The sequence below is a fragment of the Magnolia sinica genome, chromosome 6, assembly GCF_029962835.1.
Source record: "Magnolia sinica isolate HGM2019 chromosome 6, MsV1, whole genome shotgun sequence".
Lineage (NCBI taxonomy): Eukaryota > Viridiplantae > Streptophyta > Magnoliopsida > Magnoliales > Magnoliaceae > Magnolia > Magnolia sinica.
This window is the reverse complement of record NC_080578.1, coordinates 102,701,874-103,175,357: the sequence shown is the minus strand read 5'-3', so window position 1 is coordinate 103,175,357 and position 473,484 is coordinate 102,701,874. Positions and strand designations below refer to the sequence as shown.

The 473,484-nt window shown below is 40.5% G+C and overlaps 9 protein-coding genes, 5 long non-coding RNA genes and 3 other non-coding genes across 34 annotated transcripts; 8 read left to right on the top strand and 9 right to left on the bottom strand.

The window, feature by feature from the left end:
• Positions 1-26,449: 26,449 nt before the first annotated feature.
• On the top strand, positions 26,450-29,320 carry LOC131249803 (probable disease resistance protein At4g27220). The gene has a single exon (XM_058250561.1). It carries the CDS (start codon positions 26,450-26,452, stop codon positions 29,318-29,320), a length of 2,871 nt encoding a protein of 956 aa, XP_058106544.1.
• A 10,071-nt stretch (positions 29,321-39,391) lies between these two features.
• LOC131250471 (small nucleolar RNA R71) lies at positions 39,392-39,498 on the top strand. Its single transcript, XR_009173396.1, has one exon. It is a non-coding gene; the product is annotated as a small nucleolar RNA R71 (small nucleolar RNA).
• A 21,581-nt stretch (positions 39,499-61,079) lies between these two features.
• LOC131249364 (uncharacterized) lies at positions 61,080-72,594 on the top strand. The gene is made up of 2 exons (XR_009172806.1): positions 61,080-61,189; positions 71,970-72,594. It is a non-coding gene; the product is annotated as an uncharacterized LOC131249364 (long non-coding RNA).
• Positions 72,595-73,685: 1,091 nt separating this feature from the next.
• Positions 73,686-197,289, bottom strand: LOC131249351 (disease resistance protein At4g27190-like). 6 transcript variants are annotated; one of them, XM_058250052.1, is made up of 4 exons: positions 197,191-197,289; positions 193,168-193,347; positions 142,161-144,340; positions 73,686-74,482 (listed from the first exon to the last, which is right to left on the bottom strand). In XM_058250052.1, exons 2-4 carry the CDS (start codon positions 193,253-193,255, stop codon positions 74,447-74,449), a joined length of 2,304 nt encoding a protein of 767 aa, XP_058106035.1. In that variant the 5' UTR covers positions 193,256-193,347; positions 197,191-197,289; the 3' UTR covers positions 73,686-74,446. The 6 variants fall into 6 exon arrangements, with proteins under 6 accessions (XP_058106035.1, XP_058106036.1, XP_058106037.1 ...); XM_058250053.1 differs by lacking the exon at positions 197,191-197,289 and adding an exon at positions 196,461-196,767; XM_058250054.1 differs by lacking the exon at positions 197,191-197,289 and adding an exon at positions 195,707-195,749.
• On the bottom strand, positions 89,846-89,952 carry LOC131250391 (small nucleolar RNA R71). Its single transcript, XR_009173316.1, has one exon. It is a non-coding gene; the product is annotated as a small nucleolar RNA R71 (small nucleolar RNA).
• Positions 122,811-122,917, bottom strand: LOC131250282 (small nucleolar RNA R71). Its single transcript, XR_009173209.1, has one exon. It is a non-coding gene; the product is annotated as a small nucleolar RNA R71 (small nucleolar RNA).
• Positions 134,519-137,385, bottom strand: LOC131249363 (uncharacterized). 2 transcript variants are annotated; one of them, XR_009172805.1, is made up of 4 exons: positions 137,043-137,383; positions 136,678-136,902; positions 134,814-134,919; positions 134,519-134,608 (listed from the first exon to the last, which is right to left on the bottom strand). It is a non-coding gene; the product is annotated as an uncharacterized LOC131249363 (long non-coding RNA). The 2 variants fall into 2 exon arrangements; XR_009172804.1 differs by having other exon boundaries at positions 134,540-134,608; positions 134,803-134,919; positions 137,043-137,385.
• On the bottom strand, positions 140,871-319,050 carry LOC131249350 (probable disease resistance protein At4g27220). Of its 2 annotated transcripts, XM_058250048.1 has the most exons (6): positions 318,494-319,050; positions 316,032-316,128; positions 225,785-225,861; positions 202,301-205,297; positions 201,942-202,020; positions 140,871-141,335 (listed from the first exon to the last, which is right to left on the bottom strand). In XM_058250048.1, the coding sequence occupies exons 4-5, from the start codon at positions 205,178-205,180 to the stop codon at positions 202,003-202,005; spliced, it is 2,898 nt and encodes a 965-aa protein (XP_058106031.1). In that variant the 5' UTR covers positions 205,181-205,297; positions 225,785-225,861; positions 316,032-316,128; positions 318,494-319,050; the 3' UTR covers positions 140,871-141,335; positions 201,942-202,002. The 2 variants fall into 2 exon arrangements, with proteins under 2 accessions (XP_058106031.1, XP_058106032.1); XM_058250049.1 differs by lacking the exons at positions 140,871-141,335; positions 225,785-225,861; positions 316,032-316,128; positions 318,494-319,050 and adding exons at positions 197,380-197,496; positions 225,163-225,213.
• On the bottom strand, positions 249,912-251,863 carry LOC131249358 (calcium-dependent protein kinase 1-like). 2 transcript variants are annotated; one of them, XM_058250077.1, is made up of 3 exons: positions 251,688-251,863; positions 250,882-251,027; positions 249,912-250,367 (listed from the first exon to the last, which is right to left on the bottom strand). In XM_058250077.1, exons 1-3 carry the CDS (start codon positions 251,779-251,781, stop codon positions 250,338-250,340), a joined length of 270 nt encoding a protein of 89 aa, XP_058106060.1. In that variant the 5' UTR covers positions 251,782-251,863; the 3' UTR covers positions 249,912-250,337. The 2 variants fall into 2 exon arrangements, with proteins under 2 accessions (XP_058106060.1, XP_058106059.1); XM_058250076.1 differs by having other exon boundaries at positions 250,875-251,027; positions 251,688-251,816.
• On the top strand, positions 256,155-269,013 carry LOC131249359 (uncharacterized). The gene is made up of 4 exons (XR_009172802.1): positions 256,155-256,358; positions 264,166-264,256; positions 264,363-264,452; positions 266,106-269,013. It is a non-coding gene; the product is annotated as an uncharacterized LOC131249359 (long non-coding RNA).
• LOC131249801 (probable disease resistance protein At1g52660) lies at positions 273,783-282,996 on the bottom strand. The gene is made up of 4 exons (XM_058250560.1): positions 282,805-282,996; positions 276,476-277,709; positions 274,192-274,456; positions 273,783-273,947 (listed from the first exon to the last, which is right to left on the bottom strand). Exons 1-3 carry the CDS (start codon positions 282,994-282,996, stop codon positions 274,287-274,289), a joined length of 1,596 nt encoding a protein of 531 aa, XP_058106543.1. The 3' UTR covers positions 273,783-273,947; positions 274,192-274,286.
• A 10,094-nt stretch (positions 319,051-329,144) lies between the features above and the next one.
• On the top strand, positions 329,145-339,225 carry LOC131249356 (uncharacterized). Of its 2 annotated transcripts, XM_058250072.1 has the most exons (4): positions 329,147-329,644; positions 338,254-338,337; positions 338,444-338,533; positions 338,628-339,225. In XM_058250072.1, exons 1-4 carry the CDS (start codon positions 329,210-329,212, stop codon positions 338,895-338,897), a joined length of 879 nt encoding a protein of 292 aa, XP_058106055.1. In that variant the 5' UTR covers positions 329,147-329,209; the 3' UTR covers positions 338,898-339,225. The 2 variants fall into 2 exon arrangements, with proteins under 2 accessions (XP_058106056.1, XP_058106055.1); XM_058250073.1 differs by lacking the exon at positions 338,254-338,337 and having other exon boundaries at positions 329,145-329,644.
• A 30,799-nt stretch (positions 339,226-370,024) lies between these two features.
• LOC131249346 (uncharacterized) lies at positions 370,025-372,388 on the bottom strand. Its single transcript, XR_009172797.1, has 2 exons — positions 372,254-372,388; positions 370,025-370,242 (listed from the first exon to the last, which is right to left on the bottom strand). It is a non-coding gene; the product is annotated as an uncharacterized LOC131249346 (long non-coding RNA).
• LOC131249345 (BEL1-like homeodomain protein 7) lies at positions 372,378-388,623 on the top strand. The gene is made up of 4 exons (XM_058250039.1): positions 372,378-373,454; positions 385,430-385,806; positions 385,913-385,973; positions 387,178-388,623. Exons 1-4 carry the CDS (start codon positions 372,378-372,380, stop codon positions 387,820-387,822), a joined length of 2,160 nt encoding a protein of 719 aa, XP_058106022.1. The 3' UTR covers positions 387,823-388,623.
• LOC131249348 (uncharacterized) lies at positions 379,380-384,758 on the top strand. Its single transcript, XR_009172798.1, has 2 exons — positions 379,380-383,984; positions 384,062-384,758. It is a non-coding gene; the product is annotated as an uncharacterized LOC131249348 (long non-coding RNA).
• Positions 388,624-391,999: 3,376 nt separating the features above from the next.
• LOC131249344 (folate transporter 1, chloroplastic) lies at positions 392,000-426,503 on the bottom strand. Of its 8 annotated transcripts, none has more exons than XM_058250034.1 (13): positions 426,198-426,484; positions 424,094-424,170; positions 422,414-422,490; positions 418,529-418,622; positions 408,836-408,929; positions 403,594-403,667; positions 401,079-401,189; positions 396,994-397,065; positions 396,876-396,896; positions 396,501-396,568; positions 392,501-392,732; positions 392,350-392,404; positions 392,077-392,237 (listed from the first exon to the last, which is right to left on the bottom strand). In XM_058250034.1, the coding sequence occupies exons 1-11, from the start codon at positions 426,313-426,315 to the stop codon at positions 392,600-392,602; spliced, it is 939 nt and encodes a 312-aa protein (XP_058106017.1). In that variant the 5' UTR covers positions 426,316-426,484; the 3' UTR covers positions 392,077-392,237; positions 392,350-392,404; positions 392,501-392,599. The 8 variants fall into 8 exon arrangements, with proteins under 8 accessions (XP_058106014.1, XP_058106021.1, XP_058106015.1 ...); XM_058250035.1 differs by having other exon boundaries at positions 392,077-392,200; XM_058250033.1 differs by having other exon boundaries at positions 392,350-392,732.
• Positions 426,504-434,700: 8,197 nt separating this feature from the next.
• Positions 434,701-472,337, top strand: LOC131249343 (translation initiation factor IF3-1, mitochondrial). Of its 2 annotated transcripts, none has more exons than XM_058250030.1 (8): positions 434,701-435,031; positions 435,125-435,215; positions 439,542-439,609; positions 449,634-449,732; positions 459,159-459,209; positions 463,521-463,589; positions 468,832-468,894; positions 470,553-472,337. In XM_058250030.1, the coding sequence occupies exons 1-8, from the start codon at positions 434,828-434,830 to the stop codon at positions 471,798-471,800; spliced, it is 1,893 nt and encodes a 630-aa protein (XP_058106013.1). In that variant the 5' UTR covers positions 434,701-434,827; the 3' UTR covers positions 471,801-472,337. The 2 variants fall into 2 exon arrangements, with proteins under 2 accessions (XP_058106013.1, XP_058106012.1); XM_058250029.1 differs by having other exon boundaries at positions 434,701-435,034.
• The last annotated feature ends 1,147 nt before the right edge of the window (positions 472,338-473,484 follow it).

The following is a 473,484-nucleotide window of genomic DNA, read 5'->3' as shown; positions in this document are numbered from 1 at the left end:
TGCAGTCAAAGCTTCTGAAAAAACGATTGTATTAGATCCACCTCAACTCAAGACATAATAAAAGCAAAAGAAAATGCATTATGCAAATGAGATCGTGAAATCCGTCAGTTGTTCACATGCAGCATGGAAATGGATTGGCTACTTCCCCAGCCGCCAGGCATTGCTGGTGGTCGGTGCTCTGTGGGTCCCACCATGATGTATGTTTTTCATCCATGCCGTCCATTCGTTTTTATAGATCATTTTATAGAATGAGACCGAAAATGAGGTATATCCCAATCTCAAGTCGACCACATTACAGGAAATATTGTTGATTGAAGATCGACCATTAAAAACTTTTTGGGGGCCATAAAATTTTTGGATCAAGATGATCTTTGTTTTATCCCTTCATTTAGGTCTTTATGACCCAATCAACAGATTGGATGTCAAATAAACAGTACAGTGGGCCTTAGGAGGATTTTAATGGTGGATATCCAATCATTATTGTTTTCCTGTGGTGTGGTCCAACTGAGATTTGTATCCCTCTCATATTTTGGATCAAGCCCTAAAATGATCTGTAAAAATGGATGGACGGCATGGATGAAACACATAGATCATAGTGGGGCCCAATGAGCACTGATCATCAGCCACTGGGCTAGTGACAGGGGTGTTTTTACCCCTTTGAAAGGATGATGATTAATACAAAGTAGATCCAAATCTCAAGTGGACTATACTACAGGAAACAAGTGGTGATTGGACACCCGCCATGAAAAACTTCCTAATGCAACTGTAATGCTTTTATAATGTATATTTGCCATCCAACAAGGTGACAAGGTGACACAAAACTGGTAACGTTTCTATAATGTTTAATTGGCATCCAACGGTCTTGGTATCGATCCCTAGTGGGGGTGGCTAACAGTAGAGTGTGTACTGACATGGGTGTGTACTAACAAGCTAACCCAAAAAAAATAAAAATTGGCATCCAACCTAGTGATAAGGTGATACAAAACTGGTAATGTTTCTGTAATGTTTATTTGCCATCCAACATATGGATAAGGTGACACAAAATTAGACGGACGAAAAAAATAAAATAAAAAATCACCTTGATCTAAACTTTTGTGCATGGCCCATAGGAAGTTTTTAATGGTCAAATGCCACAGTTTCATATGATATGGTCCACTTAAGATTCCGACATGGTTACTTTTTTTGGGCTGATGCCTTAAAATGGTGTGGCATAACAGATGAATGATGTGGATGTAGAATACATAGATCAAGGTTAGCCTCATGGTAAGGGCTGCCCCATCCTGGGTGTGGTTGGGGCCGCACATAACCTGTTCCCAACATGCAATGTTTGACTTAATGTGTTGGGAGTTAATTGAGACATGTGTTGCTGTCAGAGATGGGGACATGTCAAGTATATGGTATTTCAAGTCACCACACAATCAAACTTCCAGATCCTCATTGAATCTTAACCATTAAAATGGCTCCAAATCCTCTACAGCACAATAAGTCTGTCTATCAAGTGCCCTTGACGCTAGGTCATGGAGCAAAATATCAATCGGACCCATGGCTCAGATGAGCCAAACTATGGGGTCAATGGGGATGGGTAGGACAAAACGGTAGGTTTGTGTATGTGGCCTCCATTATGTGTATCTTTCATCAAACTTATTCATCATGTATGACTCACCATGATGAATGGAAAATGCAAAGATCAGCTTGACCCAACTCATGCATGCAAGCCACACTGCATGAACTTTGTGGTTTGGTGATGTAGGGATGAGCATGATGACGTTGATCACCATCTTTCTCAAGGGGATAACTTTTCTGAAGCCACGTAGCTTCTCTAAACTCTTTATAGAGATGCCTCAAATAGATGAGGAAAATAAGAAAATAGAAATAAATTCTAAAAAATTTGTAAATTAATTTATAGACGAAATACATGAATTTACAACCCTTTCAATAGGGATACCATGCCTTGGAATAAGTTTCAAAATTAAACTACAACAAAAAATCCAAGAAAACATGACCTACTATAAATAGTAAGACAGTCGTTATTCCTGCTAGAAATCATGGTTTTTGGCCAAAAATAATGAGTGTCCTGTTTGGCTTAACCATGCTATTCTCCTAGATTTTCTAAGCACTTTTCCTGGTTGGACGCAAGTTCTAAAACTCAAAGGATGAAGAGTTATAATCAAACTAAAACTTACTATAAATAGTAAAAATGAAAATAAAATAAAAATTTGATCATTGATGGGATGAAATCTCGCAAATCCGGTGTGCGCAACCCGGCGTAGGGTTGGGTGGCTAAAGTAGCTCATCTTATCCAAAATTATATAAGACACATCAGATAACTCATTTCAATTTGCAAGATACACCCGTTTTAAGGTCCCGACGGTCTGGATCACTTCCAATTCAAATCGAGCCTTTGTTGTCCATCTTGGTCATGAAATTGTCGGTGACCCGCTCTACATCATTTGGGATGATCATACATTGTTTCCATTAAGACAGCCGTATATTCTTTAATAGTGGGTGATCTTTTATATGTACAGTGAACAATAGGGTTCTCACTTGTTGGACAGAGTGGGTTTCATGTACGCATGGTGGGCCTTACAGGGTTTGGGTGTTTAACATGGGAACAGATTGGCTACTCCCCCACCACCAGTGAATGGCTGGTGGTCGGTGCTCTATGGACCCCACCATGATGTATGTGTTTCATCCATGACGTACATCTATTTTTCTAGATCATTTTATGGTATGAGACCAAAAATGAGATATATCCCAAGCTCAAGTGGGCCACATTACAGGAAACAATGTTGAATGAACGTAGACCATTAAAAACTTTTTGGGGACCATAAAAGTTTTTGATCAAGCTGATCTTTGTTTTTTCCCTTCATCTAGGTCTGTATGACATAATCAACAGATTGGATGTCAAATAAACAGTACAGTAGGCCTTAGGAGGATTTTAATGGTGGATATCCAAATCTATTGTTTTCCTGTGGTGTGGTCCACCTGAGATTTATATCCCTCTAATTTTTGGGATAAAGCCATAAAATGATCTTTAAAAATGGATGAACGGAGTGGATGAAACACATACATCATGGTGGGGCCCACAGAGAACCGAACACCAGCCACGGGGCTGGTGGCAGGGGGAGTAGCCAATCCGTTTCCGTTCAACATGCTGTGTGAGAATAATTCCAATCCATTCAATCCCATGGCCCTACAAGGTGGGAACACGCGTCCTGAGTCAAAAACGCGCATGGTTCAAGGAAAAAAGCCAACGCAAAAGCAAAAGATAAGAGGAAATAAAGGCAGAGCAAAAGGAAACCACGTGGAAAAACAATAGGAGCAAGTGGACCACTGACATATTTATTTTAATATATGTTAGGTATAGTTACTTTTGGTGAGGAAAGCAAGTGGACGTTTTATTTTCTCTGGCAATTCAATAATAAGTCAGATTTGCAACTACGACCCATCCGGGCCCTCAAAGATACCCACCATAAATCACCTTTGTCCGTCAATTTATCAGGCCGATATTAATACACGAGTCCAAAATTCAAGCAAATCCAAAATTCAATTGCATTGGGAGACAACATAGTGAGAATGGAAACATCCACTGTTGAAACCTTACTATAATCCACCAAGATGTTTATATGCCACCCAAATAATTCATGAGGTTATTATCTGTTGGATGAATTGTAGGCATAAATATTATCTTGATCCAAAACTTTATGACCCCCACAAAGTTTCCAACGGTGGGCATTCAATTCCCGCCGTTTTGTGTGGCGTGGTCCACATGAGTTTTCCATCTGCCTGATTTTTGGACTTCTATCCCTATTATAAGCTTGAGGAACTGATGGATGGAGTGGAGTTGTCACAGGCATATTTGTGGGCCCTACGTAGCTTCTGGCCACAAATCGGTGACACATCTAAATTGGGACTACAACGTGAACTATTTGGTTGGACTTAGTTGTATGCCAAGAATGCAATTTCTTAGAAAATTCTAAGTGCCTGCATATCATCCATCACACTATTAGAGTAAAGTTTTTCTCCTACATGACTTGTCTAGGCCAGCCCAACCTGGTTTCCTAAACCATGCTTTGGCCACCCGACCTGGCCCGCTTTATCTTAGTGGAAACATTAATTTTAAATCTAGTGTGCATAGCTTAGTGTGGAACTTGGCCTATCCAGTAATTTGTTTAGAGCGCTTACCTTGGAGTCCTTTAAGAGATGCTCGCTGTAAAGCAGTACACCTGTTATCTATAAGTTTCCAGTTGAAAAACTCTTGCTTTGGTTTTTGACACATTTTCCGGATAAGAGAACAAGTCATCAATCACATCATCTTTATGAGGAACTTGCAGGGAATTTATGATGTGCAATGCATGTGGCAGGTAAGGCCCACCTATGTTTTGAACTACACCAAATTTTGGATTTTTTACTTTTTATTTTTAATTTTTTTTCCAAGTGTTGGTTTCTTAAAGTCTTTATAAGTGAAGAAGGTTGATACTAATAAAGTTCTCTGAAAAGAAGGTTGGTCATTCGACCATTCTTTAGTTTTTGGTTGCCAGTTATATGTTAGGTGAGGCCCTTTTTGTATTTGCTAAAAGCTTGGATCACATCTAAAAACCTTCAAAAGAGTTACACATGTAACACTGAGTGTCACTAGGCTACTAATTTATTTGGCACATGATCTCCCAAAACTATTAGATTATCAATTGCATCACTATAATTACTTAAATATGATGATATGCACCCTCCAAACATTGTCCATGTAAATTAACAATTAAAAATAGTTTGTTAGTCACTCAGTTGTGATCTTGTGCTTGTGGCCCATCCAAGACATGAAATTTCATCATTTTGAAGCAAAGTATATATTTCAAAGGGCTTATTACAACTATTGTGTCAAACATTATATACATACACTAATTAGAGATATTGAAGTTGATTTAGTAATTAAATTCAAACCCTTGTAAGTATATTATACACAACTACTTTTGGATGATAGGAGACGATGAATCTAGGGTGCCAAATACAATAGGAGGATTTCAAGTACCGGGGGTTCCAAATGCACCCTCCCAAACAAGCTTTTAGGGGTTTATTAGTGGCCCTAACATGCTGACTTGTAGATTAAGCTTGTCAAAAATGTTAGTACCCATGACAGAACAAAAGAAAAAGAAAAGACATTAGTCAGCAAAGGTGGCGAAATTTGTCTAGCTGTCCTCCAATCAATTGGAAATGCATACATACAACACATGTGCCCCTTTCTTTCCCTTTGATGTGTCATTTCCAGTAAGAAAAAAAAAAATGGGCCTCACCATAAGGATCACCAAAACCAGGATAAATACTCTACTTATTCTCATTTTATGGTCGTGGCCGACCTAGTGAGCATATAGGTCCAATTGTTTCCCTACAAGACATTTATAATACAGCCTACCTTTTGAATGGCTTGGATGATCCACACAAAGTGATATGATGGAAGGAAACAAATCATTGTACAGAAAATTCACATAGGAGTACTTGCATGTGGACATTTCTCAACTAAGAAATGGTTGAACAAATTGCCCTATTTCCTTCCTTGGCCTCACCACAGGGAGTGATATGGATGTGATGCGTACCATGAAAGGCCCGCTTAGATAAGTAACTTATTTGAGAAAAGTAAGTATGATTTAAGATTAATTATAAGTAACTTTTTTACTTAAAATTTCTTAATTACTTTAGCTTAATAGGTAAAAATCAAGATAAGCAATTTGAGGCATTAATAGCTTATTTTAATCTACTTACAATCCAAATACCCTCTAAAAGTCTTTCAAATTGTATTTGGGGCCTACTCTATTTTGCATATTCCATCTAATCCATTGGGAGAAAGCATCCATTCAGGATAAACAAATAATTAAAAAAATTGAGCCATTTCAACAATCAGATGAGCCACAAAATGTGATTTTAGAGGTTTTAGGCATGATTTTACAAGATAAGGCCCATTGGAGTTTTGGACCAACCTAAGTTTCAAAAGCCAAAAAGATTAGGTTGGGGCATTAATGAAGGATAGATTAGATGTCGCTAAAACATCAAGATAAGCCCCAGAAGTGGATTTGATCTGTCCTTAAAAAAAATGTTTATTTTGCTACTGGTGCAGCTTATTATAGAGTGTGTAGATGATCTGATGATTTTTATCAGCACTCCATGTATATGAGTTTACAACAATGGAAATAAACTTCTCACGAAATAGCATTCAATTGTAAAAATCGAAAATTAGAATCCTCTTTAAAGTATGCTTATGGACCAATAATTCATTGGCAAGACACGGACAACTCAAGCCGAATCACTTAGCATGTGGGCCCCAGGAGGAGGTAAAATGAGCTGGAATTGGAAAACCAAAGCCAAAGATAAAGAAAGAGATAATAAAGGTAAAGCTAAAAAGAGAAGAAACAGCCAGGAAACAAATGAAAATAACACCCAAAAAAAAAAAAAAAAAAGGGGAAGAAAAAGGGCCTCAGATATGGATCTGCGGACATAAATTGCTTGGCTTTGGCCGAAACTTCCTTTGCCCAAAGTTAGGTGGCGCCATCAATCATGAATAGATAATTGTAAGCGAATTGGCTAGTGTGGCCGTGGGTACTGCCTTAAGAAGGGACGCGGTGATGTAGGATGTCACACCCTAAACCCGGAAATCTGATTCACAAGAATCTCGATCGCCGAATCCGGTGCCGACAGCCTCCGTAGTACCCCATTCTCGGCTCCCAACGCCCATATGTCAGGTTCCAATCCTGAGATCTTATAAGGAAGATTTTCCAACGTACATTTATCTCGTAAAAAGCATAACCACAAGTTTACCCAAATCACAAAGGCAACATCATCATCACATATCCACTAATATAAACATTTGAATACAATGCTGAAAGGAAAATACATATGTCAAAATTAAAGCTCCAGAAGTTAGCTACATGTTCCAAGCTCCACGCTGCTGCAACCTAACATCACCTGCACGCATCTATCGTGCATAAGCTTATAGAAAGCTTAGAGGGTGGTGTACGTGTGTGTACAAGGTAAGTGTCAAGTATTTAATACAGTGTCTTAATCATACAATATCAGAAATACTGGCAAGATCATGAATTATACGATATCAAAATAAGCAGAAATACTGACAAATCCATAAGTCATACAATTTTTGAGTAGGCAATACAAATTAGCTATACAAACCAGGAGCCATAAAGAGCCAGATTTATAGGAAGATTGTCAAGTAATTTATCTCATAATTCATAACCAAATTTACCAAATACCAAATGCAATTATCACAATATCACAAATAAACATTTGAATACAATCAAATGTAATCAATGTCAAACAATAATGCTGTGAAGGATATATGTCCAAGTTGAAGTCGAAAGATTACTATATTGCGGTCTAAGGGGTTCATCAAGGGATTATCCACTACAGGGTGGTACCTAATTTGGAAGTTAAGTAATGGTTTAATACGATCTCAAGCTATGCAATCGAAATCTTCAAGGCAGAATTATAGAATCAAATAGCGACAACCACTAGGGATAGTGAAGAATGAATTGTATCGCCAATAAGTCCACATATACAATTTCATCTCTGGGATCATCATCGGGGTCTAGTACACTCTACATGCAAATTGTCGCTCACTAACGCGCGACCATGTAAGTAGAAGAGACCTCACTATCCGCCTGACCAGTAGTTAGTCAATATCTACCTGGCAAGTCGATAGCAGACCCATTCACGAGCTGGTCAAACTCAGCCTAGCTATGTCCCCTACTCTCGGGTGGATAAGGCCACACCCCTTCTCAACCAACCACGACACAGTGGGAGATGCGGCCTCCTGGTATTCGGCACTCGGGCCCTCATGTATCCACTCGGTCTCGACGTTGGGGCGTCTCCTGGCCACGGAGGTTTAGGGACTTTCATCCACGGACATCCAAAGTGCCCAGATGCTCGAACCAAACATTTTCGGTGTCTCATCTAGCCATCCACGATATGCTTGTGGAGGCTACGTCCCTGATGTCGCTAGGGCGTACGGTAATCACAGCACACAATGTAAGATGCATGAGTCATACAATCCAGTCATGCATCAACCTTACGCATACCTTGCGCTCATGTAAGATAACCTCCGCCTATCGGGGAGTCTCATAACAATCTGCCTAATAACATATACAATGGTCAACTACATCTCACAACAAACATCCAGATGATGCGTATGGGCATGTATCATGATGCTATGCTATCACATACTCATAATTGGTATTAATAACCAGCATTGACAATGTGGACATTTAACCAACATTGCCTCCAAGGAATGACCCACATAGAGCCTAACATATAGTGGACTCATGGCCTCACGCAAGGGCCTAATATACAACAACATGGGCCTCACTCGAGAGCATAATACACATCACGATGGGCCTTTCATATGGGCCTAACATACATCATAATGAGCTCCATCGCCTGGCCCTTAAATGCATCACAATGGGCCTCATCCTATAGGCCTTATATACATCACATTAGGCCTTAAACACGGGCTGAATACACATCACAACGGGCCCTCGAATATGGGCCACATATACATCACATTGGGCCTTAAACACGGGCTGAATACATATCACAACGGGCCTCAAATACGGGATACATATACATCACATTGGGCCTCAAACACGGGCTAAATGTGCATCACAATAGGCCTCAAATACGGGCCGCATATTCATCACATTGGGCCTCGACAATCTACCTCGATATCTGGCCTCGACAATCGGCCTATACAATCAGCCTCGACAATCAGAATTAATCAATAATCGGCCTCGATAATCGGAATCGGCAATCGACTACAACAATCGGAATCGGCCTCGATAATCAGAATCGGCAATCAGCCACAACGATCGGAATTGATCAATAATCAGAATCGGCAATCAGCCATGACAATCGGCATCGATAATTAACCTTGACGCAAGGCAGAGTCCATAGATGGACGACCGATGATGGATCAATGAAAATCAATGGGGCCCAAGCGTTTGGGTAAACCCACTAGAGAATGATGAGGAAGGGCCTAATAAAGCCTACGACAATGTCACAATGTGGACGTCCAACCATCATTGCCCACCAATGTGGACCTTTAACCAACATTGCTCCCATGGAATGACGCTCATAGGGTCAATCGTATAATGGATCCACAGTCTCATACAAGGGTCTAATACACATCATCATGGGCCTCACTCAAGGGGCATATACGCATCATATTGGGCCTCACTCATGGGCCGATATATATATATATATATATATATATATATATATATATATATATATATATATATATATATATATAAAACATCGTGCCATATCAAATGGGCCGAGTTAAATGGGCTGAATCAATTGGGCCTAATACACATCACTATGGGCCTCTACCCATGGGCTCCAAATACATCACAATGGGCTTTAACCCATGGGCTCCGAATACATCACAATGGGCCTCAACCCATGGGCTCCAAATACGTCATATTAGGCCTTTCAAATACAACAAGTAGACCGCACTGCTTGGGCCGCACCATTCATCCATCTATAGAAATCGTTTTAGAGCATTATCCAAGCAATGAATCAGATCAAAAGATCATCTGGACCATATCACAAATAACAATGGTGATAATGATTTCCGCTGTTAAAATTTAGAGGGGCCCCCCATAGCGTTTATTGTCCATCCAGTCAGTTCATAATGTCACAAAAACCTGGACTGAGAGGAAAAACAAATTTCATATTGGTCCAAAACCTCTGTGACCCAAGGGTTGTAATGGTAAACGTTCAATCCCACTATTCTGCAATGTGGTCCAAGTAATAATGGATTTGTTTTATTTTTATTTCCAAGCCTTGAGACACTCGCTAACTAGATGGATGGTTAGGATGCAACATATGCATCAGGTTGTGGGGCCCACCGTCCAACCATCTGGACGGTGCGGCTAATACCCAAACATGACGATGGCACCACATGAATGGATGGACGGTAGGGATTACAACACGGGCATCATGGTGGGGGCCGTGCTTGGCATGCCAATCTGTCCAACAGGTGGGTCCCATATGGGGCCCACCACACACATGTATATATATATATATATATATATATATATATTATATTATTATATCCTTTTAATAGGACTAGCGTCCAGGCCCTGGACTAACGGCCTGGATGCAAATCACATATATCATGTGGGTCCCATGCATGTAGCCCACCATAATAATATATATTAAATAATATTAATGTATTATATATTATATACTTAAATATAATATAATATAATATATTTTATATACATATTCCAGATTCACCGTCCAGTTACATCTGAATGGTGCAGATTACATGATTAAAGGTGGGTCCCACGTAGGAGTGGCCCACCATCAACATTTATTAATATAATATATTATATTATATAATAATATATCTTTTATATTTATATATATATAAGTGTGTGTGTGTGCGCGCGAGAGTGCAAAGGGCTAGCGTCCAGACCTGTGGACGCTGGATGGACGGCTTAGATGGAATATATCCATCCGCAGTGGGTCCCACGTGGTGGGCCACCCACCACAGCCCTCTCTCTCAAATATATATATATATATATATATATATATATATATATATATATATATATATATATATATATATATATATATATATATATATAAAATACATTCATCACCCTGGATGAAACAGATGGGCAGTTGGGGTTTGACACATACCTCATCATCATACCCTAGTACCTCTAACGTCCCTCCAACAAACGGATGATCTAGATGCGATCCATACCTCATGGTGGGGTCCACACGTGTGGCCCACCAGAACCAGAGGACGAATGCTCTGGACTTTTGTATAGCTGGCATCAACTATGTATCTGCTGCATAACGTTGCAGATCTGTGGGTCCCACATCCTTCCAAGGACGGTGTGGATATAATCCATGTATATCATGGATGGGGCCCATGTCCCAGTTGGACGGTAGGGACCCCACACATGTGGCTGAGTCCCACCGTCCAACAAATGGACGGACGGTTAAGATATATCAATACCACGTGGTGGGGCCTACTATACATCAAGTGGAGTACATCCAGGTGGGCCACATGGTCACATCATCATATAAGAAAAAAATGGGAAAGAGAGAGATAATCGCAAAGGAGAGGGACCTCGCCACTAATGGGCCCTCCATTATACAATGCAATGCATACATCAAGTGGGTCCTAAAGTTTAAAATCAATGGTGGATCACCCACCTATCAGCCTTCTACTTAGCTCCTTGGACTTGTATGCTCCTTGCCTTCAACTTTGATGGAGGTTGATGGGTATTGGAAGGTTGAGATGGGAGATGAGAAGGTGGGCCACACTTAGTTTTTGGGAGAGAGCTTGGTTGTTGGATATTTCTCATGGGATTTGGGAAATTGCTAGAGAATGAGAGAGAGGAGGAATGATGGGTTGATATGGGATAATTGTTGTAAGGAAAGGGGATGGAGAGGTATGAGTGTGTTTGAAATTTTGAAAAAGAGGGATGGGTAGGGAGAGAGAGTTGACTTGGAAAAAATGAGGGATGGGGTACTTGTACTTATGGTATGGTGTGTACTTGACTTGATTTAATGTGACATGTTGTAGAGATTTCTTCAAAATTCGCAATGCGTGGCGTTTTTCGGAATGAATGTGGCCCACATCTCTTGACCCGGGGATCGGTGCGCGAGTCGCGGCGTTGGAACCGCGACGACGGCGCGGTCGCTAGGGTACAAGTTTCGGGTTGAGCCGACTTCAATATGTAGGTCTCGGCTTAGGATTGCGCGTAAACGTCAGATACAGGTCGAGGGTTGCCAGAATTTGACCGGGAGGACCCTAGAACCCTACGGAACGGTACTGTCTAGGATACGGGCCGTACATGGGACCCACTATGATGTATTTGTTATATCCACACCATCCATCCACTTGGAGAGATCATTTTAGGGCATGAGACTAAGAATGAGTTAGATCTAAATCTGGAGTGGACCCCACCACAGAAAACAGTTGGAAGAGTGACGCTCACCGTTGATACCTTTTTAAGGTCTACTATTATGTTTATCTGAGATCCAACGTGTTCATAAGTTAAGACAGACATGAAAGAAGGGAGCTAGATCAAAAACTTATGTGCCTTAGAAATTTTTAACAGTGGGCGTCACTCTCTCCACTGTTTTCTGTAGTGGGGTCCAATCGAGCTTTGGATCTGACTCATTCTTTGGATCATGCCTTAAATTGATATCTCGAATGAATGGATGGTGTAGATACAACACATACATCATGGTGGGTCCCACAGAACTTGCTGACATCACTTTAGTAGGGAGCCCCGCTACTCAACCTATCATCAAATACCAAAAATTATGGAAATAGTAGTAGGATAATGATTGTAATCATTAAAACATACATATTGCCCATCATACTGTCTATTTTCCATCCAATCTGTTCATAAGGTCACACGTACATGGATGAAGATGAAGAAGAAAAACAAATATCATATGAATTCAAAACTTCTGTGACCCAAAAAGGGTTTCAATTGTATACCTTCAATCTCTCACAGCCTTTTGCTTTGTGGTTCACTTGATCATTGAATTTGTCTTGCCAAATGAAAGGACGGTTGGGATATAATACATACCTCATGATGGGACCCACAGAACTTGGTGATACCAGCAAGATCGGTGGTGTGTGGTACACCCGCCCAATCCGCTTCCTAAAAAATATGGCAGATCTGTCCTTACAAGAACCGGAGAATGTACGGATAGTATGAATTTATCACAAACATCGATCAGCACCACCTAACTAATTCGCAGCCATTCACAGGCAATCAGCCTCCTAGATCTTCATTTTTGGATTCTTCACGGAAAATCAGCCTCCTGGATCTGCTTCATTTTTGTATTAATGTGCAAAAAAGAGCTGGGGAAGCATATGGACAGTGTAGATATAAGATGCATACATTACAGTGGGCCCCACAGTCAGGGATAACCATGCCATGTTGGAATTTTACCTTGCCACTGCTAAATTCGCTTGGCATGGAATTAATTAGCCGATTCACTCATCAAGTGGGACACTCAATTGGAACATCTGGCTCAACATGCATGTTGTTTTTCTGCCGGTCATAACAGATACCGTAGACAGCAACTAAAACCTTGATCAATGGATGAAATTGAAATGAGTAAAAAGAAGACAGATCTAACTATCAAGTGGACCACATTGCAAAAGACGGTGGGGGATTGAACGTCAACCATTGAAACCCTTTTTGAGGTCACAAAAGTTTTGGATCAATATGAAATTTGTTTTTCCTCTTCATTCAGGTCTTTGTGACCTGATGAGCAGATTGGATGGAAAATGTTATGGTAAGCCTTGTAAATCGTTTAACGGTGAAAATCATTATCTCTGCTTCTATTTGTGCCGTGGTCCAAATGATCTTTGGATATGATTTATTTTTGGGATAATGCTCTAAAATAATCTCTAAAAATAAATAAATAGTGTAGATATAATAAATACACAGGGCACTGTAACTTTGATCTCCTTTGAACTATTCATACAATTCGAAAATCGGGGAGCGTCGGTGCTCATCTTTGCACAACACGTGCTTACAGCTATATAGCTGCGGTGTGGTACACCAGCAATCCGCTTCTAACCAGGCAGTAGCGAATACTCCCAACTGAAGTGACGTCACTACGTTTTGTGGGTCTCACTATAATGTATGTGTTGTACTTGTATCAACACTGTTCATCTATTTGGGGAGATCATTTTACGGCATGTCATAAAAAATGAAGCAGATCCAAAGCTTAAGTTAACCCACAACAGAAAACAGTAGGATTGAACGACTACCCTTGAAAACTTTTTGGGGCCACACCACGGAAGCTTTATATCAAGCTTATGTTTATCTTTTCGCTTATTCTATGTCTGTTTTAACTTATAAACAGGTTGATCTCAAATGAAAATCATGGCAGGCCCTAGGAAGGATTTAATGGTGGGGGCCGCTGTCCCACTATTCTCGGTGCTGGGTATACTTGAGTTTTGGACCTGGCTTATTCTTTGGCTCATGTTGGAAAAAGATATTTCCAAATAGATGGACGGCTTGGATATAACGTATAAATCATAGTGGGCCCACAAGACATGGTGACAAGCTCAATGGATGCAGATTAGCTACTGGATCCACTGCCATGTATGTGTTGTGTCCCCACCATCTCTCCACTGGGAGATATCAGTTTAGGTCACGAGAAAAATACTGAGGCATATCCAAAACTCAACTGGACCTACCACAAAAAACAGTGGCACAGTGATGCCAACCTTTGAAATTTACTAGGGCTTACCATGATGTTTATTTGAGATCCAGCTTGTTTATAAGTTAACACAGACATGGAATAAGGGAAAACACAAATATCAGCGTGACCGAAAAACTTCTATGGCCCAAAGAATTTTTTAATGGTAAGCGTTCAATCCCCACTGTTTTTTGTGGTGGGGTCGACTTGAACTTTGGATCTGCCATATTATTTGGTTCATTCCCTAAAATGATCTCTCCAAATGGATGGACGGTGTGTATATAACACATACATTATGGTGGGGCCCACAATACGTGATGACGTCACTTCAGTAGCGAGATTGTCTTGCTGCTGTCGGGTTCAGTAGCTAATCCGCATCCGGGTTCAGTAGCTAATCCTCATGCAGCTGCCCCACTTAGAAAACATGGGGTTGCGTGCGCTGCACGTGAAATGTTCAAGTGGACGAATTTAGCCGCCTCTTCTGACGCTTTTCTCCACTTAGAGAACATGGGGTTGCGTGCGCTGCACGTGAAATGTTCAAGTGGACGAATGTAGCCGCCTCTTCTGACGCTTTTCTTATTGCCAAACAGAAATTTCTGTTTTCCTGTCATGAAGCTAGAATTTAAAATGGGCATTAGGCCCACCAAAATATTTTAATCACATCTAATTCGTTCATCACGTGAGACCCCTGTCGTTCTTTGTGGCACTAAAATATATGGCACATCTACTCAAGTGGGCCACACAACAGGTATACTTGACATAGGGACACACACCGTCAAAACCTTTTAGGGCCTGTTTGGGCGGGCAGATTGGATGGAATTGGGTTGTATTGGATGGGCCGGGCGTCCCAAACAGGTACGTTTATCTTCTGCCTGTGGTGATAACAATTCCATGGGATTGCCAGCAATCCACTGACATCACCATCATTACCTTAAATCCACCCAATCCCTCCTAATCCCATCTATTTTGTTTAGATTATGCGTAGAGCATCCGACTAGGATGATTGGACGTTCAAAAAATCAGGCCATTAGAAACATAGGTGGGTTACAGCTTACAACAAATGATTAAAATGATTTTAGAGGTTTTAAGCATTATTCCATGAAGCGGATTGCGTGGTAACTCACTAAGCTTAGCCTGCTGAGCAAACTCCATGTCCACAGATTTATGGATAAAAAAACTCCATGTCCATAGATTTATGTATTTTATCCGCCCTTTCTATCCATTTTAACAGATAATTTTAGGAATTTAACCCAAAAATAGGCACATTCAATACTCAAATGGACCAGACCACAGGAAAAAGTTGACTTAAACATCTACCGTTGAAAGATTCTTGGGGCAATGGAAGTTTTGGAAAAAGCTTATATTTGTGTTTTCCCATCATCCATGTTTGTATGATCTTACGAACTGGTTGGATGACAAGTAAACATAACTGTGGGGCTTAGAAAGATTTCAGCCGTGGAAATCATTATCCCCACATTTTTCCAGTGTTATGATCCACTTGATCTTTGAATATGCTTCAATTTTGAGCTCAACCCCATAAATTGGATGGAAAATCAGATGGACAGCGTCAATAGACCACATACATTCAAGGTGGGCCCAATTAAGTTTATTCATTATTCCATGGTGTAAGCCACCCAAATTTTAGATCAATCTGATCTTTGGAGAGAAGCCACATGGGGGCCACCGATAAGTCTATGAGAAATTTGCAATCTATCAGTTTCCCAGCTCAGTTAGGACAGTTGCAGAAAATGATGGATCTAGGGATCCACCGAGGATCCCCCAGCGTCGCCCACCTTGATAAATGTGCCTTATATCTAAGCTGTCCATCCATTTCCAAAGCTCATTATGGGACATCATCCATCTTCAAATCCCAGGTGGACCGTAATACAAGAAACATTAGTAGAAATATTATTGGCCAAAAAAAGTTTTGAATCAAGCTGAAATCAAGTCTTTGTGACCTTATCAACAGGTTGGATGGAAAATAAACATTTTGGTGGCCACCATGAAAATTTTAATCGGTAGGGATTCAATCACGACTGTTTCTTGTGATATGGTCCACATAAGATTTGGGTGTCCTTCATTTTTTGGATCGTGCACTAAAATGGGATCTAAAAATGTTTGGATGGTGTGAATATAAAGTAGATGATGCGGCAGATCTAAAAGTTAGGGCGACCAACGATACTGCTGGAAACAGCGGGGATGGAAATTCTCCCCACCGTTGAATCCGTTCTGAGACCTACCATGATTTTATATGCCATCAAAACCGTTCATAAGGAAATTGGGATGATCTGAAACTCAAATATTAGTCTAATCAAACACTTCTGTGACCTTATAAAGGTATCAACGGTCGGTGTTCCATCCCCACTGTTTCCTCTCTTGTGTTCCACAAAAATTTTGGATCTGCCTCAATTTTGGGATCATATCTAACATGGTCCGAAAAAACTGACGGACAGTGTGGATGTCTCACGGACATCTCGATGGGCCCCAGGTAGCTTCCAACCACAGGAACTTCACATGCGCAGGGCACTTGCAACTTGCATCGTAGCTTTGGAATCAAGGAGAATACGGACGCGGATTGCGTCCTACCCTCCGTCCGGGCGGGGCTCTGTGGGGCCCAAAGTGATTTAAGTATTTTATATACGCCGTTCATAATTTTTGTCATATCATCTTAATAAATGTTACAAAAAATGAGGTAGGTCCAGGGCCTAAGTGAACTACAAAGTGAGGATTTAACTTCCACCATTAAAAACTTATTGGGAACTGGAGAAGTTTCGGATCAAGCTGATATTTGTGTTTTCACTTCATCCACGTCTGCAAGACATTATTAATAGGTTGGATGGTAAAAAAAAAAAATCATTGCGGCCCTTAGAAAGGTTTCAACGGTGAGAGTCATTATCACTGAAGCTTCCTTTGATGTGATCCACTGAATCTTTGGATCTACTTCAGTTTCTGTCTTATACCTTAAAATGATATGAGAAAAGCGATGAACGGCGTGGATAAAACACTTACATCACTTTGGGCCCCACGGAGCCCTGCCCGGACGGATTACCGTCCGGCGGGGGTAGGACGCAATCCGCGTCCGGAGAATACGAGAGGCCGCACATGATAGACAGCAGTGGGCTTGATTAAAAAAATCACATCACGGTGGGGCCCACACATGGGTTTTGATCTAGCTAATCAGAAGGCTCACCCTCCGTCTCTGACCTTGTTCGCTCTTTTGCAAGCCCTTTCTCTTTCCTCTCTGTTAAGGTACGTTTCTCTCTCTCTCTCTCTCTCTCTCTCTCTCTCTCTCTCTCTCGTTCTACTCCCACAGAATGGTATTTTGGTGAAGGAGATTTTGTGATCAGAACCCTTATTCTGGTGTGACATCCAGTCGATGGGCCATATCTCAAAAATCAAGGGATATGGACCGTGGTAGCCATCCAACGAGTGATCTGAATAAGGTGTTGTTAGATCAGCGTTTCACTTTGAACGACTAAAACTGACAACAGCTTGATCGTCACAAGTGGCCGTCACTGGGCCTATGCAGATGGTGACCCACCAGATTAACAGTCCTGATTTGCCACGTGCACCTTGAGAAAGGGAATTCATACAAGTTCTATGCACTGTCATTCCCTTTCCTTGCATCTCAGTGGACCAATTGTAGCCAAGGTTTGGCCATTTTTCTGTTGAATATGAGCAGATTTTCTGGAAACAGATTTCCTGCGTAAGCCTTTCACAGGAAGTTACTGGGCAAGAATGCTAGGTGGGGCCTACCGTGATGTTTTTGAGAAATCTAACCGTCCATCCCTTTTACGAGATCGTTTTAGGACGTGCAACAAAAAACGAGGTGTATCCAACACTCACGTGGGCCATGCAAGAGGAAACAGTGAGCGTTTAGTGAGCACCGTTTAAGCAATCTTAGGGCCCGTTAGGCCGGGTGGATTGGAAGGGATTGAATGGTATTAGGGTGGATGGCATGGATTTCTAGGTAATGATGGTGTTGTCAGTGAATTGTCTTGAGATCCATAGGATTGCTATATCCCTGGATTGCTATATCCAGTCTGTTTGGCACACCCGGCCAATCCCGGGATTAAACATTCCCATCCCTTCCAATCCCTCCGACCAAACACATCCCCGGCAAATTTGAACGGATTAGGGTGGATTGGTTGGGATTTAAAGGTAATGATTGTGTTGTCAATGTATTGTCTTAAGATCCATGGGATTGGGATAAGATTAATGCCATGGTTTGTTGGTAATTAGGTGGTACATTAAATAGATATACCCACCATCATTTGAAATTACTAAGAATAACACACGTGTTATATCTAAGCTGTTCATTTGTTTTGTAACCTCATTTTATGGCATAGGCTTAAAAATGAGGTATATCCAAAACTTATGTGGCTCCAAAGAAGCTTTCAACGGTAAGTATTCAATCCCCATTGCTTTCTATGGTGGGGTCCACTTGAGCTTTAGATTTACCTGATATTTTGGCCCATGCTCTAAAATAATCTTGAAAAATGAGTGGACAGTGTGGATATAGCCCACACATCATGGTGGGACCTACACAACTTGCTAACATTGAGTGAAATTAGCACGGGACCTAATGCAATTCCATCTGATCTAATTCCACTCTTCCGAAACATGGAGTGGAGTTGGCAAAGGACCAGATGCAATTCCCATCCCACCGAATCCCTTCTAATCCCACTGCCCAACCACGCGCTAAGGATTACGTCATCTGGTCTTTTGCTAATTCCACTCCATGTTTGGGAAGAATGGAAAAGCTTTAGGTGAAATTGCATTGGGTTTCGTGTCAATTTACCTCAATGTTAGCAAGTTGTGTAGGTCCCACCATGATGTGTGGGCTATATCCACACTGTCCACCCATTTTTCGAGATTATTTTAGAGCATGGGCTAAAAAATCAGGTAAATCTAAAGCTCAAGTGGACCTCACCATAGAAAGCAACGAGGATTGAATACTTACTGTTGAAAACTTCTTTGGGGCTACATAAGTTTTGGATCTGCCTCATTTTGAGGCCCATGCCATAAAATGAGGTTACAAAACAAATGAACGGTTTAGATACAACACATGTGTGTTATTCTTAGTAATTTCAAATAATGGTGGGTATATCAATTCAACGTACAATCATATTACCAACAGGGGACAATCCACCCATGGGTAATAATTATATTTTTTTGAATCCCATCCCACCTAATCTCTTCTCATCCCAAACACGCCCATAGGTAATAATTATGGCTATAAAAGTTTTGTACCAGGCTATAATTTGGGTGTTTTCACTTCATCCCATTTGGAATGACCTTTTAAACGGTTTGGATAGCATATAAACATTAAGGTAGACCCCAGGAACGTCCAATGGTGGGAATTTCTTTCCCAATTTTCCCTCTCGTGTGACTCACTTGAGTCTTGCATCCGCCTCAATTTTTAGTCGAACGTACTAAAATGATCTCTTAAAACGGAAGGACGAGCTAGACTTCTCAAAATCATCACGGTGGGCCCACTGAGCATCCTTTCGCAGGAACTTGCGAAAGGCTTTGGCAGGAAATCCGCGTCCGGATCTTCCGGTATGGCCGCTGTTTTTTTTTTGCCATGGACCGGAAAAACCCCTACTTCAAAACTATTTTCGAAAAAATCCCATACTTCAAAACTATTTCCGAAAAACCCCCTGCTGCTGTATATGTACGATTTTATTTTATTTTTTGTTTTTTCATATTGACGATATTGCCCACAACTTTAAGGTCCACCTACTTCTCAGTTTTTTCCTCCAATGCTTGATTGAGGTGCAACCCCACCCACACCGTAGTTGGGCCCACCATGATATCTGTGAGAAATCTACCCCACCTATTTGTTCTGCTACCTCATTTAAGGATATGAGTTCAAACATGATATCCGTGAGAAATCTACCCCATCTATTTATCCACACCATCCATCTATTTTTCTAGATTATACAAGGGCATGAATCAAAAAATAAGGCAGATTCAAATCTTCAGTAAACCACACCATAAGAAAACAGTAGTGATTGAACACCCACCATTTAAAACATCCTAAGGTCCATTGTAATGTTTATTTGCTATCCAGCGTTTTAATTAGGTTACACAGATATGGAAAATATCTCGGGCTGTTGATGGGCCGGACTTGGGGTTGGCCACGCCTCCAATTTTGTTTTTTATTTTGGCAGGCCCGAGTCTGGCCCATTGACAAACCTACAAATACCAGCTTCTTCCAAAACTTTTGTAGCCCTTGAGAAGTTTTGAAAAGTTTTCAATGGTAGGCGCTGTATACTAGCTAGTTCTGTTCACTTGAACTTTGGATCTGCCTCATTTTCTGGCTGATCTATTTACTCTAAAAAAAAAAAAAGTTTGGATGTACGGGGATTTCCATTTGTATGGCCCACTTGAGTTCTGGATGAAAGGAAATCTACCCCATCTATTTGTATTGCCAACTTGAGTTTTGGATCTACCTCACTTTTGAGGTCATGCCCTAACATTAGATGGCAAAAACGATGGAGAAGTGTATTTATCAAAAAATCATAGTTGGCCCTAAATGTTTGAATGGTGGCCATTCAATTTCTGCTTTTTCTTGTTGTGTGGCCCACTTGAGTTTTGGATCTAGCTCATTCCTGGTTTATCCTATAACATGAGCTAGAAAAACTGATGGATGGAGTGGATTTCTCAAATACATCATGGTGGCCGCACAAATGACTAAAGAATGATTGCACAGTCATAGTTCAATACACGTCTTGGCACACTTGAGTTATGGTTCTGCCTCATCTTTGGGCCTACCTCCTAAAAATGATCTGGTAGAAATTGTCATACCCCAAAATCCGGGTACAGAGTGTGCACCCTCAGACCCGAGTTTTGGTTCGTAACTTATACACAAAGTATATCAACTTAATTCTTTAATCAGTTTAATCGCATGTGATATTTACATTCAATATAAAGTCCACCATAATCTCAATCACACATACATAATACATAACACCAATCAACTAAGTATTTATAAATCTTAATAATCCTTAAAATAAAATAAACCTTAAAATTATTCATTTATTATACCATTATACTATAATGATATTTATTCCATGCTAATATTGGTCCAAAGAAATAAAGCTAAATAATTCCTTAAAGTCGCAAAATAAATACCAGTATGTATTATTCGTTAATTAAGCTGTGCTAACAAAATAAAACATATAATTAAAAATTTTCTAATGCAGCCACTTCATCCTCAGATAAGTATGGCCATGATTCAGGTGGGTCGTGTTCAGGTACAGTAGATCCTTCCGGTTCTTGCGCCACGTCATCTGCTAATGGCTCCTCTGTATGGTTTTTCCATCAATAAAAAAATATAAGCTGGCCAGGCTTAGTGATATAACCCAGCATGGTTCATAATCATAATAATTAAAATAATGCAAAAATACATGTACAAAGATATGAATGTAAAATGAGGTATGAATGCATCAGATGGGGTGATCGTCCATCTGCTTAGGTTGGAGGTCGTCAACCCGCATCCACCCGTTGGGTAGGCTTCCACCTTTCGGTAGGCTTGGGCATAACCCGCATCTGGTAACGCTCTACCAGGATCGACATTTCTTCTAGGGAGGGCCCCTAGGATCGACCATGCATTATGCAATGCAATGAATGAGAGATGATAAGTAAATGCGTATTTGTCCTATTTGGCATAGTTGTCTCAATTAAAATATTCACATATAAATTTATCGTACAATCATCATATCAAAATATTCAAACCAGTAAATAAATCAAACAATCGCAATGATTTATTTTAATTTTAATGAATTATGAGACAAGTTGGGTCACTCACCTGAGTTTGGTAGTATTGACTCTGCAATGTAATTAGGTTGATTTGAATGTCGGGGTCCTATCAATTATATCAACGGTATTATTATTCATATATTTGTATTACATGGTGGGGCCCACCTTTGATTAACATCCTAGTGGCCAGATCCAAAATAATTAAATAATTCAAATTTATATTCTATTTTTTTTCTCCCTCATAAGATTTTAAAATTGAATGATAATTACTTGATCAAGGTGGTCCATCGAATGGTCAGATCATTCAGATTCTTGAGGTCTTGTCATGTTTTACCTCTATGCATTTGAGGAGTGGTGTGGATCTAACCAAACATTCACCTATGGCCCATCTTGACCTTCTACGCCAAGTGATAGTAACACTTGCACAAAATATCCAAGATTCCTTTATCAAACACTTCTACGTCTAACTAATGTGGCCCATCTGATGGTTAGATTGATCTGAATATTAGGGCCTTTGTATATTTTGGCCTTAGGGATCATATGATCCGTACAGACCAAATCTAATTTGATCAGACGCGCACCAACTATAATTACATAATTTTAGGTTCACCTCACCTTTAAAGGGCCTCCACCCATAATCTAATACAATGAACGTGTGACCAATCCACACCGTTCATTGCATTCACCGAATCAATTTATATTAAATATATAAAAATACTAGAATGAGGACGATATACATACCCGATGTAAGCACTCCAAAATTTTCTTTCTCCCTTTCTCTGTTGTCGCAGGTAGCTTTTTTCTTAATATTTTAGTTTAACTAGAACTCTTTTTATCTTGAGAGATGCGAGGAGTGTTTAGAGGTATATTTAAACTAAACGAGTTAAAGATTTAGATAAGATAGGAGATAAGGTAGATTTAAAATAAATAAATAATAATAAAGATAAGATTAAATATATATATATATATATATATATATATATATATATATATATATATATATATATATATATATATATATATATTAATTAAATTATTCACGGCCCTTACAGAAACGGTGGACGGATTGGAATTGTCAGAAATATGATGGTGGGCCCAAGTATTTTAAGGGCTGCCACTCAATCTACATACCAACCGTGCCATGACTCTACGGGGCCATGTGATGTATGTTTTATCTATGCAGTTCATTCGTTTTGCTGGCTCATTTTAGGGCATAAGCCCAAAACTTAAGCTGATCCAAAGCTCAAGTGGACCACACGAACAGAAACAGTGGGGATAATGACACCCACCATTGAAAATTACATAAGACTCACCGTAATATTTTTGAGAAATCTACAGCATACATCCATTTTGCCAGCTCATGTCAGGAGGTGGGCTAAAAATTGAGGCAGATGTAAAACTCAAGTAGGCCACATAACATAAGGAGGGCAATGCCTACTGGTGAAACCTTCCTTAGTCCATTGAGATGTTTATATCCCATCCAAAGGGATTGACCCTAGGTAGGGTTGCTGCGATGCATGTAGAGAAGTAGAGTTATACATTGAGCCATGTCAAGAGCTCCGCGCTGCTCGGCTCAACTCATTTCCATGACTACCTCAATTTGAGCTCGGCTCAACTCTACATTTAAGCTCAAAATGCTAGCTCAGCTTGGCTTGACTGTTCGAGCCGAGTGAACTATGTCGACTGAGCCCCCACCCGACCCCAACCGGCCCAATCTAGTCCAACCAAGCCCAACCTAGTCTCAACCCAACCCCCAAACCTTCCAATTTGCACATCAAAACCCAAAATCTCATTTTTGGAATTTGAAGTTTTTTTATTTTCAAACAATTAAATAAATAAATAAACAAACAAACAATTTTTTTTTTAAAAAAACAAAGATTATAGGTATTTGTTATTGTTGAGCTAATCAGAGAGAAAAAAAAAAGAAAGAAAGAAAAACTTCGAATGGGCAAGTTCTAAGAAGAGCAGGTTGAGCCGAGTAACTTGATCAAGTTGGGCTGAGGAATGGAGAATAGAGAGAGAGAGAGAGAGAGAGAGAGAGAGAGAGAGAGAGAGAGAGAGAGAGAGAGAGAGAGAGAGAGAGAGAGAGTATATCTATATATAGTCGGGCGGGTGTGGCTGAGTCGGGCAGACCCTCCACTCTTGGTCATGTCAGGCGGTTGAGAAGGGAGAGAGAGAGAGAGAGAGAGAGAGAGAGAGAGAGAGAGAGAGAGAGAGAGAGAGAGAGTATATCTATATATAGTCTGGCGGGTGTGGCTAAGTCGGGCAGACCCTCCACTCTTGGTCGTGTCAGGCGGGTGAGAAGGGAGAGAGAGAGAGAGAGTATATATCTATATATAGTCGGGTGGGTGTGGCTGATAGGTGGACCATCAATCATAGAAGGAAGTGAAAGTGAGAGGGGGAGAGAGAGAGAGAGAGAGAGAGAGAGAGAGAGAGAGAGAGAGAGAGAGAGTATATCTATATATAGTCGGGCGAGTGTGGCTGAGTCAGGCAAACCCTCCACTCTTGGTCGTGTCAGGCGGGTGAGAAGAGAGAGAGAGAGAGAGAGAGAGAGAGAGAGAGAGAGAGAGAGAGAGTATATCTATATATAGTCGGGCGAGTGTGGCTGAGTCAGGCAAACCCTCCACTCTTGGTCGTGTCAGGCGGGTGAGAAGAGAGAGAGAGAGAGAGAGAGAGAGAGAGAGAGAGAGAGAGAGAGAGAGAGAGAGAGAGAGAGAGAGAGAGAGAAGCTCTGGCAGGCATAGTGGGGTAGGTAGGGCTTGTAAAGGAGAGAGGGAAAGAAAGGGATGAGTAAGTTGTGTGTGTGTGTGTGTGTGTGTGTGTGTGTGTGTGTGTGTGTGTGTGTGTGTGTTCCCATGAGCTTGAATGAAACTTGGCTCGCCTCGAGTCGCCGTTCAAGTTGAGTCAAATCAAGTTAGATTGAACGAAGCCGAGCAAGCTTTTTGAGCTAGCTTAACTCGTGTACGGCCCTATAATGAGAAGTCTACTTCATCCAATTTTTTCCTTAACGGGTGAGCAGGGAAATGAGACAATCTAAAGCTTAAGTGACCACATTGAAGGAAAGAGTAGAGATTGAACAACCACCATTGAAATCTTTTCATTACTCACTTGAGTATTTGATTTGCCTCATATTGGTCCACCTCATAAAATGATCTGACTCAAATGGTGGATGGACTCCCAATGTTTTAATAGTGGGCATTTAATACCATTGTTTTGAGAGGTATGGCCCATTGGAGTGTTATTGGATCTGCCTCATATTTGGGCCCACTACCTAAAATGAGCCGGAAAAAAAAAATGGTGACTGGATGGATTCCTTAAAAACATCACAGTGGGGCCACACAAGTTTTTGGAGCTTTTATGTTCTAATAGTCAACGTTCAATACATTGTTTGAAGCAGTGTAGCCCACTTGAGTTTTGGATCTTGATCATATTTGACCCCACCAACTAAAATGAACCGGTGAACTAGGTGGATTTCTTGAAAATATTAGTGGACCACACACGTTTCCATAGGTGCTAGCGTTGTTTCAAAATAGGGGTTCAATACTAGTGTTGCCGGGGTGGATTTTTAAAAAATATCATGGTAGGCTACGAATGTTTCATCAATGGTGTACTTGCGTTATCTTAGTAGTGGGTGTTTATCACCAATGTTTTTAGTATGGCCCACTCGAGTATTAGATCAACCTCAAATTTTGGCTTGCCTCCAAAAATAAGTTGATGAAAATGGTGAATAGTGTGAATTTCTCAAAAACATCATGGCGGGCTGCACGAGTTTTTGGAGCTCCTCAATTCCAAGGGTAAAAATGAGTCATATCCAAAGCTTAAGTGGACCACACCACAAATAGAAGTGGGAACAATAATTCTCACCATTAAAACATTTGTAGGGCCCACCATAACATTTATTTTCCATCAAATTTGTTCATAAGGTCACACATACCTTAATGAAGAGGAAAAACAAATATCATATTGATCCAAAACTTCTGTGACCCGAAAGGGTTTCAATGGTAGACGTTCAATCCCCCACTGCTTTTTACAATTTGGTCCACTTGATCTTTGGATCTGTCTTATTTTTTCGGCTCAAGCCTTACAATGAGCTCTCCAAATGAATGGATGATTTGAATATAACACATAACCCACAGAACTTGGTGACATCAACACACCACCCAGATCGGTGGTGTGGTACACCAGCCAATCTGCTTCCCAATAAGAGGGGCAGCACATGATTGGACGTTGTTAAAACATCACATTACGGTGTGGGCCACACACAATGCATATTGTGCAAGCTCATGTTCGTCGATCCATCTCATTCTTTTCCTTTTTCTCCTCAGCTTCTGAAAAGTGAAGTCATATAAACAGAGATTGCACAGCATTACTTCCAACGGTACTTTCATTTCATTCCTCTCTGCTGCCTTCATCCATCCATCCATCTAGAATGGAGTTGTTGGGTCCAATTGTGGATATCATTCTCTTCTTCTGGGCTCCTATTTCTCGGCACATTGGTTATTTCAAAGATCTCAACAACAATGTAGAGACACTGATGAGGAAAACGGAAAAGCTAAAACGAAAGCATGACGAAATTCGAGCAGAAGTCGACGATGCTATACCAGTCGGAAAGAGACAGAAAGCCCTCGTTGAGAATTGGCTCGCCAAAGTCAGAAAGACCGAAACTGAAGTTTATTCAATAAGATCGGAGTTCGCAGTAAGGAGAATATGCACCGACCACTTGTCTCGTTATAAATTGGGAAAAAGAGTGGTTAAAAAGCTCGAAGACATCAAAAAGCTCAACAAAAAACTCAAAGTAAAAGGGGTCTTCGATAAGGTGGCTGAATGCACTCGTCAGCAGAGGGTGTTGGAGATGCAAACATCACTACCGCGAGGACAACAAAGCACGTCTGAGGAAACCATGGAGGAGATATGGCAATGCTTACAAGATGAGGAGAATGGCGTTGTAGGTGTTTATGGGATGGGTGGAATAGGAAAAACCACTCTCATGAAAGCCATAAACAATAGGTGCACCGAAACCCGTGACTTTGATGTCGTGATTTGGATAACTGTGTCCAAAGACCTCAATTTGGGATCAATTCAAGAGGAGATTGGAAACAGGTTGGGTATGCAATTCGGCATAAACGAAGAGAAGAGGATCAAGCTGTTTGCTCAGTTGAAGAATGTGAGGTATCTGCTTATCTTAGATGATCTATGGGAAGAATTTAGCTTGAATCAAGTTGGAATTCCAAAGCCGGACAAGCAAAACAGATGCAAGATCATGATAACCACCCGATCGGTTGCAGTGTGTAATGCGATGGGGGCCCATAAGTCAATTAAAGTCAGAGCTCTTACAAGGGAGGAAGCGTGGAATTTGTTCTGTGGTAATGCAGTTCTGTCATCTGAGATTCGACCAGTAGCAGAGAAGGTTGTGGAAGAGTGCAGTGGATTACCGCTTGCAATAAAGACAGTGGGGCGGGCCATGCTTCGCAAGGATAAGAAAGAGGTATGGGAGAATGCATTGAGGGCATTGAAAGATTCATCACCCGAGGTTCCAGGGATGGAGCGTCAAGTGTTTCTTCCTTTGAAACTTAGCTATGATTGCCTAGAAAATGATAAGATCAAATTATGTTTCCTATATTGTTCATTGTTTCCAGAAGATGATGATATAGAAATAGATAAGGTGGTAAGATACTGGGCAATGGAGGAAGGATTCATAGAAAATGTGAATAACTTGGAAGAAGCATCAAACAAGGGGCATGACATCCTTGAAAGAATCAAGGACGCATGCCTCTTGGAGGAAGGGTCTAAAGGAAATAAATATGTTCGGATGCATGATTTGCTCCGCGACTTGGCTATATGGATCACTTCACCATCGTCATCCATCGAAGGCTCAAAATTCCTTGTGAAAGCTGGCGAGGGACTAGTGCAGCCACCAGAAGAGAATATTTGGGGAGGGATTGTAAGGATTTCATTGATACGCAACAAAATAAAAGATCTCCAAATTAGACCAGATTACCCTAACTTGGTCTCCTTCTTCCTCAATGAAAACGATCAATTACAGACCATTCACAGTAGCTTCTTCCAGCTCATGCCGAAACTTCAGATCCTCGATCTAAGTGTTACTGGCATCAAATCTCTCCCAGTGTCATTATCGCTATTGGTGAATCTACGTGCGCTCATCCTAACAGGCTGCAAACATCTAGTGGAGTTGCCACCATTGGGAAATTTGAAGGAACTCCGATTTCTTGATTTCTCAAAATCTGGTCTCAAAAACTTCCCTCAAGGCATTGCAAGCTTGGTTAAACTTAAGCGGTTGGATCTTTCATTCTTGTATGCTCTCAATGCAATTCCCTACGATATGATTTTCAGGCTATCTAGTCTGGAGGAGCTGAACATGTTGGGGCTGAAACACGTGGACGGAGCTACTTTCAGTGAGGCTACAACCATGACACGCCTGAGTTCTTTAAGTATCAGAGTGTCCAATCTTAATGGCTTCATCGCACATGATATGTTCTATCGATGGTTTTCTGGCTTGAGAAGGTTTGATGTCCAGGTTATCTATCAAGGTTATCCGGCACTCGCATGTTGTTCTGATAAGGATATAAGCATCTATGGATGTGACAATTTCCCCTGCGGGATTGAGGAGTTGATAAAACATGCAATCTCTTTATGGTTCCAAAAGTGCAAAGGTCTAACAAGTCTTTCTCAGTTGGTAGGCAATTCAAAGAGCTTAAGATGTCTTCAAGTCTTTAGATTCAGTGGAGTGGAATGCATTATAAACTGGAGAGAGGTTGGAGATGATGCATTGCAATGTTTACAGCAGTTGAATCTCCGTCGTTTACCAAACTTGGAGAAGATATTCGAGGGTGGAGCGCCTCCGCCAAACACACGCCTTCAAAACCTAAGAAGTATACACATTGAAGATTGTCCCAAGTTAAGGTGTCTCTTCTCTTCTAGTATGGTAGAACATCTACATCAGTTAGAGGAGCTTGAAGTATTGGGTTGTCCTGAAATGGAGGAGATGACAGAAGGCGATATGCTGCCTGATAATTCATTCCCAAGATTACGCATCCTGTATTTGGAGGACTTATGGAAATTAGCAAGCATTTGCAGTCAGCGATCTATTTTTGTATCTTTGGAAAAGATCATTGTAGATTCATGTCCTATGTTGAAGAAGCTCCCCCTCTTGAGCTCAAGCATCCATGAAATAAAAGGAAAAATAAAAGGCAACATAGAATGGTGGGAAGGATTAGAGTGGGAAGACGAGAACGCCAAGTCCCTCTACTCCACTATTTATGGAGACCGGATTAGCAGCTGAAGAAGCTTCCTCTCTCTTCGACATAGAAAAGGTGAAGTAGATTTCTTTCATTAGATCATGTTTTACAAATATCACCAAGATTCTTGAAAGCTCGCGATATTTTCACGGGAAGTTGATCAACTGATACTATCGTGAGATTTTGAAAATCTTAGAATATTTTAAATATTTACCGTAATATCGCAAAATTTATTACCATGAAGGAACTTCTTTTATGCTCGTATATTTAAAAATTTTGAATTATTTTTTAGTTTATAATAAATATTTAATATTTTCTTTTCAGGGAGAATTTTTGGGATAAGTCCACGTGAAGAACGTCAAGCTATAAAATCTCTCAGGAGATTTGTCACTGTCTATATTATTTTTATTTTTTCAGTTATGGCTGTATTAATTGTTGCCTTTATAGGCGACGGGAACATCTTGCATGTAAAAGCATTTGCAGCTGTTCACTTCTCCACGCTAATTTTGTAGCTGTGCACTGCTACCAGTGACATCGGGCGGATTGCCTGTTGACCCCAACACCACCAATCTCCGTCGTGTCACAGCATGGTAGGATTTGATTGGCCATGTGCCCCTAAGCTGGTGGTCGGTGCTCTGTGGGCCCCACCATGATGTATGTGTTTCATCCATTCGGTTCATCCATTTTGTTAGCTCATTTTGGGGCATGACCCAAAAAATGAGGCAGATCCAAATCTCAGTTGGACCACACGACAGGAAACAATTTGAATGCCTGCCATTAAAAACTTCCTAAGGCCCACTGTAATGTTTATTTGCCATCCAACCTGTTGGTTACCTGGATAAAGGAAAAACAAAAATAACAGCTTGATTCAAAACTCCTGTTCCTTAAGAAGTTTTTGATGGTGGGCGTTCAAATACCAATTTGGAGAAAGGGAAATTTTTTTTTTTGCCATTTTCAGTTTTGTTTGCTTGGAGGATTGAATTTCGCATTTTAGGTTTTGTTTCCAGTAGGATTTTGAGGGCGCTTGTATGATAAAGGTGGGACTTGTGTGATTTTGTGTGGTAGGATTTGAAGTTTCTGCCTCCGGGATTTGTTCATGGGAGGATTTTGAATGGAAAAAAGGTGGGAAATTTGAATCCCTGGCGGTGAAATGGTGGTCTGATTGTGGTGAAATTTATTTATTTATTTATTTTTAGGCAGCTGAGTTTTTGCCGAGTGGTTTTTGATTGAGGTTTTGAATGAAGAAGCTAAAAAGTTTATCTTTTTCACGAAAATGGTAGTTCTAGAGGTGTGATGTTTTCTTGTTGTATTGCAGTTGTTTCTCATCTAGTCTTTTACTTCTGTGTTTTATGTTGGTTTTGTGTATGGATTTTCTTGTGGAAATTGCTGGCTTTTGGGCTATAGTGGTTTTAGTATATTATCTTTGATAGTGAGAAGAGAGAGAGGTTCTTGGAGTGGAAGAGGATGGAAACGAGAGATTTCCTATTTTGGGAAGTGAGTTTGCTGGTTTTGGTATCGATGGAGAGCTCCAAGGCAAGCTCTCTTTCTAGCATAAATTAAGAAGGTCAGTTAGGTGTTCACTCCCCAAGTATAGGGTTGTGATGTAGTAATAAACTCGGTAAGACCGAGGTCGAATCTACAGGGACTGAAACTTGTACGTGATCTGGAACTAATTAGATCTAGAACTAGCAAAAGATGTAATCTCAATCAAATAGAATTTTAAGAATAATTGTGAAATAAATTATCTAAAACTAAAGAGAAATCAGAGGTAAGAAAACTAGGGATTCAGAGGATCCACTTGTAGAGATCAGAGAGATCTTATGCCTGCATCAAGAATTATGGAATTTAAGCTGAACTTACTTGATCTGGTTTTCAAGAGATGAAAGGTATATGAATTAGAATGGATTCCATCATCTAACCATGCCCAGGAGACAAAGCAAATAATAGGATTAAACTAATTACCAACCAGTCAACAGTACATGAAAGTTAGGAAGGGTACCATCATCCAACCATGCCCAGGAGACGATGGTGAACAACAGGGCTTCCTGACGTCATAAACATCAAAAAGGGAAAAAAGAAATATTCAAAGCCATTACAGACCCATTGTAATTTCAGTCACAACAGACCATTAAAGACTAAGAAAAACATTCCTTTAATAATCAACACAAATCAAATTCAGTTCATGAATTTAAATTAAAAGCATGAAATAGTATCTCCCATGAAATCGCTACAGGCTTCACCTCTTAGCCCTAGCTAAGAGGTTTAGCTACACATGAATGGGATGAACTTTTAACAAAGCAAATAAAAAAAAAAAAGAAATATAAAGGAAAAGAAAAAAAAACCCACGGCTGCCTCTTTCTCTCTCTCACGTTCCACTGACCATTCGTCCTCCAAGGCTGCCCTTCTCCGATTCCTCCTCTTTTTTCCCCTGAGCTCTCTCTTTTCTTCCCTTTTATCCCTTGTTAGGGACGGTGGAGAGAGGTTGTTGTTTTAGAAACGGAAACCCATTTATTTACGCAGAAAGAGCTTACGCAGCAAAGATTTTCGCAGCCGGAAGAAAGACGTGGTCGGTGATGTTCACCGCGGATGTCTTCGAGTAAACTCCCTTGCACGGTCGGTTTTCGCTCCTGCTCCATCCGAATGGCTTGGATCATCATGAGGTTTGATGATGGTGGCCCACTAGAGTCAACCACAACTTCCTGTTGCGGAATAGAGTCGCCGCAAGTTGACTCTGCTACATGCGATGGCCCATTTATTGAGACCGAGTCGAAAATCCACTCCGTCCATTGAATGAAGAATGAAAAACCAGGAGGGAATGGCTGGTTTCGGATCAAACTTGGTGTGGCCCACGGATTTCTTCGTTGCACCGTCTATCTTCCGTTTTCTGGCTGAAATCCGATATCAGTTGTCTTCCGGGATTCCGTCACCTAGGATTTGATGATAGAAAGCGAGGGCTTCTGGTGGATGGTCCCAATTAGGCCGATGGGCCCTGATGGTGGCCCACTGAGATCAACCGCAGGCTCTGCTACGAAACAGAGCCCACGCGAATGCGCTGTGATGGTCGGTGGGCCCCACAGTGATGTATTTTGAGAAATCCATTCCATCCACTAGGTTCAGGACGAAAAACCCTCCGGGAAGGAGTATTTTTTAGAGAAAATTGGTGTGGTCCACAAGCTTGCTTACTCCGCCGTCCATCTGACGTTTAACAGGTAGGATGTTGCAAAATCTTGCATGGTCTCGAAATATCATGTAGGTAAGGGTCGTGGCCACCCCCTGAAGTACTTGGACGGTTTGGATCATCAACATGAAAAATGGGTGGGGCCCACAAGCCAAAAACGGACGGACAGCGGTTGTGCGCTGTCTCTGTGTAGGAGATGGATCGGGTCAGCGCCTGCTGACCGGTCCAGCTCTTCCTGTGCACAGCGAGTGTGCGTGCGCTGGATGAGCACGCCACTCAAGGTGGGGTCTACTTGGATGTATATGCGAGATCCGTTTCGTTCATCTCTTTTCTCATATCCTTTTAATCGTGGGGAGCGAAGTTGAGGCACATCCAGATAGCAAGTGCGCCCCAAATCATGGTTTTAGTGGCTGAAGTGTCTATTGAGCCACTTCCACAAGGATCCAGGAGCTGAGATTCGACGTGTACGGTTTGTTTATGGTCCTCAGGCCATGTATGAAGTTTTGAGTTGAAAGAATGGAGGGAAGCCTGTGTTCTTACTTTCTGGACGTCTTCCAAGCCACTTGAGTTTCAGTTTCTCGGTTTTCTTGGGTTTCTGGTATTGATCTTGGTCTCCTGGAGTCCCGTCCATTGCCTTGGTGATTCTGGAGCGTCAAATCCATGCATTTACCACCCTTTTTCAGTCCAGGCTCTTAAACACACCCTGCATTACAAACACGATTAATTCAGGCCGTTAAGCAATATCATAATCGTAAATCTATGCAATCAATGAGGTCTAATATGCAATATTTGACCCTCAACACAACCCCCAACCAGCATTTTGCTAGTCCCGAGCAAAGTATGCGAAAATAAGTTGAGAATTCCAGGACAATTCGTATGAACTCGAATGACTTTTGCAGAATAATTCAGATACGGGACTGTTACGTTGCATGAATGTTGGGCCTTACTCTCTCCTAGACTCAAACACACGGTACATTTCATATTCAATTTCAAAGTATTAGTCCCTCAATTAGAACAATCCTAAACACTGAGTTCCACAGGTGTATAGTGTAATCTCGGCTTTCAACATTAATATGTAACTCTTTGTTTCAGGATATCATTGGTAACCAGTAAGAGAGTCCATGATAACCAAAACTTGCCTCGAAGATCATCTTTTCATTCCTTCAGCTTTTGATGATTTTTTTTTTAAAAATTAAAAGTAATACCAAAACAAATCCTCACCTATAGGGAGCAAACCTATGGTGAAGACTGCGTACTCAAACCTTTTTACGTATTATCCGTAGGGAAGGAAATCCACACGTATAGGGAGCAAACCTATAGTGAAGAGTCCTTGCCTAACCTCTTTCAACGATAACTTTTCCTTTCAATTGATCATGACGGCAAATTTTTTTTTTAAGGTGGTTCCTTCCATGCTTACTGATCACCAAATTAACCCTTCAGTATCAAACTGAAATCTTAATGTGTAAGCGAAATGTGACATGTGAAATCATGACTCAATCAATGTTTAAAACTTCTAACTATGGACTAACAATTTAAATTTAACTGTGAAATCTAATAGATAACTGAATCCAAGAGTCATAAAGTACCAACATCACGCATCTTGAAATTCTAAGTACCCTAGATGGCTGTCAAAATCACTTCGAATTCATCAGAAATCCTAAATTTTTTTTTTCTAAAAAAAAATTAATTTTCACAATTTTTGCTCAAGACCAAGAAAATGCCGATTAGGTCACCTAATCTCCCACCCCAACCTAAAATATACATTGTCCTCAATGTAAAAGATATGAGCATGCAATGCACTTGGGACAACGAAAAGTAAATATGAAGTGATGAGAAGATAGTACCTGGATGATGAATCGAGAGACACTTTCCAAGAGATCGCAGCATGGGCGTTGGTCAGTACGAGAGAGAAGGCAATACAAAAATAATAAAAATAAAATCCTACCTATACCACTTTCGTAGGTGCTCTCGATTGCATTTAGTGTATGCAACAAGCCTTTAAACCCCTAGGTTGCCCCTAGTGGACGAGTTGTAGTCTCGTGATGGTTTGTAGTAATGTTACCCACAAACATTGAACTAACTAATGATAAAAATGAAATGAAATGAAGAGCTGGGTTGCCTCCCAGGAGCGCTAAGTTTACCGTCTTCAGCCAGAAAAATAAAGCAACTACCCTAGTCCTATGAAAGCGATAAACCTACCTATACCTCCATCAGACTAGGAGATCAATCCTGGTAAACAGGAACAGTCAGGGGTATGGACATGTCCTCTGAATCAAATTTCTTGACAAATAGTTTCAATCGATGTCCATTGACTTTAAACTCTTTGCCATTGTCGGGATCTCTTATCTCAACGGCCCCATGAGGAAAAATAGTAACAACAATGTAAGGGCCGGTCCAACGAGATCGAAGCTTACCCGGAAAGAGATGTAATCGAGAATTGTACAAAAGGACCTTCTGACCAAGTGTGAATGATTTTCGCAATATGTGTTGGTCATGAAATGCTATCATCTTGTCCTTGTAAATTCTCGAATTATCCTACGCATCATTCCGGATTTCCTCAAGTTCATTCAGTTGAAGTTTGCGTAGCGAGCCAACATTGTCCAGATTGAAATTAAGATTTTTGATCGCCCAGTAAGCTCTATGTTCCAGCTCCACAGGCAAGTGGCAAGCTTTCCCATAGACAAGTCTAAAGGGAGACATTCCAATAGGGGTTTTAAAGGCAGTACGGTATGCCCATAAGGCATCGGTCAATTGGATTGACCAATCCTTACGATCAGGGTTAACCATTTTCTCCAAAATGTGTTTAATTTTCCTATTAGAAATCTCAGCTTGCCCACTTGTCTGTGGGTGGTACGGGGTGCTCACCTTATGAGAGATACCGTATTTCTTCATTAAGCTCTCAAATGGTTTATTACAAAAGTGTGAGCCCTCATCACTAATGATGGCTCGAGGCGTTTCGAATCGAGAAAGGATGTTTTCTTTTAGGAATTTAATGACCGTGCGATGGTCATTAGTTCGACATGGAATCGCTTCGACCCATTTAGTGACATAATCCACAGTGAGCAAAATATACAGATTTCTAAATGATTGGGGGAATGGTCCCATGAAATCGATGCCCCAGCAATCAAATGCTTCAATGATAAGGATGAGATTCAAAGGCATCATATTTCGACGGGACAATGCTCCCAATTTCTGACAATGCTCACAAGCTTTGCAAAACTCATGAGTGTCCCTAAATATAGTGGGCCAGTAAAAGCCACACTGCAGAATCTTGGCCGTGGTCTTTTTAGCAGAAAAGTGACCACCACAGGCCTGTGAGTGACAGAAGGAGATGACGCTCTGATGCTCATTGTCTGGTACACATCTCCTTAGAATTTGGTATGAGCAATATTTAAATAAATAAGGGTCATCTCAGAAAAAGTTACGCACCTCGGTGAAGAATTTCTTCTTATCTTGCGTAGTCCATTGTGTCGGTGTGACACCTGTAGCAAGATAATTAGCAATATCAGCGAACCAAGGTGAATGAGAGACTCTGAACAGTTGTTCATCAGGGAACATGTCGTTGATATGGGTCGTCTCAAGAGGATCAGAGGTATTAAGGCGAGAAAGGTGATCGGCCACAACGTTTTCTACTCCCTTTTTATCTTTAATTTCCAAATCAAATTCTTGGAGTAGAAGAATCCATCGTATCAGGCGGGGCTTAGAATCATTCTTAGAAAGAAGATGCTTCAGTGCCGCATGATCTGTATAGATAATGATCTTGGATCCGATCAGGTAGGACCTAAATTTGTCCAAGGCGAACACTACGGCTAAGAGTTCCTTTTCCGTAGTCGAGTAGTTCACTTGGGCAGGATTTAGAGTCCTACTCGCGTAATGGATGACGTAGGGTCTCTTATCCTTTCTCTAGCCTAGAACCGCTCCAAGAGCATAATCAGAAGCGTCGCACATAAGCTCAAAAGGAAGGCTCCAGTCGGGTGGCTGCATGATAGGTGTAGTGGTTAACGTGCCCTTAAGCTTGGTGAAAGCTTCCTGGCATTTCTCAGTCCACTCGTACGGAGCATCCTTTTGAAGAAGATTACAAAAAGGACGAGAGAGGAGACTAAAGTCCTTTATGAATCGCCTGTAAAATCCTGCGTGTCCTAAGAAGGATCGCACGTCTCTGATGTTCTTGGGTGGAGGTAAGTTAGAGATAAGATCGATTTTTGCCTTATCTACCTCGATTCCATTGGACGAGATGATATGCCCAAGGACAATTCCCTTCCGAACCATGAAATGACACTTCTTCCAATTAAGTACCAAGTTCTTTTCTTCACATCTTTTCAGCATACATTTAAGACTTTCCAAGCACTTGCTGAAAGATGGACCGTAAACAGAGAAGTCGTCCATGAAGACCTCTAGATATTGCCCCACCATATCAGAAAAGATACTAAGCATACATCGCTGAAAGGTGGCAAGGGTATTACATAGTCTGAATGGCATCCTTCGGTAGGCAAAGGTGCCGTAGGGACATGTGAATGTGGTCTTTTCCTAGTCTTCAGGGCCTATCTCTATCTAGTTGTAGCCCGAATACCCGTCAAGGAAACTATAATAGGAATGACCAGCTAACCTTTCCAGGATCTGATCAATGAATGGTAAAGGAAAGTAATCTTTCCTCGTGACGGTATTTAACTTCCTGTAGTCAATGCACATTCTCCAACCAGTAGTGACTCTAGTTGGCACGAGTTCATTATTAGCATTGGCTACGATGGTGATTCCGGACTTCTTAGGGACCACTTGAGTTGGACTCACCCACTGACTATCAGATATAGGGTATATGATACCCACGTCCAATAGTTTAAGAACCTCGGCCTTAACCACTTCCTTCATGTTTGGATTTAGTATACGTTGTGGTTGCCGAGCGGTTTTTGCATTATCCTCAAGATATATGTGGTGAGTACAAATCAAGGGATCGATTCCCTTGAGGTCCGCTATCGTCCATCCCAGGGCTCTTTTATGCTCAATAAGAGTAGATATGAGTATACTCTCCTGTTCTTTCTCCAGGTGGGCAGAGATCACCACCGGGTATGTCTCATCTTGACCTAAATAGGCATATTTCAAATCAGAGGGCAAAGGTTTTAGGTCAAGCTTCGGCGGCTTGAGGTTAGACGGTAGAGGCATTACATCGGTTTGTGACAATTCTTCAAATTATGGCCTCCACCGGTTAACTTCAAGTACCGGTGTAGTATCAAGCAAGGCACACGTCTCCCTAATCATGTCATCATCAAAATCATGGGAGTGGGCCAGACACGTCTCTAGAGAGTCAGAGGATAAGGTTAAAGGTGTCGTATCTTCCATGAAAGAGTCAATCATGTTAATGTCGTGGATATCGTCATCATCCTCTAAGTTTCTGCCGTTATTGAAAAAGATGTTTGACTCCAATGTCATATTCCCAAAAGACATAGTCATGACACCATTCCTGCAATTGATAATTGCATTTGAAGTGACAAAGAATGGGCGGCCAAGAATGACGGGGATCTGAGTGCTTATGTTATTGATGGGTTCGGTGTCCAGGATGATAAAATCTACAGGGTAGTAAAATCTATCAACTTGGACCAACACATCCTCAATTATCCCTCTTGGTACACGAATAGAGCGATAAACAAGTTGTAGTGTGGTTAGGGTGGGTTTTAATTCACCCAAACTTAACTGTTTGTATACCGAGCAGGGAATCAGATTGACGCTTGCTCCTAAGTCAAGAAGTGCGTGATCAATTCGATGGTTCCCGATTACACATGATATGATTGGGCTACCGGGATCTTTGAATTTCTGTGGCACGTCTTGCTTTAGGATGACACTCACTTTCTCAGTCAAGAAAATTTTCTTTTGAATACTTTGTTGTCTTTTGGTCGTGTATAAGTCTTTCAGAAATTTGGCATATGAAGAAATCTGTTTCACGACATCAAGTAGAGGAATGTTGACTTTCACTTGTTTCAACACCTCTAGGATATCCTGAGAGTTAGAGAGAGGATTTGGTGAAACCAACCGTTGGGGGAACGGAGCAACTGGCTTCTCTAGAAGTTCCGGTTCTAATTTTTGTGGGGCATCACTAGATCCATCATTGTTGTCCTCTTCTGGTTCCTGAGGTTTTTCGGGCCTAACCGAAAGAGTTTTATCAATGATCTTTCCACTCCTAAGAGTGGTGATGGATTTAATGTGCCCCATTTGATTTGAAGAGCTGGGATCACTAATCTTATACTGCGATTTAGGATTGAGGAGAGGTTGTATAGGAAGCATCCCATTTTCTATAACTGTCATACGAGAATCTATTTTTTGCATAAAATCTGTAATTCCCCGCATTGCCTGAGCCATCTCTTGTATGGAATTTTGAACCGGTTCCTCTTGAGGTTTCACTTGATTTAGATTTTGATTGAAGAAACCTTTAGGAGTAGCCGTTTGTCCATTCCTCCAACTAAAGTTTGGATGATTTTTCCAACCAGGATTGTACGTATTGGAGTTAGGTCCAGTAAAAGGTCTTTGATAGTTGTTTACGGCATTGGCTTGTTCATTCAACACTCCTCGAAAGGTAGGTATTGTAGGACAGTTTTCAGTTGTGTGAATGTTGCAATCACAGATGCCGCAAACAATTTCATTGACCTTATCCTTCTTTCCTTCCGTGGCCTCAACTTTCCTTATAAGCGTAGTCACTTTACACTTGAGATCATCTTCTTCTTTCAAGAGATATAATCCACCTTTCTCCTTTAATTGAGTCGGCCTAGATGTGGTGTTCGACTTCGGGTAATAATCCCATGATTGTGTTTTTTAAGCAAGACTATCGAGGTAATCCCATACCTTGTCAACATCTTTATTAATGAACTCTCCTTTACACATTGTCTCGACCATTTGGCGCATGGAAGATGTCAGTCCATCGTAGAAGAAATTTGTAATGCGCCACGTTTCAAATCCGTGTTGTGGGCATGAACTGACCAAATCTTTGAACCTTTCCCAACACTGGAAGAATGTTTCATCTTCCTTTTGGGCAAAGTTCATGATTTCTTTTCTGAGGGTAATCGTTTTATGATGTGGGAAGAATTTTTTTATGAATTCCCTCTACATGTCGTTCCATGTGCCAATGGATCTAGGACGTAGTGAATGTAACCACGTCTTAGCCTTCTCTTTTAAGGAAAAAGGAAAGAGTTTCAGCCTGATTGTATCCTCAGATACATTAGGAAAACATAATGTAGCTATAATCTCATCGAACTCTTTCAAATGTAAATATGGACTTTCTGATTCAAGTCCATGGAATTTGGGAAGGAGTTGGATAACTCCTGGCTTGATGTCCATTTATCCTGTGTTTTCAGGAAAAATCATGCATGAGGGCGTACACACTCCCGTCGGTTGTAGATAATCTCGTAAAGTACGAGGCGGGGGTGCCTGATGCACCTCGTTCTCATCTTGGGTATCCTCCACCCTGGGTGGAAGTAGAGGAGGTTGGTCTTCAGCCATAACTTCAATTAACTCAGAGAATTTTGAGTGGTGTCTAGTCCTGCGATGGATAGTCAACCCCTCAACCAATCCTCCTTCAGTCAAGAGACGTCGAGTGTTGTCACGGGCCCACTTGGGCATGAAACACTCACAGCCCTCAGTTAAATTCAAAACCTAATCCTAAGAAAGGGAAAGAAAATCTAGAAAGAAAGAGAGAGTTGGAAAGAAATTACCAAATTGGAGTCCCTAAGTTAAAAACCTGCAAAATAAAACAAAATAAGTTAGATTCTAAAAAGAGAAGAACGATCCTTTAAAAGAAAGATAGCAGTAACTGATTTCTAAAAGAAGGAATTCCTAAAAGAAAGTGGAAATTTTTAAAATAATTTAGGAAAGTCCTAAAGTAGAAAGTAAATTACTAAAAGAGAATTGAAAAATAGAAAGTAGGGAAGGAGCTTACCGAATTAGAAATTTCTATCTTAAAGGCCTACAAAATAGGAAGGTTAGTTTCTAAACAAAAATTCTAAAAATAAATTAGGAAACAAAATTAGATTCTAAAAGAGTTAAAATTAGAAAGTTACTAAAAATAAAAATAGAAAGTTAATTCCTAAAAAGGGAAATAACTAACCTAGTTTCTAAAAACAAAAGAGGAAAATTTTCAAAAATAAACTATTTCCTACAAATAGGAAAATACTAGAATTAGAAGATTTCTAAAATTTAAACCCTAATTTTAAAAGTGGAAAAAGTAGAGAAATTAGGAAGGAATTACCAATTTAGGAACTTATATCAGGATCCTACAAAACATGGAAACAAGTTAGTTCTAGAAATCAAAAAACCTAAAACTAAAGTTAGTCAAATTCTAATATTAAACTAATTCTAAACCTAATTAATTTCAGAGAATCGCAACCGTTAGTCCCCGGCAACGGTGCCAAAAACTTGTTCACTCCCCAAGTATAGGGTTGTGATGTAGTAATAAACTCGGTAAGACCGAGATCGAATCCACAGGGACTGAAACTTGTACATGATCTGGAACTAACTAGATCTAGAACTAGCAAAAGATGTAGTCTCAATCAAATAGAATTTTAAGAATAATTGTGAAATAAATTATCTAAAACTAAAGAGAAATCAGAGGTAAGAAAACTAGGGATTCAGAGGATCCACTTTTAGAGATCAGAGAGATCTTATGCCTGCATCAAGAATTATGGAATTTAAGCTGAACTTACTTGATCTGGTTTTCAAGAGATGAAAGGTATATGAATTAGAATGGATTCCATCATCTAACCATGCCCAGGAGATAAAGCAAACAACAAGATTAAACTAATTACCAACCAGTCAACAGTACATGAAAGTTAGGAAGGGTACCATCATCCAACCATGCCCAGGAGACGATGGTGAACAACAGGGCTTCCTGACATCATAAACATCAAAAAAGGAAAAAAGAAATATTCAAAGCCATTACAGACCCATTGTAATTTCAGTCACAACAGACCATTAAAGACTAAGAAAAACATTCCTTTAATAATCAACACAAATCAAATTCAGTTCATGAATTTAAATTAAAAGCATGAAATAGTATCTCCCATGAAATCGCTACAGGCTTCACCTCTTAGCCCTAGCTAAGAGGTTTAGCCACACATGAATGGGCTGAACCTTTAACAAAGCAAATAAAAAAAATAAAAGAAATATAAAGGAAAAGAAAAAAAACCCACGACTGCCTCTTTCTCTCTCTCTCACGTTCCACTGACCGTCCGTCCTCCAAGGCTGCCCTTCTCCGATTCCTCCTCTTTTTCCCCTGAGCTCTCTCTTTTCTTCCCTTTTATCCCTTGCTAGGGACGGTGGAGAGAGGTTGTTGTTTTAGAAACGGAAACCCATCCGTTTACGCAGAAAGAGCTTACGCAGTAAAGATTTTCGCAACCGGAAGAAAGACGTGATCGATGATGTTCACCGCGGATGTCTTCGAGTAAACTCCCTTACATGGTCAGTTTTCGCTCCTACTCCATCCGAATGGCTTGGATCATCATGAGGTTTGATGATGGTGGCCCACCAGAGTCGACCGCAACTTCCTGTTGCGGAACAGAGTCGCCGCAAGTCGACTCTACTACATGCGATGGCCCATTTATTGAGGCTGAGTCGAAAATCCACTCCGTCCATTGAATGAAGAATGAAAAACCAGGAGGGAATGGCTGGTTTCGGATTAAACTTGGTGTGGCCCACGGATTTCTTTGTTGCACCGTCTATCTTCCGTTTTTCGGCTGAAATCCGATATTAGTTGTCTTCCGGGATTCCGTCACCTAGGATTGGATGATAGAAAGTGAGGGCTTCTGGTGGATGGTCCCGATTAGGCTGATGGGCCCTGATGGTGGCCCACTGAGATCAACTGCAGGCTCTGCTACGAAACAGAGCCCACGTGAATGCGCTGTGATGGTCGGTGGGCCCCACAGTGATGTATTTTGAGAAATCCATTCCGTCCACTAGGTTCAGGACGAAAAACCCTCTGGGAAGGAGTATTTTTTGGAGAAAATCGGTGTGGTCCACAAGCTTGCTTACTTCGCCATCCATCTGACGTTTAATAGGTAGGATGTTGCAAAATCTTGCATGGTCTCGAAATATCATGTAGGTAAGGGTCGTGGCCACCCCCTGAAGTACTTGGACGGTTTGGATCATCAACATGAAAAATGGGTGGGGCCCACAAGCCAAAAACAGACGGACAGCGGTTGTGCGCTGTCTCTGTGTAGGAGATGGATCGGGTCAGCGCCTGCTGACTGGTCCAGCTCTTCCGGTGCACAGCGAGTGTGCGTGCGCTGGATGTGCACGCCACTCAAGGTGGGTCTACTTGGATGTATATGCGAGATCCGTTTCGTTCATCTCTTTTCTCATATCCTTTTAATCATGGGGAGCAAAGTTGAGGCACATCCAGATAGCAAGTGGGCCCCAAATCACGATTTTAGTGGCTGAAGTGTCTATTGAGCCACTTCCACAGGGATCCGGGAGCTGAGATTCGACGTGTACGGTTTGTTTATGGTCCTCAGGCCATGTATGAAGTTTTGAGTTGAAAGAATGGAGGGAAGCCTGTGATCTTCCTTTCTGGACGTCTTCCAAGCCACTTGAGTTTCAGTTTCTTGGTTTTCTTGGGTTTCTGGTATTGATCTTGGTCCCCTGGAGTCCCGTCCATTGCCTTGGTGATTCTGGAGCGTCAAATCCATGCATTTACCACCCTTTTTCAGTCCAGGCTCTTAAACACACCCTACATTACAAACACGATTAATTCAGGCCGTTAAGCAATATCATAATCGTAAATCCATGCAATCAATGGGGTCTAATATGCAATATTTGACCCTCAACATTAGGCTCACTTTTTTTCCCTCTTCCCTTCATTCATTATCTGTTTGATAGGTTTGTCTTGTCACAGCATTAACAATGATTTATATATGGTTGCTCAGATTGGATCAAAATGATTGGGAGTTCTTTTCCTCGCTTCCTTTGTTCTTTTGCTGTTACCATGAGAGTTTTACAGCCAATTGTAAGGTGAAAGTCAAGAGCATCTTCCTTTTTAACCCGAACAATTACCATAACCCCCTTCGTGATCTTCCACGAATCACTAGTGAATTTCATCATGTGTCCAGAATATGCAAGTCAACCAACCGAAATCAAATTCTTTTTCAGATCTAGAACATGCCTGACATCTTTTACCTTTAGCATTGTCCCATTCGACTAGTTTATTTCCCACAATACAACAAGGTTCATCATCTACCATGTAGACTTTCCTGAGATTACCTTGCACATAACTATGAAAAATATCCCTACTTGAAGTAACATGAAACGAGATACCAAGATCTATTACCCAAGATTCATTATGAATATCCAAAGATAAAATTAGGGCATCAAAAATGTTTTCTTTAAAGATGTTTACATAATCTTTACCCCCCCTAGTTCTTGTTTTCTTGTTTTTTCTTTAGAGCTTTACAGTCCCGCTTCATGTGCCCTTTTTTTGCCGCAATTCCAGCAACCATCACCTTTTTCATATAAAGGCTTGGATGATTTGTTAATCAACCATGATTTCTGTTTCCTCTGTTTGGTGTTCTTCCACTTTCTTACGTATTCAAAGCAATCCTCGATGTTTCACCTGAAGATCTCAAGGCTTTCCTCTAAGATTCCATACTTAGAACAAGGCTCACAACATCATCATACTTTAACTTTGCTAATCCGGTAGAATTGCTCACGGCTACCACAAAAATATCATAGCTATCTGGTAACACCAATAAGATTAGAACTCTAATTTCATCATCAAAATTAAGGTCTATGAACTCCAACTGGCTTGTGCCTGCATTCAACTCATTAAGATGCCCCAACCACATTTCCACCATCAAACATCTTCAAATTGAAGAGGTTCTTCATTAAAAGAACCATATTGGAAGTAGAGAGTTTTTTCGTACATCCTTGATAGGACTACCATTAAATCCTCTGTGGTCTTCTCCTTCCAGATGTTGAACGCAACAGATTTCGCTAGAGAAAGTCGAATCATTCCCAAAGCCTTTCTATCGAGTACTTATAAGTCGCTATCGGACATCTTCACTTGGTTCTTCGATTTTCCTCTAAGAGGAAGATAGAGATCCTTTTGATATAGGTAATCTTCTATCTGCATCTACTAGAATCCGAAGTTCGAACCATCGAACTTTTCAATCATTGTCTTTCCTTCTTCAAACATTGCGCTCCTAGTCAAACCAAGAGCTCTGATACGAATTGTTGGGAGAAAGATCTTCTCTTAACTACACACACAGCAATTTCAAAATAAATAGAAAGCAGAAAAAAGAGGCAGACCACAACATGGAGATTTACGTGATTCCCTTTCAATATATCTACGGATTCACTCCAATCCACTATGCTCAAAGGGAAAAAAATGAAGAAGAAACTCTCAATACAATGACGGCTCTCTCTCTCTCTCAATGCACCAAACAAAGTAGGGTTTACATTAAAAAAAATCCTATGAAATTACGAAATTTTCCTCCAGACCGGGGGCACATCCCCAAACCCCCAAGAAAGGAGGCGCTGCCACCCTACGACCCTCAGCGAGCTCAGAGAAAGTATTGGCTAGATGAACAGTACACCTCTAATGATCAAGCTTCATAGATCCTAACAGGTAGCACGCCTAACTAGGCTTTGGCCGAGCTTGGGCCCACTATAATACAGGGGCATTTTCACACCGGGCTCGAGTGGGGTAGCACGTGGGATGCGGGGACACACTCGGGGTGGGCGACCCATGTGATTTGGGGTCCTCGGGGGAAGTCTCATGTTCGAGACTCCTCACCGGGGGTGATTAATGCGTATTTCACACCGGACTTGAGTGGGGTAGCCCGTGGGATGCCAGGACACACTCAGGGTAGGCGGCCCATGTGATTTGGGGCCCACGAAGGGGGGTTCGGCTGAGGTCCTAATCCATGAGATGTGGGGCCTAGGCTATGAGATAAATGGATAAATTTGTCATACTCTAATAGTTCGAGCTTTTAAAGCAAGTGGTTAATTGTCCTGCATCACACTAGCTAGCTTAGTCTATGTGTTAGGCTTGAGCTTGACATGAATAGTCCAATCAATTTTTAAGTTAGGCTCAAATCATTTTAGCCCAACACAGTCCGGCCCATCCTAGCCCACCCTGACTTAGACTGTTGGTTTGATGCCTCTAAAATGTCTATTTCTTTGTGCATGTGTGACCCACTAGATCAATGGATGGATAGGAACATTTAAGCGGGAAATAAGGATTTTATCAAATTTTCAAGCTGGGTCTAGTCGCATCGTACCCGAGCTTGGGCTCAACAAATTTTTTTCGAGCTCGATTTTGTGCCTACAATGTTACAATGTTAAGCCCATGCCAAGATTGGGTAGGCTCGGGCCTTGGTTTCAAGTGTTAGGTTGGGCCCGGCCCAAACCCAACCCATACCCAACCTTAGTGATGAGTACAAAAGCATGCATAAGTTGGCTCATAACAATAACCACATAAGTGATATCTAAATGGTGATAGTAGGGTAGATGGCTTTACCAAGAAGATGTTAATAAGTACTAGTATAGCGAGTATCTGATTTGTCTTATGTAAGTTGATGGTTCATTTCAATGGGAGAGTCAACTAGTTTTGCTCTAAACTATGCCGGCATTATGGATGGGTTTTCAATTCTGACAAGTGGTGCCCATGGTTGGGTAATATGGATCATTAGTATGTTGAATCCCGCCAAATAGAAAATGCCCCTAAATGCACTAGCTAGAAGATCCAAATGACCAATATTAGGACCCTTTGGGTCATTGTTGTATTTCTCTTCTTAACTATCTACTTTTTTTTTTGGGTAAAGTGGACTCATGCCACATCAGTGTCATTGATCAGAGAAATTTATAGGATTTCGGGAGGGTCCCAACAAAAAGACTGCGGACCTTTCCTATCGTGTAGCCCCTTAAAAGATTAAAGTAAAAACAAAATTAATTGGATCCCGATGGACCTCTGTGCAGACGAAGAAAAGAAAAACCAAGATCTCCTGGTCTTGAGCTCCTTAAAGAACCTAGGCCTGATTTGTCCAAGACAAGCGGTCCTCGGACACTACATGGAAGGTCAGAAATGGTTTGGAAAATTCTGTCTGGGCAACCTTCACTGGCCATTCGAGCTAGCTCATCTGCAACTGCATTTCCTTCTCGAAAAATGTGAGTGAAGATGAGATTAAGAGTAGTCGTCTTTGCTTGAATTTCCCCCATCCTATACTAAATACTCCAAGGACAGGCCGCTTGAGGATCCCTTGCCGCATTAACTACAATATTGGAATCCGATTCGACAATCACTTTTGTCAGGCCCATTTTGGAACAGATGGACAAGTCATCAAGCATGGCCTAAGCTTCCGCCACCTTATTAGTTTCGATTCCGTATTGTCTGCAGAAGGCAAAGATCAGTCTCCCATAGTGGTCTTTACAAACTCCTCCACCTCCACTTTCATCTGGGTTGTTTCTGGACGAGGCATCAGTGTTCATTTTCAGCCAGCCTATTAGAGGCTTGGACCATCTGACAAACTGGGTACCACCTGATGCAATTAGGGCCGGGCATTTGATATTCAAGGTCTGAAGAATAACGTTGGCAGCCGTGGACCGAGTATCCTCCTCCTGAATAGATGATCCAATCTCTCTTAACTAAGAGGTCACCTTAGAGAAGATGGATTTCTCTGACATTTTGTGGCCCTCAAACCGAGCAGAATTTCTATGCAGCCATATTTCCCAAATGACCAAACTTGGGAGGAGACCGATAAGGATGGAAGAGCAGGTTGAGAGCTGGTCGCTGATGTCTAATGGCGGATGCGGTGAAGAATGGTTTGGTCGGGTATTTGGGAAATACCAAACAATACGTGGAAATGCTGCCAAACGATTGAAGCAATAGTTCCCTAACTGAGAAGATGATCTATGGATTCCACTGCATAACCGTGTTGGGCTGCCAGATGAAGAATGTTTTGCTGCTGATGGTGGACAATGTTGTGATGGACCATTGCTGGAGGAGAGGAATGTTCCGCCCCTGCTGGGTGATAGTGAAGATTGACACTATTTTGATGGGGCATAGATGATGGAGGATTTTGCATAGTCCCTGGCAGTTGCTGCTGCTGACTGTCACTACTCAGGTGGAGGTGGGATGGGTTGAGATCTTGGCGCTGAGGAGAGAGATTGTGGTTGCTTGGATGAAGCAAACCTGCGGAGGGAGGTGGCGGGAGGTTTGGGTGAGCTTGCTTGCAGCATTCACATCTCGAAACAATGTGGACACCGAACCTCTGCACTGCTGAATCAATAGGGATTGCGTGGTGGACTGTTTTCTAAGCAAAGATAGAAATTTTCGGCGGTAGGAATTTATGCCAGATCCATTTAATCCATGGAATTTCTGGCTGATGGACCCTGATAGCGTTCCAAGCTGATTTGAGGGAGAATGTTCCTGACGAGGATAAGTCCCAAATTAACTTGTCTGCACGGTTAGACAAGGCCACTGAAGAAGTTGAGATAAATTGCATTGCGGAAGGAATGATGAAACTTTAAATATCCGAGAAATTCCAGCGACCTGAGATGGGGCTGAAGTCTCTGATAGAAGCAGATAGGAGAGTGTGAGGGACGGGGGATGTTATGACACCTGCTAGGAGCCCACAACCGGACCAGTTATGAATCCAGAAGCTGATTTTTGCTTCTCCAATGAGCCATTTGGTGTGGCGAAGAGTGTTGGGTAAGGATTTGAGAAGTTCGCCCCAGACTGGGGAGGAAGTCGAGCCTGTTACTCTTTTGTTAAAGATGAGCTTCCAGAAGTACTTTGCTGACAAAAAAGAGGCCCATAGAGATATACTTTCGATAAGGTTCTAGCACATCTTGACTCGGGAAGCCTGCATAACATCTTCTATTTTTCTAACTCCCAGGCCTCCTTCTTAACTATCTACTGTAGGTTGGGACTTCATCAAGAAATCCTAGGCTGGCAGGGGCTGGTGGGTTAGTGCAGGATACAATGGGAAATGTTTGGCGAAATTTTTTGGCCTGGTCAATATCCCTGACTCAAACAAAGTGGAATGGTTGTCGTTCTCAATGTGGATAGGCTGGTGACTCGTCTAAACCTCTTACTTGCGACTATAGGAGGCGATTCTTCTAATGCGATCGCCTGGGCCAATGGTCGGGATTACCAATGGAGACTTGTAGATATTTTAGAAGAAACTCAAATATTTGTCAGGACCATCCGAGTTTGTTTGGGTCCATCCTTAGGGAGGTGAACACTGAGGCAAATTCCCTTGCCAGGCAAGAAGCCTTTTGTGTTGAGATGTCTACAATTGAAATGTGTTAATGGATGGTAGAGGCCTATGGGGTGTGGGTCCTTTCTTTTTTGCTTCTAGCAGGGTTTGTGGGTTTTCTCCTCTATCTTTCAATTCTTTTCAATACTGTAGGCCACAAATCAAAAGGCTTATATTGTACTACCAAAGAGACCTTCAAGTCATAGTCCATGCAAGGTGGGAAGCAACAAACCACTGGTCTGGTGGCCCCATTCATCAAAATCGAAAACCCATCTAGATTATGCAAAGGTGTATCATATAACTCATCATAAAGTAAACTTCCTAAATTGCAGTCATGTTGGGGAAGGAATGCAGTCGCAATTCAAGGGCTATTGTTAGGAATCTTTGAAAACATACATTAATTTCCACAAATATCCTCTTAATTCAATGAAAATTCACAACTCAATGAACATGCGCATCCAAACAGGCAGCAGGAGGTTCCCTTTCCGTCCAATTCAAGGAAAACCAACAACAGCCTATTAGTGGAAAAAGATCGAAAATCAGAATCCAGCAGAGCACCACGGTTTTTCTTTTCTACGCCAAACGTAACATCGATCGTTTTGCCTGTTGGAAATTGAAGTTTGGAAAACTATTTAAATTATATAAAATTAAAATAAGAAAGTTAAAAAACTTATCAATTTGTATAAGTCGAGGCATGACGTGAGTCACTCGGCTTGAAATCGAATTTGCTCCCCTTGGACAGCGTCCCAAGTGCAACAGGTTTCCAGAGCAATCGACCTCCAGGATACAACGACTATGAACCGGTCCCAGCGGTGCACTCACTATGCACGGGCTCGAACCACTTGTAGTCTTAACTCGAACTAGAAAATACTTGAATACATTTTTAAGAGGAAACCTGATTTTGCTAATGCATATCAAAACTTAAAATCAAAGGTCTATTTATAGACTTTGTGAAGACACCCTTTCACAAAGGGTTGTGACTATTGGGTTTAAACCCAAGTGGTGCGACCCTTAGGCTTCAAAAGACACAACTTTTCAAAACAAAAATTGAAAGGATATAACCTTTCAGTGAAAAGACACATCCATAGGATATTTTGAAATACTAAATTATTTTAAAATAATTTAAAATACAACAATCCCCCACATGTTTCAAAATTTTTGACATTTCGGGTTAAGATGGAAGAGTTGTGCAATGGTGCCGGTGTCACCATAGACTTGAACCGACATTAGAGTAAACATGACAGGTCTACAGGAATCAGGTGACACCATAGTCTTGAACCTGATTCCTTTTGATGTAGATCGCAAGTACATGCCACTCACACAACTTTTCCGCTACTAGTAATTCTGCGGTTCGGTATGTTTCGGCCATACACCATTACCTGGATTTCATGAGTGCTCTAGAAATTCGCCTAGATTCTCATAGGAAGCGGCCTCCACCTCCACACCCATATAGGTGAATTCCATCAAGTGTATGCAGCAACTGTATACACCACCAAATATATGGCCATGAATTCATTAAGAGTTCTAAAAACTCATCCTTCTGCGTTGCTACTCGCACTGTACACCATAGAAGGGGCTCATTTACATTAGTGCAATCGTCTACCTCGTGTCTTGTTGTTTACCATTGAACCTATCTAATAGGATCTCTACTCGTATAGGTTGGGTTGCCAACACTAGTAGCTCATATATTAGGCTCAGCCCCATTCCCTTCGAGGTATCATTAACTAATCTTTTAGATAGTCACTTGGTCAGAGGATTTATGACCCGTAGTCCTTTTACCTCTACCCGTCATTGTTCCATCAGGCTTTCTTCTCATACAAGTTTGGTCATGTCTTAGTCTCATTGTGGTTAATCATCCTTTCAGATCAGCTACGGATCATCGTATTGGCAAGCTATTGCCTTACCAACTAGCTACTCATAAATGAGCCTCTGTCAAGGCTGATTCCTCCTTTTGCTCCTCAATTAAGTCTTTGACTGTCAGTTGCAGTCTCTTTCATTATTCATATCTTAAGCCAAAGCATACTAAACTCATTTCCAACCTTACAGAGTCAATAATTATGACTCCATTAAGTAACAGATACTGAGCATCACTTTTATTATGATAGTTGTTGTATCACCGGCTCTGAATATAACTAACTTTCTTATCCTTGAATGTACTCTTACAATTCAAGCAACTTCACTAGCCCACCATTCAACTAACTGGTGGTAAAGTCAATTGACCTTATTATATCTGCAATACAAAGAGACTGGAGTAATCTGTCATGCATAGACATATGACAACTAAAATAGAGTATAACTTTCATGTAATCATATCGCAACATTATTATGTTATCATATATTCCTCAACACATGAAAGGTTGGCCAATTTATCAATTAGTGATTAAAATTCAATACAATCAATGGATATTTGGCTACTGAATATAGAGGAGAAATGTTCAAGTTCATTATCAAGTATCTTGATCGATGGATTGAACAATGGGCTCCATAAGTGCATAAATTTGGCCAATAGATACATTTGTTGATGGTAAAATAACATAGTTCATCCAATGAACTTATAGTCTTATATGAATACCAATCTCAAATGTCCAAATCTAGCCTCCAATGAGATAAAATATAGCCTAAAAATCTCATTGATCCAACAATCATCTTTGAATTTAAACCACTAATAATTTTCTTTCTACCATTCATTTGATGGCTACCAATTTGATCATTAAAACATTCAATATGTTTAATTCTAGACACCTTGTCTCAAAGACATACACATCAACGTAAAACATGTGCATATTGATCCATAACATTTAACATATATTTTTCTTAGTGCAAATCTTCAATTTTATCAAATACATATTGACTAAAGTTGGATTCCATGTGTTAAGTGGTTTATGCATCCGAGTGCACCCCCACAATTTCAGATTTATCCTTAATAGATATATCTATGGCCCACCTGATAAATCTATTAAGAAAAATCTTTCGTAGGAACTATCATATGAATTGACTAACACATATCTTAGATTGGCACATGATCGGATGGAATTAACATTGAATTAATGCACATTTACTACTAGCCAACTTGAGAAACTCAAGTCACCATTTGCTTCATGGTAAGTGAAACTCCAGAAAGACAGTAATTCATTTAATGAGTTTCAAGTACTTAATATTCGTAAAAGTAATATATATGCAAGATCTAGACCTTTAATCTATTGGGCATGCAAAATATAATATTTTAAAAATACACCAGCCCAATCATCCCACATGGGCAAATATAATATTTATATGGATTTATAATTTTGGACCCTTGTAATGCATCTAAGTACATAACCCCCACAATTTAAAATCTTTATAAATGAGATCTTTTCTACATATGTACAATATCTGAGTGTCTATGTATCAAGAGTCATACATTGTTTAATGTTTCATATTATAATGGAAACAATATATTTTGTATATGTAACACATGAATACAAGACTTGAACATATCAATCATAAATCCACATAAGATGGATTAAAGGCCACATGATACATACAATGATACAAAAGGAATAATGTGCCTTATCTATAGATACACAGTGATAAGTGGGCCCATGGTTTGATAGACTTGGTCATTGATTTGATTAAGTTCAATATAGTATACTCATTTATTTCTTGTGTGTACTCATTATTATAAAGGTTATTCATACTAATGGTTAGTTCATGTTACAACTTAATTTTTAGGTCACTACAAATATAAAGAATAACCCACTAATAAACTATTCATGTTACAAACATGTGCAGTAACACCTTAGTATGTAACTGTGTATTCTAGTGCCTTTCTAAATATCAACATTAATTTAACTATTCATTCTATGCACATCAATCACATAAAAATCAACTCCTTAACATGCACTTGATCAAGATGATATGTTATATTTGTTCTAGCACCAATAATATAATAAGCCCCATTTTTCACGATTCAAACCATGCACTCTTGTGCTACCCACCATCGGTCGCCATCAAATATCTCCCAAAATCTCATATCATAAAGTAGATAGTAAACCATCCACTTGCAGTTCATAAGTTGGACATGTAAGATTGTCCAATGGAAGAATATTTTGGTAACATACATTATACATAGTCTAGCACATTAGTTGAATAGTTTTGATCATCAAAATTGGGCCCGGATTAGATTATCCAATGACATATATCATATAGAATTATAGATTGCATGTGTATGAATGACGGTGCTCTGCTAAAGTAGTAAAATGTTACCTACGAGAGCAAACTCACAAGAAAATAAACCCATGTGCAGTTAGGATAGATGATTCTAACCGATATTTTTTTTTAAAAAAAAACCCACAAATATCTTTTTCATCTTTCCATTGTCCTCTTTGCACCACATCCACCATTATTATTAGAGATTGAAATGAATTCATAATTGGAGATGTAATATATTGGCCACAACTTGACTCAAACATTGGATCATGCCATGTATAGAACTTTTGGAGGATCATAGGATTGGCAAAAGACGTTGTGATCAAAATAGCAGATAATTGCACAAATTAAGATCTTGTAAATCATATTCAACAACTTCCATACCACAACATGATTATCCAAAACATTCATCTAACAATTCCCACCATAAACAAGACATATCAAAATTTATGATACCATAAATCACAATATATTGTAAAAGAGTTAAAAACTACAGGCTGAAAAGAACTTTCAAATGTAATTTCACATGAAAGTTGTACATGCTGAGGATATTTGATTAGTTAGATTTTTTTCTTTCTTTTTACACCCCTTTGGATTTGAGTCATTTTCATCTATTTATTTATTTAATGAGATTGTCCAAGAAATCTCATTATTGGGACATTCAAGTCTTTCCATATTTGGCGATTTTGTTCCCATTTAAGGTCCATCATTGGTTCATATGGTTCCCATCATTTATATTTTAAAGATTCTATGTGAAAGTGACTCTCCTTTGTTTATGCATGTATGGTGGTTGAAAAAGTTCCTAATACTTGTGTCCCACCCTGATATCCTAGTTTTATATACATCGCAGATCAATCCTTATTGTACACAAATGGTGAATATTAGTGGATACCTACTTGGTGTGGCACCACATATGACTTGATCTTGTTGTGTGTGATAGACTGGCATTGTCAATGACATAAACATAAAAACAATCAACAGGCTATAGCATCAGTGCATAACTTTAAGCCTTTTAGATGATTTGCACAGGTGGTCCAAAAAATATATATATACCAAATATGTATAAGATCCTAACTATTAGATGGTATATGATGGTTCCAGATTATATGGGTTGATCTTTATTGTACAAGGATGTTAAGATCAGTGTATATCCTACTTAGTCGGTGCATACGTTCACTTTTGTACATGTGGTCCAAAGAACTTACATAATAAGTATCTATAAGATCTTGACCATTATATGAGATATCACAACTCTAGATTATATGAGTTATAGCCCACAAATCGGGTTGGTGTGGTTTCATTTTGGGCTATTCCAACCAAATAAATGCAATTGTAATTCTTAAATAGTTTTCCAAACCAAAATTCGATTTCAAGATTGTTGGAAATTAAAGTTTGGAAAACTATTTAAATTATATAAAATTAAAATAAGAAAGTTAAAAAACTTATCAATTTGTATAAGTCGAGGCGTGACGTGAGTCACTCGGCTTGAAATCGAATTTGCTCTCCTTGGACAGCGTCCCAAGTGCAACAAGTTTTCAGAGCAATCGACCTCCAGGATACAATGACTATGACCCGGTCCCAGCGGTGCACTCACTGTACACGGGCTCGAACCACTTGTAGTCTTAACCCGAATTAGAAAATACTTGAATACATTTTTAAGAGGAAACCTGATTTTGCTAATGCATATCAAAACTTAAAATCAAAGGTCTATTTATAGACTTTGTGAAGACACCCTTTCACAAAGGGTTGTGACTATTGGGTTTAAACCTAAGTGGTGCGACCCTTAGGCTTCAAAAGACACAACTTTTCAAAACAAAAATTGAAAGGATATAACCTTTCAGTGAAAAGACACATCCGTAGGATATTTTGAAACACTAAATTATTTTAAAATAATTTAAAATACAACATTGCCGAGATCGAACTGAATTGCGATTTGGGGTTACATCCAAATACACTGAGAAATCTCATCTAGAGAGAGAGAGATACCAATCTAGGAATAATGATGATGAAGGGAATGGTGGCATGATGGTGGTGGTGGTGGGGCATCCGTACGAAACTCCTTGACGAGAGCAGCAAGGGCTTCGGGATTGAAGCCTCGGTTGCAGAGGGCGATTAGGATGGAAAGCGTGTGGCGATCCAGCCCTGTTTCTAAGATGTTTGACATCTGGAACGCCAGCTCTAGCGATTCCCGCGCATTGCATGCCGACTCCGGATCCATCCACCAAGATAAAGAGATTTGAAGAGTCTTGAAATCTAGAAACTATATACTATGAGACCGGATCTTCTGCAAACATTATAGAAAGAGCTCGTTTGGATGTCTGTATCTTTCAAGCGGTAAACAAGTTATACCTGAAAGGTAAGTAAAATCACTTTTTTGAATTCAAATGCATTGGAAAGCATGAGAGGTCATTTGGCAGTAAGGATTCGGAGGCATTTGGGAGTATTTGGAGGCATTTGGGTTCGTTTGGGAGGTTGGATTCAGAGGTAATCTGAAACCCTCAAAATCGGTGATTTTGAAAACATCGCGTTTCGCTGATTTAGAAAGCAAGCCCCATTTTCGACCATTGCCTCTCTCCCATGTAAAGGAGATATTCCTGGCGGTTAGAGAGATATATAGAGCCAGAGATCGAGAGAGAGAAAGGCCGCAGCCATTGGAAGAGAGAGGGACTATGAGATCACGAGAGGGAGCTGACCTGATTACTAGCGCTCGTGGAACCTTTTGCCGGAGACGACGGTGGTGTTGGAGAGTAAGCGGGAGAGGAGTTGGATTTTTTGTTTTTTGTTTTTTTTTTTTAACTTCTGTTGGGCCCACCATGATGTATGTGTTATATCCGGGAAAACCTCGTGAATGATGAAGATCCAAAACTAAAGTAAATCACACCACATAAAGCAGCGGAGATTGAACGGCCACCATTGAACTTGGGGCGCACGGAAATTTTTTATCAAGCTGATATTTGTATTCTCCCTTCATAACCGGGAAGGTTTCAACATGGGTGTCATCAACACCATTGCTTTTTACGGTGGATTCACTTGAGCTTTGGATCCGCTCCATTTTTTGTTGATGGCTTAAAATGGTATTTCAAATTTGATCGGATTAGGGTGGATTGGATGGGATTTAAAGGTAATGATGGTGTTGTCAATGGATTGTCTTAAGATCCATGGGATTTCACCCAATCTGTTTGGCACGCCCGGCCACTCCCGGGATTTAACTTCCAATCCCTTCCAATATCATCTAATCCCTTCGAATCCGCCCGGCTAAACGGGCCCTAAAGATTATTAGGGTTGGGATCGTTGGTTTCCTGCAAATATGAATTCTCTATTCCCTATCTTTTGATTGGGGCACATCATTCCTGATGACGTAGGTGTTATAGCGTTTAAAATAATTAATAGAAAACAAATTACATTTGTCCAAAGCTGACAATTGAAACTCAAATATTAAAAGCTTCATAGGTCGTAAACACATTACAACTTCTAATATACATGATAATTTACTTTTTTTTTTTAAAAAACAACTATGTTTCAAATTACAAGTTTTTGCTACTAAAAATACATTATACATAATAGAATAAGATAATTGAAATTTGCTTTGGACATGTGAGCCTATGATAATATGTATGGGACATCTAATCCATCTATCATGTACATTTCTTTAAGCTCTTACATGACTGAAGGAAAAGAAAAACAATCTATTTCACGCTTGTTGTTTTTTTGTTTCCCATGATCCTTAGCATCTCGATCATGACTATAAGACATGACACAAGGGTAATATGGCATCTTATCTTTTTATTTTATAACAATCAAGCAGTAATATGCGATGTATATAATCCAATAATTTATGTACATGACAAGCATATTAAAATTTATTATAATTTTATGCAACAAATATTATACCATCATGCTACTTGCACTTTTGATATATTGTCGATAAAACAACTGATATTTTTATCAAGAGGATTTAATTGATGTTCATGGTCAAATTTGAGGAGTATTGGTGTATATTTTCAGTAGTCCATCTAGAATCATTTTTCCTTCATTCATCCCTTGATTTATATATGTTGGACATGGAGCCCGTGGGATTTATTTAGGCAGTTACTAGTGGTGGGTCCCACAAGAATTTTTCTACCTTACCATTCTTAATTTTCTCCACCTAGTTTAAAGTTGAATTTCAAATTGAAATTTGAACTTGAAATTAGATAAGATGAGAAAATAACATGTCTTATATCTCCATCTTGTTAGTACCTTACATGATCTAAATCATTGATCACGATTCAAAGTTATCTTAGCCATCTAAACCATTAATCATTATCCATGACTATCTTAAACATCTTAATCATAGAATTAGAAGGGTGATCAGATTTCTATGATCTCATAGTGATTAGGCTAGCTACTAGATGTGTGTCATTCATCTTAAGCTTTTGTGAAAGTTCCAATGGGCACACAGAAGTGTTTGGATCAGCCTTCTTTGGGCGGCAGACATGAGTTTTTGGATCAGCCAGATATTAGCGGTGTCAATGGGCCGGGATCCGGCCTAAAAATTCAGTATTTTGAGTAGGACCCTCCCACGGCCTGGCCCGCCCAAACAGTTAAACCCGGGCCAATACCCACCAGGCCCGGCCCATTGACAGTCCTAGCGGCTAGCAGATGTTTGTGTTTTATCTTGAATGACATGCAAACACCTGGGAAGTTTTCTGTGGTGGGCGTTTCTATCCTCACCGCTCATTGTGGTGTGGCCCATATGAGTCTCGGATCTGCCTCACCCGTTGAACTCATGTCTTAACCCGAGCTGGTGGACCCGATAGCGGAGGACTTTTTGATGGACCCCACATATCCGGGGTCGCAGCAAATTCGCGTCTTAGACCTATTCATGGGACCGCAATCCTCTCCGACGTCGGTTCCACTGAGATCGTACGACACACGAGTTCCATGGGTCCACCTTGCTGTGTGTATGAAATCCATTCCATTCATCATGTGTGTCCCTTGATACTAGGCCCTAAGGAAAAATAATCAGCCCAATCAGCAACAGAGGTGGGCCACACTACAGGGAACAATCGAGAGGTGAGCCAACCATGGGTTTGTGCCTGGAGCTTCCATGGTGTTTTATTCCATCTAAGCCATTCATCAGATGCGTTTCACTAGAATGAATAAATTCCATAAAAATCAATCTGATCCAAGACTAGAGCAGGAACAGCATGAAGGTTTTAGTAGTGATTTTACATTTTTTTTTTCCGTGGGTATTTTTGGAATGTACGGTTAACAATAGAATATTCACCTGATGGACGGAGTGGATGTCACACTAACAACACGGTGGGCCCACATAAATTAGCTCTTTTACCCACTACGTAAAACAGGTGTCCTGCATGATGCCGTTTCCTGTTATTAGTGGGCCTCACATGTTGAGCCGTCAGATCCTCTGCGCGTGCGCAACGAACTGCGGGCTACGGATTAACTTCAGTAGTCCACGGATCACAATACCCCGGCATCTATAATTCGGGTTCGGATTGGGTGTCAGGGCTATGTGGGCCCCACGTGATGTATATTTTATCGACGGCCTTCATATAGCCTCACAGATCATTTTACGCATGAAACCAAAAGGTAGGCAGATCCAAGCTTCAAGTGGACCACACCACAAGAGGCAGTGAGATTGAACTCCAACCGTTGAAAACTTCATATGGCCCACCATAATGCATACCCTGGAGAGGTTTTCACGGCTATGCCTTTAATATCCACTGCTTCCTATATCATAAAATGAACTTTCAAAATAGATGGACGGCTTGGATAAAATATATATAAATCACGGTGGCCCCACACACCCAAGCAGGACCGTCCGTCTCTCTCTAGGTCCTCGTCCGGTAGTACCCAATCCGTGGCCCCGTAATTCATCTAAACTAATAATTTTTGGATGATGATTATACGGCTGGATCTCTTTCGGCGAGTCGCCGTCGGTGCCAGAAATCCAAAGCTTATTTTTTTTGCTCGACGCCCACGTGGTGCGAATTTATGAAGACGTGTCGATCTTTCATTGGTCCGTCACCCTGAGAGTACTGAACTCCGCGCTGATAATAAAAAGGTCGCTCTCTAATCAATGAGCGCGTTGATAACCTCAGATCACGCATCCCGACGCGAGTAGTTTTGGCTACTCGCACCGCTAGATCTGCATGCGTGTTTGATTGGAAATCGGATTGGTAATGAGTAACTCAGTTTGCTCTTATCGTACTGAGTAAACTCAGTTGGGCCCACCTTGAATGTATGTGATCTATCCACACCATCCATCCGTTTTTACATCTAATTTAAGGGGTTGAACCCAAAATTGAAGCATATCCACAGATCAAGTGGATCATATCATTGAAAATAGTGGGGATAATGATTTCCACCCTGGAAACCTTTCTAAGCCTCCCAGTGATGTTTATTTGCAATCCAAACGGTTCATAAGATCACAAAGACATGGATGAAGAGAAATCACAAATATAAGCTTGATCCAAAACTTCAGTTGCTCCAGAGAATTTTTCAACTGTAGATGTTGAATTCAACTGTTTCACGTCGTGTGAACCCAAGGGACACAATCGTACTTGTTCCAGGAAGGAGTTGATTTCGGAGATGTGATTTAAATGGAGTGAACTTTGCAACATCAGCGACTTTGGTATGGAAGAGATTGTTGGTGAAAAGCTGTGAAGACCCGTTTTTTGAAAGCTCATTTTTAGGAGAAGATGTGAAGCTTCTTTACTGAAGGTCAGTCTTGTATCCGCCATGACCTTGAATATTAGCTCTTAACTCTTGGTGTCATCTAATAGTTGGATTGCCATGCAGGTGAATCCACTCATGGGCTGATGCAGCAGAACAGTAGCTGGTAACCGCATATCCTTCAACAATCTTACGCACAGCAGGCTAATTCTCAGTATGTGCCACTGTTATAATTTTTTTCTTTTTCTTCTTAAACTGTGGGTCTTAAATTCTTAATGCTTACAAAGGTTTGATAGCCCCACAAACCCTCTCGACATTCTTTTAGATGTGGCACACATTAGGAGTGCGACTCCGGCGAGTTGGGTCAAGTTGTGGGTTAACCCAAGCTGGACTCAAAGAGGACCCAACCTGACCTGAGTTCCAACCCAAACCCAACCTGAATTCCTAATAAGCGACCCACACAGACCCAGTTCCAACCTGACCCAAATCATCATCATCATCTAAGCCTTGTCCCTGTTAATTGGGGTGGGCTCCAAACCCAACCCAAACATATTTGATTAATTCCAACCTACCCTAATTATCTCAACCCGAACCCAACCTTTATTTGAAACCACGTTGGTGTTTTCCAACACAAACCCAACCAAAGGACCTTGATATCCCTACCAAACCTGACCTGAACTTGGATTGGGTCAATTGGGTTCAGGTTGACCTGAACTTGGGTTGGGTCAATTGACTAAATTGGGTTCATGTGCTTTCCCAAAACTCGATTGCTTTTCCAAAAATTTGCTTGCTTTCCCAAAAAACTTGCTTGCTTCCTAAACAAAACTCGCTTGCTTTCCCAAGAAAAGGGTTTCAGCCCCCTGGTACACATGCCGCCTGACATGTCCTGGACATCTGAGCTGTGAAGAAGGCTCGCTCGGCTGTGAATTCAATCTGGAACGTAAATCAGGCGATCCACTCAAAAGCAGGCCAACCTGCATGAAAACAATGAACTGTTTGAGAAACTTGCCAACCTGCATTCAACATAAAGCTGACCTAGGTGGACCAGTCTGATATTTTTTGCGGATCATCCGCATGGAATGGGCCCATCTTATGCTTAGGATTGGTTCTCAACTCATATGTAAAGGTTCATATGGAGAAGGGTTCTCGTAGGGGTGCAACTTGGGGCGGGTTGGGTTGGGTCGGGTCGGGTCGAGGGTTAACCCAAGCCCAATTTGACCTCAAGAAGACCGAACCTGCAACCCGACCCGACCCAAATTTCCACCCGAGATGCCCAACTAGAACACAACACTACCAAAATACATGTGATTATTAAATATGCTCTTGGTCAAACATAAATCCAAACCCAGCTCGATTTCAAATCGGTTGGTGTTTTCTAACCCCATCCCGATCCGTACTTGGGCTGGGTAAATTGGTTTAGGGTTGACCTGAATCCAAATTGCATCCCTAGGTTCATGTGAAGCCCAAGGCATAAAATGGCTTTCGTTCGGAAGTTTATTTATCTGGAATTGCTTTGTTTTTGTTCTTCATGGACTAGCAAGGCCATATTTGCAGATGAGAGCTGAAGCTGCTGTTTTTTGCTTGTTTTGCAATGACTGGGTGTTTGTTCCCAATTTATGTAGATGCAGCAACTGAACACCGTAAGCATGTTGTGCCTGTACAGCTGTCTTTAAATTTGCTGGTCTTTTCTCATACATTAATGTGTTGATGCATTTTGTCCTTAATTGCCACTTTTTTCTTCCATGGTAGGTGGTGCAAAAGCTGTATAGTGTACATAGCTTAGTGTGGAACTTGGCCTATCCAGTAATTTGTTTTGAGCACTTACCTTGGAGTCCTTTAAGAGCTGCTTGCTGTAAAGCAGTACACCCGTTATCTATTAGTTTCCAGTTTAAAAACTCTTGCTTTGGTTTTTGACACATTTTCCAGATAAGAGAACAAGTCATCAATCATATCATCTTTATGAGGAACTTGTAGGGAATTGTATGATGTGCAATGCATGTGGCAGGTAAGGCCCACCTGTGTTTTGAACTACGCCAAATTTTGGATTTTTTATTTTTATTTTTTTCCTTTTTTCTAATGAGGCTCTCTTTAGGATTAATGTGTTAGATGGAACCTATATACCATGGAGGACCCTGCACAACCATATGATCTCCTCTCCCTGTTGTTCCTTGTGGTGTGGGCCAACTAGGTCGTTGGTAGGTCAAATTTTTAGCTGTTTGGCCTAACAATAAGTGGTTCACTTTTTAATTTTTTAATTTTTATTTATTTATTTATTATTATTATTATTATTATTATTTACTAAAAGAGGGCACCTGCCTCAAATCCATTAAGCTACACAGAAAATTACAGACCTTCGAGCGTGGACAGACAAAAAGATCCTGGCCACACCTATCGTGTAAAACAAACAACTAACAACCCAACTAACAACCACCCGGGCTCAAACAACAAGAGAAGAGAAGCCGCTGATCCCAACCGCTACCCAGGGGCCTCTCTGACATATCCGATTCCTACTCTGTCCAGAAAGTGCAGGCCACGAACAAGAGGAGGGAGATCCCGGACATCACCAAAAACTAGAGAACACTACTTCTGACTGCCCTTTCTGGCCATATCGTCGGCCGGGCCATTCCCCTCTCTGGGGATCACAGAAAAGACGATGTTCCCACTTCGACACAGTCTCTTAATTCTATTGACCCAGCGACGCCATTGCTAGGAGATTGGGAAATCTGAGGAAATGAGGCTAACTGCCACCAAAGAGTCGAATTCGACTACAATTCTGTTCAGGCTACGCTCCAAACACAAAACAATACCATCGTAAATTGCTCTCACTTCCGCCTTATTGTTAGTCCCCATCCCGTAGCCTGCCATAAAAGCAAAAATCAACCTGCCTCCCTCATCTCTACATACACCCCCTCCCCCTGAACGACCCAGATTCCCAGACGCCGATCCATCCACGTTAAGTTTCACCCAACCAGCGGCAGGTTTGACCCATTTTATGACTTGAAAGAGGCTTGGACGATGGGAAGGAGGGACTCTCATTGAGCTGGACCCTGAGGAAAACCTCTGATGAATATCGTCCTTTCCTTCAAGCAGGTTTGGAACCCACTATCTGATACGGGCAATCGGTGAATAAACCTCCATTAGGCGGTCGTTGTATCTGGCCTCGTTCCTACTGGTCCAAAGCTCCCACAGAATCAGCACTGATAAGACACGCCTGGCCAACGTTGAGGCAGCACCAGGCACATCCGCAGACATCCAGAGCTCGAGACGATCCACAACAATGATGTGTGGGACTGCAGGGACGCCGCAGGTTGCGGAGAAGAAATGTCAAATGGCCCTCGCCTGATGGCCGAGCAGAAAAATGTGAGGGATCGATTCTAACTGTGGGTTGGGCGTGAGGCTGTACAGACAGCAATAGCATCTAGATGTAAGGTGAATTCCTTTACTCTGAACTCGACTCTCCACTGGAAGGGCCCCCATGAGCAGGCGCCAGCTGAGCAGAGACATTTTTGGGGGGATATGAGAGTGCCATAACCATTTGTACCACCATAATTCCTGACCTGTTTCCCTACCCAACCTCCAAACCGATTTGGTTGAGAACTTGCCTGAGGATTCAAGAGGCCAAAAGACGGAGGGAGGAGCATCAGTTGTTGTAAACCTAGAACTAACGATGAAATTGAAGAGATCTTCCTGTAGGAAGAGGTTGACTGAAGAGGGAGGGCATGGACCCATTGGGCTGATAAAATCCTTCACCTTCATAGACAGCATCGACTGAGGAATAGAAGTGGACACCATGGACCGGAGAGGCCCCATCCCCATCCAATTGGAGGACCAAATATTCATATCACCATTACCAACATGCCATTGCGCAGACCTAGATATAACCGGAAATTCTTTTCTGACCTCATTCCAGTAAGGGGATGCTGAGGAAGGGCTGGCCGGGCTGCCCTCCGTCAGCTCCATTCGCTGCCTTGCCCTCATGTACAACACCCAAGGGCTTTCAACCTGCCCATATTTAACATTTCGAGCCATTTTTCTTCTGAGAGCCAGTAACACCTCCTTTAATTTCCGGATGCCCAAACCCCCTTCATCAATTGGATGCGAGATCTTGCTCCAAGCAACCCAGTGAACCTTCTTCTTCCCATCTGCCCAACCCCAAAAAAGTTGGGCAAACCTGCGCTCCAAGTCTGACACTAGAGCGCAAGCAATTTTTTAGGCTACCATAGTGTGGAGAGGGATACTTCCTAGCACAAGCTTGATCAGCGTCAAGCGACCTGCCTGAGATAGAAACCTGGAGTTCCACCCTGAGATTCTGCTCCCTAACTTATCAAGCAGAGCTCTGAAAGATGCTGAGGAAAGCCTTCCTTTAAAAAGAGGGATGCTTAAGTAATGCACCCCCATACTAGCTTTGGGAATACCCAAGATTCTTTCAGTCAGACGGATTCTCCCATTGTTCATCTTAGCTGGGCAAAGGAAACTACTCTTCTGGAAGTTTATTCGTTGGCCAGATGCATCTTGAAAAGCCATCAAGAAAGCCTTAACCGCACGCAAAGAAACCTGACTGCCGTTCACAAATAGAAGAATGTCATCAGCAAATAAAAGGTGGGAAATAAGAGGGCATCCACGGTGCAGCTTGAAAGGACTACACCAGCCCCTCTCCACCAGCTGCTTGAAATTTCTAGAGAAGACGTCCGCCGCAAGGAGGAACAAACCCGAGGAAAGAGGGTCTCCCTGGCAAAGACCCCTCGTCGATTTGAAGAAATTAGTAGGCTCCCCATTGAAAAGGATCGAGAACCAGCAATTACCCCAACAAACCTCCATTAAGGAAAGCCATCTGTCATTGAAGCCAAAACGCCTCATCACCTTCTTCAGGAAGACCCAATCCACCTTGTCATAAGCTTTTTCTAGATCAAGCTTGATAATGAGGTTGCCACCTCTGACTTTCCTGTCAATGTTGAGCATTGCCTCTATCGCCATTACAACATTTTCTGTAATGGATCTGTCCTGCACAAAGGCCCCTTGTTCCATAGAGATAAGCCTAGGGAGGACCTTGCCCAGTCTAGTTGCCAGGATTTTGAGAAGATTTTGTAACTGACATTACAAAGGCTAATCGGCCGATAGTCTGCAAACCCGGCAGCAGATGACTTTTTCGGGACTAAGTTGATGTGTGAAGCTGTAAACGCTCTAGGCAGGAGACCCCCTTCAAAGAAATAACATACAGCCTTATGGATATCCTCCCCAACCGTCTGCCAGTAATCCACATAGAAGGACACAGGGAAGCTATCTAGACCGAGGGCACTATCCTTTGGCATGGATTTAATAGCTGCGAAAGTCTCATTAGACATGGGACGGGCAAGGAGATCAGCATTATTCTGGTGGGAGAGCACAGACGGGATGGTAGCGAGGAGGTCATCTGAGATAGAGGGCTGGTCCGCCTGGAAGAGAGTCTCAAAGAAAGCCACCGCTTCTCTCTTCATTTGTTCAATGTCTGTGATAACAACCCCATTACTGTCCTGAATCTCTGAAATAGTAGCTCTCCTGATATGCTCTTAGGCTACGACATGGAAGTGGCTCGTGTTTCTGTCACCTTCCTGGAGCCAGGAATTTCTGGCATTCTGTTTCCAAAGCACTTCTTCCATAAGATGTAACTAGGCCAATTTCCTCCTAGAAGCCAAGCTTTGGAGCATTAGATCCTCCGCCCCATCATCTTGAATTCTGTTTTCCAATTGCATAAAGTCCGCCTCAACTTCTTTGATCTAATTAAACACATTACCAAACACCTCCTTGTTTCACATCTTCAAAAGTTGCTTGGTCTTCTTTAATTTTAGCTACACATTAGTCATGGGGTTATGTGAACAAAATTCCTCCCAAGCTTTCTTTATCACTCCCTGGAAAGTGTCATGAAGGTACCACATTCTCTGGTACCTGGAGGGCTTGAAGATCGGCTGAATTATAGGCTGGAAGGAAATCAAAAGAGGCGAATGATCTGAACTGATCTTAGGCAGATGCCTAACTCTAAAGGAGGGAAAAGCCGTCACCCATCTTTCGTTAACTAAAAGTCTGTCTAGTCTTGCCCAAATCCTAGCTCCCCTTGCTCTATTGTTACTCCATGTGAATGAATTTCCAACAAACCCTGCATTTAAAAGCCCCGAATTGTGGATGGCGCCAGAAAACTCTGACATGCTTCTGTTACCCGCCATGCTGGCTCCATGCCATTCGCAAGCGTTAATCACTGCATTGAAGTCTCCCCCCACTGCCCAAGGACCCGTCACATTTCTACTAATACTGATAAGATCTTACCACAGCTCTTATCTGAGAATGTGGGAGCATTAAGCATAAACAATGGACAGCAGCCCCGGCGGCCTGCCATTCTGCAATGATACTTCTAAGGACAGGAATTGACTAGAGTAAGAGTGAAAGGACAGAGAGAGTTGATTAAGATAATAAACCCAGATCTTACCACCCACATTGACATTTGAGAGAGAGGAGTGAAAACCTAGCTTCAGCCCAATTGCAATACGTTTATCCTCCTTAACCATAGGCTCCAAAATCGCTAGTAAAATAGGTCTGTGAATCCAAACTAACCTCCTCAAAGCCTTGTTGGACGCTTTGTTGCCAACCCCCCGGGCATTCCAAATGATAGCTTTATCCATCTGATACACATCCTGAGTTAACTGTCCTCCTTTTCAACCTTCTCATACGACAGAACCATTCTCCTTCTTCCGTCAGTCTTGCCATTTTCCTGCTTGAAACAAACCGCCTGCACCCTTTCCCTAGGTGCCTATTGGGCCATTGTAAACCAACGTGTTTCTTTTTCCTGGCCTTACTCATAACCTCTAGGATCCCCACTTTCTGATGGGCTGCATCTGTCGTCCCCTCCTGACCATCTGCCCTTTCAAACATCGCTTAATTCTGCAGATGTTCTTGGTCCGCACCTTGCTCCTCTAACCGGAAATAAGGCGAGAAATCTACCTGGATTTGGGTGGACTGCTCCACTGCAATACTCTGGGGTTGAGCAGACAACACTTGCTCCCTGCCTTGACTCTGAAGAAACTCAAATCCATAAGAATGCCCCTGGTCACTGATAGGGACTCCTATTGGCTGGACAGGATGCATAGGAGAACTTCCCTCAGAATGAGCCGTAATGGGAGCTGGGCTTGCTGAGTGCCTCTTGAGGTGTCCCCACCTCCAATATGCTCTGGGGAATTCGAAATGGGGGGGAGCAGCATCACTTTCGATGTTGCTGTGATCAATCTTATTGTCCTGTTTCCACGTGCCTCCCTCCTCCACTTGGATTTCTTGGGAAGCTGAAATGACAACCTGCTGCCCCTCTAACGGATCTGATCCCTTCTGTTATTGGACTGGAATGAAATCGCTCTCTTGGGTTGGATCAGCAGCCAGAACATCACCCAAGTGATTGACCCAACCGGCCCCATTCTACCTGACCGAAGTAGGAAGAGTGTCTGGCTGATGCTCATCCTCCCTGCACTTCAGGGTGAGTGCATCCTGGTTCCCACCCTTCTCCATTAGCTTGGACTCAGAGGCCGATGGGACACAAATTTGGAGGGGAGTAGGGGCAGAGACATCTTCCTCGTTTAACAATGGATGCAAGGAAGAATCACCTATTCTTCGAGGATAATACGAGGGATTTCTCTCCCGACTCGCATCTTTTAGCTTATCCTAGGGTGGAGCTTCCTTTGCTAATTTTTCCTGCTGATAATTGAGGCTACTGCATTGAGGATGACTGCCCGAGAGAGCTCATAACCATCCCTCCCCTAGGGATCTTTAGCCTTTGTTAGCTACGCTGGCATCCTTTTTGCATGATCATTAAAATAGCTACTAACAGGCGGCATTTGGGAGTCATGATCTCCCTTATCAGAGACATATTCACAAACAGGTAGAAGGCATTGGTTCGAGTGGCCTCTCTATTCACTCCCTAAGTATAGGGTTGTGATGTAATAATAAACTCGGTGAGACTGAGGTCGAATCCCAAGGGACTGATACCTGTACGTTATTTGAAACTAAGTAGAACTATAACTAGACTAAGATGAAATCTAAACCGATTGTAATTTGAGGAATAATGATGAAATAATTATTTAAAACTTAAAGAATTCAGGGAAAAGAAACTAGGGATTCAGAGGATCCACTTATAGAGATCAGGGCGATCTACGGTCGATTCATTAACTCAACTGGACTTTGAGTCCCATCTTCATCCAGTTGGAAATATAACCTGAAAATCAAATCTGAACGTCTTTTGGTCTAGTTTTCAAGAGATAAGATTGAAGTAAATTAGAATGGATTCCATCACAAAACCATGCCCATGAGACAAAGTAAACAACAGAATTAAACTGATCTACAGTTAATCTGGGAGATGTATGAACGGTAGGAAGGGTGCTGTCATCCAACCATGCTTAAGAGACGATGGTGAACAACAGTGCTTTATGACTTCATAATCACAAAAAGGAAAGGAAATACTCAAAGCCACCGCGGATCTATTGTAATTTCAGTCACAACAAACCATTAAAAACTAGAGAAATTCCTTCAAATAAAACTAGCATCAAATTCAGTCCAAACATGAATCAAAGCCATAAAATCAGTCCCATCACTCAACAAGCTTCACCTCTTAACCCTAGCTAAGAGGTTAGCTAACCGCAAACATGATTAACTAATTCTCAAAGGAAAAGAAAAGAAAAACTAAAACAGAAAAACTAGAAAAAAAAAACTCTCTTGCACTCACGTCCACCCCACGCCGAGAGATCCTCTCTTTCCCTTTCTTCTCTGCCTTTTATAAGTGTAAAAGATGGTGTGCAACTACTTGCGCAAAGAGGAAACAGTGTGCGAGACGGAGCCTTGTGGAAGCCGAGCGTTTTTAGAAACTGCTTACGCAGTCAGCGGCGTTGGGAGCAGGTTTCCAGAGTGCTGACTGTCTTGGCTCCAAATCTGCCTTTTGGTGGTGCTCGTCCTGAGCATGGTCTTCGTCTGGACAGATCAGATCAACCATCCGATCAACAGGGGTGGACCACATCTTCCTGGATCGTCCGGACCGCACGAACAGAGGCAGCGCAAGTCCGGACGCTGTGCTGATGGTGGGGCCCACTTCTTGGTGTTTCTCGACAAATCCAGTACATTCATTGGATTTATCATGGAAAACTGGTCGGGCATGGTGAGGTTGGAGTGATTTCGGTGTGGCCCACAGACTATTTCATTGCACCGTTTATCTTCCATTTGGACGATTGGAAATCTTCCTTCATTTTGGTCTGGGATTCTAACACCTAAGACGTGATCATAGGGCCCTTCAAAATCTGATGGATGGTCTCGATCATCCGTACAATTGATCATGGTGACCCATGAAAACCTGTCCGCAATCTCTGATCAGCGATGATAAAAAAGGAATTTAAATTCCTTTAGGAAAGATCGGTCCAAGCTTCTGTTGACCGATTCCTTAGGTGCGGTGTTCATCCAGTGCACGTGTACTGTGCACACGCACCATGTAAGGTAGGTACACCTTGATGCATATAAGAAATCTGATCCGACCATTCCTTTCCCCATGTATTTTAAGACGTTGATTCCAAAATCTAAGCATATCCAGTGATCAGGTGTGCCTCACTTAAGGATTAAAGGGACTTATCTATCCATTGGGCCATTTATACAGGGATCCATTGGTTCAAATTTTATGTGTACGGTTAATTTATAGTCCTCAGTACATGTTTGAAGTTTTGAGCAGAACAGATAATGGAAGCCCTATGATCTTTCATTTTGGCCAACTTTCAGGCCACTTGAGCTTCATTTCCTTGATTTTCTTGGATCTCTGGCATGTAAATCCATCCTCTGGGGTCCGTCCCTTGCCTTAGCATCATCAGAGCATTAGTTTTATGCTTTTAATATCCTTATTCAGTCCAGGTTCCTAAATACACCTTGCATCACAAACACGATTAAATTAAGCCGTTAAACAGTACCATGTTCGTAAATCCAGGCAATAACTAGGGTCTAATATGCAATATTTGACCCTTAACACTCTCGTACTATAAAACGACTTCTTCACCCAAGATCTGGTCGGCACTTTTCCCTTTGCTGGTGCTGTTTGCGAAGATGGATGACCACCAACCCAGATCTAACTCTCGATGACCCCAAAAATCGGATAATCACGACCCTTCACCTGGAGGATCCTGACACACTGCATATCTGAATAGGAGGATAGTTTAACCCGAATGCGAGCAAATTCCTGAAATATCCCCAACGCCGTGACATTATCGATCTCTACAACCTCCCCGAAAGATTTTGCAATCCCCTTAATGGCGTCAGGGAACCACGCATTGGAAGGTATTCCCATTAAACGAATCCATACTCCTTGGACTGTGGACAATTCCTGGTCCGACCATTTCGAGACCTCTGCAATGCCCATGTTCTTTTGCAGGACAAGATTTGATTGAAAACTATCCAGATCCGATTTTGATATGAACTTGATCAGGAACCTTTGAGGGCCTAGGCGGATGAACTCCGCCTGGGACGATCCCATTTTGGATTTGCGAAAAACCGCTCGCAGGTGATAAACAGAGAACTCATGAGAAGCAAACGCTATTAGAGCTAGGGCTAATGCATTCTCCATCCGATCGACTTGTTGGGAATCGACTTGAATAAAGAAGGACTTAGGCTCCTCGGAGATAGAAGATACTTGTCCATCAAAAGGAGGGTTAGGATTCAAACCTGTATGAAGAGAGGCGTTAATAGCCAACGCATAAGATTGGGGGGGGGGGGGGGGGGTTTGGTATGGTTTAGAACACTTAGCGCCCTATCTGGAAGACGTCATCGGTGCCGGATTCCACTCCCGAACAGGGCTTGCTCCCCGACCATGCTCCGATACCGTAGAAGGTTGCCTTGCCCATTCCAGATAAACTATTCGCCCATCAATCCTCCTCCCTTAAAGGCAGTTGGCTGCATTATGGGCCTCCTGCTCATAGCAGAACGACAAGAAAGCATACTCCCTTGATCTCCTATGCTCCTTATCTTTGGGGATATACACACCCAGAAGTTTTCCATACCTCCCGAAAATGCGGCATACGTCATCTTCCGTTGTGTTAAACGTGAGATTCGCCTAAAAAATGGTGAATGGAGGACGCTGTTGACAAGATCTATGGGTCGGAACTCGTTCCCAACCTACCTCCCGTTCCCCTTCCTCCATCCTTTTCCAATGAAACATAAATCGACTGCTAAGTGGGCCATAGATTTCGGGCAGTAACCACCCTGATAGGGTTTGAAGAAGCAATGAGTTGGTGAAATGATGGATTACATACTTCTTAGAATCTTCATTTTCATGGCTATCTAGATTGTTAGGTAGACTTGAGATCATTAAATTTATAATGGATAAAGTTTTTGAGATAAGTAGATGGTTAGATGAATGTTTGAAGAAGAGGGATAATGGTTTAATATAAGTGGGTGGTTGTTGTAATAACTGTGGTCAACCCCATATAGCAAATTCAAGCATCAAATGTCAAAGATAAGTCCCCTATTCTGATAGACTGACAAGTGGAGGAAAAGGAAAGCACTATTTAATTCATGTTTTGCCTGAAATAAGAACTCAACTCCTTTTTTCAACTAACCGACCAGAAACTCGCTTGACGTCTTGAAATAGGAAATCGAACTCATTATATTTAAGGAGGATTTACTTTGAAGCGACTATTCCCTAGATACATATGCTGTAGCATTTCACAGTTAGATCAATTTGAAAAAAACCTAAAGTTACAAATTATCAATATGTAATGTAAGGAGTGGCCTTTATAAAAGATATAGTTACTATTGATGAACTTTAGTAGGGTTGCATCGATTTATCATACTGGATCAATTTGAGAAGAAAGATTAGGGTAATATTCAATCTCTTTACAAGACCCATTGACAAAGTGCTTTGTTTCAGATCAATTCTTCACTGCAATATATAGCTTTGAATCACCTCTTTAGTTAAAAGCTGCGATACGCCTTGTGGAATTCCTCCCCATGGACTTCCCTGTACTAAAGTGAATGATTAAGTTACTTATAGATTGTTACACTCGTGCTTGGGAAGCACTTATTTTCAGTTTACTTTGGTTATTCCCCCTGCCTAAATCTAATTTCCCTTAGTGTATTTAAGATTAAAGATACACTACCCATCTTTTGTTGGTTACCACCCCTGAATTTACAAAGGATTAACAGAACTTTTGCCAAATAAGGAATAGGGTCTTGATTCAATAAGTGGCTCCTCATGTGAGAAGGGCCCATAATGCGTAATGGTTATGGCTGTTACCATTAAATAACAGCCGTTACATAACCATTTTTTTATACCATGGATATGATTCAAAGATGTAACTCCACATGTTTCCACTGATAAACCAATAATAACTCCGTAACTTTTTGTATTGGTCCAGAATGCGGAATTCAGTGATGTGTTTGCAGGTTTGATTGATTATTTACATTCTTGAAAAGGTGGGGTTGGAATCCATGATTTCAATCGTGGAAAACTGAGATCCAATCCAACCACGGCAGCTGGATTGAGGGCTACTTCGCTTTCACACCATGAGGAAGTTGGAGAGATCCTTTGGGATATGTTATATGCTGGGAAGCAGGCTTTGGTTCTTTACTTGAGTCTTCCTTTTCATCTTGTACTTCTACAATGATGGTTTGCGGTTAAGAGTGCTTGCTCGACTATAATTGCTGTCCAATCTGATCTTGTGGGCCAGGAGGGAAGAACTTCAAATTGATTGTTGGGTCGGGTCTTACAGCATGTGTGCTTGGGCTGAGTTCATATCTTGCTGGGTCGGGGTCCTTTTGGGTCCGATTTCATTCTTGAATACTCGAACTCACATGCAACCAGGTCCAGATATCTGTTGGGTACCGTTTAAGTGAAACAAGAGCATTTACATATTTCGGCCCACTTGATGGATGGCTTTATATTACACATGCATGTGCCACTTTGACACATGCTTGGCGTATAAATGGGCTCCCTTTTGCATGCCTATGGTTCGGGAAACCTCATAAGGTTGCAGGAACAAACAAACAAATATATGTACATTTTTTTTTTTTCCATTTTTGTAGCCCATCAAAACTTTTATGGAACTGGTCATTGAGGGTTAATGGTTCTCAGCTGATGGGCGCAATGGATTTATACATAAAATACAGTGGACCTCAATAAGATCACAGTGTGCATAAACGGTCGTGGTGGTGTGCTTAAACAGTTGCCGCTGCCAAAATCTCCAGCTGTGTTCAGAATGGTTCATCCGGTGGGCTTGTTATGTGCAGACAATACAATAGTCAGCTATATCCACTTATTAAGTGATCCACAACTGTAATTTCATATTTACCAATGACTAGATATTGTTTTCTGTAGTCCTGTTCATCCTTTTAATAGCTCATTTTAAGACATAAGCCCAAAAATGGGGCAGATCCAAGACTCAAGTGGGCCATATGACGGGGAATATTGGAGTAGGAAATGCCAGAGAGAGAGAGAGAGAGAGAGAGAGAGAGAGAGAGAGGAGCCGAAGGTGCCTACTATTGAAACCCTCCAAAGGTCCATTGATGTTTATATGCCTTCTAAACCGTTCACAAGGTCACTCCCGCTGACATGAACTGGAAAAATAAAAATATTTGCCTGATCCAGAACTTTTGTAGCTCGTTTGAACGGTCGGCATTCAGTCCTACTGTTTCCTACCACGGGGTCCACTTGAGTTTTGGATTTGCCTCATTTTGAGGTCATGTGTCCTAACATGAGTTTTGGACAGGGTGATTTCTCACAAACATCTCCGTGGGTCCCACTTAGGGGTTGAGTAAAGTCAATGGAGAACTAATTTACTCTGGGCGTGAAGGAGAGTTTTGAGTAAAGTCTGTCGGGCCATGGTGATGTATGTGTTTTATCTACGCCATCCATTCATTTTTTAAAGCTCATTTTACGGCATGGCTCCAAAATTAAGTATATCCAAAGATCAAGCAGACCACAGCATAGGAATCAGTGGGAATTGAAAACTTCCTGTGGGTATATATAAATGTTTACGGGTCGGATGAGTAATCCTTCCAAAACCAGCAAATAAGAAGAGTGCAGTCATCGAAGGAAAGAAATAGTTAGGGACAACGTAATCGCCACAAAAATGCTTATTTTCTTGTGAAAGTACAAAGAAAAAAAAAAAAAACCATTCTCACCAATAAAATAAGACAGAGAGTGACAAAGCGCTCCAAAACAGTAATTAATACAACAATAAGTACTTCAAAATAAATATAGAAGACATAGTCAGCTCTTAGAAATGCTTCTACACGTTCGGAGGTTGCCATTACCGGAGACTGAATGGGTACCTCCCTGGCGTGTTACTTGGCAATGTTCTATGGACCCAAAATGATGTATGTATTACATCCACACCGTCTATTCATTTCTAGAGATCATTTAGTGCATGAGCACGAAAATGAGGTAGATCCAAAGCCCAAGTGAATCACACCACAGAAGCAGTAGTAGGACAATGATATCTACCATTGAAATCTTCCTAGGGTCCTCCATGATGTTTATTTTCCATCCAAACTTCTCATAAGGTCACACAGACCTGGATGAATGGAAAATACAGATATCAGCTTGATAGAAAACTTCTTTGGCCCCAAGAAGTTTGGTGTTCAATCTCCATTACTTCCTATGGTGTGGTCTCACTTAATCTTTGGATCCGTTTGATGTTTTGGCTCATTTCTCGAATGGATCTCAAAAAATGAATGGGCAGTGTAGATATAATACATACATTACATCATGGTAGCGCCCACAGAACTTTGCCATGTCATCAAACCACTGAGATTGCGACACCACGCAATCCACATCCACGATTGCTTGTAAAGGTAATAATTCATACAGTAATAACAGAGCAATTTCTCAACATGGGAATATCTCGGGAGACTTTGGAGCTTCATGTTCTCCTCGCGGTATTATCCAGCAAATCTCTCTGCAATTAATTTTTTTAAAAAAGTTTAATAAATAATAATAATTTCAAACTTTTAAATGTATGAGCACAAAAGAAATTTCTTTATAGTAACAAGTTTTAAGATACAACTAAAAAAAATTAAAATATTCTAAGATTTTGAAATATCACTAAAGATAGAATCCAATTATCAATTTCCCGTGAAAGCATCGAGAACTTTAATAATAATAATAATAAATAGTCGTAAAGTAAAACTTGAGATAACGAAAGAAATCTACATAACATTTTTTCTACATCAATGAGAGAGGAAGCTTCTTCATCTTCAAAACAGCGAGGGACCCTTGTAAATTCTGGTGTAGAGGGACTTGGCCTTCTCGTCTTCCCACTCTAATCCTTCCCAATATTCTCTATTGTTTTCTATTTCTCCTTTTATTTCATGGATGCTTGAGCTGAAGAGAGGGAGCTTTTTCAACATACGACACCAACTTACATGGATCTCTTCCAAAGATATAAAGATAAATCGCTGGCTACAAATGCTTTCTAATCTTGGTAAGCGATCCAATTTTAGGAAGCGTAATTTTGGGAATGAATTATGGGGCAGCTTGTCTCCTTCTATAATCTCTTTCATTTGGATACAAAACGATATGTCAAGCTTCTCTAACTGATGAAGTTGCTCTACCATACTAGAAGAGAAGAGACTCCTTAACTTTTCACAATTAATAACCCGTATTATTCTCAGGTTTTGCAGACTTGTGTTCAACGGAGGAGGCGCTCCACCATCGAATACCTTCTCCAAGTTTAGCAAATGATAGAGACCCAACCTCTGTAAACATTGGAATGCATCATCTCCAACCTCTCTCCAGTCTATAATACATGCCACTCCACTGCATTCAATGACTCGAAGATGTTTTAAGCTCTTTAAATTGCTTTGGAACTTAGAAAGACTTGTTAAACCTTTGCTTTTATAAAAGTATAAAGAGAATGCATGTTTTGTCAACCCCTCAATCCCGCAGGGAAATTTGTCACATTCGCCAATGCTTATCTGCTTATTAGAAAGAGAATCAGGCGCGAAATGTATATAGTTAACCTGAACATGGAAACTTGTCAAGCCCGAAAACCATTGATGGAACATATCATGTGCGATGAAGCCATTAAGATTGGACACACTGATACTTAAAGATCTCAGGCGTTTCATGTTCACAGCCTCACTGAAAGTAGCTCCGTCCACGTGTCCATTCCTCCCCATTGTTCTTAGTTCCTCCAGACTAGGTAGCCCGTATATCATAGTGTAGGGAATTGCAGTTAATGAAGTCTCTGATATATCCAACCTCTTGAGTTTAACCAAGCTTTCAATGCCTTGAGGGAAGTTTTTGATGCGGCGAGACTGTGAGAGATCAAGAATTTGGAGTTCCTTCAGCTTTCCCAATGGCGGCACCTCCACTAGACCTCTGCATGAGCTTAGAATGAGCACACGTAGATTCACCAATTGCAATAATGACATCGGGAGAGATTTAATGCCAGTATCACTTAGATCAAGGATCTGTAGTTTTGGCATGAGCTCGAAGAAATTACTGTGAATGGTACGTAATTGATCGTTTTCATTGAGGAACAAGGAGATCAAGTTAGGACAATCTGGCGTAATATCGAGATGCTTTATCTTGTTGCGCATCAATGAAATCCTTACAACCCCTCTCCACATATTCTCTTCTGGTGGCTGCACTAGTCCCTCCCCGGCTTTCACAAGGAATTTTGAGCCTTCAATGGACGATGGTGAAGTGATCCATATAGCCAAGTCACGGAGCAAATCATGCATCCTAATGTTTTCATTTCCTTCATACCCTTGCTCCAAGAGGCATGCGTCCATGATTCTTTCAAGGATGTCATGTCCCTTGTTTGATGCTTCTTCCAAGTTATTCACATTTTTTATGAATCCTTCCTCCATGGCCCAGTATCTTACTAGCCAATCTATTGGTATTTCGTAATCTTCCGGAAACAATGAGCAATACAGGAAACAAGATTTTATCTCTTCATTTTCTAGGCTATCATAACTAAGTTTCAAAGGAAGAAACACTTGACGCTCCATACCTGGAACCTCAGGTGATGATCCTTTCAATGCCCTCAATGCATTCTCCCATACCTCTTTCTTATACTTGCCATGCATGGCCCTTCCCACTGTCTTAATTGCAAGTGGTAATCCACTGCACTCCTCTGCAACCTTCCCTGCTACCTGTCGAATCTCTGGTGAGATAACCACATCCCCACATCTTTCACAGAACAAATTCCATGCTTCCTCATGCGTAAGAGTTCTGACTTTAATCTTCTTATGGGCGTCCATCTCATTACACACGTTAATGAATCGGGTGGTTATTGTGATCTTGCATCTGTTTTGCTTGTCCGGCTTTGGAATTCCAACTTGATCCAAGCTAAATGCTTCCCATAAATCATCTAAGATGAGCAGATACCTCACATTCTTCAACCGAGTAAACAGCCTGTCCCGCTTCTCTGCCATATCTTCATTATCGCCGAACCTGATATCCAACTTCTTTCCAATGTGCTCTTGGATTAATCCCAAGTTGAGGTCCTTGGACACAGTTACCCAAATTACGATGTTGAAGTGACCAGTTCTAATGAACTTATTGTTTATGGCTTTCATGAGAGTGGTTTTCCCTATTCCGCCCATCCCATAAACGCCTATGATGCCATTTTCCTCATCGCGTAAGCATTGCCATATTTCCTCCATGGTTTCCTCAGCTGTGCTTTGCTGTACTCGTGGTAGCGAGGTTTGCATTTCCAACACTGTCGGCCGGCGAGGGCTCTCAGCCACCTTATCGAAGACCCCTTTAGCTTTGAGGTTTTCCACATCTTTGAGCTTTTTAACGACCCTTTTACCCAGCTTGTAGCGAGAGAAGTGATTGGTGCAACAACCATTCAAGCACGTTCTAGGTTGTTCGAATTCCGATCTTAAAGAATCGACTTGAGCTTCCATATTGGTAACGTCCAGCAGCCACTTATCAACTTGGCGAACCCGTGTCTTTCCGACTGATATAGCATCATCGACGTCCGCTTGAATTTGGTGACACTTGTCATGTAGTTCTTCCGTTTCCTTCTTCAATGTCTCTACATTGTTATTAAGGTGTTTGAGATAACCGATCTGCTGAGAAACAGGAGCCCAGAAGAAGAGAATGATCTGCACAACTGGACCCAAGAAATCCATTCTGGACGGATGGATGGATGGATGGCAAGTAATGGCGTTTTTGAAGGTAGATGAGGAATGAAATGAAAGTACAGTCAGAAATAATGCTGCGAAATCTGTGAATATGACTTCAGTTCTGAGAAGCTGAGGAGAGAAAGCAAGAGAAACTGTTAAAAGAAAAGAGAAACAAAAAGAGCAAAAGTAAATTAAAGACGGAGGTGATTCGATGCTGTGTACAAAATAGACAGTGGTGCCCATTGTGATGTAATGCATGTTTTAATCACATCCAATCTGTCCATCATGTGCGGCATCCCGTTGCTGGAAGCTACGTTGGGCCACCGAGAGTTAGATGGAACACCTAATGTGGAAATCTATCGGCCCATAGAAGTTTTGAAAGAGGCTAATATGTGCGTTTTCAGTTCATCCCACTGCCCGGACCTTAGGAATGGTTTGGATAGCATATAAACGAGATGGTGGGCTCTGTGGCGGTTTCAATGGTGGATTTATCACGTCTCATTGGGCCCCACGTAGCTTACCCCAAGTATTAGTTTGATCTAAAATTTAGGTGGCTTGCACCATGTATGATCTCGGTATTGAATCTCACGGAGTTTACCACCGAGCCATGAGTAGGGACCAAGGAGCTTCAAACCTCTAAAATCGTATGAATATTACGCTGTGGTCCACCACCACAAAAGTTTCTAATGGCCTCATCTCTTTTAGTGTCCAATCATCTTGGTCAGATGCGTCTGAATGGATGAGACGATATTTATATTTACAAACGTCTAAAATTGTTTGTATTGGATCCATCAATGTTTTTTGTCGTACTGGATATCCACGTCAAGACATAATAAAAGCATAAGTAGAAAGTAAGATTGTCAATGGACTGGGCTCAGGAGATAAAATCAGTACATTTCGATCAGGCCTGGCTGGAACAGTTTAAAATCTGGGCCAAAGCCAACCTGAGGCCCGGCCATTGACTGTCCTTATTAAAAGAACCGGAATGGTGGGTGTTCAATTACCACTATTTTCTTGTAGTGTGGTCCACTTAAGATTTGGATCCGTCTCATAATTAGGTTTATGCCCTAAAGTAATATAGAAAAAATAGATGGATAGTATGAATAAACTAGATACATTACCATGGGGTCTACAAAGCACTTGCTAGTAGCTACCTTGCTACCGAAAGTGTCGGTAGGCAATCCACTTTCAATTTAAATGGCATATAAACATCATAATTTACCCTAGAAAGGTTTCGATTGTTGGATTTCATTTCCCATTGTTTTATATCACGTGGTACTCCACTCAAGTTTAGATTTATTTTTCATGTAGAGAGGGCTGCAGATATATTCTTGGCACAAATGGACCGAAAGAAGCCCAAATAGAAGGGGACCTAATCTGTTAGATCAGGACCAGTCCTACATAAGGCTTGATGTAACTAGGCCTTAGGTGCATCTGGATCAAGAGAAATTGTCATTTGAAGTGCGAACCATAAATTTGTTATAACTTTTAATCCGACTCATGCCAGATTGGATGTACTTCTTTCATCTTAGAGTCTTAGTTAGGGGTGTACACAACTCGACTCGAAAAAGCTTGATTCGACTTGGCTCAAAGCCGAGTTCGAGCCGAGTTGAGCTGATTTTTTGAGCTCGAAAAAAATTCATACCGAGTTCAAGCTTGCCCAAGCTCGACTTGAATGGATCGAACCCCAACTCAAATCGAACCAGTTCGTTGACTCGGTTACTTTGATATTGATGTTGCTCACCAAGTGTTTGATCAAATTACTCAACAAAGTGTCAGCTAGTGGCAAGGAAGGTATGTATATGAAACAAATACCATTTTTTTCTTGATTTTGATGTTGCCTACATTTTGTTTGATGGGATACTTGTAAACAGATGCTATTGCTTTACATGCAGTGAGAAATTGAAAGTGTACTTCATGTGTTTGTGAAAATGCTACAGAGGCTCGATCTTGGCTTGAATTGGCTTGAGCTATTGACCGAACTGAGCCGAGTTGGCCAGTTAGACTCAAGGACCAAGCCGAGCCGAGTTCAAGCTGGGGTCAGCTAGTGGCCGAGCCGAGTCGAGCTGTGCCAAGCTCGATTCGGTTCAACTTGTGTACACCCCCAGCCTTGGTATGTGGCATATTTTTTATCTGATAATTAGGACTTTCTATTTTTAATAGGTTTTGCTATTTCTAAAAAGTTTTAGTTTAGTCGCATTATGACTCTTAATTAAAGTTTGCATTTTATTATTTAAAACATTATAATCTCATTTTAGAAAGTGACTTAATAAAATATTTAAAAATTTTCTGATTTCTTATATATTTAAGAATCATTACACCTTCTGGATTCAAATTAAAGTTCTTCTCACGTGGAGAAAATAGTCTTCTTCCTCTTTAATTTCCTACTCCCTCTCATGCGTCAATCTCATATTTGGACTTATGTCCTCAAGGGAGGTAGCAAAACACATGGAGAGGATGGATTTCTTACATATATTATGGTGGGCTCACCTACAATTAGGGTGGGATTACACGTCAATCAAAAGTTAGGTGGGAAAACCTTAAAGTAGTGGGCAATTTGGCCAATGTAAAAATGCAAAAATCTTTCACATATACATATGGCAGGAGGAGGTTTAACGTCTAATGGTGAAAACTATAGATGAATTTTCAAAAATAGTTTCAGAGGATGCTTTTCGGTCCATAGCAAAAAAGTCAGTGGTCATATGAGAAAATCCATTCATAATTTGAAGGGAATTAGACCGTACTGACCTCGAAGTTTGGTCAAATTACCTATGGAGGTACTACATTCCAGATATCCTAAGAGTGGCCTTCTGACAACTTCTGAATATTGTTTCAGACGAAAATGCCTCTGTCCTTGGTTCAGAAGTTACAATCCTAGAGTGAATAAGAAGTTACATTCTATTTCAACACCTAAGAAAGTGATGGATTGGCTACTCCACTTGCCACCAACCAATGGCTGGTGCTCGGTGGTCTGTGGGCCCCACCACCACGTATGTGTTTCATCCATGCCGTCCATCCTTTTTGCCATGTCATTTTAGGGCTAGGGCCCAAATATTAGCTCAATCCAATGCTCGTGTGGCCCACATAAAAAAAAATAACGGTGACTGTTGAAACTTTTCAGGCTCACTGTGATGTTTGTTAGAAGTGTACACTGCCCATATCAAGACTTTTTGAGCCCACGGCAATCTGGTTGACAAGGTGGATGGATCAGATCACCCCATTGTGGGCCTTAAGCTATGGTACCAATGGTTTGGTAGAAGAGGAAGAGAACATGTGGATACCACGATCCACGCAACATGACAACCACGACCTATATAACATAACAACTATTACCCATATATGCAAACAATGACCCATATGGGCTCACATTGATATATGTGTATAATTTAGAGGTGTATACGAGTCGAGCCGAGCCGAGCTTTGCCCATCTCATGCTCGAGTTTATTGAGGGTCAAATATTACATATTAAACCCTAGTTATTACCTGATTTTACGAACATGATAATGTTTAACATCCTATTTTAATCATGTTTGTGTTGCAAGGTGAATTTAAGAGCTTGGACTGAAAAGGGTGCTAAAAGTATGGATTTAACGCTCAGAAATTACCAAGGCAAGGGTCAGATCTTAGGGGACCAAAATCAAAGAATTCACACACCAAAGATACGAGAAAATCAAGTGATTGAAGTTAAAGGGGTCTGAAAATCATCCTGAATGCAAGATCAAAGGGTTCTCACCATCCGTTTGGCTCGAAACTTTATATATGGCATGAGGACCCTAAATTAACCGCACACGTAGAAATTCAACCCTTAGCTCTTTGTAAAAGTGGCTCAATGGACAAATCATCCACTAAATCACTGATTTGGGGCCAACCTGATATCTGGATATGCTTCAATTTTGGTCTCAACCCCTCAAATTAGATGAGAAAATGGATGGACGGAGCGGATTTCTCATGTACATCTCAGTGGACCCCACCTTGAGGGTGTGCATGTGCACAGCATACGTGCACTCGCCATGCACCAAAACAAGGAGGTCGGTCAGCACACACTGACCCTAGCTCTCCTCTTAAAAAACGGGAAGTCCGTTTTTCCACCAGCGTTCGAACGGACGATTCTTAGTGGGCCACCATCGTCAATAATTTAGATGATCGGGACTGTCCATTCGATCCAGGGGGTGACCACGCCCCTAGACATGGAGTCTTTTTGGTCCCGTGCACGTGCACACACGTAGATCACCATCAGATGCAGGATGAATGGCGAGAATATTTGATACATTGGGCTACACCAAACTCTAGAAAAACCATTCATTCCCAACTAAAATTTTGCCACGAATCTAATGGGTAGGGTGGATTTCTCGGAAAACATCACTGTGGGGCCCACCGAGCTTCGGAGAGCAAGAACGTCCGCAGGTTACGTGTGTTCAGACGTCCGGCCTCCGTGGGCCATTGTGTGATCAAGGGAGTGGTCGGATCAAGGAACCGTCTTAAAGCTCGGGAAGGGGACCACGACCCTAGCTAAGAAGACAGATTCTAAGGACATGCAGTTCATATCCCGAAAATCCGCGCCAAACGCAAGTAGTTTTGCGTTTTGTCTGTGCACACCGCTGGCTGCGTAAGTCCATTCACCGACTTCCTTTGCCTATAAAAGGAAGAGAGAGAGAGCATGGAGAAGGGCATTATCCAGGGCAGCCATGGAGGCATCTTATATCCAGGAACGTGAGGAGGAGAGAGAGAGAGCAGGACATGGAGCTTAAACGTGGAGTGCAGCCGGTTGAGTTTTCTTCTTTCTTCTTCCTTGTTCTTTCTTTCTTTTATGTTTTCTAAGAGATAGTCTGACCATATCTATGATCGGCTAAACCTCTTAGTTAGGGCTAAGAGCTGAAGCTTGTGACATGATTGAGATGTTTGCTTTGTTTTGATTCATGTTTTATTAAACTCTTTTGGATTTTAATTTGATTATAAGGAGTACTTTTAGTTTTTAATGGTTCGTTGTGACTTAAATTACAATAGATCTGCGATAGTTTTGAGTATGTTCTTTCCATTGTAGAGGTTATGAACTTGGGAATCCTATGATTCATCATCGTCCCCTGGGCATGGTTGGATGATGGAATCATTCCTAACGTTCATAATTCTCTTAAACTAGTTGTGGATTGGTAAATTGTTGTTGTTTGCTAGTCTCCTGGGCATGGTTCGGTGAAGGAGTCATTTCCAAATCTTCACCACTCTTATCTATTGATGATTAGATCCATGACAAGTTCAGAGATCTGACAAATCTCTTCTTACCAATTGGATATGACAGGACTCTAATTCCAGTTGTGTCCTTGAATCAATGCATGGTACCTTCCCAATTGCTACAAGTGGATCCTTAGCACCGTAGTTACCACCTTTAAATTTATTAGTTTTTAATTAATCTATTCGCAATTACACTCTTAATTCTTCTGGTTTAGATTGCATCTTCTAGTTCTAGTTCTAGTTACTTTCGGATTACGTACAAGGCTCAGTCCCTATGGATTTGACCTTACTGAGATTATTACTACATCGTAATCCTATACTTGGGGTTGTGAACAAGTTTTTAGCTTGCCGGGGATTGATGGCTACGTTTTTCTGAGATTAACTAGTTTTAGAATTAGGTTAAGATTAGGATTTTTCTAGTTTTTAATTCTAGGTTTAGGTTTTTCTATTTGATATCTAGAAAGTAACCTAACTTTCTTGTTTTGTAGGACCTTGATATAGGCTTTCTAAATTGGTAATCTCTTTTTAATTTCTCTATTATTCTATTTTTAGGATTAGGGTTTTATTTTCTAATTTTAGGATTTCTTTTATTTTTAGAAACTAATTTCTTTTATTTTCTTTTGCAGGATCTTAACATAGGAACTTCTAATTTGGTAACTTCTTTCTAATTCTCTCTCTTTCTATTTCTAAATCTCTTATTGCTATAGGATTTTTTTTATAATTTTTAAGATTAGATTCAGAGTTAGGGTTTTGCCATGCATGAGTGGGCACGTTAGTATGTTGAGATAGCTTATGGATCTTGGGAAAGGATGTATGATGATTATGATAGAAAAAAACCTATCTCAAAACTTTTATAAAACCATCATCGAGAATCGACCAAAATATAATGTTTCAACGGTTAAGAAGTCCTTACGTGATCATATGAGGGAGAATATTTGCACCCCATGGATTAAGGAAACATTGTGTGAATGTTTGGGTTGTCAGACTTATGGGAGTGAGAATTATAATCAACTATCAAACAAGAAGAAAACAATGAAAGATTATATTCAACGACCATCATACTCTCCCACCTATGATCCGTATGACTATAACTAGTGGAAACATTAAAATTTGGAAGATGAACCAACAACTTGTTATAATGATTATTCTCTTGGATCTCCTACCTTTGAAATCCAATCAGAATCGATCTAAGAGGAGCCACTTCAGGGTGACACATACTCTTCTGCAGACATGAGAAAAGTACTAGAAGAGCTTAAATCATGCCTTGATCCAAGAAAATCAAGTGATTGAAGTTAAAGGAGCCTGAAAATTGTCCTAAATGTAAGATCACAGGGTTTCCACCATCCGTTTGGCTTGAAACTTTATATCTAGCCTGAGAAACCTAAATTAACCGTATATGTCGAAATTCAGCCCTTGGATCTTTGTGGAAGTAGCCCAATGGACAGCTCAGCGACTAAATCACTGATTTGGAGGCCCACCTGATCTCTAAATATGCTTCAATTTTGGTCTAAACCCCTCAAATTAGATGATAAAAAGGATGGACGGAGCGGATTTCTCATGTACATCTTAGTGGACCCCACCTTGAGGGTGTGCGTGTGCACAGCATACGTGCACTCGTCGTGCACCAAAACAAGGAGGCCGGTTAGCACACGCTGATTCGAGCTCTCCTCTTAAAAAATAGAAAGTCCATTTTTTCACCAGTGTCCGAACGGATGATTCTTAGTGGGCCACTATCGTCCATCATTTAGATGATCTGGACTATCCATTCGATCAAGGGGGTGGCCACACCCCTAGCCATGGAGTCTTTTTGGTTCCATACACGCATAAACACAGAGATCACCGTAAAATGCAGGATGAATTGCGGGAAGATTTGATATAGTGGGCCGCACAAAAATCTAGAAAAACCATCCATTCTTCACTGAAATTTCACCACGAATCTAATGGACGGGGTGGATTTCTTCAAAAACATCACTGTGGGGCCCACCGAGCTTCACAGCATAAGAACGTCCGCGGGTTACTTACGTTCGGACGTTCAACCTCCGTGGGCCATTATGTGATTAAGGGAGTGGTCGGATCAGTGATCCGGACAGTTTAAAGGCTCGGGAAGGGGACCACGACCCTATCCAAGAAGACAGATTCCAAGGACAGGCAGTTCATATCCCAGAAATCCATGCCAAATGCAAGTCATTTTGCATTTTGTCTGTGCACACTGCTGGCTGTGTAAGTCCATTCATTGACTTCCTTTACCTATAAAAGGAAGAGAGAGAGCGTGGAGAAGGGCATCATCCAGGGCAGCCGTGGAGGCATCTTATATCCAGGAACGTGAGGAGAGAGAGAGAGAGAGAGAGAGAGAGAGAGAGAGAGAGAGAGAGAGAGAGAGAGAGAGAGCAGGACGTGGAGCTTAAACGTGGAGTGCAGCCGGCTGAGTTTTCTTCTTTCTTCTTCCTTGTTCTCTCTTTCTTTTATGTTTTCTAAGAGATAGCCTAACCATGTCTATGATCGGCTAAACCTCTTAGATAGGGCTAAGAGGTGAAGCTTGTAGCGTGATTGGGATGTTTGCTTTGTTTTGATTCATGTTTTATTGAACTCTTTCGAATTTTAATTTGATTATAAGGAATACTTTTAGTTTTTAATGGTTTGTTGTAACTTAAATTACAATAGATCTGCGATAGCTTTGAGTATGTTCTTTCCATTATAGAGGTTATGGACTTGGGAATCTTGTTATTCATCATCGTCCCCTAGGCATGGTTGGATGATGAAATCCTTCTTAACGTTCATAATTCTCTTAGATTGGTTATGGATTGGTAAATTGTTGTTGTTTGCCATAGTCTCCTGGGCATGGTTCGGTAACGGAATCACTTCCAAATCTTCACCACTCTTATCTATTGATGATTAGATCCATAAGAAGTTCAGAGATCTGACAAATCTCTTCTTACCAATTGGATAGGATAGGACTCTAATTCCAGTTGTGTCCTTGAATCAATATAAGGTAGCTTCCCAATTGCTACAAGTGGATCCTTGTACCCTAGTTACTACCTTTAAATTTATTAGTTTTTAATTAATCTATTCACAATTACTCTCTTAATTCTTCTGGTTTAGATTACATCTTCTTCTAGTTCTAGTTCTAGTTACTTTCAGATTACGTACAAGGTTCAGTCCCTATGGATTTGACCTCGGTCTTACTGAGATTATTACTACATCGCGACCCTATACTTAGGGTTGTGAACAGAGTCTCAGCTCGGCCTTCGAGCTCGGAACAACAGCTCGTGCTTGACTCAGTCGAGTTCCAGCCGAGTTGGAGCCCGGACAGTGGTCGCTGGTCGGATGGGTTCCGCTACTCGGACGGCCGGAAAAAATGGAGAGAGTGGTGGATAGGACTCACTTTCGAGGAGAAGTTCGTCCGGACAGACGTTGGAAGAGGGAATGTTGCTGGGTGGAGCTCGTTTGGACAAACGCTGGAAAAAGGAAGTGCTCATCTAGACAGATGCTGGAAGAAAGAAATGTCGCCGGACAGTTGCTGAAAGAAGGAAATGTAGCCAGACGGACGGCTAATTTGGGCGATTTGGAAGGAGAAATGGGGCGATTTGGGCGAAAGGGAGGGAGAACGAGTAGGGTTGCTAGTTTGGACGTACTGAGTAGGGTCAGGTGACTGGGTAGGGTTTTTTAAAAATCCTTTATATACTAACTTAAAGTCGAGTCGAGCTTAATACCGAGTCGAGCCGAGTTTTTAAGGGTTAAATATTACATATTAGACCCCAGTTATTATCTGATTTTATGAACATGATACTGCTTAGTGGACTATTTTAATCGTGTTTATGATACAAGGTGAATTTAGGAGCCTAGATTGAAAAATGGTACTAAAAGCATGGATTTGACACTTCAGAAGCACCAAGGCAAGGGACGGACCCCATGGGACCGAGATCGAAGAATTTACATGCCAGAGATCCAAGAAAATCATGCCACTCATATTAAGTGAGCCTGAAAGTTAACCAGAATGCAAGATCATAGGGTTCCCACTAGCCGTTCGGCTCGAAACTTCATATATGGCCTGAGGACCATAAATTAACCGTACACGTTAAAATTCAAATACTGGATCCTTGTAAAAGTTGCCCAACGGACAGATCAGCCCCTAAAATCCTGATTTGGGGCCCGCCTGATATCTGGATGTGCTTCAAATTCAGTCTCAATCCCTTAAATGGAGTGACACATCAAATGGACGGAGCGGATTCTCACACGCATCACAGTGGACCCCACTCAGGAGAGTGCATGTGTAAAGTGTGACTGAAAATCCAGCCAGCTCTAGCATACGGAAGCTGGCTGGATGGGTTTTAATTGTGGGCCCCACCTATCATCCAAATGGATGATCTGGACCGTCCATTGTGTCCAGAGGAGGGGTGTGACCATCATAAAGTGGCTTTTTGGTCCCTTGCACACGTACACATGTGGATCGCTAGAAAGCGCAGGATGGACGACGAATTGATTTTATACAGTAGACCGCTCCAAAACACGACAAAAACTACTCTTTTCCAACTGAAATTTCACCAGGAATCTAATGAACGGGGTGGATATCTCCGAAAACACCAATGTGAGGCCCACCGAGTATCTCAGCGTACTATTTCCCCTGTTTTCGCACGTCCGCAAGATCCAGGATTTTTAGGCAGTTTCATGATCATGATCTTGGTCGGATCCATGATTTGGACCGTCCAACTAGAGCTCAAGACATCCACAACCGTCCGAGAGAAGATTTTTTGGAAAAATATCAAGAAAAGACCACTCACCGTTCTTCAAAACGTGAGTAGTTTCATATGGTTCTTGCGCACGCTGCTGGAGTATGTAGGATCCTTACGCATGGTTTTTTTTCCTGCGGAAATTCTCCACATAGCCACCATCCTCCCTTGCTTATATAAAGGAGATAGAAAGAGAAAGTTTGCATTCAACATCCAGGTGGAGATCTTGTCCACGTGGGGAGCGGGTGGAGATCCAAGTTTCCTTCTTCTTCTTATTTTCTTTCTTTCTTTTTTTATGGATTTGTTTAGAGATATTAACCTAATCATGTCTGGCTAAGCCTCTTAGCTAGGGCTAAGAGGTGAAGCTTGTAGTGAGATGGGAGATTTTTCTTTATGCCTTTAATTCTTGTTTAAATTGCACTCTATTTGACTCTAGTTTGATTATAAGGAATGCCTTTAGTTTTTAATGGTTTGTTGTAACTTAACTTGCAATAGATCGGCGATACTTTTGAACATGTCCTTTTCATTATTATGATTATGAAATTAGGAGGCCCTGTTTATTCACCATCGCCTCCTGAGTATGGCTGGATGATGGAACCCTTCCTAATGTTTATAACCCTCTCAGATAGATGTGGATTGGTTAGATTCTGTTGTTTGCTATGTCTCATGGACATGGCCTTGTGATGGAATCAAGTCTAATTCTCATACCTCTTATCCATTGATGACTAGATCAAAGGAAGTTCAGATTTGATTTTTTTAAGGTTATAATATCGAGCATAGATCTCCCTGTTTTGTACAAGTGGATCTTGGTACCTTAGCTTTTCATGTTTGAATTTCACAAGTTTAGTTTAATATTTCACCATTACTCTCTTAAAAGCCTTTGATTTAGATTACATCTTCCCCTAGTTCTAGTTCGAGTTCTTTCATATTACATACAAGGTTCAGTCTCTGTGGATTCGACCTCGGTTTTACTGAGATTATTACTACATCACAACCCTATACTTGGGGTATGAACAAGTTTTTAGCGCCGCTGCTGGGGATTGATGGTTACATTTTCTGGGATCAGCTAGTTTTAGAATTAAGTTAAGATTAGAGTTTTTCTAGATTTAGGTTTCTCTATTTGATTTCTAGAAACTAACCTAACTCTTCTGTTTTGTAGGATCTTGACATAGGCTTCCTAATTTGCTAATCTCTTCCTGATTTTTCTTCATTTCTATTTCTAGATTAGGATTTGTTTTATATTTTTACGAAATTTTCCCTTTTTAGAAACTAGTTTCCTAACTTTAGGTTAGAACTTTCCTGATTAACTTTTAAAAACTAGGTTAGTTATTTTCCTTTTTAGAAACTCTTTTTAATTCTAGGTTTTCTTTTAGAAACTTTCTTACTTTCTGAATTAGGTTTAGAGCTTTCGTAATTTGTTTTTAGAAACTTTCTATTTTTGGTTATCTTTAGAATTCTTCTTTTTTTAGAAAATAGTTTACTTTCTATTCTTAGACTTTCTATTTTTAGAAACTAACTTGTTTTGTTTTATTTTGCAGAATCTAACTTAGGAACTTCGAATTTGGTAACTTCTTTCCAACTCTTTTCTTCTTTCTTTCTTGATCTCTATTTCCTTTCTTTCTTTTAGGTTAGGTTTAGAATATGAATTGAGGGCTGCGAGTGTTTTATGCCTAATTGGGTTCGTGACAACACTCGACGTCTCTTGACTAAAAGAGGATTGGTTGAGGGGTTAACTGTCCATCGCAGGACTAGACACCACTCGAAATCCCTTGAGTTAATTGAGGTTATGGTTGCAAATCAACCTCAAGCACTACCTCTATCTGGGGTTGAGGAAGTCCATGATGAGAATGAGATGCGTCAACCACCCCCACCTCGTACTTTACGGGATTATTTACAACTGGCAGGGGTGAGCACGCCCTCATGTATGGTTTTTCCTGCGAATACGGCACACATGGATATCAAGCCAGGGGTGATCCAACTCCTTCCTAAATTTCATGGGCTTGAGTCAAAAAATCCATATTTACACCTAAAAGAGTTGATGAGATCATAACCACTTTATATTTTTCAAACTTATCTGAGGACACAGTAAGGTTGAAACTCTTTCCCTTTTCTTTGAAAGAGAAAGCTAAGACGTGGTTGCATTCATTACGTCCTAGATCTATTGACACATGAAATGATATGCAAATAGAGTTCATAAAGAAAATTTTCCCACATCATAAAACGAACACCCTTAGAAAATCAATCATGAACTTCGCCCAAAAGGAGGATGAAACATTCTTCCAATGTTGGGAAAGGTTCAAGGATCTTGTCAGTTCATGCCCACAACACGGTTTCGAAATGTGGCGCATTACACACTTTTTCTATGATAGACTGACATCTTCCATACGCCAATTGGTCAAGACGATGTGCAATGGAGAATTCATGAATAAAAATGTCGATGATGTGTGGGACTACTTAGATAGACTTACTAAAAATGCACAATCTTGAGACACATACCCAAATCAAGTACCACTTCTAGGCCCACTCAATCAAAGGAGAGGGGCGGAGTATACCTTCTGAAAGAGGATGATGATATCAATGCTAAAGTGGCTAATCTCATAAGGAAATTCGAGGTCATGGAATCAAAGAAGGATAATGGTAAGGAAGTCGTTTGCGGTATTTGTGGTTGCAATAGTCATCCAACCGAAAAATGTCCAACTATATTTGCCTTTTAAGAGGTATTGACTGATCAATCCAATGCCGTAAATAATTATAAAAGACCTTTCAATGGACCTACCTCCAAACATACAATCCTAGCTGGAGAAATCATCCAAAATTAGTTGGAGGAATGGATAAATGGCTACTCCTCAATTTTTTTTAATCAAACTCCAAATCAAGGGAAACCTCAAGCGGATTCAGTTCAAAAATATATTCGAGAACAAGATCTACTGCATCAGAATTCAGCATAAATGTTTCATAATATTCATAAAGTATTAGGAACGCTTTCATCGTCTATTCAAAGGATAGAGTCATAATTAACAACTGGAGGAAAGAGGTTGCTTCCTGCTCAACCTCTCCCCAATCCCAAACCGCAATATGAAATAAGTGACCCCAGCTCTTCAAATCAGATGGAACAAGCTAAATCCATCACCACTCTTAGGAGTGGGACGATCATTGATAAAACTATTCCAGTTATGGCTGAAAAGCCTAAGGATCTGGAAGTGGACAAAGATGATGGATCTAGCCATGCTCCACATGAATTAGAACTAGAACCTCAAGGGAAGCCGGTTGCTCTATTTCCCCAATGGTTGGTTACACCAAAACCCTTCTCTAACTCTCTGGATATTTTAGAGGTGTTGAAACAAGTGAAAGTCAACATTCATCTACTTGATGCTGTGAAATAAATACCTTCATATGCCAAATTCCTAAAAGACTTGTGTACGACCAAAATACGGCAGAATATTTAAAAGAAAATGTTCTTGACTGAGAAAGTGAGTGCTATCCTAAACCAAGACGTGCCACAGAAATTAAAGGATCTTGGTGGCCCAACCATATCATGTGTAATCGGGAACTATCGAATTGAGCACGCATTTCTTAACTTAGGAGCAAGCGTCAATCTGATTCCCTACTCGGTAACAAACAGTTAGGTTTGTGTGAATTAAAACCCACCCTAACTACACTACAACTTACTGATCGCTCTATTTGTGTACTGAGAGGGATAATTGAGGATATGTTAGTCCAGGTCGATAGATTTTACCACCATGTAAATTTTATCATCCTGAATACTGAACTCGTCGGTAACATGAGCACTCAGATTCCCATCATTCTTAGTCGCCCATTCTTTGCCACCTCAAATGGAATTATCAATTGAAGGAATGGTGTCATGAGTATGTCTTTCGGAAATATGACATTATAAATGAATATCTTTTTCAACACAGGCAGACGGTTAGAGGATGATGACAATTTCCACGACATTAATATGATTAGCACTTTCGTGGAAGATAAGACACCTTTGACTTTATCATCTGACCCTCTAGAGACATGCCTGGCCCACTCCCAAGATTTGGATGATGACATGATTAGGAAAACGTGTGTCATGCTTGATGCTGCGCTGGTACTTGAAGTTAACCGATGGAGGCCACAATTTGAAGAGTTACCCTAAACTGATGAAGTGCCTCTATCGTCTAACCTCAAGCCACCGAAGCTTGACCTAAAACCTTTGCCATCTGATTTGAAATATGCATATTTAGGTCAAGATGAGATATACTCGGTGGTAATTTTTGCCCACCTGGAGAAAGAACTAGAGAGTATGCTCATATCCACTCTCATTGAGCATAAGGGAGCCCTTAAATGGACGATTGCGGATCTCAAAGGAATCGACCCCTCGATTTATACTCATCGCATTTATCTTAAGGATAATACGAAGACTTCTTGGCAATCACAATGTAGATTAAATCCAAACATGAAAGAAGTGGTTAATGTCGAGGTTCTTAAACTATTAAATATGGGTATCATATACCCTATATCTAATAGTTAGTAGGTGAGTCTAACTCAGGTGGTTCCTAAGAAGTCCGGAATCACCATCGTAGTCAATGCCAATAATGAACTCGGGTCAACTAGAGTTACTACTGGTTGGAGAATGTGCATTGACTATATGAAGTTGAATATCATCATAAGGAAGGACCACTTTCCTTTGCCTTTCTTTGATCAGATCTTGGAAAGGTTAGCTGGTCATTCCTATTACTGTTTCCTTGATGGGTATTCGGGCTACAATCAGATAAAGATAGCCCCTGAAGATCAGGAAAAGACTATGTTTACATGTCCTTATGGCACCTTTGCATACCGAAGGATGCCATTCGGATTATGTAATGTCCCTGCCACCTTTCAGTGATGTATGATGAGCATCTTTTTTGATATGGTGGGGCAATATTTAGACGTCTTCATGGACGATTTGGACACCGCCCAAGTCAGGACTTTTTGGGCCCACGGCTAGCTGGCTGACAAGGTGGATGGATCGGATCACCCCATCGTGGGCGTTAAGCTATGGTGCCAATGGTTTGGTAGAAAATGAAGTGAACACGTTGCAAACCACGATCCATGCAACATAGCAACCACGACCCATATAACATGGCAACTACAACCCATACAAACCATGACCCAAATGGGCCCACGTTGATGTATGTGTATAATCCATGCCACCCACATTGATGTATGTGTATAATCCACGGACCCACTGTGTTGTTTGTTAGAAGTGGACACTGCCCAAGTTATATGGGTCGAGGTTGTCATGTTATATGGGTCGTGGTTGTCAAGTTATATGGGTCATGGTTGTCATGTTATATGGGTCATGGTTGTCATGGGTCGTAGTTGTCATGTTATATCAGTCGTGGTTGTCATGGGTCGTGCTTGTTATGTTATATGGGTCGTGGTTGTCATTCGGGTCGTGGTTGTCACGGGTCATAGTTAGCATGTTATATGGGTCGTGGTTATCATGTTATGTGGGTTGTGGTTGATATAGGTTGTGGTTGTCATGTTATATGGGTCCTAGTTGTCATTTGGTTCGTGGTTTTGTCATGTTATGTATTTCGTGGTTGATATAGGTTGTGGTTGTCATATTATATGGATCGTACTTATCATGGGTCAAGGTTGTTACGTGATGTGTGTAGTTTGTGGTTGTAACGTAATAAGGGTCGATGTTGTCATGTTATAAGGATTGTGGGTCCTGTCATGATTTATGTGTCGAATCCAATCCATCCATTAGATTTAGAATTTTATTTAATGTCATGGGCCAAAAAATGAGTTACATCCAAAATATTTATGCCCCAAAAGGTTTTTAATGATAGGCTTTCAATTTCACTGCTTTCCATGGTGTGGCCCACATGAGCCTTTGATATGCCTCATTTTTGGGAACATCCCTTAAAATGATCTTTCAAAATGGATGGACGACATGGATAAAATATATACTAGTTGGCCTAATAAGACCATTCATCTCTACATATATAGGGCCGCATAAGTTACTAAAAATAACCTAACTTAGGGCCTGCTTGTTAATGCTGAATTTTTGCACTTAACGTGGAATTGAGAAAATGTTCCGTGTTTAGTGGTGTTTGTTAATGCGTAGTTACCGCAGAAGAGGGAAAGTGCTAAGTGGTGTTTCACTGAATTCTTTCCATGACAGGAGCCTCGCTTAATGGTGAAAGCGGAATGTGCTCCGTGAATTTTTCATTAAACAAACATTTTTCCTTCCTAAATTACCCTTTTTCGAGTTACTACGACAATTTTTGCTCTTTAAATTGTTTGCGCAATACAAAATCAACTTTCAACCTGTGAAACTTCTTTATGCCCCACCATGATGTATGTGTTTCATCCATTCCATTCATCCATTTTTAAAGATCATTTTAGTACTTAATACCAAAAATGAGAGGAATATAAATCTCAGGTGGACCATACCACACGAAAACAATAGTGATTGGAAATCCACCATTAAAATTCTCCTAAGGCCCAATGCACTGTTTATTTGACATCCAATCTGTTGATTAAGTCATATAGACCTATATGAATGGAATAAACAAAGATCAGCTTGATCCAAAACTTTTATGGCCCCCAAAAAGTTTTTAATGGTCAACGTTCATTCAACACTGTTTTCTTGTAATGTGGTCCACTTGAGATTGGGATATACCTCATTTTTGGTCTTGTACCATAAATGATCTAGAAACATAGATGGACGGCATGGATGAAACACATACATCATGGTGGGGCCCACATAGCACCGACCATCAACCATTGGCTGGTGGTAGGGAGTAGCCAGTCCGTTTCCCAAACCCAGGAGAAATTGACCACTGTCACGCCACCTTTCACCCAGCGTCTTTTCAAGACGCTACTGAAGTTACGTCACTAAGTTATGTGGGGCCCATCATGATGTATGTTTTGTATCCACGCCGTCTATCCATTTGGAAATATAATTTTAGGTAAAGATCCAAAGAATGAGTTAAATCCAAAGCTCCAGTGGACCTCACTACAGAAAATAGTGGGGAGAGTGACGCCCACCATTAAAAACTTAAATAGGCCACAAAATTTTTTGATCAAGCTGATATTTTCTTTTTCCCTTCTTTCATGTCTGTGTTAACTTGTGAACAGGTTGGATTTCAAATAAAAATCACGGTGAGCCTTAGGAAGGTTTCAACGGTAGGCATCAATCTCGCCACTGTTTTTTGTGGTGGGGTCAACTACATATTTGGATCTGCCTCATTCTTTAACTCATGCTCTAAAATTAAATCTCCAAATAGATGGATGGCGTAGATAAAGTACATACATCATAGTGGGCCCATGGAACTTGATGACGTCACTTCAGTAGCAAATTTGGCTATTCAACCTGTTAGTAGCTAATCCGTGTCCAAAGTAGGATGCGGATTGGTTGGTGTACCTCACACCAGCTATATAGCTGCTGTATTGACGGTGGGTACCATCATGAGGTATGTGTTATATCTAAACCATCCATCCATTTGGTGTGCTCGTATTAAAGCTTAAGACGAAAAAATAAGCTACAAAAAGCAGCGGGGGATTGAACGTCTACCATTAAAACCCTTTTTGGGGTCACAGAAGTTTTGGATTAATATGATTTTTTTTCCTCTTCATACAAGTATTTGTGACCTTATGAACATATTGGATGGAAAATAAACTTAAATAGGCCATAGAAGTTTTGGTTCAATATGTTTTCACTTCATCCAATTAGGAATGACCTTATAAACCGTTTGGATAGCATATAAATATAAGGTGGGCCTTATTTGAAGGTTTTGTTGCTACTGGTGTTCAATACTATACAACACATAGTGACAATCTTCCTACTAAGAGAAATTGAGAGCCTTATGATAATATTTTAGTTTTTTATTAAATATTTTAGTTTATTTGAATTAAATATAATAATTTTATTTTCATTTAATAAAAAATAATTTCTTTATAATGTAAAACATTTTCAAATGAGAGATAGGGGCAAATGTGTCAAATTAACATATTTCAGACATTTAAGATGTTTGTTAACAAACGGTTTGCTTCAAATTCAGTACTTAATTTTTAGACTTCAGCCATAATTATCAAACAAGTTTTTTTTTTTACTACAGATTTCAAATTCAGGCTTTAGACTTCAGTTTGAGGTTTCAGCTTTCATATTCAGTCTTTAGACTTCAGATTTAACAAATGAGGCCTTACTAAAATAACCTTGCCGAGGTCTCCGGAGTTTGAACTCTTCCAGCTAACGTGACTTACTAAAATAACCTTCCCGAGGTCTCGGGAGTTTACACTACCATAACGTTTATTTTCCATCCAATCTATTGACAAGGTCACAAGTACCTGTATGAAGAGGAAAAACAAATTTCAAGTTGATCCAAAACTTTCGTGACCCCCAAAAGGGTTTCAATGGTAGACGTTAAATCCCCTGCTGCCTTTTGAAGTGTGGTCCACTTTATCTTTAGATCTATCTTATTTTTAGTCTCAAGCCTTAGGACGAGCTCGCCAAATGGATAGACAGTTTGGATATAACACATTCCTCATGACGGGACCCACATAACTTGCTAACGTCAATACAGAAGCTATATAGCTGTGTGGTACACCGGCCAATCGGCTTCCATGTCCTGGATGGAAACAGATTGACTACTCCCCCTGCCACCAGCCAATGGTTGGTGGTCGGTGCTTTATAGGCCCCACCATGATGTACGTGTTTCATCCATGCCGTCCATCTATTTTTCCAGATAATTTTATGGTATAAGACCAAAAATGAGGTATATCCCAATCTCAACTGGACCACATTACAGGAAATAGTGTTGAATAAGCGTGGACCATTAAAAACCTTTTAGGGCCATAAAAGTTTTGGATCAAGCTGATCTTTGGTTTTTCCCTTCATCTGGTCCTTTATGACCTAATCAATAGATTGGATGTCAAATAAACAATACAGTGGGGTATCCCAATCTTTAGTTTTTCCCTTCATTTGGTAGCAGGGGGAGTAGCCAATCTGTTTCCCTCCCGGATATGGACGCAGATCAGATATTGGGGCGCAGATTGGATACTGACAGGTTGAGTAGGAAGGCTCGCTACTGAACTAATGTCACCAATTTTTGTGGGCCCCACCATGATGAATATTTTGTATCCACACCGTCCATCCATCTGGAGAGATCATTTTAGTGTAAGATCCAAAGAATGAGTTCCAAACAAAGCTCTAATGGACCCCACTACAAAAAACGGTGGGGAGAGTGGCACCACCGTTAAAAGCTTCTAAAGGCCACAAAAGTTTTCAATCAAGCTAATATTTTTGTTTTCCCTTCTTTAATGTCTCTGTTAACTTTTGAACAGGTTCGATTTCGAAAAAACATCATGGTGGCCCTTAAGAAGGTTTCAACGATGGGCATCAATCTTCCCGCTGTTTTCTGTGATGGGGTCTACTAAAACTTTGGATTTGTGTCATTCTCTGGCTCATGCCTTTGTGGATACAACACAAATATCATAGTGGGGTCCATAGAACTTGGTGACATCACTTCAATAGCGAGTGGTCAACCTAGGTCTGTATGACCTAATCAACAGATTAGATGTCAAATAAACAATATAGTGGGCCTTAGGAGGATTTTAATGGTTGATATCCAATCAATATTGTTCTCCTGTGGTGTGGTCAACCTGAGATTTATATCCCTCTCATTTTTGGTATAAAGCCCTAAAAGGATCTGTACAAATGTATGAACGGAATGGATGACATGGTGTGGCCCACATAGCACCGACCACTAGCCACTGGGCTGGTGGCAAGGGGAGTAGCCAATCTGTTTCCGATTAGATATGGACAGGTTGAGTAGCGAGTTTGGATACTCAACCTGTTAGTAACAATCTGCACAGGTTGAGTAGCGAGTCTGAATACTTAACCTAGCAGTAGCAATCCACGCCCGTTTTTCTTTCCCTCATGCAAGCTTTTTCCCAACGTAAGTTGCACTCAAGAGAGAAAATCGAATTGAGTACTTGGTTGGGCCCACCTTGAATGTATGTGGTCTATCCACGCCAACCATCCATTTTTCCATTTAATTTAAGGGGTTGAGCCCAAAATTGAAGCATATCCAAAGATCAATTAGATTATACCATGGCCTTAATCTGTAGCCTTTGATCTATTTACACTACCAAAAATGGTTCGTGGTTGTCATGGGACGTAGTTGTCATATTATATGGGTTGTGGTTGTCATGGCTCGTAGTTGTCATGTTATATGGGTCGTAGTTGTAATGTGGTAAAGGTCGTAGTTGTTATGAGTTGTGCTTGTCATGTTATATGGGTTGTGGTTGTCATGTTATATCGTCCCATATAACATGATAAGCACAACACATGACAACTACGACCTATATAACAGGATAACTGCGACCCATATAACAGGACAACTGCGATCCATATAACAGGACAACTGGGACCCATATAACATGACAAATGCGATCCATACAACTGTGACCCATATAACATGACAATTGTGACCCATACAATAGGACAACTGCGACCCATATAACTGCGATCTATATAACTCCAACCCGTATAACAGGATAACTGCGACCTATATAACTGTGACCCGTATAACAGGATAACTACGACCCATATAACAGGATAACTGCGACTCATATAACAAGACAACTGCGATCCATACAACTGCGAACCATATAATAGGACAACTGCGACCCATATAATATGACAACTGCGACCCATATAACATGACAACTGCGACCCATATAACAGAACAACTGCGATCCATACAACTGTGGCCCATTTGAGTCGCGGTTTGCATGGGTCGTAGTTGTCATGTTGTATGGATCATAGTTGTCATGTTGTATGGATCGTGGTTGTCATGTGGACCATTAGATGAAAATAATAGTGATTGGATATCCACCATTAAAATCCTCCTAAGGCCCACTGTACTATTCATTTGACATCCAATCTATTGATTAGGTCATACAGACACAGATGAAGGGAAAAAAAATAAATCAGCTTGATCTAAAACTTTTATGGCCCCCAAAAAAGTTTTTAATGGTCTACGCTCATTCAACACTATTTCCTGTAATGTGGTCGACTTGATATTGGGATATACCTCATTTTTGGTCTCATACCATAAAATGATCTGGAAAGATATATGGACGGCATGGATGAAACACATACATCATGGTGGGGCCCACAGAGGACCGAGCACCAACCATTGGCCGATGGCCAGCCGAGTAGCTAATCCGTCACTTTCTTGGGGTTATAATAAGAAGGTAACTTTGTATTCACTCAAGGACTGTTCAACTTCTGAACCAACGACAGGGGCATTTTTGTCCAAAATAATATCCAAAAGTTGTCAAAAGGCCACTCTTGGAATATCTAGAACATAGTACCTCTCAAGGTAATTTAACCAAACAAGGTTAGTACGGTCAAATTCCCTAATTGGACAGCAAAATGGCCAAACAATGACCTATAAGGAAAGAGGAATGACAGTGCATATATATATATATATATATATATATATATATATATAGATATATATATATATATATATATATATATATATATATATATATAGAACTTGTGTGAATTCCCATTCTCAATGTGCACGTGGCAAATCAGGACCGTTAATCTGGTGGGCTGCCATCTGAACAGGCCACTGCGCCAAAAATGGCCGTGACGGGCACTTCTGACGATCAAGCTGTTGTCAGTTTTAGTCGTCCAATGTAAACCGCTGATCTAACAATACCTTATTCAGGTAACTCGTTGGATGGCTACCACGGTACATATCTGTTGATTTCTGAGATGGTCACACCAGAATAAGAGTTCTGAACACATCACAAAATGTTCGCCACCAAAATCCCATTCCGTAGGAGGAGAGAGAGAGAGAGAGAGAGAACATACCTTCTTAACGGAGAGGATAGAGAAAGGGCTTGCAAAAGAGCATAAGGATAGAGACGGACGGCCTTCTGATATAGACAACGGGGGTAGTTGGTGAGGTCCCCACTAACCAATCCGCGTCCGAAGATTAGATATTACAAAACCCATTTGTGGGCCCCACCGTGATGTGATTTTTTAATCAATTCCACTCTGTCTGTCTATCATCTACGGCCCTCGTATTCCAAAAGCTATGACGCGAGTTGTATGTGCCCCTGCGCATGTGAAGCTACTTTGGTTGGAAGCTACGTGGGGCCCACCAAGATGTCCGTGAGAAATCCACACTTTCCATCAGTTTTTTCGGATTATGTTAGGACATGATCTCAAAAGGGAGATAGATCCAAAACTCAAGTGGACCGTACGACATAAAATAGTGTTGATGGAATACCTATAGTTAAAACCTTTATAGGGTCACAGAAGTCTTGGATGAGACTAATATTTGAGTTTTCAGTTCATCCCAGTTAGAATGACCGTATGAATGGTTTTGATGGCTTATAAAATCATGGTAGGTCCTAGGATGGATTCAATGGTGGGCATTTTCATCTCCACTGTTTCCTGCAGTGTTGTCGCCTTAACTTTTGGATTTGCCTCATTTTTTGGACTACGTTCTAACATAAGCTGTGTAAACTAATGGACGAGGTGGATTTCTTGCAGACTTCTCCATGGCCCCATGTGGCTTCTGTACAAAGGTAAGTAGGATTTAAAATTTAGGTGGCTTACACTATGGAATCATGCTTAATACCTTTAAAATCATCTAAATAGTATGTCGTGGCCCACTTAAGTTTCTAATAGCCAGAGTTTTTTAGGTGTCAATCAATTGACCAGATGCATCTTCTGAATGGACCAGATGACATATTCACATACAATCTGAAAGGTTCTTACGGTGGGTGTCCTCATCCCAGCTATACCTCAGTCGTTGCCCACCTGAATTTCCAATCGGCTTTTTTTTTTTTTTCTTTTTCTACCAAGAACGTTAGGGGCCTCACATGATGAACAGATTAGATAGGATTAAAACATTATGATAAACTCTATCGCCGATTTGTAATTTAAGCTTCTTGAAAATCGGTTGCACTTGATCTGCATTGGATCCGCTTCGGCACAGAAGAAAACGAAAAAAGCATTAGTCAATATAGGCGGCCAAATTAGTCTAATTTTTCTCTGATCAAGCAGAACTGGTCACATACAGCGCGCACATCCCTGTATTAAAAAAAAAAAAAAAAAAAACATACATCCCTTCCTTGCCTACCATTGGAACTTCATATCCACCTGATAGGTGGTTCTCAAATAAAGATCACCAAAATCAACATGGAAGCCGATTGGCTGGTGTACCACACACCACCGACCTGGCTGGTGTGTTGATGTCACCAAGTTCTATGGGTCACATCATGAGATATGTGTTATATCCAAACCGTCGGTCCATTTGGCGAGCTCATATGGGGCTTGAGCGGATAAATAAGACAGATCCAAAGATCAAATGGACGACACTTCAAAAAGCAGTGGAGGACTGAATGTCTACCATTGAAATCTTTTTTGGGGTCAGAAGTTTTGGATCAATATGATATTTGTTTTTCCACTTCATCTGGCTTTGTGTGACCTTATGAATATATTGGATGGAAAATAAATGTTACGGTAGGCACAGGAATGTTTTAATGGTGACAATCTTTGTCCATTGTCATTTGTGGTGTGGTTGACTGTGGTTGACTTGAGCTTTGAATATGACTCGTTTTTGGGTTTGTGCTCTAAAATGATCTCGTCATCTGGATGAATGGTATAGATATATATAATAGATATATCATTGTGAGGCCCATGTAACTTTGATCTCCTTAAAATTTTTTGTATAACTCAAAGCCAGAGGAGAGTCAGCGCTCGTCTTACCCACACCAGCCAAATCGGAGGTGTGTGGTACACCAGCCAATCCGCTTCCAATCGACATAGTCTACTCGGTGGGCTTCACCTTGGAAATTGATGTCATTGTCGCCCACCTAACCAACTAGTAAGGGTTTTTTGTTTTTAATTTTAATGGTCAGAGTAGATTTCCTGTAATCATCAAGTGGGCCCTATAAAAACTAAGGATCTGTATCTCTCTCAATTATTTCCCATGGTACTGTGGCCTACTTAAGTCACAAGTTAGTCTAATTTTTCATCCTTGGTATACACGTCTATGTATGTATGGATGTATGATAGGTTTCCTCTCATGAGAACTTTTCATGAGGACAAGCTCTGTGGACTTTACCATGAACCTAATTGGACATTCACATCATGCACTTATTAGGTCCCCTCTAAGTTATAAAATGTCCTAAAAATCAATCATATTAGAAACTTAGGTGGTCACCTAATCTAAAACTGTATAAAGTCATGCCTAAAACATCTAAAAGCATTTGACGAGGATCACTTGAGTTTTGAAATGGCTTGAAATTATGTGTGACCCTCTATCCTAATGAAACACACAATGGATGGGTTAGATATCTAAACCACATCTTAGTGGACCCTATAAACAATCAAAATTTTTTAAATGAGTGACATCCACTCTTAATTATTTTCAAAGGTGTAGCCTCCCTAATTAAGTAATACATGGACATGATTTTAAGTAGAGCTGGGCAGAATCTGAATTGATCCGATGGATTTGACTCGATCCAATCCGAACCGAAGGCTAGGATCGGGTCGAATCGAGTAGGCCCACTCAGATCCGACCGTACATTGAGTCGAGTTCGGATCAGTGGTCAATCCAGACCGATCCGATCTAATCCGGTTGGGTACCTATATAAGATATTTTTACATTTTTTAAAATACTTTTTTATTACCCTCACCCGAACGAAGCCCTAATCCCTTCTCTTTCTCTACTCGAATGAGCGGCGCCACACCCACTCATCTCGATCTGCTTCTACAAGCGCCGAGCTCGGGACAGACCCTGACCCTAGTCCGCTTCCACTCCAACGGTAGCCCACCATGATTTAAAATTAGAGGCGACGCTTCAACCGCACAAATGACATGATTGTACGGAAATCCAGACCATCCAAATTTTTGAGCATGAAAGAGTAGTTGCACTGAGAAGAAAGTACAACAAGTCTTCAAATTTTGACTTACCACATTTCTTTTGACTGCTAACCATCCATTTGAAAGACATCAATTAGATGGGCAGAAAGATCTTGCAGAGTTTTGTGGCAGACGGGCTCCGTGTAGCATGGACGCCACATGCAATCCGAGTCATTTTTTAAGGAATTGGAAATGTCGATAATGTTTTAGGCAGCACGTAAAGCGTCCAAGCTGTATGGGGTTGGCCATGTTATATAAGTAAGATTCGAACCGTACCCAATCCGATCTAACTCAGTTTCCATGACCAAGTCGGACTTGGTTCAGATCGGGCCAGCAGTGCACCGGATTGAATCGAGTCAGATGACCTAGACTCAGTCCCGGATCGGATCGAGTTTGGGTCAGTTCGGAAAAATTTCGGACCAAGTCGAGTCGGACCAATCCGGTTTGACTTATCTCGATGCCCAACTCTAATTTTAAGTCCCATGACTCATCATAAAAGGGTGTTTCTAATTGATGAAGTGGATAGACTATACATACATACATACACACATGCATATAGCTATGCTTACCTGCACACCTTCTTACATTAGCACCCGTGCCCACCTTTGCTAGCCACGGAATCTGAACGGTCCATGTGATGTAACACCCCTTGAAACTTTATGGGCCTAATTTTCAGCCTAATCCAAAATTGGCTATAGTAAAGAGAAATGCAAATCAAAGGAGAAAACTGTTTCCATTTTCCATGGCCCACCAGAATTTTGTATTAGGCTGAAAGTTGGGCTTATGAAGTTCCACGTGGTGGGCATGTGAAGTTTCAAAGAGTGTCGCATCACGTGGACCGTTCAGATTCCGTGCCTAAGACGTGTGCAAATCTACGCAAGGGTGTTCACATAATAAGGTGCACAAGTGAGCACTCCCATACTCCCATATATATATATATATATATATATGGAAATGGTTCTATGAGGTTGACCTCATGGGAAGTCGAGCTGTGTGGGCCCCATCGTGATGTGTGTCGAACATCAACGCCATGCTTTTGATGGGTCCCCTTTAGATTATGAGATATCCCAAAAATTAGCCATATACGGAACTTAGGTAGGCCAAACTATCTAAAACCATGTGAAGACATGCCTAAAACATAAAAAAGCACTTGGTGGAGCCCACTTGACTTTTGGATGGGGCTGAAGCTTGGTCTGACCCCTCATCTAAGTAAGACACACATCATGGCTGGGCTAAATTTATGAACCACATCTCAGTGGGCCCAATAAATGATTATGAATGTTTTAATGGAAGTATAATCCCTCTCAACTGTTGTATGTGGTGTGGAACACCCCGAGAGGTTGTCGCATCTTCCTGTCACATCGCCCATTTTGAATGTTTATCATCCAACGGCTCACACGAAGACAGGAATCGACCTTATGTTAAGATTCTATGCACTCAACCTTATAGTACCATTTCCTTATATATATATATATATATATATATATATATATATATATATATATATATATATATATATATATATATATATATATATATATATATGGAAATGGTTCTATGCGGTCGATCTCATGGGAACTTCCCATGAGGTCGAGCTGTGTGGGCCCCACCGTGATGCGTGTCGAACATCAACACCGTGCATTTGATGGGTCCCCTTTAAATTATGTGATATCCAAAAAATCAGACATATAAGGAACTCAGGTCGACCTGTGTGGGCCCCACTGTGATGTATGTGAGCTCGACCGCATAGAACCATATATATATATATATATATATATATATATATATATATATATATATATAGAGAGAGAGAGAGAGAGAGAGAGAGAGAGAGAGAGAGAGAGAGAGAGAGAGAGAGAGAGAGAGAGAGAGAGAGTAATGGTCTCCTTGCCACAAAGAGTTTATATGCGAGCCTTCATATAGGTCGTAGGATGAGGAGAACGGGTGGGATTCAACTTCATCAAGAGAGGGAGAGTCTTAAAAAAAAGGACTCTCCTACACTGACCGAGAGAAATTTGGAATTGCAAGAGAATTTTCCTCAGAAGCCTTTCGCATGAAGATCATGCAAAAGCCTTTCTGTGTGGGGCTTACTATGATGTTTGTGATAAATCCAACCTGTCCATGATACCGTAATTTTCTTCCTTCTCATGGAGGTCAGGTTCTTTGCCCCCTTCTATCCACCTTCACACACACAGAGATCCTGCTATATAGTTGCCTTTTCTCAAAGATAAGCTATACAAGATCATGAGATGGGCCACTTTTATATTAGATAGTTCTTATGTTTCTCGTATCCATCCATTTATTTTGTACACATACAACAACTTCCTTCATTATATCATATACTGATGCAGGAGTCAGCTGGTGAGCGGCTTAAATAGATTACACGTGTGACATATTCTTCACAACGTGCGGACTCCTAGCCCATTTGATGATCAGACCTTAACTTTGTCATATAGCATTATCGTGTTAACCCATACATGAAAGAAGAGAAAACACTAATATCAGCTTGATTGAAAACTTTTGTGGCCCTTAGAAGTTTTTAACCGTGGGCATCACTCTCCCCACTTTTTTATGTGGTGGGATCCACTAGAGCTTTTGATTTGCCTCATTCTTTGGATAATGTCATAATATGATCTCTCAAAATGGATGGACAGTGCGGATATAATACATATGTCATGGTGGGACCCACGGAACTTGGTGATGTCACTTCAGCTACTCAACTGAACCTCTCATTAGCTATTCCGCGTCGGACGGGGGTTTCCTGCGAAAGCCTTTAGCAGGAAGTTCTTGCACTGGGATGTAGGTGGGGCCCACCTTGATGTTTATCATAAATCCACCCCATTCATCCATTTTCTGAGATCATTTTAGGACATGCTACAGAAAATCATTTTAGGGCATGAGCCAAAGAATGAGGTAGATAAAAAGCTGTAGTGGACTCACCACAGAAAACAATGGGGAAGTGATTCCCACCGTTGAAACTATCCTAAGGCCCACCATAATGTTTATTTGAAATCTAACCTATTCAAAAGTTAAAAAATACATGAAAGAAGGGAAAACACAAATATAAGATTGATCTAAAACTTCTGTGGCCTTTAGAAGTTTTTAATAGTGAGCATCACTGTCCCCACTGTTTTCTGTGCTAGGCCCACTGGAGATTTAGATTTAACTCATTCTTTGGATATTACCCTAAAACGATCTCTCCAAATGGATGAAAGGTGTGGATAGAAAACATACATCATGGTGGGGCCATGGAAATTGGTGACATCAGTAGCAAGTCTCACTGCTCAACCTGTCAGTATCTAAGCTACGGCTGGAGAGTCGGGAAACGGATTGGCTACTCCCCTGCCTGGTGGTCGATGCTCCGTGGGCCCCACCATGATGTATGTGTTTCATCCATGCCGTCCATCTATTTTTCTAGACCATTTTATAGTATTGTACCAAAAATGAGATATATCCCAATCTCAAGTGGACCACATTACAGAAAACAGTGTTGAATGAACGTAGACCATTAAAAACTTTTTAGGAGCCATAAAAGTTTTGGATCAAGTCGATTTTTGTTTTTTTTCCTTCATTTGGGTCTGTATGACCTAATCAACATATTGGATGTCAAATAAACAGTACAATGGGCCTTAGGAGCATTTAAATGGTGGATATCCAATCACTATTGCTTTCCTATGGTGTGGTTCACCTGAGGTATATATCCCACTCATTTTTGGGATGAAGCCCTAAAATGATCTGTAAAAATGGATGAACGAAATGGATGAAATAAATACATCATGGTGGGTCCCATAGAGCACCGAACACCAGCCAATGGGTTGGTGGCAAGGGAGTAGCCAATCCGTTTCTGGAGAATCGTGCTTTTGGCAAACAGAGGATCCAGACTCCCGCGCTTAGCGTACTGAGTAAACTCAGTGGGGTCTACCATGATTTATGTATTTTATACTCTCCATCCATTCATTTCACGAGATAATTTTAAGGATTGACACGAAAAAAACCACGCATATTAAGTGTTCAAATTGACCACACCACTGGAAACAATCGAATTCAACATATACAGTTGAAAAATTCTTGGGAGCCACAGTAATTTTGGATCAAGCTTATATTTGTGTTTTACCTTCATCCATGTTGTATAATCTCATAAATATGTTGGATGGCCTATATAAAGGGTATGATCCAATTGATCTGTGCATGTGCTTCAATTATCGGATTATCACCTTAAATTTCAACGGTGGTCACTAAATTCCCACTTTTTCCTCTCATGTGGCCCATTTAATTTTTGGAACCTCCTCATTCTTGGTCCCATATCCTAAAATGATTTCGAAAAACGGATGGACAGGTTGGATTTATCACAAACACAATACTGGGGGGTCCACATAGAAAGGCTTTCGCATGATCTTCATGCGAAAGGCTTTTGTACGAAATTCTTTTGCAATTCCAACTTTCTCTCAGTGAGTGTAAGAGAGAGTTTGCTCTCCTCATCGTACGACTTACATGAAAGCTCGTATATAAACTCCTTGCAGTGTATGTGTGTTTGTGTGTGTGTGTGTATATATATCAAGTCAAAAGAGGCTGCCATAGTTATTTAATTACCCTTCGGTCCAATTGAAATATCGGATTATGGCACATGCCTTGCTTTCTTTTCCTCTGGACGCGGATTGCATCCTACCCCCATGAGCTCTGTGGGGCCCATCATGATGTAAGTGTTTTATCCAGGCTGTTCACCGCTTTTCTCATATCATTTTAAGGTTTGATCTTAAAAATGAGACAGGTCCACAGCTCCAGTGGACTACGCCAAAGGACACTGCACTAATAATGACACCCCCTGTTGAAACCTTTCTAAGAGCCAACGTGATTTATTTTTTTTTTTGCTGCTGACCGACGCCGGCTTGCTCGGTGCTCAGCCGGTGGAAACGTGTAGTGTGCACGCTCCTCATACACAGGGCCCACCGTGATGTTTACGAGAAATCTACACCATCCATCCTCTTTATCATGGTAATTTAGCCGTCAATACCAAGGTTGAGGCAGTTCCAAATATCAGGTGGGCCCCAAATTGGAGATTAATAGGCTGATCTATCCGTTGGACCACTTCCCGAGCTCTTCAATGGCTGAAATTTAATATGTACGGTTAATTTACGGCCCTCATCCCATGTATGAAGTTTCGAACTGATCGGATAGCGGGAACCATGTGATCTTGCATTCTGGACCCTTTTCGGGCCCCTTTGGCTTGCTTTCCTCAGATCTCAGGCGTGTAAAATCTTCATTATTGATTCTCTGGAGTCCATCCCGTGCTCTGGAGACTTTGGATCATGAAATCCATGCCTTTAACATCAATTTTCAATTAACGCTCCTGACTTCATCCTGTAACAAAAATACAATTAAAATACTCCATTAAGCATTATCATATACGTAAAATCTGATAATTACTGGGGTCTGATATGCAATATTTGACCCTGATCACAACCCCCAACCAGCATTTTGCTAGTCCCGAGCAAAGTATGCGAAAAATAATTTTAGAAATAAAAGATGATTCCTGTAACTCAAGTAACTTGTGAACAGACAGCTGAGATGTGAAAATTCTAAGATTCATGAATGGTAAGTAGAATTTTCTCCTGAAATCAAGCTCACAGTAAACTTCATAATCGAGGCTCACCTATTCATAAGGTCATATAGACGTGGATGAAGTAAAACTACAAATATAAGCTTGTCTGATACTTATCCAGCTCCCAAGAAGTTTTTAATGGTGGAAGTTCAATCCCCACGTTGTGGTCCACTTAAGCCTTGTAACTGCCTCATTTTCTGGTTCACATTTAAACTGATCTGAGAAAAGTGTTGAACGACGTGGATAAAACACTTACATCACTGTAGGCCCCACAGAGCCCTGCCCGGACAGATTACCGTCCGGGCTGGGGTAGGACGCAATCCGCGTCCTTATCCTCCATCCACTCTCTGGCCAAAAAGGTGGGCCTCGTCATCACAATCAGCGTAACCAAGACAGTGGCTTACACCATGAAATCATGCTTATAAGCTATAAAATCTATCACAATTAGATAATCTATATATTTCCGTTAAACAGTTGGATCAAACGCACCAGTAGTCGGAAACGGATTGGCTGCTCCCCCTGACACCAGCCCCGTAACTGGTGGTCGGCGCTCTGTAGCGCCCACCATGATGTATGTATTTCATCCATTTTTAAAGATCATTTTAGGGCTTTATCCCAAAAATGAGAGGTATATAAGTCTAATGTGGACCACACCACAGGAAAACAATAATGATTAGATATCCATCATTTAAATCCTCCTAAGGCCCGAAGTACTGTTTATTTGACATCCAATCCGTTGATCAGGTCATAAAGACCTAGATGAAGGGAAAAACAAATATCAGCTTGATCCAATACTTTTATGGCACCCAAATTTTTTTTAATGGTCATTGTTCATTCAACACTGTTTCCTATAATGTGGCCAATTGAGATGAGGATATACTTCATCCTTTTCTTTTTTTTTTTGTAATACTGTGAAATGATCTAGAAAAATAGATGGACGGCATGGATGAAACACATACATCATGGTGGTGCCCACATAGCACTGACCATCAGCCATTGGCTGGTGGCAGGGGGAGTAGCCAATCCGTTTCCACAATGGTCTTGATTACCAACCTATCGATCCCATTTATCAAAATTGAAAATCCGTAGTAAGCCAAGAGGCATCGCTACGCATCATACCAAGGTAAACCGGTTCCTATGCGTCAGCACTGACGTCACATAAAGTGGGTCCCTCTTTCTGAAAAAAGAAAAGGTGCATATAGTAGATCCATCTCCTCCACAACATGTGGCAGTTTATATGCAATCCGGACTGTCCATCTAGTTCACTTTCTCGCCGGATGGAAGAAGATTAAAAAAAATAAATAAATAAACAAAAATCATTCATCAGATCGTTATATCCATTTGATCAGTGGCTGTAAACAACCATTTTACGATCACCTTTCACTGCAGATAAGTGTATTAAATCGGATAGAATCGTAAATTATAGATAGTTTCAATAGATAAACTATGCAACATGATCATTACTAGATGGACGGATTTGATTCATTTGTTACATTGCCACATGTACCGCCAAGAGAAGGATCTAAAATGTTCATGGATCCACTTTATCATCTCCCAAACAGTCACGTTTGATCCCCACGCAAGCGAGAACCAACCAACCACACGGAAACGCCAGTGCACCCTCACAAGTAGCGCTGGGCATCGAGTGGAGTCTGACGGAGTTGGGGCTGACATGACTCGAACTGGTTTTGAAATAGGCCTGACTTGAACTCGATCGGACTTGATACCTAGTCTAACATGCCTGACTCGATCCAAGTTCGGTCTAGACTGATTCGGACCAAGTTCGATCTGGTTAGAGGTACTGGGTCCAGTCGAGTTAGCACTGAGTTGGATTGAGAGATGAGGGAGGGAGAGAGTGGAGAGGAGAGAAAGGAGGAGGGAGGAGGAGAGTGATGGTGGTGGGTGGTTGCCGGGCTTGGAAGAGGAGGAGGATGAGGGAGAGAGAGAGAGAGAGAGAGAGAGAGAGAGAGAGAGAGAGAGAGAGAGAGAGATTTTGGAATCGGTTCGGGGTAGGGTGCAGTGGGTAGGGTTAGAGAGTCGGGTCGAGTTGGGTTTCGGATCAAGTCGGGTCGAGTTATTGGGTAAGTACTCAAACTCGAACTCAACTTAGTTTGAGTTCAGATTGGGCAAAGCCTACTCAGTTCGGACGAACTCATCCATTTAGTTCCGGTCGAGTCGGGTCTGGATGAGTCGAGTTAGCTGGATTGAGTTGTCCCATGCCTGCCTCTACTCACAAGGATGCAGATTACCTCCGAACACTGAAGCTAGGTGAGCCTCACCATGATGTTTATTAGAAATCCACCCGTCCATCTGCTTTGCCAGCTCATTCTAGGACACAAGCCAAAAAATAAGGGGGCGTGGATTGGTAGCTACCCCACCGGGACCAAGCTAGATATGAACGGTCATGATTGGGGCTCTGTGGGGGCCATTGATCTATATATTTTAGGATGTCATTCATATATTTTGATGGATCATTGGAGCACGTGAGCTCAAAAATGAGGCACGGGGATTTAAAGCCTGTTGTTGAAAACTTATCATGGGGCGTGGAATAATGGGTGCTACCCTATTGGGTCTAAGCTAAAGATGGGCGGTCATGTTAGAGGCTCCGTGGGGCCTACATTCATCTATATATTTTACCATGCCATTCATATATTTTTTAGCGCATGAGCTGAAAAACGATGCAGATGGCATCTTAAGTAGAGGCAAATAAACATAGCCTGCGCCCTGGGAAGTTTTCAACAGTAAAAGCTCAATTCCCATTGCTTCCGGTGGTGTGGTCCACTTGAGCCATAACGACTTCCTTTGGAGGCGCATACCCTAAAATGATCTGCCAAAATAGATGGACACCACATAGAAGACATATATATCATGGTGGGTCCACTACTCCATGTAGTGTGATCCACTTGATGTTGAAAATCAATGGTTTTTCAAAATAAAAAATGAAAAATTCAAAATTTTCAAAATTTCGAGATTTTCCCGCCAAAACACTTTTTGAAAATTTTGAATTAAAAAAATGCGGTGTGTGCTTTGTCCCACATCGGAAATGGTTGAAATCTTTTTGTGGTTTATATGAGATGTTGTAAAGAGTATTCTTACTTGGAGCTTTTGGAGGAGGTGATACACGGGTTGCTATGCATTGGAACACACGCATGCGCGCGCGCTTGGGCTCGGGCATGGGCGTGGGCGTGGGCGAGGGCGTGGGCAGTGTGGCAGTGGTGGCGCTAGATGGCGCACTTTGTACTTCGCAGAGTGGTCACTCCCTCGCGACCTTACGCGAACCGGCCCAAGACGGTGCGACCTCGGTGCGATCGCCGTGCGATGGGTCTAGTGAGATGAGTCTGGTCAGAGCCTTAAGGCGGTATGGATCTGAAATGTTCTGTAGCTTCATAGGTGACTGAGAACGGTCGGATCTTAAATCCAAAACGTACAGCAGTTTTAGAAAATGGCTTCATGCCTTGAAAGTCAAACGGTCCAAAAACGGACGGATCATGATGATCCAACAGTCAGATCCTTTGATCCGACAACCAGAAACGTTTGTGATTAATCGACAACGGCCAGAAATATTTTTCAAATGTTCTGGACTATTGATAGCAGCCTAGCAACGGTCCACTACCTGATGTCTATATAAACTGGACCATTCCAGTCCGTTTTCATCATCTCAACACACTTCTCTCTCTTATCAAATCAGATACAATCCATAAGCTTCATTCTAAAATACTTAGCACATCTCCACCATCTGAATCTACCAGAAGAAATTTACTGCGTTAAAATTGTTCCCAATGGACCTATCGTGATTGCTGCACACTGGATCCAAAAGGCTTGTCTTATCCTAGAAGCAATTCGCCTATAACCCATCAGCAGTTGATAAGGGGGCAAATCACACTTTAAGGATAACGTATTTATACGTGATTCAGCCTAGTGAAACATTTGATTTGCGAATTATTATTTTTTAATATTTTCAGTGTATCCAAAATAATATTTACAACAATTGAGCCTTCTACACACCTCCTTTTTAAGTGATCATGTCGTAAAAATGATCAGTCAAAATGAATGAAGTAGGAATGCAGTGGATAAAACGTTCACATATGTTATTTTTGGAAGCAGATTGGCTGGAGTACCGCACACCTGGCACGTATCGTGCGAAGACGAGCGCTGATGCTCTTCGAGCTCTGAGTTGTACAAACGGTTCAAAGGAGATCAAAGTTACATGGCCCCACAGTGATGTATTTATTATATCCACACCATTCATCCATTTTTCAAGATCATTTTAGAGCGTTATCCAAAAAAATGAATCATATCGAAAGATCAATTGAACCACACCACAAATAGCAGTGGATAATGATATTCATAGTTAAAAAATTAGTAGGGCCCACCGTAACATATATATTCCATCAAATCTGTTCATAAGGTCACAAAGACCTGGCTGAAGAGGAAAAACAAATTTCATATTAATCCAAAACTTCTGTGACCCCTAAAATAGTTTCAATGTTAGAAGTTCAATTCCTCGCTTTTTTCAGTGTGGTCAACTTGATAATTAGATCTTTCTTATTTTTCATCTGAAGCCTTTAGACGAGCTAGCCAAATGGATGAACAATTGGGATATAACTCATACCTTAGAATGAGACTCACAGAATTTGCTGACGTCAATACACCAATACTGGTGTGTCGTACACCAGCCAATCAGCTTCCGTTATTTTAGGTTCTGGTGGGGTAACTATCCAATACGCATCTTGTGTCAGCACTGACATCACATTGACTGGATCTACTATCCAATACGCATCTTGTGTCAGCACTGACATCACATGGAGTGGGTCGCTTTTCTGAACCAATAAGAAATCGGATTGCACATTGAGTTAGTCTGTACAATAGACCCACCGTGACTGTATGTGTTCCGCGCAGGCCATCTGGTTTTTCTAGCTCATTTTCAGAAGCTGAACTCAAAATTAAAGTATATCCAAAGCTCAAATGTAACATACCACATGAAACAGTAAGTATCATGATTTCTACCATTGAAACCTCTTGGACCCTACAGTGATGCTTACTTATCGTCCAATCTATTTATAAGATCACACAAACATGGATGATGGGAAAACACAAACACCACGTAAACTCATCCTCTTGGTTGGCCCGTCTTCAACTCAGTAACGTTGATATCCATGCGGCCCCTACGCCATCCAAGCATGTTGAGGTAGTAAAATGGGGCAGACCGGATAGTGGCTAGGTCAAGCTTTATGTTGATGGATCAGCAATGCATAATCCAGGGATGTCTGGAGGCAATGGTATATGAAGGGAGTAACTTGATGTTTGCTTTATCATATGGATACAGGCTAGGCACTAACAACCATGCGAAATTCACTGCGGTTTATGAAGGTCTTTCTATTTGTGTTAATATGGGTCTGTGGAAGGTTATAGTTGAATCCAACTCCAATGTGGTGGTGGACTCGCTTAACCATGTCTCTCAGGTGGGCTGGAAATGGGTGCGTTGGTTGGCCCACATCTCTAGCCTTGACATGAGAGGCTCTTTTCACTTCGTCCATATCAAGAGAGAGGGGAACGGCCCGGCTGATGGCCTGGCCCGAGAAGACAACCAACTCCAAGGTAATAGGCTCTACAAAGCTTTGTGGGACCTCCCTCAGGTAATCCGAGGGATGGTGGTTTTAGATAAAGTCGGGTTGGGAACCATCAGAGAGATGGATCATGTATAGTTTCTTTACGATAGGTTGCCCCGAGTTATTATTTCGATGCTCTTCAGGCAACCCGAAGTATAGTCCATGTAAGTTCTTTTGTTGATATGAATCTCAGGCTAGATTCTAGCCTCTCCTCTAAAAAAAAAAAATTTAAAGAAAAAATAAAAAGGAAAAAACAAACATAAGCGTAATTCAAAACTTTTGTAGTTGCCAAGAATTTTTCAACGGTAGATGTTCGACTCATATTATTTCCTGTGGTGTGGTACATTTGAGCTTTGGGCATGCTTCATTTTTGGGCTCAAGCCCTAAAATTCTAGGGTAAAATGGATGAAAAGAGTGGACAAAATATTTAAATCCCAGTAGACCCCATAGAGTTTACTCAGTATGCACTCCGTACACAATTCGTTTCGAACTAATAATGTGCAAAAATTGGACACTTGGGGAGTCCCATACCACATAAAGGGTGATGTTATGGCCATACCACATAAAGGGTGATGTTATGGTGGCCTTAAAATACCATTTTAATGTGATTTCGGTGGTGGGAAAGGGATGCCAACTGCCTCCGAACTTACAGCTGCAGGAAGCTAGGTGGGGCCACGGCGATGTTTGTCATAAATCCACTTAGTCAATTCATTTTACCATGTCACGTTAGAAAATACACCACCACCTCCCCCCCCCCCCCCTACTTTGGTTCCCCTGCCTAAAACCAGTTTCTTTTGATGTATTTATTATTTAAGATTAAAGATACACCTTCCCATCTTTGGTTGGTAACCACCGCTGAATTTATAACGAATTAACAGAACTTCTGCCAAATAAGGAATAGGGTCTTGATGCAATAAGTGGCTCTCATCTGAGAAGGCCCCATAATGCGTAACGGTTATGGCTGTTACCATTAAATAACAACTATTACGTAACTGTTTTTTTATACCATGGATATGATTCAAAGATATAACTCCACATGTTTCCTTTGGTAAACCAATAATAACCTCATAACTTTTTCACTGGTCTATAATGCCCAATTCAGTGATGTGGTCGCAGGTTTGATTGATTCTTTACATGCTTGAAAAGGTGGAGTTGGAATCCATGATTTCAATCCTGGAAAACTGAGATCCAATCCACCCACACTGGATTGAGGGCTACTTCGCTTTCACACCGTGAGGAAGTTGGAGAGATCCTTTGTTATATGATATATATAGTAGGCTTTGGTTCTTTACTTGAGTCATTCCTTTACATCTTGTACTTCTCTTATGATGGTTTACAGTTGAGTGCTTGTTCGGTTATAATTGTTGTCCGATCTGCTCCTGTGGGCCCTGGGGGGGAAGAACTTCAATTTGATTGTTGGATAGGGTCTTACAGCATGCGTACTCGGGTTAACTGAGTTCATATATATCTTGCTGGGGTCCTCTGGGTCTGATTTCATTCTTGAATACTCAAACCCACATCCAACCAGGCCCACATATCTGTTGGGTACTGTTTAGGGCCTATTTGATTTTTCAGTTCAACTGTAATTACTACTAGATGAATAATAATTATTTACCTAGTTAATTACCACATCTTTCCCCATTGAGATGTGACAACTTACTTTTTTAACAATTAAATCTAGAAATTTACAAAATTAATGTGGGGCCCATCATGTTGTATGTGACTTATGCACACGGCTCATTTGTTATGCCAAATGAATTTAGGGTATGAGCAAAAAACAGGAAGCTCAAGTGGACCATACCACAGGAAACAACGGGAATCGAATGCCTATCATTAGAAACTTATTGGGGCCCTTAAAAGTTCTGGATCAAGATGATATTTGTGTTTTCTCCTTATCCATGTCTATGTGACCCTATGAATAAGTTAGATGATAAAAAAACCTTAATATGGGCCCCGTGAAGGAAACGACTTTCAATGGTGGACAAATTAAGGCCACCATTTCCTTTCATGTGGACCATTCAAGTATTGAATCCGCCTCATTTTTTGGTTCATGCCCCAAAATATTCTAATAAATTAGAAGGACGGTGTGGATGTATCATATACACTACGGTAGGGTACGTCCACAGATTTAAGTCAATATTTTTGTATCCATTTTTGAGGGGGAATTACTCTTCACATTTTCAAACCAAGTCAAAAAGTAATAATTACTTATTTACCATTATTTACATGTATCATGGAAAATCAAATAGGCTCTTAACCGAAACAAGAGCATTTACATATTTGGGCACACTTGATGGATGGCTTTATGTCACACATGCATCACTTTGACACATGCTTGGTTGTGTAAATGGGCTCCTTTTTGCATGCCTATGGTTTGGGAAACCTCATAAGGTTGCAGGAGCAAACAAACAAATATATGTGCGTTGTTTCCATTTTTGTAGCCCATCAAAACTTTTATGGAACTGGTCATTGAGGGTTAATGGTTCCCAGTTGATGGGCAGAATGGATTTATACATAAAATACAGTGGACCTCAATGAGATGCCGGTTGCATAAATGGTCGTCGTGGTGTGCTTAAACAGTCGCCACTGCCAAAATCTCCAGCTGTGCTCAGAATGGTTCATCTGTTGGGCTTATTATGTGCAGCCCACAATGCAATAGCCAGCTATATCCACTTATTGAGTGATCCGTGCAACTGTAATTTCATATTTACCAATGACTAGATATTGTTTTCTATAGTCCTGTTCATCCTTTTAATAGCTCATTTTAGGACATAAGCCCAAAAATGGGGCAGATCCAAGACTCAAGTGGGCCATATGACTGGGAACATTGGAGCAGGAAATGCCTTTTTAAAAAAAATAGAGAGAGAGAGGAGCCGAAGGTGCCTAAAATTGAAACCCTCTTAAGGTCCATTGATGTTTATATGCCTTCTAAACCGTTCATGAGGTTACTCCCACTGAAATGAACTGGAAAAATAAAAATATTTGGCTGATCCAAAACTTCTATGGCTCCAATGAATGTTTGAACGGTGGGCATTCAGTCCTATTGTTTCCTATCATGGGGTCCACCTGAGATTTGGATTTGCCTCATTTTGAGGTCATGTCCTAACATGAGGGGGCAAAATGGATGGACCGGATGATTTCTCACAAACATCTCTGTGGATTCTAACAAACATCACGGTGGGTCCCACTTAGGGGGTTAAGTCAATGGAGAACTAATTTACCATGGGCGTGAAGGAGAGTTTTGAGTAAAGTCTGTTGGGCCATGGTGATGTATGTGTTTTATCTACGCTATCCATTCATTTTTCAAGCTCATTTTACGGCATGGCCCCAAAATTCGCCCAGCGTTGAAAGCTTCTCGGGGGTATACACAAGTTTTGGATCAAGCTTGTATTTGTGTTTTTCTTTCATTCATGTTTACGTGACCTGCAAATAAAGGAGAGTGCGGTTAGAGAAGGAAAGAAATAGTTAGGGACAACGTAATACCATAAAAATGCTTATTTTCCAGTAAAAGTACAAAGAAAACAAACCATTCTCACCAATAAAATAAAACAGAGAGTGACAAAGTCTTCCAAAGCAGTAATTAATACAACAATAACTTCAAAATAAATATAGAAGACGTAGTGAGCTCCTAGAAATGCTTCTACACGTTCGGAGGTTACCATTGCCGGATACCGATTGGGTGTTGCGCAGCACACCAACAACGCAGTGAGCCGAGATCCAATCTCAAGTCTCACTCACAAATGACAAACAAGAAGAAATATAAACTAGAAAAGAATTAAAACAATCCAAACAAACCACAAGACAAGATATATGTGGAAAAATTTCAAACTAGGGTAAAAAACCACGGATGCAAACTTTCACTATGAAGAAAAACGAACATTATAATGCAAAATACTAACCTCTCCCTTGAAAGAATAGAGAAAACCCTTTTCCCACACCTTAGAATTATTTCCCAGTAATTTTCAATACCCTAGAAAAGCCCTAAGGACACTTATATATAATTTAGGCAACTTTCCTTTCGCACCATTGTGAAAGATAACTCAAATTTCCACAGTCCGCATCAAAACCGGAAACAAATCCGCATAACCACGACTGGTCGAGCGGGCTACACGACCGGTCGAGCATGTCCCACGACCGGTCGAGCGCCTCGGACCCAAAAAACTGATGCTCGCTGGAGTTCGAGTTGAGCTAGTCCACGACTGGTCACGACTGGTCGAGCAGGGGCCACGACCGGTTGTGCGCGGCCCCATATGTAGTTCCACTTCTCAACAATTTTTCACTTAGAGACACATAATCATAAACCTTTGTTTTCTTCATTTAGAGTGCACCACCTCCCCGTCTTCAAGCTTGAAGACCAATCAAATCTGAACAGAGCTTCAGCTTGTCCCGTGTGACCGTCTTAATCAGCATATCCGCAGGATTCTCATTTGTATGAATCTTCTCCAGAGCAATCAATCCATCTTCTAGTAACGAACGTATGAAGTGATATCTGATGGTAATACACTTGGTTCTTGAATGAAAGGCTGAATTCTTAGCCAAGTGTATTGCACTCTGACTGTCACTGTACAACTTGCAATCTACTTGCTTCTTACCCAACTCTTCCATGAAACTTTGCATCCACACCATTTCCTTGCATGCTTCTGTAGCTGCAACATATTCTGCTTTCGTTGTACTGATAGTTATCATCTTTTGTAACTGAGAGGCACAACTGACTGCAGCACTACTTAGAGTAAAGACATAACTTGTAGTGCTCTTTTTGCTGTCGATATCTCCTGCCAAATCTGAATCCACGTAGCCTTATAGCTTGATTTTCGATCCACCATAACAAAGCCCTATATCCTTAGTACCTACCAAGTATTTGAGGATCCACTTCATAGCTTCCCAATATTTCTTCCCGGGGTTGTTCATGAACTGGTAATAACTCCCACTACTTGAGCAATGTCTGGTCTCGTGCTCATCATAGCATACATGAGACTCCCAATAGCTGACGCGTATGGGACTTTAGCCATGTGGTCCCGTTTCTCCTGCGTCTTTGCACCTTGCTCCTTAGATAGCTTAAAGTGGTTGGCTAATGGAGTGCTAACCTGCTTAGTACCTCCCATATTGAATCGATCAAGTACCTTGGTTATGTACTCTGCCTGTGATAAAACCAGTTTCTTATTTTTCCTGTCACGCTTTATTCTCATGCCTAGAATTTGTTTTGCAGCTCCTAAATCCTTTATGGCAAATTCTCTAGATAGTTGTCTTTTAAGATCTGAGATATCCTTCATGCTTGAACCGGCTACAAGCATATCATCAATATACAGAAGAAAGATGATGTACGACGTATCAAACTTCTTCAAATAACAACAGTGGTCTGTATGATATCTCCTAAAACCGTTTCCCGACATGAAACTGTCGAACTTCTTGTACCACTGCCTCGGGGCTTGCTTCAGGTCATATAGACTCTTCTTCAGTCTGCACACCTTGTTCTCCTTTCTTGGTGCCCCGTATCCTATTGGCTGATGCATATATATATATATATATATATATATATATCTTTTCTTCAAGATCTCTATGAAGAAAGGCTGTCTTAACATCTAGCTGCTCTAGATGTAAGTCCTCTGTAGCCATTATACTCAAGATCATGCGAATCGTAGACATTTTCACCACAGGTGAAAATATTTCAGTGAAATCCATACCTGCCTTCTATGAAACCCTTTCACAACCAATCTACCCTTGTACCGTTTCGAACCATCATGTTCCTCCTTCAGTCTGTAAACCCACTTGTTATGAAGAGCTTTTGATGAGGGTCGAATATTACATATCAAACCCCAATTATTACCTGATTTTACGTATATGATAATGTTTAACGGAATATTTTAATTATATTTTTGTTGTAGGATGAAATTAGGAGCGTTGATGGAAAAAGAGTACTACAAGCATGGATTTGACACTCCGAAGTCACCAGAGCAAGGGACGCACTCCAGAGAACTAAGACTGAAGAATTTACATGCCAGGGATCCGAGAAAATCAAGTCATTCACATTAAAAAGGCCCGAAAATGGTCTAGAATGCAAGATCACATGGTTTCCACCATCCGATTGACTCGAAACTTCATACATGGGATATGGGGCATAAATAAACCGTACACATAAAATTTTAACCATTTCATATCTCAGGAAGTGGCCCAACGGCCAGATCAGCCATTTAATTCCTTAAGTGGGGCCCACCTGGTCTCTGGATATGCATCAAATTTGGTCTCAACCCATTATATGAGGAGACAAAACAGATGGTCGAATTAGATTTTGAAAGAAACATTGTAGTGGACCCCACCTTGTGTGACATGTTCATAGTGCACATGTGCACTGTCCGTGCACCGAATGAACCAAGTCGATCAGCAGCGCTGACCCGACTTCCTTCCTAAAACGGATGTTTCCGTTTCCTGCTGCGTAATCGACGTCCAGAATCGAATTTTACAGACGCTGGTGGGTCACCATCATAGCTCAAGGGGACGATCTGATCCGTCTATCATGTAGAGGGGATCGAAAGAATCAAACCTAAGCTGATAGTTGTTAACAAAGCAAGCACACGTGTGCGCTACAGAGGTCACAAGCGGACTGCCTGCGACGTTCTAAAAGATCTCAGCATGATTGCTTCTCTGGGCCGTGTCAATGGATGTTCAAAACCATCCATATCTGACCGAAATTTCGTCCTGAATCAAATGGACGGGGTGGATTTCCCCGAAAACACTTATGTGGGGCCCACCGAGCATCGCAGCGTTGGACATGCGAAGGCTTACGCACGTCCGCGAAAAGTGGACTTCCGGGCGGTTGTGGCCCACCATATTTGATCAGATGGAAGATCTGATCCGTCCATCGTATAGACCAGCCAAGAACGTCCCAGGAGACGTTGATTTTACGGATAAAGTACAAAGAACAAAGGACTTATAACACCCCAAAGTTGGCTGCGAAAAGGGGACGCGGCTGTTGCTGCGACAACCTCTCCACCGATTCCAGCCTTTCCACCGCCCTTCCAGCACCTATAAGAGGAGTTTTGGACGTGGTAGGGGGGGGGAGAGCCAGGGAATAGATCCAGAGAAGAGAAAGAGAAGAAAAGAGAAAGAGAAGAAAAGAGGAGAGAAGGATGTTTTTATTTCATCAATGTTATTCTTCTTACTTTCTAATTGATCACATGAATAACTAAATTCCTTAGCTAGGGCTGAGATGAAGCCTCCAACTTGAATTATCCTTGTTTGTTGATTTAATCTTAACTTGATTGATTTGTTTCTTTCTCTAGTGTACTTGACTGGAATTTCCGTACTTCTTTATGCTATAAGCTTAACCAAAGTCTAATTATGGATATTGTGTGGAATATTATTCTAGGTGCTTGTGTCTGACCATGAACAGGTTTCCTATAGAGGAAGAAACAGGAATCAACATCTCTCCATGCCTGACCATGGATGGAAAGATATGATCCATATGCTTTAAGGAATTATACATTCTGTGTGCCCGACCAAGGACATAGAGTGCGCTTTATTTATTTTGATATCAATCTGAATTAGGGTGAATCAACAAGTATAACAAAGTTTATGATAATTAGGGGTGGATTCGAAAGTCCTAGTCTTCTCCTTGATTGAATTTTCCTTATTGCTCTCGGTTATTTTTCCATTGATTTTTGTTTAGTTTACTCAATTGCTAGCTTAAAAATTTGTTGGATTAGTTAAGAAGAGTCTTTAATTTTGAATTGTGACAACCAGTGCTCGTGAGAACGATCTCGTAATACGTACCATATCTACATCTGATTCGTATACTTGCGAGTTTAAAATCAATTAAATCAGGTTGGTTTAAATAAAACATCAAGTTTTTGGCGCCGTTGCCGGGGGCTGTTTCGGTCTAATTGGATTAGGATTCTCTCTTATCATAATTCATAGTCTTAGGTTCTTACTAACTTTAGGTTAAATTTTTTTGTTTTTAGAAACTAACCTATTTCCTGTTTTGTAGGGTTCTGACATAAACTACTAATTTGGTAATCTCTTTCCAAATTCTCTATTTTTTCCAATTTCTATTTTTAGAATTAGGTTTTATTTTTTATTTTTAGAAATTTTCTATTTCTAGGCTTTCTTTTTTAGAAATTTCCTATTTTCTAATTTTGGATTTTAATTCTTCTTTCAAGTAACTTTCTATTTTCTAATTTTAGATTTTGATTCTTCTTTCAAGTAACTTTCTATTTTCTAATTTTAGAAATTTTTTCCCTTTTTAGAAACTTAGCTTTTTATTTCTAAGATTGGAAACTTTCTTTTTTAGAAATTAACCGTTGCTTAGGAGGATTCTTCTAGCATTATTTTAGGAAATTCAATTTATTTTTGTTATGTCTACAGGAATTGAGGAAGGAAGCTGCTAAATAAGATTGTCTACAAAAGGAGGAGCTCTCAAATCTTCAGACATTCATCATCGCCTTTTCCGGGTTCTTCCTTCCAATTCTCGTTTACATAGCTTTCTCTTATTTTTAGGAATTCATAACTTTTATTTTTAGTTTTATTCATCTTAGGTTGCATCTTAGTTTAGTTTTCTTTCTTATATTGATAACATAGTTTATGCTAGGACGTAGATCTCTGAACATAGAACTAGCACCTTTCGATCCTGAAATAGAAAGAACCTTTCGTAGAAGATTTAGAAACATCCTATTTGAAATGGCGGAAGAGAATGGAACTAAAGCTCTTAGAGATTATTCAGCTCCTGTCCAATTCAATGCGCCTTCATGTATAGTGTTGCCTGCCACCACAGCAGCACACTTTGAACTTAAACCTGGGGTCATACAATTGTTGCCCTCCTTTTATGGTTCAGATAAGGAGGATCCATATCATCATGTGAAAGAATTCTTAGACATTTGCTCCACCTTTAAGTTCCAAAACTTTTCAGACGATTCGATCCGTTTGCGCCTTTTTCCTTTTTCTTTGAAGGATAAGGCGAAAGCATGGTTGAATTCTCTAAGAGTTGGGTCTATCACTATATGGGACCAACTGTCTAAGAAGTTCTTAAACAAGTTCTTCTCGGTTCACAAAACTAATGCTCTCCGTAAAGAAATTACGAATTTCACACAAAAAGAGGGTGAGCACTTTCATGAATGTTGGGAAAGATAGAAGGATTTACTTCTTAAATGTCCACACTATAGTTTTGAAAAGTGGCAACAGGTTCAATACTTCTATGACGGTCTAATACCCCAAAACCATCGCATGGTTGACGCCACCAGTGGAGGGTCATTCATGACCAAAAGTGATGTCGAAGGTTGGAATTTCTTTGAAACCTTGTGTGAAAACTCCCAACAATGGGACTATTCAAATAGAGGTGAAAGAACTCCTCAACCACTGAAGAAAGGGGGTATATATGAGGTAGGAGTTACGTCAGATCTTTATGCCAAAATTGATAGCCTGACAAAGAAGGTGGATGCTTTAATGTTAAACAATGGACCTCCACAAACAACTCAAGTCAAGTCATGTGCCATATGTTCTAGTCTCGCCCATCCTACGTAGTCTTGTCCATTTAGTTCAGCATTTCCAGAATTTCTCTCTGAACAAGTACATGCTATGAATACCTTTCGGAGACCCGGGAATGATCCTTACTCAGACACCTACAATCTAGGGTGGGCTAGGCATCCAAATTCTTCTTAGGCAAAAGGACCACAATAAGGAGGACCCTCTGAAAATCCTCCCATGCAACCTTACCCTCAAGTTGGCAGTCAACAACTTCAGCAGTTTCCGCAGTATCAAGAAGTGCCTCCACAATCTAGGAAATCATTTCTTGAGGATACACTCAATCTTTTTATGCAAAGTTCACTTCAATTTCAAAAAAATACCCAACAAACTTTACTAGCCAACCAGTAAAGCATACATGCAAATGCGCAATCCATTGCTAAGCTAGAAGTACAGTTGGGTCAACTTGCTGCCACATTGAGTGAGAGAGAGAAGGGCAAGTTCCCTAGTCAACCTGTGGTAAATCCAAAAGGATAGTATGGGATTGGCTTTAATTCAAACCAAGAACAATATCATGAGCAAGCCAAATCAATCATTACCCTTAGGTCCGGTAAACAGATCGAGAACAAAGTAGAGATGCCTAGGGAAGAATCAAATTCCAAATCAGAAGATCAAAATGAAGCAGAGAGACATACTAATGCATCGAAAGCCCAAAAGCACTCTGACTCTCCAGGAACCACTCATGTGCCATCTTGTGTGCCTAAAGCACCTTTTCCTCAACGTTTGACACCGGTTAAGAAAGGAAACCACTTTAATGAGATATTGGACATGTTTAAGTAAGTGCAAATCAACATTCCGTTGCTTGATGCTATTAAACAAGTTCCTGTTTACACTAAGTTTCTTAAAGATTTTTGCACTCAAAAGCGTAAGATGAATGTTCATAAGAAGGTCTTCCTTGCGAAGCAACTCAGCTCCATGATTCAACACAACACCCCTCCTAAATTTAGGGATCCAGGAGCTCCTACCATTTCTTGTGTCATAGGAGATCATAAGATTGAGAAGACATTGCTTGATTTAGGGGCGAGCGTCAATTTGTTACCATATTCTGTGTATGAGCAGCTAGGACTTGGTGAGCTGAAATCAACCAAAATAACACTCCAACTAGCTGATAGATCTGTCAAGGTGCCCCGTGGTGTTATTGAGGATGTGCTAATCCAGGTTGATAAGTTTTATTTTCCAGTGGATTTCATTGTTCTAGATACTCAGCCTATCCAGAATCCTATAAGTCAAATCTCTGTTATCTTAGGACATCCATTCTTGGCCACATCCAATGCTATCATAAATTGCAGGAATGGAGTTATGAAGTTGTCCTTTGGTAACATGAAGATCAAGCTCAACGTTTTCAATGCTGGACAACAAATGTCAGACTCAGATGATATATTTGAAGTGAACATGATTGAGAGTCTAGTGCATGAATCTTTCCTTGAATCTTCTGAAGACGCTCTTGAGACTTATTTAGCACATTTTGGCATAGATTTTGACATAGAAAGTTCCATCCAAGAAGTCAATGCATTGCTTGACTCTAATCCAGAAATGGATACAACAAAATGGAAAGCTAGAGTGGAACATCTTCCACCTTCTGAGTCTAAACTGATCCCTTCTATTGAGAAATCACCCGAAGTCGACCTTAAATAATTACCTGAAACTCTCAAGTATGCATTTTTAGGACCTTCTAAAACCCTGCCTGTCATCATAACTGCTAACCTTGATAAAAAAACAGGAGGGTAAGTTGCTTAATGTTCTTAGAGAACATAAGGCAGCTATTTGGGTGGACAATTGCGGACATAAAGGGAATAAGCCCCACGGTGTGTATGCATCGTATTCATCTTGAAGAAAATGTAAAAACATCACGTGAAATGCAAAGGAGGCTTAACCCTAACATGAAAGACGTCGTTCGGGTTGAGGTGCTAAAATTGCTAGATGTTGGTATCATTTACCCCATTTCGGATAGCACATGGGTCGGCCCAGTTCAAGTTGTTCCCAAAAAGTCTGGGATTACGGTGAAAAAGAATGAGAATAATGAGTTAGTGCCAACTCGCATGACTACAGGTTGGCGAGTTTGTATTGATTACCGTAAATTGAACCTGGTCACAAGGAAGGATCACTTTCTTCTTCCTTTTATAGACCAGATGCTTGAGAGATTGGCAGGGCACAGCTATTATTGTTTCCTGGATGGTTATTCCGGGTATAATCAGATTCCCATTGCTCCCGAGGATCAAGAGAAAACCACATTTACATGTCCTTTTGGTACATATGCCTATCGTCGTATGCCATTTGGGTTGTGTAATGCGCCTGCGACTTTCCAACGATGCATGATGAGTATTTTTTCGGACCTGGTTGAGCATTTCCTTAAGATTTTCATGGATGATTTTTCAATTTTTGGCTCTTCATTTGATGAATGTTTATACCATCTATATCTTGTCTTGGAAAGATGTGAAAAAATGAACCTGGTATTGAATTGGGAAAAGTGTCATTTTATGGTTCAAAGAGGGATTGTACTCGGGCATGTTATTTCAAGTAAAGGCATTGAAGTTGATAAAGCCAAGATTGATTTAATTTCTAGTCTTCCTCCACCCAGAACGGTTAAGGAGATTAGATCATTCTTAGGGCATGTAGGATTCTACAGGAGATTTATTAAGGATTTTAGCAAAATTTCTCGACCCTTGTGCAATTTACTAGCTAAAGATGTTGCTTTTGTCCTTAATAATGAGTGTCGGCAAGCTTTTAATAGGTTGAAGCATTACTGGCTTCTGTTCCAATCATCCAACCACCTGATTGGAGTTTACCTTTTGAGCTTATGTGTGATGGTTCGGATTATGCTGTTGGAGCCGTCCTAGGACAAAGATTGAACAAAATGCCTCATGTCATTTATTATGCTAGTAGGACTCTAAATGATGCACAACTCAACTACTTTACCACTGAAAAAGAATTGTTGGCAGTAGTATTTGCTCTAGACAAATTCAGGTCGTATCTCATAGGGTCAAAGGTTATAGTGTTCTCAGATCATGCAGCATTGAAATATCTTCTTTCTAAAAAAGACGCTAAACCTCGATTGATTCGGTGGATTCTCTTGCTACAAGAATTCGATATTGAAATTCGGGATAAAAAGGGTTCCGAAAATGTGGTAGCCGACCATTTGTCTAGACTTATCTTGGAGTCCACAGTGGATCCTTTGCCAATGAACGAGTCTTTCCCTGATGAACAACTTCTAACTATTTCTCAATTACCTTGGTATGCGGATATTCTAAACTATCTTGTTACAGGTCAACTTCCTTCTCATTGGACTAAACAAGATAAATCCAAATTTCTTACCGAGGTTAAACATTTCTTTTGGGATGACCCATACTTATTTAAAATTTGTCCTGATTATATTATTAGGAGATGTGTGCCTGAGAGTGAGTGTCATAGTATAATCTCCTTTTGTCATGATCATGCATGTGGTAGTCATTTTGGTTCAAAGAAAACAGCTGCGAAAGTCTTACAAAGTGGATTTTATTGGCCTACACTATTTCGAGACACCCATGCCTTTTGCTCAATATGTGATAGATGCCAACGTACGGGTAATATTTCCCACAGGAACATGATGCCACTTACCAATATTCTCATTGTTGAAATATTTGATGTTTGGGGTATTAACTTCATGGGCCCATTTTCCCCGTCATTCGGTTATGTGTATATCCTTGTGGCCGTCGACTATGTCTCTAAGTGGATTGAAGCAGTGCCATGTAAAACGAATGATCACAAAGTTGTGGTCCGTTTCTTAAAAGAGAATATCTTTTTTCGTTTTGGCACTCCTCGAGCAATTATAAGTGATGGGGGTACTTATTTTTGCAATAAACCGTTTGAATCTTTAATGAAGAAATATTCCATCACTCATAAAGTTGCAACGCCATATCATCCACAAACAAGTGGTCAAGTTGAGGTGTCAAATCGGGAGATTAAACAAATTTTAGAGAAAACGGTTCGCTCCGATCGTAAGGATTGGTCGCAACGTTTGAATAATGCTCTTTGGGCATATCGTACGGCTTTTAAAACCCCGATTGGAATGTCTCCGTACAGGCTTGTCTTTGGGAAAGCCTATCACTTACTTGTGGAATTATAACATCATGCTTATTGGGCCATCAAAACTTTTAATTTTGATTTGAACAAGGCTGGATCACACTGTAAACTTCAACTCAATGAGTTAGAAGAAATTCAAAATGAGGCATATGAGAATGCAAAAATTTATAAAGAGCAAACAAAAATCTTTCATGACAAATCAATTCTTCGCAAGACATTTGAACCGAACCAGAAAGTATTATTGTACAATTCCAGACTACGCCTCTTTCCTGAAAAACTACGTTCGCGATGGTATGGTTCGTATCGAGTAGTAAAAGTATTTCCTCATGGAGCAGTTGAGATTCAAAATCTAACAGATGGGAATATCTTCAAAGTAAATGGTCAACGGCTGAAACCATATTTAGATGATTTGGTGAACAAAGATGTTGAAGAAATTTATTTGGCGGACCCAGGTTATCAAGATTGATTAATTCATGGTCCATTCTTGTCTGGCTAAAGACGTTAAACTTAGCGCTCCTGGGAGGCAACCCAGTTTTTCATTCCATTTCACTTTTCTCATTCATGAGTTCAATGTTTGTGGGTAGCATTGCTGCAAACCCTCACGAGACTACAACTCGTCCACTAGGGGTAACGTAGGGGTTTAAAGGCTTGTTGCATACGCTAAATGCAATCGAGAGCACCTGCAAAAGTGGTATAGGTAGGATTTTCTTTTTACATTTTTATCATTTTGCTTTTGTTGATTTCTCTCTTATGCTGACTCGCTCTTACATGGATATTTTTTTTGGAAAGCCTCTAGATTCTTTCATACATGTACTATTTATCCATTACTCCTCTTTTACTTTTGTTGTCTTATGAGCATTGCATGTTTATTTCTTTTACATTGAGGACAATGTAAATTTTAGGTTGGGGGTGGGCGATTAGGTTACCTCATCAGTATTTTCTTGGTCTTGAGCACAAATTGTGAAAATTTTTAAATTTTTCTGGAATTTCTTGTGCATTTGAAGTGATTTTGAAGGATAAGTGTGATTTTAACATTGCAAGGTACAGAATGTCGGTAATTTATAACTCTTGGATTCAGCCATCTGTTAGATTTCACAGTTAAGATTGAATTGTTAACCCATGATTAGAACTTTTAAACATTGATTGAGTCATGATCTCACATATCACATCTCGATTGCACATTAAGGTTCTGTTTCAACATTGAATGATTAACTTGGTAATCACTAAGCATGAAAGGAACCAGCCCGAATACTTTTAGCTTCGGTCTATAAATAAGAATTGAAAGAAAGGGTGAGTCGAATAATCGTCATCATAGGTTTGCTCCCTATAGATGAAGATTCGATTCCCCATGGTTGACATGAGAAAAGGGCTAGGTGTACAATCTTTACCATGGGTTTGCTCCCTATATGTGAGGATTTGATTCCCTTCCTTGGCGTTACTGTTCATAAAAAAATCAAAGGCTAATAGAATGAAAAGTTAATTTGTAAGGTAAGTGTTGGTTTCAGTTTTGGTTGTCATGAATTTCATTGTTAATTACCAATGATATCATGAAATTGACAATTGGATCTCTTAATGATTGTAAGTCGAGATTACACTATATACTCATGGAACTCGATGTTTAGAATTGTTCTAATTAATGGATTAACATTTTGAACTTGATTATGAAGTTCACCATGAGCTTGATTCCAGAAAAAAAATACTGCTCACTATTCATGAATCCTAGAATTTTTGCATCTCAATTATTGGTTCACAAGTAACTTGGGTTTAAAGAAATTGTCTTGAATTTCTGAAATTATTTTTCGCATGTTTTGCTCGGGACTAGCAAAATGCTGGTTGGGGGTTGTAATGAGGGTCGAATATTACATATCAAACTCCAATTATTACCTGATTTTACGTATATGATAATGTTTAACGGAGTATTTTAATTATATTTTTGTTGCAGGATGAAATCAGGAGCGTTGATGGAAAAATAGTACTATAAGCATGGATTTGACACTCCGAAGTCACCAGAGCAAGAGACGCACTCCAGAGAACTAAGACTGAAGAATTTACATGCCAGGGATCCAAGGAAATCAAGCCGTTCACATTAAAAAGGCCCGAAAATGGCCCAAAATGCAAGATCACATGGTTTCCACCATCCGATTGACTCGAAACTTCATACATGGGATGGGGGGCATAAATAAACCGTACACATAAAATTTTAACCATTTCATATCTCGGGAAGTGGCCCAACGGCCAGATTAGCCCTTTAATTCCTTAAGTGGGGCCCACCTGGTCTCTGGATATGCATCAAATTTGGTCTCAACCCATTATATGAGGAGACAAAACAGATGGTCGAATTAGATTTTGAAAGAAACATTGTAGTGGACCCCACCTTGTGTGACATGTGCATAGTGCACATGTGCACTGTCTGTGCACCGAATGAACCAAGTCGGTCAGCAGCGCTGACCCAACTTCCTTCCTAAAACGGATGTTTCCGTTTCCTGTTGCGTAACCGACGTCCGGAATCGAATTTTACGGACGCTGGTGGGTCACCATCATAGCTCAAGGGGACGATCCGATCCGTCCATCATGTAGAGGGGATCGAAAGAATCAAACCTAAGCTAATAGTTATTAATAAAGCAAGCACACGTGTGCGCTACAGAGGTCACAAGCGGACTGCCCTGCGACGGTCAAAAAGATCTCAGCATGATTGCTTCTCTGGACCGTGTCAATGGATGTTCAAAACCATCCATATCTGACTGAAATTTCGTACTGAATCAAATGGACGAGGTGGATTTCCCCGAAAACTCTTATGTGGGGCCCACCGAGCATCGCAGCGCTGGACGTGCGAAGGCTTACGCACGTCCGCGAAAAGTGGACTTTCGGGCGATTGTGGCCCACCATATTTGATCAGATGGAAGATCTGATCCGTCCATCGTATAGACTAGCCAAAAACGTCCTAGGAGACGTTGATTTTACGAATAAAGTACAAAGAACAAAGGACTTATAACACCCCAAAGTTGGCTGTGAAAAGGGGACGCGGCTATTGCTGCGACAACCTCTCCACCGATTCCAGCCTTTCCACCGCCCTTCTAGCACCTATAAGAGGAGTTTTGGACGTGGTAAGGGGGGGAGGAGAGCCAGGGAACAGATCCAGAGAAGAGAAAGAGAAGAAAAGAGAAAGAGAAGAAAAGATGAGAGAAGGATGTTTTTATTTCATCAATGTTATTTTTCTTACTCTCTAATTGATCACATGGATAGCTAAATTCCTTAGCTAGGGCTGAGATGAAGCCTCCAACTTGAATGATCCTTGTTTGTTGATTTAATCTTAACTTGATTGATTTGTTTCTTTCTCTAGTGTACTTGACTGGAATTTCTGTACTTTTCTATGCTATGAGCTTAACCAAAGTCTAGTTATGGATGTTGTTTGGAATATTATTCTAAGTGCTTGTGTCTGACCATGAACAGGTTTCCTATAGGGGAAGAAACAGGAATCTACATCTCTCCATGCCTGACCATGGATGAAAAGATATGATCCATGTGCTTTAAGGAATTATACATTCTATGTGCCCGACCAAGGACATAGAGTGCGCTCTATTTATTTTGATATCAATCTGAATTAGGGTGAATCAGCAGGTAGAACAAAGTTTATGATAATTAGGGATGGATTCGAAAGTCCTAGTCTTCTCCTTGATTAAATTTTTCTTTTTGCTCTCGGTTATTTTTCTATTGATTTTTGTTTAGTTTACTCAATTACTGGCTCAAAATTTTGTTGGATTAGTTAAGAAGAGTCTTTAATTTTGAATTGTGACAACCGGTGCTCGTGGGAACGATCTCGTAATACGTACCATATCTACATCTGATTCGTATACTTGCGAGTTTAAAATCATTTAAATCAGGTTGGTTTAAGTAAAACATCAGTTTTCTTACCCTTAGGTAGAGTGACTAGCTCCCGTATACAATTAGGCTCAAGAGAATTCATCTCATCATCCATGGTCTGCTCCCACTTAACCCGTGTATCTGACTATAACGCCTCTTTAAAGCACTCTGGCTCACCATTATTTGTCAGCAGTAGATAATGTAAGGAGGGTGAGTATCGGACCGTGGGTCTCCTCTCTCGAGTAGACCTCCTCACAACCGGTGTATGCAGCTCTGCCTCATAATGCTCCTGTGCATGATCATCCTGTGGCGCTGTAACACCCGTGTCCGGTAACTCTTCCAACTCTACGAATTCTTTTTTCTTGGCCTTATTTTCCTGCACACTGTCCTTATGCATCACTTTTTTTATTAAAGACTACATCCTTACTTCTGATGATTTTCTTGTTTTCTGCATCCCAAAACATGTAGCCAAAATCATGATGCCCGTAACCTATAAACGTGCACCTCCTAGACTTCACATCCAGCTTGTTTCTGTACTCTGCATTAATGTGAACATATGAAGTGCAACCGAACACTCTGAGATGTGTAAGGTTCACTTCTTTCCTAGTCCACGTTTCTTCTGGTAGCCCACCATCCAATGGTGCTGAGGGACTTCTATTAATGAGATATGCGGCAGTATTCACAGCATCTGTCCAAAAGGTCTTGGGCAACCCTGCATGTAACCTCATGCTCCTGGCGCGCTCAAGGATGGTCCTGTTAATGCTCTCAGCCACACCATTCTACTGCGGTGTCCCTGGAATCATTTTCTGATGTTTGATTCCATTTGCTGCACAATACTCCTCAAACCTCTTATCACAATACTCCCCCCCATTATCAGATCTGAGACACTATACTATTTTACATGTCTCATTTTCTACCATAACTTTTCACTTCTTAAATACATCAAATACATTAGATTTGTTCTTTAAGAAATAAACCCACAGTTTTCTACTAGCATCATCAATAAAGGAAACAAAATAACGTAAGCCACCAAGAGATAATACCTGTGCCGGTCCCCACACATCAGAGTGTACAAGCTCTAGCAGATGTGTCTTTGGAGGGCGTCTTGTCTTTTTGAAGCTTACCCTCTTCTGCTTGTCATACACGCAGTCCTCGCAGAATTCTAAGTCAATAGACTTTAGCCCTGGTAGCTTCCTCTTTGATAATAGCACTTTCATCCCTTTCTCACTCATATGTCCTAATCTCTAATGTCATAACTGCCCATTCACTCCAGTTAATGCGACTGAGAGTGAACTATACAATCCTGAAGTCACATACAAAGTACCTTCCTTTTTGCCTCGAGATATCACCAAGACACCTTTTATGATCTTTTAGGAATCACTGGTGAATATCGTCACATAACCTGTGTTGTCAACTGCCCCACTGAGATCAGATTCCTTCTCAAACTCGGTACATGTCTGACATCCTTCAATTTCAAAACTGTTCCATCTTTCTAACTTAGATGAACATCTCCCTTTCCAACGATACTGCACGGCTCATCATCACCCAAGTAGACTCTCCCAAAGCCACCTCACACATAATCACGCAGAACTTCCTTACACGAAGCGGCATGAAACGAAGCACCCGAGTCTATAACTCAAGACTCATTCCTCGCATCAAGAGACAAGATCAACTCTTCTGTGTCACTCTCCTCAGATAGATTCACTGAATCCTTCCTGCCTTGAGAGCTTTCTTCTTGTTTCTTGAGTGCCCTGCAATCACGTTTCATGTGCCCCTTCTTGCCGTAATGCCAACACCTGTTTTTGTCTTTCGGTCCCTTAGACTTCTTCCTCAACTTAGAATGCCCGTGTTTATTGCCTCCTTTGTTCAGCGATCTTTCTCTTCCTTTAACATTTAGAGCATTCCTTGAATCTCCTGAAACTCCTGATGCCTTTCTTTTAGATTCTTTGCTGATAATTAGACCGGCTACATCATCAAATTTCAGCTTTGTCGACCTTGAAGAGTTGGTCACAACAATTACCAAATCATCCCAACTGTCTAGCAAACTACACAAGGTCAATAACCCCTTACCTCATCCTCAAAAATAATGCCAACAGGTTCCAACTGGCTCGTGACTGTATTGAACTCGTTTAGATGTTTAGTCATGCTCCCACCATCTGACATCTCTTCATGTTGAATAAATGTTTCATACGATGAACCTTGTTGGATGTAAAGGGTTTTTCATACATGGTGGCTAGGGCTTCCATTAATTCTTTTGTAGTTTTCATTTTGGACATGTTGAAGGTGACGCTGTTAGACAAAGAGAGTCGGATCGTACCTAAAGCCTTCCTATCCAGTAAAAACCATTCATCATCTGTCATATTTTCTGGTTTCTTCTCTTTTCCTCCTAGAGGTCCTTCTGATACAGATAATCCTCCATATGCATCTTCCAGAAGGCAAAGTTTGAACCATTAAACTTCTCAATTCTAGTTTTCCCTTCTTCTGTCATGCTCCCAATAGAACTAAATCAATAGCTCTAATACCAGTTGTTGCGCAGCACGCGATAACGCAGTGAGCCGAGATCCAATCTCAAGTCTCACCCATAAACGATAAACAAGAAGAAATATAAACTAGAAAAGAATTAAAGCAATCCAAACAAACCACAAGACAAGATATACGTGGAAAAACTCCAAACTAGGGTAAAAAATCACGGATGCAAACTTCCACTATGAAGAAAAACAAAGATTACAAGGCAAAATACTAACCTCTCCCTTGGAAGTACAGAGAAAACCCTTTGCCCACACCTGAGAATTATTTCCCAATAATTTTCAATACCACAGAAAAGCCTTAGGGACCACTACCAAAAAACTGGGCAAAGGCTACGGATTTAATCCATAGCCATAGACTTATAGCTACGGTTTTCGTCCGTAGCACGACCGTCATCGTAGGTGCCGAACCAATAGGTCTAAAACCTATGGCTACGGATTTAATCCGTAGCCATAGATTACAATAGCTGTGGAGATAATCCGTAGCAATTATATTTGTAGCTAAAAGTAACTACATCTACGGAGATAATCCGTAGCACTTATATCTGTAGCTAAAAGTAACTACAGCTACGGATAGTATTGGTAGCTAAAAGTAGTGTTGGATCCGTAGCAATATGCCAAATTTAAAACAGCTACGGTTATCCGATTACCAGCTACTGTAAATATCCGTAGCTATTGCCTAGATAAAAAAATTATAATCATTCATTCATTCACCACCTGCATAATCATTCATTCATTCAATTACCACCTGCATAATCATTCATTCATTCATTCAATAATGAATTAATTACAATCCTTCATTCAATCGGCTTGCAACATTGTGCATTGTGATCAGATAAAGGCTTGCGGTAGCTTCACTTTTTCTCATCAAACTTTGCCAATTCATGGAACCTACAATGTAGTCAAATAACTACAATATCAACATCCTAGAAACAAATTAAAACAATTGCTAGAAACCGGTCAGAGGTTGAAACCAGTGTTTTAAAACTCTGACCCTAATAAAGAATTTGAAGACACTAAAGAAAATTCAAGATCTAAGATTCTATCTTTACAAACTTAAATTCAAGTGAAGAAAGATATCTGACAATTTTCTTACCTCGAAATGCCTCCAGGAAAGAAGAAGAAACAACCGAATTGAAAGCACCATATTGGTAAGGTTGTACAGAGATGGCCCATAGCGCTGTCGTTGCTCCTCCATGGGCCTAAAGTATAAGAAGATGTGCAGTATGAAATTAACACATGTTAACTGCATTCTATTTCTTTGATAAAAACTTAAAGGTAAAGCAACCCAATACACAAATGAAAATTGGAATAGCTACTTCCAAGAAAAGAAAACATACCCCTGATTATCATTTATTTGACATATAAAATCTAGTAAAACCTGCACAAGTATTGGATAAAATCATACGAGGTGATACTTTGAGGACTTGATTATACACTATGACATACACATGACACCAGGGAAGTCAGTCAATATAATTCACTTTGTTGAAGTCATGCATCGACCTGACCTGGATATGTTCAATCATCTTACAAATACAGACTAGACTTGAGAAGGCAGGTTGTGTTCAATGAGCCAACACCTTTCAAATCCTCACAAGACACTGAATTCTCCCAAGAGGATAAAAAATCTGACCTTTGAATATAGTGAAAAGTACTTTCATACTCGTTGGTCAGAAATGATCCAAAGTTTCTCTGAAACAGTGCTTCTGATTCAAGGACATTGCTTGTGTGATACCCCAAACTGACAAGAATAATGGATATGAAAAGATGCCCAAATAGAAAGCGCCAATAGAAGTATACATGGTGTGGCACCGGATTCATGATCACCATTCACCAGAATGTTAAAGTGAGTAGAGAACTGACTATTTCAACTGTGTCCATACCGAACTTTGCACCAACCTTTGCATCCATTCAGTCAAGAGGCATATAAACATTGATCTGTATAGAAAATGGAGTTGACCATGACCCCTGGCATGAATTTACATGTCTTCCCTGAATTTCATACCATCTTCCTAATGTAAGACTATACGAACTTTTCAAGTAGAAAAACACTTCCGAAGGTTACGAATGTTGCTCAATGATAATGCTGATGGTCTCACCATCTAGAACTCCAACTATTAAATAAAGAATGTAATTAACAAATCAACATAGCAGGTGGATGCTACAACAATGCGATCTGATGAAAGCATTGAAAAAACCTACAAATTTGCCAACTAAGATGTCAAAGTAAGAATTTGAAAGCAGAGAATAGAGAATTCATTATGACAAGGAAAATCCCTAAGCTTAGACATTTAGACCTATTTACAATGGGCCCAAGAAACACGTAATAGCTACCTATGTTACCCAGCCAAACAATGGTAGAGGTGGGATGTGGACCCCATCTTTCCATGAACCAAACTTTTCAACAGTGGGGCCCATCATAAGGAATGCTCAACTGCACACCAATTCTCACCGGCCTGATTTTTAGGCCCAAAACCACAAGTTTGGTATTTGTTGTTGTTGTTAACAAAGTTTTGAAAAAATAAAGTCTACTATATAAGGAGAAAACAAAATCTACCATCCTTTTTTTGGTAGTGCAACTTGTAGATAATGGGCACAAAAATTAGGCCATCCTTCATCAGGCGGCAACACATGTACGAAACAATTAAGAGCTCAAAAATTGTTGATGTTCCACATTCAACAAACATGTGTGGCCTGCCTGATATATATAAACTGACCTGATGATGGTCCTGGTTGAATGGTGACACCCACCTAATGCATTGTTTGAGTGTTTCACATGTGCCAGTTGGTAGGTACATGTGGTCACATTTGGGATTGACAAAATAGTTTGAAGCAAATCATACCGTGAGCCTCTTGGCATGGTGCATCTCAGGCAATCCGCTTATGTTTCCCAAGTTCTTTAAGCTATCAAATGTTCCCCTGTAGAAAAGATAAATACACAACTGAAAGCCAGTTACCTTCTTTTCAAAACATCTTTCCTTTCTCTTCTGCCGGAATTTGGTCAGGGCGGCCTCTCTTTGTGCAAACCGGTTTTGATCCACACCACTCCCACTTCCACCAGTAGCTACACTTTTACCAACCACCCCATTATCACTCTCTGTGTTTAACCCTCCAGCATTCACAACGATGCTGCTTCCATTTTGCACAATATTCCTAACTTTCCATTCATGGATAGTTAAATTCTGAAATAAGACCATGGATATTTTCATTTCAAGTGTCCAATAAAAGCCTATCAATCTAATATTCAAACAACTTGATAGAGTTAACTTTTAGTTCATGATGCTATACAATGATGCTGGTGCATATGTGAATAAAAGCTTACATGATGGTGACGTTTGCATGAGGATCAAGAGTGCCTGAAATATTTAAAAGTAAATTATTCTGGAAATCCCTACAAAACAGAGCAAATAGAAAATATTTAGCAAGAAATTTATGTTATTCAACTTGAAATATGGAGCTAGGCAAACACTATCATTAATGGGTTGTAGGTCAGGTTTAAGTTGGAAATCTTGGCCCAACTTTGTAAAAATTGTCCTGCATCAAAACATATACATAAGATGTTAGTTTACTTACAGTTAATCTTTAAGCATATTAGCCAAGCTGATGGTTTGCCAAATGTCCAAAAACATAGCAGCCAAGCACATCCCAACATCTCAAGATTCATTTACAAGAATCAAGTTTCAAGGCATAAAATCGAACCCAAATTTGCACCAATGAATTTGTGCATATCTTATTACATTGAACTACTAGAACCATTTCTTACTTTACTTCAATTACTATTTTTGGTAGGTACATGTGGTCACATTTGGAAGTGCTGAAGTTTACCAACCCAAAACTAATAGTTGAATAAATCATGAGAGGTGGTTAAGTGGTATCTCAGACCCTGTAAAGAATACACTGAAATTGTGATGCATCGTATAACCAAAACCTAAGCTTCCAAAATGTACATGAACAAAAACCTTTACATAAAAGTTTTTACCATTCTATCTATGACCACGTGAAACCTCAAAAAGTGACATTGAGGATACAAATCAATGGCCTAAAGGGAGTGTTATTTTGGATAGATGATTGTAATCGCCTGAATCAAATCAAAGAGTTGGATAGAAGAACTTTACTAATTTTATTTTTCTTGGACTCATAGTATTCTTGAAAACCCTTGTTACAATCTTGAATACAAATCAGGGTTCTAAAATTTGTAATTACACTGAAGAGCCCTATAGGTTATGTATATTTACAATATTATAGAAAATGATTAAACTACACCTATCTCATGTTCAAAATATACCCCTCAAGTACAACATCCTCTGACAAAGAAACCCTAGAATTTCAAACTTCAAACTTCTAGGTTCACCAATCTATAAATGGCAACAGCTCTACATCATCCCTCATTTAACAAATAAGCTCTTACCAATTTATAAAACCAAAAATAAATGAGAAAGAAGTTGATGAATAGCATTCAAGATTTAAAGGTAAGCAATCATTAACATGAGGGAAAAGCATTTACCTGGTGAAAGGCCCTGGGGCATCCATCACAAAGCAGAAGATCTCCAAAATCTGCACATATTGTGCAAAGGTCATCATTGTCAGTGGCAGAAAGCTTCTGAACTTTAGACAGGGACACCCCATTGGAGGTGTAGATGTGTAGGTAACTGGCAAAACAAAAAAGGAAAGGTCAGCCAAATATTCGAGAGTATAGGACTAAGGAATCAAACATTGAAGCAGTAACTCACGGTTTCTGCCTAGAAGCACAACCAGCATGAGCTTCAAACTGTGAGGGACTGACCTGCCCATTAAATCTTTAAAGTTTAAGGTCTGTAGTGGAACATTTCAAGAACTCAAATGTATAAAGCAATCCGATGTACCTCACTATTGCAACAACTGCAGAATATTCCATTCCCCATTTTGCAACCCTCAAGCAATCTCAATAGAACTTTTATGGAAAGAAATTATATGGTTATAAGAAGTGTCAAACAAAGTTAAATTGACCATTTCAATTTTTCCAAGCCAAGGGTTAGAATTGTCCAATTGGACTAAATTTTCAGATATGAACCATCTAAGGTAGGGCTAACCTACCTGATGAGAGTTTGGATCTCATAAAGGTTTGCCACATACTATACAAAACATGCAGATCAATCGGAATGTGAGAGATCAATCAGGAAATTTAAGTTCATTAAAAGGCTGGAGCATGACACAACATATTCATCATTTTAAAGTCCCATTTTTAATACCTTTGCAACATCAAGCATATGTTGGCCAAGTACAGGATGCTTCCACTGCTCCCTATGGTGCAGCATGCCTAACTCTTGGATTTGACTGATTCTTAGGATCCTTGGTGAAAATGTGACTGCACCTAATGGTCAGGGTGGATCTGATGATTTTTTCCCTACACAGCTCTCCGTTAGCGCAAGCAACTTTTTCGGTGTGCCTACACAAGTCAGCTAGCAGATTCCTATAAAATCCCAAATTATCCAAACAAATCATACTCTAATAGGTCACTATCCCTGAAATGCAAATCTATTAATCAATATAGAAAAATGAAAGATACAAACATATCACCTCTGCAACCTCAAATCCGATCCCGAAAATAAACAAAACCCACATTTGATATCTTCTCAAACCTAGATTAAAACGGCAAACCTAAATCAAATGTATAAATGTTCCCCCCTCAAACCAATCCCAAAAATCATCCAACATGATAAAAAATCGAAAACCCACGTCGAATCCGCAGATCAAAATAGAGCAATTCCACCCCAAATCTAACAAAATCAGCAACACCTGGCTGAGTTTCCCTACAGATCAAATAAGAGATCCAATCAATCACCAAATCTCATGAGCTATTTAAACAAACAAGCAAACACCCAATCGAAAATCTCCATCGAAGCATTGGAACCAGACCCTATTGGACTGGTAACATCTTCTACAATCGACATAAGCAATCAAAAGAAAACCCATCTCAGATTTCAGTCAAAAAATACAAATAGAAATAAGGAAAACAAACCTGAGAGAAAGTCTCACTTTGAGCCATACGCTTCCATCGTGTCCGATGATTGCCGTGGCCGTGAGAAATGGCTCTACCTATACAGAGATCTTCTTCTCAATCTCTTTCTTATTCTCCTTCTTGTGGCGAAAGGGGGTTTTGAAGATTGAGAGATGGGTTTTGGGAGGTCTGCTGCGCGTATGAGAAAAGGGCGGACTGAGATGGAAAGGCTGAGCGCGTGAGGGAGAGCGGGAGATCGAGAGAGGGCGAGGGAGATGGAGAGGCTGAGTGCAAGAGAGAGATGGAGAGAGAGATTGAGAGGTGGGTTTTGGGAGGTTTGCTATGCGCGGGATGAAAAAAGGGCGAGCTGATTTGGATTTGGGAGCACGCGTTTCGTTTTAAAAGGGGTGCGTGACGGACGGCCCACAAAGACTTTTGGTTTTAGGACCGTGGGGCCCACCATGATGTATTTTATTTATCCACTCCATCCATTAATTTTAAAATACTATTTTAAGTTTTGATACAAAAAATGAGTTAGATCGAAGTTGTAAGAAGACTACACAACATATTAAAAATAGAAATTTAATTTTTATTATTTCTTATGGTGTGGTCCATTTATACCTTTAATCTACATAATTTTTGGGTTAATTGACTGAAATTATACATCAGAATTGATGGGCGGCTTAGATCAAACATATATATTTCAATGGCCCTCATAGAGACCCTTAAGCATTATAAATATTTAATAAGGTTCTGGTGAGGAAGTAGGTTTTAGCTATAGATTAATAAGACTTTAGCTATGAATTAAATTTGTAGCATAATTACTACGGATTTAATCCGTAGCTTTCAAAGTCCGTAGCCTTTGCTCAATTTTTTGATAGTTGACACTTATATATAGTTTAAGCAACTTCCCTTTCGCACCCTTGCGAAAGGCAACTCAAATTTTCGCAGTCCGCATCAAAACCGGAAACAAATTCGCGTAACCACGACTAGTCGAGTGGGCTGCACGACCGGTCGAGCATGTTCCACGACCGGTCGAGCGCCTCAGACCCAAAAAACTGATGGTCGCTAGAGTTCGAGTTGAGCCAGTCCACGACTGGTCACGACCGGTCGAGTGGGCTCCACGACCGGTCGTGCGCGGCCCCAGATGTAGCTCCACTTCTCAACATTGGGTACCTCCCTGGCATGTTAGGTGGCAATGTTGTGTGAACCCAAAATAATGTATATATTGCATCCACACCGTCTATTCATTTCTAGAGATCATTTTAGGGCATGAGCATGAAAATGAGGTAGATCCAAAGCCCAAGTGAATCACACCACAAAAGCAGTGGAACAATGATATCTACCATTGAAATCTTCCTAGGTTCCACCATGATGTTTATTTTCCATCCAAACTTCTCATAAGGTCACACAGACCTGGATGAACGGAAAATACAGATATCAGCTTGATAGAAAACTTCTTTGGCCCTAAGAAGATGGGTGTTCAATCTCCATTACGACACCATGCAATCCACGTCTACGATTGCTTGTAAAGGCAATAATTCATACAGTAATAAGAGATCAATTTCCCAACATGGGAATATCTCAGGAGACTTTGGAGCTTCATGTTCTCCTCGCGATATTATCCAGCAAATCTCTCTGCACGTAATTTTTTTAAAAAAAACTATAATAAATAATATATAATTTCGAACTTTTAAATGTATGAGCACAAAAGAAATTTCTTTATAGTAATAAATTTTAAGTTATAACTGAAAAAAAATTAAAACATTCTAAAATTTTGAAAATACAACACCATTATAAAGATAGAATCCAATTATCAATTTCCCGTGAAAGTATCGAGTGCTTTAAAAAAAAAAAATTTAGTCGTAAAGTAAAACTTGAGATAATGAAAGAAATCTACATAACCTTTTTTTCTACATCAAGGAGAGAGAGGAAGCTTCTTCATTTTCTAATCAGCGAGCCTTGTAAATTCTTCATCGGACCCTTGTAATTAAATTCATCCCACCATTCTCGTCTTCCCACTCTAATCCTTCGCACCATTCTCTCTGGCCTTCTGTTTTTCCTTTTATTTCATGGATGCTTGAGCTGATGAGAGGGAGCTTTTCAACATACCCCACGAACGTAAATGGATCTCTTCCAAAGTAAAATATTAATGATGTTCTCATAGTGTTATTCAGAAAAATGTTCCTGAAAGTAAAATATTAAAAACAGTTACTATAAACTATTAAATCATTAGAATTTTAATTATACCAGCCTAAATGAAATCATAAATGAAATTCCTTTATAGTAATAAATTTTGCCATTTAAGCTGAAAAAATTAAAATATTCTAAGATTTTGAAAATCCCACACCATTATCATAATAATAGCGCATTATCAATTTCCCAAGAAAGTATCGTGATATTTTAAAAATATTGTTGATATTCGTCGTAATGTAAAACATGAGCTAATGAAATCTACTTCACCTCTTCTCCTTCTGAGGAAGCTTCTTTGTAAATTGTGGAGCAGAGGGACCTGGCGTTCTCGTCTTCCCACTCTAATCCTTCCCACCATTCTCTCTTGCCTTTTATTTTTCCTTTTATTTCATGGATGCTTGAGCTGAAGAGGGGGAGCTTTTTCAACATACGACACAAACTTACTTCAATCTCTTCCAAAGATATAAACATAAATCGCTGGCTACAAATGCTTTCTAATTTTGGTAAGTCATTCAATCTTAGGAAGCATAATTTTGGCAATGAATTATGAGGCAGCTTGTCTCCTTCTATAATCTCTTTCATTTGGAAACATTGAATTATGGTAAGCTCCTCTAACTGATGTAGTTTCTCTACCATACTAGAAGAGAAGAGACTCCTTAACTTTTCACATTGATGAACCCTTATTCTTCTGAGGTTTTGCAGGCTTGTGTTCAGTGGAGGAGGCGCTCCACCATCGAATACCTTCTCCAAGTTTGGTAAATCATAGAGAACCAAAAACTGTAAACATTGGAATGCATCATCTCCAACCTCTCTCCAGTCTATAAAGCATTCCACTCCACTGCATTCACTGACTCGAAGTTTTCTTAAGCTCTTTAAATCGCCTTGGAACTTAGAAAGACTTGTTAAACCTTTGCTTTTATACAAGTCTAAAGAGAATGCATGTTTTGTCAACCCCTCAATCCCGCAGGGGAATTTGTCACATTCACAAATGCTTATCTGCTTATTAGAAATAGTCGGGTAAAATATTTGGTTAACCTCAACAAGGAAACTTGTCAAGCCCGAAAACCATCGATGGAACATATCATGTGCGATGAAACCATTAAGATTGGACAAACTGATACTTAAAGATCTCAGGCGTTTCATGTTCACAGCCTCACTGAAAGTAGCTCCGTCCACGTTTTCCTTCAAATGCATCATGCTTACTTCCTCCAGACTAGGAAGCCCGTATATCATAGTGTAGGGAATTGCAGTGAATGAAGTCGATGATATATCCAACCTCTTGAGTTTAACCAAGCTTTCAATGCCTTGAGGGAAGTTTTTGAGGCCAGATCCTGAGAGATTAAGAATTTGGAGTTCCTTCAGCTTTCCCAATGGCGGCACCTCCACTAGATCTCTGCATGAGCTTAGAATGAGCACACGTAGATTCACCAATTGCAATAATGTCATCGGGAGAGATTCAATACCAGTAGAACTTAGATCAAGGATCTGTAGTTTTGGCATGAGCTGGAAGAAATTACTGTGAATGGTACGTAATGGATAGTTTTCATTGAGGAACAAGGAGACCAAGTTAGGACAATGAGGCGTAATTTGGAGATCTTTTATCTTATTGCGTATCAATGAAATCCTTACAACCCCTCTCCACATTTTCTCTTCTGGTGGCTGCACTAGTCCCTCCCCGGCTTTCACAAGGAATTTTGAGCCTTCAATGGACGATGATGGTGAAGTGATCCATATAGCCAAGTCACGGAGCAAATCATGCATCCTAACGTATTTATTTCCTCTAGACCCTTCCTCCAAGAGGCATGCGTCCTTGATTCTTTCAAGGACGTCGTGTCCCTTGTTTGATGCTTCTTCAAAGTTATTCACATTTTCTATAAATCCTTCCTCCACGGCCCAACTTCTTACTAGCTCATCTATTGGTATTTCATAATCTTCCGGAAACAATGAGCAATACAGGAAACAAGATTTTATCTCTTCATTCTCTAAGTAATCATAGCTAAGTTTCAAAGGAAGAAACACTTGACGCTCCATACCTGGAACCTCAGGTGATGATCCTTCCAATGCCCTCAATGCATTCTTCCATACCTCCTTCTTATCCTTGCCACGCATGGCCCCTGCCACTGTCTTAATCGCAAGTGGTAATCCGCTGCACTCCTTTGCAACCTCCTCAGCTACCAGTCGAATCTCTGATGACAGAACTACGTCCCCACATCTTTCACAGAACAAATTCCACGCTTCCTCAGGCGTAAGAGCTCTGACTTTAATAGACTTATCAGCCCCCATTGCATTACACACTGCGACGGATCGGGATGTTATCACGATCTTGCATCTGTTTTGCTTGTCTGGCTTTTGAATTCCAACTTGAACCAAGCTAAATGATTCCCATAGATCATCTAAGATGAGCAGATACCTAAGATTCTTCAACCGAGCAAACAACTTATCCCTCTTCTCTTCGTTTCCGTCGAATTTCACACCCAATCTGTTTCCAATCTCCTCTTGGACTAATCCCAAGTTGAGATCCTTGGACATAGTTGTCCAAATCACGACATCGAAGTCACGGGTTTTGGTGCAACTATTGTTTATTTCTTTCATGAGAGTGGTTTTTCCTATTCCACCCATCCCACAAATACCTATGATTCCATTCACTTCCTCGTTTAAGCATTGCCATATCTCCTCCAATGTTCGCTCAGACGTGCTTTGTTGTCCTCGTGGTAGTGATGTTTGCTTTTCCAATACCCTTGGATGTCGACTGCTCTCAGCCACCTCATGGAAGATCCCTTTTACTTTGAGTTTTTTGTTGAGCTTTTTGATGTCTTCGAGCTTTTCAACGACCCTTTTTCCCAATGTATAACGAGACGAGTGATCGGTGCATATTCTCCTTAGTGCCAACTCCAATCTTATTGAATCAACTTGGTTTTCGGTATTTCTGACTTCCGTGAGCCAATTCTCCACAAGGGCTTTCTGTCTCTTTCCGACTGGTATAGCATCGTCGACTTCTGCTTGAATTTCATCATGCTTGCGTTTTAGCTTTTTCGTTTTCCTTTTCAGAGTCTCTACATTGTTGTTGAGGTCTTTGAAATAACCGATGTGCTGAGAAATAGGAGCCCAGAAGAAGAGAATGATTTCCCACAAGTCCATTCTAGATAGATGGATGGATAGGAGATAACGGTGCTTTTGAAAGTAGCAGAGGAATGAAATGAAGGTACCGTTGAAAGTAATGCTGTGAAATCTCCGTTTATATGTCTTCACTGTTTAGAAGCTGAGGAGAGGAAGGAAGAGAAACTGTTAAGAAAAGAGAGAATAAGCTGGATCGACTGGACGCGGATTAGCTACTGACACGTTGAGTAGCGAGACTCGCTACTGAAGTGACGTCACCAAGTTATATGGCCCACCATGATGTAAGTTTTGTATCCACACTGTTCATACATTTGTAGATATCATTTTAGCGTATGAACCAAAGAATGATGAGGATCCAAAGCTGGAGTGGACCCCACCACAGAAAACACAGGGGAGAGTGATGCCTACTGTTGAAACTTTCCCAAGGTCCACCATGATGTTTTTCTGAGATCCAACGTGTTGTTGTGTTAACGCATACATGAAAGGTGGGAAAACACAAATATCAACTTCGTCGGGAACTTTTGTGGTCCTTAGAACTTTTAACGGTGGATGTCACTCTCCCCACTGTTTTCTCTGTGGTAGGGTTCACTCGAGGTTTTGATCTGGATGATTCTTTGGATCTTTCCCTAATATGATCTCTCCAAATGGATAAACAGTGTACAAAAAATACCTCATGATTGGGCCCACCGAACTTGGTGACGTCACTTTCGGACAGACTGGACGCAGATTGCCTACGAGGTGGCTATTGACAGTGCTTCGTGAATCCCATCATGATGTGTATCTCCTGTCCGTGTCATGTATTTTTTATTTTTTTTTTTCATTCTATTTTATAATACGAGACAAAAAATTAAATATATCTAAATCTCATGTGAACCACGCGCCGTGTAGAAAGAATGATGATTGAATGCTCACCATTAAAAACTTCTCAGAGGCCAAAAAAAAGTTTTAGATTAACGTGATATTTGATTTTCCTCTTCAACCTGATAGGGTGTCCTAATCAGGTTGTGCCCTAATATGATCTCTCCAAATGGATAGACAGTGTGAATACAAAGCATACATCATGGTAGTGCCCAACTAACCTGGTGACGTCACTTCAGTCTCCTCAACTTTTGAGTAGCTAATCCGCGTCCAAATAGACCGGACGCGGATTGCCGACTAACACCTACGGGACACGGATTGCGTCCTGCCCCACCCATCTTTAGCCACGAAGGACTGATTGCGTCCTAACCCCGCCCATCTTTAGCCACGAACGGGCAGTTCCGTGGGTAGGCCCACTGTGATGTGTCGGTTTATCCACGCCGTCCATCCCTCCCCTCAATCATTTTAATGTTTGTGGACAAAAATGAGGCAGATCCATAACTCAAGTGGACCACAACAAATAATAAGCTTAGTTGCATTAAATGCACAAAGCATTAGATGTCAGTTACATTAAATGCGAGAGTCATATGTAGTGTGGTCCAATTGAGCATTGGATCTACCTAATTTTTGCTCTTATGCCTTAAAATGATCCGATAGGAGGAATAGATGACGTGGATAAACCGATAGATCACAGTGGCCTACCCACGGAACTGCCCATTCGTTGCTAAAGACGCGGATTGCATTCTACCCCCCACCCGTCTTTAGCCACGAACGTGCAGTTCCATGGGCAGGCCCATTGTGATCTATCGGTTTATTCACGTCGTCCATCCCTCCCCTCATATCATTTTAATGTTTGTGCGCAAAAATGAGGCAGATCCAACGCTCAAGTGAACCACAACAAATAATAAGCTTTGTTGCATTAAATGCACAAAGCATTAGATGTCAGTTGCATTAAATGCGAGAGTCATCTGTAGTGTGGTCTACTTGAGCGTTGGATCTGCTTGATTTTTGTTCTCATGCCTTAAAATGATCCGATAGGAGGGATAGACGGCGTGGATATTCCGATAGATCACAGTGGGCTCGTCTACAAAACTGCCCGTTTGTGGCTATAGACGGGCGGGGTAGGACGCAATCCACGTCCACAGCGTGTAACGCCCTGAACATTTCAATACCCGAGTATTGAAAGTCTTTGAGTGTAACCTAGAAATTAACTGATGTGTACATGTGTACGATACCAATCCAACTATCCTACTCTTACATCTTTACCCTGACACAAATCTAACTGTTGGGAATTACATCCATTCAATAAATCCAACCATTTGACCCATTGGTTTTAAGGCAAAACTATCCATCACGTGATTTGACGTAAGTACCTTCACATGAATGACACGATGAATAACTCCCTATCCGTAATGATTTAGACATACATCTTTAGTAAGAATTTTTTAGAAACATGCCTAGAACCATGTGGAGCCATTGGATTGCCCAAAACTCATAAATCAGTAGTAATTATGAAAATGTCATTGACTTAGACCCCTAAATTCTAGATCATATGGTTCTCACTATCCGTTTAATGCGAAATTTTATACCAGCCCTAATTATCATAAATTAACCATACACGTCGAATTTCAGCTCTTAGATCGTAGTAAATTAGTCACTTAACCTCTACATCCGTTCGTACACTTATTAGATCGAGATTCTGACCGGTCCATCTTGTTCACACCATATGAACATGCTTAATCCACCATTAGAATTACAATATGAGGAACTTAGACATATGAAAAAGTCGCTCGAATCTAACAATATACATATCGTACTCCTAATCACTACCAAAAACCATATTGTGTTTGTCCATTTACAAAACTGATAGTACAATCACCCAAATACATGACTAGAATACCAACCATAAGTCTTCCTATTTTTAGCACGTCATCTGACCCTTCATCATATGTGGATTCCCCAAACAGGACATCTAAATATTAGGATAAATCGGTCATTACGAAGATCTTCGGGTTTAAGTCTAAACCACCGGGTAGCTCGTCAATTAAATATATACAAATGGTATTTTGAATTTTCAGAGTAAGTTAGCCATCTAAAAGCATCTTAGCCATCCTTAACAAATCTGGGCCCAAATTTAATCGGTTGAGAGATCTTCAGAAATAAAGATTGTCAATAAAGTTTCACTACTTTTGGACAGTGCAGTAGGGAGAAACGGATGACAGAAGTTACCGAAAAAGAGAATGGCAAATTTGTAAATAAACGAATTCTATATGCATGCACGTAAGTGTAACAGAGGCATGCATTGCCTCATCACTAGTAGATGGTGTGGCCCACCTAGAGCTCAGATCGACTTCATAATTTGACTAGGGGGCCAACACATTAATACAAAGATGATGAAGGGTGTGGATCTTCCAGAAAATAGCCACATCAGACCCGTCAATCACCAGAATTTGGATCGTGGAAAAAAGGGAATTTGCCAACTATAACAGCGGACATGTGACGGAAGGAGTTTTTAACATAAACTTCACTAGACACGTCAATCGTGTGGCCCACGCAAGAATTAGATATACTTGATATTTTGGCCCATGGCCTAATACTGCCCGAAAAAATATCTGAACGGAGAGGATCCAGCAAATGACTGCCACAAGTGGGCCACACCAATTCCAATTTAAAGAACCTCTTCCGCAGCAAGACACGGACGACGGAAGATGTGCGGAAACAGGGCCCAGTTGAGATGAGTTGGGTGATCAGAGCTTAGATCAACACCATGATCCGCACCGTCCAGAGTGTTGGGAGGGGAATTTCAACCCTTCCCACGTGGATCAAATAACCAACATGATCACAGGGCCGGTCCAAAACTGCTGCTGCGCGAAACGCGACTGTGTAACATTCAATTCCGCATGCGGTTGCATAACAGATCCTCGTCTGGATTTGCGTAGAAGAGTCTAGAGACTCTCTCGGCCTATAAAGGTCTTTCGTCCGACAAAGGGTGAGGGAAATAGAAGTAAGGAAAGACATTAGAGAGAGACAGGATCCGGCCATCCAGCAGCAAATCAAAGAGAGAAAGAAAAAGAAAACAGATGAAAGAAGGCACCCTCGGTTTCTTTAGCAAGAGAAAACTTCAGCTGAGAAGTCCCGACCCACATCTTGGTAAGAATAACCTACTCCCTTTCCCTAGATTTCTTTCTTTTTCTTCTTTCCACAGCTGGACGTGAAGTAACTGTGGAAGCCCCTAGACATAGACATTAAGGACCATCTCGTTTCCACGTCATAACGGGTCTAAATCAGACCTTAGCCAAGATCTCCTCCTGGAATCAATCCTACCTATTATAATGATGGAATCTAACTTATTCTTAATCATGTGAGCTAGGACACAATCGGATCTTAAAGTGTGTAACCAGACATATAACCTTGTACTAGGCAATCAGACAACCAAAGGTGAGGGTTTAATCCTTTAAGCTTACACTAATTTAAGTTATTATGTTTATCCTACCTTTTTATACCCTTAATGATGTGAATTATCTTGTCCTTCCATACCTTTATTGATGTGAATTAATCATCCTGCCTCTCATGTTTCTATTTTCTGAGAATTATCTTATCAATCGATTCAGGTTTTATCATTACAATTATTGGCCCTGCTGGGATTGTGACGTTATGTCAATTATAAGTGATTTCTCTGAATTTATGTGAGACCATGGATAGAAGCCTGCCCCTACCTTATAAATTTATTGAGTTGGCCATGCCACTCGTCTCTTTATTTGAGTTGGCTCTGCCAATTATCTGTCTATTTGAGTTGGCTTTGCTACTCGTCTCTTTTTACGTTGGTCATTATAACTTTTGTTGAGTTGACCATTGCTACTCTTCTCTTTATTATGTTGGTCTCGTGCCGTCTATCTTTACGATTTGGGCATGTGTCTTGCTATTTTAGAACCTCTATAATTTAGTTGATATTCTTTATGATTTAAATTCAGTCATATTCATTATGATGCAGTTTATATTCTCTATAAGTGCAAGTAATGTGTAAGATGTATCACAACTAGTGATTCAAATATTTTATCATGGACGTAATGCGCTCTGGGTAGAGACCCTCTTAGGACAGATAAGTCCTTGAGCCTTCGGGTAGTGGTGCACATATTGATGTGCGTAATTCGCTATTGTAGTTTCACATCACCCTAGGATTGGATGATCGTAAATAGTCGCTTCATGAACAAATCGTGTCATGTAAATCACCTAGCCCATGTGTTGTGCGCTCTGAGGAGTTCTCGTAAATCCACGATAGCGTTGGCCATGCCGGCGAATATCCGTATAGTGAGAGTGTGGGTCAAGCCAGTTATCTATAAATCGTACTCCACATTGTGATGATCACTACATATGATGAGCGCCCCACATACTTTGCTAGGCATGCATCTCATGTAGGTTGTTGTGCATGCTGATACCTTCGTGTTAGTGGAGCATGGGACGTATCACACCCTTACTTTACCTGTTATGAATCTCTTGAATTATTATTAATCTTAAAGGATAACCTTCACTATGAGTAAGGTATTGACCCTCTCTCAACCATACAAATTTTACAGGTGACGTACAGGTTTAAAGACTTAAAGGGCCCGCTTCCTGTAGAAGACTACGCTGAAAGAATTTGAAGCTAGATTATTTAATTAGATTTATACTTCCGTTGTGAACTCTGATATTGTAATAAACCTCCCATTATGAGGCCTTGATTATTCCTTTTACTCTGAAAATATATAATCAATACAGTTGATTTTATTTTTCTATATGTTACCTTCAGGAATGTATCTGGATGTAAACAAACGAAAAAAAATAGGGTGCGATTTCAGAGCATCTAGTTATATATTATTAACACCCGGTTTCCTCGGGCACGAGTACTTACTCTGACCATGGAAATTCGGGATGTTACACAGCGACAATGCTTCTTGAGTCCTGTAAGACCCGTGTCCTAATCCGTACTATTCCAATAGCTTCCGCAGTCCTTCCGGTCAAATTTCGGCAACCTTCGCACCATATCTGGTGTTTGCGCACGATCGTAGGCCAGGTCCCACGCACCGACGTCGGCTTAATCCAAAAGTTGTATCATAGCGACCGCGTCGTCGCCCGGTTCCAACGCCGTGACTTGCGCACCGAACCGATACCCAGGTAAGAAGATGCCGATCAGCGTTTATTCCGAAGAAACACCGCGCGTTGCGGATTTCGAGGGAATCTCTACACAATAAGTCCCATCAATCAACATTAAATGCAACCATACCTCAAAGTACTCCACCCATTCCCTCTTTTTCCAAAAGTCCATCATTCTTTCCACCTCACCATTCCTCTTTTCCAAATTTCAACAACAACCATACACCTTTACAATTTTTTCAACCCAACCCATCACTCCATCACCTCACCTCACCCATCCATATCTTCTTTCTCTCTCTCATTTCTCATATCTCTCCAAGCAACCCAAGCCTCTCACGTCCAAGCTTTCTCTCCCTCTCAAGTGTGGTCCACCTTCCATCTTCCATCTACACCCTCTCATCTCCAATCTCAACCATTCATCTTTCATCAACCTCCATTAAAAGTGAAGCTAAAGAGCATTGGAGGCTAAGGGACCAAGAAGAAGGAAGATAAGGTGGGTGATTTGTCTTTAATTTAAATATTAGGGCCCACTTGTTGGTGGGACCCATTTGGATGTATGTGATTTAATCAAGAGGGCCCATAGTGGCGGGGTTCCTCTATCTCACCGTATCTCTCTCTCTCTCTCTCTCTCTCTCTCTCTCTCTCTCTCTCTCTCTCTCTCTCTCTCTCTTGTGATGGTGTGGATCCCACCAATATGTGTTATATCTACTCGTTCATCTACATCAGACGGCGTGGCCCGTCATATTGTAGGTGATGATCCACACCATCCACTATTTGGATGGACCCAATACATTCCTTTTTCTATGTATTATATTTCATATAATATATATATATGATATATATAATATATATGTATTGTATATATATATAATATAGAATATATATACATAGGTGGGCCACGTCCAAGTGGGACCCACCACAATGCTTGTATTGTATGCGGACAGTCCAGCGGACGCTGGACTATGTGGAATGGTAAAAAGAAGTGCTAGCTCACGGCTAGCTTTATAAAAAAAAAAAAAAAAGGGGGCAGAAGATGTAATAGTAAAATAATATTTTTTTTGGCCACTCATATAGGCCCCACTTTAATGCTTTTATGCAATCCAAGCCGTCCATCCCCTTCCACGGATCATTTTAGGCGTTGAGCATAAAAATGATCTCAATCTGAGCTTATGGTGGGCCATAGTATAGCGAGTAAGTTTCCTACCATTGAAATACACCCCGGTGTTTCTGTACATCAGAAAACCATTCAATATTGGTGTCAATAGACTTGTATCGAGCCTCAGGGGCCAATGAATGGTATGGATCTTACTGATGTGGGCCCCGTTTGTGGAAAACCACAAAAAAATCCTTTTTTTCAAAAAAAAAGAGAAGAAAGAAGAAGCAGCGCATGCTGCTGCTGTCAGAGCGCCACAGGCGCTGCCTGCGCTCGACGACGGACGGACGGTGGGCTGGGGGTCACGGCCCCAGTTGTGGGCCCCACCTTGATGCCTTTCGACCATCCAAACCGTACATTTGATGGGTCCCCATGGAATGACCGTCCATCCCAAAAATCGGCCTTAAATGGAACTCATGTGGGCCATACCATCTAAAATCATGTGAAGACATGCCTAAAACATACAAAATCGTTGGTGGGGCCTACCTGAGTTTTGGATGCAAATGAAACTTGATTTGGACCCTTAAAATTGTGGGACACACGCAATGAATGGGCTGGATTGTGAATCATATCTCGGTGGGCCCCCAAAACAAAAAAAAAATATAATAATAAATTATTATTTTTTAAAAAGCAGCAGCGCTGCTGCTGCTGCAGTGACGAGCGGACGGTCACTGGGGCCTCACGGCTCCAGCTGTGGGCCCCCACGAGCATTTGATGAGTCCCCTTTGATTATGGTCTGTCCCCAAAAAAAAAATCGGCCGTATACTGATCTCAAGTGGGCCACACCATCCAAAAATCATGTGAATATATGCCTAAAACATATAAAATTATTTGGTGGGGCCGACCTGAAATTTGCATGCGGTTGAAACTTGGTTTGGATGGTCAACCAGGTGGGACACACATGATGGGTGGACTGGATTTTCAAATCACATTACAGTGGACCCCCAGGTCCACGTGACCTTACAAACAGGTTGGCTGGCAAATAAATATTACCGTGGGCTAGGCCCACGTGACCCTATCCACGGGCTGCATGGCAAATAAACATCCTGGTGGGCCCCCTGGTCCCGTGACCTTATGAATAAGTTGGATTTCAAATGAACATTTCAATGGGCCTTATCCAAGGTCCAAGTGACCTTATGAATAGGTTGGATTTCAAATAAATATTATGGTGGGCCCTAGGCCCATGTGATGGAGCCATATTAATGTATTTCTGACCGTTGGGGAGGCCCACCTTGATATATATATAAGGCCCATGAGATTAGGCCGATTCAACGTATTGGTGGCCCGTTGTCGAGGCCCACTCTGATATATATAAGGCCCATGTTACGAGACCCATTGTGATGTTTTCAAAGGCCCATGGAGTATGACCCATTGCAATGTACATGAGGCCATTGATGCGGCCCACTTGACTTATATAAGGCTCATATGAGGCAGCCCACTTAATGAACCTAAAGCCGTTGGGACGAGGCCCAATAAGATGTAAATAGGTCCATTACAATATGTGATTCATGGAAGGCCATTCCTTGGGAGCGATGTTGGTTTGACGTCCATATTGATAATGTTGGTTAAATGTCCGCATTATAGCTCTCCCTAAGGCCCTCTGATAGGCCCAAACTTGTGGTAAGTAGGCCGTCTAGGCCCATCTCCATTATACCTAGAACCCATCTCTTATTACATGTTTAGTATAGATGCATGATTCATGATCATTCGCACCATATGTATGCCTGATGTGAGGAGTGACCGATCATAGCATATACCTTTGGATAGACCGTTTATGGGCTCCCTGATAGGTGGAGTTGCCTCATATAAGTGCATGGTATATACAGGACTGTTGCATGACTGATAGTGTGACTCATGCACTTGCATTTGTGTGATTGTAATTACTGTATGCCCTAGCGACATCAGGGCCATAACCTCCATAGACACATCGTGGATGGCTGAGTTGGATACCGAAAATATTTGGTTCTAGCATACGGGCGCCATAGACGTCCCTGGGTGAAAATCCCTAAACCCGATGGTACCAGAGGATGACTCCAACGTCGAGACCGAGTGGATATACGAGCGCATGAGGGCCGAATACCAGGAGGCCGCGTCTCCCACTGTGTCGTGGTCGGTTGGAAAGGGGTGTGGCCTTACTCGCCTGAGGGTAGGGGGCAATACTTGGCTGAGTTTGACCAGCTCGCGAATGGGTTCGCTATCGACGTGCCGGATAGGTATTGGCAGACTATTGGCCAGGCGGATAGTGAGGTTTCTTACGCTCACTTGGACTGTGCGGCTAGGAGAGCGACAGTGCCATTTGGAGTGTATTGAACCCCGGTGATTATCCAGAATGAGAACTGTACTGATACATGTTGAGGATTGGCATGCTTGAGTTGCATCTCGCATCGCATGGCTGTGAATGACCGATAACATTCATATCTTGCACCGCATAGCCTTGGTACGGCAATTTGCATTCATGTACTCATCACCATGATTCCGCATCACTCTGACCTTGCATTTTGAGCACGTTTATATTGTGCACACACTTACACCACCCTCTAAGCTTTCCATAAGCTTATGCACGATTGATGCGTGCAGGTGACGCCAGGACATAGTCGCAGCCATAGTCTCGCTGTAGTTGGAGCGTGCAGCCGAGCTTCTGGAGTTTTGTTCCTTTTATTACATTGTATTTTCCCCTTTCAGCCGCATGTACTAAAAAGTTTTTGATCATAGTGGATTTTGTGGTGGTGTTCTTGTGCTTATTGTTTGTGGGTTATGCTTTTGTTATGCTCATTATGAATCAGACTAATGATTTGAAACCCTCCTTGTAGTATCCCAGGATCGGAACCTGGTAAATGGGTGTCGAGATCCGAGAATGGGGTTCTACGGAGGCTGTCGGCGCCGGATTCGGCAATCGGGAATTTTGTGAGCCCGGTTTCCGAGTTCGGGGCGTGACAAGTCCCATCATGGTGTACCACACATCAGCTATATAGCTGGTGTATGTACGTGTCGTGCGAAGATGAGCGCTGATGCTCCTCGAGCTTTGAGTTGTTCGAATGGTTCAAAGGAGATCAAAGTTACATGGGCCCACGATGATGTATTTATTATATCCACACCGTTCATCCATTTTTCGAGATCATTTTATAGTAATATCCAGAAAATGAATCATATCCAAAGATCAACTGGACCACACCACAAATAACAACGGAGATAATGATTTTCATCGTTAAAAATTTCATAGGACCCACCATAACGTTTATTTTCCATCTAATCTGTTCATAAGGTCACAAACACCTAGATGAAGAGTACAAGCAAATTTCATATTTATTCAAAACTTGTGTGAACCCCAAAAGGGTTTCAATGACAGATGTTCAATCTCCCACTGCTTCAAGCCTTAAGAGGAGCTCAAAAAATGGATGGACGGTTTAGATATATCACATACATCATGATGGGACCAACAAAACTTGCTGACGTCAATACACCATCTATATATTTGGTGTATGGTACACTAGCCAATCCGCTTTCGCAAAATAGACGTGTGGGGCCCATTGTAATGTGATGTTTCCGTCCTACCCTGCTCGAACGGTAATTCGTCTGGGCAGGGATCTTTGGGGCCACCGTGATGTAAGTGTTTTATCCCCGTCGTTCATCATTTTTCTCAAATCATTTTAATATATGATACAAAAAATGAGTTAGGTGAAAGGCTTAAGTGAACCACAAAGTGGGGATTGAACGTCCACCATTAAAAACTTCTTAGGAGCTGGAGAAGTTTCGGATCAAGGTGATATTTGTGTTTTCACTTCATCCATGTCTACATAACCTTATAAGTAGGTTGAAGGGTAAAAAAACATCACAATGGCCCTTAGAAAGGTTTCAACGGTAGCTATCATTATCATTGCAGCTTCCTTTGGTGTGGACAACTAGAGTTGTGGACCTGCCTCATTTTTAGGATCATATCCTAAAATGATATGACAAAAGTGATTAAGGGAGTGGATGAAAAAAACTGCATCACAGTGAGCCCCACAGAGCCCTGCCCGGACGGATTACAGCTCGGGCGAGGGTAGGACACAACGCGTCCGATGTTTTAATCCTAACCAATCTGTCCATCATGTGCGGCAGATTGGTTGGTGTACCACACACTGGTGTATTGATGTCAGCAAGTATTGTGGGTCCCATTATGAGGTATGTGTTATATCCAAACCATCCATCCATTTGGCGAGCTCGTCATAAGGCTTGAGCCAAAAAATAAGACAGATCTAAAGCTAAAGTTGACCACACTAAAAAAAAAAAAAAAAGCAGTGGTGGATTGAACTTCTACCATTGAAACCCTTTTGGGGGTCACAGAAGTTTTGGATCAATATGAAATTTGTTTTTCCTCTTCATCCAGGTACTCATGACCTTATTAACAGATTAGATGGAAAATAAACGTTATGGTGGGCCCTGCAAATTTTTTAACGGTAAAAATCATTATCCCGTTGCTATTTTTAGTGTGGTCCATTTGAGATTTGGATATGATTATTTTTTTGGCTAATGCTCTAAAATGATCTCGAAATTTGATGAACGGTGTGGATATAATAAAATACATCATTGTGGGGCCATGTAACTTTATATCCTTTGAACTGTTCATACAACTCCGACCTTATGAATGATTTGGATAGCAAATAAACAACATAATGGGCTCCAAGAATATTTTTTCCTACCCACAACAATTTAAAATAAAATAAAATACTATTAATGGTTATCCAGTCAAAAGTATGTTGTGGGTGGAATAAGTAGAGATGAATGCTATGCTTGCATGAGATATCATGGTACACCAGTCCAAGGGTTATGATTATTTTACCAAGAAGGGTGTAGGATTTATGCTCCATCAATTTAAGGGTCATATTCGAGAGATGCGTGTGGATGAGGTATAAGTGTGTTAAATTTGGTCATAAGACAACAATATATCTTTCTTTTTTTTCCAAAAAGAGAACTCCATTAAATCAATAGGAAATAGGGAACAATGTACATCTTCGGGTGGACCCAATGACAAAAGGGGGCGGTCCACCTATCGTATACGACCACTGTACAACAAAATCTCTAAAATGTAAAGCATTGGTCTCAGGATTTGGAGGGGTAAGCGATGGTTCGAATCGAACCAAGACCGACCTTATCAAGAAAGATAAGACCCTTAGTTTGTCTGGGTAGAGAGTCAAAATGGTCATGACATTTTTTCACCTAAGTCTCACTTCCCACCTTCGTCAAGCTGTCTGCTAGACCATTCCCTTCACGAAGAATGTGTTGGAATGTGAATGTGCCGGATATCCTCAAGTTGTTAATTCTGTCTACCCAAGGTTTCCAAATCCACGGGCATCTTGACTCACCAACAAGAATGTCAATTACCAGTTTTGAATCCGATTCTACAATTATCCTATTGATCCCTTTAAGAAGACATAACTCTAAACCGTCAAAGATTGTGCGTAATTCTGCACTATTATTGGTACCAAACCCATAACCGGCGGAGAAAGCAAAGATGAAGGAGCCATCTTCCTTTCTACAGATACCCCCTCCTCCTGAGAAACCCGGGTTTCCCCTAGCAGATCCATCGACATTTAGTTTCACCCATCCTGGAGTGGGATGCTTCCATTTAACCAGAACAGAATCTGACCTGTTACGCCTGGGCGTGGGGAAGGAGAAGATGATTCTATTAGAATATGCATATGAAAGCTGCACCTGAAAGTTTTGGATCGTTGGGTGGCCCACCATTTTATCCGACCTATGGACCTACGGGCGTCCATCACCTTATCTTGGTAAGAAGCTTCATTTCTCGCTTTCCACAACTCCCAGAGAATCAGCAGAGGGAGAGGCGATCTGATTTTCTGAGATACTGCACCTAGCGTAGACGCATTCCTCCACTGAGTGATTTTACCGAGCACCGAAAGATGAGGGACCGAAGAGACTCCACAAAGCCCCTCGAAATGGGCCCAGATTTGGACCGCTTGTTGACCCGTTAAAAATAGGTGGTTGATTGATTCCATGTCTGGAACATAGTCATTTTCCTAAGGGCAGCAGCGGCATTGAGGGAAGAGCAATTCCTTTAGCTTGAACTCTACTGTCCACAGGGATGGCATTATGTAGAAGACACCAGATGAATATAGATACTTTTAGAGGAATTTTGTCTAACCAGATCCACTTTCCCCACATTACCTGAAGTTGATCTCCCCTGATAAGCTTCCAAGTAGACCTGAGGGTGAATTCCCCTGATGGGTCATGAGGCCAGACACATTCCGTCGATTCTTCTGTGATGACAAATCCCCTGGCGAAGATTACATCAATGATCTCTTAAGGCAGAAATTCAAAAATCCTGTATGGGGGTAACGGGCCTGACTTCCCTAGCAAATGTTTCAGCTGCAATTGTTGCAGATCCTAAGGGATATGGCCTGAAACGAGATGTTGCAGTGGCCCCAGACCGGTCCAATTATCTGTCCAAATGTTTACTTCTCCGCGACCCATTGTCCAATGAGAGTTATCTTGAATTAAATGTAGAAAACACCTAATCATTTCCACATTGGGGAAGAATTGTCTTGCCTGACCGTTACCATCCCATCTATCAAATCACTGGAGTGTATGGACTGAATCAGTTGCACACACGGTCCTCTGTTTTTACCGTTCTTCACATTCCACGCAAGTTTCATTCGAAGAGCATGCAGTACCTCCTTTAGATTTCGGATTCCCAGCCCTCCCTCCGCTTTAGGCTTGGTCACTTTCTGCCACGCAATCCAGTGGAGTTTCTTTTTCCCTTCGGCCCATCCCAAAAAAAAAAAATCAACGAACTTGCTGTTTAAATTGTGAATAACCTGCGCTGGGACGTGCATAGCTGCTATAATATGGACCAGATAGCTACCTAAGACATGTCGAATCACAGTCGCTCGACCCGCTTGAGTTATGTGTCTGGCTGCCCAGCCAGAGATTTTGTTGCTGATCTTTTCCTGAAGAGCTTGAAAATCCAAAGATTTGATTCTCCCTCTAGTCAGGGGCGCCCCCAAATATCGCAAATTGCCCCTTGCTTAGCCGAAACCTAGCACTGTCTTTGTATTTCTGATTTTTGCCGCTGTCCATTTAGCAGGACCAATAAAAACATTCTTGCTGGAATTGATTTTTTAACCTGTGGCCTGTTGGAAAAATCGCAAGAAGTCCCTCATCGAGGAGAGTGAAGATTTACTTGCATTGAGGAAGACCAACATGTCATCCGCGTACAGTAGATGTGAGAAAGAAGGGCTACCTTGAGGGAATTTGAAAGGGATGCAGCGGCCTTCTTCAAAAAGGGACTTTAAATTGACTGAAAATGCTTCCATTGCTATGATGAAGAGCACCGAGGAGAGGGGGTCTCCCTGTCGGAGACCTCTAGAGGATTGGAAGAATCCCATAGCTTCTCCGTTGATGAGGATGGAAAACCAATTATATGCCCAACAGGCTTCCAGGAGCTTCACACTCTTATCGTTGAATCCGAATTTCAGTAAGGACTGTTTTAGGTAAGACCAATTTACCCTATCATACACCTTTTCGAGATCGATCTTAAGGATAAGATTTCCCCCCCTGGTTTTCATGTTTAGTTCTCTCATCGCTTCCTGTGCAAATGTAATGTTTTCGGCAATATACCTCCCTTGGACGAATGCTCCTTGTTCTTGCGAAATAAGTTTAGGCAAAATACAGCTGAGGCAGTTAGCAAGGAGTTTTGCTAGAATTTTATACACAACATTACATAGCCTAATTGGCTTGAAATCAGAGAACTTGGATGCCAAGGGGGTCTTAGGGATCATGCAGATAAGAGTGGTTTTGAATGCTCGAGGAAAAGGTTCCCCTGAAAAGAACGCTAGCGCGGCTTTGAGGACATCGTCAGCAATGATACTCCAGCAACAATTGAAAAAAGCAGCTGAAAAACCATCCGGCCTCGTGGCTCCGTCAATAGGGATAGACTTGATAGCGGATAAGAGCTCCTCCTTCGTGGGAGGACTTAAGAGAGAGTCATTATCTTGTTGTTGTAGCCGACGCGGGAGGTTATGGGCAAAGGCAGCTGAGAAAGATACTTCCTCCTCCTGAAACAGGCCTTGGAAAAAATTCACCGCTGCCAACTTAATTTCATCCTTGTTGGATATAGTTGTTCCATCCTCTAAAGTGATGGATTGGATAGCCGATCGTCTAATCTTTTCAGTCGCCGACGCATGGAAAAAGGCCATGTTCTTATCTCCCTCTTCGAGCTAAGAGTTCCTTACTTTTTGTTTCCAAAAAATCTCCTCCATTAACTCCACATGCTCAAGCTTTTGTTTTAGGTCTAGACTTTGATTGATGAGCTCTTCGGAGTTGTCCTCTTGCATCTTGTTGTCAAGGATGTCTAGGTCCTCTTCAGTCTTTTTGATATGCCGAAAAATGTTTCCAAATTGCTCTTTGTTTCAGACTTTCAGCAGTTGTTTCATCTTTCTCAGTTTAAGATATATATTGGTGAAGGGATCAACATCACAGTCTCCTTCCCAAGCCTTCGAGATCACCGACTGAAACATCTCATGAAGAGTCCACATTCTAAGGAAGCAAAAAGGTTTTGGCTTAGACAGAAATTGAGAAGAGAGATGTAGACGCAAAGGAGCGTGGTTTGACTTGTTTCTAGGGAGGTGTTCCACCCAGAAACAAGGAAAGGTGGTGGCCCACGAGCTGTTGATAAGGTCTCTATCGAGTCTGGCCCAAACTCGAGCATAGCCATCTTGATTATTACACCAGGTGAAACAGTTTATTACTAATTAGATTTTTATAGAAGATAATATCTTGTCTCATATTCTACAGAAGATAAAAAAAAAAAATAAGACAATAATATATCTTGTCTCATATTCTACAGAAGATTTAAAAAAATAAGACAATAAAAGAAAATATGATAAATTGTTAATTTTCAGACATTTGTAGTTTATTACTAATTAGATTTTTACGAAAAATATTTATTTTCAGACATTGGGACATTCTTTAGACAAATTATATCAAACAAAATTTTCTGTACTCATGATACTTGAATTCAGCATTTTAAGTTTTCAACAACTAAATTAATTTTCAAATATTATTTTTTAATTTATCAAACGGTATACTGTTTCTAGCTCTCTTATTCAGCTCTCTCTCAGAACTTATTTTGCTTTTAGATAAGGAGGAACTCAATTTATAAACTTGAAATAAAATGAAATAAAAGATAACACTTTCAATAGTAAATACTCCGCTACTGACACAACAGATAATAGTATGTTGCCTATGCAATAATACACAACAGTAAATACTATATTACTTCAATAAAAACACTATGCATTTCATATTCCACAATCTACATGGCAGGAGACACACAAACGAGGGATGGCCACAATCACATTTTCTTGTGCCTAAACATTCACTTTGCCTTCCCAACACTAGAACCATGAAACATTAACAGATCTAGCATAATGGAATAAACATTAGCAAGACTTTCTCTATTTTTTACTAACATCATCCTTATATATATATTTAGTTGTTTTCAAGAACCCTATAATGCTCATATCATGGCCAGTGCAATCAATCAGACCAGCTCTTTCTCAAAGCATAAGTGTGATCCACCTAATGAATTTGTCAGCCCTGCTTTTCAAGACAAGATGTTTGTATGGCCTGGATCCATCACAAGTTTATCACATGGAGGGGCCCACTTCTCAGGACTTTGAGTCCATTAGTCCTTTGAAACACTGTTAAATCTAATTGTCCTCTAATCAAAGAGAAATGTTCACATAACCCTTTCTTTCCCCTCAACATGTTATTCTAAAGAACATTCCATCCGTCAAAATGGTGGCCCTCAACATAAGGATCACCAAAACCATGGATATTCAAACTCATCAATTGGTGTCATTACTCTTGTCCCGATGGTAGAGTCACGAAAGTTTCAACACCAAGTCAAGGGTTCAAGTACCCATAGGTCGTGAAATTCTCAAAACTCATCAGTTGGGCTTCACCATCGACATTGATGGGGAGCAACGATTCATTTTGTGGTTGTGGCCTACCTAATTAATGAGTAGATTCGTCCTATGTTTCCTAAAAGATGTTTATGGTGCAGCCCACCTTTTGGATGCTTGAATGATCCACACAAAATGAACGTTTGGCAGGGAGAAATCGTAGTACAAAAAGTTCAGGTAGAAGCTTTTGCTTGTGAACATTTCTCGACCACAGAAACGTATGAACAAATCGGCGTATGAGGCCCACCGTGATCTTCCAGGGACATCCGACATGTCCATCATGTGATCCCCCATAATTTTCTCCTATGTTACCCAAAATCAGGCTGATAAAAAACTCAGGGTATGCCATACCACAGGTAAAGTTGGGATGGGGACTCCCAACGTTAAAAACCTTCCAGATCATATTTGGTGTCTGCTGATATTGCATATGCAATCTAAACCATTCAGAAGATGTATAAGCAGGATGAATGAACACCCAAAAAATTAGGCCATTTCAAAACTTTGGTTGGTCACGAAATGTGATTTTAAAGGTTTTAGGCATGATTTTACAAATTATGCCCACCTGAGTTTGGATCAACCTGAGTTTCAGAAGCCAACAAGAATAGGAGGGGCCACACGTGAAGGATGGATTAGATGTCACTAAAACATCACAGTAAGCCCCACACGTGAGTTTGTGGGTAGAAACGCGGTGTGTATTGGATCCAGCCTAAAACAATGAACCGATGATTGTGACTATCATTTAGGTAGATAGATGAATTTAGAACAAATGAAAATAAAATTTCCAATGACCACTGGCTAGCATTCAATTCAAAAAATAAAAGGTTAGGATATTCTACCAAGCTTGATTATGGACCAATAGTTGATTGCTCCTGGCTAGAATATGGACAGTTCAAATCATACAACTCATCATGCGGCCTAAGGAGGGAAAATGAGTTGGCATTGGGAAACATAAGGAAAATATACAAGAGAAGACGAAATTGGTATTTAGCATAAAGATATAAACACCTCATAAATGTTGTCAGATGTCTTCAATTTAATTGACGTCAAGGGTTCATATATTCCATTAACTAACCACTCGATGCCATAAAAAAATCTAGAAAATTTTCAGTTGCTCGTTAAATGGTTTTAGAGTTGCTACTCGATGCCATGGAAGGCGGCTTCAATGAAATCGACTAGTCTTTAATGGATGTCAATGCCATCAAATGTCCCATCGACGAAGCGCACAGAATTATCTAAGTGCATAATTTATTTCTAATTCCGATTGTGATAGAATATATATCGAGTATAATCAAAATTAAGATATTTTAAGTGAATGTTAAGACATTCCTAGAGTGTTCCAAAGCAAAACTAGGGTTTTAAGAAGTGATTTTGGTTATTTGGATTAGTAAGTGCTTTCATATCTTGTAATATCATTTTATAGTGGATTGATTGTCGCTTTGTGCCATGATTTTTTGTTCATGAAAGTTTTTTCACGCAAAAATTATGTAATCTTTGCGTGTTTTGGTTTGTGTTTGATTTCGCCTTACTTGATTGAATTTGAGTTTGCTTCTACGCAATCCCCTAAGAGGCCCACCATGTATAGATCATCACATCGATGGACCATATTGATATGTGTCGAATTCAAAATGTGTTTCATGTTAGGCCCTCCATAAAGATAAGAAACCCAAAAAACTAGGTTGATACAAAACTCAGGTGGGCCACACCGAAAGAAATAATGTAAAATTAATTCACCAATTAACCTAATATTCCAATTTCAAGTGATTTGACCAACCTGATATTCCAAAAGTCTTGAACTTGATAGGGTGCATCTTACTAATGTGCTGGATGGGTATAGACACAAGGGTGGGCCACAATACAATTGTATATTTTTCTATGGTGGGCCCTTTCCTCATTCGTTCTCACTATTTTGGCACCTGAGTTTGATTTTGAACTGAATTCTAAGTAAGAGTTAATAATAAATGCGTGCGAATGAAATGTATTTCAGTTCAAAGGGCGATCTAAAGCAGAATTTTTCTAGCCACTACTTGAAAAAATTCAACAGAATCTTCTAGGTTGGTCCGCCAAAATTCTTTCTCAAGTAGGTAGAGTGACGCTCATCAATCATGTTCTTTCTAGCATTTCAATCCATACTCTTGCTGCAGCGGATGTCCCGGATTCGATATTAGATTCCCTGGAGATGTCCCTGGGGGATGGGAGGCAGGCCAAAAGAAGCTCCATTGGTTGAGCTGGAAACGCTCATCCTTGCCAAAATTGGATGACAGAATGACTGGAAACGCTCATCCTTGCCAAAAAAAAAAAACATGACAGAATGACTACAGAGCTCTCCTTTTGTATCAGATCGAAACGGCCCAGATGCAATGATATAGACATATCAGGTCCAAGTCGGGTCCACCAATGAATGCATGCAACAACTCATGCCAATTGATCAGAAGGTGTAAAATCATGCCTAAAATCACTAAATTCACCATGGTGTGGCCCATATAAGTCCATCTTGGTGGGGCATGTTAGATGGATGAATTGGATAGCACATACAAACAATAATGGATACCACAAACCTTTTAAAAGGTTTTTAGGTTGGCGTCTATCTAAACGTTCCCACCTGATTTTCAAATGGGGTTCATGTCCAAATCTGACCTTTGCTACCATTCAAATCAGCTAGATTTTTGGGTTAATGTCCAAATTTGACCTTTGCGCCCATTCAAATCAGCTAGAATTTTGGTTTCATGTTCAAAATTGGCCATTGTTCGCCACCCCACACCCCACCCCCCCCCCCAAAAAGAAAAAAACTAGGTTTTTGGGTTCATGTTCAAATTTAGCCTTTGCTCTTTTTATGGGGAAAATAGGCCGGCTAATAATTCAATGTCAGGTCATACAGCGGTGCACTTAATCAGGTCGAGCAACAACTAGGGCTCACCTTTAAGTTTTGGGCACCTGTGAGGGTGGCATCGCACATCAATCAAAAGTTGGATGGCAAAACCTTTAAGTTTTGGGCAATTTGGCCAATGTAAACATACAAAAAAGCTTTATATATATATATATATATATGAGTCATGTTCACCTGCACATGTGTGCACCTTTGCACATGTGTCATAGGCGTCTAATCTGAACGGTCCATGTGATACGGAATCCCATGAAACCCCTAGGTACAAATTTTTAGTGTGATCTAAAATTCTAGTCGGCCATAGAAAAGAGAAATGCAAATCAAGAGAGGAAACTGTTTTCATTTTTCATAGCCCGTCAAAGTTTTGGATCAAAGTAAAGATTATGCCTGGGAGTTTAATGAGGTGCTGCTTCATGTGGACTGTTCAGATTTTGGAGTCACATCACGTATGAAGAGTTGTGAAAAAAGTTTACACGAGTTCTATGCGAACTAGTGCGCAGGCGCGCGGTGTGTGTGTGTGTATATATATATGAAATGGTTATATGCTTTCAAGCTCATGTCGAACATCAACACCATCATTTGATGGGTTCCCTTTAAATCATGGGATATCCCAAAAATCAGCCGGAACTCAGGTGGGCCATACCATCTAAAATCATGTGAAGACATACCTAAAACATATAAAAAGAGTTGGTGGGGCCCACCTAAAATTTGGATGTATCTGAAACTTGGTGTAACCCCTCATCCAAGTGGGACACACGTAATGGATGGGCTGGATTCGTGAACCACACCTCGGTGGGCCCAACAAATGATTATGAATGTTTTAATGAGAGGGTAACCCTTCTCAAGTACTTTTGTACATGGTGTGGCCCACGAAAGTCATCGATTGACTTGAATTTTAAGCCCGAGGCCCACCATAGAACGGTGCATCTGACTGATGGGGTAGATGTTCAACAAGCATCACGGTGGGGCCCACAGGGCTCGACCTCATGGGAAGTTTCCATGAGCTCGACAGCATAGAACCATTTCCCACACACACTATGAAAATCAGGACTGTACATTGAGCTTGCATGAATTCCCTTTCTCAATGTGCATGTGGAAAATCAGGACTGTTAATCTGGTGGGCCACCATCTGGACAGACCACTGGACCAAAAATGGCTGTGACAGGCACTTGTAACGATCTAACAATACCTATTCAGATCACTCGTTGGATGGCTACCATGGTACATATCCGTCGATTTCTGAGATGGTCACACCAGAATAAGAGTTCTGATCACAGAATCTTCGCCACCAAAATCCCATTCCGTGGGAGTAGAGAGAGAGAGAGAGAGAGAGAGAGAGAGAACGTTCCTTCTTAACAGAGAGGATAGAGAAAGGGCTTGCAAAAGAGCATAAGGTCAGAGACGGAGTGCCTTCTGACATGGACAACGGGGGTGGTTGGTGAGGTCCCCACCGGCCAATCCGCGTCCGAAGATTAGTTAGTGCAAATAGTGGGGATGGAATACCTACCATTGAAACCTTTAAAGGGTGACATAAGTCTTGGATGAGACTAATATTTGAGTTTTCATTTCATCCCAGTTAGAATGATATTATGAACGGTTTTGATGGCTTATAAAATCTTGGCAGGCCTAGGATGGATTCCATGGTGGGCATTTTCATCCCCACTGTTTCCAGCGGCGCTGTGGCCTTCACTCTTTGGATCTGCTTCATTTTTGGGACTATGTTCTTACTTAAGCTGCGGAAACTAATGAACGAGGTGGATTTCTCGCAGACTTATCCATGGCCCATATAACTTCTGTCCAAAGATGACCTTGGAAATTAACGTCGGTTGTCGCCCACCCAAGGTAAAGAGGTTTTTTTTTTTTTTTTCTTTTCTTTTTTTAATCTTAATGGTTGGAGTAGATTTCCTGTACTCATCACGGTGGATCCAATAAAAATTAAAAATTTGCATCTCTCTCAATTGTTTCCCTTGTACTGTGGCATACTTAAATCACAAGTTAATCTAATTTTTCGTCCTTGGTATATAGGTATATGTATGTCTGAATGTAAGATAGGCTTCCCCTCATGAAAACTTTCCATGAGGTCAAGCTCGGTAGACTTTACCATCTACGTTGGACATTAACACCATACATTTATTAGGTCTCCTCTAAATTATAGAATGTCTCAAAAATCGATCATATTAGAAAATTAGGTGGCCACCTAATCTAAAACTATATAGAGTCATACCATACTTAAAGCATCTAAAAGCATTTGATGAAGCCCACGTGAGTTTTAAAATGGCTTGAAATTACGTGTGACGGCCCTTTATCGAAATGAAACACACAATGGATGGGTTATATATCTAAACAGCATATCAGTGTACCGTATAAATAATCAAGAAAGTTTAAATGAGTGACATGATTTTTAGTCCCATGACCCATCATGATGTGGATGTACTATACACATGCGCGTGCACGCATGCCCGCGTCACCACACACATATATATATATAGGGAAAAGGTTCTACTTCTATACCGTGGAGCTCATGGGAACTCCCGGTGAGGTTGAGCTGTGTGGCCCCACCATGATGCGTGTCAAACATCTACCGTATCAGTCAGATGCATCATTCCACGATGGGCCAAGGGCTTAAAAATTAAGTCAATCTGTGACTTATGTGGGCCACACCACATACAAAAGTTGAGAGGGGTTATCCTCCATTAAAACATTCATAATCATTTTTTGGGCCCATCAAGATGTGGTTTACAAATCCAGCCCATCCATTATGTGTGTGCCACTTGGATGAGAGATCATACCAAGTTTCAGATGCATCCAAATTTCATGTGGGCCCCACCAAGTGCTTTTATATGTTTCAGGCATGTCTTCACATGGTTTTAGATGGTATGGCCTACCAGAGTTTCATATACGGCTGATTGTTGGGATATCCCATAATTTAAAGGGGACTCATGAAATGCACGGTGTTGATGTTTGACACACATCATGGTGGGGTCCACACAGTTCTACCTCATGGAGAGTTCTCATGAGCTCGACGGTATAGAACCTTTTCATATATATATATATATATATATAAAAGTCAAAAGAGGCAGCCATAGTTATTTAATTACCATTCAGTCCAATGGAAATGTTCAAATATAGCACATACATTGCTTTCTTTTCCCCCATCCACTCCGCCAAAAAGGTGGGCCTCATCATAAAGTTCACCGTAACCAAGAGAGTGGCTTACACCATGAAATCATGCCTATAAGCTCTAAAATCTATCACAATTGGACGAGATCTATATCTATTTGATCAATGGTTGGATCCAAAGCAACAATGGTCTTGATCACCAACCCATGGACCATTTATCAAAACTGAAAATCCACGGTAAGCCAAAAGGCATCCCCACGCATCATACCAAGGAAAGTCGGTTCCTATGCGTCAGCACTGATGTCACATAAAGATGGGTCCCTCTTTCTGAAAAAAAAAAAAAGTGCATATGGGTAGATCCATCTCTCCACAACACGTGGCAGTTCATATGCAATCTCTCCACCAGAAAAAATCATAAGATTCAATCGTCATTCTATGGGAAGGAGTCCAACCTAAGATTCAATTGTCTTCCATAAGATTTGACTGGAATCATAAATCATGAGATTTTTACTCAAAATAAAAGGCACCCATAAAAGCATCGAAATGCATTTCTAGGTGAAATTTTCTTTTACGTCCTATAAATTGTCTAAAATATGAAGAAAATACCTTGTAAAAAGGTTCCAATTTGTTTGGAGTTCGAATCCCATTTTTCAATAAATCAAGAGAAGTGTTGAAGATCTCTTCCATATCAGCTTCTCAACTCTGTCTGTTTTTTTTTTTCCAGCTTCCAACACCCATTTAGAGACAAACCGCAACAACCAGAAATAGAATGCAAATTAACCGAACTAGTATTAAATCTTACGAGAGAATTCGAAAGGAAAACAGGGGAATCAAGCAATGTTGTTGGACTAAGACCCGGAGAAATTGTCAGGTAAGGAGACTGAACTTCTGGGGACGAATAAGATAACAAATTAGCTGTCACGCCCCAAAATTCGGTACCCGAGTTGACCAGACCCGACTCCGAATCTCAGGACATGATTCAATTTTAAACATTTACAACCACACTTAATTAAAACACATTACAATAAACAATATTCATCAAATACAATCTTTAACTATTACAGCCTAAACTCACTTCTAAGTTCCTGCTATACAATTTATTATTATTATTTTTTTAAATACAAATACAGATATGGCTACCACTAAGCCGATGGTTAGATCCTCACTCTGCTTCGCCTCGACTAAACTCCAAGACCTGAAACACTGTTATTTTGAGTATGAGCACAACCGCTCGTGGGATCTTATCCAACCAAATATGAAATTTCTAGATTTATATCAAACGAATAAATAATAAAAGTACTTTCTGAAATTTCAAAACATGAATCAAAATATTAAATATTTCATATGACATGAATGCGATGCTGGAATCATAAAGACGTACTGAATGCCACACTATCATGAATTCAAGAATAAAATTAAATAATCATCACATCTTACAACACCGTACCTAGGTGTATGACCACGTTGCATTAACGCCCACACACCAGTACCTCATGGTGAGGGACTCATTTATACGTTAGCTAGTCAGACTACTGCTCCAGTTGTACCTCTGACGTATGTCCGCGCACACAATTGTACTCATACGCCATACACAAAGGAGACTCCGAAGGATCCAATGGGTTCTAGGGTCTTTCACCCAAGGGACACGATTGCCCTACTTGCTAGCTTTAGGGTCTCTCACCCAAGGGACACGATTGCCCTACTTGCTGGCTTTAGGGTCTTTCACCCAAGGGACATGATTGCCCTACTTGCTAATACCACAATCATTTTCTCATTTTTCTTTCTTTTTCCATAATTCCGTAATCAATAAAGATGAATGCATGTCATGAATTATTCTAAAATCAGTAGCGAAATAATTTAATTATTTAAATCCCAATACAACAATGCAAGTTCTATACAAATGTACAGAAATTCGATGCCGTAAAAATTCAATTCCTGAAATTTACTGAAACATCAAGATATTTTCTTTGCTCTTTAAAAATAATAAAAAATAAAAAAATCAAAATTTAGAATTAAATTAATTAATATTATTTTAAACTAATTAATTTAAATCAATTACTTTAACACAGATTTAAGGTCTAAATCTTAACACCAAATTTCAGAAATAAAAGTTAGATTAAAATCTAACTCTACAAGTTAATCAGATTCAGTAAATGCTAAAATTTAGAAAAGTAGATATTAGGTATAAAGGAATTTGACAATATTAATTTGAAGTCATTATGTCAAATAAATAAATAAATAAATAAATTTTCTAAAATACATAAAATCAGAAAGTTCATAAATGGAGGAGAATCACCCACCTGATATTTGGACCGTCGATTTCTGGACTAAACCATATGCCCACGACCTACTTAGCGTCGCATGCTAGACCTGACCCATGCTTACGCTCTCAACGAGTTTCTCCAACTGACGCAGCACATAGCATTAACTTGTTGTCTACACTCGCTGGATGCGTGAGAAGTTGAGTTTTAGGACACCATCTACCAAAAGAAAATAACACCTAAGTGGTCTATTTAATGAATGGTTTGTAATGTACAAGAAATTTTATTTAAATTCTAACTTTAATTAAATTAATTTTTTTTCACTTAAATAATGTTAAATATTAGCATAAAAATATTTATTATTTTTATTCACTAAATTTTTAAAGTAAAATTTTTATTTTATTTATCACATCAACTTAACAAATACACACACACACACACATACACACACATATATTGAAATAACTTGATTATTTTATAACAAATTTTAATTTCTCTTTGATAATTCATTGAGAATGTATATTTAGGTTTAATCGATAAATTATTTAAATTTTAATTTAAACAAAAATTTTGAACTACAAGGAAAACATTTTTTTTTTGTTAAAAATCTAATATTATATTTTATTAAAATTTTAATTTAATAAAATTTTAAATACACATTAATAACTAGAATTCTAAAATATAGAAATCTAATCAATTTAGTTTTAATTCCAAAATTTTGAAAATTTTCTTAAACTTAAGTTCATTTAAATTTAATTTAATTAACTCTTCAAATTTTAGAAATAAAATTTGGATTTTAATTTTACATAACAAAAATCATCACACTGATTTATATAATATAACATTAATAATGTAATTAAATTATTATTGATAATTTAAAATTTATTATTATTATTATTATTTTTATCTAACTATTTAAATCTAAATTCAGAATTTTATTATTATTTATTTTTAAATCTAAATTGAATAAGGCTGAGGAAAATTTTAATTTGAACTTTGGATGCTATTATTATTATATAAATTATTGGTTACAACATTATGTCAGTATAACCTTGTTTTATAATTGACTATCTAAATTAATAAATTTACTTTTGTTTGATAAATTTAATATAATTATTATATTACTTTTATGTTAAATTGTTAATATCATCATTTACATAATTTTTTTTCGTGGAAATAATAAATTATATTTATTACAACTTTTATATATTATCAGATAAAATTTTTTTACTTATAACATAATCATATAAATAATATTAAATACATATGTATTAATTATGTAATATAATATTATCTTACACATGTTTACTTTAATTATGTTATATATTTTATCATTATTTTTTTTGTAACCTATAATTATATTGTATTACTACTATATTACTATGAAATATAATATTTATATTTTATTATACCTTAATGATCTTATAAACCTTTTTATTTTATTTTATTTTATTATATATCTTATTATATATTATATTAATTCTGATTACATATTACAATTATATAATTTATAATTTGTTATTATTATTATATATTTTTATTTTATTTTTATAATCATATTTGCTTATATATACTTATCAATCTTGCATCACTTATATTTACAATTCTTAATAATGAATCATAAATATTTTAAATAATTAATTATATATTCTATTTGTACTGTAAAATATTGTAGGATATTATAACTTATTTAAAATTTAATTTAATAAAAAAAAATTTCTTAACAAAACATTTAAGAATTAATAAAATAATCTTAAATAAACTATTTATTTTATTCTGTAAATTTATTTTATTTTATTTATCCATTAATTATTTCAGTATTAAATATTTAAAAAAAGAATAAAATAGAAATTCCTAAATGAGTAGATTCCCTACAAAAAAAAAAATTAACTGACAATAATATTTTTACGAAAATTTAGATTAAATAAACATAATCATAACTGAAAATGATAAATTTCATGTTAAGATCACCTACCTTAAATTCTGATGATCCGGCCCCGCTTTAATCTCTCTCTCTTGATTTACATAGCTCTTTCTCTCCCACTCTAATTTTTATTTTTTTTTTGATTGATTCATTCGATTCTCTCTCTCTCTTTTTTTTTTTAAAAGGATGCGTGATGGAATAGAGGAGTGAAAATCATGGGACGGTTTCATTTAGTGGGAGGTTCGGCGGCCATTACCGTACAAAACGGAAGGAAAGTGGAGAAAATGGTTTAGTCGTGCGGAAGATATAACTCTTTATTTTTTTATTTTATTTTTATTTTTAAGATATGGTGGGTCCCACTAACAATAATTTAAATCTACTCCGTCCATCATCTCGGCCTGGCCAAGAGAAGATATAAAGCAAAAAATGAGGCTGATCCGAAACTCAGGTGAGCCACACACAAGCGGACGGTGGGGTTGGTTCCCACAAAAAAATGAGTTGTTCTTGATTTTTATTTTTTTATTTTAACAACAATCTAGTGGTTAAGATCAGATCAATCTCAATGCATAGTCAGTAGTTGATGTTAGCTAGATTTGGATTAGTTAATAGTTAAACACGAGGTCTTAATATATGAGTTGAGAGAGTGCATTATAAATAAACTTATATATATTCTACCAAAATCATGTAATCATTAATGACATTAATTAATAGTTCACACTAAGCAAAACGATCACACATCAACGGTCATAATTTACATGAGCCGATAGATGCATGTGTGCATGGGTGCGTGGATGTATGCATGGGTCTATGTGTGTATACTCCAATGAAGGCAATTGTACATACATGTATGTGTACGCACGTGTACCAAAATTCTGGGTCATTACATTAGCTGATCTAATCCTTGCGGTATTCAGCTTAGGAGCATTGAACCCAACTCTTAGGAGTAAAATCATAGCAATGAGGTTATCTGTGAAATGATTGAAGACAACAGTTTTTGAAACTGTAACAGCTTTCCCTTGAGGTCCAAAGCATGCTTATTAGGAGTAAAATCCATATAAAGCAAAAACATTCACTTGAGTGTAGAAGCCAAGCATTGCATTGGAAAGTCTGAAAATTAAACATCACTAAATGAACTACCCTGAACCCCAAGAATCAATATAGAAGGTTATGCATATCAAAAAGGCATGCCACAATAATTGGAATTTTTAAAAAAAAAATAAAAAATAAAAAAATAAAAAAATAAAAATACTAACAATCTAGCACTGTGCTATGGGTATAAAGATGATAAGTAGGCTTACAGATAGCAGCTCGAATCGCGTCTTGCACATTCCAAACAGAAAGCATCCTTGTAAGGGCTCTGCAAGAACATAATATTGTCAATTGAAAAGGAAAAATGAATGGCATGCTTCAGAAGCCCAAATGCACATCAAAATCATTAAAAAAATCCATCATCTGATATGTCGCTACTAAGAAAAAGGTTAACATCTAATGTAGAGCGGGTCGCAAACAGTTTCATGGCCAAGATGGATCAGAAAAGGCCCTGTCGATGACAGAAGTGATCCGGACCGTCGGACCTTAGATTAGGCGTATCTCACAATCCAAAATGAGTTACCTGATGTAAAATATATGATTTTGGGGTAGAATGAGCTACTTTAGCCAACCAACCCTGCTACGCCAGGTTGCACAACCCGGAATTGCGAAAAACCCAGGGATCGACGGTCGTTTCCTTGTTTTAATTTCATTTTTACTATAAATAGTAAGTTTTAGTTTGTTATAACTCTTCATCCGTCGGGCTTTAGGAGTTGTGCCTATTGTGAAAAGAGCGTAGAATAATTAGGAGAACGGTTTGGTGAAGCCAAATAGGACACTTACTATTTTTGGCCGAAAACCTTGGGCACTAGTAGATATCACGACCGTCTATAAATAGTAAGTTTACTATTTATAGTAAGTTACGGATTCTAGGAGTTTTAGTTGTAGTTTGATTCTGATTTCTTTCCCATTGCTTGGTACCCCTATTTAAAAGGTTGTGAGCTCGTTTTTATTCATTCATTAATCAAGTTCGAATTTATTAGAATTTCTTTCTATTTTCTGCTTTCTTTTCTCGTGGATTTGAGAAGTCTCTGTGAGGAGTCTAGAGAAGTTCCGTGGATTCGGAATAGTTATCCTCCTGAAGAAGACGGTGCCCGACCTCACGTCCTCCCGTACGTCATCTTCTCTTCGATATCTTCGTTATCGGTGAACCCAATATCCAACTTCTTTCCAATCTTCTCTTGGATTAATCACAAGTTGGGGTTCTAGGATACAGTTACCCAAATCACGACATTGAAGTCATCAATTCTGACGAACCTATTGTTTATGGCTTTCATGAGAGTGGTTTTCCCTATTCCGCCCATCCCATAGACACCTACAATGCCATTCTCATCGTCTTGTAAGCATTGCCATATCTCCTCCATGGTTTGTTCAGATGTGCTCTGTTGTCCTCGCGGTAGCGATGTTTGCATCTCCAACACTCTCGGCCGGGGAGGGCTCTCAGCCACCTTATTAAAAACCCCTTTATCTTTGAGGTTTTGGACGCCTTTGAGCTTTTCATGACTCTTTTTCCCAGTTTGTATCGAGAGAAGTGATCAGTGCAACAACCATTCAACCAAGTTCTCTGTTGCTCGAATTCCAAACTTAAAGAATCGACTTGAGCTTCGATATACCTGACATCCATGAGCCACTTCTCCACTAGGGGCATCCGAGTCTTTCCGACTGATATAGCAGCGTCGACGTCTGCTTGAATTTCGTCAAGCTTGCATTTTAGTTCTTCGGTTTCGTTCTTCAATGTCTCTACATTGTTATTGAGGTCTTTGGGATAACCGATTTGCCGAGAAACAGGAGCCTAAAAGAAGAGAATGATATCCACAACTGGACCCAACAATTCCGTTCTAGATGGATGGAATGGTAATGGTGTTTTTGAAGGTTGGAGAGGAATAGAATGAAAGAACCGTTGGAAATAAAATGCTGTGAGATCTGTTTGTATAAGTTCAGTTTTCTGAGTGAAGGAACGATAAACTCTCAAGAAGAAAGTAAAAATGCACAAATACCTCTGCCCATGAGTAGCGTGACCACATAGTGGAGGCAACCGTGATGTCAAAGCCAGCTAGCTGATGTCAAAGCTATGTGGACCCCACCGTGATGTATGTGTTTTATCCATGCCGTCCATCCATATTGCCAGATCATTTTAGGGCATGACCATGAAGATGAACCAGATTCAAAGATGAAATGTACCACACCACAGGAAAGAGTAGAGATTGAATCTTACCGTTGAAAACTTCCCGGGGTTCGTAAAAGTTGTAGATGAAGCTGATATTTATGGTTTTCCTTCGTTCGGCACTACGAAGGTTTCAACGGTGGACATCATTATTCCCGCAGTTTCTTATGGTGTGGTTCACTTGAGCTGGACGGCCTAGATAACGCATGGTGGGCCGCAGGAAGATTTCAACGGTTAGTGTCTTGTCCCTACTGTTTTCTGTGGTGGGTCCACTTGAGCTTTGTATCTTCCTCATTTATTCCCTAATGCCTTAAAATGATCTCACAAAATGGATGGACGGTGTGGATACAACACATACATCATGGTGGGGCCCACAGAACTTTGTGAAGTCATTTCAGTAGCCAGACTCGCTATGTCTGGTTCAGTAGTTAATCCGCGCCCGTCACGTGACTAGCCAAACCGCTTTCTAATGGAGCACGTGTCCCCCACTGTTAGCGAGTGGTGCACCGTTTCGTCTTGGGTTAGACATTTGTTAGGTACGGATTAGGTGCGGACCGGCATTACCGAAGACGGTGCCGCCCTTACTATGGGCCCACCTTGGTACATATATCGTATATCCATGCGGTCCATCCGTTATTATTATTATTTTTTTCCATGGGATAAATTAAAAATGAAGCATATCACAATCTCGAGTGGACCACACCGTAGGAAACAGTGTTGATTGACTATTAAAAATTATGGGCCACAAAAATATTGGATTAAGCTAATATTTATTTAATTTTTCCTTCATCCACTTTTATGTAATCTTTTCCACAGTTCTGATGCCGAATAACCATTACATAAGATCTGCTTAATTTTACCTCTGCTCAAAAATAATCTCACAAAAATGGATGAACAGCTTGGATATAAAATTCATAGCGGCCACTGGACGCAGATTGCATCCTACCTCACCCATGTCTAGCTGGAACGGGCAAGAGCTTTGAGTGGCCACCTTGATGTATATGTTTTATTCATACTGTCCACTGATTTTCCCTTGGCATTTTATGATAAACGAACAAAATTTAGGAAGATACAAGCCTCAAATGGACCACATCACATGAAGCAGCAATAGTAATGATTCTCACCTTAAAACTTTTCTAGGGCCACCGTGATGTTTATTTGCCATTCAAACCTATTCATAAAGTCATATATACTTGGATGAAGAGAAAACACAGATATCAGCTCCATCCAAAACTTCTGTCCAAAACTTCTGTGGGCCCTCGAGAAGTTTTCAACAGTAAGGGTTTAATCCACGTTTCGTAGCTCATCTCTGTATTGGATCTGCCTCAGTTTTAGGATTATATTATGAAATGATACGGGAAAAAAAAAAAAGGGATACACAGTACGTATAAAAACGTTGCATCATGGTACACTGGCTCGGATGCGGATTGTGTCCTACTCCCGCCCGGACGGTAATCCATCGGGGCAGGGCTTTGTGGGCGCACAGTGATGTAAGTGTTTTCTCTCTGTCTTTAATCGTTTTTTTCATATCATTTTAAGGTGTGATACAAAATATTAGGCAGGTAAAATTCATAAGTGGATCACAAAGTGTGGATTGAACGTCCACCATCAAAAAGTTCTTGGGAGATAGAGAAGTTTTGGATCAAGCTTATATTTGTGTTTTCACTTCTTCCACGTCTACATAACCTTACTAATAGGTTGGATGGTAAAAAAAAACATCACAGTGGCACTCATAAATGTTTCAACGGTGAGTGCCATTATCACTGCAGCTTCCTTTGGTTTGGTCCACTGGAGCTGTGTACCTGCCTCGTTCTTTAGACCATGACTTAAAATGGTCTAAAAAATAGTGACTAACGGCATGGATAAAATACTTACATCACTTTGGCCCACAGAGCCCTGCCCGGGTAATACGCAAACCGCATCCCTCAAAGCTCCTGTCCGTTCCCACCGGATACAGGCGGCGGAAGGACTCCAATCCGCGTTCTAAAAAGAACGCGGCTACATCCATCCACCGCACGGTCGGATTGCATGTGCGCCATGCATACCTGTGCCAAGCGCTTTTTGGGTCCTACAGAGATGCCCATAATAACACTCCGTCCATACATTTTTAAAAACCATAATAGGATAGGATTCTAAAAATAGCCAAATCCAAAACTTAAGTGGGCTACCACAAACGAAACAGTGGGAACAGAAACATCCTCCACTGAAACCCTTTAGAGCTGACGATGATGTTTATATGCCATCCAAACTATTCATATGGTTATTACGACTCAGATAAACTTTAAGAACAAATATCATACTGATACAAAACTTCTATCACCCCCAAGAGTTCAATCTCTTACTTCATGTGGTATAGCTCACATGAGTTCTGGATACGCCTGATTTTTAGATTCCTAACCTAGGTCTTTAAAAACATGTGAACGGAGTGGATTTGTGACGGACGTCTCTGTGGCCCCATACAGTCCCATGGGTAGGTGTATCTATGTACCTGTTGCATATGCAAACCACTTTTGTTCCTTTGGCTTTGAAACCGCGGCCACAGTTCCTTTATTTTGGAAAACTGCGACCCGATAGAGCGAGACCGGTTAACAGCTGAGTGATAAGTCTCCGAAGGTGCGGCCACAGGAGGCATGTGTTGCATATCCACATTGTCCTTCCATTTCACCGGCTAATTCCAGGACGGTTTTTTTTTTAAAAAAAAAAAAGCAGATACAAATCTCTAAGTAGACCATGTTACAGGAGCCATGATAATTGAATGCACACCATTAAAGGTATTTGAAGTGGACGACTATGTTATGATATATTTATGCCATGAAGAATTTCTAACCGGAACTTACAAACTTACAACAAGTTGAAAAAAGAAGAAGATTGGACTTATACTATAATCCGAAAGGTCAACAACAATACTTATGTTGTTGATCTTATGGATGACATGGAGATCTCGCATATTTTTAATGTCATAGACCTAACCAAGTATCATGAACTAAAGAGGGATGAGAACTCAAGAACGAGTTCTTTCAAAGTGTAGGGGACTGATGTAGAGCGGGTTGGCGGACACTTTAATGACCAAGGTGGACCAGAGAAGGCCTGATTGGAGGCGAAAGTGATAGGATCATCAGAACCTCAAAACAGTCGTATCCCAGATACCGTAGGCCAAATTGGATACCTAGTAAGGGACTATTTGTTAACGCTGAATTTTTGTACTTAATGTGAAATTTAGAAAATGTTCCATTTTTAGTGGTGTTTGTTAAGAAGAAGGAAAGTGCTCAACCATTTTATGCCGATATTTTTTTATGATAGGAGTCTAGCTTAATGAGGATCAAGAATATGCTCCGTGAATTATTTATTATTATTTTTTAAATCCAAAATTGTTCTTTGGGACAAAGATTTTCTCCCTTGCGTTATACACATCCCAACTTTTAACATGGGTCACTTCTCCAAGCCCACCATGATTTATATGTTAGATCCACACGTCTATCAACTTTTCTATATTATTCTAAAGCATGATCTGAAAAAAGATGCACATCCAAAGCTCAAGTCAACAACGCCACATAAAGTAATGGGACAGGAACGACTACCATTAAAACCTTCCTGATGTCCACTGTGAAGTTTATTTGCCATCAAATTTTTTTATAAGGTCACACAAACCTGGATGAAGGAAAAACACAAAAATCAGCTTGATCAGAGCCTTATGTGGCCCCACGAAGTTTTCAATGATAGGCACCCAATTCCCATAATTTCTTGTAGTGTGGCCCACTTATGCCTTAGATTTGCCTTGGTTTTTTGTCTTAATTTCTAAAATAATATGAAAAAAATGAATGGATGGTATGGATAAAACATATATATCATGGTGGGCCCCACAAAGCCCTTAATTGTCTATATTTAGGTAGATCTTGGTGGGGTAGTACGCAATCCCCTCCCAGATTTAGGGTGCGCATTATGTGCAAATGCCTTTCACAGAAAGTTCTTGCATTGGAATCTTAGGTGGAGCCCATCGTCATATTTGTGATAAATCTAATCTGTCCATCTGTGTTTTGAGATCATTTTAAAACTTTAGACAAAAAATGAAGAAGATACAAGGCTTAACTGGGCCACACTAAAGATAAAGGTGGGTAGAAAAATTCCTATCGTTGAAACCTCCCCGGGATCGAGAGTGTTGTTTACATGCCATTAATACCGTTCATATTGTTATTCCTAGTGAGATGAACTCAAACCACAAATATTAACATGATTGAAAACTTCCGTGGCCTCACGAATATTTTAATTATGGGCATCTAATCCTCACATTTTCAGCACGTTTGAGTATTGGATACGACTCATTTTTAGCAATAGGTTCTAGAATGATCTCACAAAACAGATGGATGGTGTGAATTTCACACAAACATCACGATAGGCCCCACTTAGATTTTCAGCGATGGACTTCCTAGAAAAGGCTTTCCCATGAAATCCGGCTCACACCTAGGGATGTGGTTTGGCTAGTGACGGTGTCACTAGTCGGGTGGCTAGTGGTTGGTGTCCTGTGGGCCCACCAAGATGTATGTGTTTCATCTACTCCATTCATCCATTTTTCCAAATCATTAAATAGATCATTGATATAAAAAAAAATGAGGCATGTATAAATCTCAAGTGGACCACAACAAAGGAAAACAATAGTGATTAAGCACCCACCATAAAAAATCTTTTAGTGACCACTGCAATGTTTATTTGACCTCAATCCTGTTGATTGGGTCATACAGACCTAGATTGAAGGGAAAAACAAATATCAACTTGATCCAAAACTTTTGTGGGCCTAATAAGTTTTTAATGGTGGGCAATCAATCAACATTGTTTGCGCCACAAAAGCTTTGGATCATTTGAAAATTCTTTTGGGCCACAAAAGCTTTGAATCATGTTGATATTTGTGTCATCTCTTCATCTAGTTGTTTGTGACCTTTTCAATAGGTTGGATGACAAATAACATTTCAATGAAATTCAGGGAGTTTTTAAAGGTAGGGATACAATCACAATTGTTTCATATAGATAAATGTGTCAAATTAATATATTTTAAACATTTCAGACGTTAATTAACAAACAAGTTATTTTAGATTCAGTATTAGTTTTCTGACTTCAGATTCAAACTTCGGATTTCAAATTTAACAAATAAGCCCAGGGAGTTTGAGTTTGATTCTAAAACTTCCTCTTAGGTTTGAGTTCACTATTTAAATGATTGTAATTTCAATTTTTATCATCAATCAAATTTATTTCAAATTACTGCTTTCATCCTTGGAGATTTGAGAAATCTCTAGGAGGAGTCCAAAGAAGCTCATTAGATTCGGAGTAGTTATCCGTGAGGAGGAAAGGGTGATAGACCTCATCACATCCTTCGTTGGGTCACAATATGGCTCGGGTAGAGATCCTGGTCATTCATCACAAGGAGCGCACTGTTAGCTCGAGCTGGCACAGGTAGAGATCCCAGTTATTCATCACATGGACCACACTGTTAGCACGAATTACACCCAAAACCCAAAACCGTTGGCCAGCCTGTTCAACAGGTGGGCCAAACGTATGTTGAATCTGAACCATTGGTCCCTTTTGTCTGACTGCTCCAACAAATGTGGCATTTATGATGAGTGGAGGAATAGTCTAATTGGGGCAAGGATATACCCACCGTGCAGCCTGACCGACGAATGACCCAAATCTCAAATACAAATGCCCAGCAATAGGCCCTAAACTCAGGCTTAGTGTATTTATTAATTGGGCCTAAAGTGATTTCTCCGCCCATGACAGTCGTTTATTCAAGTTTCTTTTGGAAATTGAAAAGAAAAATAGAAAAAAAGAAAAAAGAAAAAACGAAAAGATCTAAGATGGGCCCTGATAAATAGATGGATTAAATTGTTACTTGGACTTATTTCTTGTGTCAATCATTCTGACTGTCCATATTAAAGAACAATTAGCAAATGGTTAATATTTGTTCAATGGGTGTGAAACTTGCATAAGAACTCATGAAATGTGCACCAGACCTAATGAACAATCTAGATCAATAGATTGGACTTTCCAAGTCTCCCAATGCTACTAGGAGTTCTCTTCTTTTTTAATTTTTTTTTAAAAAAAATTTTAAGAAAAGGTGGGCACGCACCACCAAATTTATTAAAATCCAAGAGGCTAGATGTACAAACCTTCGGGCAGGCTCCAACAAAAAGGAAAGGAGCACCGCCTATCATATGCAAGCTCACCCACACTACTATGAACAACAGAACCTAGGGGCGAGCCAAGGAGGGCCAGGCAGCAACAAGACTCGGCCGGATCTCCTAACCAAAAAGGAAAAAACCACACCGGAATCAGGCTCTCAAATAACCCAACCCGACTTTATCAAGGACCGATAGGCCCCTAATGTAACTTAGCAAATCCGAACGAGAAAGGAAGAGGGAGTTGGGCACATCCTTCACTAGCCCGCCTGGCGAGTGCGTTAGCCACAGAATTGCCCTCACGGAAGATATGCCTGAAGCAAAGGTTGAGGCGGCTGCCAATACTATGAATAGCTCCCAATCTGTACCGGATGTTCCAAGGGCAGTGAGCGGATGGATCCGTGGCAGCTTCGACCACAAGTTTGGAATCTGATTCAACAACGATACTGGAGAGGCCCAATTTATTGCAGAGAGTAATTCCATCAAGCATAGCTTGGGTCTCTACAGTCGTATTGGAGGCATGGCCGTAGTTCCTATGAAAGGCAAAGATAACCCGACCCTGGGAATCCCTTGCCACTCCTCCACTGCCACTAGCACCTGGATTCCCACAAGAGGATCCATCGACGTTAAGCTTAATCCAGCCCGGAGGAGGTCTCGCCCATTTGACAATAGACGGAATGGTAGTAGAACTCTCTCTACCATTAACAAGATGAAGGGCCTGAAAGGTGACCTCGGTCCTGAGGGATTGGTGATCGTTGTTAGGCAGAGGGTTGCCTATTTCCTGCAGCCATCTGGTGACCCGAGCAATGATCTTGGGCCCGGACATCGGGACTCCCTCGAAACGCGAGGTGTTACGGCTCAGTCATAGCTCCCAGGAAATTAGCGCAAGAACAGGCCTAGAAGCTGCTTGATGCGAGAGGAGTTTGAGACCCTTGACAACCAAAACCCGATTTTCTGTTGAGTGGACTGGTTTGGGATGATCAGAACATCAAAAATCCTATGAAAGTGCGACCAAACAGTAGAAGCAGCATTCCCAGAACAGAGGAGATGGTCCAGCGTCTCCTATTCGAAGGCCGAGGAGGAGATAATACGCTAAGGTTGGACAACAGGGGCCTGCGTATGGGAGGGGTTGCTCGACGACCGCTGCCTGGAAGAGAGGTCAGATGAGCTGGAATGAGGGGAGGGGGATTGAACAGGAGGAACATTGCTGGCCTCAACATGGTTCGAGAGCAGGATAGGTTGATGGTCTGCTCTGCTCAACAAAACCTGAGCTCAATTTAGCTGAATTGTGCAAATCGCGGCTGAGGAGGTGGGCTGCTGACGGGTCTACTATAGGGGATCGAGGTGATGAGTGTTCTAATATCTCTGATCCACGTCACGAGATGGGCAACCACTTGCCAGCGTGGATCCAAACTCCCCACTACAGCACTCACATCTAGAAGCAAGACAGACAACTGACTTTTGAACCGCGGCATCCACTGGAATGGCATTATGCATGATTTTCCATAAAAAGATTCCCATTTTCGGAGTGAGGGCTTCATTCTAGGCCCACCGAGCCCAAGGAGCCTTCTGCTACTGATGACGGATACCATGCTATGCTAACTTCAGCGAGAACTTGTCGGAAGTGGTCAGGTCCCAAGCTAATTGATCATCTCTGTTGGACAGCTGAATGAGGCATTCCTTCAAATGTTGAATGATGGGTGATGGGAGGATGTTCTGTAAGTCTTGTTAGTGGAATCTACCCGTGGCGGTGAAGAAATCACTGACCGTGGCCTCCCTAAGATGAGCAGGGATAGGCCTTGACGCTAAGGAAGCAAGGAAAACCTCCCTTGACCAGTTTTAGTTCCAAATATTAACTTTACCTTCGCCCAAGAGCCACTTGGAGTACTGAATTGTAAAAGGGAAGGATTAGATTATATCCTTCCAGACAGTAGAGTTCATAGCCGAGTTCGTACCTCTGCATTGAATGTACTTGGCGATGTATTTGGAGGACATGAACCTAGCCCAAAGGGATCTGCCTTCAGGGAGGGTTCTCCCCATTTTTATCCTGCAGGCCTTCATCACATCCACCATGCTTGCCAAGGCCTCCTTCTGACGTTAGGAAGCAGATCTTTGACCAATTTAACCAGTGCTTCTTCTTTTTCCCTTCCGCACTCCCCCAAAAGAAATTGGTCATTCCAGCTTCAAGCAATTTATATGTAGCTTTGGGGATATTCACAGTGGACAGGACATGGATTGGAATGCTTGATAGCACGTGTTTTATCAGAATCAGTCTGGCAGCCGGGTTGAGGATTTTGGCTTTCCAACCTTCCATCCTACTTAAAATTTTCTGGAGTAACGGCATCATGAGAGCAGCCCGAATTTTCCCTTTGGTGAGAGGGATGCCCAGGTAGGTACAGGGGGGGTTGGCGTGCTTGAAACCCGTCACGCTTGATTCGCCGAACTTTGGAAAGGGGCGTTGACTTGGGAAGAATGAAAGAAGATTTGATTGCGTTCACCTTTTGGCCAGATACTGCTTCATAATCATGTATGAACTTTAGCATGGAGCGCACTGATTGGAGCCTGGCATTCAAAAACAAGATCGCGTCATCTGCAAAAAATAAATGAGTTAGCATGGGGCTATTTTGATGGAGCTTATACGGCTGGCAAGCTCCAGATAGGAAGAGGTTGCAGATTCCCTGACTGAGGACTTCCACAGCCAGGATAAACAGGGAGGGGGATAGGGGATCCCCTTGTCTAAGACCTCTAGACGAGGGGAAAAAACCAAACGGTCTGCCGTTAATAAGGAGCGAGAACCAGCATCCCATCCAGCACAGTTGAGTTTGGAGAATCCAACGTTGATCAAAGCCAAATCTGCGTAGCACTTGATGAAGGAAAGGCCATTCAAGTCGGTCATAGGCTTTTTCCATGTCTAACTTGAGGATCATGTTCCCTCCAAACACCTTATGGTCCAGGTCATGGGTCAATTCCCTTGCAGTGGATATGTTCTCTGCTATGAAACGGACCTTTACAAAAGCCCCCTGTTCTTCAGAGATGATTGAAGGCAGGAGAGGAGCCAATCTGGAAGCAATAATCTTGGAGAAGATCTTCATGAGGCCATTGCATAGGCTGATGGGCTGAAAATCAGCGATTGTGTTTGGGTTTTCCTTCTTCGGGATAAGACAGAAGTGGGTGCATTGGAAAGCCCTAGGCAAAGGACCCCCTGCAAAAAAATCCTTTGCGGCATCAAAAATACCGTCAGCAATAATGTCCCAGCATGAGGCGAAAAAGGCTCCACCAAATCCATCCGAGCCGGGCGCGCTATCGACCGGGATGGATAGAGCCGCATCTTTAACCTCATCGATCGAAATCGGTCTCATCAGATCCGTGTTCATCTACTCGGTAACAATGGTCGGGATGAGTGATAACATGGCTGCATTGTCTTGCCTGCTTTGAGCTGAAAAAAGGACCTTGAAGTAGTCCTCTGCCACCCTACCAATATCATCACAATTCTCTAGAATCTCTCCAGAAGGAGACTTGAGTCTATCAATCACCAGCCTTCTGCGTTTATCCATGACAGAATCGTGGAAAAATTTAGTATTCCTGTCGCCTTCATGCAGCCATCTTATTCTAGATTTTTGCTTTCAAAACAGTTCTTGCTGAAATTGAGCTAATATATAGTTCTCCTAGGCTGAATTGAGCTTCCAAAACTACTTGGGGCTTTTTCTACCGAATCTGCCATTTGCCGGACCCGGACTTAGACTCGGCATCAGGCCGCGCTGCTCATTGGTGAGATGCCTCTGAGGCCCTGAGCAGTAGTTCTCCTATCCGTAGTTTGATCCCATTGTTCATCTTCTAGGAACCCTGGAAAGAAAGAAATGCTTGCTGGTTCGAGGATAAGGTCCTCAACGCAAAATGAATTATCATGGGGACCCTTAGATAGATTAAATGGGCCAACAACCTTCTCCCTTCTCCCATAAACCTCCATCCCTTCATTCTAGACATGTTGAAGGGGATGCATATCCAGATCCCGATCACTAGACCCCACTGTGTCTCGGTAGTGACCTACTCAAAACCCCCTCCTTGCTGAATTAAACTTAACGTCGACGGATTTGTTAGAAGGAATTTAGGCCTTTCCGGTGGCGGTGGTATCAAAAGAGACTCCAATGGCTCCTTTCTCTTCAGCTTCTTCAATGGATATGGTGCAAGAACCAACACTACAGCAGAAATTAAAGTAATTTATGACGGTCTTTTACATTGTGCCCATTTGGGTTTCAACAGTCCAAGTGGCCAGCGACTCTCAAATTGCGATCCAGGCCTTATACAGCCATAAAAGGCCTTGGTCAACCTGGTATTGGATTGCTCGAATTCGAGATTTAGCCCTCTCCATTCAGATGTAATTCTCCTATACTCCTCGAGAAGCTAACACGGTAGCGGACGGCTTGGCAAGGTTGGGAAGTGAGCAGCAACAGGATCATAACTTTGACTCCTGGAGTTCCCTCCTGGCTGACATTAGGGGCCTGCTCTTTCTAGATAGGACTAGCCTAGGCAACCTTAGAACCACCTATAATTTTTCGCTTCGTTGTACAGCAATACGATAGGGGGGCCGTCTCCTTTTTGTACCCGGCCCACCCCGAATCTTCCTTGTAGCCGTCTTCGGCCAGCCTTCTTTCAATTCAATCTTATTTTGTTAAAAAAAAAAAAAAGAAAGAAGAAAAAAAGTTGGCATCTAAGTTGGAAGACAGGAGGGCAGATTCAGCTCTGGCTAACTCGTCCTCAGCCTTATGCACCCTTCTGTGCACATCACCAAAAGTGAAAAAGTTCCAGTCTTTTAGGACTTTTTTTAGCTACTTCATCTTAATCAGGACTTTAAACATAGGGGCAGCTGCCACTTTAGTTTCCCAAGCTTTCTTGACTAACCTTTTAAAGTCATTGTAAGTAGACCACATGCATTGGAAACGGAAGGGGCGAGGGAAATCTGAAGTATCGTCCTTGAAAGTCATGATAATCGGGGAGTGATCCGAACAGGCCCTCGTTAAGTGATCAACTTTGAACATTGGGAGTGCGCTCAACCATCTTGCATTAACTAGCATCCTATCGAGTCGGGCCCATCTGCGCCCCCTACCTGACCTGTTGTTGCACCAAGTGAAAATGGAACTATTATAACCTACATCTATGAGACAAGAGTCATTAATAGTTTCTATGAAATCACTCATCGACGCAGTGAACGAGGGCTCGCCCCCCAACCCCTCTTCAATGCTAATAGTGGAATTGAAGTTGCCAGCGACCAGCCAGAGACCTTGAACTTGAGTGGAGATCGTACTCAATTCCTCCCACAACTCCTTCTGACGGTCCTTATTACAGCTAGCATACACCACTATTATCGTAATAGGGGGGAACCGAGCCATGATGAATCATGCAAGAGGCACACTGTCTGGATGCTGAGACAGTTTGAATTTGGATACTTGATTTAGCAAGACTCCAAATATGCCCCTCCGATACTTCCTCCATTGAACTAAACTGAAAGCCCAATTTAGCAGCCACAACGTCCCTTTTGTTAGCTCTAATCATTGGTTCCTGAAGCAGGAGGATCGAGACTTTGTGTTTTTTGATCACTTGTCTCAGGTGATGGGTAGTTTGAGCATTACCTACCCCTCGCGCATTCCAAGAAAGGATGCTAAACATCAAAGACCCATCCTTTTCCCTCGGCCCTTCACATATACTTCTTAATCTTTGGCTTTTTCTTTTGAACAGAGAAGCTACCAGTCTTCCTTTCTTCCTAGCTGTCGCAATTGGGATAGAAATTTCTTTGCCGACTCTACTATCCGAATCTGAGGATTCAGTGTCATTGGTGGCTTCCTCCGTAGCAAAATCCACCCATTATTCAATCCCATTGTCATCATTGACAGTGGCACGCTGAGCCACCAAATCAGCGTTTCTTGGGCTGTGCAGGTAGATACCGGGCTGAGCGGGGAGCGTAGCTAGCCTCAAGAGAGTCAGGTTCGGTTCTTTCCAGGGGATTCATATCTAAGGCCATGGCCTCCACTCTACCCGAGGTCATCTCAGGTCGATTATCCCAGGTTTTAATGATCTGGTTTTCTTCAACGTTCACTGCCGCTGATCCTGCTAAGCCATGAAATGGCGACTTGAATTGCTTCAAAAAAGACCCTTCGCTGAACAACTGTTGGACCCCTCATGGCCAGCCCTCCCAATCGTCCAAACCATTTTTGTCAATGGGGACTCTGTGGCAGGGGGTAGATTGGTGCGATGAGAGAAAAGAGTTGCTTGATCTACGGGGTTCTGAGGGCTCGGGCAGGGTGATAGGAGGAGGAGACAGGTTGGCAGGAATTGGGTTTATGAAAGGGTTTAGGGTGGGCTGATCGGTTTAGAAAGTTGCCACATGGTGAGTGGGGCTGCCATGTTGCAGGTTTAGAGGGGGACATTAGGAGGGCATAAGGGTGGGAGCTACAAGTAACAGGGTATTCTTAGTAAGGCCAATAGGGGCAGTAGATGGTCTGTCTGTCTCAAGCAGAGATGGGGTATGGAATAGGGTGAGAGTAGCAGAATCGGTCGTCTGCAGACAGGCTTGGTTGTGTTGCTCAGACAAGATTTGTTAGCTGGGCATATTTTGTTACGCACTCGATGTGATATTTTGTCGAACGGGTGTTATGCAAGCACCCGTGGCCTCATTCTCATCAGCTTTCTCCAATGTTTTTGGGGTCCTATCTGTATCAGTAATGTAAGAGGCTTGGTTCTGCCCAAAGGATCTGATGACCCATTGTTTGGTGCCCTCTTGCCGAGGTTCCTTTCTCATCTCCTCCCCACTCCGTTCTGATTCGATCACCGTGGGAACTTCAATCTGCACTAATATTTGATAAGGTCTACCCTCGACTACAAGGTTTAGCAATTTGCGAGGAGCAGGATCAGTCGGGGGAGAGATTTTTAGCCTGACATACCATCTATTGTTGCTGTTTAGAGTTGTGGGATCCATCTCCAGGACATCCCCCACTTGTTCAGTTATTTGACCTATAGTCTGTTTGCACCAGGTGTGCATCGGGATCCCCTCAATGCAGATCCAGACACCTCTGTTTTGAATGTTCGTAGCTGGTCCCCACAATCTCACATTTTGCACGCTGATCTTGTTGTAAAGGAGTTTATCATGCAAGAAGGCTAGCACCTCTTCCTTAGAAGAAAATTGCAGAGAAAATGCAGATTCAGATATTTGGCATACCTTTATCTAAGCCGATCAAAACTTGGAAGCTTGGATGCCTTCGTCTAGTGAGAGGATGGTGGGCGCCGAGCCAGAAAATTCGCCTACCAATGCAAATGCCATATCCATTCTACCTTTGTCTGAAATCCACTTGGGCACAATGATATTGCGTTTAGATGGAGGCGGTGGGGGAGGGAGAGAGGTAGCTTCAGCATAGGATCGGGTGTTGCTGCTACCTCGGAAGGGGATTTCGTTACTCTTGGCGGTTTCATTTCGAATGAAGGTGGTCGGGATAGGGGGTTTGATCAGAGAATTTGGTGGCATACCCCTTTGCTTCGGACGTGGGATCGTGGTTCCACCCTTTTCTTCCTGGAGTCTGTTAAGTGAGCGTTGGATCGCTCTGCTAACCAGCATTCTTCTGCGCCCTAAAAATCTTCCATTAAGAAGTTCCAGAGCTTGTTCAACATCTTCCCATTTCTTGAAAGAGATAAACGCAAAACCCTTGCTTCGCCTAGTTGTTGAGAATGCGGGAATGTATACGTCTGTCAGGGCACCAAATTGCCTAAATCGAGCAGTAATGTCCTCTGTAGTAGCTGTGAATGGAAGGTTGCCAATGAATAGTCTCTATGGATCTTGCCATTTATTCTTCCGCTGCACCTCCTTCCAGTCTTCCCGGGCTTGTCAATGGGTTTCCCCATCAAGGGCTAGGGCGTCCAAATAATTTTTTTTACGCCCGATGGGGATTACTCTTAGGGGTCGTTTGGCACCTTGGATTGGAGGGGATTGGAGGGGATTAGAGGGGGTTTCAAATCCCCTTGGTTGTTTGGCAGCATAAAGCAACTGGGGATTGCCAATCCAGGGGGTTCCCAATCCCCTCTTTAAGGGGGTTTGTAATCCAAGGTGAGAGCTTGGATTACACCTAAAATCGTTTCAATAGTTGCAGGTATAAATGTATGTCGTTGTACACTATCATTCTATTGGGCACATGGCCCACTAACGATGATCAGCACCGTCCAAACATTGTTCATGTAGATCAGCACCGTCCAAATATTGTCCAGCACCATCCAAACATTGTCCATATTTAATCAACGGTTAAAAATCGTTGGTTAGTCACTCGGACATGATCTTGTGCTTGCGGTCCATCTGAGACTTGGAATTTCATCATTTTTAGGCAAAGCATATATTTTAGCGGGCTTATCACAACCATAGTGTCAAAAATTATATATCTCACTAATTGGGGATATTAAAGTTGATTTAGTAATTAAATTCAAACCCCCGTAAATATACCATGTATAGGTATTTTTGAATTAAAGTTGATTCACACTCCAGGGTGCCAAACACACCGAGAGGATTGCCAATCCAGGGGGTTTCCAATCCTGGGGGTTGCGAATCCAGGGCGTTCCAAATCCACGCTCCCAAACAGGCCCTTAACTTACATTGCTTTGATGCTCTAAAGCAAAATCTAATGAAAGCAATCTACCACACCTTTTCCAGATCCAAGAAGAAGGATGTCTATTTCAGCTTGGCCACCTTCTTTCCCTTTAAATGCTGGTGCAGAGGGATTTGGAGTTGTCTATCTTCCCACTCTAATCCTTCCTATCATTCTCTTTTGCCTTCTATTTGTTTTTCTTGTAAGTGAGAGCACAAGAGGGGGCGCTTCTTTAACTTAGGATGCATATCTATATGGATCCTCTCTATAGAGGTGAAGATAGGTTGCTGGCTATAATTTCAGGTTTTTTTTTTTTTTTTGAGAAAGGTGGGGGCACACCACTTATAATTTTATTGATTAGAACAAAATTTCGGTCTCAAAACTTGGAGAAGAGACTTGGTGAGAAGACTAGGCATTTGAAGAATTTGAATGGCAATGGGAGAGTGATAAAGCAAATTAAATTCACTGGGAGAAACATGAGCGGCAACCAAGCTGCATGACAATGACGACATTTATAATGGGTCTCGTGAGATGCAGCCAGTGACAGTTTTCTCAGCTTTAGATATCAGCTGTATTTTCCCAGCAGAGAAACATGAGTAAGCCACCTTTACAGACTTAACAGGACTAAGTGCAAGTTAGCAAGTCATCAACCGCATCTATTATATTACCAAGATGTTGGCAACATATTATACTAAACTCTCATTGATTTTCACAAAAAAAAATAAAAATAAAAATCAAATTAAATAAGCTTCAGAATATATGCTGTTGTATTAATCTAAATTCCCTTCACCTTGCTGCAAGAATTAAGATTGACAAAGCTAGATTTTGAATGAAATTTTCATCATAATGTATATGCACCTATGAATGCAATGCTGAAAATTTTTTGTATCAACAATTTCTCAATCCTACTGTGTCTGGCGTATTAAGAGAAAATCTTGGGTACTCTTGCAGGGTGTGATAGTTGATATGCAGGGAATATGGAATTGATACGCATCTCAAACAGTCATTATATTATACTTGGACATACATAACAACAATTCGAACTGTCATCACACCCATGCTAAAATACTTCCCTTTACCTCACTTCCTACCAAAAAAAGACTAACAGAAAATCCACAAAAGTAAATACATGTATGAACTTTAATGCAGTATCTTTGGTATCATTTGAGGTTCATCCATAGTCAAGCACTCAAGCTGATCTCTTTCATTACTGGTGCAGGCATTCCTTTCTGAAGTATCAGATGTCTCCTCAACAGAAGTATCAGTTGGCTACATGCATTCCTTTCTGAACGCCCTCTTTCTTTGTTCCTTTTTTAACTACTGAAGTTTGAATATTTAACAAATTCATGGATTTGTTTCATACTCCCAACTTTTATGGTTGAAGATGCACTGCATTTTACATCCAATGATTCAGGTACCTGAGAACAAATCTGAGAGGCTTGTAACTGATCTTGTAATACATTTTGGCTTTCAAGCACTTCGTCTGCAGGTTCTCCAAGTTCTAAAATAGAGTTGATGATGGCGACCAAATCTGTTACAAAATGCTCCTGCTAATGCTCTTTGCATTTGCTGATTAGCTGTTACATTGCTCTCATTCCAGTTCAACTGTCTGATACATTCTGATTTCGGGGTTTGAAAACAAAGGTTATGACCATCATTTTTTTTTCTTATAAAATTTTTACAATTTTAGCACATGGAAGAAGTCAACATGAAAATCCATACAGAGCCTTGTAGTGCCCTTTAACAACTAGCACCATGGATTGGGTAGAGTTCCTAATTGGTGCACATACACATCAGAGCCAGTTGTTAAATGGAACCTCATGGCCGGTGAAGAAAATCTTTATGTCTAGCAGTGGACTTTGTCCATGCAATTGGCTTTCAAACTCTCATAGAAACCTCAAAAGAACAAACTCCTCATTATTTCAAGCCAATCCGAACAAGCATATATAATTTATCATTAAACCTGTGTCAAGACGATCCTAGCAAACAGATGATGCGTGAAGGGAAGGGAGTTAAAAATAAAAAATAAAAATAAGAGAACCCAACTAACCTTCATAGTTTATGACAAAAGGAGAAGGTTTGCATTGGAGCTTTTCATCCATACCAAATCCAGCAAAGTTAGTTCCCAAAACAGGAAATCTCTCCTTTCCATCCTTTCTTCCACTCTGAAAATCTCTTACACTCTTCTCACGGTCAAAGATAATATACCAAAACCACCATAACCCAAAAGCTAGTAATTTCCACGTGAAATTTCATACACAAAACCAATGTAAACACAAAAGTAAAAGCCAAATGAGAAACAATTTCAACACAACAAGAAAACCTCCCACCTAAAATTCTCACACCAAAACCACCATTTTCATGAGAAATAAAGCAAAAAAGAAGAGCTTTTCAGCTTCTTCATTTAAAAACCCAATAAAAAACCACTCAGAAAAAACTCAGCTGCAAAAGAAAAAAAAAAATAGACTGAAATTCCATCCTAATCAGACCACCATTTCAGCACCAATTCAAAGATTCAAAATTCCCACCTTGTTTTTCCATTCAAAATCTTCTTGAGAACAAAACCCACATGCAGAAGCATGAAATCTCACCCCACTAAATCACTGAAATCTCACCCCACTAAATCACAAAAGTCCCATCTTTATCATACAAGCATCCTCAAAATTCTCCTAAAAACAAAACCCAAAATGTCAAATTCAATCCTCCAAGCAAACAAAACTCAAGATGCTAAATTCATTTTCTCCTAGCAAACAAACTTGAGAAATCATGTCCTTAAAGCTATTAAAGCTACAATCAGCACAAGAAAGTGAGGAGAAAATAGTTTCAAAATTACCTGATTTTTTCTTCTCATCTAGAGCCCAATTGGATGTCCTTTGAACTAGTTCAGTCAAGGGTGAATGCTCAGGACTGAAACAGTACATGTCCTATTTTCCAAGTAAATAGACAGTTTCCTCTCGTAATTTGAAAATAGTAATTCCATTAGCACGTAAAAACTTAGACACCACACTGGTTCCTACAAACAAAAGATATACAAAATAGTAAAAAAGAAAGGGATGTTATTGAGAAACAATATTAACATCTAATCAGAACTTAACTGGAAAAGGTACCGATAAAGAGAGAACTTCAGTTACCCGGTAAATAGGCATATAGGATACATTAGTTAAAAGAGAAAGGAGAAGCATGATACACTATTGAACTAGATGTTAACAATCACCATAAGAACTGCCAGTGAATACTTATGTATAATGTTGAGGGTCAAATATTACATATCAGACCCCAGTTATTACCTGAATTTACGTACATGATAATACTTAATGTCATATTTTAATTGTATTTTTATTGCAGGATGTAATCAGGAGTGTGGATTTGACACTCCGAAGTCACCAGAGCAAGGGAGACACTCCAGAGAACCAAGACTGAAGAATTTGCATGCCAGGGATCCGAGGAAATCAAGTCATTCACGTTAAAGAGGCCCGAAATTGGTGAAGAATGCAAGATCACATAGTTCCCGCCATCTGATTGGCTCAAAAATTCATACATGGCCTGGGAGATATAAATAAACCGTACATATTAAATTTCAACCATTGGAGATCTCGGGAAATGGGCCAACGGACAGATCAGCCCATTAATCTCCAATTTGGGGCCCACCTAGTCTCTGGATATGCCTCAAATTTGGTCTCAACGCCTTAAATAAAGAGGCTAATTGAATGAATGGATTGGATTTTGCAAAAAATTATAATGGGCCCCGTATGTACAGCGTGCGTACACACGTTCCCGCCGCGCACCGAACCGAGTCATCGGGTCAGCAGGCGCTGACCCACGTCTGTTTCTAAAAATGACAACGTCCATTTTTGCGCTGCGTAATGGACGGACAGCGTCCGTTTTGCGGACGCTAGTGGGCCCCACAGAGTAACTTTTCGGATGATCCAAGTCGTCCATCGTGTAGAGGGCCTCGAATACTACAAAACCTTGCTGAAATTTTACACCTATGCGTGCACATGTGTGCGATACAAAGGCCATAAATAGGTGGTCTTGTGATGTTCAAAATGATTTTTGGCGTGATTTCTTCTCTGGGCCTCGTGAATGGACGTTTAAAACCACTCAGTCTTGACTTAAATTTCATCCTGAATCCAATGGACGGGGTGGATTTCCTCAAAAATACCTCTGTGGGGCCCACCGATCACGACAGCGAAGAGGTGCGGAAGCTTTCGCACATCCGCAAAAATCCAGATTTCCAGGCGGTTGTGGCCCACCATCTTTCATCATATGGTAAATCTGAACCGTCCATCATGTAGAGCACTCAAAAACGTCCTAAGGGACGGTGTTTCTTTGAAAATTAAGGGAGGAAAGTGGCAAGTTTGAAGGCTCCGAAGTTTGCTGCGAAAAAGCTTTCATTTCGTGTGTGTAGCTGCTGCGATAGCTTCTCCACCGCCCCTAGTAGCTATAAAAATGTCCTAGGAGAGCTGGAAAAGGGGGGAAGTTTGGGGGAACATCTAGGACGTGAAGCACAGGAGAGAGAGTTTGTTTGTTTTTCCTATTCTTTGTTTGTTTTCTTCTTCTTCTTTTATTTTCTTTTTGAGATTTAGCCTAATCATGTTTATGTGTGGCTAAACCTCTTAGCTAGGGCTAAGAGGTGAAGCTTGTAGCATGATGGGGGACTTTTAGCTGGTGCTTTTTGTTTAGACTGACTGATGTTGATTTTTGTTCAATTAAAAAGAATATTTTCAGGTTTTTTTATGGTTTGTTGTGATTGAAATTACAATAGATCTGCGATGACTTTGAGTATTTCTTCCTCCTTTTGATGTTTATGACGTCAGGAAGCCCTGTTGTTCGCCATTGTCTCATGGGCATAGTCAGATGACGGTACCCTTCCTAACCTTCATGCATTGTTGATTGGTTGGTAATTAGTGTAATTCTGTTATTTGCTTTGTCTCCTGGGCATGGTTTGGTGATGGAATCCATTCTAATTCATTTACCTTTTATCTCGTGAAAACTAGATCAAGTAAAGTTCAGTTTGATTTCCATGATTCTTGATGCAGGCATAAGATCTCTCTGATCTCTACAAGTGGATCCTCTAAATCCTTAGTTTCCTTCTTCTGAATTCCTTAAGTTTTAGAGTAATATTTCACTATTATTCCTCAAAAATCATTCGATTTAGATTTCATCTTAATCTAGTTCTCATTTTACTTAGTTTCAGATAACGTACAGGTATCAGTCCCTTGGGATTCGACCTCGGTCTCACCGAGTTTATTACTACATCACAACCCTATACTTGGGGAGTGAACATATAACAAATAAAAAAGAAAACAGAGTCCGAGAGTGAAGGGATCTTTCTAAACCCAGTAGCATGTTTCCTATCATACTATACTAACACAAGCACAAAATAGCCTAATACAGGTCTCGACCTCCAATCATAATGAATGAGGTTGTCAGAGAGGTCTAAAGCTTGTCTGCAAATAGCAAGAGCTATCAACCTAATCAAATGCTCGACTTATAGCTACTAAATTCTATTTATATAAATCACTTAGCAGCTACAAGTTGGACACCTTATTTGGACACAACGGTTTAGTATTTGCCATTAATAAGAGACAAAGACTCAATGATGATCGCTATAAATTAGAAAAGGCGTTCTCTCCATGCTAGAGGCTTGATAATATTCTCTACAAGTTATATAATGGAGTTGTCTCCCTTCTATAGGCTTCATACAGAGGGGGTCTTCTTTATTTGATTTCTGTATAACCTATACACACCAACATGCGCATATCATATTTCTATTCCTCTACGTCATGGGCTGAGATGGACAAATAGTTGAACTGAATTGTGAAAATTTATTTTTGCAAAGAGGAAACAACAGAAATTGGTGATGTCTCTTAGAATTTATAACGAGGAACTAGCACACAAATTGTGGTTACAATTCCTTTCGGCTTGAAAGGAATGTCATTGTGATTTGGAGGCCAATCTCTCAATATGGTGCAAAGCGTGGTAACTACAATTCAATCATTTCCATGCTTCTACTCTTACAGAGTTGCTAGAATATTATGAGTCAATTCCACATTGCAACCAAACACACTCTGAAACAACCTCAAACTAGGACAAGTCACAGTCAAACAAACCAAGGGCATATACCGTCTGCTTAAGCACATGCTCGATCAGGAGAAAGAAAATTAGAAATAGCTCCAAACTCTGTTTCTCTGAGATCCCCCTCCCCAAAACAGGCCTGTAACTGCTCCAAATCTCCTAAATCATTGTAGTAGCTTCTAAGCACTTTGTTCGCAGGTTTATGTTCTAAAATAGAGCTGATGATGATGCTTCCCCATTAAATTTGTTATCAAATGTTGTTGGTAATGCTCTTGGCATTTGCTGAATAGCTGCTGCATTGCTCTTAATCCGTTTCAACTGTCTGATACATTCCGAGTTTAAAAACAAAGGTGATGACCATCATTTTTTTTTCCTTATAAATGTATGGAAATTTGAAGCATGGAAGAAGTCAACAGGATATAGAGCCTTGCGGTGCCCTTTAAGAACCAGCACCATGGATTGGGTAGAGTTTCCAATTTCTTTATGAGGAGTTCTATATTAGTGCACATACATATCAGAGCTACTTGTTAAATGGAACCTTATCCTGTGAATAGAATCTCTATGTCTAGCCAAGGACTTCTTCCATAGAATTGGCTATCAAGCTCTCGCAATAACCTCATAAGAACAAAGGAATTGAGAGAAGAATACACTCCCAAGCATTTCTAGCTAATCTAAACAAGCACATATAATTTATTATTAAAGCTATGCCAAGACAAACCTAGCAAACAGGTTAATGCATGAAGAGAAGGGAAAAAAGAAAACAAGAGACAAAACTGACCTTCGTAGTTTATTCCAGAAGGAGAGGCTTACATTGGAGCTCTCCATCCATACCAAAACTAGCAAACTCACTTTGTAAATTAGGAAATCTCTACTTCACATCGTCTCTTCCACTCCAAAAACCTCTCACTGTCAAAGATAATACATTGTGATGTCCATGGCCCAAAAAGCCAACAATTTCCATATGAAATTCCATACACAACCAACATAAGCACAAAAGTAGAAGGCCATATGAGAAACAACTGCAACATAACAAGAAAATCTCCCTCTCGAAATTCTTGCACCAGAACCACCATTTCCATGAGAACTAAAGCAAAAAAAGATATAGCTTTTAGCTCATTCATTCAAAAATCAATCAAAAAAAAAAAAAAAAGAAACCAGAAATTCCACCACAATTAGACCACCCTCTTGAAAATTGAAAATTCCCGCCTTTTTCCTACTCAAAATTTCCCAAGAACAAAACCCAGATGTAGAAACATGAAATCCCACTCCAAAAGATAATAAAAATCCCACCTTTATTAGATAAGCACCTTTAAAAATCTCTCGAAAACAAAACTCAAAATGCCAAATCCGATCGTCTTAAGCAAACAAAACTCTAAATATCAAATTCTTATTCTCTAAGCAAACAAACTCGAGAAATCATATCCTTGGAAATTTTTTACAAAGTGGGTGTTCAATCACCACTGTTTTTTTTTACAAGGTGGTCTACTGGAATCTACATCAGCATCATTTTCGGGTTCCTGCCCTAAAATGAAGGAGGCGAAAGGAATGAAAACAGCACCCCAACACATCAAAACACCACCACTACGAGTGGGCGTCGGCGACAAACACCTGATCTGGGAAAAGTATGGAGCAGTACGGGTGGGCAGCGGATTGGCCGGTGTACCTCACATCAGCTATATACACTGCTGTATTGACGTCAGCAACTTCTGCGGGTCTGATCATAAAGTATGTGTTATATCCAAATCGTCCATTCATTTTTTGAGCTCTTCTTAAGGCTTGAGACGAAAAATAAGACAGATCTAAGTATCAAGTAGACCACACTGCAAAAAGCAGTGGAGGGTTGAACGTTTACCATTTTAGGGTCAAAGAAGTTTTGGATCAATATGAAATTTGTTTTTCCTCTTCATTGAAGTCTTTGTGACCTTATGAACGGATCGGATGGAAAATTAGTGTTATAGTGGGCTCCATATATTATTTAATGGTGAAAATTATTATCTCTGTCCCTATTTGTTGTGTCCCTGTGATATTTGGATATGATTGATTTTTTTTAGATAATACTTTAAAATGATAAAAGATAAATAAACAGCGTAGATATAATAAATACATCAATGGCGCCATGTAACTTTGATTTCCTTTGAACCGTTAGTATAACTCGGAGCTCGTGCAGCGTCAGTGCTCGTAAGTACTCCTGCCTTGAATGCAACTGACATTCAATACACTGTGCATTTTAATGCAACCAAGCTTATTGTTTGGTGGGGTCCACTTGACTACTGGATCTGCCTATTTTTGTACCCATGCCTTAAAATAAGATGAGAAAAGGGATTGATGCCTTGGATGTACATGTGCATCACGGTGGGCCCTCCCACATGACTGCCTGTTCAAAGCTAGGGACGGGCCATGGTGCAATCTGCGTCCCCTACAGCAGCCGCAATCTGCGTCCCCTACAGCAGCCATATAGTGGACGTGGATTGCATGCTAACCTTGCCCATCCCTAGCTCCAAATGGGCAGTTCTGTGGGCAAGCCCACCGTGATGTATCTGTACATCTAAGCTGTATATCCTTTTTCTCATATTATTTTAAGGCATCAAAACAAAAACGAAGTAGATTCAACGGTCAAATGAACCACATCACAGATGAATCTTGCATTTAATGCAACTGACATTTAATACTTTGTGCATTTTAATGCAATTAAGCTTATTATTTAGTATGGTTCATTTGAGCGTTGGATCTGCATCAATTTTGTGCTCATGCCTTAAAATAATGTGAGAAAAGAGATTGACGACTTGGATGTACAGATATATCACAATGGGCCCGCCCATAGAATTGCCCTTTTGGAGCTAGGGATGGGCGGGGTAGTATGCAATCCACGTCTCCTATCCTACAGTAGCTATATAGCGGACGTGGATTGTGTACTACCCCCGCTCGTCCCTAGCTCCGAACGGGTAGTTCTGTGGGTGGGCCCATCATGATGTATCTGTATATCCAAGTTGTTTATCCCTTTTCTTAGATTATTTTAAGGCATCAAAACAAAAAATGAAGTAGATCCAGCGGTCAAATGGACCACACCACAGATAACTCTTACATTTAATGCAACTGACATTTAATGCTTTGTGCATTTTAATGCAACCAAGCTTATTATTTGGTGTGGTCCACTTGAGCGTCGGATCCACCTCATTTTTGTACTCATGCCTTAAAATAATCTGTGAAAAGGGATTGCTAGCTTGGATGTACATATACATCACGGTGGGCCCACCCCACAGAACTGCCCATTCGAAGCTAGGGACGGGTGGGGGTAGTATGCAATCCGCATCCTTATATAGCTGGTGTGAGGTACACAACCTAGGAACGGATTGGCTACTCCCCCTGCCACCTGCCAATGGCTGGTGGTCGGTGCTTTATGGGCCCCACCATGATGTATGTGTTTCATCCATTTCGTCCATCTATTTTTCCATATCACTGTATCTTAAGAGACCAAAAATCAGTTATATACCAATATCAAGTGGACCACATTAAAGGAAACAGTGTTCAATGACTGTCTACAACTAAAAACCTTTTGGGGGCTATAAAAGTTTTGAATCAAGCTGATCTTTGTTTTTTCCCTTCAAATGTGCCTGTATGACCTAATCTACATATTGGATGTCAAATAAATAGTACAGTGAGCCTTAGGAGGATTTTAATGATGGATATCCAATCACTATTGTTTTCCTGTGGTGTGATCGACCTGAGATTTATATCCCTCTCATTTTTGGGATCAAGACCTAAAATGATCTTAGAAAATGGATGAACGGAATAGATGAAACACATATCATGGTGGGGCCCACATAGCACTGACCACCAGCCACGGGGCGGGTGGCTGGAGGAGTAGCCAATCCGTTTCCACAACACTGAGCCCTGTTTGGGCGGGGGTATGGCGCAATCCGCGATCCATTTATCCCGTACGTCTCTGTAACCTTTTTTTTTTTCCTAGGGTTAGCTTGTTAGTACACACCCATGCTAGTACACACACTCCATGTTAGCCACCCCCACCAGGGATAGATACCAAGACCTCAAGTGTTGAAACGAGGTATCTCCACCAGTCTCTGTGACCTTACCAACAATAACAACTTTCGTTGGCAAGTAAACGTTAATAATGTTTGAGCACTACTATGAACCATGAAAGGTTTTTAACGGTGAACGTCAACCACCACTGTTGCCTATCATGTATTCATGTGGTACACATGAGATATAGATTTGCTTCATTTTTGGAACCATGCCCTAAAATGAGTTAGAAAAATGGATGACAGTGTGGGTATAAAATACATACGACAATGTGGGCCCCAAGTCCTCATGTGAGGTGGGGCCCACACGGAAGCGGATTGCGTACTGAGTAACTCAGTACGGTGAGTGTACTGAGTAAACTCTGTGGGCCCTAGTGTCATTCATGCATTGTATCCACTCCGTCCATCTTTTTTAAAACATAATTTTAGAAATTTATCCCAAAAATGGAGTATATTCAAACCTCAAATGGACCACACTACCGAAAAAGTGTGAATTGAACATCCACCGTTGAAAATTTCTTGGGGGCAACAGAAGTTTTAGATCAAGCTGATATTATTTTTTTCCTTCATCCATGTCTTTCTCATCTTATGAACAGGTTGGATGACAAATAAACATCACTGGGGGCCTTAGAAAGTTTTCAACAGTTGAAATCAATACTTCCACTTTTTCCAGTGGTATGGTCCACTTGAGCTTTGTATATCCATCAATTTTGGGTTGAACCAATAAAATGATCTGTAAAAACAAATGGACGGCGTGGATAAACCACATGCATTTGTAGTGGGCCCAACTGAGTTTACTCAGTACGATAAGAGCCCGATTTCGGCCCACACGTAATCTCCTGCAGCAAAAGTGAACGGCTACGAGTGCTTCTACACGACAAGCGGATTGCGTACTCAGTAACTCACTACGCTTAGCGTAGTGAGTAAACTCTGTGAGGTCCACCATGATTTATGTATCTGATCCGCTCCTTCCATCAATTTTATCAGATAATTTAAAGGCCTTAGCCCAAAAATGAAGCATATAGAAGTTCAAATGGACCACATCACAGGAAACAGTTGAATTGAACATCTACCATTGAATAATTCTTAGGGCCACAGAAGTTTTGAATCAAGCTTATATTTGTGTTTCCCCTTCATTGATGTCTTTATGATCTTATAAATAGGTTGGATGATAAATAAACATCGCTGTGGGGTCTAGAAAGGTTTCAATGGTGGAAATCATTATCCCAATTGTTTCCTGTGGTATGATCCACTTGATCTCGGGATATGCTTCAATTTTGGGCTCAACCCCTTGAATTAGATGGAAAAACGGATGGACGGTGTGGATAGACCAAATACATTTAAGATGGGCCCAACTGAGTTTACTCAGTACCATAAGAGCATACTGAGTTACTCAGTACGCAATCCGATTTCTTCTGCACGTAAGATGGACGGCGTGGATAGACCAAATACAGTAATAGCTAGCTGTAAAATGAATATAAAACAGATATACCTTCTCACCAATTTGTCGGCATTGGAATATCTCGAGAGATTTTAGAGCTTAATGATGATTGTTATTCAGAAGAATCTTCCTGAAAGTAAAATATTAAAAACAGTTACTATAAACTAATAAATCATTAGAATTTTAATTATACCAGCCTAAATGAAATCATAAATGAAATTCCTTTATAGTAATAAATTTTGCCATTTAAGCTGAAAAAATTAAAATATTCTAAGATTTTGAAAATCCCACACCATTATCATAATAATAGCGCATTATTAATTTCCCAAGAAAGTATCGTGATATTTTAAAAATACCGTCGATATTCGTCACAATGTAAAACATGAGCTAATGAAAGAAATCTACTTCACCTCTTCTACTTCTGAGGAAGCTTCTTTGTAAATTGTGGAGCAGAGGGACTTGGCATTCTCGTCTTCCCACTCTAATCTTTCCCACCATTCTCTCTTGCCTTCTATTTTTCCTTTTATTTGATGGATGCTTGAGCAGAAGAGGTGGAGCTTCTTCAACTTAGGACAGGAAATTACTTCCATCTCTTCCAAAGATAAAAACATAAATCGCTGGCTACATATGCTTTCTAATTTTGGTAAGTCATCCAAAATTAGGAAGCGTAATTTTGGGAATGAATTATGGGGCAGCTCGTCTCCTTCTATAATCTCTTTCATTTGGAAACATTCCGATATGGTAAGCTCCTCTAACTGATGTAGTTGCTCTACCATACTAGAAGAGAAGAGACTCCTTAACTTTTCACAATGAGAAACCCATATTCTTCTGAGGTTTTGCAGGCTTGCGTTCAGCGGAGGAGGCACTCCACCATCGAATACCTTCTCCAAGTTTGGCAAAATTTGGAGATCCAAACTCTGTAAACATTGGAATGCATCATCTCCAACCTCTCTCCAGTCTATAATGCATTCCACTCCACTGCATTCACTGACTCGAAGATGTCTTAAGCTCTTTAAATCGCCTTGGAACTTAGAAAGACTTGTTAAACCTATGCTTTCATACAAGTCTAAAGAGAATGCATGTTTTATCAACCCCTCAATCCCGCAGGGTATTTTGTCACATTCACCAATGCTTATATGCTTATTAGAAACAGGCACGAAAGGTGTATAGTTAACCATAACATGGAAACTTGTCAAGCCCGAAAACCATTGATGGAACATATCATGTGCGATGAAGCCATTAAGATTGGACACACTGATACTTAAAGATCTCAGGCGTTTCATGTTCACAGCCTCACTGAAAGTAGCTCGGTCCACGTGTCCATTCCTCCCCATTGTTCTTAGTTCCTCCAGACTAGGTAGCCCGTATATCATAGTGTAGGGAATTGGAGTGAATGAAGTCCATGATATATCCAACCTCTTGAGTTTAACCAAGCTTGCAATGCCTTGAGGGAAGTTTTTGAGGCCAGAATTTGAGAGATCAAGAAGTTGGAGTTCCTTCAGATTTCCCAATGGCGGCACCTCCACTAGATCTATGCAGTATCTTAGAATGAGCACACGTAGATTCACCAATTGCAATAATGACATCGGGAGAGATTCAATGCAAGTAGTGCTTAGATCAAGGATCTGTAGTTTTGGCATGAGCTCGAAAAAATTACTGTGAATAGTACATAATTGATTGTTTTGATTGAGGAACAAGGAGATCAAGTTAGGACAATCTGGCGTAATTTGGATATGTTTTATCTTGCTGCTTATCAATGAAATCCTTACAACCCCTCTCCACATTTTCTCTTCTGGTGGCTGCACTAGTCCCTCCCCGGCTTTCACAAGGAATTTTGAGCCTTCAATGGACGATGATGGTGAAGTGATCCATATAGCCAAGTCACGGAGCAAATCATGCATCCTAACGTATTTATTTCCATGAGACCCTTTCTCCAAGAGGCATGCGTCCTTGATTCTTTCAAGGATGTCATGCCCCTTGTTTGAAGCTTCTTCCAAGTTATTCACATTTTCTATGAATCCTTCCTCCATTGCCCAGTATCTTACTAGCTCATCTATCGGTATAAGATGATCTTCCGGAAACAATGAACAATAGAGGAAACATGATTTGATATTATCATTTTCTAGGCTATCATAACTAAGTTTCAAAGGAAGAAACACTTGACGCTCCATACCTGGAACCTCAGGTGATGCTCCTTTCAATGCCCTCAATGCATTCCTCCATACCTCTTTCTTATCCTTGCCATGCATGGCCCCTCCCACTGTCTTAATCGCAAGTGGTAATCCGCTGCACTCCTTTGCAACCTCCTCAGCTACTGGTCGAATCTCTGATGACAGAACTACATCCCCACATCTTTCACAGAACAAATTCCACGCTTCCTCAGGCGTAAGAGCTCTGACTTTAATAGACTTATCAGCCCCCATTGCATTGCACACTGTGACGGATCGGGATGTTATCGCGATCTTGCATCTGTTTTGCTTGTCTGGTTTTGGAATTCCAACTTGAGTCAAGCTAAATGTTTCCCATAGATCATCTAAGATGAGCAGATACCTAAGATTCTTCAACCAAGCGAACAACTTATCCCCCTTCTCTTCATTTCCATCGAATTTCATACCCAATCTGTTTCCAATCTCCTCTTGGATTAATCCCAAGTTGAGATCCTTGGACACAGTTATCCAAATCACGACATCGAAGTTACGGGTTTTGGTGCACCTATTGTTTATTTCTTTCATGAGAGTGGTTTTTCCTATTCCACCCATCCCACAAATACCTATGATTCCATTCTCTTCCTCGTTTAAGCATTGCCATATCTCCTCCAAGGTTCGCTCAGACGTGCTTTGTTGTCCTCGTGGTAGTGATGTTTGCTTTTCCAACACCCTTGGATGTCGGCTGCTCTCAGCCACCTCATGGAAGACCCCTTTTACTTTGAGTTTTTTGTTGAGCTTTTTGATGTCTTCGAGCTTTTCGACGACCCTTTTTCCCAATGTATAACGAGACGAGTGACCGGTGCATATTCTCCTTAGTGCCAGCTCCAATCTTATTGAATCAACTTGGTTTTCGGTATTTCTGAATTCCGTGAGCCAATTCTCCACAAGGGCTTTCTGTCTCTTTCCGACTGGTATAGCATCGTCGACTTCTGCTTGAATTTCATCGTGCTTGCGTTTTAGCTTTTTCGTTTTCCTCTTCAGAGTCTCTACATTGTTGTTGAGGTCTTTGAAATAACCGATGTGCCGAGAAATAGGATCCCAGAAGAAGAGAATGATTTCCACAATTGGACCCAACAAGTCCATTCTAGATGGATGGATGCGAGATAACGGTACTTTTGAAAGTAGCAGAGGAATGAAATGAAGGCACCGTTGAAAGTAATGCTGTGAAATCTCCGTTTATATGACTTCACTTTTCAGAAGCTGTGGAGAGGAAGCATGAGAAACTTTTAAGAACAGAGAGAATAAGCTGGATCGACCGGACGCGGATTGGCTACTGACACGTTGAGTAGCGAGAATCACGTCACCATCATGTATGTTTTGTAACCACACCGTTCATACATTTGTAGAGATCATTTTAGCGTATGAACTAAAGAATGATGAAGATCCAATGCTGGAGTAGACCCCACCACAGAAAACAGTGTAGAGGGTGACGCCTACCGTTGAAACCTTCCAAAGGTCCACCATGTGTTAACGCAGACATGAAAGAAGGGAAAACAAAAATATCAGCTACATCGGAAACTTTGGTGACCCTTAGAACTTTTTAACGGTGGGTGTCACTCTCTCCACTGTTTTCTGTAGTGGGTCCACTCGAGATTTTTATTGGACTTATTCTTTGGATCATGTCCTAATATGAACTCTCCCAGTGGATAGACGGTGTGGAAACAAAACATACATCATGGTTGGGCCCACCGAACTGACAGTGCTTTGTGAGTCCCATCACGATGTACATGTCCTGTGCACGCCATCCATCCATTTTTTCATACCATTTTATAGTAACGGACAGAAAAATTAGATATATCTAAATCTCATATGAATCACACCGTAGAAAGCATGTTGATTGAATACTCACCATTAAAAACTTCTTAGTGGCCACAAAAGTTTTAGATTAATATGATATTTGATTTTTCTCTTCATCCTGGTGGGGCGTCCTAATCAATATGTTGGATGACAAATAAACATTACAATGAGCCCTAGGATGTTTTTAATGGTGGGCATTCATTTGCCAATGTTCCCTTTTGGTGTGGTCCATTAGAGATTTCGATCTCCCTCATTTTTCGTTTCATGCTCTGTAATGATATGGAAAAATGGATGGAGGGCTTGGATAAAACGTACATATACCACGTAGACGGTGTCAGTGCGCAATCCTAGCGGGGGTGGCTAACATGGAGTGTCCAAGTCAACTTTGAGTCAAGTTTCGAGCTAAGTCGAGTCAACTTCGGTGTAATTCAAGCTCAAATATTAGCTTCACTCAATTCGAACCCGGTTTCAAACCGAGTTGATTTGAGCTTTTCCAAGTTGGCTAAGATTGTCCGAGTGGGGCCCACCATTATATATCCGTTTATCCCTTGCCGTTCATCCATTTTCTCAGATCAATGTCCCGTGAATGGTAATAAATATTTCCCTTCGTAATTGCCGCACGCTTCCCCATAATTGATTTGATGGCTTACTTTTTCAGTGTAAAAATGGCAAATATTGTGAAATATTTATGGGTCTCACCACCGTTCACCCATTATGTCAGATGAATTTATGATAAAAGCAAAAAAATGAGGCATATCCAAAGCTCAAGTGGACCACGCCATAGAAAAATGTGAATTAACTACTTACCATTAAAAACTCCCTGGGGCCATTGTTTCTTTTGGTATGGGCCAGTTGAGTGTTGGATCTAACTCATTTTTCTTCTCATATCTCAAAATATTGTGATAAAATGGATGGACGGAACAGATATATCATATAAATCAAGATGGAGTCCTAAAATGGCCATTACTACTTTTGAACTAGTTTCCAAGAAACGAAATTCCCGTGAATATTCAAATAGGTGAATGGTAATAATCACCCATTTCCAGGGTATTTACCATTTCTAGGTGAAACAATAAAAATCAAACAAGCCCTTAATGTTTTATGCATTTAATACAACCCGGGTGTTTGTTGTTTGAGCGGGTCATTGGTATGTACCACACCTTGACCTTTTTTAAAAAATTCACCCCATATAATATTTTTGTTAGCTCAATTTAGGGGGGCGTGCCTTAATATGAGGTAGATCCAACACTCAAGTGGGCCACACGAATTGCAACATTGGTATTGTACACCTATTGTTGAAATAACTCCTGTCAGGCCCATGTCATAGTGTTTGTTCCGTTTCGTAGAGTCCCGCGGTCCTCCTGGTCAAATTCCGGCAACCCGTGACCAGTAGATTTCATTTGTGTGCGACCCTGAGTCACACCTTGTAAACCTGAGCCGATTCAGCCCAAGACCTACGCCATTGCAACCGGGTCGTCGTCGCGATTCCGACGCCGCATCTCGTGCACCGATCCGACGTCTGGATCGTGAGATGTGGGTCAGACATGATCATGGTCGTGAACTGCACATTGCGGGACCTACCTATCGAGATTGCACATTTTACTAGGTCATCATGAGGATGACCTCACCCTACCTACCTACCTACCCTACCCTAGACCCATGCATGCTAGGCATGCTCTTACATGTAATAATGCTCCCTCTTTCCAAGCTTCTTACACCTATAATCATCACCTTACACTCTCTTACAATCAAACATTCCTAGCCTAACCTATCTCTGTGAGACCCGTATCCTAGCCCGTACCGTTCCTTAGCCTTCCGTGGTCCTCCCGGTAGAATTCCCGCAACCCGCAATGCGTAAATAGCAGTTGTGTGCATCCCTAAGTTACATCCTGTCGATCTGAGTTGGATTGACTCGAGACTTGTACCAGTGCGACCACGCCATCGCCATGGTTCCGACGCAGCGTCTCACATGCCGATGCGATACCCGAGTAAGGAGATGTGGGCCCGTGTTCAATTCGAGGAAAACACCGCGCTTTGCAAATCCAAGAGAAATGTCCCATCAATTGAGTACAAATCAATCAATCACGTCTCATCCCTAAGCACAACCACCCCTCCCCTAAAGTCAACTCTCTCTTACATGTCAAGTACACCCATCCATCACTCACCAACCCTCTATCCCATCACTTCTCTCCCATCACCTCTCTCTCTCTCTCTCTCTCTCTCTCTCTCTCTCTCTCATTCTCCAAGCAAGAAATCGTCCAAGCTCGATGAGAGGAGAAAAGCTTTGTGTGGCCCACTCCCTACCACCCAATCTCACCCTCTAAAATCAATTTTAACTATTGAATCTTGTTTCCTTGGAGCTCTAGAACCCGTTGGTGGAAGAAGGAAGAAGAGATCTTGAGGTGGGTGTTTTTTTAGGTTTTGATTTGTGTGATTGGATGTGATAGGGCCCACTTGTGGTGGGACCCATCTTGATGTATGCGTTGTATCAAAGAGGGACCCATAGTGGCGGGGTCCCTCTCATCTCCACCGTTTCTCTCTCTCTCTCTCTCTCTCTCTCTCTCTCTCTCTCTCTCTCTCTCTCTATTTGTGGCCCACCAAACAAATGGCCTATTGTTGGAGGAGGCGACTAATTTATGTTTTATATATCAGCACCGTCCATTTGGACGGGCTGCGTGGGGCTTACCCTGATGGATATGTTGTATCCTCACCGTCCAATCTCTGGGCAGTGGAAAGTAGACTAGTGGGAGTACCTCACACTAGCTATGTAGCTGCTGTAATACTATAGCAGCATGATGTATGTGTTACATCCTAACCGTCCATTTGTGGCCCCCATTTGCTGCACGTGTGCAGCATCCACATCGTCCACCTGTACATCCCACGCAGCAATACTTGCCGCTGGATCCACGTTAGCAGTGGGTCTGATCGTGAGGTGTTGTTATATCTTAACCATCCATCGATTTTGCTGGTGGGGCCCTGCCCTGATATATGTGTCTACCTCTGCCTTTCATCCAGCAACAGATGGCTACTGGATTAACGTCAGCAATCCTGTGGGGCCCACACATGCTATGTAAGCACTGTCCGAACTTGGACGGTGTATATTCACACCGTCCATTTGTTTTTCCATGGCAGCAGGTGAGGCCCACCTTGGAAGTATGTATTTTAGATCCACACTGTCCGTTGGAGTTGGGACAGTGGTCCCACTGCTGACTGACGACAGCAATTCTGTGGGGCCAACATGTGTATGTGCTTTGAGCCCACGCCATACAATCCCTGGCGTGGGGTCCACCTTGATGTATGCAATTGTATCTGGGTCGTCCATATATTGGACAACCAGCAGATACAACTGTTGTATAGACACAGTAAGCCCTGTGGGCACCATGATACATGTGTTTTCTCCAAGTTGTCCCTCTATTTTGGGACGTGGGGCTCACCCCACAGGTGTGACACATGTGGGTGGGACCCACCATGGTGTATTTGTTTTATATGCCGTCCGTCCAAATTGGTAAGGCCCTGGATGCTGGGCATTTTGTTTTTTTAAATAATAATAATAATAATCATAAATAAATATAATATAATATATATATATATATTTAATATACATATATCTATATGCACGTGAGTGGTGGGCCCCATGTGGGACACATCTAGATGTATTTGTTATATCGTCTGTTCGATTAGAGATAGTGGGGCCCGTTGTTGTTCGATGTCAACACGTTATGTAAGATCCATATCCTAAACCGTACTGTTCCGTAGACTTCCGCGGTCTTCTCGGTCGAATTTCGGTAACCCTCCACCCATATCTGACGTTTGCGCGTGATCTTAAGCCGAGTCCTGCATACCAAAGTCGGCTCGACCCGAAACTTGTAACCCAGCGACCGCGCCGTCGCCGCGGTTTCAACGCCACGACTCGCGCACTGATTCGATACCAGGGTTAGAAGATGTGGGCCCGCGTTCATTTCAAGAAAAACACCGCGAGTTGCAAATTTTGAGGAAATCTCTACAACATGTCCCATCAATCAATTAATCAATCAATCAATCAAGTACACCCCCATACCACAAGTACCAACACCCATTCCTCATTTTTTCCTAAGTCAACTCTCTCCCTTACCCATCCCTCTTTTTCTAAATTTCAAACACACCCATACCTCTCCATCCCCTCTTCTTACAACACACATCTCTTATCAATCTATCACCTCTCTCTCTCTCTCTCTCTCTCTCTCTCTCTCTCTCTCATTTCTCAAACTCATTTTTCAAGCCACAAAAATTCCAAACGTCCAATCCATCCAAGAGCAAGCCAAGTGTGGCCCACTTCTCTACCACCCAATCTCTCATCCCCACTATCAAAACTTCATCATCCACTGTCAAAAGTTGAGCATAGGAGCTAAGGAGGCTAAGGGAATAAGAAGGAGGCCAATAGGTGGGTGATCTACCGTCGATTTGCATTTGAGGGCCCACTTATAGGTGGAACCTATTATGATGTATGAATTATAATCATGAGGGGCCCATAGTGGCGAGGTCCCTCCATCATCATTTCTCTCTCTCTCTCTCTCTCTCTCTCTCTCTCTCTCTCTCTCTCTCTCTCTCTCTTTCCTTTTATGGTGATGATGACGATGAGGCGTGTGGACCCACCTGAAATCGCAGTGGCTGGAGTAGATTTGATGATCAGGTGGAGCACCTCACACCCAACTGGATAGACGCCAGCAAGTCTTGCTGATCCCACCATGATGTGTGCTATACCTTAAACCATCCATTCATTTCTTTTTTTGGGTGTGTGGAGCCACCCCACATGTTGCACGTGTGGGATGGGACCCACCTTAACGTTGCATTTGGTCATCCAAATCGTCCAGTAGGCGGTCGTCCAGTCTCTGGACGTTGCATTGCAGTATCTTTAATATATACACACACACACATTGCTGTGGGCCCACGTGGTAATCATCCACGCTGCTGATGATTTGGCTGGACGTCCATACACCAGCCATATAGTTGATGTATTGATGTCAGCAAGTAGATGGGCCCACCCACACCTTGATGATCGTGCTCCAAGCTGTCCACCAATTTGCGTGGGACCCACCCCACACGTGTGACACGTGTGAAGGTGGGCCCATCAAAAGCCCTTTAATGTATGTCTTTTGTCCAGCCGTCCATCTGGACGCTGGACGTACAGCTAGTTTAATATATATATATATATAAGAGGTGGGCCACACGTGTGGGACCCACATGTGCGTAAGATCAGCACCGTCCAGAGCACCCAAGGGTCTGGACGGTGGCTTTTTTATACATAGCTCCTGTATGATATGTTATTATATAATATATTATATTATAACATGTGATATTATATTATATTATATTGTATTATATAAATATAATATAATATTTTAAAATACATGGTGGTGGGCCCTGCATGGGACCCACCTGTACCGTCAGCAGAAACTGATGCTGCATCTTACGCAGCCTAAAGGCTGCTGTATTAGCATCCAATACAGTGGGGCCCATTTGCTGTAGGACCCCACTATGATGCGTGTACACATCACGCTATCCATCCATTTTGAATTCCCGCCGTCCATATGATTTGACGGTGTGCCAGCGGCCGATATCAGCTGCTGCTGCGCGTGTAATAGCAGCATAAAAAAAAATAAATAAATAAATAAAAATGAAGCTGAATCATCTCTGGTGGGCCACGTATGTGGACCCCACCTAGATGTACGTAATTTATCCAAACCGTCCATACATTTGGTGAGCTCGTCCTTGAGCTTGAGAAGAAACATAAGACTGATCCAGCTATCAAGTGGACCACACTGCCATAATAGTGGGCTGGATTGAACGTCCAGCACTGGAAGTTTTGGAACAATATAAAATTTGTTTTTCCTCATATTCAGGTCTTTATTAACGTATAAACAGTCCGGATGGAAAAATAAATGTTATGGTGGTACCTATGAAATTTTCTACCAGTGAAAATCACTATCTCCACTGTTATTTGTGAAGTGGTCCAAATGATATTTTGATCATTATCACCACGGTTAAGTGTGGTGTGCTCCAGATGATCCTTGGATATGATTCATAAATTTTTGTAATATTCTATAATGATCTTTAACAAGTGATGTATGGAGTATGTGACTCGGCCTATTAACTCGGCCCATGTGATTGGCCCATTGATACGGCCCTTTTAAATTGGCCCATTTGAATCGGCCCATTTGATTCGGCCCATTTGTTATGGCATGATAGATATCGGCCCATGAGTGAGGCCCAATATGATGCGTATATGCCCCTTAGTGAGGCCCATGATGATGTGTATTAGACCCATGTTTAAGACCGTGGATCCATTATACGATTGACCCTAAGAGCGTCATTCCTTGGAAGTAATGTTGGTTAAAGGTCCACATTGGTGGGCAATGATGGTTGGACGACCACATTGTGACCTTCTCGTAGGCCTTGTTAGGCCCTTCCTCATCATTCTCTTATGGGTTAACCCAAACGCTTGGGCCCCATTGATTTTCGTTGATCCATCATCAGTCATCCATCTATGGAATCTGCCTTGCGTCGAGGTTGATTATCGATGCCGATTGTCATGGCCAATTGTCAATTCCGATTATCGATTCCGATCATTGTAGCCGATTGCAGATTCTGATCATCGAGGCCGATTATTGATTGTGGTCGATTGCCGATTCCGATTCCGATTATCAATTAATTCTGATTATTGTGGCCAATTGCCGATTCCAATTATCGATCGATTCCGATTATTGTGGTCGATTCCGATCATCAAGGCTGATTATTGATCAATTTCGATTGTTGAGGCCAATTGTCGAGGCCAGATATCGAGGTCGATTGTCGAGTCCTAATGTGATAAACATGCGGCCCATATTTGAGGCCCATTGTGATGCCCTGTGTTTGAGGCCCAATGTGATGTATATGTGGCCCGTATTTGAAGGTTCGTTGTGATGTTCAGCCCGTGTTTAAGGCCTAATGTGATGTATATGAGGCTTATGGGATGAGGCCCATTGTGATGCATTTGAGGGCTAGGCGATGGAGCTCATTGTGATGTATGTTAAAGCTATGTGAAAGGCCCATCATGATGTGTATTATGCTCTCGAGTGAGGCCCATGGTGTTGTATATTAGGCCCTTGTGTGAGGCTATGGGTCCACTATATGTTAGGCTCTATGTGGGCTATTCCTTGGGGGCAATGTTAGTTAAATGTCCACATTGTCAATGCCAGTTATTAATACCGATTATGAGTATGTGTTAGTATAGCATCATGATATATGCCCATACGCATCATCTGCATATTTGTTATGAGATGTGGTTGACCATTGCATATGTCATTGGGCAGATTGTTATGAGACTCCCAGATAGGCGGAGGTTATCTCACATGAGCACACGGTATGCGCAGGGTTAATGCATGACTGGATTGTATGACTCATGCATCTTGCATTGTGTTATGATTACTATACGCTTTAGCGACATCAGAGCCGCAGACTCCACAGGCATGTCGTGGATGGCTAGATGGGACACCAATGTTTGGTTCGAGCATCTGTGCACTTTGGATGTCCGTGGGTGAAAGTCCCTAAACTACCGTGGCCGGGAGACGCCCTAACGTCTAGACCGAGTGGACACATGAGTATCCGAATGTCGAATACCAGGAGGCCGCATCTCCCACTATGTCGTGGTCGGTTGGGAGAGGGTGTGGCCTTACCCGCCCGATAGTAGGGGGCATAGCTAGGCTGAATTTGACCAGCTCATGAATGTGTCCGCTATTGACATGCCAGGTAGATATTGGCTGACTATTGGTTAGGCGGATTGCGAGGTCTCTTCCACTTGCATGGTCGTGCATCAGTGGGCGGCGATTTGCATGTAGAGTGTATTAGACCCCGGTGATGATCCTAGAGATAAACAGTACTGATATGTGGACTTATTGAGCATGAGTTATATATTCATTCATTCATTAATTCACTATCCACTCGGACTGTTAATGCGCAACTATTTGTTACGTGTACCTTCGCATGGCTAGGATTTTGGTTGGGCGCATGACTAACTTGAGATCAGGAGTTTACTACATTGAATCTAACTATCCAAATTTAGGTATGAGACTGATTTGGATAGAATTCCCTTGTGATGAAACCCATAGCCCGCGATACTACGTACTATCATCCCGACTTCACTCCAGCTTAGTCATTTCATTCGCACCGCATATTACATTGCATCCGCAGTATTTAGCATTTTGGACTGCTACATTTCTGCATTTATATGGCTTAGATATAGTTGACGGTATTCGTGGACTCATCAGGATTTGCATATTGCATTGCATTATCGACATCTGATATTTGGCTTGCTATCTCCACATTGCATAGCTGATCTACATTGCTTCATCAGTATATGATATTGTTTTTATTATGTTTCTGCATCGCATAGCCTGTATAAGGCTGATGGTATTTATGGGCCTATCAATATGTTTTCGCATTACTCTGATATCGTATGATTCATGAACTTGCCAATATTTCTGATATTGTATGATTTATGAGCTTGTCAGTATTTTCGCTTACTCTGATACTCTGATATTGCTTGTCAGTATTTCTTAGTATATGACATTGTCTTGCCATATCTTTTCATCGCATATGCTAGATGAGATTGATGATATTTTATGAACTCACCGGTATTTCTGTTTACTTTGATATTACATTCTGAGCACGCATATACTGCTCACACAGTTTCACCACCTACTAAACTTTCTATAAACTAATGCACAATATATGCATGTAGGTGGCGTTAGGTTACAGCAGCGTTGAGCTTGGAGCATGTAGCTAACTTCTGGAGCTTTGATTTTGACACATGTATTTCCCTTTCAGCATTGTATTTAAATGTTTATATTAGTAGATATGTGATGATGATGTTGCCTTTGTGATTTGGGTAAACTTGTGGTTATGCTTCTTACATGATAAATGTATGATGGAAAATCCTAGTTGTAAAATCCCAGGATCGGAACCTGGCATATGGGCGTTGGGAGCCGAGAATGGGGTACTACGGAGGCTGTCGGCACCGGATTCGGCGATTAGAATTCATATGAATCCGATTTCTGGGTTTGGGGCATGACACGTTATATGGCCCCACCACTATGTATGCGTTATATCAAAACCATCTGTCCATTCTGGACCCTCCTTATATGTGTTTTACCCAAGCTATCCACCTGTATTTATTTCATTTACACCGTCCAGATTGTACTGGACGGTGCTGGATAATGTTTAGACAATGCTGATCATCATTAGTGGGCCATGTGCCCCATAGAATAATAGTGTACAGTGATACACATGTTACACCTACAACTATTGAAATGATTTTTAGTTTGGTCCAAGCTCATTTGAGGCCCATTGGTGCGGCCCATCATGATGTATCTTTGGCCCATGAATGGGGCCCACCTGCGTATTTATGGCCCATTGGTGCGACCCATTTGATGTATATTGAGGCCCATGGGTCGTAGCCCATTGGGATGTATTTAGGCCCATGGGTCGTGGCCCATTGTGATGTATTTCTGGCCCATTCGGTAAGGCTCAATGAGACATATTTTTCGGCCCATATATTACGGCCCATTTGACATATATGGTGCCCATGTATTGCGTCCCATTGTAATGTACATGAGGTCCATGAGCGAGGCCCAATGAGATGCATATGTAGCCCATAAGTGAGGCCCATCATGATGTGCATTAGGCCCTTGAGAGAGGCCCATGGTGATGTATATTGGGCCATTATGTGAGGCCATGGGCCCACTATATGTTTGGCTCTATGTGGGCCACTTTTTGGGAGTAATGTTGGTTAAACGTCAACATTGATGGGCACTGATGGTTAAATGTCCTCATTGTGACATTCCCTTAGGGCCTTTGTCAGGCCGATTCCGATTGTCGAGGCCGATTCTGATTATCGAAGTCGATTCTGATTGTTGAGGCCAATTCCAATTTATCGAGGCCAATTCCGATTATTAAGGCGATTCCGATTGTCGAGGCTGATTCCGATTGTCGAGGCTGATTCTGATTTGTCGAGACCGATTCCAATTATCGAGGCCAATTCCGATTATCGAGGCTGATTCCAATAATCAAGGCAGATCATTAAGGCCGGATATTGAGGCTGATTATCGATGTTGATTATCGGTGCCGGTTATTGATACCGATTATGAGTATGTGACAACATAGCATCATAATACATGCTCATACACATCATCTACATGTTTGTTATAAGATGTGGTTGACCATTGCATATGCCATAGGGCAGGTTGTTAATGGGACTCCCTGATAGGCGGAGTTGCCCCACATCTGCGCATGGTATGCGTAGGATTGATGCATGATTGGACTGTGTGATTCATGCATCTTGCATTTTGTGATATGACCACCGTACGCCCTAGCGACATCAAGGTCGTGGCCTCCACAGACATATCATGGATGGCCAGATGGTATACTGAAAATGTTTGGTTCTAGCATCGGGCTGCCATAGATGGCCCTGGGTGAAAATTCCTAAACCCTCTTGGTATCAGAGGACGCCCCAACGTCTAAGCCGAGTGGATATATATATATATATGAGCGTATGAGGACCATATACCAATAGGCCGCGTCTCCCACTATGCCGTGGTTGGTTGGGAAGGGGTGTGACCTTACCCGCCTAAGTGAGGGGGCAATATATAGGTTAAGTTTGACCAGCTTGAGGAATGGGTCTGCTTTCGACGAGTCAGGCTCAATATTGGCAGGCGGATAGTGAAATCTCTTCTACTTAGTTATGCGTTCGGATAAGAGCGGCAACTTGGCGTAGAGTGTAATAGACCCCGGTAATGGTCTTAGAGATGTACAGTACTGATATGTGAACTTATTGAGTAGGAATTGTATACTCATTTATATATAGTGCGGCCCATTTGACATATATGGTGCCCATGTATTGCGACCCATTGTGATGTACATGAGTTCCATGAGCATGGCCCAATGGGATGCATATGTAGCCCATAAGTGAGGCTCATCATGATGTGTATTAGGCCCTTGAGACAGGCCCATGGTGATGTATATTGGGCCATTATGTGAGGCTATGGGTCCACTATATGTTTGGCTTTATGTGGGTCACTCCTTGGGAGTAATGTTCGTTAAACGTCCACATTGATGGGCAATGATGGTTAAATATCCTCATTGTGACCTTCCCTTAGGCCCTTTGTCGGGCCGATTCAGATTGTCGATGCCGATTCCGATTGTCGAGGCCGATTCTAATTATTGAGGCCGATTTCGATTTGTCAAGGCCGATTCTAATCATTGAGGCCGATTTCGATTGTCAAGGTTAATTTCGATTATTGAGGCTGATTCCGATTTGTTGAGACCGCTTCCAATTATTAAGGCTGCTTCAGATTATCGAGGCTGATCATCAAGGTTGGATATTGAGGCCGATTATCGATGTTGATTATCGGTTCTGGTTATCGATACCGATTATGAGTATGTGACAGCATAGCATCATAATACATGCCCATACGTATCATCTGCATGTTTGTTGTAAGATATGGTGACCATTGCATATGCCATAGGGCAGGTTGTTTATGGGACTCCTTGATAAGCAGAGTTACCCCACATCTGCACACGGTATATGCAGGATTGATGCATGATTGGACTGTGTGATTCATGCATCTTGCATTTTGTGATAGACCACCGTACACCCTAACGACATCAGGGCCGTGGCCTCCATAGGCATATCATGGATGGTCAGATGGTACACCAAAAATGTTTGGTTCTAGCATCGGGCTGCCATAGATGGCCCTGGGTGTAAATTTCTAAACCCTCTTGGTACCAGAGGACGCCCTAACGTTTAGACCCAGTGGATATATATATGAGCGCATGAGGGTCGTATACTAGTAGGCCATGTCTTCCACTATGCCGTGGTCGGTTGGGAAAGGGTGTGACCTTACCCGCCTGAGTGAGGGGGCAATATTTAGGTTGAGTTTGACCAGCTTAAGGAATGAGTCCGCTATCGACGAGCCGGACCTGATATTGGCAGGCAGATAGTGAAGTATCTTCTACTTACCCAGTTGTGCGCTCGGATAAGGGCGGCAACTTGGTGTAGAGTGTAATAGACCCCGGTGATGATCTCAGAGATGTATAGTATTGATATGTGGACTTATTAAGCAGGAGTTGCATACTCATTCATTCACTATCTTCTCGGGCTGGTGGTGCGCAACTAATTATTATGTGTACTTTTGTAATAACCAGGATTTCGGTTAGGGGGCGCAACTAACCTGAAATCAGGAGCTTACCACATTGAGTCTATCTATCCAAATTTAGGTATGAGACTATTTTGGATAAAAGTCATTTGTGATAGGCCCCATAGCCTACAATACCACATATTATCATCCCGACTTCACACTGCAGCTTGGTCATTTCATTCGCACCACATATTGCATTACATCCTTAACATATGACATTTTGGGTTGCTACGTTTCTGCACTTATATGGCCGAGACGGACTTAGTAGGATTTGCATATTACATTGCATCCATAATATATGATATTTGGCTCATTATGATTTGCATTGCGTACTCTAATATTATATGACTCGCGGACTTACTAGTACGTTTCTGCTTGTTTTATTATCATATGAATCATGATCTCGCCAGTATTTTCAACATTGTATGTTCTATTATCATATGATTCATGATCTTGTTAGTATTTCCGACATTGTATGATTATGGCGTTGTATTTGTGTGCTTAACACTTATCTTGCGCATACACTTTCACTATCCTCTAAGCTTTCTATAAGCTTATGCACGATAGATGCGTGCAGATGGTGTTAGGTTTCAGCAGCATGGAGCTTGGAGCGTGCAGCGGTCTGTTAGAGCTTTAATTTTTGATATATGTATTTTCCTTTCAGCACTGTATTCAAATGTTTATATTAGTGGATATGTGATGATGATGTTGCCTTTGTGATTTGAGTATACTTGTGGTTATGCTTCTCATGAGACAAATTGATGTTGAAAATCCTTCTTGTAGGATCCCAGGATCGGAACCTGGTGTATGTGCACTGGGAGCCGAGAATGTGGTACTAAGGAGGCTGTCGGCACTGGATTTGACAATTGAAAATTTCGTGAGCTCGGTTTCTGAATTTGGGGCGTGACAGAAGATGATATTAGAGCATAACTTGGGAATACCTAAAGATAACATCACATATATGAAGATAGCTACTCTTCACTCTATGATTGTTGAGAACTTAGAATGGTTAGATCCTCGAGTTTGAATAACTTAGAATTTTTTTGATATAACTCCCTACCGTTGAGATTGTGAGGTGCTTATTGTTCTAGTCTTGATCGTTTCTAACCAAGATCCGAGGTTCAGTAGGATCACCATAGTGTTGATGATGAGTCTTGGGATGGCGAGGTTGAGATTAGAGAGCGCTATCTTCATCCTTTTGTAAATTGATTGTACCTTGACATATATACTTGGTGATGTTTCCTCTTCCCTTGTCTGTTCTGTAAATTTCGAGGATGGAATTTTTATTAGGAGGGGAGAGCTGTGAGACCCATATCCTAGCCCGTACCATTTCTTAACCTTCTGCGGTCTTCCTGGTCAAATTTTGGCGACCCGCAATGCGTAGATAGCAGTTGCGCGCATCCCTGAGTTACATCCTATCGTTCTGAGTTGGCTTGACTCGAGACTTGTACCAGTGCGACTGCACCATTGTCGCGGTTCCAACGCCGCGTCTCGCACGCCGATGCGATACCCGGGCTAAGAGATGTGGGTCGGCGTTCAGTTCGAGGAAAATATCGCGCTTTGTAAACCAAAGAGAAATCTCCCATCAATCGAGTACAAATCAATCAATCATGTCCCATCCCCAAGTACAACCACCCCTCCCCTAAAGTCAACTCTCCCTTACATGTATTTCCCTTTCAGCATTGTATTCAAATGTTTATATTAGTGGATATGTGATGATGATGTTGCCTTTGTGATTTGGGTATACTTGTGGTTATGCTTCTTATGAGACAAATTGATTTTGAAAATCCTCCTTGTAGGATCCCAGGATCGGAACATGGTGTATGCTCATTGGGAGCCGAGAATATGGTACTATGGAGGCTGTTGGCACTAGATTTGGCAATCAAAAATTTCATGAGCCCGGTTTCCGAATTTAGGGCGTGACAATCTCTCTCTTCCTCTTATCTCTTTCTCTCCCTCTCCTTCTCATTTCTCCCTTGCTACAGAGCTCCAACCATCCCAAGCAACCCCCATTTCCAGCACCATTGCAAGCTCAAGTCCCCCTTATCCAGCCCATAGATTCTCATCATCACCATTAAAACACCTCCCTTGAAGCTAAAAGACCCAAGGGTAGAAGAAGGAGAAGAAGATTCCAAGTGGGTGCCTTTCTAAATCTAAATTCTTCTCTTCTTGCTTAGATCTCTAGACATTCTTGCTTGGGGCATGTAGGACCCACCAATCAATGGTGGAGATCCCATTTTACACCATAGGTGTGGCCAATAGCCCACCTTGGTTGCATGCACAAGCCATGATGGGGCCATTCTCCATGGACCCCATCATAATGTATTACTTGATCTAGATCATTGATAGGTCATCTAGACCTTGATTGCATGGTGGGGATGGCATTCCCACCTTAGATTTTTTGATGTAAGGGCCCATGCATGTATGAGACTCATTGATGAATGGTTTGGACGTTTGAAGGAGCTCATACTGGCGGAGTCCTTCCCATGGCCATGACCCTCTTTTTCTCTCTCTCTCTCCTTTCCTCTCTTTGTTCCCTGATGTGTGTAGCCCACCTGATGTGCCCATAGCTTCCAAGTCGTTCAGTGGCAAGGACGTCCTTGCTGCCTAGGCTGCTAGACGTCTAAGCCCATATTGCTGGCCGTTGGGCCTGCATGGGTTAGATGGCCTATAAGGCCTGATCTATGGATGATATGGATGATGGCTTGGGTCTGGAGTGTGTGTAACCCATCTATGAGGGCCTCACCTTGATGAATCTGATGTATTTTTCCCAATTTAACCATTTTATGGACTACACTATGAAGTAGCACCTTGCTGCCCATTCTTGGGCCAGGCCAGATGAAAGGAAAACACAAATATCGACCTGATTTCGGGGCGTGTGGCCCACCCTTGGACCCCACTGTGAAGTATGGGTTTTATCTCCATCGTCCATATAGTAAGGTCACCCCAGCCGTGGGCCTAAGGATTGGCCAGGCCCAACGAGTAGGCAGCTGTCCAGCAGGCTTGGACGTTGACCAAAAAATTTATATATATATATCTGATGGGCCGCAACACGTGTGACCCACCATAATGTATTGTTTCATCCATACCATCCACCATCTAGACCCTTGGATGGTGGAGCCTACCTTAATGTATATGTCCAAGGACCACCTCAAGTATGTGGCCCATATCCACGCCACCTGTTTGTTTGAGGCGCGGGCCCACCCACACGTGTGGGTGGGACCCACCAAATGATGTTCTATTTTATTCATCCATCCATCAGGACAGTGGTTGGTGGAGCCCACTTTGATGTAAATCCAGACAGTCCATTTATTTGGATGTGGCCACCCCACACGTGTGGCACGTGTGGGGATGGGACCCACCTTAGTGTTTTTATTCTACATCTGCACCGTCCATGGATTGGGACGGTGCTGTGAGGCCAGTATGATGTATGTGTTTTATACACACCGCCCATCTATCTTGGATGTGGGCCCACCCCACACGTGTGGCAGGTGGGACCCACCTTAATGCATGTATTCTGTATTCACACCATCTGTGGGCCTTGACGCATGTGTTCTATATCCACCATCCTTGCATGTGGGGCTCATCTTGATGTATGTTTGTACATCCAGTTGGCTGTCCAGTTGGGATGGATGTGGGCCACCATGCTGTATGTATTTCATCCTCGCAGTGCGGTTCAGCTAGACGTGGGCCCCACCGTGATGTACATCTGCACCGTCCATGGGACGTAGGGCTGCCATGATCCATGTACTGGACATTCGCACCGTCTAGGATAGTGGTTCACCCGAATGAATTCGTTGTATATCCAGGCTGCCCATCCATTTTTCCTAGACTATAGGCCGCCCATTGGGCCCATTCTGGTGGCGCGACAGGCCCACCTTGAGGTTTGCATTGTAGGCAATCTGTTCACCTAATTTTCTGGACTATATGGGCTGCTCTATCAAGCCCACTATGATGTATGTGATGCACTCACTACCCATCTCTTGTGCTTAACCCATGGGCCCTTGTGAGTGGCCCAATATGATGTATTGGTAGCTAGCCCTTTTGGTGAGGCCCATTATGATGTACATGAGGCCCATGAGTGAGGCCCGATGGGATGTATATGAGGCTATTGTGTGTGGCCCAATATGATGTATTTATGGCCCATTGATGAGGCCCATCAAGATGCATATTAAGCCCTTGTGTGAGGCCATGGGCCCACATATGTTAGGCTCTATGTGGGCCACTCCTTGGGAGCAATGTTGGTTAAATGTCCACATTGATGGGCAATGATGGTTAAATGTCCACATTGTGACATTCCCTCAGGCCTTGTTAGACCCATTCTCATCATTCTCTTAGTGTGTTAGCCCAAATCATTGGGCACCATCGATGTTACATAGTCCATCATCACCATAGACAGATGGATCTATGCTATCGGATTTAATATATTCATATCGAGGCCGATTATCGATGCCGGTTATGAGTATGTTACAGCATGGCATCATGATACATGCCCATACACATCATCTGCATGCTTGGTATGAGATGTGGTTTATCATTGCATATGACAGTGGGCAGGTTGTTCATGGGACTCCCTGATAGCCGGAGTTGTCCCACATGAGCGCATGGTATGCGAGGATTGATGCCTGATTAGATTGCGTGACTCATGCATCTTGCATTGTGTGATTATGATTACTATTCGCCCTAGCGACATCAAGATTGTAGCCTCCACAATTATAGCACGAACAGTAAGATTGGATACTGAAAATTCTGTTTAAGCATGGGGGCGCGTAGGATGTCCTAAGGTGAAAGTCCCCAAACCCTTATGGTACCATGGAGGATGCTCCAATGCCTAGACTGAGTGGATGTATGAGCATATGAGGGCCGAATATTAGGAGGTCGTGTCTCCCACTGTGTCCTAGTCGGTTGGAAGGGGGTGTGGCCTTACCCGTCTGAGGGTAGGGGCAATGGTAGGCTGAGTCTGACCAGCTCGTAAATGGGTTCTCTACCAACATGCCGGGTAGATATTGGCTGACTGCTAGTTAGGCGGGTAGTGAGGTCTCTTCCGCTTGCACGGTTGAACATCTGGTTTGGGGTGACAATGTGATGTAAGTGTATTATACCCCGATGATATCCCAGAGATGAGATGTATGATTATGTGGATTCCGATAAGGATTGGTATGCTTGAGTTGCATCTCGTATCGCATGGCCTTGGTATGGCCGATAGCATTCATGCCTTGCATCATATAGCTTGGTACGGCTAATAGTATTCATGGATTCACCAACATATTCCGCATTACTATAATATTGTATTCTAAGCACGCTTATATTGTGCACACACTTTCACCACCCTCTAAGCTTTCAATAAGCTTATGAACGATAGATGCGTACAAGTGACGAGAGGACGCAGTCATAGCTGAGCAGGAGTAGGAGCGTGATGCAGAGCTTCAGGAGTTTTTGGTTATAATTATTATCATTGTATTTCCCTTTATGCGCCTCGTACTCAAAGTTTTTTATTATAGTAGATTTTGTTATGTGCTCTTGTTGTTATTGTTCGTGGGTTATGCTATGGTTATGCTCATTATGAAGTAAATTCATGTTTAAAATCCTCCTTATAGAATCTTAGGATCGGAATCTGGTATATGGGTGTTGAGAGCTAAGAATGGAATACTACAGAGGTTATCGGCGTCGGATTCGGTAATCGAGAATTTTGTAAGCCTGATTTCCGAGTTTGGGGCGTGACAACTCTAACGCCCACTAAAAATTGTGCCATCCAATTGTGGTGTTTTTAAGAAATCTACCCACTCCACCAATTTGCCAATTCATTTTAGTCAGTGGGCCCAAATATGCTGAAGATCCAAAACTCAAGTGGGCCCAAATATGATGAAGATCCAAAACTCAAGTGGGCCACACCGCTTCAAACAATGTATTGAATGATAGAGCATAGAAGCTCTAAAAACTTGTGTGGTCCACCGTGATGTTTTTGAGGAATCCACCTATGAACAATTTTTGTCAGTCCATTTTAGGTAGTGGGCACAAATATAAGGCAGTTTCTACAACACTCCAATGGGCCACACCACTTAAAACTGCCCATTATTCAATTATCCCCAGCCCACCTTTTGAAATATTGGTGGTAAACCATGAGTTTTTTTTAGAAATCCACCCTATCCATCATTTTCATCATATCATTTTACCAGGTGGGTCTAAATATGAGGCAAATCCAATACACAAGTCGGCACTGGAAAGATTACAATGATGGTTGTGCAATCTCCACTGTTTCCTTCATTGTGGCCCATTTAAGCTTCGGATCTACCTCATTTTGGGGCCCACCCACAAACATGAGCCGGAAAAAATGGATGAATGGAGTGGACTTCTCAACATGCATCACAGTGGCCTAGGTGATGGAGTGGACTTCTCAACATGCATCATGGTGGCCATAATTGGCTGGCATATAAATATCTGAATAGACTCAGGTAGGTTTCACCAGTAGTCATTGCACCCTATGTACTCATGTTGTGTGGCTTACTTAAGTTTCAGATCTACCTCATTTTTTAGCCTACCCCTAACATGAGCTCAACCGGCCCACAGAGTCCTGGCAAGGTTGGTATGTAGCAATTCATATCGGTTAACATTATGCATGCAACAAAGCGTGGAGATTGAATGGCAGCCCTTGCAATAGTCAAGCCTACTGTGATGTTTCCCACAATTCTACTCTGTCCACCATTTCAACCAGATCAGTTTAGGGGTAGGCCTAAAATTGAGGTGGATCCAAAACTAAATCTGCCACAAGGGTGTATATGGAACATTGACCATTCAATCATCTTTTGATCAACTTGAGTTTCAGAATAGGTGGGGCCACATGTGAAGGATGGATTAGATGTCATTAAAACATCACAGTAAGCCCCACATGTGAGTTTGTGGGTAGAAACATGGTGTGTATTGGATCCGGCCTAAAACCATGAACCGATGATTATGACTATCATTTAGGTAGATAGATGAATTAATAGCAAATGAAAATAAAATCTCCAATGACCAATAACTAGCATTCAATTCTAAAAATAAAAGGTTAGGATATTCTACCAAGCTTGATTATGGACCAATAGTTGATTGCTCCTCGCTGCGCACCAGTTCTCATGGGTTCTCGTGAGAACTTTTTGAGAACTCATCATACATGATGTAAGTCTAAAATCTGAACGGTTCACATGATACAGCATCCTATGAAATCTTCGGGGCCCAACTTTTACATGGGCCCTTGCAAAAGAAAACAGTTTCCTCCCTTGATTTGCATCTCTCATTGCTATTAGCCCACCAGAGTTTTAGATCAGGGTTAAAATTGGCCCTTAGGGATTTCATGGGATGCAGCATCATATGGACCATTCTGATTAAAGGCCCATGACACATGTGCAAAGGTGCACAGGTAACAGGTGATCATCTCTCTCTCTCTCTCTCTCTCTCTCTCTCTCTCTCTCTCTCTCTATATATATATATATATATATATATATATATATATATATGCGAAATGGTTCTATGAGCGCGGTCGAGCTCATGGGAACTTCCCACACATGTTTGGCTTGTTCCCATACACAGCAGAAAAAGAAATTTCTTAAAGGTTTAGATTAATTGACTAAGTCCTGTGAATCACCAATAGATATTATCAAGTTCTCACAATTACTCAAAATAGATATTTTAGATTAGATCATACCTTTTGATTGTTGCTATCAAATATTGTTGGATCGCTGATGCCGATGCCGTGTCTTTGAAGTAGAAGTAGAAGGTTTTCTTCCAAAATAAGAGAAAAAGAAAACCTATATTCAAAGCACTAGAATAGAACCACTGGCGAAACGTTGGATACACATAATGGTATTTTTGATGGATGGATGGATGGTATTTTTGAAGGTTGCAGAGGAATGAAATGAAAGTACTAATGCCGTGAAAATTCTGGGTATATCATGACTTCACTTTTAAGTAGCTGTGGAGAGGTAGGAAGATGGACTGTTAAGAAAAGAGAAGGACAAAAGCAAAAGAGAAATGAAATACAAGAAGGTGAAATACAAGAGCTTATCTATAATTGATGCGATGATTTAATCACGTAATCTTTTCATCACCTCCGGCCCCTTTATTCTCCTTGGATTCCAAAGTCCAGGACCCGAGTTGCCTGTGCCCTTGCCAAAGGAAAGTTCATGTGGTTGGAAGCTTCGTGGGGCCCACCTAGATGTCCCAAGGATTTCGGGAACGGATTGTCTACTTCCCCTGCCAGCAGCCATTGGCTGGGGTCGGTGCTCTGTGGGCCCCACCATGATGTATGTGTTTCATCCATGCTGTTCATCTATTTTTATAGATCATTTTATGATATGAAAGAAAAAATAAGGTATATATCAATCTCAAGTGGACCACATTACAGGAAAAAGTGTTGAATGAACGTTGACCATTAAAAATGTTTTGGGGGCCATAAAAGTTTTGGATCAAGCTGATATTTATTTTTTCCCTTCATCTTAGTCTTTATGGCCTAATCAACAGATTGGATGTCAAATAAATGGTACAGTGGGCCTTAGGAGGATTTTAATCATGGATATCCAATCATTATTGTTTTCATGTGGTGTAGTCTACCTAAGATTTATATCCCTATCATTTTTTGTATCAATCCGTAAATGATCTGCAAAAATGGATGAACGGACTGGATGAAACACATACATCATGGTGGGGCCCATAGAGCACTGACGACCAGCCACGAGGCTGGTGTCTGGGGAGTAGCCGATCCGTCTCCAAGGATTTCACCCCGATTCATTCACTATACCAAAACTAAGGTGGACAACACTAAAAGAAAGAGTTGGAATGGACTCGCCTACCTTGATACCTTTGCAGTGCCATGGAAGCCTTGTGTCAGTTCATCTCAATTAGATTGACTTTATGAACGGTTTGGATAGCATATAAATAGCATGATGGGTCCTATAATAGTGGGCATTTCTATCTAGGGCTGTTCACGAGTTGAGCTAGCTTGAAAAACTCGCTCGACTCGGCTCGAGTCAGCTCGGATTGACTTAGCTTGAATGGCCGATTCAGGCCCAATCAAGCTAATTATTTGAAGCTCGAGTTGAGTTCAAGCCGAGTTCGACTAGGGGGCATTTCAACTCGATTCGAAGCTCGAACTCAAGCTCGACTCTGATCGATTAATAAATATATTATATATTATATATATTATAATATATATATATATATATATATATATATATATATATATATATATATATATATATATATGTATGTATATATATATATATATATTAACTTATATTAATATAAGTTTTAAGTTTTAACTTAAAATAAAAAAAATAAAAAATAAATAAAAAATAAAAAAACAAACCCTTGAGTCTCTACCCGCCACACGCACCCCCTTTCCCTTTCCCTTTCTCTTTCTTCTCTTTCTCTACCCATTGCCACCCACATGCCCGCCCGTACTACCACCGGCAGTTTTCATTTTAGCTCCACAATAATATGATTTCAATTTCTTGAGATCTGCTTCTTGGGTGAGAAACCCAAGAAATCTCAGATTAGTTCTTCTCAGATTTGTTAGAGCTTTAAGGAAATCCAATGATCTGATTAGCTAGAGCTCTTTACTTGGATTTCTGATCTGTTTCTTTTTTAATACTTGGATTTCTATTGGTGGAAGAAGATCAAGAACAGATTAGTTCTTATAGGTTTCCTCATCTGATTCGAAGCTTTATTTGATTTTTTCATTGGGTTTTGCTTTGATTCTCTTAAGATTTTTGAATTTTTTATCAATAGAGGAGGATCAAGAACAGAATCCATTACTCTCTCACCTAACAAGCTTGAGCGCGACTCGAGGTTAACTCGACTCGACTCAAATCAGTAGCTCGACTTGAACTCAACTTAACAGCTTTGGCAAACAAGCCAAGTTTCAATGTTCAGCTCGAGGCCGAGCTTGAACTCGAGTACAGCATGAACAAGTTAAGCCGAGTTTGGCCCACCTTGACTTGACTCCGCTGGATGCCCACCTCTATTTCTATCCTGTTTACCGTAGTGCGGTCCATTTAAAACTTGGATTTGCTTATTTTTGGGATCATGTGGTAACGTGAGCTGGAGAAACTAATGCACGGGGTAGGTGGTAGGGCCACGTAGCTTCCACCCAAAGCTCATTTAGGTGGTTTACGCCATGTAATCATGCTTCAAACCTGTAAATTGTCTGTTGTGGCCCAACTAAGTTTCTAATGGCATGTATTTTTTTTATTTTTTTTATTTATTTTTTTTAATAGTGTTCAAAGATTTTGGCCAGATGCATCTTCTGAATAGATTAGATGACCTCACATACCATCTGGAAGGATTCTACGGTGTGTGTCCCGCATCCTAACTATACCGGTGGTGTCGTCCATATGAGTTTTGGATCAGCAATATTTTTGGATGCCACGAACGATATTAGGTTTCTAACGTTTTGAACGGATTAGATGTGATTAAAACGTCAAGGTGGGCCCATGTGCCAATTTGCAGTCAAAGCTTCTGAAAAAACGATTGTATCAGATCCATCTCATCTCAAGACATAATAAAAGCGAAAGAAAATGCATCAGGCAATTGAGACCGTGAAATCTGTCAGTTGTTCACATGCAGCACGGGAACGGATTGGCTACTCCCCCAGCCAACAGCCACTGCCTGGTGGTCGGTACTCTGTGGGTCCCACCATGATGTATTGTTTTCATCCATGCCGTCCATTCATTTTTATAGATCATTTTATGGTATGAGAACGAAAATGAGGTATATCCCAATCTCAAGGGGACCACATTACAGGAAACATTGTTGATTGAAGATCGACCTTAAAAAACTTTTTGGGGCCATAAAATTTTTGGATCAAGCTGATCTTTGTTTTATCCCTTCATTTGGGTCTGTATGACCTAATCAACAGATTGGATGTCAAATAAACAGTACATTGGACCTTAGGAGGATTTTAATGGTGGATATCCAATCAGTATTGTTTTCCTGTGGTGTGGGCGACGGAGATTTATATCCCTCTCATTTTCTGGATCAAGTCCTCAAATAATCTGTAAAATGGATGAACAGCATGGATGAAACACATACATCATGGTGGGGCCCACAGAGCACCTACCATCAGCCACCGGGCTAGTGGCAGGGGGAGCAGCCCATGCAGCACGCATCCCATTCAGTCCCTCTAAGATGGACGCTTATTAGCTACTGAAGTGACGTCACCTAGTTGAGTAGCGAGGCACCACTGAAGTGACGTCACCAAGTTATGTGGGCCCTACTATGATGCATATGGTGGGGCGCGGATTGGATACTGACAAGGTCAGTAGCCAAATCGCTACTGAAGTGACGTCACCAAGCTCTGTGGACCCCACCATGATGCATGTGTTGTATCCATGTCGTCCAACCATTTTTAAAGATCGTTTTATGGCATTACAAAGAGAATAATATAGATCTAAATTTCAAGTGGACCCACCACAGAAAACTGTGGGAGCCATCACACCCACCGTTGAAGCATTTACATGGCCCACGGTGATGTATTTTTGAGATCCATCCTATTCATAAGTTAACATAGAGATGAAGTGAAAACAAAAATATAAGCTTCATGGGAAACTACCGTGGCTCCTAAAAAGTTTTGAACAGTGGATGTCACTGTCCCCACTATTTTCTATGGTGGGGTCCACGTGAACTTTATATCTATCTAATTCTCTTCCTAATGCCATAAAACGATCTCTAAAAATGGTTGGACAGTATGGATACAACACATACATCATGATGGGTCCACAAAGCTTGGTGACGTCACTTCGGTAGCAATTTGGCTACTGACCTTGTCAGTATCCAATCCGCCCCCCATGTGATCTATGTTTTGTATCAACGCCTGTTCATCCATTTGGAAAGATCATATTATTTCATGATTCAAAGAATGAGTCAGATCCAAACTTCGAGTGGACTCCACCATAGAAAACAGTGGAGAGAGTGACACCCACCATTAAAAAGTTCTAAGGGCTACAAAAGTTTTCGATAAAGCTTATATTTGTGTTTTTCCATCTTTTATGTTTGTGTTAACACATGAAAAGGTTGGATCTCGAATAAACATCATAGTGGACCTTCGGTGGTTTCAACGGTGGACATCACTCTCCCCACTGTTTTCTGTGTTGGGGTCCACTCTAGCCTTGGATCTGCCTCATTCTTTGGATCATGCCTTAAAATGATCTCTCCAAATGTATGGACGGTATGGATACAATACATACATAATGGTGGGCTCCACAGAAATTGGTGACGTCACTTCAGTAGCGGGCCTCGCTACTCAACTTGTCAGTAGCTAATCCGCGTCCCCATAAGATATCATTTCTACGGAACATCCGCATGTGAGTTAACACAAGCAGGATTTCCTACGTGCTGGTTTTTGCATTTGAGTTAACACAAGCAGGATTTCCTACGTGTTGGTTTTTTGCATTTTCCATCTAATCCATTAGGAAGATGCATCTGAAGAGGATGAATGGACACCAAAAAGATCAGGCCATTTCAAAACATAGGTGAGCCATGAAATGCCATTTTACAAGTTTCAGGCATGATTTTACAAGATAAGGATTACTGAGTTTTGAATCAACCTGTGCTTGAGGAGGCGCACATATGAAGGATGGAGTAGATATCACTGAAACATCACACTAAGCCCCACACGTGGATTTATCCGTAGAAACATGTGTATTGGATCGGGCTTTAAAAAAGTTCATTTTTTCCTTTGCTGCAGCTCATTATCGAGCGTGTAGATGAACGGATGATTTTGACCATCATTGTACATAAATGAAGTTTGAACGATAAAAGTAAAATTTTTAATGACTAACAATCAACTCTAAAAATAGATGGCTAGGATCTTCTCTGAAGCTGGATTATGGACCAATAGCTCATTCGTTCTTAGGAGTATATGGACTATTCAAATCGTACCACTTGGCATGTCACCTCAGGAGGAGGTTGGAAAATGAAGCCAAAGGACACAAATTGCCTAGTGACCCTGCCACCACCAACATCCCTCGGTAATGACATCATGTAGAGGGATTTTGCGACCATTGGCGGTGGTTAGAAAGATGGAGCCTACACATGTTTGATATATAGTTATTATGTTGATTATATAATCGACCGGGCTATCTCTAACAGCGGCATATAGCCTAATATCTCGCCATGTCGTGTCACCATGGAGGTCATGTTGGCAGGATCACCATGCTCACAGTGGATTAGGTGTGGCCTCGGCCTCAACCAAGACTGTAGACCCTTACTTTGGAGCCCACCTTGATGTATGTATTCTACATCTATAATGTCCATCCATTTGCGGGATCATTTTAGTGCATAAACTAAGAAAATAAAGTAGATCCAAATCTCAAGTGGACTATGCTACAGGAAACAAGTGGTGATTGAACACCCACCATATGAAAAACTTCCTAATGCAACCGTACGTAATGCTTTTGTAATGTTTATTTGCCATCCAACAAGGTGATAAGGTGACACAAAACTGGTAACTATTCTATAATGTTTAATTGGCATCCAACCTAGTGATAAGGTGACACGAAACCAGTAATGTTTCTGTAATGTTTATTTGCCATCCAACCTATATATGGATAAGGTGACACAAAACTGGACGAACAAAAAAGAAATCTGCTTGATCTAAATTTTTGTGCATGGCCCACGAGAAGTTTTTAACGGTCAAATGTCACAGTTTCCTATGGTATGGTCCACTTAAGATTCCGATCTGGTTAATTTTTTTAGGCTGATGCCTTAAAATGATGTGGCAAAACAGATAAATGATGTGGATGTAGAATACATATATCAAGGTTAGCCTCATGGTAAGTCTTTGGTGTGGTTGGGCCGCACCTACCTGTTCCCCACTATGCAAGGTGTGACCTTATGTGGTGGGAGTTGATTGAGCCATGTGTTGCTGTCAGAGATGGTGCCATATCAAATATATAGTATTGGACCAAACAATATTAAAACGCACTTTGTTGTAAGTCGCGCAATCAAATCATGTTGTGTCAAGTCACCACACAATCAAACTTCCATATCCTCTTTGAATCTTAACCATCAAAATGGCTAGAAATCCTCTACAGCACATGTTTTATATAGTGTGAATAACAATAAGTGACCGTGGGCCATCATATTGTCATGATATTCAGTCTGTCTATCAAGTGACCTTGACGTTAGGTCATGGAGCAAGATGTCAATTAGATGCATGGCTCGGATGAGCCAAACTACAGGGTCAGTGGGGAGGGGACAGAACAGTAGGTTTGTGTATGGGGCCTCCATAATGTGTATGTTTCATCAAGCTTATTCATCACCAACAACTTATTGATCACCAACACGTAAGGCTCACCAGGATGAATGGAAGATGCAAAGGTCAGCCTGACCCAACTATGCAGGTCACACTGCATGAACTTTGTGGTTTGGTAACATAGGGATGAATGATGAGGTCAATCACCATCTTACAGTAAATAGTACACTTATTATTTATAGATAGTCATGATTCCTACTAGAGATTATGGTTTTAGGCCAAAAATAGTGAGTATCCTATTTTGTTCAACCACGGTATTCTCCTAACTTTTCTAAACAATTTGCATCGTTGGACACAAGTTCCAAAACTCAAAGGATGAAGAGTTTTAATCAAACTAAAACTTACTATAAATAGTAAAAATAAAAATAAAATAAATATTTGACCGTCGATTTGATGAAATCTCACAAATTCGGTGTATGCAATCCGGCGTAGGGTTGGGTGGCTAAAGTAGCTCCTCCTACCCTAAAATCTTATATGGGACGTCGGATAACTCATTCCGATTTGCAAAATATACCCATTTTAAGGTCCCGATGATTTGGATCACTTCCACCTCAAATCAGGTCTTTTTTTGTCCATTTTGATCATGAAATTATCCGTGACCTGCTCTACATCATTTGGTATATAATTTTACATTGTCTCCGTTAATGCAGCCGTCTAAGCTTCGTAGTGGGTATCTTTTATATGTAAAATGAACAAGAGGGCTTTCACTTGATGAACGGAGTGGGTTTCATGTACACCACATGGAAGGCCTGACAGAGTTCGGGTGTTTAACATGTTTCGTGAGACAGGTGTTATGAATAATTCCAATCCATTCAAACTCACGGCCCTACAAGGTGGGAACACGTGTCCTGGTCAAAACGCGCAAGGTTCAAGTAAAATAGCTAAAGCAAAAGTAAAGGAATAAAGGAATCTAGCGTACATAGCTTAGTGTGGAAGCTTGGCGCCTCTCCAGTAAATTGTTTTGAGCGCTGACCTTGGTGTCTTTAAGGGCTGCTCGCTGTAAAGCAGTATACCTGTGATCTATTAGTTTCCAGTTGAAAAACTCTTGCTTTGATTTTTGACACATTTTCCAGATAAAAGAACAAGTCATCAATCATATCATCTTTATGAGGAACTTGGTAGGGAATTGTATGATGTGCAATTCATGTGGCAGGTAAGGCCCACCTATGTTTTGAACTGCATCGAATTTTGGATTTTTTTTTTTTTTTCCTTTTTTCTAATGAGGCTCACTTGAGGAATGTGTTAGATGGAACCCATATACCGTGGAGGACCCTGCAAAACCATATGATCTCCTCTCCCTGTTGTTCCTTGCGGTGGGCCAAATAAGTCGTCGTTGGTAGGTCAAATTTTTAGCTGGTTGGCCTAACAATAAGTGGTTCACTTTATGGATGGATTAGATGTGTCATGCACAACACAGTGAGCCATGGATTTCACAGGTAGATACATATGCTGTAGTATTTCACAATTAGATCAATTCGAAAGAGACCTAAAGTTAGAAATTATCAATATGTAATATAAGGGGTGGCCTTTATAAAAAATATAGTTACTTGTTCACACTTTGAGTATAGGGTTGCGATGTAGTAATAATCTCGGTAAGACCGAGGTCGAATCCACATGGACTGAACTTCGTATATAATCTGAAAGTAACCAGAACTAGAATCAAAAGAAGATGTATCTAAATCAGAAGAATTTAAGAGAATAATGATGAAACACTTTAACTAAAACTTGTAAAATTCAAAGGTGAGAAACGAGGATGTCAAGGATCCACTCGTAGAGATCAGGGAGATCTATGTTTGATTTAAAACACAACTGGAATCAGACTCCCATCTTCATCCAATTGGAAGATAATTCATTAAAAATCAACTATGAACTTCCTTTGATCTAGTTTTCAATAGAAGATAGGTAGATGAACTAGAAGTGATTCCATCATAAAACTATGCCCATAAGACAAAGCAAACAACATAATTTAATCAGTCCACAACCAATCTAAGAGAGTTATGAACGTTAAGAACGGTTCCATCATCCAACCATGCACAGGAGACGATGGTGAACAAGATGGTCTCCTAAATTCACGATCTCATAATGAAAAGAACATACTCAAAGTTATTGCAGATCTACTGTAATTTGAGTCATAATAAACCATTAAAAACTAAAAGCCTTATAATTAAACTAGAATAAAAATTAATTCAGTTTAAACATGAATCAAAATGCATAAAGAAAAGTCTTTCATTATACTACAAGCTTCACCTCTTAACCCTATCTAAGCCCCAGCTAAGTGGTTTAGCCTGACATAGTCATGATCAAGCTAAATCTCAAATAAACGTAAAGGAAAATAAAGAAGAAAAGAAGGAGAAAAGAAGAAAACCGCCCAGCTGTTCACCTTCTCTCTCTCTCTCTCTCTCTCTCTCTCTCTCTCTCTCTCTCTCTCTCTCTCTCTCCCACGCTCCACGGCCCAAAGATGATCTTAAGCTCTCTTTCTCCCTCTCTTTTATAGGCTTAGCAAAGTCGGTCAAGCCTGGAGATGTCGCTGGAAGTCGGTCGGTGGAGAACCAACTCTGTTTCGCAGTAGAGTGCGCAGAAACGGGAAGCAGCCGCGTTTGAACTGAGTTATGGGACGCTGACTGTCCTCTTCTTAGATTCTAACTCCTTGGTAGGGTTCAAGACCCCCTTTTTCAGCTTCTGGATGGTTCAGATCATAGATCCAACCGTGATCAAGATCACACAATGGCCCACAGAGGGCCAAATGTGCGGATGCACGTCCTTACACACAAACCTGTGCTGGAACATTCGGTGGGCCCCGCAGTGATGTTTCTTGGATTCTTGGTGAAAAACAATCGGAAAGGAATGGTTTTAAAAGAGTTTTGGTGTGTTTTCTGGCGATCCACATGTTTATGTATTCTTGGGATCAAAATATCAACATGGCTAGGGTTTTGGCCCCCCTCTGGATCGAATGAACGGTTCAGATCAAGCATATGGGTGATGGGTGGGGCCCACTGAGTTTCATCCGGTCAGACGCTATCTGCTTGCTGGGTTTCCTACGTGAGAAAGATGAGTCGACGTCTTTTGACCAACCGTCTTGGTCTAGTGCACGTCGAGTGCACTTATACACTCATGCACTAGCACTGCCAGTGGGGTCCACTTGTGATGTTTCTAATAACTTTACTCCGTTCATTTATTTTTTCACCCATTTTAAGGGGTTGAGACCAAAATTGAAGCATATCCAAAGATCAGGTGGGGCCCAGATCAGGGATTTAGTGGTTGATCTGTCTGTTAGGCCACTTCCATAAAGATCCAATAGCTAAAATTCGACGTGTATGGTTAATTTAGGGTCCTTAGGCCAAATATAAAGTTTCGAGCTAAATAGATGGTGGGAACCCTGTGATCTTGCATTCTGGACGACTTTCAGGCCTCTTTAACGTGAATTGTTTGATTTTCTCGGATCTCTGACGTGTAAATTTTTCGATCAAAAATCCCTGGAGTCCATCCCTTACCTTGGTGACTTCTGAGTGTTAAATCCATGCTTTTACTACCCTTTTTCAGTTCAAGCTCCTAAATTCACCTTGCATCATAAACATGATTAAAATCGGTCGTTAAACAGTATCATGTTCATAAAATCAGGTAATAACTGGAGTCTAATATGTAATATTTGACTCTCAATACAATCCTCAACCAGCATTTTGTTAGTCCCGAGCAAAGTATGCGAAAAATAATTTAAGAATTGCGGGACAATTCCTATAAAATCGAATGATTTTTGAAAAACAATTCAGTCAATAGAATTCTAAGATTCATGAATGTTGGGCATTACTTTCTCCTATATTCAAGCGTACAATAAACTTCATAGTCAAGTTCAAAGTGTTAATCCATCCATTAGAAAAATTCTAAACATTGAATTCCATGGGTGTATAGTGTAATCTCAGCTTATCATCATTAAAAGTCCAATCGTCAATTTTCATGATAACATTAATAATTAAACATAACATTCCTGGAAAACCCAACCTAAACTGAGACTTGCCTTACAGTTCAGCCTTTTTACTTTTCCAACTTTTGATTTTTCCATCGATGGCTTCACGCTGTGTCAATCTTTTTAAAGATCTTTAACAGGTAGCCGTTGCTGATGACAACTGTTTTTTAGCTAGATATATTTTTTTCTCTCTCAAATTCTCCAAGTTGGTTCCTTTCATGCTTAGTAATTACCAAGTTAACAATTCAATATCGAACGGAAACCTTGATGTGCAGGCTAGATGTGACATGTGAAATCATGACTCAATCAATGTTTAAAAATTCTAATCATGAATTAATAATTCGAATTTAACTGTGAAATCTGACAGTTAATTGAATCTAAAAGTCATAAATCACCAACATTACGTATCTTATACTTCTTAAATCAAAACTATCCTTAAACATCACTCGAATTCATAAGAATTTCTAGAAAAAATTTCAAAATTTTTCACAATTTTTGTTCGAGACAGAAAACACTAATTAGGTAACCTAATCTCCCATCCCTATCCTAAAATGTACATTATCCTCAATGCAAAAGATATAAGCATACAATGTACGTGAGACAACGAAATTAAAGGAGAAGTAATGGAAAGATAATACATGAGGAAGGAATTGTACGGCTTTTTCCAAAGAGATCTTAGCGTGAAAGTGAGTCAACATAAAAGTTAAACTAACAAAAGCTAACTATCCTAGAACAACTGGAAAGCAAACTATCCTAACGACATAAAGCCGACTATCCTAGAATGATATAAAGCAAACTACCCTAATACTATAAAAGCAGGGGAAAAACTACTCAGTCATGCCGCAAGGTTCCTCTTCTAGCTAATATCTTTATAAATTTCTCAGTAGGTTTCTTAACAAGATCATCCAAAAGCCCTTTTCCCAATAGGCTTGGATGCCCTGGAGTATTAATTTTCAGAGAAATTTATAGATTTTAGCATAAAATTATCGCTGAATCGCTTGAGGTATCTAAAGTATATATGATTCACATGTAAAAGAGAAAGTTTCAGAGTTGGTACCCTATAATGAATCGGAGATTACAAGTAGATAAAATTTAGAAAAATTTTCAGGAAGTGATGTAGTCTCAACGCATTCTGAAGTTTTGAACTCTAGTTCAATTTTCAGCTCCTCCTCCTTTAATGATAGACATTTAGGATCTGGGGAAGGAGATGCTTCAAAATAAGGGTCCTCTCAATCCATGATAACTATTGAGATATTTTCTTGCAAGGCATTCACTATATCTTTTATAATGGGAATCTGCAAAGTGTATCAAGCAATCATCCAAAAAATTGAAAAATTCAGCTAAGTGTGACTTATTTTTCTAATTGAAATTTGTGATAATCTACCCAAAGATTTCATCGTCTTTGAAAGTGGATGAACGCATGCTCTCTTGCTCTTGCCTGTACAGACAGATTGAAAATCAACAGGGGAATCATTGTTGTGAACACTCTGTTTACTGAAACTACTCAGTAGAGGCATTGAATCGTCAAAAGTGTACAGCTCAGATGGTGGCCTCAACTGGGTGGTTTCAAATTCCAGAGTCATATCAAGCAACTCGTCCCTCTCCCCAATCATATCATCATTCAATTTAGGAGAGTGGTTCAAACATATCTTACAAGAGTTAGAATGGTCGGTTGTAAGGGGCTCATCCTCCACATTTAAATCGTTCATGTTAGATGAGTGGAGTAGATCCTTATGACCGATCACTTCGTGTACTTCTTGATCATTGACCTGGACTAAACTTGAAGTTGATTCCAGTGAATCTTGGGTTGTGCTCTCATGAATTTTATTCTAATACTTATCATCATCCAATTTAGTGTAATTCACAAGTGAGATGAGATTACTTTCCTCACATTCTGTTCCTAGGTTAGGTTGAGGTTTGAATAAACTAACCTCTTCCTCATCATTGGAACCAAGTGTGTTATGTGAGTGAAGTGTGTCATTATCATCATATTTGAAAGACACCCACGTCTCTTGACCATTCCTTTGGACCGTCATCAAGATTGACTCTTCGAAGAATTGAACCATATGCTCATTAACATAATCTAACTCTTCATTCCAAATTCCAGAGTTCTTTAAAAGTGAGTTAGGATCACTTTCCTCGCATTATTTCTCTGAATTGGGTTGAGGCTGAGGTAAACTAGCCTTGTTTCTCTCATTGAGGTGCGATTCAATTACTTCTAATGAATTCATCATGTCTGCAACATGTTGGTTGAATTGTTCTAGATTTTTCATGATATGCAAACATGAATCCTCTTGAATCATTTCTGGTTGGATCTCAAAGGTAGGGGATTCAAGATAATAATCACTATAGCATGTTGTTGGTTCATCTTTCCAATTTTGATGTTTCCACTGATCATAGTCATATGGATCATAGGTAGGAAAATCCGATGGTTGTTGATACATATTATCACCCATGATATAATCACGCATTATTTTCTTCTTGTCTAATGGGTGATAATAATTCTCACTCCCATAGTTATGATAACCCCAACACTCATGTACTGTCCGTCGGGTGTAATTGTTCTCCCACATATGATCGCGTAAGGACTTCTTAACCGGTAGAGCATTATATTCCAGTCGGTTTTCGATGATGGTTTCAGAACAATTTTGAGACATGGGTTGTTTCATAACATAATCATTTGACAGCCCTACCTTCTCAGTATATTGACGTTCCCACTCTTGCATATACATGGTGAAACTCTAATCTTAAACCTAATCCTAAAGGAAAAATTCTACAGCAATAAGAGATCTAAAAATAAAAAGAGAAATAATTAGAAAGAAGTTACCAGATTAGAGAGTTCTATGTTAGGATCCTGCAAAACAAAATAAAACAAGTTAGTTTCTAAAAACAGAAAATCTAAAATAGAAAGAGGAGTTAATTTCTAAAAAGGAAAGAAATCCTAAAATTAGAAAGTTTCTAAAAATAGAAAATAAAACCTAATCTAAAAATAAAAGATAGAAAAACTAGAAAGAGATTACCAATCTAGAAAGTCTATAACAGGGTTTTACAAAACAGGAAAGTTAGGTTAGTTTCTAAAAATCAAATAGGAAAACCTTAATCTTAACCTAATTCTAAAACTAGTTAATCTTAGAAAAATGTAACCGTCAGTTCCCCGGCAACAGTGCAAAAAACTTGTTCACACCCCAAGTATAGGGTTGCGATGTAGTAATAATCTCGGGTCAAATTCACAGGGACTGAACTTTATATGTAATCTGAAAGTAACCAGAACTAGAACTAGAAAAATATGTATCTAAATCAGAAGAATTTAAGAGAATAATGATGAGACACTTCAACTAAAACTTGTAAAATTTAAAAGTGTGAAACCAGGGTGCCAAGGATCTGCTTGTAGAGATCAGGGAGATCTATACTTGATTCAAGAACACAACTGGAATCAAAGTCCCATCTTCATCCAATTGGAAGATAATTCATTAAAAATCAACTATGAACTTCCTTTGATATAGTTTTCAATAGAACATAGGTAGATGAACTAGAAGTGATTTCATCACAAAACCATGCCCATGAGACAAAGCAAACAACAGAATTTAACCAATCCACAACTAATCTAAGAGAATTATGAATATTAGGAATGGTTCCATCATCTAACCTTGCCCAAGAGACAATGGTGAACAACATGGCCTCCTAAATTCACAGTCTCATTAGAAAAAAAACATACTCAAAGCTATTACAGATCTATTATAATTTAAGTCACAATAAGTCATTAAAAACTAAAGGCATTCCTTATAATCAAAATAGAATCAAAATTAATTTAGTTTAAACATGAATCAAAATGCATAAAGAAAAGTCTCCCATTACACTACAAGCTTCACCTCTTAACCCTAGCTAAGCCCTAGCTAAGAGGTTTAGCCTGACATAATTATGATTAAGCTAAATCTCAAATAAACATAAACGAAAATAAAGAAGAAAAGAAGGAGAAAAGAAGAAAACCACCTAGCCGTTCACCCTCTCTCTCTCTCTCTCTCTCTTTCTTTCTTCCCACGCTCCACGGCCCAAAGATGATCTTAAGCTCTCTTTCTCCCTCTCTTTTATAAGCTTAGCAAAGTCGGTCAGGCCTGGAGATGTCACTGGTAGTCGGTCGGTGGAGACCCAACTCTGTTCCGCAGCAGAGTGTGCAAAAACGGGAAGCATTTGCTTTTGAACCGAGTTTTGGGATGCTGACAGTCCTCTTCTTGGATTCCGACTCCTTAGTGGGATTTAAGACCCCATATTTCAGCTTCTAGACGGTCCGGATCATAAATCCGACCATGATCAAGATCACACAACGGCTCACGGAGGGCCGGATGTGCGGACGTGTTTACTTATGCGCGAACCTGCGCTGGAACGTTCGGTGGGCTCCACACTGATGTTTTTGGAAAGATCCACCTAGTTCATTGGATTCTTGGCTAGAAATCAGTCGGAAAGGAGTGGTTTTGGACGAGTTTTGGTGCGGACTACTATCAAATCAACTCGCCATTCATCCTGCATTTTCTGGCGATCCATGTGTGTACGTGTTCATAGGACCAAAATCTCAACATGGATAGGGTCTTGGCCCCCCTCTGGATCGAATGGACGGTTCAGATCAAGTATATGGGTGATGTGTGGGGCCCACTGAGCTTCGTCTGGTCGGACGATGTCCAGTCACTGGGTTTCCTGTGTGAGAAAGATGGGTCAGCGTCTTGTGACCAACCGTCTTGGTCCAGTGCACGTCGAGTGCACTTATGACTCATGCACAGGCACTGCCAGCGAGGTCCACTTGTGATGTTTCTGATAACTTTAATCCGTTCATCTGTTTTGTCACCCATTTTAAGGGGTTGAGACCAAAAATTGAAGCATATCCAGAGATCAGGTGGGCCCTAGATAAGGGATTTAGTGGCTGATCTGTCCATTAGGCTACTTTTACAAGGATCCAATGGCTGAAATTCGACTTGTATGGTTAATTTAGGGTCCTTAGACCAGATATAAAGTTTCGAGCCAAACGGATAGTGGGAACCCTGTGATCTTGCATTCTGGATGACCTTCAGACCTCTTTAATGTGAATTGCTTGATTTTCTCGGATTTCTAATGTGTTAAATTCTTTGATCTCAGTCTCCTGGGGTCCGTCCCTTACCTTGGTGACTTCTGAATATTAAATCCAAGCTTTTAGTACCCCTTTTCAGTCCAAGCTCCAAAATTCACCTTGCATCATAAACACGATTAAAATCGGGCGTTAAATAGTATTATGTTCATAAAATGAGGTAATAACTGGGGTCTAATATGCAATATTTGACCCTCAATATTACTATTAATGAACTTTAGCAGGATTGCAACAATTTATCATACTGGATCAATCTGACAAGAAAGATTAGGGTAATATTCAATCTCCTTACAAGCCCATAGACTGAAGTGCTTTGTTTCAAATCAATTCTTCATTGCAATAGCTTTGAATCACCTCTTTAGTTAAAAGCTGTGATAGGCCTTGGGGAATTAGTCCCCATGGACTTCTCTGTACTAAAGTGAATGATTAAGTTACTTATAGATGTATGCATGTAGTCTAGGAACACTTTGGGGTGGACACCCAAACGAATAGCTTAGTAATTAGGCCATAACATTTAGCAACAAATTAATCTTTAACTCAATGAATGCTCTCTAAACCAAGCTAGGTAGGGGTGGTGGTGGTGTCAAAGTTGGTCATTCAAATATTTTTCTAAGTGTGAGTTTTCATAAAGTCTTTGTAAGAGAAGAAGGTTGTTACTAATAAAGTTCTCTAAGAAGAAGGTTGGTCATTCGACTATTCTCTTGTTTTTGCTTGTCGGTTATATGTGTTCACTCCCCAAGTATAGGGTTGTGATGTAGTAATAAACTCGGTGAGACCAAGGTCGAATCCCAAGGGACTGAAACCTGTACGTAATCTGAAACTAAATAGAACTAGAATTAGACTAAGATGAAATCTAAATCGAATGAATTTGAGGGAATAATGGTGAAATATTAATCTAAAACTTAAAGAATTCAGAGGTAGGAAACTAGGGATTCAGAGGTAGGAAACTAAGGATTCAGAGGATCCACTTGTAGAAATCAGGGAGATTTACGGTCGATTCATGAACTCAATTGGACTTCGAGTCCCATCTTCATTCAGTTAGAAGATATAACCTGAAAATCAATTCTTAACTTTATTTAATCTAGTTTTCAAGAGATCAGATGGGTGTAAATTAGAATGGATTCCATCACAAAACCATGCCCATGAGACAAAGCAAACAACAGAATTAAACCAATTCACAGTCAATCTGAGTGATGTATGAATGTCAGGAAGAGTTCCGTCATCCAACCATGCCCAGGAGACGATGGTGAACAACAGGGTTCCCAAATTCATAAACCCTATAATGCTAAGAACATGCTCAAAGCTATCGCAGATCTATTGTAATTTCAGTCACAACAAACCATTAAAAACTGGAAGCATTCCTATTAATCAAACTAAATCAACATCAACTTAGTCTAACATGAATCAAAGCCATAACATGAATCAAAACCATAGAATCGTTCCCATCACACCACAAGCTTCACCTCTTAGCCCTAGCTAAGAGGTTTAGCCTAAGATAGACATGATTAGGCTAATTCCTAAATAAAACAAAAAATAATAAAAATAAAAAACAAAGAAACTCAAACTGCTCCACGTCCACCACTCCTCCATCACCTGCTCTCTCCTTTTCTTTTCCTTTTATAGGGCAAGGAGGTCGGTGGGAAGCTGCACTGGAGTCGGTGGAGCTTTCACAACTCCTTTCGCAGCTGCGTGCGAAGCAAGAACGCATAAGTTCTTGCGCTGGCTGCCGGTGGGGTCCATAATCTGTTTTATCAAAGAAATTCACGCCGTCCATTGGTTTCCCCTCGAAAAACCAGTCGGATCTTATCAGTTTTGGATCAGCTTCGTGGTGGCCCACGAATTATTTTAATCCACCGACAGTCTTCCGTTTGAACGATCGAAAACTGATCTCTGATGTATCTTGAAATTTCTCCACTTAGGCCATGTTTATAGGACCATTTTAAGCCTGATGGACGGTCCCGATTATCTGAATCATGGACCATGGTGGCCCTCAAGAACGGACCGCAACCTCTGTTGTGAAATAGAGTCGACGCACGTCGCCTTTGTGAAGTGTGATGGCCCATTGATTGCTGTTAGGTGAAAGATCCACACCGTTCATTGGATTCAGGACGAAAAATCAGTCGGGAAGGACTGGTTTTTGTCGAGTTTTAGTGCAGTCCATTGATGTTTTTCTTCTGCCGTTCATCTTACATTTTCCGAAGATTCACGTGCGAACACGTACATGGGGCCAAAATACGAGCTTGACGAGGGTTGTAGCTACCCCTTTGATGCAATGAACGGTTCGGATCATCGAATCAAATGATGTGTGGGGCCCACAACGCAGATCAGCGTCGAACGGCGTAAATGCTATTGCGTTTTTTTTATTTTGGAAGAAGAAGTCGGTCAAGAGTCGGTTTGACCGACTCTTCGTTGCTGTGCACGGCTAGTGCACTTGTGCACTATGCACACTCATGCTCAAGTGGGGTCCACTTTGATGTTTTCGAGAAATCCGCTCCATCCATTCATTTTTTCAGCTCATTTAAACGGTTGAGATGAAAACTAGAGCGTATCCAGATATCAGGTGGGCCCTACTTAAGGATTTAAGGGGCTGATCTATTCATTGGGACACTTTCACAATGATCCAATGGATGATTTTTGACGTGTACGGTTAATTTATAGTCCTCAGTCCACATATGAAGTTTCGGGCCGAACAGATGATGGAAACCCAGTGATCTTTCATTCTGGCCAACTTTCAGGCCACTTGAGCTTCAGTTTCTCGGTTTTCTCGGATTTTCGGCATGTATATCCATTGATCTTAGTCCCCTGAGGTTTGTCCCTTGCCTTGGCATTATCAGAGCATTAATTCCATTCTCTTAGTACCATTTTCCAGTCCAGGCTCCTAAAGTCACCTTGCAGCACAAACACGATTAAATCAGACCGTTAGACAGTACAATGTTTGTAAATTCAGGCAATAACCGGGGTCTAATATGCAATATTTGACCCTCAATAATATGTTAGGTAAGGCCTTTTTTGTATTTGCTAATAGCTTGGATCACATCTAAAATCCTTCAAAAGAGTTACATGTGTAACATGTGTGTCACTAGGCTACTAATTTATTTGGCACATGATCCACAGATGATATCCCAAAACTATTAGATTTTCAATTGCATCACTATAATTACTTTAATATGATGATATGGACCCTCCAAACATTGTCCATGTAAATCAACTATTAAAAATCGTTTGTTAGTCACTCAGATGTGATCTTGTGCTTGTGGCCCATCCAAGACATGAAATTTCATCATTTTGAAGCAAAGTATATATTTCAAAGGGCTTATTACAACTATTGTGTCAAACATTACACATGTACACTAATCAGAGATATTAAAGTTGATTTAGTAATTAAATTCAAACCCATGTAAATATATTATACACAACTACTTTTGGATTACAGGAGACTATGAATCTAGGGTGCCAAATACAATAGGAGGATTTCAAATATAGGGAGTTCCAAATCCATGCTCCCAAACAGGCTTTTAGGGGTTTATTAGTGGCCCTAACATGCTGACTTGTAGATTAAGCTTGTCAAAAATGTTTGTACCCGTGGCAAAACAAAAGCAAAAGAAAAAGCTTTAGTCAGCAAAGGCAGCGAAATTTGTCTAGCTGTCCTCCAATCAAATGGAAATGCATACATACAACACATGCGCCCCTTTCTTTGCCTTTGACGTGTCGTTTTCCGTTAGGAAAAAAATAAAAAAAAATAAAAAAATATGGGCCTCAACATAAGGATCACCAAAACCAGGATAAATAGTCTACTTATTCTCATTTTATGGTCGTGGCCCACCTAGTGAGCATATAGGTCCAATTGTTTCCCTACAAGACATTTATAGTACAGCCTACCTTTTGAATGGCTTGGATGATCCACACAAAATGATATGATAGAAGGAAACAAATCATTGTACAGAAAACTCACACAGGAGTTCTTGCATGTGGACATTTCTCAACTAAGAAACGGTTGAACAAATTGCCCGATTTCCTTCCTCGTCCTCAACACAGGGAGTAATGGGGATGTGATGCCTACCATGAAAGGCTAAGTAACTTATTTGAGATAAGTAAGTTTGATTTGAGATTAATTATAAGTCACTTTTTTACTTAAAGTTTCTTAATTACTTTAGCGTAATAGGTAAAAATCAGGATAAGCAACTTGAGGCATTAATAGCTTATTTTAATTAACTTACAATCCAAATACCCTCTAAAAGTCTTTCAAATTGTATTTAGGGCCTATTGTGTTTTGCATATTCCATCTAATCCATTGGGAGAAAGCATCCATTCAGGATAAACGAATAATTAAAAAAAATCATGCCTTTCCAAAAATCAAATGAGCCACAAAATGTGATTTTAGAGATTTTAGGCATGATTTTACAAGATAAGGCCCATTGGAGTCTTGAACCAACTTAAGTTTCAGAAGCCAAAAAGATTAGGTTGGGGCATCAATGATGGATGGAGTAGATGTCGCTAAAACATCAAGATGAGCCCCACAAGTGGATTTGATCTGTCCTTAAAAAAATATATTTATTTTGCTACTGGTGCAGCTTATTATAGAGTGTGTAGATGATCTGATAATTTTTATCAACACTCCATGTAGATGAGTTTATAACAATGGAAATAAACTTCCCACGAAATAGCATTCAATTGTAAAAATAAAAAATTAGAATCCTCTTTAAAGTATGCTTATGGACCAAGAATTCATTGGTCCTGGCAAGACATGGACAGCTCAAGCCGTATCACTCCGCATGTGGGCCCCAGGAGGAGGCAAAATGAGCTGGAATTGGAAAACAAAAGCCAAAGATAAAGAAAGAGATAATAAAGGTAAAGCTAAAGAGAAAAGAAACAGCCAGGAAACAAGTGAAAATAACACCCAAAAATAAAAATAAAAATAAAATAAAAAGAAGGAAAAAAATGGAAGAAAAAGGGCCTCAGATATGAATATGCGGATGTAAATTGCCTGGCTTTGGCAGAAACTTCCTTTGCCCAAAGTTAGGTGGCGCCATCAATCATGCAATAGATAATTGTAAGCGAATTGGCTCGTGTGGCCGTGGGTACTGTCCTGAGAAGGGACGCGGTGATGTGGGACCCACTATGATGTCTGTGTTATATCCACACCATTCATCCACTTGGAGAGATCATTTTAGGGCATAAGACTAAGAATGAGTTAGATCCAAATCTGGAGTGGACCCCACCACAGAAAATAGTGGGAAGAGTGATGCCCACCGTTGATACCTTCTTAAGGTCTGCTATTATGTTTACCTGAGATCCAACGTGTTCATAAGTTAAGACAGACATGAAAGAAGGGAGCTAGATCGAAAACTTGTGTGCCTTAGAGATTTTTAACAGTGGGCGTCACTCTCTCCACTGTTTTCTGTGGTGGGTCCATTCGAGCTTTGGATCTGACTCATTCTTTGGATCATGCCCTAATTTGATATCTCCGAATGAATGGACGGTGTGGATACAACACATACATGATAGTGGATCCCACAGAACTCGGTGATATCACTTTAGTAGGGAGTCCCACAACTCTACCTGTCATCAAATACCAAAAATTATAGAAATAGCAGTGGGGTAATAATTCTCAGCGTTAAAGCATACATATGGCACATCATACTGTCTATTTTCCATCCAATCTGTTCATAAGGTCACACAGACAGATTAAGATGTCGCGGAAAAACAATATCATATGGATTCAAAACTTCTGTGACCCAAAAGGGTTTCAATTGTATACCTTCAATCTCCCACAGCTTTTTGCAGTGTGGTCCACTTGATCTTTGAATTTGTCTTATTTTTTGATTTAATAATTAAGACAAGCTCGCCAAATGAAAGGACGGTTGGGATATAATACATACCTCATGATGGGATCCACAGAACTTGGTGACACCAGCAAGATCGGTGGTGTACACCTGCCAATCCGCTTCCTAAAAAATAAGCCAGATCTATGTCCTTACATGAACCGGAAAATGTACGGATAGTGTGAATTTATCACAAACATCACAGTGAGCACCACCCAACTAATTCCCAGCCATTCACAGGCAATCAGCCTCCTAGATCTTCTTCATTTTTGGATTCTTCACAGAAAATCAGCCTCCTGGATCTGCTTCATTTTTGTATTAACGTGCAAAACACAGCTGGAGCAACATATGGACAGTGTGGATACAAGACACATATATTACAGTGGGCCCCACCGTCAGGGATCTAACCATGCCATGTTGGAATTTTACCTTGCCACTGCTAAAATCGCTTGGCATGGAATTAATTAGCCGATTCACTCATCAAGTGGGACACTCAATTGGAACGTCTAGCTCAACATGCATGTTGTTTTTCTGCCGGTCATAACAGATACCGTAGACAGCAACTAAAACCTTGATCAATGGATGAGATTGAAATGAAGCTGATTACTCTTTTTTATTTCTTTTCTTTATTTATTTTTTCCTTCCACTCTCTTTTCTTTTCTCAATCACAAAAAGAGTATATTATGAGTTTCTCACACACCCAATTAAGCCAAATCAAGCATAGCCATTGTGAAACAATAAAATAGTATCACTTAAATGAAAAAGAATGTATATTTTGTGGCCCCCAGAACATTTTTAATGATAGTCATTCAATCACCATATGTAGTGTGATCCACCTGAGATTTGGATCTGCCTCAATTTTGGGATCATGCCTTAAAATGAGTTAGCAAAATGGATGAAAGGTGGGGATAAAACAAATACATTATGGTAGGGGGACACACAGCTTTTCCGCACTGACGTCTGCAGGAGGGGTCACTGCCAAATTCAAGTCCAAGAAACTGGAACTGATGAGGGGTCTGCTAGGTAACTCGATTAACGTATTTGGTTGTTTAATAAATTTGATGAGTGATCGAACTCAGTAACTCAAACAATGTTTGAGCTACTCAACAATTTCTTTAAATGAAAATATTTGGAGAGATCACATCATATTCTAATTGAGTTTGGACTTGGATGATTCTGTACCTGAGTGTTTCAGTTTATATACTATATGAGGTGTGGACCATTGCTAGGTAGTCATCAATGATTCAGAACGTTTGTGAAATGTTTATGACTGTTTGTACTAATTTCTGAACGTTTCAGATCGTTGGATCATCAATGCCCATCCATTTTCAGACTGTTTTGGCTATTAAAGCCACTAATCGTTCTTAATATGGTTGACAGTTTTGGATTCATTGATCCGACCGTTTCTAACGGCCTATAAAACCGAGGCCATCGTACACTTTCTTGCACTGTCTTACGATGGTTCGCATAAGGTCACAAGGGAACAACTATTTTACAACACGATATCCATAAGTGAAATTCAAAGTGCGACATCTAGGGTTACTATAGCCACACTATCCATCCCACACACATGTGCGCGCATGTGTTTCAGTGCTATACACACACACACACACACACACACACACGCTCAACCTTACCGTAGCATTTCGTAAGGTCGAGCGTTGGCATACTGTTGGCCGTCGGATGCGGTGTTTTAAATCAACGGCTATCCTTAAGGCGGGATTTCCAGGAGAAAGACCGATCGTTCCGGTTACCGTGCAACCTTCTCTCTCTCGTCCTCAATACCGGCCCTCTATCTCCCTCAATCCCTACCAAGAGACACGTACGCATGCAGCCCTCTCTCTCCCTCAATCCCGACCACCAGCAACATTTGCCTCCACCTCTCTCTCTCTCTCTCTCTCTCTCTCTCTCTCTCTCTCTCTCTCTCCTTCTCTCCCTCAATCGGTACCACCAGCCACATTTTTTTTTCTTCAGATTGAGATTCTCTGGATCCAGGTTTTTTTTTCCCCAAGATGATGATCTCATCCATCACTTGGGATGGTTACGAACGGTAGAAAGTTTGGAATTTGATTCTTGTTTTGATCTCTATCTCTTCCCTTCATCTGATACCGCTCTGAAGCAACTGGAGCACTCTTGTTCAAAGAATCAGGACAAGTTATAGAATGCACAGATTGTCCTTTCACAGCCTGTAGCTTCAATTTTTTGCAGCAAACAAAAATTAAAAATTTTTTACTACATGTTTTCTATTTTATTGTTTTGCAGCCATTTTTTCCGCTATTTCAGCAGTGGATCACACTTCGTTGTGCGATAGAACCAGAAGATGGATGGTGTGGATGATAAAACACATGCTTCCAGGTGGCCAGCCTTGAAGGAGTTCACTTTCACCTATATCTACGGTTATAATCTGTAGCAATTAGTACCATAGCCATAGGTTTCGAAGAAATAGTTACATTTGCAGCTAAAACTAGAACTAGGGCTACGGCCATAATATCAATAGCTATGGCCAAAATCCGTAGCTATTTCCTATGTTAAATTTTTTTTTATAATAGTGGTGCTTTTACCATTGCTAGTACATGACTTGATAGACCATACCCAACACTAAAGAGACATAGGACCCTAGAGATCTGTATAAATATGCGGTCAGACATGTTCACTGTGGAAACATAGCAGTGACATATCCATACAATAACAAAATAACATTTATTGTAATATATTTCCTTTTAGATCCATAAAAGCAGGATCTAAAAAGATGAAAGATGAAACAAGGTTATGATGGTGGAGATCACTGACTCCTTTTCTAATAAAATTCAGATTGATCAAAGAAAATAAAAATGGGACTCATTTCTTCTTATGCTGCTGAATTCGCTTTTCAAGGGCAAAATGCTTGTAAAAATGGGTTGTAGGTTAAGTTTGCCTTCAACTAGTTGTAGATAAAGTACAAATTTCAACATGCAACTTGAGTCACTCTGAGGGCCATTTTCTTGATCTTTTTCATAGCAGAGAATTGCTTCATGCGACTTAGAACTGCAGAATCAAGAGGCTTATCAGGAGCTATACCATCAACCTGAACCCATGGATGGCCTGCAAGAAAACCAACTATACATTAAGCACAAGTAGAAAAAAGAAAAGGACCATCCAGTTTACTAGGAAGGATATGATTTCCAATCTACCCAAAATGAGATAACTATCCATAATTTCTGTAAAAGGACGAGAGGCCACATGAATTTTCAGAGAGAAATATTTCAAGGCAATCAAATGAAAGCACGTGTGGCCTATCTATTTGCGAGTGTAGCTGCAAGATTGTAATGATGATTTTCTATTTGCCTTGTTAAGGCATAATGACTAGGGCTTATAAGTTATAAGGTTTCATTATCCTTAAATAGTGTGCCAACTAAAGGAAATTTCTGAAGACCACTGAATTTTCTAGATTATGGACAGTGAGAAGCATGTCCATCATTGGAATATAATAAAACAGAATGAGAATTGAGAAGTATTTCTACACTAATAAACAAAACCATAAATATTTCACCACTTTCAAGATCTCTAAATTATAAAACATGATATAGCTATTAAAAAAAAACCACTCACACAGAACTTGATGGGCGGTCAGCCGCTTTTTTGGGTCTCTAATAAGCATTCTCCATGCTAAATCTTTTGCACTCTCAGAGATACTAGGCCATGGATCAGATGAAAAGTCAAGGTCCCTATTCAAAACCTGTTCAAATATTCCTTGCTCGGATTCTGGATCATCACAGAGAAATGGAAAACAAAGTCAGCCATTGTTGATAGAATCACCCAACATTGTTGATAGAATCACCCAAAAACTTGACTCCATATTCATCTGGGTCAAGTTGACTCAAAGACTCGACTTGACTCATTAGTTAATAAATATAAATCAAAACTTCTAGAAATACTAAGGAATATTTTAAATAATTGCATATCATGTAAGTATTGAAAATTTTGAAATAAGAAATGAAAGTCATACTAAGGTTGCTGGTAGGGAGTGTCTTCCTGATATATAGAGTTGGCGGGTTCAATTTCCATGTTCCTCATATTAGTTTATTTTAATCTTTATTATTATTATTATTATAAACCGGCTTCATAGGATGAGCGACTCGCCAAGTCTCCATGAGTCATGTCGAATTGACCAAGTTTTAAGTTGACTCGATGAATTTTCCTAAGCCAGGGCCAACTCTGTGCCAGAACCAAATTTCCTAAAGACTTGGCTCGAAATCTCACCAAGTTGAGTTGACTCGGCTAGGTTTCAAGTCGAATCAATGAGTTTTTGAACTATGGTAAAAGGTGGGATTTTAACTTTGTTAGTTGGTGAGGGTGAAGAGCAATCATGTATATATTCATTTCTTTCAGCATTAGAGATACTTTGAATAGCACTCAATTTACTTGCTCCAATTATCCATAACGACCCATCCTTCACTTTTTCTTCCACTTGTGTTGGGAACTGGGAAAACTGATTACCACAAGAGTCAAGTGTCATCAGTGTTCTTGTGCCCTGTCTCCAGTTATATCTAAATTGGGTCTTTTTTCTTTTTCCTTTTTTTTTTTTTTGTTTTTTTGTTTTTCCCACTCCCGAACCTGCAGGCTATCCACAGTGAAGCCCATCAGATCAACAATCTGGATTACCATATCGTGGGATCCACATATGGTAGATAAGGCCCATCCACAAATCATATATTTCCTCTCTAACACCATTGGGCTACCTACCAGTCATGGCCCTGAACACCCAACTAACTCAAAGTAGGTGTGTCATGCGGAAGAAACTTGCAACACAATACAATACTGTCTATCACAGAGAAATGGTAAATTCAGTGTTCTATGTATTGTTGATATCACCCAACATGTTCAGTATTGCCGGTCAGCAATACAATACTGTCCTAGAGTACAAGAATCTAACATATCAAAAATAATATTGTCGATACATACCGATATATCATGATATCATGATAAAGATAGCTACCAGATTAATAAAGTAATTACTAAATTTATTTATTTAAAAAAAAAAAAAAACAAGTAGAATTACAGCTTCTCATGTGAAAGTAGAACACTGGAAGAAGAAACAAGGCCAAAGGATGGGTGGTGACTAGGACTCATGATCTGATGAGGTTACCATGAAATGATGCTGACATCATAGTGGGGTCATCCCACTTCTGGTGGGATCAAAAATTCATAGGGTCAACTATTCTTAATTTTCAATAAGTAATGTTATTTTATGACATTCTTAGGGAGCAGTGCTATTTTTTAAGTCTAGGAAGGATTTCTAGATTTCAAAGTTTTTAGGCTAAAAGTGCATTTGGTGGCAGCTTCTTTTTTCAAAGTAGAAGCCATTCTATACTTTAGAATACCTTCTACTTTGTAAGAGAAGCTGCAAGAAGTAGCTTTTGGTGGTGTTATCAAATTCCCTATAAAAGCAGCTTTTAAGTGTTGTAGTTCCCTTACAGTTCAAGGGACTGACATATGTATATGGACTTTTTTTTTGTTTGTTATTTTTTTTAGTTTTGAGCATGGAACCAAAGCTCCAATAACCAAGTTGACTTTTGTTTTTTTACTTTTTCTTTTTTGAACGTAGAACCAAAGCTCCTGTAACCAAGTTGACTCTGTTTCACTTGAAAGCAAAACAAGTTACCCCTCTGTTCTTTTTCTGCAGTTGAACCTCAACCAGAAGTATATATGATTGAATACCGATTTATAGTTTATGGTTGGTTTTGGCTCCCTATTTGGACTTTTAGATTTTACTTACACCATTCATTTCTATCAGCTCCTCAACTGCTTGATCAGAAAGAGCATAACACTATGGGTCATGGTTAAATGGATACGATGTAGATTGCACTAGTCATATCTATGGCCCCACGAACTTTTGAATTGAAAAATAATGCATTTGAGAAATTCAATAAACATACAGTTTACCAAGAAAATTATGGATGATGAGCCATCATTCATGCACTAAAACGCAAAAGCTACCCTCAAACATACACTGCCTCACTTGCAAACCCATTTGTATTTGCTTTTGTTTCTAAGAGAACAACAAAAACAAATACAGATACAAAAAATAAATAAATAATAAATAAACCAAAAAACCAAAAAACAGAAATATAGCAATAATATTGGCCTGGTGTCCAAACCACAGAAATATACAATGCGGCCCACCAGATGAAGGGAAGAGATAGAGATCAAAACAAGAATCCAATTCCAAACTTTCTACAGTTCGTAACCATCCCAAGTGATGGATGAGATCATCATCTTTGGGAAAAAAAACCTAGATCCAGAACATCTCAATCTGGAAAAAAAAAAAAACATGGTTGGTGGTACCAATTGAGGGAGAGAAGGAGAGAGAGAGAGAGAGAGAGAGAGAGAGAGAGAGAGAGAGAGAGAGAGAGAGAGAGAGAGAGAGAGGGCTGCACGCGAACGAGTCTCCTAGTAGGGATTGAGGGAGAGAGAGGGCTGCACGCGGACGCGTCTCCTAGTAGGGATTGAGGGAGAGAGAGGGCTGGTATTGAGGGCGAGAGAGAGAAGGTTGCACGGTAATCGGAACGACCAGCATCTCTCCTGAAAATCCCGCCTTCAGAATAGCCATTGATTTAAAACACCAGCATCCGACGGCAAGCAGTATGCCAACGCTCGACCTTACGGAATGCTACGGTAAGGTCGAGCGTATAGTACTTTTTCCCTATATATATATATATATATATATATATATATATATATATATATATATATATATATATATAAGTCAAAAGAGGCCAGCATACCTTTTTAATTACCCTTTAGTCCAATGGAAATGTTCAAACATGGTACATGCATTGCTTTCTTTTCCTCCATCCACTCGGCCAAAAAGGTGGGCCTCATCATAAAGATCAACATAACCAAGAGAGTGGCTTACACCATGAAATCAAGCTTATAAACTCCAAAATCTATCACAATTGGATGATCTATATCTTTTTGATCAACGGTTGGATCAAATTTTAACGCACCAATTGATCTTGATCACCAACCTATGAACCCGTATTATGAAAACTGAAAATACATAGTAAGCCAAGAGGCATCGCCACGCATCATATCAAGGAAAGTGGGTTCCTATGCGTCAGCACTGACGTCAAATAGAGGTGGGTCCCTCTTTCTGAAAAAAGAAAAGGTGCATATGGTAGATCCATCTCTCCTCAACACGTGGCAGTTTTTATGCAATCGGGACTGTCCATCTAGCTCACTTTCTTGCTGGATCCATGGAAGAAGATTAAAAAAAATAAAAAAAATAAAAATTCATTCATCAGATCACTTTCTTGCTGTAAACAACCATTTTACGATCACCTTTCTTGCAGATAAGTTAATTAAATCAGATAGAATAGTAAATTATAGATAGTTTTTAGAAAAGAGACCATGCAACATGATCATTACTAGATGTACGGTTTTGATTCATTTGTTACATTGCCACGTGTACCGTCGAGAGAATGATCTAAAATGTCCACCGTATCATCTCCCAAAGAGTCATCCTTTCATTCCCACGCAAGAGAGAAACAACCAAACACACGCACAAGGAAACGCCAGTGCACCCTTCACAGGGGACGCAGATACCCCGAAGCTAGGTACGCCCCCACCAGTCCATCCGTTTTGCAGCTTATTTTAGGGCACGAGCCAAAAGATAAAGGTGTGCTACCCCACCACGACCAATGTAGAGATGAACGGCCATGTTACGGACCTTTATGACCTGTTTTTTCTGTAGCGGCCATTACGCCTGTTTCAATCTTGTGACACGTAATGGTTATGATTGTTATCGGTGCACAATGGTTGTTATTTTGAATACCTTACTATTAGGCCATATGTGTTGATTTATATTATATATAACAAAACAAATTTAAATAATTTGAAACTTGAATTTTGATGAGTTGATGCATACAATAAAAATTATAAGTAACAGCTTACAACCTATTACAATTTTTAAGGAATTTAATTGCTGGCCATTATACCATAAGCATACTAAAGTATGTCATGATTATGCCATTATACCATGGCATAACCATCACATCACATGTTTGAGTATGCCATGACATGCTTACTCCATATATATGCAATCTAGTAAGTGTTTACAATTGTGTGATTGCACGATCGCACGTTATAACACTATGATAGATATGTCCACTCTTGATTTCTTTCAAGCCTACCATCGAGTTTATATAAAAATTACTTTAACACTAGGATAGATTGTGTGATTTAGGTGCACTGCAGGAAGAAAAATAGTTTGAAAGGTGAGAGTCAACTTCTATGCTGTTTTCAATTAAATGGTCAACTTGAATCATGAATGGAGCTGATTTTTAATCCACAGGCGTAAATAGAGTGATGCATGGTTAGAGTGGATTTTACATAAACATAGTGGTGGGATCACCCAAGATGCCAACCCTTGCTCACGCGGCTAACCCTAACTTATTTTAAGAAATATAACAGGAGATGCTCGGATGATAATTGAATAAATTAATTGGTAGCTTATTGAAAATATTTTCGAAAAAGGTATCCTGTCGTAAATATCGCATTAATGAGGCAGTAATTTGTAAACTTCCTGAAAATTGGGTTCCAGAGGCAGCAGCTCATTTCCTCCAAAATCATTTGAAAGTGCCCAAGACAGAATAACAAACAGATCGGGAGCAATGTGGAGGAGGAGATTTTCGTCTCTTGTAGCTACATCCTTCCGCCATTCCTATCTATCATCCTCCAAAACTCCTGCTACAATCCCTAGCAGCTTAATCACACACCCACCATCCCTTCCAGCCACGATCCAACGGCTCTGGTGGAAGCCAAATGGAATGAGGGTTTGCAGCAGCATCAGCAGGGGTATGATGACGGGATCGAGTAGCGTCAAATGATCTTCGGGACAACAAATGGGCGAGGCAGAAGCAGAGGAGGAAAGGGAGAGGGATCGGTTCGGGGAAAGGGAAGACGGCAGGGAGAGGTCACAAGGGTCAGAAGGCGAGAGGGACCTTCAAGTTCGGATTCGAGGGAGGTCAGACCCCTCTTCGTCGTCGCCTCCCTAAGAGAGGCTTCAAGAACCCCTTCTCCCTCACCTTCCCGGTTTTTCCTTCTTTTCTCTTCTTGGCCTTTTCTTTTTATTGAAGATGAAATCAATTTTCTTGCTTGTTGTGATGGATCCTTTTTTTTTTTAGCAAGACAAATATTTAAAATAACACTGCTACTGCTGTTTATTATTATTATTATTATTATTATTATTATTATTATTATTATTATTAATGTAATAATGTGATTATATAGCAGAATATAGTAGCCTTTCCAAAAAAAAAAGGAATAGAGTGGATTGTGCTCATGTACTTATCCACTGTATAGGTGACATTCCAAATCATGGGTCCTCCAATGGATGGGGATGGTCCTAGAAAAAACACCGATTTCTCAAATCCTAACAGCCTGATAGGTGACCATCTACTGGTCTTTGTAGAGAAAAAAAGGTCCGAGGTCCAAAATCACCGGGCAGAACTGAATGATAAGAATCTTCTGTTACATTTTATTGGATTATGAACATCCTGACTGGAGCCACATTTCAAACTGTTTAGATTGATGTACAGGCGCCCCATCTCTATGGTGGTGGATGTGTTTGAGTTGATCAATGCATACATTATAAGAGTATAAATGTGATGGGATTGGATTCAAATTTGAGAGCCCGTAGTTGTGATGAAGGGTTCTGTAGCATTGCTAAATGAACTATTTGCCTATTTGATGAAGAGCATGAGATAGATTAGGTATTTTTAAAGAGTTTCCATCAAAGTCAGGGGTTCCCAGTTTCTACATGCAAGGTAAGGAATTATTGTTGTTTTATTCAATTAGGTAAGGGACCATATTAAATGCATGAATGACGAATCAATCATGGCAAAAATCACATGTTGGGCATGCATGGACTGATTCAATGTAACACACAGAGTGGTGAGGTCACTAGCATCCCCTTCAATGAAATGAAAGAATGTGCAGAAAGCTGTAACCCCTGTTGAAACTGAAGCCTGTAGATCAGTAAGTGGCTTTTTATCAGTCATTATTATTATTATCACCATTGTCATTATTGGATTTTTTTTATTTTTTATTTTTTTGAGAAGTTACAGAGATTTTATTGAGAAAGCACCAACTGACAACAAAGAGTACAAAAGCACAAAATAGGCAACCAACTCTCCCAGAAACAAAGAAACCACAAGCCCTTAAATACATCAGCTCCACTCTTGGACAAAGCCATAAACTCTCCCGACAACCCACTCAATGCTGTGGCTAATGTTACGGAAGGAACCTTCCATTTCTTTCCTACCAAATCGTCCAGAGACCTGCCAAGAAGCAAAGTCGCCATGAATCTTTCAAATCCATAGATATGCCATGCCAAGCCATTAGCAAATTGCCTATAGAATATGGCATAACCCAACAGACATTGAATGTGGAAAGGACACCATACGACACCTTGGATGCAAATGGGCAACGGTTAAATAGGTGATTGACTGATTCCGAATTAGCCCACATAACAAGCAAACATTAGGAAGAATCATCCCCCTTTTCTACAGAGTATCCATAGTTAAAACCCCCTCTTCCCCTGTGAGCCAACAAAAAGCTACAACTTTGGGCGGAGCTGCATAGGACCAAACAATGGTATTTGTGACTTCTTCACCCACTTTGGATTTAGTGAGCTTAGTAGGAAAAGGTGTAACTGAAAAGTATCTTGACAACTCCTTTTTCCATATCTGATCTTCTAAATCAAATGTGTTCCTTGCTCTTAAACACTAGGTTTTACATGGTTTTCATCAGCATCTCTTATCACCGTCACCACATGTAGATTGGAGCAGGAGCTTGATAGTGAGGGCAGAAATAGCATGCAAGTCCTAGCCAATCAAAATAGTATGAAGGTGCAAATAACATGCAAGTCCAAGTCCAATAAAAATAGCATGAAGGTTGAACTAGTTTATTTTTTTTCCTCCCAATGAGTGGCATCAGAATATTAATAAAGACAGCAAAACATAAAACAAGAGCAACAGACTAGCACAATAGCACCTAAACACGCAAGTACAATGACCATTGTACTTGACATAGACTCACCAACCTACTTCTTAGAATTTGGGATTCTCTCAGAAATCACAATTCCATTTCTAGAATTTGGGATTCATTTGGAAATTAGAAGAGCATTTCTAAATACACTCGTTTTGCCAATTTGTGCACCCAGAACTTCCCTCTCTACGGGTGTTGGAGAATGCACTGGTACAGTTTCCACAAATGTCATGAAATTCTTCCAAAAGATTCGTTCTTTGCTTGCATGAAGACCATATCTTGCCATGACATCCATTAGATGAATCCCTTCAATTATAACAGGACAAAGATCATGCTTAGGGGTAATTTGGCATCCTGAGCAACGCTACTGCTTCGGAGAGAATTCCAACAGGCATGTCCCAGTATGGGTCTTGAAGCAAACATCAATCCTTGCAGACTGAGGTTGAACCCCTGTCAAAATTCAGTGTGACCCCTACCCTCTGGCCTCCCACCTAGCTATAGCCTTATGGTTGTCCAGTCCTAGTTGGAGTCATTTCATTGCTGTCAGATTGGACAAGGATTTAGCCCCTTTCCGTCTCAGCAGTTTTTGCTGGTTGTAGTTTGAGCTTTGCATTGTCCATTTTTGCTTCTTTGTTTTGTTGTTTTCTTTTTCTAATAAAGTTCTGGTCCTTCAAAAAAAAAAAAAAAAACGTATAATGCTGAATCAGGGAAACATTGGGGAAACATGGGGAAAATTGTAGAATTGCTCAATGATACTTCAACAAATGATAAAATACTCATATTTGCATATTTAGGGCCTGTTTGATTTGTGGAAATTACAAGTAATTACCTGTAAATAAGTAATAATTTTTTATTTGGAAATTTCCTCATTGTAAGATGTTGATAGGTAACATTAATACTATCTACCTGGCAAAACTATGTGGTCTCCACCATGATGTATGTGTTAGATTCATGCCATCCATTCATTTTGCCAGGTCATTTTAGTGCGTAAGCCCAAAGATGGGGCATGTCCAAAGCTCAAGTGGACCACACCACAGGCATCAATGGAAATAATGATGCCCTTTGAACCTACTATTTTCTGTGGTATGGTCTGCTCGAGCTTCAAATCTGCCCCATTTTTGACTCATGCCCAAAAATGATCTGGAAAAAAAATGGAGGACAGCGTGGATATAAAGCATACATGATGGTGGGGCCCATTGAGTTTTGGCTTGGAAACAAAGTTGAATTTTGCTCGGTTTCCAAGGTGCAATTCCCACTATTTCCAAACAGTGAGCAAAAGTAATTATTTTTTTCCCACTGTTTTAGCAGTATTTACACTGAACCAAACCTGCCCTTTGGAATCAAATAATAGCAAAAAAGATGTGTACTCAATAAATTTCCCTTCAATGGTGGAGCCTAAAAGCATGTATCACTGACTCAAGAAAACATTGGGGAAGCATGGGGAAATTGGTATATCCACCCATCCATCCATGCATGCATGCATGCATCCATACAAACACATGCATAAATTTGTACATACAATTGACACATGCACGATCCATGCATACATCCCTGATCCATCCATACATGCATTCATTATACAACCATGCACTCATACAAAAAATCGAAACGTTATTTTTAAAATATAGATTTTTGTTGATATCAATACATTGGTGATATTATCGATAATATCGCCGATACATTAGTGATACAAGCAACGTCTGGAATTTATACAGTCGAAAATATTGTGATACATTCGTGATACTATGTGATATATCAGTGACATATCACCAATACCTGGATTTTCTGATACTGCCAGTGTTATTGGTATTGCTAGGCTAGTGATACCGATAATATCATCAGCATCTTGAAAGACCTCAGAATTCCTCTGGAAAGGGAGGGAACCAAGGAAGAAATATCTTCCTGTGGGATGGAAAGAGGTTTGCAAATCTCAAGATATTGAGGGCACAGGTATAAAATCTAAAGATTATGAATTGTGCCTTGTAAATGGCAAGGGAGGTTTGGATAGGAGGAAAATAGCCTGTGATAATTCATGAGAATATGGGGTGTTGGAGGGAGGGCAGTTCACCCTTCTCTCTTTTCCATGTAGGGCCTGGAGAATTTTGAAAGCGATTGTGGATTGTTGGAGATGGGGTTAGAAGTTCTCGGATGCACCCGGTTTGGCAGTTCACTGCAAGAAGTGATTTTGGTAGGCTCCACAATCTCCTGTTGACCAACAGGCTTTTGTTTCTCAATTTTCAGTCCGAGAGGCAATTGGGTAGTTTTGACTCATGTTTTTGCAGAAACCTAAGAGATGACAAGTTTGAAGATTTTATTCTGCTTCAATATCGCATTAGGGAGATTTGTTGTTCACCTTCTCACAATGATAGGCAGCAGTAGACTCACACTGTCAATAGCTTTTTGGGTAAGTCCTTTTATCTGCTTCTTTTTGGTGGAGATCGCAGTGTTGCTTTGGAGCCACAAGTGCTTGTCTGATGTTTCCCAAGTCTTCCAAAAGTGGTTGCATTTGTACTTATTTTGTCTAAGAATAATGGTTTCACCATTGATAACCTGGGTAAGTGTAGTATGGTTGTAACAAATCTGTAAAGTGTGTGCCTTACGGATGCGGAGCTTGTCAATCACGTATTTATTCACTGTAAGGTTGTCATGGTGATTTGAGTGATGCCTGTGTCAATTGACAATCAGACTTATGCATGGAATTGGTAGTTTCCAGTAAAAAGAAAGTCACTCTTTGGAAAATCTCTTTCCTAACTGTGGTGTGCTCACTTCAGGCCAAACAAAATGACCGCACCTTGAACAACAGATCTACTATGATAGAGGTCTTCGAGACGGTCATGACTAGGCTAAACATTTTCATGGAGTGTAATAGGGAAGATCTTTTGAGGGATTGGATGAATGTATGACCATCTTTTGAACTATGGAAGACCTTTCTATGCTTGTATGCTTTATCATCACCATATAAAAACAAAATTACCTTGATGATTTCAAAAAAGAAGGGGTTTGATGATGGAAGTTTTGTGGAAGCAAGTGATATCGAGTAAATATGAGGTACGGCGAGGTAAGGGGGTGGTTTACAAAATTCATGTCTCTTTACAGGTTGTCGGACCTATGGAAATTGTAGTGTGCAAATGCCTTTAAAGAGGTATCTAGTGTGGCTCGAGAACACCATTTTGAGAGGATGTGTGGTGTGTAGATGGGTGCACCAAGTTATGATCTGTTGCATAGGGTGGTTCCTATGAAGGTCGCTTAAAGTTGTTCTGTCGAAGGTCAGGTGATTGCCATGTCATTGTCTCGAAAAAAACTAAATAGAAGATGAGGCTGAAGAATTCTTAAGTCTTATGGAGCATCTTTGTAGGTTCTTACCTTCTGTAGGTGAAAGCGATGAGTGGAAGTGGTGCTTTGAGAGATTGGAAACTTTTCAGGGTAAGTCTTCTATGTTCCCTTTAGTGTTGGAAACTATGGAAGGAAGATTGTCTTCTTTCCTTCCCTCACCCTCCTTTTGTGGGATAGACTTTGAATCAATCTTGGAAGTTTCTCTGTCAATTGTTGTACAATGTCCTCAGATTAGGGTCGGGACCTAGTGTGGAGAGTCCAACGACAAGAATTGCGGTCATTCATGGGTCTGCATAGGGTTCTGGCATTTGGTTGGTTAGTTGCTAAAAACAGTCCTTACTGTCTACCATTTGAGTAAGAGAATGATAATTGTCAATGCGATTTATCATATGCTTGGGAAGTGCCAAGATTGTATATTACTTGATTATTCATTGCTCCTTCACAACAGATCTCTGGAGGCAGCTTTTGGCCTTCTTTGAGGTGGTATGGTTGTGCCAAAGTTACTAGCTATGCGTTTCCAGTCTTAGGATCAGGGTTGTGGTTGCAACAAAAAGCGGATTCTTTGGAGGTTGGCATTACTTTCAAGTCTTTGGTCAATTTAGAAGGAACATCACAACAGGACCTTTTAACAATGGGTTGGAATCATTGGAAGGGGTCTTTTAAAGAGCAAAGGAAATGGTAGTTGAGGAGGCTATGGATCTTAAGTTATTTGTTGATGGTGGATTCTGTGAGATTTTCACTCTAGGGTGTCTGGAGGAGGTTGATTTCTTATCATTTGATCCTCCATGCTTTGAATATGTAGTGTTTCCTTCCACGTATCTCTTTATTTCTTGAATATATATAAAATTACTGTTACCATTATTTTTTTTAAAAAAAAGAAGAAAAAAAAAAAAGATCTAGGGTCGAGGGTTGAGGTTTATGGAAGCAAGTGACATGGAGTAAATAGAGGGTAAGGGAAGGGGTTTGGTTTACTAAGGTCATGCCACTTTACTGAGCAAGAGGCCTGTAGAAAACATTGTCTAGTGTGGAAAAGCTATTTCTTTAGAGTGTGCTGCTTTTGGGATGGCTCAAGAACGTGATTTTGGGAGGATACATGGAGTGGTGACTGAGTTGCACCAAGTTTCTTCCCTGCTGTATAGGGTAGTTTTTTGAAATATTTTGGTCTGTCATGATTATTTTGTCTTTCAAGGTCAGGTGGTTATGGTGCCACTGAATAATTCTCAGGTCTTACAGCACCCTCAGTATGCTTTTGCTTCCCATGTGTGAAATTGCAAGTGAAAGCAGTGCTTCGAAAGATTGGGAGACTTTTTGGTGAAGTTGTTCTATTTTTACTTGGTGGGGAGAATGTGGTATTGGTGGATCACTTGTTCTTGCCCCTTTTCTGTCAGAGGTTTGGTGGAGGTTTTACAATCCTTTTTGTTTGGCCTGGGTTATCTCAAGACCAATTTTGCTTTTCTTGAAGCATGGAGTGGGGGGAACTTAGGTGTCCAGAGAAAATCCTTGTAGAGATTAGCTCTTCTCGTGGTGTTGTGGTCAAAGGTGGGTGATTGCTTGGGCTATAGGTATTAGAGCTCTTGCTGGTCATAGCAGAGATGAATTGTGAGGATTTCAGAGAACCCAGTGTTAATGTTTAGGGGTCTAGTTGTGGTTTGGTTTGCTGGGCTGATGATCCCTCACATTTCCCTCTCGTGTTACTGTTGTCTTGGGTTGTTTCCTTTGTATTTCTTTTCTTTCTTTTAATTAAATTTCATTATCATTCAAGGAAAAAAAAAAAAAAAAGAGTAAAACTTTTTCTAGAATGATTGATTTTTGGGGCACCCTCTCTAGAATTTCACTTTAAAAAATTCACACGGATAGGCTATAATCAACTTCTTTCCTGTTGTCATGGTCTGGGAAGGTCGCCTACACCCATGTGCTATACTTAATGATGTTGGTTGCTCCATCTCTTGTTTTGAAGCATGCCACACTATTATTGTTGTTGTTTGTTTGTTTGTTTGTTTGTTGTTGTTGTTGTTTGCTTCTTTCTTACTTTCTTTGTTGTTGTTGTTTGTTTGTTTGTTTCACTAGTGCTCTTATGGCCTATTTGGATTGTGGGAAAAAGAAAAGAAGAGTGTTTTTCACTGATTTGACCTTGCACTTTTTTAGATAGCAAAGGAAATAATGAAATTGGAAATAGCAATCATTAGCCTTTTCCATAGCCAAATTCTCTCACAAGATACGAGTTTAAAATTTTGTGAGTAACATGAGATCTCCTCAAGACACCCAAAAATGGAATCTACGGGAATCCATGTTTTAGTAGTGCTCATGGAGTCCATGGGAAGTCATCATCGGATGATCATTACATTTTTCTTTTTCTTTTCCTTCAATCCAAACGGGCCTTTGATGCAATTTTGAATCTACTCTCCTGTGAGCTATGGATGTTTTGGCTTCCCATTTAGAACATGAAACTTAGTTGATTTTACGCCCTTGAAATGGAATAGCTGTTTCTTATCAGTCTTTTCATTGTCTTTATGAACAGCCAGTGGGGCTAGGAAAGATTGCAAAGCTCATAAATGCAGGCAAGATTGATTCATCAGAACTGATAAGTAATAACTATGAAAACTCTCAAGGTACCTCCGTTTTAGTGGTATCCTCAACTGCTTATATTGTCCACTTTCGTTGAGAGCTTTTTCTCTTTCCTTGTTTTCATTTTTTTATTTTATCTTGTGACCATAGGATACAAGTGCCATAGGGAAGCGGATTAAAGATGGTGTAAGATTAATGGGCCGTGGCGCTGAACATATCAAGTGGCCAATTCATCTCGAGGTAATCTTCATATAACAGCTTCCCCCTACGAGAATCCAATGAAGTGGTACTACATGAGGGTGGGCGGCATGGATTATACACATACATCAATGTGGGCCTCATGAGTTAGGTCCTTGCTAACGTCCAAAAAAGGCTTACATACACATCACTTTCTTGCCATTAAACATTAAATACAACGTAACTACTTATTCATTCAAAAACCGTACAACTACTGAAACAAAGACAAGGGTATTTTGGTCCGAGTAATTTTCAAATGCTTGTCAGAAGGCCACCCTCGGAATATTTGAAAGGTTGAATCCCTCTAGGGAATTTGACCATAAATCGAGGCCAGTACGGTCAAATTCCCAAGAGAATTAGAGATGAAAGTGGTTCGATGCTGTGTACAAAATAGGGAAACGGATTGGCTACTCCCCGTGCTACTAGCCAATGGTTAGTGGTCGGTGCTCTGTGGGCCCCACCATGATGTATGTGTTTCATCCATGCCATCCACCCATTCTTCCAGATCATTTTATGCTATGAACCTAAAAATGAGGTTGATCCAAATCTCAAGTGGACCGCACAGTGTTGATTGAACACCCACCATTAAAAACTTCCTAGGGCCACAAAAGTTTTGGATCAAGCTTATATATATATATATATATATATATATATATATATATATATATATATATATATATATATATATATATATATATATATATATATATATATTCCCTTCATCCAGGTCTATATGGCCTAATCAACAGGTTATATGTCAAATAACCATTACAGTGGGCTCTAGAAGGTTTTTAATGGTGGACATTCAATCACTACTATTTTCTCATAGTGTGGTCCACCACCTGAGATTTAGGTCTTGGGATCAAGCCGTAAAATTATCTTTCAAAAAGGATGGACGGCATGGATAAAACACATACATCATGGTGGGATCCACATAGCACCGACCACTAGCCACCAGGCTGGTGGCAGTGTCACTAGCCAAACTACGTCCACAAAATAGACGTGTGGGGCCCATTGCGATGTGATGTTTTAATCCCACCCAATTTGTACATCATGTGCGGCACCCCATTGTTGGAAGTTACGTGGGTCAACAAACTGATATTGTTTCTAGCAATCTCCGTTCAGCTATCTCTCATTACTTACTCGCCTTTAATTAGACGAGGAGCTCACAATTTATAAACTTCCAGTTCCAGGTAGGACTTCCAATTCGTACTTAAAATAAAATGAAATAAAAGATAACACTTTCAATACTATACTGCTGATACAATAGATAATAAAATGAAATAGAAGATAACACTTTCATAACAGTACTGATACAATAATACACAACATTAAATACTATATTGCTACAATAAAAACACTATGCATTTTCATATTCCACAATCTACATGGCAGGACACACACACACAAGGTATGGCCACAATCACATTTTCATGTGCCTAAACTTTCACTTTGCCTTCCCAACACTAGAACCATGAAACATTAACAGATTTAGCATAATGGAATAAACATTAGCAAGACTTTCTCTATTTTTTACTAACATCATCCTTGTATTTAGTTGTTTTCAAGAAGCCTATAATGCATTTAATTTGGACTGTTAAATATGTTTATAATTTGGACTCTTTCAATTAAATGTCCGTTAATCGTATAAATTAGGGTTTGCAGTATGGACGAGCCAGGTCAAGTCATGGGAGAGGGAGAGGGAGGTTGGACAGAGATCCAGCAAAGACGAAGGAGCCCAAATCTCCTTACCCACTCCCTCTTTATCGCAAATATTCCTTTTGGGTGCTCGGAATCTGATCTAAGAGCTCCATTCTCCAAGTTTGGAGTTGTTTCAGATGTGTACATCCCCATTCTTCCAAACTCCAAGAGAAACAGAGGATTCGGATTCGTGAGATTTCACCATCAAGCGGAAGCAGCTGCAGCCATGGCCAAACTCCAAGGGTTCGATCTGAAAGGTCGCATCCTTCTCATTGAAGCTGCAAGAGGGAATAGCCAACCTATTCCCAACTCTACACCGAAAACCTATCCTAAACCACCTCCCTCACCCATTTCATCTGTCTTCTTTCCCACCCATTTCCCAGCAACCATCAGATCCGGGCACATTACCCTTTACCCAGCAACTTCACAATCAGAGATCAATCTCCATTCAAGTCCCGGGCAGGGTATCCAACCAAAGGAGAAGAGAGCTGGCTCATGCTCTGATAGCCACAACCCCGGATTCCACCTATTTTGTTCCTTATCTCTTAGACTCTCTGAGATCTTCCCCTTTCAGTGCTTCTGGGGTCGAAGTGGCTAGGATCTCCAAGCGAACCTTCTTCATCTCCTTCCATTTCAGAGATGAAGTAGTGGCTTTCAAGTGCGACTCCTTTCTTCACAAAACCATGGGTCTTTCCTCCATCGTTCCCTGGGGACCATCGGCAGTTTCCACCAACAAGGGAACCTAGATTTGGATTTAGGGAATCCCACTTCACGCGTCAAGCAAATCTACCTTCGAGCAGATTGCAAGCAATATAGGCATTGTTGTGGAGATCGATCCTAGTTCCCTAGCAGCCATTTTCTTCATGTTTGCCAGAGTTAAGATTATCCCTCGTCTTGGCACGGCCCTCTCACTAGCGTTGGATCTCGAAGTGGAAGGCCTCTCCTTCCCGATCATCGTGACCGCTGAATCAACATCCCTGCATCAGATCTCAACCTGAGCAAGCTCGCATCATATTCCTTCAACCCCTCATCTGGGGAATTCGGAGCCTTCTGTTCCCTCCCAACTTGTCCGGGATGCGTAATAGAGAATGCCGTCTTCTTCTATCAGGCTCAAGGCAGCCCTCCCACCTAGCTATATGTCAGAATACATTATCATCTATCCCCCCTGCTATCCCAATCCTATGCCCAGCAGGTGTTCGACGAAATGCATCCCCTCACTCCCATCACCCATATAGCCAGAATATCTCTCCTTCACTTCATGGTACTGCTTAACCTCCAACCACTAGTCATCCACCAATCCCGATGCCCCTACCTACTACCTCTCCACCCATCTATGAGCCTATATCCCATACCCTCGACCACTTAAGCTCAACCACTATATCAACCAACCACTCCACCAGCATCACTCAGCCCCAAACTATTGCCAATCCATCCATCCAACAGCCTACCTCCCTCACCCCCAATATTATTAGCACCGGCAACCCCAGCCCCAGCCTTCTTCATCATAATCCCACTGATGATACTTGCAATCTTACCATTGCCTCTCCAACCATCCACCAGCCAATCACCCAGCCTCACATAGCCCATTTCAACTCAGGCCCAGCCAACCTCATAGCCAACTATCCCACCAGTAAATCCCCAACTCACCCGATCTCCCACCCTCGCTGGAACCATCCCAGCAGTCCAAACATTCAACAATCCTACACTCCACCATTCAGCCATTAACCAATCCACGCACCTACCACCCACACCTACTACCTCTCCACCCATCTGTGAGACTATCTCCCACACCCTCTTAAGCTCAACCAACATATCACCCAACCATTCCATTACCCTCCCACAGCGCCAAGCCCTTCAATCCATCCATCAACCTTCCTCTCACATTCCCAATACCTCAGGCCCAACCATCGAACAATCTCCAGCTCATCCCACTGATGATTCCAGCAACCCCAAACCCAATTCTCTTCATCATCACCCTACTGATGATACCTGCAATCCTAGTCTCAGCCTCACTCAGCTCCAGCCCATTTCCACTCCAACCATCAATCACCCCAACCTCCAGCCTCACACAGCTCCAATCCATTTTATCCCAGGCCCTTCCATCCCTCCAGCCACCTATCCTATTGGTCCCATCTAGCAACAACCTTATAATTCCCCAATATCAGAACTAACCTCTGACCAACCTTCCAATCCAAAATTCCCAGTTCATCCTATCACCCATTCCATTGTTGAAACCAGCGTCATTAACCCCATTCCTAGCCTTCTGCCTCATCATCCCATCAGCTCAACCAGCACAACCCATTCCAATTCATCAGCCTCCCAACATACTCCAACATCCAACCAAACCAGTTCTACAACTATCCACCCAGCCTACAACCAATCCCAACCCATGCTCTCACCAATCCAGGACACTACCAATCCAGCTCTTCCCCCCCATCGATCGGATGAGGTCTCAGTCCAAATTATTCAGACTAGAGAGAACTGCCCTGCTTGTCTACAGAGGACTATCTGCCATGGAGTCTGTCCTCCATACTGCTGGGACTCAATCTACCAAGGGAGGATTTGCCTAACAGACGAAGAGATTACTCCACTGGGCTACGCTTCAGATTCCCAATCCGACTCTCCTCATTTCATTGATGATTCTCCCACTCCTGCTGCTGCTACTCTAGACCTCCGGGTAGATATCAGAGGACAGCAACTGCTACAACAACTTCAACCATTCAAGCATCCTCAGTGGTCTCTATGCCAACCATCATCCATCATTCTGCCCAAACCCGGAAGAACAAGAAAGCATCAATTAGAAGGAGCTTCTGCCTTGCCAGACTCAAGAAAAGGTCCGCTGCCGAAGGTTGGGAATCTGATGACTAGTGTGGAGTTGGCAATTTGCCAACTTTAAGATACCTGGAAAGATTAATCTGGACCAAGAGGATTACTATCCTCCTTCAAGAACCAATGATCAGGCCATCCAGAAGGCTAGCGGTTGCAACCAAGCTGGGATTCCAAAATTCGATTGTGGAAGAGACTGTGGAGGGCAAGATATGGATTCTTTTTAACCCTCCTTACAGCCTTCACACCGTTGCAGCCACCAAATAAAGCATCACCTTCCTAGCTTCAGTGGAGAATAGCCATAGATCTAATCTTACAGTTGTCTATGCAGTGCGTAACAGACTGGACAGAGAAGCTCTATGGGCTGAGATCTCTTCAATTTCCAAATTAACATTTGGCCCATGGCTTTTTTGCGGAAATTTTAACACTACAATCAGTCCAGAAGAAAGGATAGGGACCATCTCCCACGACAGCAGAAGTATGGAAGACTTTAGGACATCAATTAGAGATGCCGGGCTGTTAGATGCAGGATTTATGGGATCAAAGTACACCTGGTGTAATAACAGAACAGGTCAAAGAAGATGATAGGCCAGACTGGATAGGATGTTGTTTAATTTAGAGTGGCTCCAGGCTTTTCCAAGCAGTAAAGTTGAACATCTTCCCCGGCTATTCTCGGACCACTCCCCTCTCCTCCTATCGATAGAACAAGTGTCAGTTTCAGGGCCCATTCCATTCAAGTTTCAGAACATGTGGACACTCCATGACGACTTCCTATCAGTGCTGCACTTATGATCATGGGATCAAGAAGAGCAGGCCACTCCAATGCTCAGATTGTTTCTGAAGTTGAGAAGGCTCAAGGCTAGTTTGAAGAACTGGAACAGCACTGTCTTTGTTTTTTTTACAATTTAGCTTTCAAGATCTTATTGACTCGATAATTGGTTTGCATCAGCTTGTTAGTGGCTCTACTCATTGGGTATAAAATAAATCTGCTTTTCTTAGTTCATATCAACAAAATTACTCAATTAATACCAAGGGAATGGAATGAATATTTACCCTCGCTTTGGCATAATCCATTGAAAAGGTGAGGTCCATGGCATAGTCTTTTTCAATGTGATAAAGCATGCAGCGTCTATTTTTTTTCTTTGATAAAGGGGTATTTCCATGGGTTTGCCTTGGTATCGTGTTCTTACCGTTGTATTGAATGATCCTGTTTTGCTTTCTGTACATCCTTTGTTGATGAGAATGCTACTGTTGGTTGTTCCTTACTTTACTAAGAAATTGCACTTCCCAAACTGAACATGTACCCTATGGTTGATCTTTGAGTAAAAGGATTTTCTGCCCAGTCTTTATCAGATAATCATATTAACCCAGGAGCAACTCCTGCCTAATGCGGAAGTTCATATTTCTCCGAGCACCGAACATATCTCAATAATCAGCTAACTGCTTCTAGATGGGGCTTCCTCGGATTCTTCATGAACTGGCTTTCAACACCAGCTGCAAATACAATATCTAGCCTGGTTATGTCAATCTACCCACCAACTGAAGATACATGCACTTATCTTCCTGTTTATCCCCAATTTCTGCTCTTAGCTTCAGATTTGCTTCTATTGGTGAAGCAGTTCGTCATCTGAACTTGCTTAACAAGTCCAAAGACACAAGATGATTCCTTGTTCACATTTTTTCACTTCCAAGCCAAGCGCTTCTGCTCACCAAGCTCCATCTTGAGCTGAACAGAGATGTTCACATATTCTTCCTATCTCCCCTAAATCATCTCCCGTGATGATGAGGTCATCCACATATAATAGAATGATCAAGAATTTCTTGTTAGCTTGCTTCCCCAAGGGCAGCCATTGCATTTTAGGGAAATGAAAATGATAATTTCTGGCACCAAATTATCTCTGAATATGATCTTTCCCCCCAAGGTTGGTGGACTAAATCTTCTACGCTCCACTGTACTTCTTTCGCATGGAAAGTTATAGTCAGGAGTGCCCCTTTGATCTTTGATAAAATATCCTTTTCCCTTGGGAAAGGTTTCATGATCAAAAATTGGCTGGATTTATGGTGTGGAAACCAGATTATGGTTGAATCATTTCCCACCTTATTCGCTATCTCCTCTTATAAGGATGTTTTTGTTGACGCCCCTAAATCATCTCCCGTGATGAATTGGTCATCCACATATAATAGAATGATCAAGAATTTCTTGTTAGCTTCAATCCCAAGTGGCAGCTCATTGATTGTTAGGGACAATAATGCGATAAGGTTGATGCTTGTCCATTAATACCCGCCATAACCGTTCTGTTAAAGCATGTATGACTTCACAAGATGTACACCCATCATTTTCCTATCTGTAAAACCACCATAATGAACTTTGTAACATATTTTGTATGATAAGAATTCCATTGCTATGCATTGTTTCAGGTGCTTGGATTGCATTATTTACGCTTGAAAAGGTGGGAAAGTTGGAATCCTGCTATCCAATATCTGGATTAAACTGAGATTCCAAGATACACCACTCATCTTTGGTTGAGGGACCACTCGATTTCACAAAGGATTGAGAAGATCCTTTTGCCATGGATAGTTGATTATAAGTGCTGGGAAGCAGGCTTATGCGTAATTTACTGAGTGTTACCATTTCACTTGTACTTCTATCATATCATGGTTATGAGGTTAAAGATGCTAACTCACTATATGTGTCCACTGATTTAAACCAGGATGAAGAACTTGCATAACTTGATTGTATGGGTCGGAGAATCCATTCAGTATGTGTTTGGGCTGATTCATTATTACATTGCTTGAAAGGTGGGGTTTTTGGGATCCATGATTTCATTCTTGAAAACTGAACTCCAATGCAACCACGGTCCAGATATCTGTTGGGTACTTCGTTTAAGTGAAATTGGCAAGAGATCCTTTCATATGTTTCTGGCCAGGCTTTGGATCTTTATATTACACTTGCATGTTGTCCACTTTACAATCGATGGTTGGCGTATAAATGGCCGACTTAATTGCTGTCCAATGGATTCGGAGAAGACCTTCATAATGTTGTTGCGGGACAACAGCAAGTGTCTTTGAGTTCATTTTTGTAGTCTTCCATTTCATTCTTGTACTCAAAATCATTTATGGAACGGTCAAGAGATCTGGTGTGCTAAACAGTCTGCTGCCAAAATCTTCATGTGTTCAGGACACTTCATTGGATGGCTTGTTATTACAGACATGTGCATTTGACAATGCTTGCTATATGGCTCCTTTTGAGTGATTCAAACTTAATTTCAATTCAATCAAACATAGATATTGTTTTTTATAGTCCTTTCATTTTTGTAGCCCATCTTTATGGAATGGCTCCAATAATGGGGCATGTGCAAACTCAAGCTGGCCAAAATGCCCAGCTGTGTTCAGAACTATTGGTCGGGCCTCATGTACAGGAACAAACAATAAATATATCACTTTTCTGATCCACAACTTTTGGCTCAATAATTTATGAACTGGGCATAGATATTGTTTCCTATCGTCCTGTTGCATTTGCTCATTTTGAGGTCATGGGCGATCCAAACAATGAGCTATGAAAATATTGGATGAGCCCACTGACGGATATTTGTCAAAAATATTATATGTTTCCTGATCCAAACTCATGTGGCTCCCAAATTAAGGGGCTTAGTCCAGTCTAGTGGATTGAACTAATTTGATCATGGCCTACAGACTGGAAATGGATGAGTTTTGATAAAATTCTCACGAGAACGAGAACGAGCTGAAAGTCTGTGGAGAACTAATTTACTCCGAGCGTGAAGGAGAGTTTTGAGTAAAGTCTGTTGGGCAACGGTGATGTATGTGTTTTATCGACGCCATCAAATCATTTTTCCAGCTCATATTAAGGCATGGGCTCAAAATTGAGTATATCCAAAGATTAAGTAGACCACACCATAGGAATCAGTGAGAATTGAATGCCTACCGTTGAAAACTTCTTGGGGTTATACACAAAAGTTGGATCAAGCTTATATTTGTGTTTTCCTTTCATTCATGTTTACGTGACCTCATGAGCTTGACGGATGCGAAATAAGCATCTTCAACTGTTGGGCTAAAACAGAATCCTTCCAAAACCAGCAAATAAAGGAGAGTGCGGTTACAGAAGGAAAACAGAAGGAAAGAAATAGCTAGGGACAACGTAATAGCCACAAAAATGCTTCTATTCGGTAAAAGTACAAAGAAAAAAAAAAAAAAAAAGAAACAACATTTCTCACCGATAAAATAAAACAGAGAGTGACAAAGCCTTCCAAAGCAGTAATTAACACAACAATAAGTACTTCAAAATAAACATAGAAGACATGGCGAGCTCCTAGAAATGCTTTTACACGTTCGGAGGTTATCATTGCCCGAGGTGTATTGCGTACCTCCCTGGTGTGTTACGTGGCAATGTTCTATGGACCCAAAATGACGTATATATTACATTCACACCGTTTATTCATTTCTAGAGATCATTTTGGGGCACGAATGAAAAAATGAGTAAGATCCAAAGCTCAGGTGAATCACACCACAGAAATAGTGGGACAATGATATCGGCCATTGAAATCTTCCTAGGGTCCACCATGATATTTATTTTCCATCCAAAACTTCTCATAAGGTCACACGGACCTGGATGAATGGAAAATACAGATATCAGCTTGATAGAAAACTTCTTTGGCCCCAAGAAGTTGGGTGTTCAATCTCCATTACTTCCTAATGGTGTGGTCTCACTTAATCTTTGGATCTGTCTGATGTTTTGGTTCAGTGTGGATATAACACATACATCTTGGTAACTCCCACAGAACTTTGCCATGTCATCAAAACGACTGAGATTGTGACACCACGCAATCCACGTCCACCATTGCTTGTAAAGGCAATAATTCATACAGTAATAACAGACCAATTTCTCAATATGGGAATATCTCGGGAGACTTTGGAGCTTCATGTTCTCGTCGCGGTATTATCCAGCAAATCTCTCTGCAAGTAATTTATAAAAAAAAAGTATAATAAATAATAAATAATTTCAAACTTTTAAATGTACGAGCACAAAAGAAATTTCTTTATAGTAAAAAAAAAAAAAATATTCTAAGATTTTGAAAATATCACGCTATTATAACGATAGAATCGAATTATCAACTTCCCGTGAAAGTATCGAGAGCTTTAAAAAAAAAAAATTTAGTCATAAAGTAAAACTTGAGATAATGAAAGAAATCTACGTAACCGTTTTTCTACATTAAGGAGAGAGGAAGCTTCTTCATTTGCAAATCAGCGACCCTTGTAAATTCTGGTGTAGGGGGACTTGGCCTTCTCGTCTTCCTACTCTAATCCTTCCCACCATTCTCGATTGCCTTCTATTTCTCCTTTTATTTCATGGATGCTAGAGCTGAAGAGAGGGAGCTTTTCAACATACCACACGAACGTACATGGATCTCTTCCAAAGTAAAATATTAATGATGTTCTCATAGTGTTATTCAGAAAAATGTTTCCTGAAAGTAAAATATTAAAAACAGTTACTATAAACTATTAAATCATTAGAATTTTAATCATACCAGCCTAAATTAAATCATAAATGAAATTCCTTTATAGTAATAAATTTTGCCATTTAAGCTGAAAAAATCAAAATATTCTAAGATTTTGAAAATACCACACCATTATCATAATAATAGCATATTATCAATTTCCCAAGAAAGTATCGTGATATTTTAAAAATACTGTCTCACAATGTAAGACATGAGCTAATGAAAGAAATCTACTTCACCTCTTCTACTTCTCAGGAAGCTTCTTTGTAAATTGTGGAACAGAGGGACCTGGCGTTCTCGTCTTCCCACTCTAATCCTTCCCACCATTCTCTCTTGCCTTCTATTTTTCCTTTTATTTGATGGATGCTTGAGCAGAAGAGGGGGAACTTCTTCAACTTAGGACAGAAAATCACTTCCATATCTTCCAAAGATATAAACATAAATCGCTGGCTACAAATGCTTTCTAATTCTGGTAAGTCATCCAATTCTAGGATGCGTAATTTTGGGAATGAATTATGGGGCAGCTTGTCTCCTTCTATAATCTCTTTCATTTGGAAACAATCTAATATATAAAGCTCCTCTAACTGATGTAGTTGCTCTACCATACTAGAAGAGAAGAGACTCCTTAACTTTTCACAAGTAACAACCCGTATTATTCTGAGGTTTTGCAGGCTTGTGTTCAGCGGAGGCGGCGCTCCACCATCGAATACCTTCTCCAAGTTTGGCAAACTTCCGAGATGCAAACTCTGTAAACATTGGAATGCATCATCTCCAACCTCTCTCCAGTCTATAAAGCATTCCACTCCACTGCATTCACTGACTCGAAGTTTTCTTAAGCTCTTTAAATCGCCTTGGAACTTAGAAAGACTTGTTAAACCTTTGCTTTTATACAAGTCTAAAGAGAATGCATGTTTTGTCAACCCCTCAATCCCGCAGGGGAATTTGTCACATTCACAAATGCTTATCTGCTTATTAGAAAGCTGCCGGAAAAATCTTTTGTTAACATCAACAAGGAAACTTGTCAAGCCCGAAAACCATCTATGGAATGTGCGATGAAGCCATTAAGACTGGACAAACTGATACGTAAAGCTCTCAGGCGTTTCATGTTCACAGCCTCACTGAAAGTAGCTCCGTCGACGTTTTCCTTCAAATCCATCATGCTTACTTCCTCCAGACTAGTTAGCCCGTATATCATAGTGTAGGGAATTGCAGTGAATGAAGTCTCTGATATATCCAACCTCTTGAGTTTAACCAAGCTTTCAATGCCTTGAGGGAAGTTTTTGAGGCCAGATCCTGAGAGATCAAGGATTTGGAGTTCCTTCAGCTTTCCCATTGGCGGCACCACCACTAGATCTCTGCAGAAGCTTAGAATGAGCACACGTAGATTCACCAATAGCAATAATGACATCGGGAGAGATTCAATGCCAGTACGACTCAGATCAAGGATCTGTAGTTTTGGCATGCGCTCGAAGAAATTACTGTGAATGGTACGTAATTCATTGTTTTGATTGAGGAACAAGGAGACCAAGTTAGGACAATCAGGCGTAATTTGGAGATCTTTTATCTTATTGCGCATCAATGAAATCCGTACAACCCCTCTCCACATTTTCTCTTCTGGTGGCTGCACTAGTCCCTCCCCGGCTTTCACAAGGAATTTTAAGCCTTCCATGGATGAAGATGGTGAAGTGATCCATATAGCCAAGTCACGGAGCAAATCATGCATCCTAACGTATACAGACCTTTTCTCCAAGAGGCATGCGTCCTTGATTCTTTCAAGGATGTCATGACCCTTGTTTAATGATTCTTCCAAGTTATTCACATTTTCTATGTATCCTTCCTCCATCGCCCAGTATCTTATTAGCTTATCTATATAAATATCATCATCTTCCGGAAACAATGAACAATACAGGAAACATGATTTGATCTTATCATTTTCTAGGCTATTATAACTAAGTTTCAAAGGAAGAAACACTTCACGCTCCATACCTGGAACCTCAGGTGATGCTCCTTCCAATGCCCTCAATGCATTCCTCCATACCTCTTTCTTATCCTTGCCACGCATGGCCCCTCCCACTGTCTTTATTGCAAGTGGTAATCCGCTGCACTCAGCTGCAACCTTCTCTGCTACTGGTTGAATCTCTGATAACAGAACCACATTCCCACATCTTTCACAGAACAAATTCCACGCTTCCTCAGTAGTAAGAGCTCTGACTTTAATAGACATATCAGCCCCCATTGCATTACACGCTGTGACGGATCGGGATGTTATTGCGATCTTGCATCTGTTTTGCTTGTCTGGCTTGGGAATTCCAACTTGAACCAAGCTAAATGATTCCCATAGATCATCTAAGATGATCAGATACCTAAGATTCTTCAACCGAGTAAACAGCTTGTCTCCTTTATCTTCGTTTCCGTCGAATATCATACCCAATCTGTTTCCAATCTCCTCTTGGATTAATCCCAAGTTAAGATCCTTGGACACAGTTATCCAAATCACGACATCGAAGTCACGGGTTTTGGTGCACCTATTGTTTATTTCTTTCATGAGAGTGGTTTTTCCTATTCCACCCATCCCACAAATACCTATGATTCCATTCTCTTCCTCGTGTAAGCATTGCCATATCTCCTCCAAGGTTCGGTCAGACGTGCTTTGTTGTCCTCGTGGTAGTGATGTTTGCTTTTCCAACACCCTTGGATGTCGACTGCTCTCAGCCACCTTATCGAAGATCCCTTTTACTTTGAGTTTTTTGTTGAGCTTTTTGATGTCTTCGAGCTTTTCAACGACCCTTTTTCCCAATGTATAACGAGACGAGTGATCAGTGCATATTCTCCGTAATGCCAGCTCCAATCTTATTGAATCAACTTGGTTTTCTGTATATCTGATTTCCGTGAGCCAATTCTCCACAAGGGCTTTCTGTCTCTTTCCGACTGGTATAGCATTGTCGACTTCTGCTTGAATTTCATCATGCTTGCGTTTTAGCTTTTTCGTTTTCCTTTTCAGAGTCTCTACATTGATGTTGAGGTCTTTGAAATAACCGATGTGCCGAGAAATAGGAGCCCAGAAGAAGAGAATGATTTCCCACAAGTCCATTCTACATGGATGGATGGATGAAAGGATGGATAGGAGACGGTGCTTCTGAAAGCAGCGGATGAATGAAATGAAGGCACCGTTGAAAGTAATGCTGTGAAATCTCCGTTTATATGTCTCCCTTTTCAGAAGCTGAGGAGCGGAAGGAAGAGAAACTGTCAAGAAAAGAGAGAATAAGCGAGACTCGCTGCTGAAGTGACGTCATCAGGTTATGTAGGCCCCACCATGATGTATGTTTTGTATCCCCACCGTTCGTACATTTGTAGAGATCATTTTAGCGTATGAACCAAAGAATGATGAAGATTCAAGGCTGGAGTGGACCCCACCACAGAAAACAGTGTGGAGAGTGACGCCCACCGTCGAAACCTTCCGAAGGTCCACCATGAAGTTTTTTTTTTTTTTTTTTGGAGATCCAACGTGTTCATGTGTTAAGGCAGACATGAAAGAAGGGAAAACACACATATCAGCTTGATCGTAAACTTTCGTGGATCTTAGAACTTTTTAACAGTGGTGTCACTTCCCCACTGTTTTCTGTGGTGGGGTCCACTCGAGATTTTGATCTGAACGATTCTTTGGATCATGCCCTAATATTATCTCTCCAAATGGATAGAAGGTGTGGATACAAAAACATGCATCATGGTTGGGCCCACCGAACTTGGTGACGTCACTTTAGTCTCCTTAACTTTTCAGTAGCTAAGCCGCGTCCGGATCGACTGGACGCGGATTGCCTACTAACAGCAACAGTGCTTCGTAAGTCTCGTCATGATGTATGTCTGTTATCCATGCCATCCATCTATTTTTTTGGTTCTATTTTAATATAAAAAAATTAGATAAACCACAATGCAGAAAGAATGATGATTGAATACTCACCGTTAAAAACTTCTTAGTGTCCACACAAGTTTTAGATTAATATGATGTTTGACTTTCCTCTTCATCCTGACGGGGGTGTCCTAATCAACAGGTTGGATGACAGATAAATATTACAATGAGCCTAAGGATGTTTTTAATGATGGGCATTCATTCGCCAATGTTTTCTTTTGGTGTGGTCCATTAGAGATTTCCATCTCCTTCAATTTTCGTTTCATGCCTGCAGTTATATGGAAAAATGGATGGAGGGCTTGGATAAAAGGCATATATACCACGCATGTTGATAGAGCATTGTTAGTAGCTAGGCTTCTACTGATGGTGTTAGTACGCAATCTGCGTCCGGATCGACTGCGACAAGCCTGCACAAAATCCTGTGTGTGGGGCCGCCGTGATAAATAGCTGTACACGAGTCCAACTGAGTCGAGCTTGGCCCTGGCTCGGCTCAGCTGAGCCAACAGGCTACCCTAGCTCAAACATGGCTCAGCTACATTCAAGTTCCAGCTTAAGCCCGATCTTTCGAGTTCAAGCATACCAGCAAAGTTCCAGTTAAGTTTTATAACTTTTAATATATAATATTATAATACAAATAATATATATATATAATATTTATACTAGGTGAACTTGGTCAAGTCAAATCAATTCGAACCAAGTCAATTTCGAGTCAAGCTCTCAAGGTAAGTTGATTCAAGTTGAGTGTAGCTCAAGCTCAAAGATTAGCTCCACTCAGTTTGAACCCACTTTCAGACCGACTTGATTTGATCTTTTCCAAGTTGAGTCGAACAAATTTAACCAACCTAGCTCAGTTCATGTATAGATCTAAGCTGATAATGATGTTTATTAACGGCCAATCATGTGCTGCCCCTTCTATTTGGAAGCCCCGTTCTATCTAACCCCCTGCTCAGATAATAAGTTGTCTGAGTGGACCCCACCATGATATATTTGTTTATCTCATGTCGTTGATCCATTTTCTCGTATCATGTTAATGTATGGGCCAAAATATGAGGCATATCCAGAGTTGTAGTGGACGACACCGAGTTGACTGTAGCATTTAATGTTTTGTGCATTTAATACAACCCAAGCTTACTATTTGGTATAGTCTATTTGAGTGTTGGATCTACGTTATTTTTTAACCCATACCTTAAAATGACATGAGCATAGCGATGGATATACATCACGGTGGGCTCCCACAAGGATCTAGTTGTTGGTATGTACCATACCTTGACCTTTTAGAAAAAATTCACCCCATATAATATTTTTGTTAGATCAATTTAGAGGGTGTCCCCTAATATGAGGCAGATCCAACACTCAAGTGGGCCACACGAATTGGAACACTGGTATTGAACACCTATTGTTGAAATAGCTCCAACACCCACTAAAAATTGTACAATCCAATTGTGGTGTTTTAAAGAAATCTACCTAGTCTACCAATTTGCCAATTCATTTTAGTCAGTGGGCCCAAATTCGATGTAGATTCAAAACTCAAGTGGGCCACACCGCTTCAAACAATGTATTGAATGTTAGAGCATAGAAGCTCCAAAAACTAGTGTGGTTCACTGTGATATTTTTGAGGAATCCACCTATCAACAATTTTTGTCAGTCCATTTTAGGTAGTGGGCCCGAATATGAGGCAGTTTCTACAATACTCCAATGGACCACACCACTTAAAACTGCCCATTATTCAATTATCCCCAGCCCACCTTTTGAAATATTCGCAGCAAACCATGAGTTTTTTAAGAAATTCACTCTATCCATCATTTTCAACGTATCATTTTACCAGGTTGGCCCAAATATGAGGCAATTCCAATACATAAGTGGGCACTGGAAAGATTACAATGGTAGTTGTGCAATCTCCACTGTTTCCATCAATGTGGCCCATTCAAGCTTCGGATCTACCTCATTTTGGAGTCCACCTACAAACATGAGCTGGAAAAATGGATGGATGCAGTGGACTTCTCAACATGCATCGCAGTGGCCTGGGTGATGGAGTGGACTTCTCAACATGCATGCATCACGGTGGCCATTGGATGGCATATAAATATCTCCATGAACACCGGTAGGTTTCACCGGTAGGCATTACGTCCCTCCATACTCATGTGGTATGACTTACTTGAGTTTTAGATCTACCTTATTTTTTAGCCTACTCCTAACATGAGTTGTGGGGCCAAATACATTAACTGGGTCCACAGAGTCATGGCAGGGTTGGTATGTAGCAGTTCATATCTGTTAACCTTATATATGCATGCAACAAAGTGTGGAGATTGAATGGCAGCCCTTGCAGTACTCAAGCCTACTGCGATGTTTCCTGGCCACCGTTTCAACCAGATCAGTTTAGGGGTAGGCCGAAAAATGAGGCGGATCCAAAACTCAAGTATGCCACAATGGTGTATACGTTCAATCATCTTTTAGTCATTCATGGAGCCCACCACTCCATCCATCAGTTTTGCTGGCTCATTTTGTACGGTGAGCCTAATAATGAGGCAGATCCAAAACTCAAGTAGGCCACACGGTAAGAAAAATTAGAGATTGAATGGCCACCGTTTAAACATTTGGGGCCACCATGATGTTTTTGAGAAATATACTTCCATCCATTTTGTCATTTCATGTTAGAACATGACCTCAAAAATGAGGTACATCCAAAATTCAAGTGAGCCATACAAATAAATTAAGGGGAGATTGAATGCCTGTAGTTGAAACAATTTTGGTCACAAATGATTTGGACCAAGCTAGTATTTTTGTGTTTTCCATTCATCCCAGTGGAATGACATCATGACTGGTTTAGATGGATGCCAATATCAGAAAATGAGGCAGATCCAAAGATCAATCCATGCAAGAGGATTGAAGGCTTGCCATTGAAAAATTCTATGAGGCCACAAAAGCTTTGGATGCAGCTTATATTTGTGTTTTCCCTTCATCCAGGCCTTCATTCACCCCTGTATGACCTAATTAACAGGTTGGATGGCAAATAGACATTATATAGGCTTTATGATGTTTGAAGTGGTGGGTTCTCAATCACCGCTATTTTCTTGTGATGTGGTCCACTTAAGATTTGGATCTACCTCATAATTAGGTTCATGCCCTAAAGCAATCTCGGAAAAAAATATGGACATCATGGATAAACCAGATACATCATGATGGGGTCTAAAGAGCACTATCCAGTAGTCGTTGTGTTAGATGTCTTAAATCTAGTCAGGCACAGAGTCTGTCGATGCTATCGACTGTCTGTTCGATGTCACCTTCGATGACATCGAACAGTGCTCGATCCATCGATCATTTTTCAGATTTCTTCTATTGGTTGTTGGACATATTGATGCCATTTTTGGATGACATCGTAGGGCTTTCGATGACATTGAAGACATGTTCGATGACATCGAAGTTGGGTCGAGCAATCGAGAATTTTCACAAAATCCATGTTTAGTCACTGGACACTTTTGGTGTCTGTTCGATGGCATCGAAGGTTGTTCAATGACATCGAACGAGTTACACAAATTTTTTGTGGATTCGCGGGATTTGTGAAAGATGTTTCCTATTCCGGTTCTACTTATTTCTAATGCTATATAAATGGGTGTATACAGGACTAAGAGGTATCCTAAGGGAATTCTAAGGCATTCTAAGGTTTTTAAAAGAGTTCTAGGGTTTCAAGGGGTGAAGAAAAGGAGAGCTTTGAGGATTGCTTAAGCTGGGTAAGTCTTCTATCTTTGTAATTTGTGCTTTCATAGTAGAGATTTATCGCTTTGTGCCATGGATTTTTCTCGCCAAGGTTTTCCATGTTAAATCTTTGCGTTATCTTGTGATTTGGCTTGGTGCTTTTGGATTGCTATCCTAGATCCATATCCGTGTGATTCCGCACGCCAAAGCCCAACAAGTGGTATTAGAGATATCATTAGGGCACAGATCTGAATCTGTAGGATTAACATCAATGGGAAACTCCAAGCTTGATATTGAGAAGTACTCAGGAAAAAAATAATTTTGAATTATAGAAGATTAAGATGATTAGTCTATTAACTAAGCAAGGCGAAGTTAAGGCTCTTAACGAGCGAAAATCGACTATGAAAGATGAAGAATGAGAGACTCTTGATAGTAACATTTTAGCCTTCGTTCGTTTATGTCTCACGAACGAGGTTCTCTATAATGTTTTTAGGGAGAAAACTACAGCAAGTTTATGGGTGAAGTTAGAGGATATCTATATAAAAAAATCCTCTGAAAATCGCGTATACTTGAAGCTACAGTGGTATAACTTCAGGACGGCAGAGGGAGGGTCGAACATCTACACTGTCGGTAAGATGCGAGAGAGAGAGAGAGAGTGGGAAACATGCATCATACTACGAAAAAGGTGATGACGCGTGGCCGCTCGGCGAGGCACTCTTGGGAGCGTATGTGGGGCCGTTAGAGAGGCCATGGACATAGGGACGCCGAAATCTCTACGTCTTTCACGGCCAGGAGGAGGAATGTGCCTGTTGGTTTCTCGCTCTTCATCAGAAATTTGTTGTTCAGCTACTCGACTGCAGACATCTTCCAGATTTTCTAGAAATATGGGAGGGTAACTGAAGTTCATCTGCCCCTTTTCCCTGGTACTAGTAAACACAAGGGTTTTGCATTCATCCGATTCATGTACGAGGACGACACTAGAGCTGCCAGAGGTGTGCTGGATGCTAAAAGGATTGGCAGAAGAGTAATGTCCGTTCAATTCGTTCACCCTAGATCTCCCAACTCGGAATACCCCTCCTACCCCAAAAACCCCCTCCCAAACCTCCTGAATCGCATCCTATCCCGACCAATCCGCCCCTTGTGTGAAGAGGTTTGGATCAGGCTCTATGGAATCCTTGCTCATGCGTGGTCGGAGATGGTGATTTACGATCTAGGAGCAATTCTTGGCACGGTCCTTAGTATTAATACATGTGCTCGTTTGGGGATTTTCCAGAGTTTCATTCGAATCCAGGTGAGGTTGGTGATGGGCACCTTTGCCTAGTCCTAGATCTCCCTACATGTTGCAGGAAAATCGTTCTTTATTACATGTCATATGGAGGATGTTAAGCTGACTGCCCCGACACTTCCCAACGACTATGCTAACTTTGCGGCTCCTGAATCAACTAGGGAGTGGGTGTCCAGAAGATTTTTTGGCGGAAATTTTGGAATTGTGGAACGCACCTCAATGCTTAGGAAAATGCCAAAGCCAAGGAGAAAGGTTCAGGTACACCAACGCAAGCCACAACCCCATCCCCTGCGCCAGAACTACATCAAATCTGCTACAATCAAAACGAAGGTCTCACCCTTGAAGCTGCACCTCTGTTTCCATTGTTAGCTTAGCCAAATTCTCAAGAGTGTGACATCCCTCACAACATCTCCACATAACTCCTTGTTGTGGACATTATTCACCCTCCCCCTGTTGTCGACGTGGCTCACCATCCTCCAACAGAAGCTTCTAATTTGCACCACTCCCTTCGATGCGATATGAAACCCTTACGAAACAACCTTGGCGACCACCTCGCTGCAAGATCCACTGGAAGTGCAGATGGGCAGCCGTAGTTGGACAGTCTCCCGGGCAACGTTTGGTCCTGTCCAGTGAATGATAGGATCTGCAGGCAGGTGCGCATTCTATCTGAGATTACAATGTTATAACTCAAATGATAAGCCTCATCCAGCTGGTCCGGACTCTTCGAGGCACCACCAAACGATAGTAGGTGGGATACAGGTGAACTCTCGACCTCCTGGAGTTTCCAGATCTGTTGGGAACTCCCCTTTAAACTCCCTGGAGGGCAGTGACTGCGACCTGGACTCGAGTGAGTATGAATCATTGGCTCGCACTCCCCTACCCTTTGAAAATGAGGCAGGATGGTCTATGCCCCCTGGTCTGCCCGACGGATGCATATTAGTTTATAGGAAACTTGACCTCTTGATCGATCTGTCCCCATACCGTCTATCTCACAATGAAGGAGATATACAAAGAAACAGTCCTCTGAAAGTCCAAAATCTGAGTAATGGAAGCCCTGCCAACAACCACATGGTTGCAGTTGGTCCTCAATTGGAGGTACCTGCCTACCCACAATCAGAAACAGTTACTACAAACATCTCAACCACCAACAATGTGATAGCTAGAAACAGGACCTCGGGGTTTGATATACGTAAGAAGTTTGGCTGCCTGAAGACTGTTAGGAGCCCTAATATGGGAAGCATAGGCAGAAAAGGTAGAAAGTCTGGTTTGAATAGTAATGAGTCCAATTTGGAAGGAGTTTCTTAATGAATAATCTCCTTATTTGGAATGATCGCACGTGGCTAATTCTGCCACTATCTGAACTGTTCGCAGACTGATTAAGGATCACAATCCTATGATTTTGGCCATCTTAGAGCCCATAGTGGGTGATCATAGGCGAGATGGTATTGGTCTCAAGCTAGGTTTCCACCATTTCTTCTCCAATGCTAGTGAAGGGGGTAAAATCTAGGTCTTTTGCAGCAGCTCCATTTCCATATCTTTCATCAATATGACTAATCAGATCATCTCCTTAGATATCCGTTTGTCAAGTAACATTTCAAACTGTAGGGTGTCGTTCATTTATGCTAAATGTGCCAGAATTGAAAGGAAGATGCTCTAGGACAGTCTCACTTCGTTGGCAGCCAGTTTCTCTGGGCCCTGGTCAGTCGATGGGGACTTTAATGTGGTCCTCGACCCTTCAGAGAAGATGGGCAGTAGGAGTTATGATCAGGCCAGCTCCAGTGATTTTTGTGATGCGGTTGATTCAGCTAGGCTGATAGATGTTGCTTTCAATGGAAACAAGTTTACCTGGAGCAATAACAGAACTAGAGCGGCCAGAGTTTGAGCGAGGCTTGATAGAATTCTATGCAATGGGGAAATGGATGAGCAATTTTCCTAGTTTTCGTGTCCACCACCTGCCGTATACGAACTCTGATCACTCGCCTTTGCTTCTTGAATTCCCGAAGCCCTTCATCGCTGTCCCGAGGCCATTTAGGTTCCAGAGGATGTGGCTGTTAGACGACTCCTTTCTTAAGGTGGTGGATGACGTGTGGGATCCTGCATGGTCTGACCACCCTATGTTGAATGTTCTCCTCAAGCTCAAGAATGTGAAGAGATTGCTGAGAGCTTGGAACCATGATGTCTTTGGGAATATCTCCTAAAACATTAAAGATGCAGCAGAAGCTCTAGATCAGATTGAGGGTGCGGCTCAAGACCCTTTGTTGAACATCAGCTCGCGTGAAATTGCGGAAGCAAGATCCAGGTTGGCTCGTATGGAACTAGCAGGGGAGATATTGTGGAAGCAAAAATCTCAAAATAGGTGGCTTATGGAAGGAGATAAAAACACCAAGTTTTTCCACCTATCGGCTTCGGAAAAGATTAAGAGGTTGGGCATCTTCCAAATCAAGCTCAGCTTAGGAGAAATATCGACTGATCAGGAGACCATTAAGAGGGAAGCAATCCATTTCTTTCATTCTTTGTTGATTGCGCCCTCTCCCCCTATTGGCTACACCCCTGCGGACCCAGCTGAATTTTCTATCCCCTCGCTTGTTACGGAGGAAGATAGCATTGCTCTCATGGAGGTCCTGTTCCTTGAGGAAGTTAGATGCGCGGTGGTTGGGATCCCTGAGGATGGTGCTCCCGGTCCCGACTATTTCTCCGGTGCATTTTTTGCTAGCTGCTGGGATATAGTGGGGGTTGATATCCACAAAGTGGTGATGAACTTCTTCCAAGGGGGTGAGATGCCTCGGGCCTTTACCTCCTCCCTTATAGCCTTGATCCCAAAATCCACCGGGCCCAAATCTTTCTCCGACTATCGCCCGATCAGTCTTTGTAACTGCATCTACAAGATTTTTGCGAAGATTGTGGTGGCTAGGCTGAGTTCCATCTTGCCTAAGCTGATTTCCAATGAGCAAGGTACATTCGTCAAGGGGAGATTAATTACAGAAAACATTGTTATTGCGTGTGAAGATTTCAGATAAATTAATAGGAAGGTTAGAGGTGGAAACCTGTTGATTAAGCTAGATATGGAGAAGGCCTACGACAAGGTGGACTGGTCCTTCCTAAAGCGGGTCCTGCCTCATTTTGGTTTTGTGCCGTCATGGGTCCAGATGATCGAATCTTGCTAGCACAACAATTGGTTCTCCATCTTAGTTAATAGGAGAGCTATGGTTTCTTCAAATCCACTTGCGGGCTGCACCAAGAAGACCCATTATCCCCATGCCTCTTCATCATCGCAGCTGAGGCTCTCAGTAGAGGTTTCCATAGGCTGATTGTGGATGGGCTACTTTCAAGCTGAAACAGGGGTGCCTCCAACTCTCCCATCTCCTGTATGCGGATGACACGGTCCTGTTCACCAATGGGACTAGGCGTTCGCTCATAGCCGTGCATGATTTTTTGTAGAAATATCAGGCTGCGTCTGGCCAGTGCGTCAACATGTGGAAGAGTGCTTTTTTCTGTTCCGCTAATCTCCCTGCAGGTAGGATCAGGAGCATTAAGAGAATTCTTGGCTTTAGGAAAGCCCCTAGAGGCCTTACATATTTGGGCATTCCCATAATTCAAGGGAGAATGACCAGAACAAAGTTCAGTCACTTAACAGCCAAGATTCTGGCCAAGATTCAAGGTTGGAATGGGCGCATCCTCTCTCAAGCAGGCCGGCTGACACTAATCTCTTGAGTCCTTTGCAGCGTCCCAGTCCACACGATGTCAGCGATGGTAGTTCCTTCCAAAACTCTACAGCAAATTGAAAGGGCCATTGCTAATTTGTTGTGGGGTTGGAGAGATGGCAGAAACAAGGTGCATTGGAGAAGTTGGGACTTAATTTCTGCCCCGAAAGCTGAAGGTGGGATGGGAATCAGAAAGCTAAAAGATATTATGAAGGCGCTTCACCTCAAGATGGCATAGAGGGCTAGAAACACCTGTGACGAAAATTTATGGGCGATGTTCATGCAGTCTAAATACAGGTGGGTTGGTCCGAACCTGCTCACGTTCAGATCCGGCACTGGTTGCTCACCATTTTGGAATAAGCTTATTAATCTCATGCCCATTCTGGATAGGCATAGCCAGTGGGATATTGGTCGAGGTAGCTGTAATATATGGCGTTGTAACTGGTCGGGTCTAGGGCCTTTGCTTGAGTTCCCGTCCATCAGCATTCCTGCCGATTGCTAGGAGCTGCAGGTCGCTGATTTCCTGTCTTTCAACGACCTGAGACAGGACATGTCGGCTGATCTTCCTGTCTTGATTCGGGCGCACATCGTCAATGAAAGTTTTTGCACCTCCAACAATGATGATTCTTTTATCTGGCCCAATGGCCTTGGTAGTTCTTTTATGGTGAAGTCTGGATGGGAGGTGGTGCAGTCGCAACGCCAAAAGCTGCCTTAGATGAAGTGGGTGTGGCACCCATCTCTCCCACCTAAGATCTCTGTTTTTATATGGAAGGTTCTAATGAATGCGCTCCCAATTGATGGCAATGTCAAAAAAAAAGGATCTATCTTGCGTCCAAGTGCGAATGCTGCAGCCTGAAGGAAAACAGCCTGTCTTCCACAGAATCCATGTCACATTTGTTCTTGCACAGGTCCCTGGAGAAGAAAATGTGGAATCTAATTGCTAGAAAGTTGAGTGTGACGTTAGCCTCTCATACCTCCATTATGGACCGGCTCCTGTGGTGGTGGGCCCTTCCTCGTACGCGTCCATGCCCCCTTTTTGTCTTTTATTTGGCGCCGGCCTTTATGATGTGGGAGGTTTGAAAGGCCAAAAACAGTTCCAAATTCGATGGTCTTAAGGTCTCCTTTCAAAGGGTATTCCACAGAGCCTCTAGGTGGCTGATGCAAAAGGTTAACTGCCGCAGTCCTCCTCAGTCGTTTGACACCAGCCCTGCTGCTCCTCTTCCTAGGTGATCCTTTCCTCCCACAGGTCTTGAGGTAGTGAGGTGGAAAAAACCACCTATTGGATGGTATAAGCTTAATGTTGATGGATCTACCATCGGTAATCCGGGGCTTGCGGGTGGGGGCGGCATTTGTAGGGATCAAAATGGCAGCATGATATTCGATTTTCATAAAGGGTACAGAGTAGCCTCCAACAACAGAGCTGAAATCAAGGCTCTCTATGACGGTTTGGATTTGTGCATCCAACACGGGCTGCAGAGAGTGTATGTTGAATCGGATTCCAGATGGATGGTTGATTGCATTAGTGGGAAATCCATAATGGCGTGGAAATGGAAATATTGGATCCTGAGAATCAAAAAGTTGATGTCTGAAGGGTCCTTTTCCCTTGCCCTCATTCATAGAGAGGCCAACGGCCCTGCGGATGGTTTGACTAAGTAGAGTAGCACGTCACAAGAGTCCATGACCCTCTTAGCTCCTTCTGATCTCCCCCCTCTTGCTAGAGGTTCCTTTGTTTTGGACAGAACAGGGCTGGGTGCTATTAGGAAGAAAAAGATAGGAGTTGTATAGGATATGATAGGCGGGTCAGCCTTTTTGTTTCTAGGCTTCTCCCGAATAATCTTTGTTTATTTTCTCCATCAATGAAATTCTCATTCTCCAAAAAAAATGATGGCAAAGGGTGGAGATCTGGTGACTCACATTAGTAATTTTAATAAATTAGTTTGCAAATTACTAGATATAGAGGAAGTAATCAAAGATGAGGAACAAGCATGTATGTTGTTGAATTTTCTTCCGGCATCGTATGAGTCATTCAATGACGCGATGTGCACTGCAATAAAATCCTGAGTGTCGACACCGTTATCTCATCCCTTCAAGAGAAGGCCATGAGAAAGTTAAACAGTGGCATGGAGACATCTTCCGATGCACTGATTACGAGGGGCAGAAATTTTAAGCGAGGTATAGGATCTTCAAGACCTAGATCCAAATCCAAAGGCAAGGGTAAAGGAAAACTATAGTACTACAACTGTGAGATGACTGGACACATGAAGAAGGATTGCACAAATCCTAAAGTGAAGAAAGAAAATTCAATGGCTTCTTCCAAAGAGGCCAATGTTGTCACATCTGATGAAGAGACAAGTGATGGTGATGTACTGTCTGTGTCCATGATCGGATATGTGCACGACAATCATGGAGATGAGTGGATCCTCGACACAGGAGTGTCATATCACATAACTCCTCATCAGAGTTCGTTCGCCAGTTACAGAGAATGCGATGTGGACCGGTCTTTATGGGCAATGACAATACCTGTAATGTTGTGGTTATTGGTATGGTGAGCATCAAAATATTTGATGGGATGGAGTGTACCTTGATTGACGTCAGGCACGTTCCTAATATGAAGAAAAGTCTAATTTCTCTCGGTGCACTCGAGACTATAGAGTGCAAGTTCACCGGCGATAAAGGTGTCCTTAAAGTTAAGGAATGGGGCACTCGTGGTTATGAGAGAGTAGAGACACGGAAACCTTTATAGGTTGATCGAGAGAATTTCAGCAGGTGGAACGGCAACGGCTATTGCAGATTCCATGTCTGCACATATGTGGCATGCACGTCTGGGCCACATGAGCGAGCGGGGCATGAAGGTACTTTCTGATCGATGTTTGATTCTAGTTTTTAAAAATTCTGATTTAGATATATGTGAGCATTGTATATATGATAAACAATTTAGATTGTCTTTTAAATATGAAAAACATGTATGTAAGAGAGTACTTGATTATGTACATTGTGACGTATTGAGGCCATTGCTAGAGGTTTCAATTGGGGGTCGTTATGGTTTGTTTCATTCATTGATAACTACTTCAGAAAAGTTTGGGTTTACTTCATGAAACGTAAATTCGAAGTTTTCACCATATTCAAACAATGGAAGACAATGATGAAAAATCAATCAGGGCGAAAAACAAAAGTTTTAAGGACCGACAATGGTGAAGAATTTACTTCTACTGAGTTTAATGAATATTGTAAGGATGAAGGGATCATTAGGCACAACACATTGCGCCACACGCCCGAACAAAACAGTGTAGTTGAGTGGATGAATCAGACTCTCCTAGAGAGGGACTAATGCATGTTAAGTAATGTTGCGTTGGGCAATGACTTATGGACTGATGCCGTTAACACGACTTGCTATTTGGTGAACCGCTCTCCTTCAACGACAATTGAATGTAAGATCCCAGAGAAAGTATGGAGTGGTCATAAGATGTACCACTCAGATTTGCACATATTTGGTTGTGAGGCTTACTCTCATATCTTATCAGTTGAGAACGATAAGCTAGACCATAGAGCCAAAAAGAATATTTTCATTGGCTATGGTGTTGGTGTAAAAGGTTATAGGTTATTCAACAAGGTCACATGCAAGGTCATCACTAGCCGTGACGTCATGTTCGATGAAAGCTCCCTATTCCGCAAGAATGATCAAAAGGAACAAGAGGAACCAGAAAAGTTAATTATAGACATCCATATTGACACAGATGATACTCAAGTAGAGATAGATGCGCAGACAGAGGTACAAGATCAGGTGGAGCAGCCACCTGTGAGAAGGAACCCACCGCGTGATTACAGGTTACCGGCAAGATACAGGGACGACTCCAATATTACATATGCTCTCATTACAAATGAGGGTGACCCGTCTACTATTTAGGAGGCTCTTGATGAGTCTGATGTAGAAAAGTGAAAGACAGTTATATACGATGAGGTGGACTCGTTGCACAAAAACCACACATGGGAGTTGGTGGAGCTTCTAGTAAGCCGAAAAGCGATCGGATGCAAGTGGTTATTAAAAAGGAAACATGATAGATACAAAATGAGATTGGTAGCAAAGGGGTATGCTCAGAGAGAAGGAATCGACTTCATAAATATATTCGTGCTAGTGGTTAAGCAGGTGTCTCTATCAGATTCGTATTGGCATTGGTTGCCCAATGTGATCTCGAGCTAGAACAAATGGATTTTCAAGACTACATTTCTGCACGGGAAGTTAGAAGAGCAGATATACATAAAAAAATTAGAGGACTACGAAATTAAAGGGGTAGGAAAAAAAGTTTGCAAGTTAATGAGGTCGTTGTATGGCCTGAAACAGTCGCCTAGGTAGTGGTATAAAAAATTTGATTCTTTCATAGTGAGTTAAAAATTTACTCAGAGTGAATACGATCACTGTGTCTATTACAAGACACTGAGTGATGAAAAATTCATCATCCTAGTATTGTATGTTGATGATATGTTGATCGCCTGTCATGATATGTCTGAAATTAACGTATTAAAGGCTCAATTATCAGGGACATTCGAGATGAAAGATTTAGGGGCTGCAAAGAGGCTTCTTGGCATAGATCTTCATAGAGACAGGAAGAGGAGCAGACTTTGGTTATCATAGGCAGAATACTTTGAAAAGTGTTGATCAAGTATGAAATAGACTAAACAAAGCCAATGAGCGTTCCCCATGCAGCGTACTTCAATCTTTCCTTAGAATAGTGTCCTAAATCAAATGAGGAAAAGCAGGTTATATCTCATGTGCCTTATTTGAATGCAGTTAGCAGTTTAATGTATGTCATAGTCTGTACGAGACCAAATATTTTATAGGCAGTCAGTATTGTGAGCAAATACATGTCAAACCTCGGCAAACAACATTGGGAAGCGGTGAAATGGCTACTTCGATACATTCGAAGTATAAAATACTACGTCTTAACTTTTAAGAAGACAGGTGAAGTTGGTAGGGTATATATTCAGACTACGCAGGCAGTATGGATTACAGAAAGTCGACTTTGGTTACTCATTTGTACTAGCGGGTAGACTAATCAGTTGGATGTCGAAGCTTCAGTCTATAGTATCTCTTTCCATGACTGAAGCAAAATATATGACAGTGATGAAAGCATTTAAAGAAGGTGTTTGGCTCAGAGGCATGATAAATCAGTTGGGACTTCAGTTGGAGGCCGTGTCAGTTAGAGGCCATGTCAATTTGACTAAAAATTTTGTTTATCACTCACGTGCTAAACACATTAATGTTTGTCACCATTTTATCTGACTGTGCTTAAGGAAGGAGGCGTAACACTGGAGAAGATTCACAACAGCGTGAATCCAGCAAACGTGCTTATGAAGGTTGTTCCTACAGAGAAGTTCAAGTTTTGTGCAACTTCTCTGGGTTTGGCAATGATGTATAAGAAGGACGAAGTATGCACGAGAAGCATTGATGAAGCTATGATGCGATGCATAAATAGGAGAAGAGGATAAGAAGTTACATGGTTGAATATTGAAGACATGGTGGAGATTGTTGTATTAGATGTCTTAAATATAGTCAGATACAGAGTCTGTCGATGCTATTGACTGTCTGTTTGATGTCACCTTCGATGACATTGAACAATGCTCGATCCATCGATCATTTTTCAGATTTCTTCTGTTGGTTACTGGACATATTGGTGTCATTTTTCAATGACATTTAAGACATGTTCGATGACATCGAAGCCGGGTTGAGCAATCGAGAATTTTCGCAAAATACATGTTTAGTCACTAGACACTTTTGGCGTCTATTCGATGACATCGAACGAGTTACGCAGATTTTTTGCAGATCCGCGGGATTTGCGAAAGATGTTTCCTATTTCGGTCCTACTTATTTCTAAAGCTATATAAAGGGATGTATATGGGACTAGGAGGTATCTAAAGGGAATTCTAAGGCATTCTAGGGTTTCTAAAACAGTTCTAGGGTTTCAAGGGGTAGAGAAAATGAGGGGTTTGAGGATTGCTCAAGTTGGGTAAGTCCTCTATCTTTGTAATCTATGCTTTCATAGTGGAGATCTGTCATTTTGTGATGTGGTTTTTTCCTGCAAGGGTTTTCTGCATTAAATCTTTCCATTATCTTGTGATTGCTTGGTGCTCTTGGATTGCTATCCTAGATCCATATCTGTGTGATTCCACACGCCAAACCCCAATAGTAGTGTCATTAAGCAATCCACATCCAGTTTAAATGGCATATAAACATCATAATTTACCTTAAAAAGGTTTCAATGGTTGGATTTTCATTCATATTGTTTCATATCATGTGATCCACTTGAATTTTAGATCTATCTTTGACGTAAAGCGGGTTGTAGACCTGATCTTAGTATAGATGGGACCGAAAGAAGCCTAAACAAAATTGGACCTAATTCGTTAGATTCAGACCCAATCTACGTAAGGCGTAAGGCATGATGTAACTAGGCCCTGGGAGTGTCCAGGTCAAGAGAAATTTTAATTTGAAGTGTGAAACATAAATATACCGTAACTTTTGATTGGCTCATACCAGATTGGCTGTATCTTATCAATGTTAGGAATCATCCAGCAAAATTAAATTAGGACTTTCTATTCTTAATAAGTTTTACTATTTGGAAAAAATTTTAGTTTAGTCGCGTTAGAACTTTTAATAAGAGTTTGCGTTTTATTATTTAAAATCTTATAATCTTGTTTTAAAAACTGAATATGTTAAAAAAATTTCTTATGGATTCAGGAGGCATTACGCCATGTGGATTCAAGGTTCATATAACATGGAGGAGATGATGTCTTCTTCTTCACTTTCATACGCCCTTTCATGCATCAATCTCATATTTGGACTCATGTCCTCAAGGGAGCTAGCAAAACAGACGGAGGATCGATTTTTCACATATATCATGGTGGGCTCACCTAAAGTGAGGGTGGTTCCGCACGTCAATCAAAAGTTGAGTGGCAAAACCTTAAAGTTGTGGGCAATTTAGCCAATGTAAACATGCAAAAAGCTTATATATATATATATATGTATATGTATATGCTTACCTGCGCACCTCTTTGCACACGTGTCATGGTGTTTAATCCGAACAGTCTATGTGATGCGAAATCCCACGAAACCCCAGGTACAAATTTTCATCGTGATCTAAAATTTTGATGGGCCATAGCAAAGAGAAATACAAATCAAGGGAGGAAACTGTTTTCATTTTTCATAGCCCATCAAAGTTTTGGATCAAAGTAAAAAATTGAGCTAGAGAGGTTTAATGAGGTGTTGCTTCACGAGGACCATTCAGATTTTGGAGTCACATCACGTATGAAGAGTTGTCAAAAAAGTTCACACAAGTTCCTTGCGAACTGGTGCGTAGTTGAGCATTACGGTCGGGAGCTGGCAACACACAAGCAGTCTGATGTTGAAAATTCCAACCCAACAGTAAGATTTTAGAAGATAAGCGGAGAAACAAAACCGATGAAACCGGTTATTAAAATATGACCAGGAGTATTTCCTGCAAAAGCCTTTAGCATGAAGTAGTGCACTAGAATATTGGGTGGGGCCTACCGTGGGATTTTTTGAGAAATCCACCCGGTCCATCTATTTTTCCTTATCATTTAAGGGGTTGAACCTAAAATTGAACCAAATCCAAGTCTCAAGTTTATCGTATCACAGGAAACAGTGGGAATAATGATTTCAACCATCAAAATCATGTTAGGCCCCACAGTGATGTTTATTTGTAATCCAATCTATTCATTAGATCATACAGACATGGATGAAGAGAAAAAAAAAAAGCTTGATCCAAAACTTCCGTGCGCCCCGAGAATTTTTTTAACAGTAGATGTTCAATTTAACTGTTTTATGTGGTGTGGTCCATTTGAACATTTTATATAATTATTTTTTGGGCTCAAGCCCTAAAATCATATGGTAAAATGAATGGACGGAGTGGATTAGATACATAAATCATGGTGGACCTCACAGTGTTTACTTAGTACGCTGAGGGTAGTGAGTTACTCGGCAATCTGCTTCCGTTAAACAGGGGCGTGGAATAGATAATGACACGCTGAGTAGCGAGAGTCACTACTGAAGTGATGTCACTAAGTTTCGTGGGGCCCATTATAATGTGTGTTTTGTATCCACTCCTTCCATCCACTTGGAGAGATCATTTTAGGGCAATATCCAAAGAACGAGTTAAATCCAAAGCTCCAGTGGACCCTGCACAGAAAACAGTGGGACAGTGACGACCACCATTAAAAACTTCTAAATGCCACAAAAGTTTTAGATCAAGCGGATATTTGTGTTTTCCCTTCTTTCATGTCTTTTTTAACTTTTAAATAGGTTGGATTTCAAATAAACATTATGGTGGGCTTTAGGATAGTTTCAATTTTGGGAATCACTCTCCCCACTGTTTTCTGTGGTGGGGTCCACTATAGATTTTTATCTACCTCATTCTTTGGCTCATGCCCTAAAATGATATCTCAAGATGGATGGACGGTGTGGATACAACACATACATCATAGTGGGGCCTACAAAACTTATTGACGTCACTTTAGTAGGGTATCGCTACTCAACCTTTCAGTATTTAATCCGCGTCCGTCAAACAGGTCCATTCCGGAAACGGATTGGCTACTCCCTACCACCGGAAGCAAATTGCGTAGTGAGTGCGGATTGCGTAGTGAGTAACTCACTACGCTTAGCATACTAAGTAAACTCTGTGGGGTCCATTGTGATTTATTTATTATATCCACTCTGTCCATTCATTTTACCAAATAATTTCAGGGGTATAGCCTAAAAATGAAATATATAAAATGTTTAAATGGACCACACCACAGGAAATAGTTGAATTGAACGTCTACAGTTGAAATTTCTTGGGAGCCACAGAAGTTTTGGATCAAGCTTATATTTGTTTTTCCCATTCATCTATGTCTGTATGATCTTATGAATAGGTTGAATGAAAATTAAACATCACTGTGGGGCCTAGCAAGGTTTCAACGGTGGAAATCATTATCTCCGCTGCTTCCTGTGGTATGGTTCACTTGATCTTTGGATATGCTTTAATTTTGGTCTCAACCCCTTAAATTAAATGGAAAAACGAATGGACGGTGTGGATAGATCACATACATTCAAGGTGGGCCCAAGTAACTCAGTACGCAATCTGATTTCCCTACCACCCGCCAATGGCGAGTGGTTAGTGCTCTTTGGGCCCCACAATGATGTATGTGTTTCATTCATGCCTTCCATCTATTTTTCTAAATCATTTTCGGGTATAAGACCAAAAATAAGGTATATCCCAATCTCAAGTGGACCACATTACAGGAAATAGTGTTGATTCAATGTCGACCATTAAAAACTTTTTGGGATTCAAAATAGTTTTGGATCAAGATGATATTTGTTTTTTCACTTCATCTATGTCTGTATGACCTAATCAACAGATTGGATGTCAAATAAATAGTACAGTGGGCCTTAGGAGGATTTTAATGGTGGATATACAATCACTGTTGTTTTCCAATGGTGTGGTCCACCTGAGATTTATATCCCTTTCATTTTTGGGATAAAGCTATAACATGATATGTTAAAATGAATAAACGGCATGGATGAAACACATACATCATGGTAGGGCCCATAGAGTACCGACCATCACCACCCGGCTAGTGGTAGGGGAATAGGCCAATTCCTTTCCGGCCGTTCCGCACTGATGCAAAAGAAACAGGACAGGGATTGCGTCCTACCTGGTAATCTGTCCGGCAGGGCTCTATGGGGCCCAACGTAATGTAATTGTTTTATCCATGTCGTTCATTGCTTTTCTCATATTATTTTAAGTTATGATCCTAAAAATGAAGCAGGTCCACAGCTCCAATGGACCACACCAAATGAAGCTGCAGTGATAATGACAACCACCATTGAAATCTTTTTAAGGGCCACCGTGATGTTTTTTTTACCATCCAACCTATTCAAAAGGTCATGTAGATGTGGATGAAGTGAAAACACAAATATCAGATTGATGTGAAAATTCTTCATCTCCTAAGAAGTTTTTAATGGTAGATGTTCAATCCCTAACTTGTGGTCCACTTGATCCCTGGACCTGACTCATTTTTTGGATCATAACTTAAAATGATATGAGAAAAATGGATGGACGAGGTGGATTTCTAAAAAAAAACCCCACGGTAAGCCCTACTTAGATTTCTAGGGCAGGACCTTGCTTTTCGTAGGAAATATACGTGAGTGAGAGAGAGAGAGAGAGAGAGAGAGAGAGAGAGAGAGAGCCGGTTTCACCGGTTTTATTTCTCCACTCACCTATAAAATCTCACCTTTCTCCCTATAAAATCTCACCGTTCCTTTAAAACTTTCGCCATCCGACTACTAGCATAGTGCCAACTCTCGACCGTATGGAAGGTAACATACGGTCGAGCGTATAGAACCTTTTCTCATATGTATGTATGTATGTATGTATGTATGTAACGGTCAAGCTCATGGGAATTCCCCATGAGGTCGAGCTGTGTGGGCCCCACCATGATGTATGTTGAACATCTACCCCATCAGTCAGATGCACCATTCCATAATGGGCCTAGGGCTTAAAAATCAAGTTAATCCCTGACTTGTGTAGGCCACACCACATACAAAAGTTGAGAGGGGTTACCCTCCATTAAAACATTCATAATCATTTTTTGTGCCCATCGAGATGTGGTTCACAAATCCAGCCCATCCATTAAGTGTGTCCCACTTGGATGAGTGGTTAGACCAAGTTTGAAACGCATCCAAATTTTAGGTGGGCCCCACCAAGTGCTTTTATATGTTTTAGGCATGTCTCCACATGGTTTTAGATGGTATGGCCCACCTGAGTTCCGTATATGGCTGATTTTTGGGATATCCCATGATTTAAAGGGGACCCATCAAATGCATGGTGTTGCTCTTTGACATACATCATGGTGGGGCCCACACAGCTCGACCACGTAGATCCATTTCCAACCATGATGTGTGTCAAACATCAACACCGTGCATTTGATGGGTCCCCTTTAAATCATAGGATATCCTAAAAATCAACTGTGTATGGAACTCAGGTGGGCCATACCATCTAAAATCATGTGAAGACATGGCTAAAACATATAAAAGCACTTGGTGGGGCCCACCTAAAATTTGGATGCATCTGAAACTTGGTCGGACCCCTCATCCAAGTGGGACACACATGATGGATGGGCTGGATTTGGGAACCACACCTCAGTGGGCCCAGCAAATGATTATGAATGTTTTAATGGGAGGGTAACCCTTCTCAATTTTTGCACATGGTGTGGCCCACAAAAGTCATCGATTGACTTGAATTTTAAGCCCGAGGCCCACCATGGAATGGTGCATCTGGATAATGGGGTAGATGTTCGACACGCATCATGGTGGGGCCCACAGGGCTCGACCTCATGGGAAGTTCCCATGAGCTCGATATATATATATATATATATATATATATATATATATATATATATATATATATATATATATGGAAAAGGTACTATGCGCTCGACCTCACGATAAGCTCCTGTGAGGTCGAGTTGTGTGGGCCCCACCGTGATGCGTGTCGACCATCAACACCGTGCATTTGATGGGTCCCCTCTAAATTATGGGATATCCCAAAAATCAGCCCTATACGGAACTCAGGTGGGCCATACCATCTAAAATCATGTGAAGACACTGTTAAAACATATAAAAGCACTTGGTGGGGCCCACCTGAGTTTTGAATGCTGCTGAAACTTGGTCTGAACCCTCATCCAAGTGGGACACACATAATGGATGGGCTGGATTTGCAAACCACATCTCGGTGGGCCCAAAAAATGATTATGAATGTTTTAATGGTGCACGGCCCCTCCCCACTTCTATATGTGGTGTGGCCCACACAAGTCATGGATTGACTTGATTTTTGAGACCTAGGCCCATGACGGAATGGTGCATCTGACTGATGGGGTAGATGTTCGAAAAGCATCACGGTGGGGCCCACACAGCTCGACCTCATCGGACGGACTCGTGAGGTCGAGCGCATAGTACCTTCTCTCTCTCTCTCTCTCTCTCTCTCTCACACACACACACACACACACACATAGAATCCCATGAAACCCTAGGGGACAAATTTTCACCATGATCTAAGATTCTGGTGGGCCATAGCAAAGAGAAATGCAAATCAAGAGAAGAAATTGTTTTCATTTTTCATGGCCCACCAAAGTTTTAGTTCAATGTAAAAATTGGTACTAGAGGGTTTCATGAGGTTATGTTTCACGTGGACCGTTCAGATTTTTGAGACTCATCATACCTGATGAGTTCTCAAAAAGGTTCGTAGGACGTCCATGCAAACTGGTTCGCGGCTGAGCATTCCGCTATATGTATGTATTAGTCAGGAAGAAAATCCGGACTGTGCATGGAGCTTGTATGAATTCCCTTTCTCAATGTGCATGTGGAAAATCAGGACTGCTTATCTGGTGGGCCACCATCTGAACAGGCCACTGGACCAAAAATGGCCGTGACAGGCACCTCTAACGATCTAACAATACCTTATTCAGATCACTCGTTGGATGGCTACCATGGTACATATCCGTTGATTTCTGAGATGGTCACACCAGAATAAGAGTTCTGATCACAGATTGCTCGCCACGAAAATCCCATTCCGTGGGAGTAGAAAGAGACAGAGAACGTACCTTCTTAACAGAGAGGATAGAGAAAGGGCTTGCAACATAGCGTAAGGTCAGAGACGGAGGGACTTCTGATATGGACAACGGGGGTGGTTGGTGAGGTCCCCACTGGCCAATCCCCGTCTGAAGATTAGTTAGTGCAAAAACCATGTGTGGGCCCCACCGTTATGTGCTTTTTTTAATCAATTCCACTGTCTGTCAGAAGCGGATGGGCTGGGGTACCTCACACCGGTTATATAGCTGCTGTACTGACGTTATCAAGTTCTGTGGGTCATCGTAAGGTATGTGTTACATCCAAACTGTTCATCCATTCTGCAAGCTCATCTTAAGAAGTTGATAACGTCAAGTGGACCACACTGTAAAAAGTAGCGGGGGACTGACCGTCTACCATTGAAACCCTTTTTGAGGTCACAGACGTTTTGGATCAATATGAAATTTGTTTTTCCTCTTAATTCAGGTCCTTGTGACCTTATTAACAGATTGGATGAAAAATAAACGTTATGGTGGGCCTTATGAATTGTTTAACGGTGAAAATCATTATCTCCGCTGCTATTTGTGGTGTGGTCCCATTAATCTTTTGATAGGATTCAAATTTTGGATAATGCTCTAAAATGATCTCCAAAAATATATGAACAGTGTAGGTATACATCACCCTAGGGCCATGTAACTTTAATCTTCTTTGAACCGTTCGTACAATTCGAAGCTCGTTCGTACAATTCGAAGCTCGAGGAGCACCAGTGCTCGTCTTCGCAGCTGGTGTGTGGTACACCAGCCAATCTGCTTCCCTGTCTGTCTATCATGTGCGGCCCACATATTCCAAAGAGGCCAGTTGTATGTGCCCTGCGCATGCGAAGCTCGTGTCCTATGTGGGGCTCACCAAGATGTCCGTGATAAAAAATTCATACTGTCCATCAGTTTTTACTGATCATGTTAGGATATGATCTCAAAAGTGAGGTAGATCCAAAACTCAAGTGGACCGCACGATAGAAAATAGTGGTGATGGAATACCTATCGTTGAAACCTATATAGGGTCACAGAAGTCTTGGAAGAGACTAATATTTGAGTTTTCAGTTCATCTCAGGTAGAATGACCTTATGAATGGTTTTGATGGCTTATAAAATCACGGTAGGTCCTAGGACAGATTCAATGGTGGCCATTTTCATTCCCAGTGTTTCAAGTAGTGTTGTCGCCTTAACTTTTGGATTTGCCTCATTTCTCAGACTATGTACTGAGATAAGCTGCAGAAACTAATGGACGAGGTGGATTTCTTGCAGACTTCTCCATGGCCCCATGTAGCTTCTGTCCAAAGATAAGTAGGATTTAAAATTTAGGTGGCTTACACCGTCGAATCATGCTTAAAACCTTTAAAATCATTTGAATAGTATGCTGTGGCCTACTTAAGTTTCTAATGACCAGAGTTTTTTAAGTGTCCAATCAATTGATCAGATGCATCTTCTAAATGGACAGATGACATATACAAAAAGTGGTAGGCTTCACACACAGTATGAAAGGCTCTTACGGTGGGTGTCCTCATCCCAGCTATACCGCCGTCCTTGCCCACCTGAATTTCCAATCGGCTCTTTTTTTCTTTTTTCTTTTTTCTACCAAGAACTCACATGATGGACAGATTAGATAGGATTAAAACATCTGCGGATTTGTAATTTAAGCTTCTCAAAAGTCGGTTGCACTTGATCTGCATTGGATCCGCTTCAACACAGAAGAAAACAAAAAAAATAATAATAATAAGCATTAGTCAGCCAAATTAGTCTAATTTTCCTCAGATCAAGCACAACTGGTAACATACAGCGCGCACATCCCTGTATTTTTTATTTTTTTTCCCTTTTGGAAAAAAAAAAAACCGTACATCCCTTCCTTGCCTAGAACATGCCCGTTGGAACTTCATATCTGCCGGATAGGTGGATCTCAAATAAATATCACCAAAGTCAGCATGGAAGCCGATTGGCTGGTGTACCACACACCACCGACCTGGCTGGTGTGTTGATGTCACCAAGCTTTGTGGGTCATATCATGAGATATGTGTTATATCTAAACCGTCCGTCCACTTGGCGAGCTTCTCTAGGCTTGAGCCGAAAAATAAGACAAATCCAAAGATCAAGTGAACCTCACTTCAAAAAGTAGTGGGGGACTGAAGGTGTATCCTTGAAATCTTTTTTGGGTCAGAAGTTTTGGATCAATATAATATTTGTTTTTCCTCTTCATCAGGCTCCGTGTGACCTTATGAATGTATTGGATGGAAAATAAATGTTATGGTAGGCTTACTAATGTTCTAACAGTGACAATGATTATCCTCCTATCATTTGTGGTGTGGTTGACTTGAGTTTTGGATATGACTCATTTTTGGGTTTTGTGCTCTAAAATGATCTCGCCAAATGGATGAATGGTATGGATATAATAGATATATCATTGTGAGGCCCATGTAACTTTGATCTCCTTTAAACTGTTTGTATCACTCAAAGCCGGAGGAGCGTCAGCGCTCGTCTTACCCACACCAGCCAAATCGGATGTGTGTGGTACACCAGCCAATCCGCTTCCAATCGACATATTCTACTCATCAGGGGACGCGGATTTTCTGTGAAAGCCTTTCGATGCTGGGTGGCATCCACCGCTATATTCGTGAGACATACACTTATTATCTTTTTTTCGAGATCATTTCATGACTTGCGACTACTAAAAATCAGGGGAACTAAAAACTCAATTGCGTCTCACGACGCGGAAAATTGGGGAAAGAAATTACTACCGTTGAAACTTTTTTTAGCTTCACCTTAATGTTTATATGTCATCCAAACCACTTATAAGGTTATTCCCACTTGGATGATGTAAAAACACAATAAATTTAGGCTTATACAAAACTTTTATGGCCAGCAGAATATTTCAACGGTGCTCACTGAAATCACACTGTTTCCTCTCGTGCAACCCACTTGAATTTTTAATCCTCCCCATTTTTGGTTTCGTATCATGAAATGAGCTCCCAAAACCGATAAACGAAGTTGATTTCTCACAAACATAGCAGTGGATCCCACCTAGCATGGCAGGAATTCCGCGTCCCTCATTAGGTGGGCTTCACCTTGGAAATTGATGTCATTGTCGCCCACCTAACCAGCTAGCAGGGGTTTTTTGTTTTTGTTTTCTGTTTTTGTTTTTAAGGTTTATGGTCAGAGTTGACTTCCTGTAATAATCACGTAGGCCTATAAAAATTAATGATCCGCATCTCTCTCAATTATTTCCCTGGTACTGTGGCCCACTTAAATCACAAGTTAGTCTAATTTTTCATCCTTAGTTTATGCGTGTATATGTATGTACGGATGTATGATAGGTTTCCCCTCATGAGAACTTTTCACGGGACGAGCCGTGGACTTTTCCATGAACCGTATTCGACATTCACATCATCACTTATTAGGTCCCCTCTCAAGTTATAAAATGTCCTAAAAATCATTCATATTAGAAACTTAGGTGGTCACCTAATCTAAAACTATATAAAATTATGCCTAAAACATCTAAAAGCATTCGATGAGGCTCACTTGAGTTTTGAAATAGCTTGAAATTATGTGTGACCATTTATCCTAATGAAACACACAATGGATTGGTTAGATATCTAAACCACATCTTAGTGGACCCTATAAGCAATCAAAATTTTTTAAATGAGTGACATCCACTCTTAATTATTTTCAAAGGTGTACCCTCCTTAATTAAGTAATACATTGACATGATTTTAAGTAGAGCTGGGCAGAATCTGACCCAATCCGACAGATCCGATCCGATCCGAAGGCCAGGATTGGGTCGGATCGAGTAGGCTCACTCAGATTCGACGATACATCGAGTCGAGTTCGGATCAGTGGCCAATCCAGACCGATCCGATCCAATCCGGTAGGGTACCTATATAAGATATTTTTACATTAAAAAAAAAACTTTTTTACTACTCTCACCCGAACCAAGCCCTAATCCCTTCTCTTTTTCTGCCCGAACCCACTCATCTCGATCCACTTCCGCCAACTTTAAGCTCGGGACAAACCCTGACCCCGGTCCGCTTCTACTCCAACGGTAGTCCACCAAGATTTAAAATTAGAGGTGACGCTTCAACCGCACAAATGGCATGATTGTACGGAAATCCAGACCATCCAAATTTCTGAGCATGAAAGAGTAGTTGCACTGAGAAGAAGGTACAGTAAGTCTTTGAATTTTGACTTCCCGCATTTCTTTTATTGCTAACCATCCATTTGAAAGGCATTAATTAGATGGGCAAAAAAATCCTGTAGAGTTTTGTGGCAGATGGGCTCCGTGTAGCACGAACGCCACATGCAATTCGAGTCATTTTTTTAGGAATTGGAAATGTCGATAATGTTTTAGGCAGCGCGTAAAGCGTCCAAGCTGTATGGGATTGATCATGTTATATAAGTAAGATTTGAATCGTACCCAATCCGATCTGACTCGGTTTCCCTAACCGAGTCGGACTTAGTTCGGATCAGGCCAGCAGTGCACCGGATCGAATCGAGTCAGATGACCTGGACTCAATCCCGGATAGGATCGAGTTCGGGTCAGTTAAGGAAAATTTCAAACCGAGTCGAGTTAGGCCCAATCCGATCCGACTCAACTTGATGCCTAACTCTAAATTTAAGTCCCATGACCCATCATAAAAGGATGTATCTAATTGATGAAGTGGATATACTATACACACATACACACATATACATACATACATACATACATACATACATATATACATACATATAGGTATGCTCACCCGCACACCTTCTTACATGAGCACCCGTGCCCACCTTTGCTAGGCACGAAATTTGAACGGTCTATGTGATGTAACACCCCTTAAAACTTTATGGGCCTAATTTTTGGCCTAATCCAAAACTGGCCATAGCAAAGAGAAATGCAAATCAAAGGAGGAAACTGTTTCCATTTGCCATGGCCCACCAGAATTTCGTATTAGGCTGAAAGTTGGGCTTGTGAAGTTCCACGAGGTGGGCATGTGAAGTTTCAAAGAGTGTCGTATCACGTGAACCGCTCAGATTGGGTGTTCACATAATAAGGTGCGCAAGTGAGCACTCTCTCTCTCTCTCTCTCTCTCTCTCTCTCTCTCTCTCTCTCTCTCTCTCTCTCTCTATATATATATATATATATATATATATATAAATGGTTCTATGAGGTCGAGCTGTGTGGGCCCCACTGTGATGTGTGTCAAACATCAACACCATGCTTTTGATGGGTCCTCTTTAGATTATGAGATATCCCAAAATCAGCCATATACGGAACTTAAGTAGGCCAAACCATCTAAAACCATGTGAAGACATGCCTAAAACATATAAAAGCACTTGGTGGAGCCCACTTGAATTTTGGATGGGGTTGAAACTTGGTTTGACCCCTCATCTAAGTAAGACACGTCATGGCTGGACTAAATTTATGAACCACATCTCAGTGGGCCCAATAAATGATTATGAATGTTTTAATGGGAGTGTAATCCCTCTTAACTGTTGTATGTGGTGTGGAACACCCAAGTCATGGATTGACTTGATTTTCAAACCCGTTGCCCACCATGGTATGGTGCGTCTGGCTTATGAGGTAGATGTTTGACACACATCACAGTGGGCCCACACAGCTCGACCTCATAGTCCCATTTCCCTTTTATATATATAGTACCATTTCCCTTTTTTTTTATATATGGAAATGGTTCTATGCGGTCCAGCTCTTGGGAACTTCCCATGAGGTCAAGCTTTGTGGGCCCCACCGTAATGCGTGTCGAACATCAACACTGTGCATTTGATGGGTCCCCTTTAAATTACAGGATATCCAAAAAATCAGCTGTATAAGGAACTCAGGTCAAGTTTTGTGGGCCCACTGTGATGTATGTAAGCTCGACTGCATAGAACCATTTCCCAAACACACACACACACACACACAGATATATATATATATATATATATATATATATATTCTCGAAAATCTTGAAAATTTTTACTTTTGGTTCAGAGTAAAAAATTCTAGGGTGTTTCATGAAGCTATGCTTTCACGTGGACTGTTCAGATTTTCGACACTTATCACGTATGATAAGTTCTTAGAAAAGTTCATAGGACTTCCGTGAACTGGTTCACAGCTGAGCATTCCGATATATATATATATATATATATATATATATATATATATATATATATATATATATATATATATATATATATATATATATATATATATATATATATATAGAGAGAGAGAGAGAGAGAGAGAGAGATGCTCACCTACACACATGCACACCTTTGCACACGTGTCATGGGAGTGTAATTCGGACGGTCCATGTGATGTGGAATCCCAAACCCCATAGGGCCAAATTTCATCCTGATCTAAAACTCTGGTGGGCCATAGAAAAGAGAAATGCAAATCAAGGGATGAAACCGTTTTATTCTTTCATGGCTCACCAAAGTTTTGGGTTAAAGTAAAAGTTGGGCCTTATAGGTTTCATGGGGAGCTGCATCACGTGGATTGTTCAGATTTCAGACTCACATCATGTATGATGGCCCACCAAAAAGTTCACACCAATTCCATACGAACTGGTTCGCAAGTGAGCATTCGGATATATATATATATATATATATATATATATAGAGCAATGGTCTCCTACAAACCGTACCGCATGAGACTTCGTGCGCACTAAGGCCAGCTTACTTAGACAGTAGGTTGAGGGTGGACCCCACTGTGATTCGTTTGTGACATCCATTCCAACCATTATCTGCCTTGTTAAAATTCATGCACGGGAATCAAAAATTTATACGTGTGTACTATTGATGTGACCACACCACATGAAAATGTAGTTATTGAACGCCCACCATTAAAAGAAGTTTAAGGGCTACAAAAGTTTTAGAATAAGCTGATATTTGTGTTTCCCTTCATCCAAGTCTGTATGACATAATCAACAAGTTGGACATCAAATAAACGTTATAATAGACGCTAGGAAGTTTTTAATGGTCGGCATTCAATCACCATTGTTTTCTGTGGTGTGGTCCACCTTAGATTGGATCTAACTCATTTTTTGAGCTCATGTCATAAAATGAGCTAGCAAAGTGGATAGACATAGATAAAACACATGGATAATTGTGCGGGCCACGAGCTAGCACAACCAATAACAAGGTCCGTATTGGCGAAATTGGATTGCGTACTGAGTTACGCAGTACACTCTTATTTACCTGAGTAAACTCATTTGGGACCACCTTTAATGTATGTGGTCTATCCATGCCGTCTATCCATTTTTTCATCTAATTTAAGGGGTTGAGCCCAAAATTGAAGCATATCCAAAGATCAAGTGGATCATATCACAGGAAACGGTGGGAATAATGATTTCCACTGTTGAAACCTTTCTAGATCCCACAGTGATGTTTATTTGTCATCCAACCTGATAGTAAGATTTTAAAGACATGGATGAAGGGAAAAAAACAATTATAAGTTTGATCCAAAACTTACGTGGCTCTTTACACTTTTTAATGGTAGACGTTCACATGCATAATGGAATCCACGTCCTGCTAGTCCTGCCATCCTATGCCAATAGGATGTGTTGGGGATGCCCACCTCGATGTGTATGTGAAATCCACTCCAGCCATGAGGTGGGTGATAAAAAATTATCAGAAGGGATCAAACATCAGCATGATCCATAATTTAGGTAGGGCACATTAATGGAAATAGTGTGGGAGGATGCTTACCATCCAAATTAATTCACTTGTTGTAGCCCACATAAATTATATATGTGCCTAATTTTTTATAATCATGCATGAATATTCATGAGACAAGTAATGGGTGGATTGCATCACGGTGGGGCCCTTTAAAAATTCAACGGTAAGTATTCCCTTCTCCCACTTTTTCCTTTATTGTGGCCAACCTAAACCATGAGTCTAACTGGGTTTTGAATTATGCGGCTAAATTTTCATCATAGACCTTGTGGTCATAGTGGATTTCATGAAATTATTGTGTTGGGCCCACCCCTAGCCTACAAGCTAGTAAGCTGGCCTCGATGTGCACGAAGTCTCTTACGGCTTATGTGAATGCCTTAGTGCGCACGAAAATCTCATGCGGTACTGTTCGTAGGAGACCACTACTCTCTCTCTCTCTCTCTCTCTCTCTCTCTCTCTCTCTCTCTCTCTCTCTCTCTCTCTCTCTCTCTCTCTCTCTCTATATATATATATATATATATATATATATATATATATAAAAGTCAAAAGAGGCGGCCATAGTTATTTAATTACCCTTCAGTCTAATGGAAATCTCGGAATATGGCACATACGTAATACATTGCTTTCTTTTCCTCCAGAGGCGAATTGTGTCCTACCCCGCCCAGACGGTAATCCGTCCGAGCAAGTCTGGGCTCTGTGGGGCCTACCGTGATGTAAGTGTTTTATCCACCTCGTTCACCGCTTTTCTCAGATAATTTTAAGGTTTGATCCTAAAAATGAGATAGGTCCACAACTCCAGTGGACCACACCAAAGGATGATGTACTGATAATGACACCCACTGTTGAAACCCTTCTAAGAGCTAGCATGTTTTTTTTTTTTTTTACCATCCAACCTATTCATAAGGTCATGTAGACATGGATGAAGTGAAAACACAAATATAAGCTTGATCCGAAACTTATCCAGCTCCCAAGAATTTTTTTTAATGGTCGAAGTTCAATCCCCACGTTGTGGTCCACTTAAGCCTTGTAACTGCCTCATTTTTGGTTGACATCTTAAACTGATCTAAGAAAAGTGTTGAACGGCGTGGATAAAACACTTACATCACGATGGGCCCCACAAAGCCCTACCTGGACGGATTACCGTCCGGGCTGAGGTAAGACTAGGGGTGTACACGAACCGAGCTAGCTCGGTTAGCTCGCTCAACTCGACTCGAAAAAGAACAATTCGACTCAGTTCGAAGCTAAGTTCGAGCCGAGTCGAGCTGATTTTTTTAGCTGGAAAATGAGTTCGAGCAGGCCCCAACTCGAATCGACTTGGATCGAATCCAACTCAAATCCAGCTTGGATCGAACTCGGATCGAACTAGTTCGGTGACTCGGTTACTTTACCATTGATGTTGCTCACCAACAGTTTGATAAAATGACTCAATGAAATGTGTGTGTGTGTGTGTGTGTGTGAGTGAGAGAGAGAGAGAGAGAGAGAGAGAGAGAGAGAGAGAGAGAGAGAGAGAGAGATGTGGCTAGTATACATACGCAACGAGGAAGAGAAGGTGCTGGGAGATTTTTTACTATGAGGAAGAGAAGGTGCTGGGAGATTTGACTAGAAAATCTGAGAGAGAGAGAGAGAGAGAGAGAGAGAGAGAGATGTGGCTACTGCAATCTGATATTTATTTGGTGAGACAATGACTATTTGACTAGACAATGACTATTTGTATCTATGTTTCCACATGGAAGATTTTCTTCTTCTTCTTCTTCTTCTTTTTAAATTTGGAATTTTCACAAATGGATTTTTATATATTGGAAGATTTTCTTCTTCTTTTGAAGATGCAATTAAGGTGTTTGTAGAAATGCCTCAATGGCGAACTCGGCTTGATCTTGGCTCGAACTCAGTCTGAGCTGGCCCGAGCTGCTGGCCGAGGTAGGACGCATGTGGACCTCAATGAGATCACGGTGTGCATAAACAGTCGTGGTGGTGTGCATAAACAGTCACCACTCCCAAAATCTCCAGCTGTGTTCAGAATGGTTCATCTGTTGGGCTTTTATGTGCAGCCCACAACGCAATAGCCAGCTATATCTACTTATTGAGCGATTCTCAACTGTGTTTTCATTTTTATCAATGGCTAGATATTGTTTTCTAGAGTCCTATTCATCCTTTTAATAGCTCATTTTAGGACATAAATCCAAAAATGGGGCAGATCCAGACTCAAGTGGGCCATTTGACGGGGAATATTGGAGCAGGAAATGAGGGAGGAGTAGAAGGTGCCTAAAATTGAAAACCCTCCTAAGGTCCATTGATGTCTATATGCCTTCTAAACCGTTCATAAGGTTACTCCCACTGAAATGAACTGGAAAATTAAAATATTTGCGTGATCCAAAACTTCTGTGGCTCCAATGAATGTTTGAACTTACGGTGGGCATTAAGTCCCACATTTTCCGATCATGGGGTCCACTTATAGTTTTGGATTTGCCTCATTTTGAGGTCATGTCCTAACATGAGCTGGAAAAATGGATGGAGCGGGTGATTTCTCACAACATCACGGTGGGTCCCACTTAGGGGGTTGGGTTGAGTAAAGTCTGTGGAGATCTAATTTACTCTGGACGTGAAGGAGAGTATTGAGGTTTTTTTTTTTTCAAAATGTAAGGATTTCATTTCAATGGCAAATATGTTATACAGCCATCAAAAGCAGCAAAGAAAACCCCACCGCAGCATAAAAAAAAATGGGGGCACCAAACAGAAACAAAAACAAGGGACAAATACCCCTATACAAAAAGGAAGAGCCACCTAGGGGCCCTCCTTGGTGACCCTGATGGAGCCCAACCCCACTTTGTCTACGAAGACCAAACCCCGGATATAGGCCAGAAGATCTCTAACATTCTCAAAAAGGAGAGTGGTTTGCGACTCACTCCCCATTCGGACTAAGCCGTCCACCGGACCGTTCCCCTCTCTCTTGATGAGCTTGAAAGAGATGTGACCTTCAACCAAAGAAGGAGAGTATTGAGTAAATTCTGTTGGTTCATGGTGATGTATGTGTTTTATCGTTGCCATCCATTCATTTTTCCAGCTCATTTTAGGGCATGGCCCCAAAATTGAATATATCCAAAGATCAAGGAGACCACACCATAGGAATCAACGGGAATTGAACTTCTACCGTTGAAAACTTCCTGGGGGTATACACAAAAGTTACGGATCAAGCTTATATTTGTGTACGTTTTCCTTTCATTCATGTTTACGTGACCTTATAAACTGTTGGGATAAAACCGAATCCTTCCAAAACCAGCAAATAAAGGAGAGTGATAGTTATCGAGCGAAAGAAATAGCTAGGGACAACCTCATAGGCACAAAAATGCTTATTTTCCAGTAAAAGTACAGAGAAACAAAAACCATTCTCACCGAGAGTGACAAAGCCTTACAAAGCAGTAATTATTACAACTATAAGTGCTTCAAAATAAATATAGAAGACATAGTGAGCTCCTAGAAATGCTTCTACACGTTCGGAGGTTACCATTGCCGGAGGCTGATTGCATACCTCCCTGGCGTGTTACGTGGCAATGTTCTATGCACCCAAAATGATGTATGTATGACATCCACACCGTCTATTCATTTCTAGAGATCATTTTAGGGCATGATCACGAAAATGAGGTAGATCCAAAGCCCAAGTGAATCACACCACAGAAGCAGTGGGACAATGATATTTCATCATGCTTGCGTTTTAGCTTTTTCGTTTTCCTTTTCAGAGTCTCTACATTGTTGTTGAGGTCTTTGAAATAACCGATGTGCCGAGAAATAGGAGCCGAGAAGAAGAGAATGATTTCCCACAAGTCCATTCTAGATAGATGGATGAATGGATGGATGCGTGGGAGATAAGGGTGCCTTTGAAAGTAGCAGAGGAATGAAATGAAGGCACCGTTGAAAGTAATGCTGTGAAATCTCCGTTTATATGACTTCACTTTTAAGAAGCTGAGGAGAGGAAGGAAGAGAAACTGTTAAGAAAAGAGAGAACAAGCGGATCGACTGGACGCGGATTAGCTACTGACACGTGGAGTAGCGAGACTAGCTACTGAAGTGACGTCACCAAGTGAGCCCCACGATGTATGATTTGTATCCACACCGTTCATACATTTGTAGAGATCATTTTAGCATATGAACCAAAGAATGATGAGGATCCAAGGCTGGAGTGGACCCCACCACAGAAAACACTGAGGAGAGTGATGCCCACCGTTGAAACCTTCCGAAGGTCTACCATGATGTTTTTTTGAGATCCAACGTGTTCATGTGTCAAGGCATACATGAAAGAAGGGAAAACACCATGTTGTTTTTTTGAGATCCAAAGTGTTCATGTGTTAAGGCATACATGAAAGAAGGGAAAACGCAAATATCAATTTCATCGGAAACTTTTGTCACCCTTAGAAGTTTTTAACGGTGGACTTCACTTTACCCACTGTTTTCTATGGTGGAGTACACTAGAGATCTAAATGATTCTTTAGACCTTTCCCTAATACGATATCTCCAAATGGATAGACGGTGCGGATACAAAACATACATCATGGTTGGGCGCACCGAACTTGGTGACGTCACTTCGGTCTGCTTACTCAACTTTTCAGTAGCTAATCCGCGTCCGGACCTACAAACAGCGACAGTGCTTCGTGAGTCCCATCATGGTGTACCATACATCAGCTATATAGCTGGTGGGACGCGGATTGCGTCCTACCCCACCCGGACGGATGTGGGGCCTACCGTGATGTAAGTTTTTTATCTATGCTTTTAGATAATTGTAACTGTGAACCAAAATATGAGGCAGGTCCGAGGCTTAAGTGAACCACAAAGTGGGGATTGAACGTCCACCATTAAAAATTACTTGGGAGCCGGAGAAGTTTCGGATCAAGCTGATATTTGTGTTTTCACTTCATCCACGTTTACATGACCTTAGAATAGGTTGTATGGTAAAAAAAAGCATCACGTTATCCCTTAGAAAGGTTTCAACGTGGATGTCATTATCAGTGCAGCTTCCTTTGGTGTGGTCCACTTAATCCTTGTAGCTGCCTCATGTTTTGGCTCATAGCTTAAAATTATCTGAAAAAATCGTTGAACGGCGTGGATAAAACACTTACATCACGGTGGGGCCTACAGAGCCCTGTCCAGGCGGGGTAGGACGCAATCCGCGTCCATAGCTGGTGCACGTACTTGTCGTGCGAAGACGAGCGCTGACTCTCCTCGAGCTCCGAGTTGTACGAACGGTTCAAAGGAGAACAAAGTTACATGGGCCCACGATGATGTATTTGTTATATCCATACGTTCATCCATTTTTCGAGATCATTTTATAGGATATCTAGAAAATGAATCATATCCAAAGATCAACTGGCAACACCACAAATAGCAGTGGAGATAATGATTTTCACCGTCAGAAATTTTGTAGGGCCCACCGTAACATTTATTTTCCATCCAATCTGTTCATGAGGTCACAAAGAAATGGAGGAAGAGAAAAAACAAATTTCATATTGATGCAAAACTTGAGTGAACCCCAGAAGGGTTTCAATGGCAGTTGTTCTCCCAATGCTTTCTCCGGTGTGGTATACTTAATCGTTAGATCTGTCTATTTTTTTGCTTCGAGCCTTAAGACGAGCTCAAAAATAGATGGTCAATTTAGATATATCACATACATCATGATGGCACCCATAGAATTTGTTGACTTCAATACACCATCTATATATCATGTGTGGTACACTAGCCAATCCGCTACCACAAAATAGACGTGTCTATTTGAGCCCATTGTGATGTGATGTTTTAATCCCACCTAATCTGTCCATCATGCGGGCGTTGTTGGAAGTGGATTGGCTGCAGTACGTATTGACGTCATCAAGTATTGCCGGTCCCATCATGAGATATGTGTTATATCTAAACTATCCATCCATTTGGCAAGCTCGTTGCAAGGCTTGAGCGGAAAATAAGACAGATCTAAAGCTAAAGTGGATCACACTGAAAAAAGCAGTGGTGGATTGAACTAATTCTACCATTGAAACCCTTTTAGGGGTCGCAGAAGTTTCGAATTAATATGAAATTTGTTTTCCCTCTCCATCCAGGTATTCCGTGACCTTATTAACAGATTGGATGGAAAATAAATGTTATGGTGGGCCCTGTAAATTTTTTAACGATAAAAATCATTATTCTGCTGCTATTTTTGGTGTGGTCCTTTTGAGATTTGGATATGTTCAATTTTTTAGCAAATGCTCTAAAATGATCTTAAATGATCTTGAAAATTTGATGAACTATAATAAATACATCATTGTGGGGCCATGTAACCTTATATCCTTTGAACCGTTCGTACAACTCCGACCTTACGAATGATTTGGATAGCAAATAAACAACGTAGCGAGCTTCGAGAATATTTTTTCCTACCTACAGCAATTTAAAATAAAACAAAATATTATTAATGATTATCCAGTCAAAAGTAAAAATTAAAATATTATTAATAGTTATCCAGTCAAAAGTATGTTGTGGGTAGAATAAGTAGAGATGAATGCTATTCTTGCATGAGACATCCAAGGGTTATGATTATTTTACCAAGAAGGGTATAGGATATATGGTCCATCAGTTTAAGGGTCATATTCGAGAGATGTGCGTGGATGAGGTATAAGTGTGCTAAATTTGGTCGTAAGACAATAATATATCTTGTCTCATATTCTACAAAAGATAAAAAATAAGACAATAAAAGAAAATATAATAAATTGTTAATTTTCAAACATTTGTAGTTTATCACTAATTAGATTTTTATGAAAAAATATTTATTTTCGGACATCGGGAAGTTCTTTAGACAAATTATATCAAACAAAATTTTCAGTACTCATAAATACTTGAATTCAGCATTTTAAGTTTTCAACAACTAAATTAATTTTCAAATCTTATTTTTTAATTTATCGAACGGTACCTTTGAAACTGACATTGTTTCTAGCTCTCTTATTCAGCTCTCTCACAGAACTTATTTAGCTTTTAGATGAGGAGGAACTCAATTTATAAACTTGAAATAAAATGAAATAAAAGATAACACTTACAATAGTAAATACTCCACTACTGACACAACAGATAATAGTATGTTGCCGATGCAATAATACACAACATTAAATACTATATTACTACAATAAAAACACTGCATTTTCATGTTCCACAATCTACACGGCAGGACACACACAAACGAGGCATGGCCACAATCACATTTTCATGTGCCTCAACATTCATTTTGCCTTCCCAACACTAGAACCATGAAACATTAACAGATGTAACATAATGGAATAAACATTAGCACGACTTGCTCTATTTTTTACTAACATCATCGATTGTATTTAGTTGTTTTCAAGAAGCCTATAATGCTCATATCATGGCCAATTCAAACAATCAGACCAGCTCTTTCTCAAAGCATAAGTGTGTTCCACCTAATGAATTTATCAGCCTGCTTTTCAAGACAAGATGTTTGTATGGCCTGGATCCGTCATAAGTTTGTCACATGGAGGGGCCCACTTCTCAGCGAGTCCATTAGTCCTTTGAAACAATGTTAAATCTAATTGTCCTCCGATCAAAGAGAAATGTTCACATAACCCTTTCTTTCCCTCCAACATGTTATTCTAAAGAACATCTCATCCGTCAAAATGGTGGCCCCCAACATAAGGATCACCAAAACCATGGATATAATTCAAACTCATTAGTTGGGGTCAATACTCTTGTCCCGGTGGTAGAGTCACAAGAGTTTCAACACCAGGTCAAGGGTTCAAGTACCCATAGGTGGTGAAATCCCAAAACTCATCAGTTGGGCTTCACCATCGACATTGATGGGAGCAAGGATTCATTTTGTGGTTGTGGCCTACCTAATTAATGAGTAGATTGGTCCTATGTTTCCCTAAAAGATGTTTATGGTGCAGCCCACCTTTTGGATGGCTTGGATGATCCACACAAAATGAACGTTCGGCAGGGAGAAATCATAGTACAGAAAGTTCAGATGGAAGCTTTTGCTTGTGAACATTTCTCAACCATGGGAAACGTATGAACAAATCGGCATATGAGGCCCACCGTGATCTTCCAGAGACATCCGACATGTCCATCATGTGAACCCCTTAATTTTCTCCTGTGTTACCCAAAATAAGGCTAATAAAAACTCAGGGTATGCCACACCACAGTGAAAGTTGGGATGGGGACTCCCACCGTTGAAATCCTTCCATATCATATTTGGGGTCTGTTGATTTTGCATATTCAATCTAAACGGTTCAGAGGATGCATAAAGAGGATGAATGAACACCCAAAAAATTAGGCTATTTCAAAACTTAGGTGGGTCACGAAATGTTAAAGCATGATTTTACAAGATATGCCCACCTGAGTTTGGATCGACCTGAGTTTCAGAAGCCAACAGGAATAAGAGGGCCACACGTGAAGGATGGATTAGATGTCACTAAAACATCACAGTAAACCCCAAACGCGAGTTTGTGGGTAGAAACGCATGTGTGTATTGGATTCGGCCGAAAACCATGAACCGATGATTGTGACTACCATTTAGGTAGATAGATGAATTTAGAACAAATGAAAATAAAATTTCCAATGACCAATGACTATGACTAGCATTCAATTCTAAAAATAAAAGGTTAGGATATTCTACCAAGCTTGATTATGGACCAATAGTTGGTTGCTCCTGGCTAGAATATGGACAGTTCAAATTGTACACCTCAGCATGTGGCCTTGGGAGGGAAAATGAGCTGGCATTGGGAAACATAAGGAAAATATACAAGAGAAGAAGAAATTAGTATTTAGTACATAGATATAAACACCTCATAAATGTTATCAGATGTCTTCAATCTAACTGAGGTCAAGGGTTCGTAGATTCCGTTAACTAACCACTCGATGCAATTAAAAAATTTAGAAAAATTCCTGTTGCTTGTTAAATGGTTTTGGAGTTGCTACTCGGTGCCATGGAAGGCTGCTTCAATGTTATTGACTAGTCTTTAATGGCTGTCAATGCATTCAAATGTCCAATCAATGAAGTGCACAGAATTATGTAAGTGCGTAATTTGTTTCTAATTCCGATTGTGATAGAATATACATCAGTGTAATTAAAATTAAAATATTCTAAGTAAATGTTAAGACATTCTAGGGTGTTCCAGAGCAAAGCCAAGGTTTTGAGAAGAAATTTTGGGGTGGTTTAGATTAGTAAGCACATTCATATCGTGTAATATCATTTAATAGTGGATTGATTGTTACTCTGTGCCTTGGTATTTTTTCATGAAATTTTTCCACGTAAAAATCATGTAATCTTTGCGAGTTTTGGTTTGTGTTTGATTTCGCCTTGCTTGATTAAATTGGAGTTTGCTTCTTGGCAATCCCCTAACAGGCTTACCATGTATAGATCATCACATCGATGTATTTTGGGACCATATTGACATGTGTCGAATTCAATCCATGCTTTATGTTAGGCCTTCCATAAAGATACAAAACTCAGGTGGGCCATACCGAAAGAAATAATGCAAAATTAATTCACCAACCTAATATTCCGATTTCAAGTGATTTGACCAATCTGAAATTCCAAAAGTCTTGAACTTGATAGGGTATATCTTACTAATGGGCTGGATGGGTATAGACATAAGGGTGGCCCACAATACAATTGTATATTTGTCTATGGTGGGCCCTTTCCTCGATCGTTCTCACTATTTTGGCACCTGAGTTTGATTTTGGATTGAATTTTAGGTAAGAGTTAATAATAAATGGGTGCAGTTGGTGAATGAAATGTATTTCAGGAGAAAAAAAAAACCATGATGGAATGACTACAAAGCTCTCTTTTTGTATCAAATCGACACAACCCATTTGCAATGACATAGACAGATCATGTCCGAGTTAGGTCCACCAATGAATGCAACAACTCATGCCAATTGATCAAAAGGTGTAAAATCGTGCCTAAAATCACTAAATTCACACGATGTGGCCCATATGAGTCCATCTTGGTGGGGCATGTTAGATGGATGAATTCGATAGCATATACAAACCATAATGGATACCACACACCTTTTAAAAGGTTTTAGGTGGGTGTTTATCCGAACGTTCCCACTTGATTTTCAAATCAGCTAGATTTTTGGGTTCATGTCCAAATTTGACCTTTGCTCCCATTCAAATCAGCTAGATTGTTGGTTTCATGTCCAAAATTGGCCTTTGTTCCCAAAAAATTTAGCTAGGTTTTTGGGTTTATGTCTAAATTTGGCCTCTGCTCCTGTTATGGGGAAAATAGGCTGGCCAATAATTCAAGGTCAGGTTAGACACTCGTGCACTCAACCAGGTCAGGCAATAACAAACCTAAATGGGAAATCTGTCACTCGGCTCTACAACGAGCAACAGTCGGGTTCAAGCTCGGTCTCTCATCAGTAGGTCGGAACATAGGCTGACCTACACAACACCAAAGGAAACCCAAGCACGTGCCGAAAGGATCAGGTCAGGCCCCAGTCGGCATCCCCCCAGCTCGGGTTGGCAAAGACCCCATCAGCCTCCTACTGCACACCTTCGGTGATTTCGAACAATCAAAGATCTGCTCAGGATCTTCTCCAAAGAACTTGAAAAGCATCCGTGACATACTCGGGATCCCGAGATCTTCACCAAGGATCTCGAAAAATTTTTCCACTCATTTAGGATCCAAATCCCTCTACAATACACACCTACCAAATAAGAAGATCTCCCCTATGTCATCGTCTCTCCTCAACTATAAATAGGAGCACCTCTAATGGTAAAAATTACGCACAATCTTTAGCTTAAAACTCCTTACTTGACTAAACCCAGATTCCCTACCTCACTTAGGCATCGAAGGGTCCCCTGTACTAGCCAGGGTCTCCTTTGTTCATCTCTTGTGCAGGTATACGAAGGTCGAGCGGAAGGCTAACCAGATTTTTGTATCAACAGCTCCCAAAAAATCTAGTTGATTCAATACTTATGTGCATCACTGCTCAAGTTTTTTGAAAACAAAGCAGAAAATAAAATTTCTTAAAGGTTTAGATTAATTAATTAAGCTTTGTGGATCACCACAAGATATCATCAAGCATCTACAATTAATTAAAAATACCGAGACTTTGGATCTACTCATACCTTTTAATCATTGCTATTGAGTACTGTTGGACGGTCGATGCTGTATTTGAAAGGAAAAAGTTCTTTTTCAGAGCTATCTCAAATGAGCAGATGAAGAAAGCCTATATAGACAAACTTAGGAGAAGGGTGTGGTAGATGGATGGATGGGCAGATATAGTGTTTTGTTTTTTTAAAAGATTGCAGAGGAATGAAACAAAGGTACTGGTGGAAGTGGTGCTGTGAAAAATCTATGGATGTTACTTCACTTTTAAGAAGATGAGGAGAGGAAGGCGCGCAGAGAAACTGCCGAGAAAAGAGAGAGTAAATCACTTGAAATTAGATCAAATCACTTTTAAGAAGCTGAGGAGAGGAAGGTAGAGAAACTGCTGAGAAAAGAGAAAGTAAATTAATCACTTGAAATTAGAGCAAAGGAGAGGAAGAAAGAGAAACTGCTGAGAAAAGAGGAAGGAAATCGCTTGAAATTAGAGCTGAGGAGAGGAAGGAGGAGAAACCAGTAAGAAAAGTGAGTAAACTCACCTGAAATTAGAGCTGAGGACAGGAAGGAGGAGAAACTACTAAGAAAAGAAAGTAAATCCACCATGATATAACGTTTTAGTGACGTCAAATCTATCATGTGCGGCCCTCCTGTTCTCCTTGGATTCGAAGTCCAGCCAGTATGCGACTAGCCAATTTCACGTGGTTGGAAGCTACATGGGGCCCACCAAGATATACCTGAGAATTCTACACGGTATATGCCAAATGCTCAGCTGCCAATCAGTTGCACTAGTTCTCATGAGAACTTTTTTGGGAACTCATCATACATTATGTGAGTCCGTAATCTGAATGGTCCACTTGATGCAGCACCCTATGAAGCTCCTATGGCCCAACTTTTACTTTGATTCAAAACTTTGGTGGGCTATTGGAAAAGAAAACAGTTTTTTCCATTGATTTGTATTTCTCTTTGCTATGGCCCACGAGAGTTTTAGATTAGGCAAAAATTGGTCACCAAAAGTTTCATGGGATGCGCATCACATGAACCATTCGGATTAGACACCCATGACACATGTGCAAGGCGCGCATGTGCATGGGTGAGCATGCCCCTCCCACACACATATATATAGTTAGTTATTTGGTTAGTTGAAATGACCTAATCAATGGTTTGAATGGCATAAACAGTATGGTAGGCCTAAGAGGGTTATAGTGGGGGGCATTTCCATCCACACTCTTTCCCATGGAGTGGTCCCATTAAGTTTTGGATCTGCCTCATTTTTGGCATCACGGACTAATATGAGCTGGATAAACTCATGGCCTGACTTTTAGTGTCCTATCATCCTAATCAGATGCATCTTTTGAATGGATTAGATGACATATACAAAATGTGGTAGGCTCACATACAATCCGGAAGGATTTTACCATGGGTGTCCACATCCCAATTATAAAATTTGTGGCATGGCTCACCTGAGTTTTGAGTTGGCCATATTTTTGTATGCAACTAAGAACAATAGGGGTTGTTTGGCACCATGGATTTGGGAGGGTTTGATGGTATATTTGGCCCCATAAAGTAATTGGGGTGTCAAGTCCCCATCCATGCTAAAAGCTTAGATCACATTTAAAATCCTTCAAAGAGTTACATGTGTAACATGTGTGTCACTAGACTACTAATTTATTTGGCACATGATCCACTAGTGATATCCTAAAACAATTAGATTATCAATTGCATCACTATAATTACTTTAATATGATGATCAACACCCTCCAAACATTGTCTATGTAAGTCAATAATTAAAAATCATTGGTTAGTCACTCAAATGTGATCTTGTGCTTGTGGCCCATCTGAAACATGAAATTTCATCATTTTCAAGCAAAGTATATATTTCAAAGGGCTTGTTACAACTATTGTGTAAAACATTACATATGTACACTAATTAGAGATATTAAAGTTAATTTAGTAATTAAATATAAACTCTTATAAATATATTATATACAACTACTTTTGGATTACAGGAGATTATGAATCTGGGTGCCAAATACAATAAGAGGATTTCAAATATAAGGGTTCCAAATCCACACTCCCAAACAGGCTTTTAGGGGTCTATTAGTGGCCATGACATGCTGAATTGTATATTAAGCTGTTCAAAAATGTTTGTACTCAGTGACATATCGAAAGCAAAAGAAAAGGCATTAGTCAACAAAGGCGGAGAAATTTCTCTAGCTGTCTTCCAATCAAATGGAAATGCATACACACAACACATGCGCCCCTTTCTTTCTGTCTGACGTGTCATTTCCTGTCAGAAAAAAAAATAGGCCTCAACATAAGGATCACCAAAACCAGGATGGATAGTCTACTTATTCTCATTTTATGGTCGTGGCCCACCGAATGAGCATATAGGTCCATTTGTTTCCCTACAAGACATTTATGGTACAGCCTACCTTTTGAACGGCTTGGATGATCTACACAAAATGATACGATGGATGGAAGCAAATCATTTACAGAAGATTCAGGTAGGAGTTCTTGCATGCGGACATTTCTCAACTAAGAACGTTTGAACAAATTGGCCCTATTTCCTTCCTGGGCCTCACCACAGGGAGTGATACGGATGTGATGCGAACCAAGAAAGGTCCGCTTTTGGATAAGTAACTTATTTGGGATAAGTAAGTTTAATTTAAGATTAATTATAAGTAACTTTTTTACTTACAATTTCTTAATTACTTAAGCTTAATAAGTAAAAATCAACATAAGCAACCTGAGGCATTAATAGCTTATTTTAATTAATTTACTTACAATCCAAATCCCCTTTAAAAGTCTTTCAAATTGTATTTGGGGCCAACTGTGTTTTGCACATTCCATCTAATACATTAGGTGAATGCATCCATTCATGATAAATGAATAATTAAAAAAATTAGGCCATTCCAGAAATCAGATGGGCCACAAAATGCGATTTTAGAGGTTTTAGTCATGATTTTACAAGATATGGCCCAATGGAGTTTTGGACCAACCCAAGTTTTAGAAACCAAAAAGATTAGGTTGGGGCATCAATGAAGAATGGATTAGATGTCGCTAGAACATTAAGATGAGCCCCACAAGTGGATTTGATCTGTCCTAAAAAAAATGTTTGTTTTTCTACTGGTGCAGCTTATTATGGAGTGTGCAGATGATCTGATGATTTTTATCAAGAACTCTATGTCGATGAGTTTATAAGAATGGAAATAAACTTCCCACGAAATAGCATTCAATTGTAAAAATCGAAAATTAGAATCATCTTTAAAGTATTCCTATGGACCAATAATTCATTGCTCCTGGCAAGACATGGACAGCTCTAGCCGTATCACTCAGCTTGTGGCCCCAGAAGGAGGCAAAATGAGCTGGAATTGGAAAACCAAGGCCAAAGATAAAGAAAGACATAATAAAGGTAAAGCTACAAAGAGAAGAAACAGCCAGGAAACAAAGGAAAATAACACCAAATGGAAAAAAAAAAAGGGGCCTCAGATGTGGATCTGCGGACGCAAATTGTATGGCTTTGGCAGAAAGTTCCTTTGCCCAAAGTTAGGGAAACGGATTGGCTACTCCCCCTGCCACCAGCCATTGGCTGGAGGTCGGTGCTCTGTGGGCCCTACCATGATGTATGTGTTTCATCCATGCCGTCTATCTATTTTTGTAGATCATTTTATAGTATGAAAGAAAAAATGAGGTATATCTCAATCTCAAGTAGACCACATTACAGGAAACAGTGTTGAATGAACGTTGACCATTAAAAACGTTTTGGGGGCCGTAAAAGTTTTGGATTTCCTTCATCTGGGTCTTTATGACCTAATCAACAGATTGGATGTCAAATAAACAGTACAGTGGGCCTTAGGAGGATTTTACTGGTGGATATCCAATCATTATTGTTTTCCTGTGGTGTGGCCCACATAAGATTTATGTCCCTATCAATTTTTGTATCAATCCTAAAATGATATGTAATAATGGATGAACAGAATGGATGAAACACATACATCATGGTGGGGCCCAAAGAGCACCGACCACGAGCCAGAGGGCTGGTGTCAGGGGGAGTGGCCAATCCGTCTCCGCCATCAATCATGCAATAAATGATGGGAAGCGAATTGGCTGGTGTGGCCGTGGGTATTGTTGTGGGAAGGGATGCGGTGATGGGGGACCCACTATGATGTATGTGTTCTATCCACACCATCCATCCATTTGGAGAGATCATTTTAGGGCATGAGACTAAGAATGAGTTAGATCCATATCTGAAATGGAAGCACCACAGAAAACAGTGGGAAGAGTGACGCCCACTTTTGAAACCTTCTTAAGGTCTGCTATTATGTTTATCTGAGATCCAATCGTGTTCATAGGTTAAGACAGACAAGAAAGAAGGGAAAACACAAATTTCAGCTAGATCGAAAACTTTTGTGTGCCTTAGAAATTTTTAACGGTGAGCGTCACTCTCTCCACTGTTTTCTGTGGTGGGGTCCACTTGAGCCTTGGATCTGACTCATTCTTTGGATCGTGCCCTAAATTGATATCTCCAAATGAATGGACGGTGTGGATACAACACATACATCATGGTGGGTCCCACAGAACTTGGTGACATCCCTTCAGTGGGGAGTCTTTACTCAACCTGTCATCAAATACCAAAAATCATTTACGTCGAAAGCTTAAGTAAACCACACTAGAAATGGCAGTGGGAAAATGATTCTCAACATTAAAACATACATATGGCCTATCATGCCATCTATTATCTATGGAAACTGTTCATAAGGTCACACAGAGACTGATGTGGATGAAGAGGAAAAACAAATATCATATGAATTCAAAACTCCAGGGACCCAAAGGGTTTCAATTGTATACCTTCAATCTCCCACAGCTTTTTGCAGTGTGGTCCACTTGATCTTTGAATTTGTCTTATTTTTTGGTTTAATAATTAAGACAAGCTCGCCAAATGAAAGGACGGTTGGGATATAATACATACCTCACGATGGGACTCACAGAACTTGGTGACACCGGCATTTTTGGTAGTGTCTGGTACAACCCCCAATCTGCTTCCTAAAAAATAAGCCAGATCTATGTCCTTAAATGATCTGAAAAAAGTATGGGATAGTGCGAATTTATCACAAACATCACGGTGAGCACCACCTAACTTCCCAACCATTCACAGGCAATCAGCCTCCTAGACCTTCTTCATTTTTAGATTCTTCAGAGAAAATCAGCCTCCTGGATCTGCTTCATTTTTGTATTCAAGTGCAAAACAGAGATGGAGAAACGGATGGACGGTGTGGATATAAGACATATATTACAGGGTGCCCCACAGTGAAGGATCTAACCATGCCATGTCAGAATCTTACATTGCCACTGCTAAAATCGCTTGGCATAGAATTAAGCCTATTCACTCATCAAGTGGGACACTCAATTGGAACATCTAGCTCAACATGCATGTTGTTTTTCTGCCGGTCATAACAGATACCGTAGACAGCAACTAAAACCCTGATCAGTGGATGAGATTGAAATGAAGCAGATTACTTTCTTTCTCTTTTTTTTGTTCTTTTTTATCCTTCCACTCTCTTTTCTTTTCTCAGTCACAAAAAGAGTATATTTTGAGTTTCTCACACACCCAATTAAGCCAAATCAATCATAGCCATTGTCAAACAATAAAATAATATCACTCAAAAGAAAAGGAATGTGTTTTTTATGGCCCCCACAACATTTTTAATGATAGCCATTCAATCACCAGATGCCCTTTAGTGTGGTCCACCTGAGATTTGTATCTGCCTCATTTTTTGGATCATGCCTTGAAATGAGTTGGAAAAATAGGTGCGGGGATAAAACAAATACATCATGGTGAGGCAAACACAGCTTTTCCAGCACGGAATCCCCTCATGCATTATAACCGCATTAGGATTTAGTTTTTGTTTTCTAATTTTACTTTTAGCATATCTATGCCTATGTTTCACTAAGAAAGCATGATTTCAGGTACCTCAAATAATTTATTCATTTTGCTACAGTAACCATGCTACAGTAATCCTGCTAGGGTTTAGGGTTTAGGTAGAGAAACTCGAACCAATGATGGGCATGCAAGGTACCTCAATTTCTGGTGGTACTCTCAGGAGTTTCAACACCTGGTCAAGGGTTCGAGTATCCATGGGTAATGAAATCCCACTATGGCGTGAGTGTGTGGGGATTCGTGCTCGTGTGTTAATAAAAGTACCTCAATTTCTGGTACAGTACCATTCTTCCACCACATAGCATTTGCACATATCATCGGTACAATGAAAACGGTAGGCTCCATCATAAAGGTCATCTGATATGAAAATCAGATTGGTTCACTCATCAGGCTGGCCACACTGTTGGAACTAATAGACAACCGCCAATCTAACTAAGCATACAATTGTAGCGCACCCAGTGATTTTACGAAATGGTTTATCGACCTAGTTGTTGGAATGAAATTTCAAATGGTGAAATATAATTGCGAGAATCAAATTCATGTGGCATCCCTGCATTTTTGATTATTGAGATGCAGGAGGAGCAGCTCCATCTCCTCTAGAATCATCTGAATGAAGAAAATGAAGGAGAGAGATATTGGACATGGGAAAGGGAAGACGACAGGGAGAGGTCACAAGGGTCAAAAGATGTGAGGGAATTTCAAGTTCAGATTCGAGGGAAGTCAGACCCCTCTTCATCATTGCCTCCCAAAGAGAGGCTTCAAGAACCCCTTCTCCCACACCCAGATCCATAGCTCAACTGGTAGACTGAGTGGAAATTCCTCGTTTCAACACTTGAGGTCTTGGTATCGATCCCTAGTGGGGGTGGCTAACATGGAGTGTGTGTACTGACATGGGTGTGTACTAACAAGCTAACCCAAAAAAGAACCCCTTCTCCCTCAGTTTTTCCTTCTATTCTCCTCTTTTCTGTTACTGTTGTTTTTTTTTTTTTTTTTCAATATATATAATAATGTGATAATATGGCAGAATATAGTATGGAAGGGTAACCTAAGTTGGGATTAGAATGATATATTTGGAAGATATAACAAGCGTGTACATCAAGTCGCGTCATGCTATTTTTGTCCACAGAGAGGCTAATAGGGTAGCGGATGGTTTGGCTCAATTGGATAACAAGTCTCAAATTTGTAGGACTAACCAAGTTGTATGCGACCTTCCCGTCTTCTATCAATCGGACCCGATGGAGTAGTTATGGGCAATCTTAGAGAGGGGTTTAGTCTCAAGTAAGGTTTCTTTAGAGTTGGTTGTGGGGTATATGATTGATGTAGAGCCAGCTGCAGATACTTTCATGGCAAAGTTGGACCAGGGAAGGCCTAATCCGCCTCCAGACTATTATTACCTTAAAATAGTCATATCCCGCAGACCAGTATGAGTTTTTTGACACATCTTATATAATTTTGGGTATAAGAAGTTACTTTAGCCAACCAACCCAGCCACACCGGGTTGCCCACGCCGGATTTGCAATATTCCATTATATCATTGGTCAAAAGTCTCTTTTATTTCCATTTTTACTATAAGCAGAAAGTTTTAGTTCTCATATAACTTTTGATACTTTTGAGTTGTAGGAGACTTGCCCAACATGAAAGGGGCTTAGAAAAGTTAAGAGAACAATGTGGTTAGGCTAAAATGGACACTTGATATTTTTGCCCAAAAGCCATGAAGTCTAGTAGGAATGGTACTACTTATAGTAAGTCATGTTTTTTGGAAGTTTGAGTTTGAGTCCAAAAAACCGTCTAGGTTTAAGTCATTATTTAAGCTCATTATTTAAAGGATTGTTATTTTATTTTTTATCATCAATCAATTTATTTTGACCTCATCACATCTCTTCCTGCGTGCGTCAATGATAGGCGGGTCATGGTCTTTTTTCGGTGTTGTAGTTCTGCTCAAATGTGTTACTCTCCTAGTTGTATAGTTCTCCATTTTAATTAATAAAGAGTTCTTTCAACTTTTTTTTTAAAAAAAAAGTCAAGTCAGGGTAAAAGAGTTGAGCCCAAGCTCAACTCGAATGTTCAATGGGCCATCAATGTAAGGCTCAAGCCCAACACATATCCAAGCTAGTTGGTCCAAGCCTAGCAGAAATTCCAATGGGCCTCCCGGCTCATTGCCACCTTACGCCTAGTTAGTGCTATATGTTTGCAGTCTCCTTGAACAGAGAATTAAAAACCATCCTATACTTTGAAATTTTAAGTAAAACAACAACAACAACAACAGCTCCATCTTCTCAATCAGGTGAGATAGAAAATTGAATGGGCTAAAATTAGTTTACCGAAAGCCAAACTCAAAATTGTTTGGGTCATCCATTCAAAGCTGAAGCCCACAACACAGTCTAAGCTAAAAGGTAGAGCTGTACACGAGCAGAGTTAGCTCAATAACTCGCTCGGCTCGGCTCGAAAAAGCTCGACTCGACTTGGATCAAAACACTATTCAAACCGAGTCGAGTCATTTTTTGGGAGCTTGAAACATTTCGAGTCGAGTTCGAGCTAGACCTAGATCAACTTGGTATTGAGCTCGACTCGACTCGACTCGGATCAAGTTTTAAGTGAATATATAAGGGTTTTAAAAATTTTAAAAAAAAACCTTCATTCGCCCAACCCTACCCATTTCACCCAACCCAGCAACCCTAACCCATTTCTCCCTCCCTTTTGCCCAAATCGCCTGACCTTAACTCATTTCTTCCTCCATTTCGCCCAAATCGACCGTCCGTTTATCCAATACTCTCGCCGTTCTCCACCGCCCGTCGAAATTCCTTCTTCCAGCGTCTATTCAAACGATCTCCTCTCCCAAAGTGAGTCCCCTCCTCCACTCTCTCCATTTTTTCTGGCGAGTAATGTATGTCTAAGTAGTGGAACACATTTGACCAGCGACCACTGGCTTGACGAACTTGAACTCGACTCGAAAACTCAACTCGAACTCAGCTCGAACTGGACCAAATTGCTGGCCGAGTCGAGCACGAGCTATTGTTCCAGGCTCGAAGGCCGAGCCGAGCATGAGCTGGGCAAAGCTCGTCTCAGCTCAACTCGTGTACACCTCTACTAGTAGGTATATGCCCAACTAAAAGTCAGTTGGGCTCCTGATCCATCGCCTCCTTTAGGCCCACTTAGTAATACATGTTTGTAATCTCCTTAAATAGAGAAGTAAAGAGGTCCACATTTCGAAAATCGACATCAAGAACATCAACTCCATCTCCTCTAGAAATCTTTTGAAAGAGGCGCTGGATAATAATTGGGTCCTTAATCTTGCTCCGGTGATAGACTCTCAAGACTTTCAACACTTGGTCAAGGGTTCAATTACCCAAAGGTGGTGAAATTCCACCACGGGTGTGTGTGCTTGTGTTAAAAAAAAAAAAAAAGTGTTAGACAATAATAAACAGATCATAAGCAATGTGGAGGAGAACATCATCTCTTGCAACTAATCTGTCACCCCTTATTAACTCTAGGTCCTAAAAATTAGCCTTATCAATGATTTAGGTAAACCACACAATTGAAAATAGCATACAAGGCAACACTCTGTCCACTGGATTTTGCTTTTGTGTGGCCCACATGAACCTGGGGTAAGTCTTATTTTTTTGGCCCTATGCCTAAATTTTAGTTTGGAAACTAATGCTTGAAGTAGTTTTTTATAACCATTATGTTGGACCCCATAAAAATCAAAGGTGCACGTCTCTATTTCAACTATTTACTTTGTTGTGGGCCACCTGAATCACTATCCAACTTATTTTTTATTTTATCCTGGAGCCTAACGTTAGAATACATCTAATAGTCTAAATGGATTTCACATATACATTATGTTGGGACCTTAACTGTGTGGAGCCCACCTTGATGTATTTTGTCCACCTTTTTTTTTTTTCCAAATCATAATAAGATCCTAATCTCAATTGTACCATACCCAATAGAAACAGTGATGAATAACAATTCAAAACTTTTTCTAGGCCATAAAAATTTTGGATCAATGTGATCTTTTCAAACGGGTTGGATTGAAAATAAACATTATTAAAACTTTATGATGGGGCCTTTGGAAGTTTTAATGGTTAGACAATCAATTAACAATGTTTCCTATGGTGTGGTCCACCTTAGAATTGGATCTACATAATATTTGGTAGCCCGTCCTAAATTGGACGTGGATTTTCCTGCGAAAGCCTTTCACAGGAAGTTCCTGTGCTGGGAAATTAGGTGGAGCTACTGTGATGTTTGTGAGAAATCCTTCCCCTCTACGTTTGTGAGTTCATTTTAGGACATGTTGTCAAAGATGATCCGTATCCAAAGCTTGAGTGAGCCGTACAAAAGGAAAAATGTGATTAGGGAACCGTTGAAACCTTCCTGGGTTCAACAGTGATGTTTAGATGCCTTCCACACCGTTAATAACGTCATTTCCATTGGGATGAACTGAAAACAAAAACGTTAGCATGAATCAAAACTTCTGTGGCCTCACAAATATTTCAACTGTGGACATTTAATTATCACGTTTTTGGCTCACTTGAGCTTTGGATACGGTTCATTTTTGGTAACATGTACTAAAATGAACTCACAAAACGGATGGACGGGGAGGATTTCTCACAAACATCCAAGTGGGCCCCACCTAATTTCCCAGCGCTGGAAATCCGCCGTCCAACATTGTATAAACGGATGAACGGCGTGGATATACAAAATTGGAAGTGTGGAATGTGGCATTTGACTAAGAGGCAGCAGCTCATTTCCTCCAAAATCATTTGAAAGTGCCCAAGACAGAATAGCAAACAGATTGTGAGCAATGTGGAGGAGGAGATTATCGTCTCTTGCAGCTACATCCGTCCGCCATTCCTATCTATCATCCACCAAACCTCCTGCTACAATCACTAGCAGCCTAATCACACACCCACCATCCCTTCCAGCCACGATCCAACGGCTCTGGTGGAAGGCAGATGGAATGAGGGTTTGCAGCAGCATCAGCAGGGGTATGATGACGGGATCGAGTAGCGTCGCATTGCTGCGGTTGAATGATCTTCGGGACAACAAAGGGGCGAGGCAGAAGAAGAGGAGGAAAGGGAGAGGGATCGGTTCGGGGAAAGGGAAGACGGCAGGGAGAGGTCACAAGGGTCAGAAGGCGAGAGGGACCTTCAAGTTCGGATTCGAGGGAGGTCAGACCCCTCTTCGTCGTCGCCTCCCTAAGAGAGGCTTCAAGAACCCCTTCTCCCTCACCTTCCAGGTTTTTCCTTCTTTTCTCTTCTTGGGCTTTTCTTTTTATTGAAGATGAAATGAATTTTCTTGCTCGTTGTGATGGATCCTTTTTTTTTAGCAAGGCAAATATTTAAAATAACACTGCTACTGCTGTTTTTTTTTTTTTTTTTAATGTAATAATGTGATTATATAGCAGAATATAGTAGCCTTTCCAAAAAAAAAAAAGAATAGAGTGGATCGTGCTCATGTACTTATCCACTGTATAGGTGACATTCCAAATCATGGGTCCTGGAATGGATGGGGATGGTCCTAGAAAAAACACCAATTTCTCAAATCCTAACAGCCTGATAGGTGACCATCTACTTTGTAGAGTCAAAAAGGTCCGAGGTCCAAAATCACCGGGCAGAACTAAATGATAAGAATCTTCTGTTACATTTCATTGGATTATGAACATCCTGACTGGAGCCACATTTCAAATTGTTTAGATTGATGTACAGGCGTGCCATCTCTATGGTGGTGGATGTGTTTGAGTTGATCAATGCATACATTATAAGAGTATAAATGTGATGGGATTGGATTCAAATTTGAGAGCCCGTAGTTGCGATGAAGGGTTCTGTAGCATTGCTAAATGAACTATTTGCCTATTTGATGAAGAGCATGAGATAGATTAGGTATTTTTAAAGAGTTTCCATCAAAGTCACGGGTTCCCAGTTTCTACATGCAAGGTAAAGAATTATTGTTGTTTTATTCAATTAGGTAAGGGACCATCTTATATGCATGAATGAAGAATCAATCATGGCAAAAATCACATGTTGGGCATGCATGGACTGATTCAATGTAACACACACAGTGGTGAGGTCATTAGCATCCCCTTCAATGAAATGAAAGAATGTGCAGAAAGCTGCAACCCCTATTGAAACTGAAGCCTGTAGATCAGTAAGTGGCTTTTTGTCAGTTATTATTATTATAATCACCATTGTCATTATCGGATTTTTTTATTTTTTTGAGATGTTACAGAGATTTTATTGAGAAAGCACCAACTGATGACAAAGAGTACGAAAGCACAAAATAGACAACCAACTCTCCCAAAAACAAAGAAACAACAAGCCCCTACAACCCAAAATACATCAGCTCCACTCCTGGACAAAGCCATAAACTCTCCCTACAACCCACTCAACGCTGTGGCTAATATTATGGAAGCACCTTCCGTTTCTTTCCTATCAAATCGTCCAGAGATCTGCCAAGAAGGAAAGTCGCCATGAATCTTTCAAATCCATAGATATGCATGCCAAGCCATTAGCAAATTGCCTATAGAATGCGGCATAACCCAACAGACATTGAATGTGGAAAGGACACGATACCACACCTTGGATGCAAATGGGCAATGGTTAAATAAGTGATTGACTGAATTGGAATGAGCCCACATAACAAGCAAACATTAGGAAGAATCATCCCCCTTTTCTAAAGAGCATCCATAGCTAAAACTCTCCCCCCCTGTGAGCCAACAAAAAGCCACAACTTTGGGTGGAGCTGCATAACAAACTCGGTATTTGTGACTTCTTCATTCACTTCGGATTTAGTGAGCTTAGTAGGAAAAGGTGTAACTGAAAAGTATCTTGACAACTCCTTTTTCCATATCCGATCTTCTAAATCAAATGTGTTCCATGCTCTTAAACACTAGATTTTACATAGTTTTCATCAGAATCTCTTATCAACGTCACCACATATAGATTGGAGCAGGAGCTTGATAGTGAGGGCCGAAATAGCATGCAAGTCCTAGCCAATCAAGATAGTATGAAGGTGCAAATAACATGCAAGTCCAAGTCCAATAAAACTATCACGAAGGTGGAACTAGATTTTCTTTTTCGAATGAATGTAATCAGAATATTAATAAAGACAACAAAACATACAACAAGAGGGACAGACTAGCACAATAGCACCTAAACACGCAAATACAATGACCATCGTACTTGACATAGACTCACCAACCTACTTTTTAGAATTTGGGATTCTCTCCGAAATCACAATTGCATATCTAGAATTTGGGATTCTTTTGGAATTAGAAGAGCATTTCTAAATACACCCGTTTTGCCAATTAGTGCACCCAGAACTTCCCTCTCTATGGGTGTTGGAGAATGCACTGGTACAGTTTGTACAAATGTCGTGAAATTCTTCCAAAAGATTCGTTCTTCGCTTGCATGAAGACCATATCTCTCCGTGACACCCATTAGATGAACCCCTTCAATTATAACAAGACAAAGATCTTGCTTAGGGGAAATTTGGCATCCTGAGCAATGCCGCTACTTCGGCGAGAATTCCAAAAGGCACGTCCCAGTATGGTTCTTGAAGCAAACATCAATACTTGCAGACTGAGGTTGCCTGAAGAACTCCTGTCGAAATTCAGCATGACCCCAACCCTCTGTCCTCCCACCTAGCTGTAGCGTTATGGTCATCCAGTCCTAGTTGGGAGACTTCCAACCAATTTGATTGGAAAGCAAAAGGGAATTCCACAACATTTCCTTTCCACTATGATCAAATCTGAATTTGGATGCTTTCCATGAAAGATTTGATGGTTGTGTTCTAACACAAAAACCACAAGACCACTTGTAACACCATTTTCTGAAGGATCACGGAGATGGGAACTATGTTGTCATCGCTCCAACAAGCAGTAAAATTCTCCACCACCTTGAGCATGACTTGTCATATATTAAAAGATGCAACATTGCTGACCAAACTGCTCAAGCAAACTCATAGTGAATAAAAATTTATTCATCAATTCCTCTCTTCTTCTTTTTTCCCCAAAGGTAACATGGACACTCAAACCCGTGACCTCAATGTTGAAACACACTCTATCTTTCATTGAGCCATGGGTTGGAACCCATTAATTAAATCTTTTTTATTTATGCATAACACACAACAGTTAGGGAGGGAATAGCCTATATTATTCAAAAGATCTAGAGTGAGGATTTTCTTAAGAGCCATTGTCCAACAGAATGCATTAATTTTAAAAGGAACTATTAAGAACTAGATACAAACAATAGCAAAAGAACCAATGTTGGGATCCTCTCTTAATACGTCAAAAAAACATCCTCACTAAAAATACCCCATCTTATATGCATTCCGTGTTCTCTATCATTCCCATTTCTCAGAAATAGTAGGAATACACATCTCTTCTAGTAAGGCTACCAGGTGAGTCAGTAATGGTAGCTCATCATTGCACAGGTTTCTCCTATGGCACAACATGGAAGATAAGAAGTTTAATTTAGTAGAATGGCACAAGCTGGCTGTGTGTTGGAAGAGGCATGGGTTAAATGGTTTACAAACGACGAATTGTGCTCTATTAGGAAAGTGCCTTTGGAGATTTGGGGTAGAGGAAGGCAGTTTGGAAGCAAGCTATTTCTAGCAAATATGTGGTTCAGGAAGTGGTTGATTTATATTGGTCTCCTTTTCTACAAATCTTTAGTATTTAAAAGGTTGTGACTAATGTTATCCATGATCTCCTGTGGGCTTTTCCTATGTAGATAGACTGCTTTATCTTGTATTCCCTAGGCATTTTGATATCTCCATCGACAAGGACGTGACCATCAATCTCTATTGTAGTCGTATGGGTGCTTCGGCAGTTTGGTCTCTTCACTTATGAAGGAGCCTTTTAGATGAGGAGATGGTAGATTTTATGATGTTGGATCATCTTATTCGATGGATGTCCCTGTCTTTTCATGATTTAGATGCATGGCAATGGAGGTCTGATTCTCTAGGAAGGTTCTTGGATGTCTTTTCATTGGTCTCTCTACGGAAGCATGGTGGTGGATCTAAGGCCCCAGACTGCCTCTATTTGGCATTTCCTAATGGCACCTGTAGTCGTTGCATTTAGTCATTCGTGGCTAATTTACGAAGTATTAATGATCGATCACCTATGCAGAAGGGGATGGTGATTACAAATGCATGTATCATATGTATTTAGGATGCAGAATCCATGGATAACTTGTTCATTCATTATGAATACATTGTTAGAATCCAGTCGTTTGTTCTAGCTTTGTTTGGTTGTGGTGGTCCATGTTGAACTCCCTCTGAGCCTTCTTTCAAGCTTGGAATCGGGCAGTCTGGGTAGAAGAAAAAGATAGTTGTGGTAGCTCCCCTTGTTGGCAGTTATTTGGTCTGTATGGAAAGAACTTAACAATAGGAGACTCAATAATTTGGCTTTTAACGCAGCTTCGGTTATCCATTTAGTGAGAGGCCAAACGGTTTCTTAGTTATTGGTTATGTCCCTTTCCAAGGGCTGTAAAGAGGGGACACTTTGAACCTTTTGGTTTGGGAGCCATTCTTGATTTTTATGAGTTGGGTCGCAAGATGCTTTCTCTCCATCCTCCACCACCACCCCCCGCTTTTTTTTTTTTTTCCCGTCTTGGTTGCATCTCTCTTTTTGTTTGGTTTAAATATATTCAAGTTGCCACTAAAAAGAGGTGGATAAGGAAAAGGCTTTGGAGACAGAAATTATTTCTTTAGATATGTGTGAGAAACTCTGTGAAATTGAAAATAGTTTGGTTAACTACTTTTTTCAATAAAATCTTTTAGGCAAATAACATGCCAGACATGTGGAGAAGTATCATGATACCTATTTACAAGAACAGAGAGATGCATGAAGTTTCACACAGTATCAGTGGATCAAACTTACGTGTTACACTGTGAAGCTCTGAAAGACGGTGTTGGTACAAGATTAATACAATAGATAAAGTATATCAAATATAGTTTAGCTTCATGCCAAGGAGATTAAGAATTTCTCAACTTAGATAATTGATTTAAAAATATAGAGATAAGAGGAAGAATCTATACTCAGCTTTATAAATTTGGAGTAAGCATAAGGAGTTCTTGGGGAAGTTATGTGATGGGTGATTTTGAGAAAAGGGGTTCTAGGATGATACATCAACATCATTAAAGACATACAAGGGAATTTTCGTAAGAGTGAGAATGGTTGTGGTTAGATTGATACATCCACAAAGCGTTTCACGTTAAGCTTGTTCGTTTGAGTGCATCTAAGTGCATTTAAGTAAATTTTGTAAGTTCATCTAAGTTTATCGAAGTTCTATGTACTTAGACTGCAATGAGACACTTTGATACACTTAAACACACATCAATGCATGTTGTACATTTAGCTTAAATGTGCAAACCTTTGTATTTGGTCTAGGCTGTTGAGTATGATGTTGTGTTGGTTAGACTGAGGCCAAACTAGAGATGGAGGAAATGCTAAATTGTAGGTTTAGAGGCTTAAAATTAGGGTCTATTTGGTCTGGTGTAAATATTGGGAAACGGTGGAAATACAAAATTATACACGTATGTAACTTGATCTACTGATTCTTCTATTGCTTTTGAATGTATTGCTTGTGTTTCCATACATGTTTTCTTACGTTTGTAAATTATATGAATAGACTTTGAATATACGTGCATCAGTTCAATTGGAAAACACATATATTAGGACCCCATACAAAGGAAACCCTTATTATGTGTACTTTTGTTTTGCAATGTTTTGATTTCTAAGTGTGTATTGATGTCTTTTTCAACAATCCCTGAAGTTTCATTGAATAATTCGACCAATTTCCCAATGTTCCCATGTTTCCCGGCAACAACAATACATTACGCGATACAACCGATATATCCCATGCTATAACCAATATTTATCTGTATCCCAACAATGGGATACTTTACGCAATAATGATATTTAAAACATTGGGTGAGATAAGGGGGTGGTTTACAAAGTTCATGTCTCTTTACGGGTTGTCGGACCTATGGAAATTGTAGTGTGAAAATGCCTTTAAAGAGGTAGCCTTCTGTATCTGGTGTAGCTCGAGAAACCATTTTGAGAGGATGTGCAGTGTGTAGACGGTTGCACCTAGCTATGATCTGTTGCATAGGGTGGTTCCTGTGAAGGTCACTCAAAGTTGTTATGTCGAAGGTCAGGTGATTGTCATGTCGTCGTCTCGAAAAAACTAAATAGAAGATGAGGCTGAAGAATTCCCAAGTCTTATGGAGCATCTTTGTAGGTTCTCACCTTCCGTAGGTGAAAGCGATGAGTGGAAGTGGTGCTTTGAGAGATTGGAAACTTTTCAGGGTAAGTCTTCTATGTTCCCTTTAAAGGTGGAAACAATGGAAGGAAGATTGTCTCCTTTCCTTCCCTCACCCTCCTTTTCTGGGATAGACTTTGAATCAATCTTGGAAGTTTTTTTTGTCAAATATCAAATGTTGTACAATGTCCTTAGACTAGGGTTGGGGCCTAGTGTGAAGACTCCAATGACAAGAATTGTGGTCATTCACGGGTCTGCATAGGCTTCTGGCATTTGGTTGATTTGTTGCTAAAAACAGTCCTTACTGTCAACCATTTGAGTAGGAGAACGATAATCATCAATGCGATTTATCATATGCTTGAGAAGTGCCAAGATTTTATATTACTTGATTATTCATTGCTCCTTCACAACAGATCTCTGGAGGCAGCTTTTGGCCTTCTTTGAGGTGGTTTGGTTGTGCCAAAGTTAATAGCTATGCTTTTCCAGTCTGAGGATCAGGGTTGTGGTGGCAACAAAAAGCAGATTCTTTGGAGGTTGGCATTACTTTCAGGTCTTTGGTCAATTTAGAAGGAACATTACAACTGGACCTTTTAACAATGGGTCGGAATCATTGGAAGAGGTCTTTTAAAGAGCAAAGGAAGTGGTAGTTGAGTAGGCTATGGATCTTAAGTTATTTGTTGATGGTGGATTCTGTGAGATTTTCGTTATAGGGGCTCTGGGGGAGGTTGATTTCTTATCATTTGATCCTCCATGCTTTGAATTTGTAGTGTTTCCTTCCACGCCTCTCTATTTCTTGAATATATATATATATAAATCACTGTTACCATTAAAACAAAAAAGGATCTGGGGTCAAGGGTTGAGGTTTATGGAAGCAAGTGATATGGAGTAAATACAGGGTGATGGAAGGGGTTTGGTTTACTAAGGTCATGCCTCTTTACAGAGCGTCGGGCCTGTAGAAAACAGTGTCTAGTGTGGAAAAGCTATTTCTTTAGAGTGTGCTGCTTTTGGGATGGCTCAAGAACATGATTTTGGGAGGATGCATAGAGTGGTGACTGAGTTGCACCAAGTTTCTTCCCTGCTGTATAGGGTGGTTTCTGGAAATATTTTGGTCTGGCATGGTTATTTTGTCTTTCAAGGTCAGGTGGTTGTGGTGCCACTGAATAATTCCTAAGTCTTACAGCACTCTCAGTATGCTTTTGCTTCCCATATGTGAAATTGCAAGTGAAAGCAATGCTTTGAAAGATTGGGAGACTTTTTGGTGAAATCGTTCTCTGTTTCACTAAGTGGGGAGATAGTGGAAGGAAGGTCATAGCGCACCCCCCCCCTGCGGAATAGCTTTTGGGTGGCACGTTGGCAAGGCCAAGGTCTTAATGTAAAGATGAATATTACTAATATGTATATCCTCTACCAGAATGTGGTGTTGGTGGATTGCTTGTTCTTGCCCCCTTTATGTCAGAGGTTTTCTGGGGGTTTTACAATCCTTTTGGTTTGGCCTGGGTTATCACAAGACCGATTGTGCTTTTCTTGAAGCATGGAATGGGGAGCACTTAGTGTCGGGAGAAAATCCTTGTAGAGATTAGCTCTTCTCATGGGGTTGTGGTCAAAGATGGGTGATTGCTTGGGCTTATAGGTATTAGAGCTCTTGCTGGTCATAGCAGAGATGAATTGGGAGGTTTTCGGAGAGCCCATTGTTAATGTTTAGGGATCTAGTTGTGGTTTGGTTTGCTGGATTGATGATCCCTCACATTTCCCTCGTGTTACAGTTGTCTTGGGTTGTTTCCTTTGTATCTCTTCTTCTTTTAATAAAATTTCATTATCATTCAAGGAAAAATAAAAAAAGTAAAAACTTTTGCTAGAATGATTGAGTTGTGGGGCACCCTCTCTAGAATTTCACTTTAAAAAAATTCACAAGGATAGGCTATAATCAACATCTTTCCTGTTGTCATGGTCTGGGAAGGTCACCTACACCCATGTGCTAATACTGATGTTGGTTGCTCCATCTCTTGTTTTGAAGCATGCCACATTATTATTGTTGTTGTTGTTTCTAGCTTTGTTGTTGTTGTTGTTTCTTTCTTTCTTTCTTTCTTTGCTGTTGTTGTTGTTGTTGTTTGTCTGTTTGTTTGTTTCACTAGTGCTCTTAGGGGCCTTGGTTTGTGGCAAAAGAAAAGAAAAGAATGTTTTTCACTCATTTGACCGTGCACTTTTTTAGATAGCAAAGGAAATAATGAAATTGGAAATAGCAATCATTAGCCTTTTCCATAGCCAAATTCTCACACAAGATACGAGGTGAAAATTTTGAGAGTAACGTGAGATCTTCACAAGACACCCAAAAATGGAATCCATGGGAATCCATGTTTTAGTAGTGCTCATGGAGTCCATGGGAATTCATCATTTGATGATCATTACATTTTTCTTTTCTTTTCCTTCATTCCAAACGGGCCCTTGATACAATTTTGAATCTGCTCTCCTGTGAGGTATGGATGTTTTGGCTTCCTATTTACAACATGAAACTTAGTTGATTTTAGGCCCTTGAAATTGAATAGCTGTTTCTTATCAGTCTTTTCATTGTCTTTATGAACAGCCAGTGGGGCTAGGAAAGATTGCAAAGCTTATAAATGCAGGCAAGATTGATTCATCAGAACTGATAACTATGAAAACCCTTAAGGTACCTCCGTTTTAGTGGTATCCTCAACTGCTTATGTTGTCCACTTTAGTTGAAAGCTGTTTCTCATTCCTTGTTTTCATTTTTTTATTTTATCTTGTGACCATAGGATACGAGTGCCATAGGGAAGCAGATTAAAGATGGTGTCAGATTAATGGGCCGTGGTGCTGAACTTATCAAGTGGCCAATTCATCTCGAGGTAATCTTCATATAACAGCTTCCCCCTACGAGAATCCAATGAAGTGGTACTACCCGATTCGCTATGGGGAAACTGACTTATGGATTTGGTTCAGGTATCTAGAGTAACAGTTAGAGCGAAGGAGGCTGTTGAAGCTGCTGGTGGTTCCGTTAGGAAAGTTTACTACAACAAGTTGGGCTTCCGTGCATTGCTCAAGCCTGAGTGGTTTGAGAAGAAGGGGCGGCTACTGCCGAAGCCAGCCAGGCCACCACCGAAGCAGCGGGATAAGGTGGATAGCATCGGCCGCCTACCTGCCCCAACTAAACCAATTCCATTTTTGCCAGAAGAAAAGGATGCTCCCGTAAAAGATCAGTCAGCTGCATAAACACTCTGTTTTTCGTGTTCAAAGGTCTTCAAATGAGTTAACCCTGAAACAGACCATTGTGATAAGTGGCTGCCACCAGTTTTCTCCATCTAAATTCTATCTATGTTGGCCCATGAACACATTCTGACTGAGAAATGGTAGTCCATGTAGAAAATGAATTTGAGATGGAGAAGTTCATCTCAACTTTGCAGGGGAGTACATGGTTTTTCAATTCTATTACTTGAGGCTCATGGTTCTGTAAACCAGACTGCTGGTTAGTTGAGTCCCACCATGGATAGACAACTCGAAAAGATATCAGCCTCCAATATTAGGACCATTTTCAGTTGAATATGGATGGTTTTTTTGTATTTTCTCTTGACCATTTATATATCAAGAAAAGTTTTGGTAACGGTCCATCCACCCCAAATTGTCTGGATTATTGAACCATTGGATCCACTTTCATAACTAAAAACATGTGTATACTGTGCAGGGATGGATGTGGCTTGCCTGGAATGCCTTGTGACCCCAAGCTCTGTTTCACCAGCTCATTTTAGGACATGACCCAAATATAGGGAAGTGAGCCACAACACAAAAAACAATCGGCATTGGAACCTTCTTGGGACCACAAAAATTGTGGATCAGGCTGACATATGTGTTCTTCTTTCATCTACGTGGGTGTCACCTTATTAATGGATTGGATGGCATATAAACAATCACTGTGGGGCTAGGAAGGCTACAATGGTGGGCACTTCCAGCCCCATGTATGTTGGGGCCCACTTGAATTTTGGATCTTGCTCATATTGGGCTCATGTCCTAAAATGGGCTGGTGAAATGGATGGATGGAGTGGATATTTATATTTTAAAAAATAATAATAATAAATAAATCAGTGGACCCCCACAGAGCTCGGGTTACAGGGAGGCCGCATGGCTGGTGACCCCAACACCAGCCAGCTAGCTCGTGTGAAATCTCTGTAAGGTCTACCATGTGGTATGTGTTTTTCCTGCTATCCATCCAATTTTCCAGCTCATTTTAGTGCATGAGCCCAATTGTGAGGCAGATCTGAAGCTCAAGTGGACCACATTACAGTAAATAGTGGGGATTGAACGCCTAATAGTCAAAACTTCTTGGGGCTACAGAGGTTTTGGATCAAACTGATATTTATATTTTCCCTTCATCAACATGTTGGATGGCACATAAACATTGTGGTGGGCCCTAAGAAGTTTTTAACTGCAAGCATTCAATTCACACTGTTTCTGGTGGTGTGGTCGACTTGAGTTTTGGATTTGGCTCATTTTAGGGCATGAGCCCAAAAATGAACTGAACAAATAGGTGGACTGTGTGGATAAAAACACATATATCATGGTGGTACCTACGTAGCTTTTTGACACCATCCAGCTTGCTAGCGTTGGGGGTCACCAATCAAACTACATCACGTCCGGCTTACTGGGGATTCGTCAAACCAACCCTGGCTGCAGGCAAGGAGTGTTCATGTCTAATTCCTTTGTTTGTGGTTTATCCGTATATATTCCTTTTCTCTATAAGAGATCGTAAGTGGGTACTACCGAATCCGAGAGTCCTCCGTTCCCTGCTTTTAACGGGCCTCATGTATTTAAAGGTCCAGATGCTTCATGTGGGCCCCACAAACGGCTGGGATTGGGCGGCCCACCATTGGGCCCTTCTTTGGGGGGCACACAAGTTTTTGGATCAGGCAGATGTCAGCAATGTAAATGGGCGGGCTCCGGCCTAAAAATTTAGTATTTTGGTGGGCATCGAGCCAATCCGATTTTTGCAAGTACCGACCCGAATTCTATCTGATTCGGGACCGAGTCCAACGGGACTGACTCAATCCGAACCAATTCCTTACTGGCCTAACCCGAACTAAGTCTGACTCGGTCATCGAGTTGAGTCTATCTTGTCGATTCAGATTGAGCTGAGTCAAGCCAAGCCAAATTGGGAGAAAAAGAGTGAGAGAAAGGAGGAGAGAGAATGAGGTAAGGAGAGGAAGTCGACTCGAGCTGCAAGTAGGGTTAGGGTTTGGGTAGAAGAAGGATAAAGGTTTTTTTTTTTTAAAGAGAGTAAAATTTGACTTTATACTACTCGATTCCGGTTCAGATCCGACCGAATCAGATCGAGTAGCTATATGACCCAAACTCGACTTGGTTTGGTGTCGGATCCGAGTGGGTCTACTCTATCCGAACCGACCCAACCCTGGCTTTCGGTTCAGGTCAGATCGGATCCGACCAGTTTTGTCGAGTCGGATCCAACGAATCAGGTCGGATCCTACCCACCTCTAATTTTGAATAGACCCCGCCCACCAGCCCACCCGAAACAGTTCAAAATCCGGCGGAGACCTACCCTGGCCCGGCCCATTGACGTTCCTAGCGGCGAGCAGATATTTGTGTTTTCAAACACCGTGGGAAGTTTTCTGTAGTGGGCGTTTCCATCCTCACCGTTCCTCGTGGTGTGGCCCATAAGAGTTTCGGATCTGCCTCACCCGTCGGGCTGATGTCTTAACCCGAGCTAGCGGATGACTTTTTGGTGGGCCCCACATATCCGGGGTCGTAGGAAATTCGCGTCTTAGACCTATTCATGGGACCGCAATCCTCCCCTACGTCGGTTTTACGGAGATCGTACAACACACGAGTTCCATGGGTCCACCTTGCTGTGTGTATGAAATCCATTCCATTCATCATGTGTGTCCCTTGATATTAGGCCCTAAGTAACAAAATCAGCCGAATCTCAAACTCGGGTGGTCCACGCTACAGGGAACAATTGAGAGGTGAGCCAACCATGGGTTTGTGCCTGGAGCTTCCATGGTGTTTTATTCCATCTAAGCCATTCATCAGATGCGTTTCACTAGAATGAATAAATTCCATAAAAATCAGCCTGATCCAGGACTAGGGCAGGAGCAGCATGAAGGTTTTAGGAGTGATTTTACAGTTCTCCGCGTATTTTTGGAATGTACGGCTAAGAATAGAATATCACCCGATGGACGGAGTGGATGTCACACTAACAACACGGTGGCCCCACAGAACTTAGCTCTTTTACCCACTACGTAAAACAGGTGTCGTACATGATGCCGTTTCACATGTTGAGCCGTCAGGTCCTCCGCGCGTGCGCAACGAACTGCGGGCTACGGATTAACTTCAGTAGTCCGCGGATCACAATACCACGGCATCTATAATTCGGGTTCGGATTGGGTGTCAGGGGCTATGTGGGCCCTACGTGATGTATATATTTTATCGACGGCCTTCATATATTCTCACGGATCATTTTAGGGCATGAAACCAAAAGGTAGGTAGATCCAAGGTTCAAGTGGACCACATGGTCCACATCACAAGAAGCAATGAGATTGAACTCCAACCGTTGAAAACTTCATATGGCCACCACGATGTTTAATATCCACTGCTTCCTGTGCCATTAAATGATCTTTCAAAATAGATAGACGGCGTGGATAAAATATATACATCACGGTGGGCCCCACACACCATAACAGGACCGTCCCTCGCGGTAGCGGATTGGCTGGTGTACCACACATCAGCTATATATCTGGTAGAGATACGTGTCGTGCGGAGACGAGCGCCGACGCTCTCGAGCTCCGTCTTGTACGAACGGTTCAAAGGAGATCAAAGTTACATGCCCCATAATGATGTATTTATTATATCTATAATGATCATCCATTTTTTGAGAATAACACCTAAAGCTCAAATGGACTACACCAAAAATAGCATTGGGATAATGATTTTTACCATTAAAAAATTTGCAAGGTTCACCGTAATGTTTATTTTCCATCAGATGAAAAAATTTATGGTTGAATAGAAAAAACAAATTTCATATTAATCCAAAATTGTGACCCAACAGGATTTTAATGGTAGACGTTCAAACCTACTGCTTTTTGCAGTGTGGTCCAATTGATCTTTAGATCTGTCTTACTTTTAGGCTCCACACTTAAGATGAGCCCACCAAATGGATGGACGGTTTGGATATAACACATACCTCATGATGGGACCCAACGAACTTGCTAGCGCCAATACATGAGCTATATAGCTGGCGTGTGTGGTACACCAGCCAATCCGCTTCCTTCATGATCTTTGCAAATAGATGGATGGCTATATACATCACGGTGGGCCCACACGCCCTAAAAAGGACCGTCCGTCTCTCTCTAGGTACTCGTCGGGTAGTACGCAATCCACGCCCCCATAATTCATCTAAACTAATAATTTTTGGATAATGATTATACGGCTGGATCTCTTCCAGCGAGTCGCCGTCGGTGTCAGAAATCCAGAGCTCTTTCTTTCTCGACGCCCACGTGGGAGACTTTATGAAGACGTGTCGATCTTTCATTGGTCCGTCACTCTGAGAAAACAGAGCTCCCGCGCGGATGATAAAAAGGGTCCTTCTCCAATCAATGAGCGCCGTTGATAACCTCAGATTACGCATCCCGACGTGAGTAGTTTTGGCTACTCGCACCCCTAGATCTGCATGCGTGTTTGATTCGATCGGCTTTTTCGTTACGAGACGACAAAAAAGGATTCGTATGGTGTTGTGTAGCACACAGCAGTAGGTAGTGTGTTTAAGTGTTGAATTCTGTATTCCATAGTGATTTATTTTATCCACACTGTCCATAAATTTTTTAAGATTATTTTAGTACTTGATATAAAAAATGACACATATCAAGATCTCAAGTGGACCACACCATAGAAATAAGTAGAAACGATGATGCTCACTGCTGAGACCTTTCTAGGGCCCACAATTATGTTTTTTTTCCATCAAAACTGTTCATAAGGTCACAATGACTTAGATGAAAGGAAATAAGTTATATTTTTAACCCAAAAATTATGTGGACCCCTGAAAATTTTCAACTGTAAGCATTCAATCCCCATTTTTTTCTGTGATGTGGTCCACCTGAGATTTGGATCTGTGTAATTTTTAATTTCATGATCTAATATGATCTAAAAAAACATATGGACGGTACGGATATACCACATGCACCACGGTGAGGCCCTCGTAATGTTGCCACGTCCAATCCGAGTACAACGAGGAATTCCAACCTCGGAATCTTTGGACCCTTGCTTTTCAGTTTTACTACGAAAATGACCCTGTCGGGTGGAGGTGGGAGGCATGAAGTGACTGTGGAGCTATTTTATTTGCAGCACACGTGGTTTGGTTGCGTGCGATCGTGACCGTTCATCTGAAAGTGTATATTTCAAAAATCATGTGTATGATGCATCTTATTCTTTAGGTAGTTACTTTTCTCCGTTGAAATTTATCATTAAAATATTTATTTTCCGCTGTTGCTTTGAAGGACATTTATTCCATTGGGGAGTGGATAAGGTGTTACCTAGGTAACACACTGACGGTGTGGGGCCCACCTTGATGGATTTCTTGTATATCCACACCGTTCATCTGTTTTTTCATCTCATTTTAAGAATCTATGCTAAAAATTAAGAACATCCAAAGTTCGGGTGAACCACACCACTAGAATTAGTGGTGAATGACCATTAACACATTAGTTGGACTATAAAAATTTTCGATCAAACTTATCCTTTATTCATATTATTCGTCTGATTTATCAGTTTATTTCAGAGTGTGGTCCAAGTGGTCCAAAAAATTAAGTAGATTTTTGTATCTCATATGGATGAGGTATTTCCCATCGCCATTGGGGATGCTGATTGCCTGGGACACCCTGTAGTAAGCAGCTCCAGGGTCTATTGTGATGTTTGTTAGAAATCCATTCCATCCATCCATTTTATCAACTCATGTTAGGATAAGAGACCAAAAAAGGTGGACCAAAAACTCAAGTGGGCCACGCAACAAGAAACAGTAGAGATTGAACACTCAACGTTGAAACATTCCTTGGGCCACTAAAATTTTATAGGATAATAGCTGTGTTTTCAGTACATCTCAGTAAGAATAACCTTAGGAACGGTCTGAATGGCATGTAAACATCAAGGTAGACTTGAGGAAGATTCCAACAGCAGGCATTTCTTTCCCACTTTTTTCCGGTCATGTTGCCCACTTAGTTCTGGATCCACCTCATTTTTGGGCGCATGTCCTGACATGAGCTGAAAAAACAGATGAGTGAGGTGGATTTCTCACAAAAATGACAGTGGACCCCACCTAGGCAGGCAATCCATGTCTCACTATTTGGGATGGGAACCAAGAGGTTTTATTTTAACACCAAGCAGGAGTCCCAACTTTTATAGCACGGGTCCCCTCTCATATATTACCAGTGAAATGACATTGACAACATCTGACCTCCTCATGGATTAAAATTCGAACCACATAATACATTCAAGCCCAATAAATGGGCCCCACCCATTAAAAAATGGCATTTGGAGAGAGAATTTTGGTTTTATGTATATTTGACCAAGCACTAGCTATTCAACTACCTTTTGGTCCTGAAAAATACTTTAACTGATGATGCATATGTAATTGGACCTTATTCATGGATCTAAAATCACTTTATATGCTTAAATTTATTTTTTCAACTCCATTTTTTTTATACTACAAATTTTATTTCATAATATAAGTGATATTAATGAACTAGGCATGGGCAAGGCAAAATCAATAAGTAAGACAGCCCTAGTTGACCATATCAAAATCCAAGCCTTAGCCAGCCACAAGCCACCTATTGCAAGTCCTAATAAAATGTATAGTTCTTAAATAATTTGCTATAGAGAGAAACTATATCTTTTTAGAAGGTAAAATGAAAATTATTTTATAGAATTGAAATCAATATATTTAGGCATTGTTTGTAGTCATCCCAAAAAAAAAGTATTGAAGTAGATTTATACGAAAATCAAATTTGAAAACTTAGTTCTAAAAATCTAATTTTATAAAAAAATATATAAACATCCTTCAATGACAGTCTATTTTTCTTAAAATGTTATTTGAGCGTTATTGTTTAAAAGAATCATTTTATCAAACAATACAATATAATAACAATCAAAAGTAGACTCCATTTCATAGACAATCCAAATTAATAAGTAGACATCTATGATAATTAAGGTGGACCATTCATTTTTTTAGTCGTTGATTATATGGTTACAACCATCAAATGAAACAGAAACGGTAAAAAAACGACGGATCAAGTCCGTCACAATACGCAATTAGCAACGGACTTGGTCCATTGCTTGGTTTGTCATTGTTTGATGATCACAAGTAAACGACGGATACCATCCGTCATATGATTTGGATTCCACTTCTCAATTTAGGTTTTCTTACATTCAATTTTATGAATCTCATAATAATCTTAATGTTTCTATATAAATCAATGGTTTTCCCTGAAACATTAATCCTAATGCAATTAGATCGCATAATCTTCTTTTAAAGTGCAAACTATTCTTTTAGATTTCATTTTATCAACTCTTGATAATTATTTTAACTGTTTATAATATCCATATGCTAATTATACTTGAATTGTTTTATTGTTGTAACTCTAATGTTACGTGTTGTAGTACTCAACATGTTCGATGAAATGCCTGAGCAATATAAAATTTCTATTGTTAGGACTTTTATAGTATTTGATAAGTGTTAATGATATATGTTGTTGATATTCATTTATTGGTGCTGATTTACACATCTTTTTAAGTGATACACTCCGTTATATTAAGTGGTTCCACGTTCTATTTATGTATTTGATAATTTGATTTGTAGTCATGTGAATTGAGCGATGTAAAATATTAAATATGTAAGACCTCCTAACTCGTACCGTTCCATAGGCTTCTGCGGTCCTCCCAGTCGAATTCCGGCAACCCGCGATCTGTAACCGGCGTTTACGGGCGATCCCGAGTCGTATCCCGTATTTTAAAGTCGGCTCGACCCGAGACTTGTACCCTAGCAACCACGTCGTCGCCGCGTCTCACGCGTCAAGGCAATACTCAGGCCAAAAGATGTGTGCCCGTGTTCAGTTTCAAGGAAAACATCGTGTGTTGTAATCCCAAGAGAATCCATCACATCAAATGTCAAATACATATCCCATCAATCACCTCAAGCAAGTACAACCACCTCTCCCCTAAAGTCAACTTTCTCCTACAACCAAGTACACCCATCACTCACTCACTCATCCCTCTCGCTGTTACATCCCATCCTCTATCTCTCTCTCTCTCTCTCATTTCAAACTCCACCTCCCAAGCAACCATGGGAGAGTGGATGTCCATGGCTTCCAAGGAGATGAGAGCCTAATGTGGCCCACCTTCCTACCTTCCTACCTCCCATCTCCACCATCCAAGCTTCATCTCGACCGTTGAATCGCACCACTTAGAGCTCTAAATCGCATTGGCGGAAGAAGGAAGAGGAGATCGACGGTGGGTGATCTTGGATCTACATTTTTGTTATTTTTATTTATTTATTTATGTATTTTTTTATGATTTAAGAGCCCACATATGGTGGGACCCACGTTGATGTATGCTTTATATCAAAGAGGGGCCCATAGTGGCGAGGCCCCTCCATCACCACCGATATCTCTCTCTCTCTCTCTCTCTCTCTCTCTCTCTCTCTCTCTCTCTCTTGATGACGTGTGGCCCACCTGATGCGTGTGGTCTATCCACGCCATCCATCACGGTGGAGCCCACTTGATGTATGTGGTGCATCCGCACCGTCCAACAACTTGGACGGTGGGTACCCACCATGCCGTGTGTGTTTCATCCATCACCGTATAGCCCACCATGATCTATGTGTTAATCAAGCCGTCCATCTGTTTGGGGATGGTGGGACCCATCTGCTGACTGACGTCAGCAAGTTCTGTGGGTCCCACGTGATGTATATGTGAAATCCAAACCGTCCACAGCAGCTAGGCGTCAGCAAGTTCCGTGGGTCTGGCCGTGAGCTGTGTCATATCCAGACCGTCTATTCATGTGGGGCCGCTGTGATGCTCATGTGGCACTCACCTGCCATGTGTGGGTGGGACCCACCTTGACGTATGTATCATATATCCACACCGTCCATTTTTGGACGGTGCAGAGAGGGGCGACCGAGATGTATACAACCGTCCATCCGTTGGCAGCCGCTGTGGCACCAACGTGATGTATATGTTTTATATACAAACCGTGTATATGTTTTATATACAAACCGTCCTTCAATTTGGAGGTGTGGACCCACCCCACACGTGAGGCACGTGTGGGGGTGGGACCCACCTTGGTGAATGTATTGTATATCCCCTAGCCGTCCATTTGTCTTTTGGTGCAAACCCCACCTTAATGCATGTGTTTATACACACCGTCCAGCCATGTTTTCAGATTGTGTGGGGCCCACCCCACACATATTGCACGTGTGGGATGGGACCCAACGTGATGTACGTGCCTAACATCCTAGCCGTCCATTTGTTTGGAGATGGTGGGACCCCCTGCAACGTGTGTGTGTGTGTTGTTGGCGCACACCTTGATGTATGTATGTGTTCACCACGCTATCCATCCATTTTTCTGGGATGAGGCCCACCTGTGTGTGTGTTGTGTGGTGTACACCTTGATGTATGTATGTGTTTCACACACACCATCCATCTATTTTCAACTCATGTGGGGCCATCCCACACGTGTTGTACGTGTGGAATGGGACCCACCTTGGTGTATGAATTATATATCCACTGCCATCTGTCCAGATGGTGTGGCCCCCACTGTAATGTATATGTTTTATATCCACACCGTCCATCCCTGGACGGTGTGCGTGGGACGCACCATGTTATATGTTTTGTAATCTACATCGTCCATCCAGTTTTCCAGATTATTTCAAGGGCTGGCCCACCTTGACTGTATGTGTTTTATCCAACCGGTACATTTGGCAGAGGTGGATTGGTGTGCTGGCTTATCTCCTGGGTGGCCCATGCCTTGGTGGGACCCACCTTGTTGTGTATGCTTTATGTCCACATCGTCCATATGGACGTGCCATGGGACCCACCTTGATGTATGTAATCTATATGCACACTGTCCATCTGCCCCTAGACAGTGGGGCCCCCTATTGTGTATGTGTTCTATACACGCCGTCCACCAACGTGTGGGCGCACCATGATGAATGTGTTCCAACCACGCCGTCCATGTATGCGTTGTACATCAGCACCGTCCATCTGGACGTGTCGTGGGACGCACTGTAATGTATATATTGTATATCTATGTCGCCCATTGGTGCACCCATGTGATACGACCCACTTGAAGTATATGAGGCCCATGTTTGAGGCCCAATATGATGTATACCCGGCCCATGTGTAGGGCCCACATGTTATGTATTTGATGCCCATGTGCAGGGCCCACCTGTTGTGTATATGAGGCCCATTGATGCGGCCCACTTGTTGTATTTAAGGCCCATGGGTCGTGGCCCATTGAGATGTATTTTCGGCTCATATGTCGTGGCCCATTGAGATGTATTTTCGGCCAATATGTTGTGGCCCATTGTGATGTATTTTCGGCCCATTTGGTAAGGCCCAATGAGATGTATTTTCAGCCCATATGCTGTGGCCCATCGTGATGTATTCGTGGCCTATGGGCAAGGCCCATTGTGATATGTATTAGGCCTATGACGCGTGGCCCATTTGATGTATTTGAGGCCCAAATACGTGGCCCATTTGATGCATATGAGACCCATGTGTAGGGTTCACATATTATGTATTTGAGGCCCATGAGCAGGGCCCGCCTGTTGTGTATATGAGGCCCATTGATGCGGTCCACTTGATGTATATGAGCCCATTGGTGCGGCCCATTGATGCAGCTGACTTGATATATACAAGGCCCATTATGATGTGCATTAGGCCCATGGGTTGTGGCCCGTGTGATGTATCTGAGGCCCATGTGCAGGGCCCACCTGTTGTGTATATGCGGCCCACGAGTGAGGCCCGATGTGATATATTTATGGCCCATGTGCCAAGGCCCATTGTGATGTATATGCGGCCCATGAGTGAGGCCCATAGTGATGTGTATTAGGTCCTTGTGTGAGGTCATGGACCCACGATACGTTTGGCTCTATGTGGGCCACTCCTTGGGAGCAATGTTGGTTAAATGTCCACATTGATGGGCAATTATGGTTGAATATCCACATTTTGACCTTCCCTTAAGCCCTTGTTAGGCCGATTCCGATTATCGAGACCGATTTCGATTGTCGAGTCCGATTGTCGATGCCAATTCCGATTATCGAGGCCGATTCCAATTATCGAGGCTGATTCTGATTGTTAAGGCCGAATTCGATTGTCGAGGCCGATTTCGATTGTCGAGGCTGATTATCGAGGTCGATTCCGATTGTCAAGGCCAATTCTGATTATCGAAACCGATTCTGATTGTCGAGGCCAATTGTATATGCCGATTATCGATGCCGATTATCAATACCGGTTGTCGGTAGAGCTGGGCATTGGACCGAGTCGGATCGGATTCGGTCCAACTCGACTTGATTCGAAATTTGTAGGGTGCGACCCGAACTCGATCAGAACCGGTACCGGATCTGGATCATCGGAGTCGAACAGACCCGAATTCTGCTAACTTAGAACCGATCCGTGTTCAACCCGGTTAGGAAAACTGGGTCGGATTGGATTGGGAAAGGTTCGAGTCATTCGTTTTTTCAATGGTATGAAAATCACTATTCTCATTGTTTCCTACGATGTGATTTACTTAAAATTTAATATCAACCCTTAAAATGATATGGAAAAACTGATGGACGGTGTGGATGAACCAAAAAATTCAAAACAGCCCTCACACAAGCTCACACCAGATAGCACGTCTCATGGCTTCTCAAAGAAGTTTCAAGTTGGCTTTCCAAAGAAATTTTAATTTCAAGTACAGTTTTATCAATCACGTATGACAAGCTGACAAAAGAAAAGAAAAAAAAAAAAAACATACAGCTTACCTGACACCAGCTATAAGTAGCTCTAGGCACGTGTCGCTCGAAAACGAGCACTAACGCTCCTCGAGCTCCGAGTTGTACGAACGGCCAGCGGTGGATTAAGCTACTGGAGTGACGTCACCAAGTTATGTGGGCCCACTATGATGTATGTGTTGTATCCACACCGTCCATCCATTTTGAGATATCATTTTAGAATATGAACCATAGAATAAAGTAGATAAAAATTTGTAGTGGACCCCACCACAGAAAACAATGGGGAGAGTGATTCCCACCGTTGAAACTATCCTACGGCCCACCATAATGCTTATTTGAAATCCAACCTGTTCAGGAGTTAAAAAGGGCATGAAAGAAGGGAAAACACAAATATCAGGTTGATAACACGCTTAGGACTTCTTGAAGTTTTTAACGGTGGGCGTCACTGCCCCGCTGTTTTCTTTGCTGGGGTCCACTGGAACTTTGGATTTAACTCATTCTTTAGATTTTGCCCTAAAATGATCTCTCCAAATGGATGGACGGCATGGATACAATACATACATCATGGTGGGGCCATGTACCTTTGATCTCATTTGAGCCGTTCGTACAACTCAGAGCTCGAGGCGCGTGCGTGGTCGTCTTCGCACGACACGTACAGCGTGTCAGCGCAGCTGGCGTGAGGCGGTGAGGGACGCGGATTAGCTACGTTGGAATGGAAGCGGATTGCGTACTGAGTAAGCTCTGTGGGGTCCACCGTTATTAATGTATTTTATCCACTCCGTTCATCCATATTAACAGATAATTTTAGGACTTGAGCCCAAAAAGGAAGCATATAAAAATCTCAAGTGGACCACACCACAAGAAACAGTGTGATTGAACCTCTACCATTGAAAATTTCTTGGAGGCCACGGAAATTTTGGATCAAGCTGATGTTTGTGGTTTCTCTTTATCCGTGATTTTGTAATCTTACCAACGTGTTGGATGACAAATAAACATTACTGTGGGCCTTCAGAAGGTTTCAACGGTTGAAATCATCATTTCACACTGTTTCTTGTGGTATGGTCCACTTGAGCTTTGGATTTACTTCAAATTTGGGATCAACCCTTAAAATTAGCAGGAAAAATTGATGGACGGTGTGGATAAACCACATACATTCACAGTGGGCCCAACTGAGTTTACTCAGTACGAAAAACGCGTACAGGTGTAACTCAGTACGCAATCCGATTTCTGAATTCTGATAATCACATATGCAGGTTCTTAAGTCCAGCGGGTTGGACCGTAAGTTACGGTACAACTAGTAGATAACTTTCAACCCTTCATGTATTTTCAACATCCAAACCATCCAATAGGTTGGCACCAACATGATGATCACCTTATAAGTAAAAATTCCATATCCAATCATCAGGTGGACCACATTTACATTTTTCTATTCATCAATGGCTACACATTGTTCTCATGTGTGGCCCACCTGAGGAGCAGATAGGGTTGATTTCTACACCAGATGAACCCCGTGATGGTTCTAACTTCCAATCTAGTAGATCTGATTATCTGACTTAGGTTAGGATTTAGAACCATTTGGTTATGGACTTAGGGAAAAGGAAAAAAAAAAAAAGAAAAGAAAAGAAAGCGTACCTGTCTTCTTCGAATCAGGGACGACCGAACTTGTTGCCGTGGGGTTAGAAGAAGAGAGGATCGAGGGATAGCAGGACTTATTGCTCTAGGGTTAGAAGAAGAGAGGATTGTTAATGAGTAGGGTCAGAAAGAAAGATGGTAAAAATTCATTCGATGGGTAGGGTAAGAAAGAAAGAGCGGAAAGAAAGAGCGGTGGAAGTACGAAGGTAAAAAACTTAAAAGTTATATACAGGAAGTACCCGTTCCGAATCGGGTAGGATCGGTTTAGGTCGGATCCATTCGGTTCGGGTTTCGGGTCGGGTCTGTTCGGATGGACCACGATCCGGCATCGATCCGAAAGACGATCGGATCTGATTGATCCTACTCAATCCGCACCGATTTAGGCTGTCGATTCGGTTCTGATCGGGTCTGATCGGGTCTGATCGGGGCGGATCCACCGGATCGGGTCAAGAATGCCCAGCTCTAGTTGTCGGTACCGATTATGAGTATGTGACAACATAGCATCATGATACATGCCCATACGCATCATCTGCATGTTTGTTATGAGATGTGGTTGACCATTGCATATGTCATAGGGCAGGTTGTTCATGGTACTCCCTGATAACCGGAGTTTCCCCACATGAGCGCACGGTATGCGCAGGATTGCTGCATGATTGGACTGTGTGACTCATGTATCTCGCATTTGTGTGACATGACCACCGTACGCCCTAGCGACATCAGGGTCGTAGCCTCCACAGGCATATCATGGATGGCCAGATGGGACACCAAAAATCTGTTCTACATGGGGTGTTATAGATATCCCTGGGTGAAATTTTCTAAACCATCTTGGTTCCAAAGGTTGTTCCAACGTCTAGACCAAGTGGATGCATGAGTGCATGAGGGCCGTATACCGTTAGGCTGCGTCTCTCATTGTGTCATGGTCAGTTGGAAGAGGATACGGCCTTACCTGCCCGAGAGGAAGGGGCAAAGCTAGGCTGAGTTTGACCAGCTCGAGGAATGGGTCTGCTATCGATGAGTCGGGCCCAATATTGGCAGGCGGATAGTGACGTCTCTTCCACTCACCTTATTGCGCGCGATAAGGGGACAATCTAGTTTGGAGTGTAATAGACTCCGGTGATTTTCTAGAGAGGAATCGTACTGATATGTGGACTTATGGAATAGGAGTTGCATGCTCATTCATTCATTCATTCACTATCCACTCGGGCTGGTGGTGCGCAACTAATTTTTATGTACCTTCGTAATAGCAAGGATTTCGGTTGGGGCATGCGACTAACCTGAGATCAGGAGTCTACTACATTGAGTTTAGCTATCCAAATTTAGGTATGAGACTGGTTTGGATAGAAGTCTCTTGTGATGGACCCCATAGCCTGTGATACTGTGTACTATCATCCCGAATTCACTCCAGCTTGGTCATTTCATTCACACCGCATATTGTATTACATCCGCAGCATTTAGCATTCTGGGTTGCCATGTTTCTGCATTGATATGGCTATTAGCATTCATGTCTTGCATCCCATAGGCTTGGTACGGCTGATGGCACTCATAGACTTACCAGTATGTTTCCACTTACTCTGATATCTTATGATCATGATCTTGTCAGTATTTTCGACATTGTATGATTATGGCGTTGTATTTGTGTGCTTGGCACTTATCTTGCACACACACTTTCATCATCCTCTAAGCTTTCTACAAGCTTATGCACGATAGATGCGTATAGGTGGCGTTAGGTTGCAGCAGCGCGGAGCTTGGAGCATGCAGCTGACTTCTGAAGCTTTGATTTTGATATATGTATTTCCCTTTCAGCATTGTATTCAAATGTTTATATTAGTGGATATGTGATGATGATGTTGCCTTTGCGATTTGGGTAAACTTGTGGTTATGCTTATTACAAGATAAAAGTACATTGAAAAATCTTCCTTGTAGGATCCTAGGATCAGAATTTGGCGTATGGACGCTGGGAATCGAGAATGGGGTACTACGGAGGCTGTCGGTACCGGATTCGATGATCGAAAATTTTGTGAGCTCGGTTTTTGAGTTTGAGGCGTGACAAAATAAGTGGATGGCTCATTTTTGGTTGGCTATCCCAAACTTATATGATCGATCGAGGTTAAACAGAGACAACCGACAGTAGTTGGAGCTATACGGGATACTTTGCACTCAATGTTGGTTTTGCCTAAGGTCGCATATTGTCGATCGAATTAATCCAATGCATGGTCTGATCATTCTTATTTTTTTTAGTGATATAACCTTCAAAGGAATCTAAAATACCACTATTACCATTTAATCAAGTTCATTCATAACCGTTAGCAAGTTACAATCCTACAAAGACTCGTGAGCAGGGCATGGTGGTACGGGACACCATGTCCAAGTTGTCGGCCTACGTCGGGGTTACATGCCTGTCACATAGGCAAGACATTGGGTGACGATCTCACCATGTTGATAAAACATTAGGTGACACACCTTTCCGTAATGACCATTGAGTATCGATGAATGTCGCAATCCTAATATTTTATTTATGGTTTGGGTGGCGTACCTTCTCCACATTTGGGGTTTGGGTGAGAATATTTATCATAATTGTGATTGTCCTTGGGTGACAAGCCCAAATATTAACCCAATTGAATTGTACGGAATATTGGGTGATTTACCTAAATTTGAATCCGTTTAGCGACAATTGATAGAATGGATGTATCCTAGCTTCACAAACTTGCTATTTGAACCAGAAATAATAACTACTTGACTAATATGCATATCATTACATTGTTGTGTTGTGTTGTGAGTTAACCACTGCGCATATGTTGGCGTCCTTGCTAGCAATAGCGTTGATGTGGAAAGTTTACAACCATTGTATTTCCAGGCATTCATCGTGCTAAACATTTTTGGGTTGTGTTGCGAGTCAACCATTGCGCGTATCATCATATCATCCATATATTTAAATAATTAATTTATAAATTATTTGTTTTGTAATGTTATTATTGTTTATACTTAATTATGTTGATAACATGTGTAATTTATAAAATAGAACCACTGAGTTAGTTACTCACTCTCACATGGGACGGTGTTTTAAAACACCAACCATACAAATATTATTAATATAGGTACCACCGAGACCAACACATTAGCTGAGACATAGTGGACCCCGTTGATGATACCTCATACTCCAATTGACGAAGGGGTAGGCTTGGGCGAAGTGCCTTAACTCTCTCCTTTTTGTACATTTTGAGGATATGTATATTTGGAGTCCTTAGTTGGATGGACTCCATTAATTGTTTAGTAGAATATTTATTGTGGCTTGTATATTATCTATTTGGACGGACACCACTCTTGAAATTGTACATTTTGAATATTAGCCATCTATTTACGGGCTTAGTTATCTCTGCTTAACTTTTGATGCCTCTGATTTAAAACTACTCTAATTGTTAATTATAGGTGAACGTTAACCGGACTGCATAGGTACGTGGGAATTTACCCACGTGCATTTTTAATATGTTCATACCCCGGAACTCGGGATCGGAGTCTTCTTACTCGAGTGTCGATTTTTGGAGCGTGAGACAATGGAAACATAATCATCGGATTGGACTACATGGTAGGGCATTTAGGCGACCCAGATCTATACGATACTAATCCATTATCAGCCAGATCATATCCTTTTTACGGGCTCCCTTCACATTCTCCCTATCATGATTGAGGCATAGTTCTAGACCCAACCGAGTTAATATGTTTGTTTCTCATGACCTAGGCTGGATTCGCTTGAACAGTTATCTAATCTTCGGATCTTTTGAACCTTTTTGAATGCAATAACCTCTCCAAACGTCTCCGAGGAGATCTTCTATTTTGGAAGGATTATGAGAGATGGTCTTATCGAGAATATCATAACTAAATTTGTGATAGAATTGTTCTCTTCGTGGATCTCTTACAGTCATGTTGAGCATGTTGTCTCATTAATGGGCATGATAAACAGGGCCACAAGGCAAGCGCTGATTTTCTTTCATAAAGGCGAGCATAAGGGTTCATGACTTTGCATTTCGCGCATCTCCGAAGGATGCACAAATGACATTGACGATCACGTGGTGGCTTTTGATTAGCCCATGTCGTGATGCTGAAAATAAGTGTAAACACCACATGTCCTGTAGACAGATGGCTCTACCATTAGAGGTGGGCATCGAGCTGAGTCGAGTCGAGGTGGGCCAAGCTTGGCTTGGCTTGTCCATGATGTGCTCGAGCTTGGCCTTGCTCGAGCTCAACATTGAAGCTTGGCTTGTTTGCCAAAGCTATCGAGTCGAGTTCGAGTCAAGCTAGTGGTTCGAGTCGAGTCGAGTTTACCTCGAGTCGAGCTCGAGCTTGTTGGGTGAGAGAGTAATGGATTCTATTCTTGATCCTCCTCCATTGATGAAAAATTCAAAAATCTTAAGAGAATCAAAGCAAAACCCGATGAAAAAACCAAACAAAGCTTCGAATCAGATGAGGAAACCGGTAAGAATCAATTTGTTCTTGATCTTCTTCCACCAGCAGAAATCCAAGTACTAGAAAAGAAACAGATCAGAAATCCAAGTAAAGAGCTCTAGCCAATCAGATCATTGGATTTCCTTGAAGCTCTAACAAATCTGAGAAGAACCCATCTCGAATTTCTTGAATTTTTCGCCTAAGAAGTAGATCTCAAGAGATTGAAATCATATTATTGTGGAGCTGAAATGAAAACTGGTGGTGGTGGTCGGGGTGGGCGTGCGGCTGGCAGTGGGCAGAGAAAGAGAAGAAAGGGAAAGGGAAGGGGGTGCGTACGGTCGGGTAGAGACTCTAGGGTTTGTTTTTTAATTTTTTATTTTTAAGTTTAAACTTAAAACTTATATTAATATATATATATATATATATATATATATATATATATATATAAAATATAATATTTAATAAATTTATTAATTGAGTCGAGTCGAGCTCGAGTTCAAGCTTCGAGTTCGAGTCGAGTCGAGTTGAAATGTCCCCTGGTCGAACTTGGCTTGAACTCAACTCGAGCTTCAAATAATTAGCTTGGCTCGGCTTGAACGGGCCATTCAAGCCGAGTCAATCCGAGCTAACTCGAGCCGAGTCGAGCTAGCTTGACTCGTGAACAGCCCTATCTACCATATCATGGTTTTTTCTGCTTCGCCAATCTACACTATTTTTATGAGAGCATATTGCATGTACCTGAGCACAAACATATACATGTGCCTAGGGATGTGTGAGGCCCACGGAGATGTTCTTTACAAATCCACAACATCCATCCATTTTACAGATCACGGTAGAATAGGATTTAAAAATCAGGTCGCAGATCCAAAAAACAAGTGAGCCACCACAAAAGAAATAGTGGGAACGGAAATGTCCACCGTTGAAATCTTCTTGGATCTGACTATGATTTTTATATGCCATCTAAACCGTTCATATGGTTATTACCATTCAGATAAACTGTAGGAACAAAAATCATCCTGATACAAAACTTTTGTCACCCTTAGGCGTTCAATCCCCACTGTTTCATTTCATGTGTATGGCCCACATAAGTTTTGGATATACCTAATGTTTAGATTCCTATCTTATTGTGATTTTTAAAAACAGATGGACGGAGTAGATTTATCAAGAACATATCTATGAGCCCCACGCATTCCCGGCACACATTTGTATTTGTGCCATGAGCATATGCAATCTACTGTCTCTCTTTCTTTTTTTCATAGGGAGCATATGATACTCAGGGGGGAGTGGATTGCCTCTGCCCGGGGCTGTGTGGGGCTAGGGAGATGTCCGTGACAATTCCAGTCCGTTCATCCATTTAAAATACCACAATTAGGACATGATTCTAAAAATCAGGCAGATCCAAAACTCAGGTGGGCCACACCAAAAAAAAAGTGGGAACAACAACGTCCACCATTGAAACTTTCCTGAAGCTGGCCATGATGTTTATATGCCATCCAAACCGTTGATAGAAATATTATCACACAGATAAACTGTAGGAACAAACAGATACAAAGCTTCTGTCACCGTCAAGCATTCAATCCTCACTGTTTCCTATTGAATGGCCCATATGAGTTTTGAATCTAATTTATATTTAAATCCCTTCCTATAGTGGTCTTTAAAACAGCTGGATGGAGTAGATTTGTCACTGACATCTCTGTAGACCCCACAGAGCCCCGGGCATGGAAATATCTATTTACCCAGCCATGGCTAACTCACGGCCTCAATCAAATTAGTTTGAAAATTCGAAATGTCTGATGTGTGGACGCTTGTTTGTTGAAATAAAATCATTACATATTTTCAACTTTGAATGTGTGATAACTGTCCACTAATCCCATAGTCATGTGATAAAATAAACATAATGTTTTTATTCATGATACATCATCCAAAGCAAGCCCATAAATTGCACTATTTTATTGGACGCAGATTGAGTGATGCCTCTCCGTCCTTAGCTAGGAATGGATAGGGGTTTTAATGGGCCATGATAATGTCTGAGTTTTATCCAAACCATTCATCCATTTTGCTATATCATTTTAGGGAATTGGCCAAATAACGAGGCAAATCAAAGGCTCAAGTTGACCACACCATAGGAAGCTGCGATGATAATAACACCTACCATTAAAACCTTAATACGGCCTGCCCTGATGGTTAATTGCCATCCAACCTGTTCATAAGGTCACATAGACCTATATAAAGGGAAAACACAAATATTGGCTTGATCCAAAACTTCAACAGTCTCTAAGAAGTTTTCAATGGTGGGTATTTAATCTCCACTTTATGGTACTAGCTTATATAAAGGGAAAACACAAATATTGGCTTGATCCAAAACTTCAACAGTCTCTAAGAAGTTTTCAATGGTGGGTATTTAATCTCCACTTTATGGTACTAGCTTGGATATTTATTTTTTTATTTTTTTGTGGCTGAGACCCCAAAATGATATGAAAAAAATGAATGGCGTGTAAATAAAACCCATACATCGTGGTGGCCCCTTTGAGTGCTTGTCTGACACGTGGGGTAGTACCCAATCCATATCCTATTTTATTTCCATGTGTGGAAATGAAATAAATGTGGTAGAGGTCATGCATAACATACAAATAATTAAAATATATCAGGCAAGGTGTAACTTGGGTAAGTTGGGTTGAGCAGAGTCTACTCAAGTTCAACCCAACATCGAAAGGAGTAAGCCCAAGGCTCAACCCAATCTAACCTGGTGGACTGAATAGTCAACCTCATCCAAATTTAGGTTGGGTTGGGTTGGGTTAGATCAGGTTAAAATGGATTAACACATGCAGTTAGTGAATTAACACGTATCAAATAAAATCATTAAAGTAATACATATAACTATTGAGTAACGCAAGTAAAATAAAATTTTATAACCACCACTCATAACATATAAAATAAAGAAATACATTGAGTGGTTGTTGCATATGTGACATGGTGGGCCCACAAAGCTGGGGTGTTGTGTGAATTGTATTTTTTTTTAAAAATGTAATGAAGTGGATTGGTTGGTGTATCACATACCATCGGCCTGCCTGGTGTGTTTACGTCACCAAGTTCTGTGTCTCATCATGAGCTCATCGCAACACTCGAGCTGAAAAATAAAATAGATTTAAAGATCAAGCGAACCACACTACAAAAACAGTGGGGGATTGAATGTTTACCATTGAAATCCTTTTGGGGGGCAAGTTTTGAATCAATATGATATTTGTTTTTCCTATTCATTTGGGTCTGTATGACCTTATGATCAGATTGGATAGAAAATAAATGTTATGGTGGGCCCTACGAATGTTTTAACAGTGAGAATTATTATCCTTACTGTCATTTGTGGTGTGGTCCACTTGAGTTTTGGATATGACTCATTATTGGGCTCGTGCTTTAAACTGATCTCTCCAAATGGATGTAATAAATACATCATTGTGAGGCTTATATAACTTTAATCTCCTTTAACTCGTTCGAACAACTCAAAGCTCGAGGAGCTTAGCGATCGTCTTCTCATGACACATGCACACACCAACCAGGTCAGTGGTGTGTGGTACACCGGCCAATCCGCTTCCTCGTGAGTAGTAGGTTATGAATATTGCTTAATAAAGAGCCCATATTATGGGTGGAATATGCAAAAGAGATCCCAAGGAACAACACACATGTCAGGGATTTGTGTCACTCATCAAGTAGTGGGTAATACAAATGTGCTATGGACAAAAAATAATGGTGGTCCACCAATAATGGATGAACCTTTACATGCCTACATGTTGATGGGACAATTCAACTAGTTTGGTATGGATTAAATCAAGACCTAACATAGTATACCTAATAAATAAAGATGTTAATTGGGTAGGCTTGGACCTAACAAATGTAAAATTTTGAATGGGCCTGACTCAAAAATACAAATTTTCAAATTACACATCGAAGAAGAGTCGTTGATAGTCGTACTAATAAATGATTTATACATTGTAATATAATAGAAGTGTTTGTATACGAGGAATTAGTTGAGGCAGATAACATTTTTCCTTGAGTCTGTTTCATTTAGTGGAATTAAAAAGCTATTAGAAAATAATCTATTGGATACATCGAGAATAGAAAAAATAAAATAAAATATGAAATTCGTTTCACTAGGCTGAATCACGTAAAACGATACGCTATCCTTAAAGCGTGATTCGCCCCCTTATCAACTACTGATGGGTTACAGGCGAATTGCTTCCAAGATAAGACAAGTCTGTCTGGATCCGATGTGCAACAATCACGATGGATCCACTATGGAACAGTTTAATGTAATAGATCTGTTCTAGTAGAATCAGACCGTGGAAATATTCACAGTATTCTAAAAAGGAGTTTTAGAGTATCTGATAGGAGAGATGGTTTGAGATGATTGATTTTGGACCGGAATGATCCAGTTTATATAGGCACCAGGTAGTGGACCGTTGCTAGGTGGCTATCAATGATTCACAACGTTTGAAAAACATCTGGTCGTTGGATCACAAGATCTGATCGTTGGATCATCATGGTCTATCTGTTTTCAGACCGTTGTGGCTTTTAAGGCAGCTAGTCATTTTTAGAAACTGCTGAATGTTACGGATTTATGATCCGACCATTCTCAATCGCCTATAAATCCCTAGCTCATTTCAGACCCACCGCACCTAGGCTCTTACCAGACCTATTGCACCGCGATCGCACCGTCTGGTCAAGGTCGGGAGGGAGCGACATAATGCGCATGTGCGAAGTGCAAAGTGCAAAGTGCGCCAACTAGCCCCACTACAGCCACACTGCCCTCGCCTTCGCCCATGCCCGAGCGTGCGTGTACGTGCGTGTGTTCCAATATAGCACTGGAACACACAACCCGATCATCTCCATCTCCAAAACATCCAGGTAAGAATATAACCCACAAATCCACATATAAACCCCAAAAACTTTTCTACCATTTTCGATGTGGGACTAAAAGCACACACCACATCTTTTAATTTGAAATTCTTGAAAACCGTTTTGGCAGCAAAATCCCAAAAATTTTAAAATTTTGAATATTTTAAAAAAACCACAAATTTCAACAAAAGCTACATTTAAAAATGGCAATATTGCAATTAAGGAAAACCCTTTATCAGAAATCTGCATATATATATATATATATATATATATATATATATATATATATATATATATATATATATAAAGTTGTTATTTTAGTTTTTATATTTAAAAATTAATACGAAATGATCAATGGTAACAAAAAATGACATCCATCTCATAGAAATGTATGTTGAGGACAATCAATTTTTTAAAGGAAAACAAAAATGTGATTTTTATATGAAAGTTGTGGAAAGAATAACTCCCTTTCCATAGCTTACCCTATTGGCACAACCCTAACCCAAAATTTCACAACTACAATGAAAAAAAATGTCATGGCTATGAAAGAGTTTTCTTTTCCTATATTATTTTCAGATTCTATGTATATAAGTAAAGCGTACACATACACACATATAATGAAGTTATAAATTCTCTAAGGTAATAATCACTTTTAGGTTTTTTGTTTTGCCAATTACCTTAGTGATAAAAAGAAAAAGCGTTATCATTATGTTTTTACTATCATCAAACCAAATATAAGAATTATTGGTGAAACATGAATGCAATAATCATTATATTTTTTATGGCCTTACTATAAAAATCTTAAATTTAAATAATAACATCAATGCATTTGATTGATGAATCGACATTGAAAATAATGAAAAATTGTCATCATCATAATTTTATCGCCAATAAATCAAACACCAGAATCAATGATCAAATGTAAATAATGTTAGAAGATAGATAAAGTAATTTATAATTATTATATATTTTCTTTACATTATTGCAGTAATTGGTGAAGAAAATATACAATGATTAGAAATTATTTTATCCATCTCTTGTAACATTTACATTTGATTGTTACTTCTCATGTTTGATTTATCGATGGTAAAATTATGATAACAATATATTTACATTATTTCAATGTTAAATCGTCATCAAAATACATCGATGTCATTGTTTAGATATAAAAATTTTATTATAATGTGAGAAAAAAAATATAGTGATTACGAATTCCTTTCTCCTAAATAAATTTGCAGTTGATTAACAATTCTACATTATATTTAATGGGATTAAAATCATAATAATGACAAGTTTCCTTTATATTATCATGTACTTAGTACTTATGAAAATTTCGTTTGGCTAATCATTATGATTTTACCATCACTAAAACAAGCAAGGGACTTTTCAGTAAGAACACAGGCTTTAAGAAATGGGTAAATTTTTTTATGATCATGACATTTTTTTAAAAAATGATATTACTATAAAAATCATAAAACCATTGAGCGATATGCATGTATAAATGTGAGGGTCAGTTTAGTGCATGGTATTAGGTGAGATTACGTGGTATAAAATTACTTTTGGTCCTGCACAAATTTCATTTGGGGTTTTACAACAACAAAGAGGATTCCATTTATCCCAACATCACGTATTTTAATGTCAATAATACATCCAGCATGATTTCGATATCCCTACGGTTGTAGGCATCACATTGACATGTGCTTTTTGTCCACGTCGTCCATCTATACATGCCCTTTACATGTGATGTTCAAACTACATATGTGCACGGGTGACCAGATGCAACTACAAATATGGTCAGTTGATTACAATTTCATAGTCTACATAGACTTCACATAATAAAAAATATATTTCTAAATGCAAGAATTTGATTCCAAACATGGGGTTGAACAGTAAAAATACCTTACTGGACTTGTAATCATTACCAAATAAATATATGATGTTATTCATATCTAATATTATTACATCCCATTTAATATGGCTGTCCAAAATAATAATAAAATGCCATCATTATAATTTTACTGCAATGTACCAGCCAAGCCAATGGTCAGTGTAAATCAGATGCTCCTCAGAGGCTGATCAATGAATTTGTAGCCACTGCAGATTCAACTAGGCCTAGGGAAATGTAACAGGACAAGAAGTCACTTTGCTCCTTTAATTGATATGACAGTCTATTATAAGTTATAGTGGTCCTATTCGTATTGGACGTTGAGACATTCAAGTTGGTTGGTCTGAACTTTCCACTAAATCAGACACGCATTTCACGAGCTATCCTGTATAAATATCACACCGACAATGATGGTTGTGACCATCTTATTACTAGCTTTTGCATGGACGGTCAAGATCATTTACATCCAATCTACAATCTGATCCATCTGTTGGTTGGGAATGATCATGGATTGCTCTTGATTCTGAATATTTTTATTTTTTATTTTTTATTTAATGAAAGGTTAACTCTCACATTCATGTCTTGGAAAAAGGATGGCTGTAAAAGGTAAGAGACCGAATCGAAGATGGACTGGATCGATTAAGTAGTGTGAATTTTGCATTTTTAGCCCAAAAAATGTGTTGTGGATTAAAATGGACGGTTCAGATCGATCAATTGAGCTGTGAAAGTTAACTGATGCAACTAGGAGTATTCTAACTTATAGTGCTCAGAGAGCACCGGAGCATTTCTATTCTTATAGTCTTATGCGGACGCGGCTTAGCTACTGAAGTGACGTCACCATGTTCTTTTGCCGCATCAGATGTTTGTTTTATATCCACACTGTCCAACCATTTGGAGGGGTCATTTTAGGGCATTGTACACAGAATGAGGCAGATCAAAATCTCAAGTGGACCCACCACAGAAAACAATGGGGATTGAATGCTTATCATTAAAAACTTCTTTGGCCAACATAAGTTTTCAATCAAGCCAATATTTGTGTTTTCCCTTATTTCATGTCTTTTTTAACTTATAAATAGGTTGGATCTCAAGTAAACTTGATGGTGGGCCCTGGGAAGGTTTCAACGGTAGGCATCACTCCCATTGTTTTCTATGGTGGGGTCTACTTGAAATTTGGATCTGCCTCATTCTCTCAATCACCATGTAAAATGATCTCTCCAAATGGATGGACAGTGTGGATACAACACATGCATCATGGTGGGCCCCACGGAATGAGATTCGCTGCTATCGGGTCCAGTTGCTAATCCGGGTCCGTCTTATATACATAGATAAAAGAGAGAGAAATTGACCACTGTAGACTCAACTTTTTACCTTGTTTCTTTTTTGGAGAGTCCAAAAGTTACCTTCCCAACTTAGACGTTGGACGTACGGCCGATCATTTGAGGACAAAAATATCCTTGCTTTCCTTTCGGAAGCGGATTGGATGGCGTGCGAAGATGACCTCTGACGCTCGTGGGCCCCACCATGATGTATGTTTGTATCCTCACCTTTCATCTATTGGGAGATATCATTTTAGGGTGATATCAAAAGAATGAGTTAAATCCAAATCTCCAATGGACTCCGGCACAGAAAACCGTGGGTAAGTAGTGACGCCCACTATTAAAATTTTCCAAAGGCCACAAAGTTTTTGATCAAGTTGATATTCATTCTTTTCTTTATTTCATGTCTTTTTTAACTTTTGAACAACGTTTTCAACCAAGCTGATATATGTGTTTTTTCTTTTTCATGTCTTTTTTAGCTTTTGAATAGGTTGGATTTCAAATAAACATTATGGTGGGCTGCCCACTACAGATTTTTATTTGCCCATTCTTTGGTTCATACCCTATAATGATATTTAAAAATGGATGGACAGTGTGGATATAACACATACATCATGGTAAGGCCCACAGAACTTGGTGACATCAACCTGTCGGTATCTAATCCGCATCCGAGCGTCAGCGCTGGACACGGATTGCGCCCTACCCTGCATCACGAAAAGGCTCTGTAGGGCCCACCATGATGTAAGTGTTTTATCCACACCGTTGATAGATTTTCTCATATCATTTTAAGTTATGATCCTAAAAATGAAGCAGGTCCACAACTCCAGTGGACCACACCAAAGGAAGCTGTAGCAATAATGACACCTATCATTGAAACCTTTCTAAGGGTGACTGCGATGCTTTTTCTACCATCCAACCTATTCATAAGGTCGCGTAGATGTGGATAAAGTGAAAATACAAAAATCGGCTTGATCCGAAGCTTCTCAAGCTCCCAAGAAGTTTTTAATGGTTGAAGTTCAATCCCCACTTTGTGGTCCACTTAAGCCCTGTACCTGCCTCACTTTTTGAATCATATCTTAAAATGATATGAGAAAAATGATGAACGGGGTGGATAAATCACTTACATCACGGGCGGGGGTAGGAGGCAATCCGCGTCCGTCAACGCTAGTCTTCTCGCACCAGCCAATCCGCTCCTGAAACAGGAGTATTTTGGTCCTCAAATGCTCGTCCGTACATTTAACGTGTAAGTTGGGACTGTAAGTTTTGAACTCTTTAGGAAAGGGAATGGGGTAGAAAAGTTGCATACACACACAGTAGTTAATTTCTCGCGATAAAATTACGAGAGGAGGAATTACTTGGTGCAACTGCAGAGCACGGGGCTCGCAAACATGCACCACTACCAATGTACACGTTCCATATGTTTGCCTCAATCCAAACCGTCCGATTTCTGGTCCTATCGTAGATAGCTCCTGTTTAGAGACTTTGCAGCAGATGGCGCTTTGAATTGTCTCATCTAAGTCCAAAAAATGGACGGTTCATAGGAAAATTAGCTAACAATCCAAATTAAAAAAACTCGCATCTGTTAATTAGAAGTTAGGATAAAAAAAAATAAGTATGATTTAGATCCATGGCCCACATACAGTGCGGCCTAGAATTGAGTTGAGTTAAACCATCGCAAGTGTATGAGAGATGCGTGTGGATGGTTGTACCTTAAGAATATCAAATAACACATACGTCATACAGACAGGGGGCGAGAGATATCATAAAAGGAAGGGTTTTGATCTACACACGTAAAAGCTCACACAAGCATCTGAGTAGCCAAAGGTAGTGTGGGGCCCACTAATTAAAGCATTCTCCTTTATTAAGGACGAGGATCACAGGATCCTCGAGCTGAGGAATTCCTTTTTTGGTTTCGTGAAAAGCTGGGCCGACAGGTTGGTAATCCAGACCACTGATATGTTATATCCCACTGTAGGTGGGCCATTCTCCAAGAATCTCCTATATTCGAAACGTCATGGCTGACGAACGGTGGACATTTTTCGGATTACCGTGGGTAGTTGCTGTATTTCTCTTCTCAACCGTCTATTCCTAGGCCATAAATTTAAAAGGTTGGAATCCTTTTATTATGGATATTTTTGGACACGGTCTATAGACCGTAGAATACAACTATCCAACGGTTTGGATCAGAGAGTCCTGGGCCCACTTGTTATAACTGAAAACTGCGGTTCACCGAAACATGGTGGGAGAGCGATTACACGGTGGCGAGGGAAGTTATATAAGGTTGATACGGGAGCTAGAGTTTGCAAGAGAACCTTTTCCACGGTACACGTGGCAACTGCGCGACCGTTGATATGGTGGATCCTACCGTAGATGGTATATAGTTAAAACCCCACGTGGGTCCGGTGATCTTAGCCATCCGATCAACGACCATCTTTCTGACCGTGCGAACTAGAGGCGGGATGAAATGTCATGGCTCTGATGGTTCTAAAACTTTGGGCCGTTGACTGTTGGGAATCACTGCATGGACGTCCGGATTCGCACGTATTTTACAAGTGTACGGTGGACAGTGGACCCCGCCATACTTCCTTTACAACGTCTATCCAGGCGGCAGTGTTATTTCCGACAGGGAAGTAAATTGTAAAAGGAAGAACTTCGATACTCTGGTAGAAGATGATGGATGATACGCAGGCACCTCGAAACTACTTAGAAATATGCGGCGTACAAGTAATCCAATTAAAAGTTATGGGACGCACTTTAGATGTATCAAGATATAAAAGTTAGATTTATTTGATCATCTGAATATTGGATTGGTGGACATTTCTTGGACGGTTAAAAACGAAATATTTCCAATGGTACTGTCTCAACAAACAAATGTCTACGAATCAGGGATTAGGATTGATAAAATAATCCTATTTTTGGAATATGAATTAAAAAAGATGGTTCCAATAATTTTAACGGTTTTAATTGAGTTAATCTATTCTAGGTGTCCAATTTCTGAATGCCCGAGTATGAAGCACATACCCTGCCAGAGTATCAAATAACTCCGCTTTGTGAAGACAGTCATTCACGCATGGAATTATACGGTCCTGAGCTCTCATCAGCAAACGCATGGTTTGCTGACGTAAAGATGCCAGATTGTGGGGCCCATGTATCACTGATCCAGACCGTTAGGAGATATACGGGAACTGTTTGCATTCCGCAGAAAAGTAGCCAATTAATCTACGGTTTAGGATAATCCCATCCGTCAGATTTCCATCTCACCCTCCATCCAAGCTGTTGCTAATCATATCATTGGTTTGGATGGACGGAACATGGACCCAAAATTGTTGATGGATATGGACGGCTATGATGCCTCAGGCCCACTCTTTACAAATGGGGCACATGTATCTTCGATCCAAACCATTCACTTGACGAGTACGTCCCACCGTTAGTCTGTTTGGGAGCGTGGATTAGGAACACCTGGATTCGGAACCCCCGGGATTGCAAATCCAGGCGAATGGAAACCCCTTGGATTTGCAATCCTTCTAGTGTTTGGCACCTTGGAGTGTGAATCAACTTTAATCTAAAAATATCTAGTATATTTATGAGAGTTTTAATTTAATTACTAAATCCACTTTAATATCTCTAATTAGTAAAATATATAATTTTTGACACTATAGTTGTAATAAGCCCGTGGAAATATATGCTTTGCCTGGAAATAATGAAATTCCAAGTCTCTAATGGACCGCGGGCACAAGATTGTGTCTGAGTGACTAACCAATGATTTTTAATCATTGGTTAATAGGAACAATGTTTAGACTGTGCTGATTTATATGGACAATGTTTGGACGTCATTAGTGGGCCATGTGCCCAATAAAATGATAGTGTACAGTTACACACATGTCACAGCAGCAACTATTGAAATGATTTTAGGTGTAATCCAAGCTCTCACCGTGAATTTGCAACCCCCGATTAGCTCGTGTGCCAAACAACCAAGGGAATTTGAAACTTCTTCAATCCATGGTGCCAAACAACTCCTTAAAATATTCATAGGACTCACCTTAATGTTTATGTAATATTTATTTTCCATCCAACCTATTGATAAGGTCAAGAAATATTTAGATTAAGGTTTTAAAAAAAATATCAACTAGATAGAAATATTTTGTGGCCCACAAAAAGTTTTTAATGGTAAATCACTACCTTTTCTTATGTTATGGTCCATCTAAGATTTGGATCTGATTAATTTTTGGCTTGACGCCCTAAAATAACCTGGAGAAACGGATGAACGGAGTGGATATATATTATATACCTCAAGGTGGGCCCCTCATAAAGGACGGCACTGTCTTGGGTGCACCGGGGCCGCACCTAATCCGCTCCCGATAATGGTTGGGAAGAGAGAGAGGGGGGAGGCTTAAGGGAGGTTTAGGCTTAAGAAAAAACTTCGATACTCTGGCAGAGTATGATGGTCACATACAGAAGTACCAAGAAATTGCACACGTGGAATGATTTAAACTAATCTAAACCGTCCAAATTGTGGGACCCATTTTGGATGGCAATTGTACTAAAAATCATATTAATTTACTTCCTTAAATGATTGATTTATGAACATACATTCCACGGTCGAGATAAAGAAGAAGCTACCAACCCAACCTATTCCACAAACTAACATACACTAATCAGAGGCCATAGATTTTAATCTCCCAAAAACTACCTAATCTTGATAGAAAATGAGTAAGAATATGCCACGTGTAAAAAAGAAGTGAGCCAGAGTATGAAGCAACACAGGCTGCCATAGTATATATAAAAAAACAGGCCTTAGGTCTACCTACTGGTAGTTAGAGGATTGAACACCTTAACAACACCAACAACTACTTCTACTCAAAAGAATAATAATAGAAAGAGAAAACAAATCAGAAAGAGAGAGAACAAAGCACAAATAGAGAGAGAAAACAAAGCAGAGAGAGAGAGAGAGCTTTTACTTTCGGCAGAGAGAGAGAGGGAGGGGGGCTTTTACTATCTGCTTTTCTATCATCTTCATACAGAGAGAGAGAGAGAAGGGGGGATATGGATTTTCATGGAGGGGGGAGACTCACGTGCACGGATGGAATGTTGGGTCCATATCTTGATGGATGGATGGGAGAGAATAAATATATGAATAAAAGGAATAAAAAATAATAAAGGGAAGATATGTTGTTTGGGGGATTTTTAAAAATAATAATAATATAAAATGATTTGTTTGGTTGTATTAGCTCGATGAGAAAAGAAGGTTGGGTTGGTTTTTTTGGGATCTCGGGATCGGGTTTTTGTCTCCGTTTTGGGTGGCTTTCTTGCAGGAAATCTCCTGCGAATTCGAGCTTTCTTGCCTCCCATTCCAGACACAGCCAGTCTCTCTCTTCTCTCTCCTCTCTCCTCTCTCCTCTCTCTCTCTCTCTCTCGCCATCAGGTATTTTTTTATTTATTTCCTTTTTGTTCTTGTTTTGTTTTATGTAATGAGAAAAAATGAAAGATATTTCTTTTATTTTTTAAAGATGATGATGATGGTGGTGGTGATGATGGTTAGATGAGAAAAAAAATGGTGCTTTTTCTTTCTTCTCTTTTTGGTTTTTTTTTTGGATGGGTCTTTTTCATCCATTTGCTGTGGGATATATGCAGAATCTGTGATTTTTAAAATTTTTTTTTTTTTGTGGTTAGTTTATTGATTTGCATACCATTTTTTTTTTTTTTTGCATATTTTGTTTTGGAATTTTGAGTTGATTTTTTGGGTTTTGGGTTTTTTGGGATTTTTTTTTTTCCACATGTTCGTTTTTGTGGGGGTTGTTGGTGGTATTGGAAGGATGAGGCTTTGGATTGGTTATTTTATTTTATTTTTCTGATAGAAAGGGTTTGCGTTTGAGTTGGGGATTCTTTTGGTTTCTGTATTTTGTTAGAAATTTCAACTGGATTGGATGAGGAATTATGCGTCTTAGCTTTGTAGATATTTGTACTGTCTTTGAGATATGATGATCAGTGTATTCCAGAGATCTTGAAGAGGCAATTGGAGGGGTACAAATGCGTGTCGGTGCTGATGATCAGGTTGGTCTTACCATGAGCGTGGCCGGCCCCAAAACTTTAAGCTGGTCGGCTCATCAGGTGGGCTGGATGTGCACATCTGATGTAGGCTATTGGTCATATTTTTCTTTGCACAACTGTCAATTTTTCTTGTGCATGTTTGAGTTGTGAGCCGCCTGATGTGTGTGCCAGTCTTGTTTTCGTGCCAGGTCATCATCATGGTGGGACCACCTGACAGGTGGTCCAGATCTTGCACATGTTTTTCACATGGATTCATGTTGCTGCGAATCGCCTCCTGGATCACTCCCTGCGCCAATTGCACTTGCACCACTCATATCCTAGGGCTCTCAGTATGCACAAGTCCGGACTGTCGATCTGATGGTTGCCGCCATGGATGGACCATGCCCTAAAATTTCCTTGATGGGCAATGGTTAAGAGAGGGAATATGGCACTGGTTCACATTCAGCTGTGGAAGTCCAAATACTGGATGCCCACAACTTTCCAGTCATGGACCTTATTGGGCTGTGGTCTATGGTGGGATCCGTCACATCGACAGTCTGGATTGCTTGCTGAACAATATACTTCTCTGTTCATAAGAAGAGCCCCCGATGGTGGCTATCTAGTTTTCGCATAGAACATTGGAGGAGGCAGTTCCAGACTCCCATAAAATGGTGGGATTAGTCTCAAGGTTTTTGTGATTGAGGTAGAGGTCTGAAGTTGAAGTGTTCAATCCAGTTATTTCTATTGACTAGGAATGCAGCCTAATTTGTTAGTGTGCTCATGGCCCACCAATATATCGCCTCCAGGCATCTGCATCAGCAATGGGCATTTCTGGCCCTATGCCTTACACATGGTTGGTGGGCCAGTGAATCCAGACCATCCAGTGGTTAGGTCATGTCCACGCTTGAAATCATGCTGAGTGGGTGATCATAGCCTTGTAAATGTTGCCCTTTAACCAATGGTTAAAAACTGAAATGGTCAGCGATCAACATCGAATGGGAAAAACCGATATGTAGGATCACCCATTTGGTGTGATTTTCGGCCCCAGGCCATCTATGTATAGTTCTCACCAGATGAACTACCTGGATCAGATTGATAGGTGGCTAATGGCCATTACTGATCCAGCAGAGACGGGGTCATCCTCTCTGCACTACTACTCATTTTCGGTGTCATGTATTTAATCTTTGATGAATAACGATATGATTGAGCTAAGGCTTCCCACACATCAAACCATCCCAATACAACCACATGCAAATTGCACAGCTGTGTATTTTGTCTATACTTTTAGGTGTTTTCCAACTTGTACAATTCATAAACAACTGTAAAAGGATTTTATGATCTTTATTTAGTTCCTGGTCTGTTCTCTATCTGCTTACCCCTTTTTATACTTAACTTCCTACAGCCAACGTTGCTCCATGACAAAATGGTCTAGTATTTTTTAAAGCTGCTGTTGTGATTTCCTCTTCTCTTTGACCAAAAGAGGAAGCTTCTGCACGAGTAGAGATTTGAGGAGAGAAATGGCTACATATTACTCCAGTTCAAGCGACCAAAGAGATGTTATGCCAACCCTTTATTTGAGGGATCCAGGACGGGCCACTTATCAAGAATCATCGCATCCTGGCAATGTGGTGTATCTGAACTACTCATCTGCAGGGCCATATTCGGATACCTTGGCAGGCAACTCGCAGTCCCATCAGAACAACTGTGTCGAGCTTCCTGTTCCTACAGGGATGCTTTCTCAAGACTCATCTGCTGGGGCCTCAGACTCAACTGCATCGCATCAAGGGATCCTATCAAACTTAGTTGCCCCACGTCTTGGAGAACAAGCTTACGGAGTCTGGAGGGACGGACGAAACGAGACGTTGTTCATACAGCCGACAGGTGCCCTTCAAACCATGCAATCAATTGGGGGGACGATGAATAATACTGACAATCTGGTCCGTCAGTCTGTTAGTGAGGGTCCTCAAATGGATCTCCGGACACAGCTGGGCATCTTACACAGTGGGCACAATTTACAGCTGCAGAGGCCGGATATTTCGACTGTCCATGCCCAGGGATTGTCTCTTAGTCTCAGCACACAGATCCCATCTGCCATTTCGGTGCCTTCATTTCAGTATCAGAATTCCAATACGGACATCTCTTTCTTGGGTTCTCATCAGTCGACTTCCGGAGATGGGGGCTCATGTAGAGATGACAGCTCTCTTAGCAAGCAATCGGGAAGTACTGAATTCTCTCCTGCTTATTCGGGGCGTGATCGTGCAATGCATATGGATGCATCTCCCTACGGACTGTCTGGCTTATCGGGCACCATTTCAAATTCAAAGTATCTCAAGGCGGCACAGCAGCTACTTGATGAAGTTGTCAATGTACGCAAGGCCCTGAGGCAGGAGTCAGATAAACGCCAGAGCTTCCATGTTTCTATGACAGGCTGCGAAGAGACTGATGGAGGATCAAAATGTGGTTCATTGCCTCCCTCGTCTGGGATGCCTGTAAACCCACAGGAATCAACTGAGAACTCCACCAGTGAGCTCTCATCTGCTGAGAGACAGGATCTACAGAACAAGATGACGAAACTGCTCGCCATGTTGGATGAGGTACCCTTAACCCAATTTTTTCTGCTAATTTTGTTGTTTCCATGTAACTGTCAGCAGTTGTGGGCCCAAGTAACCATTTCTGTTTGCACACATATATGCAATTATGCATAGTTATATAAAAACATATCTACACTCATGGGTCTGACACATGCAAATGCACATCCATGCGTAATGCAACAACACCACATACACAGTCTCATTTACCAAGCTGATGGACCAACCTCAGAGTTGGGCCATGGCATCTACATGGTATGACCCAACCGATGGACAGCTTACATCTCACATACATGTACATGGTGTGTAGAGGGCCTTTTTATATGCGTCTGTGGGATTAGCAAGCTTCTCTCTACACATACACATGTTCATGTATATTCTGCCATTTTGAATTGATAAGCGAAACAGGATTCACGAAGCCAACACCAATAGCTGTGACATGGCAATGATGAATTGATGATAATGAATATGCATTCTGCCTTTTTAAGCATTCAGGCCACAATGGGTATTGCATGCAATGTAGGGCTGCAACTTGGGCTTGGTTTAACTTGAACCTGATTGACCCAACCCTAGTTCTAGTTGGGTTGGCTTGGGTTGTCAAGGTCCTCGGGTTGGGTTAGGGTTGGAAAACACCAACCCGATTTGAAATCAGGTTGGTTTGGGTTAAGCAAATTTGGTATGGGTTGGGAATAATCACATGTATTTGGGTTGCGTTGGGTTAGTTTAGGGATTAGTATAGAGTTCAGGTCGGGTCAGGCTGCGGGTTGGGTTCTCTTGAGGTCAGGTTGGGCTTCGGTTGACACTCAACCTGACCCAACTGACCCAAGTTGCACCCTAATGCAATGCATATGACTCTAACTGCAACACAACAATTGCCTTCACTTTCTACTCTCTTATGGTGAGTTCAATTTTTCAATAATTACCCACAACGAGGCACTAATTATGCGCATGAATGTTTGGGCTAGGACTAGGAGACAATAGCTTCCCTCAATTTTGGGATTGTTCAGTAGGAATCTCCTTTCATGTTCTGCCTATCTAACTTGTATTGATTTTCCAATTTGTTCATGCTTGACAAAATAAAAAGAATATTGTCTTTTAGGCAAATGATTTATGATCTTAAGAAAAAAAAAGCATTTTTATTTATTTATTTAGTTATGTCCAATCAAATGCTTCAACTTGGGAAAGTAGTTCCCTTTTCTATTTTGAAATCTAATTCATATATTAAATATGATGAGTCATGTGTTTGATGTGATGGTTTGTTGAGTATTTGCTTGCAAAAGCATTTAAGATATGAGCACTTTGGGGGGATATTTAACCTTCTAGCCAAGATTGGCAGGCCTTTGATTGGGTGCATTTACGTGTAAATTATGCTCACTTTTCTTCTCTGTGTGTTTGCTCTAGAACCTAACTCATGGATCAATATTGTTTTAGATCTAGCAAAATATGATAGTTTTTCCTCCCTGTTTCCCGTGGTTGTGCAAACATGGTGATTGAGCTCCTGTCCTCAAAGTTATAGACGTAGTCATCATTACTAGTGCAAAGGATGGACATTGAATGGGTGATGTAAAGTACCTTCATTGTTCTTCCTCTCGTTCTCTTGGTGCTCATGACCTTTGGTCTGTCTTGTCCTCTAATCTGTGATTTCCATTTCCTTCAAATGGATGAATTTGCGAGACGAGGATTGAATTGAGAGAATTGAACTGAGTTTAGGTGTGAGTTGCAGAGGGTTGGCCCTCTCTTTACCTGATTCTCTCCATGGGTAAAAATGCATGGTAGCACGTAGGATGATTTTGGTGATTTGGTCTAAGGACCATGACTGGTCCAAGACATGGAAGGGAAATTCTTATCCGCATTTGTGGTTCATTAACAAATTCCAAGAGTCAAAGCATATCTTCATCCACATTGCGGGTTGAATTTGTCGACATCCATCCAGAAATTAGGATAATCATAATGCAGATTGTTCTACTCCTAAAAATTAGGATCATACAACAGATGAGAGTGGTTCTTGGATTTTCTTTTCAGTTGTCATCAATCATAATCTTTGTCATAGCCTTATCTATTTGGTGTCAGCTTTAGGTCTGATCATCAGGATTCAAGAACCAAAACAGTAATTCTTTTTCTTTCTTTTTTTTTTAAATTCTTTTCAGAAATTTTTTGACCCCAGGCTGCCTACTTGCCATCGACCCTCCTTTACCCTTGCAGGGGCCAGCTGGCGCATCACTGCATGGTGAACCTGGAGCTTTGCTAAGCTCACACGTGTGTTCGATAAAGTTCATGTACACGGCACACATGTGCCAACAGGGCACACACATGTGAGATCAAATCCATCCATCAGTTTGGTCCGACCTTCTACATGTTTTCCCAAAAATAATGTTGGTCCACTCAGCATGTGGGCCCTAATATTGGGAACAGGTGGATGTGTAAGAAAATTTCCCCAAGTTTTTTAGAGATATACATTTGCTTTGTAAACTGTGGCCCACCTGACCAGTGGATCAACTTGATTCTTGGGCCAGGGCATCAATATAGTGATGCCTTTCTGATGGATTGGATCGGATCTCGGACCTATCATGCCATGTTCCCACATGTGCGGCATGTACATGAGCTTTATTGCAAACGCACATGGACTTAGCGAAGAAGCTCAAGTGAAACAGAACATGATGATTTGCATTGGTCAATACCACTTACTGCCTGAACTTAAACACCAAGAGCCAGCTATTTTCAAAATATAGCAATAGGTAACTCAACCATGAATTAGGAGAGAATTATATGAGTGACGTGGAAAATAGTAGTCACCAGCTCTTTGAGGCTAAAGAAGATGGGCGTAGAAGGCATGCATGTCAGATGAATCATCCACCTCAAGGAACTCATATCTCTTCTATCTTTCTATTATTAAAATATTTACTTTCCGTTTAATGAGGAAAAAAGTGAAATTTTCATGTTGAGTTTTCTATTATATGTTGGATGCATCAACACACATGCATATTAAATCTTTCTCATATATTTTCCGAGCATGCTGAGAATCTTGAATCAGTGGTCATTGCAATTCCAGAGTGCAGTTTGGTTGTCAAAGGATTTTTATGCTTTACTGACCCAAGTTTGCGCTGCCATAGGGGATGAACTTTGCAGCTTGGTTGTGAGAACCAGGTCATCCACATGCTATGTTTGTTGCTGTTGATTTTATTTGTTTTAGGCTACTGTAATTTGTGGGTCCTTACTCATGCCTCAGTGGTAGACTCAGAAGGGTTTCAACACGAGGTCATGGGTTCGAGTACCTATTGTGGTGAAATCCCACTGTGTGGTATGAGTGTGTGGGTGTGTGTGGGGTGTGAGTGAGTGTGTAAAAAAAAATAAAAAATAAAAAAATAAAAAGCTATTGTAATTTGTGATGGAGTTAAAGTTGAAAAGTAGTTTGAGTTTCCTGGATTTTTTTGATGTTGGAAATAGAGCTATGTTAGGGCTTTTCTAGTCTGGAACAGAAATATATGGTTGCTTGTTTTTGTTTCGGAATTTGGATACTGTAAATAAGTGTATTTAGTCTCCTTTAGTAGAATGTATTGCTTGGATTTGATGCCCAGATGTAGAGGTGTACACGAGTCAAGCCGAGCCGAGCTTTGCCCTGCTCGTGCTCGACTCGAACTGCTCGAGTCCCAACTCGTGCTCGGCTCGGCCGAGTTCGAGCCGAGTTTTCGAACTGACGGAGGAGGAAGAGAGGGAGGAAGATGGGCCGTCAGCTTGCGTCGGTGCGGCCGTGCGGGTAAGGGAGGATGAGGGAGAGAGTAAAGAGAGAGAGAGAGGGAGGAGCTTTGTTGGCTGGACTGACAGAGAGGAAGACAGCCATGCGTCGGTGCGGCCATGAGAGCAAGGGAGGATGACGTAGAGTCAGAGTGCACAGAGAGATAGAGAGGGAGGAGCTTCGCCGGCCAAACTGACAGAGAGTGAGGAAGAGGTGGGGTAGGGTTAGGGTCATGCGGGCGGGATGTATTTTGAAAAGGGGGGTAGGGTTTTTTTTTTTTTGGAGGGTATATATACCCTGTACCGAGTCGAGCCGAGTTCGAGCAGTATTCGAGTCGAGCCGAGTCGAGCTAGGTCTAGCTCGGACTCGACTCGAAATTTTCCAAGCTTCCAAAAACTGGCTTGACTCGGTTCGAATAGAGTTTCGATCCTAGCCGAGTCGAGCTTTTTCGAGCCGAGTCGAGCGAGTTACCGAGCTTTTGCTGCTCGTGTACAACTCTACCCAGATGATCCCAAGCCTTGTTTATGGAGAGTTGATATTACGTGGGCACTGGGCTGCTTATCAAATATCTGCCATAAAGCCAACGACCTAATAAGTATCTTTTTGGGAACTTCAATTGGAATAAAATAATAATAAGTAATCCATTTTTAAAACTTAAAATGATTTCAAATAAATTAAAATATCCATCTTTATAAATAAATAAGCCAATAATAAAAAAAGGAATCAATAATAATAAAAATGGGACAAGGTGATACAAAAAGAACTCATTCGATTTTATTTGTCCTATCTATAGGAGAGGATATGAAAAATGTAACTAATTCTTTCGTTTCATTGGGTTACTGGCTATCCGCCACGTGTTTCAGTACTCATGTAAAGAGCCAAGCTGAAATAGATGGGGACAAGGTTATGCCGATGTCTTGCCCAAGTTGGCGAGTTACAAGCTGTTGTCGAGTATAGAGTTAGAAGTCTGCTTTTGAGCACGAGCTCTTTATGCTTGTCTAAACTATTTTATTTTCTTTTGTTGAACATGCTCACCACCAATTATGATATATTTATATATACTCTCTTGAAGCATCAAGTTTGTTAGCCGAGGGTGACACCTTGAGTTTCAATGGTAGAGTTCCACATAGATCCATGTATTATAATGACTATTGGAATTTTTTTACTTCACAGGTAAATTATATAGTTTTTTTACCATGAAAATTTCCCTTTTTTGGTTTTTGTTTTTGTTTTTTTTTAGCTTTCCTGACACGACTAGATCGAAAAACAAGAATCTCGATTTGGATACATATCAATATGTAATGAAGAAATAAAAATAAAGGGTTGTGGATTGATATCCAACAACCTTCTAGCCACAATGCTAGTTATCAATATATTCCGTTTCTCTTCTTCTAATGTAGGCAATGCATGCCCAAGAGAAGCAACTCATGCTTCTTTTTTTCTTTTTCTTTTTTGACAATTAACTAACCGATTCATTAAAAGAAAAGGAAAAGAACAGAGGAGTAGGAAGACCGCTGAGATAGCGATGACCTAAACTCCTTACTAGAGCAGATTACAATTCTTTAAATTAACCGAAGAGGAAGCCCACTCGATCAGGTAATGAAAAACTCTTCTAACAATGAAGTCCACAGACCAAGCAGTATCCCTGAAACAACGCCCATTTCTTTCTTCCCATACCGCCCACGAAATTGCCAAAAGAGCCAACCTCCAAGCAGCGGTCCGATCCTTGTCTAGGGAAACACCATACCAGGCTGATAACAGTTGATCCGTAGACTCTGGGGAGGACCAATAGACTTGAAAGGAGGAAAATATTGCTGACCATACTTGACCGAAAAAAGGACAATGAATAAAAAGATGGTCTACCGATTCTTCCTGGGCCATGCAGCAGAGACAGATGTTTGGAATAACCATTCCACGTTTTCTCAGGTTTTCAACTGTTAAGACTCTTCTTTTACCCACTAGCCAGCCAAACACCACAATCTTAGGGGGAGCTTTAAACTTCCAAACTTTGTCTATCATAACCTCCGCTCGATCGTCACCTTTTCTGCTGATGCACAGAAACAAGCAACTCATGCTTTAAACCCATGGAAAATAATTTTTATTCAACTAACCATGACAACACTCAACAAAAGAGCCACATTTATATATATATATATATATATATAATTTTTTTAAAAAAAAAAAAACAAAGGAAAAAAGTTAAAAAAAGAAGAAGAAAAGAAGCAACCAACACTTCACAAAAGAATCTTTGCATATTTTTTATATACTTGTTCTCAAATCAAAGGAAACCCCAATGAAATTCTAATTTTTTGTTGTTTCAAATCCTAAGCATCTATTTTCAATGAAAACATTAATCCCTCAATCGCATCATAGCCATACACGCCTTTTGAAAATCCGCCATAACTCAAATGATATTGGAATTACACAATCTTGGGCTTGTTTGAGAGAGAACTTAGCATGTTTTCGAACGGAATCAATATCATGTCATTCGGACATCGTTTGATCCTCAGAAAATGACACATAATAATTGACAAAAATACTAAGGGAAACTTGTTCCACTAGCATTTCTATAGATGGTAATAGAGTGGAGGACGGGTGTTAGGTTGATCATAATGTTACTTTCTATAACAACTTATTACCCTTTGAAGGTTGGATTTGGCCTAAGCTAGATTACTTAGCCTTCCCTCAGATATTTGTCGAGGAAACTGTGGCCCTTGAATCCCCTTTCTCTAAGGGGGAAATCAAGGTTGTTGTTTTCTCTTGGCAGCGACAGCCCCCAGTCTTGATGGGTTTCCCTTAGCATTCTTCCAAGTTTTTTGGTATGTGATCAAGTCAGATTTAATAGGTTTGTTCATAGATTTCTTCTCCAGAAGCCTGCTGCCTCGGGAAATGGGTACATTTGTTGCGATCATTCCTAAAATCGATGTTTTGCAGTATAATTTATTTACAGCACTATATATAAGATGTGTGGTATATTTTAAATATATTGGGGGTCAACCTATGTAATAGACTATTCATAATGCTTGTGGAAGTTTTGTGCTCTCATTGATGGTCCTACGCCTGAATAAAGGAGGGTTGCATGAGGTTGGCAGCCGGCATGGAGCTTTTGTCTTAACTTTTCCATGAACCCTAACAATGTGACATTCCAAGCGTGATAGAGTGGAATGGGAACAGGGTTCATGTAGCCGGCCCCAATTAGTTGGGATAAGGCTTAAGTGATGATGATGATTTTAAATATATTGGCAGACCCCAGTAGCAATTGGGCGGGCCCCAAATAGCTGGGGCAACACTAAGACAACAATGGTAGTAATGTGTGTGCGCGCGTGTGCGATAGCATTCCCATTTATTTCCAGAGCGCCCACACCTCATATGTGTCCAAGATTTTCAGAATATGCCAGGTCACATCAGCATTTCCTTCTTTCTATTAGTATCCATATCTGTATCATAGCGCCATACCCAACCAACATGTCATATGTTCGTAAAAGAAGCAAAAAAAAAAAAGAAAAAAAAAAAGCGAGTATCGATGAGAAAGAAAGATTGCAACGAAAACAACTAAATGCAATAGTGATTGAAATTTGATTTTCGGGATGAAGAAGAGGTAATAGAATGATCCAAATCGTCCAGATTTTGCGGAGAATTGAACCACGATAGCAACTGAATGAAATTCTATAAAGGCAGTCCCAAACATCAGTATGGTAAAGAACTGAAACCATGGGAATTGTAAGGAAGCGGCTTTACGGGCTTCAGAGATTTGTAGAGAGAAACAGCAACTCTTTTGGTGCTGGTAGTGTCCCTACCCGAAGAAAAGAAAAAGAAAAGAATAAATAGTTATTTGATTTTCTATTTAGCACCGGCAATCATGTTATTGTCTGTGGATTTGTGACAGGAACAATGGTTTTCATCTCTGATTTCCTGCAGCTTTAATAATTTTAATGGGAGATTTGTGTTATTAGGAATGCCAATGAAGGGCATAACCCCTGTTGAAGCTACGTTATGAAAATTGCAAAACAGAAATGATTACTAGGCAAGGAAGAGAGAACTAGTGCAAGGATGCCTCTAGCTGCTATTTAAAGCAGTGTTTTAAATAGAAAGTAGCATGTAGCGTAGCATTCACCCCTTTGAAGCATGAGGCTTAAGCTGCATTGCATGTGGCATAAACCACACATTATTTCTAAATTTTTTTATTAAAATAATAAGAAAATTAGAGCAAGGAATAAATATAAAGATAAAAAGAAGAATGGAACTGATTTTATACTATTGCTCATATTGTTTCACTAAATCATTGAAAACATTTCTTGTGAAGATAGTAAAATGTAACAAATCATTTAAAACATCAATTGATTTTACTGTTTTAGTGAAAATAGCATAAAGTGGAAGGGCTGCTATGTAGCATGTAACTTAGGCTCATAGTGTGCAGTGCAGGCTATGTAGTGTATAGATTAGCTTGTAGCATATGCTATGTGGTGTGTAGCGTGCACTACATGCGACTTATGCTATTTTCATAAGCTACTTAGAGCAAAGGCTAGGCTATGCTATGTAATGTAAGAAACACTAACTCGAACCATTTTTTGTATGACCAAGGGGGATCATGACATCAATAATGGAAGATATACAGAGTGCATAGATGGCCTGGCATTTTAGCAATTCCTTGAAAGCATTGAATATGGGTTATGTTTCCACCATCCTTCAAAACATGACTAGTTAATTCCTTTGATTAATGTGTTACTTCATTTACTTAAATGGTTTGGTCATGTGCAATGGAGACCAATGACTGTGCCAATTAGGAGTGAGTGAGTACAAGTTGAAGGCTCTAAAATGGCAAGGGGAAGGCCATAAAGGAGGTGGATGAAAGTAGTCAGAAAAAGACTTAATGACCTATGGTCTAACTGAAACTATGGCACTTAATAAAGCAAAATGGCTGAACAAGATTCATGTAGCAGATCCCAATTAATTGGGATAAGGCTTCGATGATGATGATGATAATTAATGTGTTGCTTCATTTTTTGGGTGATAAGATAATAATAATAATAATTCTCTAAATGCAATTAAGCACCCTTTTTCTTAATCTCACACTTAATTGAAGCCATGGTTGTGTTGCAGATCTTAGTAAAAGAATTTTACTCTCTTATCAAATTATCACAAACATAGACTGCTCAAAAGGACAAAAAAGAAAAAAAGAAAGAAAAACGAAAAAAAGAAAAAAACAAATGTATCATCTAAAGTTGCAACTTCATTGGGAGTTCATTCCATGTTACACAAAAAGTATTCTGTCAAATTGGGCCCTCATTAAAAGCCTCAGTTTATCATAAGCCAATTCTAAAACAACAGCATAAATTACGAAATCGTGTATATCTGTTTTTGTATCTTATTGCACTTTCTAACCAGGAATATATGATAAACTGACCCTTGACCATCAAAGTCCATGCATTCAACTTGTGCTGCACTTGGCACGCTAATATTATGCATTAATTAGTGTCTTGTTTATTCTTTTTGCCCTTGTGTTTCTGGTAAGGAGTGGCTAGGGCAGATCTCCTTGTCATTGACAGGAGACGACAGATAAGTGCCACTGAATCTTGGCCTTGTTTTTGTTATTATTTCCTCTGTTGTGAGTTTTGTGTCACCTCTTCTGATGTTCTATTCTCTTGGTCTGCTTGTCTTTTGATGTGCTCTTGGATCTTGCCATGGAGGCTAGATCTGTAACCATTTCTTCTTCTTCTTCTTCTTCTTTTTTTAAAATAAAATTCTGATTACCAACACACACACACACACACAAAGTAGGCATAATATGAATGGAAATATTAATGATATCATTCTTGTTGAATCAGGGCACTGTAGATCGATGAAAATCTTATTTTTTATGTTTACGAGAGATGTACATGCGTCTCTACTTTCCTTCGGATATTTTAGTGGGTTGTTGTGAATAAGGAAGAGGATTTTGTCATCTTAATCGTGCTCTCTCGCTCCCTTTTATAGGATCCGTATTGTTTGCATTATTTCTCTTCATTGTAGTTGTTTTCAGTCTCATTGCTCATATGCATTCTCTTGTGTTTCTTATTTGCTGTCATCCTTTTACCCCTCATTGCTTTTCAATTCAATGCTTGGCCCATAACATGATCTCTTCATCTGCAGCCATTTCATGTGATTGATTTGGGCTTCTTTATTCATTTATTTGGGTGGATGGACCTGGTGGTGGAGGTTGTAAGTTGTTGGAGTTATGGTTTTCTGATTGGTTCCCTAGAGAATGGTATATCATGGAAAGATGGATTTGATCTGGATTTGGAGGATATAAGGGGCATTTATTGAGATCACTCTGGCAGGTTGTGGTTGATCTTTTTGGACCACTAGATTTTTTTATTTTTTTTCGAACAATAGGACCATTAGGTTATAGGTATTGGAGACCCAAAAGATGCAGAGTTTGCAATGCACTTGCAAGGTCTCAAAATTTTCTCTTCGTTTCCTTAAAGATTAATTATGTTGGATGATTCTCTTATTGTAGTTAGATGAGCTTTAGCGAGATGCACCCATGGAGACTAGTGTGCGCATGCACATTTGAAGAGAGATATTTGTGTGATTCTGGTGGTTTCTTTTTTACCAGTTTCACTGAGAAGCTATGGAGGAATGGTTTCTTTCCATCATGCTTGCCTGAGAAGCTAATGAAGAAGCAGCTACTCTTGCTAGAGATGGAGCTTATATACCATCCATTGTTTTTAGAGTTCCGAGGGATGGAGGGAGGGGATTAACAAACTTCTACGGCTTCCATATTCGCCACAAAGGGCAAACACTGAGTGCTTGTTATCACATTGGTCAATCAGAGGAGCAAAGCAATAGAAATGCAGTGAATCACCTGTGTTGCTCGATATAAGAGAGGGGAGAGAGAGAGAGAATCAACAGAAGAGTAGGTGGATAACCCGCATGATTCTAGCCTATAATTGCCCAGGATATGCTTGGTATCAGACCATGCTAGCAAAGGCTAGTATAAAGTTGGATCCAAATGTTGGAATCACACCACCCTCTTTCAGTAAGGTTATTTACGCGAATAGTAGTACATCAAACGATTTTATTTTACTTTTACTCAATAAGTGGTAAATAAGTTGTCCGTGTTGATCTTATTTCTATACTGATATGCGCTTAGTTCTCTGATGGAATATTGAGTTGCAAGCAATATATCTTGCTGGTGGATTATCACACAATAAGGCCATCTGTGAGTGAAAGACAGACCAAGATCAAACATGAAGCATGGAGAGAGTGGCATATTTAACCTCTACACTATAGTTTGCAGGAAGCATGAGCTGCAGCAAGATATTTAGCCTCTATGTTAGATTTTACCACATATGGCTGTTTCACATTTTTCGCAGCTTGTGATTGTCAAGCAATTTAACTTCCCAACAAATCTCTGATAGGCACTTGCATCATCTAACAACTCCTGGTCATAAGAGAGGGAGGGAGGGAGGGAGTTGACAGGTGAACATCTCATCACCCCGCTGAGATCGAAAGACGGCTAAGACAACAACAAAACAGCAACAAAAGCACCAAGATCGAAAGATGGCCAAGACAACAACAAAACAGTAATTTAAAAATATATATATATATAAATATATATATATATATAATAAAATAAAAAAGAAGAAGAAGATGAAGCAAAAGCTGCTAATAATAAAAACCCTGGTTCCCTAGGCCAAACCCAAGGAAGGAATCATTGCAAAACAACTGATTCCCAGACTCTATTTAGCCCTGTTTACAATAGGCCAGCAAAATCTGGCAATGCTAACGCCCATTCCAGAGCCAAAGACACAATGTTCCATTTGATGTGCTCCAATGATGCTGCTTTTCCTTCAATATTCTAGCATCATTCTCTCGAAATACCCAATAACGCAGCACAAGGCCGCACATTCCAAATGATTTTGCAAGCAATCTGAAAATGATTTTGCCAATGCCTGCAATAAGCTCTTATTTTCTTGTTGAATAAGCTTTTACTAGTTTCATCTCGAAGGCTTTCAAGTGAAAACATTGACGGCAGTGAGGGTTCCTTCACTGCCATACTGTTGGATGAGATAGTTTCATTGTCTATTCAGATTTAGATATAATGTCATTATGTCAACACTATTTTCTTGTATATTTAGATTGAGATAGTTTCATTGTCTATTTAGATTGAGATATAATGTCATATTTCAACACTATTTTCTTGTATAATAAAATGTAATAGATTAGATTTTATTTGGAGGTTCTTACACCCCATTTCTGGTTGCAGGTTGATAGAAGATACAAGCAGTACTACCACCAGATGCAGATTGTGGTGTCATCGTTCGATGTCATCGCAGGGTGTGGGGCTGCTAAGCCGTACACAGCACTTGCCCTCCAGACAATTTCCCGCCACTTCCGCTGCTTGCGAGATGCGATCAGCAGTCAAATTCGAGAGGCCAGAAAAAGCCTTGGGGAGCCGGATACTTCAAGTGGCAAAGGGGGTGGGATATCCCGCCTCCGCTTTGTAGACCAGCAGCTCAGGCAACAGAAGGCCCTTCAGCAGATTGGTATGATTCAGCAACATGCTTGGAGGCCTCAAAGGGGCCTGCCCGAGAGCTCTGTTTCGATCCTTCGTGCCTGGTTGTTTGAGCACTTCCTTCATCCGTAAGCCCCTCACACTGCATGCTTTTCTTTCCTTTTCTTTTCAAGTTTTGAGTCACTGAGGCACTTCTCTTCCTAATTTCTGCCCCTTGACTTCTTTTTTCCCCAGTTACCCGAAGGATTCGGATAAAATAATGCTGGCAAGACAGACGGGATTGACCAGAAGTCAGGTAACCTTATAATTTTAAGGGGACTGATTCCATGCAACTAGTTTGTGTCACGCTACGGTGCAATAAGTTGTATTGGATGTGGACATTCCAAAACATTGATTTGGACTGTCTACTAAGGTCCATCCCACCCTATATTCGCCCTGATGCTGGAGTCACATTGAGTGGATGATCCTAACCATTCAACAGGTGGCCCCTCTTTGTCATGATTGTTTTTCTATAATGCTGCAGACAGGGAAGGCCTGTGTTTGATTTGGGCAGGTGGGCCAGGATTTAGAAGTGCTCAGTCTGGGCCCATTTTGCTCAGGTAAGGGCCAGGCCTACTAACTGCCCTGATTGGGTGGTTAGTATCAACAGATCAAAGTGTAACCCAAATCCTCTTCAACACTTGTTCTACTCAGCCCATAAAACAGCCAAGCTCCATGGTGCCCATCATGTTGTATATGCAACATCTACTCTGTCCATCAAGTTCTAGCCTCAATTCTCGGCCTTGGGGCAAAAAAGAAGAAGAAGCTAGATACACAACACCAGGTGGGCCACACCACAGGGAACAATGGGAATGGGATGCTAACCATAGGTTTGCCTTGGGGCAAAAAAATAGCCAGATAGACAACCCCAGGTGGGCCACACCACAGGGAACAATGGGGATGGGATGCCAACCATAGGTTTGTGTGTGGGGCCACCATGGTATCTATCTTTCATCAAACCTGTTAATCAGGTGTAACTCACCAGGATGAAGTGAAGATTTTGCGGGGGGCGGGGGGGGGGACATCTTGATCCAAAACTCAGGCAGGCATGTCATAAACTTGGTTTTAGGAGTAATTTTGCATCGTTCTCATTATTTTGGACAATGGGAGTTCTCTATCTGGCCAATTGTGTATTTACAGTTCAAATAAAGATGCTCACCTGATGGACAGAGTTCATTTACATATACAACACGGGCCTCACAGAGCTTTGGCATTTTACATGCTTTGTAAAAGAGGTATTGTAGACAATTCAGGTCCATCAAAGTGATAATTGAGGGAGGCGCAATCCAAGGCAGGGTATGCCTGCAGGACCAGCCATTTTGATATGGCTGGGCCATTTTCATTATTAATGTATCTGGAACGCCCAATGCTCGCAAGAATAGGATCAGCCATTTAGTGCAGTTCGTGTTAGCCCCTGATTTTCTCATGCAGTCTAGTCTTTGTTCTCTCTTTTGGTCCAGGTCTCAAATTGGTTTATAAATGCGCGTGTGCGCCTTTGGAAGCCTATGGTTGAGGAGATGTACAAGGAGGAAATTGGCGACGTTGAGGTGGACTCAAATTCTTCAACAGAGAATGCACCAAAAGCAATGGACGGTGTTGGGACTTCTGAGGACAGGGAAGAGCTGCAGCAAAGCATGAAATCTGTGACCCAAACCAGCCAATTTGGAGAATCGAAATCCATTCACATCTCGGATGTGGAAATGGCTGCTACCACAGCTTGCTTTCAGAACGTGGGGAATGTGGAAGAGACCGACTTTGGGAATCTAAAATCCAGGGACCAGACAGCGGCACCCAATGTAGATGCCTGTAGTATTCTCCAAGACACGCTCGTCCAGCCTGACGGGAATGGGAGGTTTATGACCTACCAGATGGCAGAGTTGGGGAGGTTTGGGAATGGAGGCGTGTCACTCACACTGGGCCTTCAGCACTGTGATGGTGGGCCACCTATATCGGATGCCCAGCAGAATATTGTGACCGTGAGAGAGGAAGAGATGTATGGTGCAGCTTCTGTTGGGGCAGATGCAGCGGACTACAACTGTATGAATTTGGGAAACCAGCAGCACAGGTTTGGCTCAACCCGTCTGTTGCATGATTTCGTAGCTTGAAATGCTGATTCTCTGCAGTGGCATGCGAAGCTCATGAGAATAACATGCTTTATAAGCTGTCCCACCGCAGATTCTGCTCACAATGGTGGCCCGCCTATTTCGGGTAATGAAGGAACAACACTATGAAAGAAACAGTGTAATATATAGCAGTGATTGGTGGGAATATATAATTAGTGGGGGGGGGACATGTTGTAAAAGAGGTATGCTAATCCCAGCCCTGTAAATGCCTCTGCGTTGCCAGCACTGCACACGCACGGAACATCAAACGGTCCATTTCGTGGGCCCCACTGCATTACATGCCCTGGGCCCAAGAATCAGGCAACTCCACTCACCAGGTGGGGCACAACGTATGAAGCAAATGGAGTTGGCGAACATTGAATGGTCTGCATTCAACATATATGTTTGTCCCACATGATGAGCAATGGCCTGATTCTTGGACCAGGGCATCTGCGGATTGGGGCCCCACAGAATGGACAGCCAAGACTCAGCACATGTGCGGTGCGTTGACACAGCTGGAGGCATGCATGGGGGTGGGCCCCATGCCACGCGTGGGACTAGCAAACCTCTGTTGTAAAAATAGAAGCATAATTTTGTGTAATCTGTTGAGGAAGGAAACATATAAGATTACTTCACTGAAAGTATTCATCTATGGTCTTGAAGAAAATGGGACCCACATCCCATCTTGGTGAGTTCTATTTGCTGGATGCTGGCAATGATCATCAATAACGACAACTACGGTGCCATTTTATTATGTCATCTAGCATTCTTATCAAATGAATAATTCATTGTCTGGTTGAGTTGCTTGGTAGCTTAGGTACTTGAGTAGGATTGGTTTGAGCTTGTGGTTAGGACTGAACTACATTCACATCATTTTAATTTGAGTATCTGGTAAGAAATGCCCACAACAAGCAAGAGCATGCTGCCTTTTTGCAGCCCCTTTCATCTTATGATTGGGCAGGTTGCATATGCATGATTGAAGCCCTGCCTTCAAGTGTAGTACTTCTCAGCAGCCAACTCCATTTTTATCTGAGTGTAGGTTAAATGGCTGTAAATTTCTCATAATGTGGTGTAAGCATTATGCATCAAATTTCTATTGGAGTTCATGAAATTCATCTGTGCTCTCAACTGATTTCGTCTTCTTAGTCCTGTGCCGATTTGGTCTGAATCAGCTTATATTAATCTTTTAAAGTGTTTATTTTTTTTTTTTGTTCCCAGTTCATGCAAAAGATAGATGTTTGAGCAAGGACCCGTTTGGACCCAACTCTTGCAAAAGGGGGTTTCTTGCAATTTTGTTGGATAATTTGCTAAAAGCCATTCCGCTTGGGACCAGTGGGCTTTTCTTGGTTCTCATTTTGTTGAGCGGGGGATTTGGCGACAGTTTGCTAAGGGCCTGTTTTGAACAGGGAATTAGGTAGTATTGAATTGCATTTGGTGAGATATAAATTTCATCGAGCATATGGAATCAATGTGATTTTGTGAAGGATTAGATTAGCCCAGGTATTTGACTTCCCAATCCATATACCTCTTTGCGTTTGGTGAGATATAAATTTCATCGAGCATTTGGAATCAATGTGGAGGATTAGATCATTCCCGGTATTTGACTTATACCCCTTTTACACACAACACTTGAGTTGCATAGGCGCTTCCATCAGTTGTGTCTGGTCTGCTGATGATAATTCCAAATCTGGTTTCGTGTAATGCAATGTTTTTTTTTTTTTTCCAAAGGAAGAATTTGAACCCAAACATTAGTTTGGTTGATAAAAAAAAACCATGGTATTTCCATACATATAATCACTGTAATAATGGTGTTAATTTCATCTAATGCAATTCAATACCACCTAATCCTGAGTTCCAAGCAGGCCCTATAGTGCATCCAAATGCATAAACAAACTAGGGTTTGACTTAAACAGCATTTTCTCATTACACGTCCCCTTTGAGGGTGCATCGAAGTGGGCCATAAGAAGATGCAAATCTGTTACTCAGGCAAGTCCATTTAAAGAGTATCTTAATATGCAAGATCTCCTCCGTACATACCCATTCTTCATTAAGAACTGGTGCCAACTCTACGGCCTGTTTGGTCGTTGGAGAATTTATTTCTGGTTTTATGCTTCCTGAGGAATGTTAGAATTGGAATAGCATTTCATGGGAAATGATCAAGTTTTGTTTGGTTGATAAACTACAGACCTGATAAATGTTTAAAATTTTGTTCTCATTCACCAGGTTTTCCATTCCTTGGTTAAAAAGCAAATGGATTGCCTTATCTTTTTTTAATAATAGAAAAATTTGTAAATGTCTAATCAAGGAAAACAAATGCCCTTGTGTGCTTGCCTTCCCAAAGGTTTTCCCCTAAGATTCAATCATGTTGGAAAAGGTGGCATCCAATTCTGTTAGCTAAATAACATGGTATCTTAATTTATTTGATTTGGGTTTTTTATTTTAAAAAATCCCACCTCCTAAAAGATCAAATGGAGGAATTTTCAATAGGAGAGGACATTTTAAAAGTAAAATGGTTAACAAAAAAAAAAAGGAAATGAACAAAAAATTTAAAATTTAAGAAAATAAATAAATAAATAATTGAAAATTTGAAATTTTAAAGATTTTTTGGGCTCATTTATCTCTTTCATACGGTAAATATGATAATAGTATGATTCAAAAAGATAATTGTACCATACAAGATTTGCCACCCATATGATAGGACATGATTCGTACTGTTTATATCATAGAATAAGAATCGTGGTATGAATCATACTGTGAATCGTTCACACCCCTATGCATTACAATTAGAATTTTATGATTCATACCTTCAATTATTTGTACACCCATATGATGCAACAAGATGAATACGACTTACATTGTGAACCATATGATTTAGATAGCACTGGTGTCAACCAGTTGATTCGAGAGTTTCTTTTTTTTTTGGAATCAGATCAGTTACAATGCTTCCAGTTCCTGATCTTTCAGATATGAGAGTAGATTCAGTTAGGCAAAATACATGATGGATGGTTGGGAAGCATAAACCAATTTCACCTTTAGTTCTTAGCTGAATGAGGCCATGCTCGATGCATCATAGGGAAAGGTAGCAATGTTGCAAGAATCTGTTGCTAGAAAGTTTCAGGCACATTGAGCTTTTTTAGCTCCTCCAAAATGGCTTGAAATATACTAATGCGGCACATGTGTGATATCCAAGCTGTCTATTAGGAGGGTCCCAGTATGTTGAGACAGAAGATGTTTTGCTCATATGTGTGTTTCAAATGAGGATTGTTGATTAACTTCTGCAAGAGCATTTGTTTTAGTACACAGTACCCCAGCCAATCAACAGAACCACCTGATTATGTTGCAAGGGCAATCTACACGTTGGGTCCATCTAAGGTACAGCTTGATCTCACACATGTGAGCATGTTGGCACAAGTGTGGCATGTGTGTCAGATTTACTACCAAAATGAAACATCGACGTGTTTAATCCAAGCTCAACCAAACCAGAGCTGATAAGGGGCCATTCGGCAGCATGGATTTTGATTCCAACTTGTGTTTGGCACCCGGGATTTTGGTGGATTTCAGATCCACCTACAGTTGAAAATCCTCAAACGGGCAATCTTTTATTCTTCTCTAAAATGCGGGTTGCAAAATCTGCAAAATCCAAAGATCTTCAATTGTCTCTAACCGCCACACATACAGAAGCAAGCTAGGGGTTTTTGGAGGCTAGGCCTGTTGAATGGTCTTTGGGCTAAATGGGGAGAAAGGAATGGAAGGTGCTTCCAAAATGAAAATAGCTAAGGTAGAAGGTCCTTAATAGGGCTTTGTTAAACATAGCAGAATGGGCTTCTTGTACAGATGGGTTGAAAGACCTTTTAGAGTTGTACTTAGTCCTTGGTTTGTAGCTGTTGCGCCATCTTTGCACTTTTCTTTTTAAAATATTCTGTTGTTGCCTTTTAAAATAATAATAATAATAATAATAAACTACTCCCTCCCTCCCCTCTATAAAGTAGCTTTTTTCTTGTTCTTTTTTTTTTTTTTAAATAAAAAAAATCCAAGTTGCCAAGTACAGTTTCTAGATTCCATAGGATTGAAAATCCAGGCTGCCAAACACAATTGATAGAATGAAAATCCTGGATTTGGATTCTTAAGTTTAAATCGAAATACAAGGTTCCAGATGACCCTTAAAAAATAAAATAAAATGTGGTTGAAATGATCTTGACATCTCGATATCAAACTCGCCAAGGAAAATTTCTGGACTTGTCATTCAGATGATACATGCATGACAACATAAGCTGAATATATTTGTAGCCTGAAAAGTGAAAACCTACAAATTAAGTAAGCTTTCTCCTTTTGTGGAATTTGTAGCCCATCTATAAGTGGCAGTCTTTGGTCTGGTGATGAGCTGAGAAAAGTCAACTGGGCATGTAGGACTAACAGATCTGGAGACAAGAATTTTGAAGAAAGAATATGATTACAAACATGGGTTTCCAGCCCACCATGCCAAACAGGTGTGCATGTTAGAAATCTGAGCGGTGTGTAAGGTAGGCCCACCATGTACTTGACAGGTTGCTGAAATCAGGCTGATCCAGTCATCACGCCGGTACACCTGGATGAAAACAATGGACGGTTGGGAAAAAAATAAAAAGATTGCAGAGAGTCAACATTCAACATACATGTGAAGCAACCTGATGACTGGGCTGACCTGATATTTGCATCAGATCATTTGAACAGTGGGGGTCACCAAATGCACAGTCAGATGTGTCACACAGCGAATGAGTGCTAGCGGATCTCTATAAACACATCAGCTGCTGCTTCTTGTCAGTCTAAATAGGCTGAGGACATTCTCATACACCACAAATGTTATAGAAGCAGCAGGGACATTTTTTAGCAGGTTGGATGTGATACCCCTGTAAAACCCCCGAATGCCCTCAAATCTGCAAACAGAAAAAGCCAAGTCTTAGTTTCTTATTAAAATCGTACACGATCTGTGATGTAACCCTGGCATGATTTCCTCTGCCACACGGTGACTTAAACTAGGTTTCATCCCAGTAAATATATATGAACCTCCACTCCATAACTTGTGCAAGTGGGGCCTATGGCAAGCAAGGAATTATGTAATGGTAGCAACCAGCATATTGGCCAGCTTTCCTGCTGACATAATACGGTCTTATTAGACGACATGGTCCTATAACAGCCGAAATTTTTTCTCTGACTTTAAAATTGTTGGTAAAACTCTTTTTAAAAAAGGTGAGGATCCCAAATATGTATTCTTTTTAAAAGTCAACCAAATAGGCACTAATTGAACACAAATCAAGCATAATTTGGTGGCCTGGAGACCATTACATATAAGTACAATAAAATGAAGATGGGCAAAAGAAAAAAGAAAAAAAGGAAAAAAAGATAGCTTGCCCCGTTCGATACTTCCCAAAAATGTATACTTCGCTTTAGTTCAACGAATCCCACTCTTTTTTTTTTCAAAGATAACAAACTTTATTCAAAAGGAGCAAAAGCTAAAAGAATTACAACAACTACAGCTCGGAAAGCACCAGCTAATCATCCTGGCCAAAGTCCCTAAGACAGAACACCCAACTAATTACATCAAACCTTCATTAAATACATGCTGCTCTAACCTGCTTTTGTTCCAGAAGCTTTGCTTGTTTCTTTCACCCAAATGGCCCAGACCACCAAAAGGGCTAGCTTCCCATGTTGAAGGAGGCTATAACTTTCTCCCAAACCTTCTAAGTGAAGGGGCAATGAATAAACAAACAGTCCACCGTCTCTACATCCCACTAACACATGATGCAACAGTTAAGCAGAACCATCATTCTCTTCTAGAGCTCATCCATAAGCACTTGGCTCCTTTCCACCACCCACGTGAACGTTGTGACCCTAGAAGGAGCCCCATGAGACCACACAAACAGCGAAAAGCCACCGTTCACACCCAACGAAGAGGACCCAAGTAGGTTATAAATTGAACCGAAAAGTAACCTGACTTATCCATCAGCCTAACCATTGAGTCTCTCTTGCCTGGGATGGGATAATCCATGGAGACACTCCAGCAATTGCGCAAACTCTTCAACCTCATCATCTATTAGATTCCTTCGATAGGGACGAGCCCATACCATTGCACTACATGCATAAGGACAACATCGACCTATGGATACTTCCATGTCTGGGGCCAAACTAGCTAGCCTCAGGAAGACTTCCTTTACAGGGGGTTCCCCAAACCACAAGTACTCCCAAAACCGAATCCCTCTTACCATCCCCCCAAGAGAATCGAACACCTTCCTTGACCTTGCCGGTCACACTAGTCACCCCTTTCCACATGCCCTATACATCATCAACTCCTTCACACACCAATCCGGTTTTCGCAATCCGTATTTGCTAGCTATTACCTCTCTCCATAATCTGTCTTCCTTTGTATCAAACCTCAACATCCACCTGTCAGGAAGCTTAGAATTCATAGTCTCTAGCCTTCTAACTCCCACTCCTTCCTAGTATAGCTTACACACCTCTCCCAATATAAAAGGTGAAACTTTTTCCTCTCTTCGCCCCTTGCCATAAAAAAATCCGTCCTCAAATCTCTCAAACATGTTCAGAATTTATGTTGGGCATTTCAAAAGGGACATGTAGTATAGAGGGAGGTTTGACAATGCAACCTTGATCAAAGTGAGCCTACCACCCAAAGACAAGTGCCGGCTTTTCCACTTCGAAAAGCTTTATCTCAACCTTTTCTATTACCCTATCCCATAACTTCTTCATAGGCTTTTCCAATACAAAGAGGAAGCCGAAGATATGTCAACAGGAAAGATCCTGCATGGCACCTGAACACCTTGGCAAGATTCTCCACCTCCTTGGAAGTACCCACTCCTAACAGCTCACTCTTTGCTACATTCACTTTAGATTGAGGACCACCTCGAAGCAATTGACTAATTTCCTTATGTTGTCCACCGATTCAACGTCCATGTCGCCCAATAGAATGGTATAATCAACAAACTTAAGATGCGAAATTTGAGGGCCTGTTCTTCCCACCATAAAGTCGTTGATCAACCCAACTTCTTGACCCTGACTCAACATTCTACTTGAAAGCCTTGGCCAGCACCACAGATAGAAAGGGGGCCTAAAAAATAGCCTTTAGGAGAGCCATTGGCGAGAACAGAGAACCTCACCAATCAGACACGCTCTTGTGTCCACCTCATCGACTTAGGACTACACCACAACCTACCCAACAAATAATCGAGAAACTCCCAAGTCCTAACATTCATGGTCACATGCCTTCTCTGTGTCCAGCTTACATACAATACCCTTCTTTTACCTGTAGCAGGCATCAATGCACTCATGAGCAATGAGCGTGTTGTCAAAGATTTGCCTTCCTGTTACAAAGGTTCCCTGAGACTCCAAGATCAACTTATCTAGGACCATCCGAAACCTCGTAGCCAAAATATTTGCCAATATCATCTAAGGACCTCCAACAAAACTTATAGGCATAAAGTCGCAAAGCCTCTCTACACCTTCAATCTTTGAAATAATAGCAATAAAGGATGCTCCCAACTCCGCAGACAATCAGCCTCCCTCGCTAAGTAAGATATTTGAAGACGTCCACTTTCACAACTTCCCAAAAAACTTGATAGAAGGCAATAGGAAAACCATCCAGCACTGGAGCCAAGGTCCACTGTCTCTTTGATTTCTTCCAAGGTAAAAGGTTTTTTGAGGTCTTCCACTTCCATTCGAAGAAATCTGGTTGAACGCCAAGTTATCCAATGTAAGCCTCCTCCACCCTTCAGCTTCCAACAACTTTTTGAGAATTGCACGATGACGGCACACACCTGTTGTTTATCCTCCACCATAATGCTGCAAATCCGGTCATTGCTAGCCTTGGCACTTACAATGCCATGGAAGAATTTTATATTTTTATCTCCCTCCTTTCTAACTACTCAAATTTTGTGTTTTGATCATCAAAATAGTCCTACATCTAATTTGAACTTAGTTTCTAAGCTTCCTTCATGGTTGAAATGAACAAAAAAGTGGGAAAATGAAAGAAAGTTTTTTTTTTTTTAAAGAGGTAAAATGAAAGAAATTTTGAAAATATTTTTTTTTTTTTTTTTCAAAATGAGCCCTATATAGTCGTATCAGCTTGTAATGGTGTATTGACCCTGTAGTGGTGCCAATGTGGCCCTTTTTCATAACAACCTTTTATGTAATGTCTGTTACTTCCATAAAGTGATCAACAATGTGGCCCTTTTTCATAACAACCCTTAACGTAATGGCTGTTACTGCCATAAAGTGATCATTTTTTTAATACTATGATGGCGAGGTGTCCCAATGCAGCCTGCATAACTACATGAGCAGAGTTGCTGAATTTCCGATGATTCGAGGGTTGGTCGACCATGGACCACCAAAGTATCTGGTCCCGCAGGCTGCGGACACACACAATCCAGGTGGTTCTGATCATTTCACCAGTGGGAGCACATGGGAACATATAATCAGGTAACTACATTTCCCCAATTCCAAGTTGTGCCGAATCTAAAGCAACAAGCTTGGTTTTGGGATTCTCTCCAGCTGCAGGTTTCCTTGGAAGAGAGTCAAGTTTCGCAGTGTTGTTCATGCCCCTTTTCACTAATGAATAACTCTTTATCTACCAAGAAGAACCGTTCATGGTAGTAATAAGAAATCTGCAAGGTGTTGGGTGGGAAAAATCTCACCTAACAGTTTCCTTAACGACATGCCAGCTATCCATGTATTTGGGGATTCCTTCAATGCTGGGTCTTTGCTGCAGAGCACAAGCTTTTAGCATCTCTACTAGACATTCCAAATTATGAGAAGTATGAAAATCACTCCTAGCCTCCAAGGGCTGGTTTGGACCAAATTTGGGAAGCAAAGTATTCCTGCGCTGTAGGGCCCACATTGCCAGCACAGCCTAGCTAGGTTGGTGCTTGTCCTTTTATGGGTTAGCGCCATGCAAAATGGCGATGATCACCAGCCAGGTTGGCACTGCATAGGCAGTTAGGCCCCACAAATATGCAGAAAATTTCACTGTGAATTCCGTTGTGTCCTAAGGAAAGAGTAGCAATTATTACCTGAAGGCGTGCTCGTATGACCTGAAATAACAATTCAACAGTCACCAAAATGCACATGAAAGAATTCTCATTCAGCCCTTCAAATAAGCACTAGAGCTTCTAAGCAGAGAAAAATTGCCTGATAAGGGTACGTGAACAGAATGGCAGCAATTTTAGAAGAAGCCCCCAGCACGGCATAATCAACAGAGTTCTGCAACAACAGAAGATCAATACTTTTTAACAATGATAAAAGAGGAAGAAAGTCGGCTTCCCAGAATCTGAAGCCAATATCTGGTGTCTACCCATGTTATTAATGATCTGAGAGCTTTGCTAGTAATAGACTCAGCTAAGTCAGCAACTCAACATTCAACCTGGGAGATGAACTCAATTGCATAATGGCACAATGGTTTCAGGGCCCCAGCCAAGGAAACAAACCAGTATCAGGAGTCCCACATAATACCTTTTCTCGACTTTGAGGAACAATACCAAAGAAACAGAAAGAAAAAAAAAAGGTGCATTCCATGTTTTTCCTTATTGAGAATTATTTTCTCTAACGTGAATTAATTAACTAACTAATGTATTCTCCGCATGGGTCAGCTCATTTTCCAATCATATGCTTATGTGCATAGATTGAAAACCATGCTTTGCTATCTTTCTCTGTTTCTCATATAGCATATAAGTTATTTGATGCTCCAGCAGAGTATGACTGTCTGTGTGCCTTGAACATGTAGCACGAGTAGTGCCGATACATCCCTCATGTTCGATCCGGTGAGCATTTTCAATTTCCGATCCTTTTTTTTAAAAAAATTAATGTTAAATCAGTGTCAAATGGTTACAAATCCATTGGTCTTCATGTTTTGCATGAAAAATCATGGAGTTGGAGCTTTGATTTCGATATCCATTAGTTCTTCATGTTCTCCATGTCTTTTTTTTTTCAAAATTTTCGTTCAACCAGCTATCAATTGAGATCAATTTCAAAGTATTTAGGAGTATTTGATGAAATGATCATCACATACACTCTAATTTGTTTGAGTGTAGGTGATCCAATTTGGGGGAAATTGGGAAATTTTTGAAAATTTCCCTCAAATTACTTGCAATGTTGCACTTCAAACATGAAATCAAGCATGAATGAGGGTTGATCTACTGATTCGAAGTCCTTGTCAATTTTCAGAAAATAAAAAATATTTTTTAATTAAATATAATAAAATATTTTTTTTTCTTTCAAAATTTCCTTTCAACTAGCTAGCTGCCAATTGAGACTATTTTCGAAGTATTTAGGAGTGTTTGATGAAATGATCATCACATGCACTCTGAATGTTATGCATTCAATTTGAATATAGTTACATTTGTTCAGTTAGACAACACATAGCTTAGGATCCTATACAAGGGAAACATATTATGTGCACTTCTTTTTTGAGATGTTATGATTTGAAAGTGCCTATTAAGGTCTTTTTTAACAATCCTTGAAGTTTCTTTAAAAAATTTAACCATTTTCCCAATGTTTCCTAAAAAGTGCGATAAATTACCCGATACAAACGATATGTCATGCATGATAACTGATACATATCAATATCCTGAGGATGCGATACGTAACGTGATACCGATATTTCGAACACAATGTACTTAAAGCACAAATCTTCGCCACCCCATTGTTAGATACAGTAAAGCCCCAAAATCAAATAGTATGAGACATTTGCTTGTTAAATTTACACTATCGACTATTTTTCATGCATCTAGATGAGTTTTATGGCAAATTATGCAGCCTTCAATTTCAAAGTTTTGTGGCTGAGAGGTTTCTAATCATTATTTTGTTGAAGCATGGCATTATACGTGACCTTTGATGCATCACAACTTCTCATGATGCCACATTGTTAACAGAAAGTGCATGAGTGTTTCTCTTAAATCAGTACATGTCAATTAGAGAAGTGCATTCGTGATTGTATGTGCATAAAAATTTGTGATTTATCATCTATTGCTGTCGCTCTACTCTAGCAAAAAAAAGTTGAACATCTAAAGAAATTAATAACATTTAAAAAAATAAAAATAAAAATAAAAAAACAACCCTACTTCAGTCTTTAGTCAACACAAACTTGTGCCAACATCAAGGCTCTGGGTGAAGATTTGAGCTCCCGAACCTCTGATGTCATCCTCATCCTCACCATCATAACCTCCAACATCACAAACATCATTGTTGAAAATAATTTCAAACCCACCAAACAAAGTTCATGCTCAATCAAGCAATGCTTATAATGATCTTTTTCTTTGGGATAAATGACACAGACTTCTACTTAGGTATGTTCAAAATGTAGAATAAAAGCTTCCCAGAAAAGCCAACTTATCATCATCCAAGCCTTATCCCAACTAATTGAGGTCAGCTACATGAATCCTTTTCTGACATTCCACTCTATAAGGGCCATAACTTCAATTAGACCTTAGGTCTTCAAGTCTATTCTTACTACCTGTCTACCTCTACCCATGCCCTTTTGAGCCTTCCTCTTGCTCTTTTAGAGCCTTCAACTTGCACCAACTCACTCCTAACCAGCGCAATTCTTCATCTCCACTGCACATGACCAAACTCTTTAAGTCTACTTTCCCTCATCTTCTACCCATTGGACTTACTACTTAGTTCCCTCAAATGCATTAATTTCTAAATATATCCTTCCTCCTCTTTGTGCCCATCCATCTCAACATCCTCATAGCAGATTCACTCATCCCAAGAACATGTTGCTCCTTAATTGCCCAACATTCTATCCCATAAAGCATGGCTGGTGTTATAGCTATCCTATAAAATTTCCCCTTCAGTTTGATTGGTATGCAGCGATCACATAAAAACTCCAAAGGCACACATCCACTTCATCTGTCCATCTTTAACTCTATAAGCAACATCCTTCTAAATCTCTCTGCTTTCATCAATTGTCGAGCCAAGATATCAGAAGTGGTCATTTTAGGAAACTTCTTGGTCAACAATCTTAATTAATTCCTCATTTCCACTCCTATTGTTACTAAGGGGGTTGTTTGTTTTCCATTTACATATGTAAATGGTGGTAAATGAGGGCAGAAAAATAATCATAACTTCCCAAAGCAATTCATGCGAGGTGATGTTGACAGCTACTACCTTTTGACACTAACACCGAGGAGGAGAAAAAATTATGTAGGGCCCACCTTGATGTATGTGTTTGATCCATGCCGTCCATCCATTGTACCAGCTCATTTTAGGGAATTACAAAAAAAAAAAAAATTTAAAAATGAGAAAGGTCCAAAGCACAAGTGGACCACACCACTTGAAACAGGGGGAACTGAATGCCTACCGTTGGAAACTTCTTTGGGGCCACAGAAGTTTTGGATGAAGCTGATATTTGTGTTTTCAATTCTTTCATGTTTGTCTGGCCTTATGAACAGGTTCGATCATCGATAAACGTGACTATGGACCCTAGAAGGTGTGGTCCACTTGATCTTATAATGTCTCTCATTTTTGGGCTCAAGCACTAAAATAAGCTAAAATGGATGGAAGGTGTGGATCAAACAGATACATCATGGTAGAACCAACATATTTCACTCATGCAATCCCCATCTGTTTTTCAAAAAGGCAAATCTGAAAATTGAGGCATAAATACACAGTGGTTCCCCTTTCTCCCAAACAACATTCAAAAGGTACTATTACTCATTTACCACCATTTATGATGGTAAATGAGAAAACAAACACCCCCTAAGATTGCACTCCATATACTCTGTTTTAGTCTGACTAAATTTAAATCCTTTAGATTCAAAAGCACTCCTACATAAATCGAGCTCTGTGTTTACACTCCACACCCTCCCTCATCTTGTCAATCAAAACTATGTCATCTGTAAACAACATACACCATGGGATCTCGTCTTGCAAATGCCTTATTACCTTGTCCAAATCAATATAGTCAAGTGTTTAAGTCTTAAATCAGATTTTCAAATTCAGCTACTAAAGTGAGTCAGTTAGCAAAACCACAGTATAAATCTCAAATAGATACTCACTTGCTAATTAGAACATTATTTTTGCTTTTAATTACAATAAAAGGGCCCAAGAGTAGATGCTTTGCTCTTCAAATTCAAGATCCAGTACTAGCTCTACAAATGTTTTACTATCTCAATGACAAACCTCAATATGGATCCATGAATAAAACATGTACCAGAATCTGAAAACATTCATTTCATATGGTAAATAAAAGAAGACAAGGGATTATAGGAATTTACCAATAATTTATCCTCACGTGCCCGATTTCCCTTCCCTTGATTATGTTTAAAGCGGACAAAAAGTTTACGGAGTTCCTCATAAGCTGTGAACTGAATAGCACCATGAGATACCTAAGGAATCGTTGCACCAATAAAAAGCATATCATTTTTTTTTCTAATGTGTTGCATATCAAGATTTCTTTTACACTCAACCTTGAATAAAAGTGTGCTTGTCTTGGAAAGCAAGAGCATGGATGATACCAGACTTTAAAGTGTTCAGATACAGAAGATGTTCAGCTGTTCAAGCATGTGGGTATCAAGTTGCTTTCTTAAGAGAGAGAGAGAGAGAGGAAAAAAAAAAGATAATTAAAGGATTAAAGAAGTCTAACAAGCAACAAAATATTAAGATCTAGCAAGGCAACGGATAAGAGTTCTCTGGTACTAGGATGGATCAATTTGCAATTCTAATTAGCATTATAGTTTCTAGTTTCCAACTCAGCATAGTCAAATTACAAATCAACTTACGAGTTATAGTTAGACAAAAGGACATTTTGCAATGTAAACTTCCATAACTTACAAGTTCCAACTCTAACCATTCAAGAAGTCTCATACCCACAGTCGAAGATAGATTGATACATAGAATCACAAAAAACGCCAATGACATTATGTAATGAGTTAGGTTCTGCAGATAATAACATCACAAAGCTCAATGTGAAATGAAATCTGGAATTATGCATGGTAGCGGCACTCACTCCCTCTGGTTCTTGTGCCATGGCCACCTATTGCATTCACTCTCTCATTGGAATCAGAATCCAAAAGTCTCTTTCTCATCTCTGAAAACATGCTTTCTAGCTTTGCCAATAAGCTTAGACATTTTCTTACACTCCACACTCTGAGTGAAAAGGAACTAAGAATGCACCATAAAATGTTGTGAGCACTCATCTCACCTCTTTTCTTTTCTTTTCTTTTTTCCCTAACTCCACTTTTTGTTCTTGGGAGGTATGGTAATAGGTTGCCCTCAAAGAGGTAGCACCCGTCAAACCACTGGCCCCTATTGCTGCAGCACTCAATTAAGCTGTTTTGCTGATCTCATATTTTCATCTTCTCACTGACACATGCTATAGAAAGGGGACAAGGCTTCATACAATGGGGAATGTGTTTGGGAAGGGGTGATGAAAACATGGTGAGGAATTGGGTCCATTTATCAGTGGAAGATGGACATGGAAATAGCAGGTGCACACATCTTTGTTTGAAGAAATCATCTTCCCTTTGTTATAAATGTCTTGCCTCGTTTTTCACCCTATGTTTGTAACCCCAACTATTGTTTCTTTCCTCACAGTTATTCTTTTAACAGAAATGCTCCAGTGCTCTCAGAGCACTATAAGTTATAGTGCTCCTAGTAGCATCGGTCACTTAGTCCAATTGATTGATCAGAACTGCATGTTAAGTCCACACACATTTCATGGGCCACCATGAAAAAATTGTGGTGATCAGATGCTTCGATCATCCTTAATTTGACCTTATTTTCTATAGCCATCCCTTTTCCAAGGCATGGATGGTATGGTTATGATTGCCTAGCGAAAGGATTCTTTGGAATCATAAACAATCCATGATTGGTACTAATTATCAAATTGTTGATTGGACCTATTTTTGCGTAAGTAATCATGACAATCCATATTTAAGGCCATTGACAAATGGTTAACATTTGTCAGCATGGAGTGATGTTTGCATTTAGACAATGAAATGTGCTTTCGACCTAATGAACAGTCTGGATCAATGGATTGGACTAAGTATCCCAGCATAACTAGGAGTACTATAACTTAGAGGGATTGAGAACACTAGAGCATCTCTCTTCCTTTAAATAAACAAATTTATGTAACAAGGATGCCCTGTTCTCTAAAAAAGATTGCTATGTCAAACATGGTGAACACAAGTTGTAAAACTATAACGAAAAAGCCATGGTTTGCCCTTTGTTATTGTAATTTATCAATATTAATACATTATAATATAACTCAAATTTAGTTGTAGTCTTGTAGATACATCTTCAGTATATTATTTGTTCTACCCTTCTACCACCGATACATTTTCTATATGTTATGGACTAAATTTGCATAATAATACAGTTTTGGCTTTTCGATATTATTATATATCTATATGGACATGTGAAGCCAACCTCAAATAACTAGGGCAAAGCTACCATTGCTGATAACAATGATCATCTTTATTCGGATGTGTTGAGTCAGCTTCTCCAAGTTCCCTATGTCTAACACCTCATGTCCATGTCCAACAATGAAACACATGCAATGCTACATAGTTACAAATTTAATAAGAAAATACACAGACAACATTCCAACTCAAACATCTATTGATGAAAGAAATCAAACAATTGTAAAGCAGTTCCAAAGGAAATCATCAGTTTAATTTACTTGTATGGCCAACGACATTGAACCAAAAAGATAGAATGTGTTGAAATAAAATGATTGTCATTTCTATTAGCAACGTCTAGCAAAAGATGGTGTATAATCGAGTAACTTACAAGTAAAAGGCTAGGCCCAACCCCTTTATAAAGTGCACGCCACCCTTCCTCTTTCATAATGGTTCGCAAAGCATCTGATAGTAGAAACATGTGATGGAACGATTACAAGGTAGATAATCTTGTCATGTACTTACCAATCCAAGCAAAGGACATGCCTTTTGTTATAACACAATTTTACAAAATAAATATGGTACGAAACTGACTATATGCTCTTGAAGATCTACCATGATCTAGATCTGACAGTAGGATTGCAAAGAACAACCCATGACCTCAAACAACAGATAGATCCACTAATAATCACAAATACAGCATGAATAATAGCAGGAGAGTTTCAATGAACTCAACAATGAGTAGAGTACCCACATAAGAATGCATTGATTCCACAAAATCTATGATTTGCAAGAGTTCCATAAGCATCCAACCATGGGAAAGCATTGACCAAAATGACATCGACCAATATTTAATGTTCCCAATGGTTTAGTAGACCAATACCAACTAAACTTGTGATGTGAGATCCCTGACTGAATTACTATACAAATAGTAACCAGTTTTCCTAAAAAACCATGTAAATAACTTAATATTCGTTAAAGAAAATGCCCAATGAACCAACCAAAAACTCGAAAGCATTGAGAAACAGTAAATACCTAAGTATAACTTAAACTGAAGCTGCCAACTTCAACAAACTCCCTTGTTAACTCAGAACTGAGTGAATCACAACTTACAGTCTGTAGGCATTCATAGTTCACCACACATTCGTGGAATTAATGAACCATAAATTCTCCCACAGGTTAATCAAATCACCCATATTTGATATTTCCTTCCATGTAAATTCATCGAAAATTGTGATCCTCAACCCTTTAGATGACCCAAAGCAAGGTTACCTGGATTGTGGGTCACTTTGTTACGTGGTACAGGAACAGGCATGCAGTACGCTACTTCCTCCAATACATGGTACAGGAACCGGCATGCGGTACTCTACTTCCACCAATACATGGTATGCTCGGGGTAGGATCATGTGTGTCACTCCAATAAATACATTGTGTATGCACACGGTTTTATATGAACTCGTCTTATGGTCTATATATGAAATGATGAATGTTATTATTACATACCCAGCATGCTTAGTGTTATGTTATAACTAAATAAATAGAAGTATAAACCTCAAAATTGTAAATATAAATTCAAATTAACTTAGTACAAAAGGTAAGAATATTGAACCATAATTTCAGGTCGCTAAAAATAGCAATTGGATCGCAAATGACCCATCATCCGATCGCTCAATCCGGAATGGAAAACGTGTGAGTTTTGCGTTTTAAGTAACATGGTCCCAAAGCTCATAAGCTTGCTTCTGAAGGAAATATGAAGTGATGAACAAGAGAAGATTTGGGAAAGAATGACTACCATAAGAAACAATGTAAAAGAATGCCAAAAGACCACCAAAAAAAGTGGCGTATTCCATTTGGGTTTTGGTTTGGCCTAATTTTTCGGGCATACCTTCATTCTAGTGTGGGGAGCACCTTATGAATGGGTTTGGATGACACACACACATGCACCCACCCACCCGCACATGCACACGCGCACACATGAGCGTGCACCATGGTTAGACCCACACACAATCAATGTTCAAAGTATCAATATCTTTACATGTATCGATGACCGGGAATGCGGAAACATATATCGATATTGCCGATACCAGAAAAACATTATTGACCAAGGGAAACATTGGAAAAAGGTAGAATTTTCAATGAAACTTCAAGACATGTTAAAATACACATGTTTACACATTTAAGAATCAAAATACTGCAAAAATTATACATAATGAGTTTCCATTTAATAGGGGCCTAAACCATGTGTTGTTAGGAAAAAAAAAAAAACAGTGCAAGTATAACCACAATGGGTCCATATCTTTCAAATACCATACAACATAAGCAATACATCCACATACCAAAGAGAAACAACTTGATTTTTTCTTCCATTTTTACTAATTTAAAATTACAAAGAATATGATTGTATTTCGGGAAAGAATGAAAATTTGTAGCCAATAGATAGATCAGCCAATACTCATGAATATACAAAATTTCAACATTAACTAACATTGAAAAAAATACATTTTCCGATAGAACTTTTTTAAAAAATAATAATAATAATTAAAATTTTGAGAAAAGGATTGGCCAATCAATAAACCGGCCCTCACTAATGAATATATCAAGTTTGCACACATCTATTCTCATTTTGAGGGGTAAAATGGAGGAAATTTGGTTCTCCCAATTCCCCCCTTTTTTTCATTCAAATGTTGATTTATTCACCACAAATCCATGTCCATGCATGAGATTCATGCATAGACATGGATTTCCATTTCAATTCATCCTAAAATTTGGAAAAAAAAAAATTAAAGATTTTTCTTCACCTTTGCATTTCAACCCGTCTCCACTTGGAGTCAAGATTTCTCCCCGAAATTCTAGCTTTGATTCAATAAAAACGAAATGAAGTGGTCAAAATCACCTAAGAAACAAATTCCATGAAAAAAAACCCATAAAAACAATGATTTTTTATTTTTATTTTTTTGGGTGGGGGGGAGGAGGATTTTTTTTTTTTAGATTTTATCGCGGATTTCCGAGAGTCTTTAACATTGGCAATAATATCAATAGTATCAGCAATACCAAGGAGAACTTATAATTTGGTCATTCCAAAATATTGGCGATATGATATTATTGCCAAAATATCACCGTATAAAGGTGTCACATACCATTATGTTAATGAAAATATCCGCGATGTCTAAGAATTTTGAGTTTAACTGGGGTTATGGCATTGTCGGCCCGACAATACCAATATTATTGGCAATAATATCAATAATATCGCTAATAATTGTAATACTACACAATTTGAAAATTTTCTATCATAGGCATCCTCCCTCATCCGTACCTCTTGTGGCCCACCTAAGTTTTGGTTGCTCATGGCCAAACATGAGAGAGCAAACCCAATGGTTATGATGGATTTCAAAGACATCACAGTGGAGTCCACACAACCATCATCTAGGTGAGTCATACGAGGAATAATACGGCCCATATCACCGCGAATTGGACAAGTCAGACTGAGTCGGCCAATATGAGGGCATTTCGAGCCAATTCACCCCCATGTAATGGTTCCCGTGGAGTGTACCAGATCCCCAAGGACTGAAACATATCAACCGATACGTACTGGTTTTGACCAATACTTAAACAATGGGATACACCCTCAACAAGACCAATTTACCGAAAAACTTCAATTTTTTAGCATAATCGACTTTAGTATGACAGTGATAAATGTGTTCTTTAGGCCTTAAGGATTTCTCTCTCGTGAAATTGTCTCATAAAAACATTACCTTCTCCTTGATGATGTCCCAAAAGTTTTAGAAGAATGTCATGGTAAAGCCATCAATGCCTGGCACCTTGTCTCTGTCCATTTCCCCCACTGCTTCACAAACCTCCACAAATTCTCTCTAGCCACTAAATTGCATCCTAAGATAAGGAATTAAAATTCAATCATCCAGTAACAGTCATCTAAAATCATCTCCGGATTATGGTGTTTGCAGAACTCTTTTTTTTACTTTCTTTCTTTTGTTTGGATAGGATCCTCCACTAACGTTCCTTAAATTTAAAGTCATTGTATGTAACTATGTTCGTGTCTCCCATTTTCCATATTAAGAAAGAGCTTACTATTCTTATTCCCCTCCTTTAGCCATGTGGAATTGGACTTTTGTCTACACACCACTTCGTCCCTTTTCAAGACATTCTGATATTCAAAATTTAGCACCTCCTTGTTCTCCCTTTCTACTTCCATCAACTACTGCCTCTTTCCTCCATTTTGTCCAGGATATCTAGTTCATTTAGGGTTTCTTTCTAAGGCCATTTGCACCAATTAAGTTGTTCTACTCCCTTAGCTTCGATTTAATGAAATGCAACTTCTTTAATACCTGACACCCACCCACCCTTCAAGCCAGCATTCTTCCCTCCCATGGTTTTAAAAATCAGATATAATATGACCATGTCGTCCACCTTATACAAGATACATGGGTGAATTGACCAACCTAGAAAAAATTGGCTGGTATTGTGGTGTGTGTATGCCATCCAACCTGTCCAACACTGTCACTCCACCATGAAAATGGGATTCCCCAACATCAAGCCAATCCAACCATCATGCGGGCTACCATGTGTAATTGGAAGTTTTTGGGTAGTTGTCCATTGTTTTCTATGGTGGTGGGGCTGACTAATGATTAGAATGGCTGGATTTTTTGGTAGTTATTTATAAAAGAAGGGGACCAATCCAACTGGCCTTCCCCCCTCCCTTTATCATATTTTATACCAAATTTCATTTTCATTTACTTATTTTGGAATCATTTCTGAAAGAATGGGACCCAGTCCAACCATCAGCTTTGAGGAGCTATATCCAAACCATATTAAGTAAGAAATGACCCTTTGTGCAACTGTAAACCCCATACAATTGCATATACATGGGAGTTTGAGTGGGAGAACTTTGCTGTTAAGATTTCCTTATTTGTAGCTTTCCTTATTGCAAGATTTATATTTTGACTTAGTTTAGGAAAGACTATGTGGAGCTATCAATCTATTTAAGGACTTGTCAGATGGTTGTGTAGAGCCAAATGTTTTCGGCTTTTGAAGGGATGCATGATTTTATTTTTTTTATTTTTCATTTTTTATGAATAGATGTCCTTCTTTTTGTTTCTTGAGACTACAAACATTATTTAGAAGTGAGACTCTTGTAAAACACTAGGAGTTGAGACTCTTCTAGGTTCCTTGGTGGGACTCACACCTGTCTTCCTATTTTCTATTTTTCATTTAGTGACTACTGCCATTGGAGAAATTAAGAAGTGAATGAAAACATTTGAAGCATCTATGGTGGAATTTCTTCTTCAAATTGGTATGCATCCTATTGTTCTTCAAGTAGATTCAAATTCGGTCTTTGGTTACTTCACCAGACTCCATCAATGTCTAAAAAATAAGGTTCCCAAAACCAAGATGAGGACCAAATTAACATCGCCCAGTCAGCTGTAAAAACAAGTAAATCATATGACCAATCAAAAGATTAGTATTTAATTTTCGTGGGATGAAACCTTTACCACATCCATGTACTTAAATCATATGGGAGGAGTCATTGCCTAGAACTCTTCGGTAATCTGATTATCGCTTAATAGAAGGTAACTAAGAAATTTCATAGAAAGTTAATCTCAAGTTATGGAACAGACCAGAAAACCCAGAATAAGGTCGATTTTGATGATGAGGTGTCTGAAGCTGCAGTCTTGTTTTGATGAGCCAAATTGGATTTGTAAACAAACATACCTGAGAAGGTACAAGAAAATTTACGATTTCATTACAAACTAGCTTGAAGCTTAAAAGTTGATTCACCTAAATATTACGTGACGTGATAAAGAACATTTAATGTAAAGAAAGAAGAATCCAATAAGGCACTAGGCAAGACAGATGCATGAACTAAGTAACATGTGAGATCAGATAACCGAATTAAGATATTTAACAAAAAAACACAAATGTCGCTATATTCATCACAAATATCATGAAAATCAAAAGAAAATCATGCGTAATCCTAGCCTAAGCTACGAACATCATAACATAAGATCATTAAATAAAACAAAACTAGGATCTAATGGATGTAGGGACATCCAATTAGCATAGGGTATAGTCTATTTTAAAATAGGAAACCTAATACAACCTAGGGTGAAAATTAGAGTTTGGGTAATTTGGGAAAGTAGGAAAATTAGGAATTTTAGGTTAGGGTTAGGGTTTCGGGGATGTAAGAAAGGGATTTCGATATAATGATGGTCGGAAACCAAAAGGGGCAAGTGGGATTCACACGTGTGACCGTACGGTCACACGTGTGGCATGGGAGGATGGGTTTAGGTCTATTAGGATTTGGATTGTGGATGGGTATGAGAAAGTTGGGTTTGGAAGAAAACGAATATCTGGAATGGGGGAGAATGACGAACCTGAAGAAAATACTTGGATGGGGGAGAAGAGAGAAGGTGTGGGGATAGATGGAGACATCGCACCTCCGTTGATGAAGATTAGCCTCGCACCAATCTTTCTTTCAAATCACATGGAAGTATCTTCAAATCACATGAAGATGAGAGAAGAAAGCAAGAGTTTTTCTCTTCTTCTTTTTTTTTTTATAGATCCAAGAAGTTTCAAAATTACAATAATCCCCGTCTTGGAATTTTTAACGAAAATAACCCTAGTCTAAATAAAATCAACTAAAACACTCATAATGCGTCCAAATATAAAATAATTTAAAAAAAATGAGTCCTAAAATATGATTAAGTCTAAAAATGATATTGACGATCAACGATCAATGGCCCGATCATGTGATCCATGCGATCCAATGGCCCGATCACTGTGTCCCTCCGATCCAACGGTCTGGATCACTTCATAAAGTAACCCATATGCATCTTCCCAATATAGGGTCTTCCAGATGCTCGCACATGCACATGGGGTCTTCAGCGCGATCACGGGTACTCACCTAGCTACAGGGAAATCGGTGCGGCCCGACTCCTCCTCTGATACGTACGTAAGGGTGTACGTGACGTGATGTCCTCATCAGGCACCATTCATACAAGCTCGCAGTTAACTCAATACTTCAGTTCATGCAAAAGAGCATGTGATTAAATTTCGCTACAGAGTTTATTAAATTGAGGCACAAGAAATCACAATATTCAATAACTAAGACCTGGAATGCCACAGGAAACTAAACAGCAATGCCATTATATTGTCTCAGTTCTCTTATTATTTACTTGCACATTAAGCGTATTGCAAACATCAATATTGCATGGATGTGTGGGTGTAGTTCAAATCAGCATGTTTGACACCATGCTTCCATGATAGACATTGAGAATCTTGACTAGGTGAATAGCTCTGGACACCGGGGGTTATCATCTGAACTAACATGCAACTATGATCATGTTAACGTTCACATTCAGAAGTGCATTCAAATGTGAGCTGAAGATGCAATAACCTGCCTTCTAGAGTCCCCTATTAACACCAAGTAGAAAGACTTCACAGAGGATTTGTTCCCCTTGGCACCAGCACAATTCATCCCTTTCCCTCAATGACAAATAGCACCCATTCAAGCTCTCTGCAAGGCAAACAAATTTGTGTCTTCATTGTTTAGAGCCCTCCTAAATACCTAATGAGGACGTGAACTACCTAATGTTGATGGATCGGGCTGATTTACTTGCTGAGGAGTTTTGGCATAGATTAGAGCATAGAAAGGGAGCCAAATATGTTCCATAATGGGCCAAACACGTAGACCCGTCAATGGACCATGCATTATAGCACCCATGGTACACTTCTGGGCCCACAAAAGGATCTTTTGGTGACATTTTCCTTAAGCAACTATTTTTTTTTTTAACGAATTTTAACTTATTTTGCTTTGCTTATGTCTTAATTAAGCAGATAGGGGTATTTTAGTCTTTTTCTTTTAAAATAAGATTGTAGCTTGTAGGGCTGAGATTATAACATACAACCCATAGTTTATGCTTGATGTAAGGCCCATATTAGTTATAGGGCTTTTCCTTTGTTCCCTTTCATAAAAAAAAACTCAATAAATAAATAAATCATTTAATAACTTTTGAGACATTTTCTTATCTTTTCTACAAGCATTGAGCTACGGTTTGTGTAGTTGCATGTTTGCACACGTGGGGTGTATGATCCAAGCCATCAAAACTAGTGAGAGCTTTGATTATTCGCCGGTTCTTGCATTTTTTTTCATTTCGTTTCTAGCAGAAGAATCTCTATTCTTGGATTGGGTGTGTTTGAGCATGATTTGGTCTTAGGATTAATACAACTGCGTGTGGTTGACGATTCTCATTTGTTGGCTACACCAAATTTGGTATCAAAGCCTTTGCTTCCACCATTGTTTCGTTCTTGCATGAGCTTCTTATCCTACTATAATACCGCGTAGAGGTAGAGGTTGTGGTGCACGAAGAATGGAAGAAGAAGACACAGATCCAGTAGAAGAGAGATTTTCCATGTTAAAAAAGAAAATGCATACCATCTCCCAACACTCGTTACACTATTAGCAAGGAATGAACCACCGACTCGAGAAAACGATGACAATGAGTCGAGTGGGAGTGACATTAACCCGCTCTATCTTAAGCTCCTTTTGTTGAGCCGCAAGGAGCAAGAAGGATTATTATGACCAAAGTAGGGAGTTGGAAGTGAAGGTAGAAATCCCTGAATATCATAATTGCATGCACGATCCAGATTGGATTGATGTTGTGGAGAGGATCTTTGATTACAAAGATATGAATGAAGCAAAAACTGTGAAAATAATTGCCATGAAGTTGAAAGGTAGAGCTTCAGAGTGGTGGAAACAGGTTAAGGCCACCTGAGAAAGGCATGGAAAGTCCAAAGTGAAAACGCGGGAGAAGATGAAGTCTCTCATGAAGGAAGCTTTTCTACCCATCGACTACGTGCAATCTCTTTTCTAGGGATTACAACATATCCGACAAGGGGATAGGACCGTAGAAGAATATGCGGAAGAGTTCCATCATCTAGTGGCCCGAAATAATTTATCCGAGACCGAAGAGCAACTGGTTACTCGTTTCATGGATGGGTTACAGCCCAATGTTGCAGATTAGTTGAGAATTCAACCAGTGTTTACTATTGCAAAAGTTTGTAGACAAGCCACCTTATTTGAAAAGAAGACCAAAGCCAGGTATGGTCGTATGAAAGCTTCTAAACGTTCCACTAGTATCGCAGGTAACAGTAGTAAGCCTACAAAGAATTCAAGACGGGCCAAAAATATCACTCCAGCGCCTGACTCACGAGTTTCGAACGACGAGACAACAGGACAAACAAGTCAGAAAAATATCTGATGCTACAAATGCAATGGAATTAGGCATATTTCCACTTAATTAGGCAATGACAAGTTAATTTGGCCAACAGTTCCAAAGTAGTTGTGGAGGAACAATCAATTGACAATGCAAGTGAGGCCATAAAGGTAACACATGGTGCGGATTATGATACTAACATTGGAGACAAGGAATATATGGTGATGGTCCATAAACGTTGGTGATTCAAAATGCTCTTCTTACACCCAAGTCTCTTAAGGAAGATGATTGGTTGCAGACTATCTTCTATACAAGTTGCACAATGAATGGCAAAGTCTGTGAGGTGATCGTCGATAGTAGCAGCTATGAAAATGTCATCTTTGAAGATGTAGTATAAAAGCTCCAGTTGAAGAACGAGAGACATCCAGTTCCATATAAACTTGCTTGGTTTAAGCAAGGTAATGAGATAAAGGCTTGTCGTTGTTATTTAGTTTCTTTCACGATTACTAAAACCTATCATGCCAATGTGTGGTGCGACGTAGTCCAAGGGATAGATGTGTGCCACATATTATTGGGTCAACCATGGCGGTATGACCGGCAGGCTATTCTCGATGGATGGAAAAATATATGCACCTTCATGAAAGATAATCAGAAAATAGTATTAAAACCCATAAGAGAGGGGCTCCAGGGGAAACCGGCAACCATGGGGGAAGTCAGCCTTCTATCCCATGCAAGGTTTGCAGCAGATAGATGACGTCAGAAGGCGATTTTCGAAGAGGGAGATCTAGTGTGCGCCCTACATGCAGAAAAAAAAAGGTTCGCGGTGGGCACTTACAACAAGTTAAAGCAAAAACAAAAAAAATAAATAAATAAAATGAAGCGGATTAACGACAATGCATATCGCACTGAGCTACCACCTGGGTGAACACTTTTAATGCATTCAATGTTGTTGATCTTAACCATATAAAGCAGCGGATAGCAAATCAAACTCGAGGTCGAGTCCTTCCCAATCTAGAGAGGATGATGAGAATATGGATTGCATAATGTTGATTGATTGGGCTGATTTACTTGCCAAGGAGTTTGCACATGGATTAGAGCGTGGAAAGGGACCCAAATATGTTCCATAATGGGCCAAACCCATAGACCCATCAATGAACCACACATTATCGCACTTATGGTACACATTTGAGCCCACAAAAGGATCTTTTGGTGGCCTTTTCCTTGTACGATTTTTTGTTTATTTTTGGACAAATTTTAGCTTATTTTGCTTTGCCTATGTCTCACTTAAGTAAACAAGGGTGTTTTAGTATTTTCCCTTTAAAATAAGATTATCATTATAACATATAGCCCATAGTTTATACTTGATGTAAGGCCCGGATTAGTTCTAAGGCTTATCTTTTGTTCTCTTTCATATAAAACTCAATAACAAAAATTGTCCAACAGCTTTTAGGACATTTTCTTATCTTTTCTACAAGCCTTGGGCTAGGGTTTATGCAATTGCATATTTGCACAAATGGGGCGTATGATATAGGCCATCAAAACTGGTGATAGCTTCGATTATTCGTTGGTTATTGCATTTTTCCTTTCTTTTCTAGTAGAAAAATCTCTATTCTTTCATTGGATATGTTTGGACATGATTTGGTCTTAAGGATTGATGCAACTATGTTGGTTGACGATTCTCATTCATTCGCTACACCAATACTAGGGCCCAAACCAACCATTTCTATTATAGGCCAGGGCGACCATAATCTCTTTCTCGAAAAACAAGAAAACACTTAGAACAAAATGTTCTGTTACACCACACATCTTACAAAACTAGGTGCACGCCCCATCTCTAATTTTCCCCTCTATTGTCTTAGAAAATTCCCTTATTTGGAACACCACTGTCCAAAGCTCATAAGCTTCATATTGAGAACAAGGCTTTTGCATACCACTTCCCTGGATGAGCCACGTAATTTATCCATATACCATGGTTCAATCTTTTATTGCCTTCATAATAATTGCCAGAGTATGAATGTTTTTCTCCTTTTAATTCCTTCATCCATCTATCCATGCACCATGCATGATGCAGATGAATGTATGTGTATAGACATCATGCAGTCAATAGGGCCTTGCTTCAACATACAATTCTAAATAAAATTGCATTGTGACCTGGTATTAGTGCTCTAATCCAACTTTTTCCAATACCCGACAGGTACAAGAAATTCATATGCTCCACGGATAGAGCAAAAGGTGGTGTTGGTTAGAGCAAGTTGCCCAATTCTATTACCAGACATAAGTTGGAGAAGCTCATCCAAAGCTAGAGCCTTTTTCAGAAAATGTGGACAGTGCTCCCGAGACTTTATTGATGAATAAAATTAATTACAAATAGAGTAGGAGGACCATGGAAGCTGACCTTAAATCAAAATATCAAATACAATAAGAAACAATGCCAAAAAGAATTATTTTCTAATATCAAACAAGCCAATGCCATCCCAGAATAAGTTCATCTTAGTTGACTAAGCTAAAATAGACCGCTGATGGAAAAATGTATTAGACAGAGTCACAACCCCAGTTACCAAGATCATCCACCACTTTGCTGGAAAAAGTTGCGAGATATGGGTTACCAAAATGTATCGCACAAAGACTCAAGCTTGGTCAGTAAATGCCTGGAGAAAGTTGTGAGTAACAGGGGTAAATATCGATCGGGAGGAGGAACATTTCAGGATGAACCTTTGAAGGATGGACAAAATCAGGAAGTGCTTGACTCCAGTGTGTGCTAAGTCTTCAGGGAAAAAGCAGAAGGGCCTCAGAGAACTCCATAACCTGAAGTCAAGCATAAACTATTGTAAAAGGTCAGCAAAATCTGAGGAGAAGGATTGAGCGGGACCACGGCAAGCATGCAAGGGCTCGACAAGTTCATTGACGGGTCGGGCCTCATTCACCTCCCAATGCAAGGTGCTAAGTTCACATGGTCCAATAATCAGGAGCCTTGATGATGTGCAGTGCAGGCTTGACTGATTTTTGTTTCTCTCTGATTGGGAAGGTTTGTTCCCTAAAGAAGACCTGTCAACTCTCCAGAAGATGGTGTAGGACCATGACCCTATGTGTTTGCCCTAGAATCTTGAACCATGCAGCCCTTGGCCTTTCAATTAGAACTGATGTGGTGCAACCCATCCAGAGCTGTAATTGCTAATCAAGGATAGGTGGTGGTCCTTCATGGTGGAAGGGTCCTAGGTGTTCATCTCAATACCAAGTTGCAGTTGCTGAAGGAGAAACTGAAAGCTTGGAGAAAAGTTGTATTCAGACTTCAGAGATACGCAAGCTTCCAAACTAGCTCTCCAGCAGGAGATGGCGACTCTGAATAGGGAAAAGGAAGAGCTCAGTGGGCTAATCCCTGATAGAGTGGCTAAGGAGGAGGCAGTGGACCAGCAAGTGGGGGATATTCTTCAGCTGGAAGAGATTCATTGGAGGCATATTTCCAGGGAAAAATGGATCAAGGATAGTGACAAGAATACGGCTTATTTTCATAAGGTAGCAAATGTGACAAGGTGGACAAATTTCATCCAGTCCATTCGCAGGGGAATGTGGTCTTATTGTGGAAGGAGGAGACCAATGATTGTATTGTCAACTTCTTCTGCCCGATGCTAGCTGAAGAGTTCCCTTGCAGACCCATTTTAGGGAGTGCGGACTTTGCTGCCTTGTCAACCGAGCAGGCATTGGAATTGGAGGCTCCCTTCTTGGAGGCAAAGTTGAGGTTGCTATCATCAAGGTTGAAGGTGATCAGGCGCCCAGGCCTGATGGATTCTCTATGGAATTTTATCAGAGGTGCTGGAAGTTTCTCAAGGGTGATTTGATGGCGCTCTTTGAAGAGTTTCATAGAAGGGCTGAGATCAGTAAATCAGTTGCGGCTTCCTTCATAGTTTTGATTCGAAGAAGAGGTTGAAGGTGTAGAGGATTTCAGAGGCCCATTAGTCTTACAGGGAGCATTTATAAAATCATGGTGAGAGTTCTGGCTGCCAGATTGAAGAAGTTAGCTAAAAGATTATGTCACCATCCTAGTGTGCATTTGCGTTGGATCGATCTAGAGGATGGCCTGTTTGTCGCAAACTAGCTGGTCAATGAGTGCATCAAAAGTGGTTGGAAGGTGTGAAGATGAATCGATATGTCTTGGCCCCATGAGAGAGTAGAAAGTTCCCACATCTCAAAAACAGGAACCCAATCTTCCTCCAGAGGATGATCCTAACGAAGATCAGAAACCATGAGCAAGGTGCCCTCAAAAGTTACTTTATGATGTTTGGCACTGACTTTCAGGGCAGAGTCGCAGTGGTTTCAGTTTCCAAAATAAGGTGATTACAAAGAAAGGCATTGGTCAAGGTTGATGTTCAAGTTCCATCATAGCTCTGGTTTGTAGCCACACACTAAAAGATAGAGTGTAATACGAAGTGGGGTCTGATTAAAGATGCACCAGTCCAACATGGTGATTTGCATGATCCATTTCCAGTGGCACAAAGATGAGAGTACTACGGTCACAAGGTTTGACAGTCTAGCTTTCAACTCCAGGTTGATCTCTTCCCAATTGGGAGGGACCGATGTAGCCCACAGCAGGTGTAGTCCACACAATTGAGAAGTCCAAGTCTTAGTAACGTAGGGGCATTTTTACACCGGGCTCAAGTGGGGTCGCCTATGGGATGCGGGGACACACTCAGGGTGGGTGACCCATGTGATTTGGAGCCCACGGGGGAGGTCTCATGTTCAAGACTCCTCACCAGGCGTGATTAATGCAGGGGCATTTCATACCGGGCTTGAGTGGGATAGCCCATGAGATGCAGGGACACACCTAGGTGGGCAGCCCATGTGATTTGGGGCCCACAAGGGGGGTTCGGCCGAGGTCCTAACCCATGAGATGTGGGGCCTGGGCTATGAGATAAAAGGATTAATTCGTCATACTCTAACAGTTCGAGCTTTTAGAGCAGGTGGTTAATTGTCCTGCATTAAATTGGTATCAAAGCGGGAAGTCTCGTGTTCGAGACTCCTCACCGAGGGTGATTAATGCAGGGGCATTTTCACACCGGGCTCGAGTGGGGTTGCCTGTGGCCGTGGGATGCGGGGACACACTCGAGGTGGGTGACCCATGTGATTTGGGGCTCATGGGGGAGGTCTCGTGTTCGAGACTCCTCACCGAAAGTGATTAATGCGCATTTCACACCGGGCTCAAGTGGGGTAGCCTGTGGGATGCGGGGACACCTTCGGGATGGGCGGCCCATATGATTTAGGGAAGGTCATCAAAGGAGTATTATCCCCCAAATAGGACCGGTTTGGTAGTGTGCATGTATGTGATTGATTGAAAGCTTAAATGTTAACCCCTCTCCTAAGAATATGAACAAATTGTATTTATATTGAAAGAAGTTCTCTTCCTTTATGTTGAACATCAATGTGGTACTAACTACAAACACCAAAATGGGGTTGGCTTTCGTATTTGATCTCTCCCTTCTCTTTCCATTTCCATTTAACATTTTTTCCACATTTTCCATGCATGGTTGAGTTGGAGGGCCATTGCTAGGATTAACCACTTAAATATAGAATGAGATGTCTACATCAACTTTAGACATCATGAGAAACAAGTGGACCTTAAAGATCTGCTGTCTAGAACCACTGGAAGGGTTAGGCCATGAGATAGTAAATGCTTTAAATATAGCCAGTTCATGCTACAGTAACTGCATTTTGTTGACGATCATCTTGTAGTATTGAACTTACCAATGTATTTTGCATCCCTAAAAACTCCATGTAATATGACTAACAGCTGGCGACAGCCCTGAACAAAATTTTAGAGAATGAGATTTCTTAGATCAAAGACTTCAGTTGCCTCACTTCCTACAACTGTTGAAGTTAGTCCATTTATTTTATTAGAGTTATTACGTACCTGAGGGCATATCATGTCATCTAATCTCAATAGCATCGGCGAGTTCCCAGTTCCATAGCCTATAAATATCTTGCACAAAGTAGGTTCTCTGTGGCAGTGTTCAATTCATTCTTGTCGCCCGTGTTCAATTAAACAGGGAGATTTTGGGAAATCTTCCAATTCATTCTTTGGGTTGTGCCAGATAAATAACTTACCAAAGCACCTGCTTCAGCAGCAGAAAGAAGATGAAGGCCAGGACTCAACTGCTTCCCACTCCCTTCAGAGTACCTATGCTTGGCTCTACTATAGCTACAAATTAAAAAAGAAAAAAGAAAGTTCAGATTATGAGTAAAGTTTAGTTAGAGGCTAAAGAGGGTAATTTTAACCAATGATTAAATGTATAGGGTGATAACTTATTTCTGCAATTACTATTGCTTAGCATCGATCTAGAGTTTAGACAAAAGCAAAGCAAAGAACAGCATAAAACAATAAAAAGAACCAACATGTGAATGATAGAAATGCGCAATGCCAAGAAAGAACAAACATGCGTAACAGAAAGCAGTAGCAATAAGTAGCATAAAGCAACATGATTATACAAGTCTAGTGGAATCTAAAAATAACCAAATTATAACAACTAGTAAGCCAAAGATGGAACAAGCCAAAGCGTCAATATATATATATATATATAAAACCAAACAAACAAACAATCAAATGTGCTTTGATCTTGCCAAATGTGTCTTCTCTGTCTCAGCAATAAAGAATTGATGGACCATCTTCTCATTCATTGCCCCATCTCCTGGGTGATCTGGTCGGGGATCCTGAGTTTGGCCAATGTTTCCTAGATTTTGCCAGGTTCGATGGAGCTTCCATTCAGGTGTTGGCACGCTTGTCGAGGTAGGCATTGGGCTCTCAGGAGATGGAGGGTGGCCCTCTTGGCAATCTTTTGGTCCATATGAGGTGAAAGAAATGGTCATTGTTTCCACAACAAAAGCATCTTTGTTGGGGTTTTTAATCAGGTTGTCATGTATTTAAAGGGCTGTATGCCCTGAGGGCTGCTTTGTTTTATGGGTTGGTGCGGCCTTTGGGCTGGTTTTGGGTTTCTTTTTCTGTCCTTGTTTCTTTTTTCTTTTCTTGTGTTTCTTTTCTCTTTGGCCCTTTGACCCTAATAATATTCATCATCTTTCAAAAAAACAAGTCCACCAACAATTCTTCATTTTTCACTTGTTGATTCACTTATCTTTAAGATGAGACGCTTCACTAACACTAAGCCAAGAAATTCAGAAATGATTTTTTATTCCTTATTGATTCAAAAAGGTGATTTAGAACTTGTAAATCTGGGAAGGGATTGACAAGTAATCGAAAAGATTCTTTTTTTTTTCCCGATAAGAATTAGTTTTAGGGTGAAAGTCTAATCCTTCATCACATGAAATGATGAAAAAATGTTCCAACGAGTTAAAATAATCAATTGATGACTAATCACTTCTCACAAAGAGGATAGAAGCAATATAAAACAGCCTTGATATTATATCTTCAACAGTAATCATCCCAAGCAAATCTAACTGCTTCCTCTCCAACCTCCCATCACGTAATCAGTGTCATGGTTGTCAGCACTCTCCTCTACGTACGATACACATAACCCTCCTTAGTTGGTCTGAATTGTTCAATTCCTCCTCATCTCAGCCATTCCTTGTTAGGTGTGCAATAGTTCTTTTCAGCTTTTCTGGTGTCTCAGCATGAAGTTGCACAACACATGAACATCTAGAAGGTGAAGTCATCACCTCAAATAAAGACTCACAACCCACCACTAGCTAGTGTTTTCTAGCTTGTTGAAGCAAATTGAATCAAAGGAAGTACCTATCCTGAAGTCTCTAATCTCTGATGGGGACATCAGGGGACCTACTCGGGTGTACCAAAGATGGAGACGACCACCCCACATCAGCGCAGTTTTCTTTGTGGATGGGAGACGAGTTCCAGATGAGGCCCGCCAGGCCATTTTGAAGACCCCACATGCATTGGACGTGCATCAAGAAGACCCCACCTTGGGATGATGCATGTGGGCTGCTTAGGAGATCATTTTAATCATAGAATTTCTATTTCATGTCAATTCGACCGTCGGATTTTGTAAATCAAGCCATCGGGCCACCATATCTTTTAGATCTGAGCCCCTTGGACTCTGATATTGCTTTCTCTATGTTTTTTGTTATTGTTAGGAGTTATTTGATGGTTGAGATTGATAATATATGTTTTAGTTTTCTTATTTTGGATGATAGACCACTTTACTTAAGTGAGTGCCATTTAATTCTGAATTTTTTATTATAAAAGCACATGTGGGGGGTTGAGTTCCAACCCTAGTGGAGATTTGAGAAGGAAAAAGAAAAGAAAAAAAAAAAAGCTCTCTTGTATGAAAGAATTTTCCTCATTGTTTTCTAGGTTTTTTTTAATTTTAAAAAAAAAAAAAAAAAAAAAACCCTTCCTATTAAATAGTGGAAGGGTAGAAACTTGATTGGTGGTGGATTCCCAAAGGTACATCTTTCCTCTTTCTCTTCTTCGAAAGCTATTCTTATTCTCTTGTCATCCTCTTCTCTCTTCCATTACAACCTTCTAAACCCTAGATCTTCAATTTCCTATTTTCCTTAATTTCTAAAAACCATAATTCCAAAATTCTCAATTCCCAGGAACCCTAATTCTCCATATTTCAGATTTTTCCCTTCCTAACCCTAATCATAAAACCTACAAATCCGTCCATTGAGTGTGGAACGTGCCTATGCTAAATTGGAAGTTCTATCCTTCCATCGGTCCCAGTTTTAATTGATATATGTGATTTCTTAGCACGCAGGCATGTGATTTAGGTTAAATAAGATTTTATTTCTTATTATTTACTCTTAATTACTAGGTAGGTTAGCATTTTTTGTTAATTGAATTACTTTATGGACTCTTTCATAATCTCCACGTTGCATGCTAACATTAAATCATGTGTCCTGCATCAACCAATTTGGTATGCAAATCAAAACATTGACCCTTCCCGGAAGGAATTCAAGAGATTAAATTTCAAAATGAGTCCCAAAATTCAAATAAAGAAAACAAAAAACAATTGGGAGGGCTCACAAGTCATTACTGGAAGGAAAAAAAAAAAACACGAAAGAGAGAAGAAGAAGAAGAAGAACATGATGACTAACCTATAATTGAGGTCTCCACAAAGTTTGTAACACCACCTATGGGGGCTGAGCAATGACGCCTGCCTAGTGTCAGAAATTCACTGAACTTTGTGACCTGACGACACAGGAACTGACGACCCATGCCCATGGAATGGCTACCATAACTATAACAGTCCTAAGCTACTGAAATTCCTTGTCAGGTGAGTTCTGATATGCTTCCTTACCTTACCTCAAACTCTCCCTTAACGTTGATGATATTGGACAAACCTTGGTCGCACGAACTTGCAATCAAGGATCCTCTCCCATACCAAAGGTTTATTTCAGATACATATTCTCACTCCTTGGCTAATATATCCAGGAACAGGTGCTTCTCCAACATTTCAGATACACTTGCTAATATCCAGAAACAGGTGCTTCTCCACTCCCACACCCAAATCTGCTCCTGTTTCCCCCCATGCTTTCTGCAACTAGGGACAAACAATAAAGACCCATTTGAATGGCATTCTAAAACCATTTACTAGCAAGTCATTCCAAAAAGTTGCCCTTCATGGTATTTGTAGACTTCTCAAGTCTATCAAGGGAACTCTAGAGTATCTAGGTGGATCCTAGAATACTCCTGAATCTACAAGATTACAATCTAAAGTCCGTATAGCATATTTATAGAATATCAAGGATGCCAAAATCCACTTAAATATACAAAAGAATTCCACCATCAACAAATCATCACTTATCATCTACAAAATCACAAGATGACCAAAATGAGCTCATTTCTTGTCACAATTTCTACCATAGAGAACAACAATAAATGAAGAATTTACAACACAAAGTAGACATAATGCAAACCCCAAGAAATAAGGAAAAAGGCAATACTTAAAAGAAGAAATACAAACCCCAAGAAATAGTTGAACCAAGAACTGCATACATAAGGGAAAAGGCAAAACTTACAAGAAGAAATACAAACCCCAAGAAATAGTTGAACCAAGAACTGCAGGATAGAAACCAGAATAAAGCCCTCTCAAACCCTGCCATGTACATTATACCATTAGTCCAACATCTATCAATTTGATTGGTGAGCTGCATGAATTATTAAATAATTTACTATCAATTTGCCTCAGAAGGCATGCACATTAGGCACAACTATCAAGATGACAAAATATTTTCGTCAACCAACACTATGGCCCTAGGTTTAGGACCAAGCAATTATGGAACAACACAACAGTTGTGTCGTTTACAAGCTCACAGAATTACTTTTCAAAGCCCAAGATCGTTTGATTCTTACATAAATTGCAATTTGCAAAAGACTAGAAAAAAGCAATCAGGGTGCAGTGTTGTAACAAGAATCTGAGAGATCTTGAAGGATCGAACAAATTGACACTGAGGTGGAGACGGCCTCGTGTGACACCATGATGATGTCATTAGTGAGCCCAAACATGGCTGTCGAAGGAAAAAAATAATAATTATTATTTGTTAGTTCAGGTGACCGTACGAGTTTGATTAGAAATTTGTTCTGTTTTTTTCTTCAGTTAGTTTGTTATATTTTGTTTATATTGGAAGTTGTTGGGAAGTTCGTGATTGGTTAGAGCTTGTTCTAGGAGTTATTTTGGAGCGAGGATTTGGAAGCTTTACTGTAGTTGAAGTTCTACAACAATCAAGTAGAATAGGTTTTTGAAATTTTTTTTTATTTTTTTTTATTTTTTTAAGGCAACAAATAGTAAATGCATTAAAAGGAAAAGAAGATACAAAGGAAGGAAAGGAAAAAGAAAAAACGCAAAACAAGAAAAGAGAAGGGGAAACTGCTGAGATAGCAGAAACCCCTACCACCCTAAGAAGCTAAAATCGAAATTAGACAGATCCCTGACATTAGCAGCCCATTCAATGACCATCTTCTTAGCCCTAGCCCCCACAGAAGTAACAGAGGAAGACTTATCATTAAAGCATCTATCGTTTCTTTCAGTCCAAATGGCCAACCACATGGCGAGGATAAACATGTGCCAAACAATAGATTTGAGCTTCCCCAACTTAGGCCCATGCCAAGCCGCAAGGAGGTTTTTGAAAATTTTAGCTTTGCAACAAGTTGAATTGGACATGTTTAAGTAATAGAAAGTTGAGTTTAAAGTTGTTTTTTTGTGGTTAGAAATACGAGTCATTATATTTTTATTTTGTTTTATTTTTGTTGAACATGAGAGAGGAGGAGAAAAATTATGATGCTTTGACAGTGTACCGAGATCAACACGTATGCACACAAAATTGCACATGTTGGCATGCATGCACCTCAGTCAAACTATCATAATTGTGGGCCCCACTACAGATAGGTCATAAGCCAATAAATCAAACTAAACAGATGATCTTTGCTCTCTAATAATGAACATGAAATGAATAATTCGCATAAAAAACTGACAGCCCAAATGTCCACCAATTAAAAGAAAATTTCGTCAAACTAGTCTGACTTCTGAGCTATGTCCCACCTACAAGGGGCCCCATGATTTGAATGGGTGTCAATCTAGCTACATTCGTGTACCAAGGCTTTGTGCATGCAGGGTATCATCACATGCTGCCAACTATAAATAATCCCTCAAACCCTAAGACCACTGAATGAAGAATCGGAACTGGATAAGAGTGAGTTACCTCAGTACGTGCTATCATGAATATCGCATGCCCTGTGTTCTTATAGGAAGGAAGAGTAGAGATGCGCCCATCTTGGACTGTAAATCAATCACGAAAAAAAATGGAATTCATGAAATAAATAATGCACTACACTGGACTACAGAAATGGAAAAGGCTAGGGGCCGAAGAATACAGAAAACAGAACCTGAGAAACAGAAAACTATATAGAAACAACCGAGCAATGAGAAAGCTAAGACTTAAGCAATCATTCAACCCTATTCCCAAGTTATAGTGTCTCCTCCAACATACACGCCACATGCATTCAAATCGATCCAAACTGTCCAAATCAAAAGGGACCACTCTTAATTGAGAATAGCCTAGAGATCATGGTTAAATAATACTAACCATCCAATTGGTAGCTACCAGGTGGATGGTAGAAATTAAGGCAACCAGTGGTCAAAACTCAACAAGCAGGATCAGATGGTTGAGATCGTCTGATCAATATGAACTTGAGATGTGCTCCATTGACAATGGTAGCTGGCAAGTAGATGTGCTCTAATTGGTAGCTACAAAGTAGATGGTATAAAATAAAACGGTCAGCGGTCCAAACTCACTGATTGGGATCGGACGGTTGAGATCATTTGATCAATATGAATTTGAAAAGTGGACCACTGAACGGTAGCTATCAAGTAGATGTGTTCTAATTGGTAGCCAGCTGGTAGATGGTACAAAATAAAACAGCCAGCAGTCCAAATTCAACAGGCAGGAACATATGGTTGAGATCATTTGATCAATATTAATTTTAGATGTGCTCCGATGACAATTGTAGCTACCAAGTAGATGTGCTCCTCCAATTGGTAGATACAAATTAGATGGTACAAATTAAAACAGTCGGCAGTCCAAATTCAATGAGCGGAATCGAATGGTTGAGATCATTTCATCAATATGAACTTGAGATGTGCTCCACTGAAAATGGTCCCTACCAAGTAGATGATATGATACAAAACAATCAGCAGTCCAAATTCAATGAATGGAATCGGACGGCTGAGATCACCTGATCAATATGAATTTGAGATGTGCTCCACTAACAATGGTAGCTACCAACTGGAGCACATCAACTTGGTAGCCACCAAGGAGATTGATGCAACACGCCTGTCCTATCCCGCACATGCAAGGCTCGATTCCCTTTTTTAGATTGTTTCTAATTTCCTTCTTTTTTTTTCATATTCCTATGTTGGGAAATATATCTTTATAACAGGAAATAAGTATTATTAGGGGCTGTTTGGATGCCTGTAAATGGGTCAAGTTGTAAATGATTTACACTCTGCGTTTGGCTGGCCTTTTTGGCCTGTAAAGATTTACATCATTTACCCCTATCTCATTTACAGGCAAAAAGTTCGGATTTCCTTTACCGGCTCTCCATTTACAGCCTAAGGGCTATAAATGGAAAGATTGGCTCTCCATTTACAGGACTTAAATAATTTACAGGCTATCCAAACACAAACAATCATTTACCTGTAAATCATTTACAGCTTAAAGCCAAACAAGACAGGCTGTAAGTGTAAATCATTTACAACTTAAACCAGTAACGGCCATTAGAGTTTCATGTTTCAGAGTTTCTTATTTTACAGATCTTAGATAAGCAAGGAATTCTATTTTTTAGATTTCTTAGATTATGCTAGAGATTTCCTAAAGGGGAAAACCTTCTAAACATGCCTTATAAATAAGGCATAGGTCCTACGGAATAAGACACGGTTGAAAGATATTTTCTTTGAGCAAATTCTCTTGTTTCTCTACAGTGGAGTGGTGATCTCTAGTATAAGACCAGATGACTGTTGAGCTTGCTAAGGGTCATTGCATTTTTTTCTCATGTGTGATTCAAAGTTTCAATCTGGTACATTGAACTTCGGCGCAAGTAGTTTCTTCCTTGATCGAGTTGGATTATAGATGGTAGAAATTAAACAGTTAAGCTGTCCAAATTCAACAAGCGGGATCGGACGGTTAAGATCGTTTGATCAGTATGAATTTGAATTTGCTCCGTCTACGGGCGGGGCCACGGACGCCATGGATAGCCGTATGTGCATGCCACGTGTACGGTGGATGAGAAAGAAAAGAATAGACGGACCTTGAAATCTGGTACGGACAACGTCCAGGGGGTGGAGAGAAGCGACGGTGGCGAATCCGGCAATGGCGCCGGCGGCCGCATTCTCCCATTGCCACCGTCCTGATTCGAAAGACGGCATCGCACCGGAAATCTGACGTTTTCCGAGCGGGGAGGTGCACGGACGACCGAAGGCGCCTGGCTTCCGTGCGGGAGAAGATGATGCCGTTTTCTCTAGTTGCGTTTGAAGAGCACGGGAGTTGGGTTCCAGCTTCGCTTACCTTCGTGTAAAAAAAAAACCAGAGAGAAGGGCAGTAATTTGATACTCTGGCTGCGTATGAAACTTGATACGCAGGCAAATCGAAATGGATACGGATAGGGGCGTACCCGAACCGAGCTAGCTCGGTTAGCTCACTCGACTCGACTCGAAAAGGCTCAATTCAACTCGGTTCAAAGCTGAGTTTGAGATGAGTTGAGCTGATTATTTGAGCTCGAAAATGAGTTCAAGTCGAGTTCGAGTAGGCCCTAGCTCAACTCAACTGGTATCGAACCAATTCAGTGACTCAATTACTTTGCCATTGATGTTGTTCACCAAGTGTTTAATAAAATGACTCAATGAAGTGTGGTTGGTGGCAAGGAAGTTATGTACATGAAATAAATATTCTTTTTTTCTTGGTTTTCATGTTGCTTAAAAGGTATTTGATAAAATACCTGTAAAACCATAGCTTCTTCTCACATACAGAGAGATTTTGAAGGTGCAGTCCAGGTGTTTGTGGAAATGCCTCAATGGCGAACTCGGCTCGATATTGGCTCGAACTTGGCCTGAGTTGGCCAAGTTGCTAATTGAACCAAGCTAAGTTGGCCAACAGGCTTGAGGACCGAGCTGAGCCGAGCCGAGTTCGAGATGAGGTCAGCCAGTGTTCGAGCTTAGTCGAGCCAAGGCTAGCTCGACTCGGCTCAACTCGATGTACACCCCTAGCTATATAGTTGTTGTATTGATGTCAGCAAGTTCTGTGGGTCTGATCATGAGGAATGTGCTATGTCCATCTATTTGGCGAGCTTGTTTTAAGGCTTGAGATGTGTAAACACCCCACCCAGGCTAACATCTCGAGAAGGCTAAGACAGTCCAGAAACCATGCTCATGTCCTAAACCGAACCCTAATCCCAACTTAAACTTAACCCTAACCCAAAAGTCTCAAAAATCCCAAACCGAGACCCAAAACCTTAATCCAAACCATTCAATCCACACACAGCTCCCGCCTATACCTTATGCCCTGACTATAACCCTTTTACCCAAGCCTAAACCCCCTATCTGAGCCATAAAACCCTAAAAGGAGACTACTGATCGAACCAACACAGCAAACAAAGCCCGCACGCGCGAACCCGGCCCGAACGCAGTCCGGGCGGTAGTCTGACTGCCCCGGGCGATAGTCTGACAGCCACGGGCGGTAGTCTGACTACCTCCTGCGGTACTTCAAATGCCGCCGCTCGCGGCCCACGTGTGGACAGCTGTCCCAACGTCCAAAAGTCAACTTTCCCATAGATTTACCCCTCCCATATCCACTATTTACAGTTTTACCAGCCTCATGAACCAATGGAAGTGTGCCATGTGGTATCTCTCTCCCCTCCACCAACCACCACTTGTCACCTCACCTTTTGTAAGACCCGTGTCCTAGTCTGTACCGTTCCATTGGCTTCCATGGTCCTTCCGGTCAAATTCCAGCAACCTTCGCACCGTATCCGACGTTTGCGTACGATCCTAAGCCAGGTCCCGCACACCGACGTCGGCTCGATCCGAAACCTATGTCTTGGCGACCACGTCGTCGCCGCAGTTCCAACGCCGTGACTTGCGCACCGAACCGATACCCAGGCTAGAAGATGTCGATCTGCGTTTATTCCGAAGAAACGCCGCGCGTTGCGAATCTCGAGAGAATTTCTACGATATGTCCAATCAATCAATCAATCAATCAATGTCAAGTACAAGTCAAGTCACACCTTACCCAAGTACAACAACCCATCCCTCTTTCTCCACAAAGTCAACTCTCTCTCTCTCTTCACCCATCCCTCTTTTACTCATTTTTCAAACCAACACATGCTTCATTAATTACACCCATCACTCCATCACCTCATATCACCCATCACTTCTCTCTCTCCCTCATTTCTCCCAAGCAACTCAAGCCTCACACGTCCAAGCTTCCCTCTCCCTCCCAAGTGTGGTCCACCTTCTCATCTCCCATCTACACCCTCTCATCTCTCATCCACACCATTAATCTCCCATCATCCACCGTCCAAGGTAAAGGTAAGGAGCATTTGAGGCCAAGGGAGCAAGGAGGAGGCTTAAAAGTGGGTGAACCACCATTAAAATCTTGATCTTTTAGGGCCCACTTGTTGTGGGACCCATTTTGATGTATGTGTTGTATCAATGGAGGGCCCATAGTGGCGGGGTCCCTCCTCTCTATCTCACCGCATATTTCTCTCTCTCTCTCTCTCTCTCTCTCTCTCTCTCTCTCGTTGTGATGGTGTGGATCCTACTAATATGTGTTATATCTACCCCGTCCATCTACATCAGACGGTGTGGCCTACCCTATTGCAGGTGATGATCCACACCATCCACTGTTTGGATGGGCCCAATGCATCTTTTTTTTTGTATATATATATTATATGTATATATGTTGGTGGGCCACATTTACGTGGGACCCACCACAATAACGTGTTTATGTATGCCGTCCAGCGTCCCTGGACGCTGGACGTTGGCAAACAGTGAAGTGTTAACTGACATGGGAGTGTACTACAAAGCTAGCCAAAGAGAAGAGAGAGGTGGGCCACTCATGCAGGCCCCACCTTGATGTTTTTATGCAATCCAAGCCAACCATCCTATTTCCCAGATCATTTTAGGCGTTGAGTCGAAAAATGATCTCAATCTGAACTTATGGTGGGCCATAGCATAACGAACAAGTTTCCTACCTTTGATTTACTCCCTGATGCTTCTGTATATCTGAAACAGCCTAATATTGGACTCTATGGGTTTGTATCGAGCCACAGGGACTAATGGCTGGTGTGGATCTTACTGAAGTAGGCCCCGCTTAGGAAAAACCGCAGAAAAACAACTTTTCAAAAAAAAAAAAAGAAGGCAGCAGCAGCAACCGCTACCACTGATAGAAGGCGCAGACAGCGCCTGCGCTGGGCTGCCTGACGGACGGACCGAGCAGGGCCCTCACGGCTCAACTGTGGGCCCCACCTTGATGCGTTTCGTCCATCAACACCGTGCATTTGATGGGTCCCCACGGACCAGCCGTCCACCCCAAAAATCAGACATAAACGGAACTCAGACGGGCCACATCATCTAAAAACGTGAGAAGACATGCCTAAAACACATAAAATCCTTTGGTGGGGCTTACCTGAGTTTTGGATGTTGCTGAAATTTGGTCTGGACCGTTAGTCCAGTGGGACACATAATGGGTGGGTTGGATCAGTGGATCACATCATAGTGGGCCCCCAAACCATGACCCCATGAACGGTTTAGATGCCAAATGAACATCCCAGCGTGGATGTAAATAAACATTATGGTGGACCCTGGTCCATGTGACCTGATAAACAGATGAATGGCAAATAAACATCACCGTGGGCCCATGGTCCACGTGAACCCTGTCCGTTTGGGTGGCAACAAACATCACTGTGGGCCTTACCCTCCTATGGTCCACGTGACCTTATGAATAGATTGGATTGCAAATGAATATTACAGTGGGCCCTAGCTTGGTCCACGTGGCTTTATGAACAGTTGGGTGGAAAATAAACATTATGTTGGGCCCTAAGTTGGGTAGAAAATAAACACTATATTGGGCCCTAAGCTGGGTGGAAAATAAGCATTATGGTGGGCCCCACTTATGTATGTATTGTAAACCACACCCTCCATTAGAGTGGGCTCCATCATGATGCATGTGTTTCATCCAACTGTCCAACCATTTTAGAGATAATTTAAGGCCCATTGTGGAGGCCCATCTTCATGTATTAGTGGTCCTTATTGAGGCCCACCTTGATTTGTATTAGGCCCATATTATGAGGCCCATTTGATGTACTGGAGGCCCATGGGTCAAGGCCCAATAGGAGGTACACAAGGCCCATTGTAGTGTGATTCCACCATGATATATATTGATTTTATAATGGGCTATACCTTGAGAGCAATGATGGTTTGAGGTCCACATTATGAGGATGATGTTGGTTAAATGTCCGCATTGTCTCTCTCTCCCTAGGGCCCATTAATAGGCCCATACCTGTAGCATATAGTCCGTCTAGGCCCATATTCGTTTTGATCAGAGCACATCACCACATAACATGCTTAGTATAGATTCATGATTCATGATCATACGCATCATATGTATGCCTGATGTAAGGATTGATTGATCATTGCACATGCCTTCGGGTATATGGTTTATAGGCTCCCTGATAGGCGGAGTTGCCCCATATAAGTACATGGTACACACAAGACTGTTGTATGACTGATAGTGTGACTTATGCACTTGCATTTGTGTGATTGTAGTTACTGTATGCCCTAGCGACATCAGAGCCATAGCCTTCACAGACACATCGTGGATGGCAAGATTGGATACCGAAAATATCTGGTTTTAGCATACGGGCGCCATAGACGTCCCTGGGTGAAAATCCCTAAACCCGATGGTACCAGAGGATGACTCCAACGTCGAGACCGAGTGGATATATGAGCGCAGGAGGGCCGAATACCAGGAGGCCGCGTCTCCCACTGTGTCGTTGTCGGTTGGAAAGGAGTGTGGCCTTACTCGCCCCGGGATAGGGGGCAATACTAGGCTGAGTTTGACCAGCTTGCGAATGGGTCCGCTATCGACATATCGGATAGGTATTGGCAGACTATTGGCCAGGCGGATAGTGAGGTTTCTTACGCTCACTTGGACTATGCGGCTAGGAGAGTGACAGTGTCATTTGGAGTATATTGAACCCCGGTGATTATCCATAATGAGAACTGTACTGATATATGATGAGGATTGGCATGCTTGAGTTGCATCTCGCATCGCATGGCCGTGTTATGGCCGATGATATTCATATCTTGCACCGCATAGCCATAGTACGGCTGATTGCATTCATGTACTCATCACCATGATTCCGCATTACTCCGACCTTGTGTTCTGAGCACGCTTATATTGTGCACACACTTACACCACCCTCTAAGCTTCCTATAAGCTTATGCACGATTGATGCGTGCAGGTGACGCAAGGACGCGGCTGTAGCCTTGTCAGAGTTGGAGCGTGCAGTCGAGCTTTGGAGTTTCTATCTTTTGCAGTATCTTGTATTCTTCCCATTCAGACGCATTGTACTCAAAAGTTTTTGATCATAGTGGATTTTGTGGTGGTGTTCTTGTGGTTATTGTTCGTGGGTTATGCTTTTGGTTATGCTCATTATGAATCATACTGATGATTATAAATCCTCCTTGTAGTATCCCATGATTGGAACATGGTGAATGGGTGCCGGGATCCGAGAATGGGGTTCTACGGAGGTTGTCAGCACTGGATTCGGCGATCGGAAATTCTGTGAGCCCGGTTTCCGAGTTCGGGGCGTGACACCTTTCAACCCTCTCAAGCTCAATAATTACAGCAATGCCCTTGGAGAATGTTATAAATAGCCTTCTCCTCTTCTCATTTCAACAAGCCTCAACAACAACAACCAAGAGAAAGAGAGTGAGAGAGGAGGAGAGTGGGAGAGGAAGAGAGTGAGGGAAAGGGAATGAGCTCCCAAGCTTTCAAAATTCTGATTTTTTTCAGCCACCCTCTAGCCTTCTTCTCAACCTTTCCAACCCATAAAGCTCAGCCCAGATTAGTCATGATTCATTCTATGTCTTAGCCTATTCAAAAATTAAGCTAAGGATCCATCATCATACAAGCATTCATCATGATATTTATTCCCCTTTCAACCTCCCTGCTTCTCTAAATATCTTGTGAATGTATGCTCCGTGACTTGCCATATATCGGATCTTGTCACATTAGAAATTTCTAGTGATTTAGTCAATTTTTCTTGCCTTTTTACATAAATATCATTACATCCACCTTCTAGACACATTATTGGACGTATGCTCTATAGCCTGCCGAAATCTTGGATCTCGCTGCATCAGAAATCCATGCGTGCCTAGTCTCATCACGACCACAACATCCATCATTCCCTTGAGATTGTTCTACCGCACAAAGTAGATACGATATGTGTGTACGGGCAGAGAGGGTGCCTAACACCTCCCATCTTTGTAAACCGAGGTCCCTTACTCAGAATCCCGGATCATAGATCAAGAGTCAACCTAAGGTAGGAGAGTCTTCAGATTTCTCCAACCTCATATATTCCGTGGGTTCTAGCCGACTATAGATTCTGAATTTTATTGGCGAGTGACGACTCAAACATCCACAAATCATCCAAATTATCCTACCACCAAAACCATAACGCTTAGTCCCAACGTGGGCGCCGATTTCCAATATCTACAAGATGAAAAATAATACAGATCTAACTATCAAGTGGACCACATCGCAAAAACCAGTGGGAGATTCAACGTCTACCATTGAAACCCTTTTTGGGGTCACAGAAGTTTTGGATCAATATGAAATTTATTTTTCCTCTTCATTTAGGTATTTGTGACCTTATAAATAGACTGGATGTAAAATAAACGATATGGTAGGCCTTAAAGTTGTTTAACAATGAAAATCATCATCTCTACTGTTATTTATAGTGTTGTTCAGCTGATCTTTGGATATGATTATTTTTTGTGTAATACTTTAAAATGAATTATAAAAACAAATGAATATTATAGATATAATAAATACATAACTGTGGGGCCATGTAACTTTGCTCTCCTTTGAGCCGTTCTTATAAGTCAGAGTGCCAGCGCTCTGTCTTCTCTGGACACGTGCCTACAACAGCCTTATAGCTGGTGTGAGGTACACCAGCCAATCCACTCCTTTGGGAGGACATGACTTGTCAGTGGCTACCGTAATAGAAGCTATAGAGCTCACTTTGGTTTTTTACGCATGAGCATGTAGGCAGCAAACCCAAGATCATTAAGAAAATTTTGACGCGGCTACCATGTAGTATTGGACCGCCGATAATTAAGTTTTTCATTTATTGACAAAATCTTTGGTATGGTATTTTACTATGAGTTTCTCAGCTTTTTGTCACTTTGGGGACATTATCCAGAAAAATCTCTTTCAAAATATAATTTTAAATTTTATTATGAAATAATAAAATATTTTATTATAAATTAATAAATAAAATAAAATTTTAAATATATGCTTATAGTGAATTATTCAAACTTTTTATTAATTATTAATATTTTTAATTGTGAATATTTAAAAGTATATAGGTTCTGAAAATCTTACTACATCTGTGGTCTCTTCAATGTGTTTTTGACCTTATCAACAGGTTGGATGGAAAATAAATATTCTGGTGGAATCTAGAAAATTTTTAATGGTGAGTGTGGTGTGGTCCACCTAAGATTTGTGTCAGCTTCAATTTTAGGATTTTGCATTAAAACGAGCTTTTAAATTGATTGGACGGTGAGGATTTAAGTCACATACATCACTGTGAGCCCCATAGTCAGGGTCCCACCCACTGGGTGATCCAGGTCTCACCTAATCCGCTCCCGGACCTTGGACCGCATATCCAAAACTCAAGTGGGCAGCACAATAGGAAACGGTGGATAGAGAAGGACGCGGATTGCATCCTACCCCACCCCGTAATCCGGCAGGGCCCTTTGGGGCCACCGTGATGTAAGTATTTTATCCATGCCATGCATAGTTTTTATCAGATCATTTTAAGGTATGAGCTAAAAGAATGAGGCAGGTCCAGTCATTATGTGGACCACATGAAGGGGATTGAACGTCCACCATTAAAATATTCTTGGTAGCTGTAGAAGTTTCGTATCAAGCTGATATTTGTGTTTTCACTTCACCCACGTCCATATGACCTTATTAATGGGTTGGATGGTAAAAAAACATCACGGTGGTTTCAACGGTAGGTGTCATTATCACTGAAACTTCCTTTGGTGTGGTCCACTGGAGTTGTGTACCTGCTTCATTTTTTGATTGATAGTTTAAAATGACATGAGAAAAAAGATGAATGGCGTAGATAAAACATTTACATCACGGTGGACCCCACAGACAATATCCGCGTCTGATAGGGAAATGCCTACAGTTAAATCTCCTTGGATCCACGTTTATGTTTATATGCCATCCATGCCGTTCATAAAGTCATTCTTATGGAGATAACTCAGGGAACAAAAAACATAAAAGAGCCTGATCCAAATCTCATGTGGCCCCACGAATATTTCAACGGTAGACATTTAATCCTCACCGTTTCCTGATGTGCGGCCCACTTGAGTTATAGGATCTGCTTCGCTTTTGGTCCCATCTCCTAACATGATCCGGCAAAACGGATGGACGGAGGGGATTTCTCGCAAACATCACGCCACGCCCCACATGGCTTTCCGTCGCGGGAAATTCCTGGGAGAGGCTTTAGGTATTACGGTACTCACGGCTCTACCGCAGCGCCTCCCCTTCTTTCTATCGCTCTCCTCCCCTCGCAAGCACGTCCCTCTGGAACTCAGAAACCCCAACGGCAGGAATCAGATGATTTGCAACTTGTAGTGAAAGATGGCATTTTGGGGTCGTGTTAGACCGTTGAGATTCAAATTCTGGTCTTATCAATGCAAGAGATGGCACTCTCATATCTACGGAGTCGCGTCGATTGATTACATCTCCGAAGGCCGGAGAGCAGCGGAGAAGATCCATCCGTTCGTTCCCCGGAGACCCACAGAGCAGTACTTCGCAACGAGGTTTTTCGCGGCTCCCGTCCAGGTGGTTCTGTTGAGTTCTTCTCCACCTTCCGTTTCGTAGCCTGTTGAATGAACGTTTCTGGTGGTTTGATAGCTTGGGATGATTGAATTTCAGGTGAAGCCGAAAAAGGAAGAGAAAGATCATCGAGGGCCTCGGATGAATATGGCGATCACATCGGAGTATGTTAGGCTTGTTACCGACGAAGGTAATGCTTCTGGTTGTCTGTATGTTTCATGCAATGTACTTGAATTTTCTGATTATATTTTATTAAATTGTAGTTTTATTTATGTTACTTCCATCTATTCTCCTTCGACCAATTTTTGGAAGATCAAAGAAGACGTTGGGTTGATCCTCTTCGAAGGCGATGGTGCCTCCTAAATCTCAAAAGAGAACTGTTTTTGGGAAGAAAACTCTGTTTACACTTTCATTAACTACGTCTATTTAGTTACAAATTCCTAGCCTATAGGCCACTTCACCATATCTACCTACAAGGACTGTCCTCCCCACTACTAGGTAAATACTTCACTTCCCAATACTAGATAAGTAACTCTACTACCCATTACTAGATAACTAACCCCACAACCCATGACCAATCCCCATTTACTTGGCATGCATCAGTCCTCCCCCTTTGCACAGCCACCTTGTCCTCAAGGTGAAGGTATGGGAAACGATCAATGATGGACTGGTACTTCTCCCATGTCACATCTTCTATGGTTGCTCTCTGCCATTGAATCATGACTTTAGTAATATCTTGGTTCCTGCTTAACTATCCTACGGTCAAGGATTGCTCGTGGTAGGGGTTGTAGGATGCCTTTTTCAGTAAGGGGCAGCAACACATTGGACGACTGAATATTGGTACTAAATTATTAAAAGACTGCATTGATTCGGATCTCTTTTAGGCTTCTCATTAGAACTAATTCCAGTCTCGGTTTGCTGCCGGAACATCCTACAGCCACTGGAAGTGCCCGTGATTTAAATCCCAACAACCAGAAGTGTTGCAGCCACCAGATGGGCCAATGATTCAAATTCCTGCCACAGGAAGTTTCGCTAGATTCTTTGGCAGCCACCGGAAGTGCCACTGGTTCACATCTCAGAAGTGGCCAAAAGTACAATCAGCTTCTCTTGCAAATCGTGGAATCATTGGCAAGCTAGGCATGCATGATATGCATGCTCCAGTTTGAGGGGGAGCATTAGAGTATACAGTGTCTTCGATGAATGTTGCAGTATATTTGAGGGGGAGTTTGCATAGAGTACACATGTTCATCCATATGCTTGGAGATACACTTGCAACCCTGCTTGCTTGCCTTATGCTACCAATCATTGCTCAGATTTCATCACTTTGGAAGTTTCTTTTCTTTCAGAATAAATATGGTTTTTGTTCAATGAGGGGTATTTTTGTATCTTATTAGTAAGACAGATATTATCTTTGAGATATTTATACTACTATACACAGGGATCCTCTATATATAAATATGGTTTTCATTCCTTTATAGTTATGTGTTGGGTAGGGGTTTCTGCTATCTCAGCAGTTTCCCCTTCTCTTTTCTTGTTTTGTGTTTTTTCTTTTTCCTTTCCTTCCTTTGTATCTTCTTTTCCTTTTAATGCATTTTCTATTTGTTGCCTTAAAAAAAATAACCCAACGAGGTTTGGGCGAATGGTCTTCACCATAGGTTTGCTCCCTATTGGTGAGGGATCGATTCCCATCCTTGGCTTTACCTGATACACGTGGTTGTGGGTGATTGCGTGTATCCGCAGGGATTAGTCTCACTTCAAAAAAGAGGTGGGGACACCCTGTGTCTTCAAAAAATAAAAATAAAAATGGTTTTCATTCAATGAATAAGATATCCAAGCTTTCACAAAGTAGTCCCTATATCTAACATTGCCAAATATGAATGCTAAATCCCTACCATAGCAGACATGTGATTGGCTGGAATGAAAACCCCCACAATCTTACCAAAACACCCGAAATGTGTTCTTAAATCTATCCTGTTTCATATTTCTGAGAAGGTCCTGATAAAGACTGCCAGCGATGGCTGCCATCACCTGATCTGTCCTGGTGATTGCCCACTTTTGTCCATTGTTCTCCATCCATCATGCATGTATGGACATGCGAGGCTGTCCACATGTGCAGCCACTTTCCCCACTTTTTCCCCTTTGTCTCCCTCATGAAGCCTTCTTAACAAACCCCTATTTCATTCCCCACAAAAAACCTTAACCCTTATCTTCCCCAAATCCTAACCATAGGTTTCCTATTTTGAGCCCTTAGTCCCAAATTGAGTCCAAAACTTGAAATCATAAATCTATTTGAGTGTTAGAACGGGATTTCCACAACTTGAAGGGACAATTCTTTCGTAGTTTTATGTTGATTATGCATTGTGGCCTGTGGGTTGATAACTTTGGTTGGAATCTAGCTAGTTAAATCTGATTTTCCCAACTCGTGGTAGAATACATGTTTTTTTTTTATTTTTTTTTATTTATTTATTTTTATTTATTTATTTTTATTTTTTTTAATGCTTGATTTAATTGTATTAATCTGGAAGTTGATCTCACTTATCACACTAGCTTAGAAAGCTTTCATCCCGCATCAAGGTGGTATCAACTAACTACTTTTGATCTCCTTTCGATACAGGACAACTAACCACTTGCTCTAAAAGCTTCCCATAGGCCACCCCACTTGAGCCTGGTGTGAAAATACCGCCGCATTAATCAACTTCGGTGAGGAGTCTCAAACACGAGACCTCTCGCTTTGATTTCACTTTTGAAGTAGGACAACTAACCACTTGCTCTAAAAGCTCGAACTGATAAAGCATGGCAAATTAATCCCTTTATCTCATAGGCTGGACCCCACTTCACATGGGTCTCGCCTCACACGAGCCGCCCACCCCGAGTGTGCCCCCGCTTCACACAGGCCACCCTACTCGAGCCCGGTGTGAAAATACCCCTGCATTAGATACTCAATGTTTATATTATCGGTGAAAATATCAAAAATATCACGATAATATCGTTATTGACGAGTCATCAAGTTTTCGAAGATTTTATCGCCAAAATGACAAAATGGTGATATTTTCGATATTATCGGGCACTATTACCACTTAACAATTATGGCACCATTGTCACTTAACACTTTCATGATATTATCTTTAAACATCGCGAAAATATCGCACCAGCAGTATTCGACTTCCACTGTCAGTTTCTTTGTGCGTAAATGCCAGGAAATCGAAAAAAATAAAGGAAATCAAGAGGATTTGTTGAAATTCCTTCATATTTGGTTTGGTTGTCATTGATTTGGAGGCTGGGCAGAAAAATCTTCTTATTTTCTTCTCTTCCTTGCAATGGCTCTCTCTCTCTTTGACATAAATAATTTCTTTGTCATTTTCAAGGCTCTCTCTCTTTCATTTTCAAGGCTGACCCTGAAAAATGCTGCTGGGTACAAATGAATTATATGATACTCAAACAGTGTATGATGTGTGGTACACTGGCACTAAGAAATTGTACATGTGGTGTGCATATTAACTCATAATACTCCAATTAAGTTGTGGGACCTACTATCACTGAGTCATAGTCCCAAAATCAGATTGTTTGAACAATCCACACCACTGATTTGTGGACACAAATTAAAACCAAATAAAAATCTATTAAATATTTTCAAAAATTATTTGGATGGATGAGTTGAATGGATGTTCAAAGGGATAGATGGGATGGATGGATGTACATTCGGATGATTAGATGTAATGGATGGATGGTTGGATGGATGGAGGGATGGGATAGTTGGATGGCTCGATGGATGTATAGTTAGATGGATGGAGGGATGGGATGATTAGATGGTTGGATCGATAGGATGGATTAATGGTTGGATGGTTAGATAATCATGCATGTGTATTGTGTTTTTATGCTTATTTATGCATGAATGTATAATGTATGAATGCATTATGCATGTTCGTTTGCCTGAAATTAGTTTAATGAGATTTAAGTGATTGTTTTAGTACTATTGGATTGACTTTACGACAACAAATACTTTTAGGCCCTATTAAATGAAAACTTATTATGTATGCATTCTTTTTGCATTTTTAAAAAATAAAAAATAAAAAATTCTTAAATGTGTAAATATGTGTATTTTAGCATCTCCTAAAGTTTCATTGAAAAAATCCATTGTTTTCCCCACGTTTCCCTAGTGTTTCCCCACATTTCCGGTAATCTCTGATAGTAATATATTATTGACGATAACGATATTGTTTCTTTACGTCCAGCCAGCAAAACTTGTAATGATAAGGATACTTAGAACACCGCCGATACTAATACTTCGAACACTTCTTAGGAAACTTCTGTCAGTGCAAGTGAATGAAATATTTGTGAGGTGTCATTGCCCTCTATATTTCAAGATGTTACATCACTTCTAATTATCATATTTCCCATTCAGATTTTATGAAGGAATTATAGGGTTTTATACTTCCTTTTATGGGCGACTTTTGGCATATTGTGGTTTTGTTAGTTTAGTCAAAGCAATGTGTTCTTATTTCTAGTATGTTTGCAGGGCATAGCATCGTGTCACGACGTGAGGCACTGGATCGTGCAATGAAGCTCAAACTTGATTTGGTTGAGGTAAGTTGTTTCCCCATAACTTTATATTAGTCTACTTGCATGTTGCATCATTAATGTACAATTTCCATACAACCCATTGATACATAAGTTAACCAGATATAATTAATTGAAAATCATGAGAAACAATCTTTTATTGGTTGGACAGATGAAAATCAAGTTTATTGGTTGGTAAAAGTTCATGAAATTTCCACGAGGACTCAGTGTTCCAACTTAGAGAATTTGCATACCCTTTTTGGAAGTTGAATATCTCACTTAATTCTAATCCAATGCATTCTTATGGTCTTCTTTTAATACAATATCGAGCTCTGTTTTCCAACACATCTTAAAATTTAAATGGAAGATGTGTTTAAAACAAGTGCCTAGGTGTTCCCTTAACTCCATAATCGAATCTCGTTCTTCCATTCCAATTTATCAAGGGCCGGACCTTCAGGTCATCAAGTCTTTTCTTACTACCTCCATCTATGTCCTTTTGGGCTGTCCCCTTACCCTTATAGAGCCCTCAACTTATACCAATTCACTCCAAATTGGCACGGTTCTTGGTCTTCCTTGCACACGACCAAACCATCCAAGTCTACTTTCTGTCATCTTATTATTTATTGGCGCTACCCTAAGTTCCTTCTAATGCATTCATTTCTAATTCTATCCTTCCTTGTCTTGTCACTTATTTATCTTAACATCCTCATTTCAGCTACACATCCTATGCACATGTTGTTCCTTCATAGTCCAACGTTTTGTCCCATAAAGCATGGTTTGGTCTTATAGCTATCTTATAAAATTTCCCTTTTGGCTCGAGTGGTACACGATGATTACATAAAACTCCAGAGGCACGTTAATGCAGGGGCATTTTCACACTGGGCTCGAGTAGGGTGGCCTGTGGGATACAGGGGCATGCTCGGGGTGAGCGGCCCGTGAGAAGCGGGTGACTCGTGTGAGGTGGGCCCCACCAGTGTGAGGCAGGTGGCTCGTGTGAAGTGGAACCCATGTGAAGTGGGGCCCACGAGGGGCGTTCGACGGAGGTCCTAACCTATGGGATGTGGGGCTTGGGCTATGAGATAAAGGAATTGATTCACCATACTCTATTAGTTCGATCTTTTAGAGTAAGTGGTTAATTGTCCTGCATCACACGTCTTTATTTCTTCCACCCAACTTAAATTCTATGGGCAATATCCTTCTCAATCTCTACACTCTCGTGAATTATTTACTGAAGGTATTGAAAGTGGCCATTTAAAGAAATTTCTTGGTCAACAATCTTAAATTATTTTCCCTTTTCACTTATATTGTTACTAGTGTTTACCGTATTGATATCGCGTTACGTATCACACCCTTGGGATATGGATATGTATCAATTATTATATGGGATATATCGTTTGTATTGGGTAATTTATCCCACTTTTTGGGAAACATGGGAAAACATTGGGAAATTGGTCGAATTTTTCAACAAACTTCAAGATTATTTAAAAAGACATTAATGCATGTTTTTAAATCATAATATCACAAAAAAAAAAAACAAGTGTGCATAATAGGTTTCCTTTGTATAGGGTCCTAAGTTATGCGTTGTCTGACTGAACTGATGCAACTCTATTCAAAGTGAATTCATAAAATTTATAAATGTAAGAAGACATTTATGGAAACATAACCAATGTCAGGCTGTCTCCCTTTTCCTCTCGACATGTTTTACTTACAAAAGAACATAACGTTAGCAAATGCAACATAGTACATCCATAAATTTTTAACATTTATTAATTATTTTTAAATTAAATTATTAATTCTATTAAAAAAAATCATCAACCACACTTAAATGCTATAGAAATGCAGTCAATTGATTGCTAATAGAAAAGAAATTTCGGAAAAAAAATGATTTTTAACAAATTATTATTATTTTTATAAAATTATTATTTTTTTCTCGAAAAATCTCTAAAATTACATGAATCAGTAGATCAAGCCTCATACATGTTTGATTTCGTGTTTGGACAGAAAGATTGTAACCAATTTGGGAGAAATTGCGGGAATTTTGAAATTTCCCCAATTTCCCCCAAATCGGACCACCTACTTCTAAATCCCAAAATTAGAGTGTATGTGCTGGTGATTTTATTGAGCACTCCTACATATTCTGAAATTGGGTTCGATTGACTGTTGAAAGAAGTGAAATTTTGAAAAAAAAATAAATTTAAACTATTTTTAGTTAATTTGTTTTTTTTTTTTTCTAAAAATTCTCCAAAACTACATGAATCAATAGATCAAGCCTCATACATGTTTGATTTCGTGTTTGGACTAAAAAATTGCAACCAATTTGGGAGAAATTACGGATTTTTTTCCCAATTTCCCCCAAATCAGACCACTTACCTTTAAAACTTGAAATCTAAGGTTCAAATCCTTTATTTTCCATGCAAAACATGAAGAATTAAGCATTTATAACATTTTGGCATTGATTTGGTATGATTTAAAAAAGGATCAAGATGCAAAATACTCACCGAATCAAAACCAGCCCCAAATCTGCTTCGATCTGATTCTGGCTTGAAAACTAATCCTTATTTTTCTCCCAAAAGATTCAAAATGATGGACTCTAATCCACCCTAGAGGCATTTAAAAGAGGGAAGAATGAAGCAAAAATAGAGTATTTTGCGCTTTTTGTGAAGACAACCCACGTTTCCCTGATGGTATTGACAATATATGTAGATATCAACAGGTATGGTCGATACATATCGATATCAAAAGGTATCATCCATACATAAGAAAAAAATACAAAAGTGAATAGTGAGAATATCGAGTGATATATCATGATATCGGCGATATTTTGTGTTATCCAACGATACATTGCGATATATAGTGCGATATCAAGGATTATAGATACTCAAGCAGGGTTTCGTATCGCTGACCTGCGATATAGATAATATCAGCTGATATTATCTATCTTGCAATCAATGATTGTGTCTAAAATTACACTCCTTATACTTTGTTTTAGTCAAACTAATTTTAAATTCTTTAGATTCTAAAACATCCCTCCATAAATCTACCTTTGTGTTTACGCTCTCCCTCATCTTGTCAAGCAAAACTATGTCATCCGCAAACAACATACACCATGGGATCTCTTCTTGTAAATGCCTTGTTAACTTGTCCATGACCAACGCGAAAAGAAACAGGCTCAATGCTGACCCCTAGTTCAAGCCTACAGTAATTGGAAACTCACTTCTCTCCACTGGTAGTCCTCACATTTGTTATTGCTCCCTCATACATGTCCTTAGTCTTGTCAATACATCTTCTTGAAACTCCTTACTTTCCCAACACCCACTAGATTAACTCTTTAGGACCCTATTGTATGCTTTCTCTAAGTCAATAAAGGCCATATGGAGATCCTTACTTTCCTTATATTTCTTCATCAACTGTCCAAGTAGGAAAATAACTGCAGTGGTAGACCTCTCGGGCATGGAACCAAATTGATTTTCTTATGTATTTGTCTCATGCCTAACTCTTTGCTCAATCACTCTCCCCCAAAGTTTCATAGTATGGCTTTTAAATTTTTTTTGAAAGGTCATATTTTTATTGAACAGGAGAAAAAGCTCAAAGAATGAATACAACTAAAAACTAAAAAACAAAGGCCAATCCTCTTGGCCGAAATCCTTGTTACAGGAAGCCCAACTAATTACATTGAGCCTAGCTCGTTTATATACATCCTCAACTGACCCACTTTTGTTGTTGAAGCTTTGATCATTCCGTTCTCCCCATATGACCCAAAGAACCGCCAAAAGAGCTACTCTCCATACCACTTCATCCTTCTCGTTCCTTCTCTCGTGCCATGCATAGAAAAAGCTTGGAATGATTTCCAATGTGACCTACAATGTTCTAAGAGGCACCAAGACTCTATTCCACACCATCTGAGAGAAGGAGCACTGAATGAATAAGTGGTCAACTATCTCCACATCCCGCACACATTATGCAACAATTGGGCAACACCATTCATATTTTCTATAGGTTGTCAATCATTAGCACTCGATTCCTCCCAACTAGCCAAGCAAATGCCGCAACCTTTGGGGGAGCCCCGTAGGACCATACGAAAGGGAAGAGTGTCATGCTAACTCTCTCCTAAGAGTAACCTAGTAAATTGTAGAAGGAATGAATTGTAAAGCGGTCAGATTTCTTTGGTTGCCAAACCAAGTCGCTACTCCCCGAGGAGGGTGCAAAGCCATGAATGCACTCCAGAGCTTGTGTAAACTCGTCTGCCTCCTCATCAACCATGTTTACTCTAAAAGGAGGGGCACATACCATGTGCCGCCAGAGGGGGAAAAGTAGCTATGTATGTCTCAAGGCTCATAAGTTTAATCCCACGATAGTTAGTCCGGCTTTTTTATGTCTCATTTATTCTTATAAATAGGTGCCACAATACTTCTCTTCCATTTGTTTGTCATTTTCTTTGTTCTTACAATCTTGTTGAACAACTTTGTGAACCAAAATAACACAATATCTTCCACACACTTCCAAACCTCTATTGGTATAGCATCTGGTCCGAGTGCCTCTTCCGTTTTCATATTTTCAAAGCTTCTTTCATTTCAAATATCTTAATCCTACGAAAGTATTGTACAGTCTTTGATGTCATTTGAGTTTACGGTTCCTTTTATCCCTATGCTCTTAGAGTGATTGTCATTTGCCAAGTTCTGAAAATTTCTTCCCCATGTTGTATTGATCTCATTGTCTTTTACTAGTACCCTCTGGTTATTACACTTAATGCATCTAGCATGATCTGAGTCCCTTACCTTTCCCCTCTTTCTTTCACCCATTTTTGCGAGTTTGAAGAGATCTTTTTTCACCTTTTCATCCTCAATATATTGTAAAGATCATCATAAGTCTTACGGTTTAACCTTACTACTTTCTTAGCAATCTTTTTTGTCATTTCTATATTGTTCAAAATTTTCATCATTTCTAGTCCCTTGCCAAGCTTTGAAACATGAACATTTCTCGTAAATAGATTTTTGACATTGTCATTCCATCAATAAGTTTCCTTATATAATTGGTTTTTCCCTCTTGATACTCTTAAAACATCTTTTGCCACTTATGCATTCAGCTACCTCATTCTACAAAACATTATTTCTCTGCATTCTACTTCTTCCATCAATTTAATTCTCAATAACATTGTTTTCTTTCTTCTTAAATTCCACCATGTAGTCTTTTGAACACCTATTAATTTCACTCACTTTCTTGTATCTTTGAATGTAAACATGTATAACCATTAAACTATGTTGTGCAGTCAGACTCTCTCATGGTATGACCCTGAAATATTTACATATTGATCATTCTGTTTTTCTAGGTAGAAAGAAATCTATTTGGCTTGTATATGATCCACTTTCAAAAGTTATTTAAATGTTTATATCTCTTTTTAGAGTATGTGTTTGCTAGAGCAATATTGCATGCTATAGTGAAATCAAGGACATCATCATCTATCTCATTTCTTCTTCCAAAACTATATCCTCCATATATGCTTCCATGTCCTCTACTTCCTTTTCTTACATGACTATTTTAAGTCCCCTTCTACAAAAATATTCTCTCCGATCGGAAATCTTTGCATTAGTTATTCACTTCCTCCCAGAATTGATCCTATCCTCTAATGCTACCTATGGCGCAGATGCACGAATAACATCGATTATCTCCTTTTTTAACACAAGCTTTATTTAATGAAATAATATCACTTACTCTCCTAACATCTACAACTTTATCCTTTAAATTTTTATCTACCACTATCCCTACCTCATTTCTATTATTGTCCTTTCCTATAACCAAAGTGCATATCCATCAATTTCTTTAGTTTAGCCCCGTTCCTCTTGGTCACTTGAATGCAAGCCATGTTAACTCTTGTTCTTTTCATCGTATCCACTAACTCCACACTCTTACCTGCCAATGTTTTTATATTCCATGTGTAAGATGAATCCTATTCTCTTGGACTAGCTTCTTTAACCGTGCACGTTTGGAATGACCTGGGAACCCTTTCCTACTTCTCACAAGTCAACAACTGGGTGTTGTTGTGGCATGTCGCTTTTGGGGGATGCCCTAGCCAACCTTTGCCCATTTCTCATTGAACCTAGGTTTCAATGCGGAGCGTCATGTACAGGGAATGCCCTAGCATGAATTTGGAATGTTATATTGTTTGGATTAATGCTGCAAGTTATGGCATGAGATTGATGCTGGCTGCCAGCTTGACGCAACCCTCCTCTATCTATGCTGGGGATTGGCAATGAGAGCAGAAAACCCCCACACTGTAATAGACTATTACATAGGTTGATTACAAATTTACAATCAAGCACTATCTAATAGTTATTACATAGGTTGATTACAATCAAGCAGTATCTAATAGTTATTACATAGGTTGATTACAATTAATGAGTCAATCTTCTGCCTAATTGCATTGTGGGCTAAAAGAGACAAGGCATCCCAAACCTAATTTTCTTAATAGCATCAGCCCATGATGTTGTGAAAGAAGCTAGTATTGTGTTGCCTTCTTTAAGTTACAACTCTTTGGAGCTAGACCAAGGGCAAGGCAAGTAAAAATTTGACCAATGGCTGACAGAAAAATTAGTTTTAGGGTATCAAAATCAATTAAATTAGTTTTTAGGAAAATCTGCTCCAAATTTTTAGGAAACCTGTACAGAGAACAACAGACTTATAGGAAACCTGCTTCAGTACAGAAACCAACAGATTTCTGGGAAACCTATGATCTATCCCAAATACATCTAACTCAAAATCTCTTTTTATTTGGACTTTCTAAAATTAAGTTGCTTTCTTAGCTCAAAAACTCTAATATCCTTTCTAAAACCTAGTCCTAAATAATTTTGAATGGAAATGCCAAAGTTTCCTAAACCATCCCAGTTCTTAAACAAAAGAAAAGGACAAACACAGCCATTTGTTAATTTTAAAAAATCCAGAAAAGTTTTAGCAAGCCTTTCATCAACACGTACAGGTAGAGCTTAAAAATGGAGAGACTGATTTCAAAATCAAGTCCAAATCTTAGAGAATTAGTTCTATGCTGCATATGCATGCCAACATTGCTGTCAGAGTTGTCCTGAACAAATGCACAAAACATAATTCAGATGAAGGGAAGGACTCATTGGATATCAAAAAGCAGTACTTGGATTAAATCAATTCCCACCTAATCACTACCAGCAACCCCTTGAAATCATGCACTTCTTGTGCCATTACTTGCACTAGCTTCTTGCACTGCAGGCTAGCAGAGTGCAGAACTCTATTACTCTTTTACCTTACTACTTGACAGGGCGAGGATTCAAGTAAAGAGGTGTTCTAAGGTGATTGGTATATGGAGAGAATGGTGATGCAATTTGTGACACACATGTCAATGTTGTATATGTTTGTGAAATTTGAGCCCTTCATTAGATGGAGAACCCCCTTGACATACTCCAGCCAGAAAATTAGGGGAATTTGTTCATTAAGTGGGCCACACTTGTTTGAGGAAGATGGTTATGATAAATATTACCAACATTCTATCGTCAATATACTTATGTGGGCCGCCCAGTGAGTGGAGCAGCTTGATTCATCGGACTAGGCATGCTCATGTTGGACCTTATTGGATTAGTTGCACGGGTCCTTTTATTGCTATGCTAGCACGTGTTTAGATAATCACCACTTTTTTTTTTTTTTTTTTTGAAATGTGAAATTTTATCAAGCAAAAAGCAAAAAGAGAACAAAGAAAAACATGCCAGCAGCCACAAGAAACTGAAAAAAAAAAAAAAAAAAAACTAGGAGAAGCTAGAGAAACCTAAGGATCTAAAATTACAACAACAGCCAGCGCCACAGCTGGGACATCCCTCAAAAGACATTACAGAGCCCAATCCTGCATAAATTGGAGAACCCTCAAGAATACCCCAGCCACCACTTCAATCTCTCCTTGGGCATTTTATTCCTTTTCACGTAGAGAGTAGACCATATGAATACATCTACCCCTCTAAAAAAAGAAAATAAAAAAGAAAATAAAAGAAACGTCTATCCTCTTATTTCTAAATATTTTTCTTTTTTCTTTTTGTTGCATTCTAATGCTGCCTTTTATTTTCAATTTAGTCTTAAAATAAGGTCTGCGTTCTTTTGTGGTGAAACTTCCGATTTCAGCATTAGCTGAATGGGTATAGTGCAACCAGATAACCAACCATTGGTAAATTTGGAAACAAGTTTGTATCAGTCTCCACTTTAATAAAGGTGACTTGTTTTATTGACCCTTGACCGTTGTTTGTTAACTGTTCAATTGATAACCTCCAACTAGATGTTAGAATCGTTCAATTAATTTTACTATTGAAATGTGTCATCCACGATGAACTCTATGATTTGGATGGCAACTTGGGATAAGTTGAAGGCAAACTCCTAGCTTTGCACCCAAATGCTGCTGCCAGATTTTGGTAGTCAACTACACACATTTGCAGCCCTAGGATTCCACTCTCCTAACCATCAGTTATGACCCAACACTGCCTTGGAGCACCAAATTATGTTTCTCAGATTCGATACTTCCCTCATGCCAGTGTCGCAAAAAGAAATAATATCATCTGCACACTATACATGAGAGACTATAAGACTTGCCCCCCCACACCCACCCACCCACACACACACACACAGAACCTGCTAAGGAGGCTCTTCACCACTACCTTGTCAAGCATTTTACTCGATGCCTCTTTCACCACTACACACAATAAAGGGGATAGAGGATCCCCCTACATTAAGCCTCTTAAGCCTTTGAACATTCCTCTGTGTACCATTGATCAAAATTGAGAAATGAGTGGACACTACACATTTAGCCATCCAACCTCTCTGCCAAACCTAAAAGCCCATTCTATGCAGCATGTATTCTACGAACTTTCAATTCCTGTGGCCATATGCTCTGTCCATGTTGAGTTTAGAGGTCACCCCCAGTCTACTTTCTATGTGCCTGGAACCAACACATTTAGGAGTGACCAACACCCATCTAGAATGTGTGCCGTAGACAATAACCCCTAGGACATCATTATCATTCTACCCAGTACTTTCCTGAGTCTCGAAGACAACACCTTCGCTAGAATGTTATAGGCATCCACAATTAGGCTTTATAGGTCTAAAGTGTTTCAAGTACTCTGCCCCATCTTTCTTGGCCATCAATGTGTTAAATGACGCTCTCAACTTCTTAGAGAGTCTCCCTTTGGCGTAGAACTCGGAAATAAACTCGATCAGGTCCCCTTTCATGTCTTCCCAAAATTCTTGGAAGAACAATATCTAAAAACCAATTGTTGAGACCTAGGAATTTCTTCAGTGAGCTCTTCAATCTTTTCTTCGATTATTGATGAAACAGCTCTTTGAGGAAACTAATGGGTATAAAATATCCGAGGATGGTAGTAATTGAGCTAGGATAGCACCGTGAACACCTAAAACTTAACTCCAAACTATAGGTGATTTATGAGATTTGGGTTTTCATTGCATCACACAGCACCAACATGTCATCTGTGAACTGGGGATGAGAAATGGAAAACTGCCAGGTTCCCCCCTTTGAACCCTCAATAATTAGCATTATCTACCCTGGGTACCTTTTAAAAGTGCTGGTGGGAAGTCCATATATGAGAGTATAAAAGAACTAGAATTACATGGATATACACCCTCATATTCTACCTTTTTGTTAATAAAACCTTCGTTTTGATTATATTTGCTTGAAGTGCGAAGTGAAGCGGCAAGAAATTTGGGTGCGGGAGCGCGGAAGCGCTTGTTTCAAAATGTAAACAAGTATAAATAGGTAGGAAGCAGGAGTGGGAGTGAGGGTCTGAACTGCGATTCGAAGCGGAGAGGCACCTAGTTAGAAGGATCCTGCAAGGCTGCAACTAAATTTTTGATTGCTAAAAAGATATCATGTCAGCCTCTGATCTAGGGATTTTATATGCCAATGTAGCATTACATGATTTTGATTTCAGTCAATTTGCTTTCCAAAGTACCATTCTTTCTTCATTCTATTACTCTTGTCATCCATTATTATTTTGACTTGTGTGCTCAATAATCTCTCCAACTTAATGTTGCACAGGTTGGACGAGATGCAAAGCCACCTGTTTGTAAGATAATGGACTATCATAAAGAGAAATACAAACGACAAGCAACTATTAAGGATCGTTTGAAAAAAAAGGTAAGGTACAATGTACTTTCTGCATTCTTCAATCTATGACTACTCCAAATTTTAATTTCTTTTGGGGAGAACGAGGGTTTCAATTTTACCGTTCAGAAATTAAAAAAAGAGGGCTCAGTATCTCTTTTCACTTTGAAGAGACCTATTATATTGATGACCATTGTCTAGAGCAATATTTTAAAACCCAGACTTTGCTGTTCGGTGCAATTGCCAGGAAATTTAAATTAATGGAAATAAAAGAATTAGCAAAAGATATGGGTCTGGCATAGCTGTTGCAATGTTTGTTCTCCAAGTTGTCTGAACTTTACCTGTGACTTTTTTATTTTAAAGAAAATTCATTGACCAACTTGGTTGAGTCGGGTTTCTGGTGATCTTTCCTGTTTCTGTGTCTGGCTCCAGTCCAGATGGGTTTAGCTAACTTCTGGTCTGGTCTGGGTTTTAGAACACTACCAATCTGCTTCCTGCTTCAAGAAAAAAAGAAAAGAAAAGAAAAGAAAACAAGCTTGAATGCATGATAGATGTGATGGAAATATGTCCTGTTTTTTGGTGGAATTTTTAGTAAAGATATGTTAGAACTTGAGCTCATTATTTGTCATAGGTCAGAGAGAAATGAACAGGATCTTTGTTTCAGTGTGTATTGAATATCATACTCGAAAAATTCATTGCATTTTTCTTACTGTTGTCTATAGCTCCGTGAAACCAAAGCTGCATCAATTCATGCATCAATTTGATGCATGTGAGAGCATATCTAACATGTGTAAACATGGAAAACCTGTTATATACATCCATCATGCTTGTATTTTAGTTTACCAGTGCAATACTGACAATACTCAACTGTATGATGCCTAGTACTAACTCTAGCACAAACACTATGACTTGTTTGAGTGTTACATGTTTTTCTCTGTGCTTGTAATGTAGTAAAATGCACCATTACTCACTTGCATTTGTGTACTGTATGTTAATATACCATTACTCTCTCCTGCATTTATGTATTGTATTTTAAGGCATGCTTAGATGTATCCCAGAATGAGAATGAAATCGAGTGTGCATCAGCTGGTGCACATTCACTCGATTGGAGCTGTTTGGTGCATCTGGAAAAATATTAATAGCTGGATGTGCTACTGCTCTTGTCTGCAAAATGTGCCACAAAAATGAGAATAGGGTGATAATGGTCTGAAACTGTTATTGTCCCAATCACATTCACAGTCTGTCTCTCTAAAAATCGCTACAGTTTATGATCTGCAAAAGGCACACTTGCTCATCTCTTACTCGGGTGCGAAATTGTTTATAATTTCAGTGCTCAGGCCTGACTGAAAGCTGAAACATTTCTAATACATACGGAGGGATTTTTTTTTAGCTCTATGCACTATTGTGACTCTTTATGTTCTGTGACTTACAGAGTTTCAAAATACTGCAAACATTAGCTTGATTCCAATTAGTATGGACATAATGAGATAACTTCTCACTTTGCAAGGGATGAATAGTTTCACTTGCTCAATTTCATTGATGGGTTAGATTGATGACCTTCTCACTAACTGGACCTGAGTCTGAAATCCTTGTTCCCAAGCTGTTGGTCATCAATTTGCAACATCTGCATCGTGGAGAGTGTGAAGTTGATCTACTTTTGGAAGCTTGAGATCTTGATTAAATTGCAGCTCTCTGGAAACTTCAACGCCTGTCGAAACATCTATCGGCTAACCTGGGGACTTCTCCAAAGAGGCGAAGTTGTGAAAATGCAATTATTTCCATCAGTGTTGGCGAAGGTTGCCTTACGGATTGAATCCTATATTCTTGCTTCTCATGTGCACTCAGAAATGTTTAGTCATGCAGAACAGTTACTAATGCTAACAAGCTGGGAGAGATTTTTATATCGGATCAGCATATCTAGCAATATATGCATATGCTTTAAATTCCCATATGTTGGTGCTGTGTATGATCTGCTTTGTGGACGAAGACACCGGTACTGGGTAATTACATTCTCTTGAGAAGTTAGTATCAAAATTTAGGATTTCTAGATGCTGGATTTCTTTTGTCATTTTCTGCTGTATATGGTTCTCAGGTCCTTTCGACACCTCCATTTTGTTGAGTCCTTGGACAAGAAGTCTGAGATAAAATACCATGATTTTGCAAAACATCTCAAGAAGGCTTTCGACATATATTCACTCCCATTGTTAGAATGAAGAACTTTAATGGGGCATTGGAATTGATTAGCAACTTCATTGTAAAAGGCCTTGAACATATTAAAAACTTCATGTTTAAATTTCATATTCTAAATCCGTGTCCTGCGAGAATGATCATCAACGAAAGTCATGAAGTATTTGTAACCTAGAGTAGAGTCAATAGGCCCAGGGCCCCAAACATCAGAGTGAATCAATTCAAAAGGTCTAGACTTCCTCGCAGTTGAGTTGGGAGGAAACACAATCCTATGATGCTTAGAGAATTCACAGGTATCACAACATAATGGGTTTAACAGTAGAAATACAAGGAAAAATAAGTTTCAATTTTGATAAAGATGGATGCCCTAAATGGCAATGCCATCTTGACACGGATTCCCTATCTAACGACAAAGTACCCATAAGACTAGTAGGGGTATCATTGACAAAGTAAATCCCGTTATGTTCACTGCCCCCACCAATTGTCCACTTCGTCTGGAGATCCTGAAATGCACAATGAGAAGGAAAGAATGTTATAGAACAGTGCAATGATTTAGTAACAAAACTAACAGACAACAAATTCAATGGAATGGGAGGGACATGAAGAACAAAAGATAGCTGCATAGTAGGAGAAAGGGTAATGGATCCAGTCCCAGAGATGAGGGAGTGATTACCATTCACAATGGTAAGAAAACTAGGTTGACTAGTAGGTTCATAAGATTGGAAAAGATGAAGCCTACCAGTCATGTGTGATGTGGCTCCAGAGTTGATTGCCCAGGAGGGAGATGAGCACACATGGAGTGCAGTACCTGACCGGGATAAGCAAGCACTTGAAGAAGTAATTGCATGGCATCATATACTCCTCGAGAGATGATAACTGAATTACTTGAGGGCGGCATACCGCGGGGCAATGCTGAAGGTAGTTGACGACATTTCTCAGAACTAGATATAACACCCGCCATATGACTATAAGTGCCTGCCCACGAAGGACAACCAACAATATCCCTACATCTATCAATTGTATGGTTAGTGCTATTGCAATGAGAGTAGGTATGAGAAGCCATGTTTGGCACCCATATCCGCTACATCAACAAGCTGTTTGGAAAAACCTTATAGTTTGGCAGTATTTGCATACTATTTATATAGCTCAAATGTCTTTCTTGTTATATTGACAATATATATATATATATATATATATAGATATTGTCAATATAACAAGAAAGACATTTGAGCTATATAAATAGTATGCAAATACTGCCAAACTATAAGGTTTATATATATATATATATATATATATATATATATATATATATATATATATATATAGGAATGCTTAGCTGCGCACTAGTTCTCATGAGTTCTTGTGAGAATTTTTGAGAACTCATTTTCGGTGATATGAGCCCAAAATCTGAACCATCCACCTAATGCAACACCCCATGAAATTCCTGGGGCCCAACTTTTACCTTGATCCAAAACTGTGGTGGGCCATGATGAAAGAGGGAGGAAACTATTTCCTTTTGCCATGGCCCACTAGAGTTTTGGATCAGGGTAAAGGTTGGGCCCTTAGGGTTTTATGGGCTGCTACATCAGGTGGACGGTTCATATTTTGGGCTCATATCACCGTAAACGAGTTCTCACGAAAACTTGTGAGAATTGGTGCCTAGCTGAGCATTTCTCTCTCTCTCTCTCTATTATATGTGTGTGTGTGTGTGTGTGTGTGTGTGTGTGTGTGTGTGTGTAGAGAGAGAGAGAGAGAGGAATGCTCACTTGGGCACCTTCTTACGTGAGCACCCGTGCACACCTTTGCACACGTGTCATGGGCACAAAATCTGAACGGTCCACGTGACGCGGCACCCCTTGAAACCTTATGGGCCCAACTTTTAGCTTGATTCAAAACTCTAGTGGGCCATTGCAAAGAGAAACAGTTTCCTTCCTTTGCTATGGCCCACTGGAGTTTTGTTTCGGGCTGAAAGTTGGGCCCGTAAGGTTTCAAGGGGTGCCGCATCACGTGGACCGTTCAGATTCTGTGCCCATAACACGTATGCAAAGGTGCACATGGGTGCTTACATAAGAAGGTGCGTAGGTGAGCATTCCTCTCTCTCTCTCTCTCTCTCTCTCTCTCTATATATATATATATATATATATATATATATATATATATATATATATATAGAGTAATGGTCTCCTGCGAACCATCCCGCACGCTAACTTGGTGCGGTCCAATTCCCACCGCAATGAGTAAATCGGATTGGGTACTGAGTAAACTCAGTTGGGCCCACTGTAAATGGATTTGGTCTATCCACGCCGTCCATCCATTTTTCAAGCGCATTTTAATGGTTAAGACCAAAATGGAATCATTTCCAATGCTCAAGTGGACCATAGAACAGGAAACATTGGGAAAAATAATTTCCACCGTTGAAACCTTTCTAGGGTCTATAGTGATGTTTATTTGTCATCCGGCCTATTCATAAATCACACAGATATGGATGAATGGAAAACACAAATATCAGATTGATCCAAAACTTGTGGCCTCAAGAAAATTTTCAACGGTGGACATTCAATTCACACTGTTTCCTGTGGTGTGGTTCACTTGAGCTTTGGATATACTTCATATTTGGGCTTAAGCCTTAAAATTATCTGTTAAAATGGATGTAAGGAGTGGATGGAAAATATAAATCACAGTGGGCCCCACAAAGTTTACTTAGTACGTAATCCACTTCCTCGCAAGAGACCTGGGCGCGGATTGGCTATTGACAGGTTGAGAAGCGATGTCACCAAATATTGTGGCCCCACCATGATATATGGTTTGTATCCACGCCGTCCATCCATCTGGAGAGATCATTTTAGGGTAATATCCAAAGAATGAGTCACATCCAAAGCTCCAGTGGACCCCACCGCAGAAAATAGTGGGGAGAGTGACGCAACCGTTAAGTTGGGATTAGATACTGACAAAGGGTACACGAATTAGATACTAACAGGTTGAGTAGGGAGACTGGCTACTACAGTAACATCACCAAGTTATGTGGACCCCACTATGATGTATGTGTTGTATCTACAATGTCCATCCATTTGGAGATATTATTTTAAGCCATGAGGCAGAGAATGAGGTAGATCCAAAGCTTTAGTGGGCCCCACCATAGAAAAGGCCCACCATGATGTTTTTTCCAAAATCTAACCTGTTCAAAAGCTAACAAAGACATTAAAGAGAAGGGAAATTACCAATCTAAGCTTGATCGAAAACTTTTGTGGCCTTTAGAAGTTTTTAATAGTGGCATCACTCTCCCCACCGTTTTTTGTGGTGGGGTCCACTGGAGCTTTGGATGTGACTCATTCTTTGGATATTATCCTAAAATGATCTCTCTAGATGGATAGACAGCGTGGATACAAAACATATATCATGGTGGGGCCACAAAATTTGGTGACGTCACTTCTCAGCCTCTCAATAGCCAATCCGCGCCCAGGTCTCCTGCGGGGAAGGAATTGCGTATAGAGTAGGCCCGCCGTGATTTATATATTCCATCAACTCCTTACATCCATTTTAACAGATAATTTTATGGCTTAAGCTCAAATGAAATATATCCAAAGCTCAAGTGGGCCACCCCACAGGAAACAGTGTGAATTCAATGTCAACCGTTGAAACTTTTCTTGGGGTCCACAAGTTTTGGATAAATCTGATAAAATGCACATTAACATGTTCTACTATGATTAACACATCATATGACATGATTAAAACAGCAAAATATATTAAAAAAAGTATAAATACCTATTTTTGACGAATTTATGAAAAATGGCCCACAGAGCTTTGATTCAAAAAAATCTATAATATAATGTGTTTTTCTATCAAATACCTAGCTAAGGTTGGTCGAAATTAGTAGTAGAAGGAGTTAGAAACAGTTTGGAAGCAAGATGTTTCTAAAAAACGGCTCGTTACGCCCCGTAACGGCCCGTTACCCCCGTATCGGTCCCGTATCAGCCGATACGGGTACAAAAAATCGAATCGGCCGTTTCGCACCGTTACCGTTACGTATCGGCCGATACGGCCGATACGTAACCGATTTGGCATACCATGCTCATGAGTTCTTGTGAGAATTTTTGAGAACTCATTTTTGGTGATATGAGCCCAAAATCTGAACCATCCACCTAATGCAACACCCCATGAAATTCCTGGGGCCCAACTTTTACCCTGATCCAAAACTGTGGTGGGCCATGATGAAAGAGGGAGGAAACTATTTCCTTTTGCCATGGCCCACCAGAGTTTTGGATCAGGGTAAAGGTTGGGCCCTTAGGGTTTTATGGGCTGCTACATCAGGTGGACGGTTCATATTTTGGGCTCATATCACTGTAAACGAGTTCTCATGAAAACTCGTGAGAATTGGTGCCTAGCTGAGCATTTCTCTCTCTCTCTCTCTATTATATGTGTGTGTGTGTGTGTGTGTGTGTGTGTGTGTGTGTGTGTGTGTGTGTATATATAGAGAGAGAGAGAGAGAGAGAGAGAGAGAGAGAGAGAGAGAGAGAGAGGAATGCTCACTTGGGCACCTTCTTACGTGAGCACCCGTGCACACCTTTGCACACGTGTCATGGGCACAGAATCTGAACGGTCCACGTGACGCGGCACCCCTTGAAACCTTACGGGCCCAACTTTTAGCTTGATACAAAACTCCAGTGGGCCATAGCAAAGAGAAACAGTTTCCTTCCTTTGCTATGGCCCACTGGAGTTTTGTTTCGGGCTGAAAGTTGGGCCCGTAAGGTTTCAAGGGGTGCTGCATCACGTGGACCGTTCAGATTCTGTGCCCATAACATGTATGCAAAGGTGCACATGGGTGCTTACATAAGAAGGTGCGTAGGTGAGCATTCCTCTCTCTCTCTCTCTCTCTCTCTCTCTCTATATATATATATATATATATATATATATATATATATAGAGTAATGGTCTCCTGCGAACCATCCCGCACGCTAACTTGGTGCGGTCCAATTCCCACCGCAATGAGTAAATCGGATTGTGTACTGAGTAAACTCAGTTGGGCTCACTGTAAATTGATGTGGTCTATCCATGCCGTCTATCCGTTTTTCAAGTGCATTTTAATGGTTGAGACCAAAATTGAATCATTTCCAATGCTCAAGTGGACCATAGAATAGGAAACATCAGGAATAATAATTTCCACTGTTGAAACCTTTCTAGGGTCTACAGTGATGTTTATTTGTCTTCCGACTTGTTCATAAGATCACACAAATATGGATGAAAGGAAAACACAAATATCATATTGATCCAAAACTTGTGGACTTCAAGAAAATTTTCAACGGTTGACATTCAATTCACACTGTTTCCTGTGGTGTGGCCCACTTGAGCTTTGGATATACTTAATTTTTTGGTTTAAGCATTAAAATTATCTGTTAAAATGGATGTAAGGAGTGGATGGAATATATAAATCATAGCGTGCCCACAGAGTTTACTCAATACGCAATCCGCTTCCCCGCAAGAGACCTGGGCGCGGATGGGCTATTGAAAGGTTGAGAAGCGACGTCATCAAATTTTGTGGCCCCACCATGATATATGTTTTGTATCCACGCCATCCATCCATCTGGAGAGATCATTTTAGGTTAATATCCAAAGAATGAGTCACATCCAAAGCTCCAGTGGACCCCACCGCAGAAAACAGTGGGGAGAGTGACGCCACCATTAAGTAGGGATTAGATACTGACGAAAGGGTACACGGATTAGATACTGACGGGTTGAGTAGGGAGATTGGCTACTAAAGTGATGTCACCAAGTTCTGTGGTCCCCACTATGATGTATGTGTTGTATCTACAACGTCAATCCATTTGGAGATATTATTTTAAGCCATGAGGTAGAGAATGAGGCAGATCCAAAGCTTTAGTGGACCCCACCACAGAAAACAGCGAGAAGATTGATGCCCACCATTGAAGCCTTTCTAAGGCCCACCATGATGTTTTTTCGAAATCCAACCTATTCAAAAGTTAACAAAGACATTAAAGAGAGGGGAAAATACAAATATAAGCTTGATCGAAAACTTTTGTGGCCTTTAGAAGTTTTTAACAGTGGCATTACTCTCCCCACTGTTTTCTGTGGTGGGGTCCACTGGAGCTTTGGATGTGACTCATTCTTTGGATATTACCCTAAAATGATCTCTCCAGATGGATGGATGGTGTGGATACAAAACATATCTCATGGTGCAGCCACAAAATTTGGTGACGTCATTGCTCAACCTGTCAATAGCCAATCCGCGCCCAGGTCTCCTGCGGGGAAGGAATTGCGTACAGAGTAGGCCCGCCGTGATTTATATATTCCATCAACTCCTTACATCCATTTTAACAGATAATTTTATGGCTTAAGCTCAAATGAAATATATCCAAAGCTCAAGTGGGCCACCCCACAGGAAACAGTGTGAATTCAATGTCAACCGTTGAAACTTTTCTTGGGGTCCACAAGTTTTGGATAAATCTGATATTTGTGTTTTCCTTTCATCCATATCTGTGTGATCTTATGAACAGGCCGGATGACAAATAAACATCACTGTAGACCTTAGAAAGGTTTCAACAGTGGAAATTATTATTCCCAATGTTTCTTGTTCTATGGTCCACTTGAGCATGGGAAATGATTCAATTTTGGTCTCAACCATTAAAATGCGCTTGAAAAACGGATGGACGGCATGGATAGGCCACATCGATTTACAGTGAGCCCAACTGAGTTTACTCAGTACACAATCCGATTTACTCATTGCGGTGGAAATTGGACTGCACCAAGTTAGCGTGCGGGATGGTTCGCAGGAGACCATTACTCTCTCTCTCTCTCTCTCAGTGCCATTCTGAATGGTCGTGCCGACATTTCCGTTTTTCCACGCCTTCCCATTTCCGACACATCATGTCAGTGTTCAACACCTACTTGTCTGTCCAAGTTAACTTGTCAATGCTTTCATTCAACTAGGATGGAAGTTACAGTTTTTTCTGCTATACTTGTGATCTGTAAATCTATTATTTACATGCATATTCTGTATATTTTGATGACTTCCTGGAATACTATTTACATTTTATGGTGAGCCTGGAAATCATCCCATGTCATTGTATGCTCGTCATTGTTCTATTCTCCTATTTCATCAGTTGGGAGGTAATTAGCAGAATCTCACTTCTTGCATTACTGGACATAAATCTATGTAAATACTCACTATTTTTTCATGATGCTATGTTGGGTAAGGGATAGCTTGGAAGGTTGGTAGTCCTTGAACAAACCTTGACAAATTTGACTTTTTTGATGCAGCCAGAAGTTCTCAAAGGTGATTGCAAAGAGGTCCGCTTTACGGGAAAAATTGTAAGTTTTTTGTGCTCACATTTTGTTTCAAGTATTTTATTATGTTAAGCTATTGTTGATTCCTGAAACTCATCAATTTGAAAATAAAGGAAGAAGTTTAGCTACTTATATCCACTTTGAGAATCTTTTCATTTTTTAATTCACTTCATGTTTATTTGTTGGTTTGATTCTTTTTTCATGACTATTGAAGCCTGCCACAGAAGGTTTCTGAGTTGGGCATCATTGTTGTTGAAACTCTATCTTGTTGGATTGCAAATTTCTAATACAGTAATCATTATTGCTATGCCCATGCTGGAATGAGTGATCTACACACCAAATGCCTATATTTTTTCCTACTACATACTACATGGTAAAGCCAACCTAAAGGGACTTGGATGAGATGGTGAGAAGGGATATGAAGGCTAGTTTGCTGAGGGCCAGGCTTTTTATTGGATTTATTGGCAAATGGGGATCCATAAAGCTGAACCCTAATAGTGGGTCAATGCTGTGATGATGAAGATGATGGCATCAATGACCTACGACATAGGAAGTATGAGGGTCAATGAGGCCATGTATGAATTTCCAACGCTTTGGGTAGGGTTGAAGGGAAAAGAGATTAGGTGAAAGTTTGTCAATCCCAGTTAGTGTTTGAAGTATACGTGTCACAAAGATCATGGGAAACACCTGGAAATATCACATGTATTGCAGTTTGAAGGAAATATTGGGGAAACCAGAAATTTCCAGTGAAACTTCAGGAGATGTTAAAAAGATACATAATTACACACTTCGAACTCAAAATATTTCAAATGAACTATGCATGATAGTTTACCATTTCAAACTCAAAACATTACAAGTGAATTATGCATGATAGTTTTCCATTTTAAGGGGACAAAATATTGTGGTTGGCCATAAGTGAGTTCAAACAATACAAGCAATGGAATACAAACAATTCAACCATAAACTGGAAAGAACAAGAATATACCTTGGTCTTAGATCCACATGTAGTTATGAGGCATCTCGAAGTCTGTTGTCCTTATCCATACCGAGGTGGCCATAATATTTTTGCTCCGATGTTTGAAGTAATAGTGCCATAGTATGTTTTGTACCCTGGGGATATGGAGGTATTGTGGGAAACATGGGAAATTCATGTGTCGTGTACTGTATCACAGTTTGAGAGAAATAGTGGGAAACTTGAGGAAAATGGTGATTTTTTTGCTGAAACATTGGAGATGTTAAAAGACACATGATTACATACTTAGAACTCAAAACATTACAAAGAAAACTATGTAGAATAGTTTTCCATTGTTTAAGGGACAAAAACATGCGTTGTTGGCGATTAAGTGATCAACTATATCGAAAATTAGTTCATATCATTCAAATGGCTACAATACAAGCAATAAAACACAAACAATAGAACCAAGTTAGCATAAGAAGTGTTCTTGTGCTAAGTTTGAGTGGCATCTTCTTATAAGTATTGATGTAACAAGGGTAGACTACAAAGTGTTAGATGTAGTTGGATCTTATGGAGCAAACGGCTCACAAAAGAAAGGGACGAAATGTGGTATATCAGAGGATCCATTGGGAGAAACAATGTGTAAGCAATGTTTTAAGTATCAACGATATCATCCGATATATCCCATGATATATCTTGTATCCCACTTGTGAGATACAAAAAGCACAAGTAGTGGGATATATCCCATATATTCGATCTGGTGATTCGATTTTCGATCCTTTTTTTCTTCTTTTGTAAATCATGATAAATCAGTGTCAAATTGTTACAAATCCATGATTTTTCATGTTTTGCATGAATGATTGGGAGCTTCAATTTCGAGATTTGGAGGAGATGGGTCGAGTTGTGGAAAATTGAAAAATCAAAATTTCTTAATTTCTTGCAAATCAGTTGCAATCTTTGTGTCCAAACATAAAATCAAACATGCATGTAAGCTGATCGAGTGATTCTTCTTTTGCTTTTGAATGTTTTGCTTGTGTTTCCACACAGCTTCTTAAATTTATAAATTATATGAATAGAGTTTGAGTATAGTTTTATCAATTCAGTTAGACAACATATAGATTAGGACCCCATACAAAGAAAACCCATTGTGTGCACTTGTTTTTTGTAATGTTTTGATTTATAAGTGCGTATTGATGTATTTTTTAACAATCACTGAAGTTTCATTGAAAAATTCGACCAATTTCCCAATGTTTCCCCATGTTTCCAACAATAGTTGTACATTACGTGATACAACAAATATATCCCATGCGATACTCGACATGTATCTGTATCCCAAGGGTGCGATGCTTAATGCGATACTGATATTTCAAACACTATGTGGAAGCAATCAAGGAAAGATGAAGGCTGAATGGAGACCTGAGTATTAAGAGAGCTATCGGTTGGTAAAGAACAAAATCTTCTAAGGAAGAAGACATGACAAGGGAATATTAGTATAAGTGATTAGAAGTCACTTCGATTATTGAAAGATGCAAAGAAGATGGGATGTGTAGAGAATATTAACTATGAGAGACGAATGCCATTTAGTTCTCTAAGTGGAAGATACAAGAAGGAAATATTGCAGATTTCATGGAAAATAGCATGGATACTGCAGGAAATATCACGGATATCACGATACATCAGCGGGTGTCGATAATATTATCATCGGTGTATTGTTTATATATATATATATATATATATATATATATATATATATATATATATATATATAATTTCTAGGAAAATATGGTATCATTGACCAGCAATACCTAAAATATCGGCTGAGATGATTGATACATAGAACCCTTGCCGTGATTATGGTTTGCATGAGTATATTATAATTAAGAGAAATTACATATATACTCTTTTAGGGCGTGCATAGCATATAAAAGAATACACCATCTTTAATACTCCCCTTCAAGTTGGTGTCTAGATATCGACCAAGCCTAACTGGTTACTTGAGAGAGAAAAATGATCATGCTCAAATTGCTTCGGTGAAAAGAGATGACAATCTACCTCAATTTGCTTTCCCTTGTGAAACACTGGATTGGCGGCAATATGAATGTTGGCCTTATTATCACAACAAAAAAAGCATGTGATCTTTGTGTGTAAGGGGCCACCCACTGCATATCTTTATTATGTTATTTTTTTTAATATATATTTTTAATTAGTTAAAAATAATTTCAAAAAAGAAATACTCCGGCAATCTGTAGATCAGCGTACACATCAACGTATTTTTTCTACACATATATAACAATTTTAAAGGGTAAAAAGGAAGAAATTTGGGTTTCCCCAATTTCTTCCATTTATCATCTTGGAAATCAAAATTTCTCTTGAGATCCATTTCATTGCATGAAAGTCATGCGTAGACATGATTACTTTTTTTTTTCCTGCTAATCCATTGAAAAAAATGAATTAGACGAAGAAAATTACATTTTTATCATCTTTGGGGTTCTGGTCAGAAATCCCTCTCTGATCATAATGTCTCCCCCAAATTCATGTTTTGATGCAAAACAACTCAGATTGATTTGTTAAGACAAATTACAAACAGAATCCCAAAAAAAAAAAAGGGCAGATAAATGTTTGTTGTTTTTATTTTTTGAATTGTTGCTGAATTTCGCTGTTTTCATCTTCAGTACTTTGTACTTATGTAATTGGTTGTGTGCCGATGTATAATGATAAATTTGATATTGTGATATGTTGGCTGACATCGACGATATTATCACCGATATCATATAAGTTTTATATTCCAGCCATATTCTTATGCATAGTTGGCGATACTGAAATCTCGGCCGGTATTTTGGCTAATACCAGCGATACTTAGAACACTGATGGGAGGCATGCACTCCTTATCCAACATCAACAGCTCTAAATTGGCAACAAGCTAGAACAACCCGTGGGCTGATGTCGTCTCTGGAGAGATGCCATTTCACTTTTATCTTTTCTATTTGTCTTGATTCTTTAAATAAGACTTCTTTGTTTGTTTACAATATTCCAATGACATTGTACGAATCTTTGAGTTTGCATGGGCTCAAACAGACCGGATTCCGAAACCCAAAGATCCAAGTTTGATGTGAGTTTTTGAAAACTGGTACAACTGTTAGTAGAAACTAACTATACTCACATAATTCACTTGCTTGAGGAATGAGCATGTCTTTTGGTTTTGTACACTAAAGCTTCTAGATGATACGTCTTCCATGAAGATTCTAGTGTGTTTACTTCTGTTACCTTGGCCAGGCAATCCGTAATGCTAACATTAAATTTGCTTGAACCTTGACATTTAATCATCTTGTGTGTAAGCTTTGGCTGTTATGGTTAAAGGAACTTATTACTTTTATTTCCAGGAACAAAAAGACCTTCAAATGAAAGCTGAAATGGTCAAGAGACAGATGGAACGTGGCTACAGGGTGAAGGTACTGCATTTTCCTTCTCTGAATATGCTTTTATGATATCATTTACCTCTCAATGATCCTTATATCTTAGCTTCTTTTTTTTTGTGAGGAAGGAAAAGTATTTCATGGTTTGACGGCTCAAGAAAACACGTCTACCTTTTGTGTGTGCATAGCAGTGCTTATGAATTAGGTCCTGTTTGTTTCACCGATTATCACCGCAATGCATAGGAAATGTGCAATGATTACAAATTACCTTGCCTGTCTCCTGACAACATTTGTGTTTGACCGTTGATTCCCATGTTTGGTTTATTGGAGGTGAAGTCATAACGATGACATTTTTACATTACTTTTATGTTAAATCATCACCAAAATATGTTGATGTCGTTGTTTGGATTTGAGATTTTCAGGGTAATACTGAAAAAGTGCAATGATTACAAATCTCTTTACCTATCTCCTGAATGCATTTGTATTTGACCAATGATTCTTGTGTTTGGTTTGGGGGTGGTAAAATCATAATGATGACACTTTTGCTTTCAATTACCAAGGTAATTGGCGAAACAAGTAGGCCCTTATTGTAACCAAGTAACTCATGACCTCTATGTTCTATTGCAACAACTAATCGAATTTAAGAAAATAGTATTGAAGCAACTTCACCAGGCTTTTGTGGAAGTCTTGTTTTTAAAACTTGGTTGCTCCAAGGATTGAGGAACTATTGACAAATCCTTTCCGCCACCCTTGATGCGTGCATGTCCTGAGAGTTTAGATTTTGAGTATTTGTGAAACCCAATCCTAGCTGTATCCATTACCTTGTAAGATAGTATGAAGGCATTAATTCCGTTTTGTATTATTAGGCAGGTGTAGCAGCTTTGTTGATTACGTTGGTGTCGTACCTTACATTTTACGCAATATCTTGGGTTTTCTTTTTTGTAATAAGGCAAGCAGTCAGCGACAGAAATTGCTTGCAATTAGTCTTTTAGATGGCTAAAACTTTGTGTTACTTGAGGATATGGGGGAAGGTTTTACTTGAAGAAATGGTATTTATCTAACTTACAGTGAGTCCAGCTGTATGTTTCACAATGTATGGTTGGGATTTTGCCCACTTGTTCTTAAGAGACCAGAGGATGGCTGAGATTTTACCTACTCGACAACTCGTGAAGGCTGAGTTGGTGCTCATAAATACATCCCAATTTATTGCTAACTTTTTAAAAAAAAATAACTTCAGGCCTATAGCCGTTGGACATGGAACCATTTTCCAATGATCTACATTGTTTGTAGGATGGGCCACAGAGTGGATGGTTGATAACCAAAACATTCTCAAGATTGGAAGATCCTATGTATGGCCTACACAAGTAAGTTTAAAAGAGACGTTCCATTTTCAAAGAAAAAGAATCAAATGATCAAAAGGTTGGAATATTCCATTCTGAGAGTTTATTTTAATGAGGCCTATCATATAAACAGTTTGGACATTGAAACATGACTTCATATTCAACAACTAAGGTACCTACGTTAAAATAGCAATACCTCGAGATGTATTGTAGCAAACCCCTTTTCTAAGAGATCTTTCCACAAGCACCACTCCCCTTCCCCACATCTTGCAAATCACTTCCTCTCTCTCTACATGCATTTCACGTGCCATATCCACTAGTTTACTTGTAACAAGAATACACACATATATTCATCATACATGCATGCAGAACTACATACTTCTCCAAGTGCAGCCTTCCCTACATTTTTAGAGTTTAGCATTGAATCATTTTACATGTTCCTCTATAATATAAAATGCAATATAGTGCAAACTTTGTAAACTTTTAATGTACAAATGAATAACCTTTGTTAACATTGACAAGAGGATTAGCATTGGACTTTGCATATTGCTAATGAACTCTGTCATTGCAACCCATAAATTTTATTTTATTTTTGAACAATGATGGGATTTCATAAAAAACGGCCAAAGCCAAAATATACAAAAATACAACTACACCAAAAAGAAGCCCCCCAAAGGACTAGAAGAGGAGATTGTAAAGTCTATGCTTCTGCCCACTCCTTCATGTTAGGAATTGCCCGATTAAAGACTTGCAATGCTCCAGTCTTCCCGTTTCTAAAACAACGATGGTTTCTTTCTCACCATAAAGCCCATAGACTCACTAACAAACTTAATCGCCACAACCTTTTTCCTTCTTTCCCTATCCCCCTGCCATGCCAAGCGATGAGAAATTCCTCTATCATCTTCAGAAACACCCATAACACCCCAGAAAATTGGAGAAAAAGACCCCAAACCTTTCTGGCAAATACACAGTGAATGAATAACTGCTCCGCAGATTCCAGATCTTTTAAGCACATCAAGCAAGCATTTGTGAGATACATGAGGGTGGCGAAGCTTTGTCATTGTAGTAATTTCTAAATCCTTGATTGACAAAGTGCTCATGACCGTCAAGGGTAAACTAATTATCAAAGAAGGATTCGTGAGCAAGTGTGTAAGGGTGATGGAACATTAAACCAAAGTCGACCTTGAGTTTGTTGGTTCTGAAGCCTTTAAATGAGCTCTTTCTTAGGCAAAACAATGCTCTTTTTGTTTCTTCTAAAAGAGCTGAGTGGAGTTCGTCATTGTTATGTTTTGCGATCCTTGAGGATACTATGATGTTTAATAGACAATTGTGTTGTCATTGCTGCTTATTTTGTTTGGAGCAGGAAACCCTTTCGCATGGACCATAACCTTGAAAACATCAATTTGACTTGCTTAAATTGATACTTCACCCTATCCCATCCCAGTTATATAAGGATTCTTTATTGAATAAATTCTCGAGAAGTTTATATTCTTAGAAGGTCACTATACGATAAAATTTGGAAAATGTTTCATTTTTTGAGCCACAACTTTTTTATTATTTTTTTTGAAAGATAATGGTGATTTTATTAGAAAGAGCGCCAGGATGGTGCATAACTACAAACTAGAAAGGAAAATTACAATCTCTCGGCCAATTTATACAAGAGGACCATTCCACAACAAAACCCATTGCCCTTGTCGAAACCCTATCAACACTATTGCTAACATTACAAAAGCATCTCCCATTCCTTTCTTCCCATAAAGCCCAGAGTACTTAACTTCCATAAGGCCTTTTCCTGCTTCCGAAGGCCCACACCATGCCAAGCCGTAAGAAAGCCTCTGGTAGAATTTGGCATGGTCTATGAGACATGGAAATCCTAAAGAAACCAGACCGTAATTGATGCTCAAACAGATAGTGAATGAAGAGATGGTTGACTGGTTCAGCATTTGCCAGACACATAAGACATTCAGAATCATCATTGATTGATTCTGAAGGTTATTCATGGTCAAAACCCTCTCCCTTCTGACTAGCCAACCGAAAGCCACAATCTTCAAAGGAGCTCCATATGACCACACGTACTGCATTTGCACATTGCCTCGTTCCCTACTTGTTTATTTCATAAAAAAGACCGAATGGAAAAACGTTTGGATTTGTCCGCCCACCAAACCATCTGATCCCAATATCCACTAACCGGGTGGTAAAGCTTGCTGCGATCTAGAAGCAGCACAAACTCTTCCGCCTCTTCATCTTAGAGAGGTCTACGGCACGGGGGAGTCCACAAAATAGACTCTTCACAATAAGAGTAACACCATGCAACCGAAATATTGTGAATCAAAGGCAATCGGGCAATCCTTAGGAACAAATCATGCATGGAGGCATCACCAATCCAAACATCCTCCCAAAACTGGATTTTCTCCCCATTCCCAAGAGAGAAGCCGATCCCCTCAAAGAACTTTGTCTTCATAGTCACAAGCTCTTTCCAGGTTGTTAGAGCTCTGAACATGGAGGAATCCTTAGTGCACCACTCTACCTCTTTACACCCATACTTTCTAGCGATAGGTTCTCTCCACAACGCATCCTCCTCCATCCCAAACCTCTATAGCCATTTCCCCAAGAGAGCTAGGTTCATTTGCCCCAAATCGTTACGCATGCACCTCCCCTATCATAAGATTTGCACACCTCCCCCCAAGACAAGATGAAACCTTTTCTTCTCTTCTGTGCATTGCCATAGAAATTCATGTGTCAATCTCTCTAACCTTACCAACACAGCCTTTAGACATTTGAATAGAGACATGAAATAAACTGGTGGTTGATTTAATAGAGCTGCTTTGATAAGGGTGACTTGACCACTGAAGGAGAGGTACCAACTCTTCCACTTTTTTGTTTCTTTCCTTTTATAATGAATCCATAGTTATCAAAATGCAAGAACTCCCAGCATCCTTCAAGGCTATTATTGGTGCTAATGTTTTACCACAGCTTTAAAGGCACGACTTTTAGCAGACAGAACCAAACATCAGGACCTGTTTCACTAAAAGTCGTCCTTGTTCCATGGACTGAAGGCCCTACTTGTGCTTTCTTCTGTGATTTATTTCATGGATATAGACTTCCGTGGAGAACTTTTTCTCTTGGTAAATTATTTTTGAAGTATAGTCTCTCTTGGTAATCAACAATCAATATATGAGGATTGCTATGATGTTCCATCTGTAGGCCCTTTGCTGAAAGTTGTGATATTTTTCCCTCTGCTCACCAGGACCGGCATTTCTTGTTACAATTTTTTTTCCTTCTCTTTTTAGTACAATGTCTTACGCCTAAAATCTCTCCATACATGATATGCTGTTGGACTTGGTTGTTTCAGTTTCTATCTGCAAGATATTTATAGTTCTACCTGATATCATTCAAACATATACATTCATGCATGTTGGTTTAACTGAGGATATTGTCCTTGTTAGAGTGGAATGGCCGAACAGGATTCGTGTTGCAGACCCCAATCAGTTGCGATAAGCCTTAGATGATGACGACGATGATGACATGCATGCATGTATATGCATTTATGTATAGATACATACAGTTGCTAAAATTTCGATGCATACCAGATGTTAAGTGCTATTATCATGTTTGCATACCCTGGAGATGGGAATCAGGGAGGGTGAGGGAGGGAGCCATTCATATCATTATCTCATTGATGTAATAATTGTTAACATCGTTTTTGTCATAAATCCTTGCTATTTCCAGTACTTACTAGCAGACCTCCTCCTTGAGCTGGTTTTACTAATGCTTACTTTAAATGCTTTAACTGGAATTTTGATTCGGTTATGTGATCTCACATGTTACTTAGTTCATGCATCGGTCCTGCATCAAATTTGTTTTTCTGTGCATGCTAACATCAAATAGGTTATGTGACAGCTTCTTCTTCTTCTTTTTTTTTTTTTTTTCTGTAACAGTGCATGGCCATGGGTACGGAAAATGAAGATTTGGCAGGATTGCTATCACGTTTTTCAGCTCTGGTGACTGCCATACTCTTCTGATTCATTCTTCCTATTCATTGCTTCATAAAAAGAAGTCATTTAATAGCTAGATGTCTATAGCTTCAATTTTATTGAAGCTGAACTTACAAAAAAGTGTCAGCACTGTGCATGTTTCTTACTATTGAGGTACATGATGTGAGAATTGATTAGATACAGCTGCTGTGTCATTAGCAATGATAGAGTCATTTTCCCCCGCCAACATGTCACATATGTCGAATATCTTATGGGGACAAAAGATGGGATGCACCATGGTGATTACCTGTTAAGGAAATCATGCTGATCTACTTATTTGCTGGGCCACAAGAGTACCATGATTCTAAAAAATGGTTGTAATATGGCCATATCGGCTGTGTATCATTAGTCATAACCATATCCGCCCCTACTGTTACACAACATTGGGTGAATCGGCTAACTGGAAAAAATCAGTCTTATTGGCTGATATGGTCCAATATGGGCCATATCACCACTGTTACAGGCCAATACGGCCACAAAGGCCCTCTTTTCTTTTCTTTTTATCTTTTTTTTTTTTTTTCACCTTTTTCTTCATTTCAACCTCGGGGATAGCTTAGAAACTTTTTTATAGACTAGATCTAGGCCTATTTTAGGAATCAAAACACAATATTTGTGTGGGGATTTGACAAATCAAAGCAGAATTGACCATTTGGGAAAATAGGGAAAGGTGTTAAACCATTGCTTCTTTCTCATTTTTTTCGTCTTCCTTTTGATGTATTTTAGTGAAATGGGCCATAATCTACCAAATCATGCTTGATTTTGTTCATTCAGTGCCTAATTGGTTGACTTATATCATGTCATGCCGGCAGACAACACTCCTATCAAGGAATCATCTGATGCACCACTAAATACTTGTTGAAACACAAAGAAGTGATTCATTCTGGCATTTTCAGATTTTCCCCTATTTTCTGATAAATTTTTATTTTTTATTTTGGCCAAAAGAAAAAAATTCAGTCAAATTCTGTCTGATGTGCCTTGTAATATATCATTTTTTGGGCATCTCCAATATGCTCCTGATACCGATGTTTAGAACCTTGATCAGTAGTCAGTATACTTAGTCATATCAGCTGTCCATTAATATTGATGTTGTGTCCTTCTCTATATGTGGATGGGCCTGATTTTCACACCAGATGATTGTTATGGTGTGGCCCACCTTTTGTACAGCTAAGATAATTCTACATATTAATGGGATATGTTGGCAGGAAAAAAATGGTGTATCTTATATGATAGAGCTTCTGCATCTGATAATTTCTTTTGTGACGCTCAATATAAATAAACATTTTTTTTTGTCCGATCAAACAATTGTACAGATGGGGTCCACCTTTTGGTAATATGAGCTATTGATTCATTATCTCCACCATCGGATTATCCTAGCTATCTGATGAAGTGCACAATTATAACCAATCATCAACATTTTACAGGGGTCCATTCAGATGGTTAGGATCTTGTGATAAGGGAGAGCTTTTGGGCATTTCACATGACCATGGAGCCTAACATATTAATAACTTGGATCACCAAAATGCCGGCCCCACATGTGATTCTCGTTGGCCAATCAAATGCTCAATTGAACAATAGTGATTTGTATATTTCTTCCTTACTAGTAATCATCTCACATTTTTTCACAGATAGAAGATGTTGCTTTTGTGGAAAGTGGTCCATTTGTGGAGAAAAGGCAGGCATATGTATTAGTCAGACACAGCAAGTTTGGACCAACGAAGAAAGGGAAAAAACCTGCAAAGACTGTGGAAGCTGTGAGTAGTGAGGTTCACACGGTGGCTGCGTCACGGCCAACAAACATTATTACCAGCTCGGTCCAGATGCCTCCCCACATTAAAGAAGAAGCGGATCCTTCTGAGCATGGTTTGGACACTGAACATGATGTATTCTCTGATCAAGAAGTCGATGCACTGCATTCTTCTGAAGTCCACCTCACGGCTCCAGCAGATATGCCTGAAAGCAACCTCGGCGAAAAAACGACTTGGTCAGATTTCGATGGGACTGATGATTTTGAAAAAGTATTTGGTTTTAGTGATGAAACAATGGATAGTGTTGATGGTCCTTCGGAAGATACCAATATTACGGAACTGTTGCATCAGAAGCTTCCTGACACTTCAATTGCCAATGGGTCGGGCAAAAATCAAAGACAGATATTTGAGAGTGGCACAAGTGCTGAACTGCGTTTTGGCCCTCCAGCTTTGAAACCTGTACCTGATGACCCTGTGAAAGCAAAACCAGCATTTGGGAAGGTAGAGATCGGCAAAGCGTTCACTCCCCCTAATCTTTCAACTCCAGGTGAGACTTGGCATAGTGGAAGAAGTGAACTGAAGACCAGGTTCCAGCCTATGAAACCAACTGAGAGAAGCAGCCAAGGTACCGAAACTAAATTCCCAGCCTGGCCTGCTGATTTTCCTCCTGAAGTTGAAAGAACCCATGTGAATAACAGGGGCCCAGGTAGAAATGAGTCGGTACGACCAGACCGTGCATCACTAAATCAAAGATGGCAACCACAACAAGTTCCAACCGCTTCTCTGTCTACAGAACAGAAGCTATCGAAGGATCCCTGCATTGATGAAAACCGAAAGAATGGTCCTTCAGATCCAAAGGAAGGACGGTCTGCATCAAGTTATGGCATTTTCAGTGCACCAAAAACTGCTGCATCTGGAGATCGAAGGATCCCAGCAGAAGAGAACATCACAAAGGGTCCTGGCCTAGGTGGGAGTGGCCGTAATCAGGACCCACCAAAACTGAGATCCGAGAACCAAAGGCAGGATGCTGATAAGGCCCAACGAGGGGGATGGGGAATATTCAGTGGAGAGACCACTAGCCCCGACCAGCATAGGAGCACTGACAGTCGAATGGAAGTGCAAAGATAATCCAAATTGCTAATTGAAATCCATATATTTATTTCCAAGGAACTTTGAATGTGTGTCAGTCTGCTTGGTGCATGAGATCCCAACTGATCATCAAGTGGGCCTACCTTCAATTGGCCAATCCTAAAATTTTACACAAATCCCAACCCTTGGATTTGACAATTTTTTTAAAGGAAAAAAGTGCATGGCCAATGGAACTGTGGTTGAATCTTTTACCCCAGAGTTTTCCGCATGGCACATTGGATTGCATGATGATTGGTTCAGATCTCATTTGAAAAAACAAGTAACAAACAACATAATCTAGCCCTGTATTTTTATTTTTATAAAGGCGGCTTTCATGACCTTGGTCAAGATGCACTTGCGTGATCTGCGATAACATCTTTGCTGCTTTCCTTCAAATACTTGAATATGTGGGAAGATTTGTAACTTGATGTAGTGCAGTTCTGCCATTTTGTAGCAGATCTAGTTTATTCCTTGATTAAAATGATTATTGTTCAATTATCATAATTCGACTGCCAACCAGGTGCCAATTCGACTTTCTTCGCATGTTTGCTTTCTCCATTTTATATTTTAGTATGTCTGGTGCATAGTTCAAAAACCTAAAAACTCAGCTCGGCTTGATATTCGGCCCAGTCGGGTGGACCCAAAGACTCAGACTCAACTTGATGTTTCATAATTACATTAAAAGGTGTTTAGGTTCGCAATACATGTTTGGGACATAGTTCTAAAACCTGCTGTCTTGACTCAAAACTAGGCCGAGTTGACCTGACTTGACAAGATTTTGTGCTGAGTCTATGAGAAAGTCAGTCACGAGCTTCACTCGGTCCAAATTCAGCCAGACTTGTTGAGTTTGCTCAACAACTTGGCTGACTCAAAATGACTTGGTGTGACCTGAACTCATGGCAGTGTGTTGAAAGCACAACCTTGTTACCACCATTCTACAAGTTAAAGCTTTTGCTTTTATATATATATATATAACAATTTTAAATATTTATTTGTATTGCTTATACTCATCAAATATATCTTATTTATTGAGTCAGGTCACTCGTTCGAGTTGACCTCACCTGCCTCGACATAGAGTCTAGTTTTTGGGTTTTTGAAGTATGCTTGTGCTGTGGATGAATATAAAAAAGATCTCAATCCCACATGCATACTGCATGCCAAGTTGGCAATGACACGAGCACTTTGATTTTTTTATTTTTTTAAAAATAAATTAAAAAGCTAATAATTTGGTGAGTTCCATCGCATCGAGCCAATTGAGTTGGCCAGATAACAAGTCTTGCTGAGTAAGAACCGAGTCTTGTTTTTCTTAGTGACTCGGCTTATTGAATTGAGTTGACTGGCCAGGTTTCAAGTTGAATCACTGGGTTTTAGAACCATGGTCTAGTGTAAGTATGTAACTTAAAATTACTCATTGCTTGGAATCTCATCGAGTTGACTCTGACAAGCTTTTAGTTGAATCACTGAGTTGTAGAACTCGGTCATTGCTTGGACCTCTTCATTAGGTTGGTTCTGCATTCATTGCTTAATTATCTCAAATGTCACTCTCATCACTGATCATGGCCATCAAACTAATGGTAACAAAATGGCCATTTTGTGGGCCATTTTGTGGGGGATGGGGAAACATTCTCAAGTTAGCCTTTGGAATCCCTTGATTTCCCAAACCTGTGAATTGTGAAATTTATTT

What these genes read in the sequence shown, in the direction of transcription:
- LOC131249803 (XM_058250561.1), top strand. Translation starts at nt 26,450, where the DNA reads ATGGAGTTGTTGGGTCCAATTGTGGATATCATTCTCTTCTTCTGGGCT.
- LOC131249351 (XM_058250051.1), bottom strand. Translation starts at nt 145,028, where the DNA reads ATGGACTTGTGGGAAATCATTCTCTTCTTCTGGGCTCCTATTTCTCAG. An exon ending in TCAAAAAGCTCAACAAAAAA is followed by an intron (nt 77,310 to 144,680) that starts CTCAAAGTAAAA and finishes GATGTGGAAAAC; the next exon opens with CTCAAAGCTAAAGGGGTCTT.
- LOC131249350 (XM_058250048.1), bottom strand. Translation starts at nt 205,180, where the DNA reads ATGGACTTGTTGGGTCCAATTGTGGAAATCATTCTCTTCTTCTGGGAT.
- LOC131249358 (XM_058250076.1), bottom strand. Translation starts at nt 251,781, where the DNA reads ATGACACTTGACTCTTGTGGTAATCAGTTTTCCCAGTTCCCAACACAA. An exon ending in GTTATGGATAATTGGAGCAA is followed by an intron (nt 251,028 to 251,687) that starts GTAAATTGAGTG and finishes GTGATGATCCAG; the next exon opens with AATCCGAGCAAGGAATATTT. An exon ending in GACCGCCCATCAAGTTCTGT is followed by an intron (nt 250,368 to 250,874) that starts GTGAGTGGTTTT and finishes GTTTTCTTGCAG; the next exon opens with GCCATCCATGGGTTCAGGTT.
- LOC131249801 (XM_058250560.1), bottom strand. Translation starts at nt 282,996, where the DNA reads ATGAACTTCAGTTACCCTCCCATATTTCTAGAAAATCTGGAAGATGTC. An exon ending in CCCCACATACGCTCCCAAGA is followed by an intron (nt 277,710 to 282,804) that starts GTGCCTCGCCGA and finishes TCCGCTCCTCAG; the next exon opens with CTTCTGAAAAGGGAGACATA. An exon ending in AGCATCACCTGAGGTTCCAG is followed by an intron (nt 274,457 to 276,475) that starts GTATGGAGCGTG and finishes TTTTACTTTCAG; the next exon opens with GAAACATTTTTCTGAATAAC.
- LOC131249356 (XM_058250072.1), top strand. Translation starts at nt 329,210, where the DNA reads ATGTGGAGGAGGAGATTATCGTCTCTTGCAGCTACATCCGTCCGCCAT. An exon ending in CCTTCTCCCTCACCTTCCAG is followed by an intron (nt 329,645 to 338,253) that starts GTTTTTCCTTCT and finishes CTTTATGAACAG; the next exon opens with CCAGTGGGGCTAGGAAAGAT. An exon ending in TAACTATGAAAACCCTTAAG is followed by an intron (nt 338,338 to 338,443) that starts GTACCTCCGTTT and finishes TTGTGACCATAG; the next exon opens with GATACGAGTGCCATAGGGAA.
- LOC131249345 (XM_058250039.1), top strand. Translation starts at nt 372,378, where the DNA reads ATGGCTACATATTACTCCAGTTCAAGCGACCAAAGAGATGTTATGCCA. An exon ending in TGCTCGCCATGTTGGATGAG is followed by an intron (nt 373,455 to 385,429) that starts GTACCCTTAACC and finishes TTCTGGTTGCAG; the next exon opens with GTTGATAGAAGATACAAGCA. An exon ending in CGGGATTGACCAGAAGTCAG is followed by an intron (nt 385,974 to 387,177) that starts GTAACCTTATAA and finishes CTTTTGGTCCAG; the next exon opens with GTCTCAAATTGGTTTATAAA.
- LOC131249344 (XM_058250031.1), bottom strand. Translation starts at nt 426,315, where the DNA reads ATGCCGTCTTTCGAATCAGGACGGTGGCAATGGGAGAATGCGGCCGCC. An exon ending in TGTCCGTACCAGATTTCAAG is followed by an intron (nt 424,171 to 426,197) that starts GTCCGTCTATTC and finishes ATTGATTTACAG; the next exon opens with TCCAAGATGGGCGCATCTCT. An exon ending in AGCAACCTGTCAAGTACATG is followed by an intron (nt 392,238 to 392,349) that starts GTGGGCCTACCT and finishes TCTTGTCTCCAG; the next exon opens with ATCTGTTAGTCCTACATGCC.
- LOC131249343 (XM_058250029.1), top strand. Translation starts at nt 434,828, where the DNA reads ATGGCATTTTGGGGTCGTGTTAGACCGTTGAGATTCAAATTCTGGTCT. An exon ending in TCGCGGCTCCCGTCCAGGTG is followed by an intron (nt 435,035 to 435,124) that starts GTTCTGTTGAGT and finishes ATTGAATTTCAG; the next exon opens with GTGAAGCCGAAAAAGGAAGA. An exon ending in TCCGCTTTACGGGAAAAATT is followed by an intron (nt 459,210 to 463,520) that starts GTAAGTTTTTTG and finishes TTTTATTTCCAG; the next exon opens with GAACAAAAAGACCTTCAAAT.